The 576,716-nt window shown below is 38.8% G+C and overlaps 7 protein-coding genes and 3 pseudogenes across 15 annotated transcripts in view; 3 read left to right on the forward strand and 7 right to left on the reverse strand.

Moving 5' to 3' along the window:
- Positions 1 to 7,832: 7,832 nt before the first annotated feature.
- Positions 7,833 to 50,518, reverse strand: LOC128119335 (vomeronasal type-2 receptor 116-like). Its single transcript, XM_052752748.1, has 6 exons — positions 50,325 to 50,518; positions 32,813 to 33,104; positions 31,637 to 32,446; positions 30,625 to 30,852; positions 29,815 to 29,938; positions 7,833 to 8,761 (listed from the first exon to the last, which is right to left on the reverse strand). Exons 1-6 carry the CDS (start codon positions 50,516 to 50,518, stop codon positions 7,833 to 7,835), a joined length of 2,577 nt encoding a protein of 858 aa, XP_052608708.1.
- A 27,008-nt stretch (positions 50,519 to 77,526) lies between these two features.
- LOC128119336 (vomeronasal type-2 receptor 116-like) lies at positions 77,527 to 143,423 on the reverse strand (annotated as a pseudogene).
- A 32,256-nt stretch (positions 143,424 to 175,679) lies between these two features.
- On the forward strand, positions 175,680 to 347,760 carry LOC128119187 (zinc finger protein 120-like). Of its 7 annotated transcripts, XM_052752442.1 has the most exons (6): positions 175,745 to 175,806; positions 215,927 to 215,993; positions 341,404 to 341,511; positions 342,668 to 342,794; positions 342,997 to 343,057; positions 344,149 to 347,760. In XM_052752442.1, exons 3-6 carry the CDS (start codon positions 341,497 to 341,499, stop codon positions 345,266 to 345,268), a joined length of 1,323 nt encoding a protein of 440 aa, XP_052608402.1. In that variant the 5' UTR covers positions 175,745 to 175,806; positions 215,927 to 215,993; positions 341,404 to 341,496; the 3' UTR covers positions 345,269 to 347,760. The 7 variants fall into 7 exon arrangements, with proteins under 7 accessions (XP_052608404.1, XP_052608402.1, XP_052608406.1 ...); XM_052752446.1 differs by lacking the exon at positions 341,404 to 341,511; XM_052752440.1 differs by lacking the exons at positions 175,745 to 175,806; positions 215,927 to 215,993 and adding an exon at positions 298,314 to 298,440.
- Positions 175,692 to 204,915, forward strand: LOC128119190 (zinc finger protein 431-like). Its single transcript, XM_052752449.1, has 4 exons — positions 175,692 to 175,806; positions 200,589 to 200,715; positions 200,919 to 200,979; positions 202,096 to 204,915. The coding sequence occupies exons 1-4, from the start codon at positions 175,804 to 175,806 to the stop codon at positions 203,264 to 203,266; spliced, it is 1,362 nt and encodes a 453-aa protein (XP_052608409.1). The 5' UTR covers positions 175,692 to 175,803; the 3' UTR covers positions 203,267 to 204,915.
- LOC128119189 (zinc finger protein 431-like) lies at positions 175,697 to 237,217 on the forward strand. The gene is made up of 2 exons (XM_052752448.1): positions 175,697 to 175,806; positions 233,787 to 237,217. Exon 2 carries the CDS (start codon positions 233,935 to 233,937, stop codon positions 235,369 to 235,371), a length of 1,437 nt encoding a protein of 478 aa, XP_052608408.1. The 5' UTR covers positions 175,697 to 175,806; positions 233,787 to 233,934; the 3' UTR covers positions 235,372 to 237,217.
- A 25,249-nt stretch (positions 347,761 to 373,009) lies between the features above and the next one.
- LOC128119186 (zinc finger protein 431-like) lies at positions 373,010 to 402,318 on the reverse strand. 2 transcript variants are annotated; one of them, XM_052752438.1, is made up of 4 exons: positions 402,207 to 402,318; positions 382,746 to 382,872; positions 382,487 to 382,547; positions 373,010 to 380,344 (listed from the first exon to the last, which is right to left on the reverse strand). In XM_052752438.1, exons 1-4 carry the CDS (start codon positions 402,273 to 402,275, stop codon positions 378,955 to 378,957), a joined length of 1,647 nt encoding a protein of 548 aa, XP_052608398.1. In that variant the 5' UTR covers positions 402,276 to 402,318; the 3' UTR covers positions 373,010 to 378,954. The 2 variants fall into 2 exon arrangements, with proteins under 2 accessions (XP_052608398.1, XP_052608399.1); XM_052752439.1 differs by lacking the exon at positions 373,010 to 380,344 and having other exon boundaries at positions 382,483 to 382,547.
- Positions 402,319 to 437,279: 34,961 nt separating this feature from the next.
- Positions 437,280 to 467,221, reverse strand: LOC128119185 (zinc finger protein 431-like). Of its 2 annotated transcripts, none has more exons than XM_052752436.1 (5): positions 467,154 to 467,221; positions 445,613 to 445,748; positions 440,460 to 440,586; positions 440,197 to 440,257; positions 437,280 to 439,051 (listed from the first exon to the last, which is right to left on the reverse strand). In XM_052752436.1, exons 2-5 carry the CDS (start codon positions 445,661 to 445,663, stop codon positions 437,578 to 437,580), a joined length of 1,713 nt encoding a protein of 570 aa, XP_052608396.1. In that variant the 5' UTR covers positions 445,664 to 445,748; positions 467,154 to 467,221; the 3' UTR covers positions 437,280 to 437,577. The 2 variants fall into 2 exon arrangements, with proteins under 2 accessions (XP_052608396.1, XP_052608397.1); XM_052752437.1 differs by having other exon boundaries at positions 467,055 to 467,162.
- A 19,911-nt stretch (positions 467,222 to 487,132) lies between these two features.
- Positions 487,133 to 549,450, reverse strand: LOC128119192 (zinc finger protein 431-like; annotated as a pseudogene).
- Positions 521,026 to 549,462, reverse strand: LOC128119191 (zinc finger protein 431-like; annotated as a pseudogene).
- A 12,068-nt stretch (positions 549,463 to 561,530) lies between these two features.
- The window catches only part of LOC128119193 (zinc finger protein 431-like), an 18,641-nt gene continuing 3,455 nt past the window's right edge, over positions 561,531 to 576,716 (reverse strand). The window contains exons 2-4 of the mRNA XM_052752450.1: positions 565,078 to 565,204; positions 564,815 to 564,875; positions 561,531 to 563,670 (exon numbers count right to left, since the gene is read on the reverse strand). Of these exons, the coding sequence (XP_052608410.1) occupies positions 562,461 to 563,670; positions 564,815 to 564,875; positions 565,078 to 565,204 (1,398 nt within the window). The 3' untranslated portion in view covers positions 561,531 to 562,460. The remainder of the gene's footprint in view (positions 563,671 to 564,814; positions 564,876 to 565,077; positions 565,205 to 576,716) is intronic.

Here is a 576,716-nt window from a genome sequence, read left to right on the forward strand (position 1 = left end):
ACTTTGCAGTCAAACAAACATAGCAATGGCTCATGATCATGGAGTTTCTTGTTTTTCCAATGTTTTCTATCATACTAAAATATCTGGCTTTATTGTAATAGTATAATGAGCCTTTAATGGTACCATCTTGTCTTAGGGCTTCTGTTGCTGTGAAAAGATACTATGACCATGGCAACTCTTATAAAGGAAAACATTTAATTGGGGTGGCTTAAAGTTTCAGAGGTTTAGTCCATCATCATCATGGTGGGACACAACAGCAAGTAGCTAGACATGGTGCTGCAGGAGGAGCTGGGAGTTCTACATCTTGATCCACAGGCAACAGAAATGAACTGTGTCACTGGGTGTAACTTGAGTATTGGAGACTACAAAGCCCACTCCTACAATGATGCACTTTCTTCAACAAGGCTATATACCTACTCCAACAAAGCCACACCTCCTAATAGTACCACTCCCTTTGGGGGCAAAACCACCACACCTATAGATTGTGGTTGCCTGGGGTGCTGGGTCAGGGATCAACCAAATTCTATATTCTCTATACCACTGCTGAATAAATATTACTGTTTCTCTTTTAGGCATATGTAGAGAAATAAATGAATGCAAATGGAAATCAGGCTACTTCTTGCCACCCCTTGTGACACTAACAAAAGTTTTGCTTCCTCTTTCCATGATCTCAGGATATACTAATGTTTAAGACTCTGTCACTTGCGTGTGCATGGGTTGAATGCTTCTACCATGAGACAAAAACATTCCACCAAAGTATACACCATAATCTTCTGGACATGTTGATGCTCAGGGGTCAAAAAGATAAGTAAGATAAAAGTTACAGTCTTAACAGATTATAATGATTCTGATTATCAGAGTAAGTCAGAATGATACTCCAAAATAAAGTTTAGAATATGTACATCTGGAGTTCATGCACACAGTTCTTTTGGGTTAATTTTAGTATTACTATGTCCTACGATTAAAGTCAAGAGGAAACTGCAACAATCTAATCCAGGCAAGATTATAAATTGACCCAGTGACTTCAGGAAATTGTTAAGTGTCAAACACTTACTAAGGTAGTTGTGAAGTATGGATAGACTATAGAATGGATTGTAGAAGAATCCAATGGTTAAACAAACAAACAAACAAACAAACAAGTAAATAAAGACAAGTATAAGGAACAGTTAAGGTATTATGAATGGCTACAGAAATAAAAATTTTAATTTCCATTTCTCTCTTTCTCATTTTGTTAAAAATATATTTGTGCATATGCATTCATATATTGACAATGTACTTATATTTTCTATTTAATACAGTGTCAATGGAGTTAATATCAATAGTTAAGTGTGGATATATCTATGGTATATTAAAAGGCTAAGCATGCCTCAAAGGTCATTGCCATTTGTTATTGAGTGGTGATGGTGTAGTTTTAGGTGGAAACTAAGAAGAATAGATAGCTATCAGAGTCTTCTTTTATATCTTGAGGTCTTGAGAAGGAACATGTCAAGTGAGAACCTACTATTACAGCTACTGACAAGATTGTTGTCATGATTTATGTTTTATTGGACATAAAAACATTGAGGAGCTTGTTTTCCAGTATCAAGGAACAGTCATCATGAGAGCATTAGAAACCAACTTTGGCTTCAGGGGGTCTTGCTTTAGCCATAAATACTCTAGAAATCTTGGCTTTGAAAGATCCTACTTTATTCACAACAACCTTCAGTGGACTCACTCTGCTAACCTCAGAGCTACCTTCAGTCAGAAAAAGGGTAGTGGTAACTGGACAGGGCTTCATAAAAACCTTGTGATTCTTCAAAATGTAACACATAAGCTTTGGAAATTGGGTGTAGTGCACATGCATGACTGTACTCTGTGAAACTGTTTATAGCATGTAGGAAAGATTTTTAATGTTCCTAATCTCCTGGATCAATTAATTTAGAAACTGACTCAGAAAAAGCAGACAGAAAAATTTTGTTAAATTTTATCATACAAGTGAGATATAAATCACCACAGTCCCCAGAAGAAAACATAAAGAAAAAAATTAATAATTTTAAATTAGGCATGGAATAGACATATATACATATATGTTTATAGAGAGTTTAAATGTAGCTACCTTGTTATGTGGTGAAAATGCTGTTACTAGATATCACAAGGTAATGAAAAGTCTGATGCAAATAATAAAATACCTCTTTTGTTGTTACTGGCTAGTGAGATCTCCTAGATCATGAAACAATACAATGCATTGTATTTGTTCTTTGCTATCTCAAGAACTTGATGGTAAGACACTATTGTTCAATATGCCACACATGTAAATCACAGAATATAGAAAAATCAAGGGTGACTTGGAAGTTTCACCCTTACTGACTAGCTTTCTTAGTCCTGGAATATACTATGCATGCCACTTCTGTGGAAAAGTAATAATCAGCCTTACCGACTATGAACCCCGTAGGCCTCAATGATTACTGGAGTGATGTGGTGATATTTTAATTGTGTTGAAATGTGATTGTATTTGTATATTAGTAAATAAGGTTTGCCTGGAGATCAGAGGTCATTAGTGAGCCAGGAATAGAAGTCAGGTGGTGGTAGCCCACGCCCTTAATCTAATCACATGGCAGGCAGAGTCTTTGTGTGGTCAAGGACACAGCCAAGCGTGGTGACCCTTGAGTCTTTAATCGCAGTACCAACCATAGAGACCAGGAGGTCTGTATAGACAGTCAGTGACGAGGAAGACATGTGGCTGGGCTTATAGCCAATGAGAAGGCAGAACAGGAAAGCAATAAAACACAAGACAGACAAGAAGAAGGTCTATCTCTCAGGGGAAGGGACAGAAGCAAGTGATAAGCTAAAGGTTGTCTTTGCTCTTTGCTAGTGCTCTGGTCTCTTGGGCTTTTAACTCTGTGTCTGGCTCTGTGTTTCTTATTTAATAAGACTGTTTAGAATTTTGTCTACAAAGTCAAGTACACCTTCAGGGACACACCTGATTGGAGTGGCAAGAGAATGAAGAAAGTACAAAATGAAGATGGACACATGGATAGAAAGCTGTGTTCAAGTAATTTCAACTAACAGCTGGAGAAACTGCAGCCCCCATGAACCTCAACTTGTTTATTATATACAGTGCAACACAGTGGAAGTGTTATGGCATATAGCTGAGCAAGGGGACAGGGTTACTATATACAGATAATCAAAGAGGCAGAGTTTATAGTATACAGCTGGATCAAATAGACCAATTTACATAAACTCAGTAGAAGCAGTCTCTGTAGAGAAGTAGACTGCATGCCATAAATACCCAGTGGGAGTAAGCTATGTTAGACATTTTTTTGCATATATTGGCAACACTCATTTTCAGCACCCTGAGGAAGTCTTAACCAACCCCCTGAGTCTGAAGTTATGAGGTACTCAGTATGACTGTGCCTATGTCAACTATACACATTTACTGAGGATTTGACTTACTCTGAGTTTCTTCCATTTTCTGCAGAGTCACAATAGGGCAAATACAAATGCTTGAGTTGGGCTCTACTGTACTACTGTGGAACAATCCTTTTCTACACTATGACTATATATTCCTCTCATTGGTTATTAAAAACCTGACAGACCAGTAGCTGGGCAGAAAGTTAGGCAGGAAAACCAAAGTGAGAATGATGGGATAAAGGAGGGCAGAGTCAGGGGAGTCTAGAGAGATGCAAGCCATGTGCCAATCAAGCAGGGCATGTAAAAAATGAGGTAACAAGCAATGAGTCATGTGGCAAAGCATAGATAGAAATATAGTTTAATTTAAGCATAAGATTTATACTTTGGAATAAAGAAATTTAGCTAGCAAAAAGCCTGAGCTATCATCTGAGTGTTTATTATGTATATTAAGCCTGTGAATCAGTCATTTGGGACTGGGTGGTAGGGACAGGAAATGTCCAATTACACATTTAGGTTAGAGTTTCTTGTCCTATGGAGAAGCCAACGATAAAGAAGCTGGAAAAACAGATGCTAATAGGGCTTTTTTTAAAATTCTTCTCTCGTATATTATATCATGACCACGTTTCTCCCTCCCTCTTCTTCTCCTAGTACCTCCATATCCCCTCTGCCCCAGAACCATTCCTCCTCCCTTCCCTTCAAAAAAGGACAGTCCCTCAGGTATATTAACCAATTATGGTATGTCAAGTTATAATAAAACTAGGCACACCCCTCATACTCAGAGTGGATAAGGCAACCCAGTAGGAGGAAAATGGTCCCAAATGCAGGCAAAAAAAATCAAAGACAACCCTATTCCCACTGTTAAGAGTCCCACAAGACCAACATAACTATAGCATATATGCAGTTGACATAGGTCAGATCCATATAGGCACCCTGATTGTCAGTTGAGGCTCTGTGAGCCCCCAAGACCCCACTTTAGTTGATTCTGTGGGCAATTTTGTTGTGGTGTCTTGACTCCTCCTCCTATAACCTTTCTTTGATCTCTTCTTTAGGATTCTCAGGGATATGACTAATAATTGACTGTGGTGTGTCTATTTCTGTTCTTATCAGTTACTGGATGAAGCTTCTCTGCTAACAACTATGCTAGGCTCTCATCTATGCGTATAATAGAGTATCATTAGGAATCATTTTATTGACTTTTTCCAACAGTGTTTAGTTCTATCCTTGGTCTTTGGTCTACTCAGACTTTGGTTCCTGCACTCCTGGCAGTGTCTGACATGATCTCCCTCTCTTGGCTTGGGTCTCAACTCAGACTAGTCATTGTTTAGCTGCTCCCACAAGTTCTGTACCACCTTAATCTTAGTACATATTGCAGGTAGAACTAATGATAGATCAAAGGATTTGTAGCTGTGTTGACATCCCAATACTACCACTAGAAGCCACGCCCCTTTACAGAAGTTGGCCAGTTCAGGTTCCATATACCCATTACTCAGAGTCTTTGCTAGGGTCATCCTCATGCATTCCTAGGGGTTTCCTTTGATCTAGGTTTCTATCTCACCTCTGAAATGTATCCCAATTTCAGTCACCTCTCCCAGTCAAATCCCCTTATCTAGTCAATCCTATTCCCATCCCCATATGATCCCAGTCTAACCATGGATTCTATTTGATATCACCTTCACAGGGTGATTCATGCATCTCCCCTTGTTACTCTGGGTCTGTTCACTGTCTCATGATTACCTTTATTTTATAGTTAAAAGTAATTTAAAGGTGAGTATATAGCATTTTTGTCTTTTTGTGTCTGGATTACCTCACTCAGGATGATTTTTTTTTCTGGTTCATCCATTAGCATGTAAATTTCATGACTCTGAGATTCCTTGTTACGTCTGTCAAAATGGCTAAGCTTAAAAGCAAAAGTGAAAAAAAAAAGCTCATGCTGCTGGTGATGATGTGGAGCAAGGGGAACACTCCTCTGTTATTGTTGGGAGTGCAAACCTGTATAGCCACTATGGAAATCAGTATGGAGACACCTCAGAAAACTGGGAATCAATATATCTCAAGAACCAGCTATATAACTCTTGCTAATGTACCCAAAAAACACTTCATCTTCCCACAAAGACACTTGTTCTACTATGTTATTAGCAGCTTTATTAGAAATAACCAGAAACTGAAAACAACCTAGATGTGTCTCAACTGAGAATTGATAGATAAAATGTGGTACACTTACACAAAGGAGTATTACCCAGCTGTTAAAAATATAGTATCATGAAATTTTCTAGCAAATTAGTGTTTCATTCCTATACAGCAAGAAGAAATGACCATTCTTTGAGAGGGACACCTGGCAGTATTAACCCATGGTGATATTATGCAGGGTTTTCTAGAACAAAAGAAAACAGAGAATGTACATATATGACAAAAAATTGAGTGATTAGGTTTGCTTAGAGAAAAGTGGCTGTGTAGTCTTTGGCAATGATCATGGTCAAAAGTCTGAGGGCCTATATCCAATTAGAACACAAAACTAGTGGTGTGAGAAATCTTTATCTGGCACTAAACCTGGAGAGTCCTCGAAGTTCATGATATTCACTCTTAGAGAATGACTAAAGAACTTAAAATTCTAATGCCAGTTAATGATTGAACGAGCAACAGCAATAGGTATTGAGACACATACTAACCAAAAATCAAGTGCAGAAATGTTGGAAGCTAGCATTCATTTTTCCTCACACGTCTTCATATTTGCTTCACCTGTAGGAACATACTACAAACTCAGAGGAGTCATTTCTGGAAACACCCTCAAGACACATTCAGATTTTTTCCTACTAGATTCTAGATCCTATCAACTTAACAGTATAGATTAACTACAACAATAAATATCATATGATTAATGATTGAAGGATATTGATCAGGATGAGTGAAGATGGGGTGGTTTAAGTAGGTGTAGGTCCTCAGACTCTTGACCATGAATATTGACAAAGACTACACAGCCACTTTTGCCTAGACAAACATAATCAGTCAATATTTTTTGAAATATACAAATATTCTCTGTTCTCTGTTGTTTCAGAAAACCCTGCCTAATATCACCATGGGCTAAAGCAGTCAGGTTTCCCTTCTCAGAGAAAAGACATTACTTCTGGCTGTATAAGAATAAAACACTACTTTGCCTGCAAATTTCATCAGCTTATCTTCCCAACCAGCTTAATGCCTGTTGTCTACATGTTTGAATAGATCAGTCTTCTAGAAATTTATTACCTTAATTTGCAAAAACTACCTTCTAGAGAAAGGAACTGAAATACTACTATGTAACTGCAGCATGCATTTTTCTCAAGCATTCTGCTACTATGAAATGATTCTCAAAGACATTCTCCTACATTACTATGTAGTGAAAGTGTGAGGGACAGCCAAGTTGTGTTGACACATTTTAAACAAAGAATAAAGTATAGTATGTTTATTGACAAATTTTAACAATTATGTAGGCATTATTTTTAAAAGTGAAAATGCAAAGGTATAGGTAGGATCATGGGGGAAAGATGCCTATTATAAAGGTTTAGAAAGAGGTGAATCACTGAAAGTAAAGTCCAGCTTCTTATTCTAAGGTGATTAATTTTGAAGACCATTTCTACCAAAACAAAGAGTGATCTTTTGCGGGGGGGTGGAGGGGAAGTGAGCACACAGGAAATCTTCTGAGTACAGAAAATACTTAAGCTGCAGATATGGGTAGCTCGATAAAAGCTGTGCATTTTTTTTATTTGGACACACTGTTTATACAGTTTTCTTTGGATTGGCTGAGGGTTTGCTGCTATGATTGGCTGAGTTTGATATTTTTTCAAACAGCAAATGGTAGAAGATAAAATAGGCACAAATGAATAATCTCTAAAAAATCAATATAGCAAATTAAGTCAGTGATTAACAGGTGAAGACTCAGAGAGAGTTAGAGTTTGAAACTGTTGAAAAATTTAAAGATGATCCAATAACTGCTGTTAAATCATAGGGTTACAGTTAGTAGATGAAAGGAGTACATGTGTACATTTAATGAAAATTAGAAAACACACAAATACATGCAAAATTTAATACACTAGTGTATACAAAATACAATGTAACAATAGTTATTTTCCAAAACACAATATGAGATAATGGACGGCAGATATTCAAAGTTTGGTTTGGATAAAATAGTGTCAGGAAACTAAATATCTAGACTGGATAAACAAAATGCCTGTTGTACATTTCAAGGTGACAAGAAGAAGGTTCATATTTAAAGGAAGAATCATATATTTCTAAAAATGAAGTGGGGGGGCTAGTAAGAAGTGAAGGGCTGATGGCTATGGTTTGTACTGCTTCAAATGTTATAATAATCCCAGAGCCATATGTCCATAATAGCAAAACCAAGAGTACAGTGTGATGATTGAAGTGTATTGTAACTGTTCCAAGATCCTCAATTTAGGAAACAAACAAGTTTAATTTTCAGAAGACATTTTAGTTTCAAAATGTTTCTTATTCCTACAATGATAACTATAACTTCTTTCTGGCCTTAACAAAATACTATAGCACTTTGGGAGAAAAATGCATCCTAGTAGCCCAGCACTAGAAGCCAAGATAGAAAATACCTCTGTGGCCACCACAGCCTTGCCCTTGGTGCTTTGGTAGACAGGAAGGAAGGTGACCCAGACACTACAAAAAACCAGCATGCTAAAGGTCAGGAACTTGGCTTCATTAAAAGTATCAGGCAGGTTTCTCACCAGAAAAGCCAGGGTGAAGCTCCCCACTGCCAGGCAGCCCAGGTATCCAAGGACACAGTAAAAGGCAGTGACTGAACCCTTGTTGCACACAATGATGATGTGATCATATTCTGAATGTGTATCTACGTCAACAAAAGGAGGTGATGTCCCCAGCCATATGCCAAGGGGAATAAGTTGGATCAGAGTGCAGAAGGGAACTATGAAGTTAGGTACTCTTGATATCAACAACCATCTCATCCTTCTTCCTGGAGAAGTAATGTTGAATGCCAGAACCACAGTAACAGTTTTGGCTAAGACAGTGGAAAGAGCCACAGTGAACACAGCTGCAAATACTGTCTGCTGTAGAATGCAAGTGGCTGTGTTGGGATGACCAATGAAGATCAAAGAAGAGAGAAAACAGAGGGTGAGGGAGATGAGCAGAATATAGCTAAGCGTTCTATTATTAGCTTTGACAATTGGAGTGGTTCGGTGTTTTACAAAGATCCCAAGAATAGAAACTGTCAGTCCAGAGAAGAACAAGGATAAGGAGGTTAAAATCATCCCCAAAGCATCTTCATAGGATAGGAAGGTCACACCTTTTTGAATGCAGTGAATTCTTTGCATATTGGCATATTGATTATCTCCACACTTCAAACACTGGTCCATATCTGTTGTGAAATAAAAAGTTTTGAGGGAAATTTATTAGTTAGAGACTAGAAAATGGAGAGATTCCACATTTAGCCATCTCTTGTCACCAAATGAAACCTTCAGTGTTAACTCCATCAAACAATATAGTCACCTAGGCTATTTTTTCCTTTCCAAAAACTAAGAAGAAGGTCCTCTTGCTGAAGATGATGCCTAGATAATACATTAAACACAGAGAAAATGACAAGTTTCCTAATTAGAACCTCCAGCCCTAATGACTAATGTTGATGGTACTGATGATAACTCTGAAACCTACCAAAAGAAAATGGTGAACATTATCTTAGCTATAATCCCAGTACCAAACATAGAGGTCTTGAGGTCTGTACAGACAGACAAAAAGTGACAGACCTGTGTAGGAAGAGGAAGTGATGTAGCTGGAATAAGAGAGCCAATGAGAGAACAGAACAGAAAAGACATATAAACGTGAATATACAGAAAGAAACTCTCCTTGGAAGCTGCAGAGTTGGTGAGATGAGGTTAGCTTGTGGTTCTTCCTATACCTCTGATCTTTCTGTCGGGCTTTAACTAAAATTTCTGGCTCTGTGTTTTTTATTTATTAAGACCACTTAGAAATTCGTCTACAAGTGGCAGCCAATGAACTTGGCAAGAATTCATTTGAAAAATGCTTATGGGCTTACAGGGCCCCCAGCTCAGGCCTGGTTGGAAAGGTCAGGCCAGAGCACATGGCTAGAGTCTCTTTGGCTTTCTTTCTCCTGGTGGGTGGTGGGGTCTCTCTCTCTGGATACCCATCTTGGACTGCCACCACACTAGGTAGCTGCTTTGAAAATTTCTTGGACTTCTACTGTTCTATGCAACTGACAGGCTTGGTAAGTCAATTAAGATATCTTAAAGAGTGAAATTAGTTAAAAAAGAATTTTTTCCCACATTAAAAAATGGGAAACATCTTTACTATGGAAGGAATTTTGTTTCTGACAACACATAAGGCAGTCTGAAAATGAATTAAATGAGAGGATAATTAATATTGATGGGATGCACGTAATATCAATTATGAATATTATTTGTTTGATTATTTTCATTTTAGCATTAAAAAGGCTAGTCAATTTAAGCAACAAGATAAAAAATTTAGAAAAACCTGTTAAAATGAATCATAACTCGGTGTTGACTTTAGAAAAACTTATTAAAATGAATTATAGAGAAATTCAGACCCAGACAGAAGAATTTAAAGGTGAAATTATTTCAGGATTGAATTATACAGTTACAGAGAGACAGCCTGTTTTCAAACAAACAAAATTAATCTATCTGGTAACCTTACAGGAAATACCTGCTCAAGGGCATGTACAAGCTAATTGGATTCCAGTGGAAATGTTAGTTTTAAGGGGATTTAAACAAAATATAGTATCATATGGCATTCATTCTTCATTTGTAAAGCAAATGTTAAACTTGTGTAGAATTATCCTCCATGACTGGAAAGAATTAATTACAGCTGTCCTAGAGGCTGGAACACAATTTCAATGGACAACTTAGTTTAAAGAGGAAGCTAAAACAATAGAACAACATAGGACTAGAAGTGTAGATATTTCCAAGGATCAGCTTCTTGGAGAAGGCAATTACCCTGATATACAAAGACAATATTTATATATGTTTTTAAATTTTTTTATTTTTATTTTGCAATACAATTCAGTGCTACATATCAGCCACTAATTCCCTTGTTCTCCACCCTCCTGCCCCCCTTACCTTCCCCCCAGCCCACCCCCCATTCCCACCTCCTCCAGGGCTAAGCCTCCCCTGTGGACTGAGATCAACCTGGTAGACTCAGTCCAGGGAGGTCCAGTCCCCTCCACCCAGGCCGAGCCAAGCGATCCTGCATAGGCCCCAGGTTTCAAACAGCCAACTCATGCAATGAGCACAGGACCCGGTCCCACTGCCTGGATGCCTCCCAAACAGATCAAGCCAATCAATTGTCTCACCCATTCAGAGGGCCTGATCTAGTTGGTGACCCCTCAGCCATTGGTTCATAGTTCATGTGTTTCCATTTGTTTGGCTATTTGTCCCTGTGCTTTATCCAACCTTGGTCTCAACAATTCTTGCTCATATAAACCCTCCTCATTCTCGCTAATTGGACTCCCAGAGATCCACCTGGGGCCTAGCCATGGATCTCTGCATCCAGGTCCCTCAGTAGTTGGATGGGGTTTCTAGCATGACACTAAGGGTGTTTGGCCATCCCATCACCAGAGTAGGTCAGTACGGTCTGTCTCTCAACCATTGCCAGCAGTCTGTTGTGGGGGTATCTTTGTGGATTTCTGTGGGCCTCTCTAGCACTTTGCTTCTTCGTATTCTCATGTGGTCTTCATTTACCGTGGTCTCCTATTCCTTGTTCTCCCTCTCTGTTGTTGATCCAGCTGGGATCTTCCGCTCCCCCAAGCTCTCTTTCCCTCGACCCTTGCCCTTTACTACCCCCACTCATGTCTAGGCTGTTCATGTAGATTTCTTTCATTTCTCTGTCATTGGGCAATCCCCGTGTCTTTCTTGGGGTCCTGTTTTCCAGGTAGCCTCCCTGGTGATGTGAATAGCAGTCCAGTCATCCTTGTTCCACATCTAGTATCCTCCTATGGGTGAGTACATACCATGTTTGTCTTTCTGAGTCTGGGTTACCTCATTCAGGATGATTTTTTCTAGATCCATCAATTTGTCTGCAAACCTCATGATGTCATTGTTTTTCTCTGCTGAGTAGTATTCCATTGTGTATATGTACCACATTTTGTTTATCCATTCTTCAGTTGAAGGGCATCTAGTTGTTTCCATGTTCTGGCTATTACAAACAATGCTGATATGAACATAGCTGAACAAGTGCTCTTGTGGTGTGGTTGAGCATTCCTTGGGTATATACCCAAGAGTGGTATAGCTGGATCTTGGGGGAGATTGATTCCCACTTTTCTAAGAAAGTGCCATATTGATTGTACAAGCTTGCATTCCCACCAGCAGTGGAGGAGAGTTCCCCTAGCTCCACATCATCTCCAGCATAAGGTGTCTTCAGTGTTTTTGATCTTAGCCATTCTGATAGGCCTAAGGTGGTATCTCAGAGTTGTTTTGATTTGCATTTCCCTGATGATTAGGGATGTTGAGCAATTCCTTAAATGTCTTTCAGCCATTTGAGTTTCCTCTGTTGAGAATTCTCTGTTTAGTTCTATAGCCCATTTCTTAATTGGACTGTTGGGCATTTTGATGTCTAATTTCTTGAGTTCCTTATATATTCTGGATATCAGTCCTCTGTCAGATGTGGGGTTGGTGAAGAACTTTCCCCATTCTGTAGGCTGTCGCTTTGCCTTGCTGACCATATCCTTTGCTCTACAAAAGCTTCTCAGTTTCAACAGGTCCCATTGATTGATTGTTTTTCTCAGTGTCTGTGCTACTGGTGTTCTATTTAGGAAGTGATCTCCTATGTGCATGCGTTCAAGACTACTTCCTACTTTCTCTTCTAGCAGGTTCAGAGTAGCTGGATTTATATTGAGGTCCTTGATCCACTTGGACTTAAGTTTTGTGCACGGTGATAGATATAGATCTATTTGCAGCCTTCTACATGTTGATATCCAGTTATGCCAGCACCATTTGTTGAAGATGCTTTCTTTTTTCCATTGTGCACTTTTGGCTTCTTTGTCAAAAATTATATGTTCATAGGTGTGGGGATTGATGTCAGGGTCTTCAATTTGATTCCACATGTCGATTTTTATGCCAGTACCAAGCTGTTTTTATTACTGTAGCTCTATAGTAGAACTTGAAGTCAGGGATCATGACGCCTCCAGAGGTTGTATTATTGTTCAGGATTCTTTTGGCTATCCTGGGTTTTTTGTTTTTCCATATGAAGTTGAGTATTATTCTTTCCAGGTCTGTGAAGAATTGTGTTGGTATTTTGATGGGGATTGCATTGAATCTGTAGATTGCTTTTGGTAAGATTGCCATTTTTACTATGTTAATCCTGCCTATCCATGAGCATGGGAGATCTTTTCATTTTCTGACATCTTCAATTTCTTTTTTCAGGGACTTAAAGTTCTTGTCATATAGGTCCTTCACTTGCTTGGTTAGTGTTACCCCAAGGTATTTTTTGTCATTTGTGGCTATTGTAAAGGGTGATGTATCTCTGATTTCCTTCTCAGCTTCTTTGTCCATCGTATATAGGAGGGCTACTGATTTTTTTGAGTTGATCTTGTATCCTGCTATGTTGCTGAAGATGTTTATAAGCTGTATCAGTTCCTTGGTGGAATCTTTGGGGTCACTCAAGTATACTTTGATGTCACCTGCAAATAGGGAAAGCTTGACTTCTTCCTTTCCAATTTGTATCCACTTAATCTCCTTATGTTGTCTTATTGCTCTGGCTAGAACTTCAAGTACTATATTGAATAAGTATGGGGAGTGAGGACAGCCTTGTCTCGTTCCTGATTTTAGTGGAATTGCTTTGAGTTTCTCTCCATTTAATTTGATGTTGACTGTTGGCTTGCTGTAAATTGCCTTTATTATGTTTAGGTATGTTCCCTGTATTCCTGATCACTCCAAGACCTTTATCATGAAGGGGTGTTGGATTTTGTCAAATGCCTTTTCTGCATCTAATGAGATGATCATGTGGTTTTTTTCTTTGAGTTTGTTTATATGGTGTATTACATTGACAGACTTTTGTATGTTGAACCACTCTTGCATCCCTGGAATGAAGCCTACTTGATCATGGTGGATAATTGTTTTGATGTGTTCTTGGAGTCTGTTTGCCAGTATTTTATTGAGTATTTTTGCATCATTGTTCATGAGGGATATCGGTCTGTAGTTCTCTTTCTTTGTTGTATCCTTGTTTGGTTTAGGAATTAGGGTAATTGTAGCCTCGTAGAAGGAGTTTGGTAATATTCCTTCTGTTTCTATTGTGTGGAACAATTTAGAGAGTATTGGTATTAACTCTTCTTTGAAGATCTGGTAGAATTCTGCACTGAAACCATCTGGTCCTGGACTTTTTTTTGGTTGGGAGTCTTTTAATGACTGTTTCTACTTCCTTAGGGGATATTGGACTATTTAAATAGTTTATCTGGTCTTGATTTAACTTAGGTATGTGGTATCTCTCCAGAAAGATCTATCTATCCAGAATGGTATCTATCCATTTCTTTTAGGTTTTCCAGTTTTGTGGAATAGAGGTTTTTGAAGTATGACCTGATGATTCTCTGGATTACCTCAATGTCTGTTGTTACGTTCCCCTTTTCATTTCTGATTTTGTTGATTTGGATGCTCTCTCTCTGTCTTTTGGTTAGTTTGGATAGGGGCTTGTCTATCTTGCTGATTTTCTCAAAGAACCAACTCTTTGTTTCATTAATTTTTTGTATTGTTCTCTTTGTTTCTATTTTATTGATTTCAGCTCTCACTTTGATAATTTCCTGGTGTCTATTTTTCCTGGGAGACTTTGCTTCTTCTTGTTCTAGAGCTTTCAGGTGTGCTGTTAAGTCACTAGTGTGAGATTTCTCCAACTTCTTTATCTGGGCATTTAGTGCTATGAATTTCCCCCTTAGTACTGCTTTTATAGTGTCCCATAGGTTTGGATACGTGGTGTCTTCATTTTCGTTGATCTCTAGGAAGTCTTTAATTTCTTTCTTTATTTTTTCCTTAACCCATTGGTGATTCAGTTGAGTAATATTCAGTTTCCATGAGATTGTAGGTTTTCTGTAGTTTTTGTTGTTGTTGAAATCCAACTTTAGACCATGGTGGTCTGATAGAACACAGGAGGTTATTCCAATTGTTTTGAATCTGTTGAGATTTGTTTTTTGGCCAAGTATGTGGTAGATTTTAGAGAAGATTCCATGGGGTGCTGAGACGAAGGTATATTCTTTTTTGTTAGGATGGAATGTTCTGTAGATATCGATTAAGTCCATTTGAGTCATGACATCAGTTAAGTCCTTTATTTCTCTGTTAAGTTTCGATTTGGGAGATCTGTCCAGTGGTGAAAGTGGGGTGTTGAGGTCTCCCACTATTAATGTGTGGGGTTTTATATGTGATTTAAGCTTTAGTAATGTTTCTGCTATATATGTGGGTGCCCTTGTGCTTGGGGCATAAATGTTCAGAATTGAGACTTCATCTTGGTGGATCTTTCCTGTGATGAGTATGTAATGCCCTTCTTGATCTCTTTTGATTGATTTTAGTTTGAAGTCTATTTTGCTGGATATCAGGATGGCTATACCCGCTTCTTTCTTAAGACCGTTTGATTGGAAAGTCTTTTCCCAGCCTTTTATTTTTAGGTAGTGTCTATCTTTGAATTTGAGATGTGTTTCTTGTATGCAGCAGAAAGATGGGTCCTGCTTTCGTATCCATTCTGTAAGCCTATGTCTTTTTATAGGTGAATTAAGTCCATTGATATTGAGGGATATTAATGACCAGTGATTGTTCATTCCTGTTATTTTTTGGTGGTAATGTGTGTGTACTTCTCTTTGTTGGGGTTTACTGCTGTGGCTTTATCTATTGCCTGTGTTTTTGAGGGTGTCTCTGACTTCCTTAGGTTGGAATTTTTCTTCTAATGCTTTCTGTGGCTGGGTTTGTGGATAAGTATTGTTTAAATCTGGCTTTGTTTTGGAATGTCTTGTTCACTCCATCTATGATGATTGAAAGTTTTGCTGGGTATATTAGTCTAGGCTGGCATCCATGGTCTCTTAGTGTCTGAATTACATCTGTCCAGGTTCTTCTGGCTTTCAAAGTCTCCATTGAGAAATCGGGTGTTATTCTGATGGGTTTGCCTTTATATGACACTTGGCCTTTTTCCTTTGCTGCTCTTAATATTCTTTCTTTATTCTGTTCATTTAGTTGTTTAATTATTATGTGGCGATGGGACTTTTTTGGGGGGTCTAGTCTGTTTGGTGTTCTATAGGCTTCTTGTTTCTTCATAGGCATTTCCTTCTTTAAGTTGGGAAAGTTTTCTTCTATGATCTTGTTGAAAATATTTTCTGTGCCCTTGAGTTGGTACTCTTCTCCTTCTTCTACCCCTATTATTCATAGGTTTGGTCTTTTCATGGTGTCCCACATTTCTTGGATATTTTGGTTCATGACTTTGTTGGCTTTAGTGTTTTCTTTGACTGTTTTCTTCTACTGTATCTTCAACGCCAGAGATTCTCTTTTCCATCTCTTGCATTCTGTTGATTATACTTGCATCTGATGTTCCCGATCATTTACTCAGATTTTCTTTTTTTTTTTTTTTTTTTTTGGTTTTTCAAGACAGGGTTTCTCTGTGTAGCTTTGCACCTTTCCTGGATCTTGCGCTGTAGACCAGGCTGGCCTCGAACTCACAGAGTTCCGCCTGGCTCTGCCTCCCGAGTGCTGGGATTAAAGGCGTGCGCCACCACCGCCCGGCAATTTTTTTTTTTCAGATTTTCTATTTCCATCATTCCCTCTGTTTGTGTCTTCTTCATTTTTTCTATTTCCCTTTTCAGGTCTTGGACTGTTTCCTTCATTTGTTTCATTGTTTTTTCTTGATTTTCTTTCAGTACTTTATTGTTTTCTTCCAGGACTTTATTGATTTCTTCTAATTTGTTTGCCCTTTCCTCTAGTTGTTTACAGCGTTCTTCCCATTTTTTTTTTGTCTTTTCCTCTACACAAGCCTCTACCTTCTTCATGATGTCATTCATAAGGCTGTTTTCTTCTGCTTCTTTCAATTTCTGATGTTCAGGTCTAGGTGTTGGAGGAGGGCTAGGTCCTGGTGATGCTGTATTGCATTTTGTTGTATGTGTTTCTGCCTTGACAACTGCCCATCTCCTTGTGGTTCGTTCTTGACCTTATCCACACACTTGATTCAGACAGAACTGACAGATTCAGGAAGTCTCTCTCTCTTGTCCAGATGGGAGCTCTCTTGTCCAAATGGGAAGTCCAGGGCAGGATGGGAGCTCTTGTCCAGAAGGGAAGTCCGGGGCAGGACGGGAGCTTTTCTCTCTCTCTCTCTCTCTCTCTCTCTCTCTCTCTCTCTCTCTCTCTCTCTGTGTGTGTGTGTGTGTGTGTGTGTGTGTGTGTGTGCTCCAGAAGGGAAGTCTGGGGCAGGATGGGTGCTGGGAGGTGGCCTCCAAGTCTCAGGAAGTGGCTGGGGGCTCGGGCGGATGGGCAAGGGGGCAGGGCGTGGAGATTGCAGGGTCTGCCGGGGGTCTTGGAGAAGGGGATCCTTCCCAGTGGGGCTAGAAGGGAACCTGCCCAGTGGCCAGAACCTGGGGCCAAGTTGGATAGGTCTTCCCCGGAGTGGCTGGTGCCCAGGGATGGGGTCCGGGCCAAGCTAGGGCACTCATCTATGCTCCAGAAGGCAAGTCTGGGGCATGATAGGCAATATTTATAAATTTATGCCACATGGCAGGCATGAATGCATGGGACAGAATTGAGGAGGCAGGTAAGAAAATTGAATCATTTACAAAAGTTATACAAGGCCCAAAAGAATCCTTCATGGATTTCTTACAAATGCTATCTTCAGCAGTAAATAGAAGGACAAGAAATTCAGAAGCTAGTCAGATAACAATTGAATCTTTGGCTTTTGAGAATGCAAATTCAGCATGCAAAACAATAATCAGGCTTTAAAATGCAAAATCAGTACCCTTGTAGGATCCAATCAGGGATACAATTAATATTAAGTCTCATGACCATGATGATATGTGGATAGGAGATGTGATATGAAAAACTTTGAGGAAAAATAATAATGTCAGATGATTCAGTTGCATTAACCAAGGTCATTAGAAAAGGGAGTGTAAACAGGGCTTTCCTAGAAACAATGTTTATTGAAGGAACAGTGCCAACAGAATGCCTCTCCCTTCTGGATTATACAGAATATGTGGTAAGGGAAAACATTGGACCAATGAATGAAGATCAACAAGGGATAGACAAGGTAATCTTTTGCCTTTGCCATCATGCAATTCTCAGAGGACCCTCATGCCAAACACCATTGCAAATTCAGCTCAGACTTTTCCTGCCATAGTAGAAGAAACCCCTTCTCAGAGCAATTAAATAACTAAATGCATATTGAAATAAACCAGGCTGTTCATGATGATATAACAGCTGTAGCAGAGAGAACAGGAAATTCAGGAGAAACCATAAGGTGAATTTGGCAAACTTCTATAAATGAACAAAGAACAAAATTAAAAATACAAATAAATGATGTTCTCTTGGAAGGTTTGGTAGATACAGGTGCAGGTGTTACAATAATTGCACCAGAATTTTGGCTTCCAAATTGGCCTCTTCAGGAGGTAAATGTTCAGCTGTTAGGGATTAGAACATTACCTCAGTGAAACAGAGTGCAGAAGGACAGAAAGGAAAATTAAAGCCATGCATGGCAAACATAGCTATGAACTTAAGGGATCGTGATATATTACAACAATGGAATACCAAGATTAACAATCCTCCAACCTCAGAAACAAACCATAAACTAACACATGTTTCTGAGAGAAATATTAGGAGGTATTGATATTAAGAGAAGTCACTGGCCATTCAGATTGTAGAAGAACAGGGCACAATAACTGCTGATCTTTCAAAGACACCAACAACTCAACCTTTAAAATGGTTTACAGATAAGCCTGTATAGGTTCAGCAATAGCCTTAACAACAAAGAAACTGCAGACCTTGGAAGAGCTGGTATAAGGGCAGTTAAATGCTCAGCTGATTGAAGAATCAGCCAGCCATTGGAATTCTCCTGTTTTTTTTTTTTTATTAAAAGAAACCTGGTAAATGGAGAATGGTAACAGACCTAAGAGCAATTAACAAAGTAATTCAGCCAATGGGCTCTCTACAATCTGGAATTTCTTTGCCTACTCTGTTACCTAAAGGATGGCCTCTTATAGTTACCAATTTAAAAGACTGTTTCTTTTCAATACCCTTACCAAAAAAGACAGAGAAAGATTTGCCTTCATAGTGCCTACTTATAATGATTCTCAGCCAGTCAAGAGATATCAATGGAGGGTTCTCCCACAGGGAATGTTGAATAGCACCACACTGTGCCAATATTTTGTACAACATCCATTGGAAATAATATGTAAATAATTTCCTAAATCTATAATTTATCATTACATGGATGATATTTTACTAGCTGATTCAAATGCAGATACTTTAGAAAGAATATTTGAAGAAGTAAAGAAAATTTTGCCTTGTTGGGGATTACAAATTTCTCCTGAAAAGATACAAACAGGAGATTATATTAATTATGTGGAATACAAAACAGGTCCACAAAAATTAAACTCAAAAAGGTGCAAATTAGGAGAGATCAATTACAGATTTTAATGACTTTCAAAGATTATTTGGAGACATTTCCCATGTATGAACTGTTGTTGGGGTAAAAAAAAATGAACTGAGTAATTTGTTCAAAACTTTAGGAGGTGACAAGGACTTAAATAGTCCAAGAGAATTATCAGCTGAAGCTGAGAGAGAATTGGTCTTGGTGGAAAAGAAAGTACAGGAAGGACACGTGGATTGTATGGATCCAAAGGTTGATTGAATTTTGGTTATTTTACCCTCTAAGCATTCTCCTACAGGAATTTTAATGCAGAGGGAAAACATTATATTTTAATGGATATTTCTATGATATAAACAGAGCAAAAAATTACAAACTTATGTGGAAAAGATATCTGGTTTGATTTTAAAAGGAAAATTGAGACTTCGTCAATTCAGCAGGAATAGACCCAGCAGAAATTGTAGTACCTTTAAATAAGGATGACATAAACAAATTATGGGCAGAAAGTGAACCTTGGCAAAGATCTTGCAGTAATTTTTTGTGAAAGCTATCCCAAAAGTGATAGAGTTCAACTTATAAAGAGAGCTGAGTGGATTCTGCCTCAGATTGCTTGGGAAACACCCATATCTGGAGCTCATACATTTTATATAGATGTGAACAAGCAAGGAAAGGCATGTTACAAGTCAGAAAATTTAAGTAAAGTGGTTCAAAGTCCTTATAATTTGGTTTCAAAATTGGAAGTGTATGTTATTCTGTTGGTATTAATGGATTTTTCTGAACCTGTCAACATAGTTACTGACTCAGTATTCTGAAAGGGTGGTCTTACATATTGAGACTGAAGAATTTATGCCTGGTGAGTCAGAATTAACTTTGTTTTTTATTCAGTTACAAGACATAATCAGGAATAGGAAGCAGCCCTTATATATAAGTCACATTTGTTCCCATATAGGTCTGTCAGGCCCTCTAGCAAAAGGTAATGATGAGACTGATAAACTGTTGATAGGAAACGTGCTGGTGGCCTCAGAATTTCATAAAAAACATCATGTCAATAGTAAAGGTTTAATAATGGATTTTTCCATAACCTGGCAACAAGCCAAGGAAATTGTAAGGAAATGTCCTACTTGTTCTTTTTACAATCAGACTCCACTACCAGCAGGATGTAACACAAAGGGTACTCAGAAGAATGAAATCTGGCAGATGGATGTGTTTCACTTTGCAGAATTTGTAAAATGCAGAAATGTGTATCCCACACCATAGATACTTATTCAGGATTTCAATGAGCAACTGCTCTGAGTTCTGAAAAAGCACTCAGTAATCACACATTTTCTAGAAGTTATGACCATCATGGTTATACCTGCACAAATAAAAACTGACAATGCTTCAGCATATGTCTTGTAAAATGAAGTAGTGTTTTGCTTATTACAGTATAAAGCATATTACAGGTATACCACATAATCCTATAGGCCAAGCAGTCATAGAAGGATCAAAGTGAACTCTAAAGGATATGCTAAGTAAACAGAAAGGGGTAACAAAGACCCCCCAGAAATAGATTGCATAAGGCTCTATTAACTTTGAATTTTCTCAATGCTAATGAGAAAGGAACAACAGATGTGGAAAGACATTGGATAATAGAAACAACTACATAATTAAATCAGCCTAGATACTTTCAAGATATGCTAACCTCAGAATGGAAACCAGGATATGGACAACATTGGAGATGAGGTTTTGCTTTTGTTTCTATAGGAAAAGAAAAGCTATGAACACCATCAAAATTGATTTGAACTACAGAGACCTCTTAATTAGAAGAGGTGATAGTTCATTGCCCAGCATGACCATCCAATTTAAACTAAATTATACCACTAACAAATGCTTTTCATTTAATCAGATAAAACTTGCCAAAAGGAAACCTTCTCAAAGTTAGGCTGGGGGAAGGGTTTTTGTTTTCTTTTTCTTTCAGGAGAATAAAGGGTAAATAATCTGAAGAATACAGGTCAAATGAGACATTTGAAGTAAAAGGACAAATCATCTAGAAAAAATGTCCCAAGAAAAAGGATAAATTGGCCTATTGGTATATCACATGTAGAATTTCATAATTCTGCCTAAATGTTTGTTTCTGTTCTTCTCTACAGACACAACACAGTTCAATGAAAATCTAAAGCTGGCTTTGAAGTTGGAGAAAGGCTCTCTCCTTCTCTACACACAAGCATGTTTGTTAAAAGGAAAATGCAAAAATCTCTGTATCATGTCAGAAGAAAGAGCCATCTGATATGGGACAGAAGAAAACCAAAATTAAGGGACCATTCAATTGCCACTAACCTCAATTCTTTGGTTCTATTTTGATTCTTTAAACTTTTTATTTATTTATTTATCTTTTAATTTTATTTTATAGTTTAATTTAATTTTACATATCAGCCAGGGATTCCCTTGTTCTCCCCCCTCCCATTCCCACCCCCCACCCATGCCTTCCCCCCAGCCCACCCCCCCATTCCCATCTCCTCCATGGCAAAGAGGGGCTTATACACGGACACTTGACTCAGCCTGGGAGGAGGGGACTAGACCTGCCTGGACTGAATCTACCTAGCTAAACGTTTCTTAAGGAATGAATTTCATATCAAAATTTATAAGGTTAATATATATATATGCATTTATATATATATATATATCGTACTTTTGTTATGATATTAATGGTCATATAGAGTACTAATACTAGAAAAAGGCTTCATTTAGCTGCCTATACATGTTTTTGTATTGGAGTCTCTATCACTTTTCTGCAGGGAATCAAGACCAGGCCTAAGAGCAAATCTGAAGTCTCCAAAAAGATAATGGGGGTCCCCAAGGATGATTCCACATGGACAATAATATCACTAAGCTGACAAATATCACCCAAAGATCAGCTTTGGACTACAAACTGCTCAGGACAATTTCAAGATGGCCAGCTAAGATGATCCAGCCTCACAGACTACTTGAACAAGATCTTGAGATAAACCCTACATTTTCACATTATGCAGAGACTGGACAACAAATGATATAATTTCCTCTCCCGGAACTTGATAATTAACCCAAAATTTTTCTTTTCAGGATCCCCTAAAGATGCCTTTGCCCACAAACAGCAGGAAGCAATTTTAAGAACATGACGCGCACATTTATGAGATGTGGGGCAGGTGGTTTATGGGCTTTCAATGGGTTTTGGGTTTGGGATACTTGTCATTGTTTAGGATGGTTGGTTACACGTTGTTATTGCTGATTGTCAGGAAAAATACTAAACAAAGGAGATTAGATTTAAGGTTCTTGTTTGAAAAAAAAGATATAGAAATGATAGAATAAAGGTTAGATTATTGAATCTACTCCTAAAACAAAAAAGAGAAGATATAGACATGACATAGATAAAAAGTAAATTATTGAATCTACTTTTAAAATGCAACTACTAGTTTTAAAATATTTTACATTGGATTGGAATTTGTATATTGTATACAAATTATATATATTGCTACTAATTTGAGATTTATTTTATTAGAAAATGTTATACATGTTTTTCTAATCTTGTTCAAAGTATTCTACCTATACAGTTCATTTAACAATGTAATAGAATTTGTCAATCCTTAAATGCTATTATTACCAACTATTAGGATATAAAGTAATGAAAGTTAGTAGTTAGACATTACAATCGAACTTATAGTCATACTAGATATGCTCTCAAGGTCAAGCAGAGATATATTTTAGATAGACAAGTCATCAACAAACACTTCAGAGATCTACAGAATATGGCATTTAAGATGTTTAATAACATAGATTTTTTTTTTTACTATGAGACATGTCTGCTCCTGGTATCACCAGTGGCTTCTGGTGTGCAGTGGAACAGTAAGTGAAGCAGTCTTTCTTGGAGGAGTAACTAGGATGTCAGAGTTTGGCTTCTCAATGGATTTTTACAAAGGAGATGAAGCCACCCACAAGCCAAGAAGAATGGGATGTGGAGAAGAATAAGATGCAGAGAAGAATGGCATGTGGAGGAGAATGGGATGTGGAGATGAAACCACCCACTAGCCGAGAAGAATGGGAAGCTGAATTCCATAAACACCAGCAATTTCCAGATTTAAAATCCTGAATCATGACAGGACACTGGTGGAATTCAAGTTTATCTGGGACAAGGAAATACTCACACCGAATGTGAGGTCGAGCTGTAGGCCTGACTTACATCCTGCTTCACAAGAGATTCTGTCAGATATGTTAAGCCTGTGGGCCAAAGATGTTGGCTCAATGTGCAGAGAAACCTCGGGTGACTGTCCAGGAAGTTGGCTGTTTCTGTCATAACTCATTTTTTTTGGAAGTCACTTGCTTGCACTTCCTGTTTTATTAGGTAATATTATTTCCTCCTCTGGTCTTTGAGGGAGTTGAAGATTAGATGGTTGTAGTTATAGTTTTCCTTGTTAAAGAAATTCAGAAAAGAAACTCACTAAGAGGTGTTAAGTGTATAAGTTTGAAAGACATCATAAGATAGTTTTCTGTGGGTAATATAAGTTAGGATAGAAAGTGAATTGGGTACATTTTGAATTCACCAAAATAGAATAGATAATGGAATATTTTCTCTGAATTTGTCAAATGCAAATGGACTAGACATTGTTGATGTATATATTGCATATAGTAATTGTTTTTATTGTATATAGTTTTTCTCATATTAGTTTTAAGTTTTTTTATTTTAATTAGACAGAAAAGGGGAAATGTGGTGATATTTTATTTGTGCTAAAATGTGGTGATATTTTATTTGTGCTTTCTTTAATTAATAAAGCTTGCCTGGAGATCAGAGGGAATAGCAAGCCATTTTAAGCAAACAAAGAAGTCAGTAATGGTAGCAAATTCCCTTAATCCTATCAGTTAGTAGGCAGGATCTCTGTGTGTTCAAGGTGACACTAGGGAATGGAGCCATGTGTGGTGACACATGCTTTTAATCCCAGTACCAATCATAGAGATCTCGAGATCTTTACACACAGACAGAAATTGGCAGAGCTGTGTAGGAAGAGGAATTGATGTAGCTGGGATAAGACAGCCGTTGGGAGAACAGAGCAGAAAAGTCATATAAGTGAGTATACAAAAAGAAGCTCTCCTTGGAAGCTGCAGAGTTGATGAGGTGGGGTTAGCTCGTGGTTTGTCCTATTCCTCTGATCTTTCTCTTGGGCTTTAATCCAGATTTCTGGCTCTGTGTTTTTTATTTATTAAGATCATTTAGAAATTCATATACAATACTGTTTTGCTAATGGAATCCATCAATAAAATGATAGCTAGCAACATTCTGCTATCCTCCTCAGCAGTCATCAGAAAAGCTTCATCCTGCAGTAGATTGAACAAATACAAAGCCCAGAACTAGATAATATGCAGAGAGTGAGAAAACTTAGAATGTTCTGTACTAAATGAGATGTCCATCAAATCCTCCCCCTCAGGGCTCAAGGATATTTGCTGAAAAAGAAGCTAAAAGTGTGTAAAAGCCAATGGGGATGGAAGGCACCAAGAAACAATGCCTTATAGGCACAATAAGACTGACATGTATAAGAATTCAACCTGTGGCAGTATGCACAGGGCTAGTACAGGTCTAAGCAAGATGGGGATTCCATGCTGAGAAGGGAAGCAGACACAAGTCTCTATATAACCCAGAATCTATCTACAATTAATAACTATCATAAAGGAAAAATTAATTTTCTCCAATAGAGTGCCATTAGGTATAACCTTATTTAAGTGCAGATTTTATGCACAGAAATAAATAAATAGCAAGAAAAAATCTATGATGTTTTTTAAATTTGTGTTTGTTTTATTTATTTACTTTTGTTGTTGTTGTTTTGGTTTGATGTTTTGGATTATTTTTTCATCTCATAAAGCTTTGTCTGGTCCTTTGTTTCTTTTTTGTCTTACAGGTATTTTGCTTGCATGTCATGGTTTCTGATTATGTGCTTTTATGGGATCTCTCAGTGTGTGAATGTATGTATCTTTACATGTTCTTGTGAATTTTTGTGACTCTATTCTTTCTATTTATTTTGTCTTATTCTGGTTTGTTTAGTGTACTTTTCTTTCTTTCTTTTTTATTTTGTATTCCCCTTTGTTCTCTAATAAAAGATAAAAAGAAAAGTGTGAATTTGGGTGAATAGAGAGGTGGAGAGAATCTGGGAGAAGTTGGAAGAAGATAAAAACATTAACAGATTATTTAATGTAAAAATATATTTAAAAAATAAAAACCTTAATTTTTGTAAACTTTGTTACTAAAAGGTCTGAAAATAAATATAAGAATTACAAACCAAAATTAAGCATACAAAAAGCATATACAATATAATGTACTTAAATACAGTTATAATTTATATTGGAAACAGAAATTGTAAAGTTTCACATCAAATTTTACACTTTCAGAATTTAATATATTTTACTCACTCACTCATCACAAAAAAAAATCCAAACAAAAATCATGACAGAATTAGAAAGAGAGAAAAGTTTCAGTAGAATCTTTTAAAAACAAAAAATCCTGGAGCATTATACTTCAACTTCTAAAACACCACAGATGCCAGTGTAGGGTACTCTACCATGCAAAACTATCTGCATAGTTGAAGAAGAAAGAAAAACTTTTCAAGATATAAACAGTCTAAATACTTTATGTACACTAAGCCTGATCTACAGAAAATATTAGAAGTAATACTTTAGGCTGAAGAGAGGAAATTGCATACCAAAGAGTGTGTAGAAAGAATGAAAGGTAAAACTATAATTATTGAAGTAAAAATATGACTAAGGACAAAGATAGTATAAAAGCATCAAGAAGACAGCAATCAACTCACATCTTTCAGTAACTTTAAATGGTAAAGGATTCAACTCCCCAACCAAAAGACACTGACAGTTCAATGAACAAGAAACAAAATACATCCTTTCATTATCTACAAGAAATCCAGTGTGTCTTCAAAGTTAGTCACCATCATAGAACCAAAAGACTGGAAAAAAATTTCGATCAAATGAGACCAGGAAACAAGTTGATGTCAATTTCCTAAAATCTTATAAAATGGACTTCAAACAAAATTCATCAGAAGATATGAAATAGGATACTTGATTCTGGACAAGGGACCAATAAGCCAAGGAAACATTACAATCCGAAGCACATGAAGTCTACACACTGCTACACCCAATTTCTAAAATAATATATTTCTAGAAATCAAGGGACTTATTGACTTCAATTCAGTATTATTGATTTCAGTATCCTGCATTGTCAAACACACAGCTCATCTGGACAAAAATAAATGGAGAGAAACAAGATCTAAATGACACTACATCCAATGTACCTCACTGATACTCCAGACAAAAAACTCAAGAATATAAATTGCATCCAGCAGCCCATGAAAGTTTCTATAAAATAGATGACAAGTCACATATATTAATAACACAAAACAAAAGCCAGTAATACAATACAATTTCAATAACTCCACTGATTCTGTCTGTTCAAAATATAATTACACAGTAAATAATAACAATATAGCAATAAAAACCTCTAGAAGCCGGGCGGTGGTGGCGCACGCCTTTAATCCCAGCACTCGGGAGGCAGAGCCAGGCGGATCTCTGTGAGTTCGAGGCCAGCCTGGGCTACCAAGTGAGTTCCAGGAGAGGCGCAAAGCTACACAGAGAAACCCTGTCTCGAAAAACCAAAAAAAAAAAAAAAAAACCTCTAGAAAATATATAAACTTATAGAGATTATATGATACACTCTCAAAGGATAAATGTTTCATGAAATAAACAAGAAAGAAAGTTAAATGTTCTTGGATACACATAGAAAAGAAAACACAAAACAGCAAATATCTTGGACTTGCTAAAAGCAGTACTTTCAGGGAAATATATGTGCCTGGAAAAATAAAAAAAAAATTATACAAATATATCTCTTAATTTTTAAATTCCAGAATTAGGTAAAACAAAAAGCAAACAGTCCTAGGTCTAGTACATTGGACTATATATTAAAAACCTGTACAGAAACTAGTGTAAGAGGAACACAAACAGCAAATGAAATTAAAAGGTGGATCTTCAAAAAGAAAACCATCCTGACAGTATCTTATCAGAATTAAACAAACAAACAAAAGAGACCTAATAAATAAAAATCACACATAATTAAGTAAATATTACAATAAACATCAAAGAACTTTACAATGTTATAAGGGAATACTTAACAGCCTACAACTTATTAGACTGAAAAAAGATTAAGGAAGGAAATGAATTTCTATACAGATCTGAATGACCAAAGAAAATCTGAGAAGCAATGAACAATGTAAACACACAAACACAAATAAGTTGACTGTCCCAGGAATACAAAAGCCTTCATTATAAAAGAGCTCTGTTTCAAATGCGTTCAAAATTAAAATCTAATGTATTTTCAAATAAGACTTTCAACCATTTTTATTTATGAAAATTTTCATTATGCAGAATCATTTTTTTTCAGTTTGCTGACTGATATAGACAGAGTAGGATGGAATAGAGCACAGAATTTGCAGTTTGGGTTGGGCATAAAGGCGGGAGATGGTTTAAGTGGAATGAAATTAGATGAATACAATATATTGGGCTGGCATTCAGATATATGTATAGGTTTGTGCCTAGAACTGAGGATGGTGCAAGCAAAGTTGTCCAGTCCAGACCATTATTAAATTTAATAATTTATTATTAAATATAAAATTTTTCTTTTGAATAATTACTGAAGTATTTATTCAAAAGATAGAAATAGAAGGAATACTTGCAAACTGCTTCTAAGACACCAAAATTATTCTAATAACAAAGTGGGGAGAAAACTTTACTCCAGTAATGAAAAAGTAATTATAAACCAATATCACTAGTAAAATTAATTTCAAGGAATACTTGCAAACTGCTTCTAAGACACCAAAATTATTCTAATAACAAAGTGGGGAGAAAACTTTACTCCAGTAATGAAAAAGTAATTATAAACCAATATCACTAGTAAAATTAATTTCAAACTCTCAATAAGAATTGCAAAACAAATATCAGCATAAAACAAACAGATCATTGGGCCACATCAAGTTGCCTTTTCTAAGATATGCAAGTCAATAAAAAAGCACATTATACAAATAGACTTAAATACAAAAATATCATGATCTCCACAATAGTTGAGTAAATACCATTAATAAAAATCAGCCTGCCATGCTTAAAGATCTAGGGAGGAAATTATATATGGAGACATACTTCAACATAATTAAGGATATATTTTGACTAGACCAAAGCCAATATTGTTCTAAAGAGGAAAAAATAAAGCCATGCTACTATAATTAGGAAAAGTTCACAATGTATACTCTCTCTTAATTACTGTGTTTCCAGTCATAGCTAGAAAAAAATGAATAGATAAAAAAGATAAAGGTATATAAATAGGAAAATAATTCAAATTATCCCTGTTTACATATGTTACAGTACATATAAAAAGATCAATAAATAGCACCAGAAAACTTACCAGAAATTAAGAACATAGCTTTTTCCAAAATTGTCAGGTCAAAATTAATACATATATGAAGAAAGATACATTATAGGCAGAGAAAGAAATGCTGAACATGCTTTCATTCACATTCAAGTTTCACAAGATAAAAGATCAAAACTAAAATTCCCTTATGCATCACATATAACCACTACTCCAACCCACATTTTGGACATTTGTTATCAGGGTCTATTCAGATAAGTCCACCTCATCCTCTCCTCCACATGACTTTCCCAACCTCCAGATCTACACAAGGCCCCACATCCATTGTCCTGGTCTATTCTGAATAACCAATCAACTTTACTCCAGAATTCATGATCTGGACACAACCCATGTCTCCCTTCCACAACCTATATATCCCTTGAATACTGCACCACAATTCTCTGCCCAGATACATCCTATACAACTTGTCAACATTTCTAGACAGATGAGTCTGCCTGATCCCCTTCTTTATACTCCAAACCCAACCCCTAGATCAAACCTGTACCCAACCCATTGTTCTGGTCTGGACTGGATCATCCCTCTTGCACTATTCCCAGTTCTAGACACAACCCTGTACATATATCATGAATGCCAGCCCAACTTGTGGTGTCCATATTATTTCAAATCCAATTAAACCTTCTCCAGCCTTTCTGCTCAACCCAAACTTCACATTCTGTGCTCTATTCCATCCTACTCTATCTATGTCAGTCAGTAAACTGAAAAAATGTTTCTGCATACACTGAACTCATCATAAAAATACAAATAAAATAAAAAAGATCAAAGCAGTATCCCATCCTCTCTGAATTCAGCAGTCTAACAGAAATGGTCTCCAACAAGAATTACCCAGATGAAATATGGGACAAAGAATTTGAGAGAACCATAGTAAACATCAAAGAATAAATGGAGTTTAAAGAAGACATGAAGAAAGCGCTGAATGATTTTGAAGAAGCATTAACATAAGGAGAATAAACACTTGAATGATCTCCATGGAAACAAAAACATAAAGTTGATTAAAATGATGACGACAACCCAGGATTTCAAAACCCATTTATTAATGGAATAAAACCTTTGAAAATAACTGAAGATGAAACACAGATGGGAGATTCCTCTAATTATTATACAAATAAGACAACACAAGAATTCTGGTCTCCAAAGGCATACACTGTGATATCTTCTTTCCCCAAAATACAATAATTATCAAGACAGAGTTGTGATTGTGTTCTGCTTATTGTGTAATTTTGTGCTCTCACTTTAATAGTAGATTTTTAAAATAAATAAGTACAGGGAAAATAATTTGGTTTTAAAGATATTTTCCAATGGTATCCATTTATTGGATTTAAAGAGGAATACGAAAGAGAAAGGATGACTGTGTTCATAATGTTTACACTTACTTGTTTCATTAGAAATCTCATTTTCTGGGCAAGGAGTACAATCAAAACAACAGATAGCCTTTCCTTCCATATGTGCTTTCCTGAATCCAGGAGTACAACTCTCACTGCATAGTGATTGTGGGGTCTGAGGAAAATCAGAAATGCACTAGTAACTACTTCATCATTCATGCAACATAACAATAAATACAGTGACTCAGTGAACAGGAACTCTACAACATAATATTGTGTTCTTCAGTTAAACTGATTCTTTAGAAGTTTTTTGTTTGTATATATGTTCATGGCCTAAAGATAGTTCTCTAATCCTGATATTCTCTGAGAATTCATGAAAACTGTACAATTTGCATCCTGATAAATTCATGTTCACTAAATTGTACTTTGTAGATATTTTGAACCTGGTACCAGATGTTTTTCACTTGCTATTTGACTGTCATATGGAGAATTATTTCCTCTGCTGTGGACTTTTAGTGTAATACCACTGTATAAGACAAATACCAATAAAATACCTGACTATGGTATACAGCAATCTATATTATGTGTATTAGTATAGGATTAGAGTTCCTTAGTCAATTTTATAGTGATGAATGTTAACAAAGACATTGTATTTGGATCTTATGAAAAACATAAATCTAATGCAAAGATTGACAAATACACAAGACCAATTCTATCAGTATAAACAAAAATTCCTTAAATCATATTTGAGAAATGTACATTGGAGGCCAAGAACAGAGTAACCAGAAATCAAGAATAATAAAAACAAGAATATGATGCTAGTTATTTGTAGTTCAAAATATTATGTTAGCTTCCACAAACCTCGGTAAATCCTAAGGCCCACTCTATCATGTCCTCATGTAAGGACAATTGCTGACCAGGAGGTGCAAATGGAGAAAACATTCCTACTTTCAACATGTGCACAAAATTTATTGGAAAATGGCAATAGTTGAGGATATCATATTCTGCCACAGATTTCCTTTTCTCATCCAAAATGACTTGGTTAGAATCCAAATGATAAAGCTGAGTATTCCTTAGAAAGTAGTGCAGCTAGGAGCAATGAATGGCCCAGGTCAATCAGAAAGCAATATATGGAAAAGCCCTTCATCTCTTTTATTCATTATATCACAAGTCAGATTTACCACAACAATGAATAAAGCATAACAAGTTCAATGGTATAAAAAACTAAAATTTCCTAACGTTCCTAAGGTCAATAAGATGAAACAAAATGCACTATGAATTAGAACATAATTAACTGTTGTTCATCCAGATCTCAGTAGTGTAGTGAAATCTTGACATATTAAAAGATGATCTTGAGATATATAGGTGATATGTATTCTCATGTAGTTATTAATACACAAAGTCCACTTTAAACAGATCATTTTTGTACAATACCCATGTTTTCTCAGCAGCACTTAGGCATTCCTAAAGGTATTTTATATATTGGTGGATCTAAAGCAATTCCTAATCAAACCATCATTTTTATATAGAAAATATTTTTCTACTAAAGAAATAACTCTAGCAAGATATCATCTGATTTCTATGTGAATCCTGTATCTCATATGTGTATTGGTGTACACACACACGTAAATTTTACAAAAAACAAAATGAGAATGTTGACATAAAATGAATTTCCCATTTCATGTTGGTAATTTGTTCATCAATATGGTATCATTACTTACTATATTCTGTCTTACTGCAAACTGCAAAAAAATTTGTGTCTAAGATTTCTGTAAAATCTCACCCACAACTGGTCACTTTCTGTTCCCATAAATTCTTTCTTGAGAAAATTGTCTTTCTTATAATCTGTGCCATCCAAAGAAGTGTCCATTACCTTCCAGGGGAAATGCACCAGTCTCTTTAAACCCCCTCGTCCCTGAAATTCTACTTGATGAAGAAATAAATCATGAAGAATGCGGGCCACAGCATACACAGCATTGTATAGGTTGTAACTCTCCTCACTTATGGCCATGTCAATAAACGGATAAGGTGACATTCCCATGGAGGCATTGAGTGGACAGTTCTCCAGTTTTGTACAGTCAGACTCAGAAAATGAACAATCAAAAATTAAAGACCAATGTATAGCTAAGTAAATATCATTTGGGTATTTCGAGGGGTTAATAGCATGGATAAATTTTCTAAAACCTGCAATTTCCTTATGGTGGTGTGAAAACATGAGAGAACCATGAAATGGATGTAAGAACATACTTTGTTTCATTTTGAAAGAATGATATGGTGAGGCCATGACCCAGACTTTTTGTGTCATTAGAGATTGTTCTACCATGTGAAAGAATGTGATCAGTGAATCAGAGTCAAAATAGACTATAATCACATTTACTGATGATTTCAAGATGTGAAGAATTTTATCCACTTTAATATCTGGAGATGCTAATGATCTACCGAGTGACATAATTTCCACAAAGGCCATACAGATACCATTCTTGTCCATTTCTATTCTAAAGTCAGACCAAAACTGAAGGCTTCTTTCATCTTCTGAGATACAAAGTCCCACCCAGTTCCAGTGGAAATAAAGGATTAAAGAGATCATAGCATGGGCCAGAAAGGTGTCTTTAGGTGCCATCTGATATATAGAAGTTAAATGGGTATTGCCACTCAGGATGGGATCATAACGCCCAATGGTGAGCTAAGAGAATAAGAGAGTTAATAATAATATGAAGATAAGTCTTGCACAATTATGAAGCCTATTTGTACTTAACAATAGCTATAAGTTTGGGAAGGAAGATTGGCTCTTTTCATAGTTGTAGTCACCACCTAAATCCTCAGAATGTTTTGGAATATTCATAATTAGTCTCAGATTCAGGAAAATACATTGTCTTCTACAACTTCTACCTCTAGTCTATTCCTAACGAAGATCCCTCAGTAATTAAGTTTAAACAGAAATTTTGCATGATGAATAAATCTAGTCTCCACTTATCATTTTCCTCCATGAATACATCATTATCACTGAACAAATAATCAATACATTTCACTCTATTCGTGCAATACTCACCTGTGGAAATTTGTACAGCTCCAGCAGTTCTCCAAAAAGAGCAGATGCTGTCCATGATGGTCCTGTAATTAATACTACAGACTTGCTCTCTTTCCTACAGTTATAATTAGGAATCATTCTGTCAATCCCTGAAATCCACTTTAAAGAAATATACATTGTGTCTGCATCAATAAATGGGAAATTATTTGCATCAATTCCCAAAGTCATGTTTGGTAAAATATTAGAGTTTCTGTTGACCTCTTCAATGGCAAAAAGGAAGGACAGAAAAAACATGTAGGTCTTGAGCTTAAGCCTATAAAGATGGAAAGGAATCATAAAGAGGAGGGTGCAAGTCATGATTTTATTCAAGAATAATGTAATAAGTTTAAAGATTGTAGTTCATATAGCGAACAATTAAACACACTGAATTTTTACTTTGCCAGCATTTATTAATTGTACAAAATATTGGATTTTATCATTAGAGTTCATAGATGTTTATAATATAATTTGGTCCTTTTCAATTGGCTATTAGCAAAATAGTCCTCCCTCTCTTGTGGTTCCCCTTCCTCTACTGTAAGTTCTCCTAATACTTTCTATTCCCTCTCATATTTAATTTAATAATTACTATTTTGTGTATACATACTGAGAACTTTATGACTACACACTGCTGATTCTATTTAGTTTTGCTCATAATGTAATATATGTATGTATATGAATACAAGTTATTATTCATATCTATTTAATTTATATATTTTTTGAATGAATAATTGGTATTGGATAACCAGTTTGGTGACTCATTCCTGTCAAAGACCATTTATCCTCCTCTTGGCAGTCATTAATAGCCTGTAGGAAAAGGGCTAGGGGTTCATGGTATTTTCTCCACTCATGTGGCTAAGTCTACTAGTGCTGTCACTGCTCAAGCCTTGTTTAGGCTACCATACCATTGAGAATTCATTTGAACAGATTTTTTTCCTATGTAGAGCATACAATCTCACAGAAGATGTCCTCATCCTCTGTCTTTTAGAATCCTTCTATTCCTTCTTTCATGATATTTCCCAGACATATGTGTAGGAATTGAAGATATATCTATTAATTGCATTTAGGTACCCCTTAGTAACTTGTTATCTGTATACCAACAAGCTGTGGATTTCTGTAATTTAATTTTCTCTATCTATTGCAAAAATAATTTGTTTTGACAAAGAGTGAGAGTGAGAGCTACATTTATCTGTAAGCACAAGGATAAATATTTAGAAAGTAGTTAGAAATTGCACTGGTTTAAGAAAGTGTGAAACACGTCCCCTGTGCTCCATATTCTGGCCCACAACTCTAACGGCCTTATCAGAGGCTGTTTGGATCTTGGGACCAAGCCCTAGATTGAACCCTCTCTCTAGGCTACATATTCCCACCCACAACTCCAGCTTCTTTACCAGAGTCCAGGCTGGTCCAACGCATCCCAGGTAAGACACCACCCACTGCCAACAAACACTCCTCAAAGCCTACTCAGCATCTCCAGACTGCATCCCCTTGCCTGGGCTCCATAATCTGTCCCACAGATTTGGCACAAAACTTCTGTTTAACACATGGAAAGCCTGATTCTAGGAAAATTATGTCAGATTCTGCCCACTCCCAATTAACAATCTCTAAAGATGGCCCAACATCTCCAAATGTACCCTCTCTCCTGACCTCTATATGGCAGACCACAACTTCAGGAGAAAACCTCTGCTTTATTAGAGGCCATACCAGTATAAATATTACAGAGACCAATCAGGTACCTAGAACCCCAGAGGCCGTACTTGTACTTTAAAACTCAAAGGCAATATGGGTATACAAAAATTCAGAGTTCTTGAAGGTGACAAAAACAACAGCAGAAACACTCTACTGGGTCTGAAGACTCGCTAGTCACCAGAACCCCTTGCCACACAGTCCAGAAGAACAGAAATGAAACTGAAACCAAGGAACAAAACACCCATCTAACAAAGACAAACTCAGGAACTAATAACTATAGTCATCCAAAACCAGATGCCTACATGCCAGTGTGAGAACACAATGAACAACAGAAAGGGCAATATGGCATCATCAGAGCCTAGCTATCCTACGACAGCAAGAACTGAACATTCCCACCCAGCCGAATCACAAGAAGATGACCTTAAGAACAACACTATGCAGATGATAGCATCTTTAAAGAGGAAATGAAAACATCTCCTAAAGAAATTCAGGGGAAGACAATCAAAATATTGGAGGAAAGCAATAAATTCCTTAAAGAAAGTCAAGAAAATAAACAGGTGAAGGAAGCTGTTCAAGTCCTGAAAATGGAAATAGAAAAAATAAAGAAATTACAGAGGGAATTCTGGAAAGGGAAAACCCAGGTAAGAGAACAAGAAATAAAAAGGAAGCATCACAAACATAATACAAAAGAGGGAAGACAGAATCACAGGCAATGAACATACAATAGAAGAAACAAATTTATAGGTCAAAGAAAATGTTAAATCTGACAATTTTCTAACACAAAAATTCAGGAAATCTGGGATGCTATGGAAGGACCAAACATAAGAACAGGAGAAGAATCCTTGCTCAAAGGCCCAGAAAATATATTCAACAAAATCACAGAAGAAAATTTCCTTTACCTAAAGAAGAACATTCATATAAAGGTACAAGAATCAAACAGAATACCAAATAGATTAGACCAGGAAAAAAGTTCACGTGCCACATAATAAAGACATTAAATATACATAATAAAGAAATAATATTAAAAGCTACAAAGAAAAAAGGCCAAATAACCCATAAAGGCATATGCATTAGAATTACACTGGGATTCTCAGTGGAGAGCATAAAAGTCAGAATGCCTTGGACAGATGTCTTGCATACTCTACAAGACCATGGATACAAGCCAAGACTACCAGCAAAATTTTCAATCACCATAGATGGAAAAATCAAGATATTTCAAAAAACTTTCAAATTTAAGCAATATCTCTCCACAAATATGGCTCTATAGAAGGTAATAGAAAGCAAACACAAACACAAGGAAGTTAACTACTGCTATAAAATCACAGGCAAAAATAATTTCACACCAACAAAAGGCAGAGAAAGGAAACACAGACATACACACAGACACAGACACACACACACATGCATGCACTATCACCACCACCAACAAGAATATAACAGAAATTACCAATCATTAGTTATTAATATCTCTCAATATCAATGGACTCAATTTCTCAATAAAAGGACACAGGCTAGCAAAATGGATACCATCCTTCTGCTGCACTCAAGAAACAAACCTTAACACCAAAGATAGACATTACTGCAGAGTAAAGGATTGAAAATGATTTTCCAAGCAAATGAAGTAAAGGAGGGAGCTAGTGTAGCTATGCTAATCTAACAAAATAGACTTCCATCCAAAATTAATCAAAGGAGACAGAGAAAGATATTTAATACTCATCAAAGGAAAAATCCTCAAAGATGATGTCTCATCTTTGAACATCTATGCACCAAGTGCAAGGGCATCCAAATTTTTCAAAGAAACGTTATCAAAGTTCAAATAACACTTTGAACTTAACACATCAATTGAAGGAGACTTCAATACCTCACTCTGACCAGTGGACAGGTCATCTAGACAGAAACTAAAAAGAGAAATAATGGAGCTAACAGACATTTTGACACAAATATACCTAACATGTATATACAGAACATTTTATCCAAACACAAAAGAAGATACCTTCTACTCAGCACCTCTTGGAACATTCTCCAAAACTGACCATATACTAATTCACAAAACAAGTCTCAACAGATGCAAGAAATTCACATATACCACTGTTCCTTATCAGACCATGATGGATTAAAGTTGTAGTTCTACAAGAGAAATGACAAAAAGCCTGCAAACTAATGGAAACTGAACAACTTTCTACTCTATCACTACTCAGTCAAGGAACAAATAAAAGATCAAGACTTTCTATAATTCAATGAAGATGAATTCACAGCACACCCAACTTATGGGACACAATGAAAGTGATGCTAAAAGGAAAGTTCATAGCACTAAGGGCCTTCATAAAGAAATTAGAGAGATCTCATGCTAGGGGCTTCATGGCATATTGGAAAACTCTAGAACAAAAGAAGCAAACGCACCCAAGAGGAGTAGACTGCAGGAAATAATCAAACTGAGGGATTAAATCAATAAAACAGAATCAAAGAGGACAATATAAAGAAAGAAATGAAGAAATGGTTCTTCCAAAAAAAATCAACAAGATAGGCAAATCCCTATTCAAAGTAACTAAAAGACAGAGAGTAGATTCTCAAATTTAAAAAGATCAGAAATGTAGAGGAGGATATAATAGCAGTCACCAAGGAAATGCTAAGATTCATTGGGTCATACTTCAAAAACCTGTACTCCACAAAACTGGAAAATCTAATAAAACAAAATGAACAACTTTTCAAAAGATATCACTTACCAAAATTAAACCAATATCAGATAAGCAATTTAAATATAACTATAACCACTAAGGATATAGAAGCAGTCATTAAAATCTCCCAAGCCTAAAAAGATTCATTGGGTCATACTTCAAAAACCTGTACTCCACAAAATTGGAAAATCTAATAAAACAAAATGGACAACTTTTCAAAAGATATCACTTACCAAAATTAAACCAATATCAGATAAGCAATTTAAATATAACTATAACCACTAAGGATATAGAAGCAGTCATTAAAATCTCCCAAGCCTAAAAAAGCCTAGGCCAGATGCCTTTAGCACAGAACTTCACCAGACCTTCAAAGAAGAGCTAATAATAACAGTCCCCAAAATTATTCTATGAATAATAGAAACAGAACATCACAAATTCATTTTATGAGCCCAGAGTAACCCTGACACCCAAACCACAGAAAGACTCAAAAAATAAAGAGAATTCCAGAACATTATCATTATAAACTGATGCAAAAAATTCAATAAAATAATTGCAAACTGAATCCAAGAACACATAAAAAAGATAATCCACCATGATCAAGTAGGCTTCAGCCAGAAGATACAGGGATGGTTCAACATACAAAAATCTGTCAATGTAATCTACCCTATAAGCAAACTGAAAGAAAAAAATCACGATCATCTGATTAGATGCAGAAAAGGCTTTTGACAAAATCTAGAGACAAAATCAAAATCAAAATCTAGATGCTTTATGACAAAAGTCTTGGAGTGGTCAACAATGCAAGGCTCATGCCCAAACATAATAAAAGCAATTTACTGTAAGCCTATAGTCAACACCTAATTAAATGGAAAAAAATTCAACACAACTCCAGTAAGATAAGGAATAATACAAGGCTGTCCACTCTTTCCATATATATTCAATATAATACTTAAAGTTCAAGCTAGAGTAACAAGAGAACTAAAATAAATCAAGGGGGATACAAATTAGAAAGGAAGAAGTCAAAGTATTTCTATTGGCAGATGATATGATACTGTATACAAGTGATCCCAAAAATTCTATCAGAGAACTGCTACAGTTGATAAACACCTTCAGAGAAGTGGCTAGATGCAATGTTAACTCAAAAAATCAGGAGCTCCCCCTATATAAAAATGATAAATGAGCTTCAAAGAAATCAAGGAAACAATACCCTTTATAATAAACAGTCATAAATAATATAAAATATCTTGAAGGAACTAAAACCAACCAAGTGAAAAACTTGTATCCCAAGAACTTCAAGTTGTTGAAGAAAGAAATTGAAGAATATATCATAAGATGGAAAGATGTACCAGGCTCATGGATTAGGAGGTTTAACATAAAAATGGTCTATGCCACATGAGCAGGATACAAGTCTTTTATTGAAAGTGAGGCTCAGTTTGGTGGTGAGTCTCAAAGGTACTAGTTGTTATAAGAGGAAAATACCAGGCAAATGATAAAAGTACTAAAAGTACTACACAATTCAGGAGGTGTGGAGGTGGACAGTAAATGTAGTCTACCTGGAAAATTGTCATTGGTAGTGTCTATATAGACCCTGTAAGAAAGAAAGCCATGTTTCGGTGGTACCTTCCATAAGAAGGGTGATGGACTATGAAGAGAATGATGTCTATGTCAAGCAACAGCAGGATTATGGATATCGACATCTATACTGAGATAATAAATCATAACTCTGAGGACTAAGAATTTGAGAACATAATGTGTTTTGAGGATTATGTGAGTTCAGCAAAGTGCATATGTTAGAGATGAGATTTTTGTCCTCTGAGGGCTCAGAGTTATTATCATTTCACCACATAAATACCTATAAATACTAAATCATAGAAAGAGCAAATGAACACACCTCAAATCCTATTGTCTTGTGTGATTTCTCAATTGCCATAACTGTGAAATCTAAACGTTTCCTGTTTATGTCCCCTAATATTGGATATGTGGTTAAGTAGGTACTGTAGCTATCTAATTTATAATTGTAGGCAACCATTGCAGCTATTTGAGCCTATCTATGTTCATATTTGACTATTTCATGACAATATTTTTGCCCTAATTTATGCTTTATATGATATGATAATATTTCACCTAAAAGTAAATAAATAACTATTACAAAAATGAATATTGAGTAAAAACTCAGATCATATTTTAGTTCTGTTTTTATGTTTACTTTTTCATTGATGTTAGTGTATTTTTGTTTCTGTCTTTGTGGACAAGACATGTGAGTCCCACAGCACAAATGGAGCTATCCAAGAACCTATTTTGAGAATTTTTTTCTTCAATTTAACTCTCGATGGATCAGAGGAATGAACACAAATCCCTAGGTCTGAGTGAAGTTGCTTTACCTCTGGACTCAGCCTCATAGCCATGTACTTTATTTTATAAGTGGCTGTTTGACAAATGTAAACTGTGTTTGAATCAATAAATAATTTGGTACCTTCTTGGAGAGTAAGGCTATGGACATTTTAGCATAATCATGAAAAAGCAGTATATGACATAATGTTTTTGAAAGTTAATTAAGACAATGACTGTGGGTTGAAAATAGTATGGCAATGCTTGAACATTAAACTGCATAAGATATTGAGTGTAGGTATCCACCAACATGAGAAATCAGGACACTAAGATTCACAAGGTCATGTGAACAATTGGGAAAATGAAAACAGCATGCATTGAATGCTACTTTGTAGGGCACATTTTGATTTTTTTTTATTCCATTCTGACTCTATTTGAGTTCCACAACCCAGATATGCTAAATTCTGTTAGGTACAACTATGTTTAATGCCATACAATTGCATTTAAGATGCCTGTAACTGGATGAGGGATCTCTGTAATTTCAACTAGATCTATGTTGATCACATTTTAGTAGTTAATTCTTTTATTTATGTATCTGAAGACTTTCTTAGTGGCAATGCTTAAAATGTGAAAAAAACTTATATTGAGCTAACATTGTGATATAATCAATAGAAAGAGAAACAGGTGAGGAGAGAGAAGAGAGATGGGGAAAAGAAAGATCCTTCAAATTGTAAAATTTTATATCTAGGGAATATGAGGTGGGAAACAGGATAAATATTAGATTTCTATCTCCAGGGGTAAGTTATAATTATTTCTACCAACACAATGTAAGGGATCAGAAAAGATGTCTCTTAATTCCAGTAGTTCAGTTATTTCAATAAGCCCTCCCACTGCTTGTGATTCATGATAAGTGCTCAGAATTATTAGTAAAGATGAAAGACATGATATTACAAAAAATCATATATATGTAAAAACATGGAAACTTTTGTCAAAATATACTATACTAATAATATGTCAAAATAGATTTCAAAATACAAATGTGATATAACCAAATATAAATACATATGCCAAAACATGGAAAAATGTTTTCAAACATACTAAGATAATAATATATTGAAGTACATTGTAAAATACAAAGCAGTTATATTAATGGTAACATCAAAATTTAAAGGTAGTACTGTATGAAAGCTGGAAATATAAAGAGACATTCCAAATTTTAATTTAAGGTAAAATTTATAACTTTTTTTCACATAAATGTAGAATTAAAAGTATCATGTATTTAAGCAATTACCAGGAATATGTCTGATTTCTCACTAAAAATGTTTCAAATTAGTCATCAAATATTTATTTCCTACTAACTTCATAAAATTGAATTGCATGATTAATTTCACATAAAATAAAACTAGTATAAAGAAGGAAACACTATTCACTTCTTGAACCATTTCAACATCCCTGTTCAGCACTTTCAAACTTCCTAGTCCCCTTCTACGAGGTTTTCTTCACCTGACATCATATATGCATTGATAACAAAGAGAGCTCACTTCTTGGTGAAATTTTTCTGTGTACACACTCATCTGTTCACTACTACAATATACACCTGACATATTGTCAAATTATCTAGAGAAATGACGTTTTTTGGCTCATGGATTCAAAGGTCTCATTGTTTAATTGACCTTCTTCATTTCTTTTATGCCTTCTATAATACAGCACATTATAAAGTATCCTTTGGGAGAACAACACCATATACATGACCAGATAGCAGAAAGAATAAGATATCCTCTAGCCACTTTGATGACCTTGTCTGCAATGATCATAGATGTGCTATTATATCCCACCTGTTATTGATGTCAACAACAACAACATCAGCACTCTGTAAGATTGCTGGCTGTATGATAAAAAGATTTTTTTCTATTCCGTGGTGATGCCGAGAAGCTGGCCCTCCAGATAGCAATACCTAACCAAGCAAGGGAAAGATATGTATGATAAAAACTTCGTCTTGAAGAAAGTAAATGAATTAGATATTAGAAGGTGAAACGATCTCCCATGTTCATCAATCAGTAGAATTAATGTAGTAAACATAACCACCAACCAAAAATAATCAATAACTTCATAAAAATCTCCATTAAATGCAAATACAATCCTTCACAAATCTTGAAATAACAATTCAGAACTTCATATAAAAAAACAGGTTCACTGTATTTCTGGATTATTAATCTGGAACATTAATGTAACTACTGGATTGTCCACTTTTTCTAATTTCAAGATGTATTACAGAACGATAGCATTACATATGGCATGAGATTGGCATAAAAATTGACACAATGTTTAATGGAATTGAAATGAAACCTGAAATATAAACCCACACATGTAGACATATGACTTTTGTTAGAGAATCCAAAAGTGAATACTTTAAAAAATACAGCATCTGGAACCAATGGTTCTGATCAACCTTTATGCCTCCATGTGGAAGAATGCAAATAGATTACCATTCACTACCCTGAACAAAACTCAATCCCAAGGTAATCAAGGACCTTAACATAAAACCATGTACACTGAATCTGATTGAAAGTAGGGAATATCCTTGAATGCATTGGCAATGGATATGATCTTCTGAATAGAACATTAATACTGCAGGAACTAAGATTAACATTTAGTAAATGAGACCTCATGAAACTGAAAAGTTTCTGTAAGTCAAAAGACATAGTCAATCAGACAAAGCAGCAGCTGACTGATTGGGAAAATATATTTACCAACTCCACATCTGATAGTGGAATAATATACTAAATATATAAACACACAAAAAAGTAAAGTTCAAAAAAAACCCAAGTAATCCAATCATAAAATGAGATATGATCTAAACAGAGAATTTTCAAAAGAGAAATCTCAAATTGACGAGAAACACTTAAATAAATGTTCAACATCCTTAGGCATCAGAAAAATGCAAATCAAAACTACTTTGAGATTCCATCCTACACCTGTCAGAATGATTAGGTTCAAAAACACAAGTCACAGCTCATGCTGGCAAGAATGTGGAACAAAAAGAATACTCCTCCATTAATGTTGGAAGTGCAAACTAATACAGCCACTATGGAAATTAATAGGGTGGTTTCTCAGACATTTGGGAACTGATCTACCTCAAGACCCAGCTATACCACTCTTGAGCATAAACACAAATGACACTTCATCCTATCATGAGGACACTTACTCACTTATATTTGTTGTGGCTTTATTCACGATAGCCAGAAACTAGAAACAATCTAGATGTCCTTGAACCAAAGAATGAAAAAAAATGATTATTTACACAATGAGTGTTACTTGGGGGCTAGAGAGATGTATTGGTGGTTAAGAGCACTGGCTCCTCTTCCAGAGGACATGGATTAAAAACTTCCAGCACCATATGGTGGGTCACAACCATTTGTAACATTAGTGGATTCCACCACCTTCATCTTGTCTCCAAGGCCTTTACACAGACATGCATCTATACACATAAAATAGTAAAGTTTAAAAGGTGCAGCTGGACAGATGACTCAGCAGTTAAAGGGTATGCTCACAACCAAAATTATAAGAGGTATAACACTCAGGTGTTACAGAAAAAGACATCAAAGATGGGTGGTGGTGGCACATGCCTTTAGTCCCAGCACTTAGGAGGCAGAAGCAGGCAGATCTCTGAGTTTGAGCCCAGCCTGATCTGAAGAACAATTTCTAGGATAGCCATGGCTATACAGAGAAATCATGTCTGAAAAATAAAAATGAAGACGGAAAAAAAGAAAAGGAAAAAGAAAAATTGCATCAGGAAATTTACAGGCAAGTGGATGGAACTAGAAAACATCATCCTAAATGGGATAACCCAGACATAGAAAGACAAATATAACATGTATTCACTTTTAAGTGGATATTAGCTTTTAAGAAAATGAGAAACACTCCATCCCTCCCCCAACTTGACTATCCTGTTCCCTCATGATCATATCCCCCATCCCCTATCCTCTATTGCCTCCTCATCCCCAGTTTACTCATTGGGATCTCCTACATTTCCTCTTCCCAAGGTGATCTGTACATCCCTCTTAGGGTCCTCCTAGCTTCCTAGCTTCTTTGGAGCTGTGGGTTGTAGTCTGATTATCCTTTGCTTTATATCTAGTATCCACTTACAAGTGAGTAATACCATATTTGTCTTTCTGAGTCTGGGTTACCTCACTCAGGATGGCATTTTCTAGTTGAAAGAGGTATACTAATAGAGGGAGACATTATGGGGTAAGGGAGAAATGGTGCTAGGGAAATTCCCAGGAATCCACAAGGAAGAACCCAGATTAGACTACTAGCAACAGTGGTGAGGATGCCTGAACTTGCCTACCCTGTAAATCAGACTAGTGAATACCCTAACTGTCATTACAGAGCCTTCATGCAGTAACTGATGGAAGCAGATGTAGAGACCCACAACCATGCACCAGGCCAAGCTCTGGGAGTCCAGTTGAAGAGAGAGAAGGGGGATTATATGAAAAGGAGGGTCAAGATCATGATGGGAAAATCTACAGAGACAACTGAACCAAGCTCAAAGGAACTCACAAACTTTTGACCGACAGCTGTGGAACTTGTTTGGGACAAGACTACACCTTCTGCATATGGGAGATGGTTGTGTAGCTGGGTCTGTTTGAGGGGCTATGGCAGTGTGATCAGGATCTATCCCTGGTACATGAGCTGGGTTTCTAGATCCCATTACCTATGGCCAGACACCTTGCTCACTCCTGATAAAAAGTGGGGAGGGGCTTGGTCTTGCCTCATCTGAATGTACTAGACTTAGCTGCCCCCCCTTATGGGAGAACTTATTCTGTTGAAAGAAGGGATGAAGTGGGGGGGGGAAGGTAGGAAGGAAGCTGGAAAAAGGATGAGGGGGATCTGTGGTTGGTATGTAAAGTGAATTTAAAAAATTTAAAAAAAAGAAAATGATAACCAAACTGTAATCATTAGACCTGAGAAGTTTGTTGAAATGAAGAGATTTAGGGGGATGAATGGATATTCTTGGGAGATAGAAATAAATTTTATGGGTAGACTGGGTGTGAGTGGGGATGAGTATGGGGCAATTAGTTTGGGAAAAGATGGGGTGGAGGGAGAGAGCATGGGAAGAGAAGGCTAGAATTGAGGGGACTTTGATGGGTAGGTGTAAACCTAGTACAGTGGAAACTTCTTGTAATCTATGAAGGTGATCCTAATGAGGACTCCTAGTAATGGAGGATACTGAGTCTCACCTAGCCATTTCTTGTAGCCAGGTGAGGCTTCCAGATGTGGGACTGTGTTGGTGTTTGCCAATTGAGTTGTAGGCCAAACATATCCCCTGGAAATCTCCCAAAGTAATCCAGACTGATGCTAAAATAAAAGGATGATATCCACAAATTGACAGTGGGGCTCCTTTGCCAAGGACACCACACAACTCATTGAACAGGCAGAAGCCAAGCTGGCACTTACATGCAGTCCTTACCCCTGTGTTCCAGTCTCAGATATAGAGAGGTACTCTGAAGGCTACCAACAGAGATACGTGGACCAACCCAGCTTCAAACCTTTTACCTACAATCTATCCTCTCTCCAAAATATGCTAAGGCAATGGTAGCATTGATCTTGCGAGAGAAGTCTAGCAATGTGTGGATTGACTTAAGGCCCACTGAGAAGGAACACAGACAGGATATTGCTTGTGTAATGAAGAACCAAAAACTAGATAGCCCAAATGCCTAGGGAAAACAAAAAAATGCTCAAAAAATCAATATGATAATTCCTAATTATAGTCTGCTAAACTTGTAGATCAGTGCCTTATCCAATCATCATCAGAGAGGCTTCCTCCAGCAGTAGATGGGAACTGATGCAGAGACCCACAGTTAGACATTATGGGAAGAGGGAATCTAAACTGAAGGTCTCCATCAAGCCTCTCCCATCAGATCTCAGGGATCCTGTGGAAGAGGAAGCAGGAAGTTTCTAAGAGTCAGAATGGATGGAAGACACCAGGAGAACAAAGACCCTCTGAATCAACAAAGCAAGGATCATCTGAGTTCACAGAGACTGAAACAGCAAGCACAGAGCCTAGATTGCTTGCACCAGGACCTCAGCATATATATTATTGCTATTGGCTTAGTATTTGTATGGGAATCCTAATTGTGAGAACCAGTGGGCCTCTGATACTTGTACCTGCTCTTAGGACTCTTTTCTTCCTGTTGGGTTGTCCTGTCCACTGTACATATGCTAGTTTTGCTTCACCTTATTATATATAATTTTGTTGTGTTTGTTTGTTATCTCTTAGAATCTTGATCTTTTCTAGTGAGAAACAGAAAGGGAGTAGATCTGGAGGGGAGAGGATATGTGGACAAACTGGGAGGAGTAGAGGAAGGGGAAACTATATTCAGGGTGTATTTTATGAGAAAAAAATCCATTTTCTCTTTTTTTAGAAGAATGATTTATTTATTTTCATTTTTATGTGCGTTGGTGTTTTGCCTGAATATATATCTGTGTGAGTGTGCTGGATCCTTTTGTACAGGAGTTACACACAGCTGTGAGCCACCATGTGGGTGTTGGGAATTGAACCTGTGTCCTCTGGCAGAGCTGCCAGTACTCTTAACTGCTGAGCCATCTCTCCAACCCTAGAATCTGTTTTCAAAAAAGAAAAAAAATCATAAAATTTAACTTTGAAAAGATGGAAACAGTAATAAAAATCCTTTTTACCAAAAAGGAAAAAATACCAAAAACTGAAAAACAACATGACCAAACACCATATTTAGGCACAGATGGATTCACAGCAGAATTATTTCACACTGTTAAAAAAGATTTACAGCTAATACTCCTCAATTTGTTTTTTATAAAATAGAAATAGAATGATAATACCCAAAGTCATTCTGTGAAACCCTTATTACTGTAATATCCAAAGCAGGTAAAGACACAACAACAGCAACAGAAAAATAAACACAGGCCAGGCAGTGGTGGCGCACGCCTTTAATCCCAGCACTCGGGAGGTAGAGGAGGGTGGATCTCTGTGAGTTCGAGGCCAGCCTGGGCTACAGAGTGCATTCCAGGAAAGGCGCCAAAGCGACACAGAGAGACCCTGTCTCAAAGTAGCCACCCCCTGTTCAAAAAAAAAAAAGAAAAATAAACACAGACCAGCATCCCTGATGAATATAAATGTAAAAATTCTCAACAAAATACTAACAAACCATGTACAGGAACATGTCAAAGTCATTCTCCATGAGTAAGTTGTCTTTGTTCCAGAAATGCAGCACCAGTTCAGCATACATAAGTCCATAATTAAAATAAACCGTATAAATGGTCTTCCCAACAGCTGAAGAAAAAGCCTTTGGCAAAATTCAACAATTTTATATAGAAGTCCTATCCTAAAGAAGTAGGGCTGGAAGATATAAACATTTTATTTTCTAATAAAAACATTATCAGAATATGCTTTATGGAAAAAATCTATTTTCAATAAAAGATGAATTAATTGATTACAGAATTAATGCCAACAATTACACAAACTCATTATCTGTCAGGAATGTGCAAATAAAAACCACATATTATCATGAGCTGATTTTTTTTTTTATTCCAACTTCTTTTTTTTTTTTAATTTATTTTGCAATACAATTCAGTTCTACATATCAGCCACGGATTCCCTTGTTCTCCCCCCTCCCGTCCCCCTCACCTTTCCCCCAACCCCCCCCCCCCCATTCCCATCTCCTCCAGGGCAAAGCCTTCCCCACAGACTGAGGTCAACCTGGTAGACTCAATCCAGGTAGGTCTAGTCCCCTCCTCCCAGGCCAAGCCAAACAATCCTGCATAGGCCCCAGGTTTCAAACAGCCAACTAATGCAATGAGCACAAGATCTGGTCCCACTGCCTGGATGCCTCCCAAACAGATCAAGCCAATCAACTGTCTCATGAGCTGATTTTTAAAATCAGGACAAAAATGAGAAAAAATTGCAATAATATTGAGAATCAGAAAATGCTACATACTATTTGTGAGAGTGTAAATTGCAACAATGCATCTCCCACAGTGAAGTAAATAGATAAATAAATAAATAAATAAATAAATAAATAAATAAATAAATATAATTGAAAAGTATATATCTAAACTTTGATGTCCTTCTTCCCACTTCCTTGGGTTCTCCACAGGAAATTATATCAACAGCATAGGCAGAAGTCGAAATATATGATGGGATCACACAAATCTTAAGAAGCTACAAAGTCTAACAAATACAAGTTGGATATTGTATTTAGGAGTAAACAATTTTCCTTTCTGGAGAATACACTTTTGGGCAAACCAGAGGATATATAAATTGTTTAAAAAGAAAATTTATTTTTAAAATAATGCAGTATAAATAAAAGAGGATAAGACAATTTCTTTCCAATGAATTTCCATATGCAGACAATGTAAATGTTGTTAGCAATTAACAAGACATGATAATTTTACTGTCTGTGGGTTTCCATGCACTCTCCTGACACATCTAACATTAAAGTTTGACATTATAATTTGAATATGTACTATTCTACTGAAAATAACACTCAATGATTATTTTACTGAATAAATTATTGTGAAGTTGGAAATGCATTCTTTTCTCTCTTAGATAGATTCAACTAAAAAATTATGAAGAAAGCAACCAGTTGGGGAACATTTGTCTCTGAGGTAGTGAGATTGAAAAGCAGAAAAGAAAACACCCACATACTTTCTCTGCCTACAAAGATAAATGAACTTTCCCTCTAACAACTGGACCTAGAGATCATGCAAAGAGTTTATTCCTCAGAATATTTAACTCCTCCAAGGACTGTGCTAGAGCTACAGTTTTTTAATTTATCATTAATGTTTTAATGATAATTATTTTCAATCCTGTATAGACACATGATAGTAAAACCTTTTTTCTTTATTAAGAAATTATTTGTTCATTTTACATGCCAACCACAGAACCCCTTCTCTCCCCTCATCCTGCTCCCCCCAGCCTTCTTCCTTAATGCACCTCCCATTTCCTCCTTTAAAAAGGTAAATCCTTCTATGGAGAGTCAGCAAAGCCTGGTACATTTAGTTGAGGCAGGTCCAAGTCCCTCCCCCTGCATCAAGGCTGTGCAAGGTGTCCCATCATAGGTAATGGTCTCCAAAAAGACAGTAGAGCTACAATTTTGTATTTTAGTGGATGTACTGGAAATTTCCTGTTCTATTCAATTGTCTTAGATAAAATATATTTCATGTAGCTTTTTATTTCTAATTGTTTCACTCAGCTATCTTTCACAAAGTACTAAGTGGTAACACAAACTGGATTTTAGAAGATTGTTCTAATTATAGTTAAGACAAAATAACTTCTGTCTATTCTTTAAAAAAATGTACTATTAGCTGGGCGGTGGTGGCGCACGCCTTTAATCCCAGCACTTGGGAGGCAGAGCCAGGAGGATCGATGTGAGTTCAAGGCCAGCCTGGTCTCCAAAGCGAGATCCAGGAAAGGCACAAAGCTACACAGAGAAACCCTGTCTCAAAAAACAACAACAACAAAAAACAAAACAACAACAAAAACAAAAAAATGTACTATTTCTGATACCACAGTCATCATGGAATACAGATTCTTACACATCCATTCAAAACAGAGTATATTTTCTCTTTTTCCCTGAAAAACAACTTTATAAGTGTTTAAATATCCACATAGGCCCTTCATGAAATAAATTATTCCTCACTATAGTGTCATGAATCACAGGTTTCTGAAACCTAACTAATCAGTATTACAAGAATTACCCCAGACATCTCTATTGATCTTACTAATTTGTCAGTAGTTACAATAATTTTCAGTAGTAGCTATCAGAAAAAATGCTACAAGTAAACATTAATACCAATATGAAATTCAACCCCAGAAAATGGTGAAATAAACATATCATGGACCTTTAGGAAAGTGTTAAACTGAAGAAAGTTAAACATATAAATATCATACCATTTTAATAGAAGAGGAAGGAAAGCCTTCTAAAACTGTAAAGATGCTCCAGTTTATGACCCTGTGTTCCATGTTAACAAATACTGGGCTAGAACTGTGAGTCTAGCATCTGATCAGGAACTTCAGTGGTTGCTACTTCCAATAATACTTTATTCACACATAGGGAAAATCAGAATGCTGTGATTCTAGTGAATTTACTCTTAAGCATCTACAAATTAGACTTTATGTTGCAAAAGTACATTGAATGTCTTTATTACTTGCAGAAATTAATATGTCCAAGTAAAACAGAAATAAATTTTAGAAATAAAAGTATCTCACACCTGCCTGTTCTCTTTCTCCTTTTGATATTTCAGATGCTGTGAACATTGCATAACATGAAGTAATAGTATAAATTTCATAGAAATGTATACATGGACCCTATTAAGTGAAACCTACTGTTTATATGAACAGAAGTAGCAGTGGCTTCTCAAATAAAATTGAATGAATAACACATGTTTAAATGGACATCACCATCTAACTGACACCTGACAATAAGAACCTTGCTGTGACACCTCATAACATATCTTAGAAAATTATGTTATTATTTAATGTATATTGCATGGTCCTATGAAATTACATTCTATACTAGTGAAGGATGGGCATGCTGGAGTAATTTGAGAGCATTTACCCTTGAAAAGCAATTGGTGAAAGGAAGGAATGTTAAAAAAAATCTGTTCTTTCTTAATTTACAAACCTAATGAATAGTGAGAGAAATGCATTGAGAACTGTTCCATAGACGTGGGAAAAAAATCAGAAGAAAAGTTACAACAGGCATTGATAAATTCATGATCAGATCCTTGATATCTAGTACAAAAATGAGTAAATTAAAGAAGATACTCACCGTCTGACATTCTGATAATGACCTGTGGCTTTGATTTGTCTTTGCCAAGTATAAAAAGGGAGCAGTGCAGCAATCATGATATCCCCTTCTAGGAATATGCTTGCTTTCTTTTTCAAAGCACATGAAATAGGGTCATAAGAGTACATAAGCTGGGGAAATAGCAAGATAAGGCAGATAAAAACCAGCAGAAACATCAGTAGTAAGTCTAAAAAGACCTAAGCTTTTGTGGACATGAAGTTGGTGGCTGCAACTTTGGGAGGTTTGAATATTTGATAAGTTTGTATGAATATGTGAGCGTATTTTATACTGCCTGGGAAGCCCAAATGAACCTCCCTCCCCAATGTGTCCCTACCTAGATTGCTAAAATCCTCTAGAGGAGTGTGGAACACTCTCTGTCCTGGGGCTCTGCATCTGAGGTCCTTGTTCTAAACAGAATCACAAGTTGAAAAATATTATCGAGGATTGTCATTCTCATTCCCAGGTGTCATGCTATATTCAAGACCTCATAAAATAAGGCTAAAGAAAATATCTCTCCTCATTTGGGTAATTTTTCTAAAACCAGTCCAAAGACACTGGTATGAAAATATTTCAAGATGATTACAAATAAAGATGCTTTTTAGATTGTAGATGAAGGAATGAAAGCAGGAACAGTCAAAGTTATTACTGTATCACATCTACCTAGGTCATGCAGTAACACATAAAGTGGAGCAGCCACACTCAATCAATGCCCAGTGGAGGCAGGGAACTTTTTATAACACATTCAAATATGAGTACCAAGCTCATATAAAAATATCAATATGCATGCACAGGTTTTTTTCTTGTTTGGAGAGTTCATACTTATTAGGAAATTTTGAGTCAGTTACCCCAGGTCAATATATAAGTCAACTCTCATGTTTATTTATTGAAATTTGGCTTTTTGTTTGTGATTGCAATGTGCATCTCTTCTTCATGAATTCACAGATCGATATTTGTCATAATCATTTTCTACATCCACATCAATGTGGTTCAGTATGTATGATTTTTTTCTTATAATGAAAATAGATTTTTTATAAAATACATCCAGATTACAGTTTACTACCAAAACTACTCTGAGATTTGCCAGACAGACCTCTCTATTCACATAAATCCATACTTTTTCTTTCTCTTTCTCTCTCTCATTAGAAAACACACCAGAGGAATAGAGATAAAATAAATGAAAGTACAATAAGATTTGACAAAAATGAACTAATGAGGGTTTGAAAAAAAACAAACAAATGAAAAAGTTAAAAAAAAACCCATATAGATGCAGAGTCACACTAGCTCTCATATTTAAGAAGCCTAGAAAAACACAAACCTGAATACCATAATACATACCTAATGTACCTATAGGGTAAAAAGAAAGAAAGAAAAAGATAAAGAAAAAGGAAGGAAAGAAAAATTGTCTGCCACAACATTATGAGACAATGAAACTCCAAAGATGCCACTGAGTTCTTTATGTGTTGACCATCTACAAATGGCCATGGAGCCTGCTCTTAAGAGTCGTTTGTTCCCATTGCAGATCAAAGGGTTTGTGTGGGGACATCTCATCCCCCATATTTCCCCAGAGTACTCTTGAGTAGAAGCAGCTGGAAATATTAGTTAGTAAGATAGAGGGGATAGAAACAGATACAAAATATAGGATAGGCGGGGCTGGAGAGATGGCTCAGAGGTTAAGAGCACTGACTGCTCTTCCAGAGGTCCTGAGTTTAATTCCCAGCAACCACATGGTGGCTCACAACCATCTGTAATGAGATCTGGTGCCCTCTTCTGACCTGCAGTCATACATGCTGTATACATAATAAATAAATAAATCTTAAAAAATATATATATAGGATAGGCTCAGGGGGGGCCTGGATCCTAATCCATAGGGCCCTGACTGTGTCTACCAAAGGGTTTTTAAAGGAATGCCAAGAGGTGGAGCAAAAGACCTCCACCCAGGACAGCCAAGTGCAGACCATTTCAGACACCTGGTACTCAAGTCTGTGGTTCAATCATCCTCCTTTTGCAGACCACTAGGAAAGCTAAATGGGCTCCAACAGGTCCCCCCTTCTTAATATATAAACAAACAACTCCCCATTAAGAGCTCACAGCAATCTCCATAGCTGTTAAACCTCCCAATATAGGAGTAGAAAATGATAAAGATGGCATTTCTTTTTTGGAATGGGTGTAAGGTGACTACGGCAGACTTTTATAAACCAAAAAGTTCTTGATGCAACTGCATCAAACTTAAAAACTCCCATAGCTTCATCATTAATATTAACAGATTAACATAATTCTAAAATAAATATTGCTATACATAGTTATAATTATTTTAATCTTACATCTTAAAGCAAACTCTTAATAGAAATATTTGACTTTCTTGCTAACAAAATGTAGGATAAACTTCTGTTGTATTCACATCAAACTTAAATTCGTCCTTAACTTCACCAAATCTTGGTGCATCATTATCAATATTTAACATAATAACTCTAACATAATCATTACTATTCACAATTATAATTCCTACTAATCTACACTCAAAAATAATTTCTTTTATTTGTTTTTTTTGTTTTTTGCAATTTTTTTCATTTTTCTTTATTAAGAAATGTTTGACTCACTCTACATATCCCACATCCACAGATTCCACCTCCTCCCTCCTCCCACCACCTAGCCTTCTCTCCCAAGCCACCCCAATTACCACATCCCCCAAATCAAGGTCTTCCATGGGGAATCAGCAAAGCCTGGCACACGGAGCCTAGGCAGGTCCAAGCCCCTCCCCACTGTACCAAGGCTGCACAAGGCATCACACCAACAGCACTGGTCTCCCAAAAGCCTGCCCATGCACCAGGGATGGATCCCAATCCCCCTGCCTGGGTGCTCCCCCAAAGAGTTTGAGCCAAACAACTGTCTTCCATATCCAGAGGGACTAGTCCAGTCCCATGGGGGCTCCACAACCACCAATTTACAGTTCAAGGGCTTCCACTACCGTGGCCAGTCATCTCTGCCCATCCTCCCATCATGATCTCAATGTCCCCTACCTGCAGAATCCCTCCTCTCTCTCTCACTGATTGGATTCCCAGAGCTTAGCCTGGTGCCTCGCTGGATCTCTGCATCTGCCTCAATCAGTCACTGGACAAAGGCTCTATGATGACAGTTAGGTTATTCGCTAGACCAGTCACCAGAGTAGACCAGTACAGGCACCCTCTGGACCACTGCCAGCAGACCAAGGTGGGGTCATTCTTGGGGCTTCCTGAGCGCCTGCCCAGAACCCTGACTCTTCCTATTTCCATTATGTCCTCATCTATCATGGTATCTCCCTCCCACTCCTACCACTCTGTACCTGTTCAAGCTTGACCCTTCCATTTCCCTATGTTCTCATCCCCCACTCTTTGCCCTCTGCAACCCACCACACCCAGTCCCATCATGTACATCTCATCCACTTCTCCTTCACTGGGCCATCCACGTGTCCCTCCTAGGGTCTTTCCCTGTTAGCAAGCTTCTCTGGAACTGTGAATTGCAGTTTGGCCCTCCCTCCCCTCACATCTAGTATCCATTTATGAGAGGGTACATACTATATTTGTCCTTCTGAGTCTGGGTTACCTCACTCAAGATGATGTTTTCTAGTTCCATCCATTTGCCTACAAATTTCATGATATCATTGTTTGTTTGTTTGTTTGTTTGTTTGTTTGTTTTACTGCTGAGCAGTACTCTATTGGGTATATGTGTGCCACATTTTCTTTATCCATTCTTCAGTTGAGGAGCATCTAGGTTGTTTCCAGGTTCTGGCTATTACAAATAAGGGTGCTAGGAACATAGTTGAGCATGTGTCCTTGTGGTAAGATTGAGCATTCCTTGGGTATATGCCCAAGAGTGGTATAACTGGGTCTTGAGGAAGACTTATTCCCAATTTTCTGAGAAACCGTCATACTGATTTCCAGAGTGGCTATACAAGTTTGCATTCCCACCAACAGTGGAGGAGTGTTCTCCTTGCTCCACATCCTCTCCAATATAAGCTGTCTTCAGTGTTTTTGATCTTAGCCATTCTGACAGATGTAAGATGGTATCTCAGAGTCATTTTGATTTGCATTTCCCTGATGACTAAGAATGTTGAGCAATTCCTTAAATGTCTTTCAGTCATTTGAGATTCTTCTGTTGAGAATTCTCTGTTAAACTCTGTAGAGCATTTTTAAATTGGATTGTTCAGTATTTTGAAGTCTAGCTTTTTGAGTTCTTTATATATTTTGGAGATCAGCCCTCTGTCAGATGTGGGGTTGGTGAAGATCTTTTCCCATTCTGTAGGCTGTCATTTTGTCTTATTTACTGTGTCCTTTGCTCTGCAAAAGCTTCTCCGTTTCAGGATGTGCCATTTATTAGTTGTTGCTCTCAGTGTCTATGGTACTGGTGTTATATTTAGGAAGTGATCTCCTGTGACAATGCATTCCAGATTATTTCCTACTTTCTCTTTTATCAAGTTGAGCGTAACTGGATTTATGTTGAAGTCTTTGATCTACTTAGACTTGAGTTTTGTGCATGGAGACAGATATGGATCTATTTGCAATCTTTTACATGTTGACAGCTAGTTATGCCAGCACCATTTGTTGAAGATGCTTTCTTTTTTCCATGGTACAGTTTTGGCTTCTTTGTGAAAAATTATATGTTCATAGGTGTTCGGATTAATGTCAGGGTCTTCAATTTGATTCCATTGGTCCACATGTTGGTTTTTATGCCAGTACCAAGCTGTTTTTACTACTAGAGCTCTATAGTAGAGCTTGAGGTCAAGGATAATGATGCCATCAGAGGTTGCTTTATTATACAGGATTATTTTAGCTATCCTAGGTTTCTTGTTTTTCCATATAAAGTTAAGTATTGTTCTTTCCAAGTCTGTGAAGAATTGTGTTGGGATTTTGATGGGGATTGCATTGGATCTGAAGATTGCTTTTGGTAAGATTGCCATTTTTGCTATGTTAATTCTACCAATCCATGAGCATGGAAGATCTTTCCATTTTCTGATATCTTCTTCTATTTCTTCCTTTAGAGACTTAAAGTTTTTATCATACAGGTCTTTCAGTTGCTTAGTTAGAGTTACCCCAACATATTTTATATCATTTGTGGCTATTGTAAAGGGTGAATGTTTCTCTGATTTCTGAGCCCATTTATCATTTGTATATAGGAGGGCTCCTGAATTTTTTGAGTTAATCTTGTGTCTTGACACCTTACTGAAGGAGTTTATCAGCTGTAGGATTTCCCTGGTAGAATTTTTGGGGTCACTTATGTACACTATCATGTCGGCTGCAAATAGTTTGACTTCTTCCTTTTCAATTTGTATCTCCTTGATCTCCTTTTGTTGTCTTATTGCTCTAGCTAGAACTTCAAGTACTATGTTGAATAAGTATGGGGAGAGTAGACAGCCTTGTCTTATTCCTGAGTTTAGTGGAATCACTTTGAGTTTCTCTCCATTTAATTTGATGTTGGCTGTTGGCTTGCAGTAAATTGCCTTTATTATGTTTAGGTATGTTCCTTGTATTCCTGATGTCTCTATAACCTTTATATGAAGGGGTGTTGGATTTTGTCAAAGGCCTTTTCAGCATCTAATGAGATGATCATGTGGTTTTTTTCTTTCAGTTTCTTTATATGGTGTATTACATTGACAGATTTTTTTACATGTTGAACCATCCTTGCATCCCTGGAATGAAGGTTACTTGGTCACGGTGAATAATTTTTTTGATGTGTTCCTAGATTCAGTTAGCCAGTATTTTATTGAGTCTTTGCATCAGTGTTCATGAGGGAGACTGGTCTGTAATTCTCTTTATTTTTTTCACGTTTGTGTGGTTTGGGTATCAGGGTAACTGTAGCCTCATAAAAAGAATTTGGTAATGTTCCTTCTGTTTCTATTGTGTGGAACAATTTGAAGAGTATTGGTATTAGCTCTCCTTTGAAAATCTGGTATAATTCTGTGCTTAAACCATCTGGTCCTGGGCTTTTTTGGTTGGGAGACTTTTAATGACTGTTTCTATTTCCTTAGGGGTTATTGGACTATTTAAATAGTTTATCTGGTCTTGATTTAACTTTGGTATGGGTTACCTATCCAACAAATCATCCATTTCTTTCACATTTTTCAATTTTGTGGAGTACAGGTTTTTGAAGTATGACATGATGATTCTGTGGATTTCCTCATTGTCTATTGTTATATCTCCCTTTTTATTTCTGATTTTGATAATTTGGATGTTCTCTCTCTCTCTGCTTTTTGGTTAATTTGGATAAGGATTTGTCTATCTTGTTGATTTTCTCAATGAACCAACTCTTTGTTTCATTGTTTCTCTGTATTGTTCTCTTGGTTTCTATTTTATTGATTTCAGCCCTCAATTCGATTATTTCCTGGCATCTGTTTCTCCTGGGTGAGTTTGCGTCTTCTTGTTCTAGAGTTTTCAGGTGTGCTGTTAAGTCACTAGTGTGAGATTTCTCCAACTTCTTTATGTGGGCATTTAGAGCTATGAATTTTCCTCTTTGCACTGCTTTCATAGTTTCCCTTTAGTTTGGGTATGCTGTACATTCATTTTCATTGAATTCTAGAAAATCTTTAATTGCTTTCTTTATTTCTTCCTTGTCCCATTGGTGATTCAATTGGGCATTATTCAGTTTCCATGAGATTGTAGGCTTTATGTAATTTTTGTTGCTGTTGAAATCTAACTTTAAGCCATGGTGGTCCGATAAGATACAGGAGGTTATTCCAATTTTTTGTATTTTTTGAGATTTGCTTTGTGACCAACCATGTGGTTGATTTTGGAGAAGGTTCCATGGGATGCTGAAAAGAAGGTATATTCTTTTGTGTTAGAGCAGAATATTCTGTAGATATCTATTAAATCCATTTCAGTCATACTGTCTGTTAGGTCCCTTATTTCTCTGTTAAGTTTCTGTCTAGTAGACCTGTCCATTGGTGAGAGTGGGGTGTTGAAATCTCCCACTACTAGTGAATGGGGTTTGATGTGTGATTTAAGCTTTAGTAATGTTTCTTTTATGAATGTAGGTGCCTTGTATTTGGAGCATAAATATTCAGAATTGAGACTTCATCTTGTCGGATTTTCCCTGTGATAAATATGTAATGTCCTTCCTGATCTCTTTTGATTGATTTTAGTTTGTAGTCTATTTTATTAGATATTAAGATAGCTACACCAGCTTGCTTCTTTTTTTTTTTTTTTTTTTTTTGGTTTTTCGAGACAGGGTTTCTCTGTGTAGCTTTGCGCCTTTCCTGGAACTCGCTTTGGAGACCAGGCTGGCCTCGAACTCACAGAGATCCGCCTGGCTCTGCCTCCCGAGTGCTGGGATTAAAGGCGTGCGCCACCACCGCCCGGCTCCCAGCTTGCTTCTTAAATCCATTTGATTGGAAAGTCTTTTCCCAGTCTTTTATTCTAAGGTAGTCTGTCTTTCAAGTTGAGGTGTGTTTCGTATATGCAGCACATGGATGGATCTTGTTTTCATATTCATTCTTTTAGCCAGTGTCTTTTTTTTTTTTTAGTTTTTAAGACAGGGTTTCTCTGTGTAGCTTTTTGCCTTTCCTGGAACTCACTTTGTAGCCCAGGCTGGCCTCAAACTCACAGAGATCTGCCTGCCTCTGCCTCCCAAGTGCTGGGAATAATGGTGTGCTCTACCATCACCCAGCTTAGCCAGTGTCTTTTTATAGGTGAATTGAGACCATTGACATTAATGGATATTAATGACCAATTATCATTAATTCCTGTTATTTTTTGTGGTAGTGTTGTATGTTTCCCTTCTTTGGTATTTGTTTGTATGGGACTATCTATTGCCTGTGTTTTCATGGGTGTATCTAACTTCTTTAGGTTGGATTTTTTTCCTTCAAGTGCTTTCTGTAGGGTTTGGATTTGTGGAGAGATATTGTTTAAATCTGGTTTTATCATGGAATATTTTGTATACTCCATCTATGTTGATTGAGAGTTTTTCTGTGTATAATAGTCTGGGTTGGAATCCATGGTCTCTTAGTGTCTGCATAACGTCTGTCCAGGCCCTTCTGATTTTAAGAGTCTCCATTGAGAAATCAGGTGTTATTCTTATGGGTCTGCCTTTATATGTTACTTGCCCTTTTTCCTTTGCAGCTCTTAATATTTTTTCTTTATTTTGTATATTTAGTGGTTTGATTAGTATGTGGTGAGGGGCCTTTTTTTTGGATCCAGTCTATTTGGTGTTCTGTGGCCTTCTTGTATCATTATAGGCATTTCCTTCTTTAGGTTGAGAAAGTTTTCTTCTATGGTTTTGTTGAATACATTTTCTGTGCCTTTGAGTTGGTATTCTTCTCCTTCTTCTATCCCTATTATTCTTAGGTTTGGTCTTTTCATGGTGTCCCACATTTCCGGAACATTTTAGGTTATGACTTTGTTGGCTTTAGTGTTTTCTTTGACTGATGAATCTATTTCCTCTACTATATCTTCAACTCCAGAGATCTGTTCTTCCATCTCTTGCATTCTGTTGGTTATGCTTACATCTGTAGTTCCTGTTCATTTACTCAGATTTTCCACTTCCAACATTCCCTCAGTTTGTGTCTTCTTTATTGTCTGGATTTCAGTTTTCAAATCTTGAACTGTTTCCCTCACTTGTTTAATTGCTTTCTCTTGGCTTTCAAGGGATTTACTGATTTCTTCCTGTTGGGGGATGGTGGTAGTCTGACCTGTCTGCAGGAGGTCTGTCTGCCAACTGGCCTGAATCTGGGACTGCAATGGGTTGTGGTGTTGGGGCATAGGGTTGTGCACCTAGGCCCAAAGCCTAGGGGGCTGGGGTGTTCGGGTATGAAGCTAAAGACTCAACTTTTTGTTCAATCCGGTGCTGGCAGGCTCTGTCTCAGGGATAAGTCGCAGTCTGGGAGGGTGGGTGGGATTTGAGGGAGGTGGGGCTTGGGTTACAGGGTCTGGTGGGGGATGGTGGTAATCAGACCTGTCTGCAGGAGGTCTGCCTACAGACTGGCCTGAAGCAGGACCTACAATGGGTGGTGGTGTAGGGGCCCAGGGTTGTGCCCCTGGGCCCAAAACCTAGGGGCTGGGGTGTTCAGGTATGTGGATAAGGACTCACTGCTTCATCCAATTGGGTGCTGGTAGGCTCTCCAAAAACAATTTCTTAATACAACTATACAAAACATAACATTAATTCACTCAAGTAACACAAAAACACTTTTTAAATTAAATAGACTGAGGAATATTAATTCCTCCATTTCTTTATAATTTTACACTAAAAATCTCAAGCCTAGTTAGAAAAAAACCCAAATTTCTCTATTTAAACATTTCCATTTGAAACACAATCCAGTTCTATAATTAATTTCATTTTTACATAAATAGTTCCATAAAACAGTTCCATTTTTAACACAAAACAATTTATGAATCACCACAGTTAATAGATCATATATGCATACACAAAACTGCATCTTGAGCCTAGGTAGAAAAAATAAATTTCTCCATGTAAAGAGTTCCATTTTTAACACAAATAATTCCATAAAACAGTTCCTAAGTCTCTATAAGCATAGTGAATTCAAAATTGTCCCATTGCAATGAAATCCCATTCATAACCCCAAAACTTCAAATAACAAATTATGATACCAGCCTTCCAAATATGAAGAATCCTATAACCTAAACCTTTTTGTAGTTTTATCTTATTTTTTTAAGTTCAAGAATTTAAAAAAAAAAAGTAAATTCTGGTATCGGATTTCCATTTCTAAGTATGAAGAAATGTTTGTCACAACCAAAAACTTTTTGCAGTTAACAATTTTAGTTCAAACAAGTATCTCTGCAACTTTCATTCTCATGGGTAAAGGTATTTCAATTACAATCACCATTTAGGGTAGATTTTCCTTCACGGCAAAAGCTATTAGTGCCAAAAGAGCTGGTTGGTGCAAAGTCCTTTCAAAAGTGACTTTCCTTTAGCAAGCAAACAGAACTTGCAACTTTTTTTTACTGCTAGCTCAGGCCTTTATAGCTTTTACAGTCCTGGTTTGTCTGTTCAGCCTGGAGCATGGCTCTAGTTTCCTGGTCTCCAGCACTCCAGCTGCCTGCTTGGCTCTTGGCCTCTCCCATGGTGCCCCTGCTGAGCCACCTGCTCAGCTCTCTGCCTTTCTTGTGGTGTCTTGGAATCCAGCTGCCAGGGACTGCAACTCCAAGAGAAAGACCTGCTCAGGCAGTTGGGGTCTGAAGTCTTTGCTGCACTTCAAGTCACTGCCTGCTATAGTCTGCATTCTGCTCCTCACTGTGGCTTTGTTTCACTAGAAAGCTTGCAGACCCTTGTTCATCTGCCACCTGTACTCCATTGATGTTCCATGGGTCTCAGCAGCTCATGTTAACTGCTACTTTCTGAAGCTGGCAGTCTCTAAAGCTGACTTTTGTTCTTATTGGTGGCTTTTGGAAATGCCAAGTTTGCAGTCTGCTATGGATGCTGTTTTCTGCGTCTCAGATTCCTACTCTACTCTTAATTACATTTTTATTAAACCTTCACCATGTCCCTAGAACTAAAGCCTATATCCTACCTTATTATACCTAAGTCTTACTTAAGCCTATACAATATATTTATGCCTAAAGCTTGTTCTAAACCTACAGTTTTCTATCTTATTTTATTTACACTTCTTATGTAAACTTACTTTTACAACTAGTATGGCTATTTACTACATGTATTTACATTAAGCATTTAAACTCACATTCAACATTTACACTTTTCAAAAACTCACATTCAGCATATACTTATTTATACTTCTTACAAGCTTATATTCTTAAGGCAATTCTACAGGACTACCTTAGCAAAGGTACTTCTTACTTTTTTGCTTTGTTTTTTGTTTTTGTTTTTCGAGACAGGGTTTCTCTGTGTAGTTTTGTGCCTTTCCTGGAACTAGCTTTGTAGACCAGGCTGGCCTCGAACTCACAGAGATCCACCTGCCTCTGCCCTCTGAGTACTGGGATTAAATGCGTGTGCCACCACTACCCAGCTGTACTTCTTACTCTTAACAGAACTAACTTACACTAGGAAGAATCTCTTAGCAAGCTCTCTATAGGGCTACCATTAGCAAATATCTAACTTAACAAACAGCTACAAGATTTTTTAATGCCTAGGAGAGATTTTTAAAAAAAATTTCTTAACATTTAGAAGAGATGCTACCTTATCTTCCAATAAGACAGAGAGTAATTTTCTTTGGACTTCATTTAAAAAATAGAAATAAAAGTCAACTGTTAGTTATCAAACCTAAAAAGAGAGTGGGAAGAAAAACCTTCTAAGAAATATTCTCTTTCTGAATTGCTCAGCTAGCCATTCCATAACAGTCAATTTCCCATCAGTAGAAGATAATTGTCTAAGTTGGAATGGGGTTTCAGACCTCATCATTCAGCAGGTTCCCTTGCTAAATTCTTTGTATTGAGTAAGTATTTCAAAGCAACTTCATTGCTCTTATAGATAATTCTTTGTCATCCAGCTACAGTAAAAAAAAACACTCTGCACAGCTATTATGCACTATAAGGTATTTTCTCAAAGGAGTCTGTATTACCAAAAGTGGCACAGCTCCCAGTGCTGTTTCCTTACAGTTTTTCATTGGAACTGACATTCAACAAACTATCAAATAATTTTCCCCCTTCTTAAGTTTTTAAAAGCTTCTTTTTAAGTTTACAATGAGCATTTTTAAAATGATATCAGTGTTTCTCTGGAATCTTAAACACAACTCAATTTTATAAGCTTTTGTCCTTTTAATTATCTCCTGTGAGGCAAATTGTTTGGTTGATCTCAGGTTTTGGAAGTAAATCTAAGCTTTCTAGCAATGCTTAGGAAAGAAACTTCATTTCAAGCTAAAATAACAGTTTTTCTGGGCAATATCGCCATCTTTAGTGAAAAAAACTACCTTTCCCAGAATGCATTTCTCTATCAGCCTACTGTTATGAGTTAATTTTCAGACTCAATTTCCCATAATTCTTTTCAGGTCCAGGAGTCAACTTCTGGTTCCCTTTTACTGGGCTTGCTTTCATATTGAAAAATCAAGAGTAAGTGAGTTTTTTCTTCTCTATGGGAGGTTTCTTGAGTCAAAGATTTCTGTTCTCCCTTACTTGGCCTTAATCGGTGTTGATGTTTCTCTTTCATCTGATACTGGCCCCAGATCAGAATCACACCTGCCCTATTAGTGCACATCGAGGCAGGAATCCCTGATACCAAAATCCTCTCTCAGGCTTGGTCATTTGCCCCAGCTAGTCAGTGAAAAAGAACAAAAGCACTTAAATCAAAGCTTTCCTACAGCTCATTCAGAGAGACTTTCGCTGATAGATCTTTGTCTCTTCCTGCTTATTCTTTCCCCCTCAGATGCAGAGCTTCAGATGCCTCAGGCTGTGGCTCTGTTCCTCTGCAAACTGCTTCTGGAGGTAAGGCCTTTCCTTTCCCTGAATCTGACTCAGACTCTAGAAGCTTTCCCCAGGTCCTTTCTCTGTCTCTGTTTGCAAGGTCTGTGTGGTTTGTGTTCATACTGAAGTCTGCTTTTTTTTTTTTTAATCAAGGTAGGTTTTTGTTATCACTAAGCTCACATTAGGACAGGCATATTTCCTTAATTGGACCTTTCACCTGACCCAGTCCCTGAGCTGGTTGCTTCTGTTTGTCCATGCGCACTCAGACAGAGCATATCACAAGAACCAAAGACTCTTCAGGGCTTCACTCTCTCTCGTCACTGGTGTGTGAGTGGGGGAAACCAAAAGTGCTTGACAAAACAAAGCTTTTTTCAGAAAGTTCTTTTTCCTGATTGAAAAGAGAGCTTTTCTCAGAGAGATTTCTTTTTGCAGCCATGAATGCTGCATAGCTCCACCTGCTTGCCATCAGGCAGGTGACTGTTGTTGTTGCTTGAATGGGCAAATTTATCCTCCTTTTTTGGGCTAGCAGTTTTCTCCCAAGGTCCTGCATGCCTCTGCCTGAGCTCCACAGTTGAGGAAGATGTTGACAACTGCAGGAATCATAGTATCCACAGAATATACTCACCCTTGGAGGTGCTGGCTAGCCCCTTCTCAGTTGTCCATTGGAAGCAAAGATACCACACTAACAGAGAGGGTTTGCATCACTTCAGGGATTCTTAGCACTAGCAGAGAGGGTTTGCATTACTTCAGGGAATCTTAGTGCTAGGGCAATTACGAGCAACCTTTTCTTTCTGATAGATGTCTACTGAGAAATGAGGCCCCTGATGCCTCAGCTGCAGCCACAGCTGAGAGGCTTAGCTTTACTGTTTCTATAATGCCAGTGGTTTTCTGCACCATTCATCTCTCTGTGGCCTCTGTCTGCACTTTCCTGCATCTATGGCTAGGTTCTAGCTGCAGGGGGAATTCTGGCTAGGGTCCAAAGCAAACTGCTATTTTTATTTTTTTGGCTCAAAAGAGATATCAATGGAGGGTTCTCCAACAAGGAATGCTAAATAACCCAATCCAGTAACAATATTGTATATAACAGTCATTGAAAGTAATGCATAAACAATTTCCTAAATCTATAATTTATCATTACGTGGATGATATTTTACTACCTGATTCAAATGCAGATACCTTGGAAAGAGTGTTTGAAGAAGTAAAAAAAAAATGCCTTGTTGGGGATAACAAATTGCTCCTGAAAAGATGCAAAGAAGAGATTCTATTAATTATTTAGGATATAAAATAAGTCTACAAAAAGTTGGACCCCAAAAGGTGCAAATTAGGAGATATCAATTGTGGACACTTGATGATTCTCAAAGATTACTTGGAGACATTTCCCATCTATGAACTATTGTTGGGGTAAAAAATGATGAGCTAAGTAATTTGTTCAAAACCTTAGAAGGTGACAAGGACTTAAATAGTCCAAGAGAATTATCAGCTGAAGCTGAGAGAGAATTGGCCTTGGTGGAAAAGAAAATACAGGAAGGACATGGGGATCATGTGGATCCAAAGCTTGATTGCATTTTGGTTATTTTACACTATAGGCATTCTCCTAAAGGAATTTTAATGCAGAGGGAAGATATTATATTGGAATGGATATTTCTACCAAATAAACAGAGAAAAAAATTAAAAATCTATGTGGAAAAGACCTCTGACTTGATTTTTAAGGGAAATTGAGACTTCATCAATTAGCAGGAATAGACCCAGCAGAAATTGTAGTACCTTTCACTAAGGATGAAATTGACAAATTATTGGCATAAAGTGACCCTTGGCAAAGAGCTTGTAATTTTTTTGGAGAGATTAACAACAAATATCCCAAAAGTGATAGAATTCAACTTATAAAGAGAGCTGATTGGATTCTGCCTCAAATTGTTCAGGAAATACCCATATCTGGAGCCCACACATTTTATACAGATGCAAACAAACAAGGAAAGGCAGGTTATAAGTCAGAAAATTTAAATAAAGTGATTCATAGTCCTTATAATTTGGTTCAAAAATTGGGATTGTATGCTATTCTGTTGGTATTTATGGATTTTTCTCTCCTTCCAAGAGTGTAGAGATCCTGGGGTTTGAGGGAGCTACACACTGGGAAGGAGTCATTGATGAAGAGAAGTACATAAGGGCACAGCCTGGTCAGTGTCATTTGTCCTGCCACTGGGTTGCATACCCCAGGAAGACCTGGAGGAAGATGGTGAGCAAGGGGAAGCCACCATTACGAATGCTGAGCTGTTCCCAGGAACTGTGGTCCAGGCTCTGGTTGAGGTAGAAGAGGCCAGTGTCCTCATGGATGTTGATCCAATCATTTTCATGCAGCCATGTAAGGAAGGTGCTAGAGAGTCGCTCGCCCAGGTGGAAGTGAGCCACTTGCCTGTTTCCCAGTCTTCCTCTTACCCAGAGACAATCAGATTCAGTGGGGAGTCAAGTCAAGCAAGAACTTGTTTATTATCAGGCAGTAACTCTCTTTTATAGCAAAAACCTCAGAACCCTAGGAAGGGATAGAAGGAGCCAACCAATTGTTTTAATGGTCATCATGTGCTCATTTCTTTGTTTACGAGTTGTTTATGCACTGAAATCATCTCCTGATCTTTGTATCTAATCTCAGCATAAACAACTAGGGCTAACTTCCTCTCAGCACTACCTTTGCAGCTAACCTCATCCTGTTTGCCCTATAAATTATCATTGTTTAGAATGATTGGTTACAGGTTGTTATTGTTTATGGTCAGGGAAAAGGCTAAACAAAGGAGATTAGGTTTAATATTCTTGTTTATAAAATCGGAAAATGAAAAGAGTATATAGATAAGAGGTAGAGTACTGAATCTACTCTTAAAAAATAAAGAAATGATAGAATAAAGGGTATATGATTGAATCTACTCTGAAAAGAAAAACGGAAAGAGATATGATATAGATAAAAAGGCAGATTATTGAATCTACATTTAAAAGGCACTACTAGCTTTAAATATTTTACATTGGATTAGATTTTTGTATATTGTATATAAATTATGTATATTGCTACAAATTTGAGATAGATTTATATAGATATGATAAGATAAAAAGGTAGCTTACAAATTCTCTATATTGATACAAATTTGATATTGATTTTGTTTAGAAAATACTGAACGTATATTTCTAATCTTGTTCAAGGTATTGTACTTATACAGTTCATTTAACAGTGTAATGCAATTTGCTAATTCTTGAATGTTATTATTACCAACTATTAGGATGTAAAGAAATGAAGTTAGTAGTTAGACATTATAATTGAACTTGTATTCATATTAGGTATGTTTTCTAGGTCAAGCAGAGATATATTTTAGATAGGTCACCTTCAAACCGCCAAATATCTACAGAATATGGCATTTAAGATGTTTTAAGAACATAGATTTTTTTCTTTTTTTTTTTTATTTTTTATTTTTATTTTGCAATACAATTCAGTTCTACATATCAGCCACTAATTCCCTTGTTCTCCCCCCTCCCGTCCCCCTCACCTTCCCCCCAACCCCCCCCCCCCATTCCCATCTCCTCCAGGGCAAAGCCTTCCCCACAGACTGAGGTCAACCTGGTAGACTCAGTCCAGGTAGGTCTAGTCCCCTCCTCCCAGGCTGAGCCAAACAATCCTGCATAGGCCCCAGGTTTCAAACAGCCAACTCATGCAATGAGCACAAGATCTGGTCCCACTGCCTGGATGCCTCCCAAACAGATCAAGCCAATCAACTGTCTCACCCATTCAGAGGGCCTGATCCAGTGGGGACCCCTCAGCCATTGGTTCATAGTTCATGTGTTTCCATTCATTTGGCTATTTGTCCCTGTGCTTTATCCAACCTTGGTCTCAACAATTCTCGCTCATATAAACCCTCCTCATTCTCGCTAATTGGACTCCCAGAGATCCACCCGGGGCCTAGTCATGGATCTCTGCATCCAGATCCCTCAGTAGTTGGATGAGGTTTCTAGCACAACAATTAGGGTGTTTGGCCATCCCATCACCAGAGTAGGTCAGTTCGGGCTGTCTCTCGACCACTGCCAGCAGTCTGTTGTGTGGGTATCTTTGTGGATTTCTGTGGGCCTCTCTAGCACTTTGCTTCTTCCTATTCCCATGTGGTCTTTATTTACCATGGTCTCCTATTCCTTGTTCTCCCTCTCTGTTGTTGATCCAGCTGGGATCTCCCGCTCCACCAAGCCCTCTTTCCCTCAACCCTCGCCTTTCATTACCCCCACTCATGTCCAGGCTGTTCATGTAGATCTCATTCCATTTCTCTGTCATTGGGTGATCCCTGTGTCTTTCTTGGGGTCCTGTTTTCCAGGTAGCCTCCCTGGTGATGTGAGTAGCAGACAAGTCATCCTTGTTTCATGTCTAGTATCCTGCTATGAGTGAGTACATACCATGTTTGTCTTTCTGAGTCTGGGTTACCTCACTCAGGATGATTTTTTCTAGATCCATCCATTTGTCTGCAAACCTCATGATGCCATTGTTTTTCTCTGCTGAGTAGTATTCCATTGTGTATATGTACCACATTTTGTTTATCCATTCTTCAGTTGAAGGGCATCTAGGTTGTTTCCATGTTCTGGCTATTACAAACAATGCTGATATGAACATAGCTGAACAAGTGCTCTTATGGTGTGGTTGAGCATTCCTTGGGTATATGCCCAAGAGTGGTATAGCTGGATCTTGGGGGAGATTGATTCCCAATTTTCTAAGAAAGCGCCATATTGATTTCCAAAGTGGTTGTACAAGCTTGCATTCCCACCAGCAGTGGAGGAGAGTTCCCCTAGCTCCACATCATCTCCAGCATAAGGTGTCTTCAGTGTTTTTGATCTTAGCCATTCTGACAGGCGTAAGGTGGTATCTCAGAGTTGTTTTGATTTGCATTTCCCTGATGATTAGGGATGTTGAGCAGTTCCTTAAATGTCTTTCGGCCATTTGAGTTTCCTCTGTTGAGAATTCTCTGTTTAGTTCTATAGCCCATTTCTTAATTGGACTGTTGGGCATTTTGATGTCTAATTTCTTGAATTCCTTATATATTCTGGATATCAGTCCTCTGTCAGATGTGGGGTTGGTGAAGATCTTTTCCCATTCTGTAGGCTGTCGCTTTGCCTTGTTGACCGTATCCTTTGCTCTACAAAAGCTTCTCAGTTTCAAGAGGTCCCATTGATTGATTGTTTCTCTCAGAGTCTGTGCTACTGGTGTTCTATTTAGGAAGTGATCTCCTATGCCAATGCGTTCAAGACTACTTCCTACTTTCTCTTCTAGCAGGTTCAGAGTAGCTGGATTTATGTTGAGGTCCTTGATCCACTTGGACTTAAGTTTTGTGCACGGTGATAGATATGGATCTATTTGCAGCCTTCTACATGTTGATATCCAGTTTTGCCAGCACCATTTGTTGAAGATGCTTTCTTTTTTCCATTGTGCACTTTTGGCTTCTTTGTCAAAAATTATATGTTCATAGGTGTGCGGATTAATGTCAGGGTCTTCAATTCGATTCCATTGGTCCACATGTCGGTTTTTATGCCAGTACCAAGCTGTCTTTATTACTGTAGCTCTATAGTAGAGCTTGAAGTCAGGGATCGTGATGCCTCCAGAAGTTGTGTTATTGTACAGGATTCCTTTGGCTATCCTGGGTTTTTTGTTTTTCCATATGAAGTTGAGTATTATTTTTTCCAGGTCTGTGAAGAATTGTGTTGGTATTTTGATGGGGATTGCATTGAATCTGTAGATTGCTTTTGGTAAGATTGCCATTTTTACTATGTTAGTCCTGCCTATCCATGAGCATGGGAGATCTTTCCATTTTCTGACATCTTCTTCAATTTCTTTTTTCAGGGACTTAAAGTTCTTGTCATATAGGTCCTTCACTTGCTTGGTTAGTGTTACCCCAAGGTATTTTATGTCATTTGTGGCTATAGTAAAGGGTGATGTATCTCTGATTTCCTTCTCCGCTTCTTTGTCCATTGTATATAGGAGGGCTACTGATTTTTTTGAGTTGATCTTGTATCCTGCTATGTTGCTGAAGGTGTTTATAAGCTGTATCAGTTCCTTGGTGGAATCTTTGGGGTCGCTCAAGTATACTATCATGTCATCTGCAAATAGGGAAAGCTTGACTTCTTCCTTTCCAATTTGTATCCCCTTAATCTCCTTATGTTGTCTTATTGCTCTGGCTAGAACTTCAAGTACTATATTGAATAAGTATGGGGAGAGTGGACAGCCTTGCCTCGTTCCTGATTTTAGTGGAATTGCTTTGAGTTTCTCTCCATTTAATTTGATGTTGGCTGTTGGCTTGCTGTAAATTGCCTTTATTATGTTTAGGTATGTTCCCTGTATTCCTGATCGCTCCAATACCTTTATCATGAAGGGGTGTTGGATTTTGTCAAATGCCTTTTCTGCATCCAGTGAGATGATCATATGGTTTTTTTCTTTGAGTTTGTTTATATGGTGTATTACATTGACGGACTTTCGTATGTTGAACCACCCTTGCATCCCTGGAATGAATCCTACTTGATCATGGTGGATAATTGTTTTGATGTGTTCTTGGAGTCTGTTTGCCAGTATTTTATTGAGTATTTTTGCATCAATGTTCATGAGGGAGATCGGTCTGTAGTTCTCTTTCTTTGTTGTATTCTTGTTTGGTTTAGGAATTAGGGTAATTGTAGCCTCGTAGAAGGAGTTTGGTAATGTTCCTTCTGTTTCTATTGTGTGGAACAATTTGAAGAGTATTGGTATTAACTCTTCTTTGAAGATCTGGTAGAATTCTGCGCTGAAACCATCTGGTCCTGGGCTTTTTTTGGTTGGGAGACTTTTAATGACTGTTTCTATTTCGTTAGGGGTTATTGGACTATTTAAATAGTTTATCTGGTCTTGATTTAACTTAGGTATGTGGTACCTATCCAGAAAGTTATCCATTTCTTTTAGGTTTTCCAGTTTTGTCGAATAGAGGTTTTTGAAGTATGACCTGATGATTCTCTGGATTTCCTCAATGTCTGTTGTTATGTCCCCCTTTTCATTTCTGATTTTGTTGATTTGGATGCTCTCTCTCTGTCTTTTGGTTAGTTTGGATAAGGGCTTGTCTATCTTGCTGATTTTCTCAAAGAACCAACTCTTTGTTTCATTAATTTTTTGTATTGTTCTCTTTGTTTCTATTTTATTGATTTCAGCTCTCACTTTGATAATTTCCTGGCGTCTATTTTTCCTGGGAGACTGTGCTTCTTCTTGTTCTAGAGCTTTCAGGTATGCTGTTAAGTCTCTAGTGTGAGATTTCTCCAACTTATTTATGTGGGCATTTAGTGCTATGAATTTCCCTCTTAGTACTGCTTTCATAGTGTCCCATAAATTTGGATATGTGGTGTCTTCATTTTCATTGATCTCTAGGAAGTCTTTAATTTCTTTCTTTATTTCTTCCTTAACCCATTGGTGATTCAGTTGGGTATTATTCAGTTTCCATGAGATTGCAGGTTTTCTGTAGTTTTTGTTGTTGTTGAAATCCAACTTTAGACCATGGTGGTCTGATAGAACACAGGAGGTTATTCCAATTGTTTTGTATCTGTTTAGATTTGTTTTGTGGCCAAGTATGTGGTCAATTTTAGAGAAGGTTCCATGGGGTGCTGAGAAGAAGGTATATTCTTTTTTGTTAGGATGGAATGTTCTGTAGATATCGATTAAGTCCATTTGAGTCATGACATCAGTTAAGTCCTTTATTTCTCTGTTAAGTTTCAGTTTGGGAGATCTGTCCAGTGGTGAAAGTGGGGTGTTGAGGTCTCCCACTATTAATGTGTGGGGTTTTATATGTGATTTAAGCTTTAGCAATGTTTCTTTTACATATGTGGGTGCCCTTGTGTTTGGGGCATAAATATTCAGAATTGAGACTTCATCTTGGTGGATCTTTCCTGTGATGAGTATGTAATGCCCTTCTTGATCTCTTTTGATTGATTTTAGTTTGAAGTCTATTTTGCTGGATATCAGGATGGCTACACCCGCTTGTTTCTTAAGACCGTTTGATTGGAAAGTCTTTTCCCAGCCTTTTATTTTTAGGTAGTGTCTATCTTTGAATTTGAGATGTGTTTCTTGTATGCAGCAGAAAGATGGGTCCTGCTTTCGTATCCATTCTGTAAGCCTATGTCTTTTTATAGGTGAATTAAGTCCATTGATATTGAGGGAAATTAATGACCAGTGATTGTTCATTCCTGTTTTTTTTTGGTGGTGATGTGTGGGTACTTCTATACGTTGGGGTTTACTGCTGTGGCTTTATCTGTTGCCTGTGTTTTCGAGGGTGTATCTGACTTCCTTCGATTGGAATTTTCCTTCTAGTGCTTTCTGTAGGGCTGGGTTTGTGGATAAGTATTGTTTAAATCTGGCTTTGTCATGGAATGTCTTGTTCACTCCATCTATGGTGATTGAAAGTTTTGCTGGGTATATTAGTCTAGGTTGACATCCATAGTCTCTTAGTGTCTGCATTACATCTGTCCAGGTTCTTCTGGCTTTCAAAGTCTCCATTGAGAAATCGGGTGTTATTCTGATGGGTTTGCCTTTATATGTCACTTGGCCTTTTTCCTTTGCTGCTCTTAATATTCTTTCTTTATTCTGTACGTTTAGTTGTTTAACTATTATGTGGCGAGGGGACTTTTTTTGGGGGTCTAGTCTGTTTGGTGTTCTATAAGCTTCTTGTATCTTCATAGGCATTTCCTTCTTTAAGTTGGGAAAGTTTTCTTCTATGATCTTGTTGAATATATTTTCTGTGCCCTTGAGTTGGTATTCTTCTCCTTCTTCGACCCCTATTATTCTTAGGTTTGGTCTTTTCATGGTGTCCCAAATTTCTTGGACATTTTGGTTCATGACTTTGTTGGCTTTAGTGTTTTCTTTAACTGATGAATGTATTTCTTCTACTGTATCTTCAACGCTAGAGATCCTCTCTTCCATCTCTTGCATTCTGTTGATTATACTTGCATCTGAAGTTCCCAATCGTTTTCTCAGATTTTCTATTTCCAGCATTCCCTCTGTTTGTGTCTTCTTCATTTTTTCTATTTCCCTTTTCAGGTCTTGGACTGTTTCCTTCATTTGTTTCATTGATTTTTCTTGATTTTCTCTCAGTATTTTATTGTTTTCTTCCAGGACTTTATTGATTTCTTCTAATTTGTTTGCCCTTTCCTCTAGTTGTTTACAGCGTTCTTCACATTTTTTTGTCTTTTCCTCTACACAAGCCTCTAGCTTCTTCATGATGTCATTCATAAGGCTGTTTTCTTCTGCTTCTTCCAATTTCTGATGTTCAGGTCTAGGTGTTGGAGGAGGGCTAGGGCCTGGTGATGCTGTATTGCTATTCATTTTTTTTTTTTTTTTTTTTTTTTGGTTTTTCGAGACAGGGTTTCTCTGTGTAGCTTTGCGCCTTTCCTGGAACTCGCTTTGGAGACCAGGCTGGCCTCGAACTCACAGAGATCCACCTGCCTCTGCCTCCCGAGTGCTGGGATTAAAGGCGTGCGCCACCACCGCCCGGCTATTCATTTTGTTGTATATGTTTCTGCCTTGACGTCTGCCCATCTCCTTGTGGTTCGTTCTTGGCCTTATCCGCACACTTGGTTCAGACAGACCAGTGTTCCAAAAGGGAAGTCAGTGTTCCAAAAGGGAAGTCCGGAGCAAGATGGGAGCTGGGGGCCGGCCTCTAAGTCTCAGGAAGAGGCTTGGGGCTCAGGCGGATGGGCGTGGGGGCAGGGCGTGGAGACTGCAGGGTCTGCCAGGGGTCTTGGAGAAGGGGATCCTTCCCGGTGGGGCTAGCAGGGAACCTGCCCGGTGGCCAGAACCTGGGGCCGAGTTGGGCAGGTCTTCCCTGGAGTGGCTGGTGCCCAGGGATGGGGTCTGGGGCAAGGACGGGCACTCACCAGTGTTGTAAAAGGGAAGTCTGGAGCAAGATGGGAGCTGGGGGCCGGCCTCTAAGTCTCAGGAAGAGGCTTGGGGCTCAGGTGGATGGGCGTGGGGGCAGGGCGTGGAGACTGCAGGGTCTGCCAGGGGTCTTGGAGAAGGGGATCCTTCCCGGTGGGGCTAGCAGGGAACCTGCCCGGTGGCCAGAACCTGGGGTCAAGTTGGGCAGGTCTTCCCTGGAGTGGCTGGTGCCCAGGGATGGGGTCTGGGGCAAGGAAGGTTACTCACCCGATTTTTTTCTTTTTTTTTTATGACTATGAGACATGTCTGCTCCTGGCAGCATCAATCTACTTCAGAGAAGATGTGGGCACTGAAGAACCTAGACATATAGTCAACTTTCATTGTGGCAAAAGTTAACCACTGGATAAGAAAGTGCCCTTGTATTGACTGCTGACAGTATGCTGTCCAAAATGGACAAGCAGGATACACACACACACACACACACACACACACACACACACACACACACACACACACACACACACACAGAGAGAGAGAGAGAGAGAGAGAGAGAGAGAGAGAGAAAGTGACTGCCGATCCTTGACAAGACAAGTGTGGTTGCAGTCTCTGAGACCAGGACAATATGGCACCATTGCTTAAATGGCTTTGCAATCCAGAAAAGGTACAGTGCCCTTTCCTTTGAAGGCAGCTGAACAGGCAGTGGGCTGATGGCTTCTGGTGTGCAGTGAGACAGTAGCTGGAACAGTTATTCTTGGAAGAGTGACTAGGCTGAGAGAGTCTGGCCTCTCAATGGTAGACTGGCATTTAATAAAGGAGATAAAGTTACCCACAACTTGAGAAGAATGGAAAGCCAAATTCAAAAATACCACCAATTTTCAGAATTTAAAGTTCTAAATCATGACATGACACTGGCAAAATTCAAGTTTATCAGATACATGGAATACTCTCACTGAATGTGGGATCGAGCTGCAGGCCCTATGTACATCCTGCTTTACAAATGAGTCTGTCAGATGTGCTGAGACTGTAGGCCAAAGATGATGCCCCAACATTGCAGAGAAACCTTGGGTGACTGTCCAGGAAGCTGGCTATTTGTGTCATAACTTATATTTTTTGGAAGTTGCTTATTTGCACTTCCTGTTTTACTAGATAATATTATGTCTTTCTCAGGTCTCTGAGGGAGTTGAAGATTAGATAGTTGTAGTTACAGTTTTCCTCATTAACAGTTTCAGAAAAGAAACTTACTAAGAGGTATAAAGTGTATAAATTTGAAAGAAATCATAAGATAATTTTCTGTTGTTAATACAAGATAGGATAGAAAGTGAATTAGGTACATTTTGGACTCACCAAAATAGGATAGATAATGGAATATTTTCACTGAATTTGCCAAATGAAAATGGACTAGACATTGTGGATGTATTTATTGTTCATATATATTCTATATAGTTATTGTACTTATTGTATATAGCTTTTTTTACTAGTTATAACTTTTTTTATTTTAGACAAAAAAAGTGGAAATGTGGTGATATTTTATCTGTGTTCCCCAATACACTGTGTCCCCCAATAAAACTTACCTGGAGATCAGAAGAAAAGCCATCCACTATATAGAAGTCAGGCAATGGTAGCACACGCCCTTAATACTATCACTTGGCAGGCAGGGATCTGTCTGGATCTCTGTGAGTTCAAGGCCACACTGGGGAACAGAGTCAGGCATGGTGACACATGCCTTTACTCCCAGCACCAATCATAGAAGTCTGGAGGCCTGTACAGACAGACAGCAAGTGATAGAACAGGGAAGGAAGAGGAAGTGATGTAGCTGGGCTCAGAGCAAATGAGTGAGCAGAACAGAAAGGCATATAGGCATGAGTGTATAGGAAGTAGCTCTTTTTGAAAGCTGCAGAGTTGGTGAGGTGAGGTTACCTGTGGCTTTTCCTATTTTCCTGATCTCTCAGGTTTTTACCCCTATATCTGGCTCCATGTTTTTTATTTAATACGTCCATTTAGAAATTCATCCACAATGCCCCTTTACAGAAGTTGGCCACTTCAGGTTCCATATATCCATTACTCAGTCCTCACTAGGATCACCCTCATGCCTTCCTGGGGGCTTCCAATGATCTAGGTTTCTATCTCACCTCTGAAATATCTCTCAATTCCAGTCATGTCTGCTATTATTCTCCCTCAAATCCCCCTACCTAATCAATCCTATTTCCATCCCTATATACCCCTAGTCTTCCCATGGATTCTATTCTGTATCCTCTTCCCAGGGTGATCCATGCATCTCCCCTTGTTACCCTGGGTTTGTGGATTGTATCATGACTACCTTTACTTTATAGCTAATAGCAACATAAAAGTGAGTATACAATATTATTGTCTATTGGGGTCTGGATTACCTCACCCAGGATGTTTTTTTCTAGTATTATCCATTAGCCTGAAAATTTCATGACTCTGAGATTTCATGTTACATCTGTCAAAATGGCTAAGCTCAAAAGCAAAAGTGACAGCTCATGCTGCTGCTGATGTGGATCAAGGTGAACACTCATTGCTTGGAAGTACAAATATGTACAGCCACTATGGAGACACCTCAGAAATTTGGGAACCAATCTACCTCAAGACCCAGCTATACCACTCCTGCAAATATACCCAAAGGACACTTCATCCTCCCACAAAGACACTTGCTCTACTATATTCTTAACAGCTTTATTAGAAATAAACAGAAACTGAAAACAACCTAGATGTCTCTCAAGTGAGAATTGATAAATAAAATGTGGTGCACTTACACAAAGGAGTATTACTCAGCTGTTAAAAATATAGTATCATGAAATTTTTGGGCAAATTAGTGTTTCATTCCTATACAGCAAGAAGAAATGTCCATTCTCTGAGAGGGACACCTGGCAGTATTAGCCCATGGTGATATTACACAGGGTTTTCTAGAACAAAAGAAAACAGAGAATGTACATATATGACAAAACATTGACTGATTAGGTTTGCTTAGAGAGATGTGGCTGTGTAGTCTTTGGCAATGGTCATGGTCAAGAGTCTGAGGGCCTATATCCAATTAGAACACAAAACTAGTGGTGTGAGAAATCTTTATCTGGCACTAAACCTGGAAAATCCTAGAAGTTCATGATATTCACTCTTAGAGAATGACTAAAGAACCTAAAATTCTTATGCCAGTTAATGATTGAAAAAGCAACAGCAATAAAAATAGTTATTGACATACATACTAACTAAAAATCAAGTGCAGAAATGTTGGAAGCTAGCAATCATTTTTCCTCACACTTCTTGATATTTAGTTCACCTGTAGGAACATACTACAAACTCAGAAGAGTCATTTCTGGAAACACCCTCAAGACACATTGAGAAGATTTTTTTCCTACTAGATTCTAGATCCTATCAACTTAACAGTATAGATTAACTATCACAATAAATATCATATGATTAATGATTGAAGGACATTGATCAGGATGAGTGAACATAGGGTGTAGGTGTAGGTCCTCAGACTCTTGACTATGAATATTGACAAAGACTACACAGCCACTTTTGTCTAGACAAACATAATCAGTCAATATTTTTTGTCATATACAAACATTCTCTGTTCTCTGTCATTTCAAAAAACCCTGCCTAATATCACCATGGGCTAAAATAGTCAGGTGTCCCTTCTCAGAGAAAGGGTATTTCTTCTTGCTGTATAAGAATAAAACATTCATTTGTTTGCAAATTTCATGATGTCATCTTCCCAACCAGCTCAATGCCCATTGTCTACATCTTCCAATTGTACAATCTTCAAGAAATTTATTACCTCAATTTGCAAATACTACCTTATAGAGAAAGAAACTGAAATACTACTATCTAATTGTATAATGCATTTTTCTCAAGCATTCTGCTACTATGAAATGATTCTGAAAGAAATTCTCCTATATTATTGTGGAGTAAAAGAGTGAGGAACCGACAAGCTGTGTTGACACATTCTAAACAATGAATACAGCACAGTATGTTTACTGACATATTTCAAAAATTTTGTAGGCTTTGTTTTTAAAAGTGAAAATTCAAAGAAATATGTAAGATCATGGTGCTATATAGACCTCAGACTCTGGACCATGAATATTGCCAAAGACTACATAACCATTTTCTCTAGACAAACCTAATCAGTCAATTTTTTTGTCACATACATGCATTCTACCTTTGTATATGCACGAATCACAGAAAATAAAGTCAAGCTTCTTATTTGAAGAAGTAGATTGATTTTGAAGACCCAATTCTATTTAAACAAAGCATGAGCTTTGTGTGGAAAGTGAGCACACAGGAAATCTTCTGAGTACAGAAACTATTTAACCTGCAGATATGGGTAGCTTGATAAAAGCTGTGCATTGTCTTCATTTGGACATATTGTTTATACTGTTTGCTTTGGATTAGATGAGGATTTGCTGCTGTGATTGGCTGAGATTGGATTTTTTTCAAATATCGAATGGTGAAAAATAAAATATGCACAAGTGAATAGTCTCTAAAAACATCAACGTAGCAAATTAAATTAGTGATTAATAGGTGAAGACTCATAGAGAGTTAGACTTTGAAACTGCTGAAAAATTTAAAGATGATCCAGTTATTGCTGTCAAATCATAGGGTTACAGTTACTACACAAAAGGAGTATGTGGGTATATTTAATGCAAACTAGAAAACATGCAAATACATGTTAAATTTAATAAATTAGTGTATATAAAATACAATGTAACAAGAGTAATTTTGCAAAATACAATATGAGATAATGGACTGCAGACATTCAAAGTTTGGTTTGGATAAAATAGTGTCAGAAAGCAAAATATCTGGACTGGATAAACAAGATGCCTGTTGTACATTCCAAGAAGAAGGTTCATATTTAAGGCAAGAATCATATATTTCTGAAAATAAAGTGGAGGGAGGAGTAAAAGATAAAGGACTGACGGCTATGGTTTGTAGTGCTTCAAATGTTAGAATAATCCCAGAGCCATATGTCCATAAAAGCAAAACCAAGACTACAGTGTGATGATTGAAGTGTATTGTAACTGTCCTAAGATCCTCACTTTAGGAAACAAACAAGTTTAATTTTCAGAAGATATTTTGGTTTCAACATGTTTCTTATTCCTACAATGGTAATTATAAATTCTTTCTGGGCTTAACAAAATAATATAGCACTTTGGGAGAAAAATGCATCCTAGTAGCCCAGCACTGGAAGCCAAGATAGAAAATACCTCTGTGGCCACCACAGCCTTGCCCTTGGTACTTTGGTAGACAGGAAGGAAGGTGACCCAGACACTACAAAAAACCAGCATGCTAAAGGTCAGGAATTTGGCTTCATTAAAAGTATCAGGCAGGTTTCTCACCAGAAAAGCCAGGGTGAAGCTCCCCACTGCCAGGCAGCCCAGGTATCCAAGGACAAAATAAAAGGCAATGACTGAACCCTTGTTGCACACAATGATGATGTGATCATATTCTGAATGTGTATCTATGTCAACAAAAGGAGGTGATGTCCCCAGCCATATGCCAAGGGGAATAAGTTGGATCAGAGTGCAGAAGGGAACTATGAAGTTAGGTACTCTTGATATCAGCAACCACCTCATCCTTCTTCCTGGAGAAGTAACACTGAAGGCTAGAACCACAGTAACAGTTTTGGCTAAAACAGTAGAAAGAGCAACAGTGAACACAACTCCAAATATGGTCTGCTGTAGAATGCAAGTGACTATATTGGGATGACCAATGAAGAACAAAGGACAGAGAAAACAGAGGGTGAGGGAGATGAGCAGAATATAGCTAAGTGTTCTATTATTAGCTTTGACAATTGGAGTGGCTCGGTGTTTTACAAAGACCCCAAGAACAGAAACTGTGAGTCCAGAGAAGCACAAGGACAAGGAGGTTAAAATCATCCCCAACGTGTCTTCATAGGATAGGAAGGTCACACTTTTGTGAATGCAGTGAATTCTCTGCATATTGGCATATTGATTATCTCCACACCTCAAACACTGCTCCATATCTGTTGTGAAATAAAAGGTTTTGAGGGAATTTATTAGTAAGAGACCAGAAAATGGAGAGATTCCACAATTAGTCATCTCTTGTCACCAAATGAAACCTTCAGTGTTTGGAATGGGTTACATCAAATGGAATTTTTGTCAAAGGGGGCTCCATTGACTCCACCAAACAATATAGGCACCTCAGCTAATTTTTCCTCTTCAAAAACTAAGAGGAAGGTCCTCTTGCTGAAGACAATGCCTAGATAATACACTAAACATAGAGAAAATGACAGGTTGCCTAACTGGAGCCTTCAGCCCTAATTACTAATGATGATGGTACTAGAACTTACCCTGAAATCTGCCAAAAGAAAATGGTAAACACTACTTTAGTTATAAACACTTTAATCAACAATGGTGATGTGTCTGCGAGATAAACAGGTGTAACAGTGTCACAAACATTGTGGGAGTAGCTATTTATTCAGATTTAAGGCCCATTCCATGAGAGGGAACCCATGCCTGACCCTGCTTTGGTTCCCAAGAACAGAAAACCTAACACTACTGTTTTGCTAATGAAATGCAGCAATAAAACGACAGCTAAAAACATCCTGTGATCTTTCTCAGTCATCTGGCAGTAGATTGAAACAAATGCAAAGACCCAGAACTAGACAATATGCAGAGTGAGAAAACATAGAATGTTCAGTCCTAAATGAGATGTCTATCAAATTCTCCCATCAGGGCTCAAGGATATTTGCCAAAGAAGAAGCTGAAAGTATGTCAAAGTCAATGGGGATGGAAGGCATCAAGGAAACTATGCCTTATAGGCACAATAGGAATGACATGTATGAGAATTCAGTCTGTGGCAGTATGCACAGGACTGGCACACATATAAGCAAGATGGGGAATCCATGCTGAGAAGGGAAATGGACACAAGTTTCTGTATAATCTCCTTACTTAAGTGGGGGTTTTATGACAAGGAATAGATAAATAGCACAAAACAAAGTATAATTTTTTTTTAGTTTTTGTTTGTTTTAACGGTTTTTTGTTGTAGATTTGGTTTGGTGTTTTGGGCTATTTTTTCATCTCACAATGCTCTGTCTGGGCATTTTTTATTTTATTGTCTTGCAGGTATTTTGCCTGTATAGCATGGTTTCTGATTATGTGCTTTTATGGGATTTCTCAGTGTGTGGACATATGTATCTCCATATGTTCTTGTGCATTTTTATTACTCTATTTTTCTATTTCTCTGTTTGTTTTGTCTTATTCTGGTTTGTTTTATTTATTTTTATTTCTTTCTATTTTATTTTGTATTTCCATTTGTTTTCTATTGAAAGATAAAAGGATAGTGTGAGTTGGGTGGATAGAAAAGTGGATAAAATCTGAAAGGAGATAGAAGAAGATAAAAACATGATCAGAATATTTGGTATAAAATGAATTTAAAAAACAATAAACTTTATTTTTGTAATCTTTATTACTAAAGGGTCTGTAAATGAATATAAGAATTGCAAACCAAAATTAAGCATATAAAATGCATATACAATATAATGTACTTAAATACTGTTAGAATTTATATTGGAAAGAGAAACTGAAAAGTTTCACATCAAATCTTACACTTTTAGAATTTAATATATTTTATACACTCATTCATCACAGAAAACAAACAAAAATCATGACATAATTAGAATGAGAGAAAAGTTTCATTAGAATCTTTTAAAATCAGAAGATTCCAGTGCAAGGTACTTCAACTTCAAAAACACCACAGATGCCAATGCATGCTATTCTACCATGAAAAACTATATGCATCATTGAAGAAGAAAGAAAAACTTTTCAAGATATAAACAATCTAAGGATTTCATGCATAAAAAGCCTGATCTACAGAGAATACTAGAAGTAATACTTCATCCTGAAGAGAGGAATTAGCATACCAAAGAGGGGATAGAAAACAAAGGGTAAAGCTATAATTATTGAAGTAAAAATATGACTAAGAACAAAGATGGCACAAAAGCATTAAGGTGACTGCAATCAACTCACATCTTTCAGTAACTAAATATTAAAAGATTCAACTCCCCAACCAAAAGACACTGAAAGTTCAATGGATTAAGAAACAAAATATATCTTTTCATTGCATACAAGAAATTCAACTTGTCTACAAAGTTAGTTAACACCATAGAATTAAAGGATTGGAAAAACAATTCCAATCAAATGAAATCAGGAAACAAGCTGGTTTCTATCTCCTAAAATCTTACAAAATGAACTTTAAGCAAAATTAATCAGAAGACATTCTATAGGATACTTCATTCTAATCAAGGGACCAAGAAGCCAAGAAAACATTACAATCCTAAGCACATGAAGTCTACACATTGACACACCCAATTTCTAAAGTAATATATTACTAGAAATCAAGGGACTGATTGACTTCAATTCAGTATTATTGGTTTCAATATCCTGCATTGTGAAACACACAGCTCACCTAGACAAAAATAAATGTAGAGACACAAGATCTAAATGACACTATATATCAAATGTACCTCACATATACTCCAAACTAAAGACTAATGACTATAAATTGCATCCAGCAGCCCATGGAAGTTTCTGTGAAATAGATGACAAGTCATATATATTAATATCACAAATCAAAAGTCAATAATAAAATAAAATTTCAATAACTTCACTGATTGTGTCTCTTCAAAATACAATAAAATTGGAATAAATAATAAAAAATCTCTAGAAAATACATAAACTTATAGAGATTGTATGGCACACTATCAAAGGATAAATGTTTCAAGAAGTAAATAAGAAGGAAAGTTTAAATATTCTTAGAAACACATAGAAAAACACCAAATATTTTGGACATGCAAAAAGCAGTGCTCTGAGAGAAATATATGTGCCTGCAAAAAAATAAAAAATTGTGCAAATACATCTCTTTATTTTTAAACTCCAGAATTAGGTAAAGCAAAACCAAACAATCCTAAATCCAGTATATTGAACTATATAATAAAAACCTGTACAGAAATTAATGTAAGAGGAACACAAACAACAAATGAAACTAAGAGCTGGGTCTTCAAAAGAAAACAGTCTTGACAGTATCTTATCAAAATTAAACAAACAAATGAACAACATTCAATAAATAAAAATCATACATAATTAGGAAAATATTACAACAACAAACACCAAAGTATTTCACAATGTTTTAAGGGAATACTTAATAGCCTACAAGTTATTAGACTGGAAAAAGCATAATAAGCAAATGAATTTCTACACAGATCTGAATGACCAAAGAAAATCTAAGAAGAAATGAACAATGTAAACACACAAACACAAATAAGCTGATTGTTCCAGAAATAAAAAAGCCTTCAATATAAAAGAGCCCTGTTTCAAATGCATTCAAAATTAAAATCTAACAGACTTTCAAAGAAGAATTACAATCAGTACTTCAGTAATTTTTCAAAAGATAGATTTTGTCAAAGGCCTTTTCAACATCTAGTGAGATGATCATGTGTGTTTTTTTCTTTCAGTTTGTTTATATGGTGTATTACATTGACAGATTTTTGTATGTTGAATCACCCTTGCATCTCTGGGATGAAGCCTACTTGATCATGGTGGATAATTGTTTTGATCTGTTCTTGGAGTCTGTTTGCCAATATTTTATTGAGCATTTTTGCATCGATGTTCATGAGGGAGATTGGTGTGTACTTCTCTTTCTTTATTGCATCTTTGGAGTTCCAGGAGTCCATCCAGTGAGAGAGAGGAGGGATTATATGAGCAAGAGATATCGAGACCATGATTAGAAAAAGCACAGGGACAAATAGCCAAACTAGCAGAAACACATGAACTGTAAACCAATAGCTGAGGAACCCCCATGGAACTGGGCTAGGCCCTCTGGATAAATGAGACAGTTGACAAGCTTGAACTGTTTAGGAGGCCCCCCAGTCAGTGGGACTGGGACCTGTCCTTGGTGCATGAGGTGGCTTTTTGGAATCTAGAGCCTGTGCTGAGACACTTTGCTCAGTCTTGGTGCAGGGAGGAGGGGACTGGACCTGCCTCAATGGAATTGACCAGGTTGTGCTGAATCCACAGGGGAGACCTTGCCTGGAGGAGGTGGGAATGGGTGGTGGATTGGGGGAGAAGGCTAGGGGGTGGGAGGAGGGAGGATACGGGAATCTGTTGCTGATATGTAAAATTAAATTAATTATAAAATAAAAGTATTTATTTAAAAAAAGATAGAAATAAAAGAAATACTTGCAAACTGCTTCTAAGACACCAAAATTATTCCAATAAGAAAGCAGGGTAAAAATTTAACAATGAAAAAAATAATTATAAATCAGTATCACTGATGAAATTCATGTCAAATTCTCAGTAAAACAATTGCAAATCAAGTATTGGCATGAAGCAAATAGATCATCCATCAAATCAAGTTTCCTGTTGCAAGATATGCAAGTCAATAAAAATAGTACATTATGAAATAGACTAAAAACAAAAATAACATGGTGACCACAATAGTTGAGTAAATACCATTAATAAAAATCAGCCTGTCATGCTTAAAGATCTAGGGAGGAAATGATGTAAGGGTACATACTTCAACATAATAAAGGATATATTTGACTATCCCAAAATCAATATTGTCCTAAAGAGGAAAAAATAAAACCATGCTAATAAAATCAGGAAAAAGTTCACTATGTACACTCTTAATTACAGTGTTCAGTCATAGCTAGAAAAAGTAAACAGATAAAGAAGATAAAGGAATATAAATAGGAAAATAATTCAAATTTTCCCTATTTACATATGTTATAGTATATATAAAAAGATCAATAAATAGCACCAGAAAACTTACCAGAAATTAAGAACATGCCATTTTTAAAAATTGTTAGGTCAAAATCAGTACATTTACAGAGACAAATACATTATATTCAGAGAAAGAAATGTTAGACATGTTTTCATTCACATTCAGTTTTCACAAGATAAAACATCAAACTAAAGTTCCCTTATGCATTCATATAAACACTACTCCAACCCACATTTTGGACATCTTGTTTCAAGTTCTAATCAGATAAATCTACCTCATCTTCTCCTCCCCATGACTTTCCCAACCCCCAGATCTACACAAGGCCCCACATCCATTGTCCTGGTCTATTCTGAATAACCAATCCACTTTACTCCAGCATTCATGGTCTGGACACAACCCATGTCCCCCTCCCACAAACTATATATCCCTGGAATACCACACCAAAATTCTCTGCCAGACAGAGTCTACATATCTTGTAGACATTTCTAGACAGATGAGTCTGTGTGATCCCCCTCTTCATACACCAATCTCAACCCTCAGTTCAAACCAGGGCCAAACCAATTGCCCTGGTCTGCAAAGGACAACCCTTCTTTCACTATCCCCAGTTCTAGACACATATCTGTATATGTATCATGAATGCCAGCCCAACCTATGGTGTCCATCTGATTTCATTCCCTTAAGCCATCTCCAGCCTTTATGCCTACCCAAACTGTACATTCTGTGATCTATTCCATCCTACTCTGTCTATATCAGTCAGAAAATTGGGGAAAAAAGATTCTGCATACACTCAACTGGTCATAAAAATACAAACAAAATAAATAAGAACAAGACAGTGTCCCATCCTCTCTGAATTCACAAATCTAACAGAAATTGTCTCCAACAAGAATTACCTAGATAAAATATGGGAAAAAGAATTTGAGAGAACCATCATAAGCATCAAAGAATAAATGGAGTTTAAAGATGACATGAAGAAAGAGCTGAATGATTTTTAAGAAGCATTAACATAAGGAGAATAAACACTTGAATGCTCTTCATAGAAACTAAAACATAAGGTTGACAAAAATGGAGACAACCCAGGATTTGAAAACCAATGTATTAATAAAATAAAATCTTTGAAAATAACTGAAGCCAGGCAGGGTGGCCCACACCTTTAATTCCAGCACTCAGGAGGCAGAGCCAGGCAAATCTCTGTGAGTTTGAGGCCAGACTGGTCTACAGAGCGAGATCTAGTACAGGCATCAAAATTACAGAGAAACCCTGTCCTGAAAAACCAAAAAAAAAATAAATAAAAGAAAGAAAGAAAGAAAAAAGAAAGAAAGAAAATAACTGAAGATGAAACACAGATGAGAGATTCCTCTAATTTTTATACAAACAAGACAGCACAAGGATTCTAGTCCCCAAAGGCATACACAGTGATACCATCTTTCCCTAAAATATAATAATTATCAAGACAGATTTGTGATTGTGTTCTGCTTATCATGTAATTTTGTAACTCATTTTAGTAATAGATTTTTAAAATAAATAACTAAATACAAGGACATTAATTTGATTTTAAAGATATTTTCTAAGTGATATCCATTTATTGGATTTAAAGAGGAATACTGAAGAGAAAGGATGACTGTGTTCATAAAGTTTACACTTACTTGTTTCATTAGAAATCTCATTTTCTGGGCAAGGAGTACAATCAAAACAACAGATAGCCTTTCCATCCATATGTGCTTTCCTGAATCCAGGACTACAACTCTCACTGCATAGTGATTGTGGGGTCTGAGGAAAATCAGAAATGCACTAGTAACTACTTCATCATTCATGCAACATAACAATAAATACAGTGACTCAGTGAACAGGAACTTTACAACATAACATTGTGTTCTTCAGTAAAACTATTCTTTAGAAGCTGTTCATGTTTGTTTGCATATATGTTCATGGCCTAAAGATAGTGCTCTAATCCTGAAACTCTCTGAGAATTGGTGGAAACTGTACAATTTGGATCCTGATAAAGAGAAGCTCACTAAATTGATGCTTTGAGTGTGGATAGTTTGAACCTGGTACCAGATGTTTTTCACTTGCTCCTTGATTATCATGTCCCCACATATTTTCCTCTGCCATGGATTTTCACTGTAATACTACCCTACAAGACAAATATCAATAAAATAATTGACTATGGTACACAGTGATCTATACTATGTGTGTTTTTATAGGTTTAGTTCCTTAGACAATTTTATAGTGATAAATGTTGACAAAGGCATTGTATTTGGATCTTATGAAAGACAAAAATCTTATGCAAAGATTGACAAATACACAAGACCAATTCTATCAGTATAAACAAAAATTCCTTAAATTATAGTTGAGAAATGTACATTGAAGGCCAATAACAGAGAAACCAGAAATCAAGAATAATAAAAACATGATTATGGTGCTACTTATTTGTTTGTAGTTCAAAATTTTATGTTAGCTTCCACCAACCTCTGTAAATCCTAAGGCCCATTCTATCATGTCCTCATGTAAGGACAATTGCTGACCAGGTGGAGCAAATGGAGAAAACATCCCTACTTTCAACATGTGTACAAAATGTGTTGGAAAATGGCAATAGTTGAGAATATCATATTCTGCCACTGATTTCCTTTTCTCATCCAAAATCACTTGGTTAGAGTCCAAATGGTAAAAGTGAATATTCCTTAGAAAGGAGTGCAGCTACAAGAGATGAATGGCTCAAGTTAACAAAGAAAGCAATATATGGAAAAGCCCTTCTTGTTTTTTATTTATTACATCACAAGGCAGATTTAGCACAATAATAAATAAAGCATAAAAAGTTCAATAGTATGAAAACCAAAATATCAAAATATTACAAGATTCAGTAAGATAAAACAAAATGTATTATGAATCAGAACATGGTTAACTGTTGTTCATCCAGATCTCAGTAGTGTAGTGAAAGCTTGACATATTCAAAATGTATACAGGACATAAGGATGCTTGTGTATTTATGGATACATAAAATTCACTTTATAAGAGATCATTTGTATACAATACCCATGTTATCTCATCAGCATTTAGACATTCCTAAAGTTATTTTGTATATTGACAGCTCTTCAACAAATTCTAATTGAATCATCATTTTTATAAAGAAAATATTTTCTGCTGAAGATGTTAACTTATTTAAATGACAAAACCCTAGGATCAGGGGAATGGAATACCAGACATGGTTAACGACACCATGCTGGAAAACATGAATTTAATCCTCAGAACCCATGTAATGGAAAAGAAATGACTCTAGCAATTTGTCATCTGATTTCTATGTGAGTGCTGTGAAACCCAGTCCCATGTTTACATTGATGTAGTCACACACACACACACACACACACACACACACACACACACACACACACACATTTGTGCCATCCAAGAAATGTGCTTTACCTTCCAGGGGAAATGCACCAGTCTCTTTACACCTCCTAGTCCCTGAAATTCTACTTGATGAAGAAATAAATCATGAAGAATATGGGCCACAGCATACACAGCATTGTATAGGTTATTACTCTCCTCACTTATGGCCATGTCAATAAGTGGATTAGGTAACATTTCCAAGGAGGCATTGAGTGGACAGTTCTCCAGTTTTGTACAGTCAGACTCAGAAAATGAACAATCAAAAAAGAAAGACCAGAATATAGCTAAGTAAATGTCATTTGGGTATTTCAAGGGGTTAACAGTATGGATAAATTTTCTATAACCTGCTATTTCCTTATGGTGGTGGGAAAACATGAGAGATCCATGAACTGGGTGTAAAAATACACTATGTTTCATTTTGGAAGAATAATATGGTGAGGCCATGACCCAGACTTTTTGTGTCATTAGATATTGTTCTACCATGTAAAAGAATGTCACCAGAGAATCAGAGTCAAAATAGACTATAATCACATTTACTGATGATTTCAAGATGTGATGAAGATGATCCACCTTAATATCTGGAGATAATGATGATCTACCAATTGATATGATTTCCACAAAGGCCACACAGATACTGTTCTTGTCCAATTCTATTCTAAAGTTAGACCAAAACTGAATGCTTCTTTCATCTTCTGAGATACAAAGCCCCACCCAGTTCCAGTGGAAATGGAGGATTAAAGAGGTCATAGCATGGGTCAGAAATGTGTCTTTAGGTGCCATCTGATATATAGAAGTTAAATGGATATTGCCACTCAGGATGGGATCAAAATGCCCAATGGTGAGCTGAAGGAATAAGAGAGTTAATAGTAATATTAAGTAATATTAATAGTAATATGAAGATAAGTCTTACACAATTATGAGACCTGATTTGCACTTAACAATAGCTGTAAGTTTTGGGAAGGAAGATTGGTTCATCTCATAGTTATAGTCACCATCTTTTTCCTCAGAATTTTTGTAATATTAATGATTAGACTCAGATTCAGAAAAAATACATTGTCTTCTACAGCCTCTACCAGTAGTCTATTTCTAATGAAGACCCCTGAGTAATTACATTTAAACATACATTTTGCCTAATGCATAAATCCAGTCTCCACTTTTCATTTTACTCAAGAATATGTCATTATCACTGAACAAATAATCAATTCATTTCACTCTATGGGTACAATACTTACCTGTGGAAATTTGTACATCTCCAGCATTTCTCCAATAAGAGTAGATGCTGTCCATGATGGTCCTGTAATCAATGCTACAGACTTGCTCTCTTTCCTACAGTTGTAATTAGGAATCATTCTGTCAATCCCTGAGATCCACTTTAAAAAGACATACATTGTGTCTGCATCAATAAATGGGATATTATACACATCAAATCCCAAAGTTATATTGGGTAAAATATGAGCATTTCTGTTGATCTCTTCAATGGCAAAGAGAAGGGACAGAAAAAACATATAGGTCTTGGGTTTAATTCTATAAAGATAAGAAAGAATCATTAAGAGGAGAGTGCAAGTCATGATTTTATTTAAGGAAAACATAGTGAGTTTATACATTTGTAGCTCATATATTGACCAATTTAACACATTGAAATTTTATTTTGCTAGCACTTACTAATTGTACAAATTAATGGATTTTATCATTATAGTTAATAGATGTTTATAACATAATTTTGTGTTTTTCAATCTGCTATTAGCAAAATAGTCCTCCCTGTCCTATGGTTCCCCTTCCTCTACTATAAGTTCTCCTTATACTTTGTTCTATTTAGTAGAATAGTTACCATTTTGCTGTGGATATTGCTTTATATGCTGTGAATGTGTTGCTCTGATTGGTTAATAAATAAAGTGCTGATTGGCCAGGCAAGAAGTATAGACAGGACAAAGAGAGAGAAGAATTCTGGGAACAGGAAGGCTGAGTCAGGAGTCATCAGTCAGACACAGAGGAAGCAAGATGTAAAAGTACCAGTAAGCCACAAGCCACAAGCCACGTGGCAACTTATAGATTAATAGAAATGGGTTAATCAAAGATATAAGATAGATAGCAAGAAGACTGCAACAGCTGTATAGTTTATAAGTAATATAAGTCTCTGTATGTTTACTTGGGTCAGAGCGGCTGCAAGAGCCAGGTGGACACAGGAAAACTCCAACTACAAATGGCACCCAATGGCTTGAGTTTCCACCTTAAACCTAAAAATACTTACTTCATGTCTCATGCGGGTGGCAAGATGCTGCAACATGCAGGCTTGAGCTACTCTATGGTGGGTTTGAGACATGTGGACTGAAGCTACACCATGACATATTCCTGCCAAGTTACAGAGTTTTCTGCAAGCTGGGCAACATGGTATATGGTGGATATAGCTTTTGCTGCTGAAAAAAAAAGAGGTTTCTGAGCTACACACTGCTTTGATAGAAGCAAAAACCCACTGCTTCTGAGAGTTGATGGTAAACATGGATTCCAGATCCAGAGCTGGCGGTAAACATACAACCACCATGTTGGGAAGCTGAAGTGGGTGGAGCCAGCAGCCACAGCTGCCGTTTCAGTCCTGTTAATGCTGCAGTTTAAAGCAAGAGGTTCACAACAAGACAGATTCAGATGGAATAGTTTACAATGTGTGGAAAAATGTACATAGGCTTGGAAGGGAGAGAAAAAGTAATGTATGCAGTTATATGAAGTAATAGTTTTAAAAAATAAAGTCTCTAAAGAAAAAGTAAAAGTAATATAAAAATAAGCCATGTAAAGATGGATATCACACAGAGAATCTAGATTGTGTTGTCTTTGGGATTTTTAACTGCAGAAAGACATTTGATTGTAAAGGCTGCTCAGCTAAACCAATATGTATATTTTAAAGGTACCTTGACTTCAAAATTTGGATGTAAGGATATGTTGCTTTGGAAAGGAGGCTCTGCTTTTGTTTCCACAGAAATCAAGAGGCTAAGGATTTGTTCCAGATTAAGATACATCAGGTTTGACTAGCCAAGACCCCCTGAAAGGTCTCCTATGACACCATGGTCCAGATGATCCAACATCCAGAATGGTCTCAAGGCAACTGGCTCAGAAAATACAGCCTTACTGACTACCCTCTAATCATAAAATTTTCTTTGTGTCCCCATAAGAATACAGCACCCTCATCCAGCAGGAAGTAGTAAGAGAAGCTATGCCCAAATTCCCAAATATACCAAGCTGTCTTCGGAGATGGAATTGGCTCACTCCTTCTCTAAATCCAAGCATACTGCTAAAAGGAAAGGTTGAGAGATTCTTCTTTCCCATATTGGAGAGCCCTCTGGTGTGAGACAGAGAAAAATCAGTATTTTTATTTAAAACAGTTTGATTATAAATGTAATCTCTTTCTAAAGAAAAAAAATCAGGTAGTATAGATATGATAGGATGAAAGGGTAAATTAATGAACCTACTTTTAAAGAGCAACAACTTGTTTAGAAATGTTTTACATTGCTATGGTTTTTAGTTTATTGATACAAGTTTAAACTTAATTTTGTTATTATATATATATATATATATATATATATTTCTACTCTCATTTGAGGTATACATTTATGTAACTCATTTAAATTGTAATGGATAATTAAATAATACAGATTAATAATTAGTCTTCTATGATAGTCAAACATAGTCATGTTAAGTTTTCTAGGTATACATAGATATAATTCAATTAGGTAGGTAATCTTCAGACACTTCAAAGACATACAGAATACAGCATTTAATATGTTTTAAAAATTTAGACTTTCTGGACAATGAGACATGTCTGCTCCTGGCAGCACTGATTTACTTCAGAGAGGAGGATGGGCATTGAAAACACTCTATATGGAGTTTATGTTCTTCTTGGCAAAAATAGCCATTTGGGCAAGAAACTGTTCTTGCCTGGACTGCTTGATCAACTGGACATACAGGACCCATAGGAAAGTGACCACTGAACTTTGCTTGGTGAAATGGTCCTTCAGGTTCCTGCTTCACAGAGGAAACTGCCACACATTCTACAGGACACTGAGAAAAGTGACTGAGAGACTCCAGGCCTATGGGCTGAAGACAGATGCTCCAACTTTACAGAGGAACTTTGGATGACTGTCCAGGCTGCCAGATGTCTCTGTCTACTCTTGCAAGACTCCCAAAAGTTGCTTGCGTCCTTCTCCTATTTTTCAGGTAATATTATATCCTTCTGAGGTCTTTGATATAGCTGAAGACTAGATAGTTATAATTTCCTTAGTTATGGTAAAAGATAGGTTAGATATGAAACCTTAGACTCACAAATATAGGCTAGATAGTATATCTTTTTTAATTTTACCAAATACAAGTAGACTAGATATTATAAATAGACTAGATATTGTAACTATAATTCCTGCTTGATAATTGTTGTGTTGTATGTAATTTTACTATGTTAAAGTTAAAACCTTCTTTTTTGAAAAAAAAAGAAAAGGGGAAGTGCTATGGATATTGTTTTGTATGCTGTGAATGTGTTGCTCTGATTGGTTAATAAAAGTACTGATTGGCCAGGAGCCAGGCAGGAAGTATAGGCGGGACAAAGAGAGAAGAGAATTCTGGGAACAGGAAGGCTGAGTCAGGAGTTGCCAGCCAGACACAGAGGAAGCAAGATGTAAAAGTACTGGTAAGCAACAAGCCACATGGCAACTTATAGATGAATAAAAAATGGGTTAATTTAAGATATAAGAACTAGATAACAAGAAGCCTGTCACAGCCACACAGTTTATAAGTAATATAAGTCTCTGTGTGTTTACTTGGATCAGAGTGGCTGCAAGAGCCAGGTGGACACAGGAAAACTTCAACTACACTGTTTTGTGTATACATACTGATAACTGAAAGACTAGATACTGCTGATTCCATTTAGTTTTGCTCATAATGTATGCATATGCATATATGTGAATATGAGTTATTAATCATATATATTTAATTTATATATGTTTTTAGGACTGAGTAGTGAGTATTGGATAACCAATTAGGTGACTCATTCTCGTCAAAGACTGATTTTCCTTCTCCTGGCAGTCTCTAATTACCTGTAGGACAGGGTCTAGGGATTAATGGTATTTTCTCTACTCATGTGGCTGTGTCTTCTAGTGCTGTCATTACTCAAGCCTTGTTTAGGCTACCATACAATTGAGAGTTCATTTGAACAGCTTTCCTTCCTGTGTAGAGTATACAGTCTCACAAAAGATGTTCTCATCCTCTGTCTTTTAGAATACTTCTAATCCCTCTTCCATGGTATTTCCCAGACATATATATATATATAGGAATTGAAGATATATTTATTAATTGGGTTTACACACCCCTTAGTCACTTGTTCTCTGTATACCAGCAAGCTGTGGATTTCTATAATTTACTTTTCTGTATCTATTGCAAAAAGAAATTTCTTCAATGAAGATTGAGAGTGAAAACTACATTTATCTGTAAGTACAAGAGTAAGTAAGTATTTAGAATGTGGTTAGAAATGATACTGGATTAAGAAAGAGTTAACTATCTCCCCTGTGTTTCATACTCTGGCCCACAACTCTAATTGTCTTACCAGAGGCTGTATAGATCTAGGAAACCTATTCCTAGACTGAACCCTCTCCATGGGGCTGCACACTCCCACCCACAGCTCCAGCTTCTTTACCAGGTTGATCCAATGGAACCCAGGTAAGACACCACCCACTGTCCACCAACACTCCATAAAGCCTACCCTACAGCTCCAGGCTGTACTCCCTTGACTGGGCTCCATAATCTGTCCCACAACTTTGGCACAAAACTTCTGCTTAACCCGAGAAAAGCCTGATTCTAGGGAACCTAGGTCAGATAATGTCCACTACCAATTAACAATCTCTAAAGCTGGTCCAACAGCCCCCAGCTGTATCCTCTCTCCTGAGATCCATATCCCAGCCCACAACTTCTGCAGAAAACTTCTGCTTTACTGGAAACTATACCATTACAGAAATCACAGAAACCAAGCAGGTACCCAGAACCCCAGAGGCCACAGAGGTTCTTGGAGCCTCAGAAGTAAAGTTTTCATCCAAAAACTCAGAGGTCTTGAAGGTGACAAAAACAAAAGCAGAGACATCCTCCTCAACCTGAAGACTCACTAATTACCAGAACCCATTGCCTCATAGGCCAGAAGACCAGAAATGAAACAGAAATCAAGGAACAAAACACTCATCTAACAAAGACAAACTCAGGAAGCAACAACTAGAGCTATAGTCATCTCAGATGCCTACATGCTGGTATAAGAACACAATTAACAACAGAAAGGGCCATATGGCATCACCAGAGCCCAGTTATCCTATGACAACAAGAAATGAACATTCCAACCCAGCTGAATCACAAGAAAATGACCTTAAGAATTACTTTATGACGATAATAGCATCTTTAAAGAGGAATGAAAGCATCTCCTAAAGAAATTGAGGAAAAGGCAAGCAAAAACAATTGGATAAAATCAATAAACCTCTTGGAGAAAGCCAAGAAAAAAACAAACAGGTGAAGGAAGCTGTTCAAGACCTGAAAATGGAAATAGAAGCATAAAGAAGACACAAATAGAGGGAATTCTGGAAATGGAAAATGTGGGCAAGAGAACAGGAAATAAAAATGCAACCATCACCAACAGAATACAAGAGATCGAAGAAACAGTATCAGGCATTGAAGATACAATAGAACAAACATATTCTTTGGTCAAAGAAAATGTTAAATCTACAAAATTTGTAACACAAAAAAATTCAGGAAATCTGGGACACGATGAAAGGACCAAACATAACAATAGAAGGAAAATTCCCACTCAAAGACTCAGAAAATATATTCAACAAAATCATAGAAGAAAATTTTTCTTACCTAAAAACATACATTTTTATACAGATAACTGATATTGAGTTAACAGAAAACTAAATAGATTGAACCAGAAAAAAGTCCCTATGGCATATAATAAAGGCATTAAACATACAGATTAAAGAAAGAATATTGAAAGCTGCAAAGGAAAAAGGCCAAGTAATTTATAAAGGCAGATGCATTGGAATTACACTAGTCTTCTTATCGGAGAGCACAAAAGCCAGAATGGCCTGGAAAGATGTCTTGCATACTCTAAGAGACAATGGATACCAGCCAAGACTACCAACAAAACTTTCAATCACCATAGATGGAGAGAGAAACAAGATATTTCTTGACAAAGTCAAATTTAAGCAATATCTCTCCACAAATCCAACCCTACAGAATGTAACAGAAAGAAAACACAAACCCAAGGGGGTTTATATCCACAAAATCACAGGCAATATATAATTTCACACCAGCAAAATACAAGGAAGGGAAATCTAACACATACACACACACACACACACACACACACACACACACACACACACACATACACACACACACACTACCACCAACACAATAACAAGAATTAATAATCATTGGTTATTAATATCTCTCAATATCAGTGGACTCAATTTATCAATAAAAAGGCTAACAGAATAGATACCATCCTGCTGCACTCAAAAAATAAACCTTAACACCAAAGGTAAACATTACCTCAGAGTAAAGAATTGGAAAAGATTTTTCAAGCAAATGAACCAAAGAAGCAAGCTGGTGTAGCTATTCTAACCGAAGAAAATATACTTCCAACAAAATTAATCAAAAGATATTTTAAAAGGACATTTCATACTCATCAAAGGAAATATCCACAAAGATGATGTCTCAATTCTGAACATCTATGTCCCAAACACAAGGACATCCATATTTGTCAAAGATAACCTGTCAAAGTTTAAATCACATATTGAACTTCACACATTGGAGGAGATTTCAGCACCACACTCACACTAGTGTACAGGTCATCCAGATAAAAAAATAAAAAGAGAAATAATGGAACTAACAGACATTTTGACACAAATGGAGCTGACAGAAGCTATAGAACATTTTATAGGAACACAAAAGACAATACCTTCTACTCAGCACCTCATGGAACATTCTCCAAAATTGACCATATACTTGGTCACAGAGCAAGTCTCAACAGATACAAGAAAATTCAAATATACCACTGTTCCTTATCAGACCACTGTGGATTAAAGTTTTAGTTCAACAAGAGAAATGGCAAAAAGCCTGCAAACTTATGGAAACTGAACAACTTTCCAGTCTATCACCACTCGGTCAAGGAACAAATAAAAAAATTAAGACATCCTAGAGTTCAATGAAGATGAATCACAACACAGCCAAATTTATGGGACACAATGAAAGTGGTTCTAAGAGGAAAGTTCATAGCACTAAGGGCCTTCATAAAGAAATTAGAGAGATCTCATGCAATAGACCAAACAGCACACTTACAAACTCTAGAACAAAAGAAGCAAATGCACCCAAGAGGAGTAGACTGCAGGAATCAAAGTGAGGGCTGAAATCAATAAAATAGAAACAAACAGAACAATACAAAAATTAATGAAACAAAGATATGGTTCTTCACAAAAAATCAGCAAGATAGGAAACCCCCAATACAAACTAACTAAAAGTAGACAGTGGATATCCAAATTTTAAAAATGAGAAATGTAAAGAGGGATATAACAGCAGTTATCAAGGGACTCCTAAGAATCATTAGGTCAGATGTCAAAAACGTATACTTCACAAAATTGGAAATTCTAAAAGAAAAAAAGGATAACTTCCTCAATAAATACCACTAACCAAAGTAAAATCAAGGTCAGATAAACAACTTAAATATAACTAAAATCCCTAAGGAAATAGACGGAGTTGTTAAAATCTCCCAAGCAAAAAAAGGCCTGGGCCAGATGGTTTTAGCACAAAATTCCACCAGACCTTCAAAGAAGAGCTACAACTGACACTACTTAAATTATTTCATAAAATAGAAAGAGAAATAACATTGCAAATTCATTTTATGAAGCCAGAGTCACCCTGACACCCAAACCACATGAAGATTCAACAAATAAAGAGAATTCTGGACCAATTTGCCTCGTGAATATTGATGCAAAATACTCAATAAAATATTTGCAAAGTGAATCCAAAGACACATAATAAAGATAATCCACCATGATCAAGTAAGCTTCATCCCAGAGATACAGGGATGGTTCAACATACAAAAATCTGTCAATGTAATCCACCATATAAGCAAACTGAAAAAAAATCATGGTCATTAGATACAAAAAAGGCTTTTGACAAAATCTAATGACCCTTCATAATAAAAGTCTCGGAAAGACCAACAATTCAGGGGTCATACCCAAACATAATAAATGCAGGTTACAGCAAGTCTATAGCCAACACTTAAATGGAGAGAAATTCAACACAATTCCAGTAAGATCAGGAACAAGACAAGGCTGTCCAGTCTTTTCACATGTATTCAATATAGTACTGAAAGTTCTAGCTAGAGCAACAAGAGAACTAAAATAAATCAAGGGAATACAAATTAGAAACGAGGAAATCAAAATATTTCTATTGGCAGATGATATGTGATTATATATAAGTGATCCCAAAAATTCTATCAGAGAACTGCTACAGTTGATGAACACCTTCAGGGAAGTGGCTGGATATAATATTAACTCAAAAAAAAAATCAGGATCTCCCACAACATGTTGCAAAGAAATCAAGAAACAACAACCTTTACAATAGTCTCAAATAATATGAAATATCTTGGAGCAACTTTAATCAAGCAAGTGAAGACCTGTATCCCAAGAACTTCAAGTCTTTGAAGAAAGAAATTGAAGAAGACACCATGCTGTGAATATCGGTCTGTATAAATAAAACACTGACTGGCCAGTGGCCAGGCAGGAAGTATAGGCGGGACAAGGAGAGAGGAGAATTCTGGGAAGTGGAAGGCTGAGTGAGGGAGTCACTGCCAGCCGCCGCCATGACAAGCAGCATGTAAAGACACCGGTAAGCCATGAGCCACATGGCAAGGTATAGATTTATAGAAATGGATTAATTTAAGATATAAGAACAGTTAGCAAGAAGCCTGCTATGGCCATACAGTTTGTAAGCAATATAAGTCTCTGTGTTTACTTGGTTGGGTCTGAGAGGCTGTGGGACTGGTGGGTGACAGAGATTTGTCCTGACTGTGGGCAAGGCAGGAAAACTCTAGCTACAATACCATAAGATGGAAATATGTTCCAGGCTTATGGATAAGTAAGAATAACATTATAAAAATGGTCTGTGCCACATGAGCAGGCTACAGATGCCTTTATAGCAAGTGTGGTTCAGTTTGGTGGTGAGTCTCAAAGGAAGTAGATGGTATAAGAGGAAAATACCAGGCAAGTGGTAAAAGGATGAGGGTACTACAATTCAGGAGGTATGAAGGCAGATAGTAAATGTAGCCTACATGAATTATTGTCATGGGTAGTGTCTATATGGTCCCATAAGAAAGCAGGCCATGTTTTGGTGGTACTTTCATAAGAAGGGAGATGGATTGTGAAGAGAATATCATCTAAGTCAAGCAACAGCAGGATTATGGATATCAACATCTATACTTAGATAATAAATCATAGCTCTGTGGACTAAGAATTTGAGAACATAATGTGTTATTAGGTTTATGTGAGTTCAGGAAGGTGCATCTGTTAGAGATGAGATTTTTGTCCTCCTGAGCACTAAGGGTTATTATCATTTCACCACATAAATACATATAAATACTAAATCACAGAATCAGAAAATGAACACACACCTCAATCCCTATTTTCTTATTTGATTTCTCAGCTGCTATATTGAGAAAACTAAATGTTTCCTATATAACTCCCCTAATACTGGATATGTGGTTAAATAGCTGCCGTAGCTATCTAATTTATAACTGAAATTTAGACAACCATGTAGCCATTTGAGCCTATCTATTTCAACATTTGACTATTTCATGATAAAATTTTATGTCCTAATTTATGCAAGGTAAAATATTATGATATTTCACTTGAAGGAAAAATAACTATTACAAAAATGAACACTGAATAACAACTCAAATCATATTTTGGCTATGTTTTTACTTTTATTTACTTGTGGATGTTAGTGTATCTTTGTTTCTGTCTTTGAGGACAAGACATGTGAGTACCAAAACACAAATAGAGATAGCCAAGAACATCTTTCAGAAATTGTTTTCTTCCTTTTTTAAATTAAATTTTCTTCATTCATTTTACATACCAACCCCAGAACCCCCTCATCCCCCCTCCTGCTCCTCCATGCCTTCCCCCTGACAACCTCTCACTCTCTCCTCCAAAAGGGTAAGTCCTCTCATGGGGGACAGCAAAGCCTGGCAAATTCAGTTGATGCAGGGCCAACCCCCTTCCCCTTGCATCAAGAGTGAGCAAGGTGTCTGACCATAGGTAATAGGATCCAGAAAGCCAGCTCATGCACCAGAGATAGATCCTGATCACCCTCAAACAGAACATGCTACACAATGGTCTTCTGCATGCAGAGGTATAGTACAGTCCCATGCAGGTTCCACAGCAGTTGTTCTAAAGTTTGTGAGTTCCTATGAGCTCAGTTCAGTTGTCTCTGTAGATTTCCCCATCATGACCTTCACCCTCCTTTGCTCTTAAAATCCCTCATCCCTCTCTACTACTGGGCTTCTGGAGCTTGGCCTGGTGCTTGGTTGTGGATGTCTGCATCTGCTTCCATCAGTTACTGCATGAAGGCTCTATGATGACAAGGCATTCACCAATCTGATCATTTTAGGCCAGAACAGGTACCCTCTCCACTATTGCTAGGAGTTTTTCTTCTGGATTGCTGGAAATTTCCCAAGTACCAGGTTTCTCCATACCCCATAATGTCTCCATCTATCAAAATATCTCTTTCATTGCTCTCCCACTCCATCCCTCCCACAGCTCGACCTTCCCATTCCCACATGTTCTCATCACCCCTCCCCTCCCCTCTATTGCCTTCACTCATCCCCAGTTACTCATGGATTTCTGCTGTTTCTCCTTCCCAAGACATGTCTAGCTTCTCTGGAGCTGTGGGTTATAGTCTGGTTATCTTTTACATTACATCTAGTATCCACTTATGAGTGACTACTTACCATGTTTATCTTTCTGAGTCTCAGATATATCACTGAAGATACTTTCTAGTTCCATCCATTTTCCAGCAAATTTCATGATGTCATTGGTTTTGACAGTTGAGTAATGCACTATTGTGTATGTGTACCACATTTTCTGTATCCATTCTTTGGTTGAGAGGCATTTAAGTTGCTTCCAGGTTCTGGTTATTACAAATAATGCTGTTATAAACATAGTTGAGCAAGTGTCCTTGTGGTATGGTTGAGCATCCCTTGGGTATATGCCCAAGAGTGGTATCATTGGGTCTTGAGGTAGATTTTCTTAGAAACTGCTGTACTGATTTCCAAAATGGCTGTACAAGTTTGCACTCCCACCAACAGTGGAGGAGTGTTCCCTTCTCTCCACACCCTCTTCAATATAAACTGTCATCAGTGTTTTTGATCTTAGCCATTCTGACAGGTGTAAGATGGTATCTCAGAGTCCTTTTGACTTGTATTTCTCTGATGTCTAAGGATGTTGAGTAATCCTTTAAATGTCTTTTGGACACCTGAGATCCTTCTGTTGAGAATTCTCTGTTTAGATCTGTAACCCATTTTTTAAATTGTATTGGTTAGTATTTTACTGTCTAGTGTCTTGAGTTCTTTATATATTTTGGAGATCAGTCCTCTGTCAGATGTGGGTTATTAAAGATTTTTTTCTCATTCTGTAAGCTGTTGTTTTTTCTTATTTACTGTGTCCTTTGCCTTACAGAAGCTTCTCAGTTTTAGGAGGTCACATTTATGAATTGTTGCTCTGAGTGTATGTGCTACTGGTGCTATATTTAGGAAGTGTTCTCCTGTGCCAATGCATTCAAAGCTACTTCTTACTTTTTCCTCTATCAGGTTCAATGTAGCTGGATTTATGTTGAGGTCTTTGATCCACATGGACTTGAGTTTTGTACATGGCAACAGATATGGATCTATTTGCAATCCTCTACATGTTGACATCCAGTTATGCCAGCACCATTTGTTGAAGATGCCTTTTTTTCCATGGTACAGTTTTGGCTTCTTTGTCAAAAATCAGGTCTTCATATGTGTGTGGATTAATGTCAGGATCTTCAATTCAATTCCATTGGTCCATTTGTCAGTTTTTATGCCAATGCCAAGCTGTTTTTATTACTATAGCTCTATAGTAGAGCTTGAAGTCAGGGATGGTGATGCCTCCAGGAATTGCTTTATTGTAAAGGACTGTTTTAGTTATCCTGTTTTGTTTTCTTTTCTTTTTTACCATATGAAGGTTAAGTATTGTTCTTTAGAGGTCTGTGAAGAATTGTGTTGGAATTTTGATGGGGGATTGCATTGAATCTGTAGATTGCTTTTGGTCAGATTGTCATTTTTATTATGTTTGTTCTACCTATCCATGAACATGGAAGATCTTTCCATTTTCTGATATCTTTTTCAGTTTCTTTCTTCAAAGACTTAATGTTATGTTCTTGTCATAAAGGTCTTTCATTTGTTTGGTTAGAGTTACTGAAGGTATTTTATATTATTTGTAGCTATTGTAAAAAAATGATGTTTCTCTGATTTTCTTTCTCAGCCCTTTTATCATTTGTATATAAGATGCTTACTGATTTTATTTTAGTTAATCTTGAATCCTCCCACATTACTGAAGGTGTTTATCAGCTGTAGGAGTTTCCTGGTAGAATTTTGGGGGCCACTTGTCTATACTATCATGTCATCTGCAAATAGTAAAAGTTTGACTTCTTCCTTTCCATTTTGTATCCCCTTGATCTCCTTTTGTTGTCTTATTGCTCTATCTAGGACTTTGACTACTATACTGAATAGAAATGGGGAGAGTGGACAGCCTTGTCTTGTTCCTAATTTTAGTAGAATTGCTTTGAATTTCTCTCCATTTAATTTAATGTTGGCTGTCTGCTTGCAGTAAATTGCCTTTATTATGTTTAGATTTGTTCCTTGTATTCCTGATCTCTCCAAGATCTTTATCATGAAAGGGTGTTGGATTTTGTCAAAGGCTTTTTCAGCATCTAATGAGATGATCTTGTGATTTTTTTCTTTCAGTTTGTTTATATGGTGTATTACATTGACAGATTTTTATATGTTGAACTATCCTTGCATCTCTGGGATGAAGCCTTCTTGATCATGGTGGATAATTTCTTTGATGTGTTCTTGGATTCAGTTTGCCAGTATTTTATTGAATATTCTTGCATCAAAGTTCATGAGGGAGATTGGTCTGTGATTCTCTTTCTTTATTGCATCTTTATGTGGTTTGGGTATCAGGGTAACTGTAGCCTCATAGAAGAGTTTGACAATGTTCCTTCTGTTTCTACTGTGTGGAACAATTTGAGAAGTATTGGTATTAGTTCTTCTTTGAAATTCACTTAGCATTTTGCACTAAAACCAACTGGCCCCGGGCTTTTTTTGTTTGGGAGACTTTTAATGTCTGCTTCTATTTCCATAGGAGTTATAGGTCTATTAAAATTGTTTATCTGGTCTTGATTTAATTGAATATGTGGTACCTATCCAGAAAGTTGACCATTTCTTTTAGATTTTTCCAATTTTGTGGAGTACAGGTTTTTGAAGTATGACCTGATGATTTTCTGAATTTCCTCATTGTCAGTTGTTATGTCTCCCTTTTCATTTCTGATTTTGTTAATTTGGATATTCTCCCTCTGCCTATTGGTTAGTTTGGGTAAGGATTTGTTTATCTTGTTGATTTTCTCAAAGAATCAACCCTTTGTTTTATTAATTCTTTGTGCTGTTTTATCTGTTTCTATTTTATTGATTTCAGCCCTTAATTTGATTATTTCCTGGCATCTACTCCTCCTGGGTGAGTGAGTCTGCTTCTTTTTGTCCTAGACTTTTCAGGTGTTCTATTAAGTTGCTAGTGTGAGATTTCTCCAATTTCTTTATGTAGGCATTTAGAGCTATAAACGTTCCTCTTTGTACTGTTTTCATAGTATCCCATAATTTGGGTATGTTGTACATTCTTTTTCATTGAATTCTAGGAAGTCTTTAATGTTTTTCCTTTATTTCTTCCTTGGCCCATTGGTGATTTGCTTGAGCATTATTCAGTTTCCATGAGTATGTAGGCTTTCTGTAATTTGTGTTTTTTTTTTAATTCATCAGAATGTAAGCCATGGTGGTCCAATAAAATACAGAAGATTATTATAATTTTTTTGTATCTGTTGAGATTTGCTTTGTGAACAAGTATGTGGTCAACTTTAGAGAAAGTTCCATAGGGTGCTGAGAAGAAGGTATATTCTCTGGCTTTTTGGTAGAATGTTCTGTACATGACTATTAAGTCCCTTTGATTTGTAATGTCTGTTAGCTCCCTTATTTCTCTGTTATGTTTCTGTCTGGCAGACCTGTCCATTAGTGAGAGTGGGGGGTGTCGCAGTCTCTCACTATTGGTGTGTCAGTTTTCATGTGTGATTTAAGCTTTAATAATGTTTCTTTTACATAAGTGGGTGCCCTTGTATTTGGGGCATAAATGTTCAGAATTGAGACTTCATCTTGATGGATTTTTCCTGTGTTGAATATCTAATGTCTTTCTTCATTTCTTTTGATTAATTTTAGTTTGAAGTCTATTTTGCTAGATGTTAGGATAGCTGTACCAGCTTGCTTCTTAAGTCCATTTGAAAGGAAAGACTTTCCCCAGACTTTTACTATGAGGTAGTGTCTGTCTTTGAAGTTGAAGTGTGTTTTTTATATGCAGCAGAAGGATAGATCCTTTTGTTGTATCCATTCTGTTAGCTTTTATAGGCAAATTGAATCCATTGATATGAATGAATATTAATTACCAGTGATTGCTAATTCCTGTTAGTTTTTGGTGGTAGTGTTGTGTGTTTCCCTTCTTTGGGATTGGTTGGTGTGGGACTATCTATTGTCTGTGTTTTCATGGGTACATCTAAATTCCTTTGGTTGGATTTTTCCTTCTAGTGCTTTCTATAGGGATGGATTTGTGAATAGGTATTGTTTAAATCTGGTTTAATCATGAAATATCTTGTTTGCTCTGCCTATGGTGGTTAAGAGTTTTGCTGGGTAAAATCTGGGCTGTCATCTGTGGTCTCTTAGTGCCTGCATAATGTTTTTCCAGGACCTTCTGTCTTTCAGAGTCTCCATTGAGAAGTTGTGGGTTATTCTGATGGGTATACCTTTATATGTTACTTGACCATTTTCCTTTGCAGCTCTTAATATTTTTTTCTTTATTCTGTATTTTACTGGTTTGATTATTATGTGGTGAGGAGATTTTTTTGGGAGTCTGGTATGTTTGGTATTCTGTAAGCTTCTTGTATCTTTATAGGCATCCTTCTTTAGGTTGGAAATGTTTACTTCTATGATTTTGCTGAATATTTTCTCTGTGCCTTTGAGCTGGTATCCTCCTTCTTCTATCTCTATTATTGTTTTTTTTTATTTTTTTATTAAGAGATTTTCTGTTCATTTTACATACCAACCACAGACTCCCCTGTCCTCCCTCCTCCCACCCCATAGCCTTTGGCCCCCCAGTCCACCCCCATTCCCACCTCCACCAAGGCAAGGTCTCCCATGGGGAATCAGCAGAGCCTGGTACATCCAGTTGGGGCAGGTCCAAGCCCCTTCTCCCTGCACCAAGTCTGTGCAAAGTGTCTCACCATAGGCACTAAGCTCCAAAAAGCTGGCTCATGCACTAGGGACAGGTCCCAATCCCACTGCCTGTGGTCCCCCTAAACAGTTCAAGCTAAACAACTGTCTCACTTATCCAGAGGGCCTAGTCCAATACCATGGGGGCTCCTCAGCTATTGGTCCACAGTTCATGTGTTTCCACTAGTTTGGCTACTTTTCTCTGTACTTTTTTCAATCATGGGCATGATATTTCTTGCTCATCGAATGCTTCCTCACTCTGGCACCCAACATTTGTGGTACAAATTCATGAAAAAGCCACTTGCCTGTGGCCTTGCAGACCCCAGCTCTGCCCCTTGCTACACTCTGCTGGTTGTGGTGGTGCATTCCCATAGGATTTGCTGAAGGAGGCAGAGGCAGGAGAATCTGGAGTTTGAAGCTGGCCTAGGAGGCTTACTAAGGAGAAGCTTTGGCCTGGGCCAAGCCACAAATGGTGGTGGGACCATGGAGACAGAGGTTGCTGTTCTGAGTTGCTGGCTCCTTCTCATCATGTTGGTGACTGCAGTAATGCTCCTACCTGGGACAAAGGGTTTACTGCTGCTTGTTCAGAGAAGAATTGCCAGGCCCATTGTGTTATAAGAAAGCATTGGCAAAGGTCAGTTTGGAAAAGTTTGGCAAGACAAATGATGGGGAGAATTTGTTGTGAAGATTTTCTCTTCTAGGGAAGAATGTTCATGGTTCCAAGATACAGACATTTATCAGACTGTGATTGCTCCAAACCACAGACACACACACACACACACACACACACACACACACACACACACACACACACAAATCTGCAAGGAACCATGACCATGCCTAACAGCAAGCATTGAATGCTACTTTGCAGGGCACATTTAGATTTTTTTTTTATTCTATCCTGACTCTATTTGAGTTTCGCGATCCAAATAGTTTAATTCTGTTAAGTACAAGTGTGCTTATTGTCATACAATTGCATTTCAACTGCATGTACCTGGATGATGGATCTCTGTAATTTCAATGAGCTCTGTGTTGATCACATTTTTCAGTAGTTAATTCTTTTATTTCTATATCTGAAGACCTTCTTAGTGGCAATGCTTAAAGTGTAAAAAAAAGACTTATATTGAGCTTACATTGTGATATAATCAATACAAAGAGAAACGGGTGGGGAGGGAGAAGAGAGATGGGGAAAAGAAAGAACCTTCAAATTATAAAACTTTATACTATCCTAGGGAATATGAGGTGGAAAAGAGGACAAATATTAGATTTCTGTCTCCAAGGGAAGTTATAATTATGTCTACCAACAAAATGTAAGGAATCAGAAAAGACTAATTCCAGTAGTCCAGTTATTTCAATAAGTCCTCCCACTGATTGTGATTCATGATAAATTCTCGGAATTATTAGTAAAGATAAATGACATGATATTACAAAATTTAATTTATATGCAAAAGCATGGGAAATTTTGTCAAAGTATACTGTAATAATATGTCAGAATAGATTTTAAAATACAAAAATTAATGTATATGCCAAAACATAGAAAAATGTTTTCAAACATACTAAGATAAATATATATTGAAGTGATTGTAAAATACAAAGCAGTTTTATTAATGGGGAAACCAAAATTTACAGATAGTATTGCCTAAAGCTGGAAATATAGACATTCTAAATTTGAATTTAAGGTAAAATTCAGAACTTTTTTTATACAAATGATACAAATGTATCATGTAATTGATGAAATTATCAGGAATATGTTTGATTTTCACTGGAAATGTTACCAATTAGCCATCAAATAATTATTTATTTCCTACTGACTTCATAAAAATTGAATTACAAGATTGATTTCATATGAAATAATACTAGTATAAAGAAGGAAAATTATTCACTTCTTGAATCATTTTCAACTTCCCTGTTCAGTACCTTCACTCTTTCCTAATCTCCTTCTATGAGGTATTCTTTACCTGATATCATATATGTATTGATGAAAAAGAGAGCTCACTTCTTTGTGAAATTTTACATATACCTAAATATTATCCAATTATCTAGATAAAAGACTTTTTGAGGCTCATATATTCAGAAGTCTCATTGTCTAATTGGCCTTTTTCATTTCTTCTATGCCTTCTATAATAGAGCACATTATGGAGGATCCTTTGGGAAAACAACACCATGCACATGACCAGATAGCAAAAAGAATAAGATATCCTATAGCCACTTTCAAAATCTTGCTGCAATGATCATAAATGTGATATTATATCCTACCTATTACTGATGTCAACAACATCAACATCAGCACTCTCTATGTTAAGATTGCTGTCACTGTGATAAAAGACCATGGCAAAAAGCATCTTGGTAAGTAAAGTGTTTATTTTAGCTTAGAACACCAGGTTATACTGAGAAAATCCAGACAGGAACATAAGGCAGGAATTGGAGGCAAGAAATGAAACAGAGACCATAGCAGAATGCTGTCAACTCTGTTGCTCTACATAACTTGATCAGCCTGCTTTATTATAAAACTCAAGACCATCTACCCAGGGGTGGTAATGCCTCTATTGGTACAGGCCCTCCCATATTAGTCATTAATAAAAAAGTGCCCTATAGTCTCACCTACAGTTAATCTAATGGAGGAATTTTGTAAGTTGAGGTAGCAGCTTCCCATATGACCATAGCAAATGTAAACTTGAAAAAAGTATCCAGGAAAAGTAGAAATCTGTGAGTAACTACATTAATAGGTTAGATACAGAGGACACAATTTCCAAAGTTTTGCATTCATTATGTTGGATCACTTAAACAATCAAAGTAGAAATATCTGTTGTTTTTAGATTCTAACATTCAGCTGTAGTTTATCACATTGACAGGGATAGTTGAAATAGGCAAGTACTAATAAGTGGCATTCTATATTGATGTCCACTAAATAAGTTATACAAAACCTAAATCAATGCTTGAAATGATGAATAAATTTAATCTGAAAATAAACCACATATATGCTTAGAACATGATAGCAACATGTATATGAAATTTAGAGACAAGGAAACTGAAAATAAATTAAAAATCTTGATTGCTAAATGAAAATTTGGTGATTGAGTATAATCCAGCATAAATTAAAACTTAAAATGTAGCCAGGTATTTGAGATTTCAACTACAAAATAAAAAAAGATATCTAAAACACATATACAATGGGTTAGAATCAAAGTACATGTAAAAATTTAATAACAATATGAAACACATTTCTAATATGAGAGAAAAACAAACACAATTCTTCAGAAAGAACAGTGAAACACTCATATTTTTACAAAACTAATTTTAAATAATAAAATAAAACATTTTATTTATTTGTGTACCTTTTCAACTTACAACTACAAATTAAAACAGCCTGGATGTTCATCATCTGATGAATGGACAAAAAAAGTGGGGTACATTCACACACCTGAATGTTATTCATTGTTGAGAAAAATAAAATTTGAAAGTTATAGATAAATGGAGAGAGTGGAACAACCATTGGTTGTCGTGTCACAGATCCAGAAAGACAAAAAAAAATGCATGTATTCTTTCATTGGTACATGCTACATTTGAATTTACAGAAGGGTATGTTTCAACTGGAATATAAATGGAGGTCAGGGAATGAAGAACTGGTCATATGGAAAGGTATGCTTTTAAGGAAGTTGAGATAGAATTCACTGAAATAAAACTTCAAAGTTAATAATATAGTAGGAAGTCCTAAATTAGATGGGCAAGGCAGAGGGCCATATACAGGAGGGAGATCTTTTGAAAAAGACAAAAGGAATTCTAACATTGTAAAATATTTCATATATATGTATGTATTTATATGTTTATATTTGTGTGTGTATGTGTATGTGTGAATGTGTGTCTCTGTGTGTATTCCTGATATATTTGGGTATTTCTGATAGTATATATACAGATATAAAATTACATATGGATGTAGATATATAGATATAGTCAGAAATATGAGATAACAAAGCCTTAAAATGTAATTATACTAATAGGGCAACAATGGATTTAGTAGACACCTTAAGCTAACAAATAAATAGAAATTGCAATAGTTTATTTTTGTTTTAGAGTTGATAGACATAAGATTCAATATACCCCTACATATTACAGGCTACTGTCAGTGTTCTTCATTGCTCTCTATTACATGACAGTAAGATCAGTAAGATCCTAATGCTGAAAACACACACACACACACACACACACACACACACACACACACACACACATGAGTCATAGAACATAAAGAAATAAAGCTGGTATTGACACAGAAGCTTTACACTGAAGAGCTGCCCACTGCTTGAATGTCCATACACCACCAAAGAAGAAAAGTAATCATCCATAATAACATTGCAAGATGCAACAGTGATTGATTGGCCTGTCTATACATGTCCAGTAGTACAACAGTGACACAAATGTAGTTACAGAAAACAATACATTACAGAATATATTTAAACCCTGTCCCAAAACATAAAAGCCATGACATTCACTGTCAATGGGACAAAAACACCTGTAGCTAGAGAGGTCTTGGGGAAGAACAAAAATGTTTTTTGTCTAAATGTACAAAGTATTAAATTCTTAATAACTTCTGGTGATGCTAACAAGTTAATGCATCTCTTAACCCTCATTATAAAAGATACAATTGGTGATAAATAGTGACTATCAGAAAGGGTTGCCACTTTCCAAATGCAGAGAATAAGAAATTGTGGATGCTCTGGCCTAGGTATACTACATATCCTCTCAACTTCAAGGATCATTGCAAAACAAGAGAAAGAAGCAATCTAAAAGCTAGATGAGTTGAAAGAATATAAGAAAATAGGGTCTTCTCAACAGAACAGGACAGCTCCAGATAGTAAATCATGGAAATTATGACAACATACATAAGAGATGCATGGTGATATATTGTGTACCCCAATAAAGCTTACCTGGGGATCAGAGGACAGATTCAGCCACTAAATTAGACATAGAGGTCAGGCAGTGGTGGCACATGCCTTTAACCCTATCACTTGTGAAGCAGAGATCGATCTGGATCTCTGTGAGTTCAAGGCCACACTGGGATACATGAGAGAAACAGAACTAGGCAGTGGTGACACATACCTTTAATCCCACAAAGTAATTTTGCAGGACACAGAAAGGTATAAGGCATGAGGAAACAGGAACTTGCTCCCTTGAGGCTGAGGATTATATAGAGATAAGCTAGTGGCTGGCTGTTCTGCTTCTCTGATCTTTAAGCTTTCACCTCAATATCTGGCTCTGGGTTTTTATTACAAGTTCTTTTAAGATTTGTGTTAGATCTGGCACAAATTCATGAAAAAGGTGCTTGCCTGTGGCCTTGCAGGCCCCAGCTCAGTCTTGAGCTGCATGTGGCCAGAGTCCTAACCAGCTAAATCTGGACAGCTGGATCTTTCACTTCTTCTCTCCTGGTGGTTTATGGGATCTCCCTGGATCCTCATCAGGGGCTACTACCACACTAGGTAGCTGCTTTGAAACCCACTTGAGCATCTACTGTTCAACACAGTTGGCAGAGTTGGTGAGTCAATTAAGATTTCTTAAAGGGAGAAATTAGTTAAAAGAGATTTGTTTCCCACATTAAAAAAATGGGAAACATGTTTACAATGGGGGGTGTTTGGTCTCTATTTTAGACCAAATTGCCTAATGTGTTATTAGGCAGTCTGAAAATGGAACAAATAAATGAGAGGATAACTAATGTTGATGGGATAGATGTACTGTCAATTATAAATATTATTTGTTTGATCATCTCTGTTTTATCATTTTAAAAGTTGGTTAATGTAAGTGCCAAGATAAAAAGTTAGAAAAATTTGTTTTAAAAGATCATAGAGAAATTCAGACCCAGACAGAGGAATTTAAAGGTGAACCAATCGCAACGTTGCATTATTCTGTCACAGAGAAACAGCCTAAGGCTTTCAAACAATCAACCTTGATCTATGCAAAAATTGTCAAATGCTCAAGGCTGTGTATGAGCTGATTGGACTCCTGTGGAAATGTTAGAGGAGCTTCCAAGAAGCTATAGTGTCATATGGTATGCATTTTCCATTCATGATGTAAATGTTAAACTTGTGGTCCATTTGTAATAGAATAATCCCTCAAGACTGGAAAGATTTGATTACAACAGTCTTAGAGGTTGGTCCCCAGTTACAGTGGAGGATCTGATAGAAAGATGAGGCTAAAACTATTGAATACCTACATAGGGCTAGAAGGTGATTATGTTAATATACAAAGACAATCTTTATATGATTACCATACCCTAGTTTTATATCACATGGTATCCTTGAGTGCTTGGGACAGAATTGAAGAAGTAGGGAAGAAAACCGAGTCATTTACAAAAATTTTACATGGGACCTAAAAAAACCTCAGCAATAAATAGAATAATATGAAATTCAGAAGCTAGACAGATAATAATTGAATCTCTGGCATTTAAAAATGCTAATGCACAATGCAAAAGAATAATTAGCTTGTTAAAGGCAAGAAGAGCACCTTTAGAGGAATGGATTTTAGATGCAATTAATATTGAATCTCATGACCATGATGAGGATTGGATAGGAGAGGTGATCTCCAGAGGTTTGAAGAAAACTAGTAATGTCAGATGTTTCAAATGTGGTAAACAAGGTCACTTAAAAAGGGACTGAAACAGGGTATTCCTAGAAACAATGTTTTTTCAAGAAACAATGGCAACAGAATGTCCCTTCCTTGTGGATTATGCAGAAGATGTGGTAAAGGCAAACATTGGACTAACAAATGTAGGTCAACAAGTGACAGACAAGGTAATCCTTTGCCTTCTGGAAACTCCCTGTGGGGCCTCTCAGAAGCCCCCATGACAAATTCAGTTCAGTCCTTTACAACCATATAGAAGAAATGACTTCTTGGAGCAGTTAAAGAACCTAATGCCTATTTTAAAAACCATACTGCTCAGGGCGATAGAACAGCTATAGAAGAGAGAACAAAAAATTTGGAAGACCAAAGAGGTAAGAGTTCATTAACCAGTATGACCATTCAATTTAAACTAACTCATAACACTAAAAAATGCTTTTCATTTAATCAGATATAACTTGCCAAAAGGGAACCTCCCCAAAGTTAAGGTTGGGGAAGGTTTTTTGGTTTTTGTTTGTTTGGTTGGTTGTTTTTGGGTTTTGTTGTTGTTGTTGGTTGTTTGTTTTTGTTTTTGTTTTTGTTTTGTCTTTCACAAGAATGAAGGCTAAGGAGTCTGAAGAACACTGAACAAATGAGACATCTGAAGAAAAAGAACAAATCATCCAGAAAAAACGTCCCAAGAAAAAGAGTAAATTGGCCTCTTGGTATATCACATATCTAACAGGATAAAATTTCCTAAGTCTTCCTAAATGTTTGTTTCTGCTGTTCTCTACAGACATATAATGTAAATGATCTTTATGTAGTCCCAGTTTAATTAAAAATTAAAGCTGGCTTTGGAGTTGGAGTGTGGATCTCTCCTTCTCTAAACCCAAGCATGCTTGTTAAAAGAAAATGCAAATCTCTGTATCATGTCAGAAGAGCCACCTGATATGCGACAGAAGAAAAGCCAAAATTAAGGGACTATATCTATTGCTATTCATCTCATAATCCTTTGGTTTTACTTTTACTCTTTAAAATTTTTCTTAGGATATAAGTTTTATATCAAAATTTATAAGATATACATATTAAACATTCATCATGATGTTAATGGCCATATAGAAACTAACTAATTCTAGAAAAAAAATGCTTCATCTAGCTTCCTGTACAAAATTTTGGGTTTGAGTCTTTATCAGTTTTCTGCAGGGAATTATGACCATGCCTACTGGTGACTTTGAAGTCTCCAAAAAGATGATGGGCCTCCACAATGATGATTCCATCAGGACGATGATAATATCACAAAGATGACAAACACTATCCAAAGATTAGTTTTGGACTACAAACTGCTCAGAACAGTTTTGAGATGGCTAGCTGACATGATCCAGCCTCAAAGACTACTCTGAGCCATCCTCACAGACTACTTGAGCAAGCACTTGAGACAAGCTCTGCACTTTCTCATTAGGCAGAGACTGGACAAATGATACAGCTAACTCTCCTAGGACTTGACTTTTGAGCCCAAAATTTTTCTTTTCAGGATCCCCTAAAGATACTATTGCCCCAAGACAGCAGGAAGTATTTTTAAGAAACTGACACCCATATTTGCAAGAGATGGGGTGGGTGGTTTTGGGTCATTCAATGGGTTATGGATAATTGTCATTGTTCAGAATGGTTGGTTACAAGTTGTTAATTGATAATAGTAAGGGAAAAAATCTAAACAAGGAGATTTGATTCAGGGTTCTTGTTTGGAAAAAAAAGGAAAAAGATGATATAGATAAGAGGTAAATTATTGAATCTACTCATTAAAAAGGAGATATAGAAATGAGAGGATAAAAGGGTAGATTATTGAATCTATTTTGAAAAGAAAAAGGGGAGGATTTAGATACAAGATAAAAAGGTAGATTATTGAATCTACTTTTAAAAAGCAACTACTAGTTTTAAATATTTTACATTGGATTGGATTTTTGTATATTGTATACAAATTATGTATATTGATACAAATTTGAGATTTATTTTGTTAGAAAATACTGTACATATATATTATAATTTAACAATGTAATACAAATTTCTAGTCCTTAAAATTTATTATTACCAACTAATTAGGATATAAAAATGCAAGTTAATAAATTAATCATTACAATCAAACTTGTAGTCATATTAGGTATGTTTTCAAGTTAAACAGCAATATATTTTAAATAGATAGGTCATCTTCAAACACTTTAGAGATCTTCAGAATATGGCATTTAAGATGTTTCAATAACACAGATTTTTTTTTCTCTTTTTATGGCTAGGAGACATGTCTGATCCTGGCCTCATCAATCTACTTCAGAGAAAATGATGGGTACTGAAGAAACTCCATGTGGAGTTTACTTTCATTGTGGTAAAAGTTGGTCAATGGGCAAGAAAATTCCCTTACAGCAACTGCCGACAGTATGCTGTCCAAAATGGACAAACAGAACACAAAAGAAAGAATAACTAGTCCTTGCCAAGACAATGTAGGAAGGCCCTTTAGAAAATCCTGCTTCACAGATGAATCTGTCTGGTATGTTAGGCCTGTAGGCCAAAGATGGATGTCCCAACATTGCAGAGGAATCTTGAGTGACTGTCCATGCAGCCAGTTGTTTCTGCCATTTCTCACACTTTTTGGAAGTCCCTTGTTTGCACTTCCTGCTTACTCAGTTAATATTATTTTCTTCTTAGGTCTCTAAGGGAGTTTAAGATTACATTGTTATAGTTATAGTTTTCCTTGTTAACAAATTCAGAAAAGAAACTCACTGAAGATGTGTAAAGTATATAAGTTTGAAAGACATCAAAAGATAGTTTTTGGTTGGTAATGCAAATTAGGATAGAAGATGAATTAGATGCAATCCTTTGGATTCGCAAAGATAGGATAGATAATGGAGCATTTTCTCTGAATTTGTCAAATGCAAATGGACTAGACATTATTGATTATTTATTAAAATCATTAATAATATTAAGGGCTGCTTCTATTTCCATAGGGGTTATATGAGGCTATAGTTACCTGACACCCAAATCACACAAAGATGGAACAAAGATAGAATTAAAGACCAATCTCTCCCATGAATATTGATGCAAAAATACTCATAAAATACTGATGAACTGAATCCAAGAACATATCAAAAAGATGATCCACCATGATCAAGTAAGTTTCACCTCAGATATGCAGGTATGGTTCTTCATACAAAACTGTCAATATAATCCACCATATAAACAAACTGAAAGAAAAAAAATGATCATCTTATTAGATGCTGAAAAGCCTTTGACAAATCTAACACCCCTTCATGGTAAAGGTCTTGGAGAGATCAGGAATATAAGGAACATAGCTGAACAAAATAAAGGCAATTTACAAAAAGCTGACAGCCAACACCAAATTAGATGGAGAGATATTTAAAGCTATTCCACTAAAATCAGGAACAAAACAAGGTTGTCCACTCTCCCCATATCTATGCAATATAGTACCCGAAGTTCTAGCTAGAGCAGTAAGAAAACAAAAGGAGATCAAGGGGATACAAATTGGAAAGGAAGAAGTCAAACTTTCACTATTAGCAGATGACATGATAGTATAGGCAAGTGACCCCAAAAATTCTACCATGGAACTCCTACAACTGATAAAGACTTTCAGTAATGAGGCAGAATACAAGATTAACTCAAAAAAATCAGTAAGCATCCTATATACAAATGATAAATGGGTTAAGAAAGAAATCAGAGAAACATCACCCTTTATGCTAGTCCAAAATAATATAAAATACCTGGGGTAACTCTAACCAAACAAGTGAAAGACCTGTATGACAAGAACTTTAAGTCTTTGAAGAAAGAAACTGAAGAAGATATTAGAAAATGGAAAGATCTCCAATGCTCATTGATAGGTAGAAACAACATAATAAAAATGGAAATCTAGCCGGGCGGTGGTGGCGCACGCCTTTAATCCCAGCACTCGGGAGGCAGAGCCAGGCGGATCTCTGTGAGTTCGAGGCCAGCCCGGGCTACCAAGTGAGTCCCAGGAAAGGCGCAAAGCTACACAGAGAAACCCTGTCTCAAAAAACAAAAAAAAAAAAAAAATGGAAATCTTACCAAAAGCAATCCTCAGACTCAATGCTATCCCCATCAAAATCCCAACACAATTCTTCACAGTCTTCTAAAGAACTATTATCAGCTTCATATGGAAAAACAAAAAAACAATCCTTTACAATAAAGCAACTTCTGAAGGCATCACCGTCCCTGACTTAAAGCTCTACTATAGAGCTATAGTAATAATAGAAGCTTGGTATTGGCATAAAAACTGACATGTGGACCAATGGAATTGAATTGGAGATCCTGACATTAATCCACACACCTATGAAGACCTGATTTTTTACAAAGAAGCCAAAATTCTACAATGGAATAAAAAAGCATCTTCAATAAATGATGCTGTCATAACTGAATGTCAACACATAGAGGATTGCAAATAGATCTATACCTGTCACCATGCACAAAACTCAAATCCAAGTGTATCAAAAACCTCAACATAAATCCAGTTACACTGAAGCTGATCAGAGAGAAAGTAGGAAGTAGTTGAGAATGCATTGGCACAGGAGACTACTTCCAAAATATACCAGTATCACAGACACTGAGAGCAATAATTAATAACTGGGAACTCCTGAAACTGAGAAGCTTCTGTAAGGCAAAGGACACAGTAAATAAAACAAAACCACAGCCTACAGAATGGGAAAAGACCTTAACCAACCCCACATACCTCTGACTGAGGGCTGATCTCCAAAATATGTGAAGAACTCAAGAAGTTGGACAGAAAAATACCAAACAATCCAGTTAAAAATGGGGTACAGTTCTAAACAGAATTCTCAATAGAAGAATCTCAAATGGCCAAGAGACACTGAAGGAACTGCTCAACATCCTTAGTCATCAGGTAAACGCAAATCAAAACAACTCTAAGATACCATCTTACACCTGTAAGAATGACTAAGTTCAAAAACACTGATGACAGTTGGGGGAAGATGGGGAGGGAGAGCACCAATAGAGATATCTTGATAGAGGTACCCATTATGGGATTATGGAGAAACATGGTGCCAGAGAAAATCCCAGGAATCCATCAGGATGACCTCAGCTAAGACTCCTAGCAATAGTGGAGAGGGTGCCTGAGTTGGCCTTCTCCTGTAATCAGATTGGTGACTGACTACCATAATTGTCACCCTGAAACATTATCCAGTAACTGATGGTAGCAGATGCAGAGATATACAGCCAAGCACTGGGCTGAGTTATGGGTGTCCAGTTGAAGAGAGGGAGGAGGAATGATATAAGGAAGAAGGGATCAAGATCATGAAGAGAAGACCCACAGAGACAAATAACCTGACATTGTGGGAGCTCACAGACTCTAGACCAACAGCTAGGGATCCTGCATGGGACCAACGTAGGCCCTCTGCATGTGGATGACAGTGGTGTAAGTTGGTCCATTTGTGGGGCCCCTAGCAGTGGGACCAGGTTTTGTCTCAGGCACATGAGCTGTCTTTTTGGAACCTTTTCCATGTGGCTTGATGCCGTGCTCAGACTTGATGCACATCGGGGGAGCTTAGTCCTGCCTTAACTTGATATACTATGTATTAGTGACTCCCATGGGAGGTCTTACCCACTCTGAGAAATGGATGGGAAGGAAGAAAGAGGGTGGGGGAGGGAACAGGAGGAGAGGAAGGAAGGGAAACACTGCTTGGTATGTAAAATAAATTAAACAATTAATAATGATAAAAATAGACTCAGGGGCCAGGCAATGGTGGTCCACGCCTTTAACTCCAGCACTTGGGAGGCAGAGCCAGGTAGATGTCTGTGAGTTTGAAGCCAGCCTGGTCCACAGAGCAAAATCCAGGACAGGCACCAAAACTACATGGAGAAACCCTGTCTCGAAAAACAAAAAAAAAAAAATAAAAAATAAAAAAACCAAAAAACAAACAAACAAAACAAATAGACCCAGGGAAATTGCAATGGTAGAGTGGTACACTATAGAATTTAATCCTCCACAATGGAAAGGGACAGAAGACATACCCTTCAATAATCCTATAAGAAGCGAAACAGTGAGAGGGTACCCTCACATTTGAGGAGTTATGTTTTCAAGTATTTTCTTATGTTAGACTTTAAGATTGGAAATGCTGCTGCTGAATTGGGTGAATCAAATGCAATGGGTTTAATTGAGACCTGGGGTAAAAGGGACCAAGTGGCAGCATCGTATCACCAAAGGCAATGTTATTGTAATGGGAAGCATAGACAAAAATAATGTTCATAATGACCTAAAACATAATGGTCAGCATAGGCAAGGTGAATTTGATAGTGGCATGAGTCATATGCACTTTTGTACTAGCCAATCATGGTGTTTCAAACCATGAAATTGATAAGAAATCTACTGCACTTTCATTTGACTTATACAATCAGAAAAATAATTAAACAAACATAAGAAAAGCTACATTGTATCATGACAAAGGCAATCTCAGCCAGTCTACAAATTTCCTGACTTGTGCCTATTTTCAGTCCCAGAACCACTTGAAGGAAGGGGTGGCCAAGTTCCCCTGAGGCTGAACTGGCACAGTCATATCTGATAGGGATAGTGAACATGAAATCATCACAGCTGCTTGATAAAATTTCAGTAAAGCTGAGTCACATGATTGCCATCAGGTCTTCTTTCACTTTTGATTTTGTTCTCAGGTCTTCTTTCACTTTTGATTTTGTTCTCCATGTGTTCCATACTGGGGAAGCTTTTAATATTTGTGCAACTTGGGTATATTGGATTGATGGAAATTTTCTTATGAATAATTGGTGCTTTCCCAGGAGTACTGCTTCTAAGCTTCTCCAGGAAAGTCTTGACCACACTACTCCTCCTGCATTTAGGGGTCTACTTGAAGATCTTCCTTGCACCCTGCAGGTTGTTATTCACCTAAAAAGGCCAGAGATATATTGATGAGGTTCTGAGATATTCTTGGGACATTTGCCCCTGTACTTACTTGGGAACAAGATAATCACAATAATGTAGTTTAAATTGGTCAACAAGATTCAGTGGACTAGAAGAGTAGGCAGCAGATCAGATTACAAGTCTCGTCCTACTTTATGCTCAGGTGATTACATGGCAGAGAAGATTGGGGCCTGCATATGGTATGGCCCTCAAGGAAAAGATACTGTAACAAAGTTAGATTGGCTGGAGTTATCTCTGCTATACACAGAGGCTTATATTGATGGGCAAAGAATGGTATGGAAAAATGATAAAAGAATGAGGTGTCAGGACCTCCTTTTTTTTAAACAAAAGTTAGCTGGTGCAGAGCTACTGTGGTGTCATACAAAAAAGAAACAAAATAATGCCAGCATTAGACATAGAAATAAATTCTATTAAGATGTAAAATGTAAACATTGTATTATGTCAGAAATTGAATAATAACTGCAGCAGATTTGGTCTGAGGATTTTTCTTGGGCTTATTGCTAATTGACACTCTGACCGTTAATGGTTAATAATACACTGCTTGGGACTTGGCAATATGCTTGTTTTAGCTTCAATGTTTTCTTTCTCCCAAGTGCCTTTGAAATTGCAAGAGCTGCCAGCCTGAGATTGAGCTGTCATTTACTATATATACTTGTTTTAACAATATATGTCTCTAGATTCTTACAAGTTAGTTATGGAGTTGATGAGGAGAAATCATTGTAAAAATAACACTGTTCTATCAGTGTTTATTGATATTTACTAAACTTATGACACCAGATATGCAAGAGGAAGATAAACACATGTCTGGGGATACAAATGACATGATCTATATTTTGGAACATCATAAATCTATCCCTGCTTATTGAGTTCTGTATAAAGAAGCACCCTGGCTCCCAGGCAGTCAAAGCTACAAGATTCTACTGACCACTGTGACTGTCTCAACTGTCCCTTTCCTATTCATTGCCTCCTGTCTGTAACCTGTCAAATGCTGGGGCAGACCCACAGTACAAGACCTAGATAAGACAGCTAAAACTTTTATGGTTAGCCTTTCTTCAGTACTTCTGCAGAGAATCTATGGCTATTTACAAGGGTGACTGTATATTGGGGAAAAGGAAATAATCACTTTCTGGAGTCTATTGGATACTGGTTATGAGTTGATTACAGAAGATTCCAACAAACACTGTGGCCCTTCAGTTAAAGTAGGGGCTTATGGAGGCCAGGTGATTAATGGAGTTTTAGGATGATGTCTGACTCACAGTAGGTCTAGTAGGTCCCTGAACTCATCCTGTATTTTTCCAGTTCCAGAATGTATGATTAGAATAGATATACTTAGAAGTTGGCAGAATTCTCAGATTGGTTCGCTGCCTTGTGTAGTAAGGGGTATCATGGTTGGAAAGGCTAAATGGAAGCTTTTAGAGTTGTCTCTGCCAAAGGAAAAAACAAATCAAAAACACTGTCTCATCTCTGGAGATATTGCAGAAATTAGCACCACCATTAAGGACTTGAAAGATGCAAGGGTGGTGGTTCCCAACACATATCCTTTTTAACACTCCTACCTGGCAAGTGAAGAAGGCAGATGGATTTTGGAAAATGACAGTTGACAATGGAAAAGTCAATCTGGTAGTAACTCTGAATGCAGCTACTGTACCAGATGTAGTGTCCTTATTTGAGCAAATTAACAAATTTCCTGGTACAGGGTATGCCTCTGTTAATTTTGCAAATGCCTTTGTCTCTGTACATGTCCATATAGAACACCAGAAGCTATTCACTTTCAGTTGGCAAAGCCAGCAGTATACTTTTAGTTTGACCTCAAGGGTATATTAAATGTCCTGCCCTTTCTCATAACCTAGTTAGAAGGGATCTTCATCATCTGTCTCTTCCACAAAATATCACACTGGTGCATCATATGAATGACATTATACTGACTGGACCAAGTTAGTAGGAGGAAGCAACCACTGTGAACTCATTGGTAACAAATATGTATATCAGAGGATAGGAGACCCTAGTCAGGACACTTAGCACTAGAGGACATAAAGCCTGAACCAGGTCATCTTCTGTAATCAGGCTAGGCACCCAAAAGTGGGACTAGGACACCAACCCAGTCACCAAACCTATGACTCACAACACGTTGTACCTTTAAGATGCTCTGTGGCAATGCTGGCTCAGAGTTTATGGGAGTGTCCAACCAATGACTTGAGGCCCATATCAGGAAAGGGAGCCCATTCCCAAGATTACCTAGATGGCCAGGATCTCAAAGATGGATTGCTCACAGACATAGGGTAGAACTAAACCCAACTGATAAAAATGTCAATGAAATGATTCCTAATATTCTCCTATACTCATAGAATCAGTGCCTAGCCCCAATATAATTGAATGGTTCCAACTTAGAGACTGGCCCCCAGCTCCCATCCTGCCCCGGACATCCCTTCTGGACCAGAGGTGAGTGTCCTGGCTCAGCCCAGAACCCATCCCTGGGCACCAGCCACTCCAGGGAAGACCTGCCCAACTTGGCCACAGGTTCTGGCCACTAGGCAGGTTCACTTCTAGCCCCATCAGGAAGGATCCCCTTCTCCAAGACCCGCAGCAGACCCTGCAATCTCCACGCCCTGCCCCCACGCTCATCCGTCCGACCCCCCAGCCACTTCCTGAGACTTAGAGACTGGGCCCCAGCTCCCATCTTGCCCTGGACTTCCCTTCTGGACCAGAGAGAGGGAGACAAGAGCTCCCATCGTGCCCCGGACTTCCCTTCTGGACAAGAGATCCCATCCTGCCCCCTAGTTCCCATTTGGATGAGAGATCTCCCATCTGGATAAGAGAGAGAACTTCCTGAATCTGTCAGCTCTGTCCGAACCAAGTGGGCTGATAAGACAAAGACCAAACCACAAGGAGATGGGCAGACATCAAGGCAGAAATACATACAACAAAATGAAGAGCAATACAGCATCACCAGAACCTAGCCCTCCTCCAACATCTAGACCTGAACATCAAAAATTGGAAGAAGCAGAAGAAAACAGCCTTATGAATGACATCATGAAGAAGATAGAGGCTAGTGTAGAGGAAAAGACAATAAAAAATGGGAAGAGTGCTGTAAATAATGAGAGGAAAGGGCAAACAAATTAGAAGAAAACAATAAAGTCCTGGAAGAAAACAATAAAGTACTGAAAGAAAATCAAGAAAAAGCAATGAAACAAATCAAGGAAACAGTCCAAGACCTGAAAAGGGAAATAGAAAAAATGAAGAAGACACAAACAGAGGGAATGCTGGAAATAGAAAATCTGAGTAAACGATCAGGAACTTCAGATACAAGTATAACCAACAGAATGCAAGAGATGGAAGAGAGGATCTCCGGCGTTGAAGATACAGTAGAAGAAATAGATTCATCAGTCAAAGAAAACACTAAAGCCAACAAAGTCATGAACCAAAATGTCCAAGAAATTTGGGACACCATGAAAAGACCAAACTTATGAATAACAGAGGTAGAAGAAGGAGAAGAATACCAACTCAAAGGCACAGAAAATATATTCAACAAGATCATAGAAGAAAACTTTCCTAACTTAAAGAAGGAAATGCCTATGAAGATACAAGAAGCCTATAGTACACCAAACAGACTAGACCCCCCAAAAAATTCCCCTCGCCACATAATAATTAAACAACTAAACGTCCAGAATAAAGAAAGAATATTAAGAGCAGTAAAGGAAAAAGGCCAAGTGATTTATAAAGGCAAACGCACCAGAATAACACCCGATTTCTCAATGGAGACTTTGAAAGCCAGAAGGACCTGGACAGATGTAATGCAGACACTAAGAGACCATGGATGCCAGCCTAGACTAATATACCCAGCAAAACTTTCAACCATTATAGATGGAGTGAACAAGACATTCCAAGACAAAGCCAGATTTAAACAATACTTATCCACAAACCCAGCCCTACACAAAGCACTAGAAGGAAAATTCCAACCTAAGGAAGTCAGATACACCCTCGAAAACACAGGCAATAGATAAAGCCACAGCAGTAAACCCCAACAAAGAGAAGTACACACACTTTACCACCAAAAATAACAGGAATGAACAATCACTGGTCATTAATATCCCTCAATAGCAATGGACTTAATTCACCTATAAAAAGATATAGGCTTACAGAATGGATACAAAAGCAGGACCCATCTTTCTGCTGCATACAAGAAACACATCTCAAATTCAAAGATAGACACTACCTAAAAATAAAAGGCTAGGAAAAGACTTTCCAATCAAACGGTCTTAAGAAAAAAGCGGGTATAGCCATCCTGATATCCAGCAAAATAGACTTCAAACTAAAATCAATCAAAAGAGATCAAGAAGGGCATTACATACTCATCACAGGAAAGATCCATCAAGATGAAGTTTCAATTCTGAACATTTATGCCCCAAACACAAGGGCACCCACATATGTAAAAGAAACATTATTAAAGCTTAAACCACATATAAAACACCACTCATTAATAGTGGGAGACCTCAGCACCCCACTTTCACCACTGGACAGATCTCTCAAAATGAAACTCAACAGAGAAATAAAGGACTTAACTGATGTCATGACTCAAATGGACTTAATCGATATCTACAGAACATTCCATCCGAACAAAAAAGAATATACCTTCGTCTCAGCACCCCATGGAAGCTTCTCTAAAATCGACCACATACTTGGCCACAAAACAAATCTCAACAGACACAAAACAATTGGAATAACCTCCTGTGTTCTATCAGACCACCATAGTCTAAAGCTAGATTTTAACAACAACAAAAACTACAGAAAACCTACAATCTCATGGAAACTGAATAACACTCAACTGAATCACCAATGGGTTAAGGAAGAAATAAAGAAAGAAATTAAAGACTTCCTAGAGATCAACGAAAATGAAGGCACCACATACCCAAACCTGTGGGACACTATGAAAGCAGTACTAAGAAGGAAATTCATAGCACTAAATGCCCAGATAAAGAAGGTGGAGAAATCTCACACTAGTGACTTAACAGCATACCTGAAAGCTCTAGAACAAGAAGAAGCAAAGTCTCCCAGGAAAAATAGACGCCAGGAAATTATCAAAGTGAGAGCTGAAATCAATAAAATAAAAACAAAGAGAACAATACAAAAAATTAATGAAACTAAGAGTTGGTTCTTTGAGAAAATCAACAAGATAGACAAGCCCTTATCCAAACTAAACAAAAGACAGAGAGAGAGAGCATCCAAATCAACAAAATCAGAAATGAAAAGGGGAACATAACAACAGACATTGAGGAAATCCAGAGAATCATCAGGTCATACTTCAAAAACCTCTACTCCACAAAACTGGAAAATCTAAAAGAAATGGATAACTTTCTGGATAGGTACTACATACCTAAGTTAAATCAAGACCAGATAAACAATTTAAATAGTGCAATAACCCCTAAGAAAATAGAAACAGTCATTAAAAGTCTCCCAACCAAAAAAAGCCCAGGACCAGATAGTTTCAGTGCAGAATTCTACCAGAACTTCAAAGAAGAGTTAATACCAATACTCTCTAAATTGTTCCACACAATAGAAACAGAAGGAACATTACCAAACTCCTTCTATGAGGCTACAATTGCCCTGATTCCTAAACCAAATAAGGATACAACAAAGAAAGAGAACTACAGACAGATCTCCCTCATGAACATTGATGCAAAAATACTCAATAAAATACTGGCAAACAGACTCCAAGAACACATCAAATCAATATCCACCATGATCAAGTAGGCTTCATTCCAGGGATGTAAGGGTGCTTCAACATATGAAAGTCCATCAGTGTAATACAACATATAAACAAACTCAAAGAAAAAACCACATGATCATCTCACTAGATGCAGAAAAGGCATTTGACAAAATCCAACACCCCTTCATGATAAAGGTCTTGGAGTGATCAGGAATACAGGGAACATACCTAAACATAATAAAGGCAATTTACAGCAAGCCAACAGCCAACATCAAATTAAATGGAGAGAAACTCAAAGCAATCCCACTAAAATCAGGCAAGACTGTCTGCTCTCCCCATATTTATTCAATATAGTACTTGAAGTTCTAACCAGAGCAATAAGACAACATAAGGAGATTAAGGGGATACAAATTGGAAAGGTAGAAGTCAAGCTTTCCCTATTTGCAGGTGACATCATAGTATATACTTGAGTGACCCCAAAGATTCCACCAAGGAACTGATACAGCTTATAAACACCTTCAGCAACATAGCAGGATACAAGATCAACTCAAAAAATCAGTAGCCCTCCTATATACAATGAATAAAGAAGCTGAGAAGGAAATCAGAGATACATCACCCTTTACAATAGCCACAAATGACATAAAATAACTTGGGGTAACACTAACCAAGCAAGTGAAGGACCTATATGATAAGAACTTTAAGTCCCTGAAAAAAGAAATTAAAGAAGATGTCAGAAAATGGAAAGATTTCCCATGCTCATGCATAGGCAGGACTAACATAGTAAAAATGGCAATCTTACCAAAAGCAATCTACAGATTCAATGCAATCCCCATCAAAATACCAACACAATTATTCACAGACCTGGAAAGAATAATACTCAACTTCATATGGAAAAACAAAAAACCCAGGATAGCCAAAAGAATCTTGTACAATAACACAACCTCTGGAGGCATCATGATCCCTGACTTCAAGCTCTACTATAGAGCTACAGTAATAAAAACAGCTTGGTACTGCCATAAAAACCAACATGTGGACCAATGGAATCGAATTGAAGACCCTGACATTAATCCGCACACCTATGAACATATAATTTTTTGACAAAGAAGTCAAAAGTGCACAATGGAAAAAAGAAAGCATCTTCAACAAATGGTGCTGGCATAACTGGATATCAACATGTAGAAGGCTGCAAATAGATCTATATCTATCACCGTGCACAAAACTTAAGTCCAAGTGGATCAAGGACCTCAACATAAATCTTAATGTGATAGAAGAGAAAGTAGGAAGTAGTCTTGAATGCATTGGCATAGGAAATCACTTCCTAAATATAACACCAGTAGCACAGACACTGAGAGAAACAATCAATCAATGGGACCTTTTGTAGAGCAAAGGATACAGTCAACAAGGCAAAGCGACAGCCCACAGAATGGGAAAAGGTCTTCACCAACCCCACATCTGACAGAGGACTGATATCCAGAATATATAAGGAACTCAAGAAATTAGACATCAAAATGTCCAACAGTCCAATTAAGAAATGGGCTATAGAACTAAACAGAGAATTCTCAACAGAGGAAGCTCAAGTGGCTGAAAAACATTTAAGGAATTGCTCAACATCCCTAATCATCAGGGAAATGCAAATCAAAACAACTCTGAGATACCACCTTATGCCTGTCAGAATGGCTAAGATCAAAAACACTGAAGACACCTTGTGCTGGAGAGGATGTGGAGCTAGGGGAACTCTCCTCCACTGCTGGTGGGAATGCAAGCTTGTACAACCACTTTGGAAATCAATATGGTGCTTTCTTAGAAAATTGGGAATCCATCTCCCCCAAGATCCAGCTATACCACTCTTGGGCATATACCCAAGGAATGCTCAATCATACCACAAGAGCACTTGTTCAGCTATATTCATATCAGCATTGTTTGTAATAGCCAGAACATGGAAACAACCAAGATGCCCTTTAACTGAAGAATGGATAAACAAAATGTGGTACATATACACAATGGAATACTACTTAGCAGAGAAAAACAATAACATCATGAGGTTTGCAGGCAAATGGATGGATCTAGAAAAAATCATCCTGAGTGAGGTAACCCAGACTCAGAAAGACAAACATGGTATGTACTCACTCATAGGAGGATACTAGATGTGGAACAAGGATGACTGGACTGCTACTCACATCACCAGGGAGGCTACCTGGAAAACAGGACCCAAAGAAAGACACGGGGATTGCCCAATGACGGAGAAATGGAAGAGATCTACATCAACAGCCTGAACATGAGTGGGGGTAATGAAGGGTGAGGGTCGAGGGAAAGAGAGCTTGGGGGAGCGGGAGATCCCAGCTGGATCAACAACAGAGAGGGAGAACAAGGAATAGGAGACCATGGTAAATGAAGACCACATGAGAATAGGAAGAAGCAAAGTGCTAGAGAGGCCCACAGAAATCCACAAAGATACCCACACAACAGACTGCTGGCAATGGTCGAGAGACAGCCCGAATTGACCTACTCTGGTGATGGGATGGCCAAACACCCTAATTGTCATGTTAGAAACCCCATCCAACGACTGAGGGATCTGGATGCAGAGATCCATGGCTAGGTCCCGGGTAGAGCTCTGGGAGTCCAATTAGCGAGAAAGAGGAGGGTTTATTGGAGCGAAAATTTTTGAGACCAAGGTTGGATAAAGCACAGGGACAAATAGCCAAAGGAATGGAAACACATGAACTATGAACCAATGGCTGAGGGGTCCCCAACTGGATCAGGCCCTCTGAATGGGTGAGACAGTTGATTGGCTTGATCTGTTTGGGAGGCTTCCAGGCAGTGGGACCGGGTCCTGTGCTCACTGCATGAGTTGGCTGTTTAAAACCTGGGGCCTATGCAGGGTCACTTGGCTCGGCCTGGGAGGAGGGGACTGGACCTGCCTGGACTGAGTCTACCAGGTTGATCTCAGTCCACGGGCGAGGCTTTGCCCTGGAGGAGGTGGGAAAGGGGGGTGGGCTGAGGGGAAGAAGGTGAGGGGGGCAGGAGAGGGGATAGCAAGGGAATCTGTGGCTGATATGTAGAACTGAATTGTATTGCAAAATAAAAATAAAAATGATCGAATGGTTCCTCCAGAAGCAGATGAGATCAGAAACAGATACCCACATTCAAACATTAAGTGTAGCTAAGAGAACAAGGCAGAAGAAGGGAAGGGAGGATTGTAGGAGCTAGAAATATGAAGGAAACCAAGAGAACATGGAACAAGAGATCAACTAAATAGTGCGTATTGCGACTCCCAGAGACTGAAGCAGCAACCACAGAACCTAAATGATTCTGCACAAAGCCCTCTGCATACATACTGTGTCAATTTAGCTTAGGATTTTTGATGGACTCCTTACAATAGAAGTGGGGGTGTCTCTGACTCTTTTGCCTGTTTTTGGGAACTTTTATTCATACCATGGTGCTTCATCCAGCTTTGATATGAGGTTTTTTGCTTAGTCTTGTTGCACCTTGTTATGCCATGTTATGTTGATATCTCTGGGAGGCCTTCTCTTTTCAGAAGGGAAATGGAGAAAAAGTGGATTTAGGGGAGAGGGGAGGTAAGAGGGACTGGGAAGACTGGAGGGAGGAGAGGCTGCAGTCAGTATGTATTATATGAGAGAAGAACAATTTTTAGAAACAGATTTAATTTCAATACAGTCAGAATCAGCAAGAAAATAACACAAATGACAGCTCATATAGACAAAGATGTGGAGAAAGTGGAACACTTATCCATTACTCTTAAATGTGTGAATTAATAAATCATTGTAAAAACTGTGGTGATTCCCCAGAATGCAGGTACTAGATATCCCTCAAAGTCCAGCCATACCACTCTTGGGAATATGCCCAAAGAACTCTCCATCAGACTGCAGTGACACTTACACAACCATGTTCACTTCTACTCCATTCGTAATAGTCAACATATGAAAGCAGCCCAGATGCCAATCAATGGATGGATAAGGAAAATGTGAAACATTTATACATAGAATGTTACTCAGATGTTTAACAAAACAAAGTTAAGAAATTCACAGGTAAACTGAAGGAACTGGAAAAAATACAAGTGTGATGTGACTCAGCAGAAAAGACAAATGTGGTATGTATCACTTCATATATATTTTCCATTTTTAGCTTTCCAAAGGTATTCTGTAGACACAAAAATATGTACAACCACAGAGAAAAACTATAGAGCATCTTACTAGGGAGGGGAAATAAAATATAGTTATGGAGAAACATTGGGGGAGACTGTAAAAGAAAATCCAAAGGGGAGAAGGGGAAACACTGAGATACAAAACGGGGTAAAGGGAGGGGCAGGAAAAACTAAGGGACAATGTGGGGATTGGATGGAAAACTAATAAATATCTTAAAATACATATAAATATAAAAACAATGTCAATGTAATTACCAAATAAGAGGGGAGACAAAGACCCAACTAGACATCTCTTGCCCCCAAATGAAACTTCCAGTTCCAAGAATGGGTTACATATATTGGAGTTTTTGCCAATGGTACCAATAGACCCCCCCAAAAAATAATTCAGGCTATTCCCAAGATTATTGCACTCTACAAACTAGTGGTAAAGCTCTATTGCTGAATATATCCACATATTTAACTGAATACATAGTAGGCAAGTTGTGCCTACCTAGTGCCTTCAGCCCTACTGACTAGTGTTCATGTTACTGGAAGGTACTCTGTATACCAACAGAGAAAAAAGATAAACACAAACCCAGTTACAAACCTGTGTCCACAATAGTGAGATGCCTACATGATATGCCTGTGTAATATTAGCACAAGTATTATTGAAGTAATTGTCTTAGTTAGTTGCTATGAAGATATCCCATGACCAAGGCAAATTATTGAAGAAAGCATTTAACTGTAGGATTTAATATTTTGAAGTTTACAACTTCACAATGTTAGTCCATTATCATTATGTTGGGTAGCATGGCCTCAAGCAGGCAGGTATGGTACTGGAACAGTATCTGAGAGATACATATTATTCCACAGGTATTGAGAGACTGGGCATGACAAGTGCTTTTGAAATCACAAAGCCCAGCCCCAGTGACACACTCCATCTAAAAATGCTGTAACTCCATCAAGGCTATATTAACTCCAGCTAGACCATACCTACTACTCCTTGGAAACCAGTTCCATGCACTGGCAATCAAGCAATTAGACATATGAGCCTATAGGAGCCATTATCATTAGAAGAAATCCACAGTAAGCAAACACTGTCTTATCAAATTTAAGTCTCACTTCATGAAAGGGAACCCATGCCTGGCACTACTTGAGTAGTTAAGATCTGACATTAAATAGGACATGGACATATGAGAAAACACAGTACTATTGTTCTGCTAAAGGAAATCAGAAATCTGTGACTCCTAATGATACTCTGCTATACCCATAGGTCAATGGTCCAGCCATCATCAGAAAAGCCTCCTCCTGCAGTTAGATGGGAAAAAATACAGGCAATCACAACTAGTCAATGTTCAGAAAGGAAGAAATCTTAGAACACTAAGACATAAATGGGGTATCTTCATCAATCCCCTACCATTAGGGCTCAGAGAAGTATGTAGAAGAGGAGGCAGGCCTGATGCACATACGAATTCAAAGAGACTGTGGCAGCATGCACAGGTCCCTGCACAGATAGAATGCCAGGACTGAGAGAGGAGGTAGCTATGAGTCCTCATCCTTAATCTAGAAGTTATCCCAATTTGATAAACACACACAAAGGAAAAATTATTTTTTCCAAATGGACTCTTACTTGGTATATAAACCACACTTGTGGACAGGCGCCATGGCCAGCAGGAGATGACCAAGACAGTATAAATCCTGGTAAATTTAAAGATTTCTTTTGTCAGGAAACTTTTTCTTTGAGCATTTTTTATCTTACTGGACTTTTGCTTATATATAATGCTTTCTGATTTTTATGAGTTTTGTGTGTGTGTGTGTGTGTATGTGTGTGTGTATGTGTGTGTGTGTGTGTGTGTGTGTGTGTGTAAACGTGTTTGTCTCTTCATGTGTATGTCTTCCTTGCATCGTTTTTTTTATTTTTCCATTCCTTTGTTTGATTTGTTTTAACCTCATTTGTATTTTCATATGACTATTAGTTTTTTAAAGAGAGAGACAGTCAGACAGATAGATGGATTTTTGGACAGGATCTGGGAAAAGACGGGGAAGGGAAAACCATTATCAGAAGACACTGTATTAATAATTCTTTTCAATATGAAATAAAATACTAAGGTAAAACCACACTAAGGTGGTGAGAAGAAAAGAAATGTTGTCCTATCAGGAATGTCCCTGCTCTGGAGTCCTCAGTATTGATGAGATCTGGCATTGTATACTATATGAAGCACACTATTGATATAGTGTCACTGGAGTTTCACATGAGTTCAGTGTCGTTAAGGAATCTTTATTTTAGTATCCAGCAAAAAATAATGACACTGAAAGGTACATTGTAGCATTTTTCCTGTTTGTTATGTTTCCGAGCTTCCTCAGCCACAAGATATGCAGTAAAATTGAGGTCTAAAGAATACAAAAGCTGTGAGGAATATGTTACTTTGTAGAAAATGAGACTGTTTACCTGGGATGTCAATGGGAACTATGGAGTTGTGATATGGCCAATAACACAATAGAATTGCCAAGGAATTTTTCGTTGCCAAGTCCGCCTAATAGTTTCTCAATAATCTAACAAACAACAATGAAAATTTTAACTGTTATCAAAAATATTAAACGTTATTACAGTGCATATTTTGAGAAAAACATATAGAGAAATATAGAAACCAAGAAATAATATTACATATATCCATTATTATTTGTAAACTAACTTTGTTGCTTAAGTACCTCCTTCCCTTTCACATTCTATCTCCATCCTCTCCCAATTCCATTTTGCTTGCAGCTATATCCACCATATAGAAGCCTCATTAAGTATACTTGACCTTTGAACTCACTTAGTTCAAGAGCCGCAATTGACTGGTGAGTTTTTTTTCTTCCATATCCTTCCCTCTACCTGCTGCCATCTCTTAAAAAACAGGCCCAGCTCCAGACCCATGTTTTGGGTGCCATTTTTGCCTAATCCAATTAAACAGATCACCTACCAGCCTTAACTGGACCATTTCAGTTCACAGATCTGAACTGCTCCAATCTAAGAAAACAGTATTCTCACATCAGACACACAATCAAAGAAGTGTGTATGCCAATGTCAAAAAAGAAAAGAAGGAGGAGGAGGAGGAGGAGGAGGAAGAGGAGGAGGAGGAGGAGGAGGAGAAGAACAAGAAGAAGAAGAAGAAGAAGAAGAAGAAGAAGAAGAAGAAGAAGAAGAAGAAGAAGAAGAAGAAGAAGAAGAAGAAGAATTGCTAAGAACCATTAAACCATCAAGTATTATGGAAGTGTTCTCTAGTGAGAAGCACCTAAATGAACCACAAGACAAAGAGTTTAAAGTAGCAGTAATACACTGTTAAAAGAATTTAAAAAGGAGCCGGGCGGTGGTGGAGCACGCCTTTAATACCAGCACTCGGGAGGCAGAGGCAGGTGAATCTCTGTGAGTTCGAGGCCAGCCTGGTCTACCAAGTGAGTTCCAGGAAAGGCGCAAAGCTACACAGAGAAACCCTGTCTTGAAAAACCAAAAAAAAAAAAAAAAGAATTTAAAAAGGATATTAACATACATTTCATTGAACTCCAAGAGCATAATAATAATGGCTGAGTGACATTCAAGAAGATATAAATACATTAATAAATAAATGAATGAATAAAATGACAGAGATAATTTGGGATATAAGAACTGATATATACATACATTGAAGAATGTATATATACATTCAATATATATATTGAAGAGAACATTAGCTGAAATGAAGATGGAATTGAAAAACTCAGTATCCTAGTGTAAAAGCTGACAGGACTGTACCTAGAGTTTTCTGGTCCTGCCTGGCCCACAGTCAGGACAAATCTCTCTCACCAGCCAGTCCCGCAGCCACTCATACCCAACTAAGTAAACACACAGAGACTTATGTTGCTTACAAACTGTATGGCCGTGGCAGGCTTCTTGCTAACTGTTCTTATATCTTTTTTTTTTCAGAGAAGAAAGCTAAGAGGTCAGAACTAAGAGCCTTACCCTTCCTGCTTCAGCCAAGAGAACTCTCCAAAAGGGACCTACTTCCTGTGTGTATGTCTTTATATAGTCTTTCTGTTCTGCCTTCTCATTGGGTGTAAACCAAAACACATGACTGCCTCGTCACTGCCTGTCTGCAGAGACTTCCAGGTCTTCTATGGTTGGGATTGATATTAAAGGCATGTGTCTCCAATGCTGGCTGTATCCTTTTACACACAGAAATCTACCTAGCTCTGTCTACCAAGTGCTGGGATTAAAGGCGTGTGCCACCACCGCCACGCTCTTGCTATGGCTCTAATAGCTCTGACCCCCGGGCAACTTTATTTATTAACATACAATTAAAATCACATTATTTTCTCTGAATTTGTCAAATAAAAATGGACTAGACATTGTTTAGGTATTTATTACTTGTATAAACTGTTCTTATATCTTAACCCAATTCTATTAATCTATAAGTTGCCACGTAGCTCGTGGCTTACCGGTATTTTAACATCTGCTTCTCATTGTGGTGACTGGCAGCATCTCTCTACCTCAGCCTTCCACTTCCCAGAATTCTCCTCTCTCCTTGTCCTGCCTATACTTCCTGCCTGGCTACTGGCCAATCAGCTTTATTTATCAATCAATCATCCACAGCACAGGACAGCCATGCAATTAGAATGACTCAATCAGAAGACAGAACATCAGTACTCGTATACAGAATAATGGATCCAGACCTAACTGAGATGAAAACAGTAGCTCAGTAGACCAGGTAGGCTGCCCACAGACCTCTTCTCTCCGTGTTTTTCCAAATCCAATCTCCTGGTCTTGTTCCTAGCACAGCAACAGAACACCAGTTTCAGCCTTCCCTCCAAATTTCCCACAACATCTCTGGATTCCACAGACACCCATTCTATCATCCCTCCCCCAACAGATACAGACCCCAACTCTGTAGGCATTGCCTGCTAAACCAAGGGGTGCTCTGTTCAGGGAAACAAGTAGACTTAAAGGTAGGACCCATACCTTTCCTACTTCTCTTGAGATCCAATGCCCCAGTCTCATATGCAGCTCTGTAGCAGAAAACCTAATGTCCTTTCACTTTTCTCTCTGATCACATCCCCATTGTGATCTTCTCCAAACATCCTTCCTCCAACTCAATATCCCAGCCTGCAATACCAGCATCCATCCCTGTGAACCCACCAGCAGAATAGGCCAAGAAAATGGACAAGAAACAATTAACACACTCTCAAACACCAGACAGTAAACAGAAACCAAAGGACAAATCACCCACTCAACAAAGGCAAATCCAGGTTCAGCACCTAGACCTAAAAATTATTACAAACCCAGAAACTGAGATGCCAGTGTAAAAACACAATCAATAACAGACAGTGTAAAAACACAATCAATAACAGTCTCTACTAGAGCCTAGCTACCCTCCAAAAAGCAGGCCCTGAATACAACAACATAGCTGAATGCAAGGAAAAGACCTTAAAACAGCCTTTATGAATATTATAAAAATCGATATAGAGCAAATTTAATAAATCCTTTATAGAAATTCAGGGGAAAATCAGAGTAAGAAAATAAATAAAATGATTCAAGACCTGAAATTGTAAACAGGATTAACAAAGAAAATCCAGACTAAGAGAATTCTGGAACTGAATAATTTAGGAATTCAAACAGGAACTACAAACACAAGCTTCAACAGTAGAATACAAAAGTTGGAGGTGAGAATATCAGACATTGAAGATACAATAGAAGAATGATACTGGAGATAATACATACTATAAACCAAATGGACCTAATTAATGATACTTACAGAAAATTTCATAAAACACAAAAGAATATATATTGTTCTCATCACCTAATGGAGCTTTCACCAAATTTACCAACATGCTCAGTAACAAAGCAAATCTCAACAGATGCAAGAAAATTGAAATAACTCCCTGAATCCTATCTGACCACCATGGATTAAAGGTGAATACCAACAACAGAAACAAAAAATGCTTATGAACTCATGAAAACTGAGTATCTCTCTACTAAATGAAAAATGGGTCGAGACAGAAATAAAGAAAGAAATTAAGGGCATTCTAGAATTCAATGAAAGTGAATATACAATGCAGCCACACTTATTGAACACACTGAAAGTGGGGCTAAGAGAAATGTTCTTAGCACTGAGTGCCTACATAAAACAAAAAAAAATGCTAAGATCTCATACCAGCAACTTAAGAGAACACCTGACAGCTCTAAAAGAATAAGAGGTAATCACATCCAATCACATCCAGTAGACTGCAAAAAGTGAGTGAACTAAGAGCTAAAATCAATGAAACAAAGAGTTGGTTCTTTTGGAAAATAAAAAAGATAGGCAACCATTATCCACACTAAATAAAAGACCAAGAAAGTGCATCTAAATTTTAAAAAAGCAGAAGGAAAGGAGGGACACAACAACAGACACTGAGAAAATTGTGAGAATCATAGGTACATATTTTAAAAACCTAAACTCCACAAAATTTGAAAACCTAATAGAAATGGATAATGTTTTCAGTAGATATTACATACCAAAGTTGAATCAAGATCACATAAAAAATTTCAATAGACCTACAACCCCTCAGGAAAAAGAACCAGTAAATATAAGTCTCAAAACAAAACAAACAAACAAACAACAAACCCAGGGCCAGAAGGGTTTAGTACAGAATTCTACCAGAATTTCAAAGAAGAGTTAATGCCAATACTTCTCAAATGACTCCACACAATAGAAACAGAAGGAACATTGCCCAAGTCATTCATTGCCAATTCGTCACAGTTACTCTAATACCCAAATGCCATAAACATTTGACAAAAAATTAGAATTACAGACCAATTTCTCTTATGAACATGGATTCAAAAAATATGCAAGCTGAATATGAAAACACAAAAAAGATCATCTATCATGATCAAATATGCTTCATCCTAGAGATACAGGGATGGTTCAATATATGAAAATCAAATGTAATCCACTATATAATCAAACTGAAACCAATAACATACAACAATTGCACTGCATTTAGAAAAGGCCTCTGACATTTGTCAACACAAATTCATTATAAAAGTCCTAGAAAGAGTAGGGATACAGGGGATACATCTAAACACAATAAAGACCATTTAAATCAAGCCAGTAACCAACATCAAATTAAATGGAGAGAAACACAAAGCACTTCCAGTAAAATCATTAATGAGACAAAGTTGTCTACTCTCTCCATATCTATTCAATATAGTACTTCAATTTTTAGGTAGAGCAATAAGACAACTGGAGGAGATTAAAGGGAAAAGGAAGAAGTCAAAGTATCATTATTTGCAGATGATATGATCATATACATAAATGACTTAAAAATTCACCAAGAAATTCCCATAGCTGATAAACACTTTCAGAAAAGTGGCTGGATACAAGAGCAATGAAAATAAATAAATAGCCTCCTATACACAAATGGCAAAAATGGACATATAAAGAAATTAGTGAAATAACACATTTCATAATGGCCTCAAATAATATAAAATATCATGGTCAAAGCCTAACTGCCAAGGGCCATGGGAATATATAGCAGGTGATTACTAGTGTTCAACATGTCGATCTACCAGATGAATAATTCTCTGATGGGGAGACCCACTTGGCAAAGCCATGGAGTTACTGACTGTAAATGACTGGTTGCTTATGTCTGTAATTTCACTCCTGTGCCACTACATTTCTTCCATAATAACTGTCATGGGTATTCTTCCCACTGGTTTGTGTATTTATCTCATGAAAATATTCCATGTTGGGTACACATATAGGTGTGGGTGGTCAGGAAGATGACTTCTGCTTAAACTGTATAATTCTGATGAAGAGAAATAATACTAGAATATTTTTCATAGTTGATACAGGAAAGTAACAGTATTTTCAGTCTCAAGTACAGCTAATTTTAGACTTCAGATCAAATTCAAACAGACTAGCTGCCCCTGCGGAGAATACACAAAGACAAATTCCCAGGTACTTTTTGCTGAATCAAGGTCAGAAATGAAGCAACTTTGGTAGATATAATCCCACACAGTAATTGACTTTCTGCACATACCCCTACCACTCAAGGTTCAACCAACTAACTGTTGCTGTTTTTGTTTTTTGTTTTTTTCAAAGCTACACAGGGTTTCTCTGCGTAGTTTTGGAGCCTGTCCTGGAACTCATTCTATAGACCATCCTGGCCTCAAACTCAGAGATCCACCTACCTCTGCCTCCCAAGTGCTGGGAATAAAGGCATGCACCACCACACCTGGCTCTGTTATTGTTAAGTCCTGAATTTCAATGGCACTTTCTATCTGGGTAAGAGCTACATGCACAGACAAGTATCACCTATTGGTCATTCAATGTCACCTCCCTAGCCTGAGTAAAACTGGGTGACTTATCATGTATTATAAGAATGGGTCAGACCCTGAAAATGTAATATATAATTGTCCAGAGTTTGGCTCTAGTGAGTGTGTGTGTGTGTGTGTGTGTGTGTGTGTGTGTGTGTGTGTGTGTGTGTTGGGGGGTGGGGAGTTCTGGGTAGAGCTATGTAGAGAGTTTCTGTGTAAAAAGCTGAGCAGAGTAAGTGAGTGTGTGGGAGTCTGTGGAAGTGTGTATGTGTGTGTGTGTGTGTGTGTGTGTGTGTGTGTGTGTGTGTGTAGAGGGAGCTGAGGAGAGCAGATGAGTAGCTAGGCAGGAGAGAGAGCAAGAAAGATTTTCAGAGAGGATTTTTTAAGATGAAGTAAAAGAGAAAGTTACCATCAGAATGCATGAGTGCTTTTCTCCTATTACCCTTCAGATAGAAAAAGTCTAGCCCCCACTGCATTCATGGATTTTTTTGCATATGCTGCTTCTGCCTATATGGTGGCCTTCCAGATAGCAATACCTAACCAAGCAAGGGAAAGATGTATGATAAAAAAAAAAATTTCCGCCGGGCGGTGGTGGCGCACGCCTTTAATCCCAGCACTTGGGAGGCAGAGCCAGGCGGATCTCTGTGAGTTCGAGGCCAGCCTGGACTACCAAGTGAGTTCCAGGAAAGGCGCAAAGCTACACAGAGAAACCCTGTCTCAAAAAAAAAAAAAAAAAAAAAATTTCAAGTCATTGAAGAAAGTAGTTGAATAAGATATTAGAAGATAAAAAAGATCTCCCATGCTCATGGATCAGTTGAATTAATGTAGTAAAAATGGCCACCATACCAAAAGGAATATACATATCTTCAATAAAATCTCCATTAAAATGCCAATGCAACTCTGCACAGATCTTGAAATGACAATTCACAACTTCATATAAATAACAGGGTAAATAAAACAATCTTGAACATTAATGTATGGTCTACCATTCATAATTTCAAGTTGTATTACAGAACTATATAGCGTTCTGTATGGCATGCAATTGGCACAAAAAATGACATATTGTTTAATGGAATTGAATTAAAGCTTGAGATATAAATCCACACATATAGACACATGATTTTTTGATACAGAAGTCAAAAATACACATTTTAAAAAAGACAGCATCTGGAACCAATGTTTCTGACCAAACTACATGTCTCCATGTAGATAAATATATATAAATTACCATCCATTACCCTGTACAAAAGTCAACCCCAAGTTGATCAAATACTTCAACATAAAACCATGTACACTGAACCTGATCAAAGGGAAAATAGGAAATATTCATGAATGCATTGGTATTGGACATGATCTTCTGAATATAAGAACATTAATAGTTCTGGAACTAAGATTAACATTTAATAAATGAGAACTCATGAGACTGAAAAGCTTCTATAAGTCAAAGGACACAGTAAATCAGACAAAACAGCAGCCTACAGATTGGGAAAATATTTTTACCAACTCCACATCCAATAGTGGAATAATATAGTAAATATATAAACAACATAACAAAGTAAAGTTCAAAAAAACCAAATAATCCAGTCATAAAATGAGGTGTGATCTAAACAGAGAATCTCAATAGAAAAATCTCAAATTGATGAGAAATACTTAATTAAAGGTTCAACATCCTTAGCCATCAGGGAAATGCAAATCAAAACTACTTTGAGATTCCATCCTCCACCATTGAATGGTTAAGTTCAATAACACAAGTCACAGTTCATGCTGGAAAGGATGGAACAAGAGGAATACTCCTCCATTACTGGTGGAAGTGTAAACTCATATAGCCACTATGGAAAATAATGGCATGGTTTCTCAGATAACTGGGAACTTTTCTACCTCAAGATCCAGCTATACTATTCTTGAACATAAACAAAAAGGACACTCCATCCTATTACCAGGACAATTGCTCATCTATGTTCATTGTGGCTTTATTCACAATAGCCAAAAACTAGAAACAACCTAGATGACCCTTACCCAAAGAATAGATAAAGAAAATGCTGTTTATTTACACAATGAGTATTACTCAGGAGCTAGAGAGATGTATTAATGGTTAAAAGCACTGGCTCCTCTTCCAGAGGACATGGATTCTACTTCCAGCACCACATGGTAGTTCACAGCCATCTGTAACACTAGGAAATTCCAACATCTTCTGGGTTCCAAGGCCATTATACAGACATGCATCTAAACACATAAAAGAGTAAAGTTTAAAAGGTTCAGCTGGAGAGATGACTCAGCAGTTAAAGGGTATGTTCACAACAAAAATTGTAAGAGTATTATTCAGGTATTTTTTAAAAAGATATCAAAGATGGGTGGTGGTAATACAAGCTTTTAGTCCCAGCACTCAGGATGCAGAAGCAGGCAGATCTCTGAGTTAGAGCCCAGCCTAATCTAAAGAGTAAATTCTAGGAGAGCCATGGCTACACAGAGAAACCCTGTCTGGAAAATAAAAACAAAGAAAAAGAAAAGGAAAAAGAAAAATTACATCATGGATTTACAGGCAAGTGGGTAGAACTAGAAAATATCATTCTAAATGAGGTAACCCAAACCTAGAAAGACAAATATAACATGTATTCACTTATAAATGGATATTATCTGTTAAGAAAATTATAACAAAACTATAATAAATAGACCCTGAGAAGTTTGAAGAGATTAAGGGGGTGGAGGGATTTTCCTGGGAGGGAGAAATAAATTTTATGGATAGACTGGGTGTGGGTGGGGATAAGTGTGGGGTGATCAGATTGGGAGGAGATGAGGTAAATGGAGATAGTGTGGGGAGAGAAGGCTTGAATTGGAAAGATATTGGGGGATAATATGGAAACTAAGTGCAGTGGAAACTTCATGTAATCTATGAAGGTAATCCTAATGAGGACTCCTAGTAATGGAAGATACTGAGTCTCAACTGGCCATCTCTTATAGACAGGTAAGGTGTTTGCCAATTGAGTTGTGGGCCAAAAACATCCCATGGAAATCACGAAATGTAATCCAGACTGATGCTAAGATAAAAGGATGATATCCACAAATTGACAGTGGGGCTCCTTTGCCAAGGACAACACCACACAACTCATTGAACAGACAGAAACCAAGCTGGCACTTACATGAAGTCCTTACCACTATGTTCCAGTCTCTGATATAGAAAGGTACTCTGGAGGCTACCAACAGAGATATGTGGATATCAACCCAGCTTCAAGACCTTTTACCTACGATCTATTCTCTCTGCAAAATATGTTAAGGCAATGGTGGCACTGATCTTGTGAGAGTTATCAAGCAATGTATGGTTTGACTTAAGGCCCACTGAGAAGGAACCCAGACAGGACACTGCTTATATAACCAAGAACTAGATACTGGATAGCCCAGAGGCCTGGGGAAAAAAATTGGTCAAAAAAATCAATATGGTAATTCCTAATGATAGTCTGCTAAACTTGTAGATTAGTGCCTTATCCAATCATCATCAGAGAGGCTTCCTCCAGCAGTAGATGGGAACTGATGCAGAGACCCACAGTTAGACATTATGCGGAGAGAGAGTCTAAATTGGAGGTCTCCATCAAATCCCTCCCATCAAATCTCAGGGATCCTGTGGAAGAGGAAGCAGAAAGTTTCTAAGAGTCAGAGGGTATGGGAGACACCAGGAGAGCAAAGACCCTCTGAATCAACAAAGCTAAGGATCATTTGGATTCACAGAACCTGAAGTAGTAAGCATAGGGCCTAGATTGTTTGCACCAGGCCCTCAGCACATATATTTTTGCTATTGGCTTAGTATTTGTATGGGAATCCTAACTATGAAAACAAGTGAGTCTCTGATGCTTGAACCTGCTCTTAGGATTCTTTTTCTCCTGTTGGGTTGTCCTGTCCACTGTACATATGCTAGTTTTGCTTCATCTTATTATATCTAATTTTGTTATGTTTGATTGCTACCTCTTAGAATCTTGATCTTTTCTAGTGAGAAACAGAAAGGGAGTAGATCTGGACTTGAGAAGAGGTGTTGAGAACCTGGGAGGAGTAGAGGAAGGGGAAAGTATAATCAGGATATATTTTATGAGAAAAGAATCCATTTTCTCCTTCTTTAGAAGAATTATTTATTTACTTTTATTTTTAAGTGCATTGGTGTTTGGCCTGAATATATGTCTGTGTGAATGTGTTGGATCCTCTGGAACTGGAGTTACAAACAGCTGTGAGCCACCCTGTGGGTGTTGGGAATTGAACTTGGTTCCTCTGGAAGAGCTGCCAGTACTCTTAACTGATGAGCCATCTATTTTCAATAAAAGAAAAAAAATTACATAATTTAATTTTAAAAAGACAGAAAGAGTAATAAAAATTCTTTAACTGAAAATAAACAAAAACAAAAATCTAAAAACAACATGTACAAAACCCACATTCAGGCACATATGGATTGACAGAAGAATTATAGCACACTTCCAAAGAAGAATTACAGGTAATACTTCTCAATGTGTTTTTACAAAATAGAAACAGAATAATACTCAAAGTCATTCTGTGGAGCCCAAATTACTTTAACATCCAAAGCAAATAAAGACACAACAACAGGAATAGAAAAATAAACACAGACCAACATCCCTGATGAATATAAATGTAAAAATTCTCAATAAAATACTAGTAAACCATGTACAGGAACATATCAAGGTCATTCTCCATAATCAAGTTAGCTTTGTTCCAGAATGCAACATCAGTTCAACATACATAAGTCAATAAAAAAACCACATAAATGGATATAAATGTGAAAATTAGATGATCTTTTCAACAGATGAGGAAAAAGCCTTTGGCAAAAATCTAATGAAAGGCCCCAGCATACTTGCTTAGCCTAACGCCATTTTGAGCAAGGCCTGAAAAGTACGGGGAAAGTTCAGTTAGAGGACATGGGCACAGGAACAAACAGGGTATCTGCGGTCGGCCACCTGGCCCCAGAACAGGGAACTAAAAGGTCAGAAAAACAACTTGTACCCTAGATAAGAGCCAAGTCAGCAGGCGTGTCGAGCTCGGGGAAAAACCACGAACTGTCCTGAGTTTGAACCTGGCCTCATATGAATCGTCCAATCAGAACCCTGTAAACCATGCTTCTTGCTTCTGTACCCGCCCTTCTGCTGCCCGACCCTATAAAAACCCTCCACTCCAGCCCGTTGGCGCGCCAGTCTCTTGAGCCTCTGGAGTGACTGTGTCGCCCCGGGTACCCGTGTTCCTGAATAAAGCCTCTTGCTGTTTGCATCTGACTTGTGGTCCCGGTGTGATCTCTGGGCGATGGTCTCTCTAGAGGGAAGACTACCTTCGGGGGTCTTTCACTAACAATTTCATGATAAAGTCCTAAATGAAGTAGGGCTTGAAGATATAAACAATTTATTTTCTAAAAAAGAAACCATTATCAGAATATGTTGTATGAAAAAAATCTACTTTCAATAAAAGATAAATTCAATTGACTACTAAATTAATGCCAGCAATTTCTGAAATTCATTACCTGTCAGGAATGTGCAAATAAAAATCACTTATCATCATAAGCCAGCTTTTAAAGCAAGTATAAAACTGAGAAAAAATTGGAAGAATGTTGAGGATCAGAAAACGCTATATCCTGTTTGTGAGAACATAAATTGCAACAATGCCTCTCCCCCAATGAATAAATATAATTTAAAAGTAAACATGTAAACATTGATGTCCTTCTTTCCACTTCTCCAGGTTCTCTACAGTAAATTATATATATCAACAGCATATGCAGAAGTCAAACTATATGATAGGCTCATACTGATTTTAAGAAGCTACAAAGTCTAACAAACACAAATTGGACATTGTATTAGGAGTAAACAGTTTTTTTCTTTCTATAGAATACACTTTTGTGTAAACTAGAAAGTATAGAATATAAATTGTTGAAAAGGAAATGTTTATTTTTAAAATAATGCAAGATAAATGGAAGAGTGTAAGAGAAATCCACAAGAGTTTGTTTAAGGGGTTTCAGGAAATTATTAGGATATGAAATGGGTTAATACACTCATGAATACAGGATATGGTAAATCCTGTTGCAGAGTCCTTGGAAAACTGGGAACCGATCACAAGCTGCTTCATGCTGCCTGACCCATTCTTTACCACCCAAGAGAGAGCGTGATCCCCCTGTCTCTTCCCTTCTATGAGGTCACATAGGCAGACAAGACACACCACCTCTATCGGGCCAGATAGCCCAAGGTCATTGGTGGAGCAAATACCCACTACAGAAGAGGATAAGACAATTTTTAAATGGATTTCCATATGCATACAATGTGAATATTGTTAGCAATTAACAATACATGGAATAATTTCATTGTCCAAAGGTTTCCATGCACTTTCTTGCCACATCTAACATTAAGGTTGCAAATTATGCTTTGAAAATGTACTATTCTACTGAATAAAACATTCAATAATGATTTATACTTAATAAATTATTGGAAAATTGGAAGTGGATTCTTTTCTATCTTAGATTCAACTACGCATTTGTGGAGAAAGCAAACAGCTGGGGCACATTGGTGTATGGGGTAGTGAGACTGAAAAGCAAAATGAAAACACCCAAGTACATTCTCTGCTACCAAGGTAAATGAACTTCCCTCTAGCAACAATTGTGCCTAGAGATCTTGAAAAGAGTTTATTCCTGAGAATATTTAATGCCTCCCAGGACTGTACTAGAGCTACAATTTTGTATCTCAGTGGATGTTTTGGAAATTTCCTGTTCTGACCAATTGTGTTAGATTGAAAAAAATACTCCATATAGCATTCTATTTCTAGTTATTTCACTCAGCTATCTTTCACAAAGTACTAAGTTGTAACAAACTGGCTTTTAGAAGAATGTTCTAATTTTAGTTAAGACAGAATAACTCCTGTCTATTCTTTTAAAAAATTTACTACTACTGACACCGGAATCATCATGGAATTCAGATTCTAACCATCCATTCCATACCAGAGTATATTTTCTCTTTCTCCATGAAAAAACACCTTTATAAGTGTTTAAATATCCACATATGCCCTCGATGAAATAAATTATTCCTCACTATAGCTATCATGAACCACAGGTCTCTGAAATCTGTCTAATCAGTCTTACAAGAATTACCCCAGATATCTCTGATAACCTTATTAATTTGTTAGTAGTTACAATAAATTTCAGTAATAGATACCAGAAATAAAAGTGCTACAAGTAAACAATAATATGAAATTCAACCTCAGAAAATGTTGAAATCAACTTAACATGGAACCTTAGGGAAGTGTTAGAATGAATAAAGTTAAGCATACAAATACCTTATCACTTAAATATAAGAGGAAGAAAAGTCTTCTAAAACTGGAAAGATGCTCCAGTTTATAACCGTGTTCCATGCTAACAAATATTGGGCTATAACTGTCAGTCTAGCATCCAATCAGGGATTTCAGTGATTGCTGCTTCCAATAATACTCTATTCATGCACAGGCAAAAACAGAATGCTGTGATTCTAGTGAATTTACTCTTAAGCATCTACAAATCAGACTTTCTGTTGCAAAACTGCACTGAGTGTCTTTATTACCTGCAGAAATGAATATGTCCAAGCAAAACAAATAAATTTCAGAAATAAAAATATCTCACAATTGCCAGCTCTCTTTCTCCTTCTGAGATTGCTGCTCCAGATGCTTAAACTATTGCATAGCATGAAGTAAAAGTATAAATTTCACAGAAATGTATAAGTGGACCCTATAGAATTAAGCCTGCTGTTATATATGAACAGAAGTAGCAGTGGTTTCTCAGATGAAAATGGGACATGTGATTAAAGGGACATAATCATCTACTGGACATCTGAGGACAGAAATTTTGCTGTAAACTCTCATAACAAATCTTAGAAAATTGGCTCATATTATGCTTTAGTGTATATCACATGATCCTATGCAATTACATCCCATACTAGGGAAGGATGGGCATGCTACAGTAAGTTGAAAACATTAATCTTTGAAAAGCAATTGGTGAAATGAAGGAATGTCAAAAAATCTGTCCTTCATTAATTTATAAAACTAATCAGTAGTGAAAGAAATGCATTAAGAACTGTTCTATGGAATTGGGAAAGAATTCAGAAGAAAAGCTACAACAGGCGTTGATGAATTCATCATCATATCCTTAATACCTAGTACAAAAAAATGAGTAAATATAAGAAGGTACTCACATTCTGACATTCTGATAATGACCTGTGGCTTTGATTTGTCTTTGCCAAGAATAAAAAGGGAGCAGTGCAGCAATCATGACATCCCCCTCTTGGAATAGATTTGATTTCTTCATCAAAGCACATGAAATAGGGTCATAAGAATACATAAGCTGAGGAAATAGCAAGATAAGGCAGATAAAAACCATCAGAAACATCATTAATAAGTATTAAAAGACCTAAGCCTTCGTGGAGGTTGAGTTGGTGGCTGCAATTTTGGGATGTTTGGGTACCTGGTAAGTTTATATGTATATGTGAGCATATTTTATGTTGACTGGGATGCCCAATTGAACGCCACCCCCTGTCAATTGTGTCTCTACTTAGATTGCTAAAATCCTCTAGAGGAGTGTGGAATACTTTCCACCCTGGGGCTCTGCATCTGAGGAACTTGTTCAAAACAGAATCAGAAGTTGAAAAATATGATTGAGGATTGTTATTCTCATTCCCAGGTGTCATGTTATATTCAAGACCACATAGAATAAGGCTGAAGAAAATATCTCTCTTCATTAGGGCAGTTTTTCTAAAACCAGTCCAAAGAAACTATAGCATGAAAATATTTCAAGATGATTTTAAATGATGATGCCTTTTAGATAGTAGATGAAAGAATGAAAGTAGGCCCTTGCACATTAGGGCTCAATCAAAGTTATTAGTGTATCACATCTATCCAGATCATTCAGTCATGTATAAAGTGGAGCAGCTACACTCAATCAGTGTCCAGTGGAGTCAAGGAACTTTTTTTTTTAAAACACATTCAAATCTGAGTACCAAACTCATCTAAAAATATCAATAGACATGTATGTGTTTTGTCTTGTTTGGGAAGTTCATATTGATTAGAAATTTCAAGTCAGTTACCCCAGGTCAATATGTAAGTCAACTCTCCTGATTGTTTCCTGAAATTTGGCTTTTTGATTGTGGTTGCAATGTGTATTTCTCCTTCATGAATCCAAGGATCAATATTTGTCATGATCATTCTCTACAGCCACATCACAGTGGTTAAGTATGTATTATTTTCTTTTTTCTTATATTAAAATAGATTTTTTATACAATATATCTAGATTACAATTTACTGTACCTGACCTACTCCAAGATTTGCCACACCTCTCTATCCACCTAAACCCATACTTTATCTTTCTCCTCTCTCACATTAGAAAATACACACATATCTGGGGAATAATGATAAAAATAAAAGAAAGTACAGTAAGATTTAACAAAACTGAACTAATTAGAATTTGACAATACAAACAGAAGTTAAAAACAACCCATATAGAGGGGCCAGAAGAAAGCATGGCCAGGCCTGTGGAAGAGACACATGAGGAGAAGGGAGAAAAAGGGGAGGAGGAGAGAGCAGAAGAGAGGGGAGGAGTCTGTGTTCAGCTTTTTAAGAATTTCCCTGCACATGCGCATGTGGACTTATGGAGCTACGCCACACATGAGCAGATTGCATGACCATGCCGTGTGCATGACGTAATCATGCAGCACATGGATGACATAAGACATAAGACCCCTTACTTAGCTACTGAACTGTACATGTGCGGTCATATAGCTGGAGGAGTGGCTGGAATCCTACCATTCCCGACTTTTTGCTTATTATAAAAAAGTGGGTGAACAGGAATAGGGATGTCATTTCTCCTAAAAGACTGCTTCCAGCTGACTTGGTAGGCATTGGTTGACTCTTGGCAAGGGTAGGGAAGGGGGCTTCTGAAGTAGACAGCCATCCTGGTGTTGTCTGCTGCTTTGGGAATTGTCTGACAAAGTGCTGTCCAGGTGGATTCAAGCTGGTTCCAGAAGTCACTGACCTGTCCAGGTGGATTCTCTCAAGATTGGAAAATTTTTGAACATATTAAAATGCAGCAATGAGAAAATTAAAGTTAATAAGCCCACCCTTCACTGATTGGGAACAGTAAGACCTCATCTCAGGGATGGACAGACCAGGTTCCTAGCGCCTAGGCCCCTGGGGGCACATTCTGTGCCTCTCCCTCAATCCATTGGAGTCCCAGGGATTAGCCAGCTGCCTCTTCCCTTGCCCCCTCACCAAGAAAACAGCCCCCTGTGACACCAGCAATCACCAGAGTCATAAGCCCATCCTGCACTGACTAGTAACAGGTAAGACCCCATCTCCAGTCCGGGCAGATGAAGTCCCTAGCTCCTAGGCCCCAGGGGCACATTCTCTTCCCCCAACCCCTCACGAAGAAAACATGTCCCACCCTGTACAGATTGAGAATAGCTGCTCCCTGAGACAGAGCTCACTGGTGCCCATTGGACTAAGGTCTGTTCCCTGAGACACAGAATCCATCAGCATTGATTGGACCAAGAGCCCGGATTAGACCAAGAATATCAATCAGACCAAAAGAGGCTCCCTCAGACAAAGACACCACTTGCATGGAGTGAAGGAAGAGATGTGTAGACACCAGTGCAAAAATACTGTCAACAACATAAAGACCAATATGGCAGCATAAGAACCTAGTGGTGCTACATTAGCAATACCTGAACATCTCAAAGCAGAAGAAGCAGAAGAAATGGACCTTAAAATGACTTTAAGAAGATCATAGAGGTCTTTAAAGAGGAAATGAAAATTTCCCTTAAAGAAATTGAAGAAAAGACAAACAAACATTGGAAGAAATCAATAAATCCCTTAAAGAAAGCCAAGAAAAAGCAATTAAACAGGTGAATGAAACAGTCCAAGATTTGAAAACTGAAATAGAGACAATAAGGAAGACACAAACTGAGGGAATGCTGGAAATGGAAGATCTGAGTAAACAAACAGGAACTACAGATGCAAGCATAACCAACAGAATGCAAGAGATGGAAGGGAGAATTTCTGGCATTGAAGATATAATAGGGGAAATAGATTCATCAGTCAAGGAAAACACTAAAGCCATAAAAGTCATAACACAAAATGCCCAGGGAACTTGGGACACCATGAAAAGACCAAACCTAAGAATAATAGGGATAGAAGAAAGAGAGGTGTAGCTGGAAGTTTTTCTGTGTCCCACCAGTTCCTGCAGCCACACAAACCCAATTAAACATACAGAGGCTTATATTACTTACAAACTATATAGTCTATGGGCAGCCTCATGCTAGCTAGTTCTTATATCTTAAATTAACGCATTTCTATAAATCTATACTTTGCCACATGGCTTGTGGCTTACCAATACCATTACATCTTGCTTTTCCTGGTGGTGGCTCACAGCATCTGCCTTGCCTCTCCTTTCTCTTCCTGTTTATCTGTTTGGATTTCCCACCTGCCTCTAAGCTGCCTTGCCATAGGCCAAATGACTTTATTTATCAACCAACACATATTCACAGCATATAAAAAGATATCCACAGCAGAGAAGAATATCAACTCAAAGGCACAGAAAATATATTCAACAAAATCATGGAAGAAAACTTTCCCAACCGAAAGAAGGAAATGACTATGAAGGTACAAGAAGCTTCCAGAACACCAAATAGACCTGACCCCAAAAAAAGTCTCCTTGCCACATAATAATCAAACCACTAAACATACAGGATAAATGCTGTGGGCTGTTCTCTATGCTGTGAATGTGTTGCTCTGATTGGTTAACAAATAAAATGCTGATTAGCCTGTAGCCAGGCAGAAAGTATAAGTGGGATAAGCAGAGAAGAGAATTCTGAGAGCAGGAAGGCTGAGTCAGAGAGATGCTGCCAGCCACTGCCATGAGAAGATGTTAAGACACCAGTAAGCCATGAGCTACATGGCAACTTACAGATTAATAGAAATGGGTTGATTTAAGATATAAGAACAGTTAGCAAGAAGCCTGCCATGGCCATACAGTTTATAAGTAACATAAGTCTCTGTGTTTTCACTTGGCTGGGTTTGAGCAGCTGCGGGACTGGCAGGTGAGAGAGATTTGTCCTGACCCTGGGCCAGGCAGGACCAGGAAAATGCTAGCAACAAATGGCACCCAATGGCTCGAGTTTCCACCTAAAACCTGAGAAAGAAGATTCTAAAACAGAGCTAAAACAGCTTCCTAGTTGTCTCTCTCAAGTTATTCACAGCCTGCTTGCTTGAGCTACTATATGGTGGGTTTGTGGCTTGCATACTAGACCTGCAGTATGGCGGGAATGAGCTGTCTGCAAGCAGCACATTATACTGCTGTGTGGTGGATTTAGTCTTTGCTAGTACAAAAAAAGAAAAAAGGTTTCTGGACTACAAGCTGCTTTGATAGAACTGCTTCTGATAGTTGATGGTACACATGGCTCCAGACCCAGAGTTGGCAGTAAACTGTACCACCACCATGTTGGAAAGCCAGCAGCCACAGAGGCCGTTTCAGTCTTACAAATGCTGCAGTTTAAAGCAATAGGCACAATAAGACAGATTCAGATAAAATAGTTTACAATATGTGTAAAAGTGTATGTAGGCTTGCAAGAGAGACAAAAAGAAATATATACAGTTACATAGAGAAATAGTTTTAAAAAATAAAGTCTTTAAAGAGACAGTAAAGGTAGTATAAAAAATAAGCCACATAAAGAAGGATATTACACAGAGAATCTGGATTGTGCTGTCTTTGGGATTTTTAACTGCAGAAAAACATTTGATCACAAAAGATGTTGAGTTAAGCCAATATGTATATTTTAAAGATATCTTGATTTCAAAATTTGGATCTAAGTATATGTTGCTTTGGAAAGGAGGCTCTGCTTTTGTTTCCACAGAAAGCAAGAGGCTATGGATTTGTTCCAGATTAAGATACATCAGGTTTGACCAGTCAAGACCCCCTGAAAGGTCTCTGATGAAACCATGGCCCAGATGATCCAACATCCAGAATGATTTCAAGGCAACTGGCTCAGATGATATACCCTCACGGTCTACTCCATAATCCTAAAATTTTCTTTGTGTCCCCATAAGATATGGCGCCCTCCTCCAGCAGGAAGTAGTAAGAGAAGCTATGCTGAAATTCCCAAATATACCAAGCTGGCTTTGGAGATGGAACTGGCTCACTCCTTCACTAAACCCAAGCATATTACTAAAAGAAAAGGTTAAGAGATTCTTTTGTCCCATACCAGAAGAGCCCTCTGGTGTGGGACAGAGAAAAACCAATATTTTTATTTAAATCAGGTTGATTATAAATGCGATCTCTTTCTAAAGAAGAAAAGGGGATATCATATAGATATGATAGGATGAAAGGGTAGATTGTTGAATCTACTTTTAAAGAGCAACTTGTTTAAAATGTTTTACATTGCTATGGATTTTAGTTTATTGATACAAGTTTAAATTTAATTTTGTTATACTGTGTATATATTTCTACTCTTGTTTGAGGTATTATGTTTATGTAACTCATTTAGATTGTAATGGATAATTAAGAAATACAGATTAATAATTAGTCTTCTATGATAGTCAAACTTATAGTCATGTTAAGTTTTCTAGGTATACATAGATATAATTCAATTAGGTAGGTAATCTTCAAATACTTCAAAGACCTACAGAATATGGCATTTAAAATATTTTATTTAGACTTTCTGGACAATGAGACATGTCTGCTCCTGGCAGGACCAATTTACTTCAGAGAGGAGGATGGGCATCGAAGACATTCCGTATGGAGTTTATTTTCGCCTTGGCAAAAATAGACAATTGGGCCAGAAACTGTTCTTAGCTGGACTGCTTGATTGACTGGACATGCAGGACCCATAGGAAGGTGACCACTGAACTTTGCTTGGTGAAATGGTCCTTCAGGTTCCTGCTTCTCAGAGGAAACTGCCAGACATTCTACAGGACACTGAGGAAAGTGACTGAGAGACTCTAGGCCTGTGGGTTGAAGACAGATGCCCCAACTTTACAGAGGAACTTTGGATGACTGTCCAACCTGCCAGATGTCTCTGTCTACTCTTGCAAGACTCCCAAAAATTGCTTGCATACTTTTCCATTTCTCAGGTAATAGTATATCCTTCTGAGGTCTTTGATGTAGTTGAAGACTAGATAGTTTTATTTTTCTTAGTTATGATAAAAGATAAGTTAGATATGAAACCTCAGACTCACAAATATAGGATAGATAGGATATCTTTTTTAATTTTGCCAAATACAAATAGACTAGATATTATAAATAGACTATATGTTGTAGCTGTGATTCTTGCTTGATAATTGTTGTGTTGTATGTAATTTTACTATGTTAAAGTTAAAACCTTCCTTTTTGAAAAAAAGAAAAGATGAGGTGCTGTGGGATATTCTCTATGCTGTGAATGTGTTGCTCTAATTGGTTAACAAATAAAATGCTGATTGGCCAGTAGCCAGGCAGGAAGTATATGTGGGACAAGCAGAGAAGAGAATTCTGAGAGCAGGAAGGCTGAGTCAGAGAGATGCTGCCAGCCACTGCCATGAGAAGATGTTAAGATACCAGTAAGCCATGAGCCACATGGCAACTTATAGATTAATAGAAAAGGGTTGATTTAAGATGTAAGAACAGTTAGCAAGAAGCCTGCCATGGCCATACAGTTTATAAGTAATATAAGTCTCTGTGTTTTCACTTGGTTGGGTTTGAGTCTGCGGGACTGGTGGGTAAGAGAGATTTGTCCTGACCCTGGGACAGGCAGGACCAGGAAAATGCTAGCAACAGATAAAGAAAAAAATATTAAGAGATGCAAAGGAAAAAAGCCAAGTAACATATACAGGAAAACCCATCAGAATAACACCTGACTTCTCAATGGAGAGTCTGAAAGCCAGAAGGTCCTGGACAGATGTTATACAGACATTAAGAGACCATGGATGCCAACCCAGACTATTATACCCAGCAAAACTCTCAATCACCATGGACAGAGTAAACAAAATATTCCATGATAATACCAGATTTAAATAATACCTATCCACAAATCCAGCCTGAAAGAAAGCACTAGCAGGAAAAATCCAAACAAAGGAAATTAGATACAACCAGGAAAATACAGGCAATTGATAATCCCACACCAACAAATGCCAAAGAAGAGAAATATACAACACTACCAACAAAAAATAACAGGAATTAACAATCACTGGTCATTAATATCCATTAATATCAATGGTCTCAATTCACCTATAAAAAGACACAGGCTGACAGAATACAAAAACAGGACCCATCCTTCTCCTTCATACAAGAAACACACCTCAACTCTAAAGACAGCCACTACCTCAGAGTAAGAGTCTGGGAAAAGACTTTCCAAGCAAATGGACTTAAGGAGCAAGCTAGTGTAGCTATCTTAGTATCTAATAAAATAGACTTCAAATTAAAATCAATCGAAAGAGATTGGGAAGGATATTGTACACTTATAACAGGGAAAATCCACCAAGATAAAGTCTCAATTTTGAACATTTAAGCCGCAAATACAAGGGCACCCACATTTGTAAAAGAAACATTACTAAAGTTTAAATCACACATCAAACCCCACACAATAGTAGTGGGAGATTTCAACACCCCACTCTCACCACTGGATATATCTGCCAGACTGAAACTTAAGAGAGAAATAAAGGACCTAGCAGAGGTTATGACTCAAATGGACTTAATCAATATCTACAGAACATTCCACCCTAACAAAAAAGAATATACCTTTTTCTCAGCACCCCATGGAACCTTCTCCAAAATTAAGCACATGCTTGGCCACAATGCAAATCTCAACAGACACAAAAAAAATGTAATAACCTCCTGTATTTTATTAGACCACCATGGATTAAAGCTAGATTTCAACAACAACAAAAATTACAGAAAGCCTACAATCTCATGGAAACTGAATAATGCCCAAAAGAATCACCACTGGGTCAAGGAAGAAATAAAGAAAGAAATTAAAGACAACCTAAAGTTCAATGAAAATGAATGCACTACATACTCAAACTTATGGGACACTATGAAAGCAGTGCTGAGAGGGAAATTCACAGCACTAAGTGCCCACATAAAGAAGTTGGAGAAATCTCAGAGCATACCTGAAAGCTCTAGAACAAAAAGAAGCAAACTTATTAAGGAGGAATCGATGCGAGGAAATAATCAAATTGAGGGCTGAAATCAATGAAATAGAAACAAAGAGAACAATGCAAAGAATCAATGAAACAAAAAGTTGTTTCCTTGAGAAAATCAAGAAGATAGACAAGCCCTTATCCAGACTAACCAAAAGGCAGAGAGAGAGCATCCAAATCAACAAAATCAGAAATGAAAAGGGAGATATAACAACAGATAATGAGGAAATCCAGAGAATCATCAGGTCACACTTCAAAAAGCTGTACTCCACAAAATTGGAAAATCTAAAAGAAATAGATCATTCTCTGGATAGGTACCACATACCAAAGTTAAATCAAGACCAGATAAACAATACAAAGAGACCAATAACCCCTAAGGAAATAGAAACAGTCATTAAAAGTCTCCCAACCAGAAAAGCCCAGGACCAGATGGTTTCAGCAAAGAATTCTACCAGATTTTTAAAGAAGAGTTAATGCCAATACTCTTCAAATTCTTCCACACAATAGAAACAACAGGAACATTACCAAACTCCTTTTATGAGGCTATAGTTACTCTGATTCCCAAGCCACACAAAGATGCAACAAAGAAAGAGAATTACCAACCTAGCTCCCTCATGAACATTGATGCAAAAATACTCAATAAAATATTGGCAAACAGAATCTAAGAACACATCAAAAACATTATCTACCATGATCAAGGAGGCTTTATCCCAGAGATGCAAGGATGGTTCAACATACGAAACTCTGTCAATGTAATACATACACCATAAAAGCAAACTAAAAGAAAAAAATCACATGATGATTTCATTAGATGCTGAAAGGGCCTTGACAAAATCCAACACCCCTTTGTGATAAAGGTCTTGGAGAGATCAGGAATACAGGAAACTTACCTAAATATAGTTAGGCAATTTACAGCAAGCCAAACAGCCAACATCAAATTAAATGGAGAGAAACTCAAAGCAATTCCACTAAAATCAGGAACAAGACAAGGCTGTCCACTCTCCCCATATTTGTTCAATATAGTACTTGAAGTTCTAGACAGAGCAATAAGACAGCAAAAGGAGATCACAAATTGGAAAGGAAGAAATCAAACTTTCACTATTTGTAGATGATATGATAGTATACATAAGTGACCCCAAAAATTCTACCAGGGAACTCCTACAGCTGATAAATATTTTCAGTAATGTGGCAGGATACAAGATTAACTCAAAAAATCAGTAGCTCTCTGATATACAAATGATAAATGGGCAGAGAAAGAAATCAGAGAAACATCACCCTTTACAATAGCCACAAATAATATAAAATACCTTGAGATAACTCTACCTAAGCAAGTGAAAGACCTGTATGACAAAAACTTTAAGTCTCTGAAGAAAGAAATTGAAGATGTCAGAAAATGAAAAGATCTTCCATGCTCATGGATAGGCAGGATTAACATAGTAAAAATGGCAATCTTACTAAAAGCAATCTACAAATTTAATGCAGTCCCCATAAAAATACCAACACAATTCTTCACAGACCTGGAAAGAATAATACTCAACTTCATATGGAAAAAAGAAAACAGGAGAGCTAAAAGAATCATGTAAAACAAAACCACCTATGGAGGCATCACCATTCCTGACCTCAAGCTCTACTATAAAGCTACAGTAATAAAAACAGCTTGGTACTGGTATTAAAAACTGTCGTGTGGACCAATGAAATCAAATTGAAGACCCTGATATTTACCCACACACCTATGAACACCTAGTTTTTGACAAAGAAGCCAAAACTGCACAATGGAAAAAAGAAAGCATCTTAAACAAATGGTGCTGGCATAACTGAACGTCCACATGTAGAAGATTGCAAATAAATCTTTATCTATAACCATGCACAAAACTCAAGTCCAAGTGGATCAAAGACTTCAATATAAAACCAGTTACACTGAACCTGATAGAAGAGAAAGTAGGAAGTAGTCTTGAATACATTGGCACAGGAGACCACTTCCTAAATATAACACCAGTAGCACAGACACTGTGAACAACAATTAATAAATGGGACTTCCTGAAACTGAGAAGCTTCTGTAAGGCAAAGGACACAGTAAATAAGAACAAAGGACAGCCTACAGAATGGGAAAAGATCTTCGCCAACCCCACATCTGACAGAAGGCTGATCTCCAAAATATATAAAGAACTCAAGAAACTAGACAAATAACAACAAATCCAATTAAAAAATGGGCTATAGAGCTAAACAAAGAATTCTCAAAGGAAGAATTTCAAATGGCCAAAAGGCATTTAAGGAACTGCTCGGCATCCTTAATTATCAGGGAGATGCAAATCAAAATGACTCTGAGATACCATCTTACACCTGTCAGAATGGCTAAGATCAAAAGCATCACAGACAGCTTATTTTGGAAAGGATGTGGAGCAAGGGGAATGCTCCTCCACTGTTGGTGGGTGTGCAAACTGGTACAGACACTTTGGAAATCAGTATGGTGGTTTCTCAGAAAACTGGGAATCAATCTACCTCAAGACCCAGCTATACCACTCTTGGGCATATACCCAAGAAATGCTCAGTCATACCACAAGGACACATGCCCAACTATGTTCATAGCAGCATTATTTGTAATAGCCAGAACCTGGAAGCAACTAGATGCCCCTCAACTGAAGAATGGATTAATAAAATGTGGTACATATACACAATGGTGTATTACTCAGCAATAAGAAACAATGACATCGTGAAATTTGCAGGCAAATGGATGGAACTAGAAAATATCATCCTGCATGAGGTAACTCAGACTCAGAAGGACAAACATGGTATTTACCCACTCATAAGTGGATACTAGATATAAAGCAAAGGGTAATCAGGGAACAACCCACAACTCCAGAGAAGCTAACAGGGAAGACCCAAAGAGGGATGCATGGAATACCCTGGGAAGGGGAAATAGATGAGATCTAGATGAATAAACTGGGTATGAGGGGTAGGCAATGGAGGGTAGGGGATAGGGATAGGATGAGAGCATAAGGGAATGGATAGTTGAACTGGAACAGGGAGGGAGGGGGAACACAATGAAGGAGATACCATGATAGAGAGAGACATCATGGGGATAGAGAAAACCCCAGTGTTAGGGAAGTTACCAAGAATCACCAAGGATGACCCCAGCCTGGGCTACTAGCAATAGTGGAGAGGGTGACTGAACTGAACTGGCTTGCCCCAGAGATCAGACCAGTGAATACCCTAACTGTCATCACAGAACTTTTCTCCAATGACTGATGGAAGCAGATGCAGAGATCCACAGCCAATCACTAGACAGAGCTCCAGGAACTCAGTCTAAGAGAGCAGAGGGATTCTAGGAGCAAGTGTATCAGGATTATGATGGGGAAACATGCAGGGATGACCAAACCAAACTAGAGGGCACTCATGAAAGTTGCATTAATGGCTGTGGAGCCTGCATGGGACTGGACTATGCCCTTTGCGTGGTGAGACAGTTGTGTAGCTTGATCTGTTTGGGAGGCCCCCTGGCGGTAGGATCAGAATCCATCCCTGGTGCATGAGCAGGCTTTGTGGGACACCTATGATGGGACACCCCATGCAGTCTTAAGGCTGGGGGAAGGGCTTGGACTTGCCTCTACAAAATGTGGGGAATGGGTTGGGAGGGGAGGCTGGAGAGGTGAGAGCAGGGAAGAGGGGGATCTTTGTTGTGTAAAATGAATGAAAAATTTTTCTTAATAAAAAAAGGGGAAAAGGAGAAAAAAGAAAACTGTGAAGTAAAAAAATGAATAAATAATAACAATTTTTTAAAAATACAAGCTAGCAAAATGGCTTAGCATTGATTAGCATTGCTTCAATCGTTTCTTATGTGATGTAGTGTTACCATCTATAATGGAAAAGTTGTTTGATTAATTGATTTCTGCACTTGAGACAGGTTCTTAATATGTACATCTAGATGTCCTGAGACATACAACATAGATCAGGATGGCATTTAACTCAATTAAATTCACCTGCTTCTGCCTCCCAAGTGCTGGATTAAAGTCATGCACCATGGCATCCAGTATGCCCATCTTTTTTTCTACTTGGTAATATTTCATACAATTTCTCTGATGTGTACTCAGTACATAGATTTGTTTGTTTGTCTCTCTCATTATGTCTGTTAATTCACATTTCTCTTTCAAGGCTATATCCTATTCATATGGTGCCGAAATGCAGAGATGAACCTCTTTTTCAGCTTTTTTCTAAAGTGAGTGATTAGATTAAAACTTCTGTGTCATGGAATAAGTGTGGGGAGGACCAAAAATCTATGACTATATTGTCAAAGAAGTACACATTTACAATGCTGTCAGTATCACACTTTCTTTGTACACATTTTTGGGATATTTTAGAAGCTATGATGATGTGCATGTTGACTTTACTCAGGAAGAGTGGGCTTTGCTGGAACCTTTCCAGAAGATTCTCTACAAAGAGGTGATGCTGGAGACCTCATGCTATAGGTAAGACTGAATTTTCATTTTCATTTAAAAATAAGGGGCCAGGCGGTGGTGATGCATGCCTTTAATCCCAGCACTTGGGAGGCAGAGCCAGGTGGATCTCTGTGAGTTGAAGTTCAGCCTGGTCTACAGAGCAAGACCCAGGATAGGCTCCAAAGCTGACTGTTTCTTGGTTAATGATGCTCTTCTATAATTGATTGATAAAGAGGAAGAATGAGGTGAATAAATCAGGCATGATTCTAAGGTTCACTGAAGATAGTTACTTAAATATTGCACAATTTCCAATAATATATCATACATTTTCTGGTACTATATTTTAAACCACAATTGGCACGACCATAATATTGAAGAACATTTTTGAAGTTCTAGAAGACATGGAAGGTAATTTTCAAGTGCAAGCTGATACAAATGTGCCTCAGAAGAAATTTTTTTTTTTTCAGGTGTTATATTTCTTTTTTTTTTTTTTAAATTTATTTTAATTTATTTTGCAATACAATTCAGTTCTACATATCGGTCACGGATTCCCTTGTTCTCCCCCCCTCCCGTCCCCCTCACCTTCCCCCCAACGCCCCCCCCCATTCCCATCTCCTCCAGGGCAAAGCCTTCCCCACAGACTGAGGTCAACCTGGTAGACTCAGTCCAGGTAGGTCTAGTCCCCTCCTCCCAGGCCAAGCCAAACAATCCTGCATAGGCCCCAGGTTTCAAACAGCCAACTCATGCAATGAGCACAAGATCTGGTCCCACTGCCTGGATGCCTCCCAAACAGATCAAGCCAATCAACTGTCTCACCCATTCGGAGGGCCTGATCCAGTGTGGACCCCTCAGGCATTGGTTCATAGTTCATGTGTTTCCATTCATTTGGCTATTTGTCCCTGTGCTTTATCCAACCTTGGTCTCAACAATTCTCGCTCATATAAACCCTCCTCATTCTCGTTGATTGGACTCCCAGAGATCCACCCAGGGCCTAGTCATGGATCTCTGCATCCAGATCCCTCAGTAGTTGGATGAGGTTTCTAGCACAACAATTAGGGTGTTTGGCCATCCCATCACCAGAGTAGGTCAGTTCGGGCTGTCTCTCGACCATTGCCGGCAGTCTGTTGTGTGGGTATCTTTGTGGATTTCTGTGGGCCTCTCTAGCACTTTGCTTCTTCCTGTTCTCATGTGGTCTTCATTTACCATGGTCTCCTATTCCTTGTTCTCCCTCTCTGTTGTTGATCCAGCTGGGATCTCCCACTCCCCCAAGCTCTCTTTCCCTCAACCCTCGCCTTTCATTACCCCCACTCATGTCCAGGCTGTTCATGTAGATCTCATTCCATTTCTCTGTCATTGGGCGATCCCTGTGTCTTTCTTGGGGTCCTGTTTTCCGGGTAGCCTCCCTGGTGATGTGAGTAGCTGACAATTCATCCTTGTTTCATGTCTAGTATCCTGCTATGAGTGAGTACATACCATGTTTGTCTTTCTGAGTCTGGGTTACCTCACTCAGGATGATTTTTTCTAGATCCATCCATTTGTCTGCAAACCTCATGATGCCATTGTTTTTTTCTGCTGAGTAGTATTCCATTGTGTATATGTACCACATTTTGTTTATCCATTCTTCAGTTGAAGGGCATCTGGGTTGTTTCCATGTTCTGGCTATTACAAACAATGCTGATATGAACATAGCTGAACAAGTGCTCTTATGGTGTGGTTGAGCATTTCTTGGGTATATGCCCAAGAGTGGTATAGCTGGATCTTGGGGGAGATTGATTCCCAATTTTCTAAGAAAGCGCCATATTGATTTCCAAAGTGGTTGTACAAGCTTGCATTCCCACCAGCAGTGGAGGAGAGTTCCCCTAGCTCCACATCCTCTCCAGCATAAGGTGTCTTCAGTGTTTTTGATCTTAGCCATTCTGACAGGCGTAAGGTGGTATCTCAGAGTTGTTTTGATTTGCATTTCCCTGATGATTAGGGATGATGAGCAATTCCTTAAATGTCTTTCGGCCATTTGAGTTTCCTCTGTTGAGAATTCTCTGTTTAGTTCTATAGCCCATTTCTTAATTGGACTGTTGGGCATTTTGATGACTAATTTCTTGAGTTCCTTATATATTCTGGATATCAGTCCTCTGTCAGATGTGGGGTTGGTGAAGATCTTTTCCCATTCTGTAGGCTGTCGCTTTGCCTTGTTGACCATATCCTTTGCTCTACAAAAGCTTCTCAGTTTCAAAAGGTCCCATTGATTGATTGTTTGTCTCAGAGTCTGTGCTACTGGTGTTCTATTTAGGAAGTAGTCTCCAATGCCAATGCGTTCAAGACTACTTCCTACTTTCTCTTCTAGCAGGTTCAGAGTAGCTGGATTTATGTTGAGGTCCTTGATCCACTTGGACTTAAGTTTTGTGCACGGTGATAGATATGGATCTATTTGCAGCCTTCTACATGTTGATATCCAGTTTTGCCAGCACCATTTGTTGAAGATGCTTTCTTTTTTCCATTGTGCACTTTTGGCTTCTTTGTCAAAAATCATATGTTCATAGGTGTGTGGATTAATGTCAGGGTCTTCAATTCGATTCCATTGGTCCACATGTCGGTTTCTATGCCAGTACCAAGCTGTTTTTATTACTGTAGCTCTATAGTAGAGCTTGAAGTCAGGGATCGTGATGCCTCCAGAAGTTGTGTTATTGTACAGGATTCCTTTGGCTATCCTGGGTTTTTTGTTTTTCCATATGAATTTGAGTATTATTCTTTCCAGGTCTGTGAAGAATTGTGTTGGTATTTTGATGGGGATTGCATTGAATCTGTAGATTGCTTTTGGTAAGATTGCCATTTTTACTATGTTAGTCCTGCCTATCCATGAGCATGGGAGATCTTTCCATTTTCTGACATCTTCTTCAATTTCTTTGTTCAGGGACTTAAAGTTCTTGTCATATAGGTCCTTCACTTGCTTGGTTAGTGTTACCCCAAGGTATTTTATGTCATTTGTGGCTATAGTAAAGGGTGATGTATCTCTGATTTCCTTCTCCACTTCTTTGTCCATTGTATATAGGAGGGCTACTGATTTTTTTGAGTTGATCTTGTATCCTGCTATGTTGCTGAAGGTGTTTATAAGCTGTATCAGTTCCTTGGTGGAATCTTTGGGGTCGCTCAAGTATACTATCATGTCATCTGCAAATAGGGAAAGCTTGACTTCTTCCTTTCCAATTTGTATCCCCTTAATCTCCTTATGTTGTCTTATTGCTCTGGCTAGAACTTCAAGTACTATATTGAATAAGTATGGGGAGAGTGGACAGCCTTGCCTCGTTCCTGATTTTAGTGGAATTGCTTTGAGTTTCTCTCCATTTAATTTGATGTTGGCTGTTGGCTTGCTGTAAATTGCCTTTATTATGTTTAGGTATGTTCCCTGTATTCCTGATCGCTCTAATACCTTTATCATGAAGGGGTGTTGGATTTTGTCAAATGCCTTTTCTGCATCCAGTGAGATGATCATATGGTTTTTTTCTTTGAGTTTGTTTATATGGTGTATTATATTGACGGACTTTCGTATGTTGAACCACCCTTGCATCCCTGGAATGAATCCTACTTGATCATGGTGGATAATTGTTTTGATGTGTTCTTGGAGTCTGTTTGCCAGTATTTTATTGAGTATTTTTGCATCAATGTTCATGAGGGAGATCGGTCTGTAGTTCTCTTTCTTTGTTGTATCCTTGTTTGGTTTAGGAATTAGGGTAATTGTAGCCTCGTAGAAGGAGTTTGGTAATGTTCCTTCTGTTTCTATTGTGTGGAACAATTTAGAGAGTATTGGTATTAACTCTTCTTTGAAGATCTGGTAGAATTCTGCGCTGAAACCATCTGGTCCTGGGCTTTTTTTGGTTGGGAGACTTTTAATGACTGTTTCTATTTCGTTAGGGGTTATTGGACTATTTAAATAGTTTATCTGGTCTTGATTTAACTTAGGTATGTGGTACCTATCCAGAAAGTTATCCATTTCTTTTAGGTTTTCCAGTTTTGTCGAATAGAGGTTTTTGAAGTATGACCTGATGATTCTCTGGATTTCCTCAATGTCTGTTGTTATGTCCCCCTTTTCATTTCTGATTTTGTTGATTTGGATGCTCTCCCTCTGTCTTTTGGTTAGTTTGGATAAGGGCTTGTCTATCTTGTTGATTTTCTCAAAGAACCAACTCTTTGTTTCATTAATTTTTTGTATTGTTCTCTTTGTTTCTATTTTATTGATTTCAGCTCTCACTTTGATAATTTCCTGGCGTCTATTTTTCCTGGGAGACTGTGCTTCTTCTTGTTCTAGAGCTTTCAGGTATGCTGTTAAGTCTCTAGTGTGAGATTTCTCCAACTTATTTATGTGGGCATTTAGTGCTATGAATTTCCCTCTTAGTACTGCTTTCATAGTGTCCCATAAATTTGGATATGTGGTGTCTTCATTTTCATTGATCTCTAGGAAGTCTTTAATTTCTTTCTTTATTTCTTCCTTAACCCATTGGTGATTCAGTTGGGTATTATTCAGTTTCCATGAGATTGCAGGTTTTCTGTAGTTTTTGTTGTTGTTGAAATCCAACTTTAGACCATGGTGGTCTGATAGAACACAGGAGGTTATTCCAATTGTTTTATATCTGTTTAGATTTGTTTTGTGGCCAAGTATGTGGTCAATTTTAGAGAAGGTTCCATGGGGTGCTGAGAAGAAGGTATATTCTTTTTTGTTAGGATGGAATGTTCTGTAGATATCGATTAAGTCCATTTGAGTCATGACATCAGTTAAGTCCTTTATTTCTCTGTTAAGTTTCAATTTGGGAGATCTGTCCAGTGGTGAAAGTGGGGTGTTGAGGTCTCCCACTATTAATGTGTGGGGTTTTATATGTGATTTAAGCTTTAGTAATGTTTCTTTTACATATGTGGGTGCCCTTGTGTTTGGGGCATAAATATTCAGAATTGAGACTTCATCTTGGTGGATCTTTCCTGTGATGAGTATGTAATGCCCTTCTTGATCTCTTTTGATTGATTTTAGTTTGAAGTCTATTTTGCTGGATATCAGGATGGCTACACCCGCTTGTTTCTTAAGACCGTTTGATTGGAAAGTCTTTTCCCAGCCTTTTATTTTTAGGTAGTGTCTATCTTCGAATTTGAGATGTGTTTCTTGTATGCAGCAGAAAGATGGGTCCTGCTTTCGTATCCATTCTGTAAGCCTATGTCTTTTTATAGGTGAATTAAGTCCATTGATATTGAGGGAAATTAATGACCAGTGATTGTTCATTCCTGTTATTTTTTGGTGGTGATGTGTGGGTACTTCTATACGTTGGGGTTTACTGCTGTGGCTTTATCTGTTGCCTGTGTTTTCGAGGGTGTATCTGACTTCCTTAGGTTGGAATTTTCCTTCTAGTGCTTTCTGTAGGGCTGGGTTTGTGGATAAGTATTGTTTAAATCTGGCTTTGTCATGGAATGTCTTGTTCACTCCATCTATGGTGATTGAAAGTTTTGCTGGGTATATTAGTCTAGGCTGACATCCATGGTCTCTTAGTGTCTGCATTACATCTGTCCAGGTTCTTCTGGCTTTCAAAGTCTCCATTGAGAAATCGGGTGTTATTCTGATGGGTTTGCCTTTATATGTCACTTGGCCTTTTTCCTTTGCTGCTCTTAATATTCTTTCTTTATTCTGTACGTTTAGTTGTTTAACTATTATGTGGCGAGGGGACTTTTTTTGGGGGTCTAGTCTGTTTGGTGTTCTATAAGCTTCTTGTATCTTCATAGGCATTTCCTTCTTTAAGTTGGGAAAGTTTTCTTCTATGATCTTGTTGAATATATTTTCTGTGCCCTTGAGTTGGTATTCTTCTCCTTCTTCGACCCCTATTATTCTTAGGTTTGGTCTTTTCATGGTGTCCCAAATTTCTTGGACATTTTGGTTCATGACTTTGTTGGCTTTAGTGTTTTCTTTGACTGATGAATGTATTTCTTCTACTGTATCTTCAACGCTAGAGATCCTCTCTTCCATCTCTTGCATTCTGTTGATTATACTTGCATCTGAAGTTCCCAATCGTTTTCTCAGATTTTCTATTTCCAGCATTCCCTCTGTTTGTGTCTTCTTCATTTTTTCTATTTCCCTTTTCAGGTCTTGGACTGTTTCCTTCATTTGTTTCATTGATTTTTCTTGATTTTCTCTCAGTATTTTATTGTTTTCTTCCAGGACTTTATTGATTTCTTCTAATTTGTTTGCCCTTTCCTCTAGTTGTTTACAGCGTTCTTCACATTTTTTTGTCTTTTCCTCTACACAAGCCTCTAGCTTCTTCATGATGTCATTCATAAGGCTGTTTTCTTCTGCTTCTTCGAATTTCTGATGTTCAGGTCTAGGTGTTGGAGGAGGGCTAGGGCCTGGTGATGCTGTATTGCTATTCATTTTGTTGTATATGTTTCTGCCTTGACGTCTGCCCATCTCCTTGTGGTTCGTTCCTGGCCTTATCCGCACACTTGGTTCAGCCAGACCAGTGTTCCAAAAGGGAAGTCCGGAGCAAGATGGGAGCTGGGGGCCGGCCTCTAAGTCTCAGGAAGAGGCTTGGGGCTCAGGCGGATGGGCGTGGGGGCAGGGCGTGGAGACTGCAGGGTCTGCCAGGGGTCTTGGAGAAGGGGATCCTTCCCGGTGGGGCTAGCAGGGAACCTGCCGGGTGGCCAGAACCTGGGGCCAAGTTGGGCAGGTCTTCTCTGGAGTGGCTGGTGCCCAGGGATGGGGTCTGGGGCAAGGACGGGCACTCACCAGTTTTCCAAAAGGGAAGTCTGGAGCAAGATGGGAGCTGGGGGCCAGCCTCTAAGTCTCAGGAAGAGGCTTGGGGCTCAGGGGGATGGGAGTGGGGGCAGGGCGTGGAGACTGCAGGGTCTGCCAGGGGTCTTGGAGAAGGGGATCCTTCCCGGTGGGGCTAGCAGGGAACCTGCCCGGTGGCCAGAACCTGGGGTCAAGTTGGGCAGGTCTTCCCTGGAGTGGCTGGTGCCCAGGGATGGGGTCCGGGACAAGGAAGGGCACTCACCAGTTTTCCAAAAGGGAAGTCCGGAGCAAGATGGGAGCTGGGGGCCGGCCTCTAAGTCTCAGGAAGAGGCTTGGGGCTCAGGGGGATGGGAGTGGGGGCAGGGCGTGGAGACTGCAGGATCTGCCAGGGGTCTTGGAGAAGGGGATCCTTCCCGGTGGGGCTAGCAGGGAACCTGCCGGGTGGCCAGAACCTGGGGCCAAGTTGGGCAGGTCTTCCCTGGAGTGGCTGGTGCCCAGGGATGGGGTCTGGGGCAAGGAAGGGCACTCACCAGTTTTCCAAAAGGGAAGTCCGGAGCAAGATGGGAGCTGGGGGCCGGCCTCTAAGTCTCAGGAAGAGGCTTGGGGCTCAGGCGGATGGGCGTGGGGGCAGGGCGTGGAGACTGCAGGGCCTGCCAGGGGTCTTGGAGAAGGGGATCCTTCCCGGTGGGGCTAGCAGGGAACCTGCCCGGTGGCCAGAACCTGGGGCCAAGTTGGGCAGGTCTTCCCTGGAGTGGCTGGTGCCCAGGGATGGGGTCCGGGGCAAGGAAGGGCACTCACCAGTTTTCCAAAAGGGAAGTCCTGAGCAAGATGGGAGCTGGGGGCCGGCCTCTAAGTCTCAGGAAGAGGCTTGGGGCTCAGGCGGATGGGCGTGGGGGCAGGGCGTGGAGACTGCAGGGCCTGCCAGGGGTCTTGGAGAAGGGGATCCTTCCCGGTGGGGTTAGCAGGGAACCTGCCCGGTGGCCAGAACCTGGGGCCAAGTTGGGCAGGTCTTCCCTGGAGTGGCTGGTGCCCAGGGATGGGGTCCGGGGCCCTCAGAAGAAATTTTAATGTGAACCTGGGAGTTTTAAAGAAAAGCAACAGTGTAAATAAGCATAGCTTAAAGTGTATTGATGATTATTAAATTCTCACAAAACCATGTACCTCAATGTCAGATAGCTAATCTGGGTTTGCAAGTCACTCTAAGAAAGAAAACAAGGAAACAATGCATTAACTGATATTATAATTTGAATCATAGCTCCATGAGAGCTAGGCTGTAAAAGTGCCAATTTCTGTTTAGTTTCATACCACTCAAGGTATACACTTTGAATAGTTGATAAGTATATGTCAAAAACCTTCTAATAATCAAATAGTCCATAGTAAAGCTAGTGTTACGCATGCACTTGTGAGCTTGCTAAGTTTAGTGAGAGAGACAGTTTATGTGAGTCAAGAAGGTTGTTGTGGAGAAACCTTAATTCCTATGCCAAATGTCTTTCAGGAACCAAAAGGCAAGCTGTGTGGATGCAATGTGGAAATGTTTTATTTGTTATTTTTCCTCTAATAGGCCTACCACGTGTCACTCTGGATACAAACCATATGAGTATAGGGAGATGGAAAGAAGCAACATACCTTTCTCTCCCCCAGAACAATTAGAAGTTATGTAGTCGTTCCCACTTTGAGTAAACTTGGTCAATGTGATACAAATTTATAATTATTTGGTTTTGCAACTTCATTGGCAATAAATATATTAACAAACTCACACTGTAGAAGAGAGAGATGAGAGAGAGAGAGAGAGAGAGAGAGAGAGAGAGAGAGAGAGAGAGAGGAGAGAGAGAGGAGAGAGATCTGGAACATGCTTTTTTAATTATTATCAATTAGGCTTTTTATCTTCACCACATTAAAGAACCTGTTTCCTTTATTATTTTATCATTCAGGAGACACAGGTGATTGATTGCTGAGGGTATTTAACAGTAATAGATTGTTGTATTAAAGTCTGTTTTTTGCAGAGTTCAAACACTTTTGAGTCTTGGGGTGTTAATACCTCTGGACTGTTATTGCTTCTTACTGTCTGGGTATATTAGATGGTCCTTGGGCCTCCGGTTCTATGGCTGATGGTGGTCCTGTAACAATTAGCTGAGTACTAATTAGAAATTTGAATATGCTATTAGAGACACAGAGGGAAACTGATGAAGCAGAACATGGTCGGTAGAGACAGGAGAACTTGGAGTGGGAATCAGGAAGAAAAAGCATATGGGGTTCCCAATCCAGTGGGATTGAGTATGGTTGTGGGATGAAACCTCATTCTTCTGGAATTGGAAACAAGGCAGTTGATCCTGGTGTCCTCTGGAATTTAACAGAACAGGGCCCTGTTTGCACCACTGTGTATGAGGAGGAATTCCCCTGGGGTGAAGGTAGGACAAAAGGCTTCAGGTGAGACAGATGAATCCAGTGGGGAAAGCCCTTGAGCTTAGCAGCTGTGGGGGTTACAAGAATCACCTTGAAGGATCCCTGCCATTTAGGGGAAAGGGGTGAGGGGCACTGGCCTGGAGGGGAAAGAAGAGCCTGATCCCCAATGTGGATTGGGGGTGGGCATGGATTATTGATGGGAGCCACAAGCCTAAATGACCCTTGACACACATGCCACCATATTTGGGCTTCTCTCTTCTTTTCCTAGATCTAGGCCTTGCTTAAGTGTTCATAGCACCAGAACCTCTTCTCAGAAATCAGGTGACCGCGCTGCAGTTAGACAGTTAGGCAAGAATAGATAACCCTCATAGCAACATTCCCTGCTGGCTCAACAACCCATGGTTAAAGTCCTCTCCCGGCTTGCACTCCCCTTTGCCCCCCCCCCCCCGCCTATATATGCCTTGAGAGGAAAATAAAATTTTGGAGCTTGATCAGACATCCTGTCTTGCTCTCATTCTTTGTGTCTCTTATCCCTCTTATTCGCCGGCCCTCCCTTCAGGTCCCCATTGAAAACCCTGCTGGCCAGGGCAGATTATAATGTGGCTGGGGTAAGGAATGGTCAGTGCAATTCCATAGGACACAACAGAGGTGATAGAGCATGAGAGTGAGCAGGTGATCAGGGAGAGGTGACACAATGGAGTACTACTCAGCAATAAGAAACAATGACATCATGAAATTTGCAGGCAAATGGATGGAACTAGAAAATATCATCCTGAGTGAGGCAACCCAGACTCAGAATGACAAAAATGGTATGTACTCACTCATAAGTGGATACTAGATGTAAAGCAAAGGATAACCAGGCTACAACCCACAGCTCCAGAGAAACTAGCTAACAAGGGATGCTTAGATCACACTGTGAAGGAGAAATAGATGAGATCTACATTAGCAAAGTGGGGGTGAGGAAGGGCAATGGAGGGTAGGTGATGGGGGATGGGAACATAAGGGAATGGGATGGTAAAGCTGGAACAGAGACAGAGTGGGAGAGCAAGGAAAGAGATACCATGATAGAGGGAGACATCATGGGGACAGAGAGAAACAGGGTTCTAGGGAAGTTCCCAGTCATCCACAAGGATGACCCCAGCTTAGACTACCAGCAATAGTCGAGAGGGTGCCTAAACTGGCCTACTCTGGTAATCAGATTGATAAATATTGTGGTGGTATTGTGTTCCCCAAAATATTGTGTATCCTAATAAACTTATCTGGGGTCAGAGAACAGAAAAGCCACAATATTAAACATAGAGGTTAGGCAGCGGTAGCACACACCTTTAATCCTAGCATTCCAGAGACAGAAATCCCTCTGGATCTCTGTGAGTTCAAGGCCGCATTGGAAATAGTCAGGCATGGTGACTCACGCCTTTAATCCCAGAAAGCAGCCTTTAATCCCAGGGAGTGGTGGTAGAAAGCAGAAAGGTTTATAAGGCATTGAGGACCAGAAACTAGAAGCATTTGGCTGGTTAAGCATTTGGCTGGTTAAGCTTTCAGGCTTTCGAGAAGCACAGTTCAGCTGAGAGCCATTCGGGTATGAGGACACAGAGGCTTCCAGGCTGAGGAAACAAGATCAGCTGAGAAGTTGGCCAGGTGAGGTTAGCTGTGGCTTGTTCTGTCTCTCTGATCTTCCAGTTCACCCCAATACTTGGCTCAGGTTTGATTTTAATTAATAAGACTCTCTAAGACTCATGCTACAGAATATCCTAACTGTCATCATAGAGCCATCATCCAGTAACTGATGAAAGCAGATACAGAGTTCCATAGCCAGGCACCAGGCTGAGCTCCAGGAATCCGATTGATGAAAGAAAGGAGGGATTCTATGAGCAAGGGGCATCAAGATCATGGTGGGGAAAAGTACAGAGATGGCCAGACCAAACTAGTGGAAATGCATGAACAATAGCTGTGGAGACCCCATGGGACTGGACAAGGCCCCCTGGATAGGCAAGACAGTTTAGCTTGAACTGTTTAGATCCCCCCTGGCAGTGGGATCAAGATCCATCCCTGGTGCATGAGTGGACTTTTTAGAGCTCAGTGCCTATGGTGGGACACCTTGTGCAGCCTTGGTGCAGGAGGGAGGGGCTTGGACCTGCCACAACTGAATGTACCAGGTTCTGCTGACTTCCCATGGGAGGCCTTGCCTTGGAGTAAGTGGAAATGGGGGGTGGTTTGGGGAGGAAGGCTCGGGGGTGGAAGGAGGGGAGAGAGGGGGATCTGTGGTTGGTATGTAAAATGAATAGAAATTTTCTTTTAAAAAATAAAATAAATAAATAAAGACAGAAAAATTCGTTGTATGGCTTCATTAGATTACTTAGTTTTGCATATCTTCAGCCTTCTATTTAAACCTGTTAGGACTCCAAAGATGAATAAGTTACCTTATATTTATATCACTTTTCCAAATTTGTCAAGCAAAATAAATACCATATTTTCAGTCTTTATTAATAATTTGCTTTTTTCTTTTCTATTTTTTCTCTTCTTTCTCTTTTAAAGAATATTCTTACTATGAATCCCTGGCTGGCCTGGTACTCAGTCTATAGACTAGGCTGTCCTAGGACAGAGAGATCTACCCACCTTTCCTCTAGAGTGCCTGCATTATTGGTGGGCAGGTCACAACTGGATAACTTAGTTCTTTTGATTGGCTTACTGAGGATGAGTGGCTGAGTCTGGCTGGTTAGGGCAGCCAGGACATAGGCTCTGGCCCTTATTCCAGTAACAGAAGCAGCTCCCATCAAATTCAGCCCTCCTGCCTTAAAGTTCACTATCTTCCAATTATGAGTAGTATTGTTTTTTTCTTTCTCAATGAATTTGTTATAACTCATCAAAGGACCTTGACAGAGTTCTGTCCTCATTCTACAGACGACAAAACCCAGACCCACAAAGACGAATGGTTTTTTAATATAGTTAAGTGTAACTGCTCATCTCACTCATCCTGTCATTCTAACACTTCACTAAATGACGCTGAAGCCACCTATACCAGGCATAGTGGCACAGGCTCTTAAACATAGTACTTAGAAAGTGGAGGCAGGAATTTCAGGATATCAGAGTGACAACGGTCAGTGGAGTGGGAGGCCCATGAAACCAATAGAGACTCTGATTGGTTCAGGACAATGTCCATAGTCTTCCCTGCAGCTCCAGAAGTTCAGGGCAATGACACCAGCAAGTGCTAGCTCAGGTATTTACCACTCTAAGTTTTCTATCCTTGATAATGTTTCCTGTCCAAGGCAGCCTAGATCATCTAGAGGTCAGACTCATCTTGCTCATTAAAGAGTGGAATTCTCAGGTGGGCTGGGGGGAAGGTGAGGGAGGCCAGAGCGGGGAGAACAAGGGAATCTTTGGCTGATATGTAGAACTGAATTGTATTGCAAAATAAAAATAAAAAAATTTAAAAAAAAAGAGTGGAATTCTCTTGTAGGTAGGAGAATTTGCCTCTGGCAGTTTCCTGTTCAATGTAATATGTTCAGCAATGAAACCCTATACATACAACCAACAGATACAGAATTAGCAGGTTTTATTCCTATATTTGTACATGCATATCCTCATATTTTATAAGAAAGACATTGGAAGGAAAAAATTTGGGAAGGGATGGAAAGAGGGTAGGAATGGGGAAAGTGAAGTAATATATTTTAATCATGATATATAAAAGCAAATTTTAAATAAAAAAGCAGCTAGAGAAATGGCTTAACACTTAAGAGCAATGGGTGTTGTTACAGAGGACACACACTCTAATTCAAGCAACCACTGTAAGTAACCATCTCCTGTAACTGCAGTCCCAAAGGATGGGATGCCTCTACAGGAACTGAGCACAGACACTAACTGGCAAACACCCGTAGATATAAAACAAAATTAAAGCTTAAAAATGGAGTTCTCTATGGTGATGTCACAGCCCTGAGACACACAGCAGGCAGGGTGAGTTAAAATGAACTCCTCTGGTCCTTCATGGAAGCAAGGATGACCTTCCTCTGATCCAGCATGCTCAGAGACAAAAAGCGGCCTTATTCCAAGGTTAAAATAGCTCAGCAGGAATGTTGATCTAAGAACATCATCTACAATGCTGATAGGTTACTTTTTCTTATGTTTTCTGTATTTGTGTTCTCAACTCTTTTTATGTATGAGAATGAAAGGTAATGATGCATCTTAAATGTATTGATACATCTTTTAAATGTACATCATAGTGTACGATCTAAAAGACAGATTTTCTCTGTAAATCTTCATCTGTGTAAGTGGCTACACTTGCAGCCTCCTGTCCCTATTTAAATTGCCAAAGTATAACCTGGGGACTGATCCTAAAGGAGACTTAAGGATGATATATATGGAATGTAAAATCTGTCCTAGGCTGGCTCCTCTTTTAACAATAGCAAGAGGTGGATGCACATTGTTATTAAAGATTTTTTGTTTATTAATCTTTTAAGTGTGTGGAATAATTTATCCCTGGGAAAGCATATTAATTCTAGAACAGCTGTATCTCCAGCATTTTAGAAAATGTTTCTAAGACAAGCTCTCTTATGTTGACTCAAGTGGCCTTGATCCCAGTCTGTTGCTCCCCAAAGCAGTGGCTGTACTGTCCTCTTGATTAAACCAACTAAAGTCTTAAATTAAAGAGCCACACCACCACTGATTTTAAAAGTAGCCATTTGAGTCATCCAGTCAATTGTCCATTGTAGTAACAAGAAAAGGATTTGCTTATGGACCATGGCTTGACCTTTCAGACTAGACTAGGAGGAATAGTTTCCTGTGTACACTCTAGGGGGAAACAGGATAAGCAATCAGCTGATGAAGGAAAAAGGATCTAATTGTGGTAGTGTTAACGATTTTGTAATTTCTCAGCATATATTAATTCATATCATGTGAATGAAGGCAGGCTAGATTGGTAGGTTTACAGTTTGGAGAGATTAGCTTGAGCCAATGAATATTGAATTTCGAACTAGGGGCTCTCCTTAGCAAATATATTCAATTCTGTTTGCCACAGTTAAGGCAGCTCGGAGTGTTAAAACACAGGCCATTGGCTGTAGCTGTGTGTGTCAGGTTACAGACCTTAACAGCTAACAATGCATATAAGGACAAGGTCAAGCAGTATTTTATTAATGCCATTCCTTATACCAGGTAATGGTCTGCTCTTTTTAAAAGTCAGGATAGCTATGTGGTTTTTCTTTTCAATTATATTTTTCTTTTTAAAAAGTCAAATATTGGTTACACTTTTTTAAATTTGAGTTTCTTTAAATGCATCATTGCTTTGAACTCATATTTGTCTTATTCTCCAGTGTTTCCCAGTCATTAAATATTTATTTCCATTTTTCTCAGGTGCTGTTGATTAATTTCTGTTTAGAGCAATTTCTCTTGAAGTTCAGGCTTGCCTCACACTATGCAATTGAGAATTTCTTTGAACATTTAATCCTGCCTCTGTTTCCCAGAGCTGGGAATACAATCCTGCCACTTCTTCTAGTCTGGGCTTGGAATGGTCAGTGAGAAGTCAAAGTAGACCAGTGCATGAGTATCTTCCCATCTCTCTTGCTTTTACTTGGAACTTACAAATTCAGAGGGACCTGTGCAATAGTTGAGGTCATTGATCAACCTTAAAGCACGTGTAGTCACAGCACAGAAAGGGATTTATAAGATAGAGGGTGAAAGCTTTCCTGCTGTGACAGTAGTTGACATTAGCCATGAGTAGTAAATTAGTCAATCTTAGATAATCAATAAGTGTCCTGACTGGCCAGAGACCAGGCAATCAAGAATCTGGTTAAAAAACTAAAGTTGTGTGAAACCAAATTACTCCAGTTACTCTAGTTCAACCAAAATAGAAAATCTGGGTAAAATGTGTGGCCCTGCCTAACAGGACTGTTATTTTCCAAGTGTAAGATGTTCAGCTTGAGAGAAAAGATGTGAGTAATCTTTGGTGTGCTCTCATGCAAATCCTTAGTCTCTGGAGCACATGGCCATAAAGACAGTTTTAACATTTTAAAATAATTTTTGAGATTATAATTACATCATTTAAACATATCTTTCCTGTATCCATGCCCAAATGTGTCAGTCATTCCAGGCTGGGCCTTGACTGGTCAGTGAGAAGGAAAAAGAGACCGGGGAATGAGTGTCCTAATGCAGCCCAGGCTTTTATTGGGTCATGGCAATACAGAAGCACTTTTGTAAGAATGGGAATTCACTGTCCACACATTACAAGTTATTACGATCACAGTACAGAAAGAGGCAGGAAGGAGCTTGGAAGTTTTCCAGTTATGTCTGCAGTTCAGATCACGAGTGTATAATCAGTTAATCAATTATAGGTGATGTATGAATGTCCTCAGTGGCCATTTCTTGGCTCCAAAAGATCAAGTTTCTTGGCCAAAAGATTGACCTTTCTCTATTGAAATGTTAGGTCTGCACCCAGGACAGAGATACTATTCTCTTGAACAAGAGCCTTTTACTCTTAACAGGCTTTCCTTATCACCTTAAACATTCCTCCTTCCTAAGGCCCCCAGAATCACTTAGCATCAGAGATCAGAGCTCTCAAAACTCTTTGGCATCTTTGGCCTCTGGCAAGGATGAAACTGCTAAGAGTCCTAGTGTTACTTCTGGCTTTTAGTCAAGAAAGCAACTGGTTACTTTTCTTTGAGGTCTTTTTACCCTAAACTGCCTAGTCAATTTCTACCTCCAGTTCTTATCCCACCTCCCTTTGAAGAGGTAACCCTAACTGCCATTATATGATTGGGGCGATGAACAATCTGATCTGACTTTTTCCAGTTGAATTGGGGGTATCAAGTGACAGTATTGGGATACCCTTCCACAGGGCCTCTCATAAAGACTGAACTCTCAGATACAGACAAAAAAGGAATTCCCCCAAAAAAAGAAAAAAAAAATGCTTTGCCGGGCGGTGGTGGTGCACGCCTTTAATCCCAGCACTCGGGAGGCAGAGCCAGGCGGATCTCTGTGAGTTCGAGGCCAGCCTGGTCTCCAAAGCGAGTTCCAGGAAAGGCGCAAAGCTACACAGAGAAACCCTGTCTCGAAAAACCAAAAAAAGAAAAAAAAAAAAAAAAAGGAATTCCCTTACTGATGTCGGGAAAGGACTGAAATGTCCAAAGTCCATAAGACATTCTTGATGGGCTCATAATAGTCCCCATCTATTAGAAGTTTCCCTTTGACTTCTACAGTTGGTCACCAGAGTGATGAATCCACAATTAACTTTTACACCCTTTCATAGCTGTTTCATCAGCCAAAAGTCAGCATGATGCCTTTCCCATGTGTCTTCTGGATAGGGAGAGAAGATAATCATGGGCCTATCTTCCTTGGCTGTGGGCAGTTGCTCAGTGAGCCAAGGTGCGGTGATACTTTATGTATGCTCTAACAAATAAAGCTTGCCTGAAAATCAGAAAGCAAAACCAGCCACTAGTTAGGCATAGTGGCCAAACAGTGGTGGCACACACCTTTAATCCCAGCACTTAGGATTTTACGCCTTTGCTCACAGTACTTGGGAGGCACACACCTTTAATCCCAGCATGGGGGGGGGGGGGTGAGGATTGAAACAGAAAGTGATATGGCTGGGTGGAGAAAAGAAATATAAGGAAGTAGGAGACAGGAACTCAGTCTTTTTCAGGCTGAGGATTCAGTAGAGGTAAGAACTCTATTGGCTAGCTCTTCTGCTTTCTGACCTTTCAGCTTTCACCCTGATATCTGACTCTAGGTTTTTATTATTAAGACCAGTTAGAATTTATGCTACACTAAGGTCCTATGGCTCACATTTACATAGTATCTTTTTGTAAAGAAGAAAATATTAGTGAGATTGGTTGTCTAAATAACATCTCATGTGGCCTTATGTCTGATTTCTGTCGGAGTGTGATCCCATGGGTTGTTACCAATTCTCTTAGTCTTTAGTTAAACGTTCCTGCTGATGATGAAGACCATGCTGGTGGCTAAAATTAATCTTTCTTTTTGTGCTGTCAAGGCCAGTGCAGCAACTAGTCCTTAGGGGTCACTTGGTTTTTAGAGGAACCTCAGACTCTTCTAACCTTTCTTTTACCAGTTGTCCATCAATGTGAGGTTAAGTCAAAGGCTTTGCTTTATGTACTGTGGCTTCTTTTGAAGTCTTGAGGAAATCTTCCCCACATTGACCCTCCTTTTGTAGACTGGACAGTGTTTCAAATTCATTGAGTGGGGTCTCCATGGCCTCCATTTCAAGACAAGTGATCAATGGCCTTAGTCCCCAGCTAGAGACCTCATTAACCTCATAGGGAAAGGGGAGAAATACTCTCTGTTTTAGTCTCTCTAACCACATTAGAATTGCCTCCAAGAATGGTTATGAAACACCCAGATCATTTTACACCAGTTTGGTAATTTCACCTACTATATGCTATTTCAATAGCCAGACATAACTCAATACACTTTTGTTTGACATATATTTTAGCCAGTCCTTGAAACAGCTGTTATCTGACCTTGCCAACTTTAATATGTGATCAACAACAATATGTGATCTCTACATCTCATCCTTTATGTACCTGAGTCAACTTAGTCAGTCCTTCATAACTTCCAAAAACTTTCTAGTCTTTTTTTATTCTGTAGCTGTCCAGTCATTATCAAGTTCATTTATCTAAGTCCTTCTTTACAAAGATCATTTCCATATTTACATTCTTCTAACATGTTCTTTTATGTATCACTTCCTTTTTCTAATACCATGAGACATAGGAATATTAAGAAATAAATTTATGATCTGTTGTGAGAAGTTTCTCCCCAGTGGAAGGGGACAAGGCAATATCTATCCCATCCCCATAAGTCCCAATGACAATGCAAAGTATAATTTGACCAAGTCCACCCTGGGGAACCAATGAGTTTTACTAAGCTTACTTACTGAACGTGGTGGAGGAGATACTTACAGGAGTTTGGATACTGTGGTAGTTGAAGTTAAAATGATCCACATAGCCCCATTAGGAGGTGTGGATTTGTGTGAGTATGGCCTTTTTGCAGGAAGTATGTCACAGTCATTTTCTGCTGCCCGATGATCTGGATGTAGAACTCTCAGCTCTTTCTCCAACACGATGTTTGTCTGCATGTAACTATGCTCCATGCCCTGATGATAATAGACTAAGCTCTCTGAAACTGTAAGCCAGCCCTGATGAAATGTTGTCCTTTATAGGAGTTGCTGTAGTCATGGTGTCTCTTCACAGCAATAGAAACTATAACTAAGACAAATAGCCAAAAGCAGCCACACAGGCATGTCTCCACCTAGTATGTACAATGGCTCTCCCATAGTTGCAGATGTGGAGCTCACCTTCTCTCTATACTTCCACTACCTATATACTTATCATTACACTACATTTCTCAGTGTACATAGATGGTAAGTCTGATGTTACTCAAGGTAAATTTCCACTTTTACAATGACTTTATCATGGCTGCATATGCAGGATCCACCTCCTCACAAGTCTTTCCCAGGCTATGTACTCTAGCTCCTCCCCAAAACCACAAGGCCACATGTCATTAGGGCTGAGTTGGAAAAGAGGCTGTATACTCAGAAGGAGGGGATTTCTCCTTCTATGATGGAATACCAACAGTCAGCAAACCTGGTGGTGATCATCCTTTGTAAGCAGGCACAGCTGATCATCGGAAAGGTGCAATTGCTTGTCTTAATATAGTGCTGAGCATTAAGAATTAAATAAAAGAAAGTTGAATAGAAACTGTATATAAGATAATATAATAAATTAATATTTCCTAGGTACAACCTGTTAAAGTAAACCTTAGAGAAGACCCAAGACAGTCTTAATATAGTGTATGGAATCACTACTATAACCATGCTTTAGGATTTTAATGGGTGTATGTAGAGGATACAGAGAAACAACAAATACATAACAAAACATCATCAAATTGATGTGTATAGCATCTAGTACAACACAACTAAGAAATCCCTCTTAAAACTATGATGCCCCAGCTTACTATAGAAAGAATTTTGCACAGGGGGTCTCTCTATCCTCTTTGTGGATGAGCATCCCATTAGCTGTTTTTACCACAGACATGTGACCAATAACAGTATACATAAAAGGTGAACAAATATTTACATCCTAACATCCTAATATCTAACAGGCCTGGTTAACATACTCTTTATCTGTGGGGTATTTTAGAGGCAGTCCTCCCTTAGCTAAATTCTACTTTGCAAGATTTACTACCTCCTAATCATTGGTAAATCCTTTATATCAACAATTCTATTCTTCTACATCACAGCTTAGTAGTGGAGTGCTACCCAGTACATGAGAGGCCATTTATAACCTCCACAAAATTAACTCCAAATGGATCTTACACCTAAATTTAAATGCAAAGTGCTGAATTTCTAGATCATCCTTGAGAAACGGGCTTGTTGAGTTTGGCAATCTGCCTAGGCCTTGGTAGTTTTCTCTAAGGCCCTGGTGGAAAGAGAGCTTCTTCTCTCAAATCAGGAATCTGCTTGGGAGAGTTGGTGGAGGTCTGTGGCCAGGGCGTTTGGTTCAGATCCTGAGAACTCAACTCTTTCCACACATGGGGCTGTGGTTATCAGTCCTAATGCCATTGTGGACTTTGTTTTTAATTTTCTTGAGTTATGCTGTGTTCCTCTTGTGCAAAGTTGTCTGATTAGCATCCCTCCGAATTTGCATACTTCCTTTTAAAATTGAACCCATTGGTTTATATTAACAAGAGACTTGCTGTTAAATTGGGCACAAATCTCCAGCCAATCTGGGACAGACAAGTCTGTGCCTTACTGTGGAAGCCAGGGCTGGGAATCCCTGTGCTTTGCTCATGCCACTCACCGGTCCTGTCACTCAGGCTTCACTAGCCAATCAGAGCTCCCAGTGGACCCGCCCGTCAGATGGGAGGGTTCTTCCGGGTGCCAGGCTCTAGTGGTCGGCGGAGGAAGTCGGAAGCTGGCTTGTGTATGTCGCTGTGTGCTCCGTTTTAGGGAAAGCGTGGGTGAGCTCTGCAGCCATGCCATGGTGAGCGACAGGTAGCTGTCCCCAGAGGAGGAGTGACCGGCCATGGTGAGCGTGGGTGCATTATCTCCAGACTCGGTGGAGGCCGGTGGTGTTAGTCCATCCTTGGCTGGGTAGGAGTGAGTGGCCAGTTTGACTTGTTCCTGCTAGTCCTGTGTGGTTCTTGCAACTGCCCAGGCTTGGGCGGCAGCCTCTGAATAACTTCACTCCGTGGGCTGCATCTGCGAAGAGCTTTGGGAATGGGACTGTACTTGGAAATATCCTTTTGTTGACATCACTGTGAAATGTTGGCGCCTGTAGAACTCGTATTGTTACCATGGAAGGCAGATTTGCCAAACTCAGAGAGCCCTGATCTATCTAGTATCGTACAGAAGTTCTACACTTTTTTTTTTTTTTTTTTTTTTTTTGGTTCACTTTTAACGTTCAACATTTAGGTTTGGGATCTGTCTTCAGTTAATTTTGTGGCGGTTGTAAATGATATCACACGTGTATATAGCACTCCAGTGCTAAACTGTGATGTAGACAAGTAGAATTGATGGTATAAGGAGTTACCAATTCTTAGGAGACATTAAGTCATACAAACTAGAATTTAGGTAAGGGAGGACTGCCTCCCAAATACCCCAAAGATGAGTGGTATGCAAACCATGCCTGTTAGAGATTAGTATGGTAAGATGTAAATGTTTGTTCGCCAGGATTAACATTAAACTCCATTGCCAAAACAAAGGAGACAACCCTGACTTACAACTACTGGAAAGCGCCCCCATCAAAGAAAAAGCCTCTAACATGCTGCTCAAGGGGCCATTAGAGGGTTACAACAAACATGTAGTCCTGGTGTGCCAGAAAGATATATTAATTCTAGAACAGCTGCGTCTCCAGCCTTTTGAAAAGTAGTTTTGAGTCAGGGTTTCCTATGTTGATTGAGGTGGACTTGAACCCTGTCTCTTAGCCCTACAGGGCATTCATTGCCCTTGCTATCCCCCTGACTAACCACCCTAAATTCTTGGATTACAGGTTTGTAGCACCAAATAGTTGAAATATTTAAGTTGAGTCACATAGTGGATTGTCCATTGCATTAAAAGGAAAAGGATTTGTTTGGGGCATGGCTTCTCCCTTCAGACCAGAAGAGGAGGAACAGTGTACTGTGTACACTGCAGGGGAATCAGACTAGACAATAGCCAGATCATAGACTGAAGTTTAAGGCAGTGAGCTGCAGGGGTCTCCATTATAAAGGACCTGCTGGGGCAGGGTGAGTGACTGTCTGTATAATTTCCCAGTGTCTATTAATTCCTTCTATGTGAGTGGAGACAGACAGAGTTGGTGGGTGTACAATTTAGGGAGGGTAGCTACTGAGTATTCAGCTTTCAGTTAAGGAAATTTCCTATGCAGATATGTGCAGTTAACTGTGTGGTTGACACAGTTATGTCAGCTCAGAGGTTTGAGACCCTGGCCATTGGCTGTAAATCAGTGTCAGCTTACAGCACCCAGCAGCTAACATTTTACAGTGGACAAAGTCATACAATGTCTTATTAATGGCATTCTCTCTACTAGAGAAATGCCTGTTCTGTTTCAAAGTCAGTATAACTAAGTGTTCTTGTAATTATGTTTATCACTTTAAAAAGTCAATTATTGGTATCATTTTTTAAAGTTCATTTTCTTTAAATGCATTACTGCTCTAATCTTTATTTGTTTCTATTTTCCAATGTTTCCTGGCCATGAAGAATTTCATTACAGTTTTTTCTTAAGTGCTATTTGTTTATTTTTATTTATTTATTTATATCAGTTTAGAGCAGTAGTTCTCAACCTGTGGGATTGTGACTCCCTTTGGGGGATCAAATGATGCTATCATAGGAGTGGCCTAAGAACATTGGAAAACACAGATATTTATATTACAACTCATAACAGTCACAAAATTGTAGTTATGAAGTAGCAGTGATAATTTTATAGTTGGGGGGGGTGTCACCACAACCTAAGGAAATGTATTAAAGGGTCACGGCATTAAGAAGGTTGAGAACCACTAATTTAGATCAATGTCTCCTGTAGCTCAGGCTTGCCTCACACTATGCAGTTGAGCATTGCTTTGAATGTTTAATCCTGCCTCTGCTGCCCAAGGATGGGAAGACAGTCCTGCAATTCCTTCCAGGATGGGCCTTGACTGGTCTGTGAGAAGGAAAAATATACCAGTTAATGAGTGTCCTCCAATCTCTCAGGTTTTTATTGGGATTTACAGATGAAGAGGGAACTGTGTAAGAATTGAGTTCACTGACCAGCTGTAAAGCAGGTGTAGTCACAGCACAGAAAGGGAGGGTCAAGAAGAAACTTTTCCTGCTATGACAGTAGTTGATATTAGCAATGAATAGTGAGGTAATCAATCTTAGATGATATGTAAGTGTCCTGACTGGCCAATTCTTGGGTTCACAGACCAGACAATGAAGAATATGGACAAAGAATTGAACTTTCACAAAACCAAATTACTGTAGTCACATTAGTTGAACCAAAATAGAAGAAGTGTATAAAATGGTGTGGCCCTATCTAACATGACTGTATTTTCCAGGTTTAAGATGTACAACCTGAAATAGATGCCGTGAATAGTACTTGGTGTGTGCTAATAGAAATCCCTCATCTCTGGAGCATGTGGGCGTAAAGCCTGTTTCAACTTTTGAGCATAATTTTTTAGGATTATAATTTCATCATTTTCAGTATCTCTTTCTTGCCTCTAAGCCCTCCCATAGACCCTTCACTGTTTTCTAATTCATGGCCTCTTTTTGCTTTAACAACAGTTACTGTTTGAATGTGATCTGTGTTTGGCTGTAGATCCTCCCAGCTATGAAGCAAAGGGTTGGCTGCATGGGACATTGAGTGTATAATGGAATGTGCACACAAAGGACCCTGTGCCTTGGAAGAGGAACAGGAAGTGCTCTGGGAATGGAAGATTCTATTAAACTACAAATTTCCCAGACTAGGGCCTTGTCTGACCGTAGCTAGGGTGGAAGCCAGAGCTGGGAAGGCTTGTGCTGCCAGTTATTTATCTAATGTTGATCTCTGCTTACCCAGTGGGGGAGCTGCAAATGTCCTGAGGCCCAGCTTGCTAGTCCTAGCTAATGAGGGACTCTGGAAGGTTGAGTAATCAGGAGCACCAATGGGAGGTAGTTTACAGCTTCTTTCTAGGATTCTTCTCTGGTTCTTCTGTAAAGAGCTATAAGGAAGACCACAAGCCATGCCATGGTGAGTGAGGGGGCCACTGTCCCCAGACCAGGAAGAGCAAGTTGGCTGAGCTTTCAGAATCCAAGCTGCTGGGATTGGATGGACTGTGAACTAGATAGTGGGTCTTTTGGTCCCTGTAGTGACGTGGGCAATGGCCCTTGGCCTCTGAGCCTCAGTGAGTATGGATCCCCTGGGTAGGGGGAGGCTCTGCTGCCCTGGCATGGGAGGCTATGCTGCTTGTAATATCACTGTCCAGCGTGCACACAGAGGCATTGTTGTTGGTGTGCAGTGAGAAGCGAGATTGGAAAACTGAAGGTCTGGTTTCTGGAAGTTCTGAGCATTGCATTCCACATTCAGGTTTGTCTTATAAATGTTACAGATAGTTTAGAAAATGGTAGAAATGAGGTGATGGGGATCACCCCTCAGCAATACATAATGGGGATGCTTTTACCTTTCTGCTACTGCCAGCCACCATGGTGAGAATCAGGGAAGTTCAGTTCAGGGTACAAAAGGTGTTTCTGAGCTCTGGAGGTATCTCAGGTTAGCATGGTGTTAAGCAGGTGGATAGGGCAGACTCCACATCTTCTGCTATAATTCATGTGGCAGGAAGTAGATCTTAAGTTATTTTTCTACTTTGTGTTTTGATTGGGCGTGATTAGGGCTGGGTTTGCCTGAAACCACAAGGGAGCATGAGTGGCTGTAGAGCCATAGTAGGCTCTGCAGGGAATTACCTCCATTTGCAGAGAGAGTTCTAGAGTATGGAGCCTCTCTGGAAGAAATATCAGTAGCTGAAGGGTCAGAAACAAAACAGTTTAAGGGTTAAGGGTCTCTTTGAGTTAATTTTGTGGGAGTTGTAAAGTCTGTGTTTATTTAATTTCTATACACATAGATACACATTGGTCAAGATCAAACTTTTCCTGGGTAAGTTTCCTTTGGTCTTTTGATTACAAGTTAACTATATATTCCTGCTTTTGTTCTTGGCCTTTTCTCTCTGTCTCCTTTATTCTTTCACAAATATTGTACATATTCTTGATTATTGTAGATTTGGTGCTAAATATAGCACAGTCACATTGTGTCAGTCTGTGTCCTATTTTTTAATAATCCCATTGAGCCTTCTGAGTATTTCCACTTTCATGTAGATTTAGAATCAGCTTTTCTGTTATAAATGGTTGGGCACTTTTGCCTGATTGTATTAAATTTTTGGTGCAAATTGACCATATACAACATCTTAATATTGACACATCCTATTCCCCAGGATCATTTATTTACTTATTTATTTATTTAGGTTTTGTTGTTGTTGTTAAACTGTGAAAGAGTTTTAATTTATTGAATAAAAAGTACTATGAGGCTTGGTAGGTTGCTCAGTGCATGTTCTTCTTAGGGATGACTTCAGATCTCAGCATCCAAGTTGGGAGATTCATAACCACCTGCTTCTCCAGGTCCAGAGGATCTGATACCCTCTTTTCTGGTGTGTCACCTGTACACACATGGAATACGTTCATTTGAACACATAAAAATACACATAAAAATGGGGATAAATTTGTTTTCAAAAGTGCTTGTATCTTATAAAGCAGTTACAGTATGCTTTGGGTATAATACAAGCCATGCAATGTTTCCTTGAAAATCTGTTATCTTGTATTTGGTTTGGAGAAGTTTTCCTTTCCTCACACTGATGCAGACTTACATCTAATCATTCATCATAGAAAAGTGATCCTAACTTTCCTGAGCAAGAAGGTAGATATGTGTCATTAGTGTAACAAAAGTTATATTTTATTATGCTGGTGGTCATCACACTAGATTCATACTCTAAATTCCAAACTAAGATCTAAGGCTGTATCCCAAAGGCTGCTCACGTGTGTGATGTAAATTTAGCTGAAGGTCAGCTTCAGTCTCTAATAGAAGTCTCTGATTCAAGGGTCAGGACCCTGGGAGAAATGTTCTAGCTGCAGGACAGATCAAAGTGATGCCTTTCTAGATATGCAGAGCAGAGCATTGCTCTTGGTCTCTGCTTATATACTGTCCAATGGACATCAGTATTCTGGGGCTGTGTCTAGTTATCTTGAGTGAGTGGTAACACTGGTCTTTTGTTATCAGGTACAGCCTTAGGTGCAGTGGGTTTCTTGACTAATCTATTTTTATATAACTAAAAGACTTTTTTTTCCTATGCTCATTACATTCCTTCCCATGATCCTTGAGGCATACACAGTGACAATGGGGACCACACATAAGAATTATTAGGAATTTGCAAATTTGGGCCACAGCAGGAAAAGAAGAAAGCATATTACTAATAGACAAATAAATGCAAGAAAGTAAATTGCAGGCACTAAAACGATAATTAAGCCAAATGGTCAAATCAATGTAGATTATAGGATATTGCTGTGATCCTGCTGGCATATATGTATTTTTCCAAATTTATGTTTTTCTAGGTTTAGTATGCACCAATTTGAAGATACTTTCAGAAATAAAAGGAAATGCAATTACTTTCAAACAAAAATGTTGTAAAGGGGGGCATGGCAGGGTTTGAGCTGTAGGACTCAGAGCTAAGGAAATCATAGAAGAGCATCATCTTAACTTCAACAGTGTCGGGTAGAAGCATGTAGGCTATGGCTGTGGGACAGGTATTTCTTCTTTTATTAAGGAAAAGAGCAACTAAGAGTCCAGTAAGCTTCATAATTAGCTTCCAGTGTTGTTTCTGGTTTTTTGTATGTTAATATTATGAGAAAGAAAATGATGAAAAATATAAAGGACTAGGCAGACTGGTGAGTTTCCAGAGGCATCTGTCTATGACCAATGTATATACACCCTCTCTTTTGCCAAAAATGATAATAATGTAATAAGGCAGAGTCAAGAATCTAGACTACAATATTTCTGGCCTGGGATGTCATAATGGAGATGAATCATTTCCTGAATGAGTTTATTTATCAAGGTTTGCACAGATATGTCTGCTAGAATCAGCAATTGCTGTTTTTTTCCTTCTGGGGTGATAGTAGTCTCTGGAGCTCATTGTCATAGTTGCTCCTAAATTGTTTACTAAAAAAGCTCAAAATAATAAGGAATTTATATTCCAAAGGAGCCAATATGATGTATAAAAAAAAGCCAAAAGCTCTCCTTTAGCTAGTCAAATAATCTGTGAGGGGAACCAAGTATAGTCAAAGCTAAATATCCTACCAATCACATCAGATAAAGAGCATATTTTAAGCTTAATAAATTTATGGGGATAGGCAATAGTGTCTGCTTTGAGTAGAGTTGATAAATGTTGGACTTAGTCTGTCTGTCTTCCTGTAGTCTCAATATCCGTAGTAATCTGATAATCCATTGACTGTAATTGTGGCATATTAAAGGAAAGAACAGTGAAAATGTCATTAATGGCTTTCCTAGCATTTCCTAGCAAGTCATCTTCGTGTTCATTATTAGAATAGGGTACCTGAGTCAAAAACATGTCTTTGTTCAAACATTAGGCTAGAGATTTTAGATATATTTACCTGTCCTTAGGAAAAAGCTCTAGTAGCATTTTATATAGTCAGACAACCGAGTTCTTCAGAATAAAAAGTGGAGTCCAATATATCCCTGGTGATGTTATAGATGTCAACTGTGAGGTTGAAGGCCTTCATGGAGCATGCAGTAAAGACTCCATTGCCAAGGTCTGTAAGTTGGTTTACAAAGATCTAAGTGGTCAGTTCTGACATTTGGAGCTCATTAGACAGAGGATGGGTGGCCCCAAAGATGTTGGCCCCAAATGAGATGGTATATTCTGAGTAGGAGATAACCTCTGTATTAGTCCACCTAGTCTATAGGGAAGAATCAGTGGGTATAACAAACCCATCCCCAGGTTTCCTAGGCAATGGGTGTTTGTGCTAAGCTAATACTGCATCATTCATATAGACTAAGATTAAGTAAATGTATTTTGTAGAATCCATAATAACATGCAGAAATTTGCCTTGGGTCCAGTAGAGACTTACAGATCACTGATTTTGTTCCAAATTCTTTCCAAAAATTCAGAGATAGATCTCTGTGCTCATGGAAAAGTGAGTCTTGCTTGATATATTGCTTGGATACATTCTTCTCTGTCTGTTCCTCTAAATAAGTTGTAGCAGATAATTTTGAGAGATCTGGTTGGCTACAGCTAGTCTCTTCAAACTTTTAGCTGTATATTTGTTAGACTCTGCCAATGATTGCTTTAATACATTTAGTTGCAGATAAGTTGCATGTAATCAGTTTGTGAGAAGTAGCTAGTCCATCAGACAAGGAGTTAATAGCCCATAGTTGTTATTCACTAAGATGATGATTGCTGTATCTGCATTGATGTCCAAAAGAACTAAAGATGCTATGCCAGCTCCATATAAGGAGCTGACAAGCCTAGCTCCAGCAACCATCAATTGTAAAGGTTTTCTTGCAGCAAATCTACTTCCTGGGAATAAGAGAAGATTGGTAGTCTCCTAAATTTGGGCTCTGGGCAGATTTCTTCAGGTGGGAGCCATGATTTGGAGTTGAAAGTAAGATCTTCTGGACCCTCGGTGTAATAAGTCCTGCAGTTATGCTAAGATCAGGCATCACCACGGTCCCCCAAGTAACAATTGGTGGGGAAATAAAGGGATTGACAAATGCCACCTTGTAGTGGGCTGTGAAAATTTTGTTATTATCCCATCTTCCTCTATCAGTGATTCATGGTGTTAGGCTACCTTCTTTGATTTCTCAGGATTTCTATCTCATGGTGAAGACATATCCCTCATCAAATTGAGGTCCTTTCTTCAGAGTTCCTGCATATGATATATTGAGTATAGGCTTATGGGCCACAAAGTCTCCAATGCCCCATGTCTTGACCTGTAGTAGTGGAAGAATCATGTAGAAATAATAGGAAAGTCCTGGGTGTGTATGTTTCCAGGGTTCCAGTTTGGAAAGATCTATACCTGCTGTTTTCTACCAATGTAAGTTTCTGTTGTCTGCCTTTTTTGGTTTTTCAAGACAAGGTTTCTCTATGTAGCTTTGCGCCTTTCCTGGAACTCACTCTGTAGCCCAGGTTGGCCTTGAACTCACAGAGATCCTCCTGCCTCTGCCTCCCGAGTGCTGGAATTAAAGGCATGCGCCACCACCGCCTGGCCATTGTCTGCCTTTTTTATGTGATACTTTGGCACAAAATCATGGGATCTAGGGCATCCTCTGGTTGCCAATTATAACATGTCCACTCTTGAGCTAATGGAATCAATTTGGTAGCGAGTATAATAAGTTCAGACTGGAATTTCAACAGGCTGGGAACTAATGTTCTAGGAGGAATGAACAATTTGTTGTTCCTGGCATGTATATCCAGAGGAATTGCGAAGTCTATTGCTTCATTGTTTTAGAGTGTATACATGATATCACAGGTACAAAAAATTCTTTCTCATTTTGCAAGCAGATTTTTTTCTTTTTTTGGTTATAAAGATGGTTCCCAGTGTGTCATTGATAATTAGTGGAGTCCATTATTCCTTTGATTTCATCATTTTCTTAAAAATATGTCAGTAAATGTAGTTGTCAAGTTGTAAATCTTCTGACAATGATGTAAGAAAAAGACTGGTAGGTCAGCTAGGTTACTCCATTGTCTCTTCCTCCAGTAGGTTTGTTGTTTCATTGGTGGTGTATTAAATTTTGTGTAGTGGTGGTCCAGTTGATGTTAGAGCATTGATGGACTGCAAGGCAATTTGGTCAGACTTGCCCTCACAAGTCCAGTGTGAAGTGGGTGATTGCATTGAGATAATCCCAGTATGCAAGAGGTAACAGTAGACAGTAGTCTTGTTTACCATGGTTGGTAACCATCCCAGAGATTCTCTTATGAAGGTTGAGGCCTTTTGCATTAAAAACTGGTGGTATATAGGCCATGTCTGTACAAAATATGGCTGGTTGTGCTAAGGTATTATCTGAGTCCCATAGAACACCATGTAGGCACAAAGTGTCTGGGTATCTGCATGAGTTCTCCTCAGGAGGTGGGGCTTCATTGTCATAAGATGTGAAGGATTATGGTAGCATGTCAGTCAAGATCATGGAAATCTGTAATATTGTGACCCCAGTGATGTAATTTCTAGTTAGTCATTAATAGGTAGAAATGAATCATTTTCTGCCTTCCCTATCATGTGGTTATTTCATATGTTCATCCTAACATAGTAGGGTAGGTTGGGAAATTTGGCCATAAACACTACAGTCACATTTGGCCTATTCAATTGTTGGTATAGTCTAAAAAGTGAATTTGGGCATTTGAATCCATGTGGTTGTGGTATTCTGTTTCAAAAGAGAAAATGCTTCTGTGGTATTCTCCTATCAGTGTCTGGGTCAAAGGTACATACAATTCTGCCAAATCATGTGTTCACATGGATTTGTTGTAATTGATGTTGATGTCTCCTCAGTCAAGTAACCTGCTTCCTTATTCTGGTCCCAATCCAGATAATTGTATACTTTTTTTTTTTGTTGTTTTTCAAGACAGGGTTTCTCTGTGTAGTTTTGTTGCCTGTCCTGGATCTCGCTCTGTAGACCAGGCTGGCCTCAACTCACAGAGATTCACCTGGCTCTGCCTCCTGAGTGCTGGGATTAAAGGCGTGCACCACTGTTGCCCAACAATTGTATACATTTTAATTTGCAATCCTGGTAGTTTTATTGTACTGGGGGCCAAACACAGGGTTCCTCTTCAGAATTTTGTGTTTGCTGCTGTTTCAACGTCTGATAATCTCAAATCTTATTCTCCCTTGTAAGGTGTAAGGATGATTTAAGAGCCATTTCTCTCAGTGGAAGCTGTAGATGGCTGATGCTGCTGTGATATTTCTCCCAATCTGTGTTAAATGGCATTTCAATGTGTTTCTTTCTTTAAAACTGGTGTTTTCAGCATCCTCTTGGTCATTGGTGGCAATGGTTCTCAAACTTGGTGCAATATGGACCTTAGCCTTTCTCACTCATCACAGTAACTATAACAAATTGTATTTCCAAAAGCTTCACAATGAGCATATTGAACATAGAATGCATTCCTGGTATATGTGAGGTTTAGGATGGTCCCAGTCTTATGGTAGGAATCCATCCAAGATGTAGTAGGGTAGTTCACAATATCACACTTTACTCTTGGTTTATTTATATTGTAGCAGTTGGTATAGTGGTTATTTCATTCATTGTTGCTGATGCTGTAGATAAGGTTGTTGATCAAGGTGATGATTGTTCTGACTTTGACCATCTCCATGGTCGTGGTGACAGTAAAGTGAACAATGGTGTTGTCAAAGATCCTGAGCTTGGCTCATTGGGTAATGTTAAACCTACAGAATTTAAAAAGAGGAGTCCCAGGAATAGTGTCCTGGGTTCTTTGGCCCAGGAGATGGATACTATGACATTGTTCCATCTTGTGTTATCTTTTATTTTCTTGTTAAAGTTTCTATGAGACATAGGGTGTAATTTGTTATAGCCTTGCCTTATTCTATTTCCCTCTCTGTCTGGGCAGAAGGTATAATGCCCAGTTAGCACCAGTGCTAAGTAAATTAATTCTAAGAGTTACTATCCTTATGAAAGTGCAAATCATATATATTGGGTTTGGTCCTAGACACGTTATGTTTGTACGTCATCTAATTTTCTAGGGTCCACATTTCCCTTGTGGTCCAGATTGTATTGCCTACTACTGGTGCCATGGCTTGTCTCCTTTAAGTCTTGGTATTTCTGTCTTGGTAAACATGTTTATGGGAAATTATTCTACACAGTCAGGGAATGCCTGGTTGTTATTCTATCTCTAAGTCTGACTTAAGTGTCTTCAAATGGAGAAGCTCTATTCAGTCTTTGTCTACTATTTAACTCATAGCATGCAACTTCAATAGCATCTTCCAAGGGGAAATCTTTGAGTTGTAATAAGTTGATTTTAAGCAGTCCATTCCATCTTTCTATATTACCAGCTGCAGTTGGGTTATATGCTAAATGGAAGACCCACTGTGTGTCCATAGTCTGCAACCTCCTCTGGCCTTTAAAACCTGTAAAGTGTGTTCCTTGATGTATATCAGTAATTATTGAGGAGCTATATCTGGCTATCCAACACTAGAGTGTGTATTTTGTTGCCATTTGGTCTGGTCTATGACTTTCTCTAGCTAATCCAAGCTCTGTGCTTACATCTTCAAGAGTGCAGGCATATAGGCCCCTGTGAGTACTCACGAGTTCAATGAAATCTATTTGTAGTTCATAATTAAATTGTTTAGGAGACCATGTTACAGCTGGTACTCGATGTCTGAATCCAGCTTTAAGTGCTGGACAAAGGAGGCAGTTTCTAATAGCTTCTTTACAAGCCTGCCAGGATACTTAAGGATACTTTTTATAAAACTATTGGAACAAACCATGTGTGACTATATGTCCCAATGTTTTATGTGATCTTAGAATTTCTTCTTTACTAATTATGCTAACATTCTCAGGTTTCTTAATTTTCCAGTCTGGGTTCCTTTTAATAGTCGTTCTCATACATCTGTCTGGATTTAATTTGGTTCTCCCTTTCCCCTCAGTTTTTAGTGTTAGGAGTAAACTTTCAAGTTTACCAACTGTGCAATCTATCATCCTTGATAATTTATTCTGAACTTGCTCCCCAGGAAGTTTTGATAATCTAATCTTAATTGAACATTATACCAATTTTTCTGCTATTTTATTATTTTTGGATGTCTTGTCTGTGTTGCCTATGTGTGAGTTTACATGGGTTACATAAATTTTGATGTCTTTGTCATGTTCTGCCATTTCCATCCATGCCTCCCTTGACCAAATGTTTTGTCATTTATCTGCCAGTTAGTGGTTTTCCATTTTGATGACCAGTAGCTCTACCATTGCATACTCACCATGAATCAGAGAAGATACAGATTTTCCTTTTCCCTTCCTTAGCTGTTTGTCTTATAGCTAGTGTTGCTATTCAGCATGTTGTGCTAATTTGGTGGTTCCTTCCTCAGTAATAACCATTCCACCTTCCTATTCCTATCCCCTACCTCCCCCTTCCCCACTGCTGCTGCTTTCCATTCAGTTTTGTTTCTATCAGTGGTTCACGAGCCATCAGTAAACCATTTGCTGGCCAAATACTGTGACCATTCTGCTGGTTCCCACAGTCCAATAGGTGCTTCTTTTGGGTGAGGGGTGAGTGACTTAGGGATGAGGACTACTGGCACCTGAGCTATTTCCTTAGTGCCTGAAGGCTCAAACTCCTTTGTTACCACATCCTGGTCACCATGGAATTCAGATAGGTACCATTTCCACTGTGATACCTTTCCTTCCATAGCTAAGCCTGCAAAGGACTCTGCCTTTGAGCAGATCCAATCCATTATTGAGCAAATAACTAAATTCTTATTATTCTCAAAGGTTCAGTAACTCCACCAGGCACCTTCTTAGATCAATGGAAGGGCCACAAGTTCCTCATGCCAGAGCTAAGGAGAATGACTGCTTTTATCAAGCAGATAGTTTACTTAAGCCCTTGAGGGAATGGAGGTCCTTAACCAAATACCTGACCTTGGGAAGAGGACCTCCTTGGGGACCAGACATTATACTACAATTTAAAAGCAATATTCATTCCTCAGGGGGCATGATGCAGCATTGGCACTGAGCTGTTCGCTAATGCATTCCTCTGTGTCCTAGTCTTACAATATGGGCATATTCCCCTCATGTGTTCTCAAAAGAGAAGGTCCTGATGTCTTACTCCTTTTTAATTATACCATACCATGCTGATTTCTCTATACTTACTAACTGAACTCTTGCTCTTAATGTCCTTGGGCTCTGGATCTTGATTGTATGTTTTAAATCTCTAACTTTCCTGTTCTTGGTGTAATCAGGAGGGCACCATGGGGATTCCTGTGTGCAGTCATCACACAGGATATGTTTGCACTGTAATGGGGATTTTTTCCAAAGAATTATTTTGCTTAGAGGGTCTGCCATTGTATACATTTTCATCCTTCAAAGCCTACACAAAATATCTCGAAAAAGCATAAGAGAACTCCCAAACACAGTGCATATCATTAAAAATGAAAGTAATGAGGTACTGGAGAATTGTGGTCTGCAAAGTGGAAATGCTGGAACTTTGTCAAGCAGCAGTGGTAGCCATGTGGTCCATGACACCCATTAGCATTCTACCTAAATGTTCACTTAGGAAAACATCTATAAATTATTCCATCATTTATAGTGAGGCAGTGAATTCCTTTACAGTTGAAATTATTCCTCATTAAATTCTGTTGCTTAATCATTCAACAAATGTTGGACATATATCCTGTACCAAGAGTCATGTCATCCTCTTAGAAGTCAAATACGATGTGATCTTTTACTTGGAAGCTTTCCTTAGAATTTTTTACTGGACATCTTATCTATTTCCCCTTCCCAGGGTGATCCATGCATCTATCTCCCTTAGGGTCCTCCTTGTTACCTACCTTCTCTGGAGCTGTGGGTTGTAGTCTGGTTATCCTTTGCTTTACCTCTAGTATCCACTTAGGAGTGAGTACATACGATGTTTGTCCTTCTGTGTCTGGGTTACCGTACTCAGGATGATATTTTCTAGTTCCATCCATTTGCCTGCAAATTTCATGATGTCATTGTTTTTTACTGCTGAGTAGTACTCCATTGTGTATATGTACCACATTTTCTTTATCTATTCTTTGGTTGAGGGGTATCTAGGTTCTAGCTATTATGAACAATGCTGTTACAAACATAGTTGAGCATGTGTCCTTATGGTATGATTGTGCATTCCTTGGGTATATGTCCAAGAGTAGTATAGCTGGGTCTTGAGGTAGACTGATTCCCAACTTTCTGAGAAACAGCCATACTAATTTCCAAAGTGGCTGTACAAGTTTGCATTACCACCAATGGTGGAGGAGTGTTTCTCTTGCTCCACATCCTCTCCAACATAAGTTGTCATCGGTATTTTTGACAGGTGTAAGATGGTATCTCAGAGTCATTTTAATATGCATTTTTCTGTGATGACTAAGGATATTGAACAATTCCTTCAATGTATATAGAAGCAGACACAAACACACATACACTCACAAACTTTAAAAAAGCAATATTAGTATTTAAAGAAAACTTTGGATATGTGTGGTGAATAAATTTACATAGCCTTTTAGGAGAGCTTGGTGTTTGCTGTGAATGTAGGGCCCTGGATTAAGAATGAGGTGAGCAAGAGACTGATCATAGCCAGGATCCAAGAGTGTTCTAATTCAGCTGAGCAACACTATGTATGCAATCTTGGTGCTTATTTGTATGCTATTGCCTCTTTATGTTTATAGCACAAACCCTTGTGTAGCCACTCCTGCCCCACTTCTTTCTTGGCAAATTTCTTTATTTAAAACTTCCTATGTTTGTACTTCACCTACATTACTCCTGTGTACCACTAATATTTGTGGTACCTAGGGAGGTCAGAAGTAGATGTCAGATTCCCTGCAACTGGAATTAAAGATGGTTGAGAGCTGCTATGTGGGTGTTGGGAATCAAACACAGGTCTCCCAAAAAGTAACCAGTGCTTTTAATTGCTGATCATTTGCTCTAGTCACTCAGTTTTCACCCCCATTGTAGGAAACCTGTTTGATCGTGTCTCTTTTTGACATTATAGCAGGGTTTTTTTTTTTTTTTTTTTGGTTAGTTTTTGTTTTGTATTGTTTAAGACAAGGTTTCTCTGTATAACAAGCCTTGGCTGTCCAGGAACTCACTTTGTAGACCAGGCTGGCCTTGAACTCACAGAGACCCACCTGCCTGTCCCTCCCAAGGACTGGACCCACTGCCTCTCAGGTAGCGCATACTGACCTTGACTTCACTGTGAAACCTTGAACTTCTGATCCTTCTTCTATGTTGCAAGAAGTGCTGGGATTACAAGTGTGCACCACTACCACAGCTGTTACACATGTGGATGGTAACATGAATGCTAAACAAATACTCTACCAAGTAGGTGAGCTATATTCCCAGCCCTTTATAGTGCCTTAATAGAAATTTGTGATTTATGTGTGTGATTTATATACTACACTATAGGCTTCTGGTAATCATAGAATGTTACTGTATTTTATCCATCCCTAAAAATGCTAATACATTATGCTCTATAATCTTCATTCTTGAGAATGGCTCTTCTAATTTGAGGCGTGACATATTGTGTTGTGATGTTATTCCTGAAGTGATTAACGTTAACTGATAGTCCTTTTGAATCAGAAAAAGATGAGAATGCCAGTACTACATGAGAAACAGTGTCTTGCACATTTTTTAAAATATTTATTTTGCAGTACAATTCAGTTCTACATATCAGCCATGGATTCCCTTGTTCTCCCACCTCCGGCCTCCCTCACCTTCCCCCCAGCCCACTCCCCATTCCCACCTCCTCCGGGGAAAAGCCTCCCCCTCGGACTGAGATCAACCTGGTAGACTCAGTCCAGGCAGGTCCAGTCCCCTCCTCCCAGGCCGAGCCAAGCAACCCTGCATAGTCCCCAGGTTTCAAACAGCCAACTCATGCAATGAGCACAGGACCTGGTCCCACTGCCTGGATGCCTCACAAACAAACAGATCAAGCCAATCAACTGTCTCACCCATTCAGAGGGCCTGATCCAGTTGGGGACCCCTCAGCCATTGGTTCATAGTTCATGTGTTTCCATTTGTTTGGCTATTTGTCCCTGTGCTTTATCCAACCTTGGTCTCAACAATTCTCACTCATATAAACCCTCCTCTTTCTCGCTAATTGGACTCCCAGAGCTCCATCCAGGGCCTAGCCATGGATCTCTGCATCCAGATCCTTCAGTCGTTGGATGGGGTTTCTAGCACAACAATTAGGGTGTTTGACCATCCCATCACCAGAGTAGATCAGTTTGGGCTGTCTCTCAACCATTGCCAGCAGTCTGTTGTGCGGGTATCTTTGTGGATTTCTGTGGGCCTCTCTAGCACTTTGCTTCTTCCTATTCTCATGTGGTCTTCATTTACCATGGTCTCCTATTCCTTGTTCTCCCTCTCTGTTGTTGATCCAGCTGGGATCTTCCGCTCCCCCAAGCTCTCTTTCCCTCGACCCTCGCCCTTCATTACCCCCACTCATGTCCAGGCTGTTGATGTAGATCTCTTCCATTTCTCCGTCATTGGGTGATCCCCGTGTCTTTCTTTGGGTCCTGTTTTCTAGGTAGCCTCCCTGGTGATGTGAGTAGCAGTCCAGTCATCCTTGTTCCACATCTAGTATCCTCCTATGAGTGAGTACATACCATGTTTGTCTTTCTGAGTCTGGGTTACCTCACTCAGGATGATTTTTTCTAGATCCATCCATTTGTCTGCAAACCTCATGATGTCATTGTTTTTCTCTGCTGAATAGTATTCCATTGTGTATATGTACCACATTTTGTTTATCCATTCTTCAGTTGAAGGGCATCTAGGTTGTTTCCATGTTCTGGTTATTACAAACACCAGTAGCACAGACACTGAGAGAAACAATCAATCAATGGGACCTCTTGAAACTGAGAAGCTTTTGTAGAGCAAAGGATACGGTCAACAAGGCAAAGCGACAGCCTACAGAATGGGAAAAGGTCTTCACCAACCCCACATCTGACAGAGGACTGATATCCAGAATATATAAGGAACTCAAGAAATTAGACATCAAAATGCCCAACAGTCCAATTAAGAAATGAGCTATAGAACTAAACAGAGAATTCTCAACAGAGGAAACTCAAATGGCTGAAAGACATTTAAGGAATTGCTCAACATCTCTAATCATCAGGGAAATGTAAATCAAAACGACTCTGAAATACCACCTTACGCCTGTCAGAATGGCTAAGATCAAAAACACTGAAGGCACCTTATGCTGGAGAGGATGTGGAGCTAGGGGAACTCTCCTCCACTGCTGGTGGGAATGCAAGCTTGTACAACCACTTTGGAAATCAATATGGCACTTTCTTAGAAAATTGGGAATCAGTCTCCCCCAAGATCCAGCTATACCACTCTTGGGCATATACCCAAGGAATGCTCAATCAAACTTTATTGTAAAAATGTGCAAGACATGAACATAGCTGAACAAGTGCTCTTGTGGTTTGATTGAGCATTCTGTTCAGCTATGTTCATGTCTTGCACATTTTTACAATAAATTTACTATTGAAAGCATAAAAGCTATCCTCATTCAGCAATGGCTCAGTGTTTAAATGTCTTTGAGACTGATTTGACTAATGAATTTTGCAAAGCCATTTGGTAGATAACTCAATGTCTCTTCAATCACAATTGATTTTCACATGAAACACAGAAAACCAAGCTGTGTATTTCACAATTTTTTCATTAATTTCCCTTGTTAGGCCTATCATTACTGATAAAGGAATTAGGTTATATTTGTGTGGATGTTAGAGGCTCTGAAATGGTTTCTTTTGAAATAATAATAAATATTTTAAGAACTGGTGTCAACATTCTTACTATCATGTGTTTGTATTTTTTCACTCCTGTTTTGAATCTTAATGCTCTGGGTGGAGGTGGAAGCCATAACTAATACCCATTATGCTGTGTCCATTCAGCACACTCTAACCCTGTGAGAGGTGCTCTCGTCACTCAGGCCTCACTAGCTGATCAGGGCATCCAGGCCAATCTGTCAATCAGAAGTGATATAAGGTCCTTCTGGCAGCCAGGCTGCAGTCTTGGCCTTGCAGCTGAGCAGGCACTAGTGGTTTTATGTGTATACTGTAAGTGCCTCTGCAGGGAGGGAAGCTGTGAAGGGAGTATGGGGGAGATTGGAAGCCATAACATGAGTGAGCATCTGCTGTCTCCAAATGGGTAGGATAGGTGAGCCCCTGGGGTAACATTAAAGGTGGGGGGCAAATGCACCATCTTTAGTACACCTCACATGAATGTAGTGGCCCTATAAGGCAAGCAGATTATGAGGGTCACTGAAGTTTTACTAAATGCATTTTCATTTCTTTGGTTTGTTTGTTTTTCTTTTATTTATTCTCTCATACAGTACATCCTTACCACAGCTTCCCTTCCCTCTACTCCTCCCAGCCCTTCCTCCTTCCCACTCTCCCAGATCCACTGCTCCTCTTGGTATATCATCAACCAAACACATCATAAGATGCAATAGACTAGACACAAGTCCTCATATCCAGGCTGGATTAGGCAACCCAGTAGGAGGAAATGGGTCTGAAGAGCAGGCAAAAGAGTCAGTGACACCTCCAACTCCTACTGTTAGGAGTTCCACAAAAAAACCCAAGCTAACAAACCACAGCATGTATGCAGAGGACCTGGTACAGTCACATGGGATCAATGATTCCTGCTTCAGTCTTTGTGAGCCCATATAGTCCCTGCTTAGTTGATTTTGTGGTCCATGTTCTCCTAGTGTTCTCTACCCTCTGGCTCCTACAATCCTCTCCACCAATCTGCTGTAGAGTTCTCAGAGTCCCAGCTAGTGTTAGATGAGGATCTCCACATCTGTTCCTATCAGCTGCTGGAGGAAGCCCCTCTGATGACAATTGGACTAAGCATAAGTCTTCCATTATAATAGAATATAGTTAGGAATCATTTCATTGATTTTCTTTTGGGTCAGCTGTACTTGATTCTGCCCTAGTTCTAAGCCATCTGATTTCTGGTTCCTATTCATCCAGGCAGTGTTGGGCATGGGTTTCCTCTTAGCTTGGGCCACAACCTCATTGGTTGGCCACTACACAAGCTCTGAGCCACTATTGCCCAGCATATCTTAAAAATAGGACGTGGGTCAGATATTTTGTTGTTGGGTTGGTGTCCCAATCCCACCACTGGGAGCCTTGTATGGCTCCATATTCTTGATTACTTGGAGTCCTTACTAGGGTCACCCTCATAGCTTCCAGGAAGTTTCCACTGCACTAGGTAGGTTTCTACATCACCTCTTAAAAGCTCCCCTATTCTAGTCGTCTCTCCTTGCAGTCTCTTCCTCTGTCTCTCTCTTATTCACCTGATCCTTCATTTCCTATCACCAATCCACCTACAAAATCTATTTTCTCTTTCTCTTGTGTTTGGTTTTCTACTGCTGTGAAGAGACACAATGACCACAGCAACTCTTATAAAAGAAAACATCTAATTGAGGTGGCTTACTTATAGTTCAGAGGTTCAGTCTGTTATCATCATAGTGGGACATGGTAGCATACAGGCAGACATGGTGCTAGAGAAGTAGCTGATAGTCTTACATCTTGCAGGCAATAAGATGTGAAGTGAGAAACTGGGTATGGCTTGAGCATATTTGAGAACTCAAAGCTTGCCTCCATAGTGACACACGTCCTCCAACAAGGCCACACCAGCTCCAACAAAGCCACACCCTCTACTAGTGTCATTCCTTTTGGGGGGTCATTTTCTTTCAAACCACCACATTCCACTTCCATGACCCCAAAGACTTATAGCCATATCATGATGCAAACATGGATTCAGTCTAACTTCAAAAGTCCCCATAGTGTATCACAGTTTCAACAATGTTTAAAAGTCCAAAGTTCGAAGTCTTTTCTGAGATTCATGCACTCTCTTAACTATCTCCTGTAGTATCAAGATTCAAAACACAGATCCCATACTTCCAACATGTGGTGGCACAGAATATACATTACCATTCCAAAACATAGAGAAGGGAGCATAGTGAGGAAATACTGGACCAAAGCAACACTGAAAACCAGTTGGGCAAACTCTGTGTTTCCATATCTGATGTCAAAACACCCTTCAGATCTCCAACTCCTTTCAGCTTCATGACTGTAACATACTTATTTCTCTTGGACTGGTTCCATTATCTGTTAGCAGCTCTCCTTGACAGGTATCCCAAGGCTCTAGCATCTCTAACATATTGGGGTATCCAAGGCAATCCAGACTTCAATTTCACAGCTCATGCAATGGCCACTTTGGGCCTCCATTCATGGTTTTCACTGACAAATACCTGGCCTCAGTGGATTTCCTTAGTCTCAGGGGCAAGTTTCATAGGCCCTTTCTTCTATCCTTAATTCAGAACCATGTGGCCAAAGCTACCAAGTTCTGCTCCTTGCTGGAGCTGGAACATGGCCACCTCGTTTACTTACATCTTCAGCCTCTTTCTATTTTTCTCCACTGCCTAAACTTGGTTGTCCTTGAACTTGCTCTGTAGACCAGGCTGTCCTCAAACTCAGAGATCCCCCAAGACTCTGCCTTCCTGAGTGCTGGTGTTAAAGGTATGCACCATCACACCTGGCTCTAAGCTTTTCTTTAATTCCTTTTCACAGATTGGAAATCTAGCTGAGTGGGATCTTGCCCTGAAGTCATCACTCCATTTATTCTGTTTCTTAACTTGTTTATCTCCTTAAACACAGGATTTAGCTCCATTCCACTTTCTGGTGCTCCCTTTCTCCTCAAATATTTTTCCTTGCTCAGCTTGCTCCTTTGTGTTATATATCTTCATTACAGTTAGCACTAGTAATCATACAAGAGAGTCTATACTAGGCTGTTTAGATTTCCTCTGCCAATGGAATTAATCTAAAACTCTTCATTTTAGCCTCAGGCAAACTTTTTGGACAAGGGCAAAAAGCAGCTACTTTCTTCACCAATATATCACAAGAAAAATCTCTTGGCAACATACTAAAATTCTTCATATCTAAAATCTCTTGATCCAGGCATCAATGGTTCAAATCACACTCAGCACCACTGTCTTCCATGCTTTTACTAGCATGGCCCATTAAGCAGCACTTAAAACATTCCACTACTTTCCTAATCCAAAGTACCAAAGTCCAAATTCCTCCAAACTAAAACATGGTCAGGCATATCACAACAATACCCCAGTCCCTGGTACTCATTTGTCTTAATTAGGGATTTTATTACTGTACCAAAATACTGTGGCCAAAAGCAAGCCAATGAGCAACTCCTCTCCATGGATTCTACATCATCTCCTGCTCCAGGTTCCTGCCCTACTTGAGTTCCTTTCCAGACTTCCTCCAATGAAGAATTGTGATCTGGAAGTGTAACTCAAATAAACCCTTTCCTAACCATCTTGCTTTTTGATCATGGTGCTCTGAAACCCTAAGTAAGATACAGGGAAATATGTGCATGCCCCCTACAGCCCTCCTTGTTACTTAGCCTCTCTGGATCTGTGGATTTTGCTGTGATTATTCTTTACTTAACAGCTAATATCCACTTATAATGAGTACATATCATGTCTGTCTATGTGGTTTGTTGCATCACTTGAGATAATAACTCATAAAACAAGACATTAACAAATCAAATAATTCAATAAAAATTGGGTATATATCTAAACAGAACTCCAACAGAGAAATCTAAAATGGCTGATAAACACTTAAAGAAATATTCAACATTCTTCGTCATCAAGGAAATGGAAATCCAAACTACTTTGAGATTTTATCTTATAGCTGTCAGAATGACTAAAAGAAATGACAGAAGTGACAGCTCTTGCTGGCAGGGATGTGGAGCAAGGGGAACCTCCTTAATTCTGGATTGGAGTGCAAACTTGTATAGCCACTATGGAAATCAGTATGGCAGTTCTTCAGATAATTGGGAATCTATCTACATCAAGACTCAGCTATACCACTCTTGGGCATATATCCAAAAGATGCTCTGCCATCATACCACAAGGACACTTGCACAACCATGTTCATAGCAGCTTTATTCATACTAGCCAGAAACTACTATGTCTATCAGAGAGTGTGTTGATTGATGATTGATGGGGGAAGGCTCTTCCACTGAGGAATATTCCTCAGCAAGTGGGCCTCAGGTAGATAAAAGAGCTAGTTGAATATGAGACAGTGACCAAGCCAGTGAGACAGCCAGAAAACAATGTTTGTCCATGGTTTTTGCCTTCAGTTGCTAGCTTGAGTTTCTATCCTAAGCTCACAAAGTGATGAACTGTAATCTGATAAGAATCAGCCCCCCCAAAAAAAATTTCATTATCTGGTTAAAGAATTTAATTACAGCAACAAAGAAGCAAGTTAGAATAAAAAAAAAAATGGAACAAAAAAGTGATGTTGTTACTGGTCAGAACCTGGGAATATTGTCTTTTGGAGGAAAATGGAAGATATCCAGACTTCAGTTGGCAAAATGTATACAAAGCATACACAGAGCTTAACTGACTCTTCTTATAGAACCCAGAAGATGGGAGTGTTGAGAGCACTGCAGACAGTGGAAGTTGAGGTCATAGGATTTCTGTTGGAAATAGAGTCCGTGAAAAATTAAGTTAAAGGTCATTTGTGTGATATTTTGACCAGAAATCTTTCTTGTTTTGCCTATGCCCTGAGAAATTGAGTAAGTTAACATTAATATGTAATGAGCTGATTTCTTAGATGGAATATTGAATCTGTTGAATGACTCTTAATGATGACTCTCATTTAGGACTACAGTGAAAAGTATCAACAAGTTGGGCAGAAATAAATGAAAATGAAAATGTGGTTTCAGATGGCAATCAAGTACTGAAACAGAGACAGGAATTTTCAAGGAGATTTTCACCATTAAAGAAAATGCCCGTGCTCTACAATGGAAGCCTAGGAAGGTACTCTAAGGGTAATACTCCATCAATTAATGGAAGGATTAGTCAAAGTGATTCCTAGTCCCAGAAAGCAGCTTCATACAGAACCAGTTGCAGTTGTGATCCAAGTGAGGAATTGTCCATCCTAATTAAGAAGCCGAACTTGGCAGGATCACTCATGTTGTGCTGGTGCTAGAAACAAAAAGGAGTCAAAATTTCAGGTTATGAGTTCTTAGTCTGTGGTTTCAGTTCAGCACTGTTGCACGTATCTATGTTTGGCAGAGTCAGAGATCCAGTGTTGAGAGTTCATTGCATGAAGCTGTGAGAATGAAGTCTGGGTTGCATTTTGAGACACAAGATGTTGATATATCTAAGCTATGAGACATCTGCCATGGATTTCTGCATATAGGGAGTAGAAGTAGCCAAATGGAGAGATATATGATAAGTTGCAGGAAAAAATGAGTCACCTAAGGCCTTTGAAACAGAAGTGTCTGAGACAGAGCTAAAAGCTTTGATGTTTACCCTGCTGTCTTTTAGTCTTGCCTTGGTCCAGTCTTCCTTTACTATGTCTCCATTATTCTCTTTTGGAATGGGAATGGGTATTCCGTGCCATTGTAACTTGTTTTCTGAATGCACAAGATATCACTGTCAAACTATTGTCTTGAATATCAGAAGAGACTGGACATTTAAACATATATGGCCTATTGCAGACTATGATAATCATTAAAGTTATAGTAAATACATTTTTATCACGGGATGACCCTAAACCTATAATGACTTGGGTCTGAATGTAGCCAGTTGAATGAAAAGCTCCTAGATAGGATGATTTGAATTCTTGTTTCCCTTTGGTAGCTATCTTTGTGGAACCTTTAGTAGGAGGAGTCTTTGTGGATGAAATTTCTCATTGGGGATAGGATTTGCATGTCTATGGCCTCAGCCCATTTCTTGGTCCTTGTGTCCTGCTGTCATGACTTCACCACTGTTATACATGATATCACTAATGCATATAAGATACAGTTTAAACAACTGCTATTCAGTGGTAAGCCATTTTGCTAGCCTGATTTTTTTTTATTCTAATTTTAGTTTTTAACACAAGGTTTCTCTGTGTAGCCCTGGTTGTCCTGAAAGTAGCTCAGTAGACCAGGCTGGCCTCAAATCAGAGATCCAATTGATTCTGGATCCTGGAGTGCTGGGTTTTAAAGGTGGGCCAGCATTCCTGAAATATGTATAAAGAAATATAGGTTTTTGTACATGTCAAGCATATGCTGTTGTGCTGAGTTCCACCCACCCACATCTTGAATTTTGAAATTTGGCAGAGGGTATTCCCTTTCCCATGTTGATGATACTCATGACATTAATACTGCCTGAGCCTTCTGAGTCATTGGATTGCAGATGTGTGACATTCTTCTTGCCTATGTGTTTATTTTGAATTCATATGAACAAATATGAATATTTTACCTGTGTGCATGGATATGCACCACATGTGTGCTTGGTTTTCACAATAGTCAGAAAATGGCCTCAGAAACCCCTGCATTTGGAGTAATGGATAGTTGTTAACCCCCATGTAAGTACTGGCCATTGAACCTCCTATCTGTAAGAGCAGTAAGAGATCTTAACTGGTGAACTATCTGTCCTTCCCTATGTTGTATATTAATGACCAACATTTACATTATTAATATTTTCACCTGTTCATGTGTAACTGCACTCCCTTTTAGTAAGATCTTAATGTCACAGTTTAAACTGAGGCACTTCAGGTTTCTGGAAGAATAAAATAGAACTAGAGTGAATGCATACCTCTTTGTAAGAACTTTAATAAAAACCTCTCAGTTCTTTCTACCTTTTTTTGTTTGATTGATTTTTTTTTCATCCACCTCTGCCTCCAGAGTCCTGGAATTAAAAACATGAGTGAAGACACCCAGCTTGCCCACCTTTTTTATGCTTTGTAATCATTCACTCAATTACTCTGATGTGTTCTCAGTATTGTTGACCTGTTTGCTTGCCTCTCTATGTCTGTTAATAGGCATTTCTCTTTCAAGAATATATCCTATTCAAAGGGTGCAAAAAGGACAGAGGTGAACCTTTTGTTCAGTTTCCTTCTAAAATGACTTAGTGATTACATTTGAAGTTCTATGTCATGGAATAAGTGTGGGGAGCACCAGAATTTTATAAATATATTGTCAAAGAAGTGTAAATTTATAATTTTTTCAGCATAATGCTTTTTTTTCTACACATGTATGGGATATTTTAGAATGGAGTGACCTATGATGATGTACATATTCACTTCTCTTGGGAAGAGTGGGCTTTGCTGGATCCTTCCCAGAAGAGTCTCTACAAATATGTGATGCGGGAGACCTACAGGAACCTCACTGCTATAGGTAATACTGAATTTTCCTTCACATTTTAAAATAAGAGAAGAACTGTTTCTTGGTTGTTGATACACTTCTATAATTTTGATCGAGGAAAATGGAAGTATGAGGTGAATAAATCAGGTATGGTTTTAAGGTTCACTGGAGATCGTGACTTAAATATTGCACAATTTCCAATAATATATCATACGTTTTCTCATACATTATTTTAGGCTGCAGTTGGGAAGACTGTAATATTGGAGAAGGTTGTCAAAGTTCTAGAAGACATGAAAGGTAATTTTCATGTACAAGCATGATGCAAATGTGCCTCTGAAGAAAATTTAATGTGTCCTGCAAGTTTTAAAGAAAAGCAACAGTATAAATAAACACAGCTTAAAGTGTATTGATGATTATTAAATTCTCACAAAACCATATACCTCCATGTCAGGTAGCTGATCTGTGTTTGCAAGACATTCCTCTAAGAAAGAAGAAAAGGAAACAATGCCTTAACTGATATCACCATTTGAATCATAGTCCCATGAGAACTATACTGTAGAACTGCCAATCCATTTAGTTTCATAATACTCAGATATTGCAAAAGGTATAGACATTGAGTAGGTCATAAGTATATGTCTCAAACCTTCTAATAAACAATCTTCCTTAGTAAGGCTAGTGTTACTCATGTACTTGTTACTTTACTAAGTTTATTCAGAGGGGCAGTTTATGAGAGTCAAGAAGGCTGTTGTGGAGAAAACTTAATCCCTGTACCACAGAAAGTCAAACTGTATATACAGTGTGGAAACCTTTTCTTTAATAGATTTCCCATATGTCACTCTGAATAGAAGCCATGTACACATAGGGTTATGGAAAGAAGTTTTCCTCCCTGTCTCCCAGAACAATTAGAAGATATGTAGCAGTGCCCACTTTGAGTAGACTTGTTAAATGTGATACAATTTAGAATTTACAAGTTTACAATTAATTGGTTTTCCAACTTTATTGGGAATACATCAACCACCTCATACTGCAGAAAGTCTCTATGAGTATTGGGATATATGAATATGTCTGTCATGATTCACTTTGCAAATGTTGTATGACTCACACTATAGGAAAATTTATGAATGCAATAAGTATGGTCAAGCTCTGGGTTTTTCCAGTTCTTTTCAAATATGTGAAAAATCTCATATAGAAAAAAGATGGTATGAATGTGGGCCATGTAAAAACAGCTCTTACTATCACGGGTATCTTCAAAGACACAAAACAGCCCTTACTGAAATGGAACACGAAAAGTATAAACCTTAATATCTGATTGATCTCTAAAACTAGACCAAATTGTAAAATTAATTTATAGAGATATGAAGATTCAACTGTGTAATGTATTAAAGCTTTTACATATGCCACTTATCTTCACAGGCATGAAAGAAGTCATACTGGAGAGGAACACTATGAATGTAATCAGTGTGGTAAAGCCTTTGGAAGTCATGGTCATCTTGAAATACATAAAAGAACACACACTGGAGAGAAACCCTTTGATTGTAGTCAATGTGGCAAAGCCTTTGCACAACACAGTTATCTCCAAAAACATAAAAGAATACATACTGGAGAGAAACCTTACAAATGTAATCAATGTAGCAAAGCATTTGCACGTCATAGTCATCTTCAAAGGCATAAAACAACACATACTGGAGAGAAACCCCATGAATGTAATCAATGTGGCAAAGCCTTTTCCCGGCACAGTTATCTCCAAATACATAAAAGAACACATATTGGAGAGAAACCTTACAAATGTAATCAATGTGGTGAAGCCTTTGCATGTTATAGTCATCTTCAGATGCATAAAATAACACATACAGGAGAGAATTATGAGTGTAATCAGTGTGGTAAAGCCTTTGCGTGTCATAGTACTCTCAGGATGCATAAAAGAATACATACTGGGGAGAAACCTTACAAATGCGATCAATGTTGTAAAGCCTTTGCTTGTCACACTCATCTTCAAATACATAAAACAACACATACTGGAGAGAAACCCCATAAATGTCATCAATGTGGTAAAGGCTTTTCCCGGCACAGTTATCTCCAAATACATAAAAGAACACATACTGGAGAGAAACCCTACAAATGTAATGAATGTGGCAAAGCCTTTGCATGTCATGGTCATCTTCAAATGCATAAAACAACGCATACTGGAGAAAAACCTTATGAATGTAATCAGTGTGATAAAGCCTTTGGACGTCACAATCATCTTCAAAGGCATAAAAGAATACATACTGGAGAGAAGCCTTATGAATGCAATCAATGTGGTAAAACATTTGCACATCACAGTTATCTCCAAATACATGAAAGAACACATACTGGAGAGAAACCTTATGAATGTAATCAATGTGGTAAAGCCTTTGCATGTCAGAGTAGTCTCAGAATACATAAAAGAAGACATACTGGAGAGAAACCTTATGAATGTACTCAATGTGATAAAGCCTTTGCACATCTTAGCAGTCTCCAGAGACATAAAAGAACACATACTGAAGAGAAACCATACAAATGTAATAAATATGATAAAGTCTTTGCATATATCTACAGCCTTTGAAATCATGAGAAACAATCATCACAGAAAAACTATAAATGTAGTGAGTGTGGCAGTTTTGTACTTCATGGTAGTCTATACAAGAGTAAAACTTTTAGTGTTTAATTGGTCTGTTAAAGACTTTGCATATCACAATAATCTTTGAGAAGCTGAAAGACTTCGTACTAAGGTACTCTGACTATAAAGGATTTGTTAAGATATGTAGCCAGCACACTTACATTCAATTACAGAAGATTATTTATTGTGGAGAAAAAAAATCTGACAATTGTCAACAATATGTTCAAGCATTATGATGTCTCTCTTTATTTTGTTTGTACCTGCAAACTTATGTGGACAAAAGCCCTGTGAACTTAAATGATAAGGTAACCCTTTAGATTTCACACTTCAATTACGTGAAATAACTCATTCATGTGTAAAACTTTATGGATGTATAATAGTGCCTTTTCTGTTGCTGGGATAAAACATAATGTCTAAGTCACCCTATGAAAGAGTTGGCCCTTGGTTGCAGAGGGATAAATGATCACCATGAAAGTGGCAATGCAACAAGTACCAGATATGGCAGCTAAAGCAGGAAGCTAAGAACTTACATCTTCAATCTGCAGCATGAAACACACAGGAGGAACTGAAAATGATGTGTGGGTGTAAACTCTCAGATCCAACCCCCACTGATATTTCTTCCAGCAGGGTAGCATTTCCTAAATCTTCCCAAATGATACCACCAACTAAGAAGGATTGATTTTTCTGATTTCATTCCTACTTGCTTATTTGTTTTAATTTTAATTATGTGATGTCAGTGTGTCTTTGTGTGTATATGGGCATGTGCATGCTGGTTCCCAAGTAGGTTTAGACCATTGGATTTTCTTGTAGCAGGAATTACAGGATGTTGTCCAAAACCTGACCTTGGTCCTTGGATTAAACTTGTCATAACTTCTTGGCTCTGTCTCTATCCCTGTAAATACTTTAAGGCCTTTTAAAATCATCTTTATATCAGGAGATAGGGAAGAAAAACTCTGTTCATGTAAATGATTTGTTAAAGAGTTTATACATCACAATTGTCTTTAGTTTCAAGAAAAAAATCTTTTATCTTCTCTTTTTCATCATAGTCTTAAAGGGAGTAAATTATTTGCCATGTTCACTCAAGACTGATGGTGGAGACCACTGTATTGTGTTTTATATTTTGTAACATTTGAGCTAGATATTAAGCATGATATATGTGTGGCAAATCCATTTACTGAAGTATGTATTATGGTTTCTATAATCCACCTGTGGCTTTTGTTTATCTTCTATTGTGCTTTTATTTAGTGATAGGTATTTTCCAGCTGTAATGTATAGAATGACATACCCATCATCTAAGTGGTCCATTTTTTATTAAATATCAGGCAGTGTGACTGTAAGAGGGTGGTGGGTTGTTACTCCTAGCTTTGTTTTTCATATTTACAAATTCCTTTGAAATGTTTGTTATCCAGTATGACTTGTATGTCAGTAATTAGTCAGGGGATACATTTGAACTCATGACAGTATGTGTCAGCCTCCTGAGTACAAGTCCAAGCATAGATGATGTACCACCAATGTTTGCTATTTTGTCAACATGTTTTTTGTTAAAATGCTTAATAGAAGAGAATATAAGAAACATTAAATACCTCATATGTGTATCCAAAGCAGCATTTTTATCTGTCTGGTAGAGATGTAATAATGTAGGATAATCAGCAATCAATTGTATATTTCACAACATAGCTTGATGTGCTATGGATATGTATATATCATTTGACATTCCATGCATTTTTATGTCCCTGTTAGTTGTCTATTTGGCACTTCATCTTGAAGTACTGCCTTCTAAGGAAATTATCCAGAGATGCCAGATAATGTAATGGTAATGAGATTTATTTTTTTAAAAACCATTTTGCTACCCACCCCTGCCACCCATCGTGGCCTGTGGTGGTTGGGAGAGCCTGCCCTGAAGTTCTAAGAGGAGAGCTGCTTCTGCCCCTCACCAGCTATAGCACTGCAAGTCCTGCACCTCACCTGGGCAGCACAATAGAGCCAACCCTGTTGTTGGGAGTGCAGGTGAGCCAGTCCCAAAGTTGTAAGGATGGGAGAGCTGGCCCCACTATTCATCTCTCATGCCATGGCATGCTTGGAGAGATGCCCCCCTTCCCCCTCACCCCATGCTGTCTTTGGCAGACAGAGCTGACCCCCTCCTCCTCACCAGCTGTGACACTCAGGAAATTGTGCCCTGCTTCTCTCCTGGGCAGCACAGTGGAGCTGAAACTATTGGTGGAGATGTGGGTGAGCTGGACCTGAGAGTGGGATAGTTGGCCATGCCACCCACATCTGACATGTAGTAGGGAGGGCAAAAGAAAGATGCCATCCCCCACTCATGCTGGCACCTGTGGTGGGTGAGGGATCTGGGACTCTCCCCCTACTAGCTGCAGCACTTGGAAAAGCAGGTCCTGCACCTCACCTTGGCATTACAGTATAGCTGAGCCTATTGACATGGGTGAGAATAAACCAACCCCAAGAATGTGTGCTTAGGAGATTGGGTCCCATCTGTGGTCTGCAATATGGTAATGTGGGCAGGGAAGAGATGCCCCTTGATACCTGTGGTAGGTGGGAGAACTTGTCCTGAAGTCAAGAAAATGGAAGAGTTATCCCTTCCCATCACCATTTGCAGCACTTGGAACAGTGGCCCCTGTACCTTGCCTGGGCAACACAGTAAAGCTGACCCTGCTGGTGTAGTTGTGGGAGTGCTGACCCTGAGGCATGAAAGCAGGTGGACTGGCCACACCCCTTGCCCATTCCTGCAAGGGATGAGCTGACCAGGACAATGACAGAGAGCTCACTGTGGTCTTGAGGATGAGGGAGAGCTGTTAGGCTGACCAACCCTGCAACTACTCAAACTCAGAACTAGGGTTATGAGTTAGCACACCCCAAAGTCCACCGTTTTTTATCTCCTGGAGTACATGAAGGGGTCAGTCCTTCAGACCCAAAGCTGCAGGATCTCCATGACACAGGTCAACAACAGGATATCCAAGAGGAGTCCCAGTGAGGGCCCAGTATCGGTAGTGTAGCAGAAACCGGAGGTGTCTCTTCAATGAACACTTGCAAGTAAAGATATATGGATAAAAGGGTAAATTATGTGACTCACTGTTGTCACACTACAGGTTCCATGAAAAGATTTTTCTTTGTTTTCATTTTTTTCTCTTAAATTTTATTTTGTGGGGCAGGTTGCAAAGGCAAAGTGTAGATACAAAGGAATGGGTAGTTAAATGGGATTGAGATACATGATGTGAAAGACACAGAATAAATAAAAAACAAAAAATATTTCTGTTGCGTGTGTGTGTGTGTGTGTGTGTGTGTGTGTGTGTGTGTGTGTGTGTGTGTGTGTGTGTGTGTTATTAGGCCATGACAGATATGTGGAGACTGGAAGATAATTTTGTGGGGTCTACTTCTGGTCATCTTCATATGGTGATCAAGATGAGGTTACCATCCTTGCCTACCAGACATTTCCCATTGAGCTGTCTCAGTGATGCTCAAATAAAATTAGTTGTAACATTACATCAGTAAAATATTATCTTTTCAGATTGTAAACATATCTTTATCCAAGGATGGAATAAAACAGGACGGTTTGAATAATAAATCTGATTTGCAAGTGATAATGATAATACTTCTGTATATTTCTTTTCCCTTTTTTTTGGAATGTATTAGTTTATTTGAGGCACTAAACACTTGCTCATAACACTTTCTCAGACTCACAAGTGAATGCCAGAGAATTGTCTCAGTGGGTAAAGTTGGTTGCTACTAAACCTGATTGCCTGAGTTTAATCTCTAGGAGACCCATATTATTCCTACAAAATTTATCTTATTTCTCCACTTGGGCTGTTGTGTATGCACACTTCCATACTAGCACATACACAAATAAATTTTAAACCCAAATAAGTGAAATTGAGGTCACTTGCAGCCTAACTTGACTCCCTGGTTTTATCTCTAGAACTCACATAGGGAAAGTAGATAATAGACATCTGTAATTTGTCCTGCTTCTGCCACATACACATCATGGCACAGGTATATACATGCAAACATAGTTCAAACATATTTGAATGGATTAAATTAACAAAGAAAATAGACCAATTTTTGAGAACATATGAAATCATCTGCCAGTTTAAATTATTATAGAATTTCAAGAAGTATTACTGTTCATCAAAACATTGATGGCTCCTTTTTAAATCTTATTTTATCATTTAATTCTCTGATTCAAGGATAGGTCAATTTTAAAACATCTCAGCTGAGTTTACAGGTACATGCCTATAATCCCAGATCTTGGGAGAGACTGGCAGGCTGATGTGTTTGAATTTGAGGTCAGCTTGATTCACATTGTGAGTTCCAGGACAGCCATAGCTATGTAGTGATAGCCTGTCTCAAAAAAAATCCCAAAAGAAAAAGCACATCTCAAATTATGGAACTCTGACTGATTTCAAAAGAACCTTTTGTTATTATTTACGTTAAGAGAATTGTGTTAACAATGAAAATGAGAAGCAATGTGTAGAGTCAATTCACAGAGAGCTAGAAATCCATTGAGTCCTTTGAAAGTAATCTAATGGGGCCTTTTCCCATCTTCAAGTGACAGGAGACAAAAGGAGTAATGGGACATTTTCATCTGCATTATGACATATATGGGAGCTGGAGAGTTTGCTCAGTAGTACTGCTTCTCTTGGGTACCCAAGTTTGGTTCATAGCACCCACTTCAGATGGTTCAGAAGTACCCACATTTACAGGTCCAGAAGATCTGATGCATTCTCTGGCCTCCTAGGGCTTAGATGTACAAATAGTGAAAAGACATGTACAAGATTCCATATTTTAAAAAAAGTTTTCTTTATGTATGTTATTTTACAAAAAAAAGTTTAAATTATGTGTATAATTTTTGCCAATGTGTATACCAAATGCATGTCAAGTACCAGTGGATGCCCAAAGAGGATTTCTGGTCCTCCATGACTATAATTATAGACAGTTGTGAGCTGTCTTTTGGGTACTGGGAATCAAAGTTAAGCCTGTGAATGTGCAGCCAGTGCTCTTAGCTGCTGAGCCATATATTTGGCCCCATCAACATGTCATTATAGCAATAAGGTGTGAATGCATGATCCTGAGTTCATCTTTATCTCAGTCCTGATGATCCAGAAGAAATACAAGACTTATAGCATCAGAAACTCAGACATGGTGCTTAAAGAAGTTTCTGAGCCCAAATCTCCACAAAATGAGGGAAGAGTACAAAAATGACCAGGAGAGAAACAAACACAAGTCTTTAAAAAGTGGATGAATGCTTAATCAAACCCACAAGACTTGAGTTTATCTCCCGTGTGATAAATAGGCAGCAATGGGAGTCCCAAAAGTACACATGTCAGGAGTACCCCTACTGGAGATTATGCCTCCAGCATAGAAAAGGAACATGCAGGCATGAAGACTGACTTGTCTGATGCCTGTAAAACCTTCATATAAGATCTCCGAGTAATGGTGACTTCAGATGACATCAAGGTTATCAGGAGGTCCTGAGACTTAAACAGAAGTCATTCTAAGGCTGGGGCAATCAGGCAGCTTTGGGTATGAAAGCCTGGGGATCAAATGGCCAGCAGGCAATGCTCAGGGTGTACCCAAGGACAAGCTGGCTCCTGCTGGGCTGTCTGTTTCCACTCTGCTATGGAGGGTCAGCCCCAACCACATCTTCAACTCTTTCCTTTTTTTGGCAACTACATGTCAGTGACAATACCCTGAAGGCCCCCACTTGCAGTACCCACTTGAACCTTAAAGCTCCTCAGTCTTCACCCTGTCATCCCTGTCACCTACCTTCCTGCAAGGAAGAAAGATATTCTATCTCTCCCTTTTGCTAACAATTAATGAAACAGTAGACCCCATAAAATTCTAATTTACCTAGAAGTCTCATTGTGGAAAAGGACTGAGTACCCCAGATGAGAATGTCTCTACTGAAGAAATATTTATTCCTTATCTGACCACCATGCAGGAGAAACTAGAGTTGAGAATGGGGAAGTGTTTTGGGGATGGAAAATTTTCATTATATGGCTTCATTAGATTACTTAGTTTTGCATATCTTTTGCATTCTATCTTTTATTTTTATCACTGTTCCAAATTGGTCACACTGAATAAATATCATGTCTTCAGTTTTCATTAATAATTTGCTTTTTTCTTTTCTTTTTCTTTTAAGAATAGTCTTACTACACTATCCTAGGACATCAGAGAGATCTGCCCACCTTGCCTCCAGTGTGCCTATATTATATAGGTGGGCAGGTCACAACTGGATAACTTGGTTCTTTTTGGCTTACTGAGGATGAGTAACTGAGCCTGGTTGTTAGGGTAGCCAATACACAGGCTCTGGTCCTAATTCCAGTAACAGAAGGTTACCAACACATGCAGCCCTCCTTCCTTAAATTCCACTGTCTTCCAACTATGAGTAGTATTGTTTTTCTTTATCACTAAGTCTGTTATAATTCATCAAAGGACCTGCACAGAGTTCTGCCCTTATTTCACAGATGGTGAAACCCAGGCATACAGATAAGTAGTTTTTGAATATAGTTAAGTGTAATTGCTCATCTTACTCATTCTGTCATTCTAATGCCTCACCAAATAAAGTTGAAGCCACCTAAGCCAGGTATGGGATGGGGTACAGACCTGTAATCATGATACTTAGAAAGTGGAGGCAGGAATTTCAGGATTTCAAAGTCATCCAAGGTGAGAATGATCAATGGGGTATGGTGAGAGGCCCATGGAACCAAGGGAGACTGTGATTGGCTCAGGACAATGTCTCTATTCCCTGCAGCTCCAGAACTTCAGAGCCATGACACTAGCAACTGTCAGCTGAGGTATTTACTCCCCAATTTTTCTATTCTTAATGTTTTCTATTTAAGGCAGCCTAGGTCACTTTGGGGTCAGACTCTTGCTGCTCATTAAAATGTGGAATTCTCCAGCAGGTGGGAGAATTCGCCTCAGGCAGGGATGAGGTCCCTAATTGCATATGCAGGACAACATGTTCTGTCCTGAAACCATATACACACAATGAACAAAAGTGGACCCAGCAGATTTTATTCATATATTTGTGCATATTTAATCACACATGCTTAACAAGGAAGAAATTGACAGGGAAGGAATTGTGAAAAGATGGAGAGAGGACAAGAAAGGGGGAAAGTGATATATACATTTTAATTAAAATTATGAAAATAAATTTTAAAGAAAAAAGCAGCTAGTGTGATAGATTAGCAGTTAAGAGCACTGAGAGCCCAGGTTCCATTCCCAAAATCCCCCTAGTAGCTAAACACCTCCTGTAACTCTAGTTCCAAGGGATCTGATGCCCTCTTCTGGCCTCTGCAGGTGCTGCTCACAGACACTTGCAGGCAAACATCCATATACAAAAATAAAAATAAAGTTTAAAAAAATGGAATTTTCTGAAGTGATGTCACAGCCCTGAAACAGACTGCAGGCAAGGCTAGTTAAAATGAACTCCTTCTGGGACTGCATTGAAGCAACTGTGGGCTTCCTCTGAGCCAGCATGCCCAGAGGCAAAAATCATTCTCATTCTGAGGTTAGAATAGCTCGGCAGTACTGTTCATCTAAGAACATCATCCACAGTGCTGATAGGTGACTTTTCCTTGATATTTTCTGTATTTCTGTTCTCTGCTGTTCGTGTGTGTGAGGATTAAAGGCAATCATATATCTTTTAAATGTAGATCATAATGTGTGATCTAAAAGATAGATTTTCTGTGTAAATCTTCATCTGCCTAAGTGGCTAGACTTGCAGTCTCCTGTTCCTATTTAAATTGTTCAATTGTAACCTGAGGCCTGATCCTAAAAGAGACTTAAGGATGATATCATATATGGAATGCAAAATCTGTTCTAGGGTGGCTCCACTTTTAGCATTAGCCGGAGCTGGATGCAAGCTGTTATTAAAGAGATTTTTGTTCATTAACCTTTTAACTTTGTGGTGTTATCTCTCCCTGGGAAGGCATATTAATTCTAGAAGAGCTGTAACTCCAGCTTTTTAAAAAATGTTTCTGAGACAAAATCTCTTATATTGGTTGGTCCAGATGTCCTTAATCCCAGCCTGTTGCTCCCCAGGGCAATGACCTTACTTTGCTCTTGATTAAGCCAAAATAATTCTTATTAAAGGGCTGTATGACCACTGAGTTTTAAAATTATCCATTTGAGTCATGTAGTCAACTGTAGGATTTGTGTGTGGAGCATGGCTTCTGTATTCAAGTCAGAACAGGAGTAATAGTTTATTGTGTACACTGGAGGGGGAAACAGGATAGGCAATCAGCTGCTAGAATCACCTTGTGAAAAAAGACCTGATTGTGGTAGGGTTAGTGATTTTGTAGTTTCACAGCATATACTAATTCATGTTATGTGAATAAAGGCAGGCCAGATTGATGGGTGTATAATTTGAGGTTATCTGTAGCCAATGAACATCTAATTTTCTACTAGAAGGCTCTCCTTTGCAAATATGTTCAATCTGGGTCTGCACAGTGAAGTCAGTTCAGATGGTTGAGATACAGGCTATTGGCTGTAGTTGTGTGTGTCAGGTTACAGATCTCAGCAGCTAACATTACTCAAAAGGGCAAGGTCAAACAGTATTTTATTAATATCATTCCCTCTACCAAGGAATGGACTCCTCCTTTCCAATGTCAAGATAGCTATATGTTTGTTCAGTTATAATTTTCTTTTTAAAAAGTCAGTTATTGGTTTCACTATTTAATTTGATTTTCCCTAACGCCTTTTCTAATCTTTTATTTGTTTTATTCTCCAATGTTTCCCTGTCATTAAGATTTTTCTCAGGTGATGTTGATTACTTATTTCTCTTTAGAGAAATTTCTCCTGTAGTTCAGGCTTGCCTTATACTATATAATTGAGAATTGCTTTGATCATTTTAATCCTGCCTCTGCTGCCCAGGGAAGACAGTCCTTTAACTCCTTCCAGTCTGGGCCTTAACTAGTCAGTGAGAAAAAAAAATAGTGAATAAGTGTCCTTCAATCCCTCTGGCTTTTATTGGGAATGTACAAATGAAGAAGACTTGTGCAATAATTGAGTTCATTGACCAACTTTAAAGCTGGTGTAGCCACAGCACAGAAGTGGAGAGGCACGAAGGAAGGTGAAAGCTTTCCTGTTGAAAGTAGTTGACATTAGCTATGAGTACTGAAGTAATCCATCTTAGATGATTGGTAAGTGTCCTGAGTGGCCACAGACCAGATAACCAAGAATCTGGATAAAGAAAAAACTTATTGTGAAAACAAATTATTGTAGTTACTCCAGTTCAACAAAAACAGAAGAGCTGGGTAAAATGGTGTGCCCCTGCCTAACAGGACTGTTATGTTCCAGCTTTAAGATGTTCAGCCTGAGAGAAATATCGTGAGTAGTACTTGATGTGCTGTAATACAAATCTCTAGTCTCTGGAGCACATGGCCATAAAGCCTGTTTTAACTTTTAAACATTTTTTTATTATAATTACATCATTTCCACCATCTCTTTCCTGCCTCAAAGCCCAAATGTGTAAGTCATTCCGGACTAGGCCTTGACTGGTCACTGAAAAAGAAAAAGAAACAGGGAGTAAGTGTCCTAATGCAGCCCAGGCTTTTATTGAAGAGTGGTGCTTGTTTAAGAAAGGGAATTCATTGTTCACGCTTGTAGGTGGAAGATTCTCTCCTGCCTGCCTGTTCCCAAACACCCAGCAGCCACTTCCCAAATAATTGATGCAGAGGCTTAATATTACTTATAAATGCTCAACTGTTCTGGAACTCATTCTGTAGCCCAGGCTGGTCTCAAACTCACAGAGATCCCACCTGGCTCTGCCTTCCAAGTGCTGATATTAAAGGCATGCGCCACTACCAACCAGCTCCCATAATTCTTTTCTATGCTTAGCCACATGACTTGGTACCTTTTCTCAATGCAGCATTCTCATCTTGCTTCCTCTGCAACTGGATGGCAACTCCTCACTCCACCCTTCCTCTTCCCAGAATTCACCTAGTCTGGTTTGCCGCACCTATACTTCCTGCCTGGCTACTGGCCAATCAGCATTTTATTAAACCGATTTGAGGGACAAATCTATTTACAGTGTACAAGAGTGTCATCCCAGAGCATTTCTCTTTTTTTGTCTAATTAAATAGGAAGATTTTTAACCTTAATATAGTAAAGCAAAAACAGTTATTAAGAAGAACAGTAACATATCCTATCCTTTTGCATTTGACAAAATTAGAGAAAATACTTAATTTTCTATCTTGGCAAGTCTAAAGTTTTGTATCTTATTTTTCCTTTATTATAACTAAAAAAGAAACTGTAACTATGACTATCTAGTCTTCAACTCCATTAAAGACTCCAGAAGGATGTCATGTTACCTAATGACAGGGACATCAGGCTGCCTGGATTGTTACTCAAAGTTCCTTTGCAATTTTGGGGCATCCATCTTCAGCATACAAGCTTAGCCTATCTGACAGACTCATCTATGAAACAGGATTTTTGAAGGACTGTCCCACCTTATCTTGTTGAAGTTTGCTAGTCTTTACTTTTGTGTCCTGCTTGTCCAATTTGTTCAGCATACTGTCAGAAGTCAAGACAAGGGACTTTCTTTGCCCAGAGGGCTAGCTTTTGCCATTTAAAAAAAAAAAACTCCATATGGAATTTCTTCAATGCTCGTCATCCTCTTTGAAGTAATTGGTGTTCTGGGAACAGACATGTCTCACTGTGGAGAAAAGTCTAAGTTCTTAAAACATTTTAAATGCCATATTCTATAGGTCTTTGAAATGTTTGAAGATTGCCTATCTATCTGAAATATATCTCTGTATGACCTTGAAAACATATCTAACATGACTATAAGTTTGCTATTATACATGACTATTAGTCTGTATTTCTTAATTACATATTACATTCTTAAATAAGTGGCATAAGCAAGAGTAGAAGTATACATACAGTATAACAAAACTGACTTTAAATTTGTATCAGTAAACTAAAATTCATACTAATTTAAAAATATGTAAGATTAACAGTTGTCTTTTGGATTAAAATAGATTTAATAACTTACCCTTTTTCCCATCATTTCTGTATCATACCTCCCTTTCTTCTTTTATAAAGAGATTAACTATGACCAATAACAATTTGTAACCAAACCCCTAAACAAAGACAAACACCCATAATCCATTTTTTGAGAATGTGGTGTAGCTTTTTAGGCTACTTCCTGCTGACTGGAGGTGCTGTTAATCTTATGGGGACCCTGAGAAAATTTAGGATTATTGACTGGAGTAGTCTGTGGATCATCTCAGCCAGCACCTTTGAAACCTTTCTGGATGCAGAACTCAGAGGAAACTGCATCAGAGGTACTCTGAAACATTGGATCATCTGGGCCATCCATTCCCATTGGAGATTTTTCAGGGGGTCTTCCTTGATCAAGTCTGATTTTTCTTAACACAGAATGAATCCATGGCCTCTCATTTCCTGTGGAAATAAAAGCATAACCTCTTCTCCAAAATAACATCATTTGACTTAAATTTTGAAGTCAAGGCATTTTTAAAATATATAGGTTAACCAGCAGCATTTATAATCAAATATTTCTTAGCAGATGTTGCTCATTCCTCAGCTGTCAAACATTTCAATGACAGCACAATAGCATACAGAATCCAGACTCTCTGTATTTCCATCTTTGCATGGCTTTTTAATATTATTTACTCTTTTTAAGAATTTTACTTTATTATTTTAAAACTATGTTTTTTTCTTTCTTATTTTATCTTTGTTTTATTTTGCAATACAGTTCAGTTCTACATATCAGCCATGGATTCCCTTGTTCTCCCCCCCCCTCCCGCCCCCCTCATCTTCCCCCAGCCCACCCCCTATTCCCACCTCCTCCAGGGCAAAGCCTCCCCCGCAGACTGAGATCAACCTGGTAGACTCAGTCCAGACAGGTCCAGTCCGCTCCTCCCAGGCCGAGCCAAGCAACCCTGCATAGGCCCCAGGTTTCAAACAGCCAACTCATGCAATGAGCACAGGACCTGGTCCCACTGCCTGGATGCCTCCCAAACAAACAGATCAAGCCAATCAACTGTCTCACCCATTCAGAGGGCCTGATCCAGTTGGGGACCCCTCAGCCATTGGTTCATAGTTCATGTGTTTCCATTCGTTAGGCTATTTGTCCCTGTGCTTTATCCAACCTTGGTCTCAACAATTCTTGCTCATATAAACCCTCCTCTTTCTCACTAATTGGACTCCCAGAACTCCACCCGGGTTCTAGCCATGGATCTCTGCATCCAGATCCCTCAGTCGTTAAATGGGGTTTCTAGCACAATTAGGGTGTTTGGCCATCCCATTGCCAGAGTAGGTCAGTTCAGACTGTCTCTCGACCATTGCCAGCAGTCTGTTGTGGGAGTATCTTTGTGGATTTCTGTGGGCCTCTCTAGCACTTTGCTTCTTCCTATTCTCATGTGGTCTTCATTTACCATGGTCTCCTATTCCTTGTTCTCCCTCTCTGTTGTTGATCCAGCTGGGATCTTCCGCTCCCCCAAGCTCTCTTTCCCTCGACCCTCACCCTTCACTACCCCCACTCATGTCCAGGCTGTTGATGTAGATCTCTTCCATTTCTCCGTCATTGGGCGATCCTCATGTCTTTCTTTGGGTCCTGTTTTCCAGGTAGCCTCCCTGGTGATGTGAGTAGCAGTCCAGTCATCCTTGTTCCACATCTAGTATCCTCTTATGAGTGAGTACATACCATGTTTGTCTTTCTGAGTCTGGGTTACCTCACTCAGGATGATTTTTTCTAGATCCATCCATTTGCCTGCAAACCTCATGATGTCATTGTTTTCCTCTGCTGAGTAGTATTCCATTGTGTATATGTACCACATTTTGTTTATCCATTCTTCAGTTGAAGGGCATCTAGGTTGTTTCCATGTTGTAGCTATTACAAACAATGCTGATATGAACATAGCTGAACAAGTGCTCTTGTGGTATGATTGAGCATTCCTTGGGTATATGCCCAAGAGTGGTATAGCTGGATCTTGGGGGAGATTGATTCCCAGTTTTCTAAGAAAGCGCCATATTGATTTCCAAATTGGTTGTACAAGCTTGCATTCCCACCAGCAGTGGAGGAGAGTTCCCCTAGCTCCACATCCTCTCCAGCATAAGGTGTCTTCAGTGTTTTTGATCTTAGCCATTCTGACAGGTATAAGGTGGTATCTGAGAGTTGTTTTGATTTGCATTTCCCTGATGATTAGGGATGTTGAGCAATTCCTTAAATGTCATTCAGCCACTTGAGCTTTCTCTGTTGAGAATTCTCTGTTTAGTTCTATAGCCCATTTCTTAATTGGACTGTTGGGCATTTTGATGTCTAATTTCTTGAGTTCCTTATATATTCTGGATATCAGTCCTCTGTGAGATGTGGGGTTGGTGAAGACCTTTTCCCATTCTGTGGGATGTCGCTTTGCCTTGTTGACCGTATCCTTTGCTCTACAAAAGCTTCTCAGTTTCAAGAGGTCCCATTGATTGGTTGTTTCTCTCAGTGTCTGTGCTACTGGTGTTATATTTAGGAAGTGATCTCCTATGCCAATGCGTTCAAGACTACTTCCTACTTTCTCTTCTAGCAGGTTCAGAGTAGCTGGATTTATATTGAGGTCCTTGATCCACTTGGACTTAAGTTTTGTACACAGTGATAGATATGGATCTATTTGCAGCCTTCTACATGTTGATATCCAGTTATGCCAGCATCATTTGTTGAAGATGCTTTTTTCCATTGTACAGTTTTGGCTTCCTTGTCAAAAATTATATGTTCATAGGTGTGCGGATTAATGTCAGGGTCTTCAATTTGATTCCATTGGTCCACATGTGGGTTTTTATGCCAGTACCAAGCTGTTTTTATTACTGTAACTCTATAGTAGAGCTTGAAGTCAGGGATCATGATGCCTCCAGAGGTTGTGTTATTGTACAGGATTCTTTTGGCTATCCTGAGTTTTTTGTTTTTCCATATATAGTTGAGTATTATTCTTTCCAGCTCTGTGAAGAATTGTGTTGGTATTTTGATGGGGATTGCATTGAATCTGTAGATTGCTTTTGGTAAGATTGCCATTTTTACTATATTAGTCCTGCCTATCCATGAGCATGGGAGATCTTTCCATTTTCTGACATCTTCTTCAATTTCTTTTTTCAGGGACTTAAAGTTCTTGTCATATAGGTCCTTCACTTGCTTGGTTAGTGTTACCCCAAGGTATTTTATGTCATTTGTGGCTATTGTAAAGGGTGATGTATCTCTGATTTCCTTCTCAGCTTCTTTGTCCATTGTATATAGGAGCACTACTGATTTTTTTTGAGTTGATCTTGTATCCTGCTATGTTGCTGAAGGTGTTTATAAGCTGTATCAGTTCCTTGGTGGAATCTTTGGTGTCGCTCAAGTATGCTATCATGTCATTTGCAAATAGGGAAAGCTTGACTCTTCCTTTCCAACTTGTATCCCCTTAATCTCCTTATGTTGTCTTATTGCTCTGGCTAGAACTTCAAGTACTATATTGAATAAGTATGGGGAGAGCAGACAGCCTTGCCTCATTCCTGATTTTAGTGGGATTGCTTTGAGTTTCTCTCCATTTAATTTGATGTTGGCTGTTGGCTTGCTGTGAATTGCCTTTATTATGTTTAGGTATGTTCCCTGTATTCCTAATAACTCCAAGACCTTTATCATGAAGGGGTGTTGGATTTTGTCAAAGGCCTTTTCTGCATCTAGTGAGATGATCATGTGGTTTTTTCCTTTGAGATTGTTTATATGGTGTATTACATTGACGGACTTTCATATGTTGAACCACCCTTGCATCCCTGGAATGAAGCCTACTTGATCATGGTTGATAATTGTTTTGATGTGTTCTTGGAGTCTGTTTGCCAGTATTTTATTGAGTATTTTTGCATCAATGTTCATGAGGTAGATCAGTCTGTAGTTCTCTTTCTTTTTTGCATCTTTTTTTGTTTTGTTTTGTTTTTTTGTTTTTCGAGACAGGGTTTCTCTGTGTAGCTTTGCGCCGTTCCTGGATCTCGCTCTGTAGACCAGGCTGGCCTCGAACTCACAAAGATCTGCCTGCCTCTGCCTCCCGAGTGCTGGGATTAAAGGCGTGCGCCACCACCGCCCGGCCTGTTGCATCTTTGTTTGGTTTAGGAATCAGGGCAATTGTAGCCTCATAGAAGGAGTTTGGTAATGTTCCTTCTGTTTCTATTGTGTGGAACAATTTAGAGAGTATTGGTATTAACTCTTCTTTGAAGATCTGGTAGAATTCTGCACTGAAACCATCTGGTCCTGGGCTTTTTTTGTTTGGGAGACTTTTAATGACTGATTCTATTTCCTTAGGGGTTATTGGACTATTTAAATAGTTTATCTGGTCTTGATTTAACTTCAGTATGTGGTAACTATCCAGAAAGCTATCCATTTCTTTTAGGTTTTCCAGTTTTGTGGAGTATAGGTTTTTAAAGTATGACCTGATGATTCTCTGGATTTCCTCAATGTCTGTTGTTATGTCCCCCTTTTCATTTCTGATTTTGTTGATTTGGATGCTCTCTCTCTGTCTTTTGGTTAGTTTGGATAAAGCTTGTCTATCTTGTTGATTTTTTCAAAGAACCAATTCTTTGTTTCATTAATTTTTTGTATTTTTCTCTTTGTTTCTATTTTATTGATTTCAGCTCTCACTTTGATAATTTCCTGGCATCTATTTTTCCTGGGAGACTTTGCTTCTTCTTCCTCTAGAGCTTTCAGGTGTGCTGTTAAGTCACTAGTGTGAGATTTCTCCAACTTCTTTATGTGGGCATTTAGTGCTATGAATTTCCCTCTTAGCACTGCTTTCATAGTGTCCCATAGGTTTGGGTATGTGGTGTCTTCATTTTCGTTGATCTCTAGGAAGTCTTTAATTTCTTTCTTTATTTCTCCTTAACCCATTGGTGATTCAGTTGAGTGTTATTAATTTTCCATGAGATTGTAGGTTTTCTGTAGTTTTTGTTGTTACTGAAGTCTAACTTGAGACCATGGTGGTCTGATAGAACACAGGAGGTTATTCCAATTGTTTTGTATCTGTTGAGATTTGCTTTGTGGCCAAGTATGTGGTCGATTTTAGAGAAGGTTCCATGGGGTGCTGAGAAGAAGGTATATTCTTTTTTGTTAGGATGGAATGTTCTGTAGATATTGATTAAGTCCATTTGAGTCATGACATCAGTTAAGTCCTTTATTTCTCTGTTAAGTTTTGATTTGGGAGATCTGTCCAGTGGTGAAAGTGGGGTGTTGAGGTCTCCAACTATTAATGTGTGGGGTTTTATATGTGGTTTAAGCTTTAGTAATGTTTCTTTTACATATGAGTGTGCCCTTGTGTTTGGGGCATAAATGTTCAGAATTGAAACTTCATCTTGGTGGATCTTTCCTGTGATGAATATGTAATGCCCTTCTTAATCTCTTTTGATTGATTTTAATTTGAAGTCTATTTTGCTGGATATCAGGATGGCTACACCTGCTTGTTTCTTAAGACCGTTTGATTGGAAAGTCATTTCCCAACCTTTTATTCTTAGGTAGTGTCTATCTTTGAATTTGAGATGTGTTTCTTATATGCAGAAGAAAGATGGGTCCTGCTTTCATATCCATTCTGTAAGCCTATGTCTTTTTATAGGTGAATTAAGTCCATTGCTATTGAGGGATATTAATGACCAGTGATTGTTCATTCCTGTTATTTTTGGTGGTAATGTGTGTGTAGTTCTCTTCTTTGGGGTTTACTGCTGTGGCTTTATCTATTGCCTGTGTTTTCGAGGGTGTATCTGACTTCCTTAGGTTGGAATTTTCCTTCTAGTGCTTTCTGTAGGGCTGGGTTTGTGGATAAGTATTGTTTAAATCTGGCTTTGTCTTGGAATGTCTTGTTCACTCCATCTATGATGATTGAAAGTTTTGCTGGGTATATTAGTCTAGGCTGGCATCCATGGTCTCTTAGTGTCTGCATTACATCTGTCCAGGTCCTTCTGGCTTTCAAAGTCTCCATTGAGAAATCGGGTGTTATTCTGATGGGTTTGCCTTTATAAGTCACTTGGCCTTTTTCTTTTGCTGCTCTTAATATTCTTTCTTTATTCTGTACGTTTAGTTGTTTAGTTATTATGTGGCGAGGGGACTTTTTTGGTGGTCTAGTCTGTTTGGTGTTCTATAGGCTTCTTGTATCTTTATAGGCATTTCCTTCTTTAAGTTGGGAAAGTTTTCTTCTGTGATTTTGTTGAATATATTTTCTGTGCCCTTGAGTTGGTATTCTTCTCCTTCTTCTACCTCTATTATTCATAGGTTTGGTCTTTTCATGGTGTCCCAAATTTCTTGGACATTTTGAGTCATGACTTTGTTGGCTTTAGTGTTTTCTTTGACTGATGAATCTATTTTTTCTACTTTATCTTCAACGCCAGAGATCCTCTCTTCCATCTCTTGCATTCTGTTGATTATACTTGCATCTGAAGTTCCCGATCGTTTACTCAGATTTTCTATTTCCAGCATTCCCTCTGTTTGTGTTTTCTTCATTTTTTCTATTTCCCTTTTCAGGTCTTAGACTGTTTCCTTCATTTGTTTCATTGCTTTTTCTTGATTTTCTTTCAGTACCTTATTGTTTTCTTCCAGGACTTTATTGTTTTCTTCTAATTTGTTTGCCCTTTCCTCTAGTTGTTTACAGCGTTCTTCCCATTTTTTTTGTCTTTTCCTCTACACAAGCCTCTGCCTTCTTCATGATGTCATTCATAAGGCTGTTTTCTTCTGCTTCTTCCAATTTTTGATGTTCAGGTCTAGATGTTGGAGGAGGGCTAGGTTCTGGTGATGCTGTATTGCTCTTCATTTTGTTGTATGTATTTCTGCCTTGATGTCTGCCCATCTCCTTTTGGTTCATTCTTGGTCTTATCAGCGCCCTTGGTTCAGACAGAGCTGACAGATTCAGGAAGTCTCTCTCTCTTGTCCAGATGGGAGCTCTCTTGTCCAAATGGGAACTCCGGGGCAGGATGGGATCTCTTGTCCAGATGGGAAGTCCAGGGCAGGATGAGAGCTCCTGTCCAGACAGGAAGTCCGGGGCAGGATGGGAGCTCTTGTCTTTCTCTCTCTCTCTCTGGTCTCTCTGGTCCAGAAGGGAAGTCCAGGGCAAGATGGGAGCTGGGGGCCGGTCTCTAAGTCTCAGGAAGTGGCTGGGGTCTCGGGCGGATGGGCTTGGTGGCAGGGCATGGAGATTGCAGGGTCTGCCGGGGGTCTTGGAGAAGGGGATCCTTCCTGGTGGGGCTAGAAGGGAACCTGCCTGGTGGCCAGAACCTGTGGCCAAGTTGGGCAGCTCTTCCCTGGAGTGGCTGCTGCCCAGGGATGGGGTCCGGGCTGAACCAGGACACTCACCTCTGTCCAGAAGGGAAGTCCGGGGCAGGATCAGAACTGTATGTTTTTTTATGACTGTCTATACCTTCTCTTTACTCTCCCAAGCCTATGTGAGAGTATTTTTAAACACATTAGAATCCACTTAGAGGGTTTTTGTTTTTGTTTTAATCTGTCTTTATTACATATCTCAATCTTTTTCTGACCACATGAGCATTTAAGCTGCTAATTGGACATGGCTAGTACTAAAGCTGCAACTTTGGTGGCTGACTGTGCCCTAATCCTTGGTTCCTTGAGATACTAGTTTCATGTCAGAGGCATGTTTACCACCAGCTCTGAAAGCCATGTTTACTTCTCCAACTCTGAGAAGTTTGGGTCTGTGCTGCCACTGAGTAGTGTGCTGCCTGCTGCTCATAAACTCCATTTAAGTGTTTGACAGCAGGGCTTCTTAAAAGAGCCACACCATTTTTATCACGAATACTGAGTCAGCTGACTATATCTTCAAGGAGCTGTACCTCAGCTCACTGCCAGCAAACAGAGCCTACCAGAGAAAAGATGGTTACCAAGAAGCTGGTGTTTACTCCAATTTTGTATGTTTAGAATCCTTTTCTTAAGATTTCTCAGGTTTTATATGGAAATTCTTTCCAGAAGTTTGGGCACGACATGTTGGCAGAACTTTCTTTCCTGCCAACAGTAACTCAGGCTTATTACTAACTAGCACTTGTACTTAATTTAACCCATAACTCTTATATATGTTTAGCCACATGGCTTGGTACCTTTCCTAAGTCGGCATTCCCATCTTGCTTCCTTCTGCACCTGGCTGACAACTCCTGATTCTGCCCTTCCTCTTCCCAGAATTCTTCTCGTCTAGTTGCCCTGCCTATACTTTCTGCCTGGCTACTAGCCAATTGGCATTTTATTAAACCCATTTGAGTAACAAATTTTTACAGTGTACAAGAGCATTATCCCACAGCACACACATGAAAAGCCATTATGGTCACAGTACAGAAATAAAGGAGCTTGAAAGTTTTCCAGTTTTGTCTGCAGTTTGGGTTACCAATGTGCAATCAGTTAATCAGTTTTAGGTGATCTATATATGTCCTGAGTGGCCATTTCTTAAGCTCCACAGTCCAGGTTTCTTGGCCTGGAGATTCTGTTCTCTTGAACAAGGACATTTTTCTCTTAACAGGCCTTCTTTATCATTTTTAACATTTCTCCTTACTAAGGCCACTTAGTATCACTTAGCATCAGAAATCAGAGCTCCAAAACACTTTTGGCATCTTTGGCCTCTGGCAAGGGTAAAACTGCTAAAAGTCCCAGTGACACTTCTGGCTTTTATTAAAGAAACAAACAGTTAGTTTGGGGGGGGGGTCTTTTTTACCCTAAACTGCCTAGTCAATTTCTAACTACAGTTCTTATCCCATGTCCTTCTTAAGAGGTAATTCTAACTGCCATTAAGGGATTAGGATGATGACCAATCTGGCTTCTTCCAGCTGAATTTGGTATCAGGTGGCCCTTCCAGAGGGCCTCTCATTAAATGCAAACTCTCAGTTGTATAGACAGGAAAGGAATTCCTTCACTGGTGCCTGGAAAGAACTAAAATGTCCAAAGTCCCTAAGACATCCATGAGGGGCTCCAGTAGCCCTCATCTATCAGTTGTTTCTCTTTGTCTTCTATGGTTGGTCTTCAGAGTAATGAACCCGCAATCAGCTTTCACACCCTTTCATAACTGTTTCATCAGCCAGAAGTCAGATGGTGCCCCTCCCATGGGGCTTTTGGAAAGGGAAAAAAGAGGTTTTTAGCCATCATTTAATTTGGGTGTTAAAACAATCATGGGCCTGTCTTCCTTGGCTGTGAGCAGGTGCTCAGTAAGCCAAGGTCTGACATCTCACATTTAGGCAACATCTTTTGTGATGAAGAAAATAGTAATGAGATTGGTCATTCTAAATAACATCTCATGTAGACTTACACCTACTGTCTGTGGAGTGTGATACCTTGGGATGTTAGCAATTATCTTAGTCTTGATAACCTTTTCTGTTGAGTGCTGAAGACCATGCACATGGCCAAAATTAATATTTCTTTCTGTACTGCCAAGGCCAGTTGAGCAACTAGTCCTCAGTGAGTCACTTGGGCTTAAGAGGAACCTCAGACTCTTTTAGCCTTTTGTTTACATTTGTCCATCAATGTGAGGGTAAGTCAAAGGCTTTCTTTTATGTACTGTAGCTTCTTCTGAAGCCTTAAGGAAATCTTTCCCACATTAACCCTCCTTTTTGTTGACTGAACAATGTTTCAAATTCATGAGTGGGAACTCTATAGCCTCCACCAATAGCCTTAGTCTCCAGGGACCTCATTGACCTTGTAGGGAAGGAGGAGAAATATTCTTCCATTTAGTACCTCTAACCACATTAGAATAACCTCCAAGAATGATTATGAAATACCTACAAGATCAGTTTTTACACCAGTTTTAACTGATGTTTAATATTTCAGTATCCAGACATAACTTAACAAACTTTTGTTTGACATACAGTTTAGTGAGTATTTGAAATAGTTGATGTGTGACCTTGCCAACATTAGTACAATTTTTTTTGGATTTTTTTTTTTTTTTTTTTTTTTTTGGTTTTTCGAGACAGGGTTTCTCTGTGTAGCTTTGCACCTTTCCTGGAACTCACTCTGTAGACCAGGCTGGCCTCGAACTCACAGAGATCCGCCTGCCTGCCTCTCACTCCTGAGTGCTGGGATTAAAGGCGTGCACCACCAGCACCCGGCACAATGTATGATCTCTAAATCTCATCCTTTATGTACCTTAAACAACTTACTGAGAACTTCATAACTTGCAAAAGCTTTCCTGCCTTTTTTTATTCTGGAGCAATCCAGTCATTATCTTCATATATCTAAGTCCTTCTTTACTAAGGCCATTTCCATATTTATATTCTTCTAACGTGTTCTTTTATGTACTGTTTCTTTATTCTAATACCATGAGATATAGGGTCATAAACAAATATATTTATGATCTGTCATGAGAATTTTCTCCCCAGTGGAGGGGGACAAAGCAATGTCTATCCCATCCCCATAAGTCCCAATGACAATGCAAAGTAAAATTTCACCAAAGTCCACCCTGGGGAACCAATGAGTTTATTAAATTTACTTACTGAACATAATTGAGGAAGTACTTACAGGAGTTTGGATACTGTGGTAGTTAAAATCAAAATGACCCTCATAGTCCCATAGGGAGTGGCACTATTAGGAGGTATATTCTTGTTGGAGGATTGGTGTCACAGTCACTTTCTTCTGCCTGCTGGTCTGGCTGTAGATTTCTCAGCACTTTCTCCAGCACCATGGCTGCCTGCATACCAGTAAAGAGGAAAAATCAGTAGCCCTTTAAAGAGTCAGCTCCCATCCCAAAGTATCTGGTGACCTGTAGATGAATTTAGAGCTGACCATAATTTAGAGTTAGCCTATAAATGAACCCAGAAGCTGACCAGTAGGTGAACTTAAACTGGAACAATAAATTTGAATGTATATGTCCTGGACCCAGTGAACAGGATATGGGGAGTGAAAAATTTTTGTCTCTGTAGATACCCTGCATCCTGTCAGCCATTAGTAATTCCATCCTTATAGTTCAGCCAGTAACTTCAAAGGACTACCTCATCCCTAGCTCCCTCATCCAATTCTAAGACACTAAGATATATAACCCACTGCATGTAAACTTTTCCTATATAGACCCCTTGTAATGAATATTTGGGGCTTCCTCCTTCACTCACTGTAACTGAGTATCAGACAAAGTCCCTGCCTGGACTTGGCTTGAATAACGAAACCTTTTGTTTTTGCATCAGAAGTTGGCTCCTTGGTGATGTTGTTGGGGGCTGGGGGTGTTGCTAGAGTTTTCCTGCCTGGCCCACAGTCAGGACAAATCTCTCTCACCCGCCAGTCCCAAGCCGCTCATACCCAATCAAGTAAACACAGAGACTTATATTGGTTACAAACTGTATGGCCGTGGCAGGCTTCTTGCTAACTGTTCTTAGAGCTTAAATTAATCCATTTCTATTAATCTATACCTTGCCACGTGGCTTGTGGCTTACCGGTACTTTACATCTTCCTTGTCCTGATGGCGGCTGGCAGTGTCTCCCCCACTCAGCCTTCCACTTCCCCGCTCTATTCTCCTCCTTGTCCCGCCTATACTTCCTGCCTGGCCACGGGCCAATCAGTGATTTATTTATTGACCAATCAGCAACACATTTGACATACAGACCATCCCACAGTAGGGGGGGCGGGGGGACATCTTGATGTAGGCATAACACCACCATGCTTCCACCGTAACAATAATGGATTAAACCCTCTGAAACTGTAAGTCAACCCTAATGAAATGTTTTTCTTTATAAGAGCTGCTGTGGTCATGGTGTCTCTTCATAGAAAGGAAAATTGTAAGATACATACCCAAAAGCAGCCACACAGGAATGTCTCTCTCCACTTACTATGTGCAATGGCTTTCCCATAGCTGCATATGTTGACCCTACCTTCTCTCTATACTTCCACTGCCCATATACTTAGCATTACATTACATTCCTCAGCATACACAGCCAGTAAGCCCTCAAGGTAAATTCCCACTTTTATGATGGCTTTCTCATAGGTGCATATACAGAATCCACCTCCTTCCAAGTCTTCTTCCCAGGCTATGTACTCTATCTCCTCTCCAAAACCATAGGGTAAGATGTCATTAGGGCTTAATTGCACTGCCTCTATGAAAGAGGCTGTATAATCAATCAGAATGAGGGGATGCCTCATATGATGGAATATCAGCAGTCAGCAAACCTGGTGGTGGTCATCCTTTGTAAGCAGGCAGAGCTGATCTTAGGAAGGTGCCAATTGTTTGTCTTAAGATAGTGCTGAGCAACAAGAATAAAATAAAAGAAAGCTGAACAGAAACTGTATATAAGATAATGTAATAAATTAATATTTTCTAGGTAAAAATCTGTTAAACTAAAGCTTAGAAAAAACACAAGACAGTCTTCATACAATACATGGCATCACTACTGTAACCATGCTTTTGGTTTTTAATGGGTCTGTATAGGCAATACAAATAAGCAGCAAATACATTAAAAAATCAACAAATTAATGTTACAGCATTTAGCACAACACAACTTAAGAAATCCCTCTTAAAACTATGATGTTCCATCTTACTACAGAGAGATCTTTACACAGAGGGCCTCTCTATCTTCTCTATGGATCCTCATCCCATTAGCTTTTTTCACCACAGACATATGATCAATAACAATATACATAAATAGTGAACAAATACATCTTAGCATCCCAATCTCTTAACAGACCTGGTTAACATACTACTTACCTTTGGGTATTTTAAAGGTAGCCCTCCCATAGCTTATTTCCACTTTGTGTGACTTACTATCTCCCAAGCATGCTAAATCCTTTATATCCATGACCCAGTTAATGAGATGCCATTTATAACCTCCACAAAATTAACTCCAAATGGATCTTATACTTAAATATCAAATTCAAAATGCAGAACTTCTAGAAGATACTTGAGAAACTTGGCCTCACTGAGTTTGGCAACCTGCCCAGGCCTTGGGAGGTTTTCTTAAGGCCCTGATGTATAAAGTAAAAACAGAGCTCCTTCTCAAACACCAGGAACACGCTTGGGAGAGCTGGTGAAGGCCTGGAGGCGTTTCTTCAGGCCCTGAGAACCCAACTCTTTCCAAACATAGGGTTGTGGTTACCACTCCCAACACCACTGTGGACTTTGTTTACAATGTGCTTGAGATATCCTGTGTTTCTTTTGTGAAACATTTGTTTGATTAGCCTCCTTCTGAATTTGTATACTTTCTTTTAAAACGGAACCCATTGGTTTACATTAAAAAGAGACTTGCTGTGGAATTTGGCACAAATCTCCACCCAATATAGGGTAGGTCTGTGCTTGGGGTGGAAGCAAGAGCTGGGAACCTTTTCAGCTCGCCTGGTCCCCAAAGGAACTATTCCTGTCACTCAGGCCTGACTAGCCAATCAGGGCCTCACACAGACATGCCAGTCAGATGGGAGGGTTCTTCCAGGTGCCAGTCTTCTGGCTCAGTTCCTCTGCTGAGGAAGTAGGAAGTTGGCCTGTGTGCTAAGTGCTCTGGGCTTCTCTAAGGGGAACGGTGGGAAGAGCATGAGCGATCTAGGCTGCAGCACCAAGGTGAGCAAGGGACCTCCATCCCCAAACTGGGAGAAGCGGCCAGTGGAGCTATGGGAGAAGGTGTGGTGGATCCTCTTCTGAATGGGTGGGAGCCAGCGCCAAATGCAGAGTTCAGCATAATCTTGTGTGGTCCTGTGTGTTCTTATGTGTTCTTTGTAACTCCCTGTGGCTGAGTGTCAGCCTGTGAATAACTTCACTTCAAGGCCTGCCTCTGTGAAGAGCCTTGGTTGTGGTTCTGTGTTTAGAGATATCCTTGTTGTTGTGGTTCTGTATTTAGAGATTCCTTGTTGTCGACATCACTGTAAAATGCTGGTGCCTGTAATGCTTGTATTGTCTCTATGGAGGACAGAATTGCCAAATTCGGAGAGCCCTGGTCTCTCTAGTATCTTCCAGAAATTCTGCACTTTTAATATTTAACCTTTTTAAAGGATCCATCTGAAGTTAATTTTGTGGAACTTGTAAATGTTATCTCCTATGTAGAGTAGCACTCCACTGCTAAACTGTGATGTAGATGAGTAGAATTGATAGTATAAGCATTTACCAATTCTTAGGAGACATTAAGTCACACAAAGTAGAATTTAGGTAATTGCCTCCCAAATCCCCAAAGATAAGTAGTATGTTAACCATGCATGTTAGAGAATAATATGATAAGATTGTAAATGTTTGTTCACCAGGATTAACCAGCCATTAAACTACATTTCCAAACCAAAGGTGATGACCCTGATTTATAACCAGCTGAAAGCTCCTCCCTACCCCTGTCAAAGAACAAGCCTCTAATATGCTGTTCAAGGGGCCATTAAAGGGTCACAACCAACATTAAGTACCAGTGTACCATAAAGGTGTATTAATTCTCTAACAGCTACATCTCCAGCACTTTTGAAAAGTGGTTTTGAGGTCTCTTATGTTGATTGAGGTGGACTTGAACCCTGTCTGCATCCCCACAGGGCATTGCCCTTGCTATCCTTCTGACTAACTACCCTAAATTTTTGGATTACAGGTCTGTAGCACACAGAGTTCTAAAATTACTAGTTTGAGTCACATAGTGGACTGTCTATTGCAGTAACAGGAAAAAGTATTGTGTGTGGAGCATGGCTTCTCCCTTCAGAGCAGAAGAGGAAGAACAGTGTACTGTGTGCACTGCAGTGAAAATAGACTAGGCAATGGTTAGATCACAGACTGAAGTTTAAGGCAGTGAGCTGCAGGGGTCTCCGTCATACATAAGGGGGACCTGCTGGGGCAGGGTGAGTGACTGTATATGTAATTTACCAGCATGTATTAATATCTTCCTTGTGAATGAAGGCAGACAGAATTGATAGCTGTACAATTTAGGATGGGTAACTTGAACTGCTAAGTATTTAGTTTTCAGTTTGGGAACTCTTCTATGTAGATATGTGCAGTCCTGGTTGACACAGTTAAATCAGCTCAGAGGTTTGAGACACAGGCCATTGGCTATAAATCTAGATCAGCTTATAGCACTCAGCAGCTAACATTTTACATGGACAAGTGATAAAATGTCTTATTAATGGTGTTCTCCCTACCAGGGAAGTACCTACTCTCTTTCAAAGTCAATATAGCTAAGTGTTCTTCTAATTATTTGTTATGATTTTAGAAATTCAGTTATTAGTTTGCTCTTTTAAATTTCATTTTCTTTAAATTACTGCTCTAATCTCTATTTGTTTCTATTTTCCAATGTTTCCCAGTCATTAAACTGTCATTCCATTTTTTTCCTTAGTGCTATTTATTTATTTACTTATTTATGTCAGTTAGAAGCAATGGTTCTAAACCTGGAGAATTCTGGCTCTCTTTGGGGTAATCAAATGATCCTATCAGATTCATCTAAGACCATCAGATAGCCGGGTGGTGGTGACTCATGCCTTTGATCTCAGCACTCGGGAGGCAGAGCCAAGAAGGATCTCTGTGAGTTCAAGGCCAGCCTAGTCTACAGAGCGAGATCCAGGACAGGCACCAAAGCTACACAGAGAAACCTTGTCTCAAAAAGACTATCAGAAAACACAGATATTTATATTATGTTCACAACAACAGTAAAATTATAGTTATGAAGTAGCAGTGAAATAATTTTGTAGCTGGGGTGGTCACCACAAAGAGAGGAACTGTATTAAAGGCTCACAGTATTAGGAAGGTTTAGAACCACTAGTTTAGAGTAATGTCTCCTGTAGCTTAGGCTTGCTTCACACTATGTAACTGAGAATTTCTTTGAACATTTAATCCTGCCTCTTCTGGCCAGTGCTGGAAAGACAATTCTGCAACTGCTTCAAGGCTAGTCCTTGACTGGCCATTGAGAAGGAAAAATAGACCAGTGAATGAATGTCCTCCAACCTTTCTGGCTTTTACTGGGAACTTACAAATGAAGAGGAAATTGTGTAAGAATTGAGTTCCCTGGCCAACTATAAAGCAGATGTAGTCACAGCACAGAAAAAGATGGCAAAAAGGAAGGTGGAAGCTTTCCTGCTATGAACGTAGTTGACAGCAATGCGTAGTGAGGTAATCAATTTTAGATGATCGATAATGTCCTGATTGGCCATTTCTCTGGTCTACAGATGAGGACTTCAAGAATTTGGATAAAGAACTGAACTTATTGTGAAGCCAAGTTACTGTAGTTATACCCGTTCAACCAAAATAGAAGAACTGGGTAAAATGGTGTGGCCCTGCCTAACATTACTGTATTTTCCAGTTTTAAGATGTACAGCCTAAGAGAAAATGCATGAGTAATACTTGGTGTGCTCTAGTACAAATTCCTGTTCTCTAGAGCACGTAACCATAAAGACTGTTTCATCTTTTAAAAATAATTCTTTAGGATTACAATTACACCATTTCCACCATCTCTTTCCTGCTTTCAAGACCCCTCATAGACTCCTCCTTTCTTTGTAATCCATGGCTTCTCTTTGCTTTAACAACACCTACTGTTTGTGACCTGTGCTTGGCTATAGGACTTCTGAGGTATGAAGGGTTGACTGCACTGGACATTGAGTGTGTACTGTAATGTGCACACAGAAGACCCTGTCCATTGGAAGAGGAACAGGAAATTTGCTAGGAGAATAGAAGATTCTACTGAAATACAATTTTCCCAGACTAGGGCCCAGTCTACTCCTTGGATGCAAGGACAGAGCTGGGAAGGCATGAGTTGTCTGAGTCATTTTATCTCTGCTCATCCGGTAGGGGAGCTGCTAATGTCTTGAGGCCCAGCTGGGTGACTCTAGCTAATATTGGACTCTGGGAAGGTTTAGAAATCAGGAAGACTAGTGGGTAGCTTGCAGGTTCTTTCCAGGATTTTTCTCTGATTCTGCTATAGGTAGCTGTATGGAAAACCACAGCCATGCAATGGTGAATGTGGTGGCCACTGTCCCCAGATCAGGAAGAGCATGTTGGCTCTGCTATCAGAGTCCCAGGTGCTGTGACTGGGATGGACCATGAGCCCTACTGATTCTGTTGCTATATGTGGTGACCTGCTATATGTTGCTATATGTGGTAGCCTTCCTGAATATGGATTCCCTCATCTGTTTCATTGCTTTTTCATGATTTTCTTTCAGGGATTTATTGTTTTCTTCTGCTTTATTTGTCCTTTCCTCTCATTTTTATAGCATTCTTCCCATTTTTGTCTGTTCCTCAATTTCTTTTTTGATTTCTTCTTTATAAGCCTCTAGCATCATCATGATGTTATTCATAAGGTTGCTTTCTTCTGCTTCTTCCATTTTGTGATGTTCAGGTCTAGCTGTTGGAGGAGGGCTAGGTTCTGGTGATGCTGTATTGCTCTTTATTTGTTGTATGTACTTCTGCCTTGATGTCTGCCCATCTCCTAGTGGATTTGTTCTTGATCTTATTAGCGCTCTTGGTCCAAACAGAGCTGACAGATTCAGGAAGCCTCTCTCTGATCCAGATGGAAGCTCTGGGCTGGATGGGAGCTGGGGACTGGTCTCTGAGTCTCAGGCAGTGGCTGGGGTCTCTGGCAGATGGGTGTGGGGGCAGGGCATGGAGATTACAGGGTCTGCCGGGGGGGGGCGTCTTGGAGAAGGGGAACCTTCAGCAGGGGGGTCCCGCCTGATGGCCAGAACCTGGTGCCAAGTTGGCAGGTCTTCCCCAGAATGGCTGGTGCCCAGGGATGGGACCTAGGGGCAGGCCTTCCTGGGTATGACCCCAGGCACTCACCTCTGGTCCAGATGGGGATTCCAGACAGGATGGGAGCTGGGCCTGGTCTGTAAGTCTCAGGAAGTGGCTGGGGTCTCAGGCGGATGGGTGTGGAGGCAGGGTGTAGAGATTGCAGGGTCTGCCGGGAGTCTTCAAGAAGGGGAACCTTCCCGGTGGGGATGGGGGGGTCCTGCCCTCTGGCCAGAACCTTAGGCCAAGTTGGGCAGTTCTTCCCTGGAATGGCTGGTGCCCAGGGATGGGACCTAGGAGCAGGCCTTTCTGGGTATGATCCCAGGCACTCACCTCTTGTCCAGATGGGATCTCCAGGTGGGATGGGAACTGGGGGCTTGTCTCTAAGTCTCAGGAAGTGGCGGTGGTCTCTGGTCCAGATGGGAGTTCTGGGCTGGATTGGAGCTCTGGTCCAGATGGGGACTCCAGACAGGATGGGAGCTGGGGACTCTAGTCCAGATGGGGACTCTGGGCAGGATCGCAAATATTTCTTGATTTGAGCTTTTGTAGGTTTAATTATTCTCATGTCTACAGGATCCTCTGTTTTTGTCTATTTCCATAAAGCACTCAAGGCCTAGAATTCTTCTGAATTTTGAGGATTTTATTTCTATAATACATGTAGTATACAACACACCAACTTTAAATAAGCTTTTGTATTGTTGGTCTTGTTTGATCCATTTGAGTTGATTAAATTGTTTCTCCAAATCTGTGTCTTGTTCAATTTTTTTAGGACTAGGTTTTCAGTGCATTCAGAGTGCCTAAATCTGAAGAAAGTTATGTGTTTGTTAGTGAGGTTATGTTCAGTTTTGATTAACAGTATCACACATAATCACTAAGAGCCTTCCATAAAAATAAAGATCTTATTTTATATTCATTTATTTATTTAGTTAGTTTTTTTGAGACATGGTTTCTCTGTGTAGCCTTGGTTGTCCTGGAACTTGCTCTGTAGATGAGGCTAGCCTCGAACTCATAGAGATCCACATTCCTCTGCCTCTCAAGTGCTGGAATTAAATGCATGAACCACCATTGCCCAGCCCATGAAGGTCTTTTTTTCTTATCTATTGTAGTTGATTATATATTGCATCTCAAAGGTACCTTCTAAATCAAATTTTGATTATTATTGGCATAATAATCTTTGACAAATGGGACATTTGTAAACATTGACTACTCTTGCTTCTGAAAACTTCTGCCATGTGAAGAAGGCTGAACTAACCTGATATAGACTGAGAAAAAATTACTAGCCAGTTCAAATGACAGACATGTTAGTGAACCCCAGTTGAGCTATTAAATGACTACATGTCCATGAGTTCCACAGCCAAGAACAGATAATATGCCCAGCTGAGCATCCTACAAAAACTAGGTGAGTCATAAACAAAACATGACTGTCTAGACATCAAATTATGGAATATTTATTATTAAAATAAAGAATATGTTTAATACAACATAATTAAATATATTTAATTAATATAATATACTGAATAGAATTCAAATAATATAAAACAGAAAAGCAGAGGATATATTTTGGAGGTAGATTTTTTTCTCAGTTGTGAATAGATGGAAGGAGGCATCAACTCAGATGTTTCTTTTAGTTTATTATTGGTGTTTTAATTTTTTTTGTTTGTTTGCCTGCTTTGGGGCAATTTTTTTATGACATGGTTTCTCTGTGTAGCCTGGGGTGTCCTGGAACTCACTTTGTAGACCAGGCTGGCCTCAAACTCAGCTATTCACCTGCCTCTGTCTCCCAAGTGCTGGGATTAAAGGCATGTGCCACCATCTGCTGGCTTGGTGTTTTTATTCTTTTGTTGAAGAATTCACTTATTTCTGTACAGGTGTGCTTTAAATCAAGTTCGAACAAATCCTGCAGCATTTTGAAAAATAGCTGTTAGAAGAATATTGTATTGGCTTTGAAGAGAAGCTGGTGCCAGTGGTTTTGTGTGCTGTGCTGCAAGGACTGCTTCAGGGAGCTGAGCAGAGAACATGGGTGAGCTGGAAACCCATGATATGAAAGTGGTGACCTATGATGATGTGCATGTTGACTTCACTTGGGAAGAGTGGACTTTGCTGGAGCCTTCCCAGAAAAATCTCTACAAAGATGTGATGCTGGAAACCTACAGAAACCTCACTACTGTAGGATACAGTTGGGAAGACCATAGTATTGAAGAACATTGTCAAAGTTCTAGAAGACATGAAAGGTGTGAAAGAAGTCAACCTGGAGAGAAACCTTCCTTATATACTCAATGTGGTAAAGCTTTTGCATATGAGAGTCATCTTCAAAGGCATGAAAGAACACATACTGGAGGGAAACTCTTTGAGTGTAATCAGTGTTGTAGCACCTTTGCTTGTCACAATCATCTTCAAATACATAAAAGAACACCTACTGGAGAGAAAACCTATGAATGCACTCAATGTGGTAAAGCCTTTGCACGACACAGTCAACTTCAAAGGCACAAAAGAACACATACTAGAGAGAAACCCTATGAATGCAATCAATGTAGTAAAGCCTTTGCATATTATAGTCATCTTCAAAGGCATAAAAGAACACATACTGGAGAGAAACCCTATGAATGTAATCAATGTGGTAAAGCCTTTGCAGATCACAGTTCTCTCCAAATTCATAAAATAAACCATACTGGAGAGAAACCCTATGAATGTATTGAGTGTGGTAAAGCCTTTGCATATTACAGTCATCTTCAAAGCCATAAAAGAACACATACTGGAGAGAAACCCTATGTATGTAATCAATGTGGTAAAGCCTTTGCATTTCATGGTGATCTTCAACTGCATAAAAGGATACATACTGGAGAGAAACCCTATGAATGTAATCAATGTGGTAAAGCCTTTGCATGGCACAAAAGTTTTAAAATGCATAAAAGAACACACACGGGAGACAAACCCTATGAATGCACTCAATGTGGTAAAGCCTTTGCACAACACAGTAATCTTCAAAGGCATAAAAGAACACATACTGGAGAGAAACCCTATGAATGCACTCAATGTGGTAAAGCCTTTGCATGGCAAAAAAGTCTTCAAATGCATAAAAGAACACACACTGGAGACAAACCCTATGAATATGAATGCACTCAATGTGGTAAAGCCTTTGCACAACACAGTAATCTTCAAAGGCATAGAAGAACACATACTGGAGAGAAACCCTATAAATGTACTCAATGTGGTAAAGCCTTTGCATGGCACAAAAGTCTTCAAATGCATGAAAGAACACACACTGGAGACAAACCCTATGAATGCACTCAATGTGGTAAAGCCTTTTCACAACATAGTAATCTTCAAAGGCATAAAAGAACACATACTGGAGAGAAACCTTATGAATGCACTCAATGTGCTAAAGCCTTTGCACGACACAGTCATCTTCAAAGGCATAAAAGAACACATACAAACTTGAGAGAAGGTCTATGAATGTAATCACTGTGCTAAAGCCTTTGCATGTCACAATGCTCTTCAAATGCATAAAAGAACACTTACTGGAGAGGAAACCTATGAATGTAATCAGTGAAGTAAAGCTTTTTTATGTCACAATAATCACTGAAACCATGGAAGAACCCATACTACAGAGAAACCCTATGTAATCAGTGTGACAAATCCTTTACATGTCATAGTACTCTTCAAATGCATAAAAGAACACATACTGGAGAGAAACTTTACATGGGCAACGCTTTTTGTGTGTAATTGGTCTGTTAAAGCCTTGGAATATAACATTAGATTTTGAGGATCTGGAAAAACTCATGCTGAAAGGAATCTGAATATAAAGGATTTGGTAAGATCTTTAGCCAGCCCACTTACATTCAGTTACACAAGATGATTTATTTTGGAGAAAACAATCTGACAAGTGTCAACAACTGGTTGAAGCAATATGATGTGCCTCTTTATTTTGTTTACACCTGCAAGCTCACATGGACACAAGTCCTATGAATTTAAATGACAAAGTAACCCTTTTAGATTTCATAACTCCTCAGTTACGTGAGATAATGAATCCAGATGTAAAATTTCATGGATGTGTATTAGTGCCTTTTCTGTTGCTGTGATAAAACATCATATCTATATTTGCTTGCAAAAGTGTTTAATTTGTCCCCTGGTTCCAGAGCGATGCAGAATCCCCATGAAAGTGGCATGGAAACAAGTGTCAGAGATGGCAGCTAAAGTAGAAAGCTAAAGATTCACATCCTTAACCTGCAGCAGAAAGCAGAAAGTGTAAATTGGAAATGGTGTGCACATATAAACTCTCATCCCAACCTTCAGTGAAATATTTCTTCCAGCAGGGCAGCATTTTCTAAATCTTCCCAAATGATACCACATACTGAGAATGATTTATTTCTCTGTCTTCAAGCCTACATGCTTGCTTTCTGTTACATGAACCAATTCATGATGGGGAAAATGCTGTAAGCCTTCAGATACCTCAACACCTGTGTTACAGGAATTACAAGGGATAAACATTCATAAGTGAACATTAATTTAAAGATTTGTTTTAATTTTAATAATGCAATGTTACTGTGTCTTTTTGTGGGTATGTGCATGTGCATTCTGGTTCCCAAACAGGTTAGACCCTTGGAGTCTTTTGTACCACAAATTACTGGAAGTTGTCAAAAACCTGACCTTGCTCCTGGGAATGGACTTGAATTAAATGCTTAGCCATGTCTCTAGATATTAATACAATATTAATATCTGTAATATTGTAAATATTCTATAGCTTTTTTATATCATCTTTATATCAGGAAATAGGGAGGAACTTAATTATGTTTGCATAAATAGTTTGGTAAAGCCTTTAGACATCACAATTGTCTTCTGTTTCAAGAAAAAAAACTTTTTTCATTATAGACTTGAAGTGAATATATTATTAACCAAGTTTACTAAAGACTGATGTGAAGATCCTATTGTGGCTTTTATTTTGCAACATTTGAGGTAGATATTATAGTGTGTTCTATGTGTGGCAAATTCATTTAGTGAAGTTTATTTGTAGCCCTTATATTCCTTCTGTGGCTTTTATTCTTTTTCTATTGTGCTTTCACTTAGTGAAAGGTATTTTTCTGCTGCACTGTATCGAATGGGATGGCCATCATCTAAGTTGTACATTTTTATATAAATATTAGGCAATATGTGGTCATATTTTCAAGTAAGTGTGTCTGTGAAAGGGTGGTGGGTTTTTATTTCTGGTTTTATTTTTCATATTTTTTCAAAAATTCCCTTGAAATGTTGTTTTTATCCAACCTCACTTGGATGATAGTAATTAAAGATAAAATCAAACTCATGATCCTCATGTGTCAGTCTTCTGAGTACAAGTCTAAGGGTAGAAAATGGACTCCCAACATTTTCTGTTTTGTCAACACATATTAAGAATGTTATTGTTAAAATGCTTAAACATAGACAAGAGTATAACAAACATTAAATGCCTCATGTGTGTACCCAAAGAAACATTTCATCTATCTGCAAGTGATGTAATAAGATATAATCAGCAATCAGCTGTATATTTCACAATATAACTTAATGTACTATGGATATGTATATATGACTTGAAGTTCCATGCATTTTTCATGTCCTCATCAGTTATCCATTTGGCATCATATCTTGAAGTATTGCCTTCTAAGGGAATTATCCAGAGATGCTGAATAACGTAATGACAATGAGATTTATTTAAAAACATTTTGCTGTGTGTTTCTGCAATGTGACTATCAGTTTTTTAGGCCATGATAGATATGTGGAGACAAGAAGATAACTTTGTGGGATCTACTTTTGTCTAGCTTTATCACCAGTCTGTGGTGATCAAGATGAGGTTACAGCCTTGCACAAGGCAACTATTTCCAACAGAGCTGTCTCACTGATACTCAAATAAGATTAGCTGAAACATTAAATCAGTAAAATATTGTCTTCTTTTTAAATTGTAAACTATTTTCATTGAAACATAATGAAAAACAGGAGAAATTGAATAATAAATCCTATTTCCAAATGAAAAAGAAAGAATAATATTGTAACAATAAATGAAGAAAGAAGTAATATTTGGTTACAGGGATTCTAGTCTCAAAATGAATGAAAAAAATATTATGGACAGCTAACTAAGTGGGCTTATCCAGATGGAGCCTCAGACACCCTTCTGCAGTTGTCTCTTGTGCAGGCCACTATGGAATTTAATGGTCTTCAAAAGGTTGTTCCATAGTCACTGTTGAATGAAAAATATGTTATTTTAGTACAAATGTATTATGAGACACTAGACTTACCTTAGTTCTTATTGAAATAGATTCTAAAGACTTTTTCTTTTTGGTTTTTTGAGAAAGGGTTTCTCTGTGTAGATTTGGTGCCTCTCCTGGATCTCACTCTGTAGACCAGGCTGGCCTTGAACTCACAGAGATCTGCCTGGCTCTGCCTCTCAAGTGCTGGGATTAAAGGTGTGTGCCACCACCACCCAGCTCTAAAGAGTTTCTAAAAACAATTACACAAATACCATCAAGCAAAGAAATGTCAGGAATATGAAGATGAAAGGAATAAATATATACAACTTCAAGTTATGAATCTCATCTCTATTCGAGACAGTGAATTATGAACTGGTAGTTAGCTGTAAATCTCTGGGCTTGTGTGATGCTAACTGCTGACTTCAAAGAAAACTTTACCACACTCAATGTATTATTTCAGAAAAGTATTGTGGAGTATATTTTATTTACACCATTTAGCATGGCTGTTTTTCAAGTATTTTATCTGTATTTGAGATGAAGTAACTAGAGTGACAATATTTTGAAGGTAACAGCACAGTAAATCCTGGCACAAGGTTTTGTTCTTTAGAATGATTGTTTTAATCACGTAATTTTTTCTCAAAGATCTTAATTCTTTCATTCATTTCAAAGCACTCTGCCATCTTGTGTAGTCCCATGGATCATTAGGAGGTAAAAAGTTAAGGCATGAACTTCAGTATAGTGAGCACCTTACACAGGATTCAACTGGGAGTATTGATCATAAAAATGCATAGATTCCATTTACAGATTTGATTGTAAAGGTTCCCAAATGTAGTCATAAAATGGTACGACCAGATCCTTCTATCATTTGATTAGCAACTATCTGGATTTATGGATGTCTTATTGATGATACTTCCTTTGAATAAATCTTTCATTTCCTTCTACTCTGTCTTAGTATTTATAGCTCTCAGTGTACAAAGATGCTGTCAGAGTCACAAACCCACAGTGACTGCAATCTATCCTGCCACTGATTTATTGTTACAGTAAGCATAGCACAAAACTTACTGATTTTTTTTTTAACTTTCAGAAGTAGGATTATGGCAGTCATGGCTATTGCTAAATTTTATAAAACATTTAAGGCTTACTGTAGTAAATCTTGTTCCTAATATGATAAACTTGTTCCCATGAAGCATAAACTTTCCTATATCTAGTATAGTGCTTGGAGGGATGTTGGATATTCAATAAATGTTTCCACTGATAATTTAATTGTTTATTTGAAATAAAAAGGCCCAAATATGGGACATATTTTTTATGCATTTTGTTAGGATTAAAGGATTAATACTCACCACATGAAATTTTTTGCATGTAGAATCACTTAAAATGCAAATGAAAGCTTGTCAAATATTTCACATTAGAAAAATGAACACCCTCATTGCAATCATTGGCCATGAAAGGAGATATAAGACTAGTGTGGAATTCAAGGAAGAAGGTGACAAGGTGATGTGAGGCAGAGGTAAATTCACAGAGCCATGTCCATTGTGCCCCCTGCCATCATCCAGAAGGAAGTGTCTATGCTTAAACCAGCAGAAAAGACAGGTATGTATTTTCTTCTCATGCTTGCCTTCTATAAATCAGTAAAATCTAAATGGAGTATTCTTCTCTCTTTAAAAGTGATATTTTACAGTTTCTCTTCCCTAATCCTAGGTTGTCTAATAGTTCTTCCAATTTGAGAAAAGATTTGAAAGTGCTATATTCTCTGGAAATACTGTGACCACAGAAGGAAAAAAAATGATGCTTACCAGAATTGGATCAGGCAACTCACCATCTTCACAAATAGCCATGATGGTCTTTTGAAAATGGTGCCCAGTGTTTGGGGCTGGTGTGTTCAGAAGGACATAGTTAGCACCTCACTGAAAACCCCAGCTTATCAAAGAACTTCTATTTTCTTTAACTCTAAAAAAGAATGGAGGGCATTACTTGTAGTAGTTTGATGATTTCCCAACATGGTACTATAATGCTTGCTTAAATCAGCTGCATATATCAAATAATTTAAAAATGAACAGAGGAGGCGTGCTGTAGAATATGTGAGAAATTTCACCAAATATCTTATCTACCTGGTTACTTGTCTTTTCTGGGATTGATTCCTTAGATAAACTAAGCTCATTGTTCAAGGTACTAGATATGATCCTGACTCTGGGAACCAATACTAAGTCAGTTATTCAAAGCTCTAGATAAGTGTATTTCCCTTGGAATAGACATAGAAGTCAGAAAATTAGTAAAGGACAATTGGGAAGAAATTTCAAGGCAGGGGAAATTTCATACAATGATATAAAGGAAGAAAGAGGAATCATGGAAAAAGAGGTTAAATGATGTAGGAGTGAGAAGGCATCATAGAGGAATGACTACTAGGAGGATAACTATTTTTAAAGCCATCTGGAAGCTAACTATTATAGAAGCTGCCTAAATATATACATGTACATATGTAAAATAGTATAACAGGTGATGATAGACCCCATAGTCTAACAAATACAAGTATGGTGCAAGAAATGGGATACTATTTGTGAGCTGTTGGCTAGTGAATCCCATAGATTCTCAACATGCTCCTGACATTGATCTTGGTTACCCTTCCAAACTTGAGACTAAGCTTCTATTATTGGAGATAACATGATTGTCTCACAGAAATAGAGAAATCAACCTGGTAATGGCCTAGAAGTTTTCTTCCAACTGTGCTATGTACACTACTGGAGAATATGAATAATCATCAGTCTTACCTCAGAGTAACCCTGTGAGCTACAATAATAACTGTGCTGCAAAATTTGCCCAGTAGTGCAATAGTGGTACAAATGCCATGAAGTTACCAATCATGTTCTGAATATATTAAGGTCCAATCCCCAAGAAGGAAGATTTATCTGGTACCATTATCAGAGCCAATAACCTCTAGCTAGATGGGTTGAGACCTTATGGAAAAAGCTATCACTATCTTCTTGCTGGTATGTGTACACAGTATTAAATCAACTCCTAATGACTTATGCAATATATTAATGCAATTCTCAGTCCTCATCAGAGTTACTTTTTTGGCAATAAATAGTGATTTAACACACAGATCCACAGCTGGTCGATGTGAGGAGAATACAAGGCTGTGGAGTGCAGAATCCTAAATGGTATGTCAATAAATCATAATCTTTCCTCCTATGGCTTAGTGATACTTTCACAAAAGAGAATAAAGACTGAAAGATACAAAGCAAGTAGCTGACTACAGTGAAACAAGGTTTTCTGCACACAAAACAGCAGTTACAAAGATAAACTCTCAATGGTTGTGACAACATGCACAAGACATGTGCGAGCTCAAAAATTCTACAAATAATCCCAGCACAGAGAATAGAGTTGGGCAGAAAGTCTTACCCAAATGTGATGAGCTATGGACAATTTCTATCTGCCCAATAGTGAGATTCAATTTGCTTTAATGATGTGGTCTCCAGTTGGTGGACCATGCTCCAGTGGATAGTCACACACCCAAGAGTATATGGCCAATAAAAAAAACCCAGATGTTTAAAATTGTTTTAAGTGGAAATAAAGAAGACACAAAGTTGATGGGTTTGAAAAAAGGCATGAATGTGGGAGCAGTTGAGAGGTTAGGATTAAATATGATAAATATACAATACATAAAATTTCAAAAGAATCAATAAAATCTGTCTGATCTTATCTTTAATCAGTCTTATTATGAATGAGAATACCTACCCGTGAGTGATATTAAGCACTGCACAGCTCAAGGTATGGTCAAAGAAATGTTCATAAAATGTTAACCTTTACTTAGGTGATTTTTTGCATTCTAACCAAAACTGCCACCTTAGCTATACTCCATTTGGATGAGGAGCCACTAACAGGTATAAGGTCCCAAAGCCGTGCAGTCCCATTACTGCAATTAATGCCCCATCATCTTAAAAAGAGAGAAGGGAGAAAGCACACATCCTTACTTGCAGGAGGATGTTTCTACAAGTCAATAGGTACAAATGTTTGATAACTAAACATGGAGCTAGACATTTCAAGTTTTCTATGCAACCTGATATCTCTATTCTTAAACTGAATTTATTCTTTTGAATACCATTCAAATATATTCTACTCCCTAATTTTAATGCACATACTGTAAGAGGAAGACTCTGTCTTAGCTAGGTTTGTGTCAACTTTGTATAAGCAAGAGTAATTTGGGAAGAGGGACGTTCTATTGAGAAAATGCCACCACCAAATTGGCCTGTTGAAAAGACTGTTGTCTCTTTTCCTGTGAACTTTCTTAAGGTTGATGTCCAAAATCTCAGCTCAATGTGGGTGGTGCCACCCTTGGAATGGTGGTTCTGGGCTCTGTAAGAAGGTAGGCTGAGCAAGTCATGAAGGAAAGGCCAGTAAATAGCACTCTGCCATGGCTTCTGCTGCCAGGTTCTTTACTTGTTTGAGTGTTTCCCTTTATTGGGCTAGAGATTTCCAGACAAAAAGATCCTTGCCCTCCCCCTTCCAGTCAGAAGCTGGTGCTTGCAGCCGCTAACTAACAGAGAGATTCCCACCAGAAACATGCACTAAGAAAAGCCAGAGAACAACAATGGGCAAAGGAAACACTTAGTTCCAGATTCGAAAGTGACCACTGAACCCAGGACATATCTATGGGACCCCAGACCTGACCAGTACCTCATCACCTTAACATGCATGTCACTGCCTCCCACCCTGCTCCTACAAAAAGCACATAATCCAGGCCCCCTGGAAGACTCCTCTGGCCGAGATCTCTGGTACCTTAAGGACCCACTTGGGAGTTGCAGAGTTCAAAAATACCTGGTGTGGCACAGCCATATCTGATGGGAATGGAAAAAGTCATAAGGTCACAGCTGTTTGACAAAGATCCAGCAAAGCTAAGCCACATGATGGCCACTGTGCCACCTTTGGTTTTTATCTCTCTCTGTTGCACACTTGGGGGACTTTTAATATTTGTACAATTTAGGGTAATTGGATTGATGGAAATTTTCTTATGAATCATTTATTTAGAGTATTGCTTCTAAACTTCCCCAGCAAAGTCCTGAATATACTACCCCCTCTTGCTTTGAGGGAGATATCCTTATCTACTTGAAGGTCTTCCTTATGTCTTGGAGGTTACAACACACATAAAGAAACCAGAAGTCTCTTTACGAGGCTATGAGACATTATCGAAACATCTGCTCCTGTACTTATGAAGAAACAAGATATTCAAAACAAAGTAAACTCAAAAAGGTCAGCCAGATTCAGTGGGCTAGAGGAGTTGGCCACAGTTCAGATTGCAAGCCTCTTTCCACTATACACTTGGCAATTATGTGGTAAATACAGAAACACAATTAGATTAGCTGAAGTTACCTCTGGCCTACACAGAGACTTTTATTGATGAGCAAAGGATGGAGTGGAAAGATGATAAAAGAATGAAATGTCAGGACCTCCCTTTCTTAGAAAAGTCAGCACACACAGAGCCAATATGGTGTCATATAACCAAGGAACAACAGAATGTATTGGTGAAATTATTAAGGCCACTCCACATAGTTAAAAGGAGATTTATTTAATGGCGTAACTTACAAATTAAGGGATAGGTAGGTCGCGGGGTCTGAGGAAGGTGTATCGCAGTCCAGCGGTGTTCTCTGGAGCTCTGCTTGGCCCACCTCCACCATCCAGGGTCCCGGAACAGAACGAGAGTGCTGACCCATCCAGATCTCGGGTCTCCAGGCGCCTCCCTTGGCCCCGCCTTGTAGGCGTGACAGTTGCCGAAGTCTCAATGGGGGTTGGAACTTCCAGATCAAAGCTGGAATGGCTACCCACTACATCTCCCCCTTTTTGTCTAAATAAGAAAGTTCTAACCTAATACAAGACTATATACAAAGGAATGGTTATCAAATATTGTCCAGGAATAATGAGGTATAATGACCTAGATAAGATGGAACTACAACCAATGCAAACAATATCGAGCAAGAAACACATACTAAAATCCAGAGAAGTATAGAGCATAGGTAAATGGCATGTTACAAAGATCATTCCAAAAGGTGTCCTATCCTAAAGAACCTGAATCTAATACTTAGTATGTTCTATCTACTAAGTTGTAACTATAACTGCTAGTCTTCAATCCCATCAAAGACCTGAGAAGGAATATAATGGTACCTGAGAAATGGTAGATGGATGTAAGCAACTTTCAGGAATCTTGCAAGAGTAGACCTAGACAGCTGGTAGCCTGGACAGTCACCTAATGTTTCTCAGCATTGTTGGTGCATTCAAATTGGCTACAGACCTAAAGTATCTGACAGACCATTTTCAGAAGCAGGAATTCTGAAAGACCATCTTACCCTGTCTTTGGCAGAGTACAGTGGTCGCTTTCCTTGTGTCCTGCTTGTCCAGAAAGGACAGCATTGCATTTGTACTGTCAGCTGTCGAGGCAAGGGCAGTTCTTTGCCCAGTAGGCCATTTTGTGCCAAGAAGACAAACTTCCAAATGGAAATGTCTTAGAAGCCCAACATTCTCTCAGGATCAAATTGGTGCAGCCAGGAGCAATTGTGTCTCATGTCAACAGAATTCTAAGTTATTTAAATGCCATATTCTCTAGGTCTATGAAGTGTTTGAAGATTACCTGTCCATCTGACCTATGTATCTGTAAATCTGGATAACCTAACTAACGTAACTATAGAGATGACAAGCATAGGTGACTATAAATCTATAAGTCTTATCTACTGAAATAACCTAAGGACTAAGGCTTCACATAAACAAGGTAAACAGTCTATAAGCAAATGTATGGTAAAGAACGACGACTTCAAAATTGTGACAATACACAAGATATTTATAACAGAGGTAGGAATATATAGTGCGATATGCAATATGACAATAATCTTAAATATATATCAATATACCAAATATCCTAAACAGAAGTAGAACATACATAAAGTATGACAGATATAAATTTACATTTGTATCAATATACAAATATTTCAAATAAGAATAGAAATATATGTGCATTATTAACAAATATACTTCTGTATTTGTATCAATATACAAATTATCTTAAACAGGAATATAAAAATAGTTTACATTTGTATCAACATATAAGAATCCATAACAGTGCAAATTATCTAAGGCTGCTATTTTACTAAATTTGTTTACTAGTATATACAATAATCTACCATAATATCTTATACCTATCCATTCCATTTCTTCTTTTCCCTTTTTTCTCTTTTTCTTTTTAGAATACTGAGTCTAATATATTCTTCCACCCTCAACCCTATAACCATCATCCATAACCCTGAGAATTATGAAATCTAAGGGAGAAGGGACATCGTTTTCTTAGAATTGCTTCCTGCTGTTTAGGGGGTGATGTTATCTCTGTTGGGTACTGTGAGAAAGCCCAGATAGTTAAATCTCAGTTAAACTAACTGTAGGTTCTGCAGCAAGTCTTAGAGTAATGTGTAAGATTGTCTGAAATTCTGGCAAGAAGTGTAGTATGATGATGATTACCATGGCATCATTCTGGATTGGGTAGAATTGCTGTTGTTGGGGCCCCATCTTCCTTCTGGAGACTTCCAAGATTGCTATTGGAAAAACTTATTTGTTGTCAAAATGGAAGGTTTGGATTTAAAGAGGATATAGCATGTAAAAGGATTCTGAGAAATCAAGAGTATGCATGGAGAGAATTAGAATCTAGAAGACAATGGTCCCTTTTTATTGGTTTCCTTCTGTCCCACACCAGAGGGCTCTTCTGATATGGGACTGAAGAATCTCTCAAACTTTTCTTTTAGCAATATGCTTGGGTTTAGAAAAGGAGTGAGCCAATTCCATTTCCAAAACCAGCTTGGCATATAATTGAATTGGAACCACAATTTTTCTAGATTGATAGAGAGATAGATGTTAGACAGTGAGATTTTACCGTGTGTAGATTGGTACCAATAAATTCTTTCTTTCTGCTGTAAACATCCGGATATCCAAGGCCTTATGATTTTTGGAAGATAGGTATTTCCATTATCCTGGAAAGACAAAAATAGAACCCTACCCCAACCTTTGATTGTTAAATTTTTCTTACAACTTGTAGAGATGTCACATTGGTGGATGATCTTTTACTTCTCCTCATCAAGGAGTTTTTCCTGTTTGAATCGAATTTTTATTAATTTTGTTGGTATCCAAAGCTTTTCTTCTCCTGCAGAAACAAAGGCAAAACCCCTTCCCCAACATAGAACATATCCAGGTTTCCATTCTGAGGTGAGCACATCCTTGAAATAAACCAGTTGGTTTAGCTCAGGAATTTTGTCTGTTGTCCAATGTCTCTCCGCAGCTGTTGTTCCTTTCTCATCAGCATTGAGAAAATTCAAGGTTAATAAAGCACTATGCAATCTATTTCTAGGAGTCATTGTTGCCTGTTGCTGTTTATTTAGCATATCCTTTAAAGTTCGATTGGATCTTTCTATGACTGCTTGGCCTGTGGGATTGTGTGGTATACCTGTAACATGCTTTATATTGTAATAAGCAAAGAATTGTCTCATTTTATTGGAGACATATGCTGGGGCATTGTCTGTCTTAATTTGTACAGGTATTCCCATGATGGCCAGAGTTTCTAATAGGTGTGTAATCATAGAATCATCCTTTTCAGAACTCATAGGAGTTGCCCATTGAAATCCTGAATAGGTGTCAATGGTATGATGTACATACTTTAATCTTCCAAATTCTGCAAAATGAAACACATCCATCTGCCAAATTTCATTTCTTTGTATACCTTTTGGATTGCTCCCTGCAGGTAATGGAATTTGGTTATAGATGGAACAAGTAGGACATTTTTTCACAATATCCTTAGCCTGTTGCCAAGTGATGGAGAAATCCTTCTTCAAACCTTTGCTATTTACATGGTATTTCTTATGAAATTCTGAGGCTTCTAGCACATTACCTATTAGTAACTGATCAATCTCATCATTACCTTGTGCTAGAGGTCCTGGCAGATCTGTATGGGATCTGATATGTGTTATATATATAGGATGTTCCCTTTTTCTGATGATTTCCTGCAATTATATGAATAATGAAGTTAATTCTGTATTATCATGAATAAATTCAGCAGTTTCAATATGTAAAACAACTCTCTCTGCATATTGAGAGTCAGTGACTATATTGAGGGGTTCTGTGAAGTCCATCAGTACCATAAGAATGGCATACAGTTCTGCCTTTTGTACAGAGCTGTATGGACTTTGTACCACTTTACTTAAGTCTCCTGATTTATATCCTGCTTTCCCTGATTTATTTGCATCAGTATAGAATGTGAGGACTCCAGAAATTGGCTTTTGTTGTACAATGTGAGGAAGGACCCATTCAGTCTTCTTTATGAATTCTATTCTCTTGCTTTTGGGATAGTGGTTGTTAATCTCTCCCAAAAAGTTACTGCAGGCTCTCTGCCAGTATTCATTATCTTTCCATTGTGATGAAATTTCCTCATTAGTTAAAGGTACTACAATTTCTGCTGGGTCCATTCCTGTCAACTGGCGAAGTCTTAGTTTACCTTTTTGAATCAAATCAGAGATCTTTTCTATATAAGTCTTTAATTTCTTATTTGGTTTACATGGTAGGAATATCCATTCCAATATAATATCTTCCCTCTGCATCGAAATACCTGTTGGGGAATGTCTGGAGGGGAATATGACAAGAATGCATTTAAGTTCTGGATCCACACGATCCACATGTGCTTCTTGAATTGTCTTTTCTACTAGAGCCAATTCCTTCTCAGCTTCAGCTTATAATTCTCTTGGACTATTTAATTCTTTGTCCCCTTCTAGAGTATTAGCCAAATTTTGTAGTCCATCTTTGGGTATTCCCATGATACCCAGTAAGTTGGAAATGCTTCCTAATAACTTTTGAAAATCATTAAGAGTCTTCAATCGATCTCTCCTTAGTTGTACCTTTTGGGTCTAATTTTTTGTAGCTCTATCTTATGTCCTAAGTAATTAATAGAATCTCCTCTTTGTATTCTTTTCAGGAGCAATTTGCAGTCCCCAGTGAGGCAAAACTTTTTTTACTTCTTCAAACATGCTTTCTAATGTATCTAACTTTGGATCAGCTAATAGGATATCATCCATATAGTGATAAATTATGGATTGTGGAAACTACACGAATTATCTCCAATGGTTTCTGCACAAAGTATTGGCACAAAGTAGGGCTGTTTAACATTCCCTGTGGGAGGACCTTCCATTGATATCTCTTGACTGGCTGAGAATTGTTATAATTAGGTACTGTGAAGGCAAATTTTTCTCTATCATTTTCTTGTAAGGGTATAGTAAAGAAACAGTCTTTTAAGTCAATAACTACTATAGGCCATTCTTTAGGTAGCAGAGAGGGCAAGGGCATCCCAGTCTGTAGGGAGCCCATTGGCTGAATTACTTTATTAATAGCTCTCAGAACTGTCAGCATTCTCCAATTACCAGACTTTTTTTAAAATAATACAGGAGAATTCCAAGGACTGGTAGATTCTTCAATGTGTTGAGCATTTAACTGCTCTTGAACCAGCTGTTCTAAAGCTTGTAGCTTCTCTTTTGTCAAAGGCCATTGTCCAACCCAGACAGGTTTATTAGTTAGCCATTTTAAAGGTAAGGCAGTTGGTACTTCTGAGACTTCAACAGCAGTCATGCTCTGTTTGTGAACAGCCTGAATGGTTGGTGCCTGATTTTTTTTTTTTTTTGAGACAGGGTTTCTCCGTGTAGCTTTGCGCCTTTCCTGGAACTCACTTGGTAGCCCAGGCTGGCCTCGAACTCACAGAGATCTGCCTGGCTCTGCCTCCCGAGTGCTGGGATTAAAGGCATGCGCCACCACCGCCCGGCTGGTGCCTGATTTTTATAGCATGTCATGATATTATTCCTAGAAACATGCATTGGTCTGTATTCCTTTTCTGAAAGTGTAGGAATTTTAATCTGGGTATTCCACTGTTGTAACAGATCTCGGCCTCAAAGATTTACTGCTACATTTGCTACATATGGCTTCAGCCTTCCTCTCTGTCCTTCGGGCCCTATGCATTCAACCCATCTCGAACTCTGTTTTATCTGAGATAGGGTGCCAATCCCTAAAAGTTGGACATCTACCTCTTGAAGAGGCCAATTCGGATGCCATGATTTTGGTATAATTATAGTCACATCTGCACCTGTGTCTTCCAGGCCCTCCATAACCAGGCCATTAATTTGAATTCTAAGCTTTGGTCTTTGTTCATTTATAGAAGTCTGCCAAAATATTTGTTTTATAGTGTTCTTTGTAAACTGTGATCCACCTATCAGAGCTGTTTTATCATCCATTGCAATATCGGTCTTTACATTAGGCATTGGTTTATTCAGTTGTCCTGGAGAGGAATTTCTTCCACAGTGGCTGGTAATGTTCATACTACATTTGATTTGGGGGCCTGCAAGAGGCCCCCTGAGGCGTTTCCTGCCAGTAAAGGGTTGCCTCGTATATCTATTTTTGATCTGCACTCACTGGTCCAATGTCGGCCCTTGCCACACCTTCATAATCCGGGAGGTGGTTGGGGTCTCCTGTTTAGGCTATTCCTAAAAGGAGTGTTACTTCTAGGAGTACCCCACGTACAGTTTTTACTTATATGCCTTGGTGTACCACATTTAAAACATTTGGTAACACGGGGCCTTCTTTCACCTCTGGGATTTGTCTCTCCTATCCAAGCCTCATTACTGTAGTTATGAGACTCAACACCATTAGTATACTGAATCCATTCTTCCAAAGGAGCTGATCTGATCTTTAATGGTGTAAGTATTCTTCTGCATTCTGCATTAGCATTGTCGAACGCCAAGGACTCAATTAATACTTTTCTTAATTCTTTATCTGATACAGCTTTTGTTATAGCTGTGTTCAGCCTTTGTAAAAAATCAATGAAGGGTTCGTGTGGTCCCTGAAATATCTTTGTATATACCTCAGTTGGTTTTCCAGGTTCTGGAATTTTTTCCCAAGCATTTAGAGCTGCTGTACGGCATAGGGATATTGTATGCTCATCATAAGTGGCTTGTACATTCCTATCAGTGAAACATCCCTCACCGAGCATTTGATCTTGGGAGATCACAAAACCTCTGAGTCTACCTTGTTGTTCTAAATTTTTTGCCTCTTCTCTCAACTAGCTTTTCCACTGTAGCTGCTGGCTATATTCTAGAACAGCTGAAATTAACTGATGCCAGTCATCTGGGATGATTCTATGTGAGGTAGACCATGAATTTAACATCTGTTTTACATATGTGGAGTGTATCCCATACGTAACTACTGCTTCCTTTATATTTTTAAAGTCCCTTGTTGAAATTGGTTGTAATGTATATGTATTATATGGCTCAGGGTGTGTGTCATCCACTGGCTTCTCATGGATGATAACAGGATAAGCCATTGTATGCGAGCCATTTGGAGATGTTACAACCTCTATGGTCTTGCCCTTCTGCTTATTAGGTCCCTTGTCATGTTTACTGAGAGTTTCTTCTAAGGCTTGCAAATGAGCACCTAGGGTCTGTTCTAGGGAGTGAACCTCCTCTCTGGCAAGGGACTCCAGATTTCTCATGGAATCATAGAAGTTTTTATGTTCCTCAGAAACACATGATTCCATGGACCTTATCTTATCAATTAATGATAATCTTTCTTCCTTATATAGTGTCTGGAGAGTTAGTGTTCTGTCCATTAAATATTCACTTTTATTATCAATAAGATCAATTTTCAGTACAAGCCTGTTTTGTAAATTCTGATCAGCAGATTCCAGAAAAAGAATCTTTTTCTGTATGCTTTCATTACTATCTTTAAAGCAGATTCCAGAGAGAGAATCTTTTTCTGTAAGCCTTCATTGCTATCTCTTAAAGTCTGTATCAGTCCCAATAATGACTCATCTTTGTTGTTGTTATTAAACCAGTGTTTGAACACTGTGTGAATTATTACAATGAATGCCAAAATGGTACAGGCCAGATATGCCTTAGGAAGGTCGTATATTTCCAGGAAGATGTCATTCATCATACAGGCAAAAAGGTTTTCAAATTCTTGTGAGGTAATGTTGTCAGCCATATTACAAGAATTACTCAAAATTTGTTAGTCAATTTTAAGGTGTAAAATTATCAAGTACTTTTACTTGAAACAATATGCTTACCTTTCATGGTTTTGGGGGGGTGTAGTAGCACTTTGCAGCCAGCAGGTGGCGTTGGTACAGCTCCAAAGCAGGGCCTGCTGGTGATCTTGGCTGACTGCAGCTCGCTGGAGTCGAGATGGTGGAAGCCTGAGCCGGCACTCAGGAAGCAGGGGAGTGCCTCTTTCGCTGGTCTCGGGGCGAAGAACCATATAGGCATTCCCTGGTTATATGGAACTTTGCAGGCGGGTTTAGGTACCCGCTAGCCAGGGAGTAGGCTGAGGGTAGGAGCCACCCAGGCCTTTGGAATTTGCCCCACATGAGTGCCAGATATTGGTGAAATTATTAAGGCCTCTCCACATAGTTAAAAGGAGATTTATTTAATGGTGTAACTTACAAATTAAGGGATAGGTAGGTCACGGGGTCTGAGGAAGGTGTATTGCAGTCCAGCGGTGTTCTCTGGAGCTCTGCTTGGCCCACCTCCACCGTCCAGGGTCCCGGAACAGAGCGAGAGCTCTGGCCCATCCAGCCTGGTCTCCAGGCACCTCCCTTGGCCCCGCCTTGTAGGCGTGACAGTTGCCGAAGTCTCAATGGGGGTTGGAACTTCCAGATCAAAGCTGGAATGGCTACCCACTACAAGAATGCCAGGATTAGACAACTTATATCCTTATAGAATTTGTCTATAAGGATAAAAAATATAAATGTTGTATTATGCCAGAATTTAAATAATAATTGCAGCAGCTTTGGCCTGAGGATTTTTCTTGGGCACTCTGACCATTAAGAGTTAATAATACACTGCTTGAGACATGGCAATATGCCCAGGCTGGCATGGAAATTTTGTTCTGGTTAATGTCCTTCTAGCCACAAAAGCTACTAGCCTGAGAATAGGCTGTCATGCCTCTAGAGTCTTAAAAATCTGGCTATAGGGTGAATGAGTAAAAATGATAGCTGTTTATTAATGATGTCAAAACTTTAGGGTAAAATGATTAGAAATGATAACTCTGTTCTGTCATAGTTTGTAAATTATGACTAAAAGATGAACAAGAGGAAGTGAAACACATGTCCAAAACCAAAAATGATATGACCTATGGTTTGGAAAAACATGAATGTATCCCTGTTTACTAAATTCTGTATAAATAAAGAAGCACTCTGGCTGCTAGTCAGTCAGGCTGCAAGATTCTCACCACCAGCATGGCCTGGCTCACCTCTGTCCCCTGCCAACTCCTTACATCCTCTGCTGGGACCTGTTCACCATCAGGGATGGTTCCTGGCACTGTTGTTATACTTTTTCAATTCAGCTTAATCTGGCCTACTGCATCAGGGAGGAAACTTCTTATGGGAGGAGAGGCAGAAAACTTATTACCCTGAATTCCCTCAGTGATGGACTGTGATGTGAAAATGTAAGCTGAAATATACCCTTTTCTTCCAAAGTGTCTTTTGCTCATGTTGTTTTATCACAGCAATAGAAACCCTAATTTAGTTTCTGTCTCTTGATTTAGAAATGTATGTTAGCAACTCAATGAAGAAAAAAATCATATCACCAATACTGTCTCAAAAATATTTTCAGAACTACTCAGAATGATATAGTGGATATTAGATGATGTGACCATTTCTCAGTCCACTGTGACAAGAGGAATATGTGCTTTTGCCTTGAGAAATATTAATTTAACTAATTAATAATGTATAATATATGAATTATACATATATTATAATATTAACTAATATAATATATTAATTAATCAGATTTAATTAAATTATCTTAGAACAGTTTTAGTTAATGACATCCTATTGCTTGAACTAAAAGATGAGAACTTAAAAATTAAAATTAGCTTTATTTGCTATTGTAATTCCTTTAGAATATACTGAAGAAAGAAGTGGAATCTATCAGGATCTTTTTCATGAAAAGTATCAAAAAGACACATGTCACTTCTGGTTTCTGGTGTTGAATGGGCAGAGTGAAGCCATCAGATTCCCAACTGAAGACCTCTCATCTTATGAGGAATCATTTGTGTTTTCAGAGCAGTTAAGATGTTCTATTTGTGCTTTTCTTTATGGATGTAGCATGTTCCACTCATACTAGTTCATGCAGAGATGCCTCTGTGCTAAAATCAGGAACAAGACAAGCTCATTCTTCTCACTTCTCCTCAAAATAATTTTTACAATGTTAGCTAGAGCAATAAAAAAGTGAAGAAGATGAAGCAGATACAAATAGGAAAGGATGAAGTCAATGTATATTTATTTCCAGATGATACAATTCTATACATAAGAACCTAGAGTATACACATACACACACACACACACACACACACACACACACACACACACACACACACACATGCATGCACATGCATGCACACACACACCTTCTAGAGCTGATAAATATTCAGAAAAGTAACAGTATCCTGTGGTGATATTTTATTTGTGCTTTAATTAAATAAAGCTTGCCTGGAGATCAGAGGAAATAACAAGCCATTTTATGTAAACAAAAAAGTTGGGCAACAGTAGCACATGCCCTTAATCCTTGGCAGGCAGGATCTCTGTGTGTTCAAGGCCACACTGGAAACAGAGTCAGGTGTGGTGGCACACACCTAGTCAACCATAAATGTCTAGAGGTCTGTACAGATAGACAGGAAGTGACAGAGCTGGACAAGAAGAGGAAGTGATGTAGCTGGGCTAAGAGAGCCAATGAGAGAACAGAACAGAAAAGGCATGTAAATATGAGTATACAGGAAGGAGGCCTCTTTGGAAGCTGTGGAGTTGGTGAGGTGAGGTTAGCTTATGGTTTGTCCTATTACTCTGATCTCTCAAGCTTTAACCCAAATTTCTGGCTTTGTTTTTTATTTATTAAGACGATTTAAAAATTCATCTGCAGTATTCTTCTTCTATACAAATGACAAACACAGAAAAAGAAATCAAGAAGACTAGTCCATTCTCAATAGTATAATAAAATGAAACAAAACAAAAATCCTGGAAATAGATCTGACCAAAGAAATTAATGATTTCTGCAGTGAAAATGTTAAAACACTGAAAAAATAATTGAAGATACCAGCATATAGGAAGACCACCCATGCTCGTGGATTGACAGGATTAAAGTGAAAACAGCCAGTGAAATTTTTCAAAGCAATTAAAAATCATTTTTGAATTTCATATGGGAATACAAATGACTGGGGATATCCAGAACAAACCTAAATATTAATAATACATCATCAAAAACAACAGCAAACAAGCTGTGGGTATCACCATAACAGATCTCAGGCTATGCTGCAGTAAAATAATAAATACAAAAATTGTAGTGGCATAAAAACAGGCACTTATCCAATGAATAGAATTGATGTCTTCATATAAACCCACATTCCTACAGTCACCTATTTTTTGACAAAGAAAGTAGTTATACACATTGGAGAAGATACAGCATCTCCAATAAATAGTGCAGTTCATACTGAATCACTACATTTAGAAGAATGAAATTTGAACTTTATCTCTCACCCTACTCAAAGCCCTCTGGTATCTTTGATCTTATATACGGGAAAATTAGGAAATACATGCAAACTCATTGGCACAGGAAAGTACTTTCTGAACATAATGCAAATAGTGCAGACATAGAAACAAACAACTAAAACTTGGAACCTCATGAAACTAAAAAGTTTCTGTACAGCAAGAGACACCATTGTTAGAGCAAAGAGGCAGCCAACAGAATGGGAAAGTGTTTTTGTGAGTTATCATAGAGTTAGTATCTAGAATATATGAAGAACTTAAAAAAAAAACCAAGAAAGTAAATGACCCAAATAAAAGTTGGAGTATTGGGGTATAGGACAAAAAGAGTTCTCAAAAGATACAAAGAAAAAATACCTTTTAAAATTTTAACATCATTAGCCAACTGAAAAATAAAAATTAAGTTTATTTTAAGATTTAATCTTTCCCTAATTAGGATGGCTAAGATTAAAAAGTCAAATGATGACAAATGCTGATGCAAAAGTTAGAAAGGGGGAACACTTATTTACTTCTGGTAAGAATGCAAATCCATACAACCACTACAAAAATTGGTATGCAATTTGCTCAAGAAGAAAGAAATAAACTTACCACATGATTCAACTATACTATTCTTCCATATATACCTGAAGGACTCTGTAACCTACTCTACAGACACCAGCTCATCAATGTTCATCTGTGCTTTCCCCTTAATAGACAAAAAAGGGCCAAATGTTCATTAAATGGTGAATCAATGAGGAAAATATGGTATATTTTCAGAATGGAATACTACTCATCTATTGAAAAAATGAAAATTTGAACTTTACAGATGAATGCATAAAGCAGGAAGCAAATTACTTTGAGTAAGTCAAGTCAGATGCAGACAGAAAAAAGCCACATGTTTTCTCTCCTCTGTGAATGTTAAGACTCTTCACATTGGGTGGTGGTGGCACATATCTTTAATCCCAGCATTTGGAATGGAAGAGGCAGACAGATCTCTGAGTTTGAGGCCAGCCTGGTCTACAGAGCAAGTTCCAGGACAGTCAGGGATACACAAAGAAACCCTGTCTTGAAAAACAAACAGACTCCTGAGATATGTGTCTTTAATTTGAAATATCATTAGAGATCAGAAAATTACTAAGGGATAGTAGGGAGGCATGTTCTAGGGAAGAGATATATAATATGCTAGTATATTGGGGAGTAATGAATCAAGAAGGGTTAAGTGGATAGGAAGCTGATGGTAAGATAATGAAATATGGGGAAAGACAAATAACACTAAAGACTATCAAGAAAGTCATGAAAACCTACTTGTGTAAAACATTCATATATACTAGGTCTTGAATGATTTTTTTTAAAGACACAATTGAATCCTACTATAGCTGGCCTGTAGGAGCCCCTCTCCCTGCCTAACTCCATTCCCTGGGGACTCCACCTCTTGGTGCACACTCAGGATCCTACCACCTCTTTTATTCCAGTCTGAATAGACTACACTTACTCCTACTGCAGCCTGTATTCAGTAGCTGCTCCTTCCACATAACCTCCATTCCCTGGGGGTTTTACCTTTGTATTAGCATAAAAGTAGACATGTTGATCGATGGACTTGAAGTTAATATCCAGGCATAAATCAGCACACCTGATTCTTCACAAAAGGCCAAAAACACACAATGGAATAAAAGACAGCACTTTGGTGATATTTTGTGTGTGCTGTAACAAATAAAGCTTACCTAAAGATCAGAGGGCAAAGCTAGCCACTAGTTAGCCATAGAGGACAGGCAGTAATGGCACACACCTTTAATCCCAGCACTTGGAATCTCATGCCTTTGCTCCCAATACTTGGAAGGTACACACACATTTAATCCCAGCACTAGGGAGTTAGAGACAGGAAGTGATATGGCTGGGCAGAGAAAGGAATATAAGGCAGGAGGAGACAGGAGCTCAGTCTTTTTGCCTGAGGAGTTGATGAGGTGAGAGGTGTCTGTAGCTTGCTCCTTTGTCTCTCTGATCTTTCAGCATTTGCCCCAATATCTGGCTCTGGGTTTTTATTATAAGACCAGTTAGAATTCATGCTACATTTGCCATGCATCTTGTGGGGCATGAATTCATGAAAAAGCTGTTTGCCTGTGACATTGCAGCCACCAGCTCAGACCAGAGCTACATGGGGCCTACCCTGCTGGCTAGATTTTTCTTTTCTACCCCAAGCACTCTTAGGGAGTCTGGGATGTTTTTTCTGTTGTAGCATCTCTGCAACAGACTCCACAGGCTGTAAGAATTAGCTGCTTTAACACGTTACCCCATGCAGATGCAGGCTCCTTGGCTACTTCCCTCTCTTGGTGGGTTGTGGCTTTCACTGGACCCAACTTGGGCTGTTGCTATGCTAGGTAGCTGTCTCACTTCACTGTCATCTGAATTGTCATTGTCAGCATAGTGAGTCAATTGGGATTTCTTAAAGGGGGGAATTAGTTAAAAAATAGAGTTTTTTCCCACATTAAAAAATGGGGAACATTATTACAATGAAAGGAGTTAGGTCTCTGTTTCATAATATGCTAGACAGTTTGAAAATGGAGCAATTAAATGAGAGCATAATTAATGTAGATGGAATTTATGTAATGTCAATTATAAATATTATTTGATCATTTTTATTTTATCATTTAAAAAGTTGGTTAATATGGGTGCCAAGATAAAACTTTTAGAAAAACTTACTAAAACAGATCATAGAGATATTCAGACCCAGACAGAGGAATTTAAAGAAGAAACAATCTCAGCATTGCATTATAAGGTTAGAGAGGGAAAGTCTAAAGTTTTCAAACAACCAACCTTAATTTATCCAATAACCTTACAGGAATTTCCAAATGATAGATATCCTGAAGGCTGTATAAGAGCTAAATGGATTCCTGTGCAAATGCTAGATTTAAGGAAATTCAAGGAAGTGATAGTCTCATATGGCATGCATTCACCTTTTGTAAAGCAGATGTTAAACTCGTGGTCAACTTGTAATAGAATTATCCCTCAAGACTGGAGATATTTGGTTATAGCAGTCTTGAAGGCTGGTCCTCAATTACAAGATGGTGGAAAGATGAGGCTAAGAACATTGAACAACAAAGTAGGGCTAGAGGTATGGAAATCTCCCAAGACCAACTTCTTGGAGAGGGAGATTATGCTAATGTAGAAAAGCAGTCTCTATGTGATGACCACACCCTGGCTTTATGTAGCAGCCTTGAATGCTTGGGAAAGAATTGAAGAAGTAGGAAAAAAATTGAGTCATTTATTAAAGTTATACAGGGCCCAAAAGAAAACTTCACTGACTTTTTTACAGAGATTGACTTTAACAATAAATAGAATGATACCAAATTCAGAAGTTAGATAAATAATAATTTAATCTCTGGCTTTTGAAAATGCTTATGCACAATGCAAATGGGTAATTAGGCAATTAAAGGCAAGATCAGCATCCTTAGAAAAATGGATCTGAAATACAATCAATATTGAATCTCATAACCATAATGATGCTTGGATAGGAAAGGTGACTTCCAGAGGTTTGAAGAAAAATTGAAATGTTAGGTATTTCAATTGTGGTAAATAAGGTCACCTAAAAGGGACTGTAAACAGGGCACTCCTAGAAACAATGCTTTTTCTAAGAATAATCCAAATAGAACACCACTTCCTTCTGGATTATGCACAAGGTGTGGCAGGCATTGGACTAATGAATGTAGATCAACAAGGGACAGTCAAGATAACCCTTTGCTATCAGTAAATGCCTTGAGGGGCCTCTTGTAGGTATCCATGTCAAATTTGATTAGGCCATTTCCTGTCAGCATGGAGGAAACTCCTTCTCAGAGCAATTAAAGAACCTAATGGAATCTCTGAGGTCTCCAAAAAGATGATGGGATCCCACACTGATGATTCTATATGGACTATGGTAATGCCACTAAGCTGACAAACACCATCTAAAGATTATCTTTGGACTACAAACCGCTCAGGGCAATTTTAAGGTGACTTGCTGAGATGATCCAACCTCACAGACTACTCTAGCCAGGACTTGAGACAAGCCCTGCACTTTACCATTATGAAGAGACTGGACAACAAATGATATATCTACCTCTTCCAAGATTTGACTATTAACCCAAATTTTTTCAGGACCCCCTAAAGGTGCCATTGCCCCCAGAGAGCAGAATGTAAACCTAAGAACATGATAACCACATTCCCAAGAGGTGTGGTGGGTGGTTTTTGGTCTTTCATTGGGTTATGAATATTTGTCATTGTTTAGGGTGGTTGGTTACAAGTTGTTATTGATAATGGTCAGTAAAAAAGCTGAACAAAGGAGATTAGATTCAGGGTTCTTATTTGGAAAGAAAAAAGGGGATGCAGATGTAATAGGACAAAAGGGTAGATTACTGAATCTACTCTGGAAAAAAAGATACAGATATGATAAGATAAAAGAGCAGATTATTGAAGCTACTCTGAAAAAAAAGATATAGAAATGATATGATAAAAGGGTAAATTATTGAATCTACTTTTAAAAAGCAACTACTACATTTCAATAGTTTACATTGAAATGGATCTTTGTGTATTGATACAAAGGTAAGATTATTTTTGTTAGAAAACACTGTACATATATTTCTAGTCTTGATCAAGATATTGTACCTATACATATCATTTAACAACCTAATGCAAATTGCTAGTCCTTGAAAGTTATTACCAACTAATTAGGGTATAAAGAAATAAAAGTTAGTAGTTAGTTATTACAATCAAACCTATAGTCATATTAGGTATGTTTTCAAGGTCAAACAGAGACATATTTTAGATATAAAGGTCATCTTCAAACACTTCAGAGATCTACAGAATATGGCACTTAAGATGGCTTAATAATATAGGTTATTTTTATTTTTATGACATGAGACATGTCTGCTCCTGGCAGTACCAATGTACTTCAGAGATGATGGGCCTCAAAGAAACTCCTTATGGAGTTTACTTTCTTTGTGGCAAAAGTTAGCCACTGGGCAAGAAAGTGCTGTTGCTTTGACTGCTGACAGTTTGCTGTCCAATGGACAAGCAGGACACAAAGAAAAAGGACTGCTGAACTTTGCCAAAGCAAGGTAGGACAGCCCTTCAAAATATCCTGCTTCACAGAAAAGTCTGTCAGATGTACTAGGTCTGTAGGTTGGAGATGGATGCCCCAATGTTGAAGAGGAACCTTGGGTGACAGTCCAGATAGCCAATTGTTTCTGTCATTTCTCATATTTTTTGGAAGTTGCTTGCTTGCACTTCCTATTTACTCAGTTAATGTTATTTACTTCTCGGGTCTCTTATGGAGTTGAAGACTAGATAGTTATAGTTTTCTTTGTTAACAAATTCAGGTAAGAAATTCAATAAAGAGGTGTAAAGTGTATAAGTTTAAGAGACATCAAAAAATAATTTTTGGTTGGTAGTACAAGTTAGGATAGAAAGCGAATTAGGTACAACATTTTGAACTTACCAAAATAGGATAAATAATGGAGTATTTTCTCCAAATTTGTCAAATGTGGACTAGACATTGTTGATATAATTATTTTTTGTACATATTGCATATAGTAATTCTATTTATTGTATATAATTTTTCTTATATTAGTTATAACCTTTTTATTTTAGATAAAAAGTGGAATTATGATATTTTGCATATGATCTAAAAAATAAAGCTTGCCTGAAGATCAGAGGGCAAAGCCAGCCCCTAGTTAGCCATAGAAGACAGGCAGTGATGGCACACACCTTTAATCCCAGCACTAGGAAGGTTGAAATAGGAAGTGATATGGCTGGGTGGAGAAAGGAATATAAGGCGGGAGGAGAGAGGAGCTCAGTCTTTTTGGCTGAGGAGTTGGTGAGGGGAGAGCTGACTGCAGCTTGTTCATTTGTCTCTCTGATCTTTCAGCATTTGCCCCAATTTCTGGCTCTGGGTTTTTATTATAAGACCAATTATAACTTGTGCTACACAGCATCTTCAACAAATGATACTAGTCCAACCAGAGAGAATCATTTCCATCATTCCACCCAAAACTAAACTCAAAAATTCAATGTAACCCAAAACTAAACTAAAAAATTCAACGTAAGAACCTTGAATCTGATAGAAGTAGTATAGGTATTACACACCATTACAGGACAAAGGTAATCCTCAACAGCATCCATCTATGAACTCCACAATCTAGAAAAGTGACTTGCCTGGAAGATATACTGGTGAAATAAGAGCACATGTGATGGGATTAACCAACCACTTTTTGATTGATTTAATGCTAACTCCAGGAAATGGTACCCATAAATTATACTGATACAGTAGCCAGAATCTGAGACTAGATAACACATAGACCTTGAGGAAAACTGACTACAAATATTGTTACAGGAACATAAAATGACTCCTAATGGCATATTGCTACACCTTACATCAACACATCAGTCAATCATCATCAGAGAAGCTTCTTCTTGCATTATATTGTAATAATTTTAAAAAAAGGAGAGAGAGAGAGATACCCAACTGGGAAATGTGCAGAAAGTGAGACACTTTGGAGCACTTAGTCTTTTTTTTTTTTTTTTTTTTTTTTTGGTTTTTCAAGACAGGGTTTCTCTGTGTAGCTTTGCGCCTTTTCCTGGAACTCACTTGGTAGCCCAGGCGGGCCTTGAACTCACAGAGATCCTCCTGGCTCTGCAATCCCGAGTGCTGGGATTAAAGGCGTGCACCACCACCGCCCGGCTGGAGCACTTAGTCTTAAATGGATGTCTTCATCAAACTGCTTCCCCCTTCATAGCTCAGGGATTTATGGAGAAGAGGAGACAGAAAGAATGTAAGAGTGAGAGGTAATAGATGACTCAGAAACAGTGTCTTCCATACACAGCAGAGCTGATAAACATACGAACATGCAGAGATAGTGACAGCAGGTATAAGACCTGTAAGGGTTCAAGCAAGATTGTGTGTCAGCACTGAGAAGGAGAAATATATACAAACTCCCATCCATAACCACAAAGCTGTCTGCTATTTACACCAACTGGTATAAGGAAAACCAGTTTTCTTCAATTTGGTGTTACTGGGTATATCAACCACACACCAGGGTAGGCCCCATTCCAGGAAGTAGTTGGCCAACACAAAACAAACTCAATAGTAATTTTGAGGATTTTTGTTTTATTTACATTGTTTTGGCATTTTTGCCTTAATGGTCTCTTGTTTTGTTCTTTTGATTTTTGTTTATGTAGTATGTGTATCTATTTTGGGTGGACAGGTTGTTTCTTAGGTTTTGATTTGTTTGTTTTGAAAGAGAGAAGGGGAGAAAAGTTACCTAAAGCTGGGTATTTAAGGAGCATCTGGGAAAAAGTGGGGGAGGGAAAAACATGATCAAAATGTATTTTATGAAAAAGGGCATGATGTTACATTGATAGGGGATAGATCTGGGAAGAGTTGAGCAGGTAAATTTTTCAATAATATGATAAAAATCTTAAATTCTCAAAGATGTAAAAGCAAAAAAGGTGAACAGATGAGAGTGTTGGTTAGCGGAGAATCTCATTCTTTCATAATGAATTAAAGAAGTAAAATATGGACAGTTACAAGAAACCTTTGAAGCAAAGTATACTACTCTCTTTATTGGGCTGAGTAACTATAAAAGTAAGAACATTAAAGTAAGCAAAATTAATTGTTATATTTTAAGGGTATACATCATAACTAAAATATTAGTGCCCAGTAGTCACCAATATGGGTAAAGATATAAAATGTCTCCTCACATTAGGGTTTCTGTTAGAACCTGCCCTTTTTTGGTGACCTTACAGTGATGATAAAGAACACTATGATCCAAGCTATCTCATCTCAAGCAGGTAAGACAACTTCTCTAAGCTTCAGGTTCCCCACAGTTAAAGGGGTAACTCTTTTTCAAAGCAGACTCACTGGTTGAATATCTTTTCAAATATAAAATCACATTGCTTGCATTAAATTAATTCAAGCTTCAGGAACTTTAAATATCAGTGGAACACTTGACAGAAATAATATATTTCAGAGAAACACCAGACATATTATTTTACTGCTTTAGGCAAATTGTAGAAACAGATTTTGTTAAATAGTTTATGGAATATTCATTCTTCACATATTGATTCTCACACCAAGATCAATTTATATGCTATATTCCTAATCACCAATAGGCTACTTCATTATGGATCTTAGTACTGGTAATAAGGGTATTTTGAGGATGAACTTCACCCTACCTTTTTTAAAAGTGAATTAATTTACATAAAGCGTATAATTGATCCAGAGTGACAATATTTATTCACTCACAATAGTGGCAACTAACATGGTTATGCCAGGAACATTTTCCTTATCATAGATGATTCCTAAACCAGTTCACTACTCTCATTCTTCTTCTCCTACACTCTACTCCAAATTTCTTTTATACATTCAATGGCTGAATACTTAGTTTCTTGCTTCTTTTGGAATTTGTGAAACATGCTGTGAGTTAACTCTCCTTACAGATATCTTTGTGGTGGTGTAATATCATTTTCATGGGTTTACACCCAGAGCAGGAGCTGTTAAGTCACACCAAAATTCTATTTAACTTTCTGTGGAACCACCAGGTTTCTTTTTTCCCAAAGGCTAGCTCAATTTTTGTTTGTACTACTAGCTGTCCCCCCACTTTCCACCAGTGTTTTAGTGTAGGCCTATTTCATCTGATGTCTAGACCATCCTTATAACTCCCAAAATGCACATGTACATGGATACTACTTCTAATTACACCATGTGATAGAGGTAAAATAATAGCAAACACGGAATACACTGGGTGTCAGGCATGGTTACAAATGCCCAATATTCAATTATATGTTTATACAATCCAACCTAACTTATAAAAAGATGATGTCCACATTTTAAGAAAAAATCTTGGGATTTTCTCTCAAACATTCCAAACATGTCCAGTGTAAACTGCTCATATTATTAGGCAAAACTGTAAAAAGAATCAGAAATAAAGAAAAATCCTAGATAATCCTTGTATGAAAAAGACATGCAGAAAATGGCACCTACATGAATGTCTTACTAAAAAGCCATGTAAATACTTTCTTCAAGCCAACAACATTTCACAGCAGCAATCCGTAAGGTTACAAATAGTGGAGGCATGTATGTTAGTTGACTGAATTCTGATGGGGGCTGAGGTCTGTGCAGAGGAGTGAGGGTGAGTGAAGGAGGGTGTCAAGTGCACAGGATGAACTGCTCTTGTGCAAACCAGTACAAGTGCTGCCGTGTGGTTATCCAGAGCAGCAGGTCTGTGCACAGGACCCCTCTGAGTGCAACAGCTCTGCTGGAGAGCTTCCCAGTACACAGAGATAATCCATATGTACCATGCCACCCTGAGAACGTGAACTAGAAAATAACATGTGCCCCACATGTCACCTCTAATTCTGATGGTCTAATGACACCAGTCTCCCAAGTTGTTTGTAGATGTTAAGACTGGAAACCTGCTATACAGACATTCAAGAATAACAAATTTACACTGTAATTATCTTTTTATAAAACAAAACAATGTTCATTTGGAAATATAAAAGGAACTTTTCAAAGCTAACTTGCTTACTCAATAGTATTAAAAATACTTAGTCAGGTGGTTTTAATAAACAGATAACATCAGATTGTTGTTGGGTAAGAAGACGGCAAGGAGGCCAAGTACTTGTTCACTCAATTTCTTTCCATGGTACATTAAGATCCCTCTCACCTGACAGAAGTAGGTTGAGATCCTGACTAGCAAACCTTGGATACATATCTTAGGAAGGACTTCAGAACTGTCAACTGTTAATCCACTTAGACATGTTTTCATGAATATGGAGGTAAATACTAGGAAAGTAAATGCCAAAACATCAGATTAGAAAGAGAACTGGAAGTGTGTTTGTAACCAAATAAAACTGATTTCTATCCTTAAAATGTTCTAGTAAAAAGAATTTCCATCTACGTTTTTCCATTTGTTCTGGACAATATAAAGTTGACTATTGTGGTGTTATTTTATTTGTGCTCTAACAAATAAAGCTTACCTGGGGATCAGAGGACAAAGCCAGTCACTATATTAGACATAGATAGAGGTCAGGCAGTGGTAGCACATGCCTTTAATCCCAGTACTAGTTAACCATAGAGGTCTGGAGATCTGTACAGACAGATAGGAAGTGATAGAGGTGGGCAGAAAGAGGAAGTGATGTAGCTGGTCAGAGAGAGGAAGTAAGATGGCAGCACAGAAAGGTGTATAAGGCATGAGTATACAGGAAGTAGCTCTCTTTAGACTGACGATTTCATAAAGGTAAGCTAGTGGCTGCAGCCGTTCAGTTGAGCCCCATTCAGATGAGGTCTCAGAGGCTTTCAGTCTCAGGAAAAAGAGTCAGCTGAGAAGTTTATGAGGTGAAGTTGGCTGTGGCTTGTTCTGCTTCTCTGATCTTTCAGCTTTCACCCCCAGTATCTGGCTTTGAGTTTTTTATTAATAAGACCATTTAGCAATTCATGTAACAGACTATGTCCTTCCACAGCCAGCACATATCAGCACAAGACCAAGCTATGGATCTTACCAAAGTTGGCCACAGAATTCTCCATGGGCCATCTCAGGAGAACGGATTTCCTGGCCTGACTGCAGCCTACAAAGTCAGCAACCACACCCTCCCCCATCCACAAGACAGTCACTGGGATGATGTATTTTATCTTAAAGGTTATCTTATAGCTAATATGAGACCTGAAGATCCATTAGTTTGTTTCTTAAACAAAGAAGCAGTGGGGCTAAGAGAAAACCTAATTCTTCCTGCCACAGAAAAAGCAGGACTCACCCATCCCTATCACCACAGACACAGCTCAGCAAATGAGCAAATGCACCTTCACAGAGCATAGTTTGAAGGAAGCTTGCCTAGGGGAGGTTCTAAATGTACCTTTTCCATGTTTGCAAACATCTGTGGTCTGTATATTCAGAATATTGAATGCTAAGTATAGATTATACTGTGAATTTGATACAGTGCTTTGAAAAATTATTCATATAGACAGGAAAACCTCATTAAAAAACTCCCCTTATAGCAATAAAATACTTTCTTAAAACCTACATAAGTAAATTGTGTAAAAGCCAAGGCCATATATCCTGTACTTCAGTACTTAATGGGTACTTGCCACTTATGAAAAACCTTTGAAAATATTTAATCTTCAAATAACATCACCTGATCTCTATTTGCTAATAGCCCAAAGTAGCAAAGGCAGGGTTGGAACCAGGCAATCTAATAGCCAAGGATAGCTCAGAACTGCAAGGCTTCTCTGGCTCATCATCTGCCTCCTAAACCTTCTGTTTGGGAGCACCACTCAGGAAAGTAACTCTCATTTATGTAGCCTTGGCTTCCTTTTCTTCCTGGAACAATCAGCCTTTCTATTGGGATTGCAAGCTTATATTAGAGTGAGAAGATAAATTACATAAACTTATTACCAATAAATCTACAGTTATATTGGAAATATATAAAATGTACCATAACATGACTTTTTATTCAAGCACTTTCTCATAGGATGCCTAATGTGTTTCTTCCTTTTAAGAGCCACATTTACCTGGCTATGACAATAATTTTCTAAAGTGGTGGGATTACTGACATGTGCCACCAGTAATGGATGCTTTGGTAAATTCTTGATGAGATTCTCTACAAGGGCACAGGACAGAATAAGACCTTAACAAATTATTGAATGAATAAAGAATAAAACCTTTTTTAAGCACAGAAGAATAAAAATCCCTTTGATTTGTTTTACAGTAAGGGTTGGAGATAATACAATCTTTCTTAATCAGTAAAATATGAAGTAAATACATAACAACTATTAGTCACAACCAAGAAGTCTCTGTACTAATAGAGATGATACTTCTTACTGCTGCAGCCTCTTCTGAGTTCCACTGGTCCATGGAATACCATGTATTGAATATTCATCTCCCCAGCTGGGACTTTCCCATTTACAGTTTCCATTGCAGTAAAGAGACTTTTCTTGTTACAGGCCAAACGTCAACAGAACAGATAGTCAATAGTCAAGAAAATAACCTAACACAAAAGTTGAGTAGTTGCAGGAAGTTAATCATAAAGACTCAATTCTTAAGCCAGGCAGTGGTGGCACATGTCTTTAATCCCAGCACTTGGGAGGCAGTGGCAGGTGGATCTCAGTGAGTTCGAGGCCAGCCTGGTCTACAAAGTGAGATCCAGGAGAGCCAGGACTGTTACATGGAGAAACTCTGTCTCGAACCACTCCCCCCCCCAAACAAAAGACTAATTTCTGTGTAGTTTTGGTGACCAGGCTGGCCTCAAACTCACAGAGATCAGAGATCTGCCTGGTTCTGCCTCCCGAGTGCTGGAATTAAAGGAGTATACCACCACTACCCGCCAAGGCTCATTTTTTGTAGCAAGGCTCCACTGAGTAACAGTTTTTAAAGATAGAGAATAGATGAGAACATTTAGGAAGTTGTACTGAGAACTAATTCAAGACCTGGAATTTGAAAAGTGATATAGCTTGGAGGAAAAACAATCAGCAAAACTGAGAAAAGAGAAATATCCATATTACAAGTAGTGTACACCATTTGTGTCAAATACTACAGCAAGTCCAAGACATGTAACTCTTGAGAATTGGCCAATGGGGTATTAACATTTAAGCCACTGAGAATATTAAGCCAAAGAGAAACAATATATGTACTATGATAGAAATCCTAGTCTAAAAGACCACGAAATGCAGAATTTTCCTCGATGATCTCAAATTCCTGATTCCTCCAAACTATAAATATGTCAGGTGGGACACATATTATGCAGATGTCACTGACATTATCATCCCAAAACCCAGCAGCTCCATTTTCGTTGCCTAAGATACTATCAATCATAGTGATCTACCCAGATAGTCTGACAGCTGCCACTCTAGAGAGAGTCAGATTTGAAGAATAATAGGGATTCAACCTGTGATTGTTGTCTGAAGTGGAATGGAATGCATGGGAAGAAATACTTTTTCCTCTAAGGAAACCACAGTTCTCAGGTGACCATCATCTGCAATAATCAAATTCAAACTCTGAATGAGCCAAGAACCAGATCTGTGGTGATACTTTATTTGTGCTGAAATCTGATATTTTATTTGTATGTTAATAAAGTTTGCCTGGAGATCAGAGGTCATAGCCATAAACAGAAGTCAGGCAGTGGTAGCCCACACCCTTAATCCAATCACATGACAGGCAGAGTCTCTGTATGGTCAAGGACACAGCCAAGCTTGGTGACACAAGCCTTTAATCCCAGTACCAACCATAGAGACCTGGAGTTCTGTATAGACAGGCAGTGACAAGGAAGTCATGTGGCTGGGCTTAGAGCCAATGAGAAGACAGAACTGGAAGGCAATAAAAACACAGGTTAGACGAGAAGAAGCTCTCTCTGTGGAAGCTACTGCTGGTGGTAAGCTAAGGCTAGTCATGGCTATTCACTCTGATCTCTTCGGCTATTACTCTGTATTTGGCTCTATGTTTCTTATTTTATAAGACTGTTTAGAAATTCATCTACACAGATCCTTCTGAGCCTCCAAGAAAGGATGTAGCCCTATCATATCTTTGATCAGCCTGTTGTACCCTGAGTATAAAACTCTGAAGTTTACTTGCCCTTATTGCCTATGGATTTGAAGCTTATCAGTGCCATTTTCAGTGACTCAGATTTTAACAACTGTTAGACATATATTTCATAGCACTTGGAGATGAGTTGGTGCTGCTGCATCAATGCCAAAAATGTGGAAGAAACATGAAATTGGTTTCTTAAAAAGTTGAATTTTAAAGAAGAAAGTTTGTCCTAATTCAAACAGATTGGTATCCACATGAAGAATTTTGTGGAGTAAATATTCAGCTATTGAGCACTCTGAAAGGATCATTAAATTGAAGCATTATTTCCTTAAAGTATGTATGAATCATCATAAGTTCATATTGGTAGTAGTAATAATTGTAAAGATACTGTGCATATACAATCTTGAGAACACATAATGAAGGCTCCAGGAAGAGATTGTAAGTATTTTTGTGGTTTTGGTAAGTGATATATTCATATTATAATTATGTCTCTGATTATGCAGAACACACAGATTTAAAATGATATTACATATTTAGTCAAAGTAATTTGAAAGATATGTAAAAAAAATGGTATTCTGTTCATAACGTTCTTATATTAAAAGTCAAGGTAAATAGTTCTAAGAGGCAAGTTCATAGCACTAAGTGCCTACATAAAAACTTGGAGAGATCTAATAATAGTAACTTAATAACTCTCCTGAAAACTCTAGAACAAAAGGAAGAAATCACACACAAAGAAGTAGATGCCCAAAAATAAACTCAGGGCTGAAATCAAGAAAATAGAAAAAGCAAAATCAAAGTATAAAGAATAAATGAAATAGTTGGTTCTTTGAGAAGATCAAATAAGATTACCAAACCCCTATCCAAATTAACCAAGGCAGAGAGAGAATATCAAAATGAGGAAAATTAGAGATGAAAAGAGGGACATAACATCAGAAATAGAGGAATTCCAAAGAATTATAAGGACATACTTTAAAACCTGTATTGCACCAAATTGGAAAATCTAAAAGAAAGACATATTTTTTTCTATACATACAGCTTTCAAAAGTTAAGTCAAGACAATATAAATAATTTAAACAGACTTATAACTTGTACTAAAATAGAAGCAGTTATTAAAAGTCTCCCAACCAAAACAGCCTAGGGCCAGATAGTTTTAGTGTAGAATTCTACTGGAGCTTCAAAGAAAAGTTATCATAATACTCCTCAAATTATTCCACAAAATAGAAGCAGAAGGAACATTGCTCAATTTGTTTTCTGAGGTCACACTTAACCCTGATACCCAAACAACATAAAGACCCAACAAAGAAAGAGAGTTACAGAACAATTTCCCTTATGCACATACTTGCAAAAATACTCAATAAAATACTTGCAAACTGAATCCAAGAACAAATCAAAAAGATTATCCCCCAATATCAAATAGGGTTTATCCCAGAAATATGGGGATGTTTCAACATATGTATATTGATAAATGTAATCCCCCATATAAACAAACCAAAAGACAAAAGCCACAGGGTCATCCCCTTAGATGTAGAACAGGGCTTTGACATAATCCAAGACTACCTCATCATAAAAGTCTTGGGGAGATAAGGGATACAAGGGACATACCTCAAGATACTAAAGGCAGTTTACAGCAAGTCCAAGGCTAACGGCAACTTAAATGGAGAGAAATTAAAAGCAATTCCACTAAAATCAGGAACCAGACAAGCTTGTCAACTGTCTCCATATCTAGTCAATATAGTACCTGAACTGTTTACTAAAGTAATAAGACAACTAAAGGAGATTAGAAAAGATACAAATTGAAAAGGAAGAAGTCAAAGTACCTTTATTTGCAAATAATATGATAGTATAAATAAGTGAGCCAAAAAATTCCACCAGGAAACTTAGACATAGATAAACACTTTGAGGAATGTAGCTGGATACAAAATTAACTCACAAAAATCAGTGGCCATCCTATATACAAATGACAAATTGACTAAGATAGAAATCAGGAAAGCAATACCTTCCACAATATTCTCAAAAAATACAAAATATCATAGAGTATCTCTAACCAAGCAACAGAAAGACTTGTATAATAAGAACATCAAGACACTGAAGAATAAATTTGAAGAAGATATCAAAAAATGGAAAGAAATCATATGCTCATAGATTGGTAGGATTAAGATACTAAAAATGGCCACAGTACCAAAAGCAATCTACAGATTCAAAGAATACCTATCAAAATTCCAACACAATTTTTCACAGATCTTGAAAGGATAATTTTCAGGTTCTTATGAAACACACACACACAAAGAGAAACACAATCACTAAAACAGTGTTGAATGATCAAAAAAAAATCCCAATTTCAAGTTGTAGTACAGAATTAGATTAATTTAAAACAACAGCATCATGTTGGCAAAACAAATAACTAAAACAAAACAAAACAAAAAAACAGACACATTGATCAATGGAATCAAATTGAAGAACCATACATAAATCTACATACTTACTGAAACCTTGATTTGATAAACAAACCAGAAAAGGAGACAGCATCTTCAACAAATGGTCCTAGTCAAACTGGAGACTTCATGTGGAAGTATCCAAACAGATCCATAATTTTCATCCTGCACAAAACTCAACTCCAGATGGATCAAAGACCTCAACATAACACCAGATACACGGAACATAGTAGAAGAGAAAACGGGGAAGAGCTTCGAACTCATGGGCACAGGAAAAGACTTTCTGAACAGAACACCATCAGCACAGGCACTTAGATCAATTATTATGAACCTGAAAAGCTTCTATACAGCAAAGAACTCCATCATCCAAACAAAGTGGCAACCTACAGAATGGAAATAAATTTTACCAACTGCACATCCAAAAGAAGTCTATTATCAAAAATATATAGTGACTTCAAAACCTAAATATCAAGAAAATAAATAAACCAATTAAAATATGGGGTACAGATCTGAACAATGTATTGTCAATAGAAGAAACTCAAATGTCTAAGAAACAATGTTCAACATCCTTAGCCATCAGCAAAATGAAAATCAAAACTACTTTGAGATTTCACCTTATATCTGTCACAATTGCTAAGATTAATAAAAAAAAAAGTGACAAATCATACTGGCAAGGATGTCAATGGAGTTAGTGGAATACCCATCCACTTCTAAAGTGAGTGCAAAGTTGCATAGCCACTGTGGAAATCAGTGTGTTGCTTCCTCAGGAAGATGGGATTTGATATACTACAAGATTAAGTGATATCACTCTGGGGCATATAACCAAAAATTGCTTCATCTTTCCAGACAGACACTAGCCCAATCATATTCACTGTGGCTCTAGTCATAATAATCAGAAATTGGAAACAACCTAGATGTCCCACAACAGGTTGTTTATATAAAGAAAATGTGGGCCGGACAGTGGTGGCACGTGCCTTTAATCCCAGCACTCGGGAGGCAGAGCCAGGCGGATCTCTGTGAGTTCAAGGCCAGCCTGGTCTACAGAGTGAGTTCCAGGAAAGATGCAAAGCTATGCAGAGAACCCCTGTCTCGAAAAACAAAAACAAAAACAAAAAAAGAAAAAGAAAAAAAAAGAATGTGGAATTTTTACACAATTGAGGATACACAGCTGTTAAGAAAAATAAAATTTTCAGGCAAATGAATAGAAAAAGAAAAAAAATCATTCTGAGTGAGGTAACCCATACCTAGAAAAACAAATAGGGTATGCATTCACTCAGGAGTGGATATCAGTTATTAAATTCATGATAACAAACCAAAATATATATAATGACAGATGTTAAGTATAGATTAAGTGGCTAGGGAGAACAGATGTCAAAGCAAAGGGAAATAGATAGTTATGGATGGATGGAATGGGGGCTCAAACTGGAGGATCAGGTGGGGAGGGCGTGGGAAATGGTGATGTGGAGGGATATGGGGAGAATCTACTAAATTGAGGGCCATGTGAAGGGTAGTGTGGAAGCTGAATACAGTAGAAGTTTCCTAATATATATATATTCCATATATATATCGTATCTAAATGCAATTGCCAGATAATAGGGGCAACAGGTCCTAACCAGCCATATCTTGTCACCAAATGAAATTTCCAGTACCATGATCGGGCTGCATCTAACTGAGTTGTTGTTCAAAACATTCCCATGGTCCCTTGGGAATCCCTAATTAACTAGGATGTTGCCAAGGCTATAGGCTACTCTTTACAAACTGATCACAAGATCCCATTGCTGAGGAAAACACCTAAGCAACTCATTGAAGATAGAGAAGTTGAGCTGATGCCTACATAGAGACTTCATCCCTATGTTCTAACATCTTTGTTACACACGACTAAGAGAGAAATATAAACACCAAGCCAGCTACAAACCTTTAGATCTACAATGGTGTCCTGCCTGCGATGGTGGCACACAGCTTGTGGGAGTAAACAATTAGTACTGGATTTGACTTAAAGCCCATCCCACAATATGTAATCTATAACCAACACAATTTGAGTGAACAGGAACCTGTCACTAGATATCCCAGAGACCAAGGGGAGAATTCAATACTGTTGTTCTATTAAAATAATGTAGCAATAAAATCTGCTATAAATACTAGATTAATGCCTTGCCCAGGTGGTGCTAGAGAAGCTTCCCCCTACAGCAACTGATAATAAATACAGAGATCAACAGCCAGACATTATGAAGAGAGTGAAAGATCTTAGAACACTTAGCCCTAAATGGGAGGACTTCATAAAAACCTCCTGGAGGAGGTGGGAATGGGGGGGGGGTGGGCTGGGGGGAAGGGGAGGAGGGCAGGAGGGGGAAGAACAAGGGAATCCGTGGCTGATATGTAAAACTAAATTATATTGTAAAATAAAATAAAATAAAAATAAATAAATAAAATGAAATGAACCATTAAGGAAAAAAAAAAACCCTCCTTTGAGAGATAAGGAAACCTTGCAGAAGAAGAGGCAGAAAGATTGTGAGAGCCAAAAGGGGTGGAGGACACAAAGAAAACAAGGCCTTCTAAATCAACATGAGTTCACAGAGACTGAGGCAGCCTGCACAGGGCCTGCACTGATTTGTACCCGGTCCTTTGCATACATATTATGACTTATTGTTTAGGGTTTTTATCAGGTTCCTGAATGTGCAAACAAGTGGATCTCTGTTTCTTGTGTCTTCTCTTAGTCATTTCCTACTGTTTGTTTGTTTGTTTGTCTGTTTGTTTGCTTGTTTCAAAACCAATGAGTTAGTTTTTCTTTTTTCTTATTATATTTTATGGCACAACCATCACCTAGGGGAATTGTGAAAGTCAGGAAGCCAGCATAGCTGCTTGACATAGTTCCAGCAAAGCTGAGCCACATGCTATGATTATTGACCTGATGTCCTTTACTTTTGGTTTGAATCTCTGTGTGTCACACAATTGGGGGAATATTAGCACAATGATTCACCCATGTCTTCAAGAAAATTGTTTTTGTATCCCCCTGAAGAAGTCCTGAGTGTACTACCCCCTGCTTTCAGGGAAGGAGCCTTAGTTGACCCTACTTGGGAGTCTTTTCTGTGCCTTGAAGAATGTTCTCTGCCCCTATGCAAACTCAAGAACAAAATAGAACTGTATGAATTCAGAAGAGGCTGACAAGGTTCAGCAGGATAAGAGAATTGGCATCAGATCAGAGCATGGTACTCCTTTTACATTATACTTCGAACTTCTCAGAAACATAACCTGTAAGATCATGTATATTAAGCCTGTAAAAGGAATTCAGCCATAAGAGCTGGAATGACTAGGATAACATAACAGTATGTAGAGGTGGTATAAGAATGACATAAAATATAAGTAGTGTAAGGTATTAAGATCTGTCATTCCTAAAAAGATTGATTTACATCAAGTAACTGTGGCATTAATTTAGAAACAAAAGAATTCTTTTATTTAAAAATTTCTATAAGATTATAAATATAAACATTATAAAGAATAGAATAACAACTACAACAGTTCCTAAGCCTGATAAAGCTCTCAGGCTTATGCTAATTTGCAAGTAATATGATTGAACATTAAAAGTTAATAAAATACTGCTCAAAGCATGGTGATTCATCTGGACTGACTCAGATATTATCTAAAACATCTTAAAACCGCAAACTGCTGCCAGCCTGAGAATAGACTGCTATGTTATGTTTGCTTAAGCTGAAATTGTCTGTAGAATTCTAGGAATAAGGATATGGGGTTGATAATAAAATCTATTCTATCTGTACTTAACTTATAACCCCAGGCATACTAGAGAAGTATGCCCAGGACAAAATGATGTGATCTGTATCTCTTTAGAAATCATGAATCTGTATAAATAAGAAATTTTCTGATTGCTAATCAGTCAGATTTACAAAGTCTTCCCATCTGGGTGTTTCTGATTCAACCTTCCCCTGTCCTGATCCTTACACCCTCTGTGAGACCAGTTCATTGCTGGTGCTGGTGCTGCCTCCCGCTCCCCGGCAATTTTATTTTATCGTTATCACCTAGAAGTCTGCTTGTTTTCTAATGAGCAACAGAGAGGGAGTAGATTGGAATGGGAGGGGAGGAGAGAAGCAATTGGGAGGAGTAGAGGGAGAGGAAACCACAATAGGGTAAACTATATGAGGAGAAAAATTCTATTTTTAATAAAAGGTTAAAACAGAGAAATCAGAAAAAAACATTATAATGCTATAAAATTTTAAGGACACTATAAAACAGGGGACACTAGAACCCTAACACAATAACATGGGTCACAGTGCTACTTTCTTGTGAATAATAATCATTATATTACTTAAAGAAAAACATTAACTTAATTGTTATTGGAAAAAAACAGCTGCTATGTTAAAAAAATGATTCTAAAAGTATTTAGGTCCCTTTTCATAAGTAAAGGAAAAAACTTGCCTTGATTGGTGGTACCATGAAAATGAGCAACTTCTAGAGTATATGATCAGACTGCTATTCACAATTACTTAAGCATTAATGTCTGTGGAAAAACTACTAGAATAAAATAAATTGTAAAATGCAAAAAAAGAGGCTGAAACTAAGAAAAGGCTTCAATTATTAGGTACATGTTCAGTCTTTATAGACATCACTAAAATCAAGGGATGAAAATGTACAGTCACACAACCTTGAAGAATAAATTACCAGACTAGAAGCCCAGTAACGTATGCAGCATAACTGCATATACAGTATGTTTGCATGTACACCTCCATATGTGTATGTGTGTACATACATATTTAGCTAATTTTCAATGCTCTATTCTTCAAGGAAAAATAACATAAATATAATACATTCACTAAGCAAGGACTGAAGCAAAAAGGACAAGGGGTAAAAAACAAACAAAAAAATAGTAGTTGTCCCCAAAACTGAAATTTTTGAGAAGATATGTTGAACAGGTAGTTCCAGTTTAGTTACGTGGTAGCATAAAAATTCAAGTGAATGAGGATTCTTGGAAAGTCATTCTGGTCATAAGCACTGTTGAAATTTGGGGAAACAGATGCAGAAAAACAGCAAATAATTTTGGAAACATCAAAAAATTCCTAAAAACAAGAGAGTTTGTAGAACTTTGGATGAAATGTGACTACTATACAGTAATGCTCTATGGTCAAAATAGTTAAAACTAGACTGAGCACAACATAAACCCTCCCCATTACTCCAACAGCCATTTTAAGAGACTTGCAGACATTTCCTACCATGTAGTTCAGAACATATCTCCCCTGACAGTGTAAAGTCTCCTTTCTTAAGGGGACAGCACTTAACATTATTATCCTAAGTAGCTTTTCATAAAGCTAGAGTTGAATAATGTGAATTATTTCACATTATCTGGAGGAATCAAGATAGGACATCTCCTGAAACCACCAGTCTAGCGTAAGGATCAAAAGTAGATACTAGAAGAATACCTTTTCAGCAGAGCCTGGAATGGAGAGCCATTCAATGGACTTGAAATTCTCTCACTCCTCCTTGACACCAAATATCCAAGTTAGCTACAGCAGTTGGCAAACCAACTACTGAAGTCTGAGGAGTCTGTAGTAGTCAAGGTGACTGACCACTGTGACGTCACAGTTCTGAGGCTCATGACATGCCTGACAAAATGACATGTGCCTTTGCCTCACCTGTTTTTTTCAAGATAAAATTCTGATTAAAAATAGTTTTAAGGATGAACAGAGATGCTATGACTATGCAAATTTGTACAACAGATACTACTATTGATTCATATCAAAAGAAACCTGTATCCCCAAACCACAGTGCACTATGATAACTATGTATATTAGACTAGTTTCCATTGCTCACTGTTTTAAAGTTTGAAAGTACAAGAGTAGTCTATCAATTTGGTCTCTAGTCACTTTAACCTTGGTTATGTTGCATCACATCAAATGGTATCATATTAGGGGCGTGAATGTGGTGAAACAAGAGCCAGACAGTGAGGACAGGCTTAATCTTCTTATTCTCTGTCAATTATGCTCATGTATCAACTAGAAAGGTCCCACTAAATCAACTTTAATCCCTTCAGAGGTCAGCACTTGCAATTACAGGGTGGTCTCCTTATGGGTCATGTTTTTAAAAATGCCATCATCTAGGCCGGGCGGTGGTGGTGCATGCCTTTAATCCCAGCACTCGGGAGGCAGAGTCAGGTGGATCTCTGTGAGTTTGAGGCCACCCTGGGCTACCAAGTGAGTTCCAGGAAAGGCACAAAGCTACACAGAGAAACTCTGTCTCAAAAAACAAAAAACAACAACAACAAAAGCCATCATCTCCCATTATTGCCACACTAGGGATTAAGCGTCAATCTATCAGTCCATGGGATAAAATGACTCAAATCATAGAACCAGGAAATGTACACTTAAGATTAGGACATTCCCACTGCAACAATAATTCTTTATATTATACTTTTTCTTGTTTATAAAATTTTATAATGTTTAATTTCATAGAATTTCATCACTTTCTCTCCTCCTTTTCCTCCCAACTGTCCACCATTAAGCCCTTCCCATCCCTTCCCACTCTCAAGTTGATAGTGATTTTCTTTTATTGTTATTGCTTATCAACAAATGTATATAAACATTTCTTGATGATTCTGTTTCTTTTTTATGTGTTTGTGGTTCCAAGGCTTGCCACTCTGCACTGGAAAACCAGTAAAGGGATTAATCCCTGGGAGATGCTATTTTTCCTTTTCCCAGCAGTCATTAGTTTTCTGCAGTTCTTTTTCTAGACAAGGGACCCTGTGAGACGTTTTCCCTTGTGTTAACATGTCCATTGATAGTGCCATTGTTCTGGCATTGTTTATGAAGCCATTTATATGAAAGATGGTTTCATAGCAAATTTCCTGGTATTTTGGCTCTTACAATCTTTCCAACCCCTTCTGTGATGTTCCCTAAGCCAAAGATGCAGAGGCTGTATATAGATGTATTCACTGGGGCTGGGCACCCCATGATTTGGTGATATCTATAGTGTTTTCAGTTGTGGTTTTCTGTGATGGTCTCCATTTGCTGTGAAGAGTGGCTTCTTGGAATGGGGGGTAAGTGGTAATTACGCTTATCTGTGAATAGATATTGGAAGGCATTTGTTGACTGGTTGAGGTTGCAGTCTCCCCATGGCCTGGCAGTTTATCTCAATAGCTCAGCAACTTGGGACTCCCTCCTTCCCCAGCAGAACTTCCTGTCTATCTGCTCTTATCTGGAGAATGTCCCTGGACCTGGAGGATTGACTTTATCTAAAAGCTGTCTCTAAACCAGATAACTGATTAATCTTTAGCTTGACCCTTGGCACAGATTTCTGCTAAGACTTGTGCTAGGAGCTCTGCTATAGGAACCTACTGCCATATACAAAGCCTTGTGACAGGAATGTGCTACTTAATGCAAATTAGGGTTTGTCCCCAGGCTCCCCAACCCTATATATTCCTTATACTCTGGAATAAAGTTTAGCTGTTTCACCAAAAGTAGTCTCCCAGAGAGCTGTCTTCATTGGTACCCATTGCCTTCTTGAACCCTGTTCCCTGTTTCTGATCCACTCCACCCTGGTGGACTAATGCAGCCAATGATTCCAAGGAAGAAGCAGAGCCACAAATATATAAAAAAAAAAAAAAAAAAAAAAAAAACTTGGCAAGGAATTGAGATGGTCTAGCAAAGTAGTGGTAGGAGACACTTTTTGAAGGTTCATAGCCTCACTATCCTCCAAAAGCTGGCTAGGATTCTATAACCAGTTATGATTTCACTCCCCTTGAGTTAGACATAAGTTTAGACAGTTGTGGATAGCCACTGAGTGAATGCTACTTCTTACACACACACACACACACACACACACACACACACACACACACACACACACACACACACACACATACACACACACACACACACACATCTTGTTAGGCTGTTAATTGCCGTGATCCGTATATGCTATAGTTAGATAGAACTGTATATTTACTTTCCTCCTTTGGAAATTTGTATAGTATTCTCTGCAACCATTGAAGTTAGACCTCAGGAAGTGACTTTCAGGTTAGTTTCAGCTGAATCTTCTGAGTCCTATGTCCATAGTTTGTGGTATCTTCAGCAATATGTGCTCGTGATCAAGTCCTGAGAGGAAACCATCAGCTAGACCAATGAACTGCATTGCTTGAAGAGTCATTCAGACTGTCCTGACCAATAATTTGAAAGGACATTTCTCAAGCCTGGTCCTGGTTTTATAATCACATCAATTGAGCTCTCATGTTGACCATCCTTTTTGTGGCTGTCAAAGCATTATCTATTGTCCATTTCTGTGGTGGTTTCTTTTCAAGAACACAGTATATTGAGGAGCTTAATCTGTATTTGGGCTTTTGGATTTTCTTTTCCAACAATAATAATTGAAGATTCAGTTAATGATTTATATTACTGCATAGTATATGGAGGTTTACTCATAGACTATCAAGTATATATCATATGTTTGGAACATATATGTATATACTTCATTTTAACTATTTCACTTCTGAAGGATATGTGGCAGCCTCCAGTTTGAAGATTTTGCAAATAGCCATTGTTAAAAATCATTTGTGTACACCTTTAAAATTTTTAACTATTTTAAAGGACTAAGAAATCCAGAGAAAATATCTCAAATGAAAACAGACAGTGGTAACTCTGGCATCATCAATCTCAGAAATGATTTCAACCCATCCATCAGTGGCATTGAATTATGTGGTTATACAAGATGAAAGTTCTCTCAGAATCAACATGGACTTGTGCTCTTTACACTTTTTCTTTAGGTTAGTAACAAATTGTGTCCATCCTTTTTTTTTTTTTTTTTTTTTTGGTTTTTTGAGACAAGATTTCTCTGTATAGCTTTGTGCCTTTCCTAGTGGTGGCGCATGCCTTTAATCCCAGCACTCGGGAGGCAGAGCCAGGCAGATCTCTGTGAGTTCAAGGCCAGCCTGGTCTGCAGAGTGTCCATCCTTTCTAAAGCACAATCAGACAAAAAACCTCAGACAACCCTCCATCCAGTTTTGGACACTTATTGTGTAACAGTTTGCTCGAGCAAATAAATTTTTTTAAAGATCATAGTTTTGATGGGTAGCAGTAATTTTTAGTGGAATTAATAGAAGCAGCTTAGTACTAGAAATTGCAACTTCTTTTCCTACCTAGTATGCTTTGTAGAAAATCTTCACTTTGAAATTGAAGAAATTAGGTGACAATGTAAATGATGGTGTAGAAAAGGTACATGAGACTTTTAATATAAAACCTACTGAGTACAACCAGACAAAAAGTATTAAAATAACATGATGTTGAAAAGGAACTTTGCAAAATCTGTTTATTTGGGTAATACTGTCAAATGCAATTAAAAGACATAATCATCTGTTTTATACTTAATTATTAAAGTATCATATTAAATTATTTATGGAACTTACTATCCACTAGTGAGAATGTTAACCAACAGACAATGTTTTGAATTGCTCCTTGTTTATCTTGCTTTATGGGAAAGAGAATATTAATAAGTCAACATACAAATTATATACCTAGACAGAACTTATAAAAACATTTATTTATATATGTCCCTATTTTGCTGTTTGTTTGTTTTTGTTTTCTCTCTGTAGAGAACTCGATCTATAATCTAGGCTGGCCTGATACTCACAGAGATGCACCTGCCTCACCCTCCTGAGTACTAGGATAAAAGGTGTACAACACCACCAGCCAACATGTGGCCATATTTTTAAAGAATAAGATATAGAGCAAGAAGATTTAGATACACAAGGACAAGGTATCTTTTTGTTGAAGAAAAAAACACAATGAAGGAAATATCCTCTATTTTTTAATTTTATGTAATGATGTAATGGAATTGCAATAAAACTAGTAACACTCACATTAGTAGAAAACTGTTTCAAAAGTGAGGCATGGTACTACATTTCATTCTTTTTGTGTTAAGTATTTTGCCTTGCCAGTGGGCAAAATATCTTGAACATGCTGCTTTCTCAATAAGTTCTGGACCATTGAGTGGACTAATAACTTACGGGTGTACAAGGTGGGTGAAGAGTGACTGGATGCTCTCCAATTTGTATCTTAATACATAAACCTAACATTGTCAGCACTAAAATATTCCATTTTTGATACCTTCTGCTAACTTGTTCCCCTTCCTCCGTAAAATCATCTCTCTTATCAATCAGTTTAAGGAGGGTTATTTGTTTCTGCCATTTGAATGTGAGGACACAAACAAGGGTATCATTTGAGCATTTTCTACAGAACTGTCAGGAGTGAAGTTGGGCTTTTATGAACGATCTGTTCAATGCTATTTTAACAGAGTGCCCTGAATGTTCTAAGACACAAAGTATTTTGTCTTTCTTTCTTTTTTTTTTTTTTGGTTTTCCGAGACAGGGTTTCTCTGTGTAGCTTTGCACCTTTCCTGGAACTCACTTGGTAGCCCAGGCTGGCCTCGAACTCACAGAGATCCGCCTGGCTCTGCCTCCCGAGTGTTGGGATTAAAGGCGTGCGCCACCACCGCCTGGCTTGTCTTTCTTATGAGATAAAGAAAAGATCCTTAATATGTCAGATAAATGAAGAATGCTGCTATGTTTTTATCACTGTGAAGATGATATACTTCATAAATTTTATTAATTCTTATAGATCAAGAAGGGAAAATGGCCTCAAGTAACATTTCTATCTCCACTACACATAGGACAAAAACACAATTGCTGTTTTTTGGATCCTGATTAAGATTGACTTTCACACACGTTGCTGAAGTATTTTAATCAACAGGCTACTCTTATTCATTTTGATGATGAAACACATCAGAATAAACCAGTGATAAACAGAGCCAGGATTGAACATGTTCTCTTTGGTGAAAATGGTTGTGTAAGTGTGTTTGTGCCACACCAAATGATACTTAATAGTAAAATGAAGGTACGCCATACACTATAATAATAAACATAATATAATAAATATTAAATATTATTTATCAAATAATAAATATTCTGCCTGAGTCTGAGTAATTATTCTGGAGATCATGTACATAACAACCTTGCCCTTCATCAAAGGGAGAGCCAATGAATTATAGAGGAAAATGGTTAGCATCTAATAAAATTAGGTGCTTTTATGAGTGTAGGAACTTACAGATGCACAATCCTGCCCCTGTGTCACAATGATATATAAACACAATCATTGCTACATAGCTGCAGGGATACGTGGATGATGTGGAAAACACATCTGTGTGACATCTTTCATTTATCCTTTAGAGACTTAGTAAAATACAGAAATACTGAAGTTCAGATCAGCCAAAGAATCAATGAATCTTAACATTAAGAAACCAAGCTGAGCTCCAGGAATCCAATCGATGAGAGAGAGGAGAGATTCTGCAAGCGAGAGACATCGAAATCATTATGGGAGGATGTGCAGAGATGACTGGCCACACTAGTAGAAGCCCATGAACTGTGGACTGGTAGCTGTGGAGCCCCCATGGGACTGGACTAGGCCCTCTGGATACAGAAGATGGTTGTTTGGTTTGAACTGTTTGGGGGGGGGTACCCAGGCAGGGGTATCAGGATCTGTCCCTGGTCTATGGGCAGGCTTCTGGGAATCCGGTGCATGAGGTGTGAGGCCTTGGGCAGCCTTGGTGCAGTGGGAAGAGGCTTGGACCTGCCTAGGCTCAGTGTGCTGGGTTCTGCTGACTCCCCGTGGGAGACCTCGATATGGGGGATGTGGGGATGTGGGGTGGCTTGGGAAAGAGGGCTGGGGAGTGGGAGAAGGGAGGAGGGAGGATCTATGTATAGTATGTGGAGTAGAAAATTTCTTAATAAAGAAAAATTAAAAAAAAAAAAAGAATTCATCTAGATAGGGAAAAATGGACAGGATCCTCCTCGGGTTTTCTTAAAGAAAAAGAGAAAATGAAAGCCTGGTGGCTTTCCAAGTTCTATTGTCTGGCAAATACATAAGAGAGAATTTTTCAAGGAGATGTCAGAGGCTTCCTGTTCTGCACTTGCTGACTTGCTCACCGGTGCTTGATGGAGACTTAACCACAAGAGGAGGGTGACAGTGAGGCACTTGTATGGGGCGAAGAAAGTCTCAGGGTATTCATCTATCCAAGCTCTGCAGCAAAACTCTCTACAAGTATGCACAGCTTCTTCGCCCCTAAAAATACTGTAGGCACGTATATGACTGAGTCATGAACACAGGCATGTGGACACAGGTTTGAGTGTGATGAAGAGTGATGGCTAATATCAAAGGTAGGGGAGATGCATTCTGATAAGAACCGTGGTTCAATTTCTTAGAAAGTGACAGTGGGAAGTTGTATCTTTTGTTGTATCAGTTGTATCTGAGCAGAATCATATTGGTAAGTTCCTCTCCCCCGCCTGGGACATATAAATTCCCCAACCATAGTCTTAACCAGTTTTACAGTACAAGGTCTCTATTTCCCCCCTGTGGAGTGGGCCTCAACTCCAAGCTGAAAGCGTTGGCTGCACCCATAGCATTCATGTCACGGTTGCACCCGTGGGCATAGAGTCACATATTGGCCATATTGCAGGCCACAGGGGTCGCAGACGGGTAATGATGCTGATGACTCCCCACTCCTTGGAGCCTATATAGCACCTTCCATCACCACAAAAATGAGAAAGCAGGATGGAAACTTCAGGTCAGAACCACCTTGATTTCTCCATGTCCTTTGACAAATTGGGATGTTATCTTGAGTAATAGAGTCTAACTATGAAGTTCTGGTGGGCAACCAAGTGAAATGGCAATAGCCCATATTGTTTTACAGCTCTCCAGGACACTTGTGACCAATAACTCAAGAGAAAGTATTCCACACATGAGCACAGGGGTTCTTTTTAATTAGCCAGCCAATAGCTTTGTGGAGGAGCATTAGCTTTTTTGAAGAGTAACTACAATTAAACCCATATATATATGAGAGTCCATATATGTATGTATATATAATGCATATATATGAAGCTTAAAAAGTATGGCTTTGTCAAATATCCTAACAGCTAACATTAAGGAAAGTGGAAAAGGTCATATCATATATTGACTGATTCTTTCTGCTATATTAAGAATACAATCGAATCTACAATTTTACAAATACTTATTTTTTGTTTTTTCTCTTTCTATTTTAGTTTTTATTATTTAAAATTTTTCAATTTAAATATATTTTTTCAATATTCTTCCCTTTCCTCCCACCTCTCTACTCATCCAACTTTATTTTTTTTCTAAAAAAATAAATAAAATCCTGTTAAAACAAAAAGTCCTCCCCAACCAATAAAATAAAATAAAAGCAGATCCAAAAAGTAAAACAAAAACAAGCAACTCACAAAACTGTAACCAAATAAAAACACACACATACAAAATATGAAGTCCATTGTATGTTGGTCAATTACTCCTAAAAATGAGGCCTGTCCTCGATGAATATCCAATCCAGTGTCACTGTATTGAAGAAAAGTGATTATCCCTCTCCCAGCAGATATAAGTTGTTCAGTTCAGTTCTTGACGTTATAGTTGTTGACCTTTACCATAGTGTCTAGGTTTTATTCATTAAAGCATTCATTCATTCATTTAAAAAATAACAAAATAAAATATGACAAAACAAAAACTATCACATGAAAGCTGGACAAGACAAACAACAGTAGGAAAAGAGTCCAAGAGAAGGCACAAGATTCAGAAGCCCACTTGATCACAAACTCAGCAATCCCATAAAAACACTAAACTGGAGCCTGTAATATATACTCTGAAGACCTGGTGTAGACCCATGCAAACCCTGCCCATGCTGCTTCAGTCTCTGTGAGTTCATAGGAGCTTCGCTCCTGTTGATTTAAAGAACCTTGTTTTCTTGGTGTCCTCCATCCCCTCAGGCTCTTACACTATTTTCCACCTCCTCTTCTATGGAGTTCCTTGAGTTCTGAGGGCATGGATCTCAAGGAGATCCTTTTGGGCTAAAGTTCCAAGGTCTCTCATTCTGTGTGCAATGTTTAGCTGTAGGTCTCTGTATTTGTTCCCATCTGCTGCAGGAGGAAGCTTCTCTGGTGATGGCTGAACAAGGCACTGATCTATGAGTATATTATAATATTGCTAGGAGTCATTTTATTAATGATTTTTTAGAGCAGCATTATTTCATTTTTGAATAGGTCCCTGGGCTATTGATTGGGGGAGGGGAAAACGTAATAAAAATATATTTAAACTAAAACATTTTTAAATAATAAAAAAATAGAGAAGAGAAAATATGTGTGTGAGAGAGAGAAAGACAGAGAGATCTCAACCTGCTGCTATAGGACAAAATAATAAGTATATAATTCTTCATACCACTGATATCTTTGGTCAGAATTACTGGAAAAGCTCTCCACATAGTGTAGACAGAAACAAGGCTCTTAACCTGGAAATGGTACATTCAGGCAAGGAAATTCAGACAGCATTCTAGAAATACCTGACCTGAAGGAAGAACTTGCAGCAGTAGAGGTCTTCCCACTAGATGTGGAACTAAGGAAGAGCACTAAACCACTATAGGGTATGCAGACCCCTTTGCAACTCAACCTACAAAATCCCTGCTTAACCAATGGCTCTCCCTCCATGACAAGTAATGTGGTTTTCAAAGAACTTCTTTCTCCAGTTGTTTGTCTGATGTGAGGATTTAGCTTGGTCTACTGCAGAAGCTGTGTAGTCAGAGAAGGAGGTCCATGAGCTGCTTAATTGGGGGTAGGTCTGTGAGTGTGGAAAGTGTGTGGAGGTGAGTGAGGGGTCAGAGGAAATTGACATACAAAGTCAGTGCCTGAGCCATGAAAGTCAACTCCTGAGCCACATTTCTAGAGTTAGACCAGCTGTGTGGAGATGGCATAAGAGCAGATGAGAGTCCTCTTACTGTATTTTAATATAACAATTGCCTTATACAAACAGACATTCCTCTTTTCCACAAAGTGGTCATGCAGTCTAATTTCTCCATTTAGTTTTCTTCCCATAAATATAAATGCATTATAAAGTCAGTTCTTCTGCCACTCCCTCTTTTGCATATTTATGTACGTATGTACTAGTATTCAATTTCTATTCCTCTGTTTGCATAATATAATACCTTCTCTGAATAGCACAATATAAATCTCCCATTATAATTTGTATGCTTCTGATTTTATAATGGATTCTGCTCCTGTATTAGTAGTAGTAGGAACCTAGTGGGTACTTTCTGAAAGATAGATTGCCATACATAGTTTTCTTAAGTCTGAGTAAAGTAAATGTATTCCTAGGGAGAAAACAAATGAGCACAAGGAGATCAAATTTTGGATTGCTTTGTTTGGTGTGGTGATATTTTATTTGTGCACCCCAATAAAGCTTGCCTGGGGATCAGAGGGAAAAGCCAGTCACTATGTTAAACAGGTCAGGCAGTGGTAGCACACGCTTTTAATGCTGGCATTTGGGAGGCAGAGATCTATCCGGATCTCTGTGAGTTCAAGGCCACACTGGGAACAGAGCCAGGCATGGTAGCACACTCCTTTAATCCCAGCACTAGTTAACCATAGAGGTCTGGAGGTCTGTACAGGCAGGAAGCGATAGAACTGGGTAGAAGGAGAAAGTGAGGTAGCTGGGCAGAGAGAGGAAGTAACACAGAGGACTTCCTGAGAGAGAGAGAGAGAGAGAGAGAGAGAGAGAGAGAGAGAGAGAGGACACAGAAAAGTATATATGCATGTGTATACAGGAAATAGCTCTCTCTTGGGCTGAGGATTTCCTAGCAGTGAGGACTTGTGGCTGTAGTTTATTCTATTCCTTTGATCTCTCAGCTTTCACCCCAATATCTGGCTCTGGGTTGTTTTTTTTTTAATTAATAAGACCGTTTAGCAATTCATGTCAGTTTAGTATTGATATCATTTTGTATTTAATGGAGTTATAGACATACGTAGTTTGGAAATTTCTCTAGTGTATCTGTACCATGAGTGCTGGGCTATAGGCATGAGCCCATCACAGTACATGTACCATGAGAGGTAAGATACACATTTCAGCCTCCAAGAGTACCTACTGCTGCGGGCCGCAGGAATATATCATAAGAACTCAGCTGGTTATGGCAAAGTCACTACCTGGAGGGATCAGGGAATTCCTCCAGAGGAAGCCAAATCCCAAGGAGTTTTTGGTGTTACTTGACTTGTTATATATCAGCTGTATTCTGTTATGAAAATCATGTGTGCCTTCATAGTTTTCCCAATTGATTTTTCCCTAAGAAGGGCTAACAATGTGGACTGATCACTCTCTAGACATACACATTCCAGGCATTTGGAGAACAGCCTCAGGAAAGGCTTTCTCTGGAATCAGATATCCCCCCTAGCCACTTTCATGGACTAAAGGAGACACCACCCAGGTGGTCACCCAATTTCCGAGGACTAACAATGATAACAACCCACAGGCGAGTCTCCTGACTTAAGGTAAATTCCACAAGGAGACATCACCCAGGTGATCACCCAATTTCCGAGGACTAACAGTGATAACAGCCCACATACAAGCCTCCTGACTTAAGGTAAATTCCACAAGGAGACACCGCCTAGGTCAGGTAGACATTAAGTAATAGCTTTATACAATTTATCTCAGACCCCTCTTTTCTTACAGCCTCACTAGCTTTATAGACCTCTAACTCCTTACCTAACCACTTCTAGGAATATTTAGATAACCTTCTGCGCTAACATCTATGCTCAGCCAGAACTCCCAGTTCAAGCCTCCCTGTAATTATCATTATTGGCAGCATCCGGCCAAGTCCATCACCGGATGGAGGAAAGTACCTTAACAGAGATACCTCTGTACTCTCTAAGAACAGACTTAATCCAGGCTACCTGTTTGAGAAGGCCTGGCGGATGTGCCAATTAAGCTTAACTTCCTCCTTTCCCAGATCTTACCTCCAGTTCCAGATCTCCCTTTAACTATCACCAGAGGCATCTAGCTGTACTCGGATTGCCTAGAGACTGAGCACACTTTCCCCCACCCTGCAGAAAAATGGCAGATAGCTTGGACAGGAGCCACAGGAAAAAAGAAGACAGTTTTATTTTCTCCCATTGACCTAGCAACTTATAGATTTTTAACATCTTTTACCAAACACATTTAAGATTATAGTTGTGCACATAAGATCCCTCTTCTTAGATATTACCCAAATTTAGCCTTTAGTTAAATCATTAGTCACTTCCCCTTTGGGTTGCAAATGGTAATTAACAACTATTGCCCCTCTTTGTGATTCTTATCACCCCTCCATTTGATCCTGATAGTGGACAATCACTGCCTGAGGAAATTCAAGCTGGATGTCCTGGGTGGAGGGGAGGATTGTGATTTTGGGGGGATATATAACTGTGAAGCAACAGACACAGAGAAAAAAAAGTGAATGGTCTAAGAGCTTGGTGTGCTGAGATTCTGTTTCCTGAAAATAGTCCTCGCCGTTAGTAGTTCTCTCTCCTGAGGCCCTGAGATGTATAATATTGAGGCTGGTTCCTCTAATATTATACAAGAACCTACAACGTAAGTGCTGGGATATAATTGCCAGCTTCTCACAGTATATGTACTTTGAGTGCTGGAGGTCACCCAGTACACCTTCCTCAGTACATTCACCATGAGTGCTAGGTTAGTGGTATTAGTATCCCACAATTGGTTCTTGAGTCTCACACAGTATATTCATCATGAATGCTAGGATATAGGCATGTGCTTCCACATTACATGCATTGTGAATGCTGAGTTATAGACGATGATCCACCACAGTACGTGCATCAAGAATGCTGGGGTTAGTTTTTTTCAGTCGTCCAAAGTACATTCACAGTTGATGCTAGGTTATTGGCAAAAGCTACTCACAGTACATGCAGCAGGAGTTCTGGGTTGCTGGGTTGAATCTTACACAGTTCAATCACAGTGAGTGTGCATTATGGGCACAATAAGTGCTGGGTTACAGCCAAGATCCATTACAGTACATGCACCATGGATGCTGGGTTATCAGCATGCATTTCCCACATAGGTGCTACTGAGATACAGTTGTGAGCCTCCTACATTACATGCATAATGTCTTGATGCATGTACTGTGGGAGGCTGACACACGCATCCAACCAATCATGCATATACGACGGGACATGCAAGACATGCATCATGACAGGCATGAGCCCACCACAGTACATGCACCATGAGAGGTGAGATACACATGTCAGCCTCCTATAATATATGTACGTGAGTGCTGGATTACAACCATGGGCCCAGCACGGTACATAACCCATGAATGCTTTGTTATAGGCATGAGCCTCCAAAAGCACTTACAATTTGAGTGCCAAAAAACACATATCAGCCTCTCACACACAATACATGCACCATCAGTGCTGGGTTACCGCCATAAGCCTACCACAGTATATGTACAATGAATGCTGGGTTACTGTGTAGAGTCTCATACAGTACATTCACGGTGAGTGCTGGGTTATCGGGAAGAGCTTCCTGTAGTAGATGCTGGGATACTTGTGTCAGACACCCAAAGTACATGCACTATGAATTCTGAGTTAGAGTCGTGAACCTCCCACAGCACATGTACCATCAGTGCTGGATTATAAAGATGAGCACACCACAGTACATCCAACAGGAAAGCTGACTTATAAGCAAGAGCCTCTGATAGTACATGTATCATGAATGCTGGATGACTGGTATGAATTTCTCACAGGTAATAGGCATGAGACTCCCACAGTATATGCATGATTGGTTGGATACATGCGTCAGCTTCCCACAGTACATGCACCAAGAGTGCTGGGTATTAGAGTGAGGTTCCCATCGTATATGCATGATTGGTTGGATGCGTGTGTCAGCCTCCCACAGTACATGCATCAAGAGTGCCAGTTTCTAGTCGTGAACCCACTACAGTACATGCACCATGAATCTGGACACACAAACATGCCCACCATCGTACATGCACGATCTACATGTGCACAGCACACATGAATACTATGAACCACTCACTCATTTGCACATGCACACTAGAAACACACGTGTACACTGCACACACACATCACACACACTCATGAAGAACTGTGACAACTACATGTTACGTAAAATCGCAGCTGGCAGGGGTGACCTAAGATTAGGAGCGCTCACTGTTCCCAAGGACCAGGGTTCAATTCCTGGAGCTGGCAGAAGTGGCTTCCAAAGATCCATAACTGTGAATCCAGGCCACTTGATAGAACTTTCTGGAGAACCAATGAATTAAGTGAGTAGTCTCTGGGGGATAAGGGAGGAATATGGTGCCCAGCAAAGGCTGTGGAGTACAGAGAGTAGACAATCTGGGGACATGGTGGGCCTGATCTTTTGACTGCCTTCTCTGTCCTTTCTGTCCAAATGCCCAGAGTCCCTGTGTACTCTCTCCCTCTTACTCAATGCACAGTTTTAAGGTATCAGGAACAGGAGGAAGCACAGATTGGGGTGCCTGGAGGTCAGTGCCAGGCAGTAGGGGGCCTTCCGGAGCTACAGGCTCCCAGCATGACCTCAAGGGATCTCTGCAGTCTCTAAAAGAGTTCTTTGTTTTGCAGCTTTGAGTTTTTAACTTGATAATTGGGTTTTCCACTCCTGGGGAGAATGCCCTTGGGCTCCTTCCTCAGATCAACACAAAGGCCTTTCTTTGTTCAGGTTCCCTCTCTTCCTCACCCCTGCAGTGTAGTTTCTGCTTCACGTGATTTCACAGACACAGAGTTGGGTGTGGGTGTCAGTGTCAACAGCAGGTGTTGAGCAGCAGCAGGCCTTGGCCAAAGTGGTTTGGGAGGCAGAGGAGAAGTCCCAAACCATCACCTTGCAGTAGGTAGGCAGCATGGAGGCAGACTTACCTTAGTGGTTGGAAATTTGGGGTGATTTTTGTGCCTTTGGCATCATTTTTCTGAGTTAGGATTGGAAAGTTTACCCTGTTTGGCCCCGAAGGCTTCCTGGAGTGGGCAAGGGAGGGTAGATATGTAATTCCTGAGGCTGATTTTAGTGAGCGCTGTGGACTAGAAGGGTAATGGTTCCATTAAGTGACTTTGGAGATGCACAATGTATCTATCTACATGATGGCCTCCAGAAATTCATGCCTGACAGTTCTTGACATTGGAAAAGCATTCGTTGTCTCTGACTCTCAAGTTTGCAAAATGGAGTTCATGTTGTACCCAAAGTCCAGAATCCCCAGAGACCACCAAGAGACTGATCTGACCGCAAAAGCAAAGTCTTTATACTTGAGTTTAAACTCGGTTCCCTTGTCCATCCATCTCAGCAGTGGGATAAGAAGGACCCCAAGCAGTAGCAGGGTAGGATATTTATAATGGTTAGAGCAGGGGGCTAGGGGAATTACAAATCCATGTAGTTACAGGCTTGGGATTGGTGCTTACTCAGGGTTGCAGCTATGAGGAAATAGCCATATCCTTTAACAATTGTGTCATTGGATCTATATCAGCAGAAGATTCATATCCTCTGATAGTTATGACATGTTACGTTCATCAGCAGGAAACTTACTTCCTCTGACAGTTATTGTTATGCCCAGATTGGGACCCCAAAGACAAACCACCACAGACCTTAGGTTCAGAATGCAATTAGCATGGTTTATTTCTGTTTACAAGCCGCGGACAGGGAAGCTCGATCCAAAGCACTCACTCATAGTCGTGAGGCCAGGAGGAACTTGCTTTTTCTTTGTGTGGCTGGCTTTTTAAAGGTAAAATCCACAAGCCCTTCAGGGGGGTTGGGGGAGTTTTGCACGGGTGCAACTCGGATTGGTTTATCTTTATCTCTGTTCTCTTTTAATTGGGTGAGGGTATGTAACCTTTGAATTTACTGGTTGGTGGTTACAATTTATTACTTTGGGGGCAGTCCAGCACAAGTCCCAGGCTTTGTCCTTGAGCCACCATGGGGGCTGGCTGGTCAAGCACGTACTGCACATAACTCTAAGTTGGTGAGGGGCCCCAGAAAGTAAACATCTGGCTAAACTTTGAGCAGTCTTTTGTTCATGGCCCTCCCAGAAACTGCTTGCTCAAGTCTCAGGAAACTGAAATTGAGGCCTGATCTCTGAGAGAAGACTGAGCAGCCTGTTATGGCATCTGCTTGGTCCTTTCATTATGATATACTGTCTATATCAGCAGAAAACACCCCACAGGACACATCTGGTGCTTGTTTATTCTGTCAGTTATGGTATTTCATCTACATCATATCCTTTAGGTTATGGCAGGAAATGTCTGGAACTTGTTTTTGCACAGCTCCCAGTTGTCTGGGTCTAGAGGTAGAGGGGCAGCACATCCTCTGGTGGTTTTTCCTGAAATTGTTTGTCTAAGGGCCTGCTCTCCCCTGTCTGTCCTTTCTCTAAGGTGGCTGCAACCCTGTCATCCTCTCAGTTCATTCTATTGACATTCTGATCCCACCCCTTGGGGCCACCCCGTGTCCTGAATTAGAAGCCTCTTCTTAAGGAAAAACTCCATCCATTTCTCTCTCTCTCTCCCTCCACTCCCATGAGGTGTGCACCCCTCAACCCCTCTCTCTCTCTTTGCCTCTCTCATTCTCTCTTCTTTCCTGTCTTTTCTTTGTCTCTCTATTATCATAAACCATTTTTGCATGGATGTAGCATCTGGGTTGTGAACGTTCACCCTCCGCCCTGCCGCCATGCCCACATTAAGTAGGTCACCCACCAGCCTGCTACTGCATCTGCTCAGCATGCCAGCATGTTTCCCTGCATTCGCAGGATACCCTCAGGGTCCCTGAGTAATATATCATAACACATTCCCCCCAAACCTTGCCCCAACTTCTCAAATGAACAATTGTGTCAAAGGAGCAAGAAAAACAATAAGAAATAGGTACACATCAAATCAGAAGCAATCTCCAAGCAACTCATCATACAGTTATTTTTTAATTAAAATAAATTAAGGTTGTCTTTTTCTAATTATCTTCCTAAAACTGTGGACAAAGACCCCCTTCAGCTTCTGGAAGACAGGCTGCACTCCTTGCCTAGATTTATTTCCCAGAACTAATGTTGAATCACTTGGCCCATTCTCCTTTCCTCCCATGCCTTGGGTTTCTAGGTCTCCGCTTTATGAAGACAGCATTTGGTGAGGCCCCACACTTTGGCCTGGTCTGTAGTAACTTCATCACCAAGGGAGTGAGATTTGAACCCTTTCATGGTAAGGTGGTCAATGCCAGATTTGAGGCACATGGGTGATACCTGATAAGCCTCTCTGTCAATGCAACAATACAAATCAGACCAAATCAAACCAAATTAAGAAAAAGAAAGAGATGGGGGAGGGGAGTTGAGGTGGAGCTTCCACCAGAACAATGAGGACAATTCTAGAATGTGAAGGAAAGTGTGTTTCTAGTGGGTCTGCTGAAATTGGGTGGGATGACTTGAGGTTGGGGGAGATACCCTTGAAGGCCCTTGTCCTCTGCTGAGAACGGACAGGGGCTATTCAATCCAGCAGGACATCACTCTGCATGGAATCTGTTTTGTGGTGACTAAAGTAATTTAAATCCTACTGATCAACTCTGGAAGGTCAATTTAAAGAATTACAACACTATATTATACTTATAGACAAAACCTAGTGTTTTAAATTGAGTGCTAAAAGTGTTCTATTGAAAAGAAAAATACATTTTAGACTTTCATATGACTTCTTAGGAAATTAGCCAAGGACTAACAAACACTCTCCAAGTTAGTGACTGTACAAGGAGGGGCTGGTGCGATAGCAGCTTTTCATTTACAGAAACCGTTTCCCAGACTATACTAGATAACGTAAAATCTTCTAAATACCTTAAATCTAAACCTCTAGGAATACAGTTTGGGAAGAAAATCTGAAATTCAGGAAATGTGGAAGACCTGTATTAAACAGTTGTTTACACTAAAATGAGAGACTCGGAAGCTGTTGTGTTCAGAGGAATAAACAGCAGCTCCATCCCTATGCCTGCACACCAGAGAGAAGCTAATTCCCCAGCACTCTTTAGGAGCTGAGATTAAGTAAAACCTATTTGTTTCTCTTCCTTTGTTTATAAAATTAACATATGCTAATCATAGCAACTCAGGGGTCAAGAATGAGATAAAGGCATGAATCTTTTTAAAAATAAGTTGTTATATAATCTAATCTACCCAGGGACTGGAGAGAATGCTCCTCTGCCATACCAAAAATGTTGGGTTTAATCCTCAGCACCACATAACCCTGTGTGCTGGCACACAGCTGCACTCCATAGGCAGAGGCAGGCGGATTAGAAGTTCAATGCCATCTTGGACTGTATTGTAAATTCAGTTCCCACCTGGGCTACATGAGACCCTGTCCAAACAAAAAAGGAAAAAAAAAGGTTGACTTCGGTTTAAGAAGATTTATATGCAACTTCAGCCATGAAAATCTGATTTTCAGAAATGTGTTCTGTTGTACAAACTTGGTTATAAATCTTAAATTTCATTTGATAGATCAGGCACAAAGAAAACAAGTAAAAATCAAAAATTCATGCCTAGTTGGGGGTGACAGTGTTGCTCCTATGGTCCCTGAACTCAACTGAGGCAGGGCCACAAGTTTGAGGCCAGCATCAGGTTTATAGCAAGATCCTTTCTCAAAAAATAAACATAAACATAAACATAAAAAACAAACATCATGTCTCATTTCATTTAGATCTTTGAAGAAGGTTAACTGAGCCATTTTGTCGATGGAAACATTTCTGGGAACTGAATTGTCTGATGTCAGCTGTGCATAATTCCTCAAAGTGTGGAACCCAGCTGCTGTGCAACATCAAGGGCAGATGTTTTATGAGAGCTGCAGCCAGATCTACCAGAACCAGGAGCTGCTTGTGCACTATGGAAACTGCTATCAGATGTTTTGGGACATTCCCATGAGTCTACACGTCACCACAAAAGAGAAGAAGATGTCTGGGCCTGTTGACAGTGTGTGTCTCCCTCTGCCTTATCCAGTGAGAATTGACTAGTGGAAGAACTGGACTTGTGCCCAAAAGGCTCCCAGCTGAAATCCAGAAGACCAAATTACAGGCTGGGGCCAGAGACGGCATGCATCTTGCTCAGCTTCTAAGTAATGCTGCTGGTCTCTGGGTCACATTTGAGTGGCAAGGAGGTAGAAGGCCATGAAGACATTTTAGGGATAAGCCTCTGGAATTTGATCTTTTTAGGGGAAGAGTGGAGCTGAGTCCCCAGACTACATTAGAGTGCTACAAAGTTGTTGAGCCACTGATCTGATCTCCAAGTTTGCGTTAGGTTTTTGCTTGCTATTTTACCTGAGACAGGGTCTCATGCAGTCCAGGAGATCTGAACTTCTGATCTTCCTGCCTTTAACCCCCAAATGCTAGGATTATAGACATGTAAGTCTATTCCCAACCTTGAAGTTTCTTTTTCTTTTTTCAAATTTATTCAATTTAAAATATTAGTTAATTAATTACATTAGTTATTTGTGACAGTATTACACTATGTAGCCCTGGCTGTCATGGAACTCAATATGTAGACCAGTGTTCCAAGCTTTTACCACTCAGATGGTGGGATTAAATGTGTGTCCCACCACACCCAGCCAAGGACACACATTTTGGGCAATTTGGGAAAAGCATCTTCTAAAGATAATTTTTTGGGGGAAGTCTTACATATGATTTCCTATGTTTTCTGTTAGTATGACAGTGTTTGGTTTCATTCAATTGCTGTGATGAGGATTGAAACAATCCCAGGGCCTAAAGCCTGCCAGGCAGGTGTTACACAGTTTAACCACACCCTACTCAAGATTACTGTGTTGGGAGACAATTAAAAAAAGAAAGAAAGAAAAGAGCTGAATATAGTGGTCCATCTCTAATCTTGATACTTTAGAGGTAAAAGCTGCATAATTTCAAATTCAAGTCTAAAGCGACTAAACAGGGAGATTCTTTCTTAAACAAAAAGTAAAATCCTTTCTCAAAGGCATTTTTGTAAGACTGATGGGTATCTTCCCATATAAGGTCCCATAAAGGCAAAGTGAATCATCATGAATGGGCTATTTGAATAGCTAAGCAAACCTGCATTTCAGTAACGGAGCATAAATGACTCAAAAACAGCTGCATCCCTGAAGCCCACTCCTCATGGGTTGCAGCTCACAACCTGGGAGCCTGGAGCCACTGCACAGCCTGCAGACAGCTCACTGGGTGGGAGAGTGTCTTCACAGGTGCCTCAGTTGGTCTTAACCTCTTCACAGCAGGTGGGCTGCTTTCTGCGGTGGCTTCCAGGCAGCTGCTGTGATCTCAGAGGATTCTCTAAAGCTCAGCTTTCCTCCTTCAGAGGGTGACTCTCAGCTTGTATAATGCACTCTAGCTTGGAGAGGCCTAGTGAAGCTGGTCAGCTTCAGGCACTTTCTGAAGCTACGCTGAGTTATTTACCTTCCTGTTTAAAGAGATTCCTAGCAGGATAGAATGTTTCAGTCTGTTACAGAGAGGTGGGATGACATGGAGTTTAAGAAAGAGTTCTTTCTGCAGATTCTTGCTTATGCTCACTCTTGGCCCCTCACCCTGGAGGGCTGAGAATAAGGTATCTGGTGCTAGAATCCAGAGTGTCTTAAGCAGAATTTTTGGAGATGTTCTCTCAACTGCTCCCAACACATTCACACCTCTGTTTGGGGGGGGGGGGGATTGGGTGGGGTGAGTTCTTTGTTTTGTTTTGGAGTTAAGGTTTTGCTGTATAGCTTGTGTGACTTGGAAACCTTGATCCTCCTGCCTCTGCCTTTCAGTGCAGGATGTTGGACCTTACTCCTGGCACGAACACCTGCATCTGACACCTCTTTGTCTCTAACTTCTGTTCTCTTCTTTCCTTCTCCATCAGTAAATACAGATTTAGCCATCTGGGCATACCTGTCACTCAGTGACTCCTGTGGGTAAGACTTAGCAAGTGTTGGAAGCAACACCTGTGAATGAATGAAAGTCAGATGCTTCATAGACTGTGTAGCACAGGCTGATCTCAGGCTCTCAGCAGTCCTTCTGCTTAGCTTCTCCAGTGCTGAGATTACTGGCTTGCCCACCATGCCTGGCTCATACTTACTGTGTGTGAACATTCTAGCTCTGGAATCTTACCCCAAAGTTCAGAACAGTGAGTTATAAACTAAGAGGACATAGCACTTGGGAGCCTGAGAAGCCAGTTGTGGCTGTCCTGGTATTAGTTTTGAACTTGTAGCACAGTCTGGTTTGTGTTTGTGTTTGTGTTTGTTTGTTTGTTTGTTTGTTTGTTTGTTTGTTTGTTTTGTTAAGGGGGTTTGAATGGGGTATTGTTTTTTAAAAGCATGTCTCATGTAGCCCAGTCTGACCTCAGACTCCCAATGTAGCCAAGGATGTCCTTGCACTCCTGATGCTTCTGCTGAGGTTCACAGGTGTGTGCAACCATACCTAGGTATGGTGTCTGTTTCTGTTTTTTCAAGTCCTGTTTGAGGAAGTGAAGGGAAAGGACAATGGTTAACACACTCTCCAGCACTTACACCTCTGTGTTTGATAAAGTTTCTAGAAGGTTACACATGTGAATGCTGTGGAAAGATGTTTATCTACACATATTACATAAATAAACACCTCAAGTACTTTCCCTGCATGGGCAAGGGCAAGAAGAACAAGCAATTTCCATGTTTTCTCTGCCAAAGATTCTTTAAGAGGATTTACCACCAGATGGAGGTAGCGCACGCCTTTAATCCCAGCACTTGGGAGCCAGAGCCAAGCAGATCTCTGTGAGTTCAAGGACAGCCTGGTCTACAGAGCAAGATCAAAGACAGGCTCCAAAACTGCACATGGAGAAACCCTAGCTCAAGAAAAAAAAAGAAAAGAGGACTTACCAACTCATGTCCATGACAGGCATTGGCACTACCTGGTGAGCCAGTGGTAGTGATTTGATGCCTGCCTCACAATGGTACCATGGAAAAGGTAGATGTGCAGGCATGAGCCTGTGTCAGTATTTGTGCTGAGGGCAGAGGAAAAATACAGATGTCAGAGTGGGCTCCTGGGTTAGGAAAAATGCCCAAAGAAAGGCAGCTTGAGGTTAAGTCTAGAACAGAAGGCTGTGGTTAGTACTAGAGGCTGGCAAGGGATTAGGTAACTGCACTTTGTTGCATACCCCTGCATTAGATATTAGTGATGCGTTAGATAGTTAGTCACAGGTGCAGAGGAATCATTGGAATGGTCCAAAGAAAAGGAGGCCACTATCACAGACCATGGTCTTTGTAAGAATGAGAAGCAACAGTGACATCAGGGGGCCATTCTTTGCCAGCCCAGACACCTATTGCTCTGCCAGCCTTGGTCAAAGGACAAAATCAACTTCATTATTAGAGAGAGGGTGGCATTATGTGTTTTGTTACAGTATTTTTTAAATTGTGTGTATATATGTGTGGGCTTGTGCATGTTTGAGTACAGTGCCCCAAGAGGACAAGGGAGGCCATTGGATTTCCTGGAATTGAAGTTACAGATGGTTGTGAACCATCATGATAGTGCTAGACACTGAACCTGGGTCTTCTGGAGGAGCAGTTTGTGTTCTTAACTACCAAGTCAACTCTCCAGCTCTTTGTAATAGTAAATTATAAGGCATTTTATACTAAAAGTAAGGTTTGGAGTTTTACATTTTAATATTTCTGAATTAGACTGTGTTCCAAGGCTGGGCCATAGTTTTAACTTTTATTTGTTTTAATCTGTTTTTAAAATCTTTTTATTTTTAAAGATTTATTTACTTTCATTTCATTTCATGGGAGTGCTTTTCCTGCATGTACGTGGGCATCTTTTGTGTGCAGGGGCTCACAATGGCCAGAAGAGAACATCAGATCTCCTGGCACCAGAGTCAGAGATGATAACCAGTTGTGTGACACTATGTGGGTGTTTGGAACCAGACCGAGGCCTTTAGCAAGAATAAAAGTAAGTGCCCGTCCCCATAGCCATCTCTCCAACCCCGAAATTCTCGGTTCATTGTTGCTTTGTTTTTATTTTTATTTGTGTGTGTGTGTTGCTGTGTATGTCTGTGTGCTGCTGTTTAGAGTACATTTCTCCTTTATCACTTTCTGCCATTGCACTTTAAGACAAAGTTTCTCACTGAACCTGGAGCTAGGCTGGCAGTCAACAAAACCCAGCAATTCTCTTGTCTCTACCCCCCACAGCCCGGGGGTTAGAGGTGTGGTTGGTCATGTGCTGCTTTTTATAGGGGTGCTGGGGATTTGAATTCATGTCCTCATGCTTTTGCACCCATTGAGGTATCTATCCTCCCACAGAAAGGTTCTTGCGACCATTTTGTTTACAGGAGTTTACAAAGTCAATAACAAAAGCTTTGCTTAACCCTGGGGCTTTAAATCAAGGTTTGATATCCCTGGGAGGCCTGCCCTTTTCTGAATAGAAACAGAGGAGGAGTGGGTGGAGGAGGCAGAAGGAAATGGTAGGGAGGGACTTGGAGGAAAGGGAAACTACATTTGGGATGTAAATAATAATAATGATGATAATAATACATCATTAAAAAAAACAAATCAAAATAAATCCCGAGTTATGGGCTGGATAGTTGGGTCCCCAGTTAAGAACGCTTGCTGCTTTTACAGAGGACTCAAGTTCTGACCCCAGCACCCATAACTCCAGATGCAGGAGAGCTAGCACCTTCTTCTGGACTGGGCACCCATACACATGTAGTATGCACAGATATAGACACATACACATTGGTAAAAATAAAATTCAACCTTTGTATTAAGAAAGAGAGAGAGTAGGCCACTTCATATTCATCAAAGGAAAAATCCACCAATATAAGGTATCAATTCCTAACATCAATGTTCTAAACGCAAGAACACCCAAGTTTGTAAAAGAAACATTACCAAAACTTAATCACACATTGACCCTCACACATTAATAGTAGGAGACTTCAATACCCCACTCTCACCAATAGACAGGTCATCCAGACAAAAACTAAATAGATAAATACTGGAGCTAACAGAAATTATGAACCAAATGGACCTAACAGATATCTACAGAACATTTCACCCAATCACAAAAGAGCAGACCTTCTCAACACCTCTTGGAACATTCTCCAAAACTGACCATATACTGGGTCACAGAGCAAGTCTAAACAGATACAAGAAAATTGAAACAATCCCCTGCATCCTATCAGAAAACCATAGATTAAAGCTGAATTTTGACAACAGAAAGTTACAAACTCATGGAAACTTAACAACTCCCCACTGAATGACTATGGGGTCAAGGAAGAAATAAAGAAAGAAATTAAAGACTTCTTATAATTCAATGAAAATATACACAACATACTCACACTTGTAAGACATAATGCAAGTGGTGCTAAGAGGAAAGTTCATAGCACTAAGTATATACATAAATTGGAGGTATGCCATACTAGCACCTTAATAGCATGCCTGAAAGTTCTAGAACAAAAAGAAGCAAACTTTCCCAAAAGGAATAGATGGCAGGAAATAATCAGTCTGAGGACAGAAATCAATAAAATAGAAACAAAGAGAACAATAGAAAGAATCAATGAAACAAAGAGTTGGTTCTTTGAGAAAATCAACAAGATAGACAAACCCATATCAAAACTAACTGAAAGATGAAGAGAGTATATCCAAATTAACAAAATCAGAAATGAAAAGGGAGGCATAACAACAGAAACCAAGGAAATACAAAGAATCATTAGGTCATACTTTAAAAACTTGTACTCCACGAAATTGGAAAATATAAAAGAAATGGACAATCTTCTCAATAGGTATCACCTACCAAAGTTAAATCAAGATCAGATAAAGAACTTAAATAGACCTATAACCCCTAAAGAAATAGGAGCCATCAATAAAAGCTTCTCAAACAAACAAACAAACAAAAACTCAGAGCTGGACAGTTTTAGTACAGATTTCTACCAGACTTTCAAAGAAGAGCTAATGCCAATACTCCTTAAATTATTCCACAAAATAAAAACAGAAGGAACAATGCCAAATTCATTTTATGAGGCCACAGTCACCCTGATACCTCTTGTATAATATTTGAGGAACCAGCCTTAATATTATATATCCCAGGGGCTCAAGAGAGAGAACTACTAGCCGGGCGGTGGTGGCGCACGCCTTTAATCCCAGCACTCGGGAGGCAGAGCCAGGCGGATCACTGTGAGTTCGAGGCCAGCCTGGTCTCCAAAGCGAGTTCCAGGAAAGGCGCAAAGCTACACAGAGAAACCCTGTCTCGAAAAAGCAAAAAAAAAAAAAAAAAAAAAAAAAAAAAAAAAAAAAAAAAAAAAAAAGAGAGAGAACTACTAACGGCAAGGACTATTTTCAGGAAATAGAATCTCAGCACACTGAACTCTATAGTCCACTTGCTTTAATTCCTCTGGCATAACATCCTATCTACACAGCTTCAGTTCTGTTCTCATTCCTAGCTCCTTTCTTGCCTGATTTCTCTCTATATTTATCTACTGTTCCCTCTAAATTCTATCTTAATTCTCACGTCTTAATTCTGCCTCATCTAGGTCCCTTTCATCTTGTTCTTACCCAGCTAGTACTTCCCCATCTGACTCTTCCTCATCTTCCATCTTGTCCACACACACTCTCCTTATCCCTCTCTGTTCTCCATTCTCCACGTTCCACCTAAGTCTCTCCCTGGAATCCAGTTATAAACCCAAGCAATAGCAAGCCCCTGGTCAAGCAAGGTCACCAGGCTTGAATTCTACAGGGTCTTAAAGGCAGGTAAGAATTTTCCTCAGGCAGTGACCACCAGGCTTCCAGGGTCAAACAGAGGGGTGATAAGAATCACATAGAGGGACAGTAATAGTTAATTATCATTTGCAACCCAAAAGAGAAGTGACTAATGGGGAAATGAATTAACTAAAGGCTAAATTTGGGTAATATCAAAGAAGAGGGATCGTATGTGCTCCACTATAGTCTTAAATGTGATTGGTAGAAAATGTTAAGAATCTGTAAGTTGCTAGGTCAATGGGAGAAAATAAAACTGTCTTTTTTTTTCCCCTGTGGCTCCTATCTGTCCAAGCTATCTGCCGTTTTTCTGCAGGGTGGGGGAAAGTGAGCTCAGTCGCTAGGCAACCTGTGTACAGCTAGATGCCTCTGGTGATAGTTAAAGGGAGATCTGGAACTGGAGGTAAGGTTTGGGAAAAGAGGAAGTTAGGCTTAATTGGCACATCCGCCAGGCCTTCTCAAACAGGTAGCCTGGATGGTTAAGTCTGTTCTTAGAGAGTACAGAGGTATCTCTGATAAGGTACTTTTCTCCATCTGGGGATGGACCTGGCCAGATGCTGACAATGACAATAATTACAGGGAGGCTTAAACTGGGGTTCTGGCTGTGCATAGCTGTCAGTGCAAAAGGTTATCTAAATATTCCTTTAGTAGAGGGGAAATGGTGCCCAATAAATGATGGAAAAGCTACAATAGCACACAAGAAACTCATAGCAGGAAACGGCTGATAATCAAAAGCCAAATATCACCAAGACTCCTTGAGCCTCAGCTTGACCTCTGGAAGGCCCTTGGGTTCTTCCAGGTATTAGCTTTGTCATAATCAGCTGAAATCCTACTTTGTATATTTTTGTGGCTTGCAGCAGATACTCAAACCACACAATTCAACAAAGAATAAATCCTAAAGTTTATATGGAAACACAAAGGACCCTAAATACCCAAATAATGCTGAGTAAAAATAACAATGCTAGGGATGGATGTATATATATCAAACTATATTCCAGAACTATAATAATAAAATTAGCATTATATTGGAACAATAGAGACATGCAGATCATTGAAACAAATGGAAGTCCACTGTAGGTGCAGAAATTTCACAGCTATCTGATACTTCTCCAGTTGGCCAAAATATGTACTGAAGCACAGATACCACATCCTCTGAGTAAGGAAATGTGAGGTACATATGTGTGAAATTGAAACTGGTTCCATACCTATCACTAAGTAAATTTAATACTTAGTGTGGAACCAGAGACAATAAATATTTTTTAACGGAATTAAAAACGTCAGAGGTCCCCACAGACTAAGATACAAATTAGACAACCATGTCCATTCTTTCAATTTTCATTCTACACAGTGTTAATGTCAGAGTGGATAAAAGTCTTGGTGACTTTTCTGTTTCTGTGATAAAATACCATAACCAAAAGCAACTTGGGGAGGAAAGGGTATATTTCATATTAAAGCTTGTAGTCTGTCATCTTGGTAAATCAGAGCAGGAACCTGGAGGCAGGAACTTAGACAGAGGCCATGGAGGAGTGTTTTATTCTGGCTTGCTATTCATAGCTTGCTCCTCCTTTTTTGTTGTTGTTGTTTTGTTTTGTTTTGTTTTTTCAAGATAGGGTTTCTCTATGTAGCTTTGTGCCTTTCCTGGAACTCACTTGGTAGCCCAGGCTGACCTTGAACTCACAGAGATCCACCTGTCTCTGCCTCCCAAGTGCTGGGATTAAAGGCATGTGCCACCACTGCCCAGCTCATCCTGTTTCTTATAGCACTGAGGATCACCTACCCCAAGGATGGCACTGCCTGAATTGAGCTTGTCCTCCTCCATCAATCATCAATCAAGAAAATGTTCCCCACAGACTTGCCCACAGGCTAATATGGTGGATATATTTTCTCAATTGAAGTTTCATGTCTCAAATGACTCTAGTGTATGCCATATTGATATAAAACTAGCCAGCACAGTGCATAATATAATTTTCCCACTTGATTGGAGTATATTACACCCAATCACAAAAAAAAGCCACTTCCACAGAGAATGAAATGATGAGTTGAAAACATCTTTGAATATTGGCTTTTCCATCCCACAATATGCAGTCTTGGGTGAGATATGTGGGAAATTAAGACAGCTGAGACTCAAGTTAAACCCCCTGCATCCTGATCTACACAGACACGATTAAGTAGCCTCACTCTTCATTGTCATCATGCCTTTCCTGCCATGATAGACATGACCTACTCAAATTGAAAACCAAATTAAAACCTTCCATAAATCAGTTGCTTCCTTCCAGGTATTATTTAAGTGTGAGAAGTAATTTAAAGAACAAACTTACCTAGAAAAGAAGTCAAAAGAAAGAAGAAAAAAGGAAAGAAATAGTACAGGTAAAGACATACCCTTCCCATTTGCCTATAATAGGCTCCTATACTTAAAAGAGCACAAGGCATACAACACTTAGATATGATAAATACTTTAAACATGTTAACAGGGCACAGGTAAACATTCAAAGATAGTTACAGTTTCTATATCCAGGTAAAAATTTTGATGGAAGAAATTCAGCAAAATAACCACATATCAATTGGCTTCTAAAATACATAGTAAATATGAATAATTGTTTTCAGGTGATTAAAAATCTCTACAAAGATCATTTAAATTTAGCATAGAAAGTAAGGGAAGAAGATGCTAGGGTATATAACAAGTCAATGTTATAATGGTGTTATCAATAGTGTTAATGTTGTAAAAATGATGACATTTCCAAAAGTACTACTGAGATTCAATAGCATTCCTACCAAAATTATACACATATATATTTATTACATATATATATGTTTATGAAAGGAAATTCTCCATTTTTATGAATGCACAAATGAAAGGAAATAATCAGATGGATACTTGTGAAACAAACAAATCTTAGAAAGTATAATGTAGGAAGTGTTATAACACATGATTTTAAATAATATCACAAAGACAACAGAATGAATCTCACACAGTTAAGTACTTATACAAGTGTTAAGGCAAAATAGATATTTTGGGTAATCAAAGAATAAAAACATGAATATAATATTATTTTCTTATATGGAATATATAGAATTATGATCACAAGAAACTATTACATGGAAACTCATTAAACATAATGTTAAATGATGAAGAAGTGATGTTGACAACACTGGACTATAATTTCAATAAGCCCATGTGGAATTTTTAAACTTGTTTCTCTTCTCTCTCCCACCATTCTTGACTCCTAATATCTAACACATCTGCATCTATCTCCAAAGTTACCAAGAGAATGTCCCAAAATTCAAACTTCTGTGACTGCTAAGAAATTATTTCAAATTCTAAACCATGTTTAGAAGAACCTAATACCTTTTTATTTTACCTCAAGTTCTAAAAGGTATCAAAAAGCACACCAAGGGAGTCTAGAAAAATTTGTACCATTTTTCAGTACTCCAAAATACAAGTTCTCTCACCCCACATTCACTTGTATACACTCAAAATCACAACATACATTATAGGACAAAACAAATGTAAGGTATTTCTTTTTTTATTAAGAAAATTTTTTATTCATTTTAAATACCAATCAAAGGTCCTCCTCTTCCCTCCTCCCACCCCACCAGCCTTGCCCTCCCAACCTACCCCCCATTTCCTCCTACTAGAAAGTAAGACCTCCCATGGGGAGGTACATTTAGTAGAGGCAGGTCCAAGCCCCTCCCCCTGCTTCAAGGCTGTGTGGTGTCCCATCATAGGTAGTGTATTACTGTAAATAATGAGGCAATTTCATGTAATGTATCTGGTAATCAAGAGAGGTTTATTTCTGAAATAATTTACATACACCCAATAGGGGTTGGTTACAGGATCAGGGCGAGATGAAGTATCATCCAGTGGAAAACTCTGGCTTGGTGTCCCATCCAGCTTCCAGGACAATGAGGTAACCACAAGAGGCCAGACACATAAGCACCTTAAGTCTTAAGGGGCTCCCTCTCAGCCATGCCCCAGGGGCAGGTCATAGGCAGGTATGGCAGTTACCTGCTGTCACTCTAGGGGCAGTGTTTCAAGGTCAAAGCTGGAACAGCTACCCACTACAGTAGTGGGCTCCAAAAAGCCTGCTCATGTACCAGGGATGGATTCTGATCCTATTGCCAGGGGGGACCTTAAGCAGATGAAGCTACATAACTGTCTCACTATGCAGAAGGCCTAGTTGAGTAATCAGATCAGTGAATACCCTAACTGTCATCATAGAACCCTTCTCCAGTAACTGATGAAAGCTGATGCAGAGATCCACAGCCAAACACCAGGCTGAGCTCCAGGAGTCCAGTTGAAGAGAGAGAAGAGGGATTCTATGAGCAAGGGCATTAAGATCATGATAGGGAAACCTACAGAGACAATCAAACCAAACTAGTGGGAACTCATGAAATTTAGATCAATAGCTGTGGAGCCTGCATGGGACTGAACTAGGAATTTAAATAAAATTGAACAGATATTATTTGTACATAAAATACAAGACTGATGCTTAGCTCTGACTCTAATCATGTAATCATAAGTAATGGAATAATAAGGCCTGTGATATGTGAAGTAATGTATCATAACAAGCTTTTCATCTATGGAAACTGAAGAAATAGAGTAGGTAAGTCACTTAGAACTCAGATATAAAGCTTGTGCTCCTTGATATGTACTTACTGAAAAGATAGTATATTATTGGATTCAGTGTGATTATGGAAATGTCAGATTGACTGTGTTGTGATTAATGGGTCTTTTTTTTTTCATTTTACATACCAACCACAGTTCCCCCTCCCTTCCTCCTGCTCTTCCCCCCACCTCTCCCCCACCCTACCCCTCATTAACTCCTCAGAGAGTGTAAGGCCTCCCATGGGGAATCAACAAAGTCTATCATATCAAGTTGAGGCAGGACTAAGCCCCTCCCCCCTGCATCAAGGCTGAGCAAGGTATCCCACCATAGAGAATGGGCTTCAAAAAGCCAGTTCATGCACCAGGGTTAAATCCTGGGACCATTGTCAGGGGTCCCACAAACAGACCAACCCACATGGCTGTCACCTACATTCAGAGGGCCTAGTTTGGTACCATGCAGGCTTCCCAGTTGTTACTCCTGAGACCCTAAGCTCCCACAAGCTTGGGTCAGCTATCTCTGTTGGTTTTCCCATCATGATCTTGACCCTCCCCCCTTGCTCATATAATCCCTCCTCCCTCTCTTTGACTGAACTACAGGAGCTCAGCCCAGTGCTTAGCTACTGATCTCTACATCTGCTTCCATCAGTTCCTAGATGAAGGTTCTATGATGACAAGTAGGGTAGTCACCAATCTAATTACAGAAGGCCAGTTCAGGCACTCTTTCCACTATTGCTAAGAGTATTAGCTGGAGTCATCTTTGTGGATTCCTGGGAATTTCCCTATCACCACATTTCTACCACAATGGCTCCTCTATCAAGATATCGCTTTCATTGTTCTCCCTCTCCATCCCTCCCCCAACTCAACCATCCTGTTCCTTTATGTTCTCATCCTCCATCCCCTCCCCTCTCCATGATCCAGCTTTACCCAGGAGATCTTATCTAATCTATTTCCCCTTCCTAGGATGATCCATGCATGTCCTTCTTAGGGTCCTCCTTTTTACCTAGCCTCTTTGGGTCTGTGAATTGTGGCTTGGTTATCCTTTGCTTTACATCTAATATCCACTTATGAGTGAGGACATACTGTGTTTGTCTTTCTGGGTCTAGATTACCTTACTCAGGGTGGGTTTTTTTTCCTGTTCCATCCATTTGCCAGCAAATTTCATTATCTCATTGTTTTTTACTGCTGAGTAAGAATTCATTGTGTAAATGTACCACATTTTCTTTATCCATTCTTTTGTTGAAGGGCAATCTAGTTTGTTTCCAGGTTCTGGCTATTACAAATAATGCTGCTGTGACCATAGATGAGCAAGTGTCCTTGTTGTATGATAGAGCCTCCTTTGGGTATATGCCCAAGAGTGGTATTGCTGGATATTGATTCCCAATTTTCAGAGAAACCACTATCCTGATTTCCAAAGTGGCTGTACAAGTTTGCAATCCCACCAGCAGTGGAGGAGTGTTCTCCTTACTCCACATCCTCTCTGACATAAGCTTTCATTAGTGTTTTTCATCATAACCATTCTGAGAGGTGTAAGATGGTATCTCAGAGTCATTTTGATTTGCAATTCCCTGATGACTAAGGATGTTGAGTAATTCTTTAAATGTCTTTTGGACACCTGAGATTCTTCTGTTGAGAATTCTCTGTTTAGATCTAAACCCCTTTTTTATTGGATTATTTGGTATTTTGATGTCTAGTTTCTTGAGTTCTTTATATATTTTAGAGATCAGCCCTCTGTCAGGTGTGGGATTGGTACAGATCTTTACCTATTCTGAAGGCTGCCATTTTCTCTTAACTGTGTCCTTGCCTTATAGAAGTTTCTCAATTTCAGGAGATCCCATTTATTAATTATTGCCTTTAGTGTCTGTGCTACTGGTGTTATATTTAGGAAGTGATCTCCTGTGTCAATGCATTCAAGACTCCTTCCTAATTTCTCTTCTATCAGATTCAGTGTAACTGGATTTATATTGAGGTCTCTGATCCACTTGGACTTGAGTTTTCTGCATGGTGAAATATATAGATCTATTAGCAGTCTTCAACATGTTGACATTCAGTTTCTTGAAGATGCCAGCACCATTTGTTGAAGATTCTTTCCATTTTCCATTGCACAATTTTGGCTCCCTTGTCAAAAATCTGGTGATCATAGGTGTGTGGATTAATGTCAGAATCTTTTTGATTCAATTCCATTGATCTATGGGTCTGTTTTTATGGCAATATCAAGCTGTTTTTATTACTATACTATATTTTTATTTCTATACTGTAGCTTGAAGTCAGAGATGGTGATGCCTCCAGAAGTCGCTTTATTGTATAGGATTGTATTGGCTATCCTGGGTTTTTTGTTTGTTTTTCCATATGAAATTGAGTATTGTTCTTTCAAAGTCTGTGATGAATTGTACTGGGATTTTGATGGGGATTGCATTGACTCTGTAAATGGCTTTTGGTAACATTTCTATTTTTACTATGTTGATCCTATCTGTCTAACAGCATGAGAGATCTTTCCATTTTCTGATATCTTCTCCAATTTCTTAAAGACTTAAAGTTCTTATCATACAGGTCATTTACTTGTTTTGTTAGCATTACCCTAAGGTATTTTATTTGTGGCTATTGTAAAGGGTGAATTTTCTCTAATTCTTTCTCAGCCCATTTATCATTTGTATATAGGAGGGCTACTGATTTTTTTTATTTAATCTTGTATCCCACCACATTACTGAAGATGTTTATCATCTGTAGGAGTTCCGTGGTAGAAATTTTGGGGTCACTTATGTATACTATCATATCATCTACAAATAACAAAAGTTTGACTTCTTCCCTTCCAGTTTGTATCCCCTTGATCTCCTTTTGTTATCTTCTTGCTCTAGCTAGAACTTCAAGTACTATATTGAATAAATATGGAGAGAGTGGACAGCCTTGTCTTGTTCCTGATTTTAGTGGAGCTGCTTTGAGTTTCTCTCCATTTAATTTGATGTTGGCTGTTGCCTTGCTGTAAATTGCCTTTATTATGTTTAGGTATGTTCCCTGTATTCCTGATCTCTCCAAGACCTTTATCATGAAGGGGTGCTGGATTTTGTCAAAAGCTTTTTCAGCATCTAATGAGATGATCATGTGTTTTTATCTTTCAGTTTGTTTACACAGTGTATTACATTGATAGATTTTTGGATGTTGCACCATCCTTGCATCTCTGGGATGATGCTTACTTGACCATGGTGGATAATTTTTTTGATGTGTTCTTGGATTCAGTTTGCCAGTTTTTTTTTTTTTTTTTTTTTTTTTTAGTATTTTTACATCAATGTTTATGAGGGAGATTGGTCTGTAATTCTCTTTCTTAGTTGAATCTTTGTGTGATGTGGGTATCAGGTTAAATGTAGCCTCATAAAAAGAGTTTGCCAATTTCCTTCTGTTTCTATTATGTGAAACAATTTGAAGAGTACTGGTATTAGTTCTTCTTTGAAATTCTGGTAGAATTCTACACTGGAACTGTCTGTTCCTGGGTTGTTTTGGTTGGGAGACTTTTAATGACTATTTCTATTTCCTTAGGGGTTATAGGTCTATTTAAATTGTTTATTTGGTCTTGATTTAATTTGGGTATATGGTACCTATCCAGAAAATTGTCCATTTCTTTTAATTTTCCAATTTTGTCAAGGACATGTTTTTGAAGTATATTGAATGATTCTCTTGAATTCCTCAGTGTCTGTTGTTATGTCCCCCTTTTAATTTCCGATTTTGTTGATTTGGATATTCTCTCTCAGCCTTTTGGTAGGTTGGATAAGGGTTTGTCTATCTTGTTGATTTTTCTCAAAAGTTGATTCTTTGTTTCTATTTTATTGATTTTTAGACCTCAGTTTATTTCCTCTTGCCTGCTCCTCCTGGGTGAGTTTGCTTCTTTTTGTTCTAGAGCTTTCAGGTGTGCTATTAAGTTGCTAGTGTGAGATTTCTCCACATTTCTTTATGTAGGCACTTAGCGCTATGAATTTTTCTCTTAGCACTGCTTTCATAGCATCCCATAAGTTTGGGTATGTTTTGGATTCATTTTCATTGAATTCTAGGAAGCCATTAATTTATTTTTTTCTCCTTAATCCAGTGGTGATACAGTTGAACACTATTCAGTTTCCATGAGTTTGTAGACTTTCTGTAATTTGTGGTGGTGTTGAATTCTAACTTTAAGCCCTGGTGATCCAATAAGATACAGGAGGTCATTCCAATTTTTTTGTATCTGTTAAGCTTTGCTTTGTGACCAAGTATGTGGACAATTTTAGAGAAGGACCCATGAGGTGCTGAGAAGATTGTATATTCCTTTGTGATTGGGTAAAATGTTCTATAGAAATCTCTTAAGTCCATTTCAGTCATAACATCTGTTAGTTCCCTTTTTTGTCTGTTAGGTTTCTGTCTGGCAGACCTGTCCTTTGGTGAGAGTGGGTGTTGAAGTCTCCCACTACTGGTGTATGGGATTTGATGTGTGATTTAAGCTTTAGTAATGTTTCTTTTACAAATGTGAGTGCCCTTGTATTTGGGGCACAGATTGAGACTTTATCATGATGAATTTTTCCTGTGATGAATATGAAATGTGCTTCTCTATCTCTTTTGATTAATTTTAGTTTGAAGTCTCTTTTGATAGCTACACAGACTTGTTTCTTAGGTCCATTTGATTAGAGAATCTTTTCCCAATTTTTTACTCTGAGGTAATGTCTGTCTTTGAGGTTGAGGTGTGTTTCTTGTATGCAGCAGAAAGATGGATCTTGTTTTTGTACCCATTCTGTTACCTTCTGTCTTATTATAGGTGAATTGAGTCCATTGCTATTAAGAGATACTAGTGACCAGTGACTGTTAATTCCTGTTATTTTTTGGTTTTCTTGATGGTGGCAGTGGTGTGTGTGTGTGTGTGTGTGTGTGTGTGTGTGTGTGTGTGTGTGTGTGTGTGTGTTTCCCTTCTCAGATTTTTTGGTGTGAGATTATCTATTGCCTGTATTTTCATGGGTGCTGCTAACTTCCTTGGGTTGAAGTTTTCCTTCTAGTGCTTTCTGTAGGGCTGGATTTGTGGATAGGTATTAAATCTGGCTTTGTCATGGGATATCTTGTTTACTCCCTCTATGATAATTGAAAGTTTTGCTGGGTACAGTAGTCTGGGCTGGCATCTGTGGTGTCTTACGTGTGTCTCTTAAGTGTCTGCAAAACGTCTATCTGGCTTTCAAAGTTTCCATTGAGAAGTTGGGTATAATTCTGATAGGTCTGCCTTTATATGTTACTTGGCCTTTTTCCTTTGCAGCTCTTAATATTCTTTGTTTATTCTGTATGTTTGGTGTTTTGCTTATTATGTGGTGAGGAGACTTCTTTGGTCCAGTCTATTTGTTGTTCTATAAGCTTCTTGTACCTTCATAGGCATGTCCTTCTTTAGGTTGGGAAAGTTCTCTTCTTTGATTTTGTTGAATATATTTTCTGTGCTTTTGAGCTGGAATTCTTCTTCTATCCCTATTATTCTTATGTTTGGTCTTTTCATGGTGTCCCAGATTTCCTGGATGTTTTCTGTTAAGGATTTGTTGGATTTAACATTTTCTTTGATCAATGAATCTATTTCCTCTATCATATCTTCAATCCCTGAGATTCTCTCTTCCATCTCTTATATTGTTTGTTCTGTTCACATCTGCAGTTTCTTTTCATTTACCCAGATTTTCCATTTCCAGAACTCCTATGGTTTGTGTTTCCTTTATTGTCTCTATTTTAATTTTCAAGTCTTGAAATGTTTCCTTCACCTGTTTGATTGTTTTTTCTCAGCTTTCTTTAATGGATTTTTTTTTTATTTCTTCTGGTTTCTTGTTTATCTTTTCCTCCATTTCTTTAAATGAGTTCTTCATTTCCTCTTTAAGGGCCTCTGTCATCTTCATAAAATTATTTTTAAGGTCATTTTCTTCTGCTTCATCTGTGTTGCGACGTTCAGGTCTTGCTGTTGCAGACCTGTAGCTAGAGTTTTCCTGCCTGGCCCACAGTCAGGACAAATCTCTCTCACCTGCCAGTCCCACAGCCGCTCAAACCCGACCAAGTAAACACAGAGACTTATATTGGTTACAAACTGTATGGCCGTGGCAGGCTTCTTGCTAACTGTTCTTACAGCTTAAATTAATCCATTTCCATTAATCTATACCTTGCCACATGGCTCGTGGTTTACCAGCATCTTCACATGCTGTTTGTCATCGTGGCGGCTGGCAGTGTCTGACTCAGCCTTCCACTTCCCAGCTTTATTCTCCTCCTTGTCCCGCCTACACTTCCTGCCTAGCCAATGGTCAATCAGTGTTTTATTTATTGACTAATCAGCAACACATTTGCCATACAGAACATCCCACAGCACAGACCCACTAGGTTCTGGTCATGCCATATTTCTCTTTATGTTGTTATATTCTTACACTGCTCTCTACCCATCTGGTTTGGGGTAATTATAGGTACAGGTATTGATTCCTCCTCCAATAGGTGCAGGTGGTACCTGTGCCTCTGAGGCTGTTCTTCCTCCAATCAGTGCAGGTAGTGCCTATGCCTCTAGGGCCACTCTTCCTCCAATTGGTAGAGATGGTGTCAGCACCTCAGGGGGCCTCTGATGCCATGGGGGATGGTTGGCTGGGGAGAGGCTGATGGGTTCTGTGTGTTTGGGGAAGGAGTGGGACTTGAAGGTTACAGGGTCCAATGGGTAGTGGGATGGTGGAGCCGCCTGGCTACATGACTCTTACCTGTTGACCAGCTGCTCAGATTGCAATGGGTAGTTAAGGGTATGGGATGCACCTCAGGGTCTAGAGCCTAGAAACTGGGGCTGTCCAGCCAGACCTGTCACTTACCTCTTCCTCCAATCAGTGCAGGTGGTGTCTGTGCCTCCAGGGCCCTCTGATACCACAGGGGATGATTGGCCAGGGGATGGATGATGGGTTCCATGTGTTTGGGGGTGTATGAGACTTGAAGGTTACAGGATCCAATCGGTGGTGGGATTAATAGATCTTAAGATCATGGGGACACATACAGTAACAGAGGAGTCTGCTCATAGGACTAATGTAGAGCACTTCATGGATACACAGGGGATACTTTGTACTATAGTAGAAATAATGGCCCATGTTTTGCATAAAATCCCATGGGCATGGCCTCTTCACAACCATTTCATCCCTCAGCTTTGGATATTCTGATGAAATCCACTTATGTGATTGAAAATAATATTTATACATGGTTTGCTGGCACAAGCCTTGTCCTGAATATTCTCAAGGGAATCTCAACCTTTTGACATTTATGGTATGTGCATGAATGACATCATGACACATGAGGCAGCAGAAGATTTTCACATGTTTTCCACATGATGTTTGCAACATCACGAAGTCCTCAGGTGTAGAGCCCCACCCTGAAAGTTTATAGGGAGAGTAAGAGTATTACAGACTGGAAAAGAAGTAGGGAATAAGATAGTCCTTTCTAGTAAGAAATGGGAGTAAAATAGATACATATGCTTGCATGCTTTTGTGGTATATGATGATATATCTGTGCACTCATAACCCTACACTATACTGCTCAGCCCTAGAGTTGGGCAAAATGAGTAAGGTGCATATATTATTTACTGTCTTCTTGGTCCTGAATACTCTTCTCTTCTTGTGTCATTTGACTAAAACCAAATGTTTTTGGAGAGTAAACCAAAATGAGGACATGGAAGAAGATTGTGTTTCAGTCATTTTGGTCCCCAGTCTCACAGAGAAATATGACATGAATAAACTTCTGAATGAGTAGTAAGTACTCTGTCCCTTTCTTCATTCATCTTTGGATATTTTCTTTAATAATTAATGTGAGGTTTGAGATCACAAAGGCAGACACTATGTATGTATTTTATCTTATTCTTGTTAAGGACATGAGGATTTATGTTTTATAGGACTCTTCTTTCCCACTTTTAACTGGGTGAGACAATATTGTCTTCTTTATGACTACTGTTTAACATCCTAGAAGTTGAGAGTGATAGCACTCTCTACATGGTTTCACAATAAGTTTTCTTCCTTCTGATAGTTTCCAATTCATGGGCCAGTGATTCCCATTAGAAACATAATTGAAACTATGAGTTAGGTACTAGGGCTGGAGAGATGGCTCAGAGGTTAAGAGCACTGGCCTCTCTTCCAGAGGTCCTGAGTTCAATTCCCAGCAACCACATGGTGGCTCACAACCATCTGTAATGAGATCTGGTGCCCTTTTCTGGCCTGCAGGCATACATATATAATAAATAAATAAATCTTTAAAAAAAAGAGTTAGGTACTAAGAGACTACAGATAAGTATCTCTCTTATTATTTTCTAATATTTTTTCTAATCAGCCTATATTTCCTAACACATATATAAAATGGGAAGTGATACCTTCTTACAAACGGTGCTTTATCCACACTATCCTGCCATATGAACCATACCTTCTGGAGTTGTGAGTAAAAAATAAGTGATCTCCCAAATGTGATATATTTATACTAGTACATTTCATTGTTTCTTTTCTACATATGCACAGCTCCAGATTCAGGGTTTTATCAAGATGAGCATTTGCTCTATGTTCTAGATAAGAAAAAATTTTTTCTTCAAAAGATTGTTTTCAATTCTGAAAAATAATATAAATGGACTCAAAGACAAAGCTCACATAATCATCTTAAAATATGAACAGAAAAACCTTTGATAAAATCAAACATGCTTTCATGATTAAAAGTCCTACAGCATAGTACTAGAGGAAACATATCACAATAGAATGGAGGTTTCAATGACAAACCCGTAGATAGCATCAGGTTCAGTGGAGAAAAACTTGAATCAGTCCCAATCAAATCTAAAATGAATCAGTACTGTCCACTACCCCAGGCCTTTTCAATATTATGCTTGATGTATTAGCTGGAACAATAAAGCCATAAAGGGAAATTAAATGGATACAAACAGGAAAAGGAGAAATCAAACTCTCCCTGTTAGTCAAGGATGTGATACTAGACATTAGATACTCCAAAAATTCAACCAGAAAACCTACAGAAATCATGAAGAATTTCAGCATAGTGGCCAGACACAATCAACTTATGAAACTTATCGTTTCTGTGTACCACCAATGGGCAGAGAAGAGATCATGGAGTTACTGCCATCAAGAATAAATCCAAAAAAAAAAACCAAACAACAACAACAACAAAAAAACAACAGAAACTAGAATCACTGTGAAGAAGCTTTTAAGTTTCATGATGTCTTGTGCATCTAACCCTGTTGTTTTTTTCCCAAAGCTATTGCATTCTTGCTCAAAAGGTCCTTGTATGTAATTATAGTTTGAAGTTTGTTCCTTATTTTTTCATCTAGCAATTTCCAAAGTACTTTGGATTTTTTTTGTTGATCTGTTTGTATTTAAAAGAGAAGGACTAATTTGCAGGCAAATGGGTGGAACCAGAAAATATCATCCTGAGTGAAGTAACTCAGACTCAGAAGGACAAACACAGTATGTACTCACTCATAAGTAGATACTAGATGAAGGGCAAAGGTTAACCAAACTACAACCCACAGCTCCAGAGAGGCTAGCTAACAAGGAGAACCCCAAGAGGGACGCATGGATCGCCCTAGGAAGGAGAAATGCATGAGATCTCCATGAGTAGACTGGGAGTAAGGGGGGGGGGGCAATGGAGGGTAGGGGATGGGGATGAGAACATACGGGAATGGGATGGTCAAGCTTGAACAGGGACGGAATAGAAGACCAATGAAAGACATACCATGATAGAGAGAAACACCATGGGGATAGGTGAAACTGGGTGCTAGGGAAGTTCCCAGAAATCCACAGAAATGACCCTACCTTAGACTACGGCTGTAGTGGAAAGGGTGATTGGGCTGGCCTACCTTGGTGATCGGAGTGGTGGGTGCCCTGGCTATCTTTATGGAGCCTTCACCCAGTGACTGATGTGTGGCAGAAGCAGAGATTCACAGCCTGGTGCCAGCCAGAGCTCCAGGAGTCCAGTCGAAGAGAGGGTGGAGGGATTCTGTGAGTGCGGGGCATCAGGATCATGGTGGGGAAACATACAAGGACAGCCGGGCCAGACTAGTGGGAACTCCTGAACTGTGGACCAATAGCTATGGAGCCTCAATGGGACTGGACTGGGCCCTCTGCATAGGCGACAGTTGTGTGGCTTGATCTGCTTAAGGGGCCCCCTAATGGTGGCATTGGAATCTGTCCCTGGGGCATGGGTGAGCTTTTTGGAGCCCAGTGCCTATGATGGGACACGTTGCACAGCCTTGGTCATGCGGGGAGGGGCTTGGACCTGCCTTGACTGAGTGTATCAGACTCTGCTAGCTGCCCATAGAAGGCCTTGCCTTGGAGGAGGTGGAAATGGGGGTTGGGGTGGGGGAGGGTTGAGGACTGGGAAGAGGGAGGGGAGGGAATCTGTGGTTGGTATGTAAAATGAATAGAAAATTTCTTAAAAAAGAAAAGAAAAAAATTTTAAAGATGCAAACACCTTTTGGAACAAAAGAAAGAGAGAAAGCAATCCCTAATGAGGACAGCAGATTCCATGATCATCCACTAGGGTACACTTCTTACATGTCCCACCACATCATCACTTACACTATTGGGAAGAGGGATGGGGAAGGGGAAGATCTGTGGGATTCACAGGAGATAGAAACCAGCAGGCCGGGAAGGCTGCCACAGGTGTTCTGCTGCAGAGCTGGAGATGAGATGGGGTGTTGGATCTAGGGGAACAGAGGGAGAAGAGAAGATCTGCAGGTGGTGCTTGTGGGAGTTGGGGACTGGGGTAAATCGTTGAGTGGAGGGAGGGAGGTTAGGCTGAGATGGTCTTTGGGCTCAATAGGAAATGTGGGCATGAGGGGGTGGGGAGGCTGCAGCTGGTGTTCTGTTGCAGTGCTAGTGATGAGACTGGGGGATTAGATTTGGAGGAGAGGAAGGAGTCTTCAGTTGGCTTACCTATTTCCCTGTTCAGCTTGTGTGTTCCCAATGAATGCCTGCTGGTGTTGGGGGCTGGGATAATGGGGTGAATTGGGAGAAGGAAGGTTCAAGGAGAAGATCTTTGTGAACCATTGGGGATGGGGTCAGAGAGGAAAGAGAGACCTAGAAGATTTTCTGTTACAGAGCTGGAGATTAGACTGAGGGGACTGGATCTGGAGGAGCAGAAGGAGAGGTGTGCATTCACCCTCAGCCTACTTATTGCCCTGGCAGGAACAGCCTTGGGTTAGAAGGTGCCTGCTGGGGTTGGGAGCTGGGACACAGCAAGGATTTAGGAAAGGAGGTTAGAATGGAAAGATCTTCTTCATCCCCAAGATCACATATTAATAAAGATATTACAACATAAAACTTAAGTCCCACAGCCTTACAAATTCAAACATTTTACAAGGTGTTTCTAATAAATATTCAGTCTCTTTTAAAAATCTAAAATTCTATGCAAAACTCCCAAATCTTTTTTTAACGGTTAAAGTCTCTCAACTGTGGGCTCCTTTAAATTAAAAATAAATTAAGTGCTTCCTTTTTTCAAGAGGGAAGAACCCTGGTACAGTCACAATCTGAACAAAGCAAAACCAAACTGCAACAGTGTAGATGACACAATGTCCAATGTCTGGCATCCACCCATGGTCTTCTGGGCTTCTCCAGGGGTGTGGGTCACTTCTCCAGCTGCACCCTCTGCAGCACACACAGCTTTTTTCTGGGCTCTAGCTGGCTCCACTGTTCCGTTCTTGGTGTCAGCCCATGGTGCTGTCATCTCCAAAACTGCTGGGAACTTCTGCTGCAACTGGGCTATATTTTCACCAGTGGTCTCCCCTGGGCTGTCTTCTGGGACTCCAGTCCTACCACACAGTGTCAAGTTTAATCTGCTCTCCATGTCCTCTACACGCCTTCAAAACCAGTACCACCTGGGTGAGGCTTACACTACCAAGTTTGGCTGCTAACAGAAGGTACATCATTGCTCCCTTCTGGAATGTAACTTGTGTGTGGTGACACTTCCAGGAAGATTTCACCTCAGTGACACCAGTCTCTTCTTAATCATGAGTGGTTCCTCAGCCCCAGCTAGCAGCATCTACTGATCCAGCAAAGCAATGGTTTTACTTATTGGTTCTGAGCTCTTCTTTTTTTTTTTTAAATTTATTTATTAAATTTAATTTTACATATCAGCCACGGATTCCCTTGTTCTCCCCCCTTCCGCGCCCCCCCCCCCCCCGCCTTTCCCCCAGCCCACCCCCCATTCCCATCTCCTCCAGGGCAAAGACTCCCCTGAGGATTGAGTTCAACCTGGTAGATTCAGTCCAGGCGGGTCCAGTCCCCTCCTCCCAGGCTGAGTCAAGTGTCCCTGCATAAGCCCCAGGTTCCAAACAGCCAGCTCATGCACTGAGCACAGGACCCGGTCCCACTGTCTGGATGCCTCTCAAGCAGATTAAGCTAATCAACTGTCTTATTTATCCAGAGGGCCTGATCCAGTTGGGGGCTCCTCAGCTATTGGTTCATAGTTCATGTGTTTCCTTTCGTTTGGCTATTTGTCCCTGTGCTTTTTCCAACCTTGGTCTCAACAATTCTCACTCTGAGCTCTTCATAATCACGGCTGATTCTTCTATTGTAGGAATTTAGCAGAGTCACTGTACCTGGGGTAGACATTAGAATGAACAGCTGTTTTCTAGAAATACTTTGACCCTGAAGAATCCTTGTGGAAAACAGTGATTGCTTTCCATGATTTGTAGAATTGTTTTACTGAAGGGGCATTGCAGTCACCCCATGACTTTGGTCACAAGACACCTCAGGCACATCCGAGGCTCTTGTATTATTGTGTGTTGCATGCAATTCATAATAAAGTGCTGCAGGCCACAGGAATATATCATAAGAACTCAGCTGGTTATGGCAAAGTCACTACCTGGAGGAATCAGGGAATTCCTCCAGAGAAAGCCAAATCCCAAGGAGTTTTTGGTGTTACTTGGCTTGTTATATATCAGCTGTCTTCTGTTATGAAAATCATGTGTGCCTTCATAGTTTTTCCAATTGACTTTTCCCTAAGAAGGGCTAACAGTGTGGACTGATCACTCTCTGGACATACACATTCCAGGTATTTGGAGAACTGCCTCAGGAAAGGCTTTTTCTGGAATCAGATATCTCCCTTGGCCACTTTCAAGGACTAGCAGTAATAACAGTCCACATGCAAGTCTCCTGATTTAAGACAAATTCCACAAGGAGACACCACCTAGGTCAGGTGGATGTTCAGTAATAGCTTTATACAATTTAGCTCAGACCCTCCTTTCTTACAGCCTTACTAACTTTACAGACCTCTAGCTCCTTATCTAACCACTTCTAGCTATGCTCAGCCAGAACCCCAGTTCAAGCCTCCCTGTAATTATCATCATTAGCAGCATCCGGCCAGGTCTATCCCCAGATGGAGGAGAGTACTTTATCAGAGATACCTCTGTATTCTCTAAGAACAGACTTAACCATCCAGGCTACCTGTTTGAAAAGGCCTGGCGGATGTGCCGATTAAGCCTTACTTCCTCCTTTCCCAAACCTTACCTCCAGTTCCAGATCTCCCTTTAACTATCACCAGAGGCATCTAACTGTACACAGGTTGCCTAGCGACTGAGCACACTTTCCCCCACCCTGCAGAAAAACGGCAGATAGCTTGGACAGATAGGAGCCGCAGGAAAAAAGAAGGCAGTTTTATTTTCTCCCATTGACCTAGCAACTTATAGATTCTTAACATTTTCTACCAACCACGTTTAAGATTATAGTTGAGCACATAAGAGCCCTCTTCTTAGCTATTACCTGAATTCAGCCTTTAGTTAAATCATTTCCCCATTGGTCACTTCCCTTTGGGGTTGCAAATGATAATTAATAGTTATTGCCTCTCAATGTGATTCTTATCACCCCTCCATTTGACCCTGGAAGCCTGGCTTTATATACCAGAACTTCCAGGGCACGGGGGGGGGGGGGGGGGGGGGGGGGGGGGGAGTCAGAGAAGAGAAAAGAGTATGGGAGAACTAGACGGGTAAGAACTTGAGAGGAACAAACTGAGATGAGGAAGAACTAGACTGAAGGGGTAGAAGAGAGGACTAGAGGAATGAGATGGAAGATGAGGAAGAGCCAGATGAGGAAGTACTAGATGGGGAAGAACAAGGTGAGGAAGAACGAGATGAGGAGAGAGAAGGAGATGGGAGAAAAGATGATAGGGGAAGGAACAGAATGGATGAGAACCTAGAAGGGGCAGAACTAGATGAAGGAATTAAAATAGAACCTAGAGGGGACCACAGACAAGTGTAGAGCGAAATCAGGCTAGAAATGAGCTAAATATGAGAGCAGAATATAAGCTTGTAACTGACACAGAATAATAAAGTATATGGACTAAGGAGTTTCATGTACATAGATTCATTTCTTCTCATCAAAGATTAATTATCAGCTGGTTGTAGATTCTTCCTGGACCCTGGGAGGAGACTATCAAGGGGCTGGACCCCCATAGTCCTCGATAATAAAGGACTAATAAAGTCATGAGGACATGTGATGTCTTCCTTTAGTAAGATATGTAAGTTAAATTAAGGACCTTGGAATGAAGAAATATTTTGTGTAACAATCAATAAATATACTTTGTCTGGCTGTTTGGGGTTCAGTCCATCAGAGAGGTGAGACCTTCCTGCTGCCACATAGGCCTTAAAACATCATCTTGGAGTACCTCCTTTCTTCAACTGACCCATGCTACACAGAATAACCTGACATTCTTCAGCTCCAGTTGACCAGATACCAAAAAGTCTTGGTAGACTCTTTGCTTTCCTCTGAAACTTCACAAGCCAGGCTTCCATCATCTCTACACTGCTCTCAAAATTTTCATCTCCCAACCTCCAACAGAACAGCTCACTGAGCTGTTAACACTCAATGGCTTTTCTTGCCCAAAGTCCCAAAGTCCTTCCATAATATTCCCCAAAAGAACATGGCCAGATCTATCACAGGAATACCGCACTTATGTTACCAACTTATCTTAGTTAGGGTTACTGTTGCTGAGATGAAACACCATGACCAAAGCTACTTGGAGAGGAAAGGGTTTGTGTGGCTTATACTTCCAATTCATAGTCTATCATTGACGGGAACCAGGACAGGAACCCAAACAAAACTGGAACCTGGATCCCATGCAGAAGCCATGAAGGGGTGCTGCTTACTGGCTTGTTCCCCATCACTTGTAGCTTGCTTTCTTGTAGTACCCAGGGCTCATTGCCCATGGGTGGCCCCACCCACATAAATCACTAGTTAAGAAAATGCCTTATAGGCTTGTCTATAACCTGATCCTTTGGAGGCATTTTCTTCAACTGAGGCTCCGTCCTCTTTGATGACTCTAACTTGTGTCAAATTGACATAAAACAGCCAGGATAGGATGTCTGTACACTACCTTCATGGCTGGTATCCAAGAAAGACAGAAAAACAAGTCATATCCCTCTCAATTAGAATTACAGATGGTCATGGGCTGACAAGGCTTCACTGGCCCATATAGCTGTGGTAGAGGATCCCCTGCACACATGCTGTCATTTGCTTTTTTGAGAAATGGTCTTGTTTATAACCCAAGCTTGTCTAACCCTCACAGTGATACTCCTGTATCTGTGTGCTTGATACAGAGAGTACAGTTGTGTTGTACCCCTAGTTGCTTTTTTAAAAAAAGTAAATATGCAGGATTTATTAGCTTTATGCTGTCTCTGCTCCATATCCCCCTGAAGAGTATATTAGAAGCTGTACTTCTGAAAGTTGCTTGGCATGAGGCACCAGCCTATACCAGACCTACTGATCCCAAAATATCTTTCTCTTCTTGTCCCTGGTATATACCTTTAATAACTCCATTTTTTCTCTGCATGAGCAAAAAACTGCCTAAGACCTCCACTGCAGCTTTAGTGGCTACCTCCATCAACTTCTTGGGTCATGAAAGCCAAGCATTAAGCTTGTGTCTTGACCTGGATGTGCGGTTGACCAGGATCTGCACTGAACCTTCCTAGCTCTAGGAAGCTGGTATCTGTGCTACCACAGGCATTTTTACTTAGCTTGCTATTTCTTATTGGGAACTATGGGGGTCCAGCTCCTCAATAGTCCCCTCCCAGGGTCCAGGAAGAATCTACAACCAGCTGATAATTAATCTTTGATGAGAAGAAATGAATCTATGTACACGAAACTCCTTAGTCCATATACTTTATTATTCTGTGTCAGTTACAAGCTTATATTCTGCTCTCATATTTAGCTCATTTCTAGCCTGATTTCTCTCTACACTCATCTGCGGTCCCCTCTAGGTTCTATCTTAATCCCCTCATCTAGTTCTGCCCCTTCTAGGTTCTCATCCACCTTCCCATATCATCTCCTTTGCCATCTCCTTCTCTCTCCTCATCTCGTTCTTCCCCATCTGGCTCTTCCTCATCTTCCATCTCGTTCCTCTAGTACTCTCTTCTAGCCCTTCAATCTAGTTCTTCCCTATCTCAGTTTGTTCCTCTCAAGTTCTTACCCATCTAGTTCTTCCATTCTCTTTTCTCTTCTCCATCCTATGCCCTGGAAGTCCTGGTATATAAAAGGAGGGTCCGAGCTAAATTGTGTAAAGCTATTACTTAACGTCCACCTCCCCTAGGCGGTGTTTCCTTGTGGAATTTACCGTAAGTCAGGAGACTTGCATGTGGGCTGTTATCATTGTTAGTCCTCAGAAGTTGGGCGCCCACCTGGGTGGTGTTTCCTGTAGTCCTTGAAAGTGGCTAAGGGAGATAATCTGATTCCAGAGAAAGCCTTTCCTGAGGCAGTTCTCCAAATACCTGGAATGTGTATGTCCAGAGAGTGATCAGCCTACACTGTTAGTCCTTCTTAGGGAAAAGTCAATTAAAAAAACTATGAAGGCACACATGATTTTCATAACAGAAGACAGCTGATATATAACAAGCCAAGTAACACCAAAAACTCCTTGGGATTTGGCTTCCTCTGGAGGAATTCCCTGATTCCTCCAGGTAGTGACTTTGCCATAACCAGCTGAGTTCTTATGATATATTCCTGCGGCCTGCAGCAATTTCTTTTTAGTTCTGGAGCTGAACAGCAGTGACTCTTAAAGGAGCTGTGTCCTTTCTCTTTTATCTTTTTCCCCCCACTTTCTCAGGCCCTAGGTGGATGTTCAAACCTCATGTTGATACATCAAAATGTAGTTTGTATTTGTATTTTTCTACTCTTTGGCTCTTTGGGTGCCTGCCACCCAGTTCCCAAACAAACACCTGGAGTCTTATTCTTACTTATGAGTGACTGGGCTTAGCTTGGCTTGTTTCTAGCCACATTTTCTTAAATTGTCCTGTCTATCTTTTGCCTCTGGGCTTTTACCTTTCTATATACCTTTCCTTACTTCTTACTCCGTGGCTTGCTGTGTAGCTGGGTGGCTGGCTCCTGATGTCCCCTCTCCTCCTTTCCTCTTCTCCCTCCTCTCTCTCCTATTTATTCTCTCTGCCTGTCAGCCCTGCACATCTCTCTCTCCTGCCTAGCTATTGGCCATTCATCTCTTTATTAGACCAATCAGGTGTTTTGACAGGTACAGTAACACAGCTTTCCAGAATTAAACAAATGCAACATAAAAGAATGCAACACATCTTTGCATCATTAAACAAATATCCCACAGTGTAAACAAATGCAACACATCTTAAACTAACATTCCACAGCACTTGATGGGTTCACAATGGCCCCCATCTATTAGATATTTCCCTTTGACCTCTACATTTGGTCTTCAGAGTGATGAACCCACACTCAGCTTTCACACCCTTCTATGGCTGTTTCATCAGCCAAAAGTCAGCATGATGCCTTTCCCATGTGGCTTCTGGATAGGGAGAGAAGATGCATTTATCCATTATTTAATTTGGGGGTTAAAACAACCATGGGCTTGCCTTCCTTAGCTGTAGGCAGGTGCTCAGTGAGCCAAGGTATGATGGCTCACATCTGGGTAACACTTTTTTGTGAAAAAGAAAATATTAGTGAGATTAGTTGTCTAACTATCTTATATAGTTATATAGTCCTAAGTCTAATGTCTGTGATCCCTTGAGTTGTTACCAATTCTCTTAGTCTTTGGTTAAACTTTTCTCTTGATGCTGAAGACCATGCAAGTAGCCAAAATTAATCTTTCTTTCTGTGCTGTAAGGGACAGTTGAGCACCTGGTCCTCAGGGGTCACTTGGACTTGAGAGGAATCTCAGACTCCTCTAACCTTTCTTTTACCAGTTGTCCATCAGTGTGAGGATAAGTCAAAGACTTTGCTTTATGTACTATGGCTTCCTTTGAAGCCTTGAGTAAATCTTCCCCACATTGATCCTCCTTTTGTAGACTGGACAATGTTTCAAATTCATTGAGTGGGGTCTCCAAGGCCTCTGTGAACAAGATAACAGCTGATCAATGGCCTTAGTCCCTGGGACTTCATTGACCTTATAGGGAAAGAGGGAAAATATTCTCCCCTTTAGTCCCTCTAACCACATTAGAATTCCCTCCAAGAATGATTATGAAACACCCAGAGGATCAGTTTTATACCAATCTGGTACTTTTAACTACTGTATTCTATTTTAATAACCATACATAACTCAATAAACTTTTGATTGACATACATTTTAGCCAGTCCTTGAAATAGTTAATATCTGACCTTGCCAACTTTAATACAATATATGATCTCTAAACTTTATTCTTTATGTACCTTAAACAACTTACTCATGGCTTCATAACTTGTCAAAGCTTTTCAGTCTTTTTCATTCTGGAATCATCTAGTCATTACCACCTTCATATATCTAAGTCTTTCTTTACTAAGGCCATTTCCATATTTACATTTTTAACATATACTTTTATGTACTGGTTCCTTTTTCTAATACCATGAGACATAGGAACATTAACAAATATATTTAGGATCATTTGTGAGAATTTTCTCCCTAGTGGAGGGGAACAAAGCAATGTCTATCCCATCCCCATAAGTCCCAATGACAATGCAAAGTACAAATTCACTAAAGTCCACACTAGGGGAACAAATGAGTTTACTGAACTTAATTACTGGACATTATAAATGAGATACTTACAGGAGTTTGGATACTATGGTGGTTTGAACCAAAATGGCCCCCATAGTCCCATAGGGAGTGGCACTATTAGGAAGTATGGATTTGTTGGAGTACCTTTGGTCTTGTTGGAAGAAGAGTGTCACAGTCACTTTCTATTACCTGTTGATTCAGATGTAGAACTCTCAGTTCTTTCTCCCTCACCACATCTGCCTGCATGCCAACATGCTTCCCACCATGACAGTAATAGACTAAACCCTCTGAAACTGTAAGCCAATCCCAAGGAAATTTTTTCCTTTATAAGAGTTGCCATAGTCATGGTGTCTTTTCACAGCAATAGAAACACTAACTAAGGCAGATACCTAAAAGCAGCCACACAGGAATGTCTCCAGCTAATATGTATAATGTCTCTCCCACACATGAATGTGTAGAACTCACCTTCTCTCTACTCTTCCAATACCCAATATACTCTAGCATTACATTTCTCAATGTACATAGGAGGTAAGCCTTATAGCACTCAAGGTATATTCCCACTTTTAAGATTTTTTTCCATAGGTGCATATGCAGAATCCACCTCCTCCCAAGTCTTTCCCAGGCTATGTACTCTAGCTACTCTCCAAAACCACAAGGTCACATGTCATTAGGGTCAAATTGCATACAGTTGCCTGAAAAAAGTCTGTATACTCAGAAAGAGGGGATCCCTCCTTCTATGATGGAATATTAACAGTCAGCAAACCTGATGGTAGTCATCCTTTGTAAGCAGGCACACCTGATCATAGGAAGGTGCCAATTGTTTGTCTTAATATAGTGCTGAGCAACAACAACTAACTAAAAACAGCTGAATAGAAACTATGTATAAGATAATGTAATAAATTAATATTTCCTAGGTATAATCTGTTAAACTAAACCTTAGAGAAAACACAAGACAGTCTTCATAGAATACATGGCATCACTACTATAAGCATGCTTTTGGTTTTTAATGGGTATGTGGAGGCAATATAAACAAACAGCAAATGCATAAAGTATCATCAAATTGATGTTACAGCATCCAGTACAACAGAACTAAGAAATCCCTCTTAAAACTATGATGCTCCAGCTTACTATAGTGAGATCTTTACACAGAGGGTCTCTGTATCCTCTCCATCGATGAGCATCCCACTAGCTGTTTTTACTATAAATGTGTGACCAAAAACAATATACATAAAACGTGAACAAACATTTACATGCTAATATCCTATCTCTAACAAACCTGGTTAACATACTACTTACCTTTGGGGTATTTTAGAGGCAGCCTTCCCTTAGCTAAATTCTTTGTTTGACTTACTGTCTCCCAAGTATTGACAAATTCTTTATATCACCAACTCTACTCTTCCACATCATAGCTTAGTAGTGGAGTGCTACCCAGTACGTGAGATTCCATTTGTAACCTTCATAACATTAACTCCAATTGAATCTTACACCTAAATGTCAAACTGGAAGTGCAGAACTTCTAGAAGATACTTGAGAAACCAGACCTCTCCAAGTTTGGCAATCTGCCTAGGCCTTGGGAGCTTTCTGTAAGGCCCTGATGTATAGGGAAATAAATAGAGCTCCTTCTTTAAAACCTAGAATATACTTGGAAGAGCTGGTAAATGCCTGGGGCCAGGGCCTATGGGAAGGTGCTGCCTCAGGTCCTGAGACCCCAATTCTTTCCACAGATGCGGCTGTGTTTATCAGCCCCAATGCCACTGTGGACTTTGTTCATAATGTTTATGAGATACCCTGTGCTCCTCTTGTGTGACATTGTCCGATTAGCCTTTTTCTGAATTTGCATACTTCCTTTTAAAACTGTACCTATTGGTATATATTAACAAGAGACTTGCTGTTCAGTTTGGTGCAAATCTCCAGCCAATCTGTGCTTATGGTGAAAGCCAGGGTTGGGAATCACTGTGCTAAGTCCCTTCCGGCTCATTCAGTCCTGCCACTCAGACCTCACTAGCCTATCAGAGCCTCCAGCAGACCCGCTAGTAACGTGGGAGGGTTCTTCCGGTTGCCAGGCTTCTGGCTGAGCTTCTCTGCTGAGAATCGGAAGTTTGCCCTTGTGTTGCGCTGTGTACTCTTTTATGGGGAGAGCGCTGGCGATCTAAGCAGCCTTGCCATGGTGAGTGAGTGGCCCCCGTCCTCAGATGGGGAGGAGTGGCCGGCCATAGTGAGCGAGGGGCTGCTGTCCCCAGATTGGGAGGAGCTGCCGGCTCTCCGCGGCAGCTGGTGTGGTGGGTCTTCTCCCGGCTGGGTAGAAGCCAGCGGCCAGAACAGAATTCGTTTTATTTATGCCTGGCCCAATGTGCCCTGTGTGGCCCCTCTGTGGTCCTGCCTGATCCTTGCAACTCCCTTGACTGGGCGGCAGCATCTGAATACCTTCACTCCACGGGCTGCATCTGTGCAGAGCATTGGTGCTTAGAAATATTCTTCTTGTTGAGGTCACTGTGGAATGCTGGCGCCTACTGTAGTACCTGTATTGTCAAGCAGATTTGCCAAACTCTCTGAACCCTGGTCTCGCTAATATTTTCCAGAAGTTCTGCACGCTTGACTTTTAACATTTGTGTGTAGGATCCATCTGGAGTTAATTTTGTGGAGCTTGTAAACTGTATCTCCTGAGTACAGTAACACTCCACTGCTAAAATGATGTAGAAGAGTAGAATTGATGGTAATAGAATTGATGACATAAGGATTTCTCAATTCTTAGGAGACATTAAGTCACACAAAGTAGAATTTAGGCAATATCCCAAAGAAAAGTAGAATGCTAACCATACCTGTTAGAGATTAGTATGGTAAAATGTAAATGTTTGTTCACCCGGATTAAGCAGCCAGTAAGCTACATTCCCATAATAAAGGAGACAACCCTGATTTACAGCCAGCCAAAAAGCCCATCCCCCATCCAAAACAGGCCTCTAACATGCTTCTCAATGGGTTATTGAAGGGTCACGTGCAACATTTAAGTCCTGGTGTGCCATAAAGGTATATTAATTCTAGAACAGCTGCATATCCAGCTTTTTTTTTTTTTTTTTTTTGGTTTTTCCAGACTGGGTTTCTCTGTGTAACACTGCTGGCTGTCCTTGAACTCACTTTGTAGACCAGGGTGGCCTTGAACTCACTGAGTTCCACCTACCTCTGCCTCCCAAGTGCTTGGATTAAAGGTATGAGCCACCATTGCCCAGCTCTCCAGCCTTTTTGAAAACTGGTTTTCAGTCAAGGCCTCCAGTGTTGATTGAGGTTAACTTGAATCCCATCTGTAGCCTCACAGGGCATTGCCCTTGCTATCCTCCTGACTAACCACCCTAAATCCTTGGATTACAGGTCTGTAGCACCACAGAGTTCTAACATTACCAGTTTGAGTCACATAGTGGACTGTTCATTGCAGAAGAGGGTAAGGATTTGTGTGTGGAGCTTGGCTTCTCCCTTCAGAACAGAAGAGGAGGAACAGTGTACTGTGCACACTGCAAGGGGAAACAGACTAGACAACAGCTAGATCACAGACTGAAGTTTAAGGCAGTGAGCTGTAGGGGTCTCCTGAAGGACCTGATAGGGCAAGGTGAGTGACTTTTTGTGACATTCCCCAGCATGTATTAATTCCTTCCATGTGAATGAAGACAGACAGAATTGGTGGGTGTACAATTTAGGGAGGGTGACTTGAATTACTGAGTATTCAGTATTCAGAGTTAGGGAACTCTCCTATGCAGATATGTGCAGTTCTAGTTGACACAGTTAAGTCAGCTCAGAGGTTTGAGACACAGGCCATTGTCTATAAATCTGTGTCAGCTTACAGCACCTAGCAGCTAACATTTTACATGGACAAAGTCATACAGTGTTTTATTAATGGCATTCTCTCTACCAGGGAAGTGCCTACTCTGTTTCAAAGTCATTATACCTAAGTATCCTTCCAATTATCTTTATCATTTTAAAAGGTTATTAATTATTAGTTAAATTTCATTTCCTTTAAATGCATTACTGCTATAATCTCTATTTGTTTCTATTTTCCAGTGTTCTTAGTCATTAAGAATTCCATTCCATTTTTTCTTAAGTATTATTTATTTATTTATTTGTATCAGTTTAGAGCAGTGGTTCTCATCTTGGGGAGGTTGGGACTTCCTTTGAGGGATCAAATGACCCTATCATAGGAGAAGAGTGGCCTAAGACCATTGGAAAACACAGATATTTATATTACAATTCATAACAGTAGCAAAATTATAGTTATAAGGTAGCATTGAAAATAATTTTATAGAGGGGGTTCTACAACATGAGAAACTGTATTAAAGGACCAGAGCATTAGGAAGATTGAGAACCACTAGTTTAGTCAATGTCTGCTGTTTCTCAGGCTTGCCTCACACTCTGTAATTCAGAATTACTTTGAACGTTTATTCCTGCCTCGCTGCCCAGTGCTGGAAAGACAGTCTAGCAACTCCTTCCAGTCTGGGCCTTGATTAGTTTGTGAAAAGGAAAAATAGACCAGGGGGTGAGTGTCTTCCAACTTCTCTAGATTATATTGCAGATTTGAAAATGACGTGAGACCTATGTAAGAATTACATTCACTGACCAGTAAAGTAGGCATCGTCAAAGCACAGATAGGGATAGGGAAGAAGGGGGGTAAAAGCTTTCCTGCTTTGACAGTAGTTGACATTAGCAATGAGCAGTGAGGTAATCAATTATAGATGATTGATCAATGTCCTGACTGGCCATTTCTTCCATCCACACACCAGGCAATCAAGAATCTGGATAACGAACTGAACTTTCATGAAACCAAATTACTTCAGTTACACTAGTTCAACCAAAATGGAAGAACTGGATAAAATGGTGTGGCCCTGCCTAACATGACTGTGTTTTCCAGGTTGAAGATGTACAGTCTGAGAAACAGGGCATGAGTAGTGCTTGGGGTGCTCTAGTAGAAATCTCTGGAGCACATGGCCATAAAGCCTCTTTCAACTTTTGAACATAATTTTGTGTGATTATTGTTACTTCATTTCCAATTTCTCTTTCCTGCCTCCAAACCTTCCCATTGACCCTTCATTGTTTTCTAATCCATGGCCTCTTTTTGCTTTAACAACAGTTACTGTTGGCATGTAACCCGTGTTTGTCTGCAGAACCTCTGAGCTGTGAAGCAGAGGGTTGGCTGCACAGGACATTGAGTGTGTAATGGAATGTGCACAGAAAGGACCTTGTGCCTTGGAAGAGGAACAGGAAGTCCTCTGGGAGAATGGAAGATTCTACTAAACTACAAATTTCCCGGATGAGGGCAATGTCTGACCATAGGGTGGAAGGGCAGAGCTGGGAAGGCCTGTGCTGTCCGAGCCATTTGAACTCTGCTCATCTAATAGGGTAACCTCTAATGTTCCAAGGCCCAGCTGGGTGGTCTTAGCTAATGAAGAACTCTGGAAGGCTTAGCAGTCAGGAGTACCAGTTGGAGGTAGCTTACAGGTTCTTTTCAGGTTTCTCCTCTGGTTCTGTTGTAGAGAGTTGTAAGGAAGACCACAAGCCATGCCATAGCGAGTGTGGGAGCCACTGTCCCCAGACTAGGAAGAGCAGGTTGGATGAGCTATCGGGATCTGAGCTGCTGGGACTAGGCTATACCAAGAGCCAGAATGAGGTTCCGTTGGTCCCTGTGGTGACCTGGGTAGTGGCCCTTGTCCTCTGAGCCTCCCTGAGTGTGAATTCTCTGAGGAGGGGGAGGCTCTGCAGCCCTGGGTATGAGAGGGTATGCTGCTTGTAATATCACTATCCAGTGTGCACACAAAGAAATTGCTTTTGGTGTGCAGTGGAAAGACAGATTGGAAAAATGAAGGCCTGGTTTCTAAAAGTTCTGAACATTACATTCCACTTTCAGGTTTCTTATAATTGTTACAGATGGTTTAGAAAATGGTGAAAAGCGGTGATGAAGGTCATCCTTCAGCAATACATAATTAGAATGCTTTTAACTTTCTGCTACTACCAGCCACCATGGTGGGATTCAGCGAAGTTCAGTTTTAGGGGACAAACAAGTTTCTGGAATACCTCCAGAGGTATCTCAATTTTGCATGGTATTAGGCAGGTAGACAGAGAAGATTCCACATCTTGTCATAATTCATGTGGCAGGAAGCAAACATTAAATTATTCTTCTACATTGTTTTGTGATTGGGCGTCAGTAGGGCTGAGTTTGCCTAAAACCACAGTGGGCAAGAAGGGCTGTAGAGCCCTAGTAGACTCTAGAGGAAATCACCTACATTTGCAGAAAGGGCTCTAGAGCATGGAGCCTCTCTGGAAGAAATATCAGTAGCTGGAGAGTAAGAAACATAAAAGTTTGAGTCACTTTGAGTTAATTTTGTATGAGTTGTGAAGTCCATGCTTCTTTAATTTATGTACATGTAGAATCATAGGTAGCTGGGTAACATTGGTCAAGATCATAGTTATCCTGGCTGACTTTCCTTTGGTCTTTTTATGAAAAGTTGATTGTATTTTCCTACTTTTGATCTTGGCTTATTCTCTCCATCCCCTTTATTCTTTCACAAATATTTTACACATTCTTGATTATTGTAGCTTTGTAGTAAATATAGAAGTCACATTGTGTCAATCTCTGTACTATTTTTTCATAATCCCATTGAGCATTCTGAGTGTTTCCACTTGCATGTAGCTTTGGAATCAGCTTTTGTTATAAATTATTGGGCATTGTCTTTGGATTGTATTCAATTTATGGTGCAAATTGACCATATACAACCTCTTAATGTTGATACATCATGTTCCCAGGGATCATTAATTTACTTTATTTATTTAGGTTTTGTTGTTGTTAATCTGTGAAAGACTTTTAGTGTATTGAATAAAAAGTATTATGGAGCATGGTAGGTCACTCAGCACATATTCCTCTTAGGGATAACCTGAGTTCAGATCCCAGCACGTATAACTAACTACCTGCTACTCCAGGTCCAGGTTATCTGATACCCTCTTTTCTGGTGTGTCACCTGTACAAATATGGAAGACATTCTTTCTTCACACACACTCATAAAAATGGGGATAAATTTATTTTCAAAAGTTCCTGTGACTTATAAAGTAATTAGAAGAGAACAAGTTGCTTTAGGTATATAATACAAGTCATTCAGTGTTTGATTAAAAGTCTGTTATCTTGCATTTGGTTTGGAAAAGTTTTCCTTTCCTCACTCTGATGCAGACTTATATCTAATCATCCATCATAGGAAAATGATCCTAACATTCATGAGTAAGAAGGTAGATATGCATAGTTAGTATAGCAAAAGTTTTATATATATATATATATATATATATATATATATATATATATATATATATATATATTTATATTTTCTCCAGATTTGGTATATATCAAGTTGAAAATCCATTCAGAAATAAGAGGAGATGCAATCACTTTCATACAAAAGTTGTTAAGGGGGGCACCAGGGTTGGAGCTGTAGGACTCTGAGCTAAGCCAATCATAGTAGAGCATCATCCTTACTTGATCAGTGTCAATTAAGAGTATGTGGTTCATGGCCAAGGGCTAGATAGTTCTTCTTTTATTAATGAAAAGAGCAACTAAGGAGTCCAGTAAGCTTCACAATTAGCTTCCAGTGTTGTTTCTCAGCCTTTTGTATGTTAATATTATGACAAACCAAGTCATGAATATAAAGTATCAAGACATCTGGTGAGTCTCCAGAGCCATCCATCTCTGCTCTATGACCAATGTGTATATACCCTCTTTTGGCAAGAATGGCAAAGATGTGGGATCCACAGGAAATGTGGGCCGGGGAAAGGGTGGCTTCAGCTGGTGATCTGTTGCAGAACTAGGTATGAGCCACAGGGATCTGGATCTGGGGGAACAGAGTTCACCTCTGCCTTTTATGCTCTTCCTGCTACATCTTTCTTAATGATCCCTGAGAAATGGGAGAAGATTGAGCTATAAATGTTGCTTTAATTCCATCCATTTGCTTGCAGACCTAATGATTTCATTGTTTTTCTCTGCTGAGTACTACTCCATTGTGTATATGTACTACATTTTCTTTATCCATTCTTCAGTTGAGGGGCATCTAGGTTGTTTCCAGGTTCTATCTATTACAAATAATGCTGCTATGAACATAGTTGAGCATATGTCCTTATGGTATGATTAAGCATTCCTAGAGTGGTATAGCTGGGTCTTGAGGAAGATTGATTCCCAATATTCTGAGAAACTGCCATACTGATTTCCAAAGAGACTGTGTAAGTTTTCACTCCCACCAACAGTGGAGGATTGTTTCCCTTGCTCTGCATCCTCTCCAACATAAGCTGTCTTCAGTGTTTTTGATCTTAGCCATTCTGACAGGTGTAAGATGGTATCTGAGTCATTTTGATTTGCATTTCCCTAAGGATGTTGAGCAATTCCTTAAATGTCTTTCAGCCATTTGAGATTCTTCTGTTGGGTTTTCTCTTTTTAGCTCTGTAGTCCATTTTTTAATTGGATTGTTCGTTATTCTGATGTCCAGTTTCTTGAGTTCTTTATATATTTTGGAGATCAGCCCTCTGTCAGATGTGAGGTTGGTGAAGATCTTTTCCCATTCTGTAGGCTGCTGTTTTGTCTTATTTACTGTGTCCTTTGTATTACAGAGGCATCTCAGTTTCAGGAGATCCCATTTGTTAGTTGTTGCTCTCAGTGTCTGAGCTACTGGTATTATATTTAGAAAGTGATCTCCTGTGCCAATGCATTCAAAACTACTTCCAACTTTCTCTTCTATCAAGTTCAGTGTAAGTGGTTTTATATTGAGGTCTTTAATCCACTTGGGCTTGAGTTTTGTGCATGGTGATAGATATGTATCTATTTGCAATTTTCTACATGTTGACATCCAGTTATGCCAGCACCATTTGTTGAAGATGCTTTCTTTTTTCCATTGTACCGTTTTGGCTTCTTTGTCAAAAATGAGGTGTTCATAGGTGTGTGGCTTGATGTCAGGGTCTTCAGTTCGATTCCATTGGTCCACATGTTGGGTTTTGTGTCAGTACCAAGCTGTTTTTATTACTATAGTTCTATAGTAGAGCTTGAGGTCAGGGATCATGATGCCTCCAGAGGTTGCTTTATTGTACAGGATTCTTTTAGCTATCCTGGGTTTTTTGTTTTTCCAAATGAAGTTGACTATTGTTCTGTCCAGGTCTGTGAAGAATTGTGTTGGTATTTTGATGGGGATTGCATTGAATCTGTAGATTGCTTTTGGTAAGATTGCCTTTTTTACTATCCATGACCATGGGAGATCTTTCCATTTTCTGCTATCTTCTTCAATTTCTTTCTTCAGAGACTTCAAGTTCTTGTCATACAGGTCTTTCACTTGCTTAGTTAGAGTTACCTCAAGGTATTTTATGTTATTTGTGTCTATTGTAAAGAGTGATGTTTCTCTGATTTCTTTCTCAGCCCATTTGTCATTTGTATATAGGAGGGCTACTAATTTTTTTGAGTTAATCTTGTATCCTGCCACATTACTGAAGGTGTTTCTCAGCTTTAGGAGTTCCCTAGTGGAATTTTTGGGGTCACTTATGTAGCCTATTATATCAGCTGCAAATAATGAAAGTTTGACTTCTTCCTTTTCAATTTGTATCCCGTTGATCTCCTTTTGTTGTCTTATTGCTCTAGCTAGAACTTCAAGTACTATATTGAATAAATATGGGGAGAGCAGACAACCTTTTATTGTTCCTTATTTTAATGGAATCACTTTGAGTTTCTCTCAATTTAATTTGATGTTGACTTGCTGTAAATTGCGTGTAAATTATTATGTTTCAGTATGTTCTTTGTATTCCTGATCTCTCCAAGACCTTTATCATGAAGGGGTGTTGAATTTTATCAAAGGCTTTTTCAGCATCTAATGAGATGATCATGTGGTTTTTTTCTTTCATTTTATTTATATGGTGTATGACATTGACAGATTTTTCTATGTTGAGCCATTCCTGCATCTCTGGGATGAAGCTAACTTGATCATAGTGGATAATTTTTTGATGTGTTCTTGGAGTCTGTTTGCCAATATTTTATTGAGTATTTTTGCATCAATGTTCATGAGGGAGATTGGTCTATAATTCTCTTTCTTTGTTGCATCTTGGTGGTTTGGAAATAGAATAACTGTAGCCTCATAAAAAGTTTGGTAATGTTCCTTCTGTTTCTATTGTATGGAACAATTTGAAGAGTATTGGTATTATCTCTTCTTTGAAAATCTGGTAGACTCCTGCATTGAAACCATCTGTTCTTGGGCTTTTTTTTTGGTTGGGAGACTTTTAATGACTGATTCTATTTCTTTAGGGGTTATTGGTCTATTTAAATTGTTTATCTGGTCTTGATTTAACTGTGGTGTGTGGTACCTATCTAGAAAATTGTCCATTTCTTTTAGATTTTGCAGTTTTGTGGAGTACAGGTTTTTGAAGTATGGCTTGATGATTCTCTGGATTTCCTTGTTGTCTGTTGTTATGTCTCCCTTTTCATTTCTGATTTTGTTAATTTAGATACACTCTCTCTGCCTCTTGGTTAGTTTGGATAAGGGCTTGTCTATCTTGTTGATTTTCTCACTTTGTTTCATTGATTCTTTGTATTGTTCTCTTTGTTTCTATTTTATTGATTTCAGCTCTCAATTTGATTATTTCCTGGTATCTATTCCTCCTTAGTGACTTTGCTTCTTTTTGTTCTACAGAATTTAAGTTTGCTGTTAAGTCACCAGTATGAGATTTCCCCAACTTCTTTATGTGTGCATTTAGTGCTATGAATTTTCCTGTTAGCACTGCCTTCATAGTGTCCCATACGTTTGGGTATGTAGTGCATTCATTTTCATTCTATTCTAGGAAGTCTTTCTTTCTTATTTCTTCTTTGACTCATTGGTGATTCAGTTGATCATTATTCAGTTTCCATAATATTGTAGGCTTTCTGTAATTTTTGTTGTTGTTGTTGTTGTTTTTGTTTAACCTAACTTTAAGCCATGGTGATCTGATAAGATACAGGAGGTTATTCCAATTGTTTTGTATCTGTTGAGATTTGCTTTGTTGCCAAGCATGTGGTTGATTTTAGAGAAGGTTCCATGGGGTGTTGAGAAGAAGGTATATTCTTTTTAGGGTGGAATGTTCTGTAGATGTCTATTAAGTCCATTTGAGTCATAACATCTGTTGGTTCCCTTATTTCTCTGTCAAGTTTCAGTCTGGTAGATCTGTCCAGTGGTGAGAGTGGGGTGTTGAAGTCTCCCACTACTAGTGTATGGGGATTTAATTGATGTATGACTTAAGCTTTAGTAATGTTTCTTTTACAAATGTGTGTGCCCTTGTATTTGGGGCATTAATGTTCAGAACTGAAACTTCATCTTGGTGGATCTTTCCTGTGATGAGTATGCAATGTCCTTCCCGATCTCTTTTAAATGATTTTAGTTTGAAGTCTATTTTTGTTAGATATTAGGATAGCTACACCAGTTTGCTTCTTAAGTCCTTTTCATTGGAAAGTCTTTCCCCAGCCTTTTACTCTGAGGTACTGTCTGTCTTTGAAGATGAGGTGTGTTCCTTGTATGCAGCAGAAAGATGAATCCTGATTTCATATCCATTCTGTTAGCCTGTGTCTTTTTATAGGTGAATTAAGTCCATTGATATTAAGGGATATTAATGACCAGTGATTGTTAATTCCTGTTGTCTTTTGGTGGTAGTATGTGTGTGTTTCCCTTCTTTAGGATTTACTGCTGTGGGGTTATCTATTGCCTGTGTTTTCGTGGGTATATCTGACTTCCTTAGGTTGGAATTTTCCTTCTAGTGCTTTCTGTAGGGCTGGATTTGTGGATAGGTATTCTTTAAATCTGGTTTTGTCCTGGAATGTCTTGTTCACTCCGTCTATGGTGATTGAAAATTTTGCTGGTTATATTAGTCTAGGCTTACATCCATTGTCTCTTAGTGTCTGCATTACATCTGTCCAGCACCTTCTGGCTTTCTAAGTCCCCATTGAGAAGTCAGGTGTTATTTTGATGGGTCTGCCTTTATAAGTCACTTGGCCTTTTTCCTTTGCTGCACTTAATATTCTTTCTTCATTCTGTATGTTTAGTGCTTTAACTATTATGTGAGGAGAGGACTTTGGGGGGGGGGGTCTAGTCTATTTGGTGTTCTACAAGCTTCTTATATCTTCATAGGCATTTCCTTCTTTAAGTTGGGAAAGTTTTTTTCTATGATTTTGTTGAATATATTTTCTGTGCCTTTGAGTTGGTATTCTTCTCTTTCTTCTATCCCTATTATTCTTAGGTTTGGCATTTTCATGGTATCCTAGATTTCCTGGATGTTTTGTTATGACTTTTTTGGCTTTGGTATTTTCTTTGACTGATGAATCTATTTCTCTATTGTATCCTCTATACCAGAGATTGTCTCTTCCATCTCTTGTATTCTGTTGGTTATGCTTGCATCTGTAGTTCCTGTTCATTTACTCAGATTTTCTATTTCCAGCATTCCCTCTGTTTGTGTCTTCTTCATTGTTTTATTTCACTTTTCAGGTCTTGAACTGTTTTCTTTACTTGTTTAATTGTTTTTTCATGGTTTTCTTGGCTTTCTTTAAAGGATTTATTGATTTCTTCCAATTTTTTGTTTGTCTTGTCCCCGATTTATTTAAGGGAATTTTTCATTTCCTCTTTAAAGGCCTCTAGCATCTTCATGAAGTTATTTTTAAGGTTGCTTTCTTCTGCTTCTTCTACATTGTGATGTTCAGGTCTTGCTGTTGTTGAGCTAGGTTCTGGTGATGCCCTACTTTTCTTTACGTTGTTGTATATATTTTTGCATTGGCATCTACCTATCTCTTCTTCCAAGAGGTGCAAGAGGTGCCTTTGTCTGAGCAAGCTGCTTTTGGTCCAATTTGTGCTTTCTGTGTCTGGGTCTCAGGGAGCCCCTCTCATTGCAATCTTAGCTCTTGATCTAATGGAGCTGGCATATTTAGTATGTCAGGGAGCTGCTCTTGGTCCAATCCAAGCTAGCTGATTCTGTGGCTTATGGAGCCACTCTTGGTCTTATCAGGGCTCTTGATCCAGTCAGAGCTGGCAGATTCTGTATCTTAGGAAGCCACAGGTGTTGCAGAGGAATGGGTATTGAGGTAGGGCATCTGTCTTATGAATTGCTGGGTTCAATGGGGGGTTTTGGTGGGAAGCCTGCCCACAGAAGTCTTTCCTGCTGGCCAGAAACTGGGGCAGAAATGGGTGGGTGTTCCCAGGGACTGGTTGTATCCCAGGGCTTAGGTTCTAGAGCTTCTTGCTTTCTTTAAGGGATTTAGTCACTTCTTCTAAGGACCTCTATCATCTAAAAGTTTGTTTTAAGGTCTTTTATTGTTCTTCATCTTTGTTGGAATATTCAGAGCTTGCTGTAGTAGAATAACTGAGCTCTGGTGGTGACATATTGCTCTGGCTGTTGTTGATTGTGTTCTTAAGCTGGCGTCTAGGTATATAGGTTTGGGGTAATTATAGATCTAGGTGACTGAGTTTGTTTTTGTTGGATGGGTGTTTTGTACCTAGGTCTGTATTTGCTTTCTGGTCTTCTGGTCTATATGAGCTATGGTACTGAGGTTTCCTTCCCACCCACGTTGGGGACTGGAAATCTGGTAGCAGGTATGGCCTTTGTTCCAGCAGGGAATCTTGGTCCAAGTGTGGTCTGAGAAGAGGCAAAGAAGGAAGTGTAAGTAGAGGGGCACTGTGAGATTGGGGGAGGTCTGTGGGCAGGGGGGCTACATGGACTTCTGGTAGCTGGTGTGTTCTTTGTTAGAGCAGGCCATTTCCACCCTAGTTGGGAGCTAGGACACAGCAACAAGGAGTGAAGTGGGATTGGGGATAGTGTTGGACTTTAATAGTGAAGGAGGTTCATGAGTGGGCAGCCTACCTGGATTTCTGGTGGCTGGTGTGGACTCTAGTCCAGCAGGGAGTCTTTACCTGGGTTTGTCTCCCTGTTCTTCTAGCTTGTATGGTCTGCACTTGAGCATGGGATGTCTGTATGAGTTGGAGGCTGGGACACAGCCACATTCCTCTCTTTCTGAATGAGAATGTATGCTGTGTCATTGTATGTTGCAAAGATTTAATTTGTTTCTTGATTTTACAAGATGTCACAGTCAAAAGATTGTCTTGAGTATCAGAAGATACTTGGGACATTTGAACATGTTGGGCTGTTACAGACTATGATGGTCATTGAAATTTGAATAATTGCTTTTTCATTTCTTTTTTGTTGTTTTTCTTTTTTTATTTATTCTCTCATATAATACATCCTGACTACAACCTCCCCTACCTTCACTCCTCCCAGTCACCCCTCCTTCTGACTCCCCAAGTTATACTGCTCCTCTCATTCCCTTCAAAAAAGAGCAGGCCTCCCAGGGATATGAACTGAACATATCATAACAAGATGCAATAAGACTAGGCACAAACACTCATATGAAGGCTGGATTAGGCAACCCAGTAAGAAGAAAAGGGTCCAAGAGCAGGCAAATGAGTCAGACACACCCCCACTCCTACTGTTAGGAGTTCCACAAACACACCAAGGTGAACAACCACAGCATGTAGGCAGAAGACTTGGCACAGACCCATGCAGGCTCCATGATTGCTGCTTCAGTCTCTGTGAGTCATTATGATACCTGCTTAGTTGATTCTGTGGGCTGTGTTCTCCTTGTGTCCTTGATCTCTCTCCCTCCCCACTTCTTCTGCATGGTTCCCAGAGCTCTAATTAATGTTTAATTGACATTAATGTTCTGCATCTCTCCCATCAGCTGCAGGAGGAAGCACCTCTGATGACAATTGGGCTAGGTACTGGTATATGATTACAGCAGAATATAATTAGGCATCATTTCATTGACTTTTTTTTTCTTTTGGTCAGTTGCTTATGGTTCTACCCTAGTCCTCTGATCCATCCAACTTCTGGTTCCTGTTCATCTGGGCAGTGTTGGACACGGGCTCCCTTTTTTGGCTTGGGCCTTAAGTTAAACCAGTCATTGGTTGGCCACTACACAAACTGTGAGCCACCATTGCTCCAGCATATCTTGCAGACAGGACAAGTGTGAGTCAAGTAGTTTGTGGCTGGATTGGTGTCCTAGTCTCACCACTGAGAGACTTATGTGGTTACAGAAGATGGCAAGTTCAAGTTCAGGCTCTGTATTTTTGATTACTTAGAATCCTCACTAGGGTCACCCTCATAGCTTCCAGGAAGTTTCCACTGCACTGGGTTTTCACATCACCCTCTAAAACCTCCCCTATTCAACTCATCTCTCCCTGTATTCTCTCCCTCTGTCTGTTCCTTACCTGATCCTTCCTGTGTTCCTTCCTCAGTCTACCCACAAAATCTATCTTCTCTTCCTAGGTGAATCCATGCATTCACCCCCAATACCCCCACAGCCATCCTTGTTACTTAGCCTTTCTGGGTCTGTGGATTGTACTACAATTATTCTTTACTTAACAGCTTATATCCACTTGTAAGTGAGTACACATATGTTTGTCTATGTGGTTCTGGGTTGCCTCACTTAGGATAATAAAGAATTCAAGACTCTTCTCTACAGTGGAAGCTTAGCAAGGTGTCCTGAGAGTAAGACTCCATCCTGTTAGGCCTTCAATTAATGGAAGGAATAGGCAAAGTGATTCCTAGCCCCAGAAAGAAGTTTCATATAAAACCTGATGCAAACTGTGGTCCAAGCTCAGCAGGGTCCATCCCAATCCAAACTTGTGCTGGTTCTGGAAAAAAATAATCAAAAATTCAGGTCATGGATTCTAAGTCTGTGGTTTCAGTTCAGCCTTGATGCAGGAATCTATATTTTGCAGAGTCAGAGCCCCAGTGAGGAGACTGTGACAGTTCATTTCATGATGCTGTGAGGATGAAGCCTGGGTTGCCTTTTCAGACCACAAGATGTTGAGATACCTAAGGTGTGAGATATCTGCCATGCAGAGCTGCACATAGGGAGTGAAAGTAACCAAAGAGAGAGATGTATGAGAAGTTGCAGGGAAAATGTGACTTCAAAACCCTTTGGAACTGAAGCCCCATGTGTCTCAGACAGAGCTACTGGATTTGGTGTTTGCCCTGCTAGTTTCACTGTTGCCTTGGTCCAATCTTCTCTCACTGTGTCCCCTATCCCCTTTTTGGAATGGGAATGAGTATTCTGTGCCATTGTACATTGGAAAGATATAACGTGTTTTTCTGATTTCACAAGACTTCACAGTCAGGCAATTGTCTTGAGTGTCAGAAGAGACTTTGGACATTTGAACTGTGTAAGAGCTGTTGAAGACTATGGACACTGAAGTTAGACTAAATGCATGTTCATCATGGGATGACCATAAGTCTATAGTGACCTAGGTCAGAATCCAGATAGGATAAAGTATTTGAACACTTGTCTCTCCTTGATGACTTTCTTTGGGGTGCTTGTGGAGCCTTTAATAGGAGGAACCTTTCTGGATGAAATTCCTCATTGAGGATGGGATTTGAGTATCTATAGCCTTAACCAATTTCCTCTTCTTTGTGTCCTGCTGTCATGATTTCACCACCATTATAGATGATATCACTAAATCACATAAGATACACCTGAAGCAATTTATATTCAACGCCAAGCCATTTTGCTAACCTGATTTTTTTTTTAATGTTGTTTTTGTTTTTGTGGACAAGGTTTCTCTGTGTAGCCCTGGCTGTCCTGAAAATAGCTCTGTAGACCAAGATGGCTGGCCTCAACTCAGAGATCCCATTGATTCTGGATCCTACATGCTAGGATTAAAGGTGGGCCAGTATACCTAGGGTTTTGTTTCATTTTGTTTTTATATTAGTGACTGCTGGGCCTGGAATACAGGTTTTTATACATGTCAAGCATATGCTGTTGTGCTGAGCTTCATCCATGTCTTGAATTTTGAAATTTGGCAGAGGGTATCATTCTGTTTCTCAGGATGGCAGTATACTGCCTGAGCCTGCTGAGTCACTGGATTGCAAGTGTGTTACTTTCTTTCTACATATTGTGTTTGTTTTGAATTATTTTGAACAAATATGAGTCTTTTGCCTGTATACTGGGATATGCACCACATGTATGGCTGGTCCCCAGAGTAGTCAGAAGATGGCCTCAGAACACCTGAACATGGAATAATGGATTGTTGTGAGCCCCATGTAAGTACTGTCAATTGAGCTCACCTATCTGCAAGACCAGCAACCACTCTTAACTGCTGAGCCCACTCTCCTGCCCTGTGTTGTTTATGATCAACATTTACATTGTTAATGTTTTCATTTGTCCATTTGTAACTGTTTAAACATGCATTCCCTTTTAATAATATTATTGTTCCAGTTTATACTGAGGCTCTTCAGTTTTCTGGAAGATGAATACAGAACCAGAGTAAATGCATAACTCTTCATAGGAACTTTAGTAAATACCTCTGGGTTCTTCTACATTTTTGTTTGTTTTATTGATTTTTATTGGGAAGATGAGGTCTTACTAATACGTAACTCTGGCTGTCCTGGAACTCACTGTATATGCCAGGCTGGCATCCAATTCAATTACATTTACATGCCTCTGCCTCCTGAGAGCTGAGATTAAAGTCATGAGCCTCAACAGCCAGCTTACCCATCTTTTTTTCTAGCTAGTAAGTTTTCATACAATTTCTCTAAAATGTACTCAATACCATTGATCTGTTTGCTCGTCTCTCTCCTTATGTCTATTTATTTGCATTTCTCTTCCAAGGCTATATTCTAGTCAAAGTGCAGAAATGATAGAGGAACCTCATTATTCAGTTTTTTTCTAAAATAACTTGGTGATTACATAGAACTTCTGTATCATGGAATAAATGTGGGGAGCACCAGAATTTTATATAAGTATATTGTCAAGGAAGTGTACATTTACAGTGTTGTCACTATCACACTTTCTGTTGTACACATGTATGGGATATTTTAGAATGCAGTGACCTATGGTGATGTGCATGTTGACTTCACTGAGGAAGAGTGGGCTTTGCTGGATTCTTCCCAGAAGAATCTCTACAGAGATGTGATGCTGGAGACCTACAGGAACCTCACTACTATAGGTAAGACTGAATATTACTTTGTGATTTAAAATAAGGGGACAACTCATTCTTGGTTATTGATAATCTTCTGTAATTTTGGTTGAGAAAGAGGAAGAATGAGGTGGATAAATCAGGCATGGTTTTAAGGTTCACTGAACACAGTAACTTAAATATTGCACAACTTCTAATAATATATCATACATTTTTTGGTATTATATTTTAGGCTACAATTGGGAAGACCATATTATTGAAGAACATTTTCAAAGTTCCAGAAGACATCGAAGGTAATTTTTATGTGCAAGGTGATACAAGTGTTCCTATGGAGAAATTTTAATGTGTCCTAGAAGTTTTAAAGAAAAGCAACAGTATAAATAAGCACAGCTTAAATTGTATTAATGATTACTAAATCCTCAAAAAAACATATCCTCAATGTGAGGTAGCTAATATGTGTTTACAAGGCACTCTTCTAAGAAAGAGGAAAGGAAACAGTGCCTTAACTGATAACATCATTTGAATCATAGCCCTATGAGAGCTATGCTGTATAATTGCCAATCCATTTAGTTTCATACCACTCAGATATTACAAAAGGTATGCATGTTGAATAGGTAATAAGTATTTGTCCAAAACCTTTTAATAAGCAAAGAGTCCATAGTAAAACTAGTATAGCTCATATACTCATAACTCCTAAGTTTAGTGAGAGGGACAGTTTATGAGAATCAAGAAGGTTATTGTGGAGAAACTTTAATCCCTATATCACATGTCTGTGAAGAACAGAAAGTCAATCTGTATGAATGCAATGTGGAAACCTTTTATTTGTTATTCTTCATTTACTAGGTATATTATATGTCACTCTGGATATAAGCCATGTAAGCATAGGGATATGGAAAGAATCAACTTATCTCTGTCTCTCAATAATAGGAAGATATGTAGTAGTCCCCACTTTGAGTAGACTTGTAGAATGTGATACAAGTTTACAATTAATTGGTTTTACAACTTCATTGGGAATACATCAACAAACTCATACCAGAGAAATTCACTTTGCAAATGTAGTATGACTCACAGTATAGGAAAATTTGCAAATGCAAAATTGTGGTAAATCTCAGAGTTCCTCCAGTTCTCTTTAAATATTTGAAAAATCTCATTTAGAAAAGAGATGCTATAAATGTGAGCCATATAATAAAGGCTCTTACCATCACAGGCACTTTCAAAAATGCAAAACAATCCTTAATGAATAGGAACACCATGAGTGTAAACCTTAAGATCTGATTCCTCTTTACAGTTAGACCAAATTGTAAAATTAATTCATTCAGATATAAAGATTCATCAGTGTAATGAATGTGGTAAAGCTTTTTACATTTGCCAATTATCTTTGCAGGTATGAAAGTAGTCATACTGGAGAGAAAACCTCTGAGTATACTCAGTATAGTAAAGACTTCGCATATCATAGGCATCTTCAAAGGCAAGAAAGAATTCATGCTGGACAGCAACCCTATGAAAGTCTTCAATATAGTGAAAACTTTGTACGCCACAGTAGTCTCCGAAGAACATATACTGGAGTGAAACCCTATGGATGTAATCAATGTAGTAAAGCTTTTGCACATCACAGTAGTCTCCGAGTACATAAAAGAACACATACTGGAGAGAAACCTTACAAATGCAATCAATGTGATAAAGCCTTTGTACGTCAGAGTAATCTTCAGAAACATAAAAGAACACATACTGGAGAGAAACCCTACAAATGTAATCAATGTGGCAAAGATTTTGCAGATCCCACTCATCTTCAAGTACATAAAAGAACACATACTGGAGAGAAACCCTATGAATGTGATCAATGTGGGAAAGCCTTTTCACAAAATAGTAGTCTCCAAATACATAAAAGAATACATACTGGAGAGAGACCCTATGAATGTGATCAATGTGGGAAAGCCTTTTCACAAAATAGTAGTCTCCAAATACATAAAAGAACACATACTGGAGAGAAACCCTATGAATGTGATCAATGTGCTGAAGCTTTTTCATGTTACAGTGGTCTCCGAATGCATAAAGGAACACATACTGGAGAGAAACCCTATGAATGTAATCAGTGTGGTAAAGCTTTTGCACATCATAGTAGTCTCAGAGTACATGAAGGAAAACATACTGGAGAGAGACCCTATGAATGTAATCAATGTGGTAAAGCTTTTGCATGTCATGGTACTCTCCGACTACATAAAAGAACCCATACTGGAGAGAAACCCTATGAATGTAATCAATGTGGTAAAGCCTTTACATTTAACAGTAGTCTCCGATTACATAAAAGAACACATACTGGAGAAAAACCCTATAAATGTAATCAATGTGGTAAAGCCTTTGCACGTCAAAGTCATCTGCAACTACATAACAGAACACATACTGGAGAGAAACCCTACAAATGTCATCAGTGTGATAAAGCCTTTACATGTAGCAGTAATCTTAGAATTCATGAGAAAAAATCACATTGCAGAGAAACCTTATAAATGTTATCAGTGTGGTAAACTGCACTTCATGATAGTCTTTATACACAAGTAAAACTTTTAGTATGTAATTGGTCTGTTCAAGCTTTTGCATATTACAGTAATCTTTGAGGACCTGAAAAAAAACTAGTACAGAAGGGAATCTGACTATGAAGGATTTGGTAAGATCTTTAGCCAACACACTTATATTTAGTTACTCAAGATTATTCTGGAGAAAAGATCTGATGTGTCAACAATCTGTTCAAGTATTATGATGTCCATATAAATTAATATGAAGAGGTAACCCTTTTAGATTTCACACCTCTCTTCAATTATGTGAAATAATTTATCCAGGTATAAAACTTTATGGATGTGTATTAGTGCCTTTTCTGTTGCTGTGATAAAACATAATGTCTAAGTCAACTTACAGAAGAGTTTAATTTGGCCCTTGGTTGCAGAATATTACAGATCACTATGAAAATGACATGGCAACAATTGTCAGATGTGGTAGGTAAAGCAGAAAGCTAAGAACTCACATCATCAACCTGCAGCATGAAGCAGAGAGTGGGATCTGAAAATGGTGTACAGATGTAAATTCTCAGACCCACCCACCCCCAGTGACATATTTCTTCCAACAGGACAGCATTTCCTAAATCTTCCCAAATGATACCACCAACTGAGAAGGATTAATTTCTCTGACTTCAAGTGTACATGCTTGCTTTCTGTTACATGAACCAATTCATGATGAAGAAAAACCCTGTAAGCCTTCAGATGCCTCAACACCTCTGTTACAGTAATGAATGCTTACATGAGAAGAATATTCATGAGTAAAAACTTTTTAATGATTTGTTTTCATTTTAAATTTGTGATGTCAATGTGCCTTTGTGGGTATGTATATGTTTATGCTGGTTCCCAAGAAGATTAGACCCTGTAATCTTTTTTTTTAAAGATTTAATTTTATTATGTATACACTGTTCTGTCTGCATGTATGCCTGAAGACCAGAAGAGGGTGCCAGATCCCATTACAGATGGTTGTAAGCCACCGTTGCTGGGAATTGAACTCAGGACTTCTAGAAGAGCAGCCAGATGTTCTTAATCATTGAGCCATCTCTCCAGCCCCAACCCTGTAATCTTGTACCAGGAATTTCAGGAAATTGTCAAAAACCTGACCTTGGTCCTGGGGATGAATTTGTCTTAACTGCTTGGGCATGTCTCTCACCCTGTAAATGTTCTAAAGACTTTATATGTCAACTTGATGTTAGAAAATAGAAAAAAACTCATATAAGAGAAAAATCCTATTCATGTAAACAATTTGATAAAGACTTTAAACATCGAAGTTGTCTTCAGTTTCAAGGAAAAATGTTGTTTCATCTCTTTTTCATTATATCCTGAAAGAAGTAAATTATTTATCATGTTCATGCAAGTGTAATGGTGAAGATCAACATCTGTGGTTGAGTTTGTATTTTGAAATACTTGGAGTAGGTATAGAATTTGCTGTATGTGTGGCAAATCCATTTAGTGAAGTTTATTTTATGGTCCTTGTATTCCTTCTGTGGCTATTGTTTATCTTTTTGCACTTTCACTTGGTTGATACATATTTTTCTGCTGCATTGTATAGAATGTGATGCCCATCATCTAAGTGATCCATTGTTTATTAAGCATCAGGCAGTGTTTGGTCATACTTTTCAATTAAGGGTATCTGTGGAAGGGTCTTGGGTTGTTGTTCCTGGTTTTGTGTTTCATATATTCACTAATTCCCTTGAGATGTTCTTTTTGTTATCTGGCCTGGCTTGGATATCTGTAATTAGTCAGGGATACAGTTCAACTCTTGATTCTCATGTGTCAGCCTCTTGAACACAAGTCCAAGGATAAAAGATATACCCCCAATGTTTGCTGTTTTGTCTACACATTTTAACAATGTTATGTTAAAATGCCTAATAGAAGAGAATATAAGAAAAAAATACCTCGTGTTTATCTAATGCAGCATTTTTATCTCTCTGGCTGAGATGTAATAAAGTATGATAATCAGCAATTTACTGTATATCTCACAGCATAGCTTGATTTGATATGGATATGGATATATTATTTGATATTTAATATGTCTTCATGTCCCCATTAGTTGCCAATTTGGCACTTCATCTTGAAGTACTGCCTTCTAGGTGAAATATCTAAAGATGCCAGATAACATAACAGCAATGGGATTTATTTTCCAAAAAATGTGGTGTGTGTTTGTATTGTAATTATTGCTTTTTAGGTCATGACAAATATGTGGAGACTAAAGACAACTTTGTGGAGTCTACTTTTCACCATATATATATATGGATCTATCAAGGTCAGGTACCAGCCCTGCACATCACAGACATTTTCCACCAAGCCTTCTCACTGATTCACAAATAAAATTAGTTGAAACATTGCATCAATAAAATATTGTCTTTTCAGATTGTAAACATTGCCATCTCAGGATGGATAAAAACAGGACAATTTGAATAATAAATTGTATTTGCAAATGAAAATGATATATTGTCTTTTTCTCTTATCCCTCCCTCCCTCCCTTCCTCCCTCCCTCCCTCTCTCCTCCCTCCCTGGAATGTGTTAGTTTATTCTGAGGACTAAACACTTGCTTATAACATTTTCTCAGAATCACAAATGAATGCCAGATAATTTTCTCAGTGGGTAAAATTAGTTGCTGCTAAGTCTGATCTCTAGGAGACCCATATTATCCCTACAAGTTTTTCTCTTATTTCTACACTTGGGCTGTGACAAATACACTCTCATACCAGCACATACATAAATAATTTTTAAACCTAAATAAGGGCTAATGAGGTCACTTTCAGCCAAACTTGACTCCCAACGTTTCATCTCTAGAACTCACATGGGGGAAGTAGATAACTCACATAGGGAAAGTAGGTAATTGACACCTGTAAGTTGTCCTCTCACTGTCACATGCACACCATGGCACAGGTATATACACACACACACACACACACACACACACACACACACACACACACACACAGTTCAACATTTCTTAAGTAGCTGAAATTAACAAAACAAAGAAAATAACCCAATTATTGAGAACATATGAAATGATTTGCCAGTTTAAATTATTGGGAGCTGGAGAGATGGCTCAGTGATTAGGAGCACTGGCTGCTCTTCCAGAAGTCCTGAGTTCAATTCCCAGCAACCACTTGGTGGCTCACAACAATCCTTAATGAGATATGGTGCCCTCTTCTGGCCTACAGGCATACATGCAGGCAGAACACTATACATAGTTGATAAATCTTTTTAAAAAGGGTTTAAAACTATAGAATTTCAAGAAGTATCGCTGTTCATCAAATCAATGATGGCTTCTTTATAAATCTTATTTTATTCTTTCTCTAATTCAAAGATAAATCATTTTAAAAAACAGCTGGGCTTAGAATTGCAAACCTGTAATCCTGGCACTTGAGAGACAGTGGCAGGCCAATATCTCTTGAATTTGAGGCCACCTTGGTCCACATAGTGAGTTCCAGGACAGCTGTAGCTATGTAGAGATAGCCTGTCTCAAAAAAAAAAAAAATCCAAAAAGAGCATATCTTGAATTATGGAACTTTTCCTAATATGATCTGTTGGGACTCTATCACTGGTTTCAACAAAACCTTTTGCTACCTTTGCTTACATTAAGAGTACTGTATTAATAATGAAACTAAGAAACAATGTGGAGAGTCCATTTGCAGAGGGATAGAAATCCATTGAATCCTTGACAATCATCAAACAAGGACTTTCATCTCCTTCAAGTGATGTGAAACAGAAAGGATAATTGGGCATCTTCATCTTCCTTATTATAATGATACATTTGGGAGCTAGAGAGTTTGCTCAGTAGTACTGCTCCTCTTAAGTACCCAAGTTTGGTTCTTAGTTCCCACATCAGATGGCTCAGAACTACTTGTATTTTTAGGTCCAGGATGTCAGATGGCTCTTCTGGTCTCCTAGGGCATCAGATACGCAAATGGTAAAAAGGCACATATATGTCATTCCAGATTGTTAAAAAAAATGTTTTTGCTGTGGATGATTGATTGATAAATAAAACACTGATTGGCTAGTAGCCAGGCAGGAAGTATAAGTGGGACTAGAGAGAGGAGAATTTTGGGAACAGGAAGGCTGGGGGAGAGAAGAGGCTGCCAGCTGCCGCCATGAGATGATGTTAAGATACTGGTAAGCCACGAGCCACGTGACAACTTATAGATTAATAAAAATGGATTAATTTAAGATATAAAAACAATTAACAAGAAGCCTGCCATGGCCATAAAGTTTGTAAACAATATAAGTCTCTGTGTGTTTACTTGGTTGGGTCTGAGCAGCCGTGGGACTGGTAGGTGAGAGAGATTTGTCCTGACTGTGGGCCAAGCAGGAAAACTCTAGCTACAAATGGCACCCAACGTGGGGCTCAAACCCACGACCCTGAGATTAAGTTTCATGCTCTACTGACTGAGCACCAGGCAGGAAAACTCTAGCTACATGTTTCTTCATGTATATGAATTAAAGTTAATTTAGGGGTATAAATAAGTATTGCTACTGTCTATAAAAATGTGTGTTAGGTACCAGTGGAGACCAGAAGATGGTGTCAGATCCTCCATGACGGAAGTTACAGAAAGTTATAAGCTGTATTTGGGTGATGGGAATCAGCCAGTCCCTGTGGATGAGCAGCCATTGTTCTTAGGTGCTAAGCCATTTATTCAGCCCTATGAACTTGTCCTTAATAGCAGAAAGGTGTGGAAGGCTGATTCTAAGTTCATCTTTACCTCAGCCCTGATGACCCAGAAGAAATGTAACATTGATATCACCAGAAATTAACTTAGAATCAGTGCTTAAAGAAGTTTCTGAGCTCAAATCTCCACAAAATGATGGGAGTCTAAAAAAATGTTCAGGAGAGAAACTGACAATACAAGTCTTAGATAGTGGCTGATTGCTTGACCAAAGATACAAGACTGAGTTTATCTCAAATGTGGTCAGTAGACAACAATGGCAGCCCACAAGGGCACAGGTCAGGTGTACTCCTGCTTGGGTTTATGCCTCTTGTAAGGAGAGAAAATGAACTTGCAGATGGAAGGAACTGGAAGATTAGAGTGCTGAGAGTATTTCAGATAGTAGAGGTCAAGGTTATAAGGATTGAGCAGGAAATAAACTTCATAGAAAACTAGGCTAGAGGTCATTGGGTGGTTTGAGTGAGAATGGCCTCCATATGGTTATGTATTTGAATGCTTGCTCCCCAATTAGTGGAATTGATTGAGAAGTAGGATATGGCATGGGTAGAGGAGGTGTGTCACTGGAAATTGGTTCTCTCTTTCTGCCTGCTGCCTGCAGATCAGTATGTAAACTCTAAGCTTCATGCTTGCCTACTGCCATCTTTCCTGACATGAAAATGGATTAATGCTCTGAAAGTGTAAGAAAGTCCCCAATTAAAAGCCTTCTATTATAAGAGTTGATTTGACAATTTCCCCTTCACAACACTAAAACAGTAACTTGGACAGTCATTTGTGTCATATTTTGGCAAAGAAATCTGTCTGTATTCTGCCCAAGTCCTGAAAGACTTAGGCAGAATTAAATGGTAATGACTTCTTTGACAAAATACTGAGTCAGTGATACAGTTAGTACTTATGATTCATGCAGGTCTATAGTGAAAAAGAGCAACAAATAGGCACAAAGAAATGAAATGTGCAGTTTGGAGGGGAAAACAAGTCATTTTAGGAGGAAATAGAAGAAGAGGATCACCCCTCTTGTTTCTGGGCCCATTGAATAGGATATGGCATTGCAAGAGAAATGTCTGCTAACAGTTATTTAGGGAGACACACAAACAGTTCAACAGTATTAAGTATACATCACAGAAATAGTATCAACAATTGCTAACTTCAAAAATGGATGGACAAGCTTGGTGTGGTGGCTCATGCTTTATGCCTTTAATCCAGAACTCAGGAAGCTTTAGTTTGCAGTCACATACTGAAACAGAAGCAGTAATTTCCAAGGAGGTTGGTGACATTAAAGAGAAGGTAGCTGCTCCTCATTGTAAGCATAGGAAAAGTGCCCTAAAGGTAAGACCTCACTCACTTAAACCTTCAATTTATGGAAGTAAAAGGCAAGCCAATTCCTAGCCACTAAAACCAATTTCATACAGAACATGTTGCTACTCTGTTCCAAGTTGGACAGAATCCATGAATAACCAGATCCCCATATGGTGGTATCACCTGAAATTTTTTTGGAAATAAAAAAGAGGCAAAATTTAGCCAGGTGGTGGTGGTGCATGCCTTTAATCCCAGCACTCAGGAGGCAGAGCCAGGCAGATCTCTGTGAGTTTGAAACCAGCCTGGTCTACAGAGTGAGATCCAGGACAGACACCAACTACACAAAGAAATGCTGTCTCAAAAAATAAATAAATAAATAATAGAAAGTAGATTCAATAATCTACCTCTTATCTATAATGTAGTGATATATTGTATATGCTAATAAACTTATCTGGGGATCAGAGGACAGAGCCAGCCACTAGATTAGACATAGAGGCCAGACAGTGGTGGCACACACCCTTAATCCTATCTCTTGGGAGGCAGAGATCCATCTGTATCTCTGTGAGTTCAAGGCCACACTGGAAACAGAGTCAGGCAGTGGTGGCATATGCCTTTAATCCCAGCACTTGAGATCTCATGCCTTTGCTTGGAAAGCAACATGCCTTTAATCCCAGGAAGTGACATGGCTAGGTGGAGAATGGTATATAAGGTGTGAGGAGACATGAATTAAGCAGCAGTTCAACTGAGACCCTGAGGAGTGAGAAACAGGGTCAGCTAAGGAGTTGATAAGATGAGGTTGGCTGTGGCTTGTTCTGCTTCTCAGATCTTTCAGCTTTTACCTCAACATCTGGCTCCAGGTTTTTTTTTAGTTAATAAGACCTATTAAGATTCACATTACAGGGTTAAGCCTTTTGAAAATGAAGCCCCAGGTGTCTAAAACAGAGCAGCAGGGTTTGGTGTTTGCCCTGCTGGGTTTCAGTTTTGCTCTGGTCCAATCTTTCTCACTGTGTTATGAAAGGGTATATATAGTCTGTGACATTGTATGTTGGAACAACATATTTAGTTTGTTCATTTTGTAAGACACCATAGTCAAGAGAGTACCATGATAACCAAACTAATGATAGTATTTATACTAACGTAAAATGTATTTTCAAAGTGTGTAACAGTTAACATTTAACCTCTGAAACTTCTGGGTCCCACAGGGCAGTGCCTGATGATGGATGGGCTCACCTGAGCAGGGAGTTGGGTTAACTTTGAGCAGAAGACTACCATGTGATTTGCTGCCACCTTGATTTGTGACCTCATCCTGAAGGAAGCAGTCATGTGACCTTTGGTAATAATTTCATAAAAGAGGTAAATTTAACGTGAATTTGTGGTTACTATAAGCACTTGACATATACCAAAATGATGATAGCCATAAACTTCCTGGTAACACCGAACCTTCAAAATATTACCCCATTTATATACTAAAGAGGTGACACCAGCCTTTCATAGTTTGTGTTTGCTTTATTTTATTTTTGACACATTGCTTTACATAATGTATTTTCTAGCTTCCGCATAAACTGAAGAATTTTCTTAACCATGTGCCTCCAAAAGGAAGTTGACACTTTAAAGTGTTTAGACGTGGAAGGCTCATGGGAATTTGCATCAGCCTAGAGCTGGTCTTGGGAGAGCTCACATCCCAAGGGGACCAAAGGAATAAATTTCTGGGTGTCAGACAAGCTGCTACCACTGGCAGCTATGACAGCTGGAGGGTACATATGCAGGCCACAGAGTCTTAATGTGCTGTCCCAACTTGACCCTCCACATGGAATCTCCAAGCCTCTTTTTCTCTAAGATATTTGAGCCTCTTCTTGTCCAGGTTTGCTGCTGACTTTTGTATCTGCTCCAGCATAACCCCCAAACCCACACTTTTGTTTTCATTTTCTAATTGTGACATAAACATGCTATGAAAATGGAACATCCAAATATTATTTCTTTCTCCATTATTTTATGACTTGTGTCTTCTGTGTCCTAGATCCTCTGATCTATGGGTATTTAAGTTAAGATTGCAAATGGTAAATTATACTATTCCTTTTCTAACCTAGGAAGCCTGACTTATAGAAAGCCATTTTTAAAAGGGGGGGGGGTTACACTGAATGTTATTATGCTTGATTCCTATTTAGGGTGAGAAATGTCACAGAGATTAACAGATTATAAACTGAGAGAACAGGCTTAAGGGAATGTTTAAGGAAATATTGTTAAGTTTATCCCATGAGAGAGCCAAAATTCTCACTAATTAGAAGTTTACTGATTTCTTTGACATGTGAGTTTCAATATACACATTCCAGAAGTTTTGCTGGATAAGCATCCAGCACAGATAGGCTAAAATCAGACAGAGAAAAATTCAAGGAGAATTCAGTAATGTCATAAGTATTCCTGAGTCATATAATATATAAAGGAGCAGATAATCCATACAGACCCTATCTTCTGGTTCACTAATGAAAAGGAGGAATCAAATATCCAGTTAAACATCAGTGTAAGCAACTAATATGAGAGGCATTTCTTTTTATATCTGTCTTAGTATTTTATTGTTGTGAAGAGACACCATAACAGAACCTCTTATAAAGGAAAACATATATTTGGGGCTGGCTTACAGTTTCAAAGGTTTAGTCCATTATTATCATGACAGAAACCATGGTGGCATGCAGCAGAAATGGTCCTGGAGAAGAAGCTGAGATTTATACATCTTCACCCACAGGCAGCAGGAGACTACCTCATTAGGCCTGGCTTGAGCATATGAGAGAGATCTTAAAGCCCACCTCCACAGTGGGACACTTCCTCCAAGGCCACACCTCATAGTGTCACTCCCAGTGGCACAACACAAGATTCTATGGGGGCCATTCATATTCAAACTACCACAGTAACTATGGGAAAAGAAAGAAGAAGTAAGAATACTCCTGAGGATGCTCTGCAGAGGCAGACAAGGAGGATCTAGAAGACATTCCAGGTTACTTTAATTTTTCTTAAAAAATGGGTGGATGTCAATAAAGGCTCCCCCTCACTGTGTTTTTATCCTTTGAGATTTCTTCTATCTCTAGGCCTTAAGAACCAAAGTATCAATAGTTTTCTGTTGATAAATAGAAATAGTTAAGAATCCAGGTCTGACTTAAATATAAACTGTGGGATAAAGGGTGCCCCTTGTAGAAAAATAACTCAGAGAATTGTTTTTCTACATCTTGATCTCTTAATGGGATGGGGGTACTGACTAAGTTTTTCAGCTTGTCTGTTTCTATTTTCAGATGCACCTAAACTGATTGTGGGTATTTGTCACATCAAACCTAGATAGGGAGGATCCAGACTGGATCTTGACAAAATTATCTCCAATAGATTCTAAACTTCATTGTTAAATAAAAGTGCATAACTTCTAGAAGACACTAGAGAAACTACACTTCTGATTTTGGCAACCTGCCTTACAGAGCTATATTCAAAGCACATTGCACAGTGATCACAAACAAGGAAGATATTTTTATGCACAGGCTCTGTTTCCCATGCTCTAGGCAGCTCAGTCTTCAGAATAAAGTCATTCAGAGGCTGGTGCCCTGGCTCAGGGAGATGCAAGGGCCACTTGGGTCCCAATTGAATACCTCCCTGGCTCCTAGTTTCACATTCAGCCCTGGGGAAGATCCAGCATATCTGCTCCAACAACTCAGCTGGCCACTCCTCATTATCTTTGGAAAGCAACCCCTAGCTCACCATGTCGGTTCTTCCAAGCTCAACTACACTCTTCTCATAGATCCTGGCAGTGGTCTCACAGTGCAGCACGTGCTCCTACCTGAGTAATGGAGCAAGGTTGCAACCTGGAGCCTAGAAGAGCCCTCCAACCCTGTAGACTGCTGTGTCCACTAGGAGACCCTGATTGGCTAGTGAGTCTTGAGTGACAAGAGTAGCTTCCTTAAGGAGACAGTGTGCTGAAGGGACACAGCATGGTGCTTATCTACCCTGGCCTTCAACCTTAGACAAAAACCAGTCCCAGTTCTGCAGAGATTTGCAAATTCAGAAGCATTCATGCCTGGCCTCCAAAAGCTGACTTTGCTGTCTTCCCTTACTTAACCAAGAACCCAGTAGTTGTTCAGTCCAAAAAGCTTCATGTCTCAGCCAGTCTTCAGTATGAACAGGAATTTCCAAAAGTGGGCTGTATCACCACTAAAGGAATAAACTTGCTAGAGAGAGCTAGGGCAAACAGGCAAAGAATAAAAGCTTCCTTCTTCCATGTTCTGTATACAGGCTGCCTACATGAGTAGCCCAGTTTAAAGATGGATCTTGCCACCTCAAAAGAACCAGATTAATGTTGGATTTTACTGTTTCACATGATACATCCCTCACAGGTGTAATAAACTGCACTGGTTTTAGTTAATTCCAGATGTAGTTAAGTTGACAACCAAGAATACCAACCATAAGAGCCAATATAGAATTGCAGAGAAAGGTTTCTTATCTCTAGCAAGCAAGGAGAGCATGGGAATAATTTCCAAAGATTCCTAAGCATGTTCAGTTAACAAGTTCACTTCTAAACATGATCATAACATAAAAGCAGAGATATGTGGGGCATTCTTAGCACAAAGTCATGCAGAAAGCTATGTAAAATATAAAAATGATGGAAAGAAATACTTCTGGCATGCTTATCTTGTTCTTAGTGGAAAATCAAGTAAATGATAATTTGAAAGCTGATTGCTTGGGAGCTAATGCTGTTAATCATGATGTATGCCACAATTCCTACAAATGCAAAAGACAGGGGAAAATACAGAAAATATAGATGTTGTTCTTAGATGGATAGGTATGCTGAGCTATTCTAACCTCAAACAAGGTTGTTTTAGCTTTTGTACAGCCTGACTCAGAGGAAGGCCACAGCTGCTTCCATGCAGGACCAGAAAAAGCTCATTTAACTAGCCTGGCAGCTGACTTTCTCAGGGCTGTCGCATTATTGTAGAGAATTCCATTCTTTTTTTAACCTTTTATGTGTATGACTGGTTACCTGTATATGTCTGTGCACAGTACCTGTAGAGGCCAGAAGAGGGCATTAGATTCCCTAGGACTAGAGTTACAGCAGCTTCTTAGTGAACATAGGAATGCTGGGGATGGAACCTGGGTCCTCTGCACCAGCACCCAATGGCCCTAAACACTGAGCCATTTTTCTAGGACAGTGGTTCTCAACCTTCCTAATGCTGTGATCCTTTAATACAGTTCCTCGTGTTTTGGTGACCCCAGCCATAAAATTATTTCATTGCTACTTCATTAACTCTAATTTTGCTACTGTTAGGAATCATAATGTAAATATCTGATATGCAGGATATCTGATATGCAATCACTGTGAAAGAGTTATTAAATACCTATAGGGGGTGCAACTCACAGGTTGAGAATTATTGATCTAGGCCCTCTCATTTTCATTTAGATTTTATTTTTTATTCATTTTCAATTAAAATATTACATCACTTTTCACCTTCCTTGCCATCCCTTCATCTCTACTTAACTTCCCTACTCATACCTGCTTGTTTGTCAAGTTTCTCTATACCATATACTTATAGGAATAAGTGTATGCAAATATATGACTATATTTTGTTTAGTAGCTTTTTTTGGTTGTGTATATATAGTTTCAGGGTTAACCACCTAACCATGTATTAGGTAACCAGTTAGAGAGATCATCACTGCCTTAGGCTAATTCTTCCACTTGAAGGAGATTCCGTTCTTTAATGATGAACAGGAAGGAGTCTGATCCCCTAGTGACCTAACCAGCCTTGGACAAAAAAACATAATCAAGAATAGAAAACATGAGCTGAAGAAATAGCTCAGCAGTTGATAGTACTGAAGACTTCCAGAGCATGCAGAATGTGTTTCAGTATGGTGCTTCCAACTGTCTGTAAATCCAGCTCCAGGAGATCTGACACTCACTTTCTGTCCCCCTCACCACCAGGCATGAACTGGGTACAGAGACAAAATTACAGGGAAAACACCCATACACATTAAATAATAACTTAAAAAAAATTTTAAAGAGACAATTGCAGCATAAAACTCATTTTCTTCAAGCCAGTAATGGTGATGCATGTCTTAAATCATAGCACACCGGATGCAGAGGCAGAAAGATCACTGTCAGTTTGGGGAAAGCTTGTACTACATCAACACACACACATACACACACACACAAAAAGAACCAAACTGAATAACAGAGGAAAAGAGCACTGGAGAAATGAGAAGATACCTCTTAAAGTCTTTACAGTTTTCACCTACTCATTACCATACAATCAATCCATCATTTTCAAAAACAAAGTTATCCAGCATGTTAGCACATCCCATTAATCACCAAACCTGGGAGACAAAGGCAGGCTGATCACCATGAGCTCAAGGCCAGACTGGTCTAAATAGTCAGTTCCAGAGTAAGACCCATCTCAAAAAAACAAACACTAAAAGGGAAATATATTTTTCATTTGTGTTTTAGATAGTGTTCTATTGCTATGCAGAAGCACCATGACCACAGAAACTCTTATAAATGAAAGCATTTAATTGGGGCTTTCTTATGGTTTCAGAGGTTTAGTCTACTATCATTGTCTTTGTTAGGGTTTCTACTGCTGTGACAAAAACACCATGATCAAAAAGCAAGTTGGGGAGGAAAGGGTTTATTTGGCTTACACTTCAGCATTGCTGTTCATCACTGAAGGAAGTCAGGACAGCAAATCAAGCAGAACTGGAACCTGGAGGCAGGAGCTAAATAGTTGGCTCAGCAGCTAAGAGCTCTGGATTTTCTTCCATTCAATTGGAATACACACTAACAAAACTTATACACTGAAACCAAATTAATTTTAATTTAAAAAAGAATAACAAATACATGAAAAAACTTTGTTTACAATATGGAGTCATATATATATATATATATATCTTTATACCATTTGCATACCTGGTGCCAAAAGAGACCAAAAGAGTTCATCGTATCTCCTGGGTCTGGAATTACTGAGCCATCTGATGTGGGTGCTAGTAACCAAACTTGAGTACCCAATAGTAGCAGTATTACCAAGCCTACCCTCCACTCCCAATATTTCATTATAATGCAAAGATAAATATGCCACCTTCTGTGGTCTATGAGTTGAATGTGATGAAAGTCTGATTTAGTGGATTTCTAGCCTTCTGTGAATGGACTCTCCACATTTCTTATTGTCATTTTTAACACGATTCTCTTGATGTGAGTAAAGACAACAAAAGGTTTTGTTAAGTTGTGGTGAGTCCAGCCAGGTTATATTATGAAAAGTTCCATAATTTGAGATAAAGGGTTTTTTTTGGTGGGGGGCGGTGGTTAAGACAGGATTACTCTAAGTAGCCATGCCTTCCCTGAAACTCACTATGGACTGTGTTGGCCTCAAACTCAAAGAGATCTGCATGATTCTGTCTCCCAGTGCTGGGATTACAAGCATGAACCACTAAGCCCAGCTGAGATATGATTTTTAAGCGATCTATCTTTGAATCAAAGCATGAAAAGACAATGTAAAATTTAAACAGGAAATGTCATTGTTTTTATGAACAATAACTCTTCTCAAAATTCTACAATGTATTAATTTTCAACTGGTAAATCATTTCATATGTTCTCAACATTTTGGTTATTTATTTTCCTTGCTTTGTTAACTTCAATCTTTTAAACTGTTTTAACTGTGCACATACATTTGTGCTATGGTGTGCATATATAACACTCAGAGGACAATTTACAGGTATTAATTACTACATCCTATATGTGAGTTCTAGAGACCAAACCCAGGAAGTAAAAGTTTGGCTGCCAGTGACCTCACTGGCCTTATTTAAGATTAAAAATTATTTATGTATGTGCTGTTGTGTGGATGTGCATATGCCACAGCCCACCTATAGACATAAGAGAAAAACTGTAGGAGTAATATATGTCTCCCAGAGATTGAACTCAGGTCATCAGTCTTAGCATCAACCAACTTTACCCACTGAGACTATTCTTAGGCATTCATTTGTGTTTCTGAGAAAGTGTTATGAACAAGTGTTTCGTCCTCAGAATAAATTAGCATATTCCGTAAATAAATAAATTACAATATAAATATAATTTTCATTTGCAAATATGATTTATTATTAAAATTGTTTTGTGTTCCTCCATCCTTAGATAACAATATTTTACAATCTGAATAGGAGACAATATTTTACTGATGTAATGTTTCTACTAATCTTATTTGAGCACCCGTGAGACATCTCATTGGGAAAAACATGTCTGTGGTGTTCAAGGCTAGAAATCTGACATTGATCATTATACAAAAAGGGCCAAAACAATCCCCCCAAAGTTTTCTTCTTGTACCCACATATGTCATGGCCTACACACCTATAATCACATTACACAGAGAGACAGACAGACAGAGACCAGAACTGTTCTTTTAAAAAATTAATGTTGGACTGGAGAGATGGCTCAGAGGTTAAGAACACTGTCTGCTCTTCCAGAGGTTCTGAGTTCAATTCCCAGCAACCACATGGTGGCCCACAACCATCTATAATGAGATCTGATGCCCTCTTCTGGCCTATGGCAAACTTGCAGAAAGAACACTGTTTACATAATAAAAAATAAATAAATAAATCTTAAAAAAAATAAATAAATGTCATTGCCCTTACATTATATGGCATCTCTAGATAATTCCCTTAGGAGGCAATACTTCAAGATGAAGTATTAAATGGATAAAATTTGGATCATGAAGATACAGAAATATCAAATAATATATACACATCCATAGCATATCAAGCTATGTTAGGAGATTTACAGTGGATTGCTGAATATCTTACTTTATTACATCTCTATCAGGTAGATGAAATTGTTGCTTTAGATACACAAGACATTTACTATTTGTCATATCATCTTCTATTAAGTATTTTAACATTAATATTTTAAAAACATGTTAGTCTCTCAAATGTGGACATCCAATTTTCCCAGGACCATTTGTTGAGGATACTTTCTTTTCTTCAGGTTATGCATCTTTATCAGATGTTAAATAGGTGTAGCTTCATGCACTCATGTTTGGGTGTAAATTTACTTCCATTGTTTTTCATGTCTGTTTTTCTGCCAATAGCATATTGTTTTTCTCATTGTTGGTTTGTAGTATATGTTGAGATACAGAATGTTAATCTCTCCAGAACTGTTGATTTTGTTCGGGGTATTTTTTGCCTGCCTGGGGTCTGTTGTGGTTCTATATGAATTTTAAGATAGATTTTTATATTTCTGTGAAGAATTATATGGGAATTTCAGTTGGAATTGCACTAAATAGCTTTATATAAAATGTTCATTTTCATATTATTAAATCTACCAATCTGTGAGGGTCAGATACGTTTCTTTTTCTAGTGTCTCTCTATCATTGCAGATGTCCTTCACTTCCTTGAGTAGATTCATTCTTACTTATTGAATTTTCTTTGAGGTTATTGTAAATGGGATTTTGTTCACCATTTCTTTTTTTGCATGTTGTTTGTATATAGAAAAGCTATTGATTTGTGCGAGGTTATTCTGTATCCTGTTACATTGCTGATTTAGTTTATTGTTTCAAGAAGTTTTCTGTGGAACTTTTGGGATACCCCATGTTATCCATAAATAGGGATATTTTGACTTATTCCTGTATTCATATTCCTTTAGTTCCCTTCTCTTGCCAAATAACACCAACCAGTACTTAGAGCTTACAACATTATAAATAGTGGGTATAACAGACATTATGTCTCATTTCTGACTTCAACTGATTTCTTCAAGCTTCTCTTTGTTTAGAATGATGTTGGCTGCATTTCTCAAAATACCTTTAGTAAATTGAGGTATTTTTTTCTCTATCTGTACATTGACTAGTACATTTTTCATTAAGCCATGTTGGATGCTCTCAAATGCTTTTCCTTCATCTATTGAAATGATCATGTGATTTTTATCTTTTAGTCCATTTATGTGGTTTGTTACATTTATTGGCTTGCTTAAATTGAATTATCACTGCATTTCAGGGGCAAAGTCTACTTAATGTCTACTTGGTCATGACAGTCTTTTTGATGCATGTCTGTATACTGTTTGAAGCATTATATTGAGGAATTAGAATCTAGGGCTTGGCAGGAGGAAAATCAATATGGGAAGGAACATAATTACATTTTAATTTGAAATACATACCATTACAAAACAAAGACAAAATAAAGGCCTTATCTGGTAAGACAATGAAAACAGGTGTCATCCATCAAAATAAAGTTGCAGTTGTCCAGAGATTTGGAGTATCTTTACCATATGTAACACAAAAAGTATAGTAAATCATACAAATAGATATGAAAACAAAATCACATGATTCTTTCATGAGGTGTAAAAGGCCTTTGGTGATATCCAATACATGTGAATGACAAAAACCTGGGAAGTACAGTACCTGAGGAAACATGACACATCATAACAGAGGCTATATCCCCCTACAAGGAGAAAAACCTCTAAGAAATCCCATTAAAATCAGGAATGAGACCGGGGTGTCTACTATCCCCATTCCTTTCCAACATAGTACTTAAAGCACTCACTATCACTAAAGTAATAAGGCAAGATAATAAAATTAAAGGACAAATAGCAAAAGAACTTGATTCCTCCTTATTTTCAAATGGTGTATTATGCACAAGAGATTCCATGCCTGGAGAATTACAGGGGTCAGACAACTGTTGTACATGCACCATGAGCCCTGGGTTACAGCAAAGAGCCTACCATAGTACATGCACTATTTATGTTGAGTTATAGGCATGAAACTCCCACAGTACATGAATCATGAATGTTGGGTTACTGGTTTGAACCTCACACAGTACACTCACAGTGAGTGCAGTGGTATTGGGATAAACATCCCACAGTACATGCACCATGAATATAGGATTATAGGCATGAGCCTTCCATAGTAGATGCACCATGATTGCTAGGATACAAGTGTCAGACAACCACTATACATATACCATGGGTACTGTGCTGCAGCAAATAGCCACTATAGCACATCCACTGTGAATACTTGGTTATAGGCATGAACCTCCCATAGTACATGCACAGTGAATGCTGGGATACTGGTTTCAGTTTCACATAGGACATTCATAAGGAATGCTGTGTCATTAGGGATGAGCCTCCCAAAGTATATGCACTGTGAGTACTAGGATACATGTGTGGGCTGCCCTCATTAGAGGCACCGTGAGTGCTTGGTTACAGACCTAAGTGTCCAGAGTACATGCAGTATGTGTGCTGGTTTACAACCATGAGCCCCCACAAATACATGCACCATGAATGCTGTTTTACAACCATAAATCCTCACAAATACAGTTACATGAATGTTGGGATATAACCTGGAGCCTCCGAAAGTACATGCACCATGAGTGCCAGATTACAGCTATGAGCCCACCATACTACATGTTCTGTGAATACTGGGTTATAGTCATGAGCTTCCCACAGTGTAAGTACAATGAGTTCTGGGCTATAGGCTTGAGCCTCCCACAGTACATGCATCATGAGTACTGGTATTCAGATGTCAGCCTCCTAAAATATATGAATCATGAGTGATCTGTTACAGGTTAGTGCTTTTTGCAGTACATGCACCATGAGTTCCAGGCTACAGACATGAGTATTACAAAATACATGCACCATGAGTGCAGAGTTACAGGCCTAAGCCTCCTAGAGTAAATGCATCATGAGTACTTATTATACAGATGTCAGCCACTCACAGTCCCTACACTGTGAGGGCTGGGTTACAGGACTAAGCCCTAAATAAATACATGATACTAAATGTATCATGAATACAACCTTATAGAGATAGGACCCCATAGTACATGCACCATGAGTGCTCCTTTATTGGTATGATCCTCCCACAGTAAATGCACCATGAGAGCTGGGCTATCATGTTACAGTATGTAACATGAGTAATAGGATTTCACATTTCAGCCTCCCATAGTATATGCATGATGAATACTAGTATATAGATATCACTCTCCCACAATATATACATAATGAATAATGAGTTACAGGCTGGATCCCCCCATAGTACATGCACCATGAGTTCTGGGTTACAAGTTTGAGTCTTCTACTGTGAATGCTGAGTTAAATGTGCACGTCTGCATGTAATTGCACCATGAGTGCTGGGATACAGCATGAGCCTTCTACAACACATGCATCATGAGTGCTACACTGTAGGCCTGAACCTTCTAGAATACATGCAGAAAGAGTTCTGGGTCATAGGCATGAACTCACCATGCACTGTGATTGCTTAGTTATAGGTGTGAGCAATCCACAGTAAATATACTATGAGTATTGGATTATATTGTGTAATCTACTCGAAAAGAAAAAAGAGAGAATATGGATATGATAAGATAAAAAGGTAGATTATTGAAACTACTCTGATAAAGCAACTACTTGTTTTAAATATTTTACATTGGATTGGATTTTTGTATATTGTATACAAATTTTCTACATTGATACAAATTTGAGATTATTTTTTAAAATTGATTATTATTTTCATACTGTACATACATTTCTACTCTTGTTCAAGGTATTGTACCTATATAGTTCTTTTAACAGTGTAATGCAAATTGCTAGTCCTTGAAAGTTATTATTACCAACTAATTAAGATATAAAGAAATGCAAGTTAGTAGTTAGTTATTACAATCAAAGTTGTAGTCATATTAGGTATGTTTTCAAGGTCAAACAGAAATATATTTTAGATAAACAATTCATCTCAAACACTTCAGAGATCTACAGAATATGGCATTTAAGATATTTTAATAACATAGACTCTTTTTTTATGACAATGAGACATATCTGCTCCTGGCAGCACCAATCTACTTCAGAAAAGATAATGGGCATGGAAGAAACTCCATATGGAGTTTACTTTGGGGCAAAAGTTAGCCACTGGGCAAGAAAATGCACATGCCTTGATTGCTGACACTATGCTGTCTAAAGGGACAAGTGGGACACAAAAAAAGGACTCCAGAACCTTGCCAAGACAAGATAGGAAGGCCCTTTAGAAAATCCTGCTTCACAGATGAGTCTGTCATATATGCTAGGCCTGTAGGCCAAAGATGGATGCCGCAACATTGCAAAGGAACCTTGGGTGACTGGCCATGCAGCCAGCTGTTTCTGTCATTCCTCACATTTTTTGGAAATCGCTTGCTTGCACTTCCTGCTTACTAAGGTAAGATTATTTCTTCTTGGGTCTCTGAAGGAACTGAAGACTAGATAGTTATAGTTTTCCTTGTTAACAAATTCAGAAAGGAAACTCACTAAAGGTGTGTAAAGTGTATAAATTTGAAAGACATCAAAAGATAGTTTTCAGTTGGTAATACAAGTTAGAATAGGACATGAAGTATGTACAGCATTTTGGAATCAGCAAAATAAGATAAATAATGGAATATTTTCTCTGAATCTGTCAAATGTTAATGGACTGGATATTGTTAATGTAATTCTTGACTGTATATATTATATATACTTATACATATTGTATATAGTTTTTCTTATATTAGTTGTAACCTTCTTTTATTATTTTAGACAAAGAAGGAGAAATGTGTTGATATATTGTGTACCCAATAAACTTGCCTGAGGATCAGAGGACAAAGTCAGCCACTAGATTGGACATAGTAGTCAGGCAGTGGTGGCACATACCTTTAATCCCATGCCTTTGCTTGGGAAGCACACATGCCTTTAATCCCAGGAAGTAATATGCAGGTCAGAGAAAGGTATATAAGGCATGAGAAAAACAGAAGCTCCCTCTCATTAGGCTGAGGATTTCATAGAAGTAAGAACTAGTGGCTGGCTGTTCTGCTTCTCTGATCTTTCTTCTCTGACCCTGATATCTGGCTCTGGGTTTTTTATTAAATGGCCATCTAAGATTCAAACAAGTGCAAACTTGTACAGCCACTTTGGAAATCAGTATGGTGGTTTCTCATAAACTGGGAATCAATCTACCTCATGATCCAGCAATACCACTCTTGGGCATATATATACTCAAAGGTTGTACATTCATACCACAAGGGCATTTGCTCAACTATGTTCATAGCAGCATTATTAGTGATAGCCAGAACCTGGAAACAACCTTGTTGCCCATCATCAGGCATTGATCCACATAGACCTGAAAAACCTTTTAAAAGATTCTGAATGCACAGAAATGGAGCCAAGAGCAGCTTCCTAGTTCATGTCTCTCATTTGGACCATGGTACAGAGATGCTATTACTTTTGAACTTGAGCACAATATGGCAGATTCCTGCCCCAGTACACAGAGGCATCTCCAAGCCCCACAGCATGCTGTATGGCAGATTTAGCTTTTGCTATAAGGTTTCTGGGCTGCGTGCTGCTTGATGGAGGCATAGACCCACTGCTTCCCAGAGTTGGTGGTGAGCATAGCTCCCAGAGCTGGCAATAAATGTACCTCTGTCATGTTGAGAAGCTGAGTTGGGCAGGGCCAGCAGCAAAAGTTACCACTTCAGTCCTAAACACACAACTTAGCAGTTTAAAAAGTCTCCTGATCAGAAAAGGTAAAAACCGGATTCAAGCAGAAAGGCCTCTAACAGGTCACAGTGTGTTTAAAAAATGTATGTAACCTTGGGAAAAATAAAGAAAATGGGTATAGGCAATTATAGAAAGAAATAAATGGTTTTAAAAAATAAAACAAAGTCTTTAAAGAGACAATAAAAATAATATAAAATAAAAAAGCCACATAAGATGAAATATACACAGAGAGTCTGGATACTATGCTATTATGTTGTCTTTTAATTGTTTGAAGGCTGAAGAAGGAATAGCAGCTGCTAAGACACATTTGATTATAAATATTGCTAGATTAATTCAACATATATATTCTAAAGTTATCTTGACTTCAAATTTTGAGTCTAAGAGTATGTTGCTTTAGAAAAGAGGTTCCGCTTTTGTTTCCACAGAAGATGAGAAGCTGTGGATTCCTTCTGGGTTAATATGGTTGCGTCAAGGAAGATCCTCTGAGAGGTCTCCAATGGGATTCAACATCAAGAACAGCTTCAAGGCAAACTGGCTGAGATGATCCAGTCAGGACTTGACCATAATCCTAAATTTTCTCAGGGTCCCCCAAAGATTACCAATGCCTCCAATCAGTAGGAAACAGTCAAGAAAACTATGCTCACATTCCCAGAAAATGGATTATGGAGGTTTGTCTTTGTTTAGGGGGTTTGGTTAAAAATTGTTATTGGTCATAGTCAATCTCTTTCTAAAAGAAGAAAAGGGGATATAATATAGAAATGATGGGGGAAAGGGTAGATTATTGAATCTATTTTTATCTAAAAAACAACTATTAATCTTATGTATTTTACATTAGTACAGATTTTGGTTTATTAGTACAAATTTAAAGTTAATTTTATTATGCTATATGTATATTTCTACTCTTGTTTAGGGTATTATGTTCATGCAGCTCATTAAAAAATGTAATATAGCTGGGTGGTGGTGGCACATGCCTTTAATCCCAGCACTCAGGAAGCAGAGGCAGGTGGATCTCTTGTGAGTTTGAGGCCAGCCTAGGCTACAGAGTGAGTTCCAGGAAAGGTTCCAAAGCTACACAGAGAAACCCCATCTCAAAAAAAAACCCCAAAAATGTAATATATAATTAAAAAGTATAACTTAATAGTCATCTTAATAGTCAAACTTATAGTCATGTTAGTTAGCTTCTCTAGGAATACAGAGTTATATTTCAGATAGACAGGTAATCTTCAAACATTTTAAAGACCTACAGCATATGGCATTTAAAATGTTTAAGAATTTAGACTTTTCTGAACAGTGAGACATGTCTGCTCCTGGTAGCACCAATTACTTCAAAGAAGATGATGGGCATCAAAGAAACTCGTTATGGAGTTTGCTTACAATACGAACAAGGCTATTCATTTGGGCAAGAAACTGTTCTTACCTGGACTGCTTGACAGTATGTTGTATAAACCAGATACACAGGACCCATAGAAAAGTGGCCACTGAACTTTGCCAAAACAAGGTGAGATTGTCTTTCAGGTTCCTGCTTCACAGAAGATACTGCCAGACATTCTGCAGGGCACAGGGGAAATCGACTGATAAACTTTGCCAAAATAGGCAGGACAGTTCTTCAGATTTCCTGCTTCACTGAAAAGTCTGCCAGCTACTCTAGGCCTATAGGCTGAAGATGGATGCCCTAATGTTACAAAAGAACTTTGGTGACTGTCCAGGCAACCAAATGTCTCTTGTCATTTCTAGAATATTGGAAGTTGCTTGCAATGCACTTCCTGTTTACTCAGATAATATCCTTCTGGGGTCTTTGATGGAGTTGAAGACTAGATAATTATAGTTTTCCTTGGTCATGATAAAATGTAAATTAGATATGAAAATTTAGACTCACAAAAATTGGATAGATGATAGAGTATTTTCTTTAATTTTGCCAAATACAAATAGACTAGATATTGTAACTGTAATTCTTGCTTGATAACTGTTTTGTTATATGTAATTTTCCTATATTAAAATGAAAACCTTCCTTTTTGATTGGACAGAAAAGGAGAAGAGCTGTGGGATCATCTTTCTGTATGCTGTGAACATGTGTTGCTACCATTGGTTAATAAAAATCTGCTGTGGCCTATGGTAAGACAGAATAGAGCCAGGCAAGAAATCTAAGCAGAAATACAGGGAAGAGAAGGGCAGGGGTCAGAGGAGATGATGCAAGTTGCTGCCAGGAGAAGCAAGATGTAAGAGAACAGGTAATGCCACAAAACCACATGGCAAATAATAGATTAATAGGAATGGACTGAGTTAAGTTGTAAGAGCTAATTAGTAATGAGCCTAAGCAATAGACCAAATAGCTTATAATTAATATAAGTCTCTATATGTTAATTTGGGACTGAATGACTGCAGAATGGGGTGGGACACAGGAAAATCTCTGTCTACACAACCTAGATGCCCTTCAACCAAAGGCTGGATAAAGAAAATGTGGTACATTTACACAATGGAGTATTACTCAGCTGTGAAACAATGACATCATGAACTTTTCAGACAAATGGATGGAACTAGAAAAACATCCTGAGTGAGGTAACCCAACCAGGAAGACAAACATGGTATGTACTCACTCATAAGTGGATATTAGATGAAAAGCAAGGGATAACCAGGCTATAATACACAACCCCAGAGAAGCTAGGTAACAAGGAGGACCCTAACAGAGATATGCATGGATCCCCCTAGGAAGCGGAAATAGATACAATCTCCTGAGTAAATTGGGAGTGGGGGGGGGAGGGAGGAAGTAAGAGGAGGTGGCAAGAGAATATGAGGAAATAAGATGGTCAAGTTGGGGGAGAGATAGAGTGGGGGAACAAGGAAAGAGATACTTTTTTTTTGTTTGCTCAAGATAGTGTTCCTCTGTGTAGCTTTTTGGAGCCTGTCTTTGATCTTGCTCTGTAGACCAGGCTGGCCTTGAACTCACAAAGATCTGCCTGCCTCTGCCTCTGCCTCCCAAGTGCTCCACCACCCAGCTAGGAAAGAGATATTTTAATAGAGGGAGCCATTATTGGGTTAGGGAGAAATCTGGTACTAGGGAAATTCCCAGGAACCCACAAGGGTGACCACAGCTAAGACTCCGAGCAATAGTGGAGATGATCCCTGAACTGGCCTTCCCCTGTAATCAGATTGGTGACTACCCTAATTGTCAACATAGAACCTTCATCCAGTAACTGATGGAAGCATATGCAGAGATCCACAGCTAAGCACTGGGTGGCGCTCCTGGAGTTCAGTTGAAGAGAGGGAGGAGGGATTATATGAGCAAAAGAGAAAGGTCATGATGGGGAAACCCACTGAGACAGCTGACTGGAGCTAGTTGGAGCTCACTGACTCTGGACTAACAGCTGGGGAACTTGCATGGGATGGAACTAGGCCCTCTGAATGTGGGCGACAGTTGTGTGGCTTGGGCAGTTTCTGGGGACACTGGGAGTGGGATCAGGATTTATCCCTAGTGCATGAACTGGCTTTTTGGAGTCCATTCTCTATGGAAGGATACCTTGCTCAGCCTCAATACAGGGGTAGGGGCTTGGTCTTGCCTCAACTTGATATGCCAGACTTGGTTGATTCCCCATGGGAGGCCTTACCATCTCTGAGGAGTGGATGGGGTGGGGTGAGGGGAAGATAAGGGGTGAGCAGGAGGAGAGGAGGGAGAGGGAATTGTGGTTGGTATGTAAAATGAAAAGAAACTTTTAAATTAAAAATGAAAATGAAAAAAGGAATATTTAACAATCTAACAATGTATTTATCCATTAAAATCACTTAAATAGCAAAACCCCACGCAATCATAACAAAAGTTGAAAAACCCAGATATGTCCAAGAAAAGAAAAGAAAACTCTACAGAAACTCCCCCATCAACAAATCAACAAATTTCCAAGGACTGATAAAGTATTATAGCCAATTTTTAGAATATAAAAATACATGAAAGTCCATCATTTTCTGAAAAAAGAATAATGAATTAGATGTATAATTCATTAAAACATGAAACATAGACAGCATTACTGATGAAAGACACAAACCTAAAAATATACCATGATCCTTCAAAGCAAGAAGTACAAAATTCTAATAAGACAACAATAAAAACAAACCATGAGCCAGCACTTACACTGTAGCACTCTAGTACTCTGCTTTGCCAATAATAGAAAATGGTGTCTTTTTGAGACTTTTCCAGAATTCAGGAGACTTACTTGAAGTAACTCTGATGTTTCAACATTGAAGATAATAGTTTTAACTAATAAAACTATTTCATTCTCTAAAGATACAGGAAATGAAGCCTTTTGTTATCAGATAGAAACTATTTTATGTTTCCTCTGATTAATGATTGGATGTAATTCTGGATCATAGTAAGGCAAGGTAATGCAAACCTTTTAAATTGAAAAGCAAGATAACAGATTTTTTTAATTGTATGATTTGTGCTATACATCTAAAGCAACTTGTTTTGCTTGAATTGTTTCATAAGCCATAAAGACTTTTGGAAAACATAGTTTAATCCCATTTTTATGTGTGTTTTTGTGCATGCAAGAATGTCTTTCGTGTGGTGTGTGTGTGTGTGTGTGTGTGTGTGTGTGTGTGTGTGTGTGTGTGTGTGTGTGTGTAAAGAGAAAAGAGTTTTGTCAGATACTCTGGATCTGGAGTTGAAAGTACATATGAGCCTCCCAAGATGGGCATTAGGATCTAAACACAGGCCATCCCCAAGAAGAAAGAGTATGTGCTGAACCCCCTGTCTAGCCCCAAAGTACATTTCATATAATAAACTAGAAGTATTTCACATAGGAACAAAACAATAAAAGAAGTAAATAAATGGTGACTCGTAATATGAACATGATGAATCAATATTAAGATGTTTGGCATGTTCAATTTGCAGCATAAATTCAACATACCCAAAGGAAACTTGCAACAATTTATGAAAGAAATGCTGTTTCTAAAGGTATATGAAAAGGTGAAAAGCTTAGAATGCTCAATAGAATTAAGAAGAAATACACACATTGACAGAATCTGACTTCTGTGTTTAACAGAAAACAATATCAAGAAAGGGTGATATGTTTGTGAAACAATAAACTGGCAGAGAGAAAAAGCTAAAAACAACAGCACAAAACTGTAGTCACGTTTTAAACAAAGGACCAAAGCAAACTCAGCCAGGAGTATGTAATCTTGAAAGATGTTATCCACCTGCCTACTATTCCATAGGGATAGAAATTATGTACACAATGACTTCAGAACTCCCCCAAAACTGACTTAAAGTGAACCCTAAACTCTTAGGTTACTGATCCTCCAACTGCTGTTATGCCAAGCAGAGAGACCCCACTCTCTACAACTTTCTCTGGACATGGAGGGGATCAGAAACCCTGTTATGCCTCTGCAGCCCACACTTCCAATTGTGGTTTCAACAAATACAGCCACACTTGTGCTCAAAGAAATATCAAATATGAATGTTTTCTATCAAATATTATCAAACTTGTTTTTAAGGTATGGAATTCAAATCTCTATATCTCCTCCACTCAGCAAAGTCTTGTTTATTCCCCAGCCTACTTCCGTATTCTAGGAATTTGATGGCCTGGAGCAGTGACCCTGCTCTCCTTGAAGAAGTCTTGCTTCCCTTCCTCATTCATGTCCTATGCGCCATTTCCTTTCAGATTCACTTAGTGAGTAAGATTGTGAGGGCCAACCCCAGATACTGGGGACAAAACACAGTCACCACTTTCCTCAGGATAAAATCAAGTGCAGTTACTGTCTAGGGGAGTTCCCTTTTCAAGTGTACACTCACACTCCTGATCAAGAGAAAAGTTAGCCATGTCCAAACACTTGAAACAATTTAGAGGTTAGTCTGGGAACTTAGCTTACCTGAGGAACCATCTGAGATTGTCTCCCTGGGTAGATACTTCCCACCATCTTCTGTAGTGGTCTTGTGCCTCTGGAACTCTCTAGGTCACCAAAAGAATCCAGAGGATGGAAGTTTTTGGACATCACAGTGAGGGCAGATCTAAGGGAATTACCAGGGCAACAAGGAACACTCTGTGCATAGATGAAGTGTAAGAAATTATGTGGAGAACAAAAATGTATTCCTTTAGTGGTTAGGTTTTCTTGGGATCGAGATGTGTTTGACCTGAAACTTATGTGCAAGAAAACTCTTTAAAAGGGTGTTTAACACAACGTAAACCAACACAGGAAAACAGCCTAGGTAGAAAGAGCTCTAAAGAAAAAGAGAGTCAGAGAAAGAAACTAAAGAAAGGAAATATTTCCCCTAAACAGAGGGGAGCCAAATCCTCTAGCTGTGCTACAGGCTCCCTTAATATAACTCGCCCTACTCTAAGGAGACACTGAACAACACAAAGTCTGCAAACTGACTTTTAAGTCCCTAGCTTTCCTCTCTGTGCATGGCATTATTCATTGTTTCCCTCCCCACCCAGCACCCACAGATTTTGAGAAACCTTGAATTAATTCTGGTGGAAGGGAGAAAGGCAGTCTCTGTGTAATTAAGTCTGTCTATGATGTTTGTACTGCTTTCTGAGTAAAAGGGTCCCAAAAGCCTTCCAGGTTTTAATTTATAAATTATTTGAAAAAGTTTGTTTCCCAATATTTTTTTTTTTTTTTTTTTGGTTTTTCGAGACAGGGTTTCTCTGTGTAGCTTTGCGCCTTTCCTGGAACTCACTTGGTAGTCCAGGCTGGCCTCGAACTCACAGAGATCCGCCTGGCTCTGCCTCCCGCGTGCTGGGATTAAAGGCGTGCGCCACCACTGCCCGGCTGTTTCCCAATATTTTAAATGCCAGCACACATGAAGGGTTACAGATCTATCTAATCTCAGCCCACAGCATACTGAACTGAGATAAATTGGTGCCCAGAAACATGTTGTACCTGGGACTTGAGGAGGAAAAAAATCCCTGGATGACAATGTAATTCATGTGTAAGAAATATTTCACTGTCTCTGATTGGGATCATGAAATTCTTTCCTCTGTTCCTTTTGATATTTTGAGCCTATCTGCCTAGGTTATAGATATTATCCCCTCCTATATACAAGCTAAACAAACTAACATGTCTTAAAAAAAAAGGAGTGACAGTGCACATTTAACCTGAGATGTGTGGATCCTGCAGAGACTTTTGCCTGAAGGGAGATGGGCTCACCTTCCACTGGAACTGAGATAATTTTGATCAAAAAGGAACCATGTTTGTAAGTGCCTGTGTTTACTTACTGGGCCAACATGGCCTGATATGGCCATTGGAAGGACCACAACACAATTGAGGCTGTGACAATTTTATTGAGAGCAATCAGATTTTTATACTTTTATCAGAAACAGAATATAGTGGCAATTGCCAGGATCAAAACATTTGTAGTTGCCAGGATACAGGGCATAGGGTACACAAGATTAATGTTCAAGACCAATTGTCACCCTCCCTTGATGACTAATATAGGAACATACAGAGAAATGCAAAGCAGTCTCAGTGCTTTACTGCCTGAGGGAGTGCATCAGTCTCTCAGAAACTGGAAGCCACATTATGCCCCAGGAGCCATGGACTCTAACCTGAAAAACCTATGATGCATTCCTCTCAAGGCAACTAGGCCAAGTCAACTCTATGGTTCCCTGCACATGTGGCTTGTTCCCATCTTACTGGTGATTACATCACAATGAAAGCAGCAATGTGTCTTGGCCATCATGTTTACTAATGGTTTCCTAAAAAATGTAAATGCCATGTGACTTCCTCATTAAAGTGAAATAAAACAAAATGAACACATCCATAAATTTTCTGCTGCCACTGAACCCTTAAAGGATTACCTCATTTATACTAAAGAAGTGACACCAGTGTGTTAGTTTTGTTTCATTTTTGACACACTGCTTTATCTGATAGATTTAATGGCTTCCAGAGGGAAGTGAAGCATTTTCTTAACCATGTGCCTCCAATATTAGCAAAGCATCTGGCACTTTTAAATGCTTAGGCCTTTTAAATGGAAGGTTCATGTAAATTTACATCAGCCTAGAATCAGTCTTGGGGAAGCAAGGCCCTACCAGAACCAAAAGAATAGAATACCAGGTGCTAGAAAAGCTGTTGCCAGCAGTCAGGCTTTACACCGGCAGGCTGGAGAGGAAGGCTATGCTGGGTCTTAATGGTTTGCCCCAGCTTCCTACCTGAAATCTCCAAGATGTTTTCTCCAAAAAATCCTTTAGTCCATTTTTGCCCTACCATGCCCTAAAAACAATGTTTTTGTTTTGGTTTTCTAGTCTCTTCATAGGCATCAGTGAAGCAGTTAACCATCCCTTTCAGACAAGTTGGTCTTCATTCCTGCAAATTCATTTTCTCTCCTTACAGGGAGCATAAACTCCAGCATGAGACATCGGGCCTGTGTCCTTGTGGGCTCCCACTGGTGCCTATTTACCACATTTGAGATAAACTCAGTCATGTGGCTTTGGTCAAGTGGTCAGACACTTTTAAGGCTACTGCTTTCAAATTCTCTCCTGAACATTCTTTGCACACTTCCCTCATTTTGTGCAGATTTAGGTTTAAAATTTTCTTGAAGCATCAAATCCAAGTTAGTTTCTGATGCTATCAATCTTATATTTCTTATGGGTCATTAGGTCTGAAGTAAAGATGAACTGAAAACAGCACTTATATCTTACTGCTATAAATGACATGTATATGGGTATGAATACATGGCTCAGCAGCTAAACACAGTGGCTTTTTGTCCATAGGGCCTGGCTTTGATTCCCAGCACCCAAAAGACATCTCACAACTGTCTGTATTTCACTGTCATTTCAGCCATTGGAGATTTGACATTCTCTTCTTGTCTCCACTGGTACCTGGAATTCAATTGTTTTACACACTGGCAAAACTTATACACCTAAATTAAATTAACTTTAATTAAAAAATAACACATGTGAAGTAAACCTTTTCTTCAATATGAAGTCACATGTCTCTGTCTCTACACCATTTCCATACCTGTTGCCCAAGGCGGCCAAAACAGTGCCTCATATCTTGTAAACCTGGAATTACAGGTAGAGCTGAGCTATCTGACATGGGCACTACGAATCAAACTTGAGTACCTAACAGGATCATTACTACTGAGCCAACTCTCCAGCTACCAAATAAGTCATTATAATGCAGTAGATGAAGAGGCCCCATTACTCCTTCTGCTACATGGTCATTGAATGAGTCAATGGATTTCTAGCCCTCTGTGAATGGACTCTCCTCGTTGTTTCTTATTGTCATTATTAATATATTTCTCTTGATGTGAGTAAAGAAAACAAAAGGATTTGTAGAATACAGATAAGTTCAGCCAGATTATATAAGAAAAGTTCCATAATCTTTGTTTGTTTTGAGAAAGGATCTTTCTATGTAGCAACAGCTGTCCTGGGATTCACTATCTCAACCACACCTGCCTAAAATTCAGAGAGATCCTCTAGACTTTGTCTCCCAAGTGCTGCAGTTACATGAACCACTATGCTCAGCTGGGATATATTGTTTTAATGACCTATGTTTGAATCAGAGAATAAAAAATATAATGCAAATTTTAAACAGGAACCATCATTGTTCTGATGAACAGTAATTCTACTTAAAATTCTACAATGTATTAATTTCAACTGGCAAGAAATTTTATTTGTTCTCAATATTTAGGTTATTTTCTTCACTTTCCTGATTTCAACTTTTAAAACTGTTTTAACAGTGTGTATACACTTACGCCACAGTGTGCATGTGACACTCACAGAACAACTTACAGGTGTAATTACTGCTTCATCTATGTGAGTTCTAGTGATCAAATGCAGGTAGTCAAGTTTGCTGCAAGTGACCTCATCGGCCTTATTTGGGTTTTAAAATTATTTTTCTATATGCTGGTGTTTGGGTGTGCATATGCCACAGCCCAAGTATAGAACAAAAGAAAACCTTGTAGGAGTACTATGGGTCTCCAAGAGACTGAACTCAGGTAATCAGGCTTAGTAACAACCAAATTTACTCACTGAGACAATTCCCTAGAATTCATTTGTGGTTCTGAGAAAGTGTTACGAACAAGTGTTTACTTCTCAGAAGAAACTAATACAATCCAAAAATGGCAGTATAACATATTCATTTGCAAATAGGATTCATTATTCAAATCATCCTGTGTTCCTCTATCTTTAAATGTTTATAATTTTAATAGATAACATTTTATTGATATAATGTCTCTACTAATCATAGTCAAGTACCAGTGAGATGCTTCATTAGGGTAAAAAATGTCTGTGGTGTGCAAGGCTGGTAATCTGATTTCATTACCATACAAAGAGGACCAAAAGAATTTTCTCAAGTTTTCTTCAGGTCTCAACATGTCTGCTATGCCCTACAAACCCACAATCAACACACACACACACACACACACACACACACACACACACACACACACACACACACACAAACACACACACATTTTTTCTAAAATAAATCTCAATTCTCTGACATTATCTGGCATCTCTAGATAACTCCCTTAGGAGGCAATACTTCAAGAGGGAGTGCAAAGTGGATAAAAATTGGATCATAAAGTAGGAACATCAAATAATATATAATATCTATAGCACATCAAACTATGAGATACACAGTTGATTGTTGATTATTCTACTTTATTATATCTCTACCAGATAGATGAAAATGCTACCTTGAATACACAGATGAGGTATTTTAATGTTTCTGAGATTATCTTCTATTAAGTGTTTGAACATTAACAGTTTTAAAAAGTATTGACAAAACAGGACACATTGGAGGCACATCTTCTATTGTTGGACTTGTACTCAGAAGGCTGACACATGAGAAACATCTGTTCAAATGTATCCTTGACTGTTTACTGATATCCAGGCCAGGCTGGATCACAAACCATGTCTGAAGGAAACTTGTGAAAATATGAAAAACAAAACAAGTAACAACAATCCATCACCCTTTCACAGACACCTTTACTTGAAAAGTATTATATACTGCCCAATACTTAAATAAACAATGGACCCCTTTGATGATGGGCATTCCATCCTATACATATCAGCAGAAAAATACCTATTACCAACTGAAAGCACAATAGATGAACAGAAGCCAAAAAATGAATGTATGAACCACCAAATAAACTTCAGTAACTGGATTTGTCATATATACAGAATTCGTCAATAGCTACTCCAAAAGCTTCAAAACACAAGCCACGATATTGTGATCTCCACCATCAGTCTTGAGTGCACATGCTAAATAATTTACTTGCTTCAAGCCTATGATGAAAAAAGAGATTAAACAAGAGTTTTTTCTTTGAAACTGAAGACAACTGTGATGTCTAAATCACATGAATAGGGTTTTCCTCATGCATGAGTTCTTCCCTATTTCCTTATGTTAAGATGACATATAAAGGCTTTAAAAATATTTACAGGGCTAGAGACAGGGCTAGTTAAGTCAAGCTCATGCCAAGGAACTAGGTGAGGTTTTTTTCCCACAACTTTCTGTAATTGCTTTTAGAAATTCAGGAAGATTACAAGGTCTAACTTTCTTGGGTACCACCAAGAACATGCATATACCCAAAGACACACTTCCATCACATTTCGAGACAGGGTTTCTCTGTGTAGTTTTGGTGCCTGTCCTGGATCTCACTCCGTAGACCAGGATGGCCTTGAACTCAGAGAGATCTGCCTGGCTCTGCCTCCCGAGTGCTATGATTAAAGGCATGTGCCACCACCGCCCAGCCACATAAAACATTTAAAACAAATTGTTAAATATATTTTCATTTATGACAATTTTTCTTGTGTAAACATTCATTCCTGTAACCCACAGGTTGAGGCATCAAGAAGCTTACAGAGTTTTTCTTCATCATGAATTAGTTCATGTAAAAGAAAACAAGCATGTAGCCTTCAAAAACAGACAATCAATAATTCTCAGTTGTTTGTACCATTTAGAAAATTTTAGAAATGCTACCCTTTAGAGGGAATATGTCACTCATTGTGAGTTTTGAGATTTTAAATCCTCACACCACTTCCAGTTCCCATTCTCTGCTCCACATTTCAGGTCAAGGACGTGAACTCTGAGCTTTGCCCTGCCTCTCTCATGAAGATCATAACCATAAGCCAAATTAAGCTCTTTTTTATTTTTGGTTTTCTAAGACAGGGTTTCTCTGTGTTGCTTTGGAGCCTGTCCTGAAACTTGCTCTGTAGACTAGGCTGACCTCAAGCTCACAGAGATCTGCCTGCCTCTGCCTCCTGAATGCTGGGATTAAAGGCGTGCACCACCATGCCCAGCTAAGCTCTTTTATAAATTGCCTCAAATACTGTTTTTATCAGTATCTTAATTAGGGTTTCTATTGCTGTGAAAAGACATCATGACCATGGGCAATGCTTATGAAAGAAAACATTGAATTGAGGTATTGGCTTACAGTTCAGAGGTTCAGGCTATTATCATCATGGTGGAGATCATGGTAGTGTGCAGACAGACATGGTGCTGGCTATATCTTGATCAGAAGGTAACAGGAAGTGGACTGACTGTCACACTGAGTGAACCTTGAAAAAGAGATCTCAAAGCTTCCCTCCACATTAACACACTTCGTCCAACAAAGTGAAAATTTCTATGAGCTTATGGGGACCAATTACATTCAAACCACACAGAAAGAGAAAAGGCACTAGTACACTTCCATAAAGTTTTACTCTGGATGAGTTATTTCATGTAATTGGAGAGAAGTGTGATATCTAAAAGGTTTGTCTTGCTAATTTAGTCCACAGAGCTATTGTCCATGAATTTGTACATGCAAACAAAATAAAGAGGGACACTATAATGCTTGAACAGATTGCTGACATGTGTCAGCTTTTTTTTTTCACCACAATATTCTTGTGTAACTAAATATAAGTTAGTTGGCTAAAGATCTTACCAGATTCTTTATACTCATAGATTCCCCTTCAGTAGCAGTTCTTTCATGTCATCAAAGACTATTATAATATACAAAGACTTTAACAAATTGATTACACAACACAGGTTTTACTCTTGGATGAACTCATTGATGGTATCAAGGATTACAGTGAAGTACAAAGACTTTATGAAACTTATTACATTCATATTTTTACTCTCCAATATGATTTTTTCATGCCTTTGAAGATAATTGTGACATGCAAAGGCTTTCTCACATTGTTTACATTTATAGGATCTCTTTAGTATGTGAGCTTTTTATGCATCTGGAGATGCTTCTGTTGTGAAAATGTTTTACCATATTAATTACAATCATAGGGCTTCTCTTCCACATGAATTCTTCTATGCCTTTGAAGACCACTACAACATGCAAAGGCTTTCCCACATTGATAACATTTATAGGGTTTCTCTCCAGTATGTGTTCTTCTATGTATTCGGAGATTATATTGTTTAGAAAAGGTTTTACCACACTGATTACATTCATATGGTTTCTCTCCAATATGATTTTTTTCATGATTTCGAAGAACACTATGATGTGCAAAAGCTTTACCACATTGATTACATTTATAAGGTTTCTCTCCAGTATGTAAACTTTTATGTATTTGAAGATACTTCTGTTGTGAAAAGGTTTTACCACATTGATTACATTCATAGGGTTTCACACCTGTATGAGTTCTTTCATGTATTTTAAGATTACTGTAATCTGCAAAAGCTTTACCACATTGCTTACATTCATAAGGTTTCTCTCCAGTATGAACTCTTTCATGCTTTTGTAGAGAACGATAACATGCAAAGCTTTTCCCACATTGATTACATTTATAGGGTTTCTCTCCAGTATGTGAACTTTTATGAATTTGGAGATTATTCAGTTGTGAAAATGTTTTACCACATTGATTACATTCATAGGGTTTTACTCCGGTATGTGTTCTTTCATGTATTTTAAGATTACTGTAATATGCAAAAGCTTTACCACATTGATTACATTCATAGGGTTTCTCCCCAGTATGAACTCTTTCATGCTTTTGAAGATAACTATGGCATGCAAAAGATTTCCCACATTGGTTACATTTGTAGGGTTTCTCTCCAGTATGTGAACTTTTATGTATTTGGAGATGCTTCTGTTGTGAAAAGGTTTTACCACATTGATTACATTCATAGGGTTTCACTCCAGTATGTGTTCTTTCATGTATTTTAAGATTACTGTAATATGCAATAGCTTTACCACATTGCTTACATTCATAGGGTTTCTCTCCAGTATGAACTCTTTCATGCCTTTGAAGAGAACGATGATATGCAAAGGCTTTCCCACATTGATTACATTTATAGGGTTTCTCTCCAGTATGTGAACCTTTATGTATTTGGAGATGACTCTGTTGTGAAAAGGTTTTACCACATTGATTACATTCATAGGGTTTCACTCCAGTATGTGTTCTTTCATGTATTTTAAGATTACTGTAATCTGCAAAAGCTTTACTACATTGCTTACATTCATGGGGTTTCTCTCCAGTATGAATTCTTTCATGCTTTTGAAGATAACTGTGGCATGCAAAGGCTTTCCCACATTGATTACATTCATAGGGTTTTTCTCCAGTGTGTGTTCTTTTATGTACTTGGAGATTACTCTGTCGTGAAAAGGCTTTCCCACATTGACTACATTCATAGGGTTTCTCTCCAGTATGACTTCTTTCATGCCTGTGAAGATAATTGGCACATGTAAATGCTTTACCACATCCATTATGCTGATAAATGTTTTTATCTGTATGACTTAATTTTACAGTTTGGTCTAAGGGTAAAGAAGAGTCAGATCTTAAGGTTTTACATTGTTTAAATTCATAGGGTTCCTAATCGTTATGGGGTCTTAGATATCTGTAATGGTTAGAGCCCTTAGTACATGGGCTCACATTTATAGCATCCTTTTAATATGAGCTTTTTCATACAATTGGAGAGAACTGGAAGAATTCACAGCTGATAACTGCACTGATTACATTTATAACATTTTCCTATATGTTGAATCACACTACATTTGCAATGTGAACCAGGACAAACAGAAGAATTTCCACACTTTTTGTACCAGCAGGGCTTTTATCTGATGTGAGTTTGTTGATATATTTCCAATGAAGTTGGAAAAATAACTAATTATAAACTTATATCACATTCAGAAAGTCTACTCAGAGTGGGAACTACTACATATCTTCTACTTGTTCTGGGAAAGAGAAGTACATTGCTTCTTTCCATATCCTTTATGGTGTGTTTTTATGTGTGAAAGCACACATGGTGTGTTTTCAGAGTGAAATGTGATATAATACTAATGAAAGAATACCTAATAAAAGGTTTCCATATTGCATTTACAGTTTATTTTTTTTTGTTCCTCAAAGACATATGGTACAGGTATTAAGGTTTTTCTACAACAATCTTCTTAACTCTTATAAACTCCCCCTCTCACTAAACTTTGGTAACTCACCACAAGTATATAACATTAACTTTATTACAGACTATCTCCATGTTAGAAGGCTTTAGAAATGTACTTATCACCTAATCAACGGGTATGGCTTTTGTTATATCTGAGTAGTATGGAACTAAATGGATTAACAGTTTTACAGCCTAGCTATCATGGGGCTATGATTCAAGTGGTGGTATCTGTTAAGGCATTGTTTCCTTGTCTTCTTTCTTAGAGGAATGCCTTGCAAAAATAGATCAAATGCCTGACACTGAGGTACATGGTATTGTGACAATTTAGTAATCATCAGCATACTTAAAGCTGTGCTCATTTACACTGTTGCTTTTCCTTAAAACTTCTACAGCAAGCTACTCATGTGTCTAGTGGTGCCATGAGTGGGTGAGAGATGTCCTCTCCTCCCATCAACACCTGAGGCAGGTGGGAGAACAGGCCTTGTGCCTTGCTTGAGAAGTACAATAGAGCCAACCCTGTTGGCAGAGGTTTAGGTTGAGCCAGCCCCAAGGCTGTGAGCATAGGAGAGCTGTACCCACTTACTCATCTCCCTAGTGGCAGCATAGGCAGGAAAGAGATGCCTCCCCTCCCCATACATACCTGAAGCTGGTGGGAGAGCTGGCCCTGAGGTCATAAGAGCAGAATAGCTGTCCCTGCCCCTCATCAGCTGCAGCACTCAGGAGAGTGGCCCCTACACCTTACCTGGGCAACCCAGCAGAGCTGGCCCTGAAGGTATAGGTGAGGAAGAATGGACCCTGAGGACATGAAAACCAAAGAACTGGTCCTGCCCCTTGCTCATCACTGCAAGGGGTAAACTAGCCAGGGAGATGGGGAACTCACCCTGGTGGTGAATACAGGGGACAGCTGGTGGGATGAGCAACCCTGCAAGTACCCAGGACCAGAACCAGGGTTATGAGCTGGTCCACCCCAATATCCACCCCATCTGTGATCTCCTGGAGCACTGGAGGAGGAGATCAGTCCTGTGGACCTAAAGCTGCAAGATCTCCAAGACATAGAGCCGGAATGAGATGTCCAGGAAGAGTCCCATAGAGGGCCCAGAATGGGTGATACAGCAAAGACCAGGGGCCTAGAACCAGACCAATTATTCTTTGTGATAAATGCCTACATATAAAAATGTATGGATAAAGGGTTTACTACATGACTCACTGTGTCATACTACAGCTTCCATGAGGAAATCTTCCCCTTTTTCCTTTTTTCTCCCTTTTTCTCTTAAATTTTATTTTGTTTTATTTGGGGTGGGGAAGACAGGCATGATGTGAAAGACAGAAATAATAAATAAATTCTTTTTAAGTTTAAAAAAAACTTCCACTACAAATTAAAATTTTTTTGTGGCACATTTGTATCAGCTTGCGCATGAAAATTACCTTCCAAGTCTTCTAGATCTTTGAAAATCTTCTTTAATATTATGGTCATCCCATTTGTAGCCTAAAATATAATATCAGAAAATGTATATTATTGAAGATTATGCAAAGTTTAAGTTACTATATTCAGTGAACCTAAGAATTATACCTGATTTATTCACCACATTCTTCACCTTTATCAATCAACATTACAGTAGAGCATTAATAACCAAGAAAGTTTTCTCCTTTTTTAAAAGTTGAAAGGAAAAATTCATGGTCTTACCTATAGCAGTGAGATTGCTGTAGGTCTCCAGCATCACATTTTTGTAGAGACTCTTCTGGGAAGGATCCAGCAAAGCCCACTCATCCTGATTGAAGTTTACATGCACATCATCATAGGTCACTGAATTCTAATATATCCCATTGATGTATACAAGAGAAAGTGAGATATTGATCACAATGTAAATGTATACTTCTTTGACAATATATTTGTATAATTACAGTGCTTCCCACACTTATTCCATGACAGAGAAGTTCTAATATAATCACCAAGATGTTTTTTAACTTAGCTGAAAAGGAAGTTCAGAAATGCAATTTCCTGGCTCTTTGAATAGAATTTGCCCTTCCAAGAGAAATGACTATTAACAGACCTACAGAGAGATATAAGAAAAGAAATCAACAGAACTCAGTACACATCAGAGAAATTGTATGAACAATTACTAACTACAAAAAAGATGGGCAAGAAGAACGTATTCTCTCATGTCTTTAATCCCAGCACTCAGGAATCAGAAGTAAGTGAATTTCATTGTGTTGGGGGCCAGCCTGGTCTATGAAATGAGTTCCAGGATAGCCAAAGGTACATATATGGACCCTGCCCCCACAAAAAAAACCCTAAACAAACAAACAAAAAAGAGGTCTCATTGAAGTTCCTACTTCAGTGAGATATGCATTCATTCCAGTTTTCTATTCATCTCTCAGAAATCCAAAGTGTTAACTAAGATCTTACTAAAAGAGAATACATGTTTAACCCATTAGAGATGGACAGGGGAAAATGTAAGCATTGTAAATTCAAATTTAAAAAAAACACACACAAGAAGGGACTGGAGAGATGGCTCAGCAGTTAAGAGCACTGGCTGCTCTTCCAGAAGTCCTGAGTTCAATTCCCAGCAACCACATGGGATGTAATGAAATCACAACCATCTGTAATGAAATCCTGTGCCCTCTTCTGGCCTGTAGACATACATACAGGCAGAACACTGTATACAAAATAAATAAATAAATAAATAAATAAATAAATAAATAAATAAATCTTTAATATATATACAGATTGTAAAAAAAAATTTTAAAAAAACACAACAAAAAATAGGACAGGAGAGATGACTTAGGAGTTAAGAGCACCTGCTGGTCTTGTAGAGATGGGTTCAGTTGCCAGTACTTACATGGAGGCTCACAACTATCCATAACCCCATGTTCAGAGGTTCTGAGTCCATGCTTTAAGTACTGGAAGCACCAGAAACACATGTATGTATATCCATGCATATAGGCAAAATATTCATATTTATTCAAAAATTCAAAACATACAACAAAAGGCTGTAGGAATGTCACATCTCTGCAATCCAATGACTCAAGAACCTCAGACAGTACAGAATATATGCAATCAAAGGAGAAAAAGTGATATCCTCTACAAAGTTAAGAATTCAAGATGTTGGTGAAGCTCAGCATAACAGCATATGTTTGCATACAAAAACCTACATTCCAGGTTCACCAGTCAATAATATAAAAATAAAAAATCTGGGCATGTTCACCCACACCTTTACTATCAGCACATGAAAGGCAGAGTCAGGCAGATCTAAGTTCAAGGCTATCCTTATCTCAAGAACTATTTTCAGGACAGCCAGTGTTATATAGAGAAACCTTGCCTTCAAAAATAAAAACAAAAAAAATTACAAAATAAAGAAATAAATAAAAACAAGCAACCTAAGGGCATAGCAATGAAAAGCAATTGCTTCTACTGTATCTTATATTATTCAGGGATACAGTCTATAATGGTGGTGAGTTCATGACAGCTAGAGAAGGAAGCGCATTGATCAATTTCAACAAGAAAGTAGACACAAAGAACAGGAAATGAGGGGAAGCTATAGATAGTCAAATCACATCCCCAATGAGGAACTTCCTCTGGAAAGGCTCTTCCTATTGAAGATTCCATAAGCACCATAAAGAAAGCCACCAATGAGAGAAAAGTGTTCATATGTATCATCCTATGAGTGTTTTTTTCAATCAGTTACATTCTGTCCCAGTTCATTATGCAGCTATGGTCACCCTAGGAAAATGTATTTAGTCCAAGTGGCCCCCAAGAGCATTAATTGTTACTTAGCCTCTCTGTGTCTGTGGATTGTAGTGTGATTATCTTTTACTTCATAACTGAACTAATATCCACTTCTTTGTGAGTACATATAATGCTTGTCATTCTGGGTCTGGGTTGTCTCTCTCAGGATGAATTTTTCTAGTTCTATTCATGACCTGCAAATTTTATGATATCATTTTGTAACAGCTGAGTAATACTCCATTGTGTAAATATACCACATTTTCTTTACCTATTTTTCACTTGAAGGATATCTAGGTTCTTTCCAGTTTCTGGCTATTATAAATAAAGTTGCTAAGAACATAGTTGAGCAAGTGTACTTGTGGTAGGGTAGTGTCCTTTGGGTATATGTCCAAGAGTGGCATACCTGGGTCTTGAGGTAAATGAATTCCCAGTTTTCTGAGGAACTCCCATATTAATTTCCAGTGACTTTTCAAGTTCGCTATATCACCAGCAATGTAGGAGTGTTTCCCTTGCTCCACATCCTCACCAGCATGAGCTGCCACTTCTATTATTGATCTTAGCCATTCTGACAGGTGTTAAGATGGAATTTCAAAGTAGTTTTGATTTGCATTTCTGTCAGGGACCTGTTGAAGGGTTCTTGGAGGGAGGAGTGAGGAATTGAGAAATAATAGGAAGAAATATAGACGTAGACAGGGAGAAAGACAGAGATGCAGGATAGCTTTGGAGGGACCTGGGTCAATACCCAGTTGCCCCAAGTTTATTCATGATGTGCTTTTTATACATCAGTAAGGGGAAGAGCAAAAGACCTCCCCCTTTTAAGGTCTAGGTATAAAGTACCAATAAGTATAGATCCTTCAAAATACCTGGTAGCCATGCCTTTGGCCAAATCATCCTATTATGGATCCCTGCTGGACAAAGCAAGCTCAGACTTTCTGACCTTGAGTAAGGCCTTACTAGGGAGCCTCTGTGGGCCCCCACACATTTCCCTGATACCTAAGGATGTTGAATATATCTTTAAGTATTTCTCACACATTTGAGATTCTTCTGCTGAGAATAGTGTTTGTTTAGATCTGTAACCCATTTTTAATTGGATTGTTTAGTTTTTTTGATGTCTAGTTTATTGAGTTCTGTATCACCCTGAGTGAGGCAACCCAGACCCAGATAGACAAACATGATATGTCCTCACTTATAAGTGGGCATTAGCTGTTAGATAAGGAATAATCATGCTACAATCCACAGACCCAGAGAGGCTAAGTAACAAGGAAGGCTCCAGGGGTAACACATGAATCTCCCTTGAAGGGGAAATAGAATAGATTTTGTAGACAGAATGGGTGCAGGAGGGGATGGAAATAGTAAGGATCAGGCAGGGGAGGTAGGGGAGGGGGAAGAGAGTACAGAGAGAGAAAACTAGAAAAGGGGAGCATTTATGAGGCAAATGTGGAAACCTAGTGCAGTGAAAACTTCCTGGAATCTATGAGGGTAACCTGAGTGAGGACTACAAGTAACTGAGGATACAGAAGCCTGAATTGGCCATATTCTTAGCCAGGCAAGGCTCCCAGCAGTGGGACTGGGACACCAACCCAGCCAAAAAATCTTTGACCTACACCTGTCCTGCCAGCAAGATATGCTGGCACAATGGTGGTTTGGAGCTTGTGAGAGTTACCAACCAAGGACTGGACTAACTTGAGGCCCAAGCTACTAGAGGATGCCCATGCCAAACACTGCCTGAATGGGCAGAAACTGGAAACTGAATGGCTCAGAGACCTAGGGTAGAACTAACCACAACTGCTTGGGAAAAAAAAAGTCAATGAAATGAGAGAAATATTCTGCTATACTCATAGGTTGGTGCTCAGCCCAATCAAATTAGTGAGGCTTCCTTTGGGAGCTGATGGGAGCAGACATCCATAGCCAAACATTAGCTGGAGCTTGGGGAACCCTGAGGAAGAGTGGGAGAGGTGGAACTTTGTAGGATCCAGTGGGTTCAAGGACATTAGGAGAATACAGCCCTAGAGAATCAAGGAAGCAGGGCTCATAGGAGTTCCCAGAGACTGAAGTAGCACTCACAGAAACTCATTGGTCTGTACTAGGTCCTTGACAAATATGTTATGGTTGTTTACCTTTGAGTTTAGTGGGACTCCTAATTTTTAAAAATAAGTGCAAGATACAGATTTTTTAAAGAAACATTGTATGTAGTGTATGAGCCTCCTGAATTGGGTGTTAGGATTTGAACTCAGGACATCCCTATGAAGAACATGTGCCAAGCGACCTGCCCAGCAGGCCTTTTTATCCACCACAACGAAACCTAAACAAATAAATAAGTAAATAAATAATTCTTGGGAACATGATGCATCAATATTAAGATGCTGCACATGGTCAATTAACAGCATGAATTGAATACAATCTGAAGAAAATTCCTAACAATTTAGAACAGAAAAGCTGATTCCAAAGCTACATGCAAAGTGGAAACACTTTGAATGCTCAATGGGATTATTAAAAAATAGTACACACATTGATACAATGTTATTCTATACTTAACACAAATGTACAATAATCAAGAATGTGTACAATATCTGTGATGGAATAAAGAGGATCCAGAGAAAAAGCCAAGAACAAAAGCAATATATATATATATTTTGCCAACAGAGGTGATCTCCTGAAATCCTGCCATGGCTCTGCAGCCCCTCATGCCCCCTGGTGGTTTCAGGCAAACAAAGCTCCACTGATACTCATTGACAAAATAACATCAAAAAATAATTGAAAATCTGCTTCCCACAACATGGATTCTGCAACAAGATGCAGAACCTCCTCTATCCACCTGCCCAACACCACACATAGCTGAGAAACCTCTGCAGCTCAGAAAATCTTTTTGTTTACTGGAACTAAACATCACTGGATCACGACATGGTGGATGGCAGTAGCAGAATGTTAAAAGCATTCTAATCATGTATTGTTGAAGGATGATTTCCTCATCACCTCCTTTCTACCACTTTCAAAACTATCTGTAACATTTATAAGACAAACCTGAATGTGGATTGCAACACTCAGAACTTTTAGAAACCAGGCCTTCAGTTTTCCAATCTCTCTTCCCACTGCACACCAAACACAATGTCTGTGTGTATACACTGGACAGTGATATTATGAGCATTACAGCCTCCCATAGCCAGGGTGGTAGAGCCTCCATTCCTAGGGAATCAACATTCAGGAATGCTTAGAGGCCAAGGACCACTGACCAGGTCACCCCATAGACCAAAAGAACCACAGTCTAACTCAAGGTCCATTCCAGTCCAAGCAGCTCTGACATTTTAGTAGACTTGCTCTTCCTGGTCTGGGAACAGTGGCCCCTACACTCACCATGGCATACATTGTGGTCTCCCTCACAGATCTCTACAGCAGAACTAGAAGAGAATCCTGCAAAGAACCTGTAAGCTACCTCCACTGGTGCTTCTGATTGCTAAGCCTTCCAGAACTGCTCATGAGCTAGGGCCACTCAGCTAGGCCTCAGGATATTAGCAGCTCCCCTATTGGGTGAGCAGAGACTAAATGACTAAACTAAATTACTCAGACAGAACAGGCATTCCCAGCTCTGCCCTTCCACACTAGGGACAGACAGGTCCCTAGGCTGGGAAATTTGTATTTTAGTAGAAATTCTTCCAGTCTCCCAGAACACTTTCTGTTATTCTTCCAAAGAAGAAGGTCCTGTGAGTGAACATTCCATTACACACTCAATGTCCAGGGCAGTCAACCTTTGCTTCATTGATGGAAAGTCCTGCAGACAAACACAGGCCACACTCAAACAGTAACTGTTGTGACTGTGTCACTTTTATTAAAGAAAAACAGTCCATGAAATATAAAACAATGAGGGGTCATGATAAGTCTTGGAGGTAGCAAAGAGACTGTGAATATAATGTAGTTATAATCTCAAAAAATTATTTTCAAAAGTTGAAACAGTCTTTATGGTCATGTGCTCCAGAGACCAGGGATGTGTATGAGAGCACACCAAGGATTATGCATAACTTTCTCTCAGGCTGAGCATCTTAAACTAGGAAAATAACAGTCTTCTTAGGCAGGACCACACACACCATTTTACTCAGATCTTCTATTTTGGTTGAACAAGTGTAACCACAGTAATTTGGATTCACAATGTTTGGTCCTTTATCCAGATTGATTGCTCTGGTCTGTGACCCCAAGAAATGACCACTCAGGACATTTACCAATCATCTAAAATTGATTACCTGACTCCACATTGCTAATGTCAGCTACTGTCACAACAGGAAAGCTCTCACCCTCCTTCCTGCCCATCCCCTTCTGCACGGTAATTACACCAGCTTCAAAGTTGGTCAATGAACTCAAATCTTGCATAAGTCCCTCTTCATTGTAAGTCCCCATAAAAGCAAGAGAAATTGGAGGATGCTCATTAGCTGGTCTATTTTTTCTTCTCACTTGCCAGTCAGAGCCCAGCCTGGAAAGAGTTGCAGGACTGTCTTTCCAGCACTGGGCAGCAGAGGCAGGATTAGGTGTTCAAAGAAATTCTCACTTACATAGTATGAGGCAAGACTAGACTAGAGAAGTCATTTCTCTAAACAGAAAAAAAATAAATCAATAGCACTTGAAAAAAAAAGGAATGGAAATTCTTATGACCAAGAAACACTGGAAAACAGAAACAAATAGAAATTAGAGCATTAATGCATAAGGAAAATGATATTTTAAAAGTGATGCCAATAATTGAGTATTTAAAATGATAAAAAAATTATTTTTAAGATTAAAAAAATCTTAGCTATATTGACTTTGAAAAAGTATAGGCCCTTCCCTAATAGAGGAAATGCCATTAATAAGAGAATAATTGATCTTGCCCATACGCACACGTAGGCTACTGAAATCTGTAACCTGACACACAGAGTTAAAGTCAATGGCCTATTTCTCAACCCTCTGAGTTGACATAACTGTGCCAAGGAGGACTGAACATATCTGCATAGGAGAGTTGCCTAATTGGAAATTCAATAGTCATTGGCTCAAGTTAATATTTCCAATTTATAATCCACTTCTGTTAGATAATACTTTTGTACACTGGTTTAATAAAATGCTGATTGGCCAGTAGCCAGGCAGGAAGTATAGGTGGGATAAACAGACAAGGAGAATTCTGGGAAGAGGAAGGCTGAGTCCAGGGAGCAGCATGTAATGGCATACAGGTAAAGCCACGGAACATGTAGCAACACATAGATTAACAGAAATGGGCTGAGTTTAAGTGTAAGAGCTAGTCAGTGGTAGGCCTGAGCTAATGGCTTAACAGTTTTAATTAATATAAGCCTCTGTGTGTTTACTTGGGTCTGAATGGCTGTGGACTGGGCAGGACACAGAAGAACTTTCAGCTACAAATGGCACCCACACATGGTGGCAAGAATTTCCACCCAAAACCTGAAGAAGCTTTAAAAAAGAGTTCTAAAATAGAGCCAAGAGCAGCTTCCTAGTTGTGTCTCTCAGGAAAGCTGGGATACAAAGACGCCATGGCATGTGGACTTGAGCTATAGGATGGCAGGTTCATGGCACATGGGCATGACCTACAGCATGGCGGATTCCCGCTGCAGTACACAGAGGTGTCTCCAAGCCACACATTACGCTGCATGGTGGATTTAGCCTTTGCTAGTACAGGGGGAAAAAGATTTCTGAGCTACATGCTACTTTGATAGAAGCATAGACCCACTGCCTCCCACAGTCAGCGAACAGCATGGCTCCCAAAGCTGGAGGTGAATTAACTCTGCCATGCTAAAAAGCTGAAATGGGCAGAGTCAGCAACCAAGGTTGCTGTTTCAGTCCCCAAAATGCAGTTTAGCAATTTAAAATCTCTCCTGGTCAGAGAAGGATTACAGATTCACAATAGGGAAGATTCAGATGGAATAAGACTTTAGTTTACAATGTGTGTAAAAATGTACGTAGGCTTGGAAGAGAAAAGAAAAGGAATATAGACAGTTATATAAAGAAATAGAAAGTTTTAAAAAAAAATAAAGTCTTTAAAGAAAAAGTAAAAATAATATAAAAATAAGCCACGTAAAGATGGAAATCACACAGAGAGTCTGGATTATATTGTCTTTGGGATTTTTAACTGCAGAGAGACATTTGAATGTAAAAGCTGTTGTGTTAAGTCAATATGTATATTTTAAATGTGTCTAAGGATATGATGCTTTGGAAAAGAGGTTCTGCTTTTGTTTCCACAAAGATGAGAACCTGTGGATTGCTTCCAGACTAATATGGTTTGACCAGCCAAGACCCCCTGAAAGTCTCTGATGACACCATGGCCCAGATGATCCAACATCAAAAAACAGCTTCAAGGCAACTGGCTCAGAGAATACAGCATCACAGTCCAGTCAGGTCAAGTCCAGTCAGGATTTACTTGACCGTAATTCTTAGTTTTCTTTGGATCCCCATTAGAATACAGCACTCTTTATCAGCAGGAAGTAGCCTAGAAAACCATGCCCACATTCCCAAAAAATGGATTATGGATGTTTGTCTTTGCTTAGATTATTGGTTGCAAATTGTTATTGGTCATAGTCAATCTCTTTCTAAAAGAAGGGGGATATGATATAGAAATGTAGGATATAGATATGATAGAATAAAAGGGTAGATTATTGAATCTACTTATAAAGAGCAACTTGTTTTAAATTGCTATAGATTTTAGTTTATTGATACAAATTTAAAGTTAATTTTGTTATACTTTATATATATTTCTACTCTTGTTTAAGGTATTATGTTTATGTAACTCATTTAAATTGCAATGGATAATTAAGAAATACAGTTTAATAGTTAATCATCTATGATAATCAAACTTATAGTCACTTTAGTTAAGTTTTCTAGGTATACATAGATATATTTCAGATAGATAGGTAATCTTCAAACACTTCAAAGACCTACAGAATATGACATTTAAAATGTTTTTAAAACTTAGACGTTCTGGACAGTGAGACATGTCTACTCCTGGCAGCATCAATTTACTTCAAAGAGAAAGACGGGCATCAAAGACACTCCATATGGAGTTTATCTTCTTCTTGGCAAAAATAGCCATTTGGGCAAGAAACATTTTGTTATACTTTACATATATTTCTACTCTTGTTTAAAGTATTATGCTTATGTAACTCATTTAAATTGTAATGGATAATTAAGAAATACAGGTTAATAGTTAATCATCTATGATAATCAAACTTATAGTAATGTTAGTTTAGTATTACATGAAATATATAGAATATACAAATTCATAGAGACAGAAAGATTAGACGTTAACTCAAGATGGAGAAAAAAGGAATATAGAGCAATGATTTTCTAAGTACAGAATTTCTGTTTTATGTGATTGAAAAGTCCCACAAACTAACAGCAGTACCACGACATATCATGAATGTAATAAATCAATACAATTAATGTAATTAATGAATACCATAAATATAGTTATTGAATGAATGCTGTGGATATTGCTCTATATAAATAAAACACTGATTGGTGAGTGGCCAGGCAGGAAGTATAGGAGGGACAAGGAGAGAGGAGAATTCAGGAAAGTGGAAGGCTGAGGGGGAGAGATACTGCCAGCCGCCGCCATGACAATCAAGATGTAAGGTACCGGTAAGCCACGAGTCACGTGGCGACTTATAGATTAATAGAAATGGGTTAATTCAAGATAGAAGAAGTAGATAACAAGAAGCCTGCCACAGCCATACAGTTTATAAGTAATATAAGTGTCTGAGTGATTATTTTATAAGTGGGTTGTGGGACTGCGGGGCTTGGTGGGACCTGGAGAGAAGCTCTCCAGCTACAAATGAGTACTGTGAATGTACTCAATGGATACCACAAATGTAATTAATGTCATGAATGTAATTAATGAGTACCATGAGTGTAATTAATATCTTGAATGTAATTCATGCCACTGAATTATGAACTTAAAAATGGTTACAATTACCAAAAAGAAAATATAATTAAAAAAAAAGTTAGACTTTCTGGACAATGAGACATGTCTACTCCTGGCAGCATCAATTTACTTCAAAGAGAAAGATGGGCATCAAAGACACTCCATATGGAGTTTATCTTCTTCTTGGCAAAAATAGCCATTTGGGCAAGAAACATTTTGTTATACTTTATATATATTTCTACTCTTGTTTAAGGTATTATGTTTATGTAACTCATTTAAATTGTAATGGATAATTAAGAAATACAGGTTAATAGTTAATCATTTATGGTAATCATTCTTATAGTCATGTTAGTTTAGTTTTCTAGGTACAAATGGATATATTTCAGATGAATAGGTAATCTTCAAACACTTCAAAGACCTACAGAATATGATATTTAAAATGTTTTAAAAACTCAGACTTTCTGGACAGTGAGACACGTCTATTCCTGGCAGCACCAATTTACTTCAAAGAGAAAGATGGGCATCAAAGACACTCCATATGGAGTTTATCTTCTTCTTTGCAAAAATAGCCATTTGGGCAAGAAACTGTTCTTGCCTGGACTGCTTGACAAAAATGTTGTATCGACTGGACATGCAGGAGCCATAGGAAGCTGACCACTGAACTTTGCAAGATGAGATGGTCCTTCAGGTTCCTGCTTCACAGAAGAAACTGTCAGACATTTTACAGGACACAGGAAAAAGAGACTGAGAGATTCTAGGCCTATATGGCTGAAGATGGATGCCCCAAAGTTACAGAGGAACTTTAGGTGACTGTCCAGGTGGTCCCCTGTCTCTGTCATTCTAGATTTTTGGAAGTTGCTTACAATGCACTTTCTGTTTACTTTGGTAACATTACACCCTTCTGAGGTCTTTAATGTAGGTGAAGACTAGATAGTTAAAACTTTCCGTAGTTATGATAAAAGATAAGTTAGATATGAAATCTTAAACTCACAAATATAGGATAAATAGAATATTTTCTTTCAATTTGCCAAATATAAATAGACTAGATATTGTAACTGTAATTCTTGCTTGATAACTGTTTTGTTAGATATAATTTTACTATGTTAAAGTTAAAACTTTCCTTTTTAATTAAACAGAAAAGGGGAAATGCTGTGGGATAATGCTTTTGTACACTGGTTTAATAAAATGCTGATTGGCCAGTAGCCAGGCAGGAAGTATAGGTGGGATAAGCAGATAAGGAGAATTCTGGGAAGAGGAAGGCTGAGTCAGGCTCCCTCCAGGGAGCAGTATGTAATGGCACATAGGTAAAGCCACAGAACACGTGGTGACATATAGATTAACAGAAATGGGCTGAGTTTAAGTGTAAGAGCTAGTCAGTGGTAGGCCTGAGCTAATGGCTGAGCAGTTTTAATATAAGCCTCTGTGTGTTTACTTGGGTCTGAGCGGCTGTGGACTGCACAGGACATGGAAAAACTTTCAGCTACAACCCCAAACATAGTCTGTCTTCATTCACAAAGCATGAATTAATACATGCTGGAAAATTACAAAATCACTTTCCTGCCACAATCAGGTCCTTTTCCATATTGGTGACCCCAGCAGCTCATTTCCTAACATTTCCTCCTATGGTATATACAATAAACTATTCCCCATATTCTGGTCTGAAGGCAGAAATCATTTTCTACATACAAATCCTTTTTCTGTGAGTGCAAAGAACAGTTGACTACATGACTCAAATGGGTAATTTGAAAAATCTGAGGAAGTACAGTCCTTTTTTTTAAGAATTTAAGAGTTGTAATATAGTGGAGAGCAAGTTATTGCCCCAGAGAACAAAAGACTGGGATCATGGACACTGGAGTCAACATAAGAAAGCTTACTCATAAACAATTTTCTAAAAGGCTCAAAGTACAGCTGTTCTAGAATTAATATGCCTTCCCAGGGAAAAATAACTCTATACACTTAAGAGATTAATAAAGAAAAATCTCTTTAATAACAGCATGCATTCATCTCTGGCTAATGATCCAAGAAGAGCTAGCCTAGAACAAATTTTGCATTCCACATCCACTGTCATTTTTAAGTTTTTTTTAGGTTCAGGCTCTAGGTTACACTTTGAATAATTCAAATAGGAATAGGAGACTACAGGTCTGGCCACTTAGGCAGACAGGAGATTTCTACAGCAAAGATATTCCCAGAATTGTTTCTTAAGTATATCAGTGACCAGAATCATCAGGTCATTCTTTAGTGACAGGGTCCTGAAGTGGAGGTCCCAGAACATCAGAAAGATAGTAAAAGTAGAAGGTAGAAAAGATTAAAGCTGGGTTGGGAAGGTCTTGCACAAGCTATGTCTCATGCCAAGTAAGCCTCTTAAGAAGAATAGCATTGGGAGAAGGGAGGACAGGGGAATCCATGACTGATATTTAAAATTAAATTAATTATAAAATAAAAATATTTTTAAAAGAAGAATAGCATCATATATACTATTTTCAGGGGGTGAATGGAATAAAATGGAAGAGATCTATGAAGTCAGCAGAAATACCATGCCTCATACCATGGGGCAAACTCAGGAGGAGGCTAATCAAACAATGCTTCACACGAGGAATATAGGGTATCTCAAGAACATTACTAAACCCGCAGTGGCCTTGGACTAGGGCAAGGAGAAAAAGCTTCCTTTTTCAATATTCTTTATATATGTTGGCTGGCACCAAAGAAGATATGGCACATATTAAAAGTGGATCATATAACCTCAAAAGATTCAAATTAATGATGGGTCTTCCCACTTCAAAAGTTGCAAAGCTTCAATTAAGAAAAAAAATCCCTCACAAGTGTATCCAGCTCTTCAGGTTTAGTTAATTCCAGAGAAGTCAGTTTGACTTCCAAGAATAGTCACCACAGAAGCACAGACAGGAGAACTGGGAAATATTTCTTACCTGCAGGAGGCAAGGAGAGCACAGGAGTCATTTCCAAAGCAATGCTTTTCCTAAACAAGGGAAGCATGGGGATTTTACATAGGGAGTCTGGACATGTTACTGTAGAGTTCTGCCTATTACTAAGCATGTTCAGTTAACAAATCCACTTCTGAATGTGGTCACAATGATAAGCAGATACACTGAGAGGCATTCTTACCTCAAAGTCATGCAGGAACACATATAAATTATAAAAATGATGCAAAGAAATGCCTCTGGCATGTTCATCTTGTGCCACATGGTCTTAGCTGAAAATCAAGTAAATGACACTGTGAAAGTGATTGCTTTGGACCCTATACTACATGTCAATAATGGTGTTTGATTGAAAAGATAGATGTATCAGTGCTATGATTCTCAAAGAAACAAAGGACAGAGAACACAAATATAGAAAACATCAAGGAAAAGTCATCTATCAGCATTATGGTTGCCCCTCATATTTGGATAGCTCTGCTGAGCTATTGTATCCTCAGAACAAGGCTGCTTTTAACTCTGAGCAGGCTGGCTCACAGGAGGCCACAGCAGCTTCCATGCAGGACCAAAAGTTCATTTTAACTAGATCTTGCTGCTGTCTGTCTCAGGGATGTGACATCACTGTAGAGAATTCCATTCTTTCATTTTTTTAAAAATCTTTATTTTAATTTTAGTTATATGGGTATTCTGCCTGTATACATCTTTGCACATTACCTACAGAAGCCAGGAGGCAGCAGGAGATGCCTGGGTCTGGAATTACAGCAAACAATTCACTACCATGTGTGTTCTAGGAATGGAATCTGATTCCTCTATAACAATACCTAGTGCTCTTAATAGCTGAGTGATCTCTCTAGCTCTTTTTTATTCAAACTTCATTTCTATACTTTTTTTGTTTTTTTGAGATAGGATTTCTCTGTTAACTTTTTGGAGCCTATCCTGGAACTTGCTCTGTAGACCAGGCTGGCCTCAAATTCACAGAGATCTGCCTGCCTCTGCAACCTGAGTGCTGGGATTAAAGAAGTGTGCCACCACCACCCAGCTATTTCTATACATTTATAATAAAAAGGCATTATATCACTTTCCCCCTTTGTTTTTCTCAATCTGTTCCTTCTTATATACTTCCCTTTCAACTTCTTCCTTGTTAAGTATGTATGAATACATATGCTGAAATACATGAATACAAACTTCTAAGTTGGGGCTAGAGAGATGGCTCAGAGGTTAAGAGCACTGGCTGCTCTTCCAGAGGTCCTGAGTTCAATTCCCAGCACCCACATAGTGACTCACAGCCATCCATAATGAGATCTGGTGCCCTCTTCTGGCATGCAAGGATATATGGAGGCAGAATGTTATATACACAATAAATAAATAAACCTTTAAAAAAAGCCAAAAAACAAAAATTTCTGAGTCCATTTTTGTTGGTTGTATGTGTGTGGTTTTAGGGCTGACCACATTCTACTCAATACTCAATTAAGGAGCTCATCCTTGCCTGAGGCTAATTCTATCATATGGAAAATTCCACTTTTTGATGAGCAATAGGTGTTTGACCCACCAACTAGGCTGTCTTTGATAGGAAACATTATTAAGAGCATAAAACTTGAGGTAGAAAATACCTTAGCAGTTATAAGCACTAAAGATTTTTCTAGAGCACCCAAATTACATATGGAAGCTCACTACTATCTGTTAACTCCAGTTCCAGGGGTTCAAACACCATTTCCTGGCCACCTTGGCCACCATGTATAAATGGGGTATAAAGACACAAGTAAAAGAAAATACCCATACACATAAAATAACAACAAAAAATGAACTTGTAAAATGAACAAACAAATAAAAAATAACAAGACAACTTGCACTATAAAACTTCTTTTTCAAGCTGTTTGTGGTAGTGCATTCTTTAATACCAGTATTCCAGACACAACAGCAGGAAGATCACTGTGAGTTTTAAAGCATGTGCGACATAGTCAACACACACACACACACAGAGGAAAAGAACAAAACCAAGTAACATACAGGAAAATGAGCATTGGAGCATTGAGACAATATAATTCCTCTTAAAGTCATCTCAGGTGTCTGCCACTGGTGCCCATAAATCATTTTCAAAAAATGGATATTGCCAAACGTGCTAGCACATGCCATTTAATCTCAGCAACGGGAGCAAAAGTAGGCTGCTATTCATAAATTTGAGACCATGCTGGTTGACACAGTCACTTCCAAAGTAAGACCCATCTCAAAAAGACCTAAAAATGTTTAAAAGATGTATATAATTTTGATTTGTTTTCTTTGTTTAAGGCTAGGTCTAGTTTGGAATCTCAGTTGACCTTTGTTCCCTACATATAATATAATTCGTAATACATACTGAGTGTTTAATAAATACTTAGATAGATAGATAGATAGATAGATAGATAAATTCCAAACTTTAGACCATCTTTTATAGAAGACAGAGTTTTTAAGTAATTTGATATTGGTCTGGTTAGAATAAAGGAGAGTGTTCTTAACAGGGTTGCTTCTTCATAGACATCTAAACGTGTGAATCTTGGGATCACTCATATGTTCAAAGGCTTGGGACAGATGCTAACTGCTTTAGAGCTAAAGTTAGAACAAACTCCTCCTTGGTTTCAATAATTGGAAGGGGTGACTTTTCTGTATTCTGATTTCCCATAGAAAACTTCTGTATAGTTACTACTCTATTGCTGTGATGAAATACACCATGTCCAAGGCAATTTATAAAAAAAAAAGCATTTAATTGGGCTTAAAAGTGCCACTGGGTTTGAGTCTATGAAGGCCCAGTAAACACATGGCAGAAAGAAAAGCTTAGAGTTCACATCTGAACCTCAAGCAGGAGGTAGAGTGCACAATGGACATGGTTAGAGGTTTTTGAAGTCTCAAAGCCCAACCCTGTGACACACCTCCTTTGGAAAAGTCATAGCTCTATTCCTTCCCAAACCATTCCACATATTGGGGAAACAATATTAGAACATATGAGTCTATGGATGTCATTCTCATTTAACCACCTCATATTTCTTCAACTCTTAGAGAACAACAACTACTTTTTATCAGACCACATTCTACTATATCCTTAAATGATACCATTACATTTCCAGCATGAACATTGCTATTCCACTGAAAAGAATCAGAGCATAACACGGAACGAACAGACCAAAATCTAGCAGGGCAAATATCAAATCTTATAGCACCTTGTCCAGCATCTTGAGATCATGATGAAATTGCCTGGACTCCAAAGGATTTAGTTATTCCCTCTCTTTCAGCTCTATCAGCTGCAGCACACATAGCCTCTCTTTTAGGCCAGCTCACTAGAATACCTGCAGCTTTCTCATAGGATGCCCCCATGGTCCTCCTAGTTCCAATCTCCTGTGTACAGCAGTCTATTTCATTCTACTGAAAGTAGAATAGAGGAGCTGGGCAGATTGCACAGTGGTTAAGAGCACTGGGTGCTCTTTCTGCAGTCCCAGATTCCATTCCTAGCACTCACATGACAGCTCACAATTGTCTGTAAGAACAATTCCACAGGATCCAAAAAGATAAACAGTTGGGTATGAGGTGGTACCTGGCACTGACTTGGCTGACTATATGAGGTGTGTCTATGTGTCCTGATACTTAGATTCAAAAATTAGTGACATGAAAATATACTTCTGTCCTACAGTAAGTAGAACATGAGAGAGTTGTTTGAATTACTTTCCTCTTTGCAGCAACAAAATAACTAACAATATGTGATATGAGGAATGAAAGGTATATTGTAGCTTGTAGTTCCAAGGAGAAATACTCCAATAGGGAGGGAAAGATTTGGGAACAGTACTGGGAGTTTAGCTCCAGTGTTGAGTCCAAGGTCAGGAATCAGAGAGCAAATAGAAATTTCCAATGGGTATAAAACTTGAGTACTCCACAGTAATCCATTTCTCAAAGGAGGCTGTATTTCCTAAAGGTTGCAAAACTGCAAAATGTCACTGCTAGCTTGAGATCCAGGGTTGAAACTCATGAAGTGTGGAAGATGTTATAGAGTAAAATGGCCAGCTAAGACACTGAGGCAGAAGAATCCCAGCCAATTCCACACCAGTCTGGGTTCTAGCCAGACAGCAAACAAGGGTAGTCTCTTATTTCTTCATCCTACTGCCTGCTGATTCTACTTTTTACCTGACACCTTACTGAATTTTAGGAGATGAAAGAGGAGGGGGAGAGGAGACCTAGTAGACAGGAGGAGACCTGAAGGAGATGGGAAAGGACAAAAGGAGACAGGAGAACACTTGAGTGGCCCCAGGGCACTGGAGCTGAGACCCAGGGCACTGGGTCTCTGAGTCCCAGAATCAGCACCCTGGAGACTCTACTGTCTGGGTCATCTAGTCATGATCTCTTGGAGATGGTATACTGTGTGGTGACTGATAAACTGCTCCTGTTCCCAGCCTTGTAATTACTGTTTGTGCCTCAAACGAGCTTGACTTGCCTTCAGTCAAGTGACAAGGACACTGAGATATGGGCAAGGAAGAGGCAAAATGATGTTAGCCTCACCCAATCAGCAGCCCGTTACAGTCTCCTCCCCATCCCTGACCCCAACACATTATGAGTTCTTGCCACTGCAGAAATGTGAGCTTTGAATTCAATACAATTGGGACTCACACCTCACAGTACTTAGATCTTGGGGTTCACAGGCCTCATGGAAGAAGACACCTTGAGCCTAGAAGGTGGGATTGTCCAGCAGCCCACAGGCTTGCTCTAGAGTCTAGGAGAATTCACTGAGGGACATTTGTCTGAGCCCATCACATAGTCTCACTTATTCCTGCAGATCTGCCTCCATACCCCATACTCAGTCCTTGAATGAAATTAAAACCCTTAAATTCATTCCTCTGCCTACTAAGTTCTGTGATCACAGGGTGGTAACACCATACTTGGCTTGGGTGCTATCTTATTCAACTTTCTGTTACTGCATGAACATGTGGGCACTCAAAAAAATACATTTTAAAATGAATAAAAAGAAACTTTAAAGCCGGGCGGTGGTGGCGCACGCCTTTAATCCCAGCACTCGGGAGGCAGAGCCAGGCGGATCTCTGTGAGTTCGAGGCCAGCCTGGGCTACCAAGTGAGTTCCAGGAAAAGGCGCAAAGCTACACAGAGAAACCCTGTCTCGAAAAAACCAAAAAAAAAAAAAAAAAAAGAAGCTTTATAGCCTGGCAGTGGTGGTACATACCTTTGATCTCAGCCCTTGAGAGGAAGAGTCAGGCAGATCTCTGTGAGTTCAAGGCCAGCCTGGTCTACAGAGTGAGATCCAAGAGAGGCACCAAAACTACACAGAGAAACCCTGTCTGGAAAAACAAAACAAAACAAAACTAAAAAATTAAGATGCAGCCTTACAGAAAGCTGCCATGGTGGAAGGAGCTTTATAGAAAGTAGCCACAGTGGCAGGTTATGGTGGTTGATCACACTGTATCCACTGCCAGGAACCTAACAGTGATAAATCTTGGTCCTTATTACATAATCCAGTACCAACACCACGGAATGGAGTGGTACTATCACTTCTGGTAGATGAGTCTTCTCATCTCAATGAATTTAACAAGCTAATCTCTCATAGCACACCCCCGAGAATAACATGATCTAGATGAGCCCTCAAGGTGTGCCTGAAGGAGTGTCTCTTAGCTGATTATAGATCTTGTCAAGTTGACAATATTAACCATTATACAAAGTTAATAAAACTTGCTGTGTAGACTGCCTACACAGAGACAACATCCCTTTTTTAGTGACATCTCAAATAGCAATAAGCCAAGTTTTAGGAATTGTAAAGCCAGTTGCAACAGTGCATGACAATAATCCAATGACTTTAAGGCAAAATAGGAAGCAGATAGGAGAAACCCTGAAAGACTATGGGCATCTGATAGCAAATTGGAGACCCTGTCTCAAACATTGTTATAGGAATGTAGATTTACAGCTGGTTAATGCTGGGGAACAAACATACACATCTTAACCATATTAATCTAATAGGCATGGTTAGCATCTTTGGTGTATTTGGGAGGCAGCCCTTCCTTAACTAAATTTTACTTTATATGGCTTGATGTCTCCTAAGAATTGGTAAATCCTTGTACCATCAATTCTACTCTTCTACATCACAGTTTAGCAATGGGGTGTGACTCTACACAGGAGATACCGTTTACAAGCACCATAAAATTAACTTCAGACAGATCACAAACCTAAGTGTTAACAGTGCAGAATTTCTGAGAGCTACTAGAGACTCTCCGAGTTTGGCAAATCTGCCTTCCATAGAGACAATGCAAGCACTACATTTCACAGTGATGTCAACAACAGGCTGTTTTTAAGCACAGTCCCACTCCCAGTGTTCTGCACAGACTCAGCCCGCGGAGTGAAGTTATTCAGAGGCTGCCACCCAGGCCTAGGGAGTCACAAGGACCAGGCAGACCAGGCAAGACCAGGCAGAACCATGCCGAACTCTGCGTCTGGCCGCTGGCTCACACCCAGCTTGGGGGTAGGACCAAGCACACTGGCTCCCTGGCTCAGCCGGCTTCTCCTCCCAGTCTGGGGACAACGACCGATCGCACACTATGGCTGCTCCCTCCTCCCCGTCTGGGGACAGCAGCCCCTTGCTCACCATGGTGGGGCTGTCAGATTTGCCCACGCTCTCCCCACAACTCCCCGCAGCGCAGCCACTGCGGAACATTTGCACCAACTTCCTACTTCCTCAGCAGAGGGGCTGAGCCAAAAGTCTGGAAACGGGAAGAACCCGCCCACTTGACTGGCAGGTCTACTGGGCATCCTGATTGGCTAGTGAGGCCGACTGACAGGAGTAGTTCCCTTGGAGACTGGGTGAGCTGAAGGACACAGCGCAGTAGTTCCCAGCCATAGCTTCCACCCAAAGCACAAGCCTATCTCATATTGGCTAGAGATTTGTGCCAAATTAAACAGCAAGTTTCTTGTTAATAACGGCTTTCAGTTTTAAAAGGAAGTATACAAATTCAGAAGGAGGCTAGTCAGACAATGCTGCACAAGAGGAGCACGGGGTATCTCAAGAACATTATAAACAAAGTTCACAGTGGCCCTGGGACTGATAACCACAGCCCCATGTGCAGAAAGAACAGCATCTGAAGCCAACCCTCCCCAAAAGCCCTGGCCACAGACCTTTACCAGCTCTCCCAAGCATATTCCTGGTTTTAGAGAAGGAGTTCTATTTCTTTTTCTAAACATCACGGCCTTAGAGAAACCTCCCAAGGCCTAGGCAGATTGCCAAATTCAGAGAGGCCTAGCTTCTTATAGAAGTTCTGCACTTTCAGTTTGATATTTAGGGGTAAGATCCATTTGGAGGACGGGCGGTGGTTGTACATGCCTTTAATCCCAGCACTCAGGAGGCAGAGAAAGGCGAATCTCTGTGAATTCAAGGCCAGCCTGGGCTACCAAGTGAGTTCCAGGACAGGCTCCAAAGCTACACAGAAAAACCTTGTCTCAAAAAACAAAACAAAAAGATCCATTTGGAGTTAATTTTGTGGAGGTTATAAATGGCATCTCATGTACTGAGTAGCACTCCACTACTAAGCTGTAATACAGAAGAGTGGAATTGGTGATATAAAGGATTTACCAATGCTTAGGAGATAGTAAGTACACAAAGAATTTAGCTAAGGCCAGGGAGGTGGGGGCTGCCTCTTAAATACCTCAAAGATAAGTAGTATGTTAACCAGGCCTATTAGGGATTAGGATGCTAGGATGTAAATGTTTGTTCACCTTTTATGTATATTGTAATTGGGCACATGTCTATGGCAAAAACTGCTAATAGGATTCTCATCCATGGAAAGGATAAAGCGACCCTCTGTGTAAAGGTCTCTCTATAGTAAGCAGGAGCATGATAGTTTTAAGAGGGATTTCTTAATTGTGTTGTGCTGGATGCATACACATCAATTTATCAATTTGATAATGTTTTGTTAGGTATTTGCTGTTTCTTTGTATTGTCTACTTGCACCCATTAAAAACCAAAAGCATGGTTATAGTAGTGATGCCATATATTATATGTAGACTGTCTTGTGTTTTCTCTAAGGTTTAGTTTAACAGATTGTACCTAGGAAATATTAATTTATTACATTATCTTATACACAGCTTCTATTTGGCTTTCTTTTATTTAACTGTTGTTGCTCAGTGCTATCTTAAGACAAACAATTGGCACCTTCCTATGATCAGCTGTGCCTGCTTGCAAAGGATGACCACCACCAGGTTTGCTGACTGTTGGTATTCCATCATAGAAGGAGGTATCCCCACCTCCTGAACATACAGCTTCTTTCCCAGGCAACTGTAAGCAATTTGACCCTAATGACATGTGACCTTGTGGTTTTGTGGAGGAATAGAGGAACATATCCTGGGAAAGACTTGCAAGGGGGTAGATTTTTCATCTGCATCTATGAGAAAGTTACCTTAAAAGTGAGAATTTACCTTGAGTGCTATCAGGCTTACCACTTATGCACACTGAGAAATGTAATGTAATGCTGGGGTACATGGGCAGTGGAAGAGTAGAGGGAAGGTGAGCTCCACATCTGCAGCTATGAGAAAGTCATTGTACATACTAGGTGTAGACATTCCTGTGTGACTGCTTTTGGGTTATCTGTCTTAGAGTTTTTATTGCTGTGAAGAGACATCAGGACTTATGACAGCTCTTATAAAGGAAAACGTTTCATTGGGGTTGGCTTATAATTTCAGAGGTTTTAGTCCATTATCATCATGGAGAGAAGCATGGTGGCATGCAGGCAGACATGGAGCTATAGAAAGAGCTGAGAGTTCTACATCCAGATCAGCAGGCAGCAGAAAGTGTCTGTGACATGCTTTCTCAACTTTCTCAACATGTGTCTCAACAAGGACACAACTATTCCAATAAGGCCACACCTCCTAATAGTGCCACTCCCTGTGGGACTATGGGGGCCATTTTGATTCAAACCACCACAGTATCCAAACTCCTGTATCCCCTCAACCATGTTCAATAAGTAAGAGCAATAAACTCATTGGTTTTCCATGGCAGACTTTTGGTAAAATTGCACTTTGCATTGGCATTAGGACTTATAAGGATGAGATACACATTGCTTTGTACCCCCTTGAATAGGGAGTAAATTCTCACAACAGAACATTAATATATTTGTTAATGTTCCTGTGTCTCATAGTATTAGAAAAAGGAAGGAGTACATAAAAGAACATGTAAATATGGAAGTGGCCTTAGTAAAGAAAATCGTAGATATATGAAGATGATAATGACTGGGTGGCTCCAGAATTAAAAAACAAACTGGAAAGCCTTGGCAAGTTATGAAGATCTGAGTAAGCTGGGTCCTTGGGACCAGAAATCCCTCCAGGCCAAGGCCTGGGTGGCAGGAGAGGCACTGACTGCTGGGCTGTGGGGCCACAAACAATAATTACAATATCAGTAGATGCATGTGCAGCTACTAAGCTGACAGAAAAACATCAAAGACATGTCTCAATAACACACACACAAGAACACACACACACATAGTTGAATATAATTTTGCTTTGTTTTTTGAGACAGGATCTTATTAGAAAGCTCCAGCTAGCCTGGAACTCATTATATAATGTTTAAAGAATAATGAACATTAAATATTTTAAAATAAATTCTAATAAATATTTCCTTCTATATGATTTGCTTATTATTAGAAGCATGACAGTTTTCTATACAAGAGGGAGCTTCCAAACAATTTTCTTTGTATTTATTTGTATTTGAAGAGAACTGGAAGTGGGAGAAATTTTACACTGTTTACATTCCTGAGTTGTTTTCCATCATCCAACCGTTCTATGAAATCATAAGGTATTGACAGAACTAGTCTTGTGAATGTTTGCCACAAAATTTCCTCGGCTGGAGGTATCGAATTTTCTTCTCTAGTTTTAGTTGCCTGAGCATAGTAAAGGAGATACTCCCCTCCCTTTAAAACTCAGATTCCTAATTCTTTGTGGCACAGCATCTGGGTACAATTGAAAGGCTCCATGTCCTTGATAGGCCCACTGAATCATCGGCCATGAGGCTGCCTGATAACCGTTTGTCTTTAGTGGTAATCCGACTAGCGACTTGGCTGAATTTGTTGTTTCTGGTATTGAGATATCTGATGCTTTGGTTTGGCACTATGGAAAGTGGCTTGAAACCCTTCTAAGCAATAAGGTGTAGTCTTGGGTATAACCAGGTTGGGCAAGACCAAAGATGTAGGGTATGTTGATACTGTTCTTTGAGAAGACAGCTGACCATCTCTTTGATGCTGCCTACTTTGCATAAGACTCCTCACGTGGTAGGTTTTCAGTGTCACCAATGGATTGTTTGTCTCCAGGGGCCAACTAAGGCAACCTGCCATCTGCATGGACTTACGTATTTGTCTGTTTGCTGTTGATCTGCTATGCCCAACATACTGACTGAGTAGTTGTCTCTGAGATCTTTGTGCTTCACACTGCCATGGGTTTAGAACTACTGAGATGTAGCTATAATTATAGCACAACCACAAGCATCTAGTAATTATATAGCCATAGAAAATAGATTCATTAATAAATACTTATTGCAATATTTGAAACTTACATATTTTTAAAAAAATAAAGATTAAAAATGTGATTACAGTACAATTTCTTTACATCTTTTCAATGAACTGAGTGCTGTGGGATGTCTTTCTGTATGCTGTGAATATATGTTGTTCCCATTGATTAATAAATAAGCTGGCTTGGCCTGTGGCAAGGCAGCTTAGAGGCAGGCAGGAAATCCAAGGAGAGAGGCAGGAAAGATAAAGACAGAATCTGGAGAGATGGCAGCCTGCCGCCCAAGGAACAACATGCCAGCAGACTGGTAAAGCCACAGAACACGTGGCAAAACATAGATTAATAGAAATGGATTTATTTAAGATATAATAAATAAATACGTAAATAATATTGAGCCTTTGAATGATTATTTTATAAGCAGATGAGGGGCTGTGGGGCCAGGTGGGATCAGAGAAACTTTCCACTACAACTGAGGATGTAACATAAGTTAGTTTCTGCTACTGGATCCTACCAGCTCCCTCCGGGGAGGGGGTGAGAAGGTGCTACATCAACAGCACAGAATCAGGTAAAAGGCAAACAGCAGACTCCTTTATTCAGCAATGGGGAGAGCCTTAACTACTCTTCTCCCAGCACCCAGGCTGTGTCCTGATCCTCTCATTGGCTAGGCATGATCAGGACCTCTGACAGCTCCTGTTGCTAGGCCCTCAGGCAGACTCCAGATTGGCTCCTCTTAGGCCTTTTCTTCTTACAAGTTTCCATATGGCATATTTGTTAGCCAAGTCATGAAGGATAATTACTGAATTAAATCACATTTGCAGAAATGGAGAAAAAGAAGATGATATTTAAAAGCTATGCACTTTGAGTTAAAACAGTAGTTTTAGACATTGGAACCAATGAGATGAACATCTATAGCCAACTGAAATATTCCACATGGTTTTCCTTGGCTCCTAGTGAGTTGACAGATGTTACCAACACTACTCATTTGAGTCTGTTTGAGAAGTAAATGCTGAACTGGTAATTATTGAATGATTTGCTTCTGTAGAAAAACCTGCAGGAACAGCCACAAATAATATTTTTAAGGAATACGAGAAAACACAAATTTAGTACAAACTGAGATGGAATTTACTAAATCCCCTCATGGGAGAATATTACATGTGGAACACAGAAAAGCTTAATTTGATGACCCTCTTAATTAGAAGGCTCTACCTATCCCTCTAAACCAGTAGTTCTCAACCTTCCTAATGTGGTGACCTTTTAGTACAATTCCACATGATGTGGTGACCTCCAACCATAAAATTATTTTTACTGCTACTTCATAATTGTAATTCAGATACTGTTATGAATCATGATATAAATATCTGGTATGAGACCCCTGTGAAAGGGTCTTTTGACCCCAAAGGGGTCATAACCCACACGTTAAGAACTGCTGCAGTCTAGACCAAGATTCTTTTCCTCTAGAACAGGCTCCTATCCCTCCAGATCAGGCTTCTGGACTCAAGTGAATTAGGTACTCAAAACTTTGTAATACTCACTACATACATTTTTATCCACAGGCATAACAGATCTCCTCAGTTGATACCCTCTTGGAAACTTTGTAATTCCATTAATTCTTTTGTTAAGCATCTCATTATCTTACTCAAGCACTGTTATCAATCAAAATGTTCCTCTGCCCTTCATATTTAATTTTCATTGTTTCTTAATTCCCTTCAGTTTTTTGTTGTCCCACTGAGGGCACCAAAACAGCTTAATAGTACCCAGCCATTTCAAGCTCCTTGTGTGCACTGTTCTGGTTTTAAAAGCCTTATTTACTTAAAAAAAAAAATTACAGAACTGCCCATCCTCTGAAAAATTCTTACAAATCAATGAGTGAATGTTCTAACAATAGAGACATATTTTTCTGATACTCTTGGTACCTGATCTAAGCCTGTGTGTGTGTGTGTGTGTGTGTGTGTGTGTGTGTGTGTGTGTGTGTGTGTGTGCATGTGCGTGTCTGTGTCTGTGTGCATATGACTCAGCCTGATGAGTCAATTATTCTGTAAATGGTTTCAAAGCTAACCAGTTGTGTAAATGGTTTCAGAGCTGACCACTCTGCTCTGCACTGGACTATCAATAAGAAGGCTCTGGGAGAGGTAAATTCTTCTTCTCCCAGCAGGCATAAGTTGCCTGCAGTTCTTTGTCTATGGATGGACCTCATGAAATTCTTTCCTTCCATGTTAACACATCCATTGATCTTGCCATTGTCTGGTCTTGTTTATGCAGCCAATGCTAGGAGAGACTGTTTCCGACTAGACTTCCTAGTTTTCTGACTTTTACCACATTTTTGCTCCCCTCTTCCACAATGTTCCTTGAGCCATAGAGGCAGGAACTGTCTAAGGAGACTTAAAATCCACCCAAAAAGTGGGAAATTATACCGGATATTGGTATTATACCTGAAGCTAGTGAAGTCACAGACATTAGTACTCAGTCACATGCATAACCACACTGCCTCTTTGCTTGGTCAGCATAAATTATCATGCCTGATTGTAAAAAAGAAAATGAAAACATCCAATACCCGTAGATGATTAAAGCTGCCACTTTGCAGGAGGTTTTCAATTAGAGAGAAGGTGACAAACCTATAGGAACAGTAATCAGGTTTTTGCAGATATGTTCTCTATAAATTCAGAAGGAAAAATGAAGGTAAAGCTGCCTTGGGATACAGCAGTGCTGTAGACAGAGCATCTTGTACTGCCCAAATACAAGCCTGCAAGACACCAAGATATGCTAAATAAACAGAAAGGGGTAACAAAAACCCCTAGAAACAGATTACATAATGCTCTATTAACTTTGAATTTTCTCAGTGCTAATGAGAAAAGTACAATAGCTGCAGAGAGACACTGGAATAGAAAATAGAATACAAAATAACAGAAAAAACTACAGAATTAAATCAGCCTATATACTTTAAGGATGTGCTGACCTCAGAATGGAAACCAGGGTATGTATTATGTTGGGGACGAGGTTTTGCTTTTGTTTCTACAGCAGAAGATAAGCTGTCGATACCATCCAAAATTGATAAAGGTTCGATTTGAACAAGAGAGACTTCTTAATTACAAGAGGTTATAGTTCATTGCCCAGCATGACCATCCAATTTAAACTAACTTATACCAGTAACAAATGCTTTTCATTTAATCAGATATAACTTGCCAAAAGGGAACCTCCCCAAAGTTAGGGTTGGGGAAGGGTTTTTGTTTTTGTCTTTCAGGAGAATGAAGGCTAAGGAATCTGAAGAACACAGGTCAAATGAGACATCTGAAGAAAAAGGACAAATTATCTAGAAAAAAATGTCCCAAGAAAAAGAGTAAATTGGCCTATTGGTATATCACATATAAAATTTCATAAGTCTTCCTAAATGGTTGTTTTTGTTCTTCTCTACAGCACTTAACACAAATGGTATTTATGTAGTCCCAGTTCAATTAAAAATAAAGCTGGCTTTGGAGTTGGAGAATGGCTCTCTCCTTCTCTAAACCCAAGCATGTTCTTAAAAGGGAAATGCAAAATCTCTGTATCATGTCAGAAGAAAGAGCCATCTTCTGATATGGGACAGAAGAAAACAAAAAAAATTAAGGGACTATTCTATTGCCACTAATCTCAATTCTTTGGTTCTATTTTGATTCTTTAAATTTTTCTTAAAGTATGAATTTTATATCAAAATTTATAAGATTAATATATATTGTTTAAACTCTCATTGTGATATTAATGGTCATATAGAGTACTAACTAATTCTAGAAAAAAAAAGGATTCATTTAGCTGCCTATATATGTTTCTGTGTTTGAGTCTCTGTTTTCTGCAGGGAATCATGACCATACCTAACAGTGAATTTGAAGACTCCAGAAAGAAGATGGGGCCCCACAACAATGATTCCACATGGACAATATTAATACCCCTAAGCTGACAAACATCACCCAAAGATCAGCTTTGGACTACAAACTGCTCAGAACAATTTCAAGATGGCTAGTGAGATGATCCAGCTTCACAGACTACTTGAACAAGGACTTGAGATAAGCCTTGCACTTTGGCATTATACAGAAACTGGACAACAAATGATATAGCTACCTTTCCAAGGACTTGACAATTAACCCAAAATTTTTCTTTTCAGGATCCCCTAAAGATGCCTTCACCCACAAACAGCAGAAAGTAATTTTAAGAACACAACACCCACATTCCCAAGAGGTGGGGTGGGGCAGGAATTTTTTTTTCTTTCAATGAGTTTTGGGTTTGGGATAATTTTCATTGTTTAGGATGATTGGTTACAAGTTGTTGTTGTTGTTGTTAATGGTCAGGAAAAGGGATAAACAAAGGAGATTAGATTTAAGGTTCTTGTTTAAAAAAGAAAAGAAAAGAGAGGGTATGGATATGCTATAGATAAAAAGGTAGATTAAGCCGGGCGGTGGTGGCGCACGCCTTTAATCCCAGCACTCGGGAGGCAGAGCCAGGCGGATCTCTGTGAGTTCGAGGCCAGCCTGGGCTACCGAGTGAGTCCCAGGAAAGGCGCAAAGCTGCACAGAGAAACCCTGTCTCGAAAAACCAAAAAAAAAAAGGTAGATTATTATTGAATCTACTTTTAAAAGACAACTACTAGTTTTAAAAACTTTACATTGGATTGGATTTTTATATATTATATACAAATCATATGTATTGAGATTGATATTGTTAGAAAATGCTCTATGTATATTTCTAATCTTGTTCAGGATATTGTACCTATACAGTTCATTTAACAATGTAATGCAACTTGCTAATCCTTGAAAGTTATATTTTCAACTATTAGGATATAGAGAAATGAGAATTAGTAGTTAGTCATTACAATTGAATTTGTAGTCACATTAGGTGTTTTCAAGGTTAAGCAGAGATATATTTTAGATAGACATGTCATCTTCAAACCCTTCAGAGAGCTACATAATATGGCATTTAAAATGTTTTAATAACTTAGAATTTTTTCCTTTTTTATGACTATGAGACATGTTGGCTCCTGGAAGTATCAATCTACTTCAGAGAAGATATGGGCATTTAAGAAAACTGAATATGGACTCAACTTTCATTGTGGCAAAAGTTAGCCACTGGGCAACAAAGTGACTTCAAATCAATTGCTGACAGAATCCTATCCAAAATGGACAAACAGGACACAAAACAGAGGACTACTGATCCTTGCCAAAACAAGTATGTTTGCGGCTTTAGCAACAGGTGTCCTCTGAGGCTAGGACAATATGTCACCATAGCTGAAGTAGTTTTGTGTAGCTAGAGTTTTCCTGCCTGGCCCACGGTCAGGGCAAATCTCTCTCACCTGCCAGTCCCACAGCCGCTCAGACCCAACCAAGTAAACACAGAGACTTATATTGCTTACAAACTGTATGGCTGTGCCAGGCTTCTTGCTAACTGTTCTTATGTCTTAAATTAACCCATTTCTATTAATCTATACCTTGCCACGTGGCTCGTGGCTTACCTGCATCTTCACATGCTGCTTGTCCTGGTGGCAGCTGGCAGTGTCTCTGACTCAGCCTTCAACTTCCCAGCTTTATTCTCTGCCTTGTCCTGCCTATACTTCCTGCCTAGCCACTGGCCAATCAGTGTTTTATTTATTGACCAATTAGAGCAACACATTTACCATACAGAACATCCCACAGCAGCTTTGCAATCCTGAAAAGGTACAGTGCCCCTTTCTTCCAAGGCAGGTGAACAGGCAGTGGACCAATGGCTTCTGGTGTGCAGTAGAACAGTAGCTGAAATGGTTATTCTTAAAAGAGTAAATAAGTTGACAGAGTCTAACCTCTCAATGGTAGACTCACATTTAATAAATGTGATGAAGCCACCCACAAGCCAATAAGAATGGGCAGCCAAATTCCAAAAATACCAGCAATTTCCAGAATTTAAAATCCTGAATCATGACAGGACACTGGTGGAATTCATGTTTATCTGGAATACTCACACTGAATGTGAGGTTAAGCGGTAGGCCTTGCGTACATCCTACTTCACAAATGACTCTGTCAGATATGCTAAGTCTATAGGCTGAAGATGATGCCCCAAGTTGTGGAGAAACCTTGGGTGACTGTCCAGGTAACTGGCTGTTTCTGTCAACTCACATTTTTTTGGAAGTCGCTTGTTTGCATTTCCTATTTTACTAGGTAATATTATTTATTTCTTGGGTATCTAAGTTGAAGATTAGATAGTTGTAGTTACAGTTTTCCTTGTTAATAAATTCAAAAAAGAAACTCACTAAGGAGATATAAAATGTAAAAGTTTGAAAGACATCATAGGATAGTTTTCTGTTAATAATACAAGTTAGGATAGAAAGTGAATTAGATACATTTTAGACTCACCAAAATAGGATAGATAATGGAATATTTTCTCTAAATTTGTCAAATGCAAATGGACTAGACATTGTTGATATATTTATTGCTTGTATTTATTGCATATAGTTATTGTACTTATTTTATATAGTTTTTCTTAGATTAGTTATAACTTTTTTATTAATTTTTATTTTTATTAGAAAAAAAGGGGAAATGTGGTGATATTTCATTTGTATATTAATAAATAAAGTTTGCCTGGAGATCAGAGGAAATAGCAAGCCATTAACACAAAAGTCAAGCAGAGATAGTGCACCTTAATCTGACCACTTATCAGGCAGGGTTTTGTGTGTTCAAGGCTATACTAGGGAACAAAGCCAAATGTGGTGACACATGCCTTTAATCCCAGTACCAACCATAAAGACTTGGAGGCAGTGACAAGGAAGTGAGGTAGCTGGGCTAAGAGCCAATTAGAGGGCAGAACAACAAGGCAATAAGGGTATGGATAGACAGGAACTCACTTTTGGGAACTGCAGAGCTAGTGAGGTAAGGTTGGTTGGGGACTCTCACTATTTCTCTGATGTTTAAGGCTTTTATATTTGGCTTCCTGTTTTTTATTTAATAAGACCATTTAGAAATTTGTCTACAAAGAAGTGAAGAGAGATGCCAGCCTGCCACCAAAGGAGTAACAAGATGCCAGCAGACCAGTAATGCCATGGCCATGTGGCAACACAGATGAACAGAAATGGGTTAATTTAAGTTGAAAGAGCTAGCTAATATAAGATGGAGCCATAGACCATACAGTTTGTAATTAATATAAACTTCTGTGTAATTATTTTATAAGTGGCTGATGGACCCCCAGTGGAAGAGATTTGTCTGGACTGTGGGGCTAGGTATGACTGAGAAACTTCCCCCTACATCTCTCAATATCAGTGTCCTCAATTACCCAGTAAAAAGACACAGATTATAGGACGGATACAAAAACAGGATCCATCATTCTACTTCATACAAGAAACACACCTGAATACCAAAGATAGACATTACCTCAAAGTAAAAGGTTGGAAAAAGCAAGTAAAATGGACCTAAGTAGCAAGCCAGTATAGCCATTTTAATATCTAACCAAATATGCTGTGGGATGGTCTGTATGTCAAATGTGTTGCTGATTGGTCAATGAATAAATCACTGATTGGCAGTGGCCAGGCAGGAAGTATAGGTGGGACTAACAGAGAGGAGAATTGAGAGAACAGGAAGCTGGGTGGGGGAGACACTGCGAGCCGCCATCAGGATAAGGAAGATGTAAAGTACCGGTAAGCCACAAGCCACGTGGCAAGGTATAGATTAATAGAAATGGATTAATTTAAGCTGTAAGAACAGTTAGCAAGAAGCCTGCCATGGCCATACAGTTTGTAACCAATATAAGTCTCTGTGTTTACTTGATCGGGTTTGAGCGGCTTGGGACTGGCGGGTGTCCTGCAAATCTCTCTCTACACAAATAGACTTCAAACAAAAATTAATTCAAAGAGATGGGGAAGGATAATACATTTTCATCAAATGAAAAATCTACCAAGATAATATTTCAATTCCTAACATCTATGTCCCAAACACAAGGTCACCAGCCTTTGTAAAAGAAACACTTCTGCAGCTTAAATCACATACTCACCCTCACACACTGATAGTGGCAGACTTCAATATCTCACTCTCACTGTTGAACAGGTCCTAAAAAAAAAAAGACATGTTGGAGCTAACCAATGTTATAAATCAAATGAACCTAACTGATATCCATAGAACATTCCATCCAAACATAGAACTATATATGCTCTTCTCAGAACCACATGAAACTTTTTCCAAAATTGAGCAAATACTTGGAAATAATGAAAGACTTAGTAGATATAAGAAAATTGAAATACCCCCCTGCATATCAACAACAGAAAAAACAAAATCATATAAACTCATGAAAACTGAACAACTCTCTACTTAAAGAAAAATGGGTCAAGACAGAAATAAGAAATTAAAGACATTCTGGAATTCATGTAGAGGAATACACAACATATTCAAATTTATGAGGCACAATGAGGAATAAAAGTGTTACTAAGAAGAAAGTACATAGCATAAAAAAGCCTACATGAAAAAATTGAGCGATCTCATACTAGCAACTTAACAGCACACCTGAAAAGTCTAGAACAAAAATAAATTAGCATACCCCAAAAAGTAGACAGAAAGAAATTAAAGAATTGGGTGCTTAAAGCAATAAAATAGAGAGAAAGAAAGAAAGAAAGAAAGAAAGAAAGAAAGAAAGAAAGAAAGAAAGAATACAAAGAATTAATGAAAGAAGAGTTGGTTCTTGGAGAAAATCATTGTTGATTTTGTAATATTTTGTAATAGACAAACCCTTATCCAAACCAACTAAAAGACACAGAAAGAATATCCAAATTAATAAAATCAAAAATGAAAAGGGGGATATAATAAGAGATATTGAGGAATAATGAGGAAATCCAGAGAATGATAAAAAACATATTTTAAAAACCTATACTCCACCAAATTGAAAATTCTAAAAGAAATGGAAAATTTTCTCCATAGGTAAATCAAGATCAGATAAAAAATTTAAATAGATTTATAACCCCTAATGAAAGAGAAGTCATTACAAGTCTGTCAACCAAAAAATAAAAAATAAAAGGCCAAGGCCAGAAGATTTTAGTTCAGAATTTGACCAGACCTTCAATGAATAGTTAACACCAATACTCCTCAAAATGTCCCACAATATAAAAACAAAATGAACATTACCCTGTTGTGGAATATTAATTTAAGATGTGTTACATTTGTTTATTCTGTGGAACATTTGTTTAATGATGCAAAGGTATGGTACATTCTTTTATGCTGCATTTGTTTAACACTGTAAAGCTGTATGTCTTTGCCTGTCTAAAAAAAACACCTGAGTGGTCTAATAAAGATCTGAATGGCCAATAGCTAGGCAGAAAAGAGAAATAGGCATGGCTGATGGGCAGAAAGAATAAATAGGAGAAAAAAGAGAGGAGGGGAAAAGGGGGAGTGAAAGGAGAAGAGGAGGACTCTAGGGGCTGCCACCCATCTACACATCAGACCATGGAGTAAGAAGTATAGAAAGGTATATAGAAAGATAAAAGCCCAGAGTCAAAAAAAAGACAGAATGATTTAATTTAAGAAAGAATGGCAAGAAACAAGCCAAGCTAAGACTCGGCATTCATAAGAAAGAATAAGACGCCATGTGATTTATTTGGGAGCTGGGTGGTAAGTCTCCAAAAGAGTTAAGAGAAAAAAACAACTATATTATCCAATTCATTTTATGAAGACACAAGGCACATAAAGATTCAACAAAGAAAGAGAATTACAGACCAATTTCCCTTATGAAGATAGATGTAAAAAGTATTTTAGAAATACTTGCAAGCAGAATCTAAGAACTCATCAAAAAGATCATCCACCATGATGAAGCAGACTTTATCACAGAGATACAAGGATGGTTCAACTAAGCCTGAATGTTAGTAAATGTAATCTACCATATAAATCAACTGAAAGACAAAAATGACCATCTCATTAGATGCTGAAAAAGCTTTTGACAACATTCAATATCCCTTCATGATAAAAGCATTGGAGTGATTAGGGATACAAGGGACATTCTAGACATAATAAGTGCAATTTACAGAAAGCCTCTACTCAACATCAAGTTAAATGGAGAGAAACTCAAACCAATTCCACTGAAATTAGGAACAAGAGTGAAATCACTCCATCCATACCTATTCAATACAGTACCTGAAGGTCGAGCTAGAGCAATCAATAAGACAACTGAAGGAGAGAGATTAAGGGAATACAAATAGGAAAAGAAGAAGTTGAAATATCATCATTTGAAGGTGATATGATAGTTTATATAAGTGACCCTAAAAATTCTACCTTCGAACTTCTACAGCCAACAAACACTTTCAGCAAAGTGGCTGAATACAAAAAAAAATCAGAACCCACCTATATACAAATGATAAATGGACTGAGGAAAAAAAAAAACAGGGGAAAAAACTTTTACATTAGCCCAACATAATATTAAATATGTTGGAGTAACTTGAAAAAAAACCAAATGAAAGACTTCTATGACAAAATTTCAAGTGTTCGAAGAAAGAAATTGAAGATACCAGAAAATATAAAGTTCTTCCAGGCTCATGGATCTGTAGAATTAACATAATAAAAATGGTCACCTTACCAAAAGCAGTCTATACATTCAACACAATCCCAATCAAAATTCTAACACAATTCTTAACAGACCTTGAAAGAACAAAAGTCAATCTCATATGGAAAAACAAAAAATCAATCTTGGGCAAAGAACTAAAAGAAGCTCTTTTTATGCTAATATCATGCAGTTTTTACTCTATAAAAATAGACACATTGATCAAGGGAATCGAATTGAAGACCTGGAAATAAAGCAACACACCTGTGGATGTGGTTGGTGTTTTTGCTTTCTTGGGGGAGCCACCACCCAGCTCCCAAATAAATCATATACAGAGGCTTATTCTTAATTATAAATGTCCTGCCTTAGCGTGGATTGTTGCTTGTCACCTTTTCTTAACTATAAATTATCTCATCTACCTTTTGCCTCTGGGCTTTTTCTTTTTCTTCTATATATCTTACTTTCACCCTTACTCTATGGCTGGATGTGTGGCTGGGTAGTTGGCCTCTAGCATCCTCCTTTCCTTGTTCTCTTGCTCTTTTATTTCTTTCCTTGATTTATCCTTCTATTTATTCTCTCTGTCTGTCAGCCTGTGTGGGTGGGGGGGGTACCCACCACCCCCATATTTCTCCAGAGTGCTCTTGAGTGAGAGTAGTAGGAAATATTAGATAGAAGGGTTTAGAGTGTGGAAATAAACAGATAGAAGATACAGGATAGCCTTAAGAGGGCCTGGAACCTATTCCAATGGCCCCTGACTATCCCTGCCTGAAGGTATTTATAGAAATTTATAGAAATGCTAAAGAGTGAAGCCAAAGACTTCACCCCAGCACAGCCAAGTGCAGACTATCTCAGATACCTGCACTCAGGCCCATAGTTCAATCATCCTCTCTATGCAGACTGCTGGGTAAAGCCACTGGGAATCTGAAAATGGGCTCCCACACCAGCCCTACCCATCCTTTCTCCTGCCTTGCTATTGACTGTTTAGCTCTTTATTAGACCACAGGTATTTAGACAGACAAAGTAACACAGCTTCACAGAGTTAAACAAATGGAATATAAAAGAATGCACCACATCTTTGCATCATTAAAGCAAATATTCCATAGCATAAACAAAAGTAACACACCTTAAAATAATATTCCACAACATATGGAGACCTAATTTTTTGAAAAAGAAATCAGAAATGCATACTGTAAAAAAATTAATGCATCTTGCTGGGTGGTAGTGGTGCAAGGCTTTAATCCCAACTCTCAGGAGACAGAGCCAGGCAGATTTCTGTGAGTTCAAGGCCAACCTGGTCTACAGGGAGAGATCCAAGACAGGCACCAAAACTACACAGAGAAACCCTGTCTCAAAAACAAACAAACAAACAAACAGAAAATAACACATTCATCTTCAATTAATGGTACTGGTTAAATCGGATGTTTGGAGGTAGAAGAATGTAAATAGATACATATTTATGACCCTGCACCAAACTCAAGTCGAAGTGGATCAACAACCTCAACAAGCCAGAAAAACTGAAATTGATAGAAGAAAACATAGGAAATGGTCTTGAATGCACTGGCACAGAAGACAACTTTCTGAACAGAACACCAATAGTGCAGGCACTAAGATCAGCAGTTAATAAATAGGACCTTATGAAACAGAAAAGGATATCTTCAGTAGAACAAAATGGTAGTTAAAGAAATGGGAAAATATTTTTACTAACTCCATATCTAATAGAGGTCTAATACACAGAATATATAAAGAATTCAATAAATTAAATTTAAAAAACAAATTATCCAGTTAGAAATGGGTTACAGGTAAAAACAGAATTCTCAACAGAGGACTCTCAAATGGTTAAGAAACACTTAATGTTCAACATTCGAGCCACCATGGAAATGGAAATCAAAACGACTCTGAGATTCCATCTTACACTTTTCAGAATGGCTAATATCAATCACATAAATGACACCTCATACTGGTGAGGATATGGAGCAAGGGCAACACTCCTCCATTGCTTATGGGAGTACACACTTATACAGCCACTGTGGAAATCAATATGGCAGTTCCTCAGAAAATTGGGAATCTATCTACCTCAAGACCCAGCTATACTACTCTTGGGCATATACCTAAAGGAGGTTCAATCCTACCACAGGAAGTCTTGATCAACTATAATTATTACAACTTTATTCATAATATCCAGAAGGTGGGAACTAGATGTCCCTTAATTGAAAAATATAAAGAAAATGTGGTGCATTTATACAATGTAGTATTAGTTAGGTGTTTAAAAAAGTGACATCATGAAATTTATAGGTAAATGGATGCAACTAGAAAAATATTATACTGGTTAAGGTAACCTAACCCAGACCCCCAAAGGCAACTATGGGATGTATTCATTTATAAGTGGATATTAACTATTAGGTAAATGATAATTGAGCTACAATCCACAGACTCAGAGTGGTTGGGTAAAGAGGAGAGTGATAGGGATGAAACATGGATTCTGGAAAGGGTAGATAGAAGAGATTCTATGGGTAGCCTAAGTGTGAGTGGTGGTAGGAGCAGGAGGAATCAGATGAAAGTATGGAGGGAGAGTTCAGGGAGAGACATTTGGAATTCGGAGCCATTTGGGGATTATTGTGGAGACCTAGTACACTGCAACTTCTGGAATCTATGAGGATCCTAGTGGGGACTCCTAGTAATGAAGGTTAAGAAATTTGAACTGTCCATCTTTTGTAGACAGAGCTTCCAGTGGTGGGAATGGGTTACATTTGGTGGAGTTGTTGGCCAAGGAGGTCCTCTGGAGATGCCTAAACAAGCCAGACTGCTGTTAGAACAGAAGGTTGCTCTCTGAAGACTGACAGCAAGGCCTGATTTCCCAGGACAACTTCCACACAGCTCACTGAATGTAGAAAGGTTGCATGAGTGCAAGCTTGGAGTTTAATTCCTACGTTCTAGTCTCCTTGGCACAAGAAGGTACTCTAGAGGCTACAGAAAGAGAAACCTGGAGACCATCCCAGGTACAAAACTCTCCACTTACAATCTGTTCTGCCTGAAAAATGTGCTAGAACATGGTGATATGGAACATGTGGGAGTAGCCATCAAATGTTTGTTTTAACTTGAGGCCACACCATGAGAGAGAGACAATATCCTATACTGACTGGATGACCAGGAACCTCACAGACTTAAATGGCAAACATGGGGCCTGCATAGGTCTGCACCAGGTTCTCTCTCTCTCTCTCTCTCTCTCTCTCTCTCTCTCTCTCTCTCTCTCTCTCTCTCTGTGTGTGTGTGTGTATGACTGTTAGACTAGTGTTTTTATGGGAATCCTAACAGGGGTAGCAGGTATAGATATGACTCTTTTGCTTGTTATTAAGACTTTTCCTACTATTGTGTTGCCCTGTCTGACCTCAATATGAGTATTTTTTTCTTGCAATAGCCAGCTTTATTAGAGCCTCAGACAGCTTGTACTCTGAGGATTAAGAAAGGGCACATGAGTAAAATCCTCATGAGTTCAAGCTGTATACAATCATAAGGACAAGCTGCATGTGGCAAAAACGTTTTTCCAGGGAGAGATATAAAAGTTAGTTTAAACATTTAATTGAATAACAACACCTAGCAATAATAAGTTATTTGAAGTAAACTCACTCCTATCTACTACACCTGGAAGGAACATGAAAATACATTCTAAGAACAATTCCCTGTTTTGAAGAAACTGAAGTCACAAGATTTTTGTTGTCTTAGAGTGTTCTCATGAACACCCAGAATTCTCCTCACATGACTCTATTCCTGGATCATGTTCTGACAATGAGAAATGTGTCCATGCCCCACTCTGAAAGTTTCATGAATATGTAACCCAGAGGTGGTTGCTTTTCAAAGAATACTTTCTGAAATAGCATAAATTTTTATCAAGCAATGTGTTTTCTGCTAAGGTTTTATAAGAAATTTTATATAATTTTAAACAAGAAACTTGTACTACAAACCAAAAATTCATTAAAGTCTTTAAGCTTCCATTTTAACAGCATTCATCGTTAGTGATATCTATGTACCTTTGACTCTGGACCTACCTTGGTCAAGGTGAGTCCAATCCACTCATTTTTCCCTAAGAAAGGGAACATATCTTACTTCTTTAATGAAAATCATATAAACATGAACCTTCTAATTTTCCATTTTTATATTATATAATTCATCACGTTTACATATTGTCATTGTTTTCATTATCAATTTTAGTATGCTTTTGAATATCATTCTACTTAACAATTTATGTTCTCTAGTTTTTGTTAAGCACTACAATGTATTTGGGAGAATACATAGAAATTCCCTAACAACTATTTGAAGCACTCTTGTCTGTGTATAGCAAATGCTTTATTTTTGCTCCTACTCTAAAACAGATGTTTAAAAAAGCCAGTCTAATATCTGTTTTGGAAATATTCTCTGAGGCCATTTTGCAATGCATGGCTTTGTCTGAAAATTTATTTATTTTTAGTAAAATGAAATATATTATCAGATAATTTTATATGCTCATATTTATGCCTATGAGAACACAAATTCTATACCTCCAGGATTCATTAATAAGTAATAGCTATAATAATTATTATACAAAATAACCCTATGGATTATTTTCTAGTAAATTATTTACTAGTAATTTAATATTTGATCCTACATAATACAATATATAGAATAGAACTTAGATAGATATGACTCTTTTGTTTGTTATTAAGACTTTTCTTACTATTGTGTTGCCCTGTATGACCTCAATATGAGTATTTTTGCCTTCTTTGAAGGTGATTGCTTCTGCTAGATTCTGTGTTCTTTTTGCCCTTAATTTTCTATTGCTACCTGTAATGTACACAAGATGTCTGGAGCTCTCACATCTGTCTGACAAATGAGAGTGCATCAAAGATTAAAATGAGATGGTAGAAAGGGGTGGGTTCACATAGCTTAAGCTGTAATTACATGACCAATACAGCACTGACAGTGAGAGTCCTTTATAAGTGTATAATCCCTTAACCATTGTTTTTATATTTTTTAATTTTTTATTCATTTTACAAACCAACCACTGATCCTCCTCTCACCCCTCCTCCCACTCTCCCAGCCTTCACCACCTCCATCTCCTCCTCCAAAAGGGTAAGGCCTCCCATGGGGAGTCAGGAAAGCCTGGTACATTAAGTTCAGGCAGGACCAAGACACTCCCCATTGCATCAAGGCTGAGCAAGGTGTCTGATCACAGGCAATGGCCTCCAGAAAACCAGCTTATGTACCAGGGATAGATCCTGATTCCACTGCTGGGGCTCCTCAAATAGACCAAGCTATACAACTGTCTCTCGTATGCAGAGGGCCTAGTCCAGTCCCATGCAGTTTCCACAGCTGTCAGTCTAAAGTATGTGAGTTCCTACATGCTTGATTCACTTGTCTCTGTGGATTTCCCCATCATGATCTTGACCCTGCTCCCTACTCATATAATCCCTCTGTCCTCTCTTCCACTGGACTCCTGGAGCTTAGCCTAGTGCTCTATTGTAGATCTCTGCATTTGCTTCCATCAGTTACTGGATGAAGGCTCTATGATGACAGTTAGGGTATTCACCAATCTGATTACCAGGGAAGGGCAACCCTCTTCACTATTGCTAGTAGTCTAATCTGGGGTTGTCCGTGTGAATTCCTGGGAATTTCCCTAGCACCAGATTTTTCCCTTACCCCATAATGTCTCCCTCTATCAAGGTATCTCTTTCATTGCTCTCCCACTCTATCCCTTCCCCAGCTTGACCATCCCATTCCCTCATATTCTCATCCCACATCCCCTCCCCTCTATTTCCTCCCCTCATCCACAGTTTACTCATGGAGATCTCTGTTTCCCTTTCCCAAGGCAATTTGATCCATGCATTCCCCTTAGGGTCCACCTTGTTTCCTAGCTTCTCTAGAGCTGTAGGTTATAGTCTGATTATCTTTTGCTTTCCATCTAGTATCCACTTATGAGTGAGTACTGTAGAGACCCAGAGAAGTTTCCTGGTGAGAACTTACTCAGGGTCTGAGAATCTGAGCTTGCTTTACTCAACAACACTGCATAAGGGGACGATTTGTCCATAGGTATGGTTACCAGGTGTTTGGAAGGGTCTACATTTGGCTGTATGGTATGCTTTAATCTTTTTTTTATGTGGTCTTTTGCCTTGTCCCTTTTCATTGTTATAAAAAGTCCTTTTCAAGAGACAGAGAGGCCAGTGGATTTTGATCCAGGTCCTCCCAAAGCTGTCCTATGTTTCTGTCTTTCTCCTCTCCACTATCTTTCTATCTAAAAATTTCTTATCCCTCTCTTCTCCTCATAAAAAGGTGGGAGCTGGCCTCCCACAGAGTACATACCATGTTTATCTTTCAGAGTCTGGGATACCTCAATCAGGATGATATTTTCTAGTTCCATCCATTTGCCTACAAATTTCACGTTCTCATTGTTTTTTGTTGTCTTTGTTGTTGCTGTTTGCAGCTGAGTTAATATTCCATTGTGAATATGTACATTTTATTTATCCATTCTTCAGGTGAGGGGCATCTAGGTTATTTCCAGGTTCTGGCTATTATGAGTAATGCTGCTATGAACATAGTTGAGCAAGTGTCCTTGTGGTACGATTGAGCATCCTTAGGTATATGCCCAAAAGTGGTATCATTGGGTCTTGAGGTAGATTGATTCTCAATTTTCTGAGAAGTTGCCATACTGATTTCCAAAGTGGATATACAAATTTGTACTCCCACCAACAGTGGAAGAGTGTTCCCTTAGTCAGATGTTTTACTGTTTCCCAGTCAGCTGGTGGTTGGGACAAAACTCTCCCATTTGCATCCCCCAAGGAAGCACATAGAGGCTTGTATTAATTATAACTGCTTGGCCATTAGCTCGGGCTTATTACTGACTAGCTCTTACACTTTAATTAACACATAATTCTTATTTATGATTAGCCACATGGCTTGGTACCTTTTTTCAGTTGTGCCTTGTCATCTTGCTTCCTCTGTGTCTGGCTGACAACTCCTGACTCAACCCTTCCTCTTCCCAGAGTTCTCCTCATCTGCTTACCCCACCTATAATTCTTGACTGGCTACTGGCCAATCAGAATTTTATTTATCAACCAATCAGAGCAACACATACTCAGAGCATACAAAATTACATCTCCACATTCTCTCCAACATAAGCTGCTATCAGTGTTTTTGGCTTTAGCCGTTCTGATAGATATAAGATGGTATCTCAGAATTGCTTTGATTTGCATTTCCCTGGTGACTAAGGAAGGATATTGAGCAATTCCTTGATTGTCTTTCGGCCATTTGAGATTCTTCTGTTGAGAATTCTCTGTTTAGATCTGCATCCCATTTTTAAATTGGATTGTTTAACACTTTGATGTCTAGTTTCTTGAATTCTTTATATATTTTGGAGATCAGCCCTCTGTCAGATGTGGGGTTGGCAAAGATCTTTTCTCATTCTATAGGTTGTTGTTTTGTCTTATTTACTGTGTCCTTTGCCTTACAGAAGCTTCTCAGTTTCAGGAGGTTCCATTTACTAATCATTGCTCTCAGTGTCTGTGATACTGGTGTTATATTTAGGAAGTGGTCTCCTGTGTCAATGCATTCTAGGCTACTTCCTACTTTCTCTTCTATCAGGTTCAGTGTAGCTGGATTTATGTTGAGGTCGTTGATCCACTTGGACTTGAGTTTTGTGCATGGTGATAGATAGATCTATTTTCAATCTTCTGCATGTTGACATCCAGTTATTCCAGCACTGTTTGTTGAAGATGCTTTCTTTTTTTCCATTGTACAGTATTGGTTTCTTTGTCAAAAATCAGGTGTTCATCAGTGTGTGGATTAATGTCAGGATCTTCAGTTCAATTCCATTGGTCCACATATTGGCTTTTATGCCAATATCAAGCTGCTTTTATTACTTTAGCTCTATAGAGCTTAGAGTCAGGTATAGTGATGCCTCCTGAAGATGCTTTATTAGAAAGAATTGTTTTAGCTATCATAGGTGTTTTGTTTTTCCATATGAAGTAGAGTATTGTTCTTTTGAAATTTGTGAAGAATTATGTTTGAATTTTGATGGGAATTACATTGAATTGCTTTTGGAAAGATTGCCATTTTTACTATGCTAATCCTACCTATCCATGAGCACGGGAGATCTTTCCATTTTCTGGTATCTTCTTCAATTTCTTTCTTCAGAGACTTAAAGTTCTTGTCATACAGGCCCTTCACTTGCTTAGTTAGAGTTACCCCAAGGTATTTTATATTGTTTGTGACTATTGTAAAGGGTGATGTTTCTCTGATTTCTTTCATTTGTATATAGAAGGGCTACTGACTTTTTTTGAGTTAATCTTGTTTCCTGCCACATTACTGAAGTTGTTTCTCAGTTGTAGGAGTTCCCTGGTAGAATTTTTGGGGTCACTTATGTAGACTATCATATCATCAGCAAATAGCAAAAGTTTGACATCTTCCTTTCTAATTTGTATCCCATTAATCTCCTTTTGCTGTCTTATTGCTCTAGCTAGAATTTCAAGTACTATATTGAATAGATATGGTGAGAGTGGACAGCCTTATTTTGTTCCTGATTTTAGTGGAATTGCTTTGATTTTCACTCTATTTAGTTTGATGTTGGCTGTTGGCTTGCTGCATATTGCCTTTATTATGTTTAGGTATGTTCCTTGTATCCCTGATCTCTCCAAGACCTGTATCGAGAATAGATGCTGGATTTTGTCAAAGGCTTTTTCAGCATCTAATGAGATGATCATGAGGTTTTTTCTTTCAGTTTGTTTATGTGATGGATTACATGGACAGATTTTCATATGTTGAACCATCCCTGGATCTCTGCATCTACTTGATCATGGTGGATAACTTTTTGATGTGTTCTTGGATTCAGTTTGCCAGTGTTTCATTGAGTATTTTTGTATCAATGTTCATGAGGAAGATTGGTCTGTTTTTCTCTTTTTTTTGTTGCATCTTTGTGTGGTTTGGGTATCAGGGTAACAGTAGCCTCATAAAAAGAGTTTCTCAATGTTCATTCTGTTTCTATTGTTTGGAACAATTTGAGAAGTACTGGAATTAGTTCTTCTTTGAAATTCTGGTAGAATTCTGCACTGAAACCATATGGCCCTGGGCTGTTTTCAGTTGGGAGATTTTTTTATGACTACTTCTATTTCCTTAGGGATTATAGGTCTATTTAAATTGTTTATCTGGTCTTCATTTAATTTGAGTATGTGGTATCTATCCAGAAAATTTTCCATTACTTTTAGATTTTCCAATTTTTTGGAATACAGGTTTTTGAAGTATTATGTCCTGATGATTCTCTGGATTTCCTTGTTGTCTGTTGTCATGTCTCCTTTTTGTTTTTGATTTTGTTCGTTTGGATGCTCTCTTTCTCTGCCTTTTAAGGGTTTGTCCCCATTTCTCTCTGTGTCTCTCATTCTACTTTCCTCCCATGAGGTGTGCAACCCCTCCTCTCTCTCTCTCTCTCTCTCTCTCTCTCTCTCTCTCTCTCCCCTCTTTTTTTCTCCCTCTCTCTTCACCCCCACCAAATAAAACTCTTCACTGAGTGCTGTCTGCATGGCTTCTCTGTCTCTCACCAACCATGGGGCACCTTGGTTCTACCTGCCAGAACCTCCCACATAAATACCATGACATTGGTGCCCAACATGGGGCTGTCAAACTGATACACCCTCGTCATCAAACATCATAAGATCTGAGAAGGATATATTTTATGCTGTTGATTTTTCTCAAAGAACCAAGTCTTTGTTTCATTGATTCTTTGTACTGTTCTCTTTGTTTCTATTTTATTGATTTCAGCCCCCAATTTGATCATTTCCTGGAGTCTATTCCTCCTGGGTGAATTTGTTTCTTTTTTTCTAGAGCTTTCAGGTGTGCTGTTAAGTCACCAGTGTGAGATTTATCCAACTTCCTTTTTTTTTTTTTTTTTTTTTTTGGTTTTTTGAGACAAGGTTTCTCTGTGTAGTTTTGGTGCCTGTCTTGGGTCTTGCTCTGTAGACCAGGCTGGCCTTGAACCCACAGAGATATGCCTGGCTCTGCCTCCTGAGTGCTGGGATTAAAGGCAAGTGCCACCTCCGCCCACCATCCAACTTCTTTATGTAGGCATTTAGAGCTATGAACTTTCCTCTTAGTACTGCTTTCATAGTGGCCCATAAATTTGGGTATGTTGTACATTCATTTTTATTGAATTCTAGGAAGTCCTTAATTTCTTTTTTTATTTCTTAAGTCCATTTGATTGGAAAGTCTTTTCTCAACCATTTACTCTGAGGTAGTGTCTATCCTTGAAGTTGAGGTGTGTTTCTTGTATGCAGCAGAAGAATGAATCCTATTTTCCTATCCATTCTGTTAGCCTGTGTCTTTTTATAGGTGAATTGAGTCCATTCATATTAAGAGATATTAATGACCATTGATTGTTAATTCCTATAATTTTTGGTGGTAGTGTGTGTGTGTGTGTGTGTGTGTGTGTGTGTGTGTGTGTGTGTTTCCCTTCTTTGAGATTTGTTTGTGTGGAACTATCTATTGCCTGTGTTTTCATGGATGTTTCCTTCCAAGGCTTTCTGTAAGGCTGGATTTGTGGACAGGTATGGGACATTTTGTGTTATGACATTGTTGTCTTTAATGTTTTCTTTGACTGACAAATCTGTTTCCTCTATTGAATCTTCAACACCAGAGATTCTCTCTTCTATTTCTTGTATACTGTTGGTTATACTTGCATCTGTAGTTCCTGTTTACTTAGATTTTCCATTTCCAGCATTCCCTCAGTTTGTGTCTTCTTTTTTGCCTCTATTTCAATTTTCAAGTCTTCAACTGTTTTCTTCACCTGTTTGATTGCTTTTTCTTGGTTGTCTTGACTTTAAGGAATTTATTGATTTCTTTCTGTTTTTTATTTGTCTTTTCCTCAATTTCTTTAAAAGAATTATTTTCTCTTTAAAGGCCTCTATCATCTTCATAAAATCATTTTAAAGGTCATTTTCATCTGCTTCTTCTACATTGGGATGTTCAGGTCTTGCTGATGTATAACCACTAGGTTCTGGTGGTGCCATATTGCTCTTTATGTTGTTGAATGTATTCTTTCCCGGGGACCTACCCATCTCTTCCTCCAGTCAGTGTAAAAGGTGTCTGTGTCTCAGGAAGCCACTCTTGGTCCAATTGGCACTGGCAGTGTTTGTGTTTCAAGGAACTGCTGGGGTCTCAGGGGGTGGGTGGGTTTAGGGGACTGAGTGAGACTTATAGATTGCAGGGTCCAATGAGGGTGGTGAGAAGGCCTGCCTACAGGAGTCTTACCTGCTTACCTGCAACTGGGACTGCAATAGGTAGGAGTATGGGGGCATGGGTTGTGCCTCTGGGCCTAAGGCCTAGAGGCTGGAGTAACTGGTTGGAAGAACAGTGATTCACCTCTTGGTTCAATCAGAGCTGGCAGAGTCTATGTCTCAGGGAGCAGTTGTGGTCTCAGGGGATGGGTGGGTTTGGAGGATGGAGTGAGGCTTATAGATTACAGGATCTGATGGCTGGTGGTCTTCTCATGCCTGTCTGCAGGAGTCTTGCCTGCTGGCCTGCAACTGGGACTGCAAAGGGTAGGGGTATGGTAGCACAGGTTGTGCCCCTGGGCCTCTCTTTAACCATTGTTATTGTCTTCATTCATTTAGCACTATGTCCTCCTGAGGCACCAAGCTTGTCCTCAACAAGTGAACATTTAGGTTACTTTCATAATTAGGCAACTGTGAATATAACTGCAATGATCATGAAAGTTCTGATACTTTCTAACATTAATTTCAAGTGCATGGAGAATACAGTGAGAAGATTGCAGGGGTCCATAGCAATTCTGCCATTTTATGAGAACTCTGTATACTATAGACACACATATGCACATAGATAGAAAGAGAATATATAGAGAACAGAGTTTACCATTTTGTTTTTAGTAATGGGGTTGCTTGGGTATAGGCAATGTGTCCAAGTGCATCAGAATACATACACTAAATATGTGTGATTTTATATCAACTATAACAATGCAACATGCTTTTAACTAATTTTAGTTGATATCTGTGGAAAATCTCCACCCACTGCTATCACAGTTTATTTTGCAAACTACTACATGATATCACATCACATTTAGATTCATAATTAAATTCTGGAGCATGTTTTATTTTCAAACTTTTTGTTTTCTCAATGAAATCATACTTAGTGGGACATCTTTTATGTGAATGTAACAATGTATTCTGTGTCACTAAACTATTCTGTCCTCTTTTTACATCTTTGTACATTACTTCAAATTAATTTCAGTTTCACACATTTACTGTAGTTTGCTTAATGAATGATTATATAGAATAGTATCTTTTACCCCTTTATACTTATGCAAACAACACCATTAAAATGGTACACTTCAACAACAACAAAAAAAATGTTGGGTTGTTCAATTTGCAGCATAAATTCAATGAAATTCAAAGAAAATTCCCAATAAAATACAACAGAAAAGTTGACTCCAAAGCTAGGAACCATGTGGAAAATTTCAGAGTTCTCAGGATGATGAAGAAATGATACAAACATTGAGACTATGTGACTTTTGTGTAAGTGGAGTTTTCCTATGTTCTGGCAGTCCCTTCCAAAATAATCACTCAGAGACATAAAATTAATTATAAATGATTGGCCAATAACTCAGGCTTGTTACTAGTTCTTACATTTTAAATTAATCCACATTTTTATTTATGCATTGTCATATTGCTTGGTTTCTTTTCTCACTATGGCATATTCATCTTGCTTCTCTCTCTGTCTCTATGACTCCTCTGACTTTTCTTCCCAGCATTCTCTGTTTGGTTTTACTCCTAACCTTATCCTGTCCAGCTATTGACCAGTCAGCTCCTTTATTAAACCAATCACAGCAAAATATATTCACATAGTATAAAGGAATATTCCACACTTTTGTACTTAGCACAAATCAACAATCATCAAGAATATGTACCATATTTGTGAAAGAATAAGGAGATAGAGAGAAAAAGACAAGAACAAAAAACCAAAATTATAGTCAAGCTTTCATCAAAAGATCTAAGGACACTCAACCAGGAAAAATGTGAACTTGGCCATCATCACCTATGATTGTATGTGTATAAAAATTAAATGAATACACATTTCACAACTCCTACAAAAATAACTCAAAGTGACCTGTAAATTGTGACACTTCTGACCCTTCAGCTACTACTGATCTCTCTTCTAAACAAAGAGTTCTCATGCTCTAGAGCTCTCTGAAAATGGAGGTGATAGGAAAGGTTGGCTATGGCTATGCAGCCCCTAATTCCCCCTTGTGGTTTCAAGCAAATCCAGTCTGACTGATGCCCACACACAAAACAATGTTTAAGGATAATTTAATGTCTGCTTCTTCCTACACAGATTATGGCACAAGATGTAGAATGTTCCCTATTCACCCAACCAATACCATGCACACCAAGGAACTTCTGTAGCTCAGAAACTCCTTTTGTCCCTGGAATTGAATTTCTCTGAATTATTCCATTGTGGCTGGTAGTATAGGGAAATTAAAAGCTTTCTAATTAAGTATTGCTGAAGCATGATCCCCATCACTTTTCTACTAGTTTGTAAACTATTTGTAAAATTTATCACACAAAACTGAATGTGGAATGAAATGTTCAGAACTTCTAGAAACCAGATCTCCAATTTTCCAATCTGTCTTCTCATTCTACACCAAAAACAATGCTTGTGTGAGCGCACAGGACAGTGATATTATAAGCATCACAGCTCCCATGACCAAGCATGAAGAGCATCCCTGTCCCTAGGGAATACACATTCAGGGAGGATCACAGACCAAGGACCACTGCCCTAGTCACCACATGGACCAACAGAACCAGTCTGACTAATGATCTATCCAACTCCATGCTGATCTACCAGTTCAGCCAACCTCGTCCTTCTGTTCAAAAGACAATGCCCCCAACTCACAATGACATGGTTTATGGTCTTCTTCACAGATCTCTAAACCTACATCACAGGAGAACCCTAGAAACTATAATGTATCTCACACTGGTACTCCTGATTGCTAGGTCTTCCTGGAGTCATTCATTAGCGAAGATTAGCCAGTTGGGCCTAAAAACAGTAGCAGCTCCCCTATTGCATGAGCAGAGATCAAATGACTAAGACAACACAAGACTTTCTATCTCTGCTCTTTCACCCTAGGGGCAAACAGGGCCCTAGTTTGGGAAATTTGTATTTTAGTAGAAATTCATTCAGTCTGTCAGAGCACTTGTTGTTCTACTTCCAAGATTTTCTTTATGTGCATATTTCATTACACACTCACTGTCCAGTGCAGTCAACCCTTTTATTGATGTCTGGGAAGTCCTGCAGCCAAACATACATTACATTCACACATTACCTATCTTTAAAGCAAAAAGAGGCCATATTGGAAAACAATGAGAGCTTGGAGGCAGGAGACAGATGGTGGAAATGAGGTAATTATAATCCCCCCAAAAAAATATTTTAAAAAGTTGAAATAGTCTATATGGCCAGGTGCTCCAGAGACTAGCGATTTATATTAGAGATCAACAAGGATTACTCATGTCTTTTTCTCTCAGGTTGAACATCCTAAACAGGAAAATAACAGTCCTGTTAGGCAGAAACACATCATTTTTACCCAAATCTATTTTGGTCAAACTAGTGTAACTACAGTAAATTGATTTCACAATAAGGTCAGTCCTTGCTCTCATCTGCATACTCCAAGAAACAGGCAGTCAGGACATTTATTGATTATCTAAAATTGATTAGCTGACTCCACATTGCTAATCTCAACTACTGTTAAAGAGAAGCTTTTATTCTCCTTCTTGCCCCTCCCTTTCTGTACCATGACTATACCTACTTTGGAGTTGGCCACTGAACTCAAATATTGCACAGGTCCCACTTCATTTGTAAATTTGCAATAAAATCTACAAAAGTTGGGGGACCCTCACTGACTGGTCTATTTTTCCTTCTCAAAAAGACCAGTCAAGGCCCAGACTGGAAGGAGTTACAGGTCTGTCTTCCCAGCACTGGGAAGCAGAGGCAGGACTAGCTATTTAAAAAAATTCTCAACTACATAGCATGTGGCAAGCCTGGGCTACATGAGGTGTTGCTCTAAACAGAAATAGTCAACAGCACTTAAGAAAAATGAAAGGAAATTATTGACTGGCAAACATTGGAGCTTAAATACAAATAAGAAAATAGAGGAGGGATGCATTTAAAGAAAATCAAATTTAAAAAGTAAAGCTAATAATTAACTTTTTAAATTTTTAAAAAATTTATTTATATTTTTATGTATGAGTGCTCTGCATATATACCTGCATGCCAGGAGAGGGCATCAGATCTTATTATAGATGATTATCGAGCCACGATGTGATTGTTAGAAATTGAACCTAGGACCACTGGAAGAGCAGCTAGTGCTTTTAAACACTTAGGCATCTCTCCAGCAATAATTGACAATTTAAAAACCGATAAAACTGAAAAAACAGATAAGTATACTGACTTTGAAAATAGTAAACCCTTCCCTGGAAGAGGGAATGGCATTTATAAGATACTGTTTAACCTTGCCCCTTTGTGCAATAATAGCCACAGGCATGTGTCTCAATCCTCTGAGCTGATTTAAGTGTGACAAGCAGGATTGAACATACCTGTATAAGAATGTTTTCTTGTTGCAAATTAAATATTAATTGGCTCAAGCTAACCTTCCCAGTCTGGGAAGATTGGTACACCCACCAATCTGGTCTGTGTTCATTCACATGACATGAATTAATACATGCTAGGAAATTACAAAATCACTCCCCCCTGACACAATCATGTCCTTTCTCATAATGGTGACTCCAGCAGCTGATTGCCCATCCCATTTCCTCCTCTGGTATACATAATAAACTATTTCTATTCTGGTATGAAGACAAAAGCCATGCTCCACACACAAATCCTTTTCATATTATCGCAATGGACAGTTGACTACATGGCTCAAATGGGTAATTTTAAAACTCAATGGTATTAAAGTTCTTTAATCTTAAGAATTTAGTTGGTTTAATCACAAGGACAACAAGGTCATTATCCTGTGGAGCAACAGAGTGGGATCAAGGCTACCTGAGTCAACATAAAGAGCTTGTCTCAGAAACATTTTTCTAAAAGGCTAGAGGTGCAGATGTTCTAGAATTAATATGCCTTCACAGAAAGAAATCACTCCACACACTTAAAAGTATAACAAAAATCTCTTTAATAACAGCGCATAACCAGCTGTGGACAATGGAAAAAGAGGGGCCAGCCTAGAACAGATTTTGCATTCCAAATATGCTGTCATCTTTATGTCTCTTTTCATTCCAGACCCCAGGTTATATTTTGAACAACTTAAATAGGGACAGAAGACTGCAAGTCTAGGTACTTAGGCAGATGGAGATTTATAGAACAAATCTATCTTTTAGATAAAACATTATGATCTACTTATATTTAGATCACCTAAATATTTCTACATTTAAAAGATGTAACAATGCCGAGATACAAATACACATACAAATGACAGAGAATATAAATACAAAAAAAAATCTTGGGAAAGACACCTCTCCAAATCATGGATGGTGCTCTTAAATGAACCACTATTCTAAGCTATTCTAACCCCAGAACAAGGCTGCCTTTGCCTCTGAGGAGGCTGGCTCAGAGGAAGGCCACTGCTGTTTCTATGGAGGATCAGTTCATCTTAAGTAATCCTTACTACTGTCTGTCTCAAGACTTGTGACATAACTGTACAGAACTTCCATTTTTTAAAATTTACTTTTACTTTATGTATATATGTGTTTGCCTGCATGTCTGTGTGCAGTACCTACAGAGGCCAGAAGGCATAAAATCCCCTGGAACTGGAATTACATGAGATGGTTAGCTACTATGGCTTCTGGAAATGGAACCTGTGTCCTCTGTACAAACACCCAGTGCTCTTAATTGATAATTTATATTACTAGCAGCATTTTTATTTAAAATTTATTTACATATATTTTTATTAAAATATATTACATCATTTTCTCCCTTTCCTGTCCTCTGTCCATCCATTCCCAAATTCTTCCCTTCCAATTTCTTCCTTAAGTATGTGTGACTAAGTATGCACAAATATATAAATAAAACTCACTGAGTCCATTTCTGTTCATTCTGTGTATAGGGTTTCAAGGCTGAACACATTGCATTGTATAAGCAAATACAGAGCTCATCCCTGCCTGAGCCTAATTCTCCCAGTTGCAGTGTTCTTGTGGGCTTCCATTGCTGCCTATTTACCACATTTGAGATAAACTCAATCTGTAGTCAGCCACTTTTTAAAAGACTTGCCAGTTTCTCTCCTGATCAATATTTGTACTCTTCCCTCATTTTGTAGAGATTTAGGCTTGGAAACTTCATTAAGCTCCATGTCTTAGTTTCTGATGCTATCAATCTTGTATTTCTTTTGAGTGACCAGGATTGAGGTAAAGATGAACTCAGGATTAGCCATTCATACAACATCACAATTGATGAGATGTTCATTTGGCTGAAAAGATGACTCAGCAGATAAGAACGCTGACTGCTCATCCACAGGGCTTGTCTTTGATTTCTAGCACCCACAAGACAGCTCACAACTATCTGTAACTCCAGTCATAGGAGATCAGACACCCTCTTCTGGCCTCCACTAGTACCTAGCATACACTAGGTATACACACTGGCAAAATATGTACATCTAAATTAATTTTCATTTTTCTTAAAAATTAACATATACAAAAAGAAAACCTTATTTACAACATTTAATCACATATATATTTGTCTTCTCACCATTTGCATATCTGCTGCCCTAGGAGACCAGAAGAACGTATCATATCTACTGGAGGCTGGAATTACAGGTAATTCTTACTCATCTGATGTGGGGGGCTAGAAACCAAACTTGGGTACTCTAGAGAAAAAGTTCTAGGGATCAAACTCTCCAGCCCCCAAACGTCATTATAATGCAGATGATGTCTCATTACTCCTTCTATCTCCTATCATTTGAAGGTGATGAAAGTCCCTGCTAGATGTTTGCCAAAGAATTCAATGGATTTCTACATCTCCATGAATGGACTCTCCACATTCTCTTCATGTGAGTAAAGACAACAAAAGGTTTTGCTGAAACCAGAGTCCAGTAAGATTACATTAGAAAAAGCTCCATATTTGAGATATGCTTTTTCTTTTTGGAATCTTATTGAAAAAGGATATCTTTTACATAGTTGTGGCTGTCCTGGAAATCACTAAATGAACCAAGCTGACCTCAAATTCAGACAGATCAGTTGCCACTGTCTCCCAAGTGCTGTGATTATGTGTATCGACGTCTAAGCCCAGCCAAGACATGGTTTTAAAATGACCTATCTTTGAATCAGACAGAAAGGATAAAATTAGATTTTAAAAGGGACTATCATTGTTTTGATGAACAGTAATACTTCTTGAAATTCTAATAATTTAAACTGGCAAATCATTTCATATGTTCCCAATAATTGGATTTTTTTTTTGCTTTGTTAATTTCATCAATTTAAAATGCCTGGAATGTGTTTGTGTGTGTAAACCTGCATAATGATGTAATTTGGCAATGAGAAGACAACTTACAGATATTGATTATCTACATCCCTTATGTGTGTTCTAGAGTTGAAAGCCAAGGAGTTGTTTGGCTTCAAGTGATCTCAATGGCACTTATTTGGATTGAAATTTATGTGTGTGCTGGTATGTAAGTGTGTATATACCAAAGCACAAATATAGAAATAAGAAAAAGACTTGTAGTACTACAGGTCTCCTAGAGATTGAACTGAAGTTATTAAGTTTAGCAGCAATCAACATTACTGAGAGAATTCTCTGGCATTTGTTCGTGGCTGAGAAAGTGTTATGAACAGTGTTTAGTCCTGAGAATTAACATATTCCAAAATACAAGTGATAGCAGTATATCATTTTCATTTGCAAACAGTATTCATTATTCAAACTGTCCTGTTTTCCTCTATCCTTGGATGAAGATATGTTTACAGTCTGAAAAGAAAGACAATATTTTACAGATGTAATGTTTCAACTAATCATATTTGAGCATCTGGAAGGTGGCCCAGTAGGAAATGTCTGCGGTGTGCAAGGCTGATAACTTCCTCTTGATCACTATATGAGCAAGAAAAAAGTAGACCTCACAAAGTTGTCTTCAGGCTCCACACATCTGTCACAGCCTAAAAACTGATAATCACATTACACACACAAACAGAAATTTTTAAAAATTTTCATTGCTGCTACATTATTGGCCATCTCTGTATAATTATCTTTGAAGGCAGTACTTCAAGATGAAGTGCCAAACATATAACTATACTTGGACATGAAGAAGCATGGAACATCAAGTAATATATACATATCCAAAGAAATATGAAGCTATGTTATGAGATAATACAGTTGATTGCTGATTATCCTACTTTATTATATCTCTTCCAGACAGAAAAAATGCTGCAGTGGATATACACATGAGGTATTGTTCCTTATATTCTCTTCTATTAAGTTTTTTAACATTAACATTGTTACAATGTATTGACAAAATAGTGCATGTTGGGGGTACATTATCTACCCTTGGACTTGTATTCATAAGGCGACACATGAGGATCATGAGTTCAAATGTATCCCTGTCTAATTTTCAACATCTAAGACAGGTTGTATAACAAACAACATCTCAAGAGGATTCATAAAGCTATGAAAAACAAAACCAGGTACCCACCAAATTTTCAGACACCCTTACTTGAAAAGTATAATCCTCCACTGTCTGGTAAATAAATAATGGACTACTTAGATGATGGGCACTCCATTCTATACACTGAACAGAAAAATACCTATGTGCAAGTGAAAGCACAATAAAAGATGAACAAAAGCCACAGAAATATAAACTTGACTAAATAGATTTGTCACTCATAAAGCACACTTTAATATCAATGATTTCAAATATTTCAAAATAGAAATTACAATGTAGGGCTCTCCACAGTCTTGGGTAAACATGGTAAATAACTTACTTGCTTCATGTCTATAACGAAAAAGAGATGAAACAAGATTTTTTTTCTATAAACTACAGACAACGGTGATGCCTAAAGTCTTTACCAAATTATTTACATGAACAGGATTTCTCTTATACAAGTTCTTTCATATTTCCTACCATCAAGAAGATATATGAAGCTTTAAAATATTTACAGGAGTAGAGTTATGGCCAAGCAGTGACATAAAGTTCATTCTGGGGACCAAGGTCAGGTTTTTGATGACTTCCTGTAATTCCTGCTACAAGAATGTCCAAGGGTCTAAACTTCTTGGGAACCAGCATTTACATGCACATCCCCACATAAAGATACACAGACATCACATAATTAAAATTAAAACAATGTTTTTCTTCATTCCTGCATTCATTCCTGTAACAGGTGTTAGGCATCTAAAGGCTTATAGTTTTTTGTTTTTAACCAGGAATTGCTTCATGTAACAGAAAGACTACCATGAAGTGCAAAATTTTAACACACTGACCATTAATAGGGTTTCTCTGCATATGTTTTTTTTTCTCATGACTTCAAGGACTACTTACACATACAAAGGTTGTACTGCTTACCTTACATTCAAAGGGTTTCTTCCCAGTAATGTTTTCTTTTATGTATTCGGAGACTACTATCAGATGCAAAAGCTTTACTACACTGCTTCTATTCATAGAGTTCCTCCCCAGTATGTGTTATTTTATGTATTTGGAAATAACCATATTGTGAAAAGCATATTGATTACATTTGTAGGCTTTCTCTCTGGTATTTATTCTCTTAGGTATTTGAAGATGACTATGACATTCAAAGGCTTTACCACAATGAGTACATTGATAAGATTTCTCTAGTATGTCTTATTTTCTGCCTTCAGAGATAACTATGATATGCAAAGGCTTTACCACATTGTTAGTGTTCACAAGGTTTCTCTCCAATAAGAATTATTTCATGATGCTGAAAACAATAGAAACGTGCAAAAGCTTCATCATGTTAAATACCTTCATAGGTTTTCTCTCCAGTATGAACTCTTTCATGTCTTTGAAGATTACTATGACTTACAAAGGCTTTCCCACAATATTTACATTCATAAGGTTTCTCTCCAGTATGTGTTCTTTTATGTATTCGAAGATGACTATGACATACAAAGGCCTTACCACATTGATTACATTCATAGGGTTTCTCACCACTATGTGTTCTTTTATGTATTTGGAGACTACTACAATGTACAAAAGCTTTACCACATTGATTACATTCATAGGATTTTTCTCTAGTATGTGTTCTTTTATGCCTTTGAAAATTACTTTGACAGGAAAAGGCTTTATCACACTGCTTACACTCATAGGGTTTCTCACCAGTATGCATTCTTTTATGTATTTGGAGTCTACGCTGACTTACAAAGGCTTTACCACATTGAGTACATTCATAAGGTTTCTCTCCAGTATGTGTTCTTTCATGTATTTGGAGATAACTGAGTTGTGAATAGGATTTATCACACTTATTACATTTGTAGGGTTTCTCTCCAGTATGTGTTCTTTTATGTATTTGAAGATGACTGTGACGTGCAAAGCTTTTACCACATTGATCACATTCATAAGGTTTTTCTCCAGTATGTATTCTTTTATGTACTCGAAGATGATTGTCACTTGCAAAGGTTTTACCACATTGATCACATTCATAAGGTTTCTCTCCACTATGTGATCTTTCATGTGTTTGAAGATGGCCATAACGTGCAAAGGTTTTACCGCATTGATTACATTCATAGGGTTTCTTTCTAGTATATGTTCCTTTATGCATTCTGAGATGACTGTGATGAGCAAAAGCTTCACAATATTGAATACCTTCATGTGGTTTCACTTCAACATGAATTCTTTCATGCCTTCGAAGAATATTTTGATATGCAAAGGTTTTACCACATTGATTACATTCATAAGGTTTCTCTCCAGTATGTGTTCTTTTATGTATTTGAAGATAAGTGTGATGTACAAAGGTTTTACCACATTGATCACATTCATAAGGTTTCTCTCTAGTATGTGTTCTTTTATGCATTTGAAGATGACTGTCTCTTGCAAAGGTTTTACCACACTGATTAAATTCATAGGGTTTTTCTCCAGTATGTGTTCTTTTATGTATTTGGAAATAACTGTGTTGTGAAAAGGCTTTAATCCATTGATTACATTTGTAGGGTGTCTCTCCAGCATGTTTTCTCCTATGTATTTGAAGAAGACTATGAAATGCAAAGGCATTACCACATTGATTACATTCATAAGGTTTCTCTCTAGTATGTGTTCTTTTATGTATTTGAAGATGACTGTAATGTGCAAAGGCTTTACCACACTGATTACATTCATAAGGTTTTTCTTCAGTATGTGTTCCTTTGTGTATTTGGAGACTACTGTGATATGCAATGGACTTAACACATTGAGTATATTCACAGGGCTTCTCTCCAGTATTACTTCTTTTGTACCTGCAAGGATAATTGGCACATGGTAAACTTTTACTATAATCATTACACTGATGAACCACTTTATCAATATTAATTAATTTTACAATTTTGTCTAATTATAAAGGGGAATCAGAACTTAAGTTTTTATTACTTTGCTCACATTCATGTATTCCCCTTCATTAAGAATACCTGTGATGGAAAGAGTCTCTATTATATGGCTCACACTTATACCATCTTTTCTCTATATGAGATTTTTTTTCCCCATATTACAAGAGAGCTAAAAGAACTCAACTCTTTACCACAGTTAATGGATTCATAAATTTTCTAGACTATGAGTCATACTACATTTGCAAAGTGAACCAGACAAACAGAAGTATTTGCACATTCTTAGTACTCATAGGGCTTCTCTGAAGTTTGAGTTTGTTGATACATTCCCAATTATATCAGAAAACCAATTAATTGTAAACTTGTATCACATTCAACAAGTCTACTCAAAGTGGGGACTACTACATATCTTCTAATTGTTTTGGGAGAGAGAGAGGAACATATGCTTCTTCCCATATCCCTATGCTAACACACTTTGTATCCAGAGTGACATATGGTATATTCATAAAAGAAAGTAACAAATAAATGGTTTCCACATTGCATTCACATAGTTTGACTTTCTAATCATAGTAAACATTTGGTATAGGGTTTAAGTTTTCTCCACAACAACCTTCTAACCCTCATAAACTGTCTCTTTAGCTTAACTTAGCAAAGTGAGTACAAGTACACAAGTATATGAAACATCAGCTTTACTATGGACAATCTGACTATTAGAAGGCTTTGGATATAAACTTATCACCTATTCAACATGTGTACATTTTGCAGTATCTGAGTGGTATGAAACTAAGTGGATTGGCAGTTCTACAGTATAGCTCTCACAGGGCTATGATCCAAAAGATGATATATATTACAGCATTATTTTCCTGTCTTCTTTCTTAGAAGAATGCCTTGCAAACATAAATCAGCTACCTTACATTGATGTATAAGGTTTTGTGAGAATTTAATAATCATCAATACACTTAAAGCTGTGCTTAATTACACTGTTGCTTCTTTTAAAACTTCCAGGACACATCAAAATTTCTTCAGAGGCACATTTGTATCACCTTGCACATGAAAATTACCTTCTCTGTCTTCTAGAACTTTGACAATGTTCTTCCATATTATGGTCTTCCCAACTGTAGCCTAAAATATAGTATCAGAAAATGAAAAGCATATTATAAGAAACTGTGTAATATTTAAGTTACTGTGTTAAGTGAACCTTAGAACCATGCCTGATTTATTCAGCTCATTCTTCCTCTTTCTCAGCCAAAACTACAGAAGAGCATTAATAACCAAGAAACAGTTATCCCCTTATTTTAAAATGTGAAGGAAAATTCAGTCTTACCTACAGCAGTGAGGTTACTGTAGGTCTCCACCATCACATCTTTGTAGAGATTCCTCTGGGAGGGATCTAGCAAAGTCCACTCTTCCCAAGTGAAATCTATATGCACATCATCATAGGTCACTGTATTCTAAAATATCCCATACATGTGTAAAAGAGAAAGTATGAAAATGACAATATAGTAAATGTATACTTCTTTGACAATATAGTCATAGAATTCTGGTGCTTCCCACACTTATTCCATAACACAGAAGTTGTAATGCAATCATCAAATTCCTTTAGGAGGTAGCTGAATAGGTTCACCTCTATCATCTCTGCACCCTTTGAATAGGATATAGCCTTGAAAGTGAAATGCCAATTAACAGACAGAGAGAGACAAGCAAACAGATCAGTGATACTGAGTATACAGCAAAGAAATTTTATGAACAACTACTAAGTACAAAAAAAGATGGGCAAGATGGATGTACTGGTTCATACCTTCAATGCTGGCACTCAGGAGGCAGAAGCAGGTGAATTTAATTGAATTGGATTTCAGCCTGGTCAATGTAATGAGTTCCAAGACAACCAGACATACATATTAATAAGAACCTGTCTCTGCTACAAAAAATCAAACAAAAAAATAAAAAGAACTCAAATGTTTTTATTGAAGTTCCTAGAAAGAGTTATGTATTTACTCCAGTTCTGTATTCATCTTTTAGAAACCTGAAGTGCCCAGTTTATAATGTAACATTAAGAAGATCTTACTAAAGGAGATGCATGTTTAAAGAGGTACAAATAGACAAATGAAAATAACAGTAATGCAACTGTTGATCATAAATCAACAACATGGGACAGGAGAGATTAAATCCTCTGTAATGAACAGCATCTCTGGTAATGAACAGGTTTATTTGGCTGATTCTATCAAATCACAGTTCATAATTTTGGGAGTAGAGTATAGAAATTCAAGCTAGCAACTGATTGCAAAACCCATTGACACACATTGTCTCCTCACTTTCTCTCTTGCTTGGTCACTATCTCATGCTCAGATAGGTCTCTTATCCAGCCCAGGCCCACTTGTTTAGGGATATTGCCACCATCAGTGGAGGAGGCGTTCCACATCAATCTTCAATCAACACAATCTCTTACACACCTAGCAGTTTCTGGCTATTATGAGTAAAGCCTATATGAACATAGTTGAGCAAGTGTGCTTGTGCTACAATGGAGGAGTGTCTTTTGGGTATATGTCCAAGAGTGGCATTTGGGTCTTGAGGTAGATAGATTCCCAATTTTTTGAAGAACTGCCATATTGATTTCCACAGTGGCTATACAAGTGTGCACTCCAACTAGCAATGGAGGAGTGTTCCCCTTGCTCCACATACTTGCCAGCATGAGCTGTAACTCGAGGTATTGATCATAGGCATTCTAACGAGTGTAAGATAAAATCTCAAAGTGGCTTTGATTTGCATTTTCTTGATGGCTAACAATGTTGAAAATTTCTTTAAGTGTTTCTCAACCATTTTAGATTCCTCTATTGACAATTCTCTGTTTAGATTTGTACCCCATATTAATTGGATTATTTGGTTTGTTGATATCCAGTTTCTTGAGTTGGTTATTATCCTGAGTGAGGCAACACAAAGCCACATAGACAAATGTGATATGTACTCACTTATAAATGGATATTAGTGCTAAGTAAAGAATAATCACAGTACAAGCACAGACCCAGAGAGGCTAAGTAACTAGGATGGCTATAGGGAAGATTCATGGATCTCCCTGGAAAGAGGAAACAGAACATATTTTGCAGGTTAACTAGGGGCAGGTGTGGATGGGAACACGAATGATCAGGTGAGTAACAGAGGGATGGAGACAAGGAATACAGAGAGAGATGACTGGAATGAGGGGAGGGGGTTTAAGGGTGGATACAAAAATTTAGTGCAGTGGAAACTTCCTAGAATCTATGATAGTGACCCTACTGAGTACTCTAAGTAATTGAGAATGTGGAACCTTAATTGGCCATCTTCTGTAACCACATAAGGCTCCCAGTGATGGGACTAAGACACCAATCCAGTCAAAATACAATCCTTCAACTCACACTTCTATTGTTTGCATTGGTTATATCCCTAGGAGGCCTACTGTTTTCTAATCTGTTTGGGTAATGGTGACTGGTTAGACCATGTCAATGACTGGTCTAATTTGAGGCCCATGCCAAAAGAGGGAGCCCATGCCTTGCACTGCCTGGATGAGAAAGAACCAGAAGTTGAATGGCTGAGAGAATTAGGGCAGAATAAAATACAACTAATCAAAACAAAATTAAAGAAAAAAGCCAATGAAATGATTAACCATATTTTGCATTAAAATCATAAATTGGGGCCGGGCGGTGGTGGCGCACGCCTTTAATCCCAGCACTCGGGAGGCAGAGGCAGGTGGATCTCTGTGAGTTCAAGGCCAGCCTGGTCTCCAAAGCGAATTCCAGGAAAGGCGCAAAGCTACACAGAGAAGCCCTGTCTCGAAAAAACCAAAAAAAAAAAAATCATAAATTGGTGTCTAGCCCAACTGTAATTAGAGACACATTCTCCAGCAGCTGATTGGAGCAGATGTAGAGAATGTTCATCCAAACACTAGGAAGAGCTCTGGGAACCCTGTTGGAGCACATCTGGGCTTTACCCAGCAGGTCTGCACAGAGAGGATGACTAGACCACAGGCCTGAGTGCAGGTGTCTGAGATGGTCTGCACTTGGCTGTGATGGGGGGAGGTCTTTTGCTCTACTCCTTAGCATTCCTTTAAAAACCCTAGAGCAGAGACAGTTGAGGCCCAATGGATTAGGATCCAGGCTCTCCTGAGTCTATCCTGTATTTTCTATCTGTTTCTCTCCCCTCTATCCTTCTATCTAACATTTACTACTGCTCCTACTCAAGAGTACTCTGGAGAAATGTGGGGGTGAGGGATGGTCTCCCAAAGAACTCCATGGAAGAAAAGGGGTGAGGAATATAGAAGGCAGGGACATTGAGGATACCAGAAGAAGAAAGGCTACAGAATCAAGCAAGGATCATAGGGGTTCACAGAGACTGAAGTGGCAATCATGGAGCATACATGGGTCTGTGCCAGGTGCTCTGCATATATGCTGTGGTTGTTTAGCTTGGGTGTTTGTGTGATTCCTAACAGTAGGAGTGTCTCTAAATCCTTTGCCTGCTCTGGTACCTTTTTCTTCCTACTAGGTTGCCTAATCCAGCCTGGAAATGAGGGTTTGTGTCTAGTCTTATCACATCCTGTTATGATGTGTTTGGTTATATCTCTAGGAGGCCTACTGTTTTCTAAAGAGAAAGAGAGTAACAGTGGATGGGGGGTGAGGAGGTGGGGCAGAAATCTGGGAAGAATAGAGGGAGGGGGAAGCCTTGGTCCAGATGATATAGTAAACAAAGGACATACCAGCTGCCAGAAATCCACGTAAGCCACCTGCCCTAAAACTTCCCCCACTTTCTTGGTGCCTCCCACACTATCCCCAACATCTCCACTTCATCTTTTCTCAGCTCCCAACTTTGGCAAAGACTCTATGCTGGAACAGAGGCCACATTTGCCACCAGATTTTGAGCCTCCAACTTGGATATGGGGAAGGAACTGCTGCTGTTCAACCATAGACCACACAGACCAGAAGACCTGAAGACCAGAAAGCAAATATGAACCAAGGAAGAAAACACACATTCAACAAAGAGCTGGGAAATTAGCACCTAGATCCATAACCACTCCAAACCCAGATACCTAGATGCTAGCTTAAGAATATAATCAACAGGGCTGGAGAGATGGCTCAGAGGTTAAGAGCACTGGTTGCTCTTCCAGAAGCCCTGAGTTCAATTCCCAGCAACCACATGGTGGCTCACAACCATCTGTAATGAGATCTGGCACCCTCTTCTGGCCTGCAGAGATGTGTGCAGACAGAACATTGTATACATAATAAATAAATAATTTAAAAATATATATAATCAACAACAACCAGGGCAATATGTCACCACCAGAGCCCAGCAATTCTACTACAACAAGCCCTGAATATTCCAACACAGCTGAAGCACAAGTAAAGACCTTAAAACAAACTTTATAAAGATGATAGAGTTCCTTAAAGAGGAAATGGGTAAATCCCTTAAAGATAGCAAGGAAAATATAAACAAAATATTGGAGAAAATGAATAAATCCCTAAAAGAAAGCCATGGAAAAGAAATCAGTTGAAGGAAATGAACAAAAAAATGAAAATAGGAGCAAAAAAAAGTACAAACCAAAGAAATTCTGGAAATTAAAAATGTAGGTAAGCAAACAGGAACTATAGAGGTGAGCTTCACCAAAAGAATAGAAGCGAAAGAAGAGACAATCTCTGGCACTGAAGATATGATAGAAGAAATGGACATATTGGTCAAAGAAAATTTTAAATCTAAAAAAATTCCCAAAACATAACATCCAGGAAATCTGGAACATTATGAGAAGATCAAACCTAGGAACAATAGGAATAGAAAAAGAATCCCAGTACTTAGGCCCATAAAATATTTTCAAAAAAAAATCATAGAAAAAAAAATTTCCTAACCTAAATGAGGACAAGAGAAGACAGCCCATAGAATCAAATAAGCTGGGTTCATAGGGGATCACAGAGACAGAAGCAGCATTCATGGATCCTGCATGGGTCTGCACCAGGTTCTCTGCATATGTATTATGGTTGAATAATTGGTATCTTTGTAGGACTCCTAACAGCTGGGGAGTGTTCACTCTTTTGCCTGCTCTTGGGAACCTTTTCCTCCTTCTGGGTTGCCTTATTCAGCCTCGATATGAAGCCTTGTGCCTAGATTTACCGTAACTTGTCATGCCAAATTTCCTTGATATTCCAGGGAGATCTGCACTTTTATGAAGGGAAACAGGGGAGGAGGGGATCTGGGAAAGAAGGGAGCAGAGGAGGGGGCTGGGAGGTACAGAAGGAGGGGAACTGAAGTCAGGAAGGACTATATGAGAGATGAATAAATTAACAAAGAGAGGAATGTGGACACAATGAGGGAATATTGTAGCAAGGCAAGACTAAAACTCAGAAGGGAAACCATCAAATTATGTAGCTCTGTCTCAGACATGTGGGGCTTAATTCTCAAAGGGCTCAGATACCTCTATCCATGCAACTTATATACATGTCTCTCCTTTGCTATTTCCACTACCTGTATGCAGGGGTCCATGGCAGATGCCTTATAGCTTGGGTCTCTCAACATCCAATGGTCTCAAAATACAACACAGGCTTCATCTTCATAACTTCATGCAATGAACTCTCACAGTCTCCTCACTGGGTTTCTGACTCTGCAAAACAAGATGGGTGCAACAGGGTTGAACTGGAACCAGAGTGGAAGAATCCATGTCCTTTAAATTTTGCATCTTTCAGCCGGGCGGTGGTGGCGCACGCCTTTAATCCCAGCACTCGGGAGGCAGAGCCAGGCGGATCTCTGTGAGTTCGAGGCCAGCCTGGGCTACCGAGTGAGTTCCAGGAAAATGCGCAAAGCTACACAGAGAAACCCTGTCTCGAAAAAAAAAAAAAAATTTGCATCTTTCTTGTTTCCAGAACCAGTACAACATGGGTGACCGCCCCCCCAAATTTGGCTTCTTAATTGGGATAGATCCTGCCAAGCTCAGACCAGAGTTATAGCAAGTTCTCTATGAAGTTACTTCACGGGACTAGGAATCACTTTGTTTAATCACTCTTGGCCAATGTTACCCAGCTATCTATGATTTTATGTGTTTAGAAATTAAACACGGACTTTACAATTCCCACAAAATTATCTCAAAATGACCCTTAAACTGTTATGTTTCTGAACCCCCAGCTACAGATATTTCTTCCTGACAGGCTCCATGCTCTAGAGCTCTCTCTGTAAATCAAGGTAATCTGCTATGGCTCTGCCAACTGTCATGTCCCCTTGTTGTTTTAGCCCCACTGATGTCCACACAGAAAACAATGTAGAAGAATAATTAAAATTTCAATTTCCTATGTGTGGACTATGGCACAAGATATGGAATCTGCCTCTTTCATCCACCCAACACCATGTATATCTAAGAAACTTCTGCAGTTCAGAAGAACTGCTCTTCCTGCTCTGTGACAGTGAAGACAGTGACCCTCACACTCACAAAGGCATGGCTTGTGGAATCCATCACAACTCCCTACAGCTCCATTAGAGATGATCCCTAGAAAGAATCTTAGAGCTACTCACCACTGGTACTCTTGATTACTAAGCCTTCCAAGGGTTCCACATTAGTTACAGCCACCCAGCTACGCCTCAGGACATTAGCACCTCCCTTACTGGGTGATCAGAGATCAAATGACTCAGACAGCAAAGGTCTTCCCAGCTTTGCCCTTCCACCCCAGGAGACAGGTCTCTAGTATTTTAGTAGACATTCTTCCAGTCTCCCAGAGCACTTCCTGTTCCTCTTCCAAGACACATGGTCCTTTGTGTGAACATTCCATCACACACTCAATGTCCAGTGCATTCAACCCTTTGCTTCTTAGCCAGGAACTCCTACAACCAAAGATATGTCAAATGGCAACTGTTGCTACTGTTTTTAAAGGAAAAAAAGGCCACAAATTAGAAAATAGTGAAAGGTCAATGGTAGGACTTGCAAGCAGGAAAGAGTCTGTGGACATGATGTAGTTATAATCTCAAAGAATTATTTTGAAAAGTTCAAACAGGCTTTATGGCCATGTGCTCTAGAGATTAGGGATTTGTATGGGAGAACACCAAAGAGTACTCACACCTTTTCTCTCAGGCTGAACATCTTAAACCAGGAAAATAGTCCAGTTAGGCAGGGCCACACCATTTTACCCAGACCTTCTATTCTGGTTGAACTAGTATAACTACAGCAATTTGGTTTCATGATAAGATCAGTCCTCTATCCAGATTGCCCTTATCTCTGGACCCTAAGAAATGACAAGTCAGGACACTGACGGGTCATCTAAAATTGATTGCCTGACTCCACATTGCTAATCTCAACCATTGTCAAATGGATAGCTAACTACATGACTGAAATAGATAATTTTAAACTCGGTGAGGATACAGCCATTAAATTTAAGAATTTGGTTGGTTTAATCAAGAGGACTGGAAGGTAATTGCCCTGGGGAACAACAGACTGGGATCAAGTCCACGTGAGTCAACACAGGAAAGCCTATCTCAGAAACATTTTTCTAAAAAACTGGAGGTATAGCTGTTCTGCAATTAATATGACAAAGGAGAGATCATGCTAAAAAAGTAATTATAGCATGCATTAAGCTTTGGCTAATGCTCAAAGAGGAACCAACCTAGAACAGATTTTGTATTCCAGGTATACTGTCATCTTTCTTTTAGATTCAGACTCCAAGTTGCACTCTGAACAATTTAAATAGGGAAAGGAGACTGCAAGTCTAGCCACACAGGCAGATGGGAGACACACACAGCAAAGATACTCCCAGAATTATTTCTTAAGTACACCAGTGACAAAATTGTGAGGTACAGGAGCCAGAAGATGAGAAAGACAGGAAAAACAGAAGGCAGAAAAGACAAAGGCAGGGTTGAGGAAGTCTTGCACAAGCTATGTCTCATGCCAAGTAAGGTCTTAAGAAGAATAGCATCTTGTATACTACATCCAGTGGAAAATGGAAGGAAACATGGAACTTCTATGATGAAGTCAGCAGAAACTGTCATAAAATGGGACTAACTCAGGAGAAGGCTAAGAAAACAATGTTGCACAAGTGAAACACAGGGAATCCCAAGAACACCACTGATCAAACCCAAAGCACCCTTGGAACTGACAACCATAGCCCCATGTGGTGGAAAGAATTGGGTTCTCAGGATCTGAAGCAACCCCTCCACAAAGGCCCTGGCCCCAGATCATTACTAGATCTCCCAAGCATATTCCTGGCTTTAGAGAAGGTCTGTTTTATCCTCTTATATTTTGATTGTGAGCCTAGCCTTTAACTGCTGAGCCATCTCTCCAGCCCTGTTTTATTCTCAATTATTCTCAGCTGGTCTTCAAGTATACACTAGTAACCTGAGAAGTAGGTTCTAATGACAGGAAAGAAATGAAGTTCCAAGCACAGCTAGAGCAAGCAAGCAAAGGGAAAGTGCTTCCTTCTTCAATATTCTTTATATATGTAGGCTGGCCCTTACCAGGTGGATCTCACTGCCTCAAAATATCCAGATTAATGAAGGGTTTTCCTATTTCAAATTCTTTAATTAAGAAAAAATCCCTCAGGGATGTATCCAATTCTTTGGGTTTTAGTTAATCCCAGTGGTAGTCAGTTTGACTACCAAGAATAGCCATCACAATAGCCAAGACAGAAGAACTGAGAGAGATTTCTTACCTGCAGGAGGCAAGCAGAGCATGGGGATTTTGCTTAGGGAGTCTGAACATGTTCATGTAGAGTTCTACCTATTCCTAAGCAGTTTCAATGAACAATCCACTTCTGAACATGGTAACAAAGTAAAAGCAGAGACCTTTTGAGAGCTTACCTCAAAGTCATACAGGAACAAACAAAAATTACAAAAATGATGGAAAGAAATGCCTCTGGCATGTTTATCTTATACCACAAGATATTAGCTGAAAATCAAGTAAATGACATTGTGAAATTAGACTGCTTTGGAAAGTATGCTTCATTTAAAAAAGATAGATGTACTGATACCATAATTCTCACAAATACAAAGGACAGAGAACACAGATATAGAAAACATCAAGGAAAATCACCTAGTAGCACTGTGGTTGCTCTTTTTAGTTGGATGGCTATGCTGAGATATTGTAACCTCAGAATAAGGCTGCTTTTACCAATGAGAAGGCTGGCTCAGAGGAAGGCCATAGCTGCTTTCATGCGGACCAGCAGGAGTTCATTTTAATCAGCCCTGGCTACTGTCTGGTTCAGGGCTGTGACATCACTCTAGAGAATTCCATTCTTTTCTTATTTTTTTTAATCTTTAGTTATTTTAGTTATAATGTGTTTTGCCTGCATGTGTCTGTACATATTGCATACAGAGGCCAGAATAAGGTGGCAGATGCCCTGAAGGGGAGTTACAGCAAATGGTTAGCTACCATGTGGGTTCTGGAAATAGAACCTGAGTCCTCTGCAACAACACCCAGTGGTCTGAATAGCTCAGTGATCTCTCTAGCCCCTCTTTTTATTTAAACTTTATTTCTATACATTTATAATAAAAAAATATTATACCACTTTCCCCCTTTGTTGTCCTCCGTCCATCCCTTCCAAAATACTTTTCTTCTAACTTCTTCCTGTGTGAATAAGTATCTTGAAACATTCGAATGCAACCTTCTGAGTCCATCTTTGTTGCTTGTAGGTATATGATTTAAGGGCTGACAACATTGTATTGGATAAACAATTAGGGAGCCCATCCCTATCTGAGACTAATTCTCTCACCTGAAGGAGAATCCCACTTTTTAATAAGCAACAGGTGTCTTACCCCCTGACTAGGCTGCCTTGAATAGGAAACATTATCAAGAACAGAAAACTTGGGATGAAAAACACATTAGCAGTTAAGAGCACTAATGAGTCTTGCAGAGCACCCAGGTTCCATTCCCAGTATACATGGAAGCTCAGTACTATCTGTAACTCTAGGCCCAGAGGTTCAGACACCACCTCCTAGCCTCCCTGATCACAATGCATGAATGGGGTATAAAGACACACATACAGGAAAATACATGTACACATAAAATAACTAAAATTAAATTTGTAAAATAAATAAATAGATAACTTGCATCATAAAACTTATTTTTCAAGCTGCATAAGGTGTTGCATTCTTTTAACATGAGGACCCCACACAGAGAGACAGGAAGATCATTGAGTTTTAAAACCTGTGCTACAAAGTCAACACACACACACACACACACACACACACACACACACACACCCTAGAATAGAAGAACAAAATGAAGTAACATACAGGAAAAGGAGCACTGGAAAATTAGGACAATATAATACCTGTTAAAAGTCATTTCAGGGATCTGCGACTGGTGCCCATACAATCATTTTCAAAAATGAATATTGCTGAGCATTCCAGCACAAACCAATAATCCCAGCCATTGGGAGGCAAAAGCAGGGTGATATGCATGAATTCAAGGGCATGCTGGTTGACCTAGTCAACTAAAGTAAGACTCATCTCAAAAAAAAAAACAAAACTAAACATTTTAAAAAGGTGTATATAATTTTGATTTGTTTTCCTGTTTTGAGACAGAGTCTATTTAGAACCCCAGCTGACCTTGATTTAAAGTATAATATATTGCACAATACATATGTTTTTAATAAATACTAACATATATTCTTAAGTGTGGCTGTCCCTCACAAAACCATACTAAAAGTAGAATTTTAAATGTTAATCATGGGACATAGAGCTGAATAAAGAATCCTCAGAAAATGAAATACAAATGGCTGACATAACACTTAAAAGTGTTCAACATACTTAGGTATTAGGGAAATGCAAATTACAACTTTTCTCTTGATTTCATCTCACCCCAGTTACAATAGTTAAAATTAAAAAACAAGTAAATAAAGACAAGTTCTGGCATTGATTTTTGGAAAAGGGAACTCCATTTTACTGCTTAAGGGGATGGAAACTGATGCAACCATTTTAAAAATCAGTATGGAGATGTCTGAAAAAGCTAACTCTAGATACACCATATGACCCAGCAGTACCACTCATATGTATATATATGGGAGTCCATATCTTATTCTAGAGACATCTATTAATCTAAATTCATTGTGATTATATTTACAGTAGCCAGGAAATGGTAACAACCTAGATTTGCATCAACTGATGAATAATGAAACTTTGGAATACACAACACAATGGAAGGAGCTGGAAACTGTTATTTTGAGAAAGGCAACCCAGAGAAAGGAAAGTAAACATCCCATGTTTTCTGTCACTGTGGAGGTTAGTGTTAAATCTTCAGATATGTGCCAGACATGGTGGTGCACACCTTTAATCCTAGCACTCAGGAGGCAGAGGCAGGCAGAGCTCTGTGAGTTCGATAGCAAAACAACACAGAGAAACTCTGTCTCAAAAAACAAAAACAAACAAAAAAAACCTTCAGATATGTGTTTCAATTTTAATACCAATAGAGTTCATGAAATTAATAAAACGCCATGGGAATTGCTAAGGAAAGAGAAGAGATAGAATGCAAAGATATAAAGAATGCTTCAGGGAGTATTAAACTCGGATGGAGGAATGGAGGTAGATTCAGAAGTGAGAGGGGAAAAAGATAAAAAAAAGACATAAAAATTTACATACACTCAAACACACACAGGAGAGAGAAACAGAGACAGAGACAGAATTAAAATGGAGTTACTTGGAAACAGATCAACAATGCCCCTACTGGACACCAGAGGGAAACAAATGAAAACTCTGTGCCATGTGTAAGTTACTTCTTTCAGGGTTCTTGCCAACTGGGTCCCAAAAAAATCCCTCAAATGTTACATTGTATTGCTATAGCGCTTGGTTATCCTCAAGAACTTGATGATAAGACCCTATTGATGAAGACATCATATGCTTGAGTCCTGGAGCATGGCAAAATCAACATGGTAAGAAGCAGAAGCTTTATCCCTACTGACTTGTTTTCATAGTGCTGGAAGGTGCTATGCAAGAAGTGGAGGAGACAAGTAATCATGAGTCATGCCCAACACTTCAAGCTACAGTAAAGACTGACCTTGCAAGACCTGCCCACAACTACAATAGTAGCACAAATATCGTGAGAGTAAACAACCACTTCCTGACAATCTACGTCCCTCTCCACAGGATGAAACACATGCCTGGTACTACTGTTAGACTAAGAACCTAAGGATAAATAGGTCATGGGCTTTAGGGAAAAGTGTATGATAATCATGCTGCTAAGTGGACATAGAATTAAACTGACTTAAAAGAACTGATCATTCTATCTATAGATAAATGGACCTCCCACCCCTCAACTTAGACGTTTCTAATTGAATTAGATTGTGATTAACATGGTGGTGCATAACTGGTCAAGGTGCAGAGGGTAAGGGACTGGGGAATGCTCAGTTTTAAAGCAACATATGTAGCTCAATCCCCTCTTAAATCTCAAAGACCATTGTGGAAGATGAGGCAGAAAGAACATAAAAGGCCGACATGCACTCTGTTCCCCAAGACCCTATCCCCTGAGGTTGATCCCTAGTGGTGCAACAGATTACCAGCTGAAGCCTCCCTTCCCCTCTGCCCACCTCTCATCTGGATTCCACAGACCCTCCTCTCTACACCTCCCTCCCCACTCATTGCTGCAGCCCAGCCACCAACACCAACAGACATTCCCTGTGAACACACCAGCTGAGCATGCAAGTAAATCAGGTAACACACAGCCATCACACTCTTGAAAAATCCAGAAGGGAAACAAAAACCAAAGAATGTATCACGCATGCAACTAAGGCAAACCCAAAAATCATCACCTAGAACTATAATCATCCCAAACCTAGATGCATGCTGCCAGCATAAGAACACAGTTGATAAGAGCCAGGGCAATATGTCTCCCTTCACCAGAGCCCAGCTATCCTACCACAGCAGTCCTTGAATATTCCAACATAGCTGAAGCACAAGAAAAAGACCTTAAAACCAACTACATGAAGATGGTAGAAGTCCTTAAAGAGGAAATGAATAAATCCCTTAAGGAAATCCAGGAAAACACAAACAATTGAAGAAGATGAATAAATCCTTTAAATAAAGCCAAGAAAAAGGAAACAAACAGTTGAAAGAAATGAATAAAATTGTTCAAGATTTAAAAATGGAAATAGAAGCAATACAGAAAATACAAACTGAGGAAATTCTGGAAATGAAAAGTTTAGGAATGCAAACAAGAACTATGGAGGCAAGCTTCAACAAAAGAATACAAGAGACAGAAGAAAGAATATCAAGCATTCAAGATAAGATAGAAGAAATGGATATATTGGTCAAAGAAAATGTTAAATCTAAGAAAAAAAATTCCTGACACAAAACAGGCACATCTACACATGCTTAATGCTTTAAGGATAGACATGCAAGACCACCTGAGTCAGAACCTTAGACCCACATGCAGATTATCCTAACAAAGTAATCAAGACTTAGGGCTAAGAATCTGAAGTCACTGAAGAACTTTTAGAGCTCACAGTGGCATGAGCTGAGCAATGCTTTCACTAGATCACTCTGGTTCTTGTATGAGAAATACTAGGGACACTGAGGCAGGAGGACCAAGACTAGGGAAGGCTACTACAATGAGAGACCCTGTGTCAACAAAATTCAAAACAAAAAAAAATCAGACTGCTTGTATTTCAACCCGAGACTGCTGATCACAAAGTATTTCCTGTGTTTATTTTAACTCACCTCAGAAGATTTAATGAATGCAGTTCTCTCCGTGTTGTTTTAATGCATAAATTTTTTATTAAAAAAACTATTTCTATTTTCACTAGACCAGAAATACTTATTAATCAAATTCTTAAAATACAAATATTAGTATATTAAATTCTGTACCAATTTCCAACTCACCTTGTTAAAAATGTAATAAAGAAGCTTTATCCTAAGAAGGGGGAAGGCTTCTTCTTAGAGAAACTTGGTTTGATTTAAAGCTGAAATATCTTTTTAAATAGAAAACACTGGCTTATGGGGGGAAGGCCCATATAATAAGACTAGGACACAATGGAACACAATTAGGGAACAGTTCAGTGCTTATGCTGCATTGTGCCCCTGTAGAAATGAAAATTGGTCTTTCTTAAATTTATTTATTTTTATTTCATGTGCATTGGTGTTTTGTCATGAGTGTCAGGTCCCTTGGAACTGGAATTACAGACAGTTGTGAACTGCCATATGGGTGCTGGAAATTGAACCCAGGTCCTCTAGAAGAGCAGTCCCTTCTCTTAACTGCTGAACCATCTCTCCAGCCCCAGAAATTGCTCTTAAATTGTACTGGAGTGTCTGGTCCCCAAGAAGTCCTTTTCCTAAGGTCAAGCATTTAGATAAGGGTCTCCATTCCCTCAGGGGCTTGAGGAAAATATTTTCTTGGTAAAAGTAGTCATTTTCCTTATCCTCAGCAGGAGGAACTTGTGACCCTTTCTTTAATGTAAATGGTGCCTGGTAAAGATACTGAACCTTTGAGAACAATAGGCATTTAGATACTTGCTCAGTGATAGATTGGATCAGCTCAAAGGCAGAGTCCTTTGTGGGCTTAGCCATGAAAGCAAAGGTATCACAGTGGAAATGGTACCTATCTGAATTCCTTCATGACCAGGATGTGGAAGCAAAGGGCTCTGTGCCTTCCCACAATGAGGAAATAGCTCAGTTGCCTACAGTCCCCATCCCTAAAATGCTCACCACTCACCCAAAAGAGTACCCCATTGGACTGTGGGGACCAATAGAATGGTCACAGCATTTGGCTAACAAATGGTTTACTGATGGCTCATGAACCACTGATGGAACCAAAACTAAGTGGAAAGCAGCCGCTTATAGACCAGGGGAAGGAATGGCTAGTACTGAGGGAGGAATCACCAAATCAGCACAACACGCTGAAGTAATAACAACACTGATAGTAACATGAATCTCAAAAGGTCTTATTAATAAAAACCTGGGGCCAGATGTTAGGGTAAATGCTGAAAGATCAGAGAAGCAGAACAAACCACAGCCAACCTCACCTTGCCAACTCCTCAGCTGATCCTGTTTCCACAAATCCTCAGACGAAATCCTCAGCCTCCAGAAAGTCTGAAGAGAGCAAGTTACTGTTTTCTCAGACTAAAAGCCTCTCAGTCCTCACCTGAAAGATCTTATCTGAACTGCTTAAAAGACTCTAGTTCCTGGTCCTCATGCCTTACATACCTTTCTGCTTCCTGCCATATTACTTCCTGGGATTAAAGGCATGTGTCCTTCCCAAGTAAAGATCTCAAGTGCTGAGATTAAAGGTGTGTGCCACCACACCTGGCTCTGTTCCCAGTGTGGCCTTGAACTCAAAGAGATCGAGATGGATCTCTGCCTCACAAATGATAGAATTAAAAATGTGTGCCACCATGCCTGACCTCTGTGTCTAATTTGCTGGCTGGCTCTGTTCTCTGATCTCCAGATAAGTTTTATTGTGGTGCACAAATAAAATATCACCACAGCAAGCTATAACACAAATAGCTAAGGAAGGCAAAAGGAAAATCTGCATCTTCTCTGATTCATGGTGTGTGTGCAATGGTATAGCTATACGATCATCAAAATGGAAAACCACTAACTGGCAAATAAACGACAAAGACATTTGGTCAAGGGAGGCATGGATGGAAATAGCAATACACAGCAAAGACATCAAAATTTATGTAACTCATGTAAACATGCACACAGGCAAGACTAAAGAGGCATTTAAAAATAATGAAACAGCAGACAAATTGGCATCATGTTCAATTAAGATGAGAATACTAAAACTTGCTAGGGAACAAATTCAGAATAAATTATCAAGGCCGGTACGTTACACAGTTTGTAAACTTGGAAGTTTACCCCAACACTGAAAAATGAGGTGAAGTGGAGAAGTGAATTAAATCAGAACAACCCTATGAGAATGACTATTGAAAAAAAAAAACAAAAAAAAACCCACCAGACTGGAAAATTAAGAAACCTGAGAATGTTAGACTAATTAGTAAAGAAGAAATCCTAAAATTACATAAAACACTGGGACATGTAGGCACACATGCTTTGTTCCAATGGTTTTATAGAAGGAACCTGGAAAGCCTGTATACATGCAATTAGAGACTGCCACTTTGTCTAGCACTTAAAACTAGATCCAGACATGAAGCCCAATCTGTAACATGGTCTCCTAAACAATTTAATTATAAACTACAAATAGATTTCACTAGACCCTTGAATATTCACAGGAGCCTATATGCCTGCACCCTTGTAGATATAAGCACAGGGCTTAGATTACCTAGAGAAAGTCATAGACCACACCAGTTGGCAACAAAATACACAGTTGGGTGTTGGATAACCTGATATGGCTGCCCAATAATTATTGAGTCAAATCAAGGAACACACTTTACAGGTTCTAAAGTTTAGAGGTGGTTCCAGACTACAGATATATAGTGGGTCTTCCATTTAGCATATAAAACAACTTCAGCTGGCAACATAGAAAGACAGAATGGACTGCTTAAAATCAAGTTTTATAACTCAAAGATACCCCTTGAAAATGGCTATTAAAAGTGCATGCTGGCCGGGCGGTGGTGGCGCATGCCTTTAATCCCAGCACTCGGGAGGCAGAGCCAGGCGGAACTCTGTGAGTTCAAGGCCAGCCTGGGCTACCAAGTGAGTTCCAGGAAAGGCGCAAAGCTACACAGAGAAACCCTGTCTCGAAAAAAAAACAAAACAAAACAAAACAAAACAAAACAAAAAAAAAAGTGCATGCTATTAGTTAAATACTAGACAAAGTCAAATAGAGCTTTTCCCTTAGAAGAAGCTATTAAATCAGACTTGAGGTTGGACAACAACCAGATATTTCTGGACCATGCAGACTAATTCCCTATAAATGTGTTTACAGGACAGAAATGTTTAAGACTTAAAGGAGACAGAAGTCATGGCACCTGGAACAGTCAATATAATCTGGACCACAGACAAGAAGGGAAATCTGAACCTTAGAAAATTAGATGATCTACAAGCATAATGTAGCTAACCCAATATATATGATTTGTACTTTCATAGGGATAGTAAAAGCCTTAGGATTACTTTACTAAGCACTGGTGCTAACTGGGTATTATACCTTCTGTCTAGACAGAGAGGGAAATAGAACATGGCAAGGCAGAGTCATAACAAATTACACCCTGTGTTTCACAGAAACTATACCAAAGAAATTAAAAGAGAACACAAGATGGGAAAATGTCATGGTATCAATCTGCTGGGCCAAGGCACCCAGGTCACTGTTGCTGGGACTCCTCCTGTAGAATTTTGTAATTTAAGATTAACCAGTGAGTCAAGCGCAGGTTCAACAACACTATCATTCACTTCACCATCATGAACACCACTGAGATGGGCAAAGTCAGAGACATCATCACCTTCATCAACAACCATATCTATAGCAACAGGAACAATGAATGAAACAACTACCATACCAACAGCTACAATAACAAACAAACCAAGAAAAAACTATGATATTTGTGACTTACCCTACTGCACCTTGGGTGGATTTCTACCAGAATAGTAGAACCATGAAGACTTCATCCTAAAACTCACCTACACCAAGAATGCATTCTATGTTCAATATGTTCATTGTGAGGCTATTATTGGCAAATCAGCTTGGTATCGCTATTGAGGTGAATGAGAAAGGCTAATGCCCATATTGCACCAAGTTTGAGAGCTAGTTACCAAACCAGGAGTACACTGAAAACAACAATTTTAAAGAAAGAAACCCAGTGGAATGACATTTAACATTGATTTGAAGAAATATCACAGCAGCAGCAGCCGTCATCTACCACTCCCACTAGAGAGAAATCTCTCTCTTTTTTTTAATATATATATTTTAAGATTTATTATATATACAGTGTTCTGCCTGCAGGCCAGTAGAGGGCGCCAGATCTCATTACAGATGGTTGAGAGCCACCATGTGGTTGCCGGAAATTGAACTCAGGACCTCTGGAAGAACAGTCAGTGCTCTTAACCTCTGAGCCATCTCTCCAGCCCCGAGAAATATCTTTTATACCATCCTTACACCTTATAATGAAGAATAAGATTTGAGATGCCAGACATGGAAATAGCAGCAACACAAAATTCCCCTTATCATTCTTCATGCCATACATAGTGAATGTTAAGTTTGGCTACCAGCACAATAAAACCATCAGGATTGCAAATGAAATGTATACAATTATCCAGATTAGGACCAGAATGAAGAGCAAGGTTACTTGACTGAGGAGATATCAGCAACAACCACAAGAAACCCATGTGAACCTATGATTTGGCAGAACTGTACCTTTGACTCAGACCCTGATAGAAGAACATTAGGAAAGCATTTTCTCTCTTGGAATACAATACTACTACCACATGGATTCAAATGCCCCAATTCATTTTTAGACTAAAACCACACCTGAAGAGGCCAAATGTGACGGTAGTGTTTGTGTCTGATTTTCCCAACCTACCCTACTATGGTAAGACAAACATATGTAATAACCACTTGATAGGGAAGGCAGAAAATAATTCATTTCCACCTAGTGATGACTGGCTGTAAATTACAGCATTAGAGATGCAACATTATAGTTTTCCATTGATCTTAACTGACCACTGCCACAACCCTTCATATCTTATGATATTGAAGCCTCACCACATTGGTTTGTACACATTAGACATAGACCAGAGATGGATTCCTCTGGAGATTCACTAGACTTCCTGATGCTTCATATTCATCATTTATTTTTTCATGATATTAACAAACAAAAAACTGAGAAACAAAATTGGAAACTAATTGTGAAACTTACTGGACTCTTAGTTGCTTTTTTCACTAATAGAAGAAATACTGGCCATGACCCACATGTTCCTCCTTGACACTGACTGAGTTAGGATGATGCTCTACTATGATTTGCTTAGCTCAGAATCCTACACCTCAAACTCTGCTATGCACCCATTAACATTTTTATTTGAAAGTGATTGCACATCCTGTTTTTTCTAAATGTGTTTTTCAACTTGGTACATAACAAACCTGGACAAAATATAAATTTGGGAAAATAAGTATATACCAAAGGGATCACAGCAATATCCTGTGAGTTACATTGTTTTGACCATTTTGCTTAATAATTTTTAGTGTCTGAGATTTATTTTCATGCACTTATTTGTCTATTAGGAATTGGAATATTTATTGTATGCATTCTCCTTTTCCTGTTGTGGCCCAAATTTGCAAACTGCTGTGAAATTGTTAATAAATTCTGATATATGGTCCCCATGAGCACTGTGTGTGTCTCAAGGACAAGGGGATAGCAAAAAAAAAAAAAAAAAAAAAAAAAAAAGACCTTTTTACACCTAAAGCTGCACTAATAACCAGAACCCAGTGATACCACTCACTCAAGATAACCAGCACAGTCCTAGAACCCCATGATGCTCACTGAACAGTATATGAGCAGAGACCAAGAGTAATGCTCTGCTCTGCACATCTAGAGAATACATGACCGTGATCTGAACAGCAGCTATAGCATTTCCCCCAAATCCTGACCCTCGAATCAGAGACTTCTGTTAGAGACTGGACCTGAACTTCAGCTAAGATATGTCACACAGGTGAGCAGCCTTGGGGAAATAGTCTTAGGACCTTAGTTAGGAATTTAAAGTGTGAAATTTGTGTGATGACCATCAGCATAATAAAATATAACTTTTGTTATACTAACTATAAAATTAGGATCATTTTCCTATGATTGATGATTAGATATAAGTGCATCAGAATGAGGAAAGAAAAACTTTTCCAAACCAAATGTAAGATAACAGATTTTTAAAGAAACAGTGTACAACTTATATTCTGCATCTAAAGCAACTTGTTTTGCTCTAATTGTTTTATAGGTCCAAGCATTTTTGAAAACAAATTTAGCACTGCTTTTATGTGTATGTTTGTGTGTTTGAGAGAATGTCTTTCATGTATGTACAGGTGACACACCAGAAAAGAGGACAGCAGATCCCCTGGACCTGGACTAGTAGGTGGTTATGATGCTCCCAACTTGGGTGCTGGGATCTGAACTCAAGTCATGCCCAAAAAGAATATGTACTGAAATAAAAGGGGTGTATGAAGGGCTGTAGAGCCATAGTAGGCTCTAGAGGAGATCACTACCATTTGCAGAGAGAGCTCTAGAGCATGGGGTCGTTGTGTTTGGAAGAAATATCAACAGCCTAACAAGACCTATAATACTTTTTATCCAATAATCTAAGCCTTTCACAGATTAACACCAGCAAAACCTAAATAAATGAAGTAAATAAATGGTCTTTGGGAACATGATGAATCAATATTAAGATATATATGGTTAATTTGCACCATAAACTGAATATAATCCAATGACAATGTCTAACAGTTCATAACAGAAAAGCTGATTCCAAAGCTACAGGCAAAATGGAAACACTCACAATGCTCAATGGGATTATTAAAAAATAGTACACATATTGACAAAAAGTGATTTCTATATTTACCATGAAAGCTACAATAATCAAGAATGTTTATAATATTTATAAAAGAATAAAGGGGATGGAGAGAATAAGCCAAGAACAAAAGAAAGAAAATATAGTCAAGTTTTAATCAAAAGTCCAAAGGAAACTCAGCCAGGAAAACTGTGATCTTGATCTTGTTACCCAGCTACCTATCATTCTATATGTATAGAAATGTACTAGTCATAGACTTCACAACTCCCACAAAATTAACTAAAACTGATCCTTAAACTATTATGTTTCTGACCCTCCAGCTACTGATATTTCTTCCAAACAGAAAGGCCCATGCTCTAGAGCTCCCTCTGCAAATAGTGGTGATTTCCTCTAGAGCCTACTATGGCTCTACAATCCCTCATGCACCCCTTTTGTTTCAGGCAAATGCAACACCAATGATGTCCAGTCACAAAACAATGTACAAGAATAATTTAATGTCTGCTTCCTGCCACAAGGATTATGATATACAATATGGCATCTGCCCTATCCTCCTGCCCAACATCATGCACAACTGAGATACCTCTGCAGCTCAGAAACTCCTATTGTGCACTGGAACTGAACTTCTCTGAATCACACCACTGTGGCTGCTGGTAGTGTGAAGGCAATACAGACCCCATCTTAGGGTAGGGCCACTATCTTAGACCACCTGCTGTACTCAGTTCCAGGAAGGACCTCAGGAATGTGCCATAACAACTCGAACAGATACAGAGCAGAATGCTCCTGCAGACTTTCTGTCTGCGGTTTATGGCCCTTGAAGATATCTAGATCATCCGGCTGAATAGTCCAGATAATCCTGTTCAACAGGTTGTGGTTCCCCGCCAAAAGTCTAACCCAATGGTTTTAAATGTGGTTTCGCGCCCAAAGTCTAGATCAATAGTTTCAAAAAATCACCTTGCCCCATATCCCTTCTACCCAATTCCAAATTGCCAATTTCTGGCTTGCAGTTTTTCCCTATAAAAACTCTCTACACCTGGGCTCACAGCTGCCGCCACATTTCCTTCCATCTGCCTGGCGGTAGCCCAGGTTGAACCTGACAATAAAAGGACCCTTATGTGCTTACATTGGAAACCAGCTACTTGCTGGTCTCTGGGGGTTTCGAGAAACGGGTACAACAGCAGCAGAAAGTTAAAAGCATTCTAATCATATATTGCTGAAGGATGATCCCCATCATCTCCTTTCTACCAGTTTCTAAACGATCTGTAACATTTATAAGACAACTGAAAGTGGAATGCAACATTCAAAACTTCTAGAAACCAGACCTTCAGTTTCCCAATCTGGCTTTCCACTGCACACCAAAACAGTTCCTGGGTGTCCACACAGGAAACCGATATTACCAGCATCTTAGCCTCTCATGCCAGTGCAGCATAGTCTCCCCTCCCCAGGGAATCCACACTTAGAGGCCAAGGGCCACTGCCCAGGTCAACACATGGACCAACAGAACCACAGTCTAGCTTAGGGTCCATCCTACTCCCAGCAGCTCTGAGAGCTCAGCAAACTTGCTCCTCCTGGTCTGGGGACAATGACCCCCACACTCACCATGCTATGGCTTGTGGTCTTCCTTACAGCTCCCTACAGCAGAAACAGGAGAATCCTGGTAAAAACCTGTGAGCTACCTCCAACTGGTGCTTCTGACTGCTAAGCCTTCTAGAGTCCCTCATTAGCTAGGACCACCCAGTTGGGGCTCTAGACATTAGCAGTAACCCTCCTGGGTGAGCAGAGATCAAATTACTCAGACAGCACAGCTCTGCCCCTCTACCCTATGGTCAGCCAAGGCTCTAGTCTGAGAAATTTATAGTTTAGTAGAACCTTCCATTCTCCCAGAGCACTTCCTGTTCCTCTTTCAAGGCACAGGGTCCTTTGTGTTGCACATTCCATTACACACTCAATGTCCCATGCAGCCAACCCTTTGCTTCATAGCTGAGAAGTCCTACAACCAAACACACATCACACTCAAACAGTAACTGTTGTTAAAGCAAAAGAGGCCATGGATTAGAAAACAAGGGTCTATGGGAGGGCTTGGATGCAGGAAAGAGACAGTGGAATTGATACAGTTATAATCCAAAAAAATATGATTAAAAACTTAAAATAGGCTTTATGGCCATGGCTCCATAGACTATCAATTTGTATTAGATCACACCAAGTACTACTCACACCACTGTTCTCAGGTTGTACATCTTAAACCTTGAAAACACAGTCATGTCAGTCAGGGCCAGTTCTTCCATTTTGGTGGAACTAATGTAACTACAGTAATTTGTTTTCATGAATGTTTGGTTATTTATCCAGATTCCTGATTGCCTGGTCTTTGAACCCAAGACATGGCCAGTTAGGACAATTATCAATCATCTAAAGTTGATTACCTCACTACTCATTGCTAATGTCAACTACTGTCAAAGCAGGAAAGAGGGTATCTTTCTTGCCCCTCCCTTTCTGTTCTGTGACTATACCTGATTTAGAGTCAGTGAACTCAATCTGTACTCAGGTCCCTCTTCATTTGTAAGTTCCCAATAAAATCTAGAGAAGTTGGGGGACACTCACTCACTGGTCTATTTTTCCTTCTCACAGACCAGTCAAAGTCCAGCCTGGAAGGAGTGGCAGGACTCTCTTCCCATCCCTGGGCAGCAGAGGCAGGATTAGGGGTTCAAAGCAATTCTCAATTACATCCTATAAGGCAACTCTGAACTACAGGTGACTGCTGAGGGCTGCAGGAATATATCAGCTTAAATGTGCCAATTAAGCCTTACTTCCTCCTTTCCCAAACTTTACCTCTGGTTCCAGATCTCCCTTTAACTATCACCAGAGGCATCTAGCTGTACACAGCTGGTTATGGCAGAGTCACTGCCTGGAAGGATCAGGGAATTCCTCCAGAGGAAGCCAAATTCCAAGGAGCTTTTGGTGTTACTTGGCTTGTTATATATCAGCTGTCTTCTGTTATGAAAATCATGTGTGCCTTCATAGTTTTCCCAATTGACTTTTCCCTAAGAAAGGCTAACAGTGTGGACTGATCACTCTCTGGACATACACATTCCAGGTATTTGGAGAACAGCCTCAGGAAAGGCTTTTTCTGGAATCAGATATCCCCCCTAGCCACTTTCAAGGACTAGCAGTAATAACAGTCCACATGAAAGTCTCCTGATTTAAGGTAAATTCCACAAGGAGACACCGCCTAGGTCAGGTGGATGTTAAGTAATAGCTTTACACAATTTAGCTCAGACCCTCCTTTCTTACAGCCTTACTAACTTTATAGACCTCTAACTCCTTACCTAACCACTTCTAGGAATATTTAGATAACTTTCTGTGCTGACAGCTATGCACAGCCAGAACCCCAGTTCAAGCCTCCCTGTAATTATCATTATTGGCAGCATCCGGCCAGATCCATCACCAGATGGAGCAAAGTACCTTATCAGAGATACCGCTGTACTCTCTAAGAACAGACTTAAGCATCCAGACTACCTATTTGAGAAGGCCTGGCGGATGTGCTAATTAAACTTTACTTCCTCCTTTCCCAAATCTTACCTCCAGTTCCAGATTTCTCTTTAACTATCACCAGAGGCATCTAGCTATACACAGGTAGCCTAGTGACTGAGCACACTTTCCCCCACCCTGCAGAAAAACGGCAGATAGCTTGGACAGATAGGAGCCACCGGAAAAAAAGAAGGCAGTTTTATTTTCTCCCATTGACCTAGCAACTTATAGATTCTTAACATTTTCTACCCATCATGTTTGAGGTTATAGTTGAGCACTTAAGATCCCTCTTCTTAGATATTACCCGAATTTAGCCTTTAGTTAATTCATTCCCCATTCATCACTTCCCTTGGGGTTGCAAATGATAATTAACAATTACTGCCCCTCTATGTGATTCTTATCACCCCTCTGTTTGACCCTGGTAGCCTGGCTTTGAACTGCTAAGGGAATACTGCTTGTAAGTGTATTTATACCAGGACTTCCAGGGCATGGGACGGAGAAGAGAAAAGAGAATGGAAGAACTAGATGGGTAAGAACTTGAGAGGAACAAACTGAGATGGGGAAGAACTAGATTGAAGGGCTAGAAGAGAGTACTAGAGGAATGAGATGGAAGATGAGGAAGAGACAGATGAGTAAGCTAGCTGAGTAAGAACGAGCTGAAAAGGACCTAGATGAGGCAGAATTAAGATGAGAGAATTAAGATAGAACTTAGAGGGAGCAATGGATAAGTATAGAGAGGAATCAGGCAAGAAAGGAGCTAGGCACGAGAACAGAACTGAAGCTGTGTATGAAGGATGTTATGCCAGAGGAATTAAAGCAAGTGGACTATAGAGGTTGGTGTACTGAGATTCTATTTCCCGAAAATAGTCCTTGTCATTAGTAGTTCTCTCTCCTGAGCCCCTGGGATGTATAATATTAAGGCTGGTCCCTCTAATATTATACAAGAGGTGACATTGATCTAAATCAGTGGTTCTCAACCTTCCTAATGCTGTGACCCTTTAATACAGTTCCTCATGTTGTGGTGAACACCTCTCAATGGTAAAATTATCTTCACTGCTACTTCATAACCGTAATTTTGCTACTGTTATGAACTGTAATATAAATATCTATGTTTTTCGATGGTTTAAGGCCACTTCTGTGATAGGGTCATTTGATCCCCCAAAGGGACCACCACCCACCAGGTTGAGAACCACTGCTTTAAACTGATATCAGTAAATAAATAAATAGGAGTTAGGAAAAAAACAAAATGAAATTCTTAAAGACTGGGAAATATTGGAAAATAGAAACAAATAAGCTGGGTGTTGGTGGCACACGCCTTTGATCCCAGCCCTTGGGAGGCAAAGCCAGGCAGATCTCTGTGAATTCAAGGCCAGCCTGGTCTACAGTGAGCTCCAGGACAGGGACCAAAACTACACAGAAAAACCCTGTCTCAAAAAAACCAAACAAACAAACAAACAAACAAACAAACAAACAGAGATTATAGCAGTAATGCATTTAAGAAAATGAAATTTTAAAAATGATATCAACAGCTGATACCAACAGCTGTTGGGAGTGCTATAAACTGACACAGATTTACAGCCAATGGCCTGGGTCTCAAACCTCTGAGATGACTTAACTGTGTCAACCAGGACTGCACATATCTGCATAGGAGAGTTCCCTAAGTGGAAATTGAGTACTCGGTGGTTCAAGCTATGCTCCCTAAATTGTACACCCATGAACTGTTTGTCTTCATTCACATGGAAGGAATTAATAAACACTGGGAAATTACACAGAAAGTCACTCACCCTGCCCCATCAGGCCCTTCTTTATAATGGAGACCCCTGCAGCTCACTGCCTTAAACTTCAGTCTGTGATCTCGCTATTGTCTAGTCTGTTTCCCCTGCAGTGTGCACAGTACATTGTTCCTCCTCTTCTGGTCTAAAGGGAGAAGCCATGCGCTACACATAAATCCTCTTCCTGTCGCTGCAATGGACAGTCCACTATGTGACTCAAACTGGTAATTTTAGAACTCTGTGGCCTGTAAACCAAGAATTTAGGGTTGTTAGTCAGGAGGACAGCAAGGGCAATGCCCTGTGGGACTACAGACAGGGTTCAAGTCCACCTCAATCTTACACTGGAGAACTTTTACTCAAAACCACTTTTCAAAAAGAACGGAGATGCAGCTGTTCTATATCTTTATGGCACACCAGTACTTAATGTTGGTCCCCTGAGCAGCAAGGCCTGTTCTTCGCTGGGGGGAGGGGAGGGTGGGGGGGAATTGGCTGGTTATAATTTAGGGCTGTCTCCTTTGTTATGGGAATTGTAGCTTAACACCCAGTTAGTCCTGATAAACAAACATATACATTTTATCACATTAATCTGTAACAGGCATGGTTTCCATATCAGTTATCTTTGGAGTACTTGGGAGGCAGCCCTCCCTTTGCTAAATTCTACTTTGTGTGACTTAATGTCTCCTAAGAATTGGTAAATCCTTATACCATTAATTCAATTCCATCAATTCTACTTGTTTTTTGTTTTGTTTTTGGAGGGGGGGGGGTTCGGGGTGGGGAGGTTCGAGACAGAGTTTCTCTGTGTAGCTTTTGGAGCCTGTCCTGGAACTCACAGAGAGGCACCTTCCTCTGCCTCCCGAGTGCTGGGATTAACCACAGCCCAGCCTAATTCTACTTTTCTACATCACAGTTTAGCAGTGATTAACTCTGGATGGATCCTAAACCTAAATGTTACATGTTAAAAGTGCAGAACTTCTGGAAGATACTAGAGAGACCAGGGCTCTCCGAGTCTGGCAAATCTGCTTTCCATAGTGGCAATATAAGCACCACAGATGCCAGTATTTCACAGTGATGTCCACAATAAGGGTAGTCCTAAGCACAGTCCCGCTCCCAATACCCTGCACAGACACAGCCCATAGAGTGAAGTTATTCACAGGTTGCCGCGCTGGCCCTGGGAGTTACACGGACCACGCAGGACGGAGCAGAACTACACCAGGACCTCCCACTCAGCCATGGGAAGTCCTACTACATTGGCTCACACGGCTCACCCGGCTCAGCCGACTGGTCCTCCCAGTCTGGGGACAGCAGCCCCTCGCTCACCATGGCCGACCACTCCTCCCAGCCTGAGACAGCAGCCCCTCGCTCACCACTAAGCCGACTCTGTGATCAACCGCACTTCGTCCCACAACGGAGATCAGCAGAGGAAATAAGCCTAGTGCCCGGAAGAACCCTCCCATCTGACTAGCAGGTCAACTGGAGGCTCTGATTGGTTAGTGAGGCCTGAGTGACAGGACCTGGTGAGCTGAAAGGCTACAGCAGGGATTCCCAGTCTCTAGCTTCCACCTGAAGCTCAGACCTATGCCAGATTTACTGGAGATTTGTGGCAAATTCATCAGTAAATATCTCATTAATGTAAACCAAGGCATTCAGTTTTAAAAGGAAATATACAAATTCAGAAGGAGGCTAATCTTAAGACAGTGTTGCATAAGAGGAACATAGGGTATCTCAAGAGCATTTTAATCAAAGTCCACAGTAGTATTAGGACTGATAGCCAGAGCTCCATGTGTGGAAAAAGTTGGGTTCTCAGGACCTGAAGCAATCCCTTCCCAAGAACTGACCCCAGAACTTTACCAGCTCTCCCAAGCATGTTCCTGGTTTTAGAGAATGAGCTCCGCTTTTTGCTCTATACATCAGGGCCTTAGAGAAACCTCCCAAGGCCTAGGTAGGTTGCCAAACAGAGTTATGTCTGGCTATTTAAATAGTATACAGTAGTTAAAAGGACCAAACTGTTGTAAAACTGATCTTCCGGGTGTTTGATAATCATTCTCGGAGCCTATTCTAATGTGCTTAGAGAGGATAAAAGAAATATTTCTCCCCTTTCCCTACAAGGTCAATGAGGTCCCTGGAAACTAAGGCCATTGATCATTTGTTGTCTTGTTCACAGAGGTCATGGAGACCCCACTCAATAAATTTGAAATATAGTCCAGTCTACAAAAAGGAGGGTCAATGTGGTGAAGATTTTCTCAAGTCTTCAAAAGAAGCCACAGTACATAAAGAAAAGTCTTTGACTCATCCTCACATTGATGGACAACTGGTAAAAGAAAGACTAGAAGAGTCTGAGGTTCCTCTAAAGCCCAAGTGAACCCTGAGGACTAGTTGCTCAACTGGCCTTGATAGCACAGAAAGAGAGATTAATTTTGGCCACCTTTATGGGCCTCAGCATTCAGAAGAAAAATTTAACCAAAGACTAAGAGAATTGGTAACAACCCAAGGGACTGCACTCCACGGACACTAGATGTGAGTCTACATGAGATGTTTATTTAGACAACCAATCTCACTAATATTTTCTTCTTCATAAAAAAAAAAAAAAAAACTATGTAGATGTGAGATGTCAGACTTTGGCTCCCTGAGCACCTGCACACAACCAAGAAAGACAGACCCATGATTGTTTTATCCCCCAATTAAATAATCCCTAAATACCACTTCTCTCTCTATCCAGAAGCCACATGGGAAGAGCATCATGCTGACTTTTGGCTGCTGAAACAGCCTTGAAAGGGTGTGAAAGCTTACTGTGGATTCATCATTCCAGAGACCAACTGTAGAGGTTAAAGAGAAACATCTAATAAACGGGGGCTACTGTGAGCCCATCAAGAATGTCTTATGGACTTTGGACATTTTAGTCCTTTCCAGACACCAGTAAAGAAATTCCTTTCCTGTCTATATCTGAGAGATTGGTCTTTATGAGAGGTCCTCTGGAATGGTAGCCCAATATTGCCACATGATATCCCAAATTCAGCTGGAAGAAGCTAAATCATTCATTGCCCCAATCCCATAATGGCAGTTAGGGTTACCTTTTCAAAAGGAGGTGGGATAAGAACTGGAGGTAGAATTGATGAGGCAGTTTAGGATAAAAAGACCCCAAAGAAAAGTAACCCATTGCTTTCTTGACTAAAAGCTAGAAGTAACACTAGGACTCTTAGCAGTTTCATCCTTGCCAGAGGCCAAAGATGACAAAACAGTTTTGGGAGCTCTGTTCTCTGATGCTAAGTGATTCTGGGGGACTTAGGAAGGCAGAAAGTTAAAAGTAGTAAAGAAGGCCTGTTAAGAGAAAAAGACCTGTGGTCAAGAGAATCAAATCTCTGTTCTGGATGCACATCTAACTATTCAATGGGGACAGGTCAATCTCCTGGCCAAGGAACCTGGTCTGGGGAGCCCAAGAAATGTCTGCTCAGGACTTTTATAGATCACCTATAATTGACTAACTGATTGCACATTAGTAATCCCAACTGCACTTAAAACTGGTAAGTTTTCAAGTTCCTTCCTGCTCCTCCCTTTCCGTACAGTGACCATAACTGCTTATAATGTGTGGACAATGAATTCCTATTCTTACACAAATGCCTCTACATCACCACTACCTAATAAAAGCTTGGGCTGCATTAGGACACTCCTTCCCCGTCTCTTTTTCCTTCTTACTGACTAGTCAAGGCTCAGCCTGGAATGACTGACACACTTGGGCTTGGAGACAGGAAAGAGATGGTGGAAATGGTATAATTATAATTCCCCAAGTTATGTTAAGTTTAAATAGGCTTTATGTCTATGTGCTCCAGAGACTAGGAATTTGCATGAGAGTACACCAAGGGTTACTCACACATTTTCTCTCAGGCTGAACATTTTAAACCTGGAAAATAACAGTTCCATTAGGCAGTGCCACACATTTTACCCAGCTCTTCTATTTTGCTTGAACTAGAGTAACTACTGTAATTTGGTTTCAGGAAATTGACACATGAATATTGTCTTTTTCTTGCTATGTTAAAAAGAATCACAGGGTGGTACACATGGCGCTGGCCTTATGTGCTACTATCAAACCTCCTCAGATTGCTCTAAAGTCACTCTGTTGACCTCTACCATCATTCATTATTTCCATCCTATGACTCTGGCCTCATTCTGTCCTTGTTTCCAGGATCTGGAATGCAGAGTTGGCTATTTGGAGGTATTTCTTCTGCAGAATTCCTTGTGAAGACATCATTTATGTATTATTCTCATTCTAGAAAAAACAAAACCTTTTTTGTGTATTTTTTGACATTTTTAATTTTGCATTTGTATTTCTAAATTGAGTAAATCATTATTAATTCAGATCCTACTGATATTTTTAGTATTATTTCACAGATTCTATATTCTTTTTTCTTTTTTTTTCCTAGAAAGTTGGTTGGAAAATGTTTCATTTATATAATATTCTATCTGGAAGATGCTGATTCCTTGGAGTCATCTATTACCTCTGGTTCTTACAATCTTTGTACCTCTGGTTCTATAGAAGTACTAGCCTTAAGGGGAAGGTTTTAAACAAGTCATCCCATTTAAAACTGGGTTCACACTTACTCTTTATTTTGCTCCAGTTTGGGGTCTCTGTGTTAGTTTTCATCTCCTGTGAGAAGATGCTTCTCTAATGAGAGCTGATTGAAACACAGGTCTATGGGTATGACACTCATTATGTCCCTTTGCTACTTCAGTAGGATAATAGTATTGGGTTTCCCCCAGGCTCATGCCTTATCTATTCTCAGGATCTTGGCTGCTTTATCAGTGTCAGGTATGGGTTCCATCTCATGGAGTGGTCTTTAAATACAATCAACAGTGACCAGTCACTTCCATAACCTTTGTACCACTATTACACCAGAATCTCTGACAGGCAAGTCTCTATTTTAGGGTGCAGTATTTATAGTGATATATATAATATATATCACTAATATAGTGATATTAGTGTTTACCTTTCTGTTCTGGTGGGCATGCATGGTACCTTGCACATCATAAATACTAGTGAGTAGGACTGAAGCTTCTAGTTAGGCACCAGTTCAACTTTTCCCACTTTTTGATTTTTGTTTTCTTAATAGTTAATAGTTTAGTTTTTTTTATATTCTAGATATTATCCCTCCCTTTCATACGGAGTTAGTGAGTTTTTTTTTTTTACCCACACTTGAGGACTCCTTTTCACTCAAATGATGGTGTTCTTTGTTGTATATAAACTTTTTAGTTTCATGAGGTCTGATTTATTAATTTTTGTTTTTAATGTCTGTACTTTTAGGGTCCTGTTCAGAAAGTCCTTTTCTGCTTGAATGAGGTCAAGCCAATTCCTACTTTCTCTTCTGTCAGATTCATGGTATCAAGTCTTAGGTTCTGGCCCTTGATGAAGGTGAAGTTGACTTTTGTGCTTGGTCTGGGTAAAGGATTGAGTTTCATTCTTTTACATGTAGCTAATGGATTGATCAGTATCATTTGTTGAATTGCTATCAATTCTCTGTGGTATACTCTGGACTTCTTTGTTAAATGACACATGGGTCTATAAGTATAAATTTATGTATAGGTGCTTAATTATATTTCATTAATCAATGAATCTTTTTTCATTGAATATCACACTTTTTTTTCATTCCTATAGCTCTATAGTACAACTGGAAATGTGTGATTATAATACTTCAAGCAGTATTATTGTTGTTTATGATTGCTTTGACTAATCTGGTTCTTTTGTATTTACATATAAAATTTAAGATCAGTTCATCAATTTCGGTAAAGAATTGTGTTGGAATTGTTAAGGGGTTTCATTGAGTCTCTAGATTAATTTTTTGGAATGGCCATCTTCATCATATTATCCCTGCCAATCCAAGAGTATAGGGGTCTTTCCAGTTTATTGTATCTTCTTCTTTTTTGTTTCATGAAGCTTAGAGTTTTCATTGTACAAGTCATTCAATTCCTTGGAGATATATATATATCTATAGATATATAGATATATAGATATAGGTTTTTTCAAGACAGGATTTCTCTGTGTTGTTTTTGTGCCTGTCCTAGATCTCATTCTGTAGACCAGGCTGGTCTCAGACTTACAGAGATCCACCTGGCTCTGCCTCCCAAGAACTGGGATTAAATGTGCCACCACTGCCCAGCTTTCTTGGTTATATTTAATTTAAGATATTTATGAGAATTATTAATGTTCAGAAGATTCCTTTGAGAAAAAGTAATTGGATGGGAGGAAGATAGTTGTATTGAATACAGATATCACTTTGTGCTGCTTATGCAGATAAACTACATGTTTGTAAGAGTATCAGTTGGTTATTCAAGTGTTAGAAAATCTTGGGTACCAAAGACATTATTGACAATTTCATGGGTGAATTTTCTGAGTATTCTATGCATCCTAGGGTAATACTATTAACCAATCACACTTCACTGTTCATTTTAGAAGTTAACCATTGGAGGCCAAGATTAATTGTACATTTAGTAGGTTTTATTTTGAGCCATTTTGGTGTTTGACACAATAGGATATAGTAATTGATCTGATAGATAGGCTTGGAAGTCATTTTTGTAACAACAGGACCCATTTTAGGCCATTCATTCTGAAATCCTGGAAGAAGGTAGCCGTAGACACTCAAGAAAAAGTCTATAAATGATTTCACTGATTTATAGAGAGGTAGTGAGTTCCTTTGCTCATTCATTCAACAAACATTAGATGTATATCATAAACCAAGAATTGTATGATACTCTTAGAAGTCAAGTTACAATATGATCTTTTGATTGGAAGCTTCCCCTAGAGTTTTTTACTTGACAGATAGGCCTAGTGGTGGTTTAGTTCATTGTTTTTACTTTTTTCTTAATTTTTATTTTCCTTCATGAATGAACTCATAAGTACTTGTCGACTTTTGTTTCCTTTTCATTTGTATCCTTGTTGATTAGTTCCATTTGCAAGCAGTTAGTCACTTTTCTCAGTCACTTGCTAAATTATACCTCACTTTACGTTTCACTTCCACAATGTATCTGTCTTCTCCTGGAACATAAGCAATGCCATAACAGACTCTTTCATAGTCCTTTACACTGGGAATGAAACACATCATAAAATAATAATAATAATAGTAATAATAATAATAATAGTATTCAGATTTTGGGTTTTTGAGAGGGTCTCACAATAGAACTAATGGGTTTGGAACTTGATATTGTAGTCCAGGCTGGCCCAAACCCATAGAAACCTATCTGCCTCTCATAAAATCACTTTTTTTTTTTTTTGCTTTCATCTAAATGCCAGACTCTGGGGAAAGGAATTTCTTGGAGAACTGACACATGGATTCTGGAGTAGAACTCAGGTCTTCACGGTTGTACAGCGAGCACTTAACTGGCTGAGCCATCTCCTCAGTCCCCAGATCTTAGCTTTTTATGTATGTATTTGTATCAGTGATGGGCTATAGGTGGATCATGAACCTAGAGCTGAGAGAGGGGAAGTAAGTCTCCAGACAGAGATGGGAGATAGGAACTGTAATAATCAAATGACTGTGACAGGAAAACTGAAAAAAAGTCTACTGGGGCCGGGCGGTGGTGGCGCACGCCTTTAATCCCAGCACTCGGGAGGCAGAGCCAGGCGGATCTCTGTGAGTTCGAGGCCAGCCTGGGCTACCAAGTGAGTTCCAGGACAGGCGCAAAGCTACACAGAGAAACCCTGTCTCGAAAAACCAAAAAAAAAAAAAAAAAAAAAGGAAAAAAAAAGTCTACTGGGGATGGAGAGGTGGAGAGCAAGGGGGGGGGGACTATTAGAGGAGGATCTTCAAAAACAAGTTGTATTTTCAAAATACCATAAAGGAACCTAATACTTGGTATACTAATTAAAAATACTTCATAGCAGAATGAGTAATTTTTGCCCCTCAAAAGGTCAAGGTATTAGTCAAATAATAATTCTTGTTTCTAGTGTGTTTAATTTTAAAACTGAAAACATTCAGCTTTAAATGGGAGGTCTCTGTCAAATCCCTCACCTCAGAGCTCAGAGAACTCCTTGGGAGAGGAGACAACAATAGTGTAAGAGCCTGAGGGGGTGGAGGGGACTATAAAAGCAAGGCCTCTACACACACTGAGCTAAGCTCCTATGAACCACAGAGACTGAAGCAGCGAGCACAAGGCCTGCGGGGTCGGCACCAGGTCCCCTGCCTGTCTATGATAGTTCTCAGTTCAGTGTTTTATGGGACTCCTGGGTATGTAAATGAGTCAATCTCTGATTCTGGTGCTGGGTGTTGGGCTATTTTCCTTCTGTTGGTTAGACTTGTCCAACTGTGATGTGATGGTTTTTGTTTCATCTAATTATATTTTATTTTGTTGTTTTGTTACTACCTCTTAGAAGCATGTTATTCTCTAATAAAAGACAGAAAGAGTAAATCTGGATGGGAGGGGAGGAACTGGGAGGATTAGAGGGAAGAAAAATTGTAGTCAGGATATATTTTATGAGAGGAGAATCTATTTTCAATAAAAAGGAAAAACAAAAATAAAAAAATGCAAGTGAAAATACTGGGCTGATGGGATGTTTCCGTGAGTGAAGGCACCTCTTCACAAATTTATGATATAGACTTCTATGCTTATCTTTGCTTTATACACAATAACACACACACACACACCTTTCCCTACTAAATTCAGTTATGTTGCCTTTATCTGCATGTGTTCAGTGCTAATCACTTAGGATTGAGATCAGCATCCTCCCTGAAAAGACAGACTAATCTGTTCTTCCCTCATGAGCTTTTGATGGCTTGATACTGTCTGTCTAGGATTATACAATCTCAAAGTGTCATTTAAGATTGAGTAAAGAGGTGTTAATGTTGCGGAATGTCTCGGTAAGGGTGTGTGGGTTCATGTGGATCTCTGGAAAGAAAACTCAGATGAATCTAGCCTTTCTTGGCTCCAGGGGGGTCCAGCCTCTAAGGACTGAAGCATTTCCTTCACCCAGAGCATTTTTATTTTTCTCAATATTTACACTTTAGCAAGTTGATTTCCATATGCTCAAAACAACCTGAAAGGAGCTCCCCAGAATACAATGCCAAGTGCAAATTCCTTGATTTATCAGGTACCATGGTTTTCCAGGTTTCCTGAACCAAGTCTTGCATAGGCCTTTGATCCCTGGGAGACTCTCAGACAAGATTCACATAGGGCGATAAGAGAAACAAAAGCTGGATTAGGGCTCGGTGCTGCTCTCCGGAGCTAGGCCAGGAGGAGCTCAGCAGGAATGCAGCCACGTGCTAACTTTCTAGGTTTAATGGAATGTAAATGTTGTGTGAATGTTAAAACCTAAATTTCCTTGTAGAATTTTAGAAATGTACATTTCAAATACCTAGAATGAGTGTAAGTTGTAGGTTTCTGTGCTGTAGCTGTTGAGGGAGGAAAGTACTGAGGTGTTGATGAAACTTAATTATCTTGCTATTTTCTTCATTTGTTTTTACTTAGCTGGCCTCAAACTGGCTATATAGCTGAGGCTGACCTTCAATTCCTGATGCACATGCCTCCACCTCCTCAGTTCATGAATTATTAGGGTGAACTTGTAGCAAATTAAATTATATTTAATTTAATATATTAAATTTTCAAAATATGAATAATAGTATACCTAATTTGGAGGAACTGACTTAAAATGTTAGAGAATTACAGAACATTTTATTTGGAGACAGAAAGTGTGGGTTCTCATCCTGTGTGACTTTTGTCTCACTCAGGTAACTAATTGACTTTGGTTAACAAATGAAAATTGAACAGGATTTTCCTCTTCAAGTAATTAAATAGCATATAGCTTATTGTCTCTCATGAAATCAATGGGCAGGAAGCATGGAGGATTGCCGAGGGTCATGGGAGTAAACAGCAGGTAACAACTAGTGTTTGACAAGTGGATCCATCAGATGTGTAACTCCCTAATGGGGAGCCCCACCTGGCAAAGCCTTGGGGTCAACTGGCTGTGGAAACCGGTTGGTTTCTGTCTGTAACTTTCTCGGGTGTCACTATTATGCCTCCCTAATAAGAACAGCTGGTAGTGTGTTTTTACATCTTTGGGTACACATGTAGCTGTGGATGATCAGGAAGATGACTTCTGTTTAAGCTATATAATTTTGATGTATAGAAATAATACTGGAATATTTTACATTACACAGACTGACATAGGATTCTCAGTCTCAAAGACAGCATTTTACACATTTTGCATAGACCTTAGAACTAGCCCAAAACAGACTAAGCTGCCTCTACAGAGACTATACAAAGACTAATTCCTAGGTGTTGTCTATTGCTAAATCAAGGACAGGTTGTTTACATCAAGACATAGTCCTTGCAGTAGCTCCCTTTCTGCATATACCCTGACCACTCAAGGTCCAGCCCATTGTTTAATGTCTGGGACCCTGCACCAACTTAGAGCTATGTACATGGGTCAATGTGACACTACTAGCCTAAGAGAAACTACATGATTTATCCTATATTAGAGAATGGGTAGGACCCTGAAAATGTAATTTATAATTGTCCAGATTTTGGCTGTGGAACACAGCAGGAGTGATGTACAGACAGGGGCTGAGGAAGAGCAGCAAAGAAGAGCAGGGCAGCAGAGGTGCAGAGAGAGAGAGCAGAGGAAAGGTGTACAGAGAGAGAGCTGTGGAGGCAGTAAAGTGAATTAAAGAAGCATAATTATTTATTTGTAACAAAGGAGTTTGTGTACAGTGTTAAAGATCTACAACTTCTTGTTAAATTCACATTTGCTCTTTACCTTTTTAAACAAACATTTATAACCATTACTTTATACAGATATAGATATGTAAATACAACATTAAGTTCAGTGGTCCTTCAGCATTTTCAACTTAAATTTTTTTGAACATAAAAACAAGTGATAATTCCAAATTCCAGAGTTATTTGAAACTGGATAATATTTTCTCTGTAGAAAATAGTAAAAATAATAACATTTCCCAATAAGCCCTTTTAAGCCAAATAATAGCTGAATTATACATATAAATATTGATTAGATTCTGGGATATAGAAGAAAGCTATCTTCATCTATTCAGAGAGCTATGTTTTACTTAAGTTGTATGAGATTCCTATTTATCTTCCCCTTCACTGATTGATTTACAGCAGACATTTTTCTACAGCTTAATCCATAATCTAAAAAGATTTTAGCCTCCCCTCCTGAAAGTACAGCCAGCATATTCTTTCATCAGCTTGATACAGTACAAATTCTTTTTTTTTTTTTTTTTTTTTTTTTTTTGGTTTTTCGAGACAGGGTTTCTCTGTGTAGCTTTGCGCCTTTCCTGGGACTCGCTTGGTAGCCCAGGCTGGCCTCGAACTCACAGAGATCCGCCTGGCTCTGCCTCCCGAGTGCTGGGATTAAAGGCGTGTGCCACCACCGCCCGGCCTTATCCTAATAGTGAAATATTTCCCTAAAGCACGCCCAGTGATTGGGCAAAACCAAAACTTATTAGCCACAGTCATTCTAGGGTCCTCCTTGCTAGGTAGCCTCCCTGGATCCGTGGGTTGTGGTCTGATTGTCATTTACTTTATGTCTAGTATCCACTTATGAGTGAGTACATACCGTGTTCATTCTTCTGGGTTTGGGTTATCTCATTCAGGATGATATTTTCTAGTTCTATCCATTTGCCTGCAAATTTCATGCTGTCATTGTTTTTCTCTGCTGAGTAGTACTCCATTGTGTATATGTAGCACATTTTCTTAACCCATTCTTCAGTTGATGGGCATCTAGGTTGTTTTCAGGTTCTGGATATTACAAATAATGCTTCTATGAATATAGTTGAGCATGTATCTTTGTGGTATGATTGAGCATTCCCTGGGTATATACCCAAGAGTGGTATGACTGGATCTTGAGGTAGATTGATTCCCAATTTTCTGAGAAACCACCATACTGATTTCCACAGTGGTTGTACAAGTTTGCACTCCCACCATGTGGAGTGTTCCTCTTGCTCCACATCCTAACCAACATAGACTGTCATCAGTGTTTTTGATCATAGCCATTCTAACAGGTGTAAGATGGTATCTCAGAGGCATTTTGATTTGCATTTCTCTGATGACTAAGGATGTTGAGCATTTCCTTAAATGTCTTTCAGCCATTTGAGATTCTGTTGAGAATTCTCTGTTTAGGTCTGTAGCCCATTTTTTTTTTGTTTTTTTGTTTTTCGAGACAGGGTTTCTCTGTGTAGCTTTGCGCCTGTCCTGGAACTCACTTGGTAGCCCAGGCTGGCCTCGAACTCACAGAGATCCACCTGGCTCTGCCTCCTGAGGGCTGGGATTAAAGGCATGTGCCACCACCGCCCGACTGTAGCCCATTTTTTTAATTGAAGTGTTCAGTATTTTGATGTCTAGTTTCTTGAGTTCTTCATATACTTTGGAGATCAGCCCTCTGTCAGATGTGGAGTTGGTGAAGATCTTTTCCCATTCTTTAGGCTGTCTTTTTTTCTTATTAACTGTGTCCTTTGCCCTACAAAGCTTCTCAGTTTCAAGAGGTCCAATTTATTAATTGTTTCTCTCAGTGTCTGTGCTATTGGTGTTATATTTAGGAAGTAGTCTCCTGTGCCAATGCATTCAAGAGTACTTCCTACTTTCTCTTCTATCATGTTCAGTGTTAGTGGATTTATGTTGAGGTCTTTGATCCACTTGGACTTGAGTTTTATGAATGGTGACAGATATGGATCTATTTGTAATCTTTTACATGTTGACATCCAGTTATGTCAGTACCATTAGTTGAAGATACTTTCTTTTTTCCATTGTATAGTTTTGGCTTCTTTGTCAAAAATCGGGTGTTCATAAGTGTGCAGATTGATGTGAGGGTCTTCAATTCGATTCCATTGGTCTGTATGTCAGTTTTTTTGCTAGTACCAAGCTGTTTTTATTACTATATCTCTATAGTAGAGCTTGAGGTCAGGGATGGTAATGCCTCCAGAGGTTGCTTTATTGTACAGGATTCTTTTAGCTATCCTGGGTTTTTGGTTTTCCATATAAAGTTGAGTATTGTTCTTTCCAAGTCTGTGAAGAATTGTGTTGGAATTTCGATGGGGCTTGCATTGAATCTGTGGATTGCTTTTGGTAAGATTGCCATTTTTACTGTGTTAATCCTACCTATCCATGAGCATGGGAGATCTTTCCATTTTCTGATATCTTCTTCAATTCCTTTCTTCAGAGACTTAAAGTTCTTATCACACAGGTCCTTCACTTGTTTAGTTAGTGTTACCCAAAGGTATTTTATATTATTTGTGGCTATTGTAAAGGGTGATGTTTCTCTGATTTCTTTCTCAGCCCTTTTATCATTTATATATAGGAGGGCTACTGATTTTTTTGAGTTGATCTTGTATCCTGCCACATTTCTGAAGGTGTATATCAACTGTAGGAGTTCCCTGGTAGAATTTTTGGGGTCACTTATGTATACTGTCATATCATCTGCAAATAGTGAAAGTTTGACTTTTTCCTTTCCAATTTGTATCACTTTGTTCTCCTTTTGTTGTCTTATTGCTCTAGCTAGAACTTCAAGTACTATATTGAATAAATATGGGGAGATTGAACAGCCTTCTCTTGTTCCTGATTTTAGTGGAATCTCCATTTAATTTGATGGTGGCTGTTAGCTCGCTGTAAATTGCTTTTATTATGTTTAGGAATGTTCCTTGTATTCCTCATCTTGCCAAGACTTTTATCATGAAGGGCTGTTGGATTTTGTCAAAGGCTGTTTCAGCATATAATGGGATGATCATGTGGGTTTTTTTTCTTTCAGTTTGTTTATATGGTGTATTACATTGAAAGACTTTCATATGTTGAACCATCCTTGCATCCCTGGGATGACGGCTATTTGGTTATGGTGGATAATTTTTTTTAATGTGTTCTTGGATTCAGTTTGCTAATATTTTGTTGAGCATTTTTGCATTAATGTTAATTAGGGAGATTGGTCTGTAATTCTCTTTCTTTATTGCATCTTTGTGTGGTTTGGGTATCATGGTAACTGTAGCCTCAAAAAAGACTTTGCTAATGTTCCTTCTGTTTCTATTGTGTGGAACAATTTGAAGAGTATTGGAATTAGCTCTTCTTTGAAAATCTGGTAGAATTCTGCACTGAAACCATCTGGTCCTTGGGCTTTTTTTGATTGGGAGACTTTTTTTTAAGGTTTATTTATTTACTATGTATACAGTGTTCTGCCTGCATGTATGCCTGCAGACCACAAGAGGGCACTATATCTCATTATAGATGGTTGTGAGCCACCATGTGGTTGCTGGGATTTGAACTCAGAACGTCTGGAGGAGCAGGGAATTGAACTCAGGACCTACCAGCCATCAGTCACCACTCATCCTCTGAGCCATCTCTCTAGCCCTGGTTGGGAGACTTTTAATGACTGTTTCTATTTCCTTAGGGGTTATTGGTCTATTTAAGTAGTTTATCTAGTCTTGATTTAACTTTGGTATGTGGTACATATCCAGAAAACTGACCATTTTTCTCAGATTTTCCAATTTTGTGGAGTACAGGTTTTCGAAGTATGACCTGATGATTCTCTGGATTTCCTCGTTGTCTGTTGTTATGCCTCCCTTTTCATTTCTGATTTTGTTAATTTGGTTTCTCTCTCTCTTCCTTTTGGTTAACTTGAATAGGGGTTTGCCTATCATGTTGATTTTTTCAAAGAACCAACTCTTTGTTTCATTGATTCTTTGTATTGTTCTCTTGGTTTCTATTTCATTGATTTCAGTCCTCAATTTGATTATTTCCTGGTGTCTATTCCTCCTGGGTGAGTTTGTTTCTTTTTGTTCTAGAGCTTTCAGGTGTGCTGTTAAGTCATTAGTGTGAGAATTCTCCAACTTCTTTACGTGGGCATTTAGTGCTATGCATTTTCTTCTTAGCACTGCTTTTATAGTGTCCTATAAGTTTGGATATGTTGTATTTCCACTTTCATTGAATTCTAGGAAATCTTTAATTTCTTTCTTTATCTTCCTTGACCCATTGGTGCTTCAGTTGGGCATTATTCTGTTTCCATGAGATTGTAGGCTTCCTATAATTTTTGTTGCTGTTGAAATCTAACTTTAAGGCATGGTGGTCCAATAGAATACAGAAGGTTATTCCAATGTTTTTGTATCTGTTGAGATTTGCTTTGTGGCCAAGCATGTGGTCACTTTTCAAGAAAGTTCCATGGGGTGCTGAGAAGAAAATATATTCTTTTGTGTTTGGGTAGAATATTCCATAGATATCTATTAATTCCATTTGAGTTATAATGTCTGTTAGTTCCCTTATTTCTCTGTTAACTTTCATTCTGGCAGACCTGTTCACTGGTGAAAGTGGAGAGTGGAAGTTAGTGTGTAGGGTTTAATGTGCATTTAAAGCTTTATTAATATTTCTTTTACATATATTGGTGCCCTTGTATTTGGGGCATAAATGTTCAGAAATGAGACTTCATCTTGATGGATTTTTTTCCTGTGATGAATATGTAATTTCCTTCTTGATCTCTTTGGATTAACTTTAATTTGAAGTCTATTTTGTTAGATATTAGGATAGCTACACCAACTTGCTTCTTAAGGCCATTTGACTAGAAAGACTTTTCCCAGCCCTTTACTCTGAGGTAGTGTCTGTCTTTGAAGTTGAGGTATATTTCTTATATGCAGCAGAAGGATAGATTGTGTTTTTGTATCCACTCTGTTAGCCTGTATCTTTTTATAGGCAAATTGAGTTCATTGATATTAAGAGACATTAATGACCAGTGATTGTCAATTCTTATTTTTTTTTTTTTTTTTTTTTTGGTGGTAATGTATGTTTCCCTTCTTTGGGATTTGTTGATGTGGGATTATCTATTGCCTGTGTTTTCATGGGTGCATCTGACCTCCTTGAGTTGAATTTATCCTTCTAGTGCTTTCTGTAGGGTTGGATTTGTAGATAGGTATTGTTTAAGTCTGGTTTTGTTGTGGAATAATTTGTTTATTTAATCCATCTATGATGATTGAGAGTTTTTCTGGGTATAATAGTTTGGGCTGGCATCTGTGGTCTCTTAGTTTCTGCATAATGTCTGTCCAGGACCTTCTGGCTTTCAGAGTCTCCATTGAGAAGTTAGGTGTTATTCTGATGGGTCTACCTTTATATGTTACTTGGTCTTTTTCCTTTGCAGCTCTTAATATTTTTTCTTTATTCTGTATGTTTAATGGTTTGATTATTATGTAGCAAGGGGAATTCTCTTTTGGGTCCAGTGTATTTGGTAAGCTTCTTGTATATTCATAGACATGTCTTTCTTTAGGTTGGGAAAGTTTTTTTCCATGATTTTGTTGAATATATTCTCTGTGCCTTTGAGCTAGGATTCTTCTCCTTCTTCTATCTCTATTATTCTTAGCTTTGGTCTTTTCATGGTGCCCCACATTTCCTGGATGTTTTGTGCTATGACTTTGTTTGTTTTAATGGTTTTTTGACTGACAAATCTATTTCCTCTATCATATCTTCAATGCCAGAGTCTCTCTTCCATCTCTTGCGTTCTGTTGTTTATGCTTGCATCTGTAGTTCCTGTTCATTTACTGAGATTTTCCATTTCCAGCATTCCCACAGTTTGTGTCTTAGTTTTTGCCTCTACTTAAATTTTCAAGTCTTGAACTGTTTTCTTCACCTGTTTGATTGCTTTTTCTTTGTTTTCTTGAATTTAAGGAATTTACAGATTTTTTTTAAAGTGAATTTTTCATCTCCTCGTTAAAGGCCTCTATCACCTTCTTGAAGTCATTTATAAGGTTATTTCCTTCTCTTTCTTCTATATGGGATGTTCAGGTCCTGCTGATGTAGAACCACTAGGATCTGGTGGTGCCATATTGCTCTTTGTTGTTGAATGTATTCTTGCATTGGCATCTACCCATCTCTTCCTCCAATAGGTGCAAACACTGTCTGTATCTCAGGGATCCACTCTTGGTCCAATCGACATGCTTGGTCCAGTTGGAGATCTTGGTCCAGTTGGAGCTGGCAGAGACTGCGTCTCAGGGAGCAGCTGCAGTCTTGGAGTATGGGTGGGTTTGAGGGGTAGAGTGTTGGTGGTCAGACCTGCCTGCAGGAGACCTGCCTGCTGGCCTGAAACTGGGGCTGCAATGGGTGGGAGTATAGGGACACTGGTTGTGCCCCTCGGCCTAAAGCCTAGAGGCTGTTGTGATTGGCTTGGAGAGCAAGACTCATCTCTTGGTCCAATTTGAGCTGGTGCAGTCCGTATCTCTTATTTGTAACATTTATAAGATAAACCATGTCATGGCTTCAGAGCTCACCCGTGCTTCTCTTACAGCTCCCTGCACAGGTATTCACACCACAACACACAAAAACACTCATTTCTGTTCCACTGAAAGGCCCCATTTTAAAATGTTTAAGTCATGAATTAATCAATATATTTGAGCTAGTTTTTCTGGGTAGCTTTCCTGGAACTCATCTATGTAGACCAGGCTGGTCTCATACTTGGGATAATCCTGTTGTCTTCCATGAGCTGGGATTACAGGTGTATGCCCAGTAAAATATCAGTGATCTTCAAGCTATTTTTCCCACTCATATATGTCTAAATGGTTGTGTATTGCAGCAAATGTGACATCTGCTATCAAATGTAGCTCTTGCTTACAAGTTTACAATCATTGGGATGACATTTCCTACTCTTTAGTTGGAAGTTAGGACTTTTGCGTTCATATCACTTAAATACAGAATACATTTTAGTCCTATGGACATATGGAGACATTGTGTGTGCTTCTGTTAAGTGAAGCTATTATTATTTTTCTATAACACTAACAATGTACCAAGAAGGTTCAGACAAACAAAAATTAAGGAATAAAGTTTTCCTGCAGTCCCAGACTATGTTCTGTTAGGCCACTGAAAAAAGGTTGTGCTCCTTGTAGGGACACTCAGTGCCTTGCTTTGTCACAACACAAAGTCTGTTTAGCCAGCTTGGCTTTAAGGAACAGCTAGGTGTTTGCTGTGAATTAGGGCCCTTTGTAAACAATGAGGTGAGAAAGACCGAGCATAGCCAGAATCCATAAGTGTCCTTGTCTGTAATTCATTCAGCTGAGTAAAACTGTGTATGCAATCCTGGTACTTATTTTTATACTATTGCCTCTCTATGTTTATAGCCCAAATGATCATATAGCCACTCCTACCCCACTTATTTTCTTGGGAAATTTCTTAGTAGAAAATAGTAGCTTTTATTTAAGTTTTCCTATGTTTATACTTTGCCTACATATATATCTTTGTACTACTTGCATTTCTGGTACCTATGGAGGCCAGAAGTGGATAACAGATGCCCTGCAACTGGAATTATAGATGATTTTGAGGTGCTATGTGGGTGCTGAAAATCACACCCTAGATTTTACTAGGTCCCCTAGAATGTAACCAGTCCTCTTAATCGCTGAGCCTTTGCTCCAGTCCCTCTGTATTGTCCTCCATCATAGGAAATGTGTTTGATCCTGCCTCTGTCTGACTTTATAGTTGTTTGGTTGTTCATTTGTTTGTTTATTTATGTTTTTGGGACAGGCTCTCAGGTAGCCTAGACTGACCTTGACCTCATTGTGACTACTTGAACTTCTGACACTACTTCTATGTCTCCAGAAGTTCTGGCATTACAAGTGAGCACCACTACCATAGCTGTTACATGTGTTGTTGGTCATGTGAATGCAAGGCAACTCCCTTAACTAGGTGAGCTACATCCCCAGCCCTGTCATAGTGCCTTAATAGCAATTGGTGATTTGCATATGTGGTTTAAATACTATGCTATAGGCTTCTGGTAATCAGAGATTGTTACTGTATTTTGTCCATCCCTAAAAATACTGACATATTGTGCTCTATCATCTCTATAATTCTTGAGAATCACCATTCTCATTTAAACTAGTGATTTATTGTGTTGGGATTTTATTCCTGAAGTGACTAATGCTAACTGAGAGTCCCTTTGAATTCAGAAAAAAATGAGAATGCCAATACTACATGAGCAAACTTTAGCTCTTGCACATTTTTACAATAAATTGACTTTTGAAATTAAACCCATTGAAAGCATTAAAGCTATCCTCATTCAGCAATGGCTCAGTGTTTGCAAGTCTTGGAGACTGGTTGATTTATTTAGCCAAGCCACTTGACAGATAAGTCAATGCCTCTGTAGTCACATCTGATTTTCCCTTCAAAGATGGAGGATTGCAGGATGCTTACCCTGGCAACTATACTGTAGTTGCCAAGAATAAGGAATGAGTAGAAGATATGGCAACAACTAACCCACCACAGCTGAGTGGACAGAGCATAGTAGGAGTCAGCTTGTCCTCAGGTACACCCTGAGCAGTGCTCTCTGGCCATTTGATCCTCTGGCTTTCAAACCCAAAGCTCCCTCTGTATACATTCCTGTATATTCCATAGCTCTTTGTAAATGCCTGATTGCCCTAGCCTTAGAATGACTTCTTTAAGTTTCAGGATCTCCAGACAACCTGAATGTCATCCAAAGTCACCATCATGCAAGCCTCCTGAGGGTTGTGCTGGTACCAGGGAAGCAGAATATCATCCCTTTCAACATGCAATTCTTCATGCCAGCAATTTTTCTTCCTTCAAGAGACATAATCTCAAACAGGGGTACACCTGACACATGTCCTTATGGGCTCCCATTGCTGCCTATTTACCACATGAACTCAGTCTTGTGGCCTTTGTCAAATTGTCAGCCACTTTTTAAAGACTTGTATTGTCAATTTCTCTCTTGATTCTTCCCTCATTTTGTGGAGATTTCAGCTCAGAAACTTATTGAAGTACCATGTCTAAGTGAGTTTGATGCTATCAATCTTATATTGCTCCTGGGTTATCAGGGATGAAATAAGATAAGCTTAGGATAAGGCATTCACACCTTACTGCTATTAATGATATGTTCATGGGGCTGAATTGATGGCTCAGCAGCTAAAAGAAATGGTTGCTCATCCACAGGGACTTGATGTGACTTCTAGTACCCAAAAGACAGTTCAGAACTCTGTTAACTTCAGTCATGGAGAATCTGACATCATCTTTGCTCTCTACTGGTCTTTGGTATGCATTTGGTATACACAGTGGGCAAGACTTATACATAAACTAATTATAATTCTTTTTTAAAATACCATATACATGAAGAAAACAACTTTTACAATCTGGAATGACATATATGTCCTTTCACCATTTGCATATCTGGTGAACTGGGAGGCTAGAAGAGGCATCAAATCTTCTGAAACTGGAAATACAAGTAGTTCTGAGCCATCTGATGTGGGTGTTCAGAACCAAACTTCAATAGCCAAGAGGAGCAATATTACTGAACAAACCCTTCAGCTCTGAAATATGCCATTATAATGCAGAAGATGAAGATGTTGAATTACTCCTTCTGTATCCTATCACTTGAAGGAGATGAAAGTCCCTGTTAGATGGTTGTCAAAGAATTCAATGGATTCCTATCCCACTGTGAATGGACTCTCCACATTTCTTATTTTCATTATTAACATGATTCTCTTAAAGAAAGCAAAGATTACAAAAGGTTTTGTTGCAACCAGAGTCCAGTCAGAATACATTAGATAAAGTTCCATAATTTGAGATATGCTCTTTCTTTCTGGAACTTTTTTTGAACAAGATATCTGCACACAGCCATGGCGGTCCTAGAACTCACTATGTGGACCAATCTGGCCTCAAAATCAGAGAGATTGGCCTGCCAATGTCTCTCAAGTGCTGGAATTATCAGCATGCACCTCTAAGACCAGCCGAGATGTTTTTAAAATGACTGAGAGAATGAAAGGATAAAATAAGATTTAAAAAAGAACCATCATTGTTTTGATGTGCAGTAATACTTCTTGAAATACTATAGTAATTTCAACTGGCAAATCATTTCATATGTTCTTAACAATTGTCTTATTTTCTTTGCTTTGTTAATTTCATCCACTTAAAAAATGTTTGAACTGTGTGTGTACAAACCTGTGCCATGACGTACATGTAACAATGAGAGGACAACTTATATGTGTCTAATGTCTACTTTCCCTATGTGAGTTTTAGAGCTGACACCTAGGGAGTCTAGTTTGGCTCTAAGTAACCTCATTTGGGCATTATTTGGGTATAAGATTAATTTACGTATGTGCTGGTATGTGGCTGTGCATATGCCACAGCCCAGATGAAAAATAATAGAAAACTTTTAGGAGTAAGTAATATAGGTCTCCTAGAGATTGAACTCAGGTCATCAGGCTTAGCAGTAACCAATTTTAGCTACTGAGAAACATCTTAGGCATTCATTTATGGTTCTGAGGAAGTATTATGAACAAGTGTTTAGTCCTAACACGTCCCCCCCCAAAAAAAAGAAAAAAAAAAAGAAAAAGAAGAGACAGCAGTATATCATTTTCATTTACAAATAGAATTTTTATTCAAATTGTCCTGCTTTCCTCCATCTTTAGATAACAATATGTTTACATACTAAAAAAGATATTTTATTGTTGTAATGTTTCAGCTAATCTTATTTGAGCATCATTAAGACAGCTAAGTGGGAAATGTCTGTGGTATGCAGTGCTGGAACATGACCTTGATATCCATATAAAGATGGCCCAAATTAGACCCCACAAAGTTGTCTTCCGGTCTCCACATATACGTCATGGCCTAAAAACCCATAATCACATCACATCACACACACACCAGAATTTTTTAAAAATAAATCTCATTGCTGTTACATTATTTAGCATCTCTAGATAATTCCCCTAGAAGGCAGTACTTCAAGACAAAGTGCCAAATAGATAACTACTGTGTACAGGAAGAACCATGGAACATCAAATAATATATGTATATCCATATCACATCAAGTGATGCTGTGAGACATACAGTAGATTACTATTTGTCCTACTTTATTACATCTCTATCAGAGAGATGAAAATGCAGCTTTGGATACACACATGAGGTATTTATTGTTTCTTATATTCTCTTCTATTAAACATTTTAACATTAACATTGTTAAAATGTATACATAAAACAGTGCACATTGCGCTTGGACTTGTACTCAAGAGGCTGACATAGGAGAACCAAGAGTTGAAATATATCCCTGACTAATTACTGACATTTAAGCCAGCTGGATAACAAACAACATCTCAAAGGAATTTGTAAAAATATGAAAACAAAAACTGGAACAAAAACCCACCACCCTTTCACAGACACCCTTACTTGAAAAGTATGATCACACACTGCCTGATGTTTAAATAAACAATGGACCACTTAGATTCAGCCCATTCTATACATTGAAGCAGAAAAATACCTATAAAGCAGGTAAAAATACAATAGAAGATGAATAGAAGCCACAGAAATAATATAAAAACCGCCCAATAAAATTCATTAAATGGATTAGCCACACATGGAGCAACCTTCAATACCTATTCCCAAATTTTCAAAATACAATCCACAACCACAATGGTTGACTTTACTATTACACTTGATTGAACACAGTAAATAATTTACTTCTTTCAGGCTATGATGAAAAAGACTTTCTTGAAACTGTAGACAACTGTGAAGTTTAAAGTCTTTACCAAATTGTTTACATAAATAGGATTTTCCTCTTGAATATGTTCTTCCCCACTTCCTAACATCAAGATGATAAATTAAAACAAGTCATTAAATTTTCACTCATGAATGTTTGTCTCATGTAAGCATTCATTCCTGTAACTCAAATGTTGAGGTATTTAAAGGCTTACTTACAGAGATTTTCTTCATCAGGAAATCAGAGAGCAAGCAAGTATGCTTGAAGTCAGAGAAATCAACCCTACTCAGTAGGTAGTATTATTTGGGAAGATTTAAAAAATGCTGCCCTGCTGGGAAAAAATATGCCACTAGGGTGGGCTTGAGAGTTACATCCACACACCACTTCCAGGTCCTACTCTCTACTTCATATTGCAGGCTCAGGAAGTGAATTCTTAGCTTCCTGCTTTAGCTGCCATGTCTGATACTTGTTGCCATGCTATTTTCATGGTGATCCTATATCCCTCTGGAACCAAAGGGCCAAATAAACTCTTTCATAAGTTGACTTAGACATCATATTTTACCACAGAAACAGAAAAGACACTAATTCACATCCATAAAATTTAAGACCAGCATGAATTATTTCACAAAATTGAAGAAGTATGAATTTTTTTTTTTTTTTTTTTGGTTTTTCGAGACAGGGTTTCTCTGTGTAGCTTTGCGCCTTTTCCTGGAACTCACTTGGTAGCCCAGGCTGGCCTCGAACTCACAGAGATCCACCTGGCTCTGCCTCCCAAGTGCTGGGATTAAAGGCGTGCGCCACCACCGCCCAGCTAAGAAGTATGAAATTTAAAAGGGTTACCTTATGATTTAAATTCATAGGGCTTTTGTCCATGAGTTTGCACATGAAAACAAAATAAAGAGGGACATCATAATGCTTAAACAGATTGTTGACACTTGTCAGATTTTTTTCCTCCAGAATCTTGTGTAACTAAATGTAAGTGTGTTGGCTAAAAATCTTTCCAAATCCTTCATAGTCAGATTCTCTCCTGTATTAGGTTTTTTTTCAGGCCCTCAAAGACTATTGTGATATGCCAGAGACCAATTCATTAGATCAATTACACACTGAAAGTTTTACTCTTGTATAAAGACTACCATGAAATGCAAAATGGTAACACACTGACTAAATTTATAGAATTTCTCTGCAGTATGACTTTTTCTCATGAACTCGAAGACTACGGATATATGCAAAGGCTTTATCACACTGATTACATTTGTAGGGTTTCTCTCCAGTATGTGTTCTTTTATGTTTTTGGAGATTACTGTGTAGTGAAAAGGCTTTCCCACATTGAATACATTCATAAGGTTTCTCTCCAGTATGTGTTCTTTTATGAATTTGAAGCTGACCATGACTTGCAAAAGCATTACCACACTGACTACATTCATAGGGTTTCTCTCCAGTATGTGTTCTTTTACGGTTTGGGAGATTACAGTGTTGTATAAAGGATTTACCACAATGATTGCATTCATAGGGTTTCTCTCCAATATGTGTTATTTTATGTATATGGAGAGTGCTGCTTTGCGCAAAGGCTTTGTTGCATTGATTACATTTATAGGATTTCTCTCTAGTATGTATTCTTTTATGGTTTTGGAAACTGTGCAAAGGCTTTACCACATTGTTTACATTCATAAGGTTTCACTCCAGTATGTGTTCTCTTATGTATTCGAAGATTACTGTGATATGCAAAATCTTTACCACACTGATTGCATTCATAGGGTTTCTCTCCAGTATGTTCTCTTTTATGTATTCGAAGATGATTGGGACTTCGAAAGGCTTTTCCACACTGATTACATTCATAGGGTTTCTCTCCAGTATGTGTTCATTTATGTATTTGGAGCATACTGTGGCATCCAGAAGCTTCACCATACTGAGTATCTTCATAGAGTTTCTCTCCAGCATGAATTCTTTCATGCCTTTGAAGAGGATTGTAATATACAAAGGCTTTAACACATTGAGTATACTCAGAGGGTTTCTCTTCTGAATACTTCTTTCATACCTACAAAAATAAGTGGCACATATTAAAGCTTTACCACATTCATTACACTGATGAATCTTTATATCTGTATGAGTTAATTTTACAATTTGGTCCAATTGTAAAAAGTAATAAGATCTTAAGGTTTATACTCATGGTATTCCTTTTCATTAAGGGTTGTTTTCCATCTTTGAAGATACCTGTGATGGTAAGAGCCTTTATTACATAGCTCACATTTATAGCATCTTTTCCTATATGAGATTTTTCACAATTTGAATAGAACTGAAAAAACTGAGAGCTTTACCATACTTACTGCATTCATAAATGTTCATACAGTGTGAGTCATACTACAATTGCAAGGTGAACCAGGACAAACAGAAGTATGTATACATTCCAGTACTTATAGAGTCTTTCTGCAATATGAGTTTACTGATGTATTCCCAAGGAAGTTGGGAGACCAATTAATTGTAAATTTGTTTCATATTCAACAAGTTTACTCAGACTGGGGACTTCTATATATCTTCTAGTTGTTCTGGGAAAGAAAGTTATGTTGTTCTTTCCACATCCCTGTGCTCTCATGGCTTGTATACATATTGAAATATGCTATACCTATCAAAGGAAGAGTAACAAATAAATGGTTTCTACATTGCATTCACACAGTCTGACTTTCTATTCCTTATAGATGTGTAGTATAGGGATTAAGGTTTCTTCACAACAACCATTTTGACTCATAATCTGCCCATGTCAGTGAACTGAGCAAAATCACAACAAGTATATGAGTAACACTAGCTTTGCTGTGGGTTATTTGCTTATTAGAAGGTTTTGGACATATACTTATCACCTATTCAATGTGTATATCCTTTGCAATATCTGAGTGGGATGAAACTAAATGGACTGGCAGTTCTACAGCATAGCTCTCCTGGAGCTATGATTCAAATGGTGATATCAGTTAAGGAAGCATTTCCTTGTTTTCTTTCTTAGAGGAATGCCTTGGAAACATAGATTAGGCACCTAATGTTGATGTACATGGCTTTGTGAGAGTTTAATAATCATCATTACACTTTAAGCTGTGCTACTTACACTGCTGCTTTTCTTTAAAATTTCCAGGACACATTAAAATTTCTTCAGAGGCACATTTGTATCAGCTTGCATATGAAAATTACCTTCAATGTCTTCTAGAATGTTGAAAATGTTCTTCAATGTTATGATCTTCCCAACTGTAGCCTGAAATATAGTACCAGAAAATGTATGATATATTATTGGAAATTATGTAAAATGTAACTCAATATCTTCAGAAAACCCTAGAAACTTGGCTGATTTATTTACCTCATTCTTTTTCTTGTTCAAACGAAATTACACAAGTGTATCAATAAACAAGGAACATTGTCCTTTTATTTTGAAATATGAAGGAAAATCCATAGTCTTACCTATAGCAGTGAGGTTCCTATAGGTCTCCAGCATTACATCTTTGTAGAGGCTCTTCTGGGAAGGATCCAACAAAGTCCACTCTTCCTGAGTGAAGTCAACATGCACATCATCGTAGGTCACTGCATTCTAAAATTCCCCATACATGTGTACAAAAGAAAGCATGATACTGATAACACTGTAAATGTATACTTCTTTGACAATATAATTGTCAAAGTCTCATAATTCTGGTGCTTCTCACATTTATTCCATGACACAGAATTTCTGTAATCACCAAGTCACTTTAGAAGTAAACTGAATAAGAGGTTCATCTGTCATTTCTACACCCTTTGAATAGGATATAGCTTTGAAAGAGAAATGCCAATTAACAGACATAGAGACAAGCAAGCAGATGAATGGTACTGACTACATATCGGAGAAATTGAATGAATAATTGCTAACTACAAAAAGATGGGCAAGCTGGGTATATTGGCTCATGCTTTTAATAATGCCAGCACTCCAGAGGTAGAGGCAGGTGAATTCAATTGCATTAAATGCCACTTTGGCCTATCTAGTGAGTTTCAGGATGGCCAGAGTTACATATTAATAAGATCATGTCTCCATCACAAAAATCAAACAAACTAAAAAGGTAGAAAGAAATCAGAAGTTTTTACTAAAGTTCCTACAGAGTTATTCACTCAATCCAATTCTGTATTGATCTTTCAGAAACCTGAAGTGCCACAGTTTAAATTGTAACATTAATAAGATCTTTACTAAAAGGAATGTGTTATAGTTATAAATAGACAGATAAAAAACATTAGCAATGTAAATGTTGATCATAAATAAACAACATAGGACAGGAGAGATGGCTCCACAGTTAAGAGCTCTTGCTTGTCTTGCAGATAGGTGGGCTCAATTGCCAGTACTTACATGGGAGCTCACAACTATTCATTTACTCCAAGTTCAGGGATTCTGAGGCTATCTTATGACTACCGTGAGGGACAGGCACATATGTGGTGCATATCCATGCATATAGGCAAAAGACTTATACCCATTTAAAAGGATTCAAAATAAACATAGTAGGTAAGAAGAATGTAACAAACTTATAATCCAGTGACTCAGAAGTCTCAGAAAGCATTAATTGCCATCCTGGGAAAGAGAATGATAACCTCTGCCAATTTTGAAAATTCAAGATGTAGGTGAAGCTCAGCACAACAGCATATGCTTGATATGGACATAAACCTACATTCCAGGCCCATTAGCCAATAATACAAAAAAAAAAACCACACAGGCATGTTGGCCCAGCTTTAATTCCAGCATTAGGAGCCAGAATCATATGGATCTTTGGGTTGAGGCTAGCCTGGTCTACAGAGCTACTTTCAGGACAGCCAGAACTTCACACAGAAACCTTATCTTCAAAAACCATCTGTAATAGTGTTGAAGGCATGACAGCAGGACACAAGGAACAGAAAATGGGTTCAGGCTACAGATATGCAAATCCCATTCCCAATGAGGAATTTCAAACAGAAAGGCTCCTCCTACTAAAGGTTCTACAAGAACCCCAAGGAAAGCCACCAAGAAGAGACAAGTGTTCAAATCATCCTATCTGGGAGCTTTTCATTCAATGACTCAGGTCACTATAGGCTCATGGTCATTCCAAGAATAAAATGTATTTATTATAACTTTAATGATTGCTATAGTCTGCAACAGCCCCTATACTGTTCAAATATCCAAAGTCTCTTCTGAGACTCAGGCAATTTCATGACTATCACATCTTGTAAAATCAGAAAACAAGTTACCTCTTTCCAACATACAATGGCACAGAATGCCCATTCCCATTCCAAAGGAGAGGAATGGGGATATGGTGAGGGAAGATTGGACCAAGGCAAGACTGCAACCCAGCAGGACAAATACCAAATCCTGTAGCTCTGTCTCAGACACATGGGGCTTCAGTTTCAAAGGGCTTGGGTGGCTCATTTTCCCTGCAGCTTCTTATACATCTCTCTCTTTAGCTACTTGCAATCCCTATATGCAGCTCTCCATTGAAGATCTCTCATAGCTTAGATATCTCAACATCTTGTGGTCTCAAAATGCAACCCAGGCTTCATCCTCACAGCTTCATTCAATGAAATTTCATACTGGATCTCTGACTCTGCCAAACATAGATACGTGCAACAGTGGTGAACTGAAACCACAGACTAAGAACCATGACCTGAAATTTTTAGTCCTTGTTTCCAGAACCAGCACAACATGGGTGATCCTGCCAAGTTTGGCTTCTTAATTGGGATGGACCATGCCAAGCTTGGACCACAGTTGCAACAAGTTTTGTATGAAGCTGCTTCTTGAGACTAGGAATCACTTTGTCTAGTCCTGACATTAACTGAAGGCCTAAGAGGATAGAGTCTTACTCTTAAGGTACCTTGCTAGGCTTCTGCTGTAGAGAAAGGGCCTTCTCTTGAATCAGGATGATCTCCTTGAAAGTTCCTGCCTCTGTTTCAGCATCTGACTGCTATCTGAAACTATATTTTAATTTAATTCTGTCCAACATGTTGCTTTTTTTTCACTGTAGAACTGAATGAGTCATCGGTTATAACCATCCAACAAAGTAAATATTCCATCTAAGAAATCAACCCAGTACCTTTTAATTCTGTCTTACTCAATTTCTCATGGCATGGAAAGAATAAGAAAGATTTTGGGCAAAAACATTACACAAATGACCTCTAGCCTAATTTTTCATAGAGTCTCTTCCCAACTGAAAATCCTATGACATTGACCTCCACTGTACTGTCTGCATTACTTTCAACATTCCCATCTTCCAGGTTCTACAAGAAGAGCCAGTTAAGCTCTATGTAAAGCTTTCTATGCCTTTTGTGATCTAAAGTTGTGATATCTTCCACACTCCTTCAAAAGACAACATTTCCCAGGTTTTTGCCTAGCAACAAAACCCACTTTTGGTGGTTTTTTTTTTTTTTGTTTTGTTGTTGTTGTTCTAACTTGCTACTCTGTTGCTATGATTAAATTCTCTAACCAAAAGCATCTCTAGTAATGAATGGGTTTATTTGACTAATTTTGTCAGATCAGAGTCTGTCATTTTTTAAGTTTAGGACAGAAACTCAAGCTAGCAACTGACAGCAAAAACCATGGACAAACATTGTTTTCTGGATTTCTCTCTTCCTTGGTCACTGTCTCATGCTCAACTAACTCTCCTATCCAGCACAGGCCCACTTGCTTAGGGATATTGCTATCATGAGTGGAAGAGCCTCCCCCCACATCCATCATCAATCAACACAATCACTTACAGACATAGCAGTTTCTGGATATTATGAATAAAGCTGCTATGAACAGAGTTAAGCAAGTCTCCTTGTGGTAAAATGGAGGAGCGTCTTTTGAGTATATCCCCAAGAGTGGTATAGTTAAGTCCCGAGAATATGGATCCCCAATTATCTGAAGAACTGCCATATTGATTTTCATAGTGGCTGTACAAATTTGTACTCCCTCCAGCAATGGAAGAGTCTTCCTTCCACTTGTTCCACATTCTTGCCAGTATGAGCTTTCTCATGTGCTACTAACCTTAGCCATTCTGACAGGTGTGATGAAATATCAGAGTAGTTTTGATTTCAATTTCCTTGACGGCTAAGGATGTTGAACATTTTTTTGTTTATCAGCCATTTCAGATTCCTCTGTTGAAAATTCTCTGTTTAGAGCTGTACTCTTTTTTTATTTATTTATTTGGTTTGTTGATGTCTAGTTTTATAAGTTCTTTATTATCCTGAGTAAGGCAACCCAGAACCACATAGACAAAGATGATATGTACTCACTTATTAGTGGCTACTAGCTGTTAAGTAAACAATAATCATAGTACAATCTACAGACCTAGAGAGGCTAAGTAACAAGGATGGCTATAGGTGGCATGCATGGATCTCCTTGTGTCTATGGTTTCTATTGCTGTGCTGAAACACCATGACCAAAAAGCAAGTTTGGAGCTGAAGCTGAGACCCTGGGGGTAGCTGCTTACTGAGTTGCTTGAATTACTGTCCTAACTTTCCCCAATGATGCACTATGATTTGGAAGTGTAAGCTAAATAAAGCCTTGCCTCCCCAACATGCTTTGTGGTCATGGTGTTTTGACAGCAATAGAAACCCCAACTAAGATCAATTGGTACCAGGGACCAGGATACTGTTTTGATAGGCTTGACCATGTTTTTGTTTGGAGAAATTTGGACTTTGGTACTTTAGGTTAGGAAAGCAGTGGAATGTTTTAAGTGCTGCTTAATGGGCCGTGCTAGTAGGAGCATGGAAGATAGTGGTACTGAGTGTGATTTGAACCACTGTTGGTGGATCAAGAGGTTTCAGAGAATGTTAGTATGTTGCCTAGAAATCATTCTTGTGACATTTTGGTGAAGAATATGGCTTTTTTATATTTTGTAAAATCTTTATTGACAAATAATTCACATAGTATATAATTTGCCTGTTTGCACAATTTGATAGACTTTAGTCCAGCATCATCATAGGCCTATGACACAATCACCACTTTCTATTTTAGAACATCACTGTCTTCAATTTCATACACACATATAATATATGGTGATTATATTCCACCTTATTTTTTTAATGAACATAATATTTGCAATTGTAACCATTTTTAGTTCACAATTCAGTGGCATGAATTACATTCAAGATATTAATTACACCCATGATATTCATTAATTACACTCATGATATTAATTACATTTATGGCATTCATTGATTACATTCACAGTATTCATTCAATAACTATATTTATGACATGATTTATTACATTAATGATATTATGTCTTGATAATACTATTCGTTTGTGGGGCTTTTCCATCACACAAAACAGAGAATCTGTACTTAGGAAATCATTGCTCTATATCCCTTTCTTCTCCATCTTGAGATAACGTCTAATCTGTCTCTATGAATTTGTATGTTCTATATATTTCATGTAATACAATTCTATAGTATTTGTCCTTTTTTTAAATGTAAAAACTGTCAGCGACCAAACATGAACCATGGAAAAGTACTAGCTAGGCCAGAGAACAAGCCCCTGACCTAAACCAGATGCCCCCAAAGATAAAGAACAGGTCAGGCAGGTCAGGTAGCATAGCAACAGAACAATGGGCACTGACCAGTGACCTTAACCACCTAGCAGCCTCACGACTTGCACGTAGTCCTTCACCTGCATGTATGGCATGTTGTGAATCCCTTCCCTCCTTCCTGCCCCCTCCCCCCATGCTATATAAGCCTTGCTGAGGAGAATAAAATTTGCAGCTTGATCAGAACACACTGTCTTGCTGTCTTCCTTTCGTGTCTCCCCCATCCCTTTCATTCTCTCCCACAGGTGGGTCACCCCTGTTGACACCCCACTGGCCGGGGCAACTGACGCCCAACGTGGTGGCTTGACCCTCGCCTCGTTGGGAGTTGAACGTCCTTCTCCAGGAAAGTCCAGACATCTGGTGGAGATATTTTTGCTGATAGTCCATTGAGACCGCCTGACTCAACACCCTTTCTTGACGATTGGGAGGAGAGCAGGAAGGACGAGGTTAGTCTAAACTTAGGCTTAACCATGGGACAGGGAAGTTCTTCCCGTGACCTTTTCCTTAAGGGCATTAAAGAGGCCCTGAAGACATGAGGGATAAGGGTTCATAAAAAAAAAAAAAAGACCTCAACAAATTCTTTAGTCACTTAGAGGACTGTTGTCCCTGGTTTCCCCAAGAAGGACGATTGATGTTAATGATATCCTAAAGGTTTATAAAAAAAAAAAAAAGGAAAAAAAGATTTAGGCGACCCCTAAAAGCTGCCAACCTTATGAAATTCATTTACCGTCAGATTATGATAAGCGGCAGAGATTCTAACCCCTCCCTTTTATGGAGAAACCTGCCGTTACTTCATTCAGGGTCTTATAAGGAGATAACACAATATTATCACACTACCAGACCTCCTGAGAGTGTAAACTAGAGCTAATGAAGTTCCCTATGTTCTCCATAGTAGCAGCAGTGTCCTGCTACAAACAGCCCTTTTTGCTAAAACTATTGGAATCTAAGGGCTAACTTGAGCACTAAACTTGCCCTGCAGCTAACTAGGAGCTCCACTCCAGCAGCCTTCTTTTAAATTAATGTAAGTCTCACAGCCAGTGCCGATTTAAAAACTAATGACAACTCCCAGCTCTCCTAAAAAAGTGTCTTTTTCTGTCTCTTTCCTCTTTCTGGATTGACTTTTAAGTTCTTGGTAATTTACAAAAATCTTGGCCAAGTACAAGAACTTCAGTTAACTCATCGCAAAAACAGGTCCTGCTTAGGGGACGCCCTGCTACGACCTGTATGGATTCATCAGACCCCCGAAGATGTTTGGGGGTTGGAATCCTAAACATCTGCCTTCTTCCCTCTGAACCTAACTATCTGCTATCTGCATCTCAGCTCACTTCTGCCTTTGAGTCATCTCCACCCTTCTCCTCACCTTGCCATTTCCGGTGGCTATCTGGCTTGATACAGACTGGGTGCAGCTGCTACAAAAAAAAAATCGTCCTTTGTTTTACTGTGCTTATCTCATTTCATGATACACCTTAAAGGATTTATTAAATTGTTACTCTCCTTATGTACTATATTTTAAATAAGAGTTCCTGTTTCTATATTAAAATAACTTAATATTTTTAAGGCTAAAGCTGACAGGTATAAAACCTAAGATCTAAGTTTATAAAGACAACTAACTTATAAATTGTTAAGAATAAGTTTACTTTAATTAAAGATAATTAAGAAATAAAACTTATTGATTGATTGGTCGACCTAAACTGTAAACTGTTAAGGATAAGTTGTACTTAAGCTATAAGCTATTAGAGATAATTATTAGGATACAAATTAAGGATTAATCATCATAAATGATCAAATCTTCTAATGTATGCAAAATCCTATTTATATACATGCTGAGTATGCTAAATTTCATATAATCAATTCATTACTTAGCCCCCTAACATTTAAAATGTTTAACCTTTGGACAAAACTGCCATACCCTTTATTGCCAGGGTTTTGTCCAAATATGCATTGAGATCATTTAGATTAGATCCCCATTTACCAAGCCTAAAAGATAATTTGCCTTGCTATCCAAATTCATAGAAAAAGTAGCTTGCCAAACAAGCTTTCAAAATAAACTTTGACTGTTCCTTTGTTTAAAGGAATTCACCATATTGGCTGCTCTCAGTAATCAATCACCAATATCGCCTGATAAATTAAATATAAAAATGCTTTTAGATGTAAAGTTTTTATAGGATATAAAGGATTAGATATAAAGAATGTTTAAGAACGTTAAGAAATAATTTATTACAAATGTAACGCAAGTAATTGGCATAGAGAAATATAACATATAAACATCTAGATATGTTATAAATGATACATAAATCTCAATAAGTAACCTAAAGATATTGAGGATGTATGCCTAAGTTAGATCTATGGATAAGGTTTTTATTGAAGTCTGAGATAGATATATAGGCTTTAAAAATAAACTTATGTATACCTTAATACAAAAGTCTATGGACCTCCTCAGAGGGGACACTGGGGCTAATTATAGGCCGTAGCTCCTCAGCTGTACAAGGTTGCCCTAGGGATGTGTGATTCTGACTTTACTGGAGAGATTAAGATCATTGTACAATTCAGATTCATACAGGGCAGCGCCTAAGGGAGCTGCTGGTGTGGATTCTAGTGATATGGCATTCTGGGTTCAGGAAATTAAATATTCCAAACAACTAAACACTTAAAATACAGGGAAAGAAGATAATTGGCTTGCTAGACATAAACATAGATGTTTCTTTTATTTCAGAAAAAGATTGGCCAAGTACTTAAGACGACTGTTACTTCTTCATCTCTTACAGGCCTAGGTCAAGCTAATAATGTAGCCAAAAGGTCAGGAAAATCTAATGCTCCTATCTGGATCAAACAATGGCTTTTAAATGCTGAGAAAATTATAATTGCTACCTGTCTGGTGGAGGAAAAACTTAAATATTAGGCATATAAAGTCCCCTACCAGCCCTTAAATCACCCCAATATCTTTTTATTTAGGAAAATCAGGCTTATAGACTGTTATAGGTCCTTAAAAAATTAAATAAAGTTTATTAAAGCCAAGGAAAGTCTCACAGCCTAGTTTGCCATCTCCCAGGGCCATCCCCAGAAATAAAAAAAAATAGTCATAGATATACAAGATTGCTTCTTTACCATACCTCCGCAACCTAAGGATTTTCAGCATTTTGCTTTTAACTTGCCTACTCACCCTACCATGATGAAGGCCAAAGCTGACATACAGAGCAGGAAATGCGAGTTCTGTTTATCCAGGACTCATTCATTGAGCAAAGTTCCTCATTATATATACAGATTAACTATCAAAACTGTCAATTATAGCTTCCTCACAGTCCCCCAACCTATATGTATGTATACATGTATATGTATATACATATATCTTACATTTATTGTACAGATGATATTATATTTATATCAAACTATGAAACTTGTGAGTCTATAGAATGACAAATAGCTCTACAGGATATACTGACATCTTTTCATATGTCTGTCCAACAATTATAAATTCTCTCCCTATGGAAGCTTACCTACGAGGCTTATGTCCTCATGATTTATGGTTATAAAATAAAAAATAATACACCATTTCTTTCACTGCTTTTTAATTTTAGGAATGTCTTGAGCTCATATATAGACAACAGCCTTACATATACTTCAAGAGCTCTTAAGAATTGGTGTCCAATTAGCGAGAATGAGGAGGGTTTATATGAGCGAGAATTGTCAAGACCAAGGTTGGATAAATCACAGGGACAAATAGCCAAATGAATGGAAACACATGAACTATGACCAATGGCTGAGGGGTCCCCAACTGGATCAGGCCCTCTGAATGGGTGAGACAGTTGATTGGCTTGATCTGTTTGGGAGGCATCCAGGCAGTGGGACCAGGTCCTGTGCTCATTGCATGAGTTGGCTGTTTGAAACCTGGGCCTATGCAGGATTGCTTGGCTCGGCCTGGGAGGAGGGGACTAGACCTACCTGGACTGAGTCTACCAGGTTGATCTCAGTCTGTGGGGAAGGCTTTGCCCTGGAGGAGATGGGAATGGGGGGGCTGGGGGGAAAGTGAGGGGGACGGGAGGGGGGAGAACAAGGGAATTCGTGGCTGATATGTAGAACTGAATTGTATTGCAAAATAAAAAAAAACAAACAAAAAAACCCCCCAAAAAACAAACAAACAAAAAAAAAGAATTGGTGCTTAATTTTTCATATCCCCCAATACAGGTATTCCTTATCACCACCAGGCCAAGTCACAAAGTTACACCTAAGCCTCTATGATCTCCTCACTGATATTTAAAAAGGTCGTGATATAATGTCAGGAGGAGGATACATGTCTTTATAGGACATTGACCCGCCTTTATGAATCCTGGATTGCCTGGTCACACCATATATTGGCAGCTGCAGGACAAAGGCGCTCTAAAGCTGCCAGACTAAATACAGGCTGTTATTTACCTCTAGATTCTTAAATATTGAGGCTTGAATATAAATAAATTGATACAATTCCATATCCTTTTGATGAACTGTTCATCAAAACTTATAGAAATATGATTAGAATAATTGTGTTCTAAATGTATTTTATTAATTTTTGTCAAAATATATATGAGATGAGAGATATATAAATAACACATTTCAGATTTCATTCTTTGGCTATCCTGATGTTTTGTTGAGGCTCCAAGGACTCATAATTTTGCTCTGATAAAGTTCACCACTGTTATATTGCTAACATGTCTAAGATTTTGTCTATTAAGAAGGTTCTTAGAAGTTTCAGGAGATCACGCCGGCGGTGATGGTGTGCGATCAACATTTGCCAACGCCCACAGCCAAGAAGGACTGGGAGGAATACAACCTGACTACAGTTTATATCTCCCACTTACAAATTTTCTTTTTCTTCTCTGGGGGTGGGGTCAGACTGCCCACAATTGCAAAATTTATTGGAGGGAGGAAAGCATAGGATGCCCCAACCCGTGACTATGGTCACTCTGGCTGTCCTCCTGGGGGCCGGAGCTGCAGGGGCCGGTATGAGCATAGCTTCCCTGGTTTTATCTAATCAACATTATTCAGAGCTTAGAATTTCCATAGATGAAGATATAGCATAGTTTGAGCGAGGCATTTCCGCCCTTGAATCCTCCCTCACCTCCCTTTCAGAGGTGGTCCTCCAAAACCGCCGAGGGCTCTACCTCCTCTTTTTACAGCAAGGAGGTCTCTGTGCAGCTCTTAAGGAAGAGTGCTGCTTTTATACTGATCATACAGGAGTAGCAAGGGATAGCATGGCCAAGGTCCGGGAAGGCTTAGAGAAGCACAAAAAAAGAAAGAGATCAAGAGCTAGGCTGGTTCCAAAATTGGTTCTCTGCATCTCCTTGGCTAACCACCCTCCTGCCGTCCCTTCTGGGACCCTTGGTTGGCCTCATTCTTGTCTTGACATTCGGCCCTTGGGCCTTGTCTAGATTAATTTGATTTGTGCGCGGTCAGCTGGCCGAACTTCAGGCAAAAGAAATTCAGGTTCATTACCATCGCCTCGATCTCCATGATCATGGTCTTGATGAACCAGATAAAGACTCCATATCAGCACAGGCCCCTCAGCTCAGGGGAGGATGCACCTGTGCCTGGGAGCTGGAGCCCACTGCATAGGGGATTAAGGGTGCAGCCGGGACTGCAGAAGGCAGGGAGACTAAAGTGCCCCACCATCCTGGGTGCCTTGGATGACATGCTCTATTGCACAGCGATTATGCAGACCCTATACCTTTCTCCCCAAATTCAAATGCCCCCTGTAAAAAACTGCATTGTTCCAGCTTCCTTCGGGGCATGTGGGGATGCCTACATGGACCGACTGTTAACAATGGATTTTATCAGGGATAGAACCCCTCTCCCATCACAGCAAAAATATTTGGGCCTCCTTTCTTTGTTTTGCTATATGTATAGAAGGGGGAGATGTCAGGGACCAAACATGGACCATGGAAAAGTACTAGCTAGGCCAGAGAACAAGCCCCTGACCTAAACCAGATGCCCCCAAAGATAAAGAACAGGTCAGGCAGGTCAGGTAGCATAGCAACAGAACAATGAGCACTGACCAGTGACCTTACCACCTAGCAGCCTCACGACTTGCATGTAGTCCTTCACCTGCATGTATGGCATGTCGTGAACCCCTTCCCTCCTTCCTGCCCCCTCCCCCCCATGCTATATAAGCCTTGCTGAGGAGAATAAAATTTGCAGCTTGATCAGAACACACTGTCTTGCTGTCTTCCTTTCGTGTCTCCCCCATCCCTTTCATTCTCTCCCACAGGTGGGTCGCCCCCGTTGACACCCTGCTGGCCAGGGCAAAAAACATTTCATGTACAACTGCAGACAAATAATACACAGATAAACTTGAACATAAAAACAGGTTATAATTCAAAAGTCTAGGGTTATTTGAAACTGGAAAATATTTTCTCTGTAGAAAATAATAAAAATGATAACATTTCCCAATAAGCCCTTTTAAGCCAAATAATAGCTGAATTATACATATAAATATTGATTAGATTCTGGGATACAGAAGAAATCTATCTTCATCTGTTCAGAGAGCTATGTTTTACTTAAGTTGTGTAAGTGAGATTCCTATTTATTTTCCCCTTCACTGTTTGATTTACAGCAGACATTTTTCTTTAGGCTAATCCATAATCTAAAAAGATTTTAGCCTCCCCTCCTGAAAGTACAGACAGCATATTCTTTCATCAGCTTGATACAGTACAAATTTTTATCCTAATAGTGAAATGTTTCTCTAACGCATGCCCAGTGATTGGGCAAAACCAAAACTTATTATAAGCTACAGTCCTTCCTACTAGGTAGCCTCCCTGGATCTGTGGGCTGCAGTCTGATTGTCCTTTACTTTATGTCTAGTATCCACTTATGAGTGAGTACATACCATGTTTGTCCTTCTGAGTCTGAATTACCTCACTCAGGATATTTTCTAGTTCTATCCATCTGCCTGCAAATTGCATGATGTCATTGCTTTACTCTGCTGAGTATTTGTGTATATGTACCACATTTTCTTAACCCATTCTTCAGTTGATGGGCATCTAGGTTGTTTTCAGGTTCTGGATATTACAAATAATGCTGCTATGAACATAGTTGACCATGTGCCCTTGTGGTAAGATTGAGCATTCCCTGGGTATATGCCCAAGAGTGGAATAGCTGGGTCTTGAGGGAGGTTGATTTCCAATTTTCTAAGAAAGCACCATATTGATTTCCAAAGTGGCTGTACAAGCTTGCATTCCCACCAGCAGTGGAGGAGTGTTCCTCTTACTCCACATCCTCTCCAACATAAACTGTCTTCAGTGTTTTTGATCTTAACCATTCTGACGGGTGTAAGATGGTATCTCAGAGTCATTTTGATTTGCATTTCCCTGATGATTAAGGATGTTGATCAATTCCTTAAATGTCTCTCAGCCATTTGAGCTTCTTCTGTTGAGAATTCTCTGTTTAGCTCTATAGCCCATTTTTTAATTGGACTGTTGTGTATTTTGATGTCTACGTTCTTGAGTTCTTTATATATTCTGGGTATCAGCCCTCTGTCAGATGTGGGGTTGGTGAAGATCTTTTCCCACTCAGTAGGCTGTCGTTTTGTCTTATTGACCGTATCCTTTGCCCTATAAAAGCTTCTCAGTTTCAAGAGGTCCCATTTATTGTTTCTCTCAGTGTCTGTGCTACTGGTGTTATATTTAGGAAATGATCTCCAGTGCAAATGCGTTCAAGACTACTTCCTACTTTCTCTTTTATCAGGTTCAGAGTAACTGGATCTATGTTGAGGTCTTTGATCCCCTTGGACTTAAGTTTTGTGCATGGTGACAGATATGGATCTATTTGCAGTCTTCTACATGTTGACATCCAGTTATGCCAGTACCATTTGTTGAAGATGCTTTCTTTTTTCCACTGTGCAGTTTTGGCTTCTTTGTCGAAAATCATATATTCATAAATGTGCAGATTAATGTTGGGGTCTTCAGTTCAGTTCCATTGGTCTACATGTTGGTTTTTATGCTAGTACCAAGCTGCTTTTATTACTATAGCTCTATAGTAGATCTTGAAGTCAGGGATTGTGATGCCTCCAGAGGTTGCTTTTTTTTTTGAACTGAGGACCAAACCCAGGGCCTTGCACTCACTAGGCAAGTGTTCTATCACTAAGCTAAATCCCCAACCCCAGAGGTTGTTTTATTGTACAGGATTCTTTTGGCTATCCTGGGTTTTTTGTTTTTCTATATGAAGTTGAGTATTGTTCTTTCCAGGTCTGTGAAGAATTGTGTTGGAATTTTGATGGGGATTGTATTGAATCTATAGATTGCTTTTAGTAAGATTGTCATTTTTACTATGTTAATCCTACCTATCCATGAGCATGGGAGATCTTTCCATTTTCTGATATCTTCAATTTCTTTCTTCAGGGACTTAAAGTTCTTGTCATACAGGTACTTTGCTTGTTTAGTTAGAGTTACCCAAAGGTATTTTATATTATTTGTGGCTATTGTAAAGGGTGATGTATCTCTGATTTCCTTCTCAGCTCATTTGTCATTTGTATATAGGAGGGCTACTGATTTGTTTTGAATTAATCTTGTATCCTGCTACATTGCTGAAGGTGTTTATAAGCTGTATGAGTTCCTTGGTCGAAATTTTGGGGTCACTTATGTATACTATCATGTCATCTGAAAATAGTGAAAGCTTGACTTCTTCCTTTCCAATTATATCCCCTTGATCTCCTTATGTTGTCTTATTGCTCTGGCTAGAACTTCAAGTACTACATTGAATAAGTATGGGAGAGCAGACAGCCTTGTCTTGTTCCTGATTTTAATGGAATCGCTTTGAGTTTCTCTCCATTTACTTTGATGTTGGCTGTAGGCTTGCTGTAAATTGCCTTTATTATGTTTAGGTATGTTCCCTGTATTCCTGATCTTGCCAAGACCTTTATCATGAAGGGGTGTTGGATCTTGTCAAAGGCCTTTTCAGCATCTAGTGAGATGATCATGTGGTTTTTTTCTTTCAGTTTGTTTATATGGTGTATTACATTGACAGACTTTCATATGTTGAACCATCCTTGCATCCCTGGGATGAAGCCTACTTGATCAAGGTGGATAATTGTTTTGATGTGTTCTTGGAGTCTGTTTGCTGATATTTTATTGAGTATTTTTGCATCAATGTTCATGAGGGAGATTGTTCTGTAGTTCTCTTTCTTTGTTGCATCTAGCCACAGTCACCGACATACCGAAATCACATAAAGACTCAACAAAGAAAGAGAATTACAGACCAATTTCCTTTATGAACATAGATGTAAAAGATACTCAAAAAATTCTGATCAAGAACACATCAAAAAGATCATCCACCATCATCAAGCAAACTTCATCTCAGAGATGCAGAGATGGCTCAACATATGGATGTTTGTAAATGTAATCTACCATATAAATAATCTGAAAGAAAAAAAACCACACGATCATCTCATTAGATGCCACAAAAGCCTTTGATAAAATTGAATGCTGCTTCATGATAAAAAGCATTGGAGAGATTAGGGACATCCTAAACATAATAAAGGCAATTTACAGAAAGCCTATATCCAACATCAAATTAAGTGGAGAGAACCTCAAACTAATACCACTGAAATCAAGGACAAGAAAAATTGTCCACTCTCTCCATATCTATTCAATATAGTACTTGAAGTTCTAGCTAGAGCAGTAAAATAGCTGAAGGAGATTAAGGGGATACAAATTGGAAAGGAAGAATTCAAATCATCATTATTTGAAGATGATAAGGTGCTATACATGAATGACCCCCAAAATTCTACCTCTAAACTCCTACAGCTGATAAACACTTTCAGCAAAGTGGATGCATACAAGATTAACTCAAAAAAATTCAGTAGCCCACCTATATATAAATGATAAATGGACTGAGAAAGAAATCAGGGGAAAAAACCCTTCACAATAGCTTCACATAATATAAAATATGTTGCAATAAATCAAAAAAAGCAAATGAAAGACTTGTATGACCAAAACGTCAAGTGTTTGAAGAAAGAAAATGAATATATCAGAAGATGAAAAGACCTCCCATTCTCATGGATCTATAGAATTAACATAATAAAAATGGTCACCTTATCAAAAGCAACCTACAGATTCAACACAATCCCCATCAAAATTCCAACACAATTCTTTATAGACCTTGAAAGGACAATACTCAATTTCATATGGAGAAATAGAAAGCCCAGGACAACCAAAACAATCCTGGACAATAAAAGAACTTACAGAAATATGACCATCTCTGATTGAAAACTATACTATAGAGCTATAGTAATGAAAATGGCATGTTATTGGTGGCTTTTAGACACATTGATCAAAGGAACCGAATCAAAGACACAAAAACAAATCCACATACCGATGATAAAGAAGCCAGAAATACAAACTATAAAAATAATGCTTCTTCAAAAAATGGTGCTGGTCAAATTGGATATCCAAAGGTAGAAGAATGCAAATAGATCCAAATTTATGACCCTGCACCAAACTCAAGTCTATGTGAATCAAAGACCTCAGCATAAACGAGACACACTGAAATTGATAGAAGAGAAAGTAGGAAACAACCTTGAATGCACTGACATAGGAGACAACTTCTTGAAGAGGACACCAACAGTTCAGGAACTAAGATTGATAATTAATAAATAGGACCTCATGAAACTGAAAATCTTCTGTAAGGCAAAGGACATCATTAGTAGGACAAAATGGTAGACTAAGAAATGAGAAAATAGCTGGGCGGTGGTGGCGCACACCTTTAATCCCAGCACTCAGGAGGCAGAGCCAGGCGAATCTCCATGAGTTCGAGGCCAGCCTGGGCTACCAAGTGAGTACCAGGAGAGGCGCAAAGCTACACAGAGAAACCCTGTCTCAAAAAACCAAAAAAAAAAAAAAAAAGAAATGAGAAAATATTTTTTAAATTCCGTATCCAATAGAGGCCTAATATACAAAATATATAAAGAATTCAAGAAACTAAATATTGCCGGGCGGTGGTGGCGCACGCCTTTAATCCCAGCACTCGGGAGGCAGAGGCAGGCGGATCTCTGTGAGTTCAAGGCCAGCCTGGGCTACCAAGTGAGTTCCAGGAAAGGCGCAAAGCTACTCAGAGAAACCCTGTCTCGAAAAACCAAAAAAAAAAAAAAAAAAAAAAAAAAAAGAAACTAAATATTAAAAACCCTAAGAATCCAATTAAAATTTTGACACAGATTTAAACAGAGAATCCTCAACAGAGGAATCTCAAATGATTGAGAAACACTTAAAAAATGTCCAACATCCTTAGCCATCAGGGAAATACAAATCAAAATAACTCTGAGATACCATCTTCTACCTGTCAGAATGGCTAACATCAATAATACAAATGACAGCTCATGCTGGTGAGGATGTATAGCACAGGGAACACTCCTCCATTGCAGGTGGGAGTGAAAATTTGTACAGCCATTATGGAAATCAATATGGTGGTTTCTGAGAAAACTGGGTATTGATCTAGCTCAAGACCCAGCTATACCACTCTTGGGCATATACCCAAAGGACACGCCATCCTACGATAGGGACTCTTACTCAACTATGTTCATTGCAGCTTTATTCATAATATCCAGAAGCTGGAAAGAAACTAGATGTTCCTTAATTGAAAAATGTATAAAGAAAATGTGGTACATTTACACAATATAGTATTAATTAGCTGTTTAAAAAAGTGACATCATGAAATTTATAGGCAAATGGATGCAACTAGAAAAAAATCATCCTGAATGAGGTAACCTAACACAGTCCCACAAAGACAGATATGGTATGTATTCACTTATAAGTGGATATTAGCTATTAAGTAAATGATAATTAACTACAATCCACAGACCCAGAGAGGTTGGGTAAAGAGGAGAGCTATTGGCGCAAAGCATGAATTCTTAAAAGGCTAAATAGAATAGATTCTGTAGGGGGGATGGGGGTGAGTGAGGTCAGGATAAGGAGGGACCAGGTGGGCATAAGGAGGGAGAGAGTACAGGGAGAGAGAGCTGGAATTAGGGGGCATTTAGGGGCTAGTGTGGAAACCTAGTGCATTGACAACTTCCTGGAATCTGTGAGGGTGACCTGAATGAGGACTCCTAGTAATGGAGGACAAGGAGTCTGAACTTGCTGTCTTTTGTAGTGATGGGACTGAGTTACATTGAGTACAGTTGTCGGCTAAGGAGGTCCTCTGGAGATTCTTAAACAACTCAGGCTGCTGCTAAGACAGAAGGTTATTCTCTGAAGACTGACAGCAGGGCTCCATTTCCCAGGACAATTTCCACACAGCTCAGTGAATGCAGAGAGGTTTCATAGGTGCAGGCTTGGAACTTTTGCCTCTATGTTCTATCTCCTTGTCACAAGAAGGTACTCAATAGGCTACAGAAAGTGAAACCTGAACACCAACCCACCTCCAAAACTTTCCACCTACAATCTGTCCTGCCTGCAAGATGTGCTAGAGCATGGTGACATAGAACATGTGGGAGTGGCCAATTAATATTTGTTTTAACTTAAGGTCCAAACTGTGAAAGGGAACCCATGCCTTACACTGCCCAAATGGCCAGGAACCTCAGAGACTTAAATGGCAAACATGGGACCTGCATGGGTTTGCACCAGGTCCTCTGCATATATATTTCAGCTGTTAGCTTAGTGTTTTAGTGGGACTCCTAACAGTGGTAGAAGATATACTTCTGACTCTTTCGCTTGCTCCTGAGTCTTTCCTTCCTATTGGGTTACCTTGTTCAGCCTCAATGAGGTTTTTTGACTTATCTTTCTGTATCTTCTTTGGTCCTGTTTGGCTGTTCTTTCCTGTAGCCCTACTCTTTTCTGAAGAAGAAATGGAGGGGGAGTGGATCTGGTAAAGAGGGAACAGGGATGGGCCCTAGGAGGGGAGGTGGGGGGGAAACTCAGATTGGGATGTATTATGTGAGAGAAGAGTTTGTTTTCAATTAAAAAGATAATTCCTTTTTCCCTAGATGAAATGCAAAGAAGAAGGGAAGCAATAATGAACAAAGAGATGTGGGATAGTGAAGTCAGGGAAAGAGAGGTACAGTTCTCTTTCTGCATGTGCAGAGGGTGAGCATCACACAGGCACTTATTTCAAGCTCATTCTTGGGACTTGTCTAGATCTGTGAAATCAGAAGTATTGCCACATTAATTATATAATACATTGACCATACACAAACTGATATATTAAAAATGTTAAATGTTTAAACACAGTCTCCATAGCAAAAATGAAAATGTTATCATCTAAGGTGGGTTATTTGATAAAAAGAAAACAAAGAGATGAGTCACTTGTCTAAGGCTATTACATTTTTTTAAAACTATACTTTATTGTCATTATTTAAACTCAAACAAAACAAGTCAGCCTGTTTGTTAACCTCACTCTTACTTTGTCATGTAGTATGAAAAATTGACAGAAAGCTCTCAACCATCCAAATAAAGCAATTTTCTGCATTTTACACTATAATAGCACATTTGGATCTCATCTCTATAACAACTTCCAACAAAAAGCTTCATATTTAATTTTTTTCTCTGCATTCCAACAAAAAAATTAGTAAAACCCTTTGAAGATGACTGCTTCATCTAGATTCTGGGCTCTTTCTGCCCTTCGTTTTCTATTGCTACCTGCAGTGTAGACAAGATGACAGAAGCTCTCACATCCATCAGACAAGTGAGAGTGCATTAGAGATTAAAATCAGAAGGGTAAAAGAAGTGCATTGACACTGTCTAAGCTGTAATTACATGCTGTCCCATGACCAATACAGCACTGACTGTGAGAGTCCTTCATAACTGTATAATCCTTTAACCATTGCTATTGTCTTCATTCATTTATCACAATGGCCTCCTGAGATACCCATCTTGTCCTCAACACGTGAACATTTAGGTTATTTTCATCTTTAGGCCACCATGAATACAACTGCCATGAGCATGAGAATTCTGATACTTCATAATACTAATTTCAAGCATATGGAAAATATACTGAGAAGATTGCTGGGATCCAAAGCAATTCTGTCATTTTATGAGAACTCTGTATACTGTAGACACACATAAACACATGGATAGAAAGAAAATGTCTGGAGAACGTGGCTTACCGTTTTGTTTGTAGTAATGGAGTCGCTTGAACATAGGTAATATGTCCAAATGCATCAGAACACACACACTAAAAATGTACAATTTACATCAACTACAGCAATGCAACATGCTTTTAACTAATTTCAGTTGATATCTGTGGAAAATCCCAACCAAGAGCCATAAAAGTTTATTTTGTATGCTACTACAGAGTCTGATGTCACATTCAGATTCATTGTTAAATTCTAGTGCATTTTTATTTTCACTCCTTTTGTTTTCTCAATTAAATCATACTTAGTAAGATATCTTTTATGTGAACATAACACTGTATTCTGTGTCACTAAACTATATTGCAGTACTCTTTTTATGTTTTTATACATTATTCCACATAAGTTTCAGTTTCACACATTTACTGCCATTTAGTAAATGAATAATTATGTAAGATAGTATCTTTTACCCTTTGATATTACGATAAGCAACACCATTAACATGATGTATTTTAAAAATATATTGAGTATGCTCAATGTGCAGCACAAATTCAATACAATCCAAAGAAAATTCCCAAAACCTTTTTAACAGGAAACCTGATTCTAAAGCTACACTCCATATGGAAAAACAGAATTCTCAATAGGATTAAGAAGAAATGGTACACACATTGACACAATGGGATTTTTGTACTTACCACAAATCTAAAACAATCAAGAATGTGTACAATATTTGTGAAAGAATAAGGGGACAGAGAGAAAAAGCCAAGAGAAAAAAAAGGACAAAAATATAGTTAAGCATTCATTAAAAGACCTAAGGAAACTCAGCCAGGAAAAATGTGAACTTGACCATTGTCACCTATGATTGTATAGCTATAGAGGTTAAATAGACTTCACAACTCCCACAAAAATAACTCAGAATGACCTTTAAACTGCTATAATTTCTGACCCTCCAGCTACTACTGATCTCTCTTTCAAAAAGAGAGGCTGACAGGAATTCCAACCACACCCCCATGGTTGTGCATGCCTGGCAGGACACTTAGTCATTTCTGCCTAGTCATTTCTGGGTCATAAATCCTTCATGTCGCATGATCCCGTTGGCTTCATGGTTGCGTAAATCACGTGGCACAACCACGTGATCTATGTGCATGTGTGGAATAGCCATGTGGGCCTGTGTACGCAGGTGCAACTTGGCCTTTAAAAGACAGACTCCATGTTCCTCCACCCCCTTCACACACGTATCCTTTCAGCAGGCCTGATCACGTCTATCCTTTTCTCCTTGTCTTAGTAAAACTCTTGTTAGTGGATTATGTTGCGTTTCATGACTTTTCCTTGCAGGGTAAGAATGCTGCTAAAAACCACCAGAGGCTCCATGCTCTAGAGCTCTTCCTGGAAATGGAGGTGATCAGAATGGTTGGCTATGGCACTGCATCCTCTAAGTCTCCCTTGTGTCAGGCAAACCCAATCTGACTGATGCCCACACACAAAACTGTTTAGAAGAATAATTTAATATCGGCTTCCTGCCACATTGATTATGGCACAAGATGTAGAATGTACCCTATCTACCCACCCAATACCATGCACACCCAAGGAACCTCTGTAGTTCAGAAATTTCTTTTGTCTCCTGGAATTTAATTTCCCTAAATCATGCCATTGTGGCTGGTGGTAGAGGAAAGTTAAAAGCATTTCTAATCAAGTATTTTTGAAGGATGATCCCCATTACCTCCTTTCTACCAGTTTCTAAACTATTTGTGAAAGTTGTCACACAAAACTGAATGGGGAATGCAATGGTCAGAACGTCTAGAAACCAGACCTTCAGTTTTCCAATCTGTCTTCTGCTGTGGGATGTTCTGTATGGCAAATGTGTTGCTGATTAGTCAATAAATAAAACACTGATTGGCCATTGGCTAGGCAGGAAGTGTAGGCGGGACAAGGAGGAGAATAAAGCTGGGAAGTGGAAGGCTGAGTCAGAGAGACACTGCCAGCCGCCACCATGACAAGCCGCATGTGAAGATGCCGGTAAGCCACGAGCCATGTGGCAAGGTATAGATTAATAGAAATGGATTAATTTAAGCTGTAAGAACAGTTAGCAAAGAAGCCTGCCACGGCCATACAGTTTGTAGCCAATATAAGTCTCTGTGTTTACTTGGTTGGGTTTGAGTGGCTGTGGGACTGGCGGGTGTCAGAGATTTGTCCTGACTGTGGGCCAGGCAGGAAAACTCTAGCTACAGTCTTCCTACTGCACACCAAAAGCAATGTCTGTGTGTACACAGGACAGTGATATTATAAGCACCATAGCTCCCATGGCCAGGTCTGAAGAGCCTCCCTGTTCCTAGGGAATACACACTCAGGAAGGCTCAGAGGCCAAGGGCCACTATCCAGATCACTATATGGATCAACAGAACCAGTCTGGCTCATAGTCCATTCAATTTCTAGCAGATCTGACAGCTCAGCCAACCTGCTCTTCCTGATTGCTAGGCCTGCCCAGAGTCCCTAGATAGCTAAGATTACCCAGCTGGGACTGTAATTGGAGTTCCCACAGAGCTTTGTAGCTGGCCTGATTCCAAAGCAGTAGCACCTGGGCTTTGATCTGCCTTTTGTGACTGTCACCTTTTGTGTCCACTACCTTCTCTTTGAAGTATGTAAATCTTATCTGAGTGCTTCCTCAAAGGTTCAAAGCCTCTGTCAAACTTGGTTGAGAGGGAACTGGGAAAAACCAAGATATCATGTGATTGAGAATTGCTTTGACATTTGTCTCCTTTGTGGAGCTACAGATAAGAGGTTGTAGTGTGCAGAAATTGACTTGCTAAAAACTGTACAACAGTTAAAAAAGTCTTTAGTGAAGCTACAGTCGAGTCAGTTTACCAGAAACTGACTCCACTGTGGCTGCAAAAGCTAAGATTCATCCTAGAGTGACCCTGTTTCTTCCACAGACCCCTGGGAAACCAGATACTACCTAAGCCTCAGCATCTCCCCTACTGGATTAGGAGAGATCAAATGATTCAAACAGCACAAGACTTCTCAGTTCTGCCCTTTCACCCTAGGTTCAGATAGGGCCCTAGCCTGGGAAATTTGTATTTTAGTAGAAAATTCTTCCAGTTGTTCAGAGCATTTCCTCTTTCTCTTCCTTTGTGTGCACATTCCATTACACATTTAATGTCCAGTGCAGCCAACCCTTTGCTTCATAGCTGGGAAGTCCTGCAGCCAAACACAGGTCACATTAAAGCAGTAACATTTATTACTGTGTAACTGATGCTAAAGAAAACCAAGCCATGAATTAGAAGACTGTTCATCTTAAACCTCTAAAATAACAGTTCTGTTTAGGCAGGGCCACACCATTTACTTCAGTTCTATTATGGTTAAACTAGAGTGATTTGGTTCATGATAACTTCAGTTCTTTATCCAGATTCCTGATTGCCTGGTGTATGGCCAGTCAGGACATTTATTCATCATCTAAAATTGATTACCTCACTACTCATTGGTAATGTCAACTACTGTCACAGCAGGAAAGCTTTCGCCCTCTTTCTTGCCCATCCCTTTCTGTGCTGTGACTACACCTGCTTTACAGTTGGTCAGTGAATGCAATTTTTACACAGGTCCCTCTTCATTTGTAAGTTCCCAATAAAAGCCAGAGAGATTAAAGGACACTCATTAACTGGTCTATTTTTCCTTCTCCTAACCAGTCAAGGCCTGGCCTGAAAGGAGTTCCAAGACTTTCTTTCCAGCCCTGGGCAGCAGAGGAAGGATTAGGTGTTCAAATCAATTCTCAATTATATAGCATGAGGCTAGAGGACACATTGCTCTAAGCAGAAATAAATAACAGCACTTGAGAAAAATGAAAAGAAATTATTATTGACTGGGAAACATTGGAGAATAATTACAAACAAGAGAACAGAGCAATGATGCATTTAAAGAAAATCAGATTTAAAAAGTGAAATAATTGACTTTGAAAAAAGATAAATATGATTGAAAATACACATAACAATACTGACTTGGAAAGGGAGCAAATCATTCCCAGCCAGAGGGAATGGCACTAAAAAGATACTGTTTGACCTTGCACCTATGTGCAATCTTAACTGGTGAGATTTATAATGTGATACACACAACTACAGCCAATGGTCTGTGTCTCAATTCTCTTGTGTTAACTGTGTCAACCAGGATAAAACATATCTGCATAGAAGTATTACTGTCAAGCTAACCTTCCCAAATTGTACACCCCCCAATCTGGTCTGTCTTCATTCACATGACATGAAATAATACATGCTGTAAAATTACACAATCAGGACCTTTTTCATAATGGTGACTGCAGCAGCTGATTGCCTATCCCGTTTTCCTCTGCAGTGTACACAACAAACTATTCCTCCTATTCTGGTCTGAAAGCAGAAGCCATGCCCCACATGAAAGTCCTTTTCCTGTTACTGAAATGCACAGTTGATTACCTGACTCAAATGGGTAATTTTAAAACTTAGTGGTGGTAAGAATTCTTTAATCATTTAGTTGGTTTAATCACAAGGACAACAATATTACTGCCCCGGGGGAACAACGGCATGGGATCAAGGCTACCTGAGTCAACATTTGTAAGTTTGTTTCAGAAAGATTATTCTAAAAGGCTGGAAGCACTGCTGATATAGGATTAATACGCCTTCCTAGGGAGAAATCATTCCACATATTTACAAGTTTAATAAACAGAAATCTCATTAATAACAATGTATATCGAGCTGTGGCTAACGGTAAAAGAGAATCCAGACTAGAACAAATTTTATCCTTAAGTCCCTTTTAGATCCAGGCCCCAGGTTGCACTTTGAACAATTTAAATAGGGACAGGAGACTGCAAGTCTAGCCAATTAGGCAGATAGAGATTTACAAAGCAAATTTATCTTTTACATCACACATTATAAATAGATCATAGTGTATGATCTAAAAAAAACACTTAAAATATGTATAATACCACAATTCTCATATATATAAAGGACAGAGAACACAAATACAAAATAAACATCAGGGAAAGTGACCTATCCAAACTGTGAATGCTGTTCTTAAGTGACCAGCATTTCTGAGCTATTCTAACCTCAGAATAAGGCTGCTTTGGCTTCTGAGCAGGCTTGCTCAGAGGAAGGCTACAGTTGTTTCCATGGAGGACCAGAAGTTCATCTCAAATACCCCTGACTGCTGTCTGTCTCAAGGCTGTGACATAACTGTACAGAATTCAATTTTAAGCTTTATTTTTTTTTATGAATATGGGTGTTAGCCTCAATTTGTCTGTTGCAGTCCCTGCAGAGCCCAGAAGGTATTAGATCCCTTGGAATGGAAGTTACAGGAGATGGTTAGCTATCAGGGTTTCTTTGCAATGAAACCTGTGCCCTCAGTAACAATACCCAGTACTCTTAAGTGCTAAGCCATCTCTCTAGCTACATTTTTATTTAAAAATTATTTTCATACATTGTGATTAAAATATATTATGTCACTTTCCCCCTTCCTTGTCCTCACTCAATCCCTTCCCAGATTCTCCTCTTGCAATTCCTTCCTTGTTAAGTATGTGTGAATAAGTATGCACAAATACATGAATAAAACCTGCTAAGTCCATTTCTGTTGGTTGTGTGTATATGGTTTCAGGGCTAAACACATTGCACTGGATAAGCAATTAGGAAGCTCACCCCACCTGCAGGAGAATTCTACTCTTTAATGAACAAAAAGAGTTTGAACCCAAAGTAATCTTAACTGCGTTAGACAGGAAACATTATCAATAATAGAAAATCTGAAGCATAAATACCTCAGCTGACACCTTGCTGGTCCCATGACCCACAAGTTCTGGAGCTACAAAGAAGACTGTGGACATTGGTCTGAGCCAATCACAGTCTCCTTAGATCCACTGGTCTCCCACCATACCCCATTGAACATGTTCACCTTGGATGACTTTGAAATCCTGAAATTCCTGCCTCCACTTTCTAAATATCATGATTACAAGGTCTGTGCTACCATTAATGGCAAGACCCATACCACTGCTAATGGCTTATATGGCTTCAACTTCATTTAGTGAGTCATTAGAATGATGGGATGACCAGAAATACAGGGATGGTTTAATAAAAAAAAAATCTATCAATGTAATCCACCATATAAATGAACTGAAAGAAAAAAAAATCACATGATCAGCTCATTAGATGCTAAAAGAGCCTTCAACAAAATCCAACACCTCTTCATGATGAAAGTTTTAGAGAGATCGGGGATACAAGGGACATAGTTAAACATAATAAATGCAATATACAGCAAGCTAACAGCCAACATCAAATTAAATGGAGAGAAACTCAAAGTGATTCCACTAAAATCAGGAAGAAGACAAGGCTGCCCACTCTCTCCATATCTATTCAGTATAATATTCAAAGTTCTAGCTAAAGCAATAAAACAATAAAAGGACATCAAGGGGATACAAATTGGAAAGGAAGAAGTCAAACTTTCATTCTTTGCCGATGACAAGAGTATACATAAGTGATCCCAAAAATTCTATCAGGGAACTCTTACAGCTGATAAACACCTTCAGTGAAATGGCTAGATACAAGATTAACTAAAAAAAAAAATCAGTAGCCCTCTTGTATACAAATGATAAATGGGCTGAGAAAAAAATTAGGGAAACAACATCCTTCACAATGGCCACAAACAACATAAAATATCTTGGGATAACTCTAACCAAACAAGTGAAAGATCTATGACAAGAATATCAGATCTTTGAAAAAAGAAATTGAAGAAGATATCAGAAAATGGAAAGATCTCCCATGCTCATGGATCAGTAGGATAAACATAGTAAAAATGGCCATCTTATCAAAAGCAATCTACAGATTCAACGCAGTACTCAAGATTCCAACACAATTCTTTACAGACCTTGAAAGAACAATACTCAACTTCATATGAAAGAACAAAAAAACCCAGGAGTATTAAAATAATACTGTACAATAAAAAAACTTCATGAAGTATCACTATCCCTCATTATTTCAGGCTCTACTACAGAGCTATAGTAATAATAAATGCATGGTCCTGGTATAAAAACAGACAGGTGGATGAATAAACTACAATCTAAGATCCTAACATAAATCCACAGACCTGTGGACATCTGATTTTTTACAAATAAGCCAAAATTATACAATAGAAAAAAAAAGAAAGCAGCTTCAACAATTGGTGCTGGCTGTGGGAGCCCACAACTGACTCAGTTTCCCAATTTGTTTTTTTTTTAAAGGTTCACTGTGGTTGGTAATGTATCAGTACTTGTTAACCAACCTTATTAGTTTTTTTTTTAACATTTATTTATTTATTATGTATACAAAAGAGGGTGCCAGATCTCATTACAGATGGTTGTGAGCCACCATGTGGGTGCTGGGAATTGAACTCAGGACCTCTGGAAGAGCAGTCGGTGCTCTTAACCTCTGAGCCATCTCTCCAGCCCCCTCAGTTTCCCAATTTGAATCTGAAGTCTATTCTGAGTCAATAGAGTTCAAGCTTGTTTGCTCCAAGGCTGTGAGAAAGTTCTGATTAGCTCAGAGTCACCTTGAAGGGCTGTGAGAAAGTCCTGATTAGCCCACAAGAAGGAACACACTATCTAGCTAGATGCAGGCTGCTGATGCCAGTCAGAGGTACATTGAGATAGAAAGTGAAACTGCCTACTCCTGGATGCAAGGCAGGATAGATAGTAGTTTTGTACTCTTCCCTCATTCTGTGGACATTTGGGCATGGAATCTTCTTTAAGAACCATGACTAAGTTAGTTTCTGATGCTATTAATCTTATATTTCTTTTGGTGATCAAGGCTGAGGTAAAGATGAACTCAGTATCAGCCATCCATACCTTACTGCTATAATGACATGTTCATGGGGCTGAATAGATGGCTTAGCAGCTAACAGCACTAGCTGCTCATCCACAGGGCTGGACTTTGATTCCCAGCATGCAAAAGACAGCTCACAACTGTTTGTAACTCCAGTCACAAGGGATCAGACCCCTCTTCTGATCTCCACTAGTACCTGGCATGCCCTTGATATACACACTTGCAAAACTTAAGACATCTAGATTAAATTTCATTCTTTTTCAAAATAACATCTACATGAAGGAAACTTTTAAAATCACACACACACACACACACACACACACACACACACACACACACACACACACACACATTTCCACCATTTGTATGTCTGATGCTCTAGGATGTCAGAAGAATGCATCATATCTCCTGGGCTTGGAAATAACAAGTAGTTATGACCCATCTGATGCAGATTCTAGGAATCAAACGAGTACCCAACTGAAGCAATACTATTGTGCAATAAAGGAGACTATAAGGGTCCAGCCCTCGATAGTCCCCTCCCAGGGTCTGGGAAGAATATACAACCAGCTGATAATGAATCTATGTATATGAAAATCTTTAGTCCATACACTTTATTCTTCTGAGTCAGTTCTCTCTCAACACAGCTTCTATTCTGCTCTCATACCCATCTCCTTTTTTGCCTCATTTCTTTCTACATTTATCTGCTGTCTCCTCTAAGCTTTATCTTAATTCTCTCATATTAGTTCTGCCCCATCTTGTTAACCAACCTTATTAGTTTTTTATTAGTTCTGCCCCATCTAGGTTCTCATCCATCTAGTTCTTTCCCATCTTAGCTCCTCTCCCATCTCCTTCTTTCTCTTCTTGTTCTTTCCCATCTGTCTCTTCCTCATCTTCCATCTTGTTCCTCTAATACTCTCTTTTAGCCCTTTAATCTAGTTCTTCTCCATCTAGTTCTTCTGTTCTCTTTTCTCTGTCTTGTCGTCAAGTTCTCTAGTCAAAATCCTCCTCTCTCTCAGGTCTCCCTCCTCTAGGGTATTCAGTTATAAACCCAAGCTATAGCGATCCTCTGGCTGAGCAAGAGGGTCAGGCTTGAATTCTTTTTTTTTTAAGATTTATTTATTTATTTATTTATTTATTTATTTATTTATTTATTTATTATGTATACAGTGTTCTGTCTGCATGCATCCCTGCAGGCTAGAAGAGGGCACCAGATCTCATTACAGATGGTTGTGAGCCACCATGTGGTTGCTGGGAAGTGAACTCAGGACCTCTGGAAGAGCAGCCAGTGCTCTTAACTTCTGAGCCATCTCTCTAGTCCCCAGGCTTGAATAAAGGCAGGTAAGAATTTTCCTCAGGCAGTGACCACCAGGCTTTCTTTTACAATCCAAAATGGGAGTGGTAAAAGAGGTCATAGTTAATAAATAAAAGATAGCAATATATCATTTTCACTTGCAAATAGGATTTATTATTCAAATAAATAATATTTTTTTTACTCTATTTTACTTTATCCTTGGATGAAAATATGTTTACAATATGAAAAGAAGACATTATTTTACTGATGTAATGTTTCAGCTAATCTTATGTGAGCACCAGTGAGATGGCTCAGTGGGAAATGTCTGCAGTGTGCAAGGCCAGTAACCTCATCTTGATCACCATATGAAAATGGCTAAAAGCAGACCCCACAAAGTTGTCTTCTGGCCACCACATATCTGTCACAGCCAAAAACCCATAATCACATTACACACAAACAGAAATGTTTTTATAAAAAAATAAATCTCATTAATGTTACATCTTGCATCTCTGAATAATTCCCATAAAAGACAGTACTTTAAGATGAAGTGTTAAATGGATAACTGATGGGGACATAAAAATGCATGGAACTTCAAATACTATATACATATCCATAGAACATCAAGCTATATTGTGAAATATATAGTTGATTGCTGATAATTCTACATTATTACATCTCTACCAGATAGATGAAAATGCTGCTGGGTATACACATAAGGCATTTAATGTTTCGTTATATTCTCGTCCATTAAACATTTTAACATTAACATTGTTAAAATGTGTTGACAAAACAGCAAACTCTGGAGGTATATCATCCACCCTTGAACTTGTACTCATTGGGATCATGAGTTCAATTGTATCCTTGACTAATTACTGATAACCAAGCCAGGCTGTATAACAAACAACAACATCTCAAAGGAATTTGCAAAAATATGAAAAAAAAAAAAACAACCCAGGAACAACAACCAACCACCCTTTCAGAGATACCCTTACTTGAAAAATAGGATCACACACTTGTTAATATTTACATGGACCACTTAGATGATGGGCATCCCATTCTATACATTGCAGCAGAAAAATATCTATCACTAAGTGAAAACACAATAGAAGATGAAGAAAAGCAACAGAAGGAATATAAGAACCACAAAAATAACTTCACTAAATCAATTGGCCATCATATAACACACTTTAATATCTACTTCAAATATTGCAAAATAGAAACCATGATGCTGTGATCTCAGCTATCAGTTTTGCGTGAACATGGTAAATGATTTACTTACTTCAAGGTTACAATGAAAAAGAGATGAAACAAGTTTTTTTCTGGAAACTGAAGACAACTGTGATATTTAAAGTCTTTACCAAATCATTTACATGAATAGGGTTTTTCTCTTGAGTTCTTCCATATTTGCTGATATCAAGAGGATATTAAAAGGCTTTAAAATATTTACAGGACTAGAGATATGGCAGAGCAGTTATGACAAGTTTATTCCCCAGACTAAAGTCGGTTTCTTGACAACTTCCTGCAATTCCTGCTACAAGAAGATCCAAGGGTCTAACCTTCTTGGGTACCAGCATGCACATGCACATACCCATACAAAGACACAGTGATATCACATAATTAAAATTAAATCAAATCTTTAAACAAAGTTTCACTCATGAATGTTTTTTCTCATGTAAGCATTCACTCCTGTAACAGAGGTTTTGAGGCTTACTTACAGAGTTTTTCTTCATCTTGAATTGGTTCATGTAACAGAAAGCAAGTCTGTAGGCTTGAAGTCAGGGAAATCAATCCTTCTCAGTTGGTAGTCTCATTTGGGAAGATTTAAAAAATTACTGCTCTGCTGGAAGAAATATGTCACTGGGGGTGGGCCTGAGAGTCTACATCCACAAACCATTTTGAGTTCCCACTCTCTGCTTCATGCTGAAGGCTGAGGATGTGAGTTCTTAGCTTCCTGATTTAGCTGCCATGCCTGACACTTGTTGCCATGACACTTTCATGGTGATCTTGTATCACTCTGGAATCACAGGCCAAATTAAACCCTTTCATAAGGTGACTTAGACATTATGTTTTATCACAACAATAGAAAAGGCACTAATACAAATCCATAAAGTTTTACACCTGGATGAGTTATTTCATGCAATTGAATAAAAGTGTGAAATCTAAAAGGTTACCTTATCTTTTAAATTCATAGGGCTTTTGTTCATGAGTTTGGAGTTGCAAACAAAATAAAGGGGGACAACATAATGCTTGACTAGATTGTTGACACCTGTCAGATTTTTTTTCTTTACAATAAATAATCTTATATAACTGGATGTTATGTTGGCTAAAGATCTTACCAAATCATTTATGATCAGATTGCCTTCTGTATGAGTTTTTTGAGGTCCTCAAAGACTACTCTGATATGCAAAGGCTTTAACATATCAATTACATGATAAAAGATTTACTCTTGTATAAAGAAAACAACTTTACCACACTCTCTACATTTATAGGGTTTCTCTGCAGTATATTTTTTCTCATGATTTCAAAAACTGCTGATGATATATGCAAAGGCTCTATCACACTGATTGCATTTGTAGGGTTTCTCTCCAATGTGTCCTTTTATGCATTCGAAGATGACTGTGAAGCGCAAAAGCTTCAAAACATTGATTACATTCATAAGGTTTCTCTCCAGTATGTATTATTTTATGTATCTGAAGACTACCATGATGTGCAAAGACTTTCCCACATTGATTACATTCATAAGGTTTCTCTCCAGTATGCGTTCTTTTATGAATTTGAAGTTGACCATTACTTGTAAAAGCTTTACCACATTGATCACATTCATAGGGTTTCTCTCCAGTATGTCTTCTTTTATGTATTTGGAGATTACTGTATTGTGCATAGGCTTTACCACATTCATTACATTTGTAGGGTTTCTCTCCAGTGTGTGTTCTTTTATGTGTTTGAAGATGATTGTGGCGTCCATATGCTTTACCACATTGATTACATACATAGGGTTTCTCTCTAGTATGCGTTCTTTTATGTATTCGGAGATAACTGTTATTTGCAAAAGTTTTACCACATTCATGACATTCATAGGGTTTTACTCCAGTATGTGTTATTTTATGTACTCGGAGATTACTCTGGTGTGAAAAGACTTTCCCACATTGATTACATTTGTAGGGTTTCTCTCCAGTATGTGTTCTTTTATGTATTTGCAGATGACTATGACGTGCATAGGTTTTACCACATTCATTACATTCATAGGGTTTCTCTCCAGTGTGTGTCCTTTTATGTACTTGGAGATTACTGTGTTGTGAGAAGGCTTTACCACATTGATTACATTTATAAGGTTTCTCTCCAGTATGTGTCCTTTTATGTTTTCGAAGAAGACCATGACTTGCAAAGGCTTTATCACATTGATTACATTCATAAGGTTTCTCTCCAGTATGTGTCCTTTTATGTATTCGAAGAGTATTACGGTGTGTAAAAACTTTACCACATTGATTACATTCACAGGGTTTTTCTCTAGTATGAATTCCTTCTTGCCTTTGAAGATGCGTGTGATATGCAAAGACTTTAACACATTGAGTATGTTCAGCAGCTTTCTCTCCAGTATTACTTCTTTTGTACCTGCAAAGATAATTGATACATATAAAAGCTTTACCACATTCATTACACCGATGAATCTTTATATCTGTATGAATTAATTTTACAATTTGGTCTAATTGCAAAGAGGGATCAGATCTTAAGGTTTACACTGATGGTATTCCCCTTCATTAAGGGTTCTTCATTTTGTGTCTTTGAAAATACCTGTGAGGGTAAGATCCTTTATTACATGGCTCACATTTATAGCATCCTTTTTATATATGAGATTTTTCACATATTTAAAGAGAACTGGAAGAACTCAGACCTTTACCATATCTACTGCATTCATAAATTTTTCTATAGTATAAATCATACTACATTTTCAAAGTGAACCAGGACAACTAGAAGTATTTATACATTCCAATACTCATAGGGCTTTTCTGTAGTGTGAGTTTTTTGATGCATTCCCAATGAAGTTGGAAAACAAATTAATTGTAAACTTGTATAACATTCAACAAGTCTACTCAACATAGAGACTACTACATATTGTCTAATTGTTCTGGTAAAAAGAGAGAGATATGTTGCTTCTTTCCATATCCCTATGCTCACAGGGCTTGAATCCAGAGCAACATATACCTATTAAAGGAAAAATAACAAATAAAAGGGTTCCATATCACATTCACACAGATTGACTTTCTGTTTCTCAGAAATGTGGTATAGGAATTAAGGCTTCTTCACAAACACCTTCTTGATACTCATAAACTGCCACTCACTAAACTCAGCAAAGTCACTACAAATATATGAGTAACACTAGCTTTACTATGAACTACTTGCTTATTACAAGATTTTGGACATATACTTATCACCTATTCAACATATATACCTTTTCCAACATCTGAGTGGTATAAAAATAAAAGGATTTGCAGTTCTACAGCCTAACTCTCATGGGGCTGTGATTCAAATGGATATGAGTTAAGGCATTATTTCCTTGTCTTCTTTCTTAAAAGAATGACTTGCAAAGACAGATCATCTTTCTGACAATGAGATACATGGATTTGTGAGAATTTAATAATCAATACACTTTAAGACGTGCTTATTTACACGGTTGCTTTCCTTCAAAACTTAAAGTACATATTAAAATTTCTTCAAATGCATATTTATATCAGCTTGCACATGAAAATTACCTTCCATGTCTTCTAGAAGTTTGACAATGTTCTTTAATATTATGGTCTTCCCAATTGTAGCCTAAAATATAGAACCAGAAAATGTATGCTATATTATTAGAAATTGTGCAAAATTTAGGTTACTATCTTCAGCTCACCTTAAAACCATGCCTGATTTATTCACCTCATTCTTCCTTTCTCAATTGAAATTATAGAAGAATATCAATAACCAAGAAACAGTTGTCTCTTTATTCTAAAACATGAAGTAAAATTCAGTCTTACCTATAACAGTGAGGCTCCAGTAAGTCTCCAACATCACATCTTTGTAGAGATTCTTCTGGGAAAGATCCAGCAAAGTCCACTCTTCCCGAGTGAAGTCAACATGCACATCATCATAGGTCACTGCATTCTAAAATATCCCATACATGTGTACAACAAAAAGTGTGATAGTGATAGCATTATAAATGCATAATTCTTTGACAATATATTTATATAATTCCAGTGCTTCCCACACTTATTCCATGATTGAAACTCTAATATAATCACCAAGTTACTTTAGAAGGAAAGTGAATAGGAAGCTCACCTGTCATTTCTTCACCCTTTGAGTAGGATACAGCCTCAAAAGAGAAATGCCAACTAACAGACATAAAAAGAGAGATGAGCAAATAGATCCAGAAAGATCCCTGCATGCCAAGTGATAGGATTAAAGGTGTGTGTTACCATTGCCTGTCTTCTTTGTTTACTAATAATGGCTTGATTTTTTTCCTCTGATCTCCAGGCAAGCTTTATTTATTAAAGCACAAATAAAATATCACCACATTTTAGCACAAATAAAATACCACCACAACAATGTGCTAACCATGATGACCACTGAGAGGTGCTTAACTATGAGGTCATAAGGTTAAATGTCTAAGGGAAATAAAGCATATGAGAAGGAAACTTGTGATAAAACTTTCAGTGAATTATTGTCTAGCTTCTTGGAACAAATTTAAGGAAATAAAACTGAAATTATAAACTTTGTGACTTTCAAGTGAAATAAATACAGAGAGGCTCAAGTTATTCAGGGCAATCTCCTTAACAGCAAAATTGGTGGTCATATTTTCCATTACACCAATGCCACATCTCTGTCCCTAGAACTAAAACTCTCTCTCCACAGAAAGTTCACAAATCAACAAAAACTCAAGGAACTTTTAACACAATATAGTAAACTTTCTGAATATAAAAATTGGTGAAGGTCCATCATTTTCCAGAGAAACAACAATATAATTAGATGATAATAAAACTAACTAGATGGCACCACTGGAAAAAAAAAGAGAGACCTTAAGACACAACTACAAATATAGATCATGGTCCCTTAAACAAGAATAACAAGATTAGAAACAAAATCAAACTCCAAGAAATCACTGGCCAGAACTCATCCTGTGCACTCCCACTCTCTCCTTTGCCAATAATGGAAAATGGGTTGGGTCAAGAGACTATGGCTTTGCATGATGAAAGTACACCAGGGATTACTCATATCTTTTCTCTCAGGCTGAACATCTTCAACCAGGAAAATAACAGCACTGTGAGGGAGGATCACACTACTTTGCCCAGATCTTCTGTTTTAATTTGGCTTCATGATAAGGTCAGTCCTTTATCTAGATTCTTGGTTTTTCTCAGCTGTGTAACCGAGAAATAGCCAGTCAGGACATTCACTGATAATCTAAAATTTATTATGGACTATACTTTGGTAATATCAACTACTGCCAAAGCAGGAAAGTTTTACCTTCCTTCTTGCCCCTCCCTTTCTGCACTGTCACTACATCAGCTTCAAAGTTGGTCAATGAACTCAATTTGTCCACAGGTCCCTCTCGATTAGTTATGTCCCCAATAAAAGTTGGAGAAAATGGGAGCCCACAGAAGTTTCCTTGTGAGATCAGAGTTTGCCTGACACAGCAGAGCTGCATACGGGGATGATTTGACCATGGGCAAGGTCACCAGGTGGCTGGAAGGGTCTGCACTTGGCTGTCCCTGGGTGGAAGTCTTTTGCTCCTCCCCTTGGCATTCCTTTAAAAGCCCTTTGGCAGAGATAGTTGGGGCCTGATGGATAAGGATCCAGGCCCTCCCAAGGCTATTCTATGTTTCGGTCTGTCTCTCTCTCCAGCTATATTTCTATCTAATATTTCCTGCTGCTCCTGTTCAAGAATACCCTGGGGGAAAAGTGGGGGTGGGGTGGCTTCAAACAGGAGATATTGGAGGACACTCATTAACTGGTCTGTTTTTCCTTCTAACTGACCATTCAAGGCCCAGCCTGGAAGGAGTTGCAGGACTGTCTCCCCAGCACTGGCAGCAGAGGCAGGATTAGCTGTCTTCAAATTAATTTTCAATTACATAGCATGAGGCAAGCCTAAGTTACAGAAGCCATTACTCTAAACAGAAATAGTCACCAGCACTTGAGAAAAAATGAATGAAATTCTTAATGACAAAGAAACATTGGAAAACATAAGCAAATAAATATTAGAACAGTAGTGTTCTTTAAAGAAAATGAAATTTAAAAATGATGCCAATAATTGGCTTATTTAATGATAAAGATACTTAAAGACTAAAGAAAAAAAAGAGATATATTGAGATTGAAAAGGAGTAGGCCCTTCCCTAGTAGCAGGAATGTCATTAATAAGAGACTAAATGATCTTGCCCATATGTGCATGTTGGCTTCTAAGATCTGTAACCTGACTCACAGATTTATAATCAATGGTCTGTGTCTCAAACCTCTGAACTGACTTAACTGTTTCAAGCAGGACTGAACATATTTGCATAGGAGAGTTCCCTCATTGGAAAGTCGGTAGTCATTGGATCAAGCTTATCTTCCTAAATTATACACCCACCAATCTAGTCTGTCTTCATTCACATGACATAAATTAATACATGATAGGAAAAACAAAGACACTGACCCTGCTACAATCAGGTTTTTTTTTTTCCATAATGGAGACTCCAACAGCTGATTGACTACACTGTTTTCCCCTTCAGTGTATACAATAAACTATTCCTCCTATTCTGGTCTGAAGGCAGAAACCATGCTCCACACACAAAACCTTTTCCTGTGACTGCAATGGATAGTCAACAACATGACTCAAATGGACAGTTTTACAACTCTGAGGTGGTACAGTCATTCTAGAATTTTGAAGGTGTAATATAGAGGACAGCAAGGTCATTGACCTAAAGAGCAGCAGACCAGGATCAAGGCCACCTGAGTGAACATAAGAGAGTGTGTCACAGAAACATTTTTCTAAAAGGCTGCAAGTTCTCTCAGCCAGTCACCCCAGTCTCTAGGCCCTAGGGATGGGGCATAACCCATGCTCCCCTACCCCCACCAACTGCAGCCCCAGTTGCAGGCCAGCAGGCAAGACTATTGCAAGCAGGCTTGCCCACCTTTCCCCCTCATTGAACCCTGTAATCTACAAGCCCCAATCCATCCCCAAAACCCATCCATCCCCCAAGACCTAGACTTGGTAAACTCTGATTGGACCAAGAGGTGAGTGACTGTTCTCCCAGATGGTCACCCCAGCCTCTAGGCCTGTGCCCCCACACTCCCAGTTGCAGGCCAGCAGGCAAGACTCCTGCAGGAAGTCCTGTCTACCAACCCCCCCACTGGATCCTATAATCTACAAGCCCCACTCCCTCCCCCAAACCCACCTATGCCCCGAGATCACAGCTGCTCCCTAAGTCACAGACTACACCAGTCTGATTAGACCAAGAAGGGAATGACTGTTCTCTCAGCTGGTCAGCCCAGTCTCTAGGACCTAGGACCCAAGGCACAACCTGTCCCCCAACCCCCACCCATTGCAGCCCTAGCTGCAGGTCAGCAAGAAAGACTCCTGCTGGCAGGCCTTCCCATCACCCATTGGACTCTGTAATCTACAAGACCCATGCTGAGCACAAACCCACCCATGTCCTGAGACCACAGCAGCTCACTGAGACACAAACACTGCTTGCACCAATGGGAGGAAGAGGTGGCTAGATGCCAGTGCAAGGATACATTCAAAAACATAAAGTGCAATATGGCACCACTAGAACCTAGTGGTTCCACTACAGTAAGAGCTGAACATGCTAACACAGAAGAAGCAGAAGGGAGACACAGAATCTGCCAGCTCTGCTTGAACTAGGAGGTGAGTGATTCCTCTTCCACCTAGAGAGTCCTGCCTCTAGGATCTAGGTTCTGGGGCACAATGTGTGTCCCTCCCAACTCCATCCATCAATGCCCCAGTTGCCAGCCAGAAGGAAAGACCCCTTCCGGCAAGGCTTACTAACAACACCCCACATTGGACACTGCAATCTACAAGACCCACTCCCTATACCAAAACCACCCATCCTGTGACCTCAGCTGTTTCCTAAGACACAGAACCCACCAGCTCTCATTGGACCAAGAGTAGCTTTTTCAGACACAGAATCTCTTGCACCTATTGGAGGAAGAGATGGGTAGACGCCAGTGCAAAAATACATATAACAACATAAAGAGCAATATGGCACCACCAGAATCTAGCAGTTCTACCACAGCAAGACTTTAACATCACAACAGAGAAGCAGAAGAAAGTGATCTTAAAAATAACTTTATGAAGATGATAGAGGTCTTTAACGAGGAAATGAAAAATTCCTTTAAAGAAATTGAGGAAAAGACAAACAAAAAACTGGAAGAAATCAGTAAATCCCACAAAGTCAAGAAAACCGAGAAAAACCAATTAACAGGTGAAGGAAATAGTTCAAGATGTGAAAATTGAATTAGAAACAATGAAGAAGACACAAACTGAGGGAATGCTGGAAATAGAAAATCTGATTAAATAAACAGGAGCTACATATGCAAGCATAACCAACAGAATACAAGAGATAGAAGAGAGACTCTCTGGTGTGGAGGATACAATAGAGGAAATAGATTCATCAGTCAAAGAAAACACTAAAGCCAAAAAAGTCATCACACAAAATATCCAGGAAATCTGCGACACCATGAAAAGGCCAAACATAATAGAGATAGAGGAAAGGGAAGAATACCAGCTCAAAGGTACTGAAAATATATTCAACAAAATCATAGAAGAAACTTTTCCAGCTTAAAAAAGGAAATACTTATGAAGATACTAGAAGCTTATAGAACACCAAACAGACTAGACCCCAAAAAAAGTCCCCTCGCCACGTAATAGTCAAACTACTAAACATACAGAATAAAGAAAGAATATTAAGAGCAGCAAAAGAAAAAAGGCCAAATGACTTATAAAGGCAGACCCATCAGAATAACACCTGACTTCTCAATAGACTCTGAAAGACAGAAGGTCCTGCACAGGTGTTATACAGACACTAAGAGACCACGGATGCCAACCCAGACTACTATGCCTAGCAAAACTTTCTATCACCATAGAGAGAGTGCACAAGATATTACAAGACAAAACCAGATTTAAAAAATACCTATCCACAAATCCAGCCCTACAGAAAGCACTAGAAGGAAAATTCCAACCTAAGGAAGTTAGATGCACATATGAAAACACAGGAAATAGATAACCCCACAGCAGCAAATCCCAAAGAAAGGAAATACATGCACACTACCACCAAAAGATAACAGGAATTAGCAATCACTGGTCATTGATATCTCTTAATATCAATGAACTCAATTCACCTATAAAAAGACAAGGATAAAAGAATGAATACGAAAACAGGATCCATCATTTTGCTGCATACAAGAAACACCTCAAATTCAAAGACAGACACTACTTCGGAGTAAACGTCTGGGAAAAGACTTTCCAATCAAATGGACTTAAGAAGCAAGCTGGTGTAGCTATTCTAATATATAACAAAATAAACTTCAAATTAAAATCAATCAAAAGAAATCAGATGGACAATACATATTCATCGCAGGAATAAACCCACTGAGATGAAGTCTCAATTCCTGAACATTTATGCCCCAAATACAAAGGACACCAACATATGTAAAAGAAACATTACTAAGGCTTAAATCATACATCAAACCCCATACACTAGTAGTGGGAGACTTCAACAGCCCACTCTCACCAATGGACAGGTCTGCCAGACAGAAACTTAACAGAGAAATAAGGGAACTAACAGAAGTTATGGCTCAAATGGACTTAATAGATATCTACAGAACATTCCACCCTAACACAAAAGAATATATCTTCTCAGCACCCCGTGGAACCTTCTCGAAAATCTACCACATACTCAGTCACAGAGCAAATCTCAACAGACACAAAAAAAATTGGAATAACCTCCTGTATTTTATCAGACCACCATGGCATAAAGTTAGAAATCAACAACAGTACAAATTACAGAAAACCTACAAACTCATGGAAACTAAACAATGCCCAACTTAATTATCACTGGGTCAAGGAAGAAATAAGAAAGAAATTAATGACTTCTTAGAATTCAATGAAAATGAATGTACTACATATCCAAATTTATGAGACACTATGAAAGCAGTGCTAAGAGGAAAATTAAATGCCCACATAAAGAAGTTAGAGAAATCTCATACTAGCAATTTAACAGCACACCTGAAAGCTCTAGAACAAAAATAAGCAAACTCACCCAGGAGAACTAGACACCAGGAAATAATCAAATTGAGGGCTGAAATCAATAAAACAGAAACAAAGAAAACAATACAAAGAATCAATGAAACAAAGAGTTAGTTCTATGAGAAAATCAATAAAAGAGATAAGCCCTTATCCAAACTAGACAAAAGGAAAAGAGAGAACATCCATAATTAACAAAATAAGAAATAAAAAGGAGACATAACAACAGACAATGAGGAAATTCAGAGAATCATCAGGCCATACTTCAAAAACCCTGTACTCCACAAAATTGGAAAATCTAAAAGAAACGAATAATTTTCTGGATAGGTACAATATACCAAAATTATATCAAGACCAGATAAACAATTTAAATAGACCTATAACCCCTAAGGAAATAGAAACAGTCATTAAAAGTTTTCTAACTAAAAAAAGCCCAGGACCAGATAGATGGTTTCAGCACAGAATTCTACCAGAATTTCAAAGAGCTAATACCAAATCTCTTCAAATTGTTCCACACAATAGAAACAGAAGGAACATGACCAAACTCTTTTTCTGAGGCTACAATTACCCTGATACCCAAACCACACAAAGATGTAACAAAGACCAATTACAGACCAATCTCCCTCATGAACATTGATGCAAAAATCCTCAATAAAATATTGGCAAGCTGAATCCAAGAACACATTAAAAAAATTATCCTCCATGACAAAGTAGGCTTCATCCCAGAAATGCAAGGATGGTTCAACATACAAAAATCTGTCAATGTAATACACAATATAAACAAATTTGGAAGAAAAAAATTACATGACCATCTCATTATATGACAAAACAGCCTTTGACAAAATCCAACAACCCTTCTGGATAAAGGTCTTGGAAAGATCAGGAATACAGGGAACATATCTAAACATAATAAAGGCAATTTACAGCAAGCCAACAGCCACTATCAAATTAAATGGGGAGAAACTCAAAGAATCTCCACTAAAATCAGGAACAAGAGAAGGCTATCCACTCTCCCCACACTATTAAACAAAGTACTCAAAGTTCTTGCTAGAGCAATAAGACAACAAAAGGCGATCAAGGGGATACAAATTGGAAAGGAAGAAGTCAAACTTCCATTCTTTGCAGATGATATGACAGTATACATAAGTGACCCCAAAAATTCTACCAGGGAACTCCTACAGCTAATAAACACCTTCAGAAATGTGGCAGAATACAAGATTAACTCAAAAAAAAAAAAAAAAAAAACAGTAACTCTCCTATATACAAATCAACAGGCCATAAAAGAAATCAGAGAAACATCACCCTTTATAATAGCCACAAATCATATAAAATACCTTGGGATCACACTAACTAAGCAAGTGAAAGACCTGTATGACAAGAACTTTAAGTCTCTTTAGAAAGAAATTAAAGAAGATATCAGAAAATGGAAAGATCTCCCATGCTCATGGATTGGATAGGTAAGATTAACATAGTAAAAATGGAAATCTTACCAAAATCAATCTACAGATTCAATGCAATCCCCACCAAAATCCCAACACAATTCTTCACAGAACTGGAAAGAACAATACTCAACTTCATATGGACAAACAGAAAACCCAGGATTGTTAAAATGATTCTATACAATAAAGCAACTTCTGGAGGCATCACCATCCCCAACCTCAAGCCCTACTATAGAGCTATAGATAAACAAAATAAAATAAGACAAAAACAAACAAACAAACAAACAAAAACCCCAGCTTGGTATTGGCATAAAAACTGACTGGTGGATGAATGGAATCAAATTGAAGATCCTAACATCAACCCACACACTTATGAACACCTGATTTTTGACAAAGAAGGCCAAAACTGTACAATGGGAAAAAAAAAAAAGAAAGCATCTTCAACAAATGATGCTGGCATAACTGGATGCCAACATGTGGAAGATTGCAAACAGATCCATATCTATCATTATGCACAAAACTCAAATACAAGTGGATCAAAGACCTCAACATAAATCCAGCTACACTGAACCTGAAAGAAGAGAAAGTAGGAAGTAGCCTTAACACATTGGCTCAGGAGACCACTTCCTAAATAAAACACCAGTAACACAGATACTGAGAGCAACAATTAATAAATAGGACCTCCTGAAACTGAGAAGCTTCTGTAAGGCAAAGGACATGGTCAATAAGACAAAATGACAGCCTATAGAATAGGAAAAGATCTTCACCAACCCCACATCTGACAGCGCTGATCTCCAAAATATATAAAGAATTCAAGAAACTAGACATCAAAATAACAAACAATCCAACTTAAAAACGGGCTACAGATCTAAACAGAGAACTCTCAACATCCTTAGTCCTCAGGGAAATGCAAATCAAAACAACTCTAAGATACCATCTTACACCTGTCAGAATGGCTAAGATCAAAAACACTGATGATAGTTTATGTTGGAGAGGATGTGGAGCAAGGGAAACACTCTTCCACTGCTGGCGGAGTACAAACTTGTACAGCCACTTTGGAAATCAGTATGGCAACTTCTCAGAAATTTGGGAATCAATCTACTTCAAGATGCAATGATACCACTCTTGGGCATATACCTAAGGCATGCTCAATCGAACCACAAGGACACTTGCTCAACTATGTTCATAGCAGCATTATTTGTAATAGCCAGAACCTAGAATCAAACTAAATGCCCTTCAACTAAAGAATGAATAAAGCAAAGGTGGTACATATAGACAATGGAGTATTACTCAGCTGTAAAGAACAATGATATCATGAAATTTGCAGGCAAATGGATGGAACTTGAAAATATCCTGAGTGAGGTAACCTAGACTCAGAAAGACAAACATGCTATGTACTTACTGATAAGTGGATACTACATGTAAAGCAAAGGATAACCAGACTACAACCCATAGTTCCAGAGAAGCTAGAAAACAAGAAGGACCCTAAGAGGGATGAATGGATCACCTTGGGAAGGGGAAATAGATGAGATCTCCATGAGTAAACTGGGGATGGGAGGACAATAGAGGGGAGAGGATGGGGGACAAGAACATGAAATAACAGGATGGTTGAGGTGAGGGAGGGTTGGAATGGGAGAGCAATGAAAGTGATCTTTATAAAGGGAGACATTATGGAGTTAGGAAGAAACCTGATACTAGGGAAATTCCCAGGAATCCACAAAGACAACCCCAGAGTAGACTGCTAGCAATAGGGGAGAGTGCCTCAACTGGCCTACTCCAGAGCCTTCATCCAGTAACTGATTGTGGGGGGCCTGCCCCCAATTTTTCCCTCCAGGGTACTCTTGAGCAGGGAGAAATGAGGAATATGTGATAAAAATATAGAGGGAGAGAGACAGAAACATGATAGCCTTGGGAGGGACTGGGTAAAAACCCACCAGCCCTTCTATCTCTACTAAAGGGCTTTTAAAGGAATGCCAAGGAGTGTAGCAAAAGATCATCATAGCCAAGTGCAGACCACCCCAAACACTCAGTGACCATGCACATGGTCAAGCCATCCCCTAATGCAGCCCTACTGTGTAAAGCAAGCTCAGATCTCACTAGAAAGTTTTTGTGGGCTCCCACAGGTCCGTCCTCTATTTTTTAAAGAGCCTATCAGGCCCCATCAGATAGCCTGAGGTCTATATTAGGTCATCCCCTTCAGCCAGACAACCCTTACCCATCTTGGACTTTCCATCAAATGCCCTCTGGCTTAGGTTGGGAAGCTGGCAAGAGAAAGTTGCTCATCCTTGACTCTCAGTCTCTGGTAGGAGGGAGTACTGAGCTAACTTAGCTCTGGCCCAGGTTCCTATTGAGTTTACAACCTCCACAGTAATATGCATAGTTGCCACACCTCCCAGTACAGGAGTAGAGGATTATAAAGATGGTATATCTTTTTTGGAATGAGTCTTAAGATGTTTATAACAGCCTTAGCTAAGATGTTTATAACAGCCTTAGCTGTGCAAACCACATCAGACAAATTACAAACTTAAAGAATCCCTTAGCTTTTACCAAACTCTGGTTCATTAACATCAACATAATTCTAGTATACATGTTACATATTTACAACTATCATGACTATTTACTATACATATTTATAACTAGCATGGCCATTTACTATATGTATTTACACTTCTTACACTTACATCACTATACATATTACAACTTTTTTTGTTTTTTTTTTTTCAAGACAGGGCTTCTCTGTGTAGCTTTGGAGACTTTCCTGAAACTCACTCTGTAGACCAGGCTGGCTTCAAACTCACAGAGATCTACCTGGCTCTGCCTCGTGAGTGCTGGGATAAAAGGTGTGAGCCACCAATGCCAGCTCCATATTTACAACTCTTTATAATCTTACTTATTTATACTTCTTACAAACTTATATTCAAGAGCAAACTATGTAATTATCTTATAAACTTATATTCGTAAGGAAACTCTATTAGCACATATCTCTTAGAAGAACTATTTACCAACCTTATATTTAAGAGGAAACTCTATAACTATACAGACATCTAGAACTAAGTTACACTAGTAAGCATCTAAAAGAGATTTCTTAACATTTAGAAGAGATTTCTTAGCTAAACTATTAACAAGACAAGAATACACAAATCATTTCTAAAGTTCAGAATTTATAGTAAAATTCAGAGTTTATAGTCAGCTTTGATATCATGCCTAAAGATCTTGAGTGTTTTAAACAAGAGTCTAATTTGGCTCTCTCAACCCTGTGATTTAGTGAGTTCTGTTGCTATGGAGTTGTAACACTTGTTGCTGGGGGGCTGGAACACTCTCAGGAAAATGTCACTCCCCAAAGTCACCATTCCTGCTGAGCTCTCTCAGCCATTCTGTAGCCAGCAGAGATGCGCTCAGTGATAGACTGTTTCTAACTAGGGGCTGTCCCTTTACCTAACTCATTGCAGCTCCCCTGTGCCACAATTCAGACAAATGTTTCTGTTACAGTAGAACTTTCAGTTTGCTCTACCAAAAAGCCTTGCCTCAGAGTGAGGGTGAAATTACTGTTCTGAGCTGCCATAAAGCTCTTAGCAAAAATTCCTTGTGCAGCTAATACACACTATCTCAAGCCTGCATTGATTTGCTACTAGTCAGACAAAAGCAGTGTGGCTTTGAGCTCCATTTCTTTTCAGCTTTTCATTGGAGTTGATATTCAGCAAACTCTCAATTTTCCCCCTTCTTAATTTTTAAAAATTGCCTTTTAAGTTTACCATGAGCATTTTTTAATGATATCAATGTTTTTCTCTTGAATCTTAAGCCTCACTCAATCTCTCAAGCTCCTGAAGCAATCTCCCAGTGTAAGGGCCATTTTTCCTTGTTTTCTAAAGGGTTTCAAAGTGGCTTGTTGATAAACAGTATTAGCACTTCAATAATCTCCTTAGAGGCAAGCTGCTCACCTGTTCTTCATTCTCATGAGGTAAAATTAAGCTTTCTAACATTGCTTTGAAGAAAAAAAACCTGCATTCGGAGCTGAAAAAAGAGTTTCTGAGCAGTATCACCATTTTAATCTGATAAAACTACATTTCCCATAATGCCTTTCTCTATATCGCCATGCTGTTCCATTAGGTACTATGTTTCCCAGACTGCCTTTTGAACTACATTTCCCAGGTTGTCTTTCCGGTACTCCACACTTCCCGTTTCTGGTTACATGGCTAAAGTCAAATTTCAAGTTTTTGTTCTTTCACCACAGGAGATCTTTTTCTTCCCTAAGCTTGCATTGACAGGTGTATTTCCTTCACCTGACACTGTCCCCAAGCGGGTTGCATCCGTCTGCCCACACACACTCAGTGCTTTTTGCCAGAAGCAAAAACCCTTCAGGGCTTCACTCCCTCTGCTCACCAGGTCAGTGAAGGAGAAAATGAAAGCATTTGAAACAGAGCTTTTTCAGAAAGGTCCTTTCCCCAATAGAAAAGAGAGCTTTTTCAGAGAAAGTTTTTTCATAGCTCATGCCCTGCCTCCTTCACTGCAGGGAGGATTTCAAAGCTTCCACTGCTTCCTCCACACCAGCAGACCCTCCCCAGGTCCTGAACAGCCTATGATGCAGCTTCACCTTGGGGAAGCTATCCCTGCCTTGGCTTTCTGCCTGCACTTTCCCGAGCATCTAGGGCTAGGCTATCTAGCCTCAGGGGATTTCTGTCTAGGGTATGAAGTATCTGCTGTTTTACTAACACTAGCTCGAAAGAGACAGTGCTAGCAGAAAGAATTTGTCTTGTTCCAAGAGGTCTTTTTGTTTTTTTCTTAGAGCAAATGACAGATGATTTCCAGGTGAGTTAAATTCTTGCCCTTACAGAAAGAGAATCTGAGAAAGAAAGTTCTGAAAGGCTTTTAGTTTTTTAAAGAGAGATTAAGTTTTTCCCAAGAAAGTTTTCAGTTTTTGAGAGAGAAAGACCACCAAGTTTTCTGAAAACTTCAGTTCTCTAAACTTTGGCTTCATGGCAAAGAGGAAACTAATTCTGTTGTTATGGTGTTGTACAAGTCTTCTCAGGCTCTGCTGGTGGAGTGGAGGGTTTTGTTTCTCCCACATATGCCTCAGAAAAAATTTTCTCCTGTGTTTTAGAGCTTAGATCTAAACTATCCCAAATCAATGCCCACAGGCCAAAGGCTTCCACAGGAATCCTTTCTGGTTCATATTCTTCATAATGTTTTTTGCATTTCAACCCCAATTCATGCCCAGGAGTCTGCATTCAAAGTCCCATATTCAGATAACCAAGGACACAGTTCTTCTATGAACTCCAAAAACCTCTGTACTTACCTTAACCCCTCTATTTTTTAATCTTTCTACAAGTGACTCTTCAAAGGTTTGCTTACTATTTTCATGCCCCATTTTAACACTAAGGAAATTCTACTCTTATTCAAAATTTTTCTCACACTATATTCCTATATTCCACCTTTCATAATTTTTATAGATATAAGAGAGAGAAAGAAAGAAACTTTGATAAAGAGATATATCTATGCTGCAGCCTTATTCAGTTGTCTTTCAGCCCCTCATTCTTCCTCCACCTTCACTTTCACTACAAAACTGGACCAGTTCAACTGCTTCTCATGGGGCTTTCTCCTCAAGCTTTGCCAAGTCCCTGGGTCCCAGTTCAGTGGCTCCATGTGTGGGAGACCAGTTCCCACATTTATTTACCCCATGGACTCTTGAGGGGTGAGGAATAAGAGATTTAGATAGAAATATAGAGGGGAGAGAAAAAGATAGAAACACAGGATAACCTCCAGTGAGTCTGGATCCTTATCCACCAACCCCTTCTGTCTCTACTAATGGGCTTTTAAAGGAATGCCAAGGGGTGGCACAAAAGACCTTCCCCCAGCACAGCCAAGTGCAGACCATCCCAAACACCTGATGACCATGCACATGATCAAGCCATCCATCCCCTAATGCAGCCCTGCTGTGTAAAGCAAGCTCAAATCTCACAAGGAAGCTTTTGTGGGCTCCCACAACTAATGGAAGCAGATGTAGAGATTCACAGCCAAGCAACAGGCCAAGCTCTGGGAGTCCAGTTGAAGAGAGGGAAGAGGAATTATTATATGAGCAAGGTGGATCAGGATCATGATGGGGAAATCTACAGAAATCTACAGTGCTCTTAACCACTGAGCCATCTCTCCAGCCCCAACTTTGACCATCTTAATGGTGCTGGTGAAACGAACAATGGTATTGTCAACAAGCCTGAGCTTGACTCATTGGGTAATATTAAACTTATAGAATTTGACAGGAAGAGTCCCAGTAACAAATGAACCAAGCTCGTGGGAACTCAAACTTTAGACCAACAGCTGTGGAACTGGCATGGGACTGGACTAGGCCCTCTGCAGATGGGAGACAGTTGTGTAGCTTGGTCTGTTTGAAAGGCCCCTGGCAGTGGGATCGGGATCTATCCCTGGTCCATGAGCTAGCTTTCTGGAGCCCATTATATATGGTGGGACACCTTGCTCAGCCTTGATGCAGGGGGGAGGGGCTTGGACCTGCCTCAACTTTGCTGACTCCCCATGGGAGCCCTTACCCTTTTGGAGGAGGGGTTGGGGGGTAGGTCAGGGGAAGGTTTGAGGGGAGCAGGAAGAGGGATGAGAGGGGGATCTGTGGTTGGTTTATAAAATTAATTTTAAAAAATTTTTTAAAAAGAAAATTAGGTGATTTACAATCATAATGTAGTTAACCCAATATATTGGATTTACACTTTCAAAAGGATAGTAATAGCCTTAGGATTACTTTACTCAGCACTGGTGCTAACTGGGCATTATACTTCTGCCCAAACAGAGAGGGAAATAAACATGGCAAGGCAGAACCATAACAAATTACACCCTATGACTCATAGAAACTTCAACAAGAAAATGAAAGAGAATATAAGATGGAACAACTCTATGGTATTGATCTGCTCGGCCAAGACACCCAGGACACTGTTCTTGGGACTCTTCCTGTTCCTGGGACTCTTCCTGTCAAATTCTATAAGTTTAATATTACCCAATGAGTCAACCTCAGGCTTGTTGACAACACCATTGTTCATATCACGATCACCAACACCATTAAGATGGTCAAAGTCGAGGCTGGAGAGATGGCTCAGTGTTTAAGAGCACTGACTGTTCTTCCAGAGGACTTGAGTTCAGTTACCAGCACCCACATGGCAGCTTAAAACTGTCTGTAACGCCAGTTCCAGGGGACCTAAAACCCATGGCAAAACACTAATGCACATAAAATAAAATTTAAAAAATTAAAAAAAAAAAGTTGGCCAAAGTCAGAGACGTCACTTTCATCAGCAACCATATCTGCAGTACCAGGAACAATAAATGAAACAGCCACCATACCAACAGCAACTATAACAAACAAGCCAAGAGTAAAGCATGATATTGGTGACTTACCCTGCTACCCCTTGGACTGATTCCCACTAGAATCTCACATACACTAGGAATGCAGTCAATGTTCCATATGTTCATTGTGAAGCTATTGGGAATACAGTTTGGTATCACTATTGTGATGAATGAGAAAGGCTAATGCCCATATTGCACCAATATTGAGAACTATAGACACCAATGACCAAGAGGATGCTGAGAACACAAATTTTTAGGAAAGAAACACATTGAAATGCCATTTAACATAGATTTGTAGAAATATCACAGTAACATCAGCCATCTACAACTTCTACTGAAGAGAAATAGCTTCTGGAAGGAAGGAACATTGTCAAGAGTTTGTGTTTCCTTGCCAGGTGGTGGTGGCACATGCCTTTAATCCCAGCACTCAGGAGGCAGAGCCAGGCAGATCTCTGAGTTCAAGGCCAGCCTGGTCTACAGAGCAAGATCCAGGACAAGCACCAAAACTACACAGAGAAACCCTGTCTCAAAAAACAACACCAAAAACAAAAACAAAAACAAACAAACAAAAAAAAACCCAAAATGAGAAATAGCTCTTAAATCATCCTTCTACCTTACAAGGAACAACCAGGGAAGAATAAGATTTGAAATGCCAAACACAGAAATAGTAACAAACACAAAATTCCTCCCAGCATTTTTGTCCTCATATTTATGGCAGATGAACCCTGTATATTTATTGACTACCAGTACAATAAAACTACCAGGATTGCAAATGAAAATGTATACAACTATCCAGATTGAGACCAGAATGAGGAGCCAGTTTGCTTGACTGAGGAGACATCAACATCAACCACAACCAACCCATGTGAACCCATAATTTGGCATAACTGTGCCTTTGACCCAGACACTGATAGGAAAACACCATGCAAACATTTTCTCTCTTGTAATACAATACCATTACCATATGGATTCAAACGCCGAAATTCATATTTTTGGACTATACCAAGAACTGAGTATGTCAAATGTGACTGTAGTGTTTGTGGCCAAATTTCCCAACATACCCTACTATGATGAGATGGACATATGGAATAACCACCTGCTAGGGAAGGCAGAAAATGATTCATTTCCTGTAGAGAGCTGCGTGCAGCCGTGCCTCCTAGATGGCGCTGGCTTCCGCCTTCCACCCTCCCGACAGTGAGTGCTCTCTGAAAAACAACTCTGAAAAACAACTCCTTATTTGGCTAAGGCTGGGATCTGGCTTGCTTCCACGTACCTGGACCTATCCGTGGTACCCACGTGGCAGACTGGGGTAGGCTACCCAGAGGCTATTTAAGTTGTAGGTTGGCTCTCCCCGGGGTCAGAAGATTGTTTCAAGGTACCTGAATAAACTGCTTGGAGAAGAGCCTGGTGTTGTGTCTTCCTTGCTGGTCGAGGCGGACGTGACAATCTCCACCTATTAATGACTGGCTGGAAATTACAGCACTGGGGACAGAACACTACAGATTTCCATGACCTTGACTGACCAGCTGCTACAACCCTTCACATCTTACAACACTGAAGCCCCACCACCTGAGGAGAACTCATGCAGACACCCAGACCCTTTGTACATGCATGGTGTTCTACACAACTCAGATTATACCTTAGCATAGCCAGCCATATTTTCTACAGACATGGCCTATATACCACCACAGTTTTTAGTGCAAAAGGCCTCAACCCTCATACGAGAATCTTTGGGATGATTATCAACCAATGCAAAGAGGACTAATGTACTGACTAATGTCTCCTCTTACATATGGGATGATTTTTCAATGCAATCACCCAGTTCATACTGGACTTGTGAGGGCAAGTTCATTCAAATTGCTTTGCTGTCCATCAAGGGCTCCAACTTCAACTGGACCACCACTATACGTTTAATACACCACCAATAAAACAACAAGTCTAAGTGGTGGAAGAGACAATGGAGTAACCTAACTGACCTATCAGTCTTTTTCATACACCACTCTCAGAAGATTTACAACTTGACAACTACATTTGCTGACACATTTTTAAGGAAAATTATGAAACCAAAGGAACAAGGGACTTCACTAATTATCAGTGACATACTGGAACCCATTTTTATAACAAAAAGAAAGAAAGCAAGAAAGCAAGAAAGCAAGAAAGCAAGAAAGCAAGAAAGCAAGAAAGAAAGAAAGAAAGAAAGAAAGAAAGAAAGAAAGAAAGAAAGAAAGAAAGAAAGAAAACCTGCTTGCCAAATGAGGAAGGATTTTTGTAGTTGTAATACCATGCATGCATTCCATGACAATGAAACAACAGACTTTCCACTTCCTCAGGAAGTAAGTTTGCAGCAAGAAAACCTTTACAATTGATGGTTGCTGGAGCTATGTTGGTTGGCTCCTTACTCAGAGCTTACTATGCCTAGCATCTTCTATTCTTTCAGACATCAATGCAGATACAGCAGACATCAGAAATCTTACTGAAGAACAAACATTGGCTATTAACACCTTGTCTGATGGACTAACTACTACTCAAAAAAACTGATTGCAGGCCTTAATTTGAAACTAAATGTATTAAAGCAATCATTGGCAGAGTCTAACAAATACACAGCTGACAGTTTGTGGAAACTAGCTGTATACAAACAAATCTCTCAAAATTATCTCCTACAACTTTTCAGAAGAACAAAGAAATGAATGTATCCAAGCAAGACTCTTTTCAATGAGCACACAGACCTATCTCATCCCTTTTCTACAGGATTTGGAATGAAAACAGTGATCCATAAGTCTATACTGGACCCAAGGCAAACCTCTTGGTGTGAGCATGGATTCTACAAAATATATTTACTCTTAGTCTATATGAACAATACAGTACCGGCTTAGCACATACACTCATTGCCTAGGAAACCTGGGGATGGATTTGTTGTACCCACTGATTCTTTCTTACCTATGGACTGGTTAGACTAATACAGAGGGTATCTACTACACAGAGGAACACACCATCTCACTTGGAGCCAACATCTTTGTTGCCACCCACTCTGCCCAGTGAGCTCCAAATGTCAGAACTGACCCCTTAGGTATTTGAAAATCAACTCACAGACCTTAGCAATGGAGTCTTTACTGCATGCTCCATGAAGGTTTTCAACCTCACAGTTGACATCTATAACATCATCAGAAACATCTTGGATTTCACTTTTTTTTCCCCCAGAACCTGGTTGTCTGGCTATATACAATGCTACTAGAGTTACAGCTCCTTTCTAAGGACAGGTAAGCATGTCTAAGATCTCTAGCTTAACCCTGGAACAGAGACATGTTTTTGACTCAGGTACCCTATATAATAATGAACCTGAACCTTTCCTGTTCTGGTCCAAATTTTCAAATTGCTGTGAAATTGTTAATAATTCTTATATGTAGTCCCCATCAGCACTGTGTGCACATCAAGAACCAGGGGATAGAATGTAATGAGCATAGTTTTTTAGCCGGGGCAGTGGTGGCACATGCCTTTAATCCCAGCACTCGAGAGGCAGAGGCAGGTGGATCTCTGTGATTTCGAGGCCAGCCTGGTCTCCAAAGCGAGTTCCAGGAAAGGCGCAAAGCTACACAGAGAAACCCTGTCTCGAAAAATTAAAAAAAAAAAAAAAAAAACACCTTTTAGGTATGTAAAAATAACTTAGGAACCCCACTATACCCGAGGCTGTACCTGATAACTAGAACCCAGTGATATCACTCACTCAAGATACCAGACTCAGTTCTAGAACCTCATGACTCCCACTGGACAGTATACAAGCAAAGAATAAGAGCAATGCTCTGCTCTGTACATCTGGAGAGACATCACCTTGATCTGTCCAGCAGCTAAAGCAGCTCTCCTCCCCTCCCCGGATCCAGAATTGGAGACTTTTAAAAACTGGACCAGTCCTTCACCTAAGATACATCACACAAGTGAGCAGCCTTGAGGAGATAGGCTTAGGACCTTAGTTAGGAATTTAGATTGTAAACCTTGTGTGATGACCATCAGCATAATAAAATATAACATTTGCTATACTAACTATGCATATCTACCTTCTGGCTCATGAAAGTTACGATCGCTTTCCTATGATGGATGATTAGATGTAAGTCTGCATCACAGTGAGGGAAGAAAAACTTTTCCAAACCAAATGCAAGATAACAGACTTTTAAAGAAACATTGAATGACTTGTATTATACACCTAAAGCAACTTGTTCTGTTCTAATTGATTTATAAGTCACAAGCACTTTTGAAAACAAATTTATCACTGTTTTTCATGTGTAAGTTTATGTGGTTGAAAGAATGTCTTCTTCCATGTGTGTACAGGACACTAGAAAAGAGTGTATGAGATCCCCTGGATTTGGAGTAGCATGTGGTTATGAGCCTCCCAACTTGGGTGCTGGATCTGAACTCAGGTCATCCCCAAGAATTTGTGCTGGACACTTGTCCATCCCCATAACACTTTTTTTTTTTTTTTTGGTTTTTTGAGACAGGGTTTCTCTGTGTAGTTTTGGTGGCTGTTCTGGATCTCGCTCTGTAGACCAGGCTGGCCTCGAACTCACAGAGATCTGCCTGGCTCTGCTTCCCAAGTGCTGGGATTAAAGGAGTGCACCACCACCACCCACCCATAACACTTTTTATCCAATAATTTAAAATCTTTCCACAGACTAACAACAACAAAACGAAAGAAAGAAAGAAAGAAAGAAAGAAAGAAAGAAAGAAGGGAGGGAGGGAGGGAGGGAGGAAGGAAGGAAGGAAGGAAGGAAGGAAGGAAGGAAGGAAAGAAAGAAAGAAAGAAAGAAAGAAAGAAAGAAAGAAAGAAAGAAAGAAAGAAAGAAAGAAAGAAGGAAAGAAAGAAAGAAAGGATCACTGGGAACATAATTCATCAATATTAAGAGTTTATATGCAGGCGGTGGTGGTGCACGCCTTTAATCCCAGCACTTGGGAGGCAGAGTCAGGAGGATCTCTGTGAGTTCAAGGCCAGCCTAGGATACAGAGTGAGTTCCAGGAAAGGCACAAAGACACACAGAGAAACCCTGTCTCGAAAAAACAAAACAAAAAAACAAAATAATGAGTTTATATATGATCAATTTGTACCATAAATTGATTACAATTCAAAGACTATGCCCAACAATTTAACAGGAAAGTTGATGCCAAAGCTACATGCAACGTGGAAACACTCAGAATACTCAATGGATTATTTTTTAAAAAAAAATAGTATACACATTGGCACAATGTGACCTTTATATTAACCACAAAAGCTACAATAATCAAGAATGTATAAATATTTATGATGGAATAAAGGGGACAGAGAGAAAAAGCCAAGAACAAAAGCAGGAAAATATAGTCAACTTTTAATTAAAAGACCTAAGAAAACTCAGCCAGTAAAAGTGTGATTTTGACCAATGTTACCCAGCTACCTATAATTCTATGTGTATAGAAATTTATTAAACACAGACTTCACAATTCCCACAAAATTAACTCACACTGACCCTTAAACTGTTATGTTTCTGACCCTCCAAGCTACTGGTATTTCTCTTAGAGAGGCCCCATGCTCTAGAGCTCCATCTGCAAATGGAGGTGATCCAATCCAGAGCCTACTATGGCTCTACAGTCCTCCCATGTCCCCTTGTGGTTTCAGGCAAACCCAGCCCCAATGGTACCAATCACAAAACAGTGTAGAAGAATAATTTAATGTTTCCTTCCTGACACATGGATTATGATACAAGATGTGGCATCTGACCTATGCAACGGCCCAACATCATACAAACTTCAGAAACCTCTGCAGCTCAGAAACACCTTTTGTCCCTGGAACTGAACTTCCCTGAATCACAATCACGATGGCTGGCAGTAGGAGAAAGTTAAAAGCATTCTAATCGTCGATTGCTGAAGGATGATCCCATTCATTACTTTCTACCAGTTTCTAAACTATCTGTAACATTTATAAGACAAACCTGAAAGTGGAATGCAATATTCAGAACTTTTAGAAACCAGGCCTTCAGTTTTCCAAACTGTCTTCACACTGCACACCAACAACAATGCCTCTGTGCACCCTGGACAGTGATATTACAAGCAGCATAGCCTCCCATGCCAGGGCGGCAGAGCCTCCCCCTCCCTAGGGAATCCACTCAGCAAGGCTCAGAAGCCAAGGGCCACTGTCCAGGTAACCACAGGGACCAAAAAAAACCACAGTCTGGCTCACAGTCCATCCCAGTCCCAGAAGCCAGGACTCTGACATCTCAGCCAATCTGCTCTTTCTGGTCTAGGGACAGTGGTGCCACATTCACCATAGCATGTCTTACGGTCTTTCTTACAGCTCCCTACAGCATAACCAGAGGAGAATCCTGGCAAGAACCTGTAAGCTACCTCCCACTGGTGCTCCTGATTGCCTTCTCAGAATCCCTCATTGACTAGGGCCACCTAGCTGGGCCCCAGGACATTAGCAGCTCCCCTATTTGGTGGGCAGAGAACAAATGACTCAGACAACACAGGCCTTCCCAGCTCTGCCCTTCCACCCTATGGTACAGGGCTGTAGTCTGGGAAATTAGTATTTTACTAGAATCTTCCAGTCTCCTAGAGCACTTCCTGTTCCTCTTTCAAGGGACAGGGTCCTTTGTGTGCACATTCATTCCATTACACACCCTATGTCCAGTGCAGCCGACCCATTGCTTCATAGCTGGGAAGTCCTAGTCAAACACAGCTCACATTCAAACAGTAACTGTTGTGAAAGCAAAAAGAGGCCATGAATTAGAAAACAGTGAAGGGTCTATGGAAGGGCTTCAAGGCAGGAAATATAGGATAGAAATGATGTAATTATAATCCCAAGAAATTATGTTAAAAAGTTGTAACAGTCTTTACGGCATGTGCTCCAGAGACTAGAGATTTGGAGCATACCAATTACTACTCATGCCATTTCTCTCAGTTTGTACATCTTAAATCTGGAAAACACAGTCATGTTAGACAGGGCCACACCATTTTATCCAGTTCTTCTATTTTGGTTGAACTAGTGTAACTACAGTAATTTGGTTTCACAATAGTTCAGTTCTTTATCCAGATTCTTGATTGCCTGATCTGTGGACCCAAGACATGGCAGTCAAAACATTTTTCAATCATCTATCCCTCTTCACTTTTAAGTTCCCAATAAAATCTAGAAAAGTTGAAGGACACTCATACACTGGTCTGTTTTTCCTTCTCACAGACCAGTCAAGGCCCAGCCTGGAAAGAGTTAAGAGGACTGTCTTTCTAGCACTGGGCAGCAGAGGCAGGATTAAATATTCAAAGCAATTCTCAACTACATAGTGTGAGACAAGCCTGAGCTACAGGAGACACTGATCTAAACCAGTGGTTCTCAACCTTCCTAATGCTGTGACCCTTTAATACAGTTCCTCATGTTGTGGTAACCCCCCCCCTCCCCAATATAAAATTACTTCCATTGCTACTTCATAATTATAATTTTGCTATTGTTATGAATTATAATATAAATATCTGTGTTTTCCGATGGTCTTAGGCCACTCCTGTGATAGAGTCATCTGATCCATGAAAGGGAACCACAACCTCCAAGACTGAGAATCACTAAATTAATCTGATATACATATAAATAAATAGTACTTAAGAAAAAAATGAAATTAAATTCTTAATGACCAGGAAACATGGGAAAATAGAAACAAATAGAGATTAGAGCAGTAATTAGCTAAAAGAAAATGAAATTTCAAAAATGACAACAATTGACTTTTTAAAAAGATAAAAATAATTGGAAGAACATGAGACTATCCTGACTTTGAAACAGAGTGGGCACTTCCCTGGTAGAGAGAATGCCATTAATAAGAGACTGCATGACTTTGTCCATGTAAAATGTTAGCTGTTGAGTGCTGTAAGCTGACACAGATTTATAGACAATGGTCTGTGTCTTAAAACTCCAAGCTGACTTAACGTGTCAACCAGGACTGCACATATCTGCATAGGAGAGTTCCCTAAGTGGAAACTGAGTACTCAGTGGTTTAAGCTGTGCTCCCTAAACTGTACACCCACCAATGCTGTCTGTGTTCATTCACATGGAAGGAATTAATACTTGCTGAGAAATTACACAGAAAGTCACTAATCCTCCCCTATTAGGTCCTTCTTTATAATGGAGACCCCTGCAGCTCACTGCCCTTCAGTCTGTGATCTAGCTGTTGTCTAGTCTGCTTCCCCCTGCAGTGTACACAGTACACTTTCCTCCTCTTCTGTCCTGTATGCTCCACATACAAATCTTTTTCCTGTTACTGCAATGGACATCCCTCATTGTGACTCAAACTGGTAATTTTTGAATTCTGTGGTGCTATAGACCTGTAATCCAAGGATTTAGGGTGGTTAGTTGGGAGGACAGTAAGGGCAATGCCCTGTGGGGATGCAGACATGGTTCAAGTCCACCTCAATTAACACTGGAGACCTTGACTCAAAATTACTTTTCAAAAGGGCTGGAGAGCTGGGTGGTGGTGTTCCATGCCTTTAATCCAAGCACTTGGGAGACAGAGGCAGGTGGATCTCAGTGAGTTCAAGGCCACCCTGGTCTACAAAGTGAGTTCCAGGACAGCCAGCAGTGTTACACAGAGAAACCCTGTCTGGGGGGCAAAAAAAGGTTGGAGATGCAGCTGTTCTAGAATTAATATACCTTTATGGCACACTAGGACTTAATGTTGCATGTGACCCTTCAATAACCCATTGAGAAGCATGTTAGAGGCCTGTTTTGAATGGGGGATGGGTCTTTTGGCTGGTTGTAAATCAATGTTGCCTCCTTTGTTAAAGGAATATAGCTTAATAACTGATTAATCCTGGGGAACAGGAATTTACATCCTATCACACTAATTACTAACAGGCATGGTCAACATACTATTTATCTTTGGAGTATTTGGGAGGCAGCCCTCCCTTAGCTAAATTCTACTTCGTGTGGCTCATAAGATTTGATAAATCCTAATACCATCAATTCTATTCTTCTATATCACAGTTGAGCAGTGGAGTGCTACTTTACACATGCGATACTGTTTACAAGCTCCACAAAATTAACTCCAGACGGATCCCAAACCTAAATGTTAAATATTAAAAGTGCGGAACTTCTGCAACATACTAGGAAGATCTGGGCTCTCCGAGTTTGGTAAATCTGCCTTATGATACTAGCACGGCAGGCGCCTGCATTACACAGTGACGTCAACAAGGAGGAAATTTCAAAGCACAGACCTGCTCCCAATACTCTGCACGGACGCAGCCCAGGGAGTGAAGTTATTCAGAGGCTGCCGCCTGGCCCTGAGAGTTGCAAGGACCATGCAGGACCACTCGGGACCCGGCAGGAACACGCCGAACTCAAGCTTCTGCCCGCTGGTTCCCAGCCAGCCTCTGGGAGAACCCACCACACCGGCACCCGCGGCTGAGCCGGCGGTTGACCCCAATCTGGGGACAGCAGCCCCTAACTCACCATTGTGCGACTGCCAAGCTTGCCGGTGCTCCCCGAAGCAGGACCTAAGGAGCAGCACACAGGACAACTTCCGCCTTCCTCTATGGAGAAGCATAGCCAGGGACCTGGAGACTAGAAAAGCCCTCCCATCTCTCTGGCGAGTCCGCTGGAGGCTCTGATTGGCTAGTGAGGTCTGAGTGACAGAACCGGGTGAGCTGGAAGGAAAGCACAGAGGTTCCCACCCATGGCTTCCACCCAAGCAAGGACCTATCCCAGATTGGATGCAAATTTGTGCCCAATTCCACAGCATATTCCCAGTTTTAGAGAAGGAGCTCTGTTTTTACTCTATGCATCAGGGCCTTAGAAAAAGTTCCCAAGGTCTAGGAAGGTTTCCAAACTCAATGAGACCTGGCTTAACAAGTATCTTCTAGAAGTTCTGCACTTCGCATTTAACAGTTAGGTGTAAGATAAATTTGCAGTTAATTTTGTGGAGGTAGTAAATGATATCTCAGGTACTGGGCAATACTCCACTACTAAGCTGTGATGTAGAAGAGAATTGTGTATAAAAAGATTTACCAATGTGCCGGGCGGTGGTGTCACATGCCTTTAATCCCAGCACTCGGGAGGCAGAGCCAGGAGGTTCTCTGTGAGTTCAAGGCCAGCCTGGGCTACAAAGTGAGTTCCAGAAAAGGCGCAAAGCTACACAGAGAAACCCTGTCTCGAAAAACAAAAACAAAACAAAAGACTTACCAATTCTTGGGAGATAGTAAGTCACACAAAAGAGAATTTAGGTAAGGGAGGGCTGCCTCTAAAATATCCCAAAATAAGTAGTATGTTAACCAGGCCTGTTAAAGATTAGGATGCTAGAATGTAAATGTTTGTTCACCTTCTATGTATACTGGTAGTGGTCACATGTCTGTGACAAAAAGTGCTAATTGGATGCTAAGGAAACATATCTCTGTAGTAAGCTGGGGCATCACAGTTTAAAGAGGGATTTCTTCCTTGTCTTGTACTGGATTCTGTAAACATAAATTTGATGGTGTTTTGTTATATATTTCCTGTGTCTTTTTATCGCCTACATACATCCATTAAAAAAAGCATGGTTAGCAGGGCGGTGGTGGCAAACGCCTTTAATCCCAGCACTCAGGAGGCAGAGGCAAGCAGATCTCTGTGAATTCGAGGCCAGCCTGGGCTACAGAGTGAGTTCCAGAACAGGCTTCAAAGCTACACAGAGAAACCCTTGAAAAAGCATGGTTATAGTAGTGATGCCATGTATTATATTGACTGTTTTGTATTTTCTCTAAGGTTTAGTTTAACAGATTGTACCTAGGAAATATTAATTTTTACATTATCTTATACACAGCTTCTATTCAGCTTTCATTTATTTAACTGTTGTTGCTCAGTGCTATCTTAAGACAAACAATTGGCACCTTCCTATGATCAGCTGTGTCTGCTTACAAAGAATGACCACCACCAGGTTTGCTGACTGTTGGCATTCCATTATAGAAGGGATCCCCTCCTTCTGAGTATACAGCCTCTTTCCCAAGCAACTTTACACAATTCTGCCCTAATGATATGTGACCTTGTGGATTGGAAAAGGAGCTAGAGTACATGGCCTGGAAAGGACTTGGGAGGAGGTGAATTCTGGATATGCACCTATAAGAAAATCATCTTTAAATGTTTAACTTGAATGCTACCAGGGTTACCTCCGATGTACACTGAGAAATGCAATGTAATGCTGGAGTATATGGACAGTGGAAGAATAGAGAGAAGGTGAGCTCCACATATGCAGGTGTATGAGAACCACTGTATATACGAGGCATTGAAACATTCCAGTGTGGCTGTTTTGGGTTATCTGTCTTGGAGTTTCTATTGCTGCGGAGAGACACCATGACTATGACAACTCTTATAAAGTAAACCATTTCATTGGGGCTAGCTTACACCTTTAGTCCATTATCATCGTGGTGGGAAGCATGGTGCTGTGCATGCAGATGTGGTGCTGGAGAAAGAGTTGAGAGCTCTACATCCAGATCAGCAGGTAGCAGAACGTGACTGTGACACAGTTCTTACAACAGGGCCATAACTACTCCAACAAGGCCACATCTCTTAACAGTGCCACTCCCTATAGGACTATGGGGACCATTTTGATTCAAACCACCACAATATCCAAACTCCTATAAGTATCTCAACCATGCTCAGTAAGTAACCTCAAAAACTCATTGGTTTCCCCAGGGTGGACTTTGTGAAACTGTACTTTGCATTGTCATTGGGACTTATCAGGATGTGCTAAATTTTGCTTTGTCCCCCTCCACCAGGGAGAAAATTCTCACAACAGATCATAAATATTAAATAGATTTGTTAATGTTGCTATGTCTCATGGTATTAGAAAAAGGAAGCAGTACAAAAAAGAACATGATAGAAGAATGGAAATACGGAAATGGTGTAGTAAAGGACTTAGATATATGAAGATGATAATGACTGGATGGCTCCACATTAAAAATGACTAGAAAGTTTTGCATATTATGAAGGTCTGAGTAATTATTTAAGGTACATAAAAGATGAAACTGAGAGATCATATAATGTATTAAAGTTAGCAAGGTCAGATATCAACTATTTCAAGGACTGGCTAAAATATATGTCAATTAAGTTTACTGAGTTATATCTGGTTATTGAAATACTATATAGTAGTTAAAAGTACCAAACTAGTGTAAAACTGATTTTCCAGGTGTTTAAGAATCATTCTTGGCGGCAATTCCAATGTGGTTAGAGGGACTAAAACAGAGAATACTTCTCTCCTTGCCCTACAAGGTCAATAAAGTCCCAGGGACTAAGGCCATTGATTACTTATCTTGTTCATGGAGACCATGGAGACCCCACTCAATGAATGTGAAACATTATCCAGTCTACAAAAGGAGGATCAATGTGGGAAAGATTTCCTCCAGGCTTCAAAAGAAGCCACAGTACCTAAAGCAAAGCCTTTGACTCATCCTCACATTAATGGACAACTGGTAAAAGAAAGACTAGAAGAGTCTGAGGTTCCTCTAAAGCCCAAGTGAACCCTGAGGACTAGTTGCTCCAGTGGCCTTGACAGCACAAAAAGAAAGATTAATTTTGGCCACCTGCATGGTCTTCAGCACTCAGCAGGAAAGTTTAACTAAAGACTAAGAGAATTGGTAACACCTCAAGGGATTGCACTCCACAGACATTAGACTTAAGAGTACATAAGATGTTAATTAGATAAGATGTTATTTAGACAATCAATCTCACTAATATTTTCTTAGTGAGACTTTGCCCAGATGTGATACCTCAGACCTTGGCTCACTGAGCATCTGCCCACAGCCATGGAAGATAGGCCCATGATTGTTTTAACCCCCAAATTAAATGATGGCTAAATACTTCCATTATCCCTATCCAGAAGCCACATGGGAAGGACCTCATGCTGACTTTTATCTGCTGAAACAGCTATAGAAGGGTATAAAAGCTAACTATGGATTCATTACTCTGGAGACCAACCCCAGAGGTCAAAGGAAAGCATCTAATAGATGGGGGCAATTGTGAATCCATCAAGAATGGCTTATGGACTTTGGACATTTTAGTCCTTTATAGACACCAAGAAAGGAATTTCTTTCCTGTCTATATCAGAGAATTTGGACTTTAAGAGAGGCCTTGTGGAATGGTATCCCAATACTGCCACTTGATACCCCAAATTCAGCTGCAAGGAGACAGAACAGTCATTGCCCCAATCCTATAATGGCAGTTAGAGTTACCTCTTCAGAGGGAGGTGGGATAATAACTGGAGGTAGAAATTGACTAGGATTTTATAGTAAAAAGTAGTAATGAAGGCCTGTTAAGAAAAAAAGGTCCTGCCGGGCGGTGGTGGCGCACGCCTTTAATCCCAGCACTCGGGAGGCAGAGCCAGGCGGATCTCTGTGAGTTCGAGGCCAGCCTGGGCTACCAAGTGAGTTGCAGAGAGGCACAAAGTTACACAGAGAAACCCTGTCTCAAAAAACCAAAAAAAAAAAAGAAAACGAAAAAAAGGTCCTTGTTGGTAGAGATTAACAACAGATATCCCAAAAGCAAGAGACATCAGTTTATCAAAAGAAATAGTTGGATTATCCCTTGTATAATAAAGGGATTTATTTCTAGAGCCTCTACATTCTATACTGATGTAAATAAACCAGTAAAGCCAGTTTATAAGTAAGGAAAATTAAATAAACTGGCTCAAAGCCCTTATGATTCAGTTCATAAATCAGAATTATATGCTACTCTCATTGTATTATTATATTTTCCAGAACCTCTTTATATAGTTACTGACTCTCAATATGCAGAAAAGAGTTGTTTTACATATAGAAACTGCTGAATTTATCCCAAATTATTCTGAATTAACATTTTATTTATTCAACTATAACAAGTAATCAAAAATAGAAATCATTCCTTGTATATAACACATAACAGATCCCATACAGGTCTACCAGACCCTCTAGCACAAGGAAATGGCAAAATTGTTCAACTATTGGTAAAAAATGCACTGGAAGCCTCAGAATATCACAAGAAACATCATATTAACAGCAAATGTTGGAAGAATATCACAAGAAACATCATGTTAACAGCAAAGGTTGGAAGAATATCACAAGAAACATCATATTAACAGCAAAGGTTTGACGATTTTTCTATCACTTGGCAAGGGAATTCCAGGCTGTAAATAGCCCATTGACTGTATCACCTTATTTGTGACTCTTATATCTGTTAACATTCTTTATTTTCCAGATTTCTTTTTAATGACAAATACAGAATTCCAAGGACTGGCCAATTCTTCAATATGTTGAGCATTGAGCTGCTCCTGAACAAGCTGTTCTAGTCCCTGTAATTTCTCTGATGTCAAAGATCATTTTCCACCCACATAGGTTTGTCAGTTAACCATTTTAAAGGTAGGGCTGTTGGCATCTTTGAAAAACCAACAGCTGTTGTTTCCTGCTTATGTACAACTTGAATGGTCTATGACTGTTCTTGATAATACCTTCTAATATTTCTCTCAGAAGCATTCCTTATTTCATGGTTTGTTTCTAAGACTGGAGAAATGTTAATCTGTGTTTTCCATTGCTGCAACAAATCACATTCCCATAAATTCATTGCTATGTTAGCCACGTATCATTTTAATTTTTCTATCCATCTTTCTGGCCCTTTACACTCAACCCATCTTGCAGTTTGTTTCACCTCAGATAAAGTTCAAATCCATAGAAGCTGAACATTTACCTCCTAAAGAGGCCAACTTGGATGTCAAGATTTTGTTGAAATTATTGTTACATTTGCCCCGTGTCTAAAAGACCATCAATTTCAATGTCATTTATTTATATTTTAACTTTGGTTTTTGACCATTTATAGCAGTTTCCAAAAATACTTGTTTTCTGGTCTTTGCTGAGTTTTTGTTGTATCTATTTTTTAAAAAATTTATTTATTTGTTATGTATACAGTGTTCTGCTAGCATGTATGTCTACAAGCCAGAAGAGGGCACCAGATCTCATTACAGATGGTTGTGAGCCACCATGTGATCGCTGGGAATTGAAATCAGGACCTCTGGAAGTGCAGCCAGTGCTCTTAACCACTAAGCCATCTCTCCAGCCCTTGTTGGATCTATTGAAGCTGTTGTGTCTTCAATCACATTCAGAGCAGCATGGGTTTTTAACAACTGGTATTGTCTTTTAATTGCTGTGGATGAGTTTCTCCCATGCTGTCAAGAAATGATTGAACCAGATTTTATATTGGGGCCTGCAGCAGGCCCCTCAGGGCATTTCCTGATGGCAAAGGGTTACCTTGCCTGTCCCTTGTTCTGAATTCATTAGTCCAATGCCTATCTTTGCCAGACTTTCTGCATACTGTCAGGATTAATTTTAGAAAAAATATTGTTTCTAGGAACACCTTGCCTACAATCCCTTTCCAAATCACCTTGTTTACCACAATTAAAATATCTGACATTTTTTTCTTGAAATTTTTAGAAATCACTTCTCCTATTCGGTATCATTATAAGTCTAAGATCCAATATCAGCTGTATTTTGGATCCACTACACTATGGATGCTGATCTTGACTTAGGCCTACTCACCCTTTGGCATTATTAATTAGTGTTTTCTTTTCTTCTTCTTCTTCTTCTTCTTCTTCTTCTTCTTCTTCTTCTTCTTCTTCTTCTTCTTCTTCTTGTTTTATCTTATTTTATTTTATTTTTTTTTGTTTTTCGAGACAGGGTTTCTCTGTGTAGCTTTGCGCCTTTCCTGGAACTCGCTTTGGAGACCAGGCTGGCCTTGAACTCACAGAGATCCGCCTGGCTCTGCCTCCCGAGTGCTGGGATTAAAGGCGTGCGCCACCACCGCCCGGCATCTTATTTTATTTTTTTGTCTAACTTCTGAATGTGATATCATTCTATTTACAGCTGAAGTCAATCTTCATAAAAAAAAAATCAGTGAAGGCTTCTTTTGGACCTCGAATAATTTTAGTAAATGACTCAAGTCCTCTTTACTGATTCTTCAACCCTGTCCCAAACATTCAAAGCTGCTATATGTCATAGAATCAAGGTGTGATCATCAAGTGTAGACTGTCTTTGCATTTCAGCATTATGGCCCTCACCAAGAAAATTTCCACTGATCTTGGGAAATTTCAATATCTCTAGTCCTTCATTGCTCTATGACCCTAGCTTTGTTTCTACCATGTTTTCCATTGTAATTGAGGACAACATTCCAATTTGCTGTAGCAAAATATTTCCAGTCTTGTGGAATAATTTTGTTCCTAGTTGCCCATGAACTTAACACCTGCTTCACAAAGGGTGCATACTGCATGAAATGACTGCTTCCTTAAATCTCTTAAAAATCTATCATTTCTACAGGATTCCAATTAACTTCTGCAAAGGGTGTGGGTGCCTATCATATGGTGATCCTTCTTGTAAGGTAACTGGATAAATTAAGATTGGTTTTCTAATAACCTTAGGCTGTTCCTCTTCAGTTTCATAATACAATGGTATGGTGGGTTTTGCTCTAAATTCCCATCTGTATCTGAGTATTTTTCTTCTTTTTATTAGTAGGTCTTCCTGAAGTTTGTATCTTATCAATAGTAGGCCCTTCTAAGACTTTTTGTTTGTTTGTTTGTTTCAAGACAGGGTTTTTCTGTGTTGTTTTGGTGCCTGTCATGGATCTTGCTCTGTAGACCAGGCTGGCCTCAAACTCATAGAGATCCACCTGGCTGTGCCTCCCAAGTGCTGGGATTAAAGGTGTGTGCCACCACTGCCTGGCTAAGACTTTTATCGTAACAAATTTTTATTATTTTCATTAGTTAAGTCTTTCTAAGGGTTGTATCTTATCAGCCAAAATTTCGTTTTCATTAGTAAGTCGTTCTAAGGATTCTATTTTTATCAAATTTGAATTTTTGATAGTTATCAAGCCACCTTTTAAAGGAAAAAATATGAATTATTGTCTTAGGGTTTACTACTGCTGTGAAGAGACACCATGACCACGGAAATGCTTATAGAAAAAAGCATTTAATTGAGAATGGCTAGCTTACAGTTTCAGAGGTTTGGTCCACTATGATCACAAAGGGGAGCATGGAAGCATGCAGGCAGATGTGATGCTGGAGTTGAGAGTGCTACATCTTGCAGGCAACAGGAAGTCGACTGACTGCCACACTGAGGTAAACTTGAGAAAAAGAGACCTCAAAGCCCACCAATACAATGAAATACTTCCTTCAACAAGGCCACACCTCCTAATAGTGCCACTCCCTTTGGGGGCTATTTTCTTTCAAACCACCTCAATTACTAAACTGATAGTAGTTATAATCAGCATTATGTCAATGCCAGCTCAGTGGTTTATCCCCTCATTTATGTTTTCCATTTGCAAGCCATTCATAGTAGCACTATACAGAGTCCCAACTCCCTACTTTGTAACATTTCCAATTCTTAACCTTTAATATTGTTTAACTCTCCTTAAGGACTTGCCAAGTGTCTAACCAAATCTGCTGGTTTCTCAGTTTGTCTGCAGCAACAGAGCTGTCATCAGAGACAGCTGAAATTTTCAAGCATGAGCCCATGTTCTAGAGTCCTGCAGTCTTGCAGAGGCCCAGGGGGTGGCTTCAGTGGCACCAGCTGGCAAGTTTTGTCCGTCTGTGTGGCCATGCCATGCACTGGAGCACCATATGCTGTTTTTCTGCCAGCACAGAGGCTGCACATGAATCTAATGATATTTTAATTATTGTCTGAAGCCTCATGGCCCCTCAAGCTACGGCCTGGTGGGGCTTATTTACAATAAGACTCAGGAGTCAAAGGCTGGGGTAAAAACCTGCTAGCTCAAAGATGCTAGTAGGAACTAGCTGATATTTCTTCTTGGCCAGAGACACTACAAGAGACCCACCTCTTCCCTTGTTCCAGAACCAAGAGGAAGATCAAACTCCAGTCCTCACCCTTTCCTTCCTGTGCATCATCTCTATTCAAATTGCTGGCTTCTCTACCTGCTAATTCTGGGCAGCTAGGTTTAACTTTATTGGCAAGGAGTGTCAGAATACAATCAAAATATTCCACAACAGAAAGAGATGGTGGAAATGATGTAATTTTAATCCCCAAAATTATGTTAAAAAGTTGAAACAGACTTCATGACTATGTGATCCAGAGACTAGGGATTTGCATGAGAGCACACCAAATATTACTCAAGGCTTTTCTCTAAGGCTGTATATCATAATCTGGAAAATACAATCATGTTAGGTAGGGCCACACCATCTTACCCAGATCTATTTTGGTTGAACTAGAGAAATTACAGTAATTTGGTTTCACAATATGTTCAGTTCCCCATCCAGATTCTTGATTTCCTGGTCTGTGGCCAGTTAGGACACTTATCAATAATCTAAGATTGATTACCTCAGTACTCATAGCTAATGTCAACTACTGTCACAGCAGGAAAACCTTTACCCTCCTTCTTGCCCATAGCTTTCTGCGCTGTGATGACACCTGCTTTAAAGTTGGTCAGTGAACTCAGTTCTTACATAGGTCCCTCTGCATTTGTAAGTTCCCAATAAAAGCCAAAGAGGTTAGAGGACTCTTGTTCATTGGTCTATTTTTCCTTCTCACAGACCAGTTAAGATCCAGACTAGGAGTGGCAGGACTGTCTTCCCATCCCTGGGCAGCAGAGGCAGGATTAAATATTCAAAGCAATTCTCAATTACAGTGTGAGACAAGCCTGAGCTATGGGAAAAACTGCTCTGAACAGATATAATCAATAGCACCTGAGAAAAATGGAAAGAAATTATTAATGACTAGGAAATATTTGAAAATAAAGACATGAAGATTAGAGCAGTGATGCATATAAAGAAAATCAAACTTTAAAATTGAAAACAATAACTGACTTTTTAAAAAGCTGGCTCTACTGGCTCTAAAAAAAAAAAAGAGCAGGCCTTTCTCTGGTTGTCTCTGGTTGAAAGAATGGCATTAATAAGATACTGTTTGACCTTGCCCCTATGTGCAATGTTAGCTGCTGAGATCTGTAACCTGACATACACAGTTCCAGCCAATGGCCTTTTACTCAACCTGCTGAGCTGACTTAACTGTGCCAACTAAGACTGCATATATCTGCAAAGCAGAGCACCCTAGTTGGAATTTCAATATTTATGGGCTCAAGCTCACCTCCCCAAATTGTACAGCCACCAATCTGGCCTGGCTTCATTAACATGAGATAAATAAATATATGCTGGTAAATTACAAAATCGCTCCCCCTGCCACAATCAGGTCCTTTTTCATAATGGGGACTCCATCAGCTGATTGCCTACCCTGTTTCCACTGTGGTGTACACAATAAACTGTTCTTCCTATTCTGGTGTGAAGGCAGAAACTATGATCCTCATGCAAATCCTTTTCCAGTGACTGCAATGGATAGTTTACTACATGACTCAAATGAGTAATTTTAAAACTCAGTGGTGGTACAGCCCTTTATTTTAATAATTTAGTTGGTTTAATCAAGAGAACAGCAAGGTCATGGCCCTGGAGAGTAACGGAAGGGGATCAAGGCCACCTAAGTCAACATAAGAGAGCTTGTCTCAGAAACAGTTTTCTACAACACTGGAGGTACAGCTCTTCTAGAATTAATATACCTTCCATGGGAGAAATCACTCCATACGCTTAAAGTTATAAACAATAATCTCTTTAACAAAAGTGTGCATCTGGCTAACACTAAAAGAGGAGCCAGCCTAGAATAGACTTTACATTCCTCATATGCTGTCATCCTCAAGTCTCTTTTAGGTTCAGGTTCCAGGTTGTACATTGAACAATTTATTTATTTATTTATTTATTTATTTATTTATTTATTTATTTATTTATTTATTTATTTTTTTGGTTTTTCGAAACAGGGTTTCTCTGTGTAGCTTTGCGCCTTTCCTGGGACTCACTTGGTAGCCCAGGCTGGCCTCGAACTCACAGAGATCCGCCTGGCTCTGCCTCCCGAGTGCTGGGATTAAAGGCGTGCGCCACCACCGCCCGGCTACATTGAACAATTTAAAGGACAGGAGACTGCAAGTCTACCACTTGGGCAGATGGAGATTTACAGAGGAAATCTATCTTTTAGATCATACGATGTACATTTAAAAGATGTTATCAATGGATTTAAAAGAATTGCCACAATTCTTACACATACAAAGGGCAGAGAACACAAATACAGAAAATATCAAGGGATAGTCACCTATCAGCACTGTGGATGCTGTTCTTAGATGAATAGTCTTGCTGAGCAACTCTATCCTCAGGATAAGGCTGATTTGCTTCAAAGCAGGCTGGCTCAGAGGAAGGTCACAGCTGCTTCACTTTAACTAGCTCTGCCTGCTGTCTCAGGGCTGTGACATCACTGTAGAGAATTCCATTTTTAAGCTCTATTTCTGTGTTTTGTATGAGTGTTTGCCTGCAAGTGTTTGTGCACAGTACCTGCAGAGGCCAGAAGAGGAAATCAGATCCCTTGGGATTGCAGTTACAGGAGATGGTTAGCTACCATGTGGTTTCTGGGAATGGAGCCTGTGTCCTCCATAACAACACCCAGGGCTCTTAACTGCTAAGCTGTCTCTCTAGTCAACTCTTTATTAAAAATTCATTTTTATATACTTTAAATAAAATATATTACATCATTTTCCCCTTCCTGTCCTCTCTCCATCCCTTCACAAATTCTTCCCTTCCAATTTCATTCTTGTTAAGCATGTGTGATTAAGCTTGCACAAATACATGAATAAAATCTGCTGAGTCCTTTTCTGTTGGTTGTGTATATGATTTCAGGGCTGAACACACTGCATTGGATATGCAATTAGGGAGCTCATCCCTGCCTAAGGCTAATTCTCCCACTTGGAGGAAAATGCCACTGTTTAATGAACAACAGGAGTCAGACTCTGAAGTGACCTAGGCTGCCTTGGACAAGAAACATTATTAATAGAAAACCTGGGGTGTAAATACCTCAGCTAACACTTGTTGGTGCCATGCACTGAAGTTCTGGAGCTACAGGGAAAGCTATGGACACTGGCCAGAACCAATCATAGGACACTGGCCAGAACCAATCATAGTCTCCCTTAGTTCTTTTGGACTCCCACCATACTCCATTGACCATTTTAACCTTAGATGATTTTGAAATCATGAAATTCCTGCCACTGCTTCCTAAGTACCATGATTACAAGTCTGTGACACCATGCCCGCTTAGGTGGCTTCAACTTCATTTAGTGAGTCATTAGAATGATGGGATGAGTAAGAGGAGCAGTTACACTTAAGTACATTCAAAACCAATGATCTTCATGAGCCTGGGTTTCACCATCTGTAGAATAAGGACAGTACTCTGCCCCAGTTCCTTGATGAGTTATAACAGACTCAATGATAAAGAAAAACAATACTCATCACAATTGGAAGACAGTGGACTTTAAGGTAAGAACACTGTATTTAACGAGAGCCTTCTTCTGTTACTGGAATTAGGACCAGAGCCTGTGTCCTGGCTACCCTAACCAGCCAGGCTCAGCTACTCATCCTTATTAAGCCAATTAAAAGAACCAACTTAACAAATGGTGATATGCCCACCTATAATGCAGATACTCTGGAGGCAATGTGGGCAGATCTCCTTGATGTCCTAGGACAGCCTAGTCTATACAGTCAGTTCTACGTCAGACAGAGAATCAAGTGAGGCACTTGTTAAAATGAAAAAGAAAAAAGAAAACTACTAATAAAAATTAAAACATGATATTTATTCAGTATGCACAATTTAGAACAATTATGAAGATTTAAGGTAATCAATCCATCAGTAGAAGGCAAGAGATATGCACAACTAAGTAATCTAACCAAGCCATATAATAAATTTTTCCCATCCCTAAATCCATCCCCAATTCTCAGCTTTCTCTACTGCAAGGTATTCAGATAAGGACTAAATGTTTCTTCAACAGGAAAGTTTTCTTCTGGAGGACTCAGTCTTTTCCCAGAATGAGATTCCTGGGGAAATTAGAATTTCATGGGGTCCACTGTTACACTAGTTGTTAGCCAATGGTAAAGATGTAAATGTCTCTTTAGAATATCCTTATTCCCATCAGGTAGGCAAGTTCCCAGAATGACAGGGTGAGGACTGAAGAGCTTTAAGGTCCATGTGAAGACCTTTCATCAAGTGGGAGTCTGCAAGGTGCTGTCACTGACAGCTACATGTAGTTGCCAAAAAAAAAAAAAAGGAAAGAGTGGAAGACTTGGAGGGCACAGACCAACCATACCCATGAAGTTTTACACCTACATGAGGTATTTCTTGTTATTGAAGCGAAGTGTAAAATCTAAAAGGGTTACCTTATTGTTTAAATTCATAGGGCTTCTGTCCAGAGCTTACAGGTGCAAACAAAATAAAGAGGGACATCATAATGCTTGAACAGACTGTTGACACTTGTCAGATTTTTTTTCTCCAGAATAAATAATCTTGTGTAACTGAACATAAGTATGTTGGCTAAAGATCTTACCAAATCCTTTATAGTCAGATCTGCTTTGGTATGAGTTCTTTCAGGTTCTGAAAGACTAGTATGATATGCAAAGACTTTAACAGATTGATTATACATTAAAGGTTTTCCTCTTGTAAGAAGACTACCATGAAGTGCCAAGACTTTACCACACTGACTACATGTTTAGGGATTTTCTCCAGTATGATTTTTTCTCATGACTTCGAAGACTACTGTTACATGCAAAGGCTTAACCACATTGCTTGATTTCATAGGATTTCCTCCAGTATGTGTTCTTTTATGTATTTGAAGGCTACTGTGATGTGCAAAGGCTTTACTACATTGAGTACATTCATAGGGTTTCTCTCCAGTATGTGTTCTTTCATGTATTCGGAGATAATTGTGATGTGCAAAGGCTTTATCACATTGATTACATGTATATGGTTTCTCTCCAGTGTGTGTTTTTTTATGTATTTGGAGACTAGTGTGACGTGCAAAGGCTTTACCACATTCAGTACATTCATAGGGTTTCTCTCCAGTATGTGTTCTTCTATGTATTTGGAGATAACTATGATATGCAAAGGTTTTACCACATTCAGTGCATTCATAAGGTTTCTCTCCAGAATGTGTTCTTTTATGCATTCGGAGATAACTGTTATGTGCAAAGGCTTTACCACATTGATTGCATTTGCAGGTTTTCTCTGCAGAATGTGTTCTTTTATGCATCCGTAGATGCCTGTTATGGGCAAAGGTTTTACCACATTGAGTGCATTCATAGGGTTTCTCTCCAGGATGAATTCTTTCTTGATGCTGAAGACTATAGAAATGTGCACAGGCTTCATCATATTGAAGACATTCATAGGGTTTTTCTCCAGTATGAATTCTTTCATGCCTTTGAAGATGACTATGACGTGCAAAGGCTTCACCACATTCATTACATTTGTAGGGTTTCTCTCCTGTATGTGTTCTTTTATGTACTCGGAGACTATTGTGTTGTGAAAAGGCTTTACCACATTGATAACATACATAGGGTTTCTCTCCAGTATGTGTTCTTATATGTATTTGGAGACTAGTGGGTTGTGAAAAGGCTTTATCACATTGATTACATCTGTAGGGTTTCTCTCCAGTATGTGTTATTTTATGCCTTCGGAGGCTACTAAGATGTGCAAAGGTTTTACCACACTGCTTACATTCACAGGGCTTCTCTCCAGTATGTGTTCTTTTATGTATTCGGAGATAACTATGATGTGCAAAAGCTTTACCACACTGACTACATTGATTGCGTTTCTCTCCAGCAGGAATTATTTCATGACTTTGAAGATGACTGTCATATGCAAAGGCTTTACCACTTTGAGTATATCCACAGGATTTCACTCCGGTATGATTTCTTTCATGCCTGCAAAGATAATTGACACATGTAAAAACTTTACCAAATACATTATATTCATTTTTACCTGAATGAATTAATTTTACAATTTGGTCTAATTGTAAAGATGAATCAGATCTTAAAGTTTTATCACTTTGTTTACACTCACAGTATTCTCCTTCATTAAGGGTTGTTTTGTGTCTTTGAAGATACTTGTGATGGCAAAGAGCCTTTCTCACATGTCTCACATTTATAGCATAATTTATGTGAGTTTTTTCACATAGTTTTTCACATAGTTGAAGGGAACTGGAAAAACTCAGAACTCTATCACACTGATTGCATTCATACATTTTCCAATAATTCATATTTGCATAGTGAATCAGAACAAATGGAAGAATTTCTACATTTCTACTACTTATAGGGCTTTTCTACAGTGTTAAGTTTGTTAATGTATTCCCAATGAAGTTGGAAAAATCAATGAATTGCAAACTTGTATCACATTCAACAAGTCTACTTAAAGGGGGACTACAACATACTATTCTGGGGCAGAGAGAAAGGTATATTGCTTCTTTCCATATTCACATGGCTTGTATTCAGAGAAAAATATGAAACACCTAATAAAGGAAGAATAACTAATAAAAGGTTTCCACAGTGCATTCATACCATTTGTCTTTTGGTTCCTCAGAGACCTGTGGTATAGAGGTTGAGGTTTCTCCCCAACAATCTTCTTGATTCTCATAAACTGCCCCTCTCATTAAACTTAGTAAGGTTCCCAACAAGTATTTGAGTAACACCAGCTTTACCATGGACTGTTTGCTTAGTAGAAGAGTTTGGACATATACTTATCACCTGTTCACCATGTGTAACTTTTGGAATATCTGAGTGGTATGAAATTACATAGATTGGCACTTTACAGCACAGCTGTCATGGGGCTATGATTCAAAAGGCGATATCTGTTGAGGCATTTGTTTTCTTGTCTTCTTTCATATAAGAATGCCTTGCAAACACAAATCAGCTCCCTAACATTGAGGTACATAGTTTTGTGAGAATTTAATAATCACCACTACACTTTAAGGTTGTGCTTATTTCCACTATTACTTTGCCTTAAAACTTCCAGTTCCCATTAAAATTTCTTAAGAGCCACAATTTGTATCCAATTGCACATCAAAATTACCTTCCATGTCTTCTAGAACTTTGACAATGTTCTTCATTATTATTGTCTTCCCAACTGTAGCCTAAAATATAGGACCAGAAAATGTATGATATATTATTAGAAATTATGTATAATTTAAGTTATTATCTTCAGTGAACCTTAGAACTCTGCCTGATTTATTTACCTCATTCTTCCTCTTTCTCAATCAAAATTACAAAAGAGCATTAATAACAAAGAAGCAGTTGCCCCCTTATTTTAAAAAGTGAAGTAAAATTCAGTCTTACCTATAGTAGTGAGGTTCCTGTAGGTCTCTAGCATCACATCTTTGTAGAGATTCTTTTGGGAGAGATCCAGCAAAGCCCACTCTTCTTGAGTGAAGTCGACATGTACATCATCATAGGTCACTGCATTCTAAAATATCCCATACATGTGTATAACAGAAAGCATGATACGAACAGCATTGTAAATGCATACTTGTTTGACAATATATTCATGTAATTCGGGTGCTTCCCATACTTATTCATTCCCTAACACAGAATTTTGACTGTAATCACCAAGTCACTTTAGAAGGAAACTAATGTAAGAGTGAGAACCCTCAAGGGCTAAGTAATATCTCCCAAGGAGACATTATAGATTGGAGCCCTTATGGCTTCCCTCAAGGAAAATATTCTCACTCAGAATTAAGATAACACAGTTATAGCTCAAATGGAACTGTAGAAATTCTTTCTATTGTTAATGAACCTCTCCAATAGCATGGAGTTGGAATGTCAAGTTCTCTCTGCAATTTGACAACTCAGTTCAGATTAACTTATGGAAATTAGCAAGTTCCTTCCACCCTATTAAAGCATGGAAAGAAGAGTTAAAACAATAAGGAAGATAAGTGTACTTTGTCTTTTGGATTAAATCAAAGTCAGCTCTTTTTTTTTTTTTTTGGTTTTTCGAGACAGGGTTCCTCTGTGTAGCTTTGGAGCCTGTCCTGGAATTCACTCTGTAGCCCAGGCTGGTCTCCAACTCACAGAGATCCACCTGCCTCTGCCTCCCGAGTGCTGGGATTAAAGGTGTGCACCACCACCGCCCAGCTCAGTTTATTATTTATTCATGCCATGATCATACAGTGACCCCTGAATATATCCCAGACCCTTTGCTTGGTGCTAGAATTACCAGTAGGCAGGATAGTCCCCTGCCCTCTGACTGATGTAGTCTCCCCAAAAGGGAAAGCACTTTGGGGAAACACAATGCCCTCAGATGTTCTTGCATTCAGGTGCCAGCCTATATTTGCCTGGAGTTTCCAGCAGCCAGGGGTTCTGCCATAGCTTCTAAGCTCCTCAGATGCCTTTGTGTTGAAGGCTTGGTCCTCAACCTTAGGTCCTGTCAGGAAGCTGTGAGGCCTCCAGCATGGCTGGCTCTGTATCCCATTACATGTTGCTCCTTGGATGGCCCCCTGGTGTCTCTCTCAAAGTCAGCTCTTTATAGCATGTGTACCACTACCTTATTTACCACTGAAGGGGCCCATACAATGGCACCCTAATAATTATAGCATCACTTGTGAATGCTATACTATCCATACTTGTGTTAATTCTAGTATGTCTTTAAATGTAACCTCTGAAGTTTATACAGTCTTAGAGCAAGGCCAGCAGCCTGAACACCAGTGAAGTTGTCAAGGCCATGGCAAGGCTCACCTGTGATGATCCTAGTGCAGAAGCTTGCTGAAAGAATATTAAGAAGAACTCGTCGAATGATCAGACTGGTCATTGCTATACTTATGGGAATTGTTGCATTGGCTGTTACTGCTACAACAGCAGGACTGGCACTTCATAAAGAAATTCAAATGGCTGAGTTTGCAATCCAATAACTCAAAAGACTCAGGCAGTATTGATGTCATGAATACATGCTATCTTGGGAAACAGAATGATGCCCTCTGCCAAATTTCAAAATTCAAGATGTGGATAAAGATCACCACAGCAGAATATGCTTGACATGTATAAAAACTATCATTTCAGGCCCATCAGCAAATAATCTGAAAACAAAAAAGAGCCAGGAGTGTTAGCCCACTTTTGATCCCAGCACTTGGAAGCCAGAGTAAGGTGGTTCCCCAAGTTGGAGGCAAGTATGACCTACACTCAGGACAACCAGGGCTACACTGAGAAACCTTGTCTTCAGCTGGGCAGTGGTGGCACATGCCTTTAATCCCAGGACTTAGGAGGCAGAGGCAGGAGGATTTCTGTGAGCTCGAGGTCAGCCTGGTCTACAGAGGGAGTTCCAGGACAGGCTCCAAAGTTACACAGAGAAATTCTGCCTTGAAAACAACAACAACAACAAAAAACCAAAAAATAAAAAAAAAAAAGAAACCTTGTCTTCACAAACAAACAAACATATAAAAACATCAGGGCAGCAAAATGGTTTAGCACTGAATAGCAATGGCTTCTAATGTATCCTTTGTGATTTAGGGATAGAGTCTAAAATGGTGGTAATCAAGACCCAGCCATACCACTCTTGGGCATATATCCAAGGAATGCTCAATCATACTACAAAGATACATGCTCAATTATGTTCATAACAGCACTATTCATAATAGCCAGAACCTGGAAACAACCTAGATGCCCGTCAACTGAAGAATGGATTAAGAAAATGTGGTACATATACACAATGGAGTACTACTCAGCAGAGAAAAACAATGACAGCATGAAATTTGCAGGCAAATGGATAGAGCTAGAAAATACCATCCTGAGTGAGGTAACCCAAACCCAGAAGGACAAACATGGTATGTACTCACTCATAAGTGGATACTAGATATAAAGCAAAGAACAATCAGACTGCAACCCACAGAACCAGGGAGGCTACAGAGCAGGGGGGACCCTAGGATGACTGTGGCTTATAATAAGTTGATTTTACTCAATCACTGGGCAAGCCTCAGTGAAACATTTCACTATTAGGAAAAGAATTTGACTGGGGGGCGGTGGCACACACCTTTAATCCCAGCACTGGGGATGCAGAGCCAGGCAGATCTCTGTGAGTTCAAGGCCAGCCTGGTCTACAGAGCAAGATCCAGGAAAGGCGCAAAGCTACACAGAGAAACCTGTCTTGGGAAAAAAAAAGAAAAAGAATTTGCACTGTATCAAGCTGATAATAGAAAAATAAATAAAAATAAAAAAAAAAAGAACTGCTTTAGCTGTATCTTAAAATTTGTAGTAGGTTTTGCTTTCATTTTCATTTGACTCAAGGACCTTTTTAATTTCCTCCCAGATTTCCTTAGTGACCTTACTGGTCATCCAAGCATAAATTTGTTCAGTCTTTATGTTTGTATGGTTTTTGTAGATCTTCTTCCAGTGACTTCTAGTTTTATTGTACTATGATCTGACAAAATACAAAAAAATTATTTCTTAAAAAAATAAAAAATAAAAATAAATAAATAAAATGGTGGTAAAGACATGACAAAATAAGAAGGAAGTTGGCTGATCAGTTTCAACCACAACATAGGAGACACAAAGAACAGGAAATGGGTTGAAGCTATAGACATTCAAATCCCATCCCAAATGAGGAATTTCATCCAGAAAGTCTCCTCCTACAAAGGTTTCCATAAGTAATCCCAAAGAAAGTCACCAAGAGGAGACAAGTGTTCAAATACATCATCCCTACTCGGAGGTTTTTCAGTCAATCAACTACATTCTGACCCAGGTCAGACTTATGGTCATCTCCCCAAGCTTATGGTCATCATTCTGACCAGACTTGTGGTCATCCCATGATGAAAATGCATTTAGTCTAACTTCAATGATTCTCATAGTCTGCAACAGTCCCTATACTATTCCAATGCCCAAAGTCTCTTCTGATACTCAATGCAATCTCTTGACTTTGACATCTTGTAAAATCAGAAAACAAGTTACACCTTTCCAATATATAGAATACCCATTCCCATTCCAAAATATAGGAATGGGGACATAGTGAGGGAAGATTGGGCCAAGGAAAGACTGAAACCCATCAGGGCAAATACCAAATCCTGTACCTTTGTGTGAGAAACAGGGGGCTTCAGTAACAAAGGGCTCAGTTGGCCCTATCTCTGCAATCTTTCATACATTTCTCTCTTTGGTTACTTCTACTCCCTATATGCAGCTCTCTGTGGCAGATGTCTCATAGCTTAGGAATCTCAACATCTTGTGGTCTTCATCCTCCTATCTTCATACAATGAACTCTAACAGTCTATTCATTGGGACTCTGTCTTTGCCAAACACATGCCTGCAACAGTGCTGAACTGAAACTACTGAATAAGAATCGATGACCTTAACTTTTTCGTCTTTCTTGCTTCTACAACAAGCACAACATGGGAGATCCTGCCAAGTTTGGCTTCTAAATTAGGATGGACCCTACTATACTTAGACCACAGTTGCAACAGGTTCTGTATGAAGTTGCTTCCTGGGACTAGGAATCACTTTGCCTACTCCATCCATTAATTAAAGGCTTAGCAGGATGGATTGTTACCTTTAGGATACCTTGCTAGGCTTCCACTGTAGAGCAAGGGGCTTCCTGCCTCTGTTTCAGCCTGTGACTGCCATCTGAAACTACCTAGAGCTACTTTTCTCTACAATCCACAGATTATTCATTTATTTCTGCCCCACTTGCTCCTTTTTTGCACTGTAGTCATGAATGAGTCACCATTAATAACCATCCAACAGACTCAATATTCCATCTAAGAAATCAGCCCATTATTATTTTTTAATTCTGCCTTACTCAATTTCACATGACATGAACAGAGTAAGAAAGATTTGAAGCCAAATTATTACAGAATGATCCCTAGTTTAATTTTTTTTTTAATTTATTTATTACACATACAGTCTGTCTGTATACCAGAAGAGGGCACCAGATCTCATTACAGATGGCTGTGAGGCACCATGTGGTGGCTGGGAATTGAACTCAGGACCTCTGGAAGAGCAGCCAATGCTCTTAACCTCTGAGCCATCTCTCCAGCCCCCCTAGTTTAATTTTTTATGGACTCTATTTCCCACTAAAACTGTATGACCTTGAGCCCCTCCGTGTGCATTACTCTCAACATTCCCATCTCCCTGGTCCTACAAGAACAGTCAGTTAAACTCTATGCACAACTTTCTATGCCTTTTGCCATCTAAAGTCCTGGTATCTCCACATTCCTCCAAAAGACAACATTCCAGGTTCTGCCCAGCAACATAACCATTTTTGTTGTGCCATCTTTTATTCTAACTTGCTTCTCTGCTTCTGTGATTTAAATCCTCTAACCAAAAGCATCTCTGGTAATGAATGGGTTTATTTGGCTGATTCTGCCAGATCATATGCCATTGTGGAAGATTAGAATAGAAAATCAAGCTAGATGATGAAGGGGGAAACCACTGGCAAACATTGTTTCCTCTCTGCCTTGGTCAGTGTCCCATCCTCAGCTAGCTCTCTTATCCAGCACAGGCCCACTTGCTTAGTGATATTGCTACCCTCAGTGGAAGAGCCTCCCCCCACATCCATCAATCAACACAATCTCTCACAGACATAGTAACCAATCATTTTGATGGGGGCACACCCTCAAGTGAGGCTCACTCAGATCACTACAGAACCTGAAATGTTGACAACTGAACCTAATTAGGACACATAACAATAATATATGAGACAGTTTTAAAAACTCAAAACCAATATGTTGACCATATCATTAAAGTAGCAAAAACCCAAACTTTGATGATTCCAACACCTAGAAAAATAGATGTGCCAAGAAATGAGGAGAGAAGAGCCTTCAGCATCAAGAAGAAAAAACTAAAACTGTTTCTCCATAGAAAGTCCCCAAACCAACAAAAACTCAAGGAACTCATAACGTAATATAATTAATTTTCTGAATACAAAAATTGGTGAGGGTCCATCAAATATTTTCCAGAAAAATTCAATATAATTAGACTATAATTAATAAACTCACACATATAGATGTCACCAATGATAAAAGGAAAAACAAAGACAGACCTACAAGTTTAACATGGTCTCTTAAACAAGAAATACAAGATTCTAACAAAAATCAAAGTCAAAAAATCACTGGCCAGCATCCACCCTGTGCAATCAGGAGGGCTGTCCCACCAAAACTGGAGAGATTCACATGAAGCCTTCTGGTGTTTCAACATTGGAGAAAATAGTTTTGACTACTAAAAGTATCTCATTCCCTTATGATAAAACCTGGGTGTCTGTTACATCATTTGGGAACTATTTTGTTTCCTATCTTTGAAGACTGAATGTAAGGCTGCACCAGAATGAGGAAATGTAAACTTTTAAAAACCAAATGCAAGACAACAGATTTTTAAAGAAACAATGTATGATTTGTATTATACACCTAAAGCAATTGTCATAAGCACTTTTGAAAACAAGTCTATCATCATCTTTATGTGTATGTTTGAATGTGCAAAAAAGAATGTCTTCCATGTGTGTACAGGTGCCACATCAGAAGAGGGTGTAAGATACCCTGGATCTGGAGTAACAAGTGGTTATGAGCCTCCCAACTTGGGTATTGGTATCTGAACTGATATCAACTCAGGTCAACCCCAAGAATAATACTTGCTAAGTAACCTGCCCAGCCCACATAGTACTTTTTATCCAATAAACAAAGTCTTTCACGGTTTTAACAAAAACAAAAACCCAAATAAAGAAGTATGTAAACAAGCCCTATGAATCTGATGCCTCAGTATTAAGATGTTGGGTATGGGACCAAGTAGGCAGTCCATGGGCATTCACCACTCTCCATTACCAGAGACCCAATATTCAGGGTTGCCACTAGCATTGCAACACAACACCAGCTGAGGCTACCCCTATCCCCTGTCCATGCATCTATAGATCCCATAGACCATCCCTACCTGCCCTTCCCTTTCTGCCCCATCTCTGTGTTCCAGCTCCCAGCTTGGGCAGACACCCTTTGCTCAACCACAGGCCATGCCTGCCAGAAGACTAGGTAGGCTGTCTAAAGATCTACCCCACTGTTTGTTACCATAGACCCAATTCTCACAGTTGCCCTCAGCACTGGAACAGAATACCAGGGGTACCTTCCTCTCACTCTGTCCACACCACCTGTGGATCCCTCAGACCATCCTCATTTGCCTCATCTCTGTGTCCCAGTATCCAACTCAGGCAACCACCCCCTGATCAGCAATATGCCATGCCTGCCAGAAGACCAAGTAGGTTGTCTGAAGATCTACCACACTGTTACCCCAGACACAGTTTTCACAGCTGCCCCTAGCACAGTAATAGAACATTAAAGGCAGCTTCCCCTTCCCCCCTCCATACCTCCTGTGGATCCCTAAGATGCTCTTCCCCCAGCCTCCAACAGCAGCAAGCATTTCCCCATGAACACACCAGCCAAGCAGGCCAGTAAAAAAGACAACACTCAGCACAAATACTCTGAAAATCCAGAGAGAAAGCAAAAATCTAGGAACAAAACTCCAACCCAACCAAGACAAACCCAGAATTCAGCATCTAGACTTATAATCAACCCAAACCTAGATGCCTAGATGTCAGCTTATGAACATAATCAATAACAGTCAGGGCATTATGTCACCAATGAGCCCTACTATCCTACCACAGCAGGTCTTGAATATTACAACATAGCTGAGGCACAAGAAAAAGACCTTAGGGTTGGGGATTTAGCTCAGTGGTAGAACGACTGCCTAGCAAGTGCAAGGCCCTGGGTTCGGTAAATAAATTAAAAAAAAAAAAAGACCTTAAAACCAACTATATGGTGATTGAAGTGGAAATAAATGCCTTAAGGAAAACACAAGCAATTAGAGGAAATCAACAAATCCCTCAAAGAAAGCCAAGAAAACACAACCAACTGGAGGAAACCAATAAATACCTTAAATAAAGCCAAGAAAACACACAAGTGAAAGAAACAAAAGTGTAAAAGACCTGAAAATGGAAATAGAAGCAATAAAGAAAACACAAACTGAAAGAGTCTTGGAAATAAAAAATTTAGGACTGCAAAGAGGAATTGCAGAGGCGAGCATCACCAACAGAACACAGAGATGGAAGAGAGAATCTCAAGCATTGAAGATACAAGAGAAGAAATTGATACGTCAGTCAAAGAAAACATTAAATCTAAAATTATCATACACAAAATATCCAAGAAATATGGCAAACTATGAAAAGACTACCAGGGGAAGAATACAAACTCAAAGGTCCAGAAAATATTTTCAACAAAATCATAGAAGAAAATTTTCCTAACCTAAAGGAGGTACCTATCAAGGTACGAGAAGCATATAAAACACCAAATAGATTGGACCAGAAAAGAAAGTCTTCTTGCCATATAATAACCAAAATACTTAACACAGAGAACAAAGAAAGATTAAAGCTACAAAGGAAAAAGATCAAGTAACATACAAAGGCAGACCTATGAGAATTACACCTGACTTCTCAATGGAGACTCTAAAAGCCAGAAGGGTGTAGGATACAAGTCTTGGAGACTCTAAGAAATCACAGATCCTAGTCCAGATTACCATATCCAGAAAAATTTCATTCACCATTAATGAAAAAAATAAGATATTCCATGATAAAGTCAAATTTAAACAATATCTGTCTATAATGCAGCCCTACTGAAGGTGCTAGAAGGAAAAATCCAACCCAAGGAGGTTAACCACACACATGAAAACACAGGAAATAATCTCATATCACCAAAATGAAAAGGGTAGCACACACAAACACAAACAAACACTCACATACATACACACTAACAACAACAACACAGGAATTAACAATCATTGTTGATTGATATCTTTCAATAGCAATGGCCTCAGTTCCCAAATAAAAGATGCAGATTATCAGAATGAATGCAAAAACAGGGTCCATCTTTCTACTGCATATAAGAAACACACTTCAACATCAAGGATAGACATTACCATAAGATAAGGGCTAGAAAAAGATATTCCAAGCAAAAGGACCCGAGAAGCATGCAGGTACAGTCATTTTAATATCTAACAAAATAGAATTCAAACAAAAATTAATCAAAAGAGATGGGAAAGGACACTACATGTTCATTAATGGGAAAATCAACCAAGATGACATTTCAAATCTTAACATCTATGCCACAAACACAAGGTCACCCACCACCTTTGTAAAAGAAACACTTCTGCAGCTTAAATCACACATTGACCCTCACACACTAATAGTGAGAGACTTCAATACCCACTCTCAACAATGAACAGGTCCTTCAGACAAAAAACAGAGAAATGTTGGAGCTAACTGACATTAGAAACCAAATGAAAACTAAATGATATTTAGAGAACATTCCACTCAAATATAAAAAAAAATGTATATTCTTCTTAGCACCTCAGAAAACTTTCCCCAAAATTGATGACAAACACACACAATGCAAGTCTCAACAGATAAGAAAAAAACTGAAATAATCAATTGCATTCCTATCAGAACACCATGGATTAAAACTAGACATAAACAACAGCAGAAACAACAGAAAGCTTACAAACTCTTGGAAACTAAACAACTCTCTACTGAATGACTACAGGGTCAACAGTAATAAAGAAATTAAAGTCTTTCTAGAATTCAATGATAATGAATACACAACATACCCAAATTTTGGGGACACAATGAAAATGGTGTGAAGAGGAAAGTTCATATCATTAATTGCCTACATTAAAGAAAATGGTAGAAATCTCATACTAGCAACTTAACAGCACACCTGAAAGCTCTGCAACAAAAAGAAGTAATATTGATAAATATTTCATACATTTCATACAGGACAACTGAAGAAAGAGAGACACCTGAGGATGTAATGAAGCCTTAAAGGAACAGGGAGGTCAGACTCAGTGGACTGAACCCAAAGCAGCCTTGCAGAAGCATTTTTATTGATTTTTATTGATACAAAGGGTATTTTTTAGCAAGTCAGTCTTCACAAATCAGAACCTTTGATCTAATCTAAGAGTTGTCTGAATACATTACCCAAGCAATTCTCTGCCATTATAAGACTTCTTGGTTTGCCAGAAATGTCTTGTGAATGAAGTCATGCAAAGGCTTTAAAGCTCCTACTGGAAAAACAACTCAATAAATCTCAGATAACAATCACTGATTATTTACAAAACATTACTGCAGAGCCATCACTCTAGAGTTTCCACCAGGTACAAACAATGGCTCTACTAAATTTCGCACTACAAAGTAAGCTTAACAGAAAGGAGTAGACAGCAAAAAACTATCCAATTGAGGGTTAAAGTCAACAAAATAGAAACAAAGAGAACACTGCAAAGAATCAGTGTAACTCAGAGTTGGTTCTTTGAGAAAAATCAACAAGATAGACAAACCCTTATCTAAACTAAGAGACAGAGAGAAAATATCCAAATTAATAAGATTAGAAATGAACAATGGATACAACAAGAGGCACCAAGGAAATCCAAAGAATCATAAGGGCATACTTAAAAACCTGTAGTCTACCAAATTGGAAAATATAAAAGAAATGAATAATTTTGTGATAGGTACCATTAACTAAAGTTCAATCAAGATCAGATAAACAATTTAAACTGACCTATAACCCCTAATGGAATAGAAGTCACATGTCTCCCAACCATAAAAGTTGAGGACCAGAAGGTTTTAGCACAGAATTCTACTAGACTTTCAAAGAAGAGTTAATGAAAATAAAAGTTTATTTTCACTCTTTTTGTTTTGTTTTATTTTTGTTTTGTTTTTTGTTTTTTCGAGACAGGTTTTCTCTGTGTAGTTTTGGTGCCTGTCCTGGATCTTGCTCTGTAGACCAGGCTGGCCTCGAACTCACAAAGATCCGCCTGCCTCTGCCTCCCAGTGCTGGGATTAAAGGCGTGCGCCACCACCGCCCGGCTTATTTTCACTCTTTTCTCAATTAAATCATACATGCCAGTAATCCCCATATTATTCCACAAACAAGAAACAGAAGGAACATTACCCAATTCATTTTATGAAGGTACAATTACCCAGATACCCAAACCAAATAAAAACTCAACAAAGAGAATTACATACCATTTTCCCTCATAAACATTGATGCAAAAATATTCAGTAAAATACTTGCAAACAGAATACAGGAACACATCAAAAAAATCATCCACAGTGATCAAGTAGGCTTCACCCCAAAAATGCAGAGATGGTTCAACATATGAAAATCAGTAAATGTTATCCACCTGCCTTCTATCAATTTATTCATAAAATTTTTCACACAAAACTGAATGTGGAACGCAATATTCAGAACTCCTAGAAACTAGACCTTCAGTTTTCCAATCTGTCTTCCCCTGAACATTAACAGTAATACTTGTGTGTGGACACTGGACAGTGCTATACAAATATTACCAGTTCCCATGGCTAGGGCTGTAGAGCCTCCCCCACCCCAAGGGAATCCACATTTAGGGAGGCTCAGAGGCTAAGGGCCACTGTCCAGGCTACCACATGGACAAACAGAACCACAGAGTGGCTCACAATTCATTCTACTCCAAGAAGCTTGAACTTGGATAGTTCAGTCAATCTGCTTGCTATTCCTGGTGTGGAGTCAGTGGCCCCCACACTCACCATAGCATGGTTTGTGGTCTCCCTCACATTTCCCTAGAGCAGAACCAGAGAGAATCGTGGAAAGAATCTGCATGCTACCTATCACTAGAGCTCCTGATTGCTAAGCCTTCTCAGAGTTCCTCAATAGCTAGGGCCACCCAGTTGGGCCTCGGGACAGTAGCAGCTCCCCCACGGGGTGAGCAGAAATCAAATGACTCTGACATCACAGGCCCTCTCAGCTCTACCCTTCCATCCCAGAAGACAGGGCCCTAGTCTGGGAAATTTGTAGTTTAGCAGAATTGTCCATTCTCCCAGAACACTTTCTATTCTTTTTCCAATGTACAGGGTCCTTTATGTGCACATTCCATTACACACTCAATGTCCAGTGTAGTCAACCCATTGCTTCATATCTGGGAATTCTTACAATCAA

The sequence above is a fragment of the Peromyscus californicus genome, unplaced genomic scaffold (genome assembly GCF_007827085.1).
Source record: "Peromyscus californicus insignis strain IS unplaced genomic scaffold, ASM782708v3 Scaffold_23__1_contigs__length_62951481, whole genome shotgun sequence".
In the NCBI taxonomy this organism is placed as follows: domain Eukaryota; kingdom Metazoa; phylum Chordata; class Mammalia; order Rodentia; family Cricetidae; genus Peromyscus; species Peromyscus californicus.

What these genes read in the sequence shown, in the direction of transcription:
- LOC128119189 (XM_052752448.1), top strand. Translation starts at nt 233,935, where the DNA reads ATGGGTGAGCTGGAAACCCATGATATGAAAGTGGTGACCTATGATGAT.
- LOC128119186 (XM_052752438.1), bottom strand. Translation starts at nt 402,275, where the DNA reads ATGTTCCGCAGTGGCTGCGCTGCGGGGAGTTGTGGGGAGAGCGTGGGC. An exon ending in CAGCAATCTCACTGCTATAG is followed by an intron (nt 382,548 to 382,745) that starts GTAAGACCATGA and finishes ATTATATTTTAG; the next exon opens with GCTACAAATGGGATGACCAT. An exon ending in AGATCTAGAAGACTTGGAAG is followed by an intron (nt 380,345 to 382,486) that starts GTAATTTTCATG and finishes TTATCTTCACAG; the next exon opens with GCATGAAAGAAGTCATACTG.
- LOC128119185 (XM_052752436.1), bottom strand. Translation starts at nt 445,663, where the DNA reads ATGTTGAGAGACCCAAGCTATAAGGCATCTGCCATGGACCCCTGCATA. An exon ending in CCATGGACCCCTGCATACAG is followed by an intron (nt 440,587 to 445,612) that starts GTAGTGGAAATA and finishes GGGATATTTTAG; the next exon opens with AATACAGTGACCTATGATGA. An exon ending in AGTTCTAGAAGACAGAGAAG is followed by an intron (nt 439,052 to 440,196) that starts GTAATTTTCATG and finishes TTATCCTTGCAG; the next exon opens with GTACAAAAGAAGTAATACTG.
- LOC128119335 (XM_052752748.1), bottom strand. Translation starts at nt 50,518, where the DNA reads ATGTTTCTGCTGGTTTTTATCTGCCTTATCTTGCTATTTCCCCAGCTT. An exon ending in CATTATCAGAATGTCAGACG is followed by an intron (nt 33,105 to 50,324) that starts GTGAGTATCTTC and finishes CCATCTTTATAG; the next exon opens with GCTTAAGCTCAAGACCTACA. An exon ending in AGCTGTACAAATTTCCACAG is followed by an intron (nt 32,447 to 32,812) that starts GTGAGTATTGCA and finishes TTATTCTCTTAG; the next exon opens with CTCACCATTGGGCGTTATGA.
- LOC128119190 (XM_052752449.1), top strand. An exon ending in CAGGAACCTCACTGCTATAG is followed by an intron (nt 200,716 to 200,918) that starts GTAATACTGAAT and finishes ACATTATTTTAG; the next exon opens with GCTGCAGTTGGGAAGACTGT. An exon ending in AGTTCTAGAAGACATGAAAG is followed by an intron (nt 200,980 to 202,095) that starts GTAATTTTCATG and finishes TTATCTTCACAG; the next exon opens with GCATGAAAGAAGTCATACTG.
- LOC128119187 (XM_052752440.1), top strand. Translation starts at nt 298,396, where the DNA reads ATGTGGGTGTTTGGAACCAGACCGAGGCCTTTAGCAAGAATAAAA. An exon ending in GGCCTTTAGCAAGAATAAAA is followed by an intron (nt 298,441 to 341,403) that starts GTAAGTGCCCGT and finishes TTTGTGGACAAG; the next exon opens with GTTTCTCTGTGTAGCCCTGG. An exon ending in AGTTCCAGAAGACATCGAAG is followed by an intron (nt 343,058 to 344,148) that starts GTAATTTTTATG and finishes TTATCTTTGCAG; the next exon opens with GTATGAAAGTAGTCATACTG.